Raw genomic sequence first — 576,716 nt, 5'->3', positions numbered from 1 at the left:
AAAATGAACAAGTACCCTTTTCAAATTCAACATTCATCTTGTAAGTATGTTTAAATGGTTCTTAATTCAAGAGGTAGTCCCAATATGCAAAGAAGAAAGGGGTTATTAAACTTAATAAAATATATGAAAATTAATTGTAACCACTCTGTGTATACTAAACAGTTTCTTATGTGACTGTAGATTGCTAGAAAAATGATGAATGTTCAGAATGTGTTTCTGTTCGTTTGTCTTTATTCCAGCAAGCATGTGAAAGTCGTAATTCAGCATACATTAAACTAACTCAGCAAAATCTGATTTCTTGAGCTGGTAAACACAATCTCCTTCAAATTATTAATCTTTTTCATTAGCAGAAAAACATCAAGTATAATATACAAAGAGGTGTGGCAAAAGTCAGTTAAAGAAGAGAATAATACAGGAAACTTCAATTACTCTTTTGAGACAACACACAAGAAATTATTTTAATTTAAAAAAGAAACATAATTCTCATAAAACAAATGTAAATTTGAAAATAAATTAAAAATTAATTGCCCTCATATGTTTTATATAGTTGGGTGGACTAACAAAAGTGATTGGAGGGTTGTAATTAATGTTACGTCATTATAAAAATTGTTGTGGTCAAGGACCAGACCTGAAATTGGAATAAATGACAAAGTTTTCTCCAGCTTTTTTTCTGCTATCTGTTTATGTTAGAGAATTTTCTCAGGTGTTAACCATACTGCAATGTTTCAGTTTCTAGAGCATTTTTTGGTGAGGTCTTATTCTGCTGAAATGGTATTTGTTCCCTAGGTATTTTGTATGTGTTTTATTTGAAAAACGATTGCATGGTGTGAAAAACAGATGGAAGTATCACTTCAGTGTGAGAATCCCAGTTTCATTAGGGAAATAGGTATTGAGTTACTAGTCTCTGAAATTTTTGGCAGTTTGATGCATATTTTGATATACATAAAAGTAAAAATAAAATCCCTAAAGTTTGTTTGAAACCTGTCTAATTAAAGATTAGGGTTTAACTGAAATTTTACCCAAAGATTTGCTCCCATTTTTGTTCTCCATTTTGAAACAGAGCTTTTGATGATAATTGTATTTTCTTTGCAAGTAAGAGTAAAATACTGTCTTTGTTCTTTTAAGGAAGATGGGATAGTTGTTTCTTTTGTTAAAAAAAAAAAGTGACCAAGACCTTCAAAGCAATGCCAGACAGGCCTAATTTTCATAAACTCTCCTGGGATTTTTAATTTCTTTTGATTTTTTTTTTAAACTTTTAAATTTGTTAAATTAAAGAAATCTCTTTTGTTTCAGGTAAAGGAAACTATTTCCCTAACTTCAAAATATTTCCCTATCACTTCCCAGTGGATTATCAGAACTCAAAAAATAATAAGAATTTCACACAGAGAGGAAACAGATTTTCACTTTTTAATGAAGCATCAGAAAATGTAAAAGAATTTATTCATACTTCTTTCATTATTCTTTTTCTATCCTCTATTTATATTTCTATTCAAAGAATGTCACAAAATATTTTACTTCCTAGTGCATAGCTGTGTATTCTTCACTTTCATCTATTTGGCTTCTGTGGTTTGTTAGACTGAGTTTGTCCCAGGCAGAAGTAGCCAACAGGACTCTTTTCTAAGGTTTATGGCCTTTCTGAGTTTTTGTTTATTTGTTTAAACATAAGTGTATTTGCACAGCTCAGTGCAACAGAATCAGATTCAGACCACACAGAGAGGTGAATCAGGCAGAATCTTAAGACGTGGAAGAAATACTTCCACTGACACCCTTGGGGCTTAAAATCTTGAAACAGACCTGATGCAATGACAGGGGTGACAGCCTTCACGGGCAGCCATCCTGTTTGTGCAAACAGCACGCAACCGACCGCAGCGGTGACATGAATGCATTACCTTCATCTGCTCAGTCACCCAAAGTGACACAAATTGGCACCAGACACGAGTTATGAGAAGTTCATAAAGCTGGATACAATGGATTAATGTGACTCATATCTACTGCCACTCAGAGATATGAGACTATCAAGACAGAATTATAAGTGGTAAGCTGAAAACACAGGACAGTGAGGAGGAGAAAAATTGCATTTTTCTAATGAATGAAAGGACTACAAGGAGGAAAGAACAACTTCGTACACCAGATTTTGGACAATGCTAGTCATGACCTTCACAGAAACCTGAAGACACTCAGAATTATCATTGTACATGGCAAAGGTAGACTTGAAATCTACCCATGACTTTAATCTTCTTGCCCCATTTCCTGTAGAAGTTGGTTCGACATATCATGCTGGTCCTTGGACACCCTGTGATTTCCTTGGGGGTCCCTGCAGCAGTGTGTCTCCCTTGGGATGTTCTCAATAGCTGTATAGTCAAATTCTTGAAGAGAACTTAAAGGAAGATTATAATGATCATTCCATACCTTCCTCCCCAGTGCAGCAGTTAGCAACAGCCCTCAGCTTCCAACAGGAGAGCTTCTAGCAAAAAACAACTGTAGCTATAATTGCTTGATTGTATTGCAATAAATTTACTGCTGAACAGCCAGAGAAAAGGAACAGGAGGAAAGGAGGAATTTAGGTGCTCAATCCCTTCGAAGCCTTTTGTAAGCGAATAGCAAAGAACAATTAGGCTGAACATGAACATGCTCATCATCCCAACGAGATGTCTAAAGATGTCTTTGCTGGCCAGACAGAGGGGAAGAGTTTCCTTGCTGGAAATTAGTTGCTGTCAAGTTGCTACCTAAAACCAGTTCCAGCCAAGACTAGCTACTCTGAAAACTCCATTTAATGACATGATAATTCCCAGTGAGGTCCCAGCTAGACTGATCATCCTGGTTAGCCTTGTTTTCATTTTATTTCTTTTGGATTTTTTATCTTGCCATGGTGAATTCAACCTTGAAATGTTGACATACTGCTGATTCTCTCTCAATAATCCAGACTGCTCAATATTGCTGTGCTTTCAAGAATCCACTGCAGACTGTAAGAGCAGATTTCTACCTACTTGTTAAATACACCAAACAAATAATTAAAAACTACATTTGTTCTGTGGAGGTTGTTGCATGTCAGACCAACAATACACTTTTGAGTCTGATGCAATAATTTTAGCCAAGTTTCCATTCAGCAAATTTGGTATTCAGTGAGTTAGCCAGGTGTAGACTTCTTTGTAAAATGTTAACATTCCTATGGCATCTAAAGGTGCACATTAAAAAGCAGTGATAACGCCATCTTGCTATTCTACTTTTAAGTTTTGTATGCATGCGAGTTTACTGATATATATAGCTTAACTTGTTAACTTCCTTAACAAGACATTTTTAAGCTACCTGTCTCAATTCAAATAAAGAAAGCCCACATATTTACTGAAGCAGAAATAGAATCCACCTCAAGAAGGTTGTTCTTTTTTTAACTTAACACCTGGTATGTGGATTTCATCTATTTCTGTAGCCACATATTCAGAGAAAAACACATTTCAACATTCCTTGGGCTGAGTTTCTGGTGCTATTTTAGCATGTGATAATCCTCTATAGACAGGCTTTTATCCATTTTTCAGCATATATTTCCTATTTTATTTTATTGTTTTATTTGAGCAACAAAAAAAAATTGCAAAATGAGGAAAAAACTCCTATAGAATAAAGTTATATGTTTCGGTAATAACTCTGTAACACAGGTAAATTAGAATGTGAAGTTCTTAAAAAGTATTTCTAATCTTTTATAAGTCTGATATGCTTTGTAGGCTTGGAGACACCTGGTTTTGCCATTGTATTCTGGTTTATATATAATACAGTCATGTGTTACATGAATATATTGAACAGAATCACAGGAATGTGATCTGCCAACACCTCCAGTCCACCTTCTGTTAGTGAGAAAGTTTTTACTATTCTTTCAGATTGCTTCATCGTCAGCAGTTCTATAATGTAAAAATATACATTTTGAGGGTTCTTTTTTTTTTTTTTTTCAATTATCCTAGAACTTTCTTCTTCAGCTTCTCATTCCTTTGTTTATAAATTTCAAACCAGAGCCACCTCCAGTAGTCAAACCTTTTCTGTCTTGCCTGTTTGTACCAGTCTTGGCTATTATGACATTCATTTCTGGCACGTAGTGAATTTTACATACAGGTTCAAATTGCCTGTTACCAGAAAAAGAGAAGCATCCCAACAGCCTGAGCTAGAAGGGACCCAGAAGGATCATCATGTCCAGCTCTTAAATGAATGGTCCATATAGGGATTGAACCCACAACCCTGGTGATTTTTAACACCATGCTCTGACCAACTGAGCTAAAATGGAAAATGTTACCTTGGAAAGCAATGTCATTGAAAACATTTTAAGGAGCACAACTGATTGACAACTCACTATCAGCTCTCATGTTGTAATGTGACAATTTAAGGAGAACACAATACTTGGTTGCACAAGGAAGGAACACTGAGATTACTTACTCTGTATGGCACAAATATAGAAGATATACTTCTACTTTGGACTCGAGGCTGCACTACACGATCTTCTAACTTTACCTCTCTTCATGGAATTAATGTTCATGTCCCACAAGACCAGCATTATGACTCCAGCCCATTTGCCATCACCTCCGGTCCAAGTTTTGATCTTAAAATGCAATTCATCTTTTTTTTAAGAAATTATTTAATTAGCTAGTGATGACTAGGTTTTAGGATGCAAATGCAGGTCATGTAGCTGAAAATAATATTAAAATAAAAGGCAATTCTTATGTTCCTAATTTTACAATTTGTCCAGAGCCTATCTAGCTATGACTGATCAATGACTCACAAAAATGTTAGAAGGTTCACAGGATATGTGGATGGTGACATGTCCATGAAGTTCAGAGAGGGAACTAGGGAATGGCCATGGCTACAAGGAAAGCTGAACTCACCACAAAGAGGACTGGATGGTTGTCTTCTGTATAAATGGCTACATCACTTGAGTGGATTTGCTCAGTTGGTCAGAGCATTGTGCCAAGGTTGTGTGTTCAACCTCAGTGTGGGCCATTCACTTAAGAGTTGGACTTGATGATCCTTGTGGGTTTCTTTCAACTCAGAATATTCTGTGATTTGTGACCAGCCATCTATATGAGTGGAGTGGATCCACTGGCTGTACTAGTTGTGTAAATCAACCAATAGTACCATCTGAGTGGATCAACCACTTTTCTGTCCCTTGGTTAATAAAAAAAGGAGAAATAGTTATGCAAATTTTAATAAGGTACCAAATACAGAGCATGAACAACACAGAGTTCAGAAACTGAAAAACAAACAAAAAGGACTTTGATGAGAATGACAGAGGTGATCTGGATTCTTGTCATATACATCTTGCCAGCAGCTGAGGATAGCAAGCATGTTATTGAGAATTATGTTAATACTATGATTCAACTATTTATTCCAGCTGTATACTCTGATTATTTGTGCTTGTGTTGTGATTCAAGTACATTGCTGTATGACCTTGAAAAATCAAATTTCCATGCAATGTCAAAAGACATTCAAATCAGTAAATTTGATGTTAAACTTTAAATCCTCATTGTGTGGAATAGCTGATACAAATTGGTCAGAATATTGGACTCTGATGCTAATACAGGTTTTTCGGATCTTCATCACAGACTTTGCATTGTTGCTGATATCTATGTCCTGTATGTGTCCTCTCATTGTGCAGTTTTTTAAGCATCTTGAATGTGGAAATTTCCACAGGTGAATGTATTTCATTAATGATTTACAGCAATTCCCCTCATCTTTTCAGTGTTTTCGCCAAAAATCATCACTCACTGAGTCAGAAAAAACAGGTGCATATAACAAGGGTACATTGATATACCAGGTTTTTGCCAAATTTTGTGGATTAATAATACATAACTTTTCAATATGTCTGTATTTGGAGCACCTCTGATTCCAAAATATGAGCCCCAGCACAGAAGGCTTGTACAAATGAGTCTACTGGCCATGTTTCAAGAAGATTGCTAAAAAAATAACAAAAATTAGAAGAGATACACCAGTAGTACTTTTAGGTTAGCAGGAATAAATTACAACAAATGGCTTAGCTCAGACTTTTTAGATTTTCCTGATTTGAGTTACTTGGTTGTACTGTACAAATACTTGAACAGACAGAAAATACTAGATCCCAAGATGATTTTTAACCTCATGGAGAATAGTACAGTACAGTTCCCTTAGGCAAAGAAGTTCAAATTAGAAATATTCCATGAATAAGTTTAGCTGTGCACATGGTCATCCAAAGGCACAAATTCTAAAGGCAGTGGTGCACTCTCAGTCTTTTGAATTCCTTGAACTCAGACAAGAAAGTTTATTGCACTCAAGAGGGAGTTAGCTGAAGGAAATGTAATGGCCTGTTATTACTGGACACCAAACTAGGTAACTGAATGATCTCCACACTGTGTGAATCTATTTTTTTATGTGATAGAGATGCATAAACCCACCCTAGAAAAAGAAACAAAAACAAATCTGAGAGAAGTCTGATGTTTTTTCCTATAAATTTTTGCTGGCATTTAAAACATGAGATCTAGAACCGTAATAGACTACAAGTTTACAGAATCTAGTATCCTGTTTTGACACATTGCAGTATTTTTTCATAGTTTTTGAAATTGCACCAGCTCAATTCCAACTCAAAGTCTGTTTCACAGCCTCACTGCTCTTCTGACTGAATTTTCATTTCTGATTTATACATGGCCAACTTACACATTTTAATTCTCGTGATGTTGTTCTTCAGCTTATGCTCTTGATGCAGGTAAACATATTTATGTAGAAAAGTAATAGCTCTATTCAATTCTCACTTAGATTGGTGGACCTACAAATTTTTAATTTTTTTTTCCTTTTCCTGTAATGCATGCTCCTGTTCTCCTATTTATGCCAGCAGTCCTTCTCTACATTTTTTCCAGTCAGAGATCATGCATGTTGAAAGAGAATTGCATTGTTTTCTGTATTTTATTCAATTTTTTTTCTCTATGACTGCTCTGCTGTTCCTTTTTCATCCTTCCCTATTCTCCGTTCTGTGATGTGACCTATTTTTCATTCTGCTTTTGCTTTGATTTGTTTATGATTTTCCTTTTTATTCATCCACTCTGTCCTGGTTCCTCATCCATTCTACAAGTGTCACTTCAAGATAAATCAAAGTGTATAATTAGGCTGGAATCTTATCTCCTACCGTGGCCAGTGACCATAAATACATAGGTGAACTTATTTTGTTACACTGCAGAAATTCTCCTAGTAAACTAAGATTCTTGAGTTAGAGATATCTGCATTTCTCAAACCAATCAACTTTTCTTCAAAGTATCAGCCATCTGTTTAGTGAAGTTTTGTCACCTTTACCACAATATTCAACAGGAAAGTGTTTCCTAAGTTTAAATATACATTATATTTTTTATACTACTTTTAATTCTAGTTGTATTTGGTATCATCTTGTTCCTATATGGAAGAGACACTGAACAGCTGTTCACAACCCTGCTCTCTTTACAAAACTGAAGAGTACTACTCTATTTAATTTGGTTTTGTACTGAAACAGTTCCAGTTGTTTGGTTACCCTTCTCACTATTTTCTTTTCTAAATCTACTCCATCCTTTTTTGTCAGAGGGATGTTGGAACAACACAGGATACTCCAAGAACAGGTACATATTTCCTGTGTACACTGATAATGTCGTGTTTTCTGCTCTATGTTATTTTACCTTTCAAGTGGAGGGTAATGGTAGTCTATTTTCTATTTTTTTATTAAATGTTTTAAAGAGCTTTTTTTAAGTCCCAGTAATCAATTACCACTCAGCATGTATGCAGAGTCAATCACACTGCATATTATTAGAATTTTTTCTTCCCTGTCATTTTATGTCCATTTTACCCTGAATGTTATTTTGCTCCCTTACTCTTCAATGAGTATCATAAGATCTCCCTGCACATTCATTTGTTGTCATTAAAATCCTAAATATCAGCTATCAAACTTTGTCACTTTAATATGCATCAATATGGTGATGCAGAGTGTACTCCACTTGCAGCTTCCATATAATCTGAAAATTGATAATTGATTCCAACTTTTTAATTGTCATTATTTTATGTGAAGAATTTGCGTATTATGCCATCCCATTTTTTGGAGAGCATTTGGTGATGAACTCTTTTGAATACCCTTTGGAAGTCTCATAGATTTTACCAATTGTATGTCTATGATCTCAAACTCTTTATAAGTTTTTTTTTTTTTAGAGATAAATTATACATAATTTAACACTACAAAACTTTTCTGGACTTCCTCAGTGCCCAGTATCTACTATGACTTCTCTACTTTCATCTTTTTATCATGATTGCCAGTAATTTTACTGTGTAAGCAACAGATGCATTGGTCTGTATCCATTTGATCCCATTAATATCATTAAAAATTAACATTGTATTCCGGTTTTCTGGCCGCTTTATGTGAGAGCTTACAAGCTGGACTTACTTGCTCAACTATTCTACACTTTTTAAGGAATGCCTGAGTGAAAATTGTCTTGAGCCAGTAATTTTTAATCACTACTTTTTTTATTCTTTGAATATTTACATTTCAATTTAAAATTTATTCTTCTATGACGTTCTTCATTCCATGGAAAAACACTCTGTAATGGCAACCTTCACTTCAGCTTCTAATTCCAATCACAAGCCCCAGACGCTATAACAAACTCCAATCACCAACCCCAATATAAACTATATCCTAAGAAAAAAATCAACCCATAGTTAAAACCCTAATCCCAAACTAGAACAAAATCCCTAACCTTTAACACCCAGACCTGTTCATGCTGTAACACTAAAGCCCTAAATCCAATCTTGTGGATAACAGTAAAGGTTCAATTTAAGTTACTTTTTTTTGTTTTGTTTTGTTTTGTTTTGTTTTGTTTTGTTTTATTAATGCTTCATGTCAAAGCTGAGAATTTGATTTATTGCTGGGTGAAGGTAACGGGGTGGCCTACCCAAGAGTATGGCCAGGTTTAGTACTAGGGCTTGAAATAATAATTATGGGTTTGGGCAGAGCAGAACTATATTTTGGGTCAGGATTAGTTTTAAAAGTTATGTTTGTACTTGCGCACAACAATTTGGATTATGGTTTGGCTTTATGTTCAGGGTCAAGGTTATTCCAACTCTTCAAAGAGGGACATTTAAGTTTGCTATTATGATTCACTGATATTATTTGGATTTAGACAGAGTTCTGATTGAGTTTGGCTTTAGCATTATCATAGGGTTTAGGATTAGGCTTGTACTTAAAATTTGGATTTTGTGTTTGAGTGCAGTTAGTTTTAGGCTGATGGATGGGATTAAGGCTAGGTTTAAAATTTGGGTTAGATTAAGATTTTGGGTTTATGTTTAGGGTTTTGTTTAATTTTAAGATTAGAGTAAGGGTAAGATATCAGGGTTCCTATTTTGTTTTGTTTAGTCATTAGGGTTTATTATTAGTGTTATTGTTTATGGGTATTTTATGCATTTTTAGCATTTTTTGGATTCTTACAGTTTAATCAAGGTTATAATGAGTTGGAACTTTTCTGTTTCTGGATTGACACACAATTGGAGCCAAAAAAGCACTTAAAAATATTGTTAGGGATGAGAAAGTCAGATATATGCAATTTGGTTTGAGCAAGGTATATTTGTCAAGTATGCACCTAGGTGCTGTAAACATTTTTGTCTGTACTTTCCATTAGGGTCAGTTAATGAACAGTTTCAGCAAAAGAACAATAACTTTTGGAGGCACTGTTATTGAAGAGTTGATGGTATGATAAAACCTGCATCAACTTAGACAGAGCACAACTGGAAATGCAACTGATGGCAAGGACCCAAACAGACTATGTAAAGTTAAATCAAGATATTTTCCAGCCTTCAGAAATATAAGTTAATCACATGAAATCCCTTCTGCCTTCAGGAGGAATACAGCCAGATGACAGCAAAACTGAAATTGTGGCCAACATAAACCATCAGCTACTAACATAAGCAACAAGAACTTAACATTTCTGGAGACACTTGTAAACTAAAAGAACATAGCATTTCTGGAGATACTTGAAATTATTAAAGTTTTGGTGTAGTACATACTTTTAGAAGAAGCCTGGACTGCTGTACAGAATTAATTTTTTGTAGCACTACATTTTGAAGTAATTGAAGTTGAAAAAATTGCAGTAACAAACAAAAGTAATACTCTTAATTGATCAGGATATATGTTTCCAGAAGCCTAGTCATCATTCAAACAATGGGATCCTGAAACGGATTAGAAATTTACCTATTGAAAGGTTTTATTTCATGTATATTCTGAGATTTGATATAATCCAATTTATTACGAAGGAACACTGGCTATTGCATTTGCAAGAGGTGGGGGTTTTTTTCCTCTTTGAGAATAAAAAGGCAGATTGCAGCAGCGTCATTTAGCAAGCATTACTGTGACCCTCTAAATCTCTAACCGCTCTATTGAGCTTGAGGAAAATACAAAAAAATACTATTCATAACTAAACATTGTCTCACATTCAGATTTGCAAGGTATGGAAATAACACACCATGATATATAGAAAAAAATGCTATATTTAAGTCAAGAGTAAAAATGGAGAATAAGCCACAGCTTTTGGTAGTGTTAGGTGAAGAAATACTCTTCTTCATGCAAAACTGCACCTAAATTTTCCTGGCTGGTGTATTAAAATATGCACATAAGAGAGAGCAGCCACTGTGGCACTATATGAACTTCTGGCATTGATGCTAATGCCTCCTGAGCACGCAGATTTTACAACTACCACAGCATACTGACACTATCACATACTTGGTCTATCTACACACAGTTACTGAAACAGTGCTGATGGCTTATTTGAGGCAGTGGATTATGACATCAGGTCTGCACAGACCTCTTTGACCTCTCTACATACAAATCAAGTTGAAGTGAACAAACTATATAGTTTACCTAAGACATATTTTTTCACAGTAAAGACTTAAGAATGACTAATTATTAATTCAAGTACTTACTATTTGTTAATTAACACTTAAATTTAATTCTGTTTGCTCATCAGAGAACCTTTGCTTGGAAGGGCTCCTTCATAGAGTTGTAAAAGCTTGCCTTCGGTCTGGAATGCTGAAATTTCTGTACAGGCTTTAGTAATTCTATGTCTCATAAGTAGCGTTCTGGTTCAGGCTTAGAGGTCAGGATGTTACTTTGTGATCCTGGTGTGACTGACACTGCAGATATAAGAAATGTCACTCAGATTTACTTCACACAATTAAAGGGAACCCTCCCTCTTTCTTCTTTTGTCCACTTCTGAATATTTCTGAAGCAGTTGGTATTATCTATCATGTACCAGGTTCAGATAATCAGTACTTGCTGACTCTGCCCAAAGCAATACAAAGTAAAATCTGCAGAGGGATTGCTAATTCAAAGAGCATATGTGGGAGTTAGCACTGCATCTTTAGGCCTACTGCTTTGGGCAGCTCCATGAGCCCTATTCTTCACCTGAGCACACAGGGAAAGCCCATGGTGTGCAGAAGACCCGGTCCACATGCTTCCTGCAATGTTTCACCATGTTCCTTCTGATAGGTCCACCCTTAAAGATTGTACAGTGTGCTGAAAATCAAAAAAAAAAAGGTATTCTGTCCTCTATTGATGCATACAATATTTTGAGGTGGAAGAGACCTGCTTTCATACCACTTTCCAGAGATATTCTGCTAATTCTAGTGGAATGCAAGCAATTCTAAAATCATCAAATTCAGAGAAATTTTCTTAGACTGACATTCATCTGACTGCTCATGGAATTTTTCAGCATTGCCATGTGCATTGCAATACTGCAGTATTGCACTGTAGGTGTTTAATACACTGTTAGTTGTTTGGACTCCTTTAATTGTTGGATATAGAAAGAGACAATCTCACAATTACATTCTTCTTAGCTGAGTGTGGGTTTCCAACATACATCAGATAGTTTCTGAAAAGCTGTCTGAAATTGTAGCAGATGAATCTCAACCCTAATATTTCCAGGGCATTAGGTTATATTCTGCATTATTTCATTTTATAAAGAGTGATGTGACTGGCATTTTAAATTAATAATTTTTAATTCCATGTCTTTGTGACATCTTGTAGTTTCTCTGTGTTAAGCTGTGTGAAACACCACAGGAATAATCTGCAGTCAGACATGACCTTTTAGTGAGTTGCTCTTTTTCTGCTGAATGTATCGCTAAAGGAAAAACAAAAGCATCCATCAAATGCAGATAAATGCAGTTGCAATTCATCTTTCCATCCTTTGAATATGTGTTGTACATTGCAAAGACTAATACTTGCCATGCTTCTGCCAACATGCTATCTTTCACCTTTTACTATATCAATGACATCATGTGTAGGTCACTTTATGAAAATAATTCTTATGATTTGATTCCTTCCAAAATTTTAAAAAAACCCAAACAACCAAAACAAAATGCATTTCTTATTGATTTAAACCTGGATTTATGTATCAACAGAAAAAAATTCCACAGTGATTTTCCAAGTAGAGTGTTCCCCCAGTTTATTGGAGTTTCACATCCCAGGAAGTTTTTATACATTTTGAAAGGTATATATCCTCTCCTATTTTAGCTGGAATCCTGTACAACTCTCATCACAAAAGAATATGAGTCCTAATGGGATTTTTCCAATTCATCAGCCGAGCCAGATTTTACTAGTAACTTTAGTCCTCAAGAGATGACATCGCATTGCACTGCAATTGTCCAAGACGGGTTACTACACCTATGGACAATTTTGTATGTTTTCCTGGATTAGAATCTGTAGGTTTTTCTGCCTGAGGGAAATCTAATTTGCTGTTTTAATTCTATATTGAGGAAAGCATCTCCTTCCACTTGTGTGTCCAGTGTGAATATCAAGCTAATTTTAAAGTATCTATTTTGGGAACACTTAATTAATCTTCTATTTCTACTGATTTAGATCAATGCTTTAATCAAAGCTTTAATGGTTTCAAAGGTTTTCTTCTTGTAGCTGGTTGATGTGAAAGAGAGTTGACAGCTTATGGTTCCAGTGCATTGTCAGGTCAGAAGTTAGTGTGTATTCCCTCTACTCCCACATCAGGCATGTGTTAACTTACTACTGGTAAAAGGGAAGATTTTTCTACGTTATTAACCTGAAATTGAGTATAAGAGCAACAGCTGTATGGACTCAGCTCTCATTAGTATTCACTGGAGTTGTTGGACTGTAAAACTGTTTGAGCAATCTGGCTTGGGGAGGAAAAAGGAAAAAAAAAGGAGAGTTGTACTCTATTTTTTTTATGATTTTCTCTTATATCTAGGGGTGAGATTTATTGCTAGTGAACCCATCAATAGTAATTAGCATGATGGTAATCACATGGCCTTTTCTTTCCAAAGTGTTTGTATTTCTCTAAGGTAAGAAATTTCATATACAATGGTCATATCACATTTAACATATTCTAGTTTAATCTTCTACTTGAGCTGCATACAAATGGAAGGTACTTAATATGAGTATCAGTTCAGGTATTGTTTATAATACCTGAACTGATATTCATATTAAGTACCTATTTATACCAGCTTTATTAAGTCATCTGACAGTGAGAAAGTTGTTTCTGGAACTTGTATTCTTTGCTTAGGCTCATTACTCCTTCATAGCTTATCTTTTTTACTGTGTTGGGTTTTTTCCTGCAGTATTTATTGCAAAATTATTATTAATTATATTATTGTTATTATTAAAGACAGCAAAATAACTCATGCCAAATAAATCATTCAAGGATGATAACCTTTGTTTTCATTTTTGAATGCAGATATGGTTTGTAAGTGCAAAATGCATGACTTATTATATTTTCATGGAATTCTTGTAAGTTGTTTTCTTAAAATATTCTTTTTTTGTCTGCTGTGTAGAGTCGCAAGAGTTCCACTCAAGCTTTTTTCTCTGTTTGCACAAGTTAAGCTTTTCAAAATGTGGGCAAGTAGCATGTAGTGAAACGTAGCTGTTAACAGAGAAAGATGCATGTTAAAGATTTTGAAATATTGGGAGTTCTTCAGCTATTTCTATATGTTGATGAACCATCATTAAAATGAACAACTGGTTCAAATCATACTCATATATTTTAGCATTCACTCATGGTAAAATCTGTGTGGCTTATAGTTCTGTAAAGATGTAGATATCTTGAACAAGCACAATGTAATGCTTTTTTATTTTAGATATATTTCAACCTTTTTTTACCATGCATATTCTCATCCAAAAGATCAATAAATGTTTCTAGTAAACTTTTGGACTAAATGATGGTATAAAATGATAAGATTTACAGTTTTAAATATTTTTGCTAATCAGTGATGTGATTACATAAAGTGAATTGGTCTCTTCTTCCTGGTTTGTGAAAGAGAGTGAACACTTTTCCTTTTTCTTGCAAACATTAAAATAATACTACAGAAGCCCGTGACAGGGGCAAAACTCCATGGTGCCTCCAGACTCCTTTTGGGTTAACCAAGCAAACACCCTGTGATTCCATAAAGTCTAGATACCTCATTTAGCATAGGATAAATTGTCTCTGGTGTTAAGTCTGCCTCCACTAACTGTGAAGGCTTCCCAGAGGATAAACTGAATGGTGAATGCTTTTTGACAGATAGAATTGGGCAAGATGAATCCCAGCTATGTAATGCCCCAAGATATTCACAACAGACATTTGTTTTATAGGGCTCTTGCAGCTTCACAGCCTCTTCAGCAATCCCACCTGGTGCTGAATGTTAGAAAGAATTCTTTTTCTAATATAGAACTTGCTTATCCCTTTGCTATGATTTAACCTTCAGGCAGCTGAACACTACAGAGTCATTGAGTCACTCTGTCCACCAAAGATGGGGGACAGAATAGGAAAACAGGTAAAACGCGTGGGTTGAGATGAAGACAGTTTAATAGGACAGAAAAGGAAAGGAAAATATTAGTAATGATTAAAGACAGTATATGAAACGAGTGATGCACATTGCAATTGCTCACCAACCACTGCACAGCCTGCTCCAGCCATGGGACAGCTCCCCAGACAACTCCCTCCAGTTGGACTGTTCACCTGATGCTTTATGGGGTGGAATATTCCTTTGTCCAGTTGGGGTCAGCTGCCTCCAACTGTAACCCCTCCTGCTTCTTGTGCACCTCCAGCTTACTCACTGGCACCTCAATATGAACATTTTCCTGGCTCGAGACTTACCAAGAACAGCAAGAGCTCTGTTTACTGTTCTTGCAGGTTGTACTCCTACATGTTTCAGGTACAATAACTTTCAGAGACTGTCCTAATAGACCTTACCATGTATATGTGACACCGTTTAATTGTAGCTGGATGCAATTAAATTGCTTTTTTTTCAGATTTTTTTCTGCATTTCATCAAAATCAGCAGCTCCTCCCTTCCTCTTTTAGTTCTCCCTAGTTTGGCAGTGTACTGTTGCAGAGAAAAATGCAAAGCTACCTGCTGGGCAGACTGAACAGTAATCACTGTTTGAAGGGGAAGAAATCTGTTTATCTCCCAATTTTTCTAGCAGAAACCATTTTTAGCTATTATACTCTTGCCTGATGGATTTGACACTTTAGTTTCAAGGTCTTTTACATCCTTCCCAATAAAGACTAGGATCCATTATTTCTATGTGATCTTTTGCTATGATTTGGGAGCCACAGCTTTTCTGATAATTCTAATAAATGATAGTGACAGAGGAAAACAAAACTGATTTCTGAACCACTCCAAGATATGTTAACAAGGCTGAAAGGACAATAGATAAGAAGTAATTTTTTTTAAGACTATGTTATTCAGACTATGGCAGATGGAGGCTTTTCAGAGTCCCAGACATATCTGGCCAGGTAAGCAGAAATTTTGGCATCAGGACAGCACATTGTTGATAAATACAAGTCCAAGAGGGATATTGATCATCAAATATATTCTTGGACTCTAGATTAACTGTAACAGGTGAAAAGAGCTGTGGGTTGCTGTAGTTTGCAAATGAAAAGTCCTAGCTCAGCGAAAAACAAAGATCATGAGAATGAATTAAGTGACGCATAAACACAGAAAGGTTAAAGCAACTTAAAACTATCCTGAACGTTGACAGCATACATTCAGATTCTTCCCTGTGGTAACATGATTGCCAAACAAAAGGGATCCAAGATGAATAATGCACCCAAGTAGAAACAAAAATGTTAGAATGCATAAAGTGTTCACTTTTTCACAAATCAGGAAGAAGAAACCAATTCACATGATGTGATCTCATAATTTATTAACAAAAATATTTATAACTGTGGATCTTATAATTTTATACCATCCTTTAGTCCAAAGGTTTACTAGAAACCTTTACTGATCTGTTGGATGAGAATATGCATGGTGAAAAAATGTATCTAAAATATTGTTTTTATATCTTCTGTCTGAGGGCATAAACACAAAGTACATTAAAAAAGACTTTCCCATCAGACAGTTTTCCCAGTGCAACAAAATATCCTTCTAAAGATGTATGAAAAATAAATCAAGAAAAGTGAATAAGACTCAGAAAATCTTAACAAATAAAAAGTTTTCATCCCCATTAATAAGTGAAAAATACTGTCGTTTGGACCAGTAAATTATTACACACAATTACCAAAGTGTTCACACTGCTATAAATCACACCGCTGGAAGGATCTATAGCAATCTATTTCTAATCTCATATAAAAATATTGCAATCAGACAGTATTTCTACAGGAACCTTTGGAAGAAAAGATGAAGAGACTCTGAGAGATATTTGCAGAAACACTGAAGATCTGAGCCAAGGCTGAACTCAGTCCTGTGAAGATGAGGCAGCTGTGATGACAGTACAAAGGATCTGCTAATGTGAGGAAAACAGTATCAGCCTGAAGCCTATGACTGGTTCCAGCTGCCACTGCTCTATGGAAACTGACTCACATCCAAAACCCATCCACATCCTGAGACAAGATTAGGAGTTCACCAGCATTTCTATCACTGGCACCAGGGAGAATAGGGGGATACAGAAGTCTTTGCAAAGGAGGAAAGAACACACACCAGATTGCTGCCTCCCTCTGATAGTACAGAAGTCCACCATAGTTGTAGCAGGGTGTGTGTACACATCCTCTGGACAGCACATCTGCTGCTCCTTAAGGAATTTAGATTCCCGTGCTGCTGTAGGTTGCTGCAGACAGGAATCTTCATTTAAAATAATCACTGTCTGATTAATGCTCAAGAGATATGCTGATCTGTATGAAACAAGGAGGAGATGTTCTTCCTCACTTTCATACCAAGGAAAAAAGCTTCCACTCACTGCCCCCCCCGCCCCAGTGCAGGCAGTGGAACCATGGTTCCTTGGTACTCCAGCAGTACCAGCAGCAGAGTTGTTGCTGGAAGCAACTCAAAAAAGGACTCGAAATGGAGCATGCACCACCCCCCAACCTGGTTTATTCTTCTGTTCTTTTTCTCTGTCCTTCTTAGAGAAATAAATGTTTGGTTTGATTCAAGAAAAGAGTTTCAGGCCTTTTCCAGCAAAGAGACTCACAAACTGGAAGCTATTGGAAGACTGAAGAAATTTGTTTAACTGTTGGAGGTTTTGTGCAAGGAAGGAAAGAGAACTTGTGTTGTCTCCTCTCATGGCTGAGAAACAGTGGCACTGGTGATGGCAGCTTGATATCCTGCAGTTATAGACACAGTTCAACAGTGATTGATCACTTCCTGATGACTAAAAGAATCAAATCTACATTCAGTGCTGTTCAATAATCCACAATTTTAGTGCCAAAAGTGAAAGGAAACAAGAAATAAATCCTTTCCTATCTGAGGTAACACGGCAGTTGCAGTCTTATGTATTCTTAGTTAGCAAAACATAGGTGTTTCCAGGGTACATTTTTTAGCTAGAAATTGAGAGTGAAAAAATATAAACCTGTGATAAAAATAGGGTAAAAATTCGTGTATAAAATAATAATTCGATGTATAATGAAACAAAGCTAAAGTAAAATTGTAAAATCCAATAGAAGGGTAACCGTTCTCTCTCAGCCTGCTAATCTCAGTTGCAAAGACAGGACGAAGGTCATCAACTTAGACAAAAGACACTGGCCAACCCTGATAAGAATCACTTCCTCGCCAAGGCAAGGAGAAATTCCTTCCTCAACCTGGTGCCACAAGCGGAATGAAATCAACATAAGACAGACTCTTGGAATTGACATAAGAAAGGAGCCTTCCCGGAATGAGACAACTAGACTTGATGAGGTCCGGGAGGGCCATCGAAAAGAAATCCGGACTATTCAACCCACCTTGGACACCTGGACTGCCTAAGGGCAGAAAATTCCTATAAAACGGTGGACTGAGAGCTGCACTGGCGTGGACTAGGGCGTCTGGTACATCGGTGCGGACCTCTATCCACCCAGCGCGCGCTGACAATTTCCTATTATTGTGGTTTTTCTCTTTTTCAGGTGCTCGATATTCTGTTATTAATAAATTGTCATTTATTAACCTGAAATTTGCCTTTGCATTTATAACAAAACCCATCTCTGATACTTCAGTTTTCATCTACTCAATTACATTAAGTAATTTTGCATGTTGTTTAAAAGTGGAAACCAATTCCTTAGCTGCTTTGATACTCTGCACTACATAGATGATGATTTCAGCTCTGGTAACAGGCAAAGGAGCATGAATTGCTTGGTTTTGGTCAGTGGAGTTTAGAAGTGACTGATCCTTCCTGCATCAAAACTTTAAATGTCAGAACACAAGTAACTGAAATGTCTTCATAAAGGCATTAAAAATGGCTGTTAAAATTCACTCAGCCAATGTTATTTACATTAGTGGAGGGGATAAAGCTATTCTTTCTACTTTAGTATTTTGTTGACATTTTAGAACCTTTAGCAACGTTTTATTCTGTATGAACACTGTAAGATTATCTAAGGTGTCTTTTTAATTAAAAAAAATCCCAGCATATGGCTTTAGCAAGAGCCAACCAAAATAATGTGCAAATGTGTTTATGTGTGGATGGCTGTATTCCAAAGTTCAACAGTACTAAATTGGCAGCATTTTCTGAAAAGATAAGATTTACTGTTTGGAAACAGGACAAAAGTTTCAGCTTTGCATACTATTACTAGCTAAAAAGAGATCAGTTTGCTTTTCATTTGCTATTTTAGTAGTGCTTTATTTATCTTTATTCCTTTGCTGCAAATATGTAGGCATAGTGTAATACTGTTTTCAACATTTAAGAGCTAAAGCTTGTGCAGAAATGAAAGCATTAGAGGATGAAAACTTCAAATGAATGGGTCAGAAAAGTGGTATTGCTCCTATTGACACAAACAGTGCAGGTTTAGCCCGTGGAAAAGCTGTGCAGTTTCGGTTTGCTGAGGGCTGTTAGTGATTCTAGACTGGATTTAGAAACCAGTATGCACAGCCTTTGATGAAAAGTAGCCTCTGTTTCTCAAAAATCATGCTGTTATATTGGTATCTGTTACACTTGGTAATGCCTAATGCAAACTGCGGCACTATACAAATAATGAGGACATATTATGCCAACAATTAGATTGTCTGCAAAATGGCCTAACTCCATTTGCATAATAATGAAATGGCCCACAAAAAGCAAACACACCAGAAAATGAGACTTTATGTAAACAGTCTGATATTGTGTGCTGGTTGCAGCCTTTAGAGCAAGTCTGTTTTTTGAAATTGGCTAACAACTTTTACCAAGTCAAAGACCACAGATAAGCATTGCAATGAAAAACAGAATATGTAAATATTTATAAATCAATCAGGTAACAAGAAATTATTTTTTTAAATAATAAGCCAAGAATGTTAAATCTATAAAAATGATTTGACAAGAGAAAGAATGCTTTGTTATATTGTGTGTATGTTGAAGGCAGACTTCAGCTCTCTTCTGAACAAACATCTGTGTCACTACACGTGCTGCATAACCCAGTGATTTTAGGTGGATCTAATGGCAGAAAAATCTGCTTTTCTTCACCATGAACTTTCTTTCCTTTTTCTTATTAAATTGAAAATATACTCAATCTCACCTTCCTCAGTGTCTTAGCATAGGAAAACCTTTTTGTCTGCATTAGAGAACAAAGCGATTTTCTAAAGTGCTTCTTGGTTTTGTCAATGATTTCTTGGAGGATACGTGTCACTCCTATCTCCAGGGCAAAGAACCTTTTAAATGAAATAAGGGACAGAGGCTTGAAATACCCAAAGTACCACTGAATGTAAAATGTAACTGTATTGCTTACCTTACATCCTAATTTTATGGCTGATGTTACACTTGTTACCAAATTCACCAATTAAGAATGGACTCTATCAAAGCTTGTGCAAAATGTAGCTTACTCACATACCTACAATGACTTTGGATACAAACTTGAAAAAGCAACTATTATAAGATTATACCTGCAAAATTTAATACTAAAAAGCTAGAAAATTTCTAAAAGATGATTCCCCATGCAGATATCACAGCAAGTGTCTGAGCCCTGGAACAGGCTGCCTGCTGGCTTTTAAAGAGATTGTCGATTTTGAAAGCTCAAGAGAAAAAGATCCTGAGCAGCCTGTCCTCGCTATTGGCTTGGAGCAGAATATTGGCCTGCAGGCCTTCAGAGGTCCCTTCCAAGCTAAATTATTCCATGATTCCAGGCTCCTTCCTGTGTATGTGAATATATGTTCTAAGTCTATAGACATGTTTTGCTGCTAATTTTAGAGCAGATGCCTTCCTTGCCAAGAGTTAGTCCACAGCTGACTCCTGTCAGCTAAAACCTTTTTGTGACAATCAGTGACTTCGGATTATGGCCTTGCAACACAGAATGGATCTGCTCAAGGGAAGAACCAGCTGTTTTATATGTCTTTTTATACTCATTGAGCATGTGGCTGCATACTTTATTTACTGAATCACATCCAAATCCTGCTCTGAGAGAAATAATTGTCTTTTTCTTTTGGTGCACTTATTTTTATGATTTTGAAATGCTTAATGAATTCATCTTTATAAGCTATAAGTGATATCTTTATGCTGTCATAGGGAATAGCAGTATTGCTTCACATTTTTACAGATGGGAAGTGATTCAGACAACAGGACAACTTGCATGTAGAAAATATCTGCTCAAAGTCCTTACCGATGGATTTGGGTCTTGAGTCCATCATGCTGATATAAGCAAGTTTAGGAATGAATGCCATATCTGATCTCAGGATCTGCTCTGTAAGGCACACCTTTCTCTTTTTCAATAGGATACAAGAATGCTTTGAAGTGGTTTCACTTAGAAGGGCTGTGCCATTTCATTAATTGCCTCATCTTTGAAATAGTTTTGACCTTTTGTGAACCAGCACAGGAAGAACTGTGAGTGATATTCTGAAAGCTACAGAAAATTCAATATGTATCAAGTATCTATAGTGGAATTATTTCGTGATTTTCTTGTTAAATTAACATTATTCATATTGGTGGGTCGAAAATTGTAAAAATGGAATGCTGCAAAATGAAAAGCATAATTTTTCACCCAATTTGTGAATATAAAAGTCTGAAACAGTGTCACAAATAAAAGTACTTTTTCCAAATGTTACGTTTTAAACAGTCCTTTCCAGATGTGGTGTTCAAAGACATCAGTATATGATTTTTCCTTTCTTTATCAGCTGATATCACTGAGAAACAAAGGTATGGGAGGACCAGCCATTGTCATGATAGTATGAAAAATTATATTTTAAGTTTAGTCAAGAGGTTTATGCAAGGTGGAGATAAGGTCAAACTATCAAATTCTGCTTTAAACTGAAGCCACCTTTCAATTTTTAACTTTGGAGAGCTCAAAGATGTTTAGAGATATCTGTGACACAAATCAATTTCTTGTAAAGACCACAGGCAAACAGAAAGGACCATGTTTCCCTCTTCACACACAATTACACCTGTGTGTATCCACAGATGTTTTTGCCTTCCTTATTCCATGAAATAGCTCACTGGAGACCCTCCTGCTGTGACTTGGAAGTGGATTCCTAAATTATACTGAATATGTGGGTGTGTCAGAAAAGCACAGAGTGTGCATGTGGAAATAATTGAACTCAATCGCAAAAATATTGATTTCTGTGGAGTCTGATTTCATAAATTAAGGGCAAACAGTTAAGTCTAAACATGTAAGAGAAGAGGGAAGAATTTGGGGAGAGGAAGCAGACACAGAAATATGCTCTCCAGTAGGTGGAGAGGACCAGAGCCCCCCCAAATTTCTCCTGCTCCAACTCCAAAATAATCCAGATCTGTTTCCATGGCAGAGGTTGTTGCAGTAGAAGCTTTCTGTTCTATCTAAAGAAAATTAAAATCTAGGGGCTATTGACTGCATACATTTATTTTAGAGCCTTAAGTTTTAGATCGCAGACAAATCACAGTGCAGCCCAAGTGCAAATCAAAGGCTACTGGAAATGCAAGTGCCTTAATACTCTACACTTAATTTGAATAATGGCTGAAGGTTGACTTGTCTTATCCCAGACATTATTGTAACTTCTCTGCATTCATGTTTTACAGAGAAAAAATGCAGAGAATTTAAAATGACCTTCTCAGCCATTCCCTATCTTTTCCTGTCTCTTGTGGTTTTTATCTGCTCTCTTTCACTAGGAAATGTTTGTTTATGTCCTAGATAATATAGTGTGGATGAAGAAAAATATTTCCTTAGTGTTTTCTCCACTAGCAGTCACTGCTGACTAGCAGAAGTTTCCATACATCACTCTTGCAGAAGGAGTGAAGAGTTACTTCAGCCATGGAGAGAAACAAACATTGTTAACAGGAAAATAAGACAACTGGGAGTATTATACCGAGCTAAATCATCCTGCTATAACACTACTGAGGAATTGCAATTCAGCATCAAAAATAATAAGGGCATTATTTCATCTAGCTTGCTTTATTTTCCTCCTACACAGGGCATTTTTATTTCCTTACAGTGTCTCAATCTGATCAAGAAAAAAGCGTATGATCTGCTCGGCTCTTAAACAAATAATGAAAAAATATGGATATTTCTTTGTTCTTTACCATCTTAACTGCATTATTTCTGTGCCTATGCTGCTGACAGTATTCAGCTTGGAGAGTTTTCACTGCCACTCTGGACTGCTTATGTGGATTCATTCATGTCTATATTGCTGCAAGCACTCTAGAGAGAAGTGCTCTATCCACATTGCATTGCACTTGAAGGGATATCTCTCTCTGTACCACATGACGAAGAGCTTTGTGCCTTCTCATGGAAGTGCTTTACTGGTTCAATACTGAACGATCTCGCTGCTCATTAGCTCCCTGTGTGACATGTGACTGCTTCAGTAGCCTCCACACAGGGGGGCAGCCAGGCAGTCTGTATCTGCTGCCTACAGCACACCCAGGCTCCCTGCTGCATCATCTGCTGCTCTGCAGGCTGCTAGTAACTCTGATCCTTTGGCCACAGCTGCATTTTTCCAGGCTGGTTGGGCACTTTTGCAGGTCATTGGCAGAACTCTCACTGTCTGCAGTAGTATCTGGCAAGTTGCTTGCATGTTGTGTGAGCAAGACATGCAGGAGGGGTAGCTACAAATGCAGTGTGCCAACCCTGGTCAGTAGCATCAATCTGGTGGCCTGCCTGAGTTGCTGGGGCCAACAGCTTTCCCATGATGTGGAGAGATTTGGGAGCTAGACAACCAGTATCCACTGCTCTTAGAGCTGAGGATCACAGTGAGCTCCTTGGGAGGACCTGACAGCTCCAGATACATCCATTCCAGTCAGAGAGTTCACGGTAGTTGCCAACTCCTCCTTGGGACAGCCCTTGCTCAGTGTATTCTGAACAGAGGTTATGCCCCATCCCCAAAACACTCCTCTTTCCCCCTTGGGCAGTGTCTGCTGGCCTCAGCAGATGAGCCTGTGGGCTATGGCCTCTCCCACCCTGAACACAGGACATCTGCTGGGTTTGGGTTTCTTGTGGGTATGTTCTTCTCCCTTAGTCTTGTTTACTTGTCCCTCGACCTGAAGTAACGGAAGTGTCACTTTTATCTTATCTCAGGTTCTGTTAGGTGGCTTAACTCACAGTCTGAAGTTCCAGTCAGGTCAAGGAGGGGTGGGCTTGGGTGGTCACATCTTCTTTATACAGTTTTGCCGTAATGGGCGAAACTCCTTCCTAGAATGTTTAAGCCATTAACCATAAAATTCCAGTCTCTGACAGCCCTGATGTGCCCATAGCCCCTGTGAGGCTTTGGGCACAGTCCCACATGACACCCTGAGCCCCACACTGCCAAGCCCTGGCTTTGGAGGGTGGCTCATGTGGGTCATGAGGAATTGGCCAGATGGATGCAGGCAGGGATCTGTCATCACTGCCTCCATGTCTGGGTGGAGGCTGGGGACGAGGGGTGTCCCTCCCAGCTCTGCCTTGGCACTGGGACTCTTGAATTGAGACTTGCCCAATGACACAGAGAGTGGCTGGAGTTCCCCCTCAGCCTGGGCTTGCAGGGGACAGGGAGCTGAGCGGGGCAGGGTCTGAGGAGAAGGGCTTGGGGATGCTGATGGATGAGAAATCTGCATGTGCAAATTACCAGCTGCTAATGAGTTGGCACATGCTGAGGAGAGGCTGGACTTTAAGGGCTCCTGAACAGAAAAAACTTCTGGCTACATCTGGCACAACCTGTGTGAGAATGTTATTGGCTTTCCTTACAGACTAGCTGCTGTGGCATTTGGCCTTTCAGCTTTTGATGTCCAGCCTGAAACTGGACAGTTGCCACAGTTGGACATGCAGAAGAGAAGACAGATAAACGTAAAAGTACTCCGTTTGTGGTTATGTGCCTACAAGAGCCTGCTCACTCACTGACACAGCAGAAGGCCTTACAGGGGGTCCACCCAGTCCTCACAAAGCATGTAATACAACATTTTACATTACTTTACAAAAATGTGCTGTTTTCATTTTGGAAATCAAAGAGCACATAAAGAAAAAAACCCCTGTAATCATACATAATGTATCCTGAACTTCATTTGCAGACCATTCAGGCTGATTGATCCTTTTAAGAATATAGGGAATGTGAGACCATCTGCTTCATTAATTATCTGACTATTCATTATAAATGAAATAATAAATAATAATAAAGGTGATAAATTGAACACACAGATAAACAAATCTGACAGGTGATAATTGAGACAGTAACAAAAAACAGAACTCCTTAGACAGTGATTGATAGTTCACTGAAAAACTACTCAGGCACAGTCTTCAAGCAGGTCAAGCTGACTATGGAACAGATAAGCATATGGAAACAAGGCTGAGTATTATGAGATGCTTGGCAGGCTCTGTGACTTCACAAAACTCATTATGGAAAGCCTAAAGGAAGGCCCAAAGGCTGAGAAATTATGTTCAGGGTGGATCTAAGAGGAATAAGCTCGGGAAAATAGGGGAAAGGTAGAAAAATGGGCTAAACAGTCCATTTTTCTAAACAGTCTGCTGGTCAGTTAGCTTGTCTGTGCCCTGCTCCTGATTACCTCAATCTAATTGCCAATCTTCCTACTAAATCATTTTCCTTAACAAATTTTCTTGTATAAATGCCCTGTCTATCCTGTGTGAGAGTCTCATAGGGTATATATGTCAGTGTCTGGAGACACTTATATGCAAAAGAGTTCTGGGTGTCTGCAATTATAGATAGAGACATAGAAACCTCTGCCATCATTCCTTCAACTCCTCATGCAGCTTCCATGCATGGCTGGATGTTATCTAATGTCACAAAGTATGGTTTTATTATGGTGTGATTCTTTTGTAGGGTAGAACTCCCAGGAGGGAGAGAAGGAGGGCAAATAATCTGGCTGGCATAGGCTGAGAGGATTCTGGCAACTGCAGTAAGATTTGCTTGAGTAGTCTCAACCCTAGCACCTGTATGGTGGGTTTTCTGAAAATCCCTTCCCCACAACTATCCCAAGTTTGGACCCCCAGGCAGCTAGTTAGTTCACTCCAAGGCAGGACTCAGAAGCAATCTAACAATGTGGATAACTTGGAGCCATATGTTTGCATTCCAGGCAGTAGTTCTTTCCTTGCAATTGAAGGATACCAGCAATTTATTGAAATGCCATTTAAAAACAAGTGTTTAAATACTAGAAATAATAAAAGATTCTATTTTTGATGTTGTAAAGGTTATTTACAGAGACAGCTGCAGTGATAAGTCAGAATAATGCTGCATGACATTGACATATATTTCACCTCATTTGTAATAGCTGCCATGAACAGGCCTGTTGAGGTAAATGGTGAATGCACCTTGGCATTTCCAGCTTCAAAAGCCACAGTGAAGGATTTATTACCACTGCAACTTTCTAACACTGGAAGGATGAAAAAAAGAGAACAGTTTAAATGACATCAAGATGGAAGTATTCTGAAAAGAGAAATAAAATTATTAACCCATTCATTCTTTTCAGAGACTGCAGCAGTCAAAGAATGATCCTTTCATACAGTCTGTACTAGCACGCTATAACTCACGGAAGCTGTTAAAAACATAACCAAGGACATCTTCTGCACTTCAAAAGTTTCCCTGAGAACAACTATCATGAAATGTAACAGTTTAAAGTAGCTCAGTGCCATTTCTCTCAGTTAATTTCAGAGCCAAAAATACAGGCCTCTGCATAAAAAAATAATTTCTTAGTGTTTATGCCAAAAATATGTGCCAGATCCTATAAATAATCACGTGAATGAAAATATTTTATTTTTAAAAATGGCACATCTGAGCTTAAAAATCCAAACTGTGTGAAGAAATATTTTCTTTAACACCATTTTTGTGGCTTTGTTTGTCATCCACTTATTTTTCTAGAATATATATTATTATTTTTAGGAAATAGACAGTCAGCTATTCGTTCAGAAGATACTTCTTGATTTTAAAGGCTTGGTAACGTATCACCATTTCCAAATGTGCATAGTAGAAATTTGTAGTGTCTTGCAGAATGGAGTTAAAGATTGGCCAGATCTGTGAGGTGAGTTCCAGAAAGAAGTGCTGAGCAGGAAACCTGCTTGTCCATCTCTCTGCACACAATATATATCATCCAGCCATACCTTAAAATTGTCATTAAAGAGAGGTCTCTGGAATATCTAGAATCATGCTGGTCTTCAAAACATAACCTTTCATGCCAAGACTTTGGGAGAGTCAATACTGCAGCAGCTTTTTTAAAACAAGTCTGGGTAACTTGATATAACTTGCCTTGCCGGAGTGTCATGAGTAAAACAGGCCTGCACTATGGGAAAGTTCAATGAATTATTTTATTTTTAATTAAGATAAACTTTTAATTTCTGATTCTGGGGTATTGAGAAACAAAGTGATTTCTCTCTATCATATCTTGCTCCCTACTCCTGTTTTCTGCTGCTCTTTCCTTCTTACTCATTCCCTGTTGTCTGCTGTGGTTATTTCACTGGCTCCAGTTCCTTCAAGGCTGCAACTGCTCTAGCAAGGAGTGCCTCATTCTAAGGCAGTTTCCAGTTCTTTCCCTTCAACTTGTCATCTTTCACATCCCTCCTCCTGTATCTTCCTTTGTGTCCTTTCCTGTGGGTGGTCTCACATCTCTGGTGTCTCCTGACACTAGCAGGAACCCATTCTGTCTTTCCCACCTCTATCCCTTAAATATATATATTTCAGCAGGAGCATTGTGTTCCTTTGGCTGATGTTTTGGCATGCAGTGGAATGGTGTTGGCTTTTGCCAAGCCAGTGAGAGCTGACTGACCAAGGAGGTTCATCCCCTCCTTCTACTCAGGGCATCCCACAGCTCCTCCTACACCAACCCTGCTGGTTATGCCCAACACAGAGGGCAGGGAGTAGCAGGAGAAGGCTGCTCTGCCAGGCACAAGTAGCCAGGGGCACACACAAGAACAGAGCAGTCAAAGTCAAAGAGACCTCAAGGGAACAATCCCACAGACCTGAGCAAGGTGAGCAGTGCAGGTGTGGTGACAGTCACAAAGTCCAGCCACAAGCCCAGATCCCAGATAAGTTCATGATGAGTAAGAAATCAAACAAGGAAGCCAAGCCAGAAAGGAACAGCCATAATCCAGGTCAGACAAAGTAGCCACTAACCAGGTTATTCACCAGTAACCACTGAGCCACAGGTCAGTGCTCTCCAGGGAAGTGGTGAGGCAGATGCAAGGACAAGGCAGGAAATCAAGTCTGAGTCAGCATTAGGGTCCTGATCAAGAGCATACATGCCAGTCACACCCAGAATATTCTTCAGGATTTCTCCCATCACAGAGGCTGTTTAGTCTGTAGATGTAGATTACTTTTTCTCCTAAACAAGGACAATTTGTCTTCTAGACTCCATTACTTTCTGTTTTATAAAATGACTTTCATTTTGGTGGAAGATGGATATTTGGTAATATTGGAACTACGATCTCTCTGCAGAGCAGTGACTGTATTCTCAGCTAGGCAGTAGCTTGATCTTAATATCCTTGTGGAGCAGCACTGCATGCAAAGCACGCTTCCCAGGAAGGTACCAGCACCCTAAGAAACTGCCTGACACCATAATCTCCTTTCATAGTGCATGTTGCCTGTCTTCTGTTGATAATAATTTCTCATTGTTGTTATCCTGGCTCGAGTTCAAAGCAGTGATCTAGAAATGAGACTGTTCTCTCTTATCAGACCCAGGAGCCATTCCAGCTTCCATCTCAGAAAGGATGGTGTTTAATAGCAATCATTTAATTTTGTAGATTTCTATAAACAACCTTAATGATGTCATTAGAATTCTCAAGGCTAAAAGGTAGCATTCCCAGTTCAAATTGTCACATTAAACACGCATGGTCTATTCCAACTAATTGAATTAATTTCCTGTTACAAGAGAAAACAAACAAACAAAAAATTAGACCTGAGTTTACTTATGCTGCTATTATTTTTACTTTGGATTTCAGAATTGAATGAACCTATACGTTTTTCTGACTGGACTTTCTCTTCTCCCTTGACAAACAGTAAATTTGATAAAAGCATTTTCTCCTGTCATACCAGTGAATTTCCTAAAGTGGCCTTCAAGTACAGTGTTGATTACCTTATAGTTAGGCTGTATAAAATAACTATTTTTTGGCAAACTAATGCAAACTTAGAAATAAATTTTCTGTAGAGTAGAGGAATCAAATGCATAAAAAAGCAGAAATTCAGCAGTGAATTATTTGAATTTGAAATTAATTTTAATTTTAGTGTGTGCCCTGTATTTCAGGAAAAGAAAATTGCTAATATTTTTTTCCATTCCTCAGAGCTTTCTTAAAACATAAATGGTATTCTAGACTTATAGTTTTAAATTAGACTCATTGTGAAACTATACTACTAGGTCCAAGAGCAAAATTAAGTTATATATATAAAATAATCAATAATAAATTGCACTGAACCTCCTGAGTTCAGCCAATTAATTGTTGTAGCAAAATAAATCACAGTTTAATAACTTTGAAGTTATTAAATGTACATCAGTGAACAACATTCACATTTGTTGTCAGTCCCAAAAGACCGAGATACACATAGCTCCATTTGGTTGTAAAAAGAATCATTTATTTCACATTTTCAAAGACTTTATTGGAGAGTATTAAATTAATAGCTTTCATATTGTGCTAGGGTATCTGAAGGTCCAATATAGCACCTTTAGTCCACAAGTTATTTCCACTGCAGTTAATATCTGATATGGTTAAATAAGTGCTAATTTGGAGAACCCCATGAAGTCACAATCAGACTTTGTCATTGTATTATCAGATTTACTTTCTTTTCTCACTGCACTACAGAGCTTTACTATTTGCAATGGCAACCTCTTTGAGTCTCTGGACTACAACTGACAGACCTTGATCCCTGTAATACCTTTCCAAGAAAAACCATCTATCAATCTGCTTCTGGCCAGGACTGAAAACTAATGGTGCTAAACTTTTTACGCAAGGTTCAGAAATTAAAAGCTGACGCATGGATAATTACTTACTGATGCTGATAGTCTTGGAAGTGCTTGAGTTGCCTGCATCAGTTCACCTGGATTATTTACTCAGCTCTCTGTGCTGGTTTAAGTTATATGCCTTTGGGCCAGACATTGTCATTCTGTGTATGGCTGCCTGACCTCCAATCCACAGTTTCAGTACCAATACACGTTATCAATACTATGAGTAATCATACATTACAGCAGTTTAAATTGATCCCTAGAACTGAGAAATACAAGTCCTGAGTCACCTGACCTGACTTTGAATTTAGACCTATTGCAATCTGGGATTTAGGCCAGATGACTTCAGAGCCCCTTTTCAATTTAAATTATGCTATGCTCCTGTCATCTAGGGTGTTGTCAATTTTACATTTACTTGCCCATAATTATACTTCCATAAATTAAATTCATTGCTGATAATAACCCAGTTTATTAATATCCCAGCACCATAGTGACTGAAAAGTGTTGCTAAATGTGTATTACATCTCCGTTAAATAAAAGATGTGCTACTACCTTGGTGGAAACCTAAAGTGGTAGGAAAAGTATCTTACCTTCCAGTAAAACAAATAAATAAACAAACAAACATGCACTGGTTTAATTTCTCTGTTCATATTAGTAGCAGTAAAGCCATAGCTGAAGTTTGGAGAACTAGGCAAGATCTCTTTCACAGAGAGAATATCACAGATAGAGTTGAAATACCACTTTGCTGCAATTCTCTACTTTTTCACTAGCAGCACCTGCCATTAGCAACAGAGGTTGCTGAATATTGTAAAATCTGACAGTAGTATGTTCCTGAATTTTTGACTGTATTCACTTCTGCTGTGTTTGCATATTGCCTTTCACAAGTGGTTTCTATAAGCTCTTCTGGTGCTGTGCATAACATATGAGACTTCTTGAAGACATCACAATAAAATTACAGTCAGCAGTACTTAAGGTACTTAAATTTATTTTAATCAATGTGACTGCTTAAAAAGAGACAGTTTCACGATCATGTATCAATATTGTTTTAGATATTTTAAATGACTCTTAAATTTCAGGTATTCTCTGTAGAAAATGTTGCACAACTGTTGTATAAAGAGAAGTTGTCATGCGATTGAATGTTCAAAGACAGGCACTGAAGTTTTCAAAGGTCAACCACCTGCAAATACTCTCCAAGTAGACTTATTATGTTGTTTGTTGAATGTATTCAAAGATATTATAACTATTCATGTATGTTTTGAAAAATGGGTGTCGTGGTTTAACCCCAGCTGGCAACTCAGCTCCACAGAGCTGCTCACTCACTACCCTCTGATGGGGTGGGGGGAGAGTCAGATAAGTACAAGTAAGAAAACTTGTTGTTTGAGATTAAGACAGTTTTACAGGGAAAGCAAAAGATGCCAACTCAAGCAAAGCTGAACAAGTACTTCACTCCCCACTTGGGCAGCAGGGATTCAGCTACCCCCAAGACAGCTTGGCTCTATCATGTGCAACGGTTACTTAGGAAGACAAACATCATCACTCCATAGATCCCCCACCCCCTTTCTCCTTCTTCCCCCCACTTTATACACTGAGAATGGTGACATATGGTATAGAATGCCCCTTTGGTCCGTGAGGGTCAACTGTCATCAGGGCACTGTGGAAAATTTAGGACAAAGCATTCGTTACAGGTTGATCTGTCTACTTATAACTAAAACCAGAAGCAATTTCTAAACCAATCAGATTTTTTATCATGTACAGAGATTTCTTTTTTCCTACTATTTGGCAAAAGTAATTTGAATAATTTTGCAATTAATTTTGTAGAAGCATAGAATAGCTTGTGTTAGAAGAGATCCACAAGTCCACAGTCCAACTGCTGGCCCTGCGCAGGACACCCCAAGAGTCACACCCTGTGCCTGAGAGCATTGACCAAACACTTCTGGAAATCTCTCAGGGTGGTCCTCTGACCACTTCCCTGGGGAGCTTGTTCCAGTGCCCAACTACCCTCTGGATGAAGAACCTTTTCCTAACACCCAACCTAAACCTCCCCTGACACAACTTCAGGCCAATCCTTTGGGTCCTGTCCTTGTCACCACAGAGAACATGTCAGTGACTGCCCTGTCTCCTCCCCTCCTAAGGAAGCTGTAGACTTCAGTGGGGTCTCTCTCTTCAGTCTCCCATTCTCCAGGCTTAACAAACCAAGTGACCTCAGCTGCTTCTCATATGGCTTGCCCTCCAGACCATTTTATTTATTTTGCATTAATACAATGTTTTTCTAGTTGAGATCTCAAACTACCAAAGAAGCAGAAAGATTTTCACAATTGTGTGGAACTTCTGTGAAAGTCCTTTGCAGTGACTCATTTGGAGAACAGAATCTTGGTCTACCAAGTCAATGCTAAAGCTGCTGTTTCTTAGGTGTGTTCTCCAGGGAAATTCAGTGCTCACAGAATGCAGGGAAGAAGTAGCAGTTTCACAAACCTAGAGTTATTCCTGACTTAGTAGCTGCCCCCTTCCCAGCTGGTTTGTCTTAGTAATTTGTTTCTAACATAGGCTGCAAAAGATAAACCTATATTTCCATTAAGAAAACATAAAATTTTATTTTATATATCTGTACATATATGTTTTTTGAAATTCAGTGGTTCCACTCATTTTTTTGATGTGCAACAAAGGTGTCAAGAAAATAGGAACAAAACTCTGAAGAAGATTTTGATTTTTGCCAAGATGCTGAGAAGGCTTCCCAGGTTCACATTAACTTGTGGACAGATCATACTAAATGCATTGTGTTCTCGAAACTTCATATATAGTCTAGTAACACGATTTGAAGTGCTTACAACCTAAAAAAATTTTTAATTCCTCAGGCAAGTGATTCATGTTTGTTTGCACTGGTTTTATCTTTGTTTGCTAATCATACAGATGATTTTAGTTAGACATGAGTTAGAAAAGATCCTGGCTTTATAAAAGTAGTAAAGTAAAGCTTTGATACTCAATATAGGGAAAGTGTGATTTATTTTTGAAATGGCACTTTTATTTGACTAATTAAGAAGTTGAGTCATCAGTCTTGTGAAAAGCTGGGTTGGAGGGACTGTAGAATATTTTCCTTGTGTTGTGGTACAAGAGGTGAGTTTCAGAAGAAATAGGGAAAACAGTGATTCATAGCAGAGGAGATCTGGCAGAAGACTATCTGGTTTGATATCAGAGATTTTGGACAAGGTCAAATAAAATATTAATTGAAGGTTAATGCAATGTAAATATAGATTAAATATGTGACTAACTTAAAATTAAGATGAGGCTGTTGATGAGTTGCTTTCTGGACCTACATCCATGAGGCAAGCAGTGCTTGCCTTTCATCCAGTGAAAATGGACTATTTTCATTGCTGAAATAAAATAAATTCAGATTCTGCTTGCTTTTGTGCAAGCACATTCCCTCTGCAGTAATTTTAACAGTTTTTGGGCAAAATCTGGTGAACCATATTAATCTATAAATAACCTACTAAGAAAATTCCACTAAACCATACTATCATAAAGCCCCTCTCCATTTCCTGTGTCAGAAACTGTCTTTATTTTAATGTATTAGAAATAATCAGTTATTTTCCTTAGGTTTAGATTCAATTGTTAATTTCACTTTTTTACTAGTGTTACTTTGTTAAAAAAATGAAGCATCAGAGGTACTTTTTAATAAAGTGTCTTCCATATTGAATATCAATATTTCAGCACCATATTTCAGATAAACATGTAATTTAAAAAACCTATCATATTTCAATTTAGCAGAATTTTTCTCATATTTTTGGCAGCAATTGTGAATGTTTATACATCCTTACCAGAAATTACCTCCTCTGGATAGATTGCTAGACATCATAGTTAATTTCTGACATCAGAAAAAGTTCAGATTTTAATGCTTTTATAATCAATTTCAAATTATTTCTATAACCAAGGATTGCTTTCTGCTGTCAATATGCAGAGCAGCCAGGCATCTAATTCTAAGGAAGAAAGATAACCTAGGTTTTTTAAAGGATTTTTCTGGTTTTGACTAATAAATTTCAAAGTACCTGAGAGAGAAACATGAAATATAATGGGATTACTTTACCACTAGTTAGGTGTAGGGAGTATTCCACAGGTCAGTAGATAAAGGTGTTTGTATTCAGATGAGAGCACAGAAAAGAAGCACATCTGGTTCTTGGCCATGTCACCAGGGAGAATCACCATATCCTCTGGGTAGATCAATAAATGCCAACAAGCATAACTAATGATCCCAAGATGTAGGCATTTGAAACTGGAAGCTGAAGTGGGGCTGGGGCTGCTGTTCGTTCTTCAGTTCAGGGAAGGATGAGCCAACAATGTTGACGGCCAGTCAGTGATGATGGAGATGGTGCACCACTGCTTTGACAACACTTTGACCGGTGCTAATCAGCACTGGCATCTTGCATGTCATTGTGAAAGCTGTGACAAAGCACTTAAAACACACAGTATGTTTGTATAGGGAATTATCTTGAACTTTTTAAAACCCAAATAGACAAAAAGGAGGAAAAATGGGGGGGAAAAAAAAGAAGCTCAGAATAAGAATCAAGTTAAAGACTTGTCCATAAAAAGAAATAAAGATTGATTTTTAATCAACAGAGGACTCTTTAGAAAAGAAAGAATCAGCCAAAGTCTGTACACAGAAAGTGATTTAAAAGAAGAAGAATTATACAGCAACAACAAATGGCCATACAGGTATGATGCCATATGAGAGACAAGCAGAACTTCAGTAGCCAGATGGTAACAGAATCCTGCAGAAATTGTCTGATTGCTTTTCTTCGCAGTAAGAATTTGTTTTTTCTTTCTGTTTACCTTATTTTAAGATACTATTTATCCAAACAAGGACTTTTCATTTTATTCCATGACATCTTAATTTCCTTAAAAGCCTCTAGGTGAGATGCTTTGTCAGAAGTTTTTCAGAAATCCATTTTGACTCATTTATCCTTCTGTTTGTTTAACGATTCAAAGAACAGCAGTGATTTCTTCCAGTCTTTTTTTAAAAAAACAACTTTGTTGACTTTTGTTAACTGGATAATATTTACCAGTGCTCACCACTTTTCTGCTTTATTAAATTTCCTGCTCTTGGGTCCTTAGAGACATCAGGTTTACAGATCTATTGTTCTCTGAACTGCCCTGGAAGCCTCTTTAGAAGCTGATGTCAGACCAAGACAATTTCAAGCAAGAGACACAATGCCAACCTTTACACTTCTACAGTTGGCTCCATTCATTTTTTATAACTCTTGGATAAATGCCATCTGGCTCTGATATTTTTTTTTTTATTGTGCATTTATAAATTTGTTTCTTACTTTATTTTATACTCTTCCATTTTCAGCGAATGATCTGATTATTCCCTCAGAAAAAAAAAGGGATCAAGCATGGGAATTTTCCTAGATTCTGTCATAGTAAACTCAGAGAACTGATTTAGTGCTTGTGCAACATCCTGATTTTTTTTGGAGTCTCCTTTCCCATGTTGTTCTCCAATTAGTCCAAGTTACTTGAAACTAAGTTTTCCGCTCCTAATCTACTGTGAGAAAAAGTTATTATCTTTTATTCCTTCTGTTAACTGCTCTTCAGGGACTTTGTACTGTGTTTTTGTATAAAGAGATTATACCATCAGAACTTTTAATTTAAGGTAAATAGCCTAGGAAGCATTTTTAGCTAGAAAATGTAAACTGAGTACATGTAAAACTTGATGGGTCAGAATCATTAGAAGGAAAAAAAAAATCTAAAATGTAGCTTCTTTTAAAGGAAGTGTTCATAAGTAATATGCTGTTATTTAAATGAAAGCATGTTGTGGACACTCACAATTCACAGCACCTGTGAACAAACAATTCAATAGACATTTTCTCATTAGATCAACACCTAGATCGTGACAATGTCTTGGGCATCCCTGATTCATTATTGAGGAGGATAGGAACAAAGAGGTCCCTTCCAATCTTATCCACCCTTTCTGGATTTTATGAAAATATATTTATTCAGAAGAAAAGAAAAATAAAAACATTTATTTATTTTTAAAGTAGTCAGCAAATGGGAACAAATTAATTAATCATTGCAAAAAAAGAAAATCTCCCACCTAAAAGAACTATTTTTTATTTATTATTGTTATACAAATGTTGAAAGTCTAATTGTGTTTTAGACATCTTATGAATTTGCAGAAAATATTTAAGTCCTACCATTTAATTTCTAATATTTTAAATCAGCCTGAGAATTTGCCTTCTCTAAATGCCACACTTGCTTAAAGATCTTAGAAAGAGGTAAAGAGAAGGAGGGGAAATAGAAATGAAATGAAATAAATAGAAAATAATAAATGTGAAGGGGAAATATAATTCTGTACATGTGGAAATAAAGGACTTAGCATTATTTTATAATGCCCAGGCATAAAATTGGTGTTTTAAAATTATGTATTACTGATGTTTGGAAAAGAAGAGAAAAATTTGCAAAGAGAAAGGGACATTCCCTTTGTTAAACTCTTTTATCAAACATAGGCCAGCATGTTTATCACTTGAAACAGCTGCTCACTTAGTATCTCTGGTATCATGGTAGCGCTAGGAGTGTATTAACAGTAGTTGTAACTAATAATTCCTTGCTCTTACATGTTACATCCACTGAATTTCAAGTGCTTCCTAGAAGGAGGTCGAGACCATTATTTCTATGGTAAAGAATAGAAAAGAAATATGTGGTGAAAACCTGATAATTCTTAAGTTGTAAAATCACGAAGACAGTAATTTATGTTATTTGACCAATTTTTTGTCCTTAAGATTTCAGATTTCCAATTTATTTCTAGTGTAATGTAAACAAAACACATACAAGCACTTGTGAATACACACACACACACTATTTAAAACATTATTTAATAAACCACAATGACCTCTGTCCCAGGAAGATAAATCAGGTAAAGTTATGAGGTGGACAGAAGTACGATTTTTCTAATGGTGAGCTCAAGGTCTCTCTATAACTCAAGAAAGCTTTAAATCCAGAACAGAATATATGAACAGAATGTAAACCAGATTTAACTTTTAGAACAGAGGAAACTCAAAATGGCAAAGTCAGGACAGAAAAGTAGGTTTGATAAATCAATGTTCTCCTACTGCTGTACCCTTAGAGGATATGCCTTTGCTCTTGTGTTTGGTTTCTATTAACTCAGTGTCTTGCTCGAAACAACATATTCTTGTGTGCTCCTCTTCAGTCCTTATGGAGATGACACTCATCTCATAGGTGTGCTTGCTCCTATTCCTCCTCTTCTCCTCAGTCCCTGCTCACCAAGGAAGCCTCCCCTTCCCATTTACTCTGAAGTGTTCGCCTTCTCTTCTGAAGAACCCTTGGGGAGTTATTCCAGGGGGATCACGCAACCTTATTCTCCTTCTTCCAGAGATTTTCTTGCCCCTGTCGTTTCTCTTCGTAGAAGAACGTGTTTCATAACAAAGTTAAAAAGAACAAACCAAACCAAACAATAAAAAAAAAATTCCAGAAAACTTCAAACAAACAAATAAAAGAAACACATGCTGTCCACTATTTTAAACAACATTTAGATAAAGGAAGTTACTCTAATTTAAAAAAAAAAAAAAAGTCACTCAGTCACAGCAAGAACTCATGAAATAGTTATTTGGTGGTTTTGAATAATTTGATACATTTTAAAATAAGTGGATTTTTTTTATTTCCTAAAACGATTCTTATCAGGTTTTGTTGGAGTTACTGGGGCATTCTCTTCATGGTGTTCTCATAATATTTTATTTCAGTGTTTTAGTTCAATTACCTGATGGCTTCTATCTATCTATCTAGGTATAAGAACCTACAGAGATATATACATGACTTTTCCAGTTAAGATTCTATTGCTTAAAGAAAACTGGTACTATGGAAAACAGCAAACCAGCAGCACTGCAGATAAGGAGAAGACAAAAATACACAGTATTGAATATTGGTATGCAGAGCAGAAACAGGCTACTCCTTCAGCACATCATGATTAAACCTTTGATGCTTACAGGCACACTAACTTTGACATTAACATAAAAATGCCTAGTTTTAACAAAGGAAAATAACCAGAAATTTGTCTGTTGGTTAATTTACTCACTATAGAATAGATTATTCATCACTGTCATGCAGAGCCCAAGCACAATATCAGCATGGTTGCAGTTAGTCCAGACATAATTTTCCTTCAAAGGCAAAATCTGTGTGTTCTCAAAGTCACATATGGACTCTGGTTTTACTTTAGCCAGGCAACAAAACCCTGCCCAAGCAAAGGGCAGGCAAAAACTGCAGTGCAATTCAGGTTTCCTGAAGACTCACTGTGGGTGATGAAAACAATACAGGCTATTTTGTCAAAAGATCCCGCATATGTAGCCATAACAAGTGTGAGCTATTTGCAACTGTTTAGGTTATACATTTTTGAGAAGAAGCTAAGTGATGCAGCAGTCTGGAACAGTGATGATGGGGCAAATCCTCTGACATGAGATGATTGATTAGTGCAGGCAGGGAATAAAGAATAAGTGCATCATATCAGATGTAAAAGAAGAGAACATGTATATTAAATTGAATGGGGAAACAGCTGGTCCCTCACCCTTCCTTTTCTGCAAGGACAAGGATATATTCTGAGGATTTGCAGTCTTAGAAATGTTCTGTATAAGGTTGGAGCCTTTTCCTCTGCCTTTCCACGTATGAATTAAAACACTAACTGTGCAACAGGAGCAGTGTGTATCAGAGAGGGGGGGCGTCTGTCTCACATTGAAATAGCATTCATTTCATGGTCTGATTCAGCTGAGGATGTCTCACTGAACAGTGTTGGTGGCACCATACTTCTCCAAGACCCCTGCAGCTGAACAGACCCAGGTTTGTCATAGCCACTTTGCACCTGCCCTCCCTTCCCCTTTCCAGTTGAGACTGGCAACGCTGTTCACTGAAGTGGATACAAATATATGTAGGAAACAAAGATTATGGAGACAAGAATTACAACCCCCTTAAAATTTCTTTGTGTCTGCTCCAAACTCAACTCTTCTCCCTCATACCAGACTGCTCCTAGAAATTAATCATCTGAGTTCAGCAGCAGCTGAGTCACAGCTTCATTTCATAAGTGGATGAGAAGAAAGTGGTATCAGCAGACTTCACTCCTCCCACAGACATTTGGTCTGTCACCTTGAGGAGTGCAATCCAGAAGGTTCCACAGGACAGCTATTCCACAATGAATTTGAATTGACAATAGGTCCACAGTAAGGAGGAAATTTTTGTTGGAAAAGAGTTATGAACAATCTCAGGCATAACTGGACCCTGCAATATCAGCTCCCTCTTACTCCTAAGAAACAGAGTCCCTTAACATTCCCAAAAGGAAGCTTCATATGCCTATGCAGAAAATGCCTTGTCATTCCCTCCCTGGTGAATAGATTGGTCTTGAGCATGTAGGAGATAGAACTGGAGAACTTTCTGAGGTTGGAAAAGACCTCCAAGATCACTGAGTCCAAATGTTAACCCATCACAACTGTGCTCACCACTAAATCATATTCCCAGCTGCCACATCCACGTGCCTTTTGAACACTTTCAGGGAAGGTGATTCCACCACTTTCAGGGAAGTGACCTGAAATGCCTTACCATCCTCAGAGAAGAGATCAATGATTACAATGCCATTTTGTGTCTCCCACAGCACACCTCTTGTTCTCACAGTCGTGTTTCAGACTCAAGCAGAGCAATGCTTCTTTATCTCTCACCAGAGACAAGAGGAAGCCTAAATAAGATAAATACCAATATAAATACTGAGCAAAGACACAGAATTTGTTCTTATTGGAGATGCTAATACGTGAGATACACAGGAATTCAAACCACATATTTAATTTTTTGTCTCCGGCAATCTTATTTTATCAAGCAATGTCTCAGTTTTATCAAAATACTCAGTTTTCAGAGGTATAGAGATAATCCTGGTTCCTTGTCTATTAGGAGCTGCTGGCCAACCTTCAGTCTGACACTGATGCATTTGGATATTTATATATGAATGCACAGCTGCTGATAGAACAGTTTTAAACATCACACATTAAAATTTCCAAGATATCTTTAACATTTTCAAGTGGAATTTTGGATTCCTTTGGAATTTTGTGTTCATCTAAATCTATTTTATAAACTATCTGGGTTATATTTTTTTTTTTTCAGCCAGCTGAGGCAAGCATCACTTCTTCAAATAATTTCTCAATTGTGCTAACTATTTTTGACTTCTTAAAATATTTTTGGCTTCTAAAATATTATGATCCAACATTGTCATAATTTTTATAAAATCCAAATATTTTAGCCATCATCCATCAATATTATATTTTATTTTAATAATTTTAGAGAAACAGATATTGGATTGTTTGGATACATTTCCACCTCTAAAGAAAGCTTTTCCAGTGATATGTTTATCAGAATGGGTGGAGGATAACTAAAAGTCCAGATTCTTGTTTTGTTCCTTGGCATATTTAAAAGGACTTAGTTTTTCATATGAAAGCACTGAAAAACAAATGAGAAGCAGCTGGCAAAGTCAAGGAAAACTTGGTAAAATTAGGGTTATGTGTTCTTATGTGTTCTATGTCTTGAGCCAAAGAAGCCTCTGTGACCTACTACCAATGTATTATTTTACACCTAATCTTGTACAAATACATGAAGATGGAAATTTCCTTGACATTGAGATTGATTCAAAACCTTCACTAAAGATGGAGCAAACTGCAGGTCACTAAAAATAGAGGACTCACATCAAATATGTTTGAAAATAAGTATCAGAATTGTGGCTCCAAGTCTCCAGGATATACCAGCAAATAGTATCAAAAATGGTGTCCATGGACTTTGAATGTTTGTAAATTAAAAGGATTTACTTCTTTACATACAGAATAAAAGGCTAAATGCTATAGATAACACAGGAGGAAATATGATATATTTATCCCCCCCCGTGTTTTAAGAGAAGTCAAACTCTTCCTCCTTCCTGATTCATCTGAATATTTGACAGTTTTATGGGTAAATAGCTGATATTAATGACTTGCCTGAATTTTATATTGATTTGCAGCACCATTGTGAGTCTTGTTCTTACATACGCAAAAGCTGAAAATAATAGAAATATAATTTTGCGCATTTTGAATGTTATCTGTATTTTGTCACACAGGAACAAACTACTCAATAAAACTGTGTGGGAAGTAGTTGGATGTAACCCCAGGCAACATATCTGAAAATGTCAGATGAATACATCAGTGTTTCGCAGCAATCTCCTGCTGTGAAGGTTTCCTCATGTTTCATTTAAACAGACAGTTTTGTTGCCATATAAAACACTAGGAATACTCAGAGCTTGAATTCTGTTTTGAACAGAGAATCTTTCCAAGGATTAGGGAAAAATTCTCATAAGTGCATCACAGAGCAGCACACAAAATATGGACACACATTATATATACATATGCAAAATTCTATGTATTTTTTAGTGATAACTGCAACATAATTTTGAGCCTGATATCTGTTTTGATAGAAGTGGTAACAGAAGCTTTCCCTTACCTTGTCTTCCAGTCATACTGACATAGATGCAAATCAGATGACTGTGTGTACAAGTGCTGCTTAAAAATATTTTCATTTTTTTACACAAATGCATTGCAACATGTTGCCTGCTATCCTGCTGTTGATAGAAAATGACAAAAAGCCATCACAGATATCTTAGAAAACCAGGTAAGTTCATGAATAACTTAAAGCCTCTTAAGAGTTGTTTTTTTTTTTGTTTGTTTTTTTTTTTTTTTTTTTTTTTTTCAATAATGTCCAGGGTTTAGCTGGGATAGAGTTAATTTTCTTCACAGTAGCTGGTATGAGGTCATATTTTGGATTTGTGCTGAAAACAGCATTGTTAACTCAGGGGAGTTTTAGCAATTGCTGAGCAGCCCTTACACAGAGCCAAGGCATTTTCTGCTCCTCACCCCACCCCACCAGCAAAGAGGAGTTTGGGAAGGGCCACAGTGGGACAGCTGACCCTGGCTGACCGAGGGGACATTCCATATCATATGGCATTCTGCTTAGCATATAAAGCTGGACAAAAAAGAAAGAAAGGGGAGACATTTGGAGGGATGCAGTTTGTCTTCCCAAATCACAATTATATGTGATGGAACCCTGCTTTTCCTGGGATGGCAGAACCCCTGCCTGCCCACGGAAAATGGTGAATGAATTACTTGTTTTGCTTTGCTTGTATGTGTGGCTTTTGCTTTTCCTTTCAAACTACCTTTATATAAATGCACAGGTTCTGTCACTTTCATTCTTCCCATCATACCTTCCATCCCATTGGGGAAAGAGAACATTAAATGCCACCGTTTGCCCCTTCTTCTACACAATTCCTAAATCCTGCAGAAAGACATTAATTATTGTTTCTTAAGCAGAGGAAATGTGAGTCCCTAATTTCTAAATTATGTAAAACACACTAAAGTTTGGAGTGAGGTCAAGCTATGTTTGCCCATCTGTGATTTCACACAGAAAGCTTTTAATGTTGACCCGTTCTTATGAAAATAGAACCCATGGGAGGAGATATAACTGTGCACACCTTTACCTTAAAACAGAGCAAAGCTTTCTACAAGTTGTGCAGCAAAATGAAATAATCAGTCAACTCTTGTGGAAATTGCTTTATGTTCTGTAATGTTTTGCACTTTGATTGGTGCTAAATGAACACTAGCGAGATTTAGCTAAAACAAACTATGAGAAAGAACAGGGAAAGATAGAGAGCAAAGAGAGGAAATTCAGAAGGCTGGGTTTAGACTTCAGAATTCATTGGATTTTTTATGTATCTTTCAATCCTAAACACAGAACTCACTATTACTCAGCCACTCATGGGGAGCAAAATGAGCATAAGAATCATTGATGCAAAGACATCCAATTCATGTGTAGCTGAATGTTTCTGTGCATTCCACATTCCTGTGAGGAGTGAGCCATTCTGATAAATCTCTCAAATAATACGCCTTGCTAGCAAAGGTTTTTGTCACTTCAGTTTTTTTGTTAGCAGAGTTGAGAGAAAAACAAGGCTTTCAACCCATAAGAAATTGGCTTTTTGTTTATTACCCAGTAGTGGAAATTCCTATATCTATATACAGTGAAACTGATGTCTGCAAGAAGGCCTTGTGGTAGGATTCAACACTAAAAGTAACAAAAAGCAGGGTTTTCCCTGTTTATAACATCTGCATTGTTATAAAACTCATTTAGTATCTAAAGCTGGACTGGATCAAAGTCCTCTGGAAAAAATTTCCCAGACCTCTGGCTGGATTGAAGTCCTTTGACAGGGAAGAAGAAAAGGAAATCAGCAATACAGACCCAAGGAGAGGTGATACCAAATAGTAAGTGATTGATGATTTTGCGGTGTAGAATACCTGGGTAAAGGTCAAAGCTGTTGTGAGTTGTACACAGGAAGAGGGTTTAACCTCTTACTGTTGATGGATGTTATTAATGGTGTCTGCCTATAGTTCTGGGCTGTACCTCAGCAAAATCTGAAAATGAATATGGAGAAAAATTATAAAAAACTCAAGATGCTGAAGAAGAAACCTGAGAGGAAGGATAAAGTAAGTGAAATGATGCAGTTTTTAATGGGGGCAATACTAAATCAGGCACAAAGCTTAAGTGGAAGATTGGTATTACAGAGTGAGAAGGTTAAGTCGAGGTATTTCATGAGAGTGCAATACGGATGTGATGATATCTTGAATTAACACAACATTAAACACAGGCAAGAGGGAAGCTTACTATGGAGTACCCATGCTTCTCACAAACTACAAATATAAATATCTATGCTTTCTACCCTCCTCTGCGCTTTAGAGAGGAAGCATATTATACCTCTAGAGTTATTCTAAAATTAAAATAAGATTGTCTGAATTTTTCTAGAGCACAAGGGCTTGGTCAATTCAGCTACTCTTGCATCTCAGTTTAAACAGTTTGATATTGCTAAAAGAGAGAGTAGGCAGCAATCAAATTCCACACCTCTCTGACACCCTTTGAAAGGAAGCAGTTGTACTTCTAAAGAGAACTCTGCTGAGCAACAGGGAGTTTGCTGGTAAATACTGTTGCAAATCTGTAATTGAACGGCTTTCAGTGGCTACTGCAAAAGAAATCTATGCCTCCAGCTCATTGAATAAAACCTTACAGCAAAATAGTTTAATAAAATATGTTGGTTCACTGTGATACTTCTAATTTTGTATGTTCTATTGGGATTTTTTTTTTTAAGAATGAAACTTCTTTATATTTATTATCTTTCCAGAAAATTAGCAATGGTAATTACAAAATCCTTCTTAGGTTCTCATATTATTCTGATTTTATGGATGGTGAACCTGTAGAAAATACCTTTGCTTCCTCAGGCTTCCTCTGCGTTTGTATCATAATGAAGACCCAGGGATAAAAAAGCAACTAAGCATAGTTAAATATTTCATATTGTATTACAGGGAATTTCCTTAAGTGTGCACTTTCTGAGAATTATTTGTGCAATGTTTTTGTTCTGTATACAGACATTAGTATTAGTCTTGTATTACTACATTGAACATATAAATAAATATTGACATTCTTTATAATTTTTTCTTTACACAGATGACAAGAGCTACACTAGTCCTAGGGAGACCAAAATTTAAAGAGGTCAAATTACAACATCGCATTCTTTTGAAGGATTAGAAGTATTTTGACTTTTCAAATGTTTAATTCTATGTTTTATTGACTAAACTATATATAATTCTATATGAATATATTTATATGTATCCTATATGTTTTCTAGAAACTTAAGCCATTCACCTTGTACAATGTTCAATAATATTTTATTCAATTTTACTCAAGAGATCACTAACAACAGCTGATATCTGGCTAAGATGATCTAATTTTTCAGTAGTTTCAACTAATTATCGTAATAAATCTTGGTACATTGAAATTTGAAACACCATGAGGATACTCTAGTGTAGTCTTTTATTGTGTGCTAGAGAGTATTCATTGGTTATAAAAACTTTTGAAATTATTTAAGCTTTTATCAGAGATCTTATGCACTGTTTTGGGAATTGTATTAATTTGAAAAAGTGATTGCACTGGTCGGATTTATCCTTTTCACTGTCATGTAGTTTTTCCACAGAGCATACGTTGTATATGTTAATTACCAGAAGTGGTTTTAAGGCCCTGATTAACTTCATTGACTTTATGTAATCTAATAACTGCCAGTGCTTATGTGGCACTGCTAAAAATGACCTTGAGATTTAAATTCTTGCATCTACAAACCAAAGTCCGTGGTGCATCAACTTCATGAAGCAAAGGCTGGAGACAGAAACACAGGAGGGTAGGAAAAGAGAACATAATAAAATGTATAATTTTAAGGGTTAGATTTAAATAATCCCCATGAAATTTAGTAACATAAAGGCCAGTTAGCTTATTTAGCAAACCATACTGGATAATGCCTAAACACTTTTGTAGTGAATAGAAAGACTCACCAATGACTGAAAATTAAAAATATTGAACAATGGGTTCACTAGGCCCAAAGGCAGTTTGGAAATTGAAGGTTATTTTGAGATAACATTATTTATTTTATGAAGAGAGTTTTTTAATCAAAATAAGCAACCCAGAAGGTCTCTACCTGGATTTTTTTTTTATTTCAGAAAGAAGCAAGTAATAAATACTTTGAGACAAAAGAGCCACAATTCTTCTATAACATTTCTATGAAGCATTCTAGAATATGCTGCTTGAAATCTTCCAAGTATTTATTCTGTGTGTATCAAGCAAAACTCTTGTGCATCAGTCTACCTCTTCCCTGTTCTCTGAACACCAATATATTTATACAACATATATTTGAGCTTTGGAAAATAATCATAAGCCAGCTGACCACTGGTAAAAATCTGGGAAAGAAAAAAATTCCTTTGATGCATCTTTTCCAGGAATATACAATCACATGAAAATTTTCATTCCACTATGCCATAAATCAAAGTATTACAACAAACAGAGCGTGGTCAATAATACATAATTACAGGAAAAAAGAGACAAATGTTTCAATTAGAAATACTTGCTCTGGAGGCATTTTTAAAAGGTTCTTGGCATCAACTATTTGTGCAGAGAAATAAATCCTGCAAAATCAGCCTGAATCATTGTTGTGGCATCAAGATCTACTCTTAGACTAATAGAATAGCTTGGGTTGAAAGGGACCAGTAAATGCCATCTAGACCAGCCCCCTGTAATAAGCAGGAACATCTTCAACTAGATCAGGTCATTCAGGCCTCCATCCAGCCTGACCTTGAATGTTTTCGGGGAAGGAGCATCTGCAGCATCTGGAGTGACTTGTTCCAGTGTTTTGCCACACTTGTGATAAAAAGTTTCTAGTCTAAATCTATCATCTTTTAGTTTAAAACTTAGCCTTATCACAATAGGTTCTACTAAAACATATATCCTCATTTTTCTTATAAACCCTTTTGGGTACTGAAGAGTCACAAGGAGGTCTCCCTGAAGACTTCTCCAGGATAATCAACTCCTGGTCTCTGAGTCTTTCCTCATAGGAAAGGATCTCCACCCCTCTGATCACCATCATGGCCCTCTGCACTGTGTCCAACAGGTCCATGTCTTTCTTATGTTGGGGGCTCCACAGCACTCCAGGTGGTTTCTCATCAGAGTGGAGCAGAGGGGAAGAATCCTCCCTGTCCCTGCTGGCCATGCTGCTTTGGATGCAGCCCAGGACACCACTGTCTTTCTGGGCTGCAAATGCACACTGCCAGCTCATGCTGAGCTTCTCATCAACCCTTCTCCTCAGCTCTGCCTTCAACCCATTCTCCACCCAGTCTGTATTTGTGCTTGGGATTGCCCTGACTCAGGTACAGGACTTGGCCTCAATTGTGGGGGTTGCATGGACTCTTAACTTTGTCCGGGTGTCTCTGGATGGCATCCCTTCCATCAGGTGTGTCAGCTCAGTGTCTCTTGGTCTTCCTGGCAAACTTGCTGAGGGTTTACTCCATCTCACTGGCTATGTGACTGATGAAGATTAAGCAAGGCTGGTCCCCATATGGACCCCTGAAGGCCACCACTTGTCTCTGACAACTCTCTGGACATTGAGCTGTTGACCACTGCTCTCTGGATCAAACCATCCAGCTAAATCCTTGTGCACTGAACAGTCCATCCATCAAATCTATCACACTCCAATTTGGAGAGAAGGATGATGTAGGGGATTGTGACAAAAGCTTTACAGAAGTTCAGATAAATTACACCTGTCACTCTTCCTTTGTCCACTCTATTATAGAAGGCCACCAGGTTGGTCCGTCAGGACTTACCCTTGGTGGAAGCCATGCTGGCTGTCTAAAATCATCTCCCTGTGCCTTAGCAAAAGTTCTGGGAGGATCTGTTCCATGACCTTTTCAGGCACAGAGGTGAGGCTGACAGTTGGGAAGCTCCCAGAGCCCTTTTCTTGAGGTGTAATGGGAATTACAGTCAATTAAATGAATTGTCCAAAAATGAGAAGTTCACACAAAATAATTTTTTTTTTTCTTTTAAAAAGATTAGGCAAGGTCCTTTAAGAAAACTTTCCTAATGTGTTGTAAAATTGTGGGAGTATCTAACATAGCATTATTGAAATAATAGCTCCCTTTGGTGTAATTCGATATTGTAAAAGGCAAATTATAGGTTCAAGTCAAGTGTGAAATATTTCTGAAACAAACATGTAGCAAACATGGAAAAAAAGATAACCTTTCACCATGAGATACAATCAAAACTTATACAGGAGTAGATGTGGCACATCATTTTCACATTTTAATTTGATAATGCCCTTAATGCCCCATATTCTTGTTCTGTTCATAGATTGCTATCATTATGCTCAATTCTACTTAGGAAATCTGCCATGACTCTTAGAATTTTGACACGTGACAGTAAGGATTTTGATAGGTTTAGTAACATAACTGACAGCTCATTTGCAGTTTCCAGATTAAAGTGCTCTGTGTCAGTCCTTCAAAAAGATAAACATGCACAGATGTTAATAACTGCACACAGAGAGTGAGAATTTTATGGCAATATCTACTTCACTAAGTACAGGGTAGAAAGCTTGGAGTCTCATAATCATAAAACAGTGAGCAGTAAGCCTGCTTGCTGGAGATTGGGGAAAAGAGTGAAAACTTGTATTCTAGTCCAGATAATACAGGTAGAGTGACATAAGCAATACAACTTTGACTGTAAGGAAAGTAGTAGCTCTACTTCTGTGGGAGCTTGTCTGTGAGCTGGAAGAGAGTTTAGGATATCAGGATTCAGAGGACAGGGCCCCAGTTTTGTGGCTGTGGTTGATGAAACCAGTTGCAGTTTTCATTTCCTGGCTTACTTGAAAATATCTCTTGATTATGGATGAATATGGAGAGTCAGGTACCATATATTGTCTGCTATCTTATGTTTTATGTTGTGTGTTTTATGTTATATTATATAATGTCATGTTATACCATGTCATGTTATGTTATATCTTGGGGACTCACTGCACTCTTGACCCTAAATGCCTTGATTCTGCAGATTGTATGTGTGCTGGCAATTACCAGGAATTGCAAGGCAATCAAGCCCATGGGGACAGGGTAGTTGCATGCTGCCATAATGCTGGCAAGAGCCACCAATATTACAACAGTTTGTATCTGAGGAACTACCTCCATATGTGGAAGTCATAGCCCATGAACCACTATGAACAAAGCACCCCTAAAAATAACATGCTGTACATACAGTTTGTAAGATGCTTGCATAGAAAAACAGATTTCAACATGAATTTGTCTGTACTGGTTTATTAATTGAAAGTTCTTACAGTATCAATACCTCTTCATAAGGAGCTGTATTTAAAAAAGCAATTAACTGTTTCTGAAGTAATGGTGCAGACATTTTCAGAGCTATTTATCTCTTCAAGAGTAACACCTTTATGTATTAGTTTTACAGAAGTAATGGGTTAATTGCACTGATGTGGTAATTATGTTTTATGTGACTTGGTATGCAACAGCTGTTGACCTTTTTAGTGCCACCAAACCAGATAAGGCCGATACACCACAAGAAGAATAGTGTATGCTAAGCATTTCTAAAGGAGATAAATCATATTAACACCTCATTAGCCTTCAGTCTTCCATACACACTCATTAAATAAAAAAGCATGTTACCAAGATTGCTCAAGGTTAAGAAACAGCTACAAGAGCATAAACGAACCTATGAATGCACAAATGAATTTGAAGTGAATCAAACAAAAGTTGTTATTGGCTCCTATTAGGAAATATTCCCATTGGAATTTTGTTATGTTCCATTGGTGGTTGTCTATGCTGGTGCTGTGTGACTGACCTCTGGGCTTTGCCTCCTAACTGCAGACTCCATTCTTGTTCTTGGCCCCTGGGAACATGATTTGGGCACTAATGGCCAAGGCAACAACTTCCCTAGAAAAGAAGCAAGAGGGCTGAAAGGTCCTTTGCCTAAAACAATTAGGTGTACTTTATATTTTTAAGTTAAGGTGGTTAAAATAAGAAAATCTGGTAGAACTCTAGTTGTTTGCTAGCAGGCCCTTTATTTTCTTTATCTTGGATATTACACCTTAGTACGCACAGGGCTCAAGGGAAAGCATGGATTCCATATGCCTCCTGAGTGTCACTGGAGCAATGCGAGTGCAAGAAGCTCCAGGATGGAGCAGGCAGGGGAATGGTGCAGACAGCTGGAACTCAGTGGAATTTGAAAGCTTGAAGGTTCTGAGAGAGGCAGAGAAGCCATATGTGGCCCAGAAATGAGGTGACAGGGAAAAAATTGTTTTTAGGAGTGAGTGAACCTGTGCAGAGTGTGCTTAACCCTCTGAAGCCTGCCAGACTGCCGAAAAGAGCCTGTATTAAAAGGATTCATCAGAGGTCAGGTTGAGGGCTGCTTTTCCACAGATTTTATTTAGTATCTCAACTGAAAAGTAGAAGTTTGATGCTCTTCCTCCACACATTTATGAATGTGTTCTCTCCTGTGTTGCTGAATAATTAGAGAAAATATTAACTGGATATTCATTGAATCCTGAAAATAACAAGGAAGCAGAGCATCATGGTGTCTTATAATTAAAGACAATGTTCAATAGAAGAACTTAATTCTACTTACCACTCTGAGGAATGTTGAAATGCTTCCCTAGATGACTGACTTGAAACTAGATGATTGAAGATACCACCATCAAAGATTACGTATTTGGGTAATTGTTAAAGGAGTTTCTGTGGAGAATTTTTGACAGTTCAAGAGAATTTCTTGCTGAGCCTAGACCTTCCCTATTTTTTGTTATAATTAATTGTTGATTGAAATCCTGGGTAGAAAATCTGCCTGGTTAAGTGGTTCCCATTCCTGTTGCAGGAGTGATTTCATTGAACATAGAGAATGTAGATTTAAATAGTCCATAAAAACTTTCTGCAGAGGTGGACAAGGAAGACTTCAACAAAATAAAGCCAGAAATGGACCACCCCGAGTATATTTCCCAAACTAAGGAAATGCTAACATGACAATATTATGGAGAAAACCTTATTTTGGCTGGTGTTTGCTAATTTGAAGCTAGAATGGAGAACAAATAAGAGAATTGAGAGACCTGAATACTTAAAAAATGATGCATTTGCTCAAGTAGATGAGAAAATGCCATAATCTCTACCCTGTGCAGAAGGGCAAGAAAGAATATGACCTCTAGTGTTGTATAAGTTTGACTGCCAACATGGGCTACATAGGTCCCAGGTGTTAATAACATTTTAGATTAACAGGCAAAAAAAAAAAAGATAAGCTAGGTATGATATAAGAATATTGCAGCACTTTTGCAGCCAATGCTCATTGACTTTAACCCTCTTTTACGCACTTGCAATTTCTCTCTCGTTTGTTTCCAAGCCTTTAGTTCTGTAACAAAATAGGCAAAGATTCTATTAATAGACACTTCTTTACATCATTTTAATAAAAAGACAAAGAATCAATACAGAAGTTCTATTTCATGTACAGGGTAAGATAGGGTCCTAAGGGAAAATGCTACATGAACATGTAATCAGAGATTATATTTCAAATCATATGTAGAAGAAAATATAAGACAATACCAAATAAAAAGTGTTCTTACCTTTGGTTTCATACCTACTAAATTGCATGTATCGTTTCTTATATTTAAGCACTGGAGATGCTGGGAAACTTCATTTATAGGTAGAGGTAATGCTTTCCAATCCCTACATGACCAGTAACAAATAAATCTTGGTGTTACATAAATCAGCTCGAGGATCTTTTAAACTGACACATGTGAATGTCCACAGCCAACTGCACTAAAAAGCAAACTCCCCAAAGCAAAGCTGTTGACATAATAAAGTCTCTACATTGCCTGGGAAAAATACAGTTGAACTGTGGGAAGGTGTTTTTATGAATATCTGACAAGTTAAAGTTCTGTTACATTAACCAAAAACTAAAAATAAATCCACAAAAAAAAAAAAAAAAAAAAAAAAAAAAAAAAAAAAAAAAAAAAAAAGATATGAGAGTACTTTCTGTTGGTAGGAATTTTTAAATAGAATGGCACATCAGACTTCTGGGTATTTTATTCTGTGTGAATGTTTGTTGAAAACAGTCATTGGGAAACTTGGCTCTACAAATATTGTGCTAAGCAAACTGGGAAAGTTACATTTTCTGTATCTCTCCAGTTAAGAGCTGGGGAATTGTCAGAGGTTAATGGTACTCCAGGGCAATAAAATGAAAAAATGGCAGTGATTATTCAGCTTCACATTTGTTTTTCATGTTTCCTTTGGTCTATTCCTAGAGGTCTTCCAAGCAAAGATTGATTTGGACTGAAAAAATCACCCAGATTTCCCTGAGGAGCTAGTGCAAAAATGTAAAGGATGTAATGCACTGTCTGGAAGTGGTTGGGAAGATGTCAATGCCATCAGGTCCAGCATGAGCAGTGACACTAATGTTTCACCTGATCATCCAGGTGTTGTCTTGAAAGACAGGTAAAGTTTCTGCTCCATTCACCTTGACTGTGGAAATATGTTTGACACGTGTGTTATGGTCAGAACAACAGATTTGGTTTGTTATCGTGCTTTACCTGCAGGATAGCAGTGGGGCTGTCCCATAGGTAACCCCAGAGAACACCAATAACATGATTTGATTTCACTGCTCTTGTACCATCCTTTCTCCACTCCAGCTTCCTCTCAAATAACAACCCACTCTTAATTACTTCCTTCCAATTGATCCTGATTTTGCTACACCAAAATTTCATATTTCTGATACTTTACCTTGAATCTAGGTAAATTGTATTACTAATATGTATATTGCATAGATGCTGTCTGCCCACATTATGGCTTCACTCCCCAAAAGACATTCCCCTTCCATGATATGCAGTCTGGTCATTTTCCTTCATTGATTTTCCTTAGCAACCTGTGAAGTCCAGTCATCTTTCACAGTGTTTTATCTAACTTTTTGCAGCTTTTTATACTGTTTTCTGTCACACCCAAAAGCTTCTAATATCATATGCAATAGCCCTCCTTTTTTGGTTTGTTAAACTCAGCAACCTGATCATTTGCAAACATTCATAATTAATGTAAGATTTAAGTAGCGTAATATTCTGGTGAACAAACAACAGTTTTGTTGGAATTGTCAGGTAGAATGAAGAAATCATTAATTATCCATATGTTTATTAGCAGGGAAGAAAAAAAGGAAGCCACTAGACTAGATACCAGCAGGGAATGCTGCCTGCACTGTTCTTAATGATGGACACAAGGCAAGGGACTGGTTTGGTGTGGTGTGTATAGAAAACACTTGCAAACTGTTTGAAAGGTGACTCTGATGGAAAACTTAGAGCAGATCTCAGTAGAGTTTTGAAAACCTGAGTAATTACTTTTTGTCTCATGGATGGAAGAAAAGTGACCTTGGAATAGCCTCTTTTGTGCATAAAGAGAATTGCAACTAGCCATTTGTGCTGTGTCTATTAAGGTAGAGGTGGACAGGGCTGGCCCACACTGAAAACTGCTGTGACATTTGAGAAGAGCCTAATGGTAACAAAAAGAATAAAAACTAATCATTAAGCTGGAGTATGAATAATGCCAATATTTTATCAGTAGAAGGTCAGAAACCAACTTCCAATCAGCAATTCTCAGCACAAGCATCTTGTAATTAATCCTGTACCATGGTACCATCAGGGGCTTGGAAGAACCATGGAAGATGGCTCTGATCACCAGAAAGAGGTAAGTGATGGACACAATGTCTTCCCTTTTGGGGAGCAATCAGATAACACGTTGTCCTGGAAGCCACTGCAAAGTGGAATGGTCGTTTTCCTTTTGCCATTGTTTAATGTCAGTGTTACTGAAAAATAGTGTTGCGGAAATTTGTCATTCTTCAAGGATCTGGATGGCTACTTGGTAGAGCAGGGAATTTAGTTAGGAGATGGGTTTTGCACAAGGATGAAAGAAGGAAAGGGGAAGAAGAACATGGACTTGCAGGTGATGCTGCAAACTGTAGGAAAACAGAAGAGGTGAGGTCACATTGAACCATACGGCATTCAATTTCTTTCCCTTCATGAAACATGGGTCACAGTTGGCATGGTGAGTCTTTTAGATCCTGTTATGTAGGTTGGGGTATTTAGGGAAATAAAGTTGGAGACAATATGAAAGAAGCACTAATTCAACACAAAAGCCAAAGTTTTATTAAGGACCAGAACCTTCCTCTAACCATTTGGCAGATTTTAAGGGCCCTCCCTAAGATCCCTCTAGCTGCTGAATATTTTCCAAAAGTTTTTTCACATTCCTTACAATGGCGGAAAGGAGATCTGTCACTGCTTCAAATTTAAAATCTGTAAGTGTCCTGGAAAAAAAAAAAACAACATCTAAAGTGTTAGTGGGGAAGGTGGCTTCAGTCAATTTCTAGTTAAGCAGATGTAAACTTTCCTTGTGAGAACAGCATGTTAAAAACCCAATGAACTAAATGAGTACTAGATAAAATTGGGAAGTTCTGCCAGCATTTGCACCCTTGGGTTGCATCAATAAATGAACAGAATTTGTCCATGATTATGTTCTGCTTGATACTTCATATGATATGGCAATAAACCTTGAAGGCTCCAATCAAATGTTTACAACAGTAAATCAGTGTTGTGGCTGCTACTAGATTCAAGTTCCTGAGATGATATTTCCTTGATAAGGTCACATCACTGATTGTTTAATTTTTGCTTCAATGTTCAGGTGGTTTAACACTATGCTAGAAGGGGCACCAAAGTAGAAAACAGGCAGACCACAGATAATCAAAACCATTGGTAATTTTCCTGCATTCTAGCAGTCTGGGGAAAGTTAAGTATGACAAATTTATGACATCTGAGCATTACCTGGGAATCCAAGTGTATCGCTCAAACAGGATAAGAGAAGGCTTAATGCAGAAGGTGACTTATGATGGAAATCAAAACCATGTCAAATCACCTGCACTGTTACAAGACAAATTGCAGGCATGATGGAGAAAGGAATTAGATATTGTCTGTTCACTTACTTTATGCCAACAGCTTTGCAGTTTTCATTTGTGGTCAGATTTTCTCTTTTGAAGACAAACACAATCAGAATCAATAATTAGCTAGCCATGTCAAAAAGGGCAATAGGATTCTGTATCTCTTTAAGGAAGAAGAAATTAAATAGCAACCAGCTTCTTCCCAGAACAAATAGCTTTATCAGGAAGTTAGTTGCTCAAGTAGCTGTCTTTCTTTTCTTTTTTACTCCTCTCTTGTAGCTCAGTTGGACTGGAAATGTTTCTTTCTTACATGTCTTTTTAATGCAATCTAGCCTTTGGATATGATTATGCAATGCAAATAAATACTTGGCAAGTTGGTCATATGTTTGGATGAAAACAAGGTAAAAATTTGTCATAATGAAAATTATTTGGCACTGGGAAATATTAAACAGTTAAACTGGAGTCTCTATCCTTAAAGATCTTCAACCTCTACTTGAGGTCCTGAGCAAACAGACATAACTTTGAATTTAGACATTCTTGTAGAAGGAGCTTGAACTAGAGATGTCCAGAATTTCCTTCCAGAGTAAATCTTTCCATGGTTGCCTCATTTAAGTTATAAACTGGTAGGTGAAAGCATAAGTTACCTTTAGCTGAGAGACAATTTCTGTTGTTAACATTGTCTCCTACTTTTGAAGTTATTGCAAATCCAGTCCAAATATTTGAGGACTCCTGTATGAAGAAGGTAAAAGTCTGATACATACACTACAAGCACTACAGCCCCTGAAAAACCTGACTTCTCTGTAAAAAGTTGTTAGCAAACTTTTCTAAATTATCATTTCTAGTTCAAGACTGTAATTTCAGCATCTGAAATAGGAAAAAACCACCTCTCCATCAGATTCCAGAACAACCCAAAATTTGCGATCCTTCTAATCATACTAATATGTAGAGTTCCTCTGTTGACAATGTAATTGTCGTATAGCTCAAGATCTGGTCAGTTTTATTGCTTCTGTGATGTTCTTGGTGTTAATGGAAAGGCTACACTGTGACAAAACCAATTACATCACTGCATACAGAAAAGACTTTTTAAATACCAAATTAAAAGAAATCTTCCCTGTAAACATCTTTGGTAAGTTAAAGACTGCTCAGTCACCTACCAAGCAGAAAAGAACACGTACAATTTGTCAAGAGTTTGTTATGGATCCCTGAGTTCAGTGTAAATTCAACCAGCTTGTGTTAACTTGAATTGACTGGAGTGGGCAATTAAAAGTGATTTAAAAAAAGCAATTAAAATTATTTGCAAACAATTCATCACTTCCCCTCCCAAAACTGAAGACCCAGAGGTTGGTGAGAATTACTAATTAATGATCCATTTTATTTTATTTCTGGATACACTATCCTGAAGGATTTGTCAGCAGAGAAAGCATATGCAGTATTCTCTTCTTTGAAGAGGCAGGGCAGATAAGTGGAACACAATTTTGACTCAACCATTAAGCAGTAATTAGTAGACTCCTCTTTCCACTTTTCACATAATATAGTTGATAGCTGGGAAATAAAGTCTGAAAATAGAACTGATTGTCCTAGAAATAAAGTAATTATGAAATTAGATTATGGCAAGGAATCCCTTTTGGTGTCAGGCTCACTCACTCTCACTGCCTGTGTTTCCTAGTCAGAAAGTTATTCCCAAGAGGTCACCTCAAGAAGAAAATAACAACATTCAGAATGAGATTTCTGCATACTGAGCAAATTAGAGACTAATATGAAGTGCCTTTCCACTAGACACAATTGGCAGCTAATGAAAGATGGGGAAGTTTTCAGACAAACTGGTGAGGAATGTCACAAAAGCTAAAGCATGTCAGACTAACTTAATCATCCTCTACAACAACAACAACAAAAATTTTCCATCAACACAGGAAGAGCAGTGGATGTTGCTTACCTGTGTTTGAGAAAAGCATTCAAGATTGCTTCCCATAGCAGCCTCATGGACAAACTGGCGAGATGCAGTTTGGATGGGTGGCCTGTGGGATAGTTGGAAATGGGCTAGCAGGTCATAGTCAGAGAGTAGTAATTAATGGGTTTTACTCAGGCTGTCAGCCTGTCACAAGTGAGGTCCCACAGGGATCAAGACTGGATCCCACACTGTGTCCTGTATCTCTGTGGCACTCGCAAACCTCCAGCAGATAAACCAGCTTACAAGTAACATCAAGGAGTATTGCTGTTATATTAAACTGAACAGAAATGATTTCGCAAAAGAATATCAAGTGATTTTGAGAGTATTTGGATTCCAAGTACTCTTGTGAGGTAGGTAGGTATTTTTACAAGTTTCTGTATAAACATTGCCCTTTGTGTCATTTCACTTCCCCATCAAAATATAGAGCTTTCCTAGCAGCAGTCTCTACATGTAAAAAGAAAATTAATTGACTGTTATATTCTTTTGGAATATAGGTTAAACAGCTTTACACGTTTGAATTTCTAATTGGTGTTTATAGAGCAATGTTTTATGCCACCAGAAATTAAGCTCTATAAATGGCACAATATACAGTGGAAAAGAGCTTTCAAATACTTTGTATAATAATTAATACTTCTGCTTTAATAGGTACACTTCAGCAAGTGATTTTAGGAGCATAAGACATTAAATTAAGCAGCATTCTCAACCAAAATGAAGTGATCCTAGGAGGCATGTTCCCCATGTGAATGAGTGGGGCAAAGATTCATAACAGGTAGGGTATAAAACACAAAGTTGTCTAATATTAAAAGTAACTGATAAGAAACAAATGCTCATATGCAAAAATATAAGAACTCCTGTTGAGGGCAGAACATAGACTCAGCTGGTATTGTTCCTTGAGAGAGAGGATGAAGCTGATACTCTAAATAAAAGTGAACTCTTGGGTAATACAGCAACCTATTGTGAGATGATAGACTGTAGTAAAGGGAACTTCTTTCCTGACTTCTACAGACAATTAGCTTCTTCCCTCCAGCATGAAGTTTAATAACCTGTGTCATTATATTTCCTTACATAGCCAGAATGCTAATGCTATTAATATTAAATTCAATCAGAGTGTTAAGTTGAAAAACTGCTTTCCAGCATGTCATATCCTATTGACAGGCTGATGGATAACAACTTCTGTCAACATATATTGAGAAAAATAATGTCAAAACAATTTCAGAAGAAATTAAATGATCTGTATTAAATGATGCGATGATTAAAGATATAATAAGCTGAAATTAGTGTTTAATGAAAGAAATAGTTACCTTTACTACTGCCGAGAAACACGTGGAGATTTCAGGAACATTCTCACTAAAGTAATTTTAAAAGTCTGAAGAAAAACATTTATTTCTCTCCTGGTTCATTTCCTTAGGAAGTGGGAATGCAATGTAATTCCCAATCTCAGTCTTCCCCTCATTGACTGCAGAATGTGCTATTGCTCTAAAAATAATGCAGCTGTTCTGAATGTGCTTAAATACAGTGACAGATGCTTTGGTGCACTTGAGACACAGTTACCAGAAACTTTTGATAGTTAGATCTGAAAACAAGCAGCTACTTTTTTCCAGGTTGAGACTTGAGATGGATTTTCTGACACTGCCTGCTTCCTTCTGAAGCAAGAGCAGGATCTGGATAACATGGACTGATCAGCATTCTGCCCGACACAACCAGCACAGGCTTGAAAGCGATCACTGAAACAGTGATCACTTTCTAGTTTTGTGGTATGACACTGCAGGCACAAACAGTTAAGATGTTTTCTCAGAATTGTTTTATTTTTACCCAAAAGAAATTTCATATTTCGTTTAAGTTCTAATTTTTCCATCCTCAGCACGTTGAAAAAATCAACAGGAACATCTTTTTTTTGAAAGTGTTTAACACAATACACTCCAGTCTTGTTTTTGTGTCTTCAGAGAAGTAAAGCTTCCTTATTAATTCCTCCTTGCTTTCTCTAGGTTTTCTGGATTTTTGTTTAATGGCATTGCATGGGCTTCTTGCTCATCTGAAGCTTGGAAATTTTATAACCATGTAGCATCCAGAGGTGAATTTGAGTAATCAGCGAGGAAAAATGCTTTACTAATTCTCTAAGCAATGTATGTTGTTCTTTTTTTCAGAAGGGGCTTTTCCAATTTTCTTTTCCATTTCTTATGAGTTTGTTTTTGGTTTGCGTGCTCATTGTTTGTTTGTTTTTGTAATGTGTGGCTCATTGCATTCAGTGATATGAGAGTAACATTGAGTCTTTCCAGTGAATGACAGAATCCTTCCTCGTGGTGTTTTTGATAGAACATGTTCCTATAAATATCCTAACACTTAATCTTTGGAGTCTTTATTTAAAAATGATGGAAAAAGTACGTTGTTCTCAAGTGTTTTATTATTGTCCTGAGTGCTGTGTCAGCCTGTCAAATATTGGCTGTAATTTCTTTAAGTCTTACTGAACCCTTAACTACTCCCAGGTTCACACTAATGGTGTAAGGCAGTGTTATGCATGGAGACCATTCCATGCTTCTCTGCTTTTCCATCAGCCAGATTTCCATAGAAGCTTAAACCAGCCTTACAAAATGTATTCCATTTTCCTGGTGAGATTGCTTTAGTAGCAGACCTTTGACACCCGTTAAGGAAGCCACATTTTGTTCTCACTACTGAGAGAGCTTGAACTGCTGACCAGGTCTCGGTAAATGTGCCAAGGACACACGATGGGAACTAGTAGATCTCCTTGAGAAATACTTCCACCACACTTCCTTCTTATCTTCCCTTTGAAGCAGGTCTAAAACCCTGATCAAAATATATTAACTGGGGCCACTGGCAAACAAAAAATGAGATCTCATCTTCAACATCTCTGAAAAGAACTAATGAAGGTCACTAGCAATAGAGTTATTATCTGGTGATATTTTGTGTTGTCAAAGAATAGCTAGAAAAGAAGAATAGCCAGGCTAGGTGAGAATGACTGGATATGAAGAAAAAAACGTGGCTACAATAAAAACATCTTATTGTAAGAAAAAGCAAAGCAAAGGTGAAATATGGTATAGATCGCTTAAAATAAATACTTAAGGAACAACTGCAGAAACACTCCTGAGTTTTTCAAGGCCATTTTTTAAAACTAAAATTAAATCAAATAAGGGCTTTCTTTGTTATTTAATGCCTCGCCTACTCTATGAAGCCAAATTTATGTGATGGACTTAAAAAAATTAGCTGTAAATCTGGAAAACAAATCCTACTGAAATATGCAAATACCATTACATTTTTTAACAAAGACAGATTTTAATTACTAACCACATACCATCCCTTTCTTGACTTCTCAGGAAGGAATCAGTGTTTTTTTTCCTAAAGAGTATTCTACTGAGTTTTTCTATATTTTTCAGAGTTTTTTAGACAAACTAACACAATTAATTATAGTTATGACAACATTAATGAGGCATTGTGGATTGTTAAAGTCTCCTGCAGTTGATCTCTCTGATGTCTGATATGACAGAGACAGGCTTTCATGGGACAAGAGTTTTATCTTCAACTTTCTTCATCCATAGGAAGACATCAGTTTTTATATCTTGAATCAGTTCAAAAGGTACTGGAGCCAAACGTGCACTTGTAGTTATAGACTGTAATTGCTTGGGAAGCTAAGCTAATATCGGTAATTTAGGTGTCTGCCATGAAAAAAATCTTTTTCATATTGCTTTTTTTTGCTGCCTTTTTTTTTTTTTTCTCTCCTATTGCCACTTCTTGCATACACTGGAATCTTCTTACATCATAATTAAAAGAAACATAAAAAAATACTAGAACAAAAAATCCTATATGACTATTGCAAACCTTTCTCTGACATTGTGGTGTTACAGAAAAGGAGATGGAATATGTGACCTTTATAGCGTCAGTAATTTTTTAAGTTAATTGGAAAAATCTCAGAATAGCTCCAGAGGAAAATTCTTTCAGAGCACTTTATGACTAGGCTTTTAGTATTAACTCTAGGAAATTGATGCATTTGAAGAAAGAGGTCACAAGTGAAGGAGAACTTGCAGATCTGCATGGCTGTAAGCAGCAGAGATATTACTCAGTCACATTAATCTTTTCAAGTGACATGAAATTATATGAAACCAGGTTTGTAATCACAGCATACAGTTCAATGATCAGTAAATACTCTGGCAAATGTTCTTTGTAAAGCTGAAATGAAAATGCTCTTGAAAGAATTAAAAAAACAACAGTAAAAGGCAATGCAAACAAACACAGAAGAAGTCAGTGATGTACCAAAGGTATAAAACTGGATATGAAGGTATAGCCTTTGTTTGCAGTAAAGTAAATGGTAGAGTTCATGCTGGGTTTTTTTGGTTTTTTGGGTCTTTTTTGTTAACAGAGGACAAATTCTCTCCATTACAACATACAACCAGTTATTACTCCTGGTCAGGGCACCACTGTACTGTCACTCAGAAGGAAACTAATATAAAATACAGTGAATGTTAGTTGAAAGTCACACTAATCAGGTTGTTGCTATTATTAAATGTAGAAAATGGAAATAAAGTGGTTGAATGCTTCATTTAACTGTCTAATATCTATTGGCTCTTCTTTCATAAATATATTTTTAAAGATGTGTAATTTAATCCTTATTTGCAAAAAAAAAATACTTGCGTCATTTAATATTTCCAATCCACCACAGGTAAGAAAAGGCTATATTCTCAGTCCTAAAACAGTAGCAGGTTTACTGATTTTGCTGTCGGCAGTAGAACTGTTTTTAGGGCATAGACTAGATTCACTGAAGTATTACGATTTGTCATAAGATTTGGAGAAGGAAAATTATTTCTTGATGTATGAAATTACAAAATCTGTAAAATTTGGAATTTGTACTTAATATATTGGTAATTAAATTGGTAAAAAAGGGTAACAAACAGAGAGGTAGGAAGTTTGCCATATTTAGCACCCTGGCAGTCTTGCTTGGCTCTGTTCTGCACGCTAATCCAAATTTGCAATGTGACCATGAGGAGATCATTTAGGAGCTGACTGCAGTGTGGGCACTTGACTTTACATAACACAACTGGCATTGCTTTGGGTACAGCTAAAAGACACTGACTATGCTTATATGACTAACACAACAATTATATGGCTTAACAAAGTAAATAGACCTCTCAAGATGTGGAAAATTTTTGAGTAATTCTTTCCCTTCACTTGGAGGGAGTCTAGCAACGATTTTCCTCAGTGCACTGCAAGCACTGGCTAGTTGTGGAATAACTACTGTGAAATCACTGTGGGAGAGGACACACTATCTCAGGCTTCTGCATAAGCTTCGGTGCAGAAAAGGAAGTAGAAAATTATTCATACTGTGTGTCACTACAGTGTGTTGTGCTCTGCAAGAAAAAGGAAATACAAAGTAACATGCACAGCACATGTATTCTTATTAGTACTGTTTACTGTGCTTAGTAATGCTGGACTCTGCTTATAGCCATGCAGCAGAGATCCCTCCAAATTTCTGGGTTTGGGACTTGTTTTACTGTGACCAAGAGGTCCTGCTGCTGCAAAAGCAGCTCTGTTTTTCAATCATATAAATACTCCATGCATAGGATAAGAACTTGCCTGTGCTAAATTAGAACTAAATAAATGAGCCAAGAATTAAGTAGAATGATTTACCTTAGTTTAAAAGATAAACAACTTGTGCTGTACAAACAGGAATCCAAATCCTGTCTCTGCAGAGGGCATCCTGTAAGTTAAAGCACGTGTCTTAAAGCATTGTTGAAGTGCCTCTTGAATGCTGGAAGGCTGAGGGTTGCGACCTCTTCCCTGGTGAACTTGTTCCAGTGCCCAAACTCCTTACAAATGAAGAATTTTGCCTAACAGCTCATGTGAACTTCCTCTTATGCAACTATAAGCCATTCCCTTGTGTCCTGTCACTGGATATCAAGAGAAGAGTTCAGCACTTCCCTCCCTGCTCCCCTTAGTGAGGAAGCTCTGAACAGCAATGAGGGCACCCCCCACTCTCCTAGCCTCTAGGCTGAACAAACTCAGTGTCCTTAGTCACTCTTTGTAATTCATGCCCTCTATTCCTTTTTGCCATCTTATTTGCCTTCCTTTGGACACATTCTAGTGAATGTCCTCATATTGGGAAGCCCTAAACTGCACACATTAGTCAAGCTGAGGCAGCTTGAGTCCCCAGCACGGCAGGACAATGGCATCTTCTGAACAGTCAGCTCTACTGTGCCTAAAGCACTCCACGCTTTGCCTGGCCCTTTTGGCTGCCAGCACAAGCTGTTGACTCATACTGAGCTAAAAATCAGCCCAAACCTCCAGATCCCTTTCTTCAGGGCTGTGCTCCCAGCCTGTAAGTACAATGCAGGATTACAGGGTTGCAGATGCAGAATCCAGCATTTGTCCTTGCTAAATTTCATATGGTTGGTGATAGCTCTACACTCTATCATGATCTCTCTGTACAGCCTCTCTATCCTTGAGGGAATCAATGACTCCTCCTAAATTAGTATTGTTGGAAAACTTATTTTTAGTTTAATGTGCACTCAACTCCTGTGTCCAGGTCACTGCTGAAGTCCACTTTCACTCAGAGTTAGCTGCTTAAAAAAATGCCCTAGGTCAGCAGAAAAACAAACTGGAAGTTATGTTAGCTGTATATTTGCAGCCATATCACTGTGTCTCATTATTATTACCAAGTCAGCAATGGATTGAGGCATAAATCTGCAGATGCAGGAGAAGGATTCATTGCAATGTTTGCAGAAACTGCAATGACACTCTAAGCACAACACTTTAGAGAGTTCATGTCCTTTGAGACCACAGCTTCAGGGAATATTGCTATTTTCCTTTGATGTTCAGTAAATATTCACATTAGCCAGGACAAGAATCAGTGGAAAATACACCTTCTATTTACACTTGAAATAAAAGCTGTGAAGAGTAGCATCATTAAATGGAATTGTCAACAGTGTGCTAAAAGCTTCTCTATCTAAATAACATTATTTGCATCTGAATTTTTGATAGGGAAATCAACAAGGTTGCACCAATAGGAAAAATAAGTATTGAGCTGTATTACCTACTACCAAAAAGCTGAATAGTATTTCTCTTCATTTTTTTATTTCCTTATGCAGAGTGGGACAGGTCAGACTATCCCTTTTAGTTCTGTTTCATTTGGATTCAACTGGATTCAATTCAGTGGATTTTCAAAAAATTTCTTTCTAGTATTACTCATTGCTGAGTTACTTATAGCTGTGCCTAACCAACTGAATATGCATGATCACTACAGTAAACTACAAATTCTGAGGGGGATTTATCTGAGCACGTAAGATAAGGGGAGGGACATTTCCTATTAAAACCTGACATTTTTGTCTAAAATTTATAAATAAAATATATTGGTATCTATTATTTTAATTCTTTAAGATGTTTTATTTAATAGTTATGAAAATAGCCTATGGCTACTTACATTGAGTATGTAAACTCTCTGCAGGAAGTAAACCATGTTAATAATAATACAGATTATGTATTTAGGCAAATTCACTATTATTCATGAAGTGCTGGCAGCAAGTTCAATGTTAAATGTATTCTCCAGCTGTGACATATATAATTATATTTATATTTATGTATTTATGTATTTTATATTTTATATTTATATTTTTGTATTTATGCATTTTCTACACAGTTGGAGCCTGATACTCAAGCCTTCCTCAGCTACCCAAACTGACTTTGCAAAGTAAGTGTAATAAATTGTGATAAAAGCAAAAAATCTAATTCTGTGCCAGCTATAGCACCTCCCCAGGCCTAAACAAGGAACAGGAACATCACTACTGACTTTCAGTGGGCAGAACATGAATAATATGATGACAAACAGCAACACCATCAACCTCCTACACAAATCTAGTTAGCTTGTGCTAAATCAGAATTGGGAGTAGAACTAAAAAATTCTTAGCCTTGGATAATATCATACCTCTGAGTATCAATGTATCTGGATGTAAAGACTAAATAACAGAAAGAGGGTAGTCCTGGTCTATTCTGTTTCTTTCCCTGTACTTGCTATGAATTCCTGGACTTTTTCTGCATCTGATCCAGGTTCCTTTCTGCCAGATTTATTTTCCACTTCACCAGTTAGCTGAACATCATCAGTTAATAGAAGCATAAATACTGTGTAGTCATTCAAGAAGGATGGTTGAATCACTAAAAAGTAGGAATGTAACCTAAGTATATCTTAATTAAATATTTTCATGATGCTTGTGTAGAAATTGCATCTACTTTTGATACAAAGGTGCTAGAAATAGAGACTCCCATTGACCTACCAGCTCTATTCACAGACATTTTATGAGTTCCTATCACATATTCACCTCACACCTGCAAGTTGAAAACTGCTGATCCATTTGGATAGGGCATTTTGTTCAGAAAAAGAAGATAAATATATGTCAAGATCAACACTCTGTAGTCCTAGAGAGGATGCAAGACCTTTACAGGAAGGCAAATTAAGTTTTGTCTAAAGAATAATCATCCTGCTGGAAGAGAGTGGCAGCTGCTGAGTCAGCAACTCTGGCCTGCTCATACATTTGGCCTAAGTTAGTTCTGTGGAATCTGAGATCTAGATGCTAAAGTAAAAAAAATATACAAACATCACATAAGGGAAAAGTGTTTTATGCTTAGTCCTTCGAGTTATCTCTGTGTATCTCTGATGGGGTTTGTACTCTTCTAGCCCCATCTTGCCTGTTGTTGACTTCTTCAGATCACGTACATAGTATTAGGCATATCCAAAAACATGACCTTAAATAAATGTTTGTATGCAATAAGGTTTTAGAAAATGTATCATTCAATGCAAAAAATTTATACACAACAGACATATTACATTACTGGTGCCTGGGTGTGTTCATGTTAGGCAAATGAGACTGTTATCTCTTAAATGGAAAAATACACTGTCTACTGTTCTGTATAAATCCTTTTAACTATTAAAAATTGCATTGTCTCTTTGAGTAGCACCATGTAAGTTATCACAACAAATACAACACAGGATGTGTGTGCTGTTACATGAAGATTTGAAAATTACTTATAATGAATCTTTTCATTTTGTAGTGTATGAAGTTGAGGTGAAAGAGTTGAACCATACCAAAGGAAATGTCTTTGGTATAGTACAGCTGTTGAAGTTTAAAGGAAGTTAAATTTATCGGTAAAAATAGATTTTCTTAACTATGAGCACTAATCTTCATCAGTTCTTCTTGAAGTTAGACTCTAGAAGGTAAAATACAGAAGATTAGGGAAAAAAAAAAAGAGAGAGAGAGACCCTCTAGTGCAGTTTAAGTGATTTTAGTCATATTTTGGAAAAAATTGAGTCGAATATTCTGGGAATGCTACAAAGTCTTCTGTGGGGAGCACAGAAAGTTTGTGTGACATAATTTACCTGATTTCTACCCTAGTCCAAGTCCATCCTGCAACCAGAAAGGAACATTGTGTTATGAAGCTGAAGCTAAAGAGTAATTTATTTATTTCCCACAAAGGGCTGGAGGAGGAAATGAAACAAAAAAAAAGTGTAATACCTTTGGATTCTGAACCTTGTCTCATATGTGTTCCACACTGACCACTGCTCAGGTGACAGGCTAGAAAACCAGTATGGACTGCTGTGACAATGTAGTCTGACTTCAGGTCCAAGACAGGAGTATACTTATATTTCTATCACAATTTAAACATTATAGAAAAAGGGATCTAACACCACTTAAAAAAAAAAAAAAAATTGATTTAATGGTTAAATATTATACATGCTACAGTAGAGCACGTTTACTGTGGTTCACACTTTTCCTCTGCCAGTTTTTAGCCACAGGCTCCTACTATGCTCTTGCTAATTAAAAGATTCTTTCTCAGTGCATTTATGTAAGAACTATGATTAAGAAAATTATTCTTTTTTCCATTATACAAAACTGGAAGATATATTTCCCTAAGTATTTCCCAGAGATTTAATAATTCTGATTTCTTCAATACTTATCCAGCTACCATGTATTAGCATTCATCTTTTGATGTGAAACCATGACTGTGCTCAGTATCAGCTGCAGTTCCAGTTTGGGACATAAGGGATCCCAGCTGCTGTCATTTGAATTTACATATTTATAAATCAGAGTATTGCTTTATTCCTTTGGGATAATCATTGCACTTGGAGATGCTGTAGTACTTCTGATTAAATAAATTGGCCTAGAAGAATCACAATATCAGTTTAACTCACTTATGTACAATATTAAATAGATATATAACATTTATATTAAATGTTTAAGTAACATTTGGCATTTTAAATGCACAGAACTCAATTTGCTTAGTTTCATAGCAACTGGTAATTTTTTTTAGACTCCTCTTCAGTAAAGGTGCATATAAACAAAACTTTATATCAAAAATATGATATATGAAGTAAGGATTTCTTTTTAAGACTTATTATTACTTTTCAAGGAAGCCAAGGGTCTTGCAGCCTTTCCAGTGGTATTAGAGTAGTTATAATTAGTCTTTCTGAATAATGAGGAAGTCACTTAAAAATGAGCTGGATATTGTTTTCATGGTCATTGTAAAATTTTGATCTTGGTTTTTTACCATAAAATAAACATTAAAAGGGAAAGCCAGGAACATTAAATTAAACATGCAAAGGGTCTTGCCTGAAAATTTAGTTGTACACCTTCACCTTTACACTTTTGCCCATAACTTTAGTTCTGGAAACAAAGGTCTCCTGAATCCTGACATATTTATACAATGGTATTTTTCAAGATATTCTCTTTTTCTGTATGCCTGCACAAAACAATAGTGTAAGGAGTGAAGTCTTTTAACATCTGAGGTAGGATTTTCATAGTGGAGTGCAAAAAGCGTGAGACTAAGAAAAACATGAGAAATGAGGAGGGGAAGCAGAAGGACCTGTGGATTACAGAGTAACAGTAAGAGCCGAGTCTCCCTTCATATGTGGATCAAGGAGAAGGCAATATAGGATATACTGGTTTTCAGATTTTGCCTTTATTTCTCTCTCTGCCTGCGGTAGCCTAGAGTTCAGATAGTTGGCTTGGCAACTGTGAAAGAGTTGACAGGTTTCTGTCAACAAAGTTAATGTTGTCTGAAACTGACGTCAATCTACGCTGTTTCCAGAAAACACAACCCCACAGTGAAGTCTCCCTTAACAATCCAAATAATGTAATATGGGAAAATCTGTCACTAAGATTTTTACTCATTTGACTATATTTTGTCTGTTTCTATTTGACTCTAGGATTTTACCTTTGGGACTCTTGACAACTTGTAGGAATGTTAATTCAGTCTAATTCAGTTAGTCTGTCTTTAATTTTGTATATCTCAATGAACATCTTTATACAACAATGTCATAGACTTTTTATAGGTTGCAATGCAGCTTATGAAAGTTTACAGCTCTGAACAAGGCTTCATTAGACACAATATTTTCTGCCAGATATCCATGGCAAACCTTCTTTAAAAAAACTTAGAGTTTATATTTGCCTATATTGAAACTCAGAATGTTTTGTCTTGCTGATTTTTTCTCTTCTTTATTTATCATTCCCTCAATTTTTGAGTAATCTGTAAACAGTATCAATAGCTCCTTTTCTGATTATTGCTAAAACTGGTATACAACTTTGTGATAAAAATACGCTTCAGTAATTCTGCTTTTTCTGTCTCATATTTAAGTCTTTCTATTAGAAGAGTCAGACAATTTAAAGAGCAAAAGCCATCCACTATCTTCTTCCACAAGAATCCACATGATTTGGACACACTCATCTTTAAGGGTTGGACATTGCAATATGAAATGAACAGCTAATACACACATGAGCTATCATGTGTTTCATTTATATATGTGTTTCATTTATATATAGCTTTTTTTCTAAGATGAATGTTAGGCTGACAGAACTAAAAAAATATTGTCAGTTTCAGAAGTACAGAACTGTTGAGATTTGTAGGACTCTCTGGAGACCATCTGGTCCAACCTCTCCACTCAAGTGAGGCCACTTAAATTGAGCCAATTTACTAGGACCAGAGTCCAGAAGGCCTTAGAATATTTTTAAGGACAGACATTCCACAACCTCTCTGGGCGACCTTTGCCAAAACTTACTCATCCTCACACTAAAAACGTGGGTTTTGATCCTCAGGGGGACCTACTGTGTTTCAGTTTGTGCTCATTGTCTCTGTCCTGCCTCTGTGCACCATGAAAAAGAGCCTGCCTCCATCTTCCACCTTCTTATGCTCTCCCATGAGGCATTTATACAAGACATTAAGATCTCTTCTAAGCTGCCTCCTGTCCAGATAGACCAGTCACAAATATTTCATTCTATCCTCACCATCACAGTCACTGGGGGTCCAGAACTTGACCCAGTATGTCAGACATGGCCTCACCAGCGCTTCATAAAGGGGAAGCCTTTTAACTTTCACCTGCTGGCAGTGCTTTGCTTAAGGAAGCCCAGAATAGCATCAGGATTCTTTGTGGCAAGTGCACATCACAGGCGCATAGATTCATTTATGTTAGAAAGATCACTGAGTCCAACCTTTAACCCAGCACATGCAAGTCCCTAAGTACCACAACTACGCATCTGGAATATCTGGTCAGACATGTTCAACTAGATGTCCACCACAAACCCCTGGTATTTTTCTGCAAAGATTTTGAACTTTAATTTCTTGAGCTAATTATGTCCCCATCAGACCATTTTTCTTGCCTGTCTCTCTCTTTCAAAATACAATCCCAATATTTGTTTTATATCAGTCTTTTGGGTCATTATCAGTGTTCCAGGTGCTATTGTAAATCAACATCAATACTGCAAAGAGATGCTTATCCAGTTTTTTCAAACTCTAGCATTAAATCCAAGTACATATGATTGAGACAATACTCTCATGTAACTTTCACTCCAAGGATTAGAAAGATAGCCTAAATTGTCCTCATTTGGGGACTGATTTATTCTACTTCTGATTTAAAAAGAATACCCTTTGCTATTCTGTTAAAAACTAGAGAGAGTAAATTGTCTGTGCAACTGTGTAAGGATCTACTGAGAGAGAGGGCTTAGAGGAAGAGAGGTCTTCCAGCACTGTGTGCAAGAGCAAGGCTCCTGAAGGCTTTTCCCAACAAATTATAGAACCAATGTCAGTACAAAAGCAACCCTGCCTGGAAAAACCCATTTATTTTGTAGCTGTTACATGATGACTAGTTTCAATGTGGTGTTCATTCACAGCAAGCATTTTTCTTTGAAAGGAAGAAATTATTAAAAAATACAAGCATTTGTTTTTTCTTGATTCTTCAATAAATAAATTCACAGTAATACGATGCTATCAACAAGACTTGCATGGTCTAGCTGAAAAGAGTCATATGGAAAGAATCCTCTGAAAGCAGCCATATGAGCAGTTTCACCCCATTACCCTTACTGTCACTGTTTCACTGAGCTCAGTGTATTAAAAATGGAAAATCATTCCCACATTTAGCTTATTCCCATAACTAATTAGATCAGAATTGGAATTTCTGTTTAGATGAGTACCTCAGAGGTATTAAAATATCACTAAATACCATACCTGATTTTTCAGACACTACTGCACTGCATCTTCTGTACAGAACAGATAAAAAACACTAATCCAATAAAGGGGGTATTTAAGCTGTTAAATAGCTCATACATCTTGTATAGGCAGACCATTTTCGATAATATTAAAGTAAATTGGCTTCATCTCTGCCTAGATACTGATTGATCAGTACTTCCAGTGGCACAGTGATACCCAGTCTTAGGATTTCATTATTAGCTGTAGCACTTAAATGTGTTAATGATATCCAAGAAAATGGAATAAAATCACTGATATGTCAGAAGAAAGTAATTCATATCACCTGTAAGACAGTGCTTGGAGGCTGAGTGCTGGTGCTTAGCTAAATGTTTTAGTACCATAAAATTTCATAACCTTTCTACAAAGTGCAGTCAATACAAATTAGACGTTGGCAACAGTAGATTCCTATTTTAGGTGTATCCTACAGAATCAGAAATACTGCAAAAATTGCCAGATAATGAGGCAAGTAAAGCAAAATTTCTTATGTGATATGTTGATAGACGATATATTGGATTTTTAAGAAATAAAATGAGCAATATAATATGAAGCTTAAATATAAGCAACGAACTAATCACAAGAATAACACTGTAGTGTACACAAAGGATGAACTTCCAATGAACTTTTGCTAGTCTCAGTGCTGAGTCTTCAGAGCATATCCTTCACTTCCTTCACTCTTTGGCTCACTGTTAGATGTAATGGGGTGGTCAAAGTGTGTCAAAAATAAGGTCTTCAGTAGGAAATTTGAGCACAGTTCTCAGATGAAGTCAGTGCATAGAGAACATTACCAGTCCTTTGAATATTGCTTGACAGCAATGATTCTTTTGATCCTACCTACTTAATCATTGATCTTTGAAGTCATGCTTACTGCTGTTCTCAATTCCTTTCTCTGGTCTAGTGCTTGTTGAATATTTTAACAAAAAACATCAATTTCCGTGCTTTCACCCTTAATGGCCAACAGCTTTTGAGGATATTCAGAGGGTGAATTTAAGCTGTATCAGGTTGCAGGTAGAAAGGGATTTGTCTCCCATAATCTTGGCCTGGGATTGGTCAGGATTTTCCTAGTGCAAATAATTGGATTAAGATGGATCACCTTTGCAACTTTAAATCTCAGTCATAATTGGACACATATTATGTTTTGACTTATATTATGGACTTGTTTCTAAGAGTCTTCTTTGCTTAGGTAATAGCAGCAGCTTAATTGCTATGAGACTTGTACTAATGACAGTATTAAAATATTAAATTCTAAAAATTTTCTTCTTTACCATGTCACACCAGTAATTTACTCAGTATTGCTCAGAAACAGGGAATGTAGGTTTAGAAGAGTTATGTTGTTGCAGCTTTGAGCAGTATCTCTGTGTGTTTAAAAACAAAACAAACTGCTTTTTAAAGAAGGTAGTTCTCAACTTCTTTTTATTGCCTTGGATGCCTAAGAAAAGAGTAATTTCTTTAAAGGTTGTAGAATTTTAAATTTATGCTCTTACTTTTTAAAAAATATTCCTTGATTAAGGTTTGACTGCAAACAGTTTGCTTCATGAATGTTGATAATTTGATATTAAAAATTAAAGATACTGCAATATGCTATAGCTGATCTAATAAGAAATTTGGAATTGTGTTAATTTACAGTGTGAAGTAAGCTATTAACTAGTCTTCCCACAAACGCTCCTAGCAAATTTATTGCTGTGTGACTTTTTGCACGATTTAGCTGAGCTATCCTCAAATTTTTTTCCAGGCTTTTTTACAACCTGGTATCAGTTGGTTATTTTTTAAAATCAAATGTTTACTGAACATAAACAAATACATGTAATACAAATACATGTAACTGAAAATGAGTCCTTCCTTTTTTTAAACTTGTAGATCTGAAAATACATAAAGATATATTTTACCAGTGAAGTATTGAAATGAACTTTAGGGCAACACCTCCTCCTTTCAGTGAATCATAAATACTCTCATCTCTGCCATATAAGTTTTGTTATTCTGTGGATTGAAGCAATGTCAGTTTCAAGTCAAATCAAACTACTGGCCTTATTCTCCTGCTCTTATTTAAGATGCAGCTGTCAGATACTCTGGTATGACAGGTCACACCTCTTTAAAAAGCTGCTGGTTTTAAGTCCTATTAGCGTTCTCTGAGCCATTTCTTCTGCCCTTCTGACAGCTGTCCTTCTAAAAACACACTTTGGCAACTACTGTAAATCTATAAAGAAGCAATAATTAGCTTGGTCAAACATGAGCAATCACAGGAACAAGATAATTGTGACTGTCTTCAAATACTTTGGTCTATTATATATTTAGTTACTGGTGTAGTAAATTATTCTGTAGAAAAGACTGTGACATTGTGAGCAATGTGTTGACCTTTCAGTTCTGAAATACAGAATGAATGAAATACTAGGAGAGAATGAATTAATCTTTTTATTAATGAGATTAAATTGAAAACTCTGCAGTTTGTATCTAACTTCTTCACTTCCTCAATTTTATTTCATAAGAAATAACTTATTTTATGAGTACGTGATTGCTTACCTACATATATTTTCTCTCTCATTCTTCTTTTAGCACACATCAAATTGTATTTGTTTATCAGACAGAAAGACATGCTAACAAGGTAATATTTCTCTTCCCTGTTACACATTTGAGAAACAGTAAATTTATGAAACAAAGAACCTCAATTACACAGGGAATTTGAGAGAAAATTCTCTGTTTCTAAAAATCAGTTCTTTCTTGGTCAAGAAAATATTAGGAATGAAAGCAAAACTCTTTAATCAGTGCTATTCCTGCCAGTGTAAATGCCAACATTTTCTCATGTGTACAGAGACATAGTTAATGGCCACAGTTTCTTTGAGATATGAATATCCAGTTAATTTCTATTTGGCCTTTCAAAAAGCCAACCAACAGAAGAAAGCGATGAAACCTTTTTGATTGCTATAAGGTTATTGATGGATGTTCTTAATACCATATGTTGCTAGGTAGGTTTCATGCACCACTGATAGCAAGATTGATATTTATATAAAGAAACCTTTGTATGGGCTGTGGATTTAATAACCAAACCAGAACTAGCTCATGAGAATGGGAAATCCATGCAATTTACAATCATTACAAGGCTTTGATATTTTTCCTCTGATTGAAAACACTTCTAGCAAACTTGATGGATACCATCATCCATGTGCAAATGATTGACATCCTGTGCCTCTTGTTTGGCTCAACATATTTATGTTCATGCAATTTTTTTCCTTTCCTTTTTTTTAAGGCTGTCTGGATAAGGTGGTAAATAATAATAATAATAATAATAATAATAATAATAATAATAATATCTGCAATTTTCTTTTTCCTTGATAAACTATAAATACTGCTTGTTTAAACTCGATTGTAAAAAAAATTAGGTCACATTTACGGTTAAGGCAAATATTTGTAAGTCCCTTGGAATTCTTAAAAATACACTCATTTGCATTGCTTTAGATTCTCCTACATTTTTCCTGTTTTTCATTGTAATTTTATTATCTATTTGAAACCCTTTAAAGATTAGGACAAATGTACAAGAACAATAAAGAAATTAAAAGACTAATCAAATCTTTCAAGCTTTAAGAATACCCTTGTCTTACACCATTTCTTGTTTTCAACAGGCCTCTTTACTCCTCCCCATGATAAAATGAGGCATTGAACTGAATTAAAATGCAAATAGCCTCTTAGGATGATTCAATCTACTCTAGTAAATAATGTACACATGATGCATAGTATGGGCAACAATTTATCAAGCTCTTAATTCAAAATTTTTAGCCTCCTAAATAGGTACATTTCTTATTTGTCAGTTTTCCCCTTTTGCTGCTTTTCTGTCCAAGTAAGCCAAATATATTTTTAATGAAAAATGAGATTTGTGCTGATCTTGAAATGCAAGAGTGAAATAAAGTAATTTAAACACAATCTGCAGGTAGCAAAAGATAGTTCAAAGTTGTATCTGTGCAAATTATTGAGGAACACAAAGACAGTCTAGAAGCACAAAAGGAGCTTAGACTCCCTATCTAATGATCTGAGACCATCAACACAATAAAAAAAAAATAAATCCCTTTTTTTTCCTGAAATTTCCGACTGGCATAAAAGTGAATTATTTTCAAATGAAGGTAATACTTCTGGATTGATATTGAAAGCACTCCTGAAAAAGAGGAATTTAACAGTAGCTCACATGCTGAAACAGCTGTCGTCAACAGTCAACAAGCAAGGGAGATAACGTTGTTCTTTGGGGCTCAGAATTTGATCATATGGATTTGTTCATCTTCATTATGAATAGAAAGGAGGACCCTGGGAACTACTGACCTGTCAGCCTTACTTCTGTGCCTGGGAATATCATGGAACTCCTAGAATTTAGGTTGAAGTATATTGAGGTGATTTGAGACAACCAGTACAGCTTCACCAAGGGCAAGCCCTGGCTGATGATCTATGATGGGGTGGCTGCATGAGCAGACAAGGGAAAGGTTACAGATGTCATTTATTTAGACTTCTGTAGGATCTTTGGCACAGTCCCCCACAATATCCTGTTCTCCATATTGGAGAGAGAAGGGTTTGATGGATGAACTGTAAAATGGATAAGAAAGCAGCTGGGTGATCATATCCAGAGGGTAGTTGTCATAGGCTCAGAATCCTGATGGACATCAGTGATAAGTGGTGTGGGGAGCCTCAAGGATCTGTCTGGGGCCCAGTTGTATCTATCATCTTCATTAATGACATAGAGAAAGGGATTGACTGCACCCTCAGCAAATTTGCAGGTGATAGATACCAAGCTGAGTGGTGCAGCTGATGCACCTGAGAGATGGGATGGCATCCAGAGGGGCTCAGACCAAGTTCAAAAAGTGGGCACAAGGGAATCTTTTGAGGTTTAACAAGACCGAGTGCAAGGTGCTGCTCATGGGTCAGGACAACCCCCAGTACCAGCACAGGCTGGGGATGAACAGATCCAGAGCAACCCTGCCCAGAAGGACTTGGGGATGCTGGTGGGTGAGAGGCTGGACATGACCCAGCAATGAGCACTCACAGCCCAGAAACCAAACATGTCCTGGGCTGCATCCAAAAATGATGGGCATCTACATCAAAACAGTGTGGGCAGCAGGGGAGGGAGGGGATTCTGCTCCTCTACTCTCCTTTCATAAGATTTCAGCTGGAGTGCTGTATCAAATGCTTTAAAGACAAATTTACCATCTTATATTGTTCAATGGTGAAAAATAGATGTAAAAAGCATTTTTTTGTAAACTAATACACTGCACCAGATGAATACACTGCCTGAATTTCTGTCTCCAAATGCTTTTGTGACACTAGCAGTGTGACATCCTAGAAGACAGTATACTTTATAGTCCCACTAAAGTAAAAAGGATTATCAAATATTTATTATATTTTAGTTATGTGGACACACTCAGGCATTTTAAACATTTTGGGCTTAGGTCTCACTATGTACTGTACTTTTGAGAGTTTTCATAATTTCCAATGTACATATCTTCCCATCAACCCTGATATCATAAAAGCCATTCACAATGCTCTGAGTCTTCCCATTCCTGAGTTTGAATAAAAATTTCTAATAGGAATAGTAGTTTTTACAGAATCCTTAATCCTTTACAATTCCCAAGTTTCAGTTTAATTAGCAGTTGAATAATCTTATCAGGTGGTAATTATGATTGCAGACAGATAATCTATTTTGTACAAGTTTCTCTTTGCAAAAACTCAGGTGTAAAATGATCACCTCACAGATTTCTGTTCCTTTTACATTTTAGACAAAAATATATGAAAAGCATCAGTAAATATTATGGGAGTGCATTTTCATACTAAATACTGAAGATTTATGGTAACATTACAGTTTCATTTCAGTAAAGTTACAGTGCATAAATTTTTTAGCCATGCAGGTTTCAGTGTCATTTTTGATGGCAAAATGTAAGGGCTGTATTTACAGACTGGAGAAATAATTGGGCCAGATAAAACTGCTGAGTGTAAGAGAAGTTTATGACAGGTAAAATGGGAATAGAAACATAACTTCAATAACCAAATAATTTTAAAATTTGAAGAGTTGAAAATAATGTCATTTTAGCAAGACTGTTCAAGATTGCAGATGAGTAAATAATTTACTCAGATAAATTAGCTTCTTCTGTTAACTATATGTAAGGAGTATAATAATTTTTCTGTATTTATCCACCATTCATGTTCACACCTGTAAGGTTTCTTGATTTTTTTAAACAGCTCTGTGAAATCTCTGCAAATATGCAAATCCGTTTTTTAAGGAATATATGACTATCATGTTCAAGCCACAGCCCAATGGTGACTCATTCACAGTTAATAATAGGTTCTAGATCATTGGATCTAGACTTCCTAGATATAGTAACTATTGAAAAAATTACTTTCTATTAATAACTAACTAGCAGGAGAACATTAAAATTGCATTTACTTATTGAAGACTGGTCAGCAAACCCCTATCCTCAAATTAGAAACTCTTAATCACTGTTCACTTTTCTTTTTGGATATTTTGATTTGTGTTTTTCATGTTTTGTCTATTTTCATATATTGTCTATTTTATGAACTAATTTGGAATAATTATGTATATGGGGGACAAAAATTTTAACTGCTTATTCTAAAATATCCTGGAACTATGCAATATTTGTAAATGTATCAGAATATTATTTTCTTTTTCCTAGTGATTTTTTTCTATCTCTTTTCTCATTGTACCATCACTGAGACAGTGACTGTCTCTTACAAAGCAGCTTGAGCTAACTTAACAATTGCTATGTGTGTGTTATCTAAATCTGTCCTATTAAACCTGTTTTCATTTGTTCTTTTCAAATGAATGGTGTCTACAGATAGGGAGGTCTTTAAATCACTAAATTAATGAAAATTGAAAGTATTGAAGATTTTTTCCCTACATTTATTGATATTCACTGAGAGAGTAACTCTATTCAACAACAGCAAAAAACTGTCTCAAGTGGAATGAAGAATATTTTTATTCTTTTCACCAGGTTTTTGGTAAAATCGGTGTGAAGGTACAGTTGTCTATAACTGTATATAACCAAACATGATATACCTGTAATTTAGGTCACTGATTATGGAGGATGCAATGGTTTGTCTGTTTGTCTGTGAAACGGTGATATCTGGCTTGAGGCAATGTAGCATCAATTAAAAACAATCAACTGGCTACATGCATGTGCAAGCATTTCTTCCTAGTGAGTAGTTGTGGTGACAAGTGCTGGTTTCAAAGGCTGTTGTTGTGCATAAATCCTTTTCAGTTCCTGTGGCAGGTTAGCCTTGGATAATTGCAAAATCCCCATCCAGCTGCCTGCTGGTTCCCCCTCTCTGTGAGGTACTCCATGCAGTTCTACACCATGATTCACTAAACATAGAACTTGGCACTGGAGCTACCTGTAACTCTGAATAACCTTTCTGTGGTCCCATTCTTTGTGTAGTACTAAAGGAAAAAAAGAAATCAATTAATTATGAAAAAAAAAAAAAAATAGACAAATAGACTGTACATCTCCGGCAGACTGGGCTTTTGCATAAAATTAGAAGACGTCATTTCATCTGCCTAAATTTCCTGAAAGTAACTGACAGAACAGAGAAATCGATAGGTATCCATAAGATGCAAAAAAGAGAATTAACATTATATCCTCTTTAAGGCATGGAACAAGTTTCACACGGAGATGAATTCAGCTTTGCAGTATTAAAAATATTTTAACTACATTTGGACTAGAGGTGGAAGAATATGATTTGTCACATAGTAAAACAATACCTTCATTGGGCTATATGAAACAATATATATTTGTGTCAACATATGCTTAACAACAGAAATATTAATGTTTGTTATTCTCACATGTTGGCAAAAGATCTGAACTTATCTCTTAATAGAATAACATACACAGTGATAACATAAAATAATATTACTTCCTACCACTTAAGATTTAGCTAGAAAGAGATATCACAGGGAAAAAAGAAATCATTGGATAGTGTGCCTTTCATTCCCAAATATCCATTGAGAAAAGCATATATCAACATGTTTAAAAGTAAAAAGTCAAGTATAATAATGAAATAGTGCCTGAAAAGGCTCTATTAGAAGAAAAATTTACCTGTGTCTGAAGGGCTGGTTCATTCACTTCAGTCTAAGAGGTTGCAACTCTGAACCTACCTATCTCAAAAGTTCTCAGAATGGAATATGTGGCATTGGGCTAAATAGTTGAAGGGCTAAATGATTGATGGATTTGTAATTTTTCTATGTCTTTTTTCCTACCACACCATGAAAATGAATCATATGTAAGTAAAGCAATAAACAGAGAGTAAATTGGCTTGCTATGCACATATTAAAAAATCCCAAACAAAATCCCATATTTAATATTGGTGAGAGCACTGACTGTCTAGTCTAATTTGGTCCACATAGGCTCTGGATACTGACAAAACACAGAGATATTTTTCAGAGTCAGTTAAAACAGTTAATCTTGAACAAGACTCTGAAAAAAGATGATCTAATTTAAATTGCATACCAAGGCACAGACACAACTCCAGATTAAATAAACATACAGTTGAAAGCTGCCCATTTTAAGTGGCAGTACTGGCAACAGGCATTTTGTGAAATACACATCGCTCAGTGCAAGACACTGCAGTGACAGCTGCAGTGAAACACAGCATGCAGCAAAATCACTAGAAGATATCCTAATAAAACCAAGAATGTGAGTTCCTTTTTCCTTGAAGATATTGCTATCTGTTTGCTGATAATAAAATCAGCATCAACAAAGGGTGGCCTGCTGACCCGTGAGACCACAATATTAGCAATTTCTCATTGCTCCTTGAATAAAAGAGCTCAGATGAAATACAGTGGCTTGAACATTTGCCCAAACTCAGGCTTTTGGCACATGTTTGACTAGGATTAGGGTAAAAGGAACAGGAGACATGACCTTCTACTTTTGATGTCTTTAAGACATTAAGAAATTTCATGATGTTTCTCCATTTAAAATCCGAAATCTGTCATTCCTCATTGCTTATTTTATTGAAAATCTTTCGGTTGCTTTCCTCTCTGTCATTTGTGAACACCTTTGACTTCAGTAGATGAACTCAATCAATGTATCATATGTACTTCGTTTTGAAAGAAGTATTAGTGTTTCCTTTGATTGTATGTTTCATGTGGCCTGTTTAACAGTCAGGAAAGAGTGATAAAACTAGAGCTGCTAAAAAGATAAGAGATATCACCCTTGAATGTTGTGCATATCTAATTAAATATTAGTAACACCAAAACCAACCAAAAGAGCTTCTACTTTTATATCCAAGTCTTAATATAAAAATATGTACATATTTTGAACTGGTTTTCAATGCAGTTTTGATTTAATAAAACATGTTCTTGGCTAGTGTATTATAAAATTGCCACCAACTCTCAAGTTTCAGATGCATAACAGCTGTTGCAACAACGTTGTAAATAATGCTAATGATTTCAAAACTGTCTAGAAATTTACAACTTTACTTATCTGGTTGTAACATTTGTATGGTTAGCCAATGGTTTATATACACAAGGATCTTTGAAGAGCTCTTGTAGACATCACTATGGGAATTGACTGTCTATTAAGGGATTATGAAGCTGGAAGTGAATTATTAACAATGGGAGACAGATACCAGATCAAGGGAGGTATAAAGAAGTGTGTATACAATGTTAGTACTGCAAAATAAGAACAGATGGAGACCTCTGAAGCTGTAAATAATTCATTCCATAATTCCATCTTTTACTGCAGGGAGCAGGGTAAAACTTAGTGGATTTTCCAGGTGACTTAAAAGACTAAATTTGTTTCAAAGCCCTTGTGAATTGATACTTCATAGATCACTGAAGTTGTTTTACTTGAGTTATTCAAGTATATATAAGAAATTCCAGACTTTTCCTCTTTGACTTTATGTATTAACATGTATGTCTTCCACAGAGTAACTCAACAACACACACTGGCAAATGAAGAGTATCGTTGATTATACTGTAAGATCATTGAGTCAGACACTGCTTTGTTTTATGTGGCACAGGACACAGGTAGTGTGCCACACTGGCTCTCTGTATTACTATCCAAATATAAACATACACCAGAATAAATAAATGTCACCAGAATGGTGACATTCAGGTCATGTGTTAGTAGAGAAAGGATATTTACATCCTTTCCAAAAACTGATATCCTGCAAGAAGTAGAGGTTTTGCAAGAGAAGATTTGCAGGGGATAAGTAAAATGAAAAATTAAGTTAAGGGATTTTTAAGACTCCATTACATGGAAAGAAGCAAAAGTTTTCATGAGGTATGTTAATTTCCTGAAGTCTGAAAGCTGCCAGAGTGCCCAGATGTGGTAATCTGTCACTTCTGAACACCCTTTGCATCCTCTTCTAGAATGAATCAAGAGTGAGGATATGCCAAGATATTCTGCAGCACTGACACTTTGACCATCCTGAGAAGGAACCTGCCTAGAGAACTGTAACACACCTTTCTTGTCACTTTCTTGTGTGACTTGAGTCACTTGAGTGACTTTCTTGTCACTCAATCAGATTCCCTTCTCTCAAAAAAAAAACAAGGCAAAAAAGAGTGTGTTTGCAAGATGCTGCCCCTAATAGTGTTGGTGCAGAGTGAGGATTCACGTGCATGGCTCTGTGTTTGGATGTAGTTTACAGACACCACCAGTCACAAGTGTGAGGGATGCTTGCTCAGCACTGGTACAAAACCAGACAATTGTATAACCATATAACACTTACGCTTGTCAGCATCTTCTACTACAAGGATTCAGCTAGAGCTTTGCAAGGTCCAGCATCCCTGTTGGTCCTTCGCTTTCCTTGTGTGTTGAGGATGCCTCTGTGGGGTGACATACTCATAGGATCCTTCCACTTTCTATTACTACCTGAAAGGAGGTTGTTGTGAGGTAGGTGTGGGTCTCTTCTCCCAAGAAACAAGTGGTAGGGCAGGAGGAAATGGCATCAAGATGTGCCAGGGAAGATTTAGATTGGATATTGGGAAAAATATCTTCACCAAAGCAGTTGTCAAGCATTGGAACAGGCTGCCCAAGGAAGTTGTGAAGTCACTTTGTGGAGATATCTGAAGGATGTGTAAATGTGGGACTGAGGGACATGGTTTAGTGGTGGACTTGGGAGTGCTGGGTTAATGTCAGACTGGATGATCTTAGAGGAATTTTTCAACCTAAATGATTCTGTGATTCTATGAATCTCCACAAATCAGCTTCTACCATCAGTAGATTAAAAATGCTGAAACACATTTTAATACCTTTGATTCAAATTTATTCTTTAAATGCTTGAAAGATTTTACCATAAATTAATTATTCCAGCTGAGAGAGAAGTAAAATCTTCTTTTTATAATGAACATTTTTCTTGCTAGTAAACTAAACGCCTCTATAGTCTGTTAAAAAAAAAGAAAACTCTATAATGGAAAGGACAAATTGAGTTTAGAGTCACTGTCTTTTAATCACATTATTTTAACTGTACATTTCAATAACATTTAGTAAGTTAATAATGCATTTTATGTACAATAACCTTCAAAGGGAAATGCCCTAATGGCTTTCAGATAATTTACACAGTTGGAACTGCAAGAAAATTTTCATATACAGTATTTCTTTTTTGCTTTAATAGAAAGAGCGATTTTATATAGTACACATTTATTTTATATAGCTAGCCTTCCAAATTGAACAAATTATTTTACAGAAAACATTGTAAAGGTCCAGCTGAGTGATAGGGTAATCCAACCAGCTGTGTCTTATGTGTCTTTAAGCCATAGCCAGTTGAGAAGAAGCAAAGGGAGAAGTGACTGAGTATCAAAACTGGATAATATCTCATGAAACCAGAGAGACTGATATGCACAGTTGTGACATTTAACACATTGCCATGCATATACTTTCCTGGTGATATTTGACATCAAGAATAGAGGAAAGCTTCTTTTATTTCTACATCAGGAAATGATGCAGCTTTTGTGCTTTGAAAGCTACTGTGAACTTCCTATGTTTTTTCCCACCCTTGAATTCAAGGTTTTATTCGTAAGTCATCCAGTGATCTAGACCCCATAAAAAGAGATGTGCAAAAGCTTTATGATAGCAGTCAGTAGCTTTATGGGAACATCCAGTATCTCCCTTCAGGCACAACTGTACTTTTTGCAGCAAGGGTTGAAGTCATCACTGAGACAAACAGCACTGTGAAGGGTTAGTCCCAGTCCAAGTGTGGGGAGAGTGGTTATGACAAGATTGACCCACACAGGACAGATAATTCATACCACACATGCAGAGTTTTGAGTTATCATCAAGTAGAAAGTAGCATAAGAAACTGAAAGATAATGAGATAATATGGTGGTTTAAACCTTGTTTCATAGTTCTAGTATCCATGCAAGTGGAAAAATTATCCTTGAAAAATCCACATCTATTTCTAGTTAAATCCTATGTGTGGATGCATTGTGTGAATAATTCATTTCTATGAAAATACAGCTCTTCAAACTTAAAGAATTCTTGACCCTTTATCCAGAAAATGTCAAGAGTCATATGAAAGGATTTGATTTACCTTTAGCTGTTGTCTCCATGTTGTCCTCCTGTATGACAGAAGTTTTGCCTTTCAATGCTCTTTGATGGAACTTTGCCACTTCTCATGTTTCTAGGCTGATGTCTGAACAAATCTCTCCTTGGATGTCCAAATTGTGTTGTTTCTTGCACAGTCATATGTGCAATCCATGGATAGAACATGGATTCTGTGAATTTTTCTTATTTATACATATAAGATTTTTTAAAATCTTCCACATGGTCTATTATGGGAATGGAAATGTCAAAACTTCTAGAGATAGTTTTGAGAGAGCTCACATTTGAATCTTGTTCCTTGAAAGAATAGGTCCTATTTTATTGCCTGAAGTTTTCCTCATAAACTAACACTTGATTTTTGTTTGATAGTTCCCTTGATTTTTGTTATTCATTGTGGACTTTTTCTGTTGACAGTTTAAGAACTGTTTTAGGCTGGAAGCCATGTAGGCAAAATATTCAATCTTGGTGACTAAACTGCTTTCAAGTCGCTACTGAGGAGTGACAAAGTTTGAGCTGCTCCTAACTTCCTCTTCCTTGTCCTGAACACTCATCTGTTGACTTGAATAAAATAAGTGAACTAGACTAACGAACTTCTCAGCTAACCAGATCTAAATACAGAAAATATTATTCAGTAGTACTATATTCATAATAGATGGAGCCACAAAGTATTTTATCTCAGTGTACAAAATGCCAGAGAACACCAGGATTCACTGAATGTGACCTTTGAGTGGATGCACGCTTGCAGAATAATTAATTCTGGTTATTAGCTGACACTTTAATTGAATTTAAATAGATTATAAACCCAAAGTTTGTTACTATGCCTTTTACATGATAAATATTAATGCTAATTTCAATGGTGTCAGGAAATGAGTCATCAGTCTCTGCCTGTTATGTGGGACAAAACACTTAGAATTTGTTTCTTATCTCAGATGCATCTGGAGCAAAATAGAGCTGTTAAATATTTCATCCTGCACTGAATTAATCTTTCAAAAATATGATACTGTTAATAGATCTTCATATAACTGATTGAGTTCTTCACTCTTCTAGGAGTCACTATCAGCTGTTTCAATATGGGTGTGGGGAGGATTTCCTTCTAAAAGCAACGGAACCATTTTCTAGGCAGAATATAAAATAAGAACATACAGAAATACCACAGCAATATGCCAATATACCTTTGTCTTTATTTTGACATCTCTCACATTTATGTCTGCTTCACTGTGACCTTTTAAACTGTATTATCTTTTCATGGCAGAAAAAACCAGCAGAAAGATAAAAAAATCCATGTTTTTTTTTTTTTCTCTAATTAATTTTTTCAAATTCATTTAGTATTTACACACATGACTGATAATTGACTTGGACTTGAAATTTTTTTAGTACTTTTCTAAAAAGATTCAGTTGTGGCAAATGTATTTGCAAAGATGAGTATTATCCATAAAAGGAAAAATGTTCCTGTGTTAAAGTTAATACTGAGAATCTTATACTGCTGTATAAGCAAAACTGTGCTTTATTATTGCACCCAAGATGTTTCTGCTCAGTAAATGGGATAATAAATCGAAGCTTCAGGATTTCAGACCATACTTCAAAGCGAAATACTTGGGAAGCGGAGTTGTTGACATTACTTAATCTTATCAAATAATTTGCATTATAGCATTTATTTTGGGTCAGTTCCCTATCAGTGTAAAGGTGGGAATGAAATTCTCTGTGTCGATGTTTTGCTTGAGGCTGAAGAGAAAATTTGCTTTTATTCTGGAAATGAATCATGCAAATAAGTTCTGACAATAAGATGATAAGAAACATGTGCATTATTAAGTATATCAATATTGGAACTAAATAATAGTTACTCTTTTTTTTCTCATGGATATACTTTTTTGATGGCCTAGTGAAAAACTAACCAAAATTAATTTTGAAAATAATTTCAATTCATGAACACTCCATAGATATTACAAAGAGTATACTGGGGAAAATTTCTGCTCTTTTTTTCCAGGGAATATGCTTTAATTCTTCACAGATCTTTATTCTGACTAGGTAACTGCATGTCTTACACCTTTAAACAAAGAGTGTGGATGAACTAGTTCATAAGGGTAAAGCCTGAGACCTTTGTCTCCACTGGTGCCAAAAATCTGCCATCAGTGAGACAAATAGTAGTAATTGTAAGGACTCTACTGGTGATCAGGGTAAATGTCAGCCTGATTGAATCCTGTGTTTTGGTTGTTCTTTTAAGGATTTGTGATATCAGCACTATATTTAGTGAAAATAAAGTCTTCAAAGCTGAGCACCCAAAGCAGAAAGTCTCAACAGGTCAGGGCTCTGTGTGCACAAGGGGTCCTTAACCCTCTGCATGCTCTCTCATCTGCAGTGTCCATGCACATCTATTCTGCATGTTGGTCCATTTAAGTTCACATCTGAGCCTTGCTTGCTCTCCCAAGCTATGCTGTAAGTGTACTTGTCTCCAGTCCCTGCAGTCTCTAGCCTTGACTCCTGATGGATCTTGAGCAGACTTTGTAAGAAACCTGTCTCCAACCCTGTCTCACACATAGTCCTATGTCATAGTCTTGCCTCCACTCTTGTCTCCAAATTTGCCTCCTTCTGTCCATGTGATCATTCTTGTTTTCCAGCTCTGTACCACTCATGCAACAACTCTGCCTCTGATGTTCCCTGAAACAAAAGCAGAGACTGCACATGCCTTTTAAGGTATGATATCTTCACCAAGAGTAACCATGCTCAGTTTTCATAGCAGTGTCACTTTATTTGAATCACCTCTCAGACTGCTCTGAAGATTTATCCAAATCCAAGTATCTTTTATCATGTAGTCTATTTCCAACTCTTCTTTTTCCTCTTCTATTCTGTTGCTTTGCCAGCCAAAATCTAGACTCAGTCTACTTCCACACAGGACTCTCCCAAGACCCATATCCCAGTCTCTTAACATCACAAAATCATCAAGGTTGGAAGGGGACACTGAGTGTCTCTAGTCTTGTCTTTGCTATTCTTTGTCCTTGGACAGTTGTGTTTTTATTATCTCCAGCCATCATCTCCAACCTCTGAGAAATTCCTAGGTCTAAATGGAATTTATTGTATTTTAAATTATGCATATTGTCTCTCATCTTTTAACTGGAATGTCTGAGAAGGGTCTGTCTCCATCTTCTTCAATCTCTTTCATCGAGTAGTCATACACCTTAAGAATATTTCCCAAGTCTTTCTTTTTAAATCTTTGACTTCCCTGAAGTACGTGACATCATGATCTTTTAGACATAAAAATCATAGTTCTTCCTTCAGTCCTGCTGTACAACAGTTTTCCTTTATGGTAAAATTTCCAAGGAACAGGTACCCTAAAAAGAATTTCAGGGTATTCTGTCATATCTCAAACAGTTCAAACTCAAAAAAGACCAGTGAACACACAAAGATAATAGGAATTGAGACTGACAACTGGAACTAAGACATATTTCTACTGCTTGAATATTGTCTCAAAGTATCACCTTGATATTAAATATAGAACATGAATACATAGAGAAAAATGTACCTCCTCTAGTAAAGAAAGGTTTTCATTAAGGCAGTGGTTTCTTGCATTAGCTTTGCTGCATTTCCATCCACTTTACCCATTATCTTTCCATTTTAATTGATTTTCCCCCTTTTTTTGACATGTCCTGTTTTTGAACATTTCTACGTTTTTTCCACTTTCTCCCTTTATCCTGTTATTTTACCACAGTCTTTCCTCAGCTAATACTTCTTTTTGCCTCCTGCCTTTTTTTTTTTTTTCCCTTTTTGCACAAATAACAGGCTTAAGGTCAGCATCTGAGTGCTAGAAGGCAGGCATTTTGAAGCACCAATTTTAAACATGTCAGCTGAGGAGCTAGAAAATTTTGAATCACCTTTCGAAAGTGCAAAACATGTAATTTAGAATCTATTGCAATTTAGTGTTATTGGTCTTTGATTATATTTCTTTGGCACTGCCTGATAAGGTTGTTGACCCTTTAAAAAAAAAAAGCCTTCCAATATGACATAAATTCCATAGATGTGACAGATGCCTGCAGAAAAATGAGTAGCCCATTTCTGAGTTCACTCAGAACTTTTCTGTGAGAGACTAAAAATGACAGCTGAGGCTAGGAGGCAATTAGGTGATGTATTTTGAGGGTCTGAGATGAAGGAATCTACAGTTCTAGGAGTCTGTTCGGGTCTGGAATTCTGTTTCTAGCTAGATTCCTTTAAAGTCTGGTTCATGAACCTGGAGAATCAGTGTGAGATTTCATAAAATTAAAGAAATTGAGGGGTGGTCTGAAGGTCATCTTGTATAGCCTCCCATTCAGGACTGACCTGCCATGTTCCCAGTTATCCTTTTAAATCCATGATACAATGGGATGGCAAAAGATAGCAGTTCACAGTTCAGTTAATATAGAAGTATTTCCCTTTTCTTTTTCTCAGGAAAGCTTTTGTCATGGGCATGACAACTGTTCAATGAAGTCACCTGGTAATGTCTTCTGCAGCTGGTCACATCTTAAAGCTTGCCAGGGGGACATACAACAAGAAACAAGGAAAGTTTCTAAATAGCTTTTCGATTACTTTTATTAGTTGAAGACAAGCAGAGCTGTTTTCCCAAAAGAAGGGTAAGATGGAATAAAAGGTGTTGTGTTCAATGTATTGTAAAATTAAAGGATGTATTCTCCAAAGTGTGCTTTGGCCAAACTGTGATGGGTTTAGCAGCATGGGGAGAGGACTTTGCATTTTAAATGAGAAGAAACAGTTTGAAAAAATGGTGTGCATTTCCACAAAATATAATGTCTCTATAGCTAATGAAGGTTGAATGAGACCTGTGGGAATCGGTCCAGCTTTGTGCTAGGGAGTCGTGACTTGCACAAGGGGCCTCCAAACTTATTCTGCTGTCTCATTGTTTTTTGTTTCTTTTATGGTTTCAGCATTTCCAAAGGGAACAGAATAGGTACAGGTGTTCAGCTGTCCCACTGAACTATGAAAAATACTCTGACAAACACTGAAATACTACCTGAACATTCAGTAAGAGTGTCTGACAAAGAAGTCTGTTTCTGTACATCGAAACCCAGCAAAATGAACCTGTGACTCCAGATACATTGCATAGGAACTGATCTTACTGCACAAGTTGTGTCCTTTGACAGCATCTCTTATAATTCCTTAATTTTAGAAGTCTTCCATAATATGGAATAGGTCAATGAAGTAATGTAGCCTTCTGTTTCCAGAAGTTACTCATGTAACTGCAGGGACTTATCATTCCTCCAGGATTCTCAGTGAGGACTCTGTGCTGACTCTCCAGGTCACAGTCTTCATAGAGCTGTTTCTGAACTTCTAATCTGACTTTAAGGATTTGAAAAAGAGAAGGAAAAAAGTGTCTTCTCTAACTGCAGAAGAAGGCAATACTCCAGTGATAAGGTTGTGCGAAGGTAAGAACATCATAAAATGTACTCCAACACATACTTCTATTATAGCAGTATTCTGTCTCCAAAAGTGGTAGTACAAGATACCGTTTAAACATAAAATATTTTAAGCAAGGAATTTACATGATTTTTATGACAATTTTAGCTCAGTCTTGCTGAAGGAAGGCATTTTGTTATCCTCTTTTGGCATATAGCTAGAAAAACTTAAGCAGATCTGTAGGAGTGGGATCTGGTTCAGTAGCAACAGAAAATGATTGCTCAAAGGAACTGTGAATGAGATCATGACAAAGTGTAGGAAAATCTAAAATTTTTGATGAAAAGACTATAACTCTTCAGAAAAAATGATGCACCCACTGTTATAAGGTACAATCATGAAGTGACATGTAATTATTTTCAAGATTTTTATTAGCTGAGATTTCTGTGTTCCTGCTTCATATTTCCTCCTACTTTCTACATGTGAAGAATCAGCTATTCAGTACATCTGAAAAATTTTTGAAATAAGATAGCATAAAATGCATAAAGCACACTATGTTTTTTTCACTGTGTTCTTTTAACATTGCCTTAAGGATTGTCCATGGACAAGTGTGGATATGCAATGTATTGTTTTTCTATTATAAGGTGCAAAGAAAATTCATGATTGTTTACTGACTTTTCCCCCCTGATAGGTAGAAGAACATTGGGTTCCCATTCTCTACAGCTGCTCGGTTTCTCCAGTGGGATGAGATGACAAGATCATGGGTTACTCAATTACTTGGATCGCCTGTTTCTGTGGCAGTACAAAATAAACAGAAATTTCTTTAAAACATCTATCTTTAAATCATCTATGTCTATATCTTTTAAATATCACTAGTTTTGTGTCTTCAATGATGAGGAGGCATAAGAGGCAAGATTATAATAAAAGATAATAGTAGGGTCATTTTCCTCATTTGTACAACTAGTGGCTGATATGTGAGTTCAGCAACGGCTCAGACAGAAGGAAAATTACTCTCAGAAATCAAGGATGAGGTGTTTCTCCCACTTTTTTTACCTCATATCTGGAAAGAGCTGTTAGGGACAAGTTCCAGCTCACTGAAGAAATGGAGTTGCAGTGCTATAGTGCACACTACAAAAAAATGGCTTTGTGTCACATCCCCTTTCCAGTGAACCTAAAGTACAATCATGAGTAGGTATTGGCTTATCCTTAAAATGCAGTTTATTACCTGAGGCCACAAGGTGAAAAAAGAGTCAAGAGGAGCTCTTGGGAATTTTTAGTTCAGAGGTTGCACCAGCAGGCAGTGCTGCCTTTTCCCCTCATATGCTTCACTTCCTCACAGATGCATTCAGTGTCAAAAATAGGCTTAAAATAAAGCTCAATGCCTCCAGGCTTCATAATGAGATGTTAGCCACTAGATGTTGCTCACATGTTACTCATTCTCCTGCTTTCCTCTTTCCTGCTTCATTTTGCTCAGGGTGATGTTGACTTTGTACAGTTGTATATTTCACAAGACTTTGGATTCACAAATATAAAGAAGTATCATTAAGAAAAGAAGATTTGCATTAAAATGTTCATTATAATAGAAATTACCCAGTTATGACCCCTTTGAAAATCCTGTGCACACAGGGAACACTTGACCTTAGTGACTGGATTTATTTTACACTTGGACTGTTATGCTTAATTTGTTGTTCTCATTAGCTAGATAAATGTTCTTAGTCCTCCTATGTGTCAGTCTTTCATTAAAAAATGTATATCAGATAGTGGAGAAACTAATTAGATGATCATTTTTATTTCTGAAAGTGAATAAATAGCAAAGAAGTTCAAAATGGATGTTTAAAATAGTACTAGCACTTTCTTTATTATAATTTTTTTTCCTTTTTTTTTTCTAACTTTACATACTTCCTTCTTTTATTTCTCTATCACAAGTTATATCTAGCTTTATATATAACTGCTTTTCCTATGGAAATTCAACTATAAATATCTTTAGAATAATAGTAGGAGTGCCCAAAGTTTTAACACTGAAGACTTATTCATTCTCTTGCCATCTTTTGCTACATCTTCTCTCTAAAAATGCAGCATTTTAACATTTAGGGAAAAAATCATAACTGCTAAATGAAGGCGCTGTGCTTGTTGTCATTGTGCTTCCATTACAACTCACTTTTGTGGATTCCAATTCAGCAGTCAATGTGCAGGGAATATTACTGAATCATAAACAAGATATTTTTCTTCCAAATTATCCTGTTTTTTGAACTATCTTCATTCAGTTGCTTTCTACAGGATGCTGTTATATTTATATAGATGGGTCTTTAGAAGCTAGTGTTTTCTCGCCAAGCAGCAACAGATGTTAAGTGTGGTTAGTTTCTACTCTTACATGAATAAGAGTATCTTTTCTTGTCAAACAATTTGAAAGGTGGGCTACCTAAATCAGTAGGGCAGAACACTCTATTAGAACTTCAAGTTATGTGAGTTTATTTATTTACTTAAAATATTCATACACATAGTCATATTTCTATACTTTTTATGTTTAAAATTTTAATGCTCCTTGAATTTGAGATTTAGACAATTGTCTAGCAAGAAATTGCTTAATTCTTTTCCCAATAGTATTAGTATTGACATGAAAAAAAGCCTAGAGCCTACACAAGCCCAATACAACCAACTGTAAATGTTTTCCTGATTGCACAACACAATGGGTAAGAAGAATTGTCTCAGTCTGAGCCTCAGAGCAGGCTACAGTTAAATTAATTGCATGGAGGCAATAGAGTTTAGAAAGAATTATTATTGACTTAGTTAAAAATCCTTTTTCTCAGGTCTTTCAAGCTTGATTGCAGGGCAAAGCTTCTTCACATGCACTGAACCACAGAGGAAGTAGGATAAAAGAGAAACTCAGACTGATCTAAGTAAATGGAGGGCAAATGGCAACAAGAGGATCAAACTTCCTTGTGTTAAATTTAATTGCCATCTCACTGTGTAGACCTGTATTTGAGAGGGACAGCACTGACTGGCTCATGGGTTCTCACTAGGAAAGGGTGAGTTTTAATGAAACTGACCTCAGAAAACAAGCTTTGACAAATGGTCCTTTTAGATTATATTACATTATCTTTGCCTCCGTGTCTGTAGTAGGAAGGTAACAGAACACGTGAATTTTATTCATTCATGCCTCACAGAGAGAAACAGAAGTTGGATAAGTAAAGAGAATCATAGAATCGTGGAATATGCTGAGTTGGAAAGTGCCATTAGGATCATCGAGTCCAACTCCTGGGCCTATGCAGGACACCCCAAGGATCACAAGCTAAGTTACATGACTGATGAAAAATAAAGTGGTGTTAGAACTAAATGGGATTGATTTTCATAGAGCAAGAGGAGCATGTTACCAATCAAAATAGGCAAGAGAAACACATTCAGAGGGAAAAAACAAACTCTATTTGTCTTGCTGCAGAATATTTTGCAGATCACAGGGGTAATACAAGGTTCATTTTATGTACTGGTTAGTCTGTGTTGTAAAATAAAATTTGAATGTGATTGACCATATGCAGAAAGTAAAGCCAAATTTAAAAAGTATATATATGTCTATGTAATTCCCACCACAAAAGGAAGCACTAAATATCATGTTGAAATATATATTTGCCTGATAAAAAGGTTAGATAACACCAGAATTGCAAATACTTAGAAATGCATTTACAAAAGAGGATCACTGTATTGGGGCATATGCTAAAAAGGAAGTGAGATTTCAGGTGGAGAAGGCACTGATAAGACAATATTTCCCAGTCTCCTCAGTGCAACACCTAAATACAGACAGTATTTTGGTAAACAGAGCCAGCAATATCATGTTAAAGCAATGCATAACAAAATAGCCTTATAAAATCCTTCACATTCACTAAGAAAGAGGTCTGGAGACCCTGAAGCAACTGATCACAAAAGTACAAGAAAATATTCTAATATTTTTTGAAGATGCATGTAGTACAGCAGAAATCAAATAAAATTGCTATGTATGGAAGAGCCCGCTTTCTAAAGGTAATATAATTTCCAAAGCTGAAAAATGTGTTATTTGGAGAACTAACTAAGAACTAACTATAATGCTATTTTGCTTTTTTCTTTCCTTTTTTTTTTTTTTTTTTTTTTTTTTTTTTTTTTTTTTTTACAGTGAAAAAGCAAAGAGCAAAATTAGGATGAATTGGGAAGCTTCCCAGGGTAATGAAGAGTAGCACACCATCTGTTTGAACAGGAAAAATATTTGATCAGTGCATGTTCCTGATCCTGCTGTGCAATACAGAGGTAAAGGTTCTTCTAACAAAATGATGCTATGTAACCTGAGTAATGGCAACTGAACTGAACAGGCAGTGAATGCAAACCACCAGTTCTTAGGACATCTAAAAAGCAGCTAAAGTATGGTCCAGTCTGACACATAACAGCTGTGAAAATTATCTTTCCACCATTACCAGAAATTTTCTTAAGGTAATAATCTGATAAAACTTTTCTCTCTTTTAAAGACATATCAGTGGGAAATTTTTGACCATGGGTCTGGTACAGGAGGACCTGGGGAAAGGTGATTTAGAAATCTCTGGTATACTTTGAAAGAAAAGTTGATATACAAAGGAGCTGAGAGGGATACCTGGAGGTTTTGTTTTCAGTTGAACACAATATAAATAGCAGGGGTTTTTTCTTTCCCCTGCCCATGTACCCTTGTTCACACTTACTCCAAACAATATAACAGTGGTTAAAACATAATACTGCTTTTCATGTAGGTGTTTAACAGGCAAGTAAGTAGATAAATAGTCTTTAATGTAACGGCAGATGTTGCCACTCTTTTAAAGAAATCCCATTGGAAGCAACAAAGGATTGTTCTTGTGCCTCAATTTTCACTGCTCTCAGCAGAAAGTGGAGTGAATGCTTCAGCTCATAGCAAAAGCTGTGGGGTATTTGCAGAGGATGAGGTTGAAGGCACCTGCTCGTGTCAGATGCTGAAGTGGCATCAACTGAACAAAGAAAACTTCTGGATGGAGAGGAGAAACCTGTGCATAATGAATGTGGCAGTCTAACATGGAAACTGTGTGGGATTTTTGTGCCTCTTACTGGAAGAAGGGTGCTCTTCTGCTGGGATGTGTAGTAGAAGTGACTCTGTATCTCAGTCTTCTCTGCTTTCTTTCTAAATAACTTCAGACTCATTGCTGTCAGAAGAAGAAAAAACACAAACTTCCATCTCCTCAAGGCACATTTTAAGTAAGTTTAGAGAGACACAAAAACCTTGAGGTTTTATGGGCAGCTCTCCTCTTTTCCTGTGCCCTCTCCTGCTTTTCAGAAACATGAAAAAGCAAGAACTGGCTAGGAAAATGAATTGTACAAAAATTAGACAAATAAGCTCAGCAGTAGACGTTTGTAGAGAGCTGGATCATACCATAATGATAAAACAGAATCAGCCTGTGTTGTTTCTGGTCACAGACATTCACTTGCTAAGTCGCATTGAAAAATCAGTCTCCCCATCTCTCCCCCATATTCCAAATGTCACATGGCTCCTGCAGGACACATCTGCAGGTCTGGGCAGAACTGCTCATCAGCAAGGGCCTCTTTCTATCTATCTCCAACATATGTGTAAATACCAGTTCTGCCTCCCCTCAGATGCTCTCAGCAGAACTGTTCTGATCCCTCAGCTGAACAAGAAAGACCTCTGATCTTTCTCAGGATGCAGAGCTGTAATTATAAAACTGTAAACTAGATGTGAGGCTTAATTATAATGTCAAATAGATTGGATTTTAATCAGCTCTCTGGATATATAGTTAGGAAGGATTTATCAGGGCAATGACCTAATTTAAGAGTAGGGATTTCAGCTGAATGTTCTGAACACAATTTGGTTCCATGCCTATAGAGGCGAGAAAAAAATGCAGACCTCCACTTCTTAATGAGTAATGTCTCAATCGTGGCACTGGCTTTAGGAAACAAATTAATCTCTGATGTAACAACAAAGAGAATTTCTGTGCCGTGGGGATGATTCTGGTCACAGACACAGAAGAAATGACACAAAGAGAGTTTCCATAGAACACAAAAGGACATCACAGCATGTAGAAATGTAATTTTGAGCAAAAGTAACTGCAAGTGTTTAGTGTGGAAGACTTATGGGAGTATAGTCCCAGCTTGATAGCAGGTTTTTGTCAGGTTTGGTGAGAAATGGAAGCCAGAGGAGACTTCCTTGCTTCCAACACAAAGGTACCACAATTCCTGTAAGACTTTGTTCAGTGAGAGCTCTGAACTAAGATCCATCACACTGGTGAGACGTTCCAAAACTGATCAGCCAGAAGGCCTCAGGAAAGGAGGTTGCTGGAAGCAGGTACTCAGGTGCTCGGTGCTGGCCTTGGACAATAGCAGGGGCTTCCCTCTATCCCAGAATGGCAGCAGAAACTCTGCTCTACAGCTGCATAGTTTCTTGCGTTGTGCTCAGTACCCAGAGAGAGCCACCAACTTGCATGCCTTGTCCTCTCAAATCTGTTCAACAATATCCCTTCTGATCCTTCTCAGCCTCCCAGTCCTTGGCAATTACTTGAAGTATTGTGAATGGACCTGGCAATCTCAAGAAAGTCTGTTTTGTTTTGCCCAGGATGTTTTAAAGCGGTGGTCTGGCTTACAGTAAGCCACCACCATGCTTTTTGGAAACATCACAAATAAGTGACTAGGACAGATGACAAGAAATCTGGCCCTACAAGTGCTTTCAAAGTACAGTGATGCAGTAAACCCACATCTCCAAAAGTCGGTCCAAAAGCACTTACTGATTTTAAAAAATCCAAAAGGACACCAAATTAACACTGTGTTAAATGTAATTTGAAAGAATAACAAAGGCACTTCAGAGTAGTTTAATTATAAGTTAATCCTGGTCACATGGTCTATTGATGCCAGGCTGTTCTCTTCTGTCTAACAGAGTTTTTGGAGGACATTATCCCTGAGGGTTTGCAGGCTTTCTCTCCCCACTCTATGAAATTTATACTCTCCTAGTTTCTGGGGGGCAGATGGCACTGCACATCTGCATCAGCCTTGTCAGCTTGGCCAGAGTGGTGAATGCTGCTCCTTGGGTGGTGTGGCTTTATGTGAACCTGGGCAGTGCTCACTTATTTGGGTTTGTTCCTTAAAATAGTTGAGGGTGTTACAGATGTGAGATTTCTAATGTGGAAAAAAAATCCAAGGAAAAAAAAAAGGAAGGGAAATGAAGGGAAGGGAAGGGAAGGGAAGGGAAGGGAAGGGAAGGGAAGGGAAGGGAAGCTAAAAGGCCTCACAAATAATTTCAGATTTTTTTTGGCTATGGTAAAGTACTGATGTTAGATTATGAGAGAAGCAATATTGAGGAGAAATATTTGGAAAGCAGAAATGCTGTGGAGGTCAGGACACCTTTTAGGATGTTAATTTTTACTTTAAAAGACTTTATGCTGAACTAATCAAGCTAAATGGCATATTTAAGTAACAACTCTTCTACCAGTAAAACGAATACTGCATGTTCTTTATTTTTAAATGTGTAAACATGACTTAAAGCACATTTTTCTGATTAGTTTTCAAAGTGAAAATGAGTTATAGTCTCTTCTCTGAGATTCAGAGAAAATGATTTCTGATGTGTAACCTTCTGTGCCAAGACACATGCAAGGGATCTGAGCTATACTCCATATATTCTCAAAAAATTTATACATTAAATTTAAATCCTCATTCTTTGAATGTTTAATATGAACAATTCAGAAAAACAATTAAAAAAAAAAAAAAAAAACCCAACAAAACAATTAAAAAGTGAGAACAATAAAGTGAACTACATTTGGTTTAAGAAGGCCAATAATAAAATATAATTCTTTGGGAATAAATAACTAATATTTGTTGTTTCAGGTTTTCTCTAATGTTATGGTGGATTTCTACAGTTATTTTCAGCATTTGGATTTGAGTAGACACACTAAATTTTATGTTCCAGATGAAACTATAAAATCATGACTGCATATGTCAAAATTAAAGAAAATATCATTTTTTTGTAATGCAAAAAGTAAGCTTGAAAAGTATTCTTACGAGTTATAGCCTCTGATAATTATTAAACCTCTTTATTAAGATCAGTCACAGCAATCAAAATACAAAAATAATCTTATTCTATTCTATTACATATATAAAGCTTGTCTAAATATATATCTAATAAGTCAAAATAGGTATGAAGAACTTCTGCTTCTGCAGAACAAAATATTGTCTTTTCGACAAGCAGAGGAGTGTAATTTTCATGTTTATAATGTAAAAAAAAAAAACCACAGTATCAATATGCTCACTGTATATAATTTTTTGAAGAGAAGTTGACTATAAGAAAGATTGGTTGCAAATATCATACACAAAAGTTTAACAAGAATTTTTGGTGCATGTGTGCTTTGTACTCCTTGACTTATTGCTGAAAACTTGGCAAAAACACATCAGGAAGCTAAACTAATATTTCATCTCTGTGTTGCAGCAGTGTAAGTTCTGGAAACCCTAAACACCCTAATGTCATATCAATGACAATTACATTAGCTCACTTTACTAGCTCTGAGATATATAAAAAAAGTGTGATTCCACTAAAATTATTCTCTCACAATTGGATTCTGCTCAAATTAGACTGCAGGTAGCCCTGTATTTTTAATTAAGAATCATTATTGCATTATGCTGCTATACTGATAGTCTGGTAGAAAATGAGTTGAGCTAAACTGTTTGGACAAAGAGAAATGGGAAATATCTGCTAAAATGGAACTGCCTACCATGTAAAAAGGCTATCATCCAGACTTTTGGAGCCGTGGTTGAACAGACTAATGTGCCAGCACAAAGATTAAAGCAAGAGGCTGCAATCTTAGCAGAACAGTCAGGAATCTCAATGTAAACCAGCAAAGAATGGACTTTTAAAATTTCATTCATATTAAACTCCAGAAAGATAAAAGAAAAAAAGGAGTAGTACTTATTGGATAGGGAAATTCTTTTGGATTGGTCATTGGCCCTTTAAAATTAGTAGTTGAAAATAAATTATGTATTTCAATGTGTGTGTCTGTTAGGGAAAAATGCTTAACAATTACACAAATTCCACATCTATGAAAAAAAATATATGAATATATATATATATCTTTGAATAAAACGCCCAACAATTTTAAAATTGCTATCTGTGGGTGGTTGACCCAGGTTGTCGTTGGCAGGTGGGATTCACCCAGGCGTTAGCTCACCACCCCATCCCCACACAACCAGTGGGACAGGAGAGAGAAAGGGAGATATAGGAGTGAGGAAACTCATGGGTCAAAACCAAGATAAGGAAAATACTCACTAGTAACTAGAAAAAGAGTCTTGACCTGGGGCTGCTGCTGCAAGATGCTCCCCCCTCCCCTTCTACCAACAGCTTCCCAACTGCACCCTATAAGCAATCAAATGTTTTCCCATTCCTAAATATGTTACATTGTGAACAGCTCTCTTAGAGTAGATCTCTGTGAAGGTTTGGAATTTTAAACTGTAAAATTGCTTTATATGGATTAAAATAATGGTTTTCTACAGCTAGAGGAATTGATGTAAAACTTAGGTTTTCATTTTTTCTTAAATTTCCAAGTGCCAGTACCTAGGCAATCCCAGACTGTATGCACATGTATGCACAAATGCAATTGCTCTCAAGTGAGCAAAAGTTAAGAGATTCTTTTATTCAAGCACTTGGAAAACAAAGTCTTCTATATGTAGGTGTAGAGACTTAATACTGCCATGGAAATAACATGAAAATAACATAAATTTGACAGTGCTCCTGAGCCCTGTGACAGCTTTGCAACTCAAACGCTTCCATGTGATCCATTATAGAAACTTCTTAGTTATGAAATTGTGAACATTTACTTTCTTGGATCCTTTTTTTGTGATAAGGACTTATTGTAGAAAGTTAGATTCCTGTTTTATGATCAGATATTTAGCTGTAGTGTCAACTTCTAAAGGAAAACAAGATACAAACCTAAAGCACAGTGGACCCAGTCCTTCCCATGCAGCAGGTGGGCACCACAGTAACCACACAGCCCAAAACTCCCTGGACAGAGGTGAGTGCCCTGCAGATGGGTTGACAGGTGTCCTCAGAAGCTTGTGGCTGAAACTTCCTTCTCCAGCAGACAATAAAAAGGCTGAAAGTTGCCCATCATTCCCATTTCACTGCCACATAACTAAGCTGATCATGATTCCAGAAGATGGGAAAACTGTTTTCAACATCACTATTGTAAATTTTGAGCCATTATCTCTTGTTTCCATAATGTTTCCACTGTGGCACAGAACATGATGGATCAAACACAACAAAATTGTGAAGCCTGAAGCTCCACAAGTTCATAGTCAAGCTCTGGAATGCTCCAAAAGTAGCGCTTCAAGGGCAAACACTGTTTGGCCTAGTTAAATATGCTTTGGGGACTGCTGAACACATTAACATCCGGTGGAGAGGAGCTGGCTTTAGAGACTGAAGTGAGAAATGATCTACAACGAAAATACATTTGGGGCTGTGCAAGCCAAATGTGAAAGCAGCTCTAACTTCTCCCATGGCAATTCAGTGTGTTCCACTCTTTCTTGTTTTCTGTTCTGCACGGTGAAGAAAATCAGCTGATGCCAGTTTTATTTATCCTTAGGGGCTGTTTTTCTTTCGTGAGCTGTAGTCCAGATAAGGATGCTATACATGCATCTCTTGCTCTTCTGAAAAGGCAGTGTGTTTAACATGAAAAAAATATTTTAAAAGCCATTTGAGGGATCTAATTGGAATTGTAGAGCTCCATCATCTTCAGAAATATAAAGAATCCTGTTTTCAAGCAATCTTTCATGAATAAGCTGTATTCATTTGAATCTGCTGCTTATGGCTTTGAATGATTTATTCAGCCAAGACTCTTTGGTCTAACTAATATGTGTTCTGTAACTAGTCCTCATCAATCACCATGGTATTGCAATTTCACAATATATCTCTACCAAAGAAAAGAGACTAAAGAGAATTCTTTTGGCAAATTTATATTTGCTCTTAGAGGTGTTGACTTCTTTTTAATCAGTGGAGACAATTTTCAGGGGTAGGCCAGTCACCAACATCTCATTTAAGCAAAGTCTACCATCTCACAATTCTGTATGTTTTTTGGAAAAAAATAAGTTGTCTTGGAGACAAAGGTCTGCCTCCATTAAACTTGCTGCACTAATATAGTTGCAATACTTTGTTAATCTGTCATTAATGCACAGCTGTGTTTCCAAAAATCCTTATGTCACATCTGCATTTAACAGGCTAGATAAATGGTAAAAGTTTTTTGCACTTTCTTTTCAAATTGAGTAAACAAGTCCTGAACTTCCTTCTTTTCATAAGTACTTACTGCAGAAAATAAAACTTAATTTCATCCCATGCTTGATTTAAAATGGTTTGTTGTAATAGCATATCAACCTCTGAATTGATTCAAAGCAGTGTTTCAGATCAAGTAATGAAGATCATGAGACAAACACTGATTAAAATCCATAGAGGGTTTTACTGCAGAGTAAAACCACAGAGGGCAGGAAAAGAATTAGTACTTTTGTAATACAGGCTACAGTTTATTACAAATTATTCACATTATTGATTCTTCAGGGGAAACTATCAGGTCATCAAAGATGTTTTTTCAAATTTTGAAGTGTTATTAAGCAGGGCATTAGAATTCCCAAACTGCTCAATAAACTATTGAAAAGTCCAGTCAAATCTCACAGCTCTGGAAGATATATTCAAAGGCTTATAAATAACAATGACTTTCAAGAAGTACATTCACATCTAATGAGGTGCAGTATTGGACCACTGAATGCAGGTGATTTTAAAACCCTATACTGATCTTTTATTAATCAAAAATTGTGCAATAAATGTGTTAATGTCAGTGCTACACCTACATTATAGTGACCCTTGCATCATGATATTCCTAGGTTTAGAAATGTCTATTGACATGTGCAACATTATAGCAGGAATAAATTTCTCTGTTGTGTAGGTAGAAAGTGGAATACATCTGTCAAATTCTCCATCTCCTGTAGGGTTTTCTTTTGTATAGCTCACAGAGCTATTGAGAACAGCATCATCCTCCCACAGCCCAGAGCTGTGACAATATGACCCAAAAAACATTTAGCTCTTATTTATCACTAATATTTAACTAAGTTGAACAATAAAACTTTTCCTCCCTCTTATCAGTGTTGAAACTATGCTATTCAATGCAAACATCTAGTTCTTAAGCAAATATGTTACTCCAGCTCTTATTTTAGTATGTTCAGCTTCTGCTACCCTGGTAACTTCACAGGCATCTCACAACCTACATGAGACCTAATATAATAACTGTAATCTTACTATCCTGATATTTTTCAGAATTGCTTGGAATTTCAGTGAGCACTTCAAATGAAATGTTTTGGCTTCGGGCTTTTATCTAAAAAAAAAGTTTACTGAATTCCTACTCATAACAAAAAGTCTTTTTGCTTTGTGTGATTCATGCAAATATCAGTGAATTTCAAATAGAGTGAAATTCTTGACTATCAAATATTTTAGATGAACTTTTAGAAAAAGTTCATGTGATTTTATGACAACACTCACATCCAAAACCAGCAATGGCATCAGTTATAAACAAACAAACAAACAAAAAGCAGCTTTGCTGAAGTCATATAGGATATGTAATAGTGCTTCTAATAGAACTAAATTGAAGTAATGAATAGAAATAATTTAATGCTATTTGCAATGTACAAGATTTCTCTTCACACAGTTCATGTTGTGTGACCAATTCATGTGTACTCATCCTATTTGTGAAGAATAGAACACTCATTTTCTGCAGTATTAAAAGTCCAATATTTTTTTGCTTTTTAAAACCTATTTTAAACATTTATATAAAGACTAATACATGTTTCTAGACCCAGTTGAGAACAAGGAACAAGATCATCAGAAACTTAATCTACAGTTCTGTTTTTGCAACTGGACTTGTATCAACTTACGTATTCATTAAATAAGGATCTGATCACATTTTAAAAATTGGAATAAAATAAATGACACTAAACAAATAAAGTAAATTAATTTATACAACAGTTATAAACTAAAAACAAAGTTAAGGAACTGAGAGATGCTTTATATAATATATATAATCCAGATACATAGAAATAATATAGGTGGCTATCTTGTGATATCTTAGGTTTAAAATGCATTTGTCCATTGCTGAATGGAAAACCAGGAACATTAGACTTCATTCACTGTTTTTAATCCTTACTTGAATTTTCAGTTACTGCACCAAAAGATCTGAATTTAGTATCCCATCTTTATCTTCAGATTAAGGTTAATCAAAGCACTTTGAATGCACCCTTCAGGGATCTCTGAGAAAGAATTATTGTGAAAATATAATAAAATTGTTGGAATTAAATTAATTCTCTGAAAGATTTCAAAGTGGGCATAGTGACTTAACTAGATTTTGATTAAATGAATGTAAAGTCTTGAATAACAACAGATCAAATGGAAATAGACTTTATTACACTAAATCAAATAAGTGTTCAGCCAATGACACAGTTATTAACTGGCTACCTTAGAAAAAAACCTAGAAAACGAATTTGTGTTTGAAACAGTATCACATGGCAAAACATTGGGGTGAAGAGATAAAAATGGAAAAAAATAGAGTTTCCTGCTTTTGAAATTGCATGGAGCCTCTGGCAACCATGCAATAATCTGGTGGTGCTGAAAGGCTGGGATGGAGAGAAAAGGAAAGGAAGAGACTGAGCAGAAAATATGCCTTTTTTTTTTTTTTCCTTTTCAATTTAAACAGCAACAGAACGGAGAATCTCTTACACCACTCCCTACTCAGCTCAGTAAGAGCTAAAAAATGACTTGTATATTTCTTCACTTGACAGTGAGGGAGTGTTTGAGGAAGAAGGACTTTCTACATAAACCCTTGAGCATGAGGGCTGTGGTAATTATGTATGTAAATCAATATTTTGGCATAGAACTTGCAAAAAAAAACAACAAACAAAAAACCACCACTAAAGTTTTATACAGCAGCTCCATCATCTAAGCAAGGAACACACACAAAAAATGTTTTGTTTTTATGAGAATGCCACATCTTCAGAATCATAAATCTCATTTCTTACAAAATAGCAAAAAACCTTCTTGATTTTGAAAAACTTAAGTAGACATTTAATATATAAATTATAGCTTGAAAGTGATTTCATTAATGTTAGATACATAAAGGAAAGAGTTCATGCTTGAGTCAACATAATGTTATACTCCAGGTATGAAATTCTGTTATGAAATATTGCTATCTTATTAGATTCTTATGAGGTTATTAGAAAAATCTTGAGAATATTTATAGATTTTATCCAGCTAGTATTTTATATTTAATATAATTTAATATGGAGAGAGATCAAATAAAAAAACTTATAATCTTTATATTAAATCAATTTACTTCTTATTTCATTTTTTGCATTTGTAATATTTATTAATATTGTACTACAGCTAATCATATCAAAAAATAATGCAGCTGATGTTGAAGAGTATTCCACATTTAATTTCTCTTCAGGAAAATGAGATTTTTTTCCTATTGTAGCACTCATTGCATCCTTTTAGAAAAAGAATGTAACTGTTTTTGCATCATGTTATTTCACTTTGAGTAACAAAGATACTATTTTCAGGGATGATGAATACCAAAGGTTGGTACAGCAAAGTGATATAGTTTAGTTGTTCTCTAAAATGGAAATTCCATCTTAGATTCACTCAGAGATGATGATGTTACATAGCCTAACAAAAAGTATTGTCTCATTTCATTGTATGAAAGGAGCTAGCTGCCTTTCCTGCATATTCAGATTTCCATGTCTATGGAATCTCATGTTTTGACTTTTAAAAAATATTTTTAAGTACTTTTTTGTATTGTGTTTTTAAACAGTGACACAAGTGTAGTTCAAATGCTACAAGCTTAACAATCGTGTTGATATAAAATGTCTCAGATTGGGAGGCTGACTTTTGATGAGGTAGAAAGTCTTTGAAATCTAAAAAAATGATTGTGGATTCAATTATTCTTCCTCTTCCTAATCATTGTCTCATCCAGAAAAATTACCATAATGGCCAGGTTACAGCACTCTACACAACACATGCTGCCTGAACAGCAAAAGACAACATAGCTTCCATGTACAATACAGAGCCTTATTTTCAGTCAACGTTGTAATACAAACATACTGGCATAAGAAGACAAAATCCTTCGCACTTGAACATAATGCACCGTTTATCCTTTATTACACTGTTGTTCAAGCATATTTGCATGTACATATATTATTGAAATCAGTGTTTAATCTGTGTGCAGAATTAGTTTACAGACTCACAACTTCTTCAACTAATTTTTCATACTAGAGCCATCATCCTTTTTCAGACATTGTCATTATACTTTTTCAGTGTTGCAGATCTTAAAGGGAGTTTCAATAATTCACAACAATCATTTATATTGCTTATCTGTAAACATTCAACTCAGACCCACCAGCAATGCTGTATGTCATATAGAATAGTATAATTGCTATTGTTTATAGCTTTTGTTTCTTTTGACAACAGGTTAAAAATTATGCACTCTGCATATTTGAATAATTTATCATCTATTAAAACTATGTTTGTCAGAGCAATCCACACAAATGTCTTGATCAAAAAAGTGAAAGCAAAAAGGCATGTCATATTAACACACTTATGGTTTGAAGTGTATAAACCAGTCTGGAATTTGTTTCATTTGATATGTGAGAGTTTATCCTAAAGAGCATAATTGTGTTCCTTCTGCTTATACAGCCACTATAATGTGGTGTGTTACTTGCTGTCAGCAGAGTAGGATAGTTATTTCTAGCTCTCTCTCTTTGACAGAAAGACAAATTTCTTTTTACTGTTTTCTTGTCTGGTACAGACGAATATACACGTACTTTTCTGCTCTGTCTCTACTCTGCCTCCATTAGCTTATAAGCAACAAATGCAGCATTTTCCTTCCCTGGTTTTCCCATTCTAGAAAACTGGTTCTTGAGAATTGCTCCACTGTTTGAAAGAGCTTATACATGAAAAGGCATTAGCTGGAAAAAAAAAAATGGACTGAGATTTCTTCCTGAACTTTGTAGTGAGAGCAGTGTGGCTAAGCAAACCACACATGGAAAATATTGAGGGAACCGGGGCAGGGTGGGGCTCATCATGTACTTCAGTGGGACCCATGGGGCAGAGACTTCACACACGACCAGCATGTGCCTGTGCTTACTTAGCTGTTTAGCTGGGTCTCAGCAAGTGTGGTGGCCCAGAAGGGCAAGGCAGGGCTCAGGTATCTCTCAAACTGGCAAGAGGTGTCAAGAGTAACAAGGATTTTACAGATGTGTTGGTAGCAAGCAGAAGTCCAGGTTGGTTTCTGCTGTTCAAGAGTCCTTGCAAACCTTGGGATGGTCTTATGAGACCTACCAAAATGAGCACAGTTTTGTAGACTGTGACAACCACAAAAACTTTAGCCTAGGAAAAAAAAAAAAGACTCAGGGAATCTGGTTGTCCCAAGGTAGTTATAGAGAAGGTAAAGATACTGTCTTCACAAGGATCCACAGTGATAACAGGAAATGGGCACAAGTTGCTTCAAAGGGAAATTCCACCCGGACTAAGAAAAAGCTCGTTCACCATGAGAACAATAGTTTGCCCAGAGAAGTTATGGAATATCCCTTGCTGGAAATATACAGGAATGTGCTTTACAGAGCCCTGGGTAATTTAATCTGGAGTTCAGTCATATGATGTCCAGAGACCACTTCCACTGTAGACTTTTCTATTATTCCACATTTCAGTGGTTCTATAGTTTTGCTCCTTGGACTTATACCACCTGATAACATGATAGAGTGAGACATAAACCACAGAAATGAAGGCACAGAGCTATTGCCAGTGGCAAGCTGAATAATGCATGAAAATCTATGAAATACTATGCATAAATTCTATTAATTATGTTTTCTCAGGTGTTTCTGATGGTTGATTATTTGGCCCAGTTTTTACTTGGGTTCAGGTTATTTACCTGGAAGCTAAAACAGGTTAAATACGAGGGTAAGATTTGTGCTTGAAATGTAAAGGATCCTACAGAAATTTGAATCTCTAAGAAAATGAAGTTCAAAACCATTCAAAAACTGTTCCAATTACAAAGCAGCCTTCAGAATTGTACATCATCAGGAGTCCCAGAGGAATTTACACCTGATTGTTATTCAAGAGGAACTCCAGTACTTTTATTCTTTAGAATGATATACTGCATAGACCCAGTATTAATGGAATGACATTCAGCTGAGACATAATAACCAGCCACTTCATCAATACTTTCAGATGTTTCTAATCTTTTTGTCAAAGAGTCATCTGTGTTTTAGGAAAATGATATGTTAGGAATGACAGATGCTTAAAATGTAAGTGGCCTCCTTCATATTGGGTATTTCCTTGTTTCACACTCTGAGATTCCTGTTCTTTTTCCTGTATTACTACTTACATTAAGATCTGTGTATGTGACTGTGTTCCGTATTGTTAGTCACTCTGTTTATAACTAAGATGGGGTTCTTAAAAATAAAAGTTTTTTCCAGGACTTCAGTTCTAAACCAAAGTTGCTTATTGCCCTAGGTACTCTGAAATTAATGTAAATAAATCATTTCACCTATATTACTTGTGGTATTTCCACATTCCAAGTCTTAAACATGATGCAGACTTTCACTTTTTTCCAGACGTTTCCATTTTTGATCTATCTCTAATTGCTGACAGCTGTTTCTCCTCATCTATTTATTGAAAATGAGCCAAAAAAAGTATATCAATTTACAATTGCACCTCTCAATTGGACAGGGTTCTAAGATTTTTGATGAAGGACAGCAGTTTGTGTTTCATCCTCATCATACTCTTATTTCAAAACACAGAAAATGGCCTGAGGAATGAGGAGCTTGCTGTCTTTGTATATTCTTAGTGTGTGTGCTGGAATTACAAGGTTCTGTATCATTCCTGTGCAAACAATGTGGTGTCTGGTAGCACAACATGAAAAGACTTAATATTCATAACATTATAAGGTTGAGCTTCACTATCAGTAAACTCAGACAAAAAAGCCCTCAGAGCTAGTTAAAATACTAGCTGGTGAAATACTATGTCATAGGAAAAAAAAATATCTCATTTTATTTAGTTTAAACTGAATAAGGACAGAAACAAGTTATAGATTTATAAATGAATAAACAATCCTGCTATCATCTTATTTTCAAGATCAATATCAGTAATACAACATATAAATCACACTACAGGACACTTTCAAAATCTATCAAGCACCTAAAACTGTCTAAATATTTTTTTAACAAGTAGTCCCCTAAATTTATAATCATAAACACACACAGAGACAGGTATTCACAGACCTACCATCACACCCATGTCATCCTCAAAGCACATCTGGTTTACAAGCAGTATTGCTCCTTTAAAAGCACCAGTTACCCTGCTTGCATCTTGGCCTGTAAGACATGGATGCTATAGCCTTATAGGTGTCTGTGTTGCTCTCTATAACCTATTAATTCACAAGCTGGTGAGAAAGCACCTCAGGAGTTCTTGTGCATAGACAAACCCCAGGTGTGTGTCCCTGTTTTTTGCTGACTGAACTGCTGCCCCATCAACTGCAGAGCAGGCAGCTCATGGTGTCTCATAGGTGATACTTAAAGAGGCTGATCTGCATCAAAGGCTAGACAGGGTTAAAGAAATTAACTAGATATTTATTGAAAGGCCTTCAAAGGATACACCTTTGCAGTGCAAGAGCCCAACTGTGGTTCTACCCAAGATGCACACAAGATGGACACAAGGTGGACACTCGGTCACAAGTTTTGCTGCTTCTATAAGTTTTGGTCCATTTACATATTTGGGTTAATTGTCCAATTCAGGTTCAGGTTATGAAGTCCCATCCTCCCAGTTTCCTCTCTTCAATTCACCATTGTTTCTGCTTTTGGTCCTGAGCTGTAACAGCTGTCCTTGGTTCTCAGGCTGGAGAAGGGTTTTCTTGTCTAACTACCCTGTGAAGAGAACTTGCTAATGTACTTGCTATATGAAGTTCAGAGTGACGCACTAAGGCAGTACAGAATCTGAAAAATACGAAAGGTAAAACTTAAGGCATCATATGGAGTTTGTTCTTGCTGGACAAAGCAAAGGGGTGACACTGGCAGGTCAAATTCTGGCAGTGTTGAACCAAGTTTTGGTGGCTATTGTTTCCATTCCAAGGAATGGAATTCCTGCTACGATTTTTCATGATTCTTTTATGCTACTTTCAAGATGAATTTATTCTTTATTTCTAAGGTTCCCCCATTATTGCCTGCTGACGGCAGTCTTTCTCTTACACATGATCAGGTTTTGGCAAACACACCTTTTTTTGTGTGTTTGACACGACTTCACATTCTTACTAATAAAGTGTACTAGCATTTAATACCAAAAGATTAAGATTATAAATCTTAATAGAAAAGATTTGGCAAGGACAGACAGAGTGAACATTGTCACAATGGGATAGTTACAGAAGGCTCCTTGTAGAAGTAGACAGAAAAACAGAATGTCAAAAAGACATTCTTAATTGTCTGGAACTCATCATGTGCATAAAAATAAATAAGCGCAACACTATTATTAGTACTTTTAAATCCCCTCACTTGACTATGACCTGCATGTATGAGAAGGGTCTGTGTTGTGATTGCAAATACAACGTCTGAAACATGAAAACAAACTCAGAAGGGATATGGTATGTCAATGCATATCCATGACCAAAAGCCCCAAACAGGAGGCTTAAATGTAGTTACACTACAGGTGGCACTGCAGATTTAGCTTCATTTCTTAACTGCATTGCTTCTCTTTCTTTACCTCCTTGGATATCCCTTTGTTGCTTACTTATCCAGCCAAATACAGATTTTATGAAAGGAAATGTATCTTTATTTTGTTCATTCTTGAGAATAAGCCCTTTCCTTGATATGACAGAAGTCATATCAGGAAAGAAAGTAAGGAAGAATGTTTTGATTTTGTTAAAAAACTTCTCTCAGTTTGATTCAGTGTAATGTACCAACCCATGCTGTCAGACACTTCTCTGATTGTAAGAATCCATTGGGAAGGTAGATTTTTAATCACATTATGTAAGCAATCCATATCACAAACTTATTTTTTAATGACTTATGGGTCTTCATGGACATCAGATGTGTTTGGCAGTAATAATCTAATTATATAATGGGAGTTACTTACATAAGTTGTGTTGAAATAACTTGCATCATGAATTATGCTAGTAAGAGGAATTTGACTCTCTACCTTCCTCTAAACCAATTTGGAGCAACTTGAACATCAGCACACTTTAGCATACATGCTAAATAATAAGTTATGTACAGAAATCAGAACTTTTTTCAGCACTGAATGTTTTTACCTTCATCTTCCAGTGGCTGGATCAAGTCATAGCCTTGATGTTATATTATTTTCTACTATAAAATCAGCAGGTCCTGTTAGAATTTTTACAGCCCTTGATGAAATAACCCATTTTAACTTATTATCTAAGAGAAATTAAGTTATTGTGTATTTGTACCTCTCTTGCAGAGGTGATTAAACATTAGGTCTTTGGGGTAAAGAAAGAAAGCAAGTTACCCAAAATAATTGGTGCTGGTGTCAGTTTGTTTCACAGACTGACTGCCTACCCAGCTCAGCAGTGAACCCTGTTATGCCAAGAGTATCCTCACCTTTCTTAGCAGTCTTCCCTGATATATAGATATCAAACACAAAGTGATTTTCATGAACATTTCAAGGAAATGAGACACTTCTGATTTAAGGCCCATCTTTCAGTGCTTGAATTATGGACACCATATCTGGAAATTTATCCAAATCAGAAAAGAGCCAAATGACAAACAATCCTGTTTGCTTTGAAGGATTATCCTCCTGTATGTACAGAAAAGTGTTAGCTTATGCCTTTCTGGTCAGAGAGCTACATGAGACATTGAGATTTTGATTAGCAACCAGAATTTACACTTTTCAAACTCCATGAGTTCCAAGATGGAGTTCCCTCCCCAGTAAACATGTAAGGCCTGCCCTGCTCATCTAGAACTTTACGTGGGACCCTATGGTATGAGTTTGATTTCATACTCTTAAATATCTACTCCCTCCTCATGGGAAGAAAGCCAAAATGCCTAATAATGTTTAATCAAATATGAATTGTACTAGTCATGAAAAAGGACTAAGATGGGAATATCTCCAAGACTTAATTACTTTAGGACATTCTATCCTGAAAGGGATCCTGAAATGGTTTCCACAGATTCTTATAAGAAAGTTGAGTTAATAAGTTTTCTTAAATTAAATGCTGATAAAAGAAATCCAAACACAGTTAATAAATGTATAAAGCTATTGGATATCTTGTGAAAATGAGAATGGAAGATTTTTGAAGGCCTGAATAAAACAAAAGATTTCACATTCTGGAGGTGTTTGGAATGGCAATACTATTCTTTTCTTCAGAGTTTGTAAATTCGTATCAATATCAAGATAAAGATGGTGATGAAAATAAAGGTGCATTTTCATATATGAGCACACTGTGGTCCTAAGGTTCATATGGTGGATTCTGGAAACAGCAATCAGCCATTCACAGATCATTGTGAAAACACAAAGTTGTCAAAGATGTCACTTCTTTGCATACTCAAAAAATAGATGACTATACAACCCATGGGGTACAAACATCCAAAGAATTCAAATCTACTTCAGTTGCTGCTGAAACAAAACCAGACTGAAGATGCAGATGGTAAGGCCCTCTGGCCCTGTGGGATTTTTAAGTTTTCAAAAAAATCACTGAACAAGTAAGAACGCTTACTCATTACCAACAAATATGCTCTCCATGATCCAAAAAGCAAAAAACTCCTAAATCTAAATAGAAGTAATTTATATTCTTTCTGGTTGAATTTCATGATAATATGGAATTGATCATTGAATATTTTCATGCAGTTTGTTATGCCAGCTGGAAGATTTTTGTCAGTTTTATTTTACTGCCTTTTGCCAAGCATTTCTTCCCTGAAAATATAAAGATTCTTTTTTCACCCCCCTGAAATAATTTTAACATTCAAAAATTAATTTGAATTTGATATAAAAAAGATGAGATGAAGAGAAGTCTTAGGTAACAACAGACAATTGTATTCAGCTGTGAGTCCTGCTGTCACAGGAATTAATCAAAGTTTTTTCTCTGTTTGTGTCTGCAGGAAACAATTTGATTTTTTTACACTATGTGTACAGAAAAAGGAAAATACATGAAAACCCAAATACACATATTAACTAGGTTTCCTAGAAGTTGTTACTAATTTTAAGGTGTACAGCTCTGGAGATCTACAGAGGAGTTTGCAAAGAAACAAACTAGACTTTGGGAAGAACATAGCTGCATTGACCTTATTAGAGAGGTCCATAAGAGGTAGAGTTCCAAAAGCAGGGATGTTTCAGAGAAAAGTATTTTGTGCTTTTGGATTCTATCCACGTAGAATAAAATGCCATGATTTGAAGGAAAAGGTTGTGAATTATAAAGGAAAATTATTATTTTTTAGTACTGAATATTATTTATTAGTACAGAGGTATTAAAAAAGCAATCTGCAATCATAATCCTTTGAAGAAAATTTATTTAGCAGCCAAAAAATAATGCTTGTTGAACCCCAGAAAAAAAACTAATTACTGAGACTGGTTACTTTCTTCCCATACAATTATTTTTCAGTGAAATTCTTGCCTGTCAGAAGTGCTTGCCAATTTGAGCCCTCAGCATGTTGCCAGGTCAGGTCTGATTCTTTCCCTCTGTTCATAATGAGAAATGTCTTCTAAAAAAGTATTCTTCAAGTTCTGTGCTTCCAGTTCATAAGCCTAAGTTTTGTTCCCAGTACTGGTGGTATCTGTCCCCATTCTGTGGCTGAACGTCTACTTCTCACGAGGTACTGAGAGACCACCAAATTGAGGCTTGTTTTCTTTTCATTTAAGATCAAAGAGCTTAGCAAGGCTGCCCAGCTGACATCCAATTGATGTTCTATCATGAAATTAGTCTTTCTAGTCGCTGAAGTAGAATACAAATTTGTTATCAGAGCAAAATTAACAGGAAAATTTTTTCATGCAGCTGAAGAAACTCATGGAAGTAGGGAACTTTTGCTTGACAAGGCAATCAAAAGAAACTGGAATGGTGGTGGCTAAATTTCAACTAGACTTCCACTGTCACTGAAAGGAGGAAAATAGTCCTGTCTTCATTGGCAAGGTACATATATGCTCATAGGTGGAAAACAAATGTGGAAAAGACATCCTAAAAAGCTCCTAATAGGGGCAATTACCTTTTCTTTTTGGAATCCTTGCAGAATCAGAATGATCCTGAAAGCTCCCCCAAATCACCTCAACTAATAATCTGATTTTTTATTGAAATAAAGTTTCTCATGACAGGAAAAGTAGCTGTTAAAAATGTCTACATGAGACAATAGTATTTCTGAAAGTCAGTGCAGAATGTATATGCCAGTGAAAGGGCAGAGATTGGCTGCATGAGCTGGCCTGGAGGTTTGCCAGCAGAAGATGAGCATTTCAGTTGCTGTGAGGAGGGTTACCAGGATGTTGTGTTAATTGTAAAAATCGCCTATTAAGTATTTCAGTCATGAGTGCAATTTTTCATTTAAGGGCAAATTTAAGTCCATATAGTTCAAAACCTAACTAGTGGTGTTTCATTTGGCAGGAAAAATCCTGGATAGGATCCAAATATGAAGCCTTTATGCATGTTAGTCTTCCCTAGGCCTAGGGAAATTGATGTTATTTTAAAGCATACGAGTTCATGCATTTTTATTAGCATGTGCTTAGAATACTATTTCACAGTTAGCAGCTACCAGAGACACATTAAACTTGCTTTAGAAATATGATGTCTAGTCATGATCAATGCTCAGGATGATGCCTGCGCTGTTTGCAGCTTGACACTTGCAAATAAGCTATTAATTCAGATGTGCTTACTAGCTTGTTGTGCAATGTCTGAGTTCATCCAGGCAATACCACTGAAATTGATTTCTCTGTGGAAAAGAACAGAATTAAACAGATTCATCACATGAATAAGTATCACACAAGATGGTGTTGACATAGCCTGACCACCATGGCAGTGATACTCCAAAGTTAACTGGGGCTTCTTTTAATTCCCCATCATACATGCTCTGTATGGACCACTGAGAGGAAAAAAGAATCATCTGCCTATTACCCATATTCTGTACTGAATAGGACACCTTCAGCTTTCACCTCAGATTGCATATCATTCAGATGTGGATCTCACTCTTTCTCAGACTTTCTCATTTTCCACTAACTTTTACATACATGGGACGGTAAAAAGGATAGTTCTAAAAATACATTGAAATAAATTATGCTCTTCCCTTAGTCAGAAAACAATCTGTTCTCTATGAATGACAGTAGGAAAAAAAATCAATTAAAAAGCTGTTATTCTTGACTTGCAATGAAATAATTGCTTGCCATACAAGTCATACAGCAATGTCTGTAGTACTGTGGATGCAGATGCCTGACTTATCTGACTGTAATACGATGAAAAGAACATTAAGTAAAGAGAAAATGAAAATTTTAAAACATTTGTTGCTTCTATATACCTGTAATTGTATGTCTTCCAAAGATGTAGCATGGTAAATCTCCTTTTCCCTCCATTTTAGATTACAGTCGCAGCCTTAGAAATGCACTTTTTGGACACGTCATAACTGGCAGAAAAACCTGCTCTTTGAAGTCATCTGTTTGGGTCTTATGACCCTGAAACTTGCTGAGATATGTCTAATGTCCTCTCACCATTTCACAAGGAATGTCATACAACTCTGGAACTGATGATGGTTCAGAAAAGGAGCTCATCTCTGTCTTTGGAAGTCTATAAGATCTCCAGAGCTAGCCATGGCTAGCATGAGTGAGTTGATGATTGCCTGCCTTGCAGTGGGATATTGGACTGCATGACCCCAGAGGAAGAAATAAATTACCTTCTTTTACATCTATTTTTGTATTTAAGCTTGGAATTGAAATCTGCCTATAGGGCATAGTCAGAAAGAGATTAACACTGTGGAATGAAGATACATTCTTAAATGAAGAGCAAAAAGGAATAATGAATACTTTCAAGGCACAAACAATGCCTGGTACAACTCTGTCTCTGAGTTGTGTCCAGGAAGGTTGCTGAGATAGGAAATGCTGGGCTCTGTAGTGAATGTAACCTGATGTTTGGGCAGCAAGATGATGCTAAGATGTTTCTCTGGAGCTACTGATTATGTGTGATTAAAAATTGAATTGGCATGAATGCAATAACTTAAAACTTTTCTTTGGGAACTTCACAGGCTGCAGCTACAGTTTATTCATGAGTCTGCAAGCCTGACAACCTGAAAATCTGAGTTATAATGACAAAGACATTAAAATGAGTGTTCACTAAACTGAAGACATGGCTTTGCTTGTAGAAGAGAAATGAGAATGGAGATGAATGGGACAACCTTTGTACTGAATTTCTATACAGGCTACAAAGTTGAGGACTCTTTCAAGACTGGCTTCTGAGACAAATTCTGTAATAGATTTTTTACTCTCTTAGGTGGTATCTTTCACTACAGGAGCCATAAGCCACCACACATTCAATGATATTTTAAATGGATGCCTATTTTTTTAAGAAGTCACAGTCAAGGAGAGAAGAGAGAAAATTTTCACTCTGAATTTATCATGAAAGCTTGCACTAACTGGACTAGACTAACAATCTTGCCACACTAGAAAAAAAGGGGTTTACTTCCAGTAGAAAGTTGAAATTATATGAGGGTTTATTATCTCTCCGAGATCTCAGCATCTTTGTTGGACAGTAAGGAATCCAGAAACTTTCAGTTCAATTTGAAAAGGTATCTCCTTACTGGGATTCAAGAGAACTATTAGTAGTTTCGGTTAGTGTATAGGAGAAGTATAATTATGTGAGCATAACATTAAATGTGCTAAAGTTCTTACTGCATAAATCCTCACTCCAAGTGTGGCATTAATGTAGACTTTCACATTTAAATAGGGAGTAGAAATATCATTTCATAAAAGCATCAAACTCAACTGTGCTGTAAAATTTCATGACCTGCTTTAGACAGCAAAAATTAGAAAACAGCAGAAAGTGCCTGTATGCTGCAAATCTAATTAATTTCTATTTTTTCTCTTTACTTCCACACAATTACATATTTATTACTATGACAGTAGAAAATTGGGTGAAATATTCAAAACTACTAGAGTGATCATCACAATGTTTTTTTTTTACTGTGCTATTAGCAGAAATATCTTTTTTTTCTACTTGTAAGCATTTTCTGTAGAGTATAATTTTCTTTGACATTAAGAGAACCGGTTCTAATTTAATACCTATACCAATGGATTTTGAATGGATTTTTACATTAATTTTCATGGTAAGTTACTTATTTTTTTCATGCTTATCTGAACAGACATTTGAGCAGTTATTGTAATTCACTTCTTGTTATTTGAACTGATATTTTTATTGTCGAGACAATTAGCAATTAATGAAGTGGGAATTGAATCCACTAAAGATCAGAGATGATTTGCTTTGAACTAATTTATGAGGCTTTATATATTTAGCTCAATGGCCTTTTTTATTGATAAAACTTCTTGCTGTTTCCTAATAACACTGAACAAATGACAAATCACAAATTGCTCATTGTCAAATGCTCCTGCACACTTCAACTGATAAAGTGCTGAACTGTGCCCACGCTGACGTAAATAATTCTTTTAACTGCAATAATAACAATTATCATCATCATCATCATCATCATCATCGTCATCGTCGTCGTCGTCAGAACACGTCCTCATATTTTCAGTTTGTTGTTGCAGTGCTACCTGAGATATCTAAACGGTTTATGTTCCCATTCTGTCTGTGTAAATACAACCAGATCACTCTTTCAAGAAGAGTAACATTTTTATATCATGTTTTTTAGTTTAATTTTGTTTGTTCTCATGACCTTTCATAGAAAGTCTTAATATTTAAGATAAATTTCAGTGGCATTTTCCCCCACACAAAACTCTGCATTCGGGAGAGGTGAGCCCTGGTCATGAGGATACACATGAACAAGAGGCTAGGGAAAGATACAGCTGCTGTAGAAAGGGACCTGGGGGTCCTGGTAGATGGCAAGTTGAATCTGAGTCAGCAGTGCCCTAGCAGCCAAGAGGGCCAATCCTGTCCTGGGGGGTATAAGGCACAGCATGGCCAGCCAGGCAGGGGAGGGGACTGTCCTGCTCTGCTTTGCACTGGGGCAGCCTCACCTTGAGTCCTGGGGGCAAGTTTGGGTGCCACAATATTTAAAACCCCCATTCAACTACTAATGAGTGTCTAAAGGAGGGCCACAAGTATGGTGAAAGGACTTTTGGGAAATGGAATGAAGAGCAGCTGAGGTCACTTGCCTGTTCTGCCTGGAGGAGACTGAGGGGAGATCTCTTTGCAGATACAACTCCTTCATGAGGGGAAGAGGAGGGGCAGACACTGATCTCTGCTCTGTGGTGACCAGTGACCAGGACCCAAGGGAATGGCCTGAAGTTGTGTCAGGGAGCTTTAGGCTGGATATCAGGAAAAAGAATTTCACCCAGAGGCTGAACAGTGGAACAGGCTCCCCAGGGAGGCTGTCACAGCACCAAGACTGACAGAAGAAGCTTTTGGACAACACTCTCAGGGACATGATGTGACACCTGGAGTGTCCTTACAGAGCCAGGATTTGGACTCAAATGTCTTGACTGGTCTCTTCCAAAACAACATATGATTGCATGATTTTGTGAAGAATTTTACAAAACTAGTAGAAAATATTTTCCTATAGGATTCTTGGAATTCAAATTTGAGGATGGCAGGGAAAAGAACTTGCAATACAGGACTAGATTTTTTTTTATATACTAATAGACATTTATAGGTGCTTGTAAGAGAAGGAGCACTGCTTATGTGAAAGTAATCAATTACCCTCATAGTACAAATGAGCATTGTTTAGCAGAGAGAAAGAAAAGACAATGCTCTCTTTGCATAGACAATATGAGACACTAAAAAAGGAATCCTACATTTTAATACTCTCAATCCCACTCCAAACTTTCCTCAGGAGGCAAAATGCTGCCATAAGGATGCTCTTGTGAGAATTCTAGAACTGGAGGTCCAAGAGATGAGTGCAAGACTGTGCTTTATCAAGAAGTTAGGACAGAGCAGGGCCTCCTCATCTCAGAGTTGACAGGGCAACAAAGTAAAGATTTTGGGCAGAGACTTTTCTAGGAAATGTACCTCCTAGATCCATGCAGGATTATTATTAACTCAAAAAGTTAGCATAAAGCTATGTACATTTTTTTACATATTTTGCATGGAATTTTCTTTTTCACAGCTTCTGTATAAAGTGTTTATAGTTTTAGTGCATTTTTAATTTGTTTCCTCAGTATCTTAGACAAATAGCCAATATGTTTTGCCTCTACCTTTTTCTAAGAGATCGTTAAATAACTTTCTATTTTGTTTATCTGAATGTTTGCTTTACAAAGCAATGCAGGACATATTTCCTGTGTTTGATGATGGCTCTGAGTGAGCAAAACCAAGAGTATTTGGGGACCAGGTGAAAGATTCCTGTTCCAAACAAATGTTCTGAGCAGGCATGACATCAAACACAAAGAAACCACAAAGTTTAGCACTATTTCCATATGTGTTCTGGATTGAATTAACAGGTGTGTCACCCCAAATTCAACGTTTTCACATCCATGGGTGTTATCAACCATTACTTTCAAAAACACACGGCATCTTGAACAGCTGTTGAAAGCAGACTTTATTTTTCTGTATCCAGAAAAGGAAAGATAAGAAGACGTTTTCTGGCTTTTATGCAGTGGAGAGAAAGAAGCAGAGAAGACTTACCAGCAGGTACATGAGTTGTTAACCACGTCAATGATCAGAAAAATAAACTCGTTATTGAGAGGAAAGGCTTAAAACCAGAAGATTTGGCAAAGACAAGTGAACAGCTTCAAAGTGACCTTGTATCTGGGAACGCTAAAAATGCCAGTGTGGGAAAATGCCATTTCTTATGCCAAGTGTTGTCCGTCCTCTACCTGTTTTGAGAAGAAGAATTCCTGTGGAGAGGTAAGAGACCCCCCCAGACACGCCTGAAGCATTTTGTTCCAAAGGGCCAGGCAACAACCCTCCCATAGGATGAACTAGGCTGAACAGACCCTGTGTCCCTGTGTGTCCCCGTTTGCTGGGATGAACTAAGCCAAACAGAGCTCATGTCCCTGTGTGTCCCTGCCACCCCATGTTGTTAGCAAGATAATGAGATAAATCTACTCTTTGCATTTTGGCTGTGGTTTGATGGTTGCCCTGGTAACCTATATGCATCCATTCAGGCACCTGCAACTGATTGCTTCACCAAGTGGAGATCTTAAAATCTTGTGCCTCCTTCACCTAAAGTCCCATACTTTAATTCAATGTCAGACAAAGTCTGTTGTACTAGTCAGTCAATTATACTATTCTTCACACACAATTGCATTATTCTCCATATATAAAAATAAAACACTTGTTCCTCTGAAATTTACTACCCTTTTTAATGCATGGACCATAAATTTACTATGTAACATAAACTACTTCAGAATATTATTCATAAAAGGAACGAAAAATATTCAAAATCTAATGCATTTGTATATATTGATACCAAGGTTAATACAAGTGTGTCTCTATTCCGTCAGCTACTACTTGCTTCTTGTTACCATGACAATTCAGTATCTTAATATCCTTAACAAAATCTACTGCAGAAAATAAATCTATTCCATGGGCTAGTTAAAAAAACCAGATAACTCACTGTCCTACGTATAAAATGAGAAAATCACAGTTTAAGATCAAAAGCAGCCTGATGAATCAACAGAATACCAAGGTTTATTAACATCTCAGGTACATTTCAATTCTCAAAGAGCAGCTCTTCATTTAAGTTTGATCTTTAGATGATTGACTTCAGACGTGAAAACTGACAACATGGTTTGTTTGGTTGGTTTTTTTCAGTTGCAGGTCATCCACAAATTCCTTTAACTGTCTGATAATAATTTGTTCAGCATTATTTTATGTAGCTATAATTTTCTACAAATTAAATCAAAATTTCAGATAAATTACTTCAGAAGGGCGTTCTGCAGGAAAGCTTTTGTATCAGGAGACAGGATAACTTTTGTATCAAGATAATTTTCCAGACTAGACAAAATGGCCAAGTTGCATTTGGAAATTCACATATGTCATGATTTAACCCTAGTGAGCAACTATGCACCACACAGCCATTTGCTCACTTTTGGCAATCGAAATAAAACTTTGTAGGTTGAAAAAAAGGGCTGCACAATACGATTGCTAACCATCCTCTCAGTGATGCCAAAATCCCAACCCTGAATTGCAGTCAGCTTTCTCTTCCGGCTAACTTGCACAGTTTATGTAATGGGCATGACATTCTCTTGTACAGAGTATTAATTTTGCCAGTTTGGATCAGCTGTATTCACTATGTTCCATCTCAGTTTCTTGTGCACCTTCTCATTGGCAGAGGGTGGGAAACTGAAAAGTCCTTGATTTAGGGCAAGCACTGCTCAGCAACAACTGAAACATCACTGTGTTATTCAGCATCTCATAATGAATCCAAAATTCAGCACTGCACCAGCTACAGAAAAAATATGAACTCTATTCCTGTGAAAACCAGAAGAACAGAGTTCAGCCACTGTGGTAGAAATTAATCATAAAAAGAGATTTTGGGGGGATTTTGCCAGCCCATTGACAAATTTTATTTCTCCATTGCTTTCTGATTTTCATTATTACTCTCCATTGCTTACTGCCTAGTGGCAATATGAAAGAAGTGGCAAACCAAAAAAAGGGTTACTTAAACTTGTTTTAGGTTATTCTCAAGGCACTACCAACCAAACCTGCCAAACATCTGTTACAGTTTTAACATCTTTACACCATGCTGTCTTAAGTCCTACCTTACTCTAAAACAATTAGCTGCAGTTGGTGTTAGCAGAATATAGGATTTGGAATAGCTTAGCTCAATTTAAAGCCTGTTCCATCTTTCTGTGAATGTGCTTTAAGATAACAGTGAACCTCCAGCCCTTTTGAAATATCATTAGCACTATGCTTTCACAGTCTAGGGCATGACTATTAAACTGTTCCAGCACAATCTAGATTACATAAATCTTCAAAGTAAGAATACGATGAGATTTAGATTATAGTTTTAGACTGAAAGCAATAATTCAGATTTCTTTTATAAAATTCATATTTATAAGACAGACATTGCTTACAGAATTTCTAGAGCCACAGGTTTGTTTCCAAAAGTGTTGGAAGAAATCTTGCTGTGTGTCATAGGATGAAGTTAAATATGCATACCACGATACTGCTCACACAGGGAATTGAACAGGCTGAAGAGTCCAGAAGGATATGGAAAATACTCTCATTCATTCCAAAATTTTTCAGTAAAGATAAGAAATAGAAAACATAAAATATGTCTATGCAGTTTGCAGGTCATTCAGTTTCAAGCTAAAAATTTTGGATTCTGAAAATTCTCCTGCCTGTAACAAACCTTCTAGTAGGTGACTTGTATTTAGTGGTATCCAACTAGATGCCCATTTGGAAATACCAGAAAATGTCAATGGAAGTTTGAATGAGTGTCTGTGAGATAAGTGAAGCCCTTAAGCTAATAAAAATTAAGGTGAGGTGGGTTTTGAGCAACCTAGTCTAATGGAAAATGTCCCTGCCTATGGCAGGGGTTTGGAACTAAATGATCTAATTCAAGGTCCTTACCAACGCAAATTAATTTGTGATTCTATGATTAACTGCCAGTCAGAAGGGAGCAATCTGTGAGTTAGAGTGACATTTCCAAAGAAAGATATGAAGAGCATGCATTATGCGAAGGCCAAGTATGGGTTGAAGACTAGAAGACAATATGGGCCTCTTTCTCATAGCACTTCAAAGGCTTTAGCTTGTAAAAATAACCCCTACTTTAATTTACCAGCCAAGCTAGAAAAGGCAATGTGCAAGCTTGGAGAGTTGCAAGCTTGGATTTGCAAATGTTCTAGAAACAGGTGCTGCTGCTGCTGCTGCTGCTGCTGCAGGGTGATGCGAGCTTTTATTCTAGAGGCAGGTGATTAGAACTTCTAAGCCATGGATTTCCATCAGATGCATAGAATTTGTTTTTTTCCTGGCTCTGCTACCTGTGAGAAGGGGATCACACCTTTGGTACAGAGAAGATGAAATATTTCCTATGTGATTGCAGGGAAAAAACAATAAACTTTGCTAAATCAGTGCACAGATAATAAACCTGACTGCAGAAGCAGCTTTAAGGAAAATCTCTTCAGGATTGACCACAAAACCCCATGGTACATTTGAACAGTATGATTTGATGCCAGTGGTGAAACTATCTTAACTGTAAAGTTGACACTGATCGAATGAATATAACCCAATAACCCCTAAGAAAGTCTCTACTAAGACAGAATAGGGCTGGGATTCATACTTATTTTAGACCCATTTTTCCATCCCACTTATTCTGTTGCTCAAAAATATTGTCTTATTCTTTACTCTGTCATGTTTCTGCCTGAACAACTAAATTGTTTTTCTTTCCAAGAATGTAAATGATCTGGGGGGCACAGTGAGTGCAACACACTGTAATAGTTTCTTTCCAATCCTGTGACATTTCATAAAGGCTGAATCCTTGGAAAATACATAGATCTGTGTACCAAAAATTGCTTTCTCTTCCAGAATTTGAATTCCACCTGTTCTGTTCAAAGACACTTGTAATGGAAAACATGATTATCATTCCGTCTTTTTATTTTCCAGTGATATAGTTTCCATTTCAAACTATATCTTTCTGTTGGTCACCTCTCAATCAGCTTGGCCAGGTTTGTTGCGGTCTTGCCAGTTGACTCCAGAGCCATGATCTTTGTTCAATTTAATTGCATGCCAGTAAATAACATCTGCCATAGATTCAGCTGATGTATTTTAAAGATGTGAATCCTAGCAATCCTCTGCAACTGCTGTTAGAAGAATATATGAGTTGAAAATATGCTTTTGATTACCTGTGAACTTCCAGCCCTTCTGAAACAACCATCAGCACCATCTCTTCACAGTCTAGGGCATGAGTATCTGACCATTAAGCTGTTCCAGCACAATCCAGATTACATAAATCTTCAGAATAAGAAATAGATGAGATTTAAATCACAGTGTTAGACTGAAAGGAGTAGCTAAATTTCTTTTAAAAGATTCATATTACCAACTAAATTAGGTGTTATTTAAGGAATTTCTAGAACTACAATTTTATTTCCAAAAATGTTGGAAAAAACCTCCTTGTGCCCTGGGATGGAGTTGCATACAAATATCAAGGAGCTGCTCACACAGGGAATTTAATAGGTTGAAGCCCATGAAAACATGGAAAAAGCCATAATGCATTCTAGAAGTGGTCAATAAGAACAAGAAACAGAAAACACAAAAAATGCCCATGCAGTTTACAGCTCGTTAAGTTTCCCTGCAGTCTCCATTTAATTCCAAATGCAATACAGAAAACCATGCTAAAATTGTACAAACACCTGATATTTTTAAACATTTGAGTACTAATTAAAAAGAAAAAAAATCATCGGGCTTGGTATTATAATTATAAGTCTGATTATGACTTTTATACACATTCTAGTGGAGGTTTTTGTTTTCTCTACTATGCACAGTGTGCATATACTCTTTTCTGAATCTTGAAGAACATGACTAGTAATTAAAATCCATTTGTTTCTTGAAGTTTGTCACCAAGACTGATCAGCAGCAGCAACTATTCATCAGTTCCTTATTTCTTCAGCCAACAGATGAAAAAAAATCTTATTGCCTTGGGGCTGCGAATTTGCTGGAGCCTATGAATCTTCCTAATATAATCTCATTCATAAGTCTTTCTGGTGAGTCTGGAGATTTCTTATCATTACAGCAAAAAGGACTCACCTAACAGATTATCTTTCTGCTAGCTAAACTATGAGTCATCTTCTGAAATGTAAATGTTATGGAAGACTGCTGAATAGCACTGAGCTGAGCTCCATGGGAATGCTGATTCAGTGACCAAAGGAAGAGACTTGCGCTCAACTACTTGGATTTTCTTGATGTACCCAGTCACCTAATGGCAAATTTTGACATGAAAAAGACAAAGAAAAAAAAAAAAGCCAGATCCTGTAACACTTAAATACAGAATAAGCACTGAAACACAATTATCCAAATTTATTTTCCCTTGGGATGTGAACTGTATGTCATGCTCTAGGCAGTGCTAGTCCATGACCTTTCCAGTTCTCATCACGAAATACATCAAGGTGTGTTACATTGTGATGAAGATGGCTTTAGGGACACTTTCACTTTGGACATATTTGATACAATTAAATCTCAATTTTAGTTTAGGAAGTGTGGAGAAGCAAAATTCACAGTATATTGTGTAAACAGTAGTTTTGGTATTAAAGGAAATTAGTAACTACGTATTTCTGTTTGGCAGTCTAGTACTAGGTAACAGGACCCTGCAGCTTCTCTAGTTTTCTGCATGATAACGGGAGTGCAGAGCAGTGGGAGAAATGCAGGTTCTGCCTCCACTTCTCCATCCAGCACACCAAACCTGAAATGAGTGTCATGTTCCTCTACAGCCTGCCTAGAATAAGACTCTACATTTTCCATAATGGAGAAAAGAGGTGGACAAGGAAGAAATGGAGAACTACCATCATGCTTTGCTTGAATTATTGGTGCTTAAGTCAAATTTAGAACAAAAGAGCTCAGCAAAGAAAATGTCTAGAAAAAGAAAAAGCTTACCATAAAACTTCCCAAGATAAAAAGACAGTAGAATGCACTCTCATTATGCCAGTACAGTTTGATTAGTTGTATCCTTATGAGCTTTTTTTTCGAACCAGACAAAAAAATGGATTTAGCTAATCTTCTTAGTGGATAATGGACTTCCACTGGGAAAAGAGAAGTTAGAGAGAGAGCTCAACTAGAAGAAAGATGATGAAAATACATTTGATGCTCAGAATGTCTTGATTAAACTAGCAAGTTATGTAAATTGGTTTATTAAGTAGATATTACAATTTAGAACATCTCAGCATGTTTTATATAATGATACTCAATTCCTGCAGAGTAACTCTACTCTGTTGTAGAGAATAATATCTCATTTCAAGAATTCAAACTGGTAAACTCCTGCATTCTGCCAGACATGGGTTTCCCAAGATTTTGATGGACTTATCTGATGAAAGATTTATGGTTTTGTGCTTTACTTTCATTTTAAATAAAAATTATGAGAATTGGTTGTCTCCATCTAAACAGTGTTAGATTTTGTTAGAAGATGTAGTAGAAATACTTATGTCAGATATTTAAAAAATGGCTATCTATTAACAAACATATCCTTATACTGTGTTTATCTGCAACAATTGTTACTGCCATTATTTTTATGCAAATGCTACTTTGACCAAAGATATTTTTAAATTACACAGAAATTAATATTCCAACTAGTAATATCAGAGGTGAACCACACTGTTACATTCATCTTTCTTCTAGTTCCTGATTCTAAGAATAAAAAAAGTCATACGTTAGAGCTCTTGTGTATTGTCCAGCACTCAGCCAAGATAACCATGCTACACAATGGGTGAGCAATTAGCTCATGGGTTGGGCACAAAGAGTTACAGTGAATGGAGTGACATCAGACTGGTGACCTGTCACTAGTGAGGTTCTGCAGGCTCCATCCTTTGCCCTGTGCTCTTCAACATCTGCTTTAATGATCTGGATACAGGATCCAACAAACACAAAATAAGTTTCCCTCCCAATTGGGAGGAGCTGTTGACTCCCTTGAGGGCAGAGAGGCCCTGAAGAGAAACCTTGACAAATCAGAGAGATGGACAATCACCAAACGTATGAAGTTCAACAAGGAAAAGTGTTGAGTTCTGTGCCTGGAGTAGGGCAACCCTGAATGTACAGACAGACTGGGGAATGAGATGTTGGAAAGCAGTGCAATGGAAAACAACCTGGAGGTCTTGGTTGAGGACAAGTTGAACATGAGTCAGCAGTGCCCTGGCAGCCAGGAGGGCTAAGTCTGTCCCAGAGGTCATCAGGTACAGCATCACAGCCAGACAAGGGAGGGGATTGTCCTGCTCTGCTCTGCACTGGGGCAGCCTCACCTTGAGTCTCGTGTGCAGTGTTGGTGCCACAATATAAAAAACCTCACTAAACTATTAGAGAGTGTCCAAAGGAGGGCAATGAGGTTGGTTAAAGACCTTTAGGGGAAGCTGTATGAGAAGTGGCTGAGGTCACTTGCTCTGTTCATCCCAGAGAAGAGGTGACTGAGAGGAGACCTTATTACAATCTACAACTTCCTTGTCAGGGGAAGAGGAGGGGCAGGCACTATCTTTTCACTCTTGTCTCCAGTGACAGGACTTGAAAAAAACAGTGTGAAGTTGTGTCATGGGAGGGTTAGGTTGGATATTAAAAAAAGCTTCTTCACACAGAAGGTGGTTGGGCACTGAAACAGGTTCCCCAAGGAAGGGTTCACAGCACCAAACTTGACAGAGTTCAAGAAGGGTTTTGAAAATGTTCTCAGTCACGTGGTGTGATACTTGGGTTATCCTGCGCAGGGCCAGGACTCAGTGATCCTCTTCATCCTTCCAACTCAGTTTATTCTGTGTTTCTATGGCTTTAGTTCTCATAAGTAATTTTTTTGAAGACCTGAGGGGCCTGTATTTCCCAATAAAAATGTTTTGAAATACCCAGCCATTCACACAACACAGGAGTTGCTATTGAAACCACAGAAACTTCCTGTCCATGCACTTCAACCAACCGTGAGACAGGCCATCACTTGCTAAATCCCCTTGAATACAGACCTGAAAGCGATGGCTATACAGAATATTCTCCAGGGCTGACTTTACTGCCTCTCCTAGAGCTGTGGCATGACCCCTGTCCAGCAATAATTTCCAAGCACCACCAGTGTATCCAAGTGATCAGGAATGTGACCACGTCTCAAATACACTAGGTGACTCAGGCCTGCCTTTTTCAGCTCAAGGGGAAACCTCTGTCCTTTTGCTAAGGTTAACAGCTCACCATATGCAATATTCTCCTTTAACCTTCAGGTGCATGCACCAAGGGAACAAATGCTGAAATAAAAGTTGCTGTTCAATTGTGTGCACTCATTATGTCACATCAGCTCCCTGGTGAAGACAAGCTGGCTGAAAGAGCTGAGAACTGGGAGGCTGGAGCACCTGGCTTTGCTGTTGATCTTGTGATGAAAGATTCTGTCCCAGAGCCAAGACTTGCATGACCTTTGCCATGGTTTCTGCCATCCTAATTCTGTATCCCAGATATTTGAAGAAAACAGGCCTGTTGGCAACTGACTCATCAAGAGACATGGCTACTCCACAAACAACTCTGTGGATCCTGTAGGCAAGAGAAACCATTCTTGTCACATAGTTGGATGTCAGTGTTCAGAGGAAACTATGGAAAAATCCCACTGTTCAGCTGGTATGTTAAGACCAGAGGAAAAGAACATCTTTCCTGACACTTGCAGAATTTAAATACTATAGTCCTTGAATATGGATTTAAGAAATTCATTAATATTTATATATGAATATAAAGACAGAATTGTGATAGCAAAGAAGGAATTTGGTTGAATTTTTGGTATGAATAGCAGAGGCCCATGTAGAAAAAGAAGGGAATATATAAGCTAGGAAACAAATATTTTTCTCTTTCCTCGGCCTGAACAACCCTCTGCTCTGTAGCCTGCACTTACATTCCCATGGCATGTACTGTCTTGAAGAGATTACTCAACCTGTGCAGAATTGAAAAACTTTAAAATAAGTGATGGAATTTCTGTGTTTTCATAGCTCAGCTATTTATCTCTATACTTGGCTTCAGGGTACTCCTATCTCTTCATCAAAGTGAGACCAGTCTTGTTTTCCACTGGACAATCTTTGACTGGTATTTGCTGAAATCCAGCTATTCCCATTTCAGTTTGGTCACAGCTACAAGTTAGCCCTGCGTCCTTCTTGTCATCTGTCTCTTATTGTCTAAAGTTGTTCCATTTCCACAGCTGTTGAAAATCACCAGTTAGAAATTGGCCTGTTCAAAATTAATTTATTTCAGAAGGCCTGAATTTGAGCCAGAATCATTAATGGAATTTCAGAGCAGCTGCACCTTCCTACCTACACAGTCATAAATCAAAACAACAACATCATCCAGGCACATTTGAACTTCAAGGATTTTGAAACCTAAAGGAAGATTAGCTAGACTTTGAGATTCCCCTTTCCTCTTCCTACAGCTGTAGGCATGTGCAGACATATAACATGGAGAAATTTCAGAACTAGAGGATCAACAGCCACACTGTCTTTCTAAATATATTGAAGACATTCAATTTGATTTATAGCTTTCCTTGTAAACTGATAGCAGAGTGAAAAAAACCTGTTAACTCTCTCTCTTCTATCAGCATTTTAACATAAACAGCTTGAAATGAATCTTCACTATACACTCTGGAGAGGTGCAGACATCAGGATTATGACATTACATTCATGACTCCACTCTTTCCAAGTAGCTACTGATCAATGAAACTGGTTTGTCTCTGGTAACCTCACAATTAAAGCTCCTGGCTGCTCTGATTTGCAGATGTCTGATGGTCATGATCAGGGCCATTCAGTCTTTGTGATTTCTTCTGTTATCTTGGAGTGACCTTGATACTTTTCCTCAAGTAAGGAGCTGCAGTTTTCTTGCTTTCATCCTCTAAGACCCAATGTCTGATAATATACCAGATTTACTGTTGATTTGAAAATCAGAAGAAAAATACCTTAAAGGTAGTGTATCTTTAAAGCAATATTTCCCTCACATGTTTTGGAAATGTTCTTTTGATTAATGTCTTTCCTTCTTCCACTCTTGCTGTTTATGAAACAGACAAGTAAACTAATAATTAGTATTTTAACTCTGTTAAGGAATGGGTTGTTGATCAACAGATGTTAAACTACACTTTTGCAATAGGTTTCAAAGATGAAAGCTTTGCATCCCAGCTGGCTAACTGCATTCCTTTGCTCTTGTGAGACTACACTATTAAAAAAAAAAAAAAAAAAAAATTATAGACAGTACTGTAAAAAATAAAACTGCAGTAAAGAAGAAGATTCCAAATTTTATCAACTCTTTGTTAGTTACATTACAGTGTTGGTAGTTAATTTTTCAAGCGCTGCTGAAGTACAGAGGTAGAATTCCATGTTTTAGTGCGGCCTATCTCTTGACTGTTCAGATCTGTGCAGGCTCTTACACAGGATTTCCATGTCCTGCAAAGCAACAAATGTAAAACCCAGAATTAGAACAAGGTGAAGAAACAGCCTAGCTCTTAAAAAATAAAGGCAGAATATGTCATGATAGCATGTCACTTTTAATGTACAGAAAAACTTAAAACACAAGCCAAAATATTACATAGATAACGGAAGTTATTTTTCTGGAGGAATGCTATCGACATTTCTGGTAACAATTCCCAAATGCTTTAACTGCTGAAGAATGTGCCTAGCCAAATGGAAGCTATTTCCAGCTGATGTGTTCTACATTATGACTAACCATGGTAAATTAGAGTGGAGTTCCTCATCTACATCACAGAGCATGTACACCAGATGACATTTATAGATCAAGGCTAACACCTAATGAGAAGCATCAGTGTAAAACAAGAAAAGAGAAAAAGGAAACAAACATCTATTTGATTGGAAGCAGAACATAAACAAGTCATATTTTGGCTCAGAATCTTTGACAGTGTCTTTATACATTAGGCTGAAGATAACTGCTGAACAAATAATTAATGAAATGTCCAAGATGCCTTCTGCTATTTCCACTGACTCTACTTTTTAGGTAGAGTAGTAATTTTTAATTTCTGCATATTCTAACTCAACTAGCTGGATTTTCCAGCCATAATAACAAGGAAAATAGATATTTCACAGCAGTTTTTTCTGTATTTTTTTTTTCTTATTCTTTCTCTTAGAACAAAAATGGTTGCCCTTTTGTCACACTGGTATGCAAACTGTGAATTGTTGAAAAATGATTTTTCAATTTTCGTCAGAACTGTTTGTGTCTGCAGGCTTTTTTTGCTGGTTTTGGTGGTTTTGTTTTTGGGGTTTTTTTTAAGATTTATTTATGTCTAAAAAGGTTTTATAAAGTCCTCTTTAATTCAGAAAGAGGAAGGTCTAGTATGCAATTTTTTTAACTTGATGTATTCAGTTAAATAAAGACCCTAAAAAAGTGTGACCCAAGAAAAGAGCTAATATTTTCTTTCTTACAGTCTTAAAACAATTTTCTCTTCCTTAATTCTTCACCAGTAGGTACTAAATTTTTGCATAGTTTCTAAGTAATCATAGCTTTTTCTGAAAATATTCAACATTTCAGTTTAAACTGTCAAAGCTGCTTTTTGACATGCTTTTCTCAGGCACAGACACACAGAAGAGCAGGTCTGTGGAAAAAGGAAGCTCTTTCAGTTTACTACCTCATCTATTTATCAAGCCTGATATAACCCAATGGAAAACATTTTTGTACTGTTGAATACTAATGCCTAGTAAAGAGTACTGGAACTCATTTTAGGAATATATCTTGCAATATTGTTTTATAGAATATGCTTTCTTTTTTCTCATAGGGTCTTTGGGAACAAAATGTCTTTATTCTAGATTTAATAATCATCAGTATTCATATCAGATTGTTTCTTTTCAAACAGCAGCCTTTTTACACAGTACCTTTTTGAGGAAGGAAACTGAATTAATAGCATTATGCATTTTCTGGAATAAAGCAAAAGTCATTAAAGGAAAATATTTGAAATTCAATGATAAAATGTCTGGCTTGGAGCACAAACATTCAACACCTATCACCATATCATTATTTTTTTGCATAAGACTCATTAGGTTCAAACTATTTGTTTCATTATGCCAAACAAGCCAGACATTTGGGAAAGAAATTCTTTTAGCTCAAAAGTGCTTGTAGAAAGTGAGAGGTTTTAAACTATTGAGAAGAATGTATCCCAGATTGAGTACTTGGTCTTTGAAGACTCAATCCTCTTTACATTCATTACATTAATTGCAGTAATTAATTGCATTAATTTTTATTACAGTGGTTCAAGTCACACACATATGCAAATCCAAAATTTGAAGGCTGTGGAAATGCAGGAAATAGATGCTCATTGCTCAGTGTGACAATGTACTTCTCAGTGATTCATGACCCAGTCAGTTCCTAGGGATAAATGAATTCTAAAATGCAATCCAGGATTATAGTAGGTTACTAGGTGAATTAGATGGAGATCTGTTAAATTCATGTGATATGCAGAAGTGATTATCAATTTGAAAAAATTATCACCATTCCCTCAATCACAACAGCTGAGGGTATGGAGGCTCCTTCAGGTTGACTGGACATTCGAATACAGATCTGGCACTGATGGGAACTCTTGTTGTAACTGACCCACTGTCTGTGTTTACCAAACATGGAACACTGAGATCGGTTTCTTGCCTTCAACAACTGACATAAGACATTGCTAAAGAAAAGGGGAATTATATATGATACATTTAGCCCTAACAACTTTCTAAGGGATTTCCAGTGCTAAGAGAAACTTTTTTGTGTTTAACACCACTAGACAGATTTCTCTTCTATGGACTTGTCACACCTCTCAGAATCCAAGGAAAACTATAGCACCTACATCATCCTGTGACAACAACTTCTACAGATCTATCTTCAGTTGTGGGAAGAACTTTCTCTTTGTGCTTGTTTTGAAAGTTTCTCATACTGATTTTATTTTATGCCTCATGGTTCTTGAATTGGAACCCAGCTGCTGTGTGACACTGCTGGTTTTGTCGACATGTATCATATTTGTCTGCAGTTACCTCCTTTCCAAATTGACCAGTTGTACTTTGCTGACCAGCTCTTCATTCTGTATCTGTGTAATTTATTGTCCTCCTCTGAACTTTGTTAATATCCTTATGGAGATGAAAGAATCAGAATTTCACATTTTTCAAGCTGTTGGTGAACTATGCCACCTGTAGGCACCATTCAAAAATATATGGGAAGAAATACAGAAAAGACCATAGTGCTACTGAATAAACATTTTAATTGTAATATTCTTGTTGTGCTGACTGATAACAGCAATTCAAAGCTTATCATAATTTTATATATGAAATTACACTATTTTCTGGATATCATTTCAAGTTTATCTACAGTGATATTCAAATACAAATTATTATCATGTCATTTATTCTCTAAAAACCTCTTTAAAATTTGCCCCCTTTTTTGCTGCTCAAAATAATTTAGTATCAGTAACGTATTTAGCTACCTCTTATCTCATATTTTTTTTTTCAGGTTGTTTATAAATATGAGGAAGAACACAGATCCCAAAGCTCTCATTCTTTCCTTCCTTGCAAGAACAGGCTGGTCCCTCACATTGTGTATTTCCTGAGTTGTGTGCAAGTAAGTGCCTTACCTCCTGGCTTACACAGAATTGCACTGCTTAGTTTACTTTAAAGCAACTGGATTTTATCCATTTGCTTTTAATCCCTTCAGAGAACTCTAATGGGTTTAAGAGGGAGGACTTTGCTTTACAGATATACTGTTGACTCTTTTCCATTGGGAAGAGATCATGTCCATCCATGTGTCTATTATGTTAATTCTTCTCTTTGTTAACTTGCACTTTTATTCTCACCATAAGCCTCTTTGTTTCAAAAGCCAACAGTATTTTTTTCAAGGCTACAATCTCTGTAATTCTTATGAGGAGGCTTGTGGAGGAAGGAAGTTACTTGGAAGCAGGAGGAAGGAAAGGAAAAGAAAAGGATCTGCTCAGCTGATGATTTAAACAACTGATGATTTTAACTGATGATTTAAGCCTGTTTGGGAGAACATATTTAACATCTGGCATTTGAAGCTCAATCCATTAATTAAGATGGCTATATAAGATGAAAGTTCTTTTTGAGATACACTTCATTTTTTTCACAATATTAGTTCGGGTCAACAACAATTCTGGCACCACCAAATGATGAAAAATATTAATGAAAAAGAAAAAAAAGACCAGAAAGTTTCAATTCTTTCTGCACCAAAAATTATCAGATGTTATTGTGTTTATTTATCTGTTCATCTGAAAATTGCAGAATGCCTCCTAGCCTGAATAAACAATTAATGAATCAAGCCTTATGATCTAAAATTCTTTGTGAGCACTTTCCTGTTTTGATACAGGTTTGTATTGGTCTCTACATTTTGCTGTGCTATGACAGTTTATGTTTTCTTGCTGCATAGATTCAGTCCTTCTAAAATATACAGGACACTGTATATAGTCATTTACTGGAACTAAATGGAAGATAGGAAAGATGCTCCTAGAAGAATGAAGGTTGGGATAAATTGACCAGAATATCATTTACCTGTGTGGTTAGGTGTAGTTTAAATAAATAAGGCCTCTGTACTGAAGGGCAAGAGAAAAAAAACAATCAAACAAACAAAAAAACTTTTCTCTGTTGAGACTTTTTACTTCTCTCTCCAAGGTAAGAAAGAGTTTTTATTACTATGTCACATTGGTTTATTTTGCAAGAGTAAGATAAAAATTGCAGAACGTTTGAATGCTGTTTTTAAATTCATTGCCCCAAGGAGCATGCTGGGGATGACCTTTTAACCTGACAAGTGTAATTAGTATTAGATTCATTAACAGTATAATAACACAGACTCTGAGCTGTTTATTTTTGTCCATATAATGATAATGTTGGTAGATGTGTAGTGAGTGACTCACAACAGTAGTCTCTTTTGTATTTTCTCTGTAAATCTACAGGGCCTGTTACTGACTGTGGTGCTGCAGCAAGAGTTCATGGACTGTGTCTGGGAAGACATCCATCAGAAGCATCTATTAGAAATCTAATGCACAATAACAGCTGGGGTAGCCTGGAAGTCCTATGGAAGTGCTAAAGCAGTCTCACAAGACACTTGAGAATCCAAGTATGTGCACCAAATCTGGAGCACCTCACCCAGTCAGGGAGCCAGACCTGTAGACCTCCAACAAAGTATTAATAGTGGAGTCTTCTAGAAGATACAGTACAAGGTGGGAAACATGGATGCTCAGCCTTGTTTTATGCTCTGTGACAGTAGCGAGCCTATCCTGTGCCTCTGGGGGATGCCTGACAGACTCACTGACAAGGAACACCAGAGTGTGTTTATACATTAATGTTGGTCACACAACAGGTGTTGCATCTGCGCCTATTGATTTCAGTGGAGGTGTTTCTTCTGCCTCTAGCAATTAATCTCAGCCTGTAGGTTTATTTAGTGGGCATGCATACAGGGGCTCAGATACTTAATAAGTGCTTGAATGCGACATAATCTACAATTCAAAGTAAGGAAGAAGTTCATTGTGTGACTGCCTAGATTTGTTTGCTCTGTAAATTCATGTTGCCTCTTCCTCATAAATAATGCCACACTTCTTTAATCTTGCAAAATGGGTATTTTTATTTTCCTTCTTTACAGCATCACTGCAATGATAAGCCTGATTTTTATCAGTAATAAAATGCACAGCTATTGATATCTTTTAATTATCGCCAAGATAGTTCAGTAACATTTTTCTTTAACACATTAGTATTTGATGAAGGAAAAAAGCAATTAATAAAAACTGACTTAACAGTTTAATTGAGATAACAACTTTCTGTTTAGTGGAGTTTTATGTACCTAGAGACGTGATTTGTTCCCAACACGTATTGTCTGCTTGCTTGTTTGTTTAATCACCTTGCTGATCACTTTATATTTTCATCTTTGAGATGTCTAAGACTGAGGAATTTTGAAAGGGTCTAGCACTCTAGAAATAACTGTAACTGATGTATCTCTATTATTTTAATACTGAATTTAGAAACAAAATAAGCAAGAATTTCCAAGAAAAACCTGAAAAGAGTTTTTCCTCTTCTCTCTTCCGATTCCTCAAAAAACACTGAGGTAGCATATGAGCTGTAGAATCTACCTTAGCTGTAAAATTCCATCTCTGCAACTTAATAACTCACTAATGAGACTATAAGAATGTTTGAAAATTTACCATTGCTTGTAGAAAAAAAAAAAAAAATTTATTCAATATCTTTTGATAAACTGAGGGATCTATCTGTAAAATTACATTTTCACTTAATAATCTGATGCAACCACTTGGTCATCAGGTTTCTTAATTATTTAGGGTGTTCAAAGTTCATAGAAAGTTTAGGCTACATGATTAAGTTTCCTGATTTCTGAAATTCTACTTGATGTTCACATTTTAATTTGTCTATTAGGTTTGCTAATTGAAATAGCCATGTAAGAAATATTTGAGGACCACTACAGGAAAAACAAGGAGAATTTTGAAGTCCTAAATAAAAATTTCAGTCCCAAACTTTCTTAGAAAACTTAGCAAAAGAAAATGTCATCCAGTTTCTGAGTATAATTTAATAATTGGCCATTTATCTACTTGTTTGGTTCCAGTATTGGCATTTGATTTAAATTTGTTTTTCTTACTCTGGAAAATCAGCTGTAGTAAGATAAGAAGTTGTTAGGTTATGTGGTATATTATAATTTTGGCAAAAAGTCTATTTCCATTTTTGCTTTACCTTCGTGGCTTCACCTATTTTTCCTTCAAAATCTTTTTTTATGCCTGTTGAAAATATACTAATGACTCTGTAGTTAATATTTTTTTTCTCATCTTCTTACATTTAAATCTTGCTTTTTTTTTTTTTTTTTTTTTTTTTTTTTTTTTTCTGTGCTATGGTATGGTAACAACCCCAATTTTTGTTAGAAATCTTCATTGTAAGTCCCCAACACTGTGTTAATCAGAGAACTCTAGAATGATGGAAACCAGCCTCTCAAATAAATCACAAAAATTCTTTCCTTCTACACACATTGTGTCAAAGCCAGTAGAAAGGCAAACATGTCTGTGGTTATTGCATCCAGTATCTATGTCAGAGCTGTGATACTGTAAATCAGCTGAATAGCAGTATCTTGCTTCTGTGGCAGGCTGGGACTTATCTCAAGATGCCTTCCATGTAACCCTGCTTGCATTGCTGTATTTGAGAGACACTCTGATTGGCCTAGCAGTACTAAGATCATAGGTCCATATCCAGATTGCCATTGAGATGACTCTCTAATGACAATTTAAATGCTCAGAGTATAAGTCTTTAGGGTTTTTGTAGCCAGACCCATCTAGCTCTTGAGGCACCTAAATTTCTTGAGCATCTCAGCTTTGGGCATTAACATCCTTGTTTCTCTTCTGAGAAAATGAGCTCTGAAAATTATCAGCTGTATTTAGATTTGCCACCATAGCAACAATATGGCCCAATGTGTTCACAATTCTTACCATGGGGGTGGGATTTTACCATCCCTGGTAAGAATATCCTCGGATAAATTATATTCTAGTTCAATCATTTGTCTGCTGATTTTTGTGCTGCTTTTCTCTCCTTAAAACTGTATTGACTCACATCAACCAAACAGAAAGAAATTCTATCCTATCTTTGTTCATACCTTTGGGATTCAGGTTGTCCCCAACAGAATCTGCCATTCAGCCTTAGATCACTGCTCAGCAAAATAAAGATAAAAAGTATTTTACTCTCTTCTGCTCCACTGGATGACTTCATAAAAGGGCACTTCCCCCTCACATGCCTTACATTTTACAGAAGAGAAAAGGAGACTTCCTCCTGAGAGTGGAAGATACCAAGGATCCTACCTTTAGCAATGTCCAGTGACTACTCTAGCCTTTTATCTGAGCACACTGGTTGTGTTGGTGCACTCCCACAGATGCAAACACAAAAATATGAGACCTAAATTTTACCCAGCTCACAATATCCATGCCCTTCTGAAGTTCTTTTTTTTTCTTGTGGGATTTTGTTTGGTTTATTTTTTTGACAAGGAGTTAGGTGGTTGTTTGGTTGCTTTTTTCTTCCCCGTGAAGAAGCTGAGCCACTTGCAGATTAGAAATATAAAGCAAAAAAGCCAAATGCTTCCAGAAATTTTTCTCCCATTTATGGAAGCTACACACAGAAAATTGGACCAGATAATTAAAAAATATTCATGGCAGCATGATGATACTTGCACAAAATTTTTATTTAAATCTGCTTGCTAGCATTGTCTTTCTTAAATGGTGCACATTTTAAAGTATTGTGAGGGGACATTTAAAATCACAATGACCAATGAAAGGCAATTAAATATTGATTAAATGTGGATGGTTTGTCTTATGGAAACCTGTTACTTAAAACATTGTTTTTCTTGGGAATCTGATTTACCTTTAGGCATTTGTATTAAGCTGCTGCTGGATTCTAAAGGAGCAAGGTTGTAATGTCTGTAACACACACCCAATATACAGAGCATTTGACTCTACAGTAATACACCATTACAAATAATTGCAGCTTCTATCAGCCCTGGAGTTAGTCCAGCCTATACTGACTGTTCTGTTGGGCACAAGTTTCCAAGATTCCAAGGGGCCTTCCCAAGCAATGTTTAGCCAAGCCCTGAATCCCAAATATCAAACTTGTCCTCTGGGCATACCAACCTTTTTTAGGCCCACTCAAGATGCTATCCTGGAAGATCCTTCTAACTTGACAGAAAAGTCAAGTATGCCTTTAAACCAGTGTTCCAAAAGACTATTTTCATTCCATTATCCATATTTTGATTGTTTTGACAGGAACCAGATAAGTTTGTGGGAAGGGAAGCTACGTGATTATCACAGAGACTTTGAATATGCTAAGAGTGAATGGTAAAACATGCTTTCTCTCAAAATTTGTTTCATATCTTCATCTCTTCAACTCCTCATGTGTTTGAAATTATTATTTTTTTTAACAGCAGTGTGTCTTCTAGCTTATAAGGAATTTAAAAACATTTTAAGCATAAACTGTGGTTTCTGCACACTAATCCTCCTATAAAACATATTCTATTCCATAAGTTTTTATGTAATATCCATCTCATTAAAACTCTTCCTAAATAAAGTCTGAAGGAATGTATTTAACATGCACCATATGTTTGTTTTTTCAACATCTCTCCCATAGGGAAGAATGAGTACAGTGGAATATTTTTCTTCTCATGTTATTTAATTAGACACATAAAAATTATTCTGAACTTCTGTAGCAGAAAGAACAAATAAAAAAATTATTCTTCTCTGATACAGGTTTTTAAAGTTTGCAAAAGTCTGCTTTACATTATTCAGTGCCCAGTCTGTCCCCGTGTGAAGTGTGTTTCCTGCATAGGTGAGGTGTGCTGTTCCTGGCAGTGATAAAGCTTGTGACCACAGCTCACTTCAGAATTATGGGTACACTTTTTCATTTTATACCATTTTGATATATAGATAAATAACTATTTGTATTTCTTAACAGTACATGAAATCAAGAGCAAAGTTCCAAATGTTGTGTCTTTCAGAAAAGAACCTCCATGAACTACAAGAATTTGAACTGTCTGTTTCTGCAGCACTCAGTCTACACTTAAATCTTCAAAAAAGGTGCAGCACAATTCTTAGTTCTTTTAAGAGCCAAGTATTGCACTATTTGGAAAAAGATTCCCAAATTCAAAAAGAAAGTTTAAACAACCGGGGATATGGTGCTGTGATTACCTGATTCTCTTTAGAAGATGAATATTGAATTTTTTGTAATAAAATCTTTGAGACTTTTTACAGCTATTTTCTTCAACTAGTTGGACAAACACACATTTACGTTTATATAACATTAAAGTGAATACAAGAGCTGAAAATATTACACTCTAACTCTAAATGCAACAATATCAGGCTGAAATTCAAACAAGGTCTTGTTTAGAGACTATTACAGTGGTATTAACAAGGATTAGTTAAAGTCAATCATTTCTTTCCCCAAGTAACCCCACAAAATATACCTAAGTTCAGTTTTATTAGGTGGAAAATATCACCCATCCAAGTAACATTTTCTCAGTGGTTTTATATTACCATTCCGTTTTTTCTTCATCAATTTCAGGGACTGATCCTTAAGCTAAATACTAAAAAGAAAATCTTGAGTATTTTATGAAAGGTTGTGACACAGGAAGTTTAAAGAAGGAAATACAGAAACTCAGAGTTTGAGAATACACCATGTAGAAAGTTCAATGCAAAAAAACTTTCTTCAGTAGTTACTCCAAATCTTTTGCTTCTGTATTTTTTTCATGGATCCTTACCTGAAAACCCTTTTATTTACCATGTTAAATGATTATTGTTAATGGAGGTTATTTTCTTTGCTGTCTGCTTTATAGGAAAATAGGAGGAGTGATACAGTGAGTGTTACCTGACATCATGGTGGTTCTTATAAATGTATATAAATGCATGTATATAAACACATGAAGGAAAGGTGAAAAGAAGAAGCAGCCAGGCTTTTTTCAGTGGTGCCCTGTGACAAGACCAGAAGAAATGGAGCACATAGTACGTCCCTCTTTGGAGATACTCAAGAGCCATCTGACTCAAGATGGTCTTGGGCAACCAGTTCTGGGTAGTCCTGCTTGAATAGGGGGTTGGACCGCTGACCTCCAGAAGTCCAGAAGTCCTTTCCAACATCAGTACTTTTGTGACTACGTGATCAATAGATATTTATTAATCCTCTAGACCTACTCAAAAACAGGACTTCCATGAGCAAATTTTCTCCCTTCCTTAAAACTTACAATTCTTCCCCATGAAAAATAATGCTCTCTAATCACATCTTATTTCCAGTATATTTTTCACCTTCTGTTTAATTTTCTGTCTGACACATCTGAAATACTTCAGAAATATTCATAATCTGAAAATATTGGTTTTCCCTTTTTTTTTTTTTTATAGTATAAAACTTATGCAGCTGGAAGTCAAGTGGAACACTGAATGTGACAAGAGTTATCCACCTTCTCTGCACAGTCAGTATTTCAGATATCAAATTATGTTTCCTTTCTACTTAATTCTTTCCCCTTTGGCCGATTGGACTTGGTTGCTTGAAGGTCTGTGCTTTAAATGCCTTCTTTCCTGACAATGATATAATACAGATTGCATTGGGTATTATAAAATGTGATACCTGGCAAATTGCATTTTAATAGTTTGAAGGAAAGTAATGTAATTTCTCTGCATTCCTAGCTGTCAAGACAAAAGGAGGAATGAGAAGAATTTAACTACAGCAATGGTTGTGTTAGAAAGCTACCTTTGATTTAAATATGCTTTGAGAAGTTTTCCTTTTTTATGCCAAACTCCATAGTGCATATAGAATGTAAATGAGACCAGGAATTTTTTTTCTGTGTCTGATGGGCAAGAATGCTTTTAAAAAATTCCAAAGAAGAGTCCTATAGAAAGTGGTGATAGTCAATTTGTTCATAGGTAATAATGCTGCATTATGTTTGACACTTTCTGATTAATATTTGTCAGTATTTAGTTATTAATGGGAGGAAACCTAAGTCAAAATTTTCTGTTAATACAGTAACAATGAAAGGTACTATTTGCAAAACCTGACAAAACAGGACAAAATTACTAATTGTCAGAGAACTGTAATTTAAAGTGAAGGAAACAATGATTTTTCATTGTATTAATGTATAACCCTAACATTCAAACAGTGATTTTCTGCTCATTGTTTTTGCTTGCACACAGTATGCTCCAAAATAGCACTGAAGTATATGACAAAATTAAATTATGAAAGCATATCAATATTTTCTCATAATCTTTACCATTTGAAATTGCCCTCCCTCAGGTTGGATACAAATCTACAGACTTTAGTTTCTGTCGGTGAATAATTTCAAATATTTTCATTAATTGATGAAATAGAATACCATAAAATTAAAATTTTATGATGTATGGTAATGACAAAATATTATGCCTATAGGTATTTAATAAAACTGTCATATTTTCAATCAAACCTAGAAAAAATAATGCCAGGCACCACATGAGCAATACTTTATCACCAAGGGTTAAAATGTTGATAGTCTTTTAAATAATGAAGAGGCTCTCTGACCTAGAAAGGGGCAGATAATCTTCAGGTGTTATGGGAAGGTTTCTGTGTTGCACACTTACAGAATTTTAGAATGAATTCAGCTGTTGCCCAGCTTTCTGCATACTGACTCACTTCTGGCAGAATTACTTTGAAGACTTAAAACCTCTGAGCAGCTTCCAAAAGGCTTTTTATCTTATATTAGTCTTTCCTGTCATTCTTTTTCTCCTATCTGAGTCCATCAATAAAAAAAATGGCCTGATGGTAAAACATAGAAGCGTTCAATCTTCAGCTACTGACATCCTTGGTGTTTGCAAATCCAGTCTGGTTAGAAATGGGTGATTTTCAACAAATGAAGACTGACACTTTCTTTTCACTTGCTCTTTTCTACAGCATGAAGCACTTGTTTTCATTCTTAGTTTTATCCTTTAGCCATCAAACTTGTCAGTTCAACATTATCAGTTAATGGAAAAACAATTTTCTGCAATTTATCTCTGAGTGGTGTTTTCTTGTTCATCTAAAGATTGTACAGACAACGTTTGGGAACAAAAATAGCCTGCAAGTATAACAGTTATGGGTAAATGAGTGAAAACCTTTCTTGAAAATTTGTACTATGAAAATCTTTCTTTCAGGAAATGACTGGGTACAAAAGTATCTAAGCATTTTGCTATGGGTTCTTCTCAAAATAGATTAGTTGAAGCTCTTCTTGGAATCTCTCTCAAAACATCTCTGAAAATTACCAACTTCCTTAATTGACGGGAGTCATATCTATGACTTCCACTGAAATGGTCTCAATATGTACCTTTTCCCATCCTTTCCTTCACTAAACGTTCCTTTCCCCCTTTTAGTCAGAAACAATAAACTTTATGGCCTATGAAATGCCCCTCGAAAAACCTGAATATATTCCGAAGAATTCTTCCAAACAATTGACACCCAACTCTTAGGAACTTTCAGTACAGTCATGATTTACCCTGTTTCTGTTCGATGGAAAAAAAAATAGCATTGCCTGTCCAAAAAGACAAGAAAAGATGAAAGCTTAATTTTGGACAATACTTGGAGAATGACTCCTGCATCAACACTAGTATTCAAAGACAAATAGACAGAATCATAATATTCAGTCTCTCTTTTGACAGATATATTTTTCATGGCTTTGCTGCACATTTAGGTGTGCATTTGACTGATTGACATTAGCTATTTGCAGAAGTGGGAACAAAAATAATGAATCGTTCCAAAATGAGACTTGTAAAGGCCAAGCTCCATCTGATCTTAAAGCTATTAAACATGTGCCAAGACCTGGCTTACCTAGTTCTCCTTGACTTTCATGCCAAGCCTGTTTTCAAAAGGTTTGTGAAGAAGGCTCCTTTTGCCTGTGTGAAGCAGGAACCTTTGAAATTATGAAACAGGTGAAAGATGCAGATGTCACAACACACCCAAGACTTCCAATACAGTGGAATGCTTTTAGGCCAAACTTCCTATGAGCAAAAAGGCAGTGTCCACAGAATCAGATCTTATCTATTCACAAGAGTCACCAGTTTCTGTCCCAGTGAATTATTTTTAAGGCAATTTTCTGCTGGTAGTGAAGAGTCTAGATCAGAATACATGTTTATACACCTCATGAATGTGTAGCATATGGGTGTGGCAAACTAGAAGCTTCTTTAAAAATGAAGAAACATGATTTTTAGAGTGTTCTACCTGCTTACTAGATTGCAGAGCATAGACACGCTGAAATGTGGGTTTGAGGGTAAAGAGAAGGAGCAAATGTAGAATCAAATCCATTACTCACAGTGCAAAATTAAATTTAAAAAAATAAATTACTAAGGAAGAAGTATATGCAAGCTTCCTCTTGCTTTTAATATGTTCTTTTTTGATATGAGCTGCAAGGGCCCATGGCATACTCTGATTCTGCTGCCTCCTCAGTAGGTCTCCTTCTCCAGGGATTTTTCCCTAACAATTTTGTCTTTATGCCAGACAAGTTGACCTAATACAGTTTGTATCTTCTTAATGGAGCACAATATTGCTGCTAGGAAAAAAAAAAAAAAAAAAGGGAAAGAGTGCAGTCTCAAATTCTAATATGAGCAGATTTCACTAACAACCTTAGCCAAAAGAGCATTTGTATCAGCTGATGGAAGAATCCTTCCTATGGACGTGAAGAGTAACTTTGTCTTCTTTTGGAAAGCTGTACATTGAAGTACTGCATTCCTACTGGGAAGCAAAAGCTTCAAAACAATCAATGAAAACCAATTGAGTGAGAGAACGCCTGCAGTCCTGCATACTGAAGTCACCAGAAATTGTAAATCACAGGCAGAAACAAAGCTTTGTTTTTAACATAATTTGTTTTGCAGAGGGGAGATGAGAAAAATCTAAGAGGTGTATGAGTTTAAAAGACATATAACGAAGAATGTGGAATGTATATTTTGAGACATTGTTATGTGATCACTAAAAATCTCTCTGAAAACTATGGAAGAAGGGAGAGGCAGAAAATGAATAACTAATTTTTGGCATTCAACGCCATAAAGACTTAGTTTATCATGTGGTTTAGCTAAAGATTTTACAACATTTAAAATGTCTTTTAAATGTCTTTGTTTTCTGTGGAGATTAATTTTGATAAAGACTGTATGACATACCAAAGTGGAGAAGGGCCGAGAAAAGAAAAGAGGAAAGGAAATAATTTTTGAGATGGAATACAGATCTGTCCAAACTAGAAAAAGATCTTAATGAAAAGCAGAGATAATGAAATACTGAGGGCATTGCAGTGACTAAGAACTCTGAGAATAGCTAGTTGATGTTAGAAAGTTAATAGTATGATATCGTTTGTGTCCGTAAGGAGGCAGAATACAGGGCTGTGGAAAAGAAACCTTTTATGTTTCCAGTGCACTGGGGAAAATAGACCATAGTTAATCTGTGTGTGTACACAAAAATTTATAAAGGTGACCAGCTGAGCTGGGGGACATTGAATGAAGGCTTGCAGAGGAAGAAGGGTGCAGGTAGTGGAAAAGTCCCTAAGTGATACAAACTGCAGAAAAGGCCTTGAAAAAATTCACAGTCACCATAGATCCACACAGAAGATTTTGATAGAAGTAGAAGAGAGGAAAAGACAGATATGCTTTTTACCAGACAGTATTCTATTGTAATTCCAAAATTAACATGCTCAAAATGGGCAGGTCTCTGTGATTCTGCAGAAGCTGTGACTCTACACCCCTGAGAACGCTCAGCCTGAAGGAATATTTCAGAGTGGTGCAGAAAGAGAAACTGGAAAAAGAAGCTGGAGCTGGAGTCTCTAGTTTTAAGATTTCCTCCTTTCTGTTTTTATCTGTCAATAAAGTTGTTCATAAAAATTCTACAAAATTTAGTTTTCTGAACTTCCTATTCTCCATCTGACAATCAGTCTAGAGGTATGCCATGTTCAGGAGAATATGGAATGGTTCTGGGAAACAAGTTTATTTTGGCATTATAGTTTTTTATTTTTAAAAAGGATTTTTTGTTGTTGTTGATTGCACTTGGTGTGAAATAAGATAGGAAATGGAAACACTTTAAAAAAGTATAGGAAATGCTTTCCTGCCTTTCAGTTGTCCCTATGACAAATCAATTGATATTAAAGCTGAGATCGAGGCAAATTTATGTCAAGCCCAGCCTGATATTCCAAGGGTGTAAAATGAACAAAACAGAAAAGAATCTCTCTCAGCTATGAGCATGAACTCTTAATTTATGGAAGATGGTCAGTGAAAAAATTTTGAATGTGTCCAGCAGGTGAGAGGTTCTTCAGCTTTTCCCTTCCCATCCAACATTTTTACAGAAAACATATTGCTGATTTCTAGTAGGAAAAAAAAAAAAATAAAAAACCCAACCCCCCTTTTTCTTATTTTACTTTCTGCACAAAGAACAAGCAGAGTTAACGGCAAGAATAAAAAAGTATAAATCTCTTTTTTATTTTTGTATGAGACAGCAAGACAGCAAATGACTCCCATTTGCTGCAAAAATGACAGCACAGTGGGCCAAATGGACTCCAACACAATATTGATTAGGACTATTATAGCCCATCAAGGAATATATGGGACAGCAATTTCAAAAATGTTCATGTAGTTTATGTGATAGAAAGAGAAAGACAAATTATTTGACATAGAAACAGCCAAAGCAACTGGCATTGCAGATGAAAATTATGGATATTAATATGCATATAATATAGCCAAGGAAACTATGAAAAAGATATTTACAAATAATTTCACTTAATTTATTTTTATACATATTTTTGTGAGAATAATTAATACATTCAAAAGCACTGCTAAAGAAATTTGAATATTAAGAACCAAATTTGTTTAGATGTTCTGTCTGAACATCCTCCAGAGCTGTGTGAGCACTAATGTCATTTCACAAATATTTTGTCCTGCAGAGAATGTAAAAATCATCAGAAATATCACAACGCTTCCTGAATTGTCTCAGCTTCTTGTCTTCCAAAAAATGTGGCTGCTGTGCAGAGAGCTGGGGTTTGCATTGTGCTGCTCCTCAGGAGTGTCCTTCCCAGGGTGGTTGGGGCGCCCAGCCTTGACTCCAGCCTGGGCTAAAGGGACTGCTGGGCTCGGGCATGAGGTGACAGGAGGTTGGAAGCACCCAACACTTTGTGTCAGGAGCCCAGAACTGTAAGTGGTCACTTGTACTGGCTGAGGTCTTATTCCAGCAGCAGGTTGAACTTCCAGAGCAGAAGTTGATGTTGCCTATGAGATGGTTCCAGTTAAATCCAGTGGCAGAAAGCAGCCTTGCTTACAGTGTGAGGCAGGATATTTCTTGTAAAACAGGCACCAGTAATATGGTCTGGACTGTTTCTTACTATTTCTTAGAACCCTTACCCTATTTGTATCAACACTTTGTGTTCTGTTACAGCCTTTTTCATTTCTACATAGGACATCTCTAGTCAGAGGTTTTAAATTACTTTTTTGTACTTTCTGGTGGTTCTGTACCAATCCACTTTGGATACCAATGCAAAATATAGCTGTGTTACGCATTTACACTTTTTCTGCAGAATTCCCTACTAGAAGGTAGCACTGCCACTATGAAGTATTTTGCATCATCTGAGATCAGGAGCTTATATATTTTTGTTCAGTAGTGTTAAGGTGTGATAAGGCTTGAGCAAAATACATAAATAGTTATTCCACAGTCTTGTTTACTTCTCTTTAATTATTAGTTCATCAATTTCCAGCACACTACTAATTCTCTGAAGTAGTATGAAAGTTTGCATGTAAGAAAATAATGTATTCATTAGGAGCATAGTAGGCTTTGTCCATTAAGACTGTAATCTCTCTGTGTAACCATGAGCACTCATCCTGTTCCCTAAGTGTAAATTATTGGAGATGATTGGATCATGAACTATTGCTATTCATCATCTCACAAAACAGTTTGCCTATGTTTTCAACAAGACTGCAGTGGAAAATAAATAAATAAATAAATAAATATTTTTCAGATCACAGATTTTCTTTCCGTGAGAGGGAATAGAATTTCAAGATATATACTACTCTTGATCTAAAAACAAGTGCTGCTGTTAGCTTCTTTTCCTGCAAATCAATACAAATCACACAGTATAACCAGCTAAGAGCTGGTTGGAAGATACAATCTGAGAGGTATTGGGCTTTGTACCCTCTTAGATATCAGATAAAAATCAATAGCATTTGGAATTAAAAACACAAGCAGTACTTAGAAAAAGACAGTCAGTAAAGGACAAAACAGGGGGCTGTCTTACAGCTAAAGCAAAGGTTTGCTGGATCTCCTTAGATTAGCTGAGACAACGCTGCTGCTAAGCTCCTGTTTTATGAATATCCAGTGAGAGCAGACAGCTTGTTTGGAATGCAGCATACAGAAATATATACATACAGTTTTTTTGGACACTTTCAAAGATAACAACCTTCTTGTACTGTTGCTTGAAATTATGAAGGAAGCTAAATTTTAGCTTAGTAATTTCAAGTGAGAGGAGCAATTTCAATTAATGAGGTGGAAGCCATTCAAATGACACAGGAAATGAAAGGATTTTAGAGCAAACCAATTAGATATATCTAAAGAGAGCTAGCTATTGGCGATATGGCTGAGACACAAAATCCACTCCATAGATAGACATAGAAGATAGTGATTGACAAGGAGGTAGTCAATGCTCTTTGCCTAAATTAAATCTTTGATAAATGCTATAAAAAAGCTACTTCTAGGGTAAAGACTGGCCAGCCCACTCCAGAAAGGCATGTCAGCATCTCTGGGGGACAAACACATGGCTTCTCCCTGTCAGGTCTGGAGCATGCTGAAGGGTGACAGCAGCTGGGCTACAGGAGGTGACAAGCAGCTCGGCTCATTTGGGTTTGGCACTAATACACAGAGTCTTAGAGGAGAGGATGGGGATATGCAGTTCACAATCTCCCTTCGAGCAGCTAAACCACACAGTATTGTTGTTAAGTGTTCTCCACCAGGATGGGCATTATTCCCACTTAAATCCTGCATGATTGTGAATTACCCCAAGCAGACTTTTGGTGGATATTTCAGCAACAGATTTCTGCCCTTGTAATCTTCCATATTTTTGTGGTATCTGAAGGATAGATTTAAAAGTAACACTTTAAGAGACTTTAAATATGTATTAACATCTCCTCAGGACATTAATGGTGGGATTTGAGTTTTTTGGAATGAGTAAACCAGAGTTGTAATCAACAACTTTATAGCCAAGGTTCCAAGCAACCTTAATCAGAATTTAAATTTGGACTAATCTTCAAAGCTAGTCCTGCTTTGAGTGTAGTTTGGTTCAGACGGCCTCTAGAGGACCCTTCCAAAGTAAACTATTAATTATTTTAAATGCAATTTCTGGGTGGTAAAAGGATTATACTATTTTACTATATGTTTTATATATCTTTAGTGTCAAGCTTAGTAATTCCTGGCTCAGTCAGAAGAGTTTCTGTGATTAAGTAAGAACTGGCTGGGGAGCTATCTCAGGCTTTTCCTAAACAGAGCAGACAGTTTGAGTCTCTAACAGACACTATTTTTTTTCCTCACAGCTGCTATTCCAGGTATTAAATTTAATTGTAACTCATAAAAATGTTAACAAAATAGAAAACAAAGTTTTTAATAGTGCTATTTTTTCTAGTTCCCAGCATATTAAAAACTAGGTGGTAGTTTAATAATTGTTTCTCCCTCAAGGAAACACCTGCACTTCATCTGATGTCATAAACTTACTAGTTTTCCAGTTCCTAGTGATGAATTCAGAGGGAATGGGGGGGGGGAGGGGGGGGGGGGGCGGAAATAAGAATATTCTGAAGAATATCTTCATAGCATGCACAAAATAATTCTTATAATTTCATCATGTAAAATAAAAAGGTATATAAACTTTCCCTTTATTCTTCTTTTTTTGTATCTGATTGTCTTCAAGAAGCAATTCATTTACCAATTCTTCCCTTCAACCTCAGCATAAAGATGTCTTTTCTCTAAATCTGAACTTTTTAGAAAAAGTATGGACTTTGCTCTTTATCTCAAGCACAGAATAACAACCTTTTGGTTTTGTGAATTTAATCAAAGATCTACTTTGACCCACTGAATTTCTTCTTGCTTTTGTTGTTTCCTTACTAAATTGAAGGGCTTTGTCTGGGTGTGAGACTTATCTGCTCCTTTCCTTTCTCATGCCTAATCAATCACTGCCTGGGTGTAAATGCTGAAAATGGCACTTGTATCCATCATTCTGCTGCTGTTTAACTACGTGGGCTCTGAACTGCTGGAGGAAGAAAACAAGTGGCATCCAAGTAATAAATATTTTTTACTCATTGCCTTTGACAAATATTAATTACCTATACAACAGTTTGCTTTCTAGTTTATGGTATCTCCAACCTGGGGTCAGATCTTTTTTTAGAGTGAAGTAGGGTGAAATTCCACTCAACTTTTGACAAGATTTAATTAAATGAATGCTTGGGGGACCGGTGGGATGCGAGACGTGATTATGAATTGCAATATTTTACTGATCAAATTAAAACCATAAACAATTCTCTCCATTTTGTGTGGTTCTGTTCTGCTCTTTGCAAACCAGACAAATAAAATGGTGCACCTCATGAAAAAAACATGAAGAAATCTTCCCATCTTCCCAACATGAAGATTCTTCCCATCATATATGCCTCCTTGGCATGCCACATTCTACTTACTAGAGTGCAGGTATGTTGGATTTTACAAGAAGTTTTCCTGCCTGTTTTAAGTTTACCTCCTTTTCTATCACCTGGTAATAAAAAGAATATTCATAATCTGGACTGCACAGTCAGTTCTTTCACAAACCTAATTTGCATGATTAAATTAGTGCGTGAATTTTGCCTGTAATAAGATTACAAGTACTAGGTCATCATATGTTATACATTTGCAATCACAACTTCTTACTCAAAGAAATTATGTTTGTAAGCAATTCTAGCCAGTGGGGCAACAGCAAGTATCTGACTGATTAAATAATTTCATTTGGAATTGCCATATATCCTGTTTGGAGAAGTAATGTTTATTTTTGTTGAGTATCATCCTTATTATTTGATTTATTTCTATCTTTCCAAGCATTAGTAATCTTTTCAACTTTGGAAAGTCTTTTCATAATTATCCCCTGAGGTAAGTGTAGATTGTAATATGGAAAACTCTGACTAGTTCTGGATCTAGAATGGTGTTTAAGGAACCTCCTGAAATATGACTTTTGGTCTTTGGGTCTTTAAGACTTTTTTTGAAACAATTTCATATTCTTCTGGCATGTAAACCTTCAATTTTCATATGTTTTACTCTGTGACACAGAAAAAAATATCTTGCTTACCTTAATAATATAGAATTGTATTATTGTTATAAATTAAAATTACAAAATTTTATCTCATTCTTCCTTTTTATAGCTCACTAAGGATTTTTTTTTTTTTTTTTTTTTTTTTTTTTTTTTTTTTTTCAGAGACTGACTGTAAAATTTAGTTGTTTCTTGGATGTGATTTGTGAAATATATCAGGTGATCTCATTAGAGCTGCCTCACTGGACAAGCCTTCAAGTTTTTCTGGCAAGCATACCCAACAAAATGTTTGTTTTCTCAGTGACCATATTGCAAAGCTCCTTTCCTTCCTATAGTCATATTTTCTTTTTCCTCATTTTACTCATTCAGCAAGCAAACATTCTTTTTCCAAGCACATTATGCTACGGTAGAAGTTTTCCCATCAGCCTTCCCAGCAGATGGTGGTTCTTCTGCAGCATTTCCTTATAATTCCTTTGGACACTGAGGTTTGCTAAATTTCTTGGCAACCTCCCTTTGACTGTACTATTAGGGCAGCAAATATTAGTGGTGGTCATATTCCTTCCTTCTTCCTTCTCCCATCACAATTTTTTTAAATCAAAACTGTATCTGGTCTGAATCTTGTAACTGCAGACAGAAAATGTGCTGTCTAGCACAACCGGAAAAAAAGCTAGCCCTCTCTCATAAACAAATAGTAGCTTATTTTCAGTTTTGCTCAGTACTGGAATAAAATCAAGAAAAGCATATTCCCATAAAATGTAGGAAAGCGTTTGTGTTTTTACTCCCCTAGAGCCTCTCTATACTCTACCTATTTGTTCCCTCAACATGACATCGTTTTTTGTTCATGTATTTCTTTTCTCATGTCCTTGCTTTTATCTTTGCCAACACGAAACATTTATTAGTTTGACTAAAAATAACAAATGCAAGCTTTTAGCTCAGCATGAAATGTTTTCCTCTCCCCTGAGAAAGAGCACAGCTCTCTCAGTCTTTTCCCACAAAATTAATTCCCTTTTGAGACTCTGTTCTGGCCAGTGATGTGTAGATTTACAATGTATCGTATATGAAGCTATCATCAGCCTGTATCTGGAAGAAAAGAGGTTATCTTTGGAAGAAGGAAGCTTGGTCCTGTTTGTGTTCCAGTGATGCTGGGAGAGGCAGGGTCATGGCAACTCTCGTTGCTCTGGGAAGGCTGTGCCTGTGCTGCACATCCCAGACTGCCAGGACATCCTCCTCAACAACACGACGAAGACAAATGCCCCCTCTTACAGCTCTGCCTCATTTCCTGGTGACTGTATGCACAGTGGCACTGAAGTGTGGAAATGAGATGGAAAGCAGAAAGTCTGTAAGCCAGATTTACAGAAAACCCCTGTCTTATGAAATGTGGGAGGCTCAAACATTAAATTCTTTGTTATGTACTACTTAGTGTGAAGTGAAAGAAACAAATTGAGCAGAAATGATTGCTCCTCTGACGCTTTCATAAAGGCTAAACCCTTGGAAAACATATTAAGTGTTGCTGTTTGGTAACGTTGCACTTTCCTTGCGGGGTTTCTCCTCACTGTCCTTTGAGGGGCAGCGGCCCACCGCAGCAGCTCTCCCAAAACTGCCGGTTCTTGGCAACCCCTCACCTCCCGCAGTTAGGGGTCACTCTTCCTGGCAACCGCTCCCAGAGCCACACGGACGAAGAGAAGAAAGAGAGAGGACTCTCACGGGTTGGCAGACAGAAGAAGTTTATTCCTCTGCTCCGGTCCCGGGAGAGACCCAGAGCAGAGTGTGCACTGGCTTAAATTCGAAGATGGGTGGGGATACAAGCAACCAATCGGAGAACATGGGGAGTGGTCTCAGGGATTACAACCAATGGGCAGAAGATGGGGGAATGCATGCATTAACTTCAAACCAACCATGAGCCAGGAACCTTGGAAACTTCTGGAACCAGGGGTGGAGTAAAATGAATGACATAAACGTGGGTTATATAACTCAAATGATGGACATCTCAACTTAAGGGGTAAACAACTATTATGGGATGGGAATCGCCATAGCAACGGGCTTTTGGCGGGAAGAAAGGGAATAAAGGCATAAATCTATTTAATAAATTTAACTTAAAGTCCAAGAGTCCAAAGTTCACCACCACATTTCCTCACTTCACAAATGAGGACCCAGGGTTCTTACAGCCTGTGTTATTCTGAGAGTTTCTTCCTGTGTAAATGACAGCAGTGGAGGGGAAGTGATGATGATGATTAAAAAATCTCACCCGAACATTGAATCAGAATGCAGATAGATTGGACAAAAAGATATGGGAGCTGGGAAGTCTGCATGTCCTGCAGTTTAGGTATAGCCTGTGAGTAAAATCTATAGCTTCAAAGAACCTCTGCCTTACTCATCTCCAGAGGTTGCTCCCAACCTCAATAATCCTGTAATTCTGTGAAGGTGCATAGAATAGCCAGTTGGAAAGTACACAGAATAAAATGAGACTTTCATTTCAATTCTCTGTCCTGGCAAGTGGCTTAGAGAGTCAGCTTCTTGATTTCTTTCTTCTTTCTTAAACATAATTATTATTTTAATTATTTAAAGAAAAAAATGAACAAGCAGAACAGCTCCAAAAATGGACTGTGAGCAACACACTGAAAGCCATTCCAGAGCCTGGTGTTCATTGCTCAGTTTATGGGAGATATAGGTCAACTTTTTTTCTTTTAATAAGGCACAGTGATGATCTAAGCCCAGAATGATACTCTAAACATTGTTTTATTACATTAAAAAAAAAAACCCCACATAGCCATCCCAGAAAGCTTTGCTCTGCAGCTGCTCCTTTCTGTAAGTAACATATCCTTTCAACATGCCAATCACCACTTGAGAGTATCACCTATGCACAGGAAAAAGTTACCAGTGCTTAAAACTCTCCAAGGATTTTATGAATGTTAGTGGTACCTCAGGGTTGCATTTTGACATTAGTTTCAAGTTGGGTCTGGATGTTGTAAGTAAACTTCTGCAATAAGTCTGCAAGACGGTAAGGAACGTGACCCAGATGCGTCAGATCCTAAGTGGACACCCTTCCTTCTGAGTCATCCTTCCCACTTGGAAAGAAGAGACTTTGTCCTCCACAAATGTTGAAAAGGAAAGAAGGGCAAAGTGTATCATTTGCAAGTAACTATACCAGCTTTCTTAGTTTTCCTTTGAAACACTTAACTCTGAACAAAGTCACATTGTTCTGAGAAGAAATGGCTTATATTAAAAGAGCACTTTCTTCAACATTTTGCAACTATGCCTTTTTTCCCACGGTGAATAGGAACCAAATTTACATACTTGTCTTATGAGGCCTTTGGATGATACAGACTGTTTTGTAAACAGCTGTTCCAGTGTCCAGTGAATTGAGAGAATTTGGAGATACTTCAGGGGCACTATCTGCATTCAGAATAAGAAAATTACATCCATATTCTTTAAGGCAAAACTGAGAAAGAAAAAGAAGTTCAGCTCAGAGAATGGAAGTAAATTATTTTCCATGGTAGCCACATTACAGCTGTTGCAGATGCAGCACAATTAAAGCCTGAATTAGAATTTTCCATACTTACACTTTGTTTTCATTAGGATTTATGCTTTCTCTGCTGAGTTTAAGTAGATTTGCACGTATGGAATGAAAATATTTTCTTCAGCTGGTTTTCCTAGCATGTTTATCTAGTCTGATGAAGATACTTCAGCAGCCTTTCTGAAGTTAAAAGAAGGAGAGTGATTATTAACAAAGGCCTTTTTTTTTCCATTTTTTTTTTCTGAAACAACTTGAATAATTATCATCTACTTTACTTTGTCACCTACTTGATTGTTTTGTTTCCCTGATGGTTTGTACATCTTGAGCCTCTGGCTTTTGTGAGTACTTATGAGCAGTGGTGGGAGCCTGATTTTGCTTACACAATATTCTAGCTAAATGGAAGAAAGTAGAATCTCTTTCTCGGTTCGTCACACTGCTATTGCTTCATTATCTACAGATTTTGGGGAAAACAAGAGCTCTCCATCACTTGCAACATGGGAAACTTCCATTTCTTCATCCCCCTGCAGTGGATCGGCTTTCCAATGGGTGCAGCTCCGGCCAGCCCTGCCGCCACTACATCCAGGGGCCACTTTGCCAGAGGCGTGGGCAAACTCGACCACGGTGCGGATAGTGCGCAGAATAGAAAGGCGGGACTCTCAGGGTGTGCAACCAAGGGATGCGTGGTCCCAAGGCAGCGCTCCGGAGAGAGACGCTGGCCTCGAAATGGCACGGCTTTTTATTGAGTGGGTTCAGGGGTGGGATTGCGTGGGACCAATTACAACCTTTTGCCATCGTATAATGAGGCAATGCACAACTTTTGAACCAATAACAAGTAACTTGGGGAGGAGGAATACATGATGAGGGGGTGGGGAAGTTATATAACTTAAAGATTGACAGGTAACCGAAAAGTGGTAAACAACTATTATGGGATGGGGTTACCAGGACAACCAAGATTTTGGCGGGAAGGTTTGAGGGGGGGGGGAAGGAAAGTCTGAGGGAAGGAGAGAAGGAGAGGGAAGGAGAGGCCATCTTAAACAATAGAAATAAATACAAAATTATAAAACACAAATTATAAAACCAAACTGGAGCAGTAAAAACCCAATTGGAATTGAATTTAAGCACCACCACATCCCCCCTTACTGAGTATACCTACATTTGCAGCTGCATTCCCCTGAAGAGAACCAGAAATAGCATCTAAAATGAAGAAAACAGACTTGTTTCTTGCTTCTATTCCCACAGCACATGCTTCATGCTACACATAGGACAGAAATAGAAGATCAGGCAGCAAAAGAGCTAATTCCTAAGAGAAGATTTGTGCCATTACGTCACTGAAATCTGGACAGTCAGCAGGACAATGCTGAAGTTTCTGGCCTCTGTTCTTGGCTACCTTATAAACACTCTGTCTCTTCCCCAGTACAAAGTCCAAGTTGGCTTGGTTACAAGTGGAACATTTTGCACGCAAAGATTTTCCTCCCATCTGTGCCCCCAGTTTACCCTCGAGCCAAATACGTGGGGCACAGTTGACCCACACCACCCTGAGCAGCCACCATCACCCTAACCAAAGGTTTTATTTTTCAGTAGGCAGGCTGGTGACATGAGAACATAAGCCCCCTCATTTACTCTTAGCTTTACTTCCTACTTCTGCTATCTCCCTTGATATGGCACATCAGCCAGAAGGCACAAATTTAATCCCAGGGCTCTTATCCTGTTCCTGTTCTGTGAATAACCTCTCATCTCTAGGAGCTGCAAAGTCATATGTTTGACTGTTAATTACCTTGAATTAGCAGTCCATTTTTCTTGGCATTGACACAGGTTGGAAAGAGTTGAGAAATCAGTCTTTACACCAGTTCATACAAGACACCTTTGGAGAGCAGTCTTCCCAGGATGCCAGAATACAGCATGTAATATGACAGGCTAAAAGGCAGATGAGTTGAGGAACCTCTTGTAGGTGTCCTGAACAGCCCCTTGTAAGCCCCCTGTGGTACCAGTAAGCTCTTTATGGCTCTAGACCCAGGCAGATGAACCTCAGAAGTAGTACTTCTATATTGGAAAGTTAAATGTAAAATTCCTCTTGTGTTCATCATGACGAACAACCCCAACTGCACATAGCCACACCATTGTCTTGTCCTTTAACTGGCATTCTCAGTTTCTTTCTGTGGCATTGAGTAAAGACTTAAAATATTAGTCACCTGGCAGGTTTAAGGGATAAGAATTCAGCCTGAAAAGTCCTGCCTTTAAAGCACCAGGATTTCAGCTAGACTTTTCTCTAACAAATAAACAAATTTAGTTAGGATTTTTTTTTAATGTATTCATTAGCAGAAGTCCAGCTGTGAAGCAAAAATTCTGAGGTACTCTCTGTATCAAGAAAAAGCACTTTAAATTAGCCTGATGCTTCCTGCTTACACAGATAACATCATGCTCGGCTGGTAGCTGTGGGAAAGTACCTCCAGAGAGGCTAATTAGGGGCTATCTGTGTGTAGACTGTATGGAGCTCCAGAGTACTCTCCCAGACAAATCTACAGAGTGGATGGTTGAATTCAAATGTCCTCCAAGGTGCCAGAAACCAATTAGTGCTGGATGTCAGCACAAACAGCTATGAAACACTTGTAAAAGTGCAATGGGATTTTTCCCACAGAACCTAGCAGCACTAAATCTGCCGAAAATGTTAATCATATAAAGTAAAAAAAGTAAGCCAGACTGCTCTGAGTCCTTCTGCTAGCCCCCATGTATGACACATACGGACAACATCCCATTAAAACAGCTTTGGCAGAGCACAAAGTGTAGTTTTAACCTAGCACCGTACCAAGAAGTCATCTAACCATGTGGAGAAACAGAAAGTGTCAGGATCTTAAACACTAATTTTCTCAAAAGCCACTCAGAAGTGTGACTTGCTAGTTAATTAACTTCTTTTCCATGTTTGGAGGAAAACTGCAAGTGAAAAAGCACAAAAAACATTAGAGTGTACCAACAGCTTATCATTAGAAAAGAGACAAAGCATTTGCTACTGAGTTCCCTCATATAGTAAAAGACCCAATTTGGAGACTGATGTGACCTCTGAGAGGGGAGAAGTCCTTTCCATCTAAGTCAGTGAATCCCATTTCACTCAAATTGTTGCCCAGCTTTTGTTTTGTGGTGTAGCAGCACAGTTTGCAGTCAGCCAAGAAAAGCCCAAGTAGTGTCAGTCCCTCTCAGACATTATGTATAAAACTCACATGAAAGGATCTTAAATAAGATAATAAAATCAAAAGCAACATTTGAGTTTGGTTCGTCAGTTGACTACATAACTGCCTTAAGTCAGAAAATCTTATATGATGAAAATGTAACATCTACTGTAACATCTACTAAAGGTTACACTCTAGGTTATTTTGCTGTTCAGCAGGAAATTCTGATCGAGTTTTTTAAAAAAATAACATTTTTCTAATATTTCTTACATCATTAGACAAAGGAAATGAATGTAATCAGTAGGTTTTCATAATTTTTCTCTGTTTCTTTTTACTTTGGTGATGGTGTTAGGGTGATATTCTTATATTCCAGAACTTACAGTCAAACAGCAGGTAGCATTTCACGATGCTCTCAATCAACTCCTTCCTTGGTTTTTTTGATTGTTTACTTGAAAAATTCAGGGGAGAGTGCTGAGATAGCAAAAGAACTGAAGGTGAAGCATAGGAATTGTGCTTAACTTTCCTTGTTTCATTTGAAGATAATTTACCTTTTTCATTCCATAGTTTCAGAAATTAAAGAACACCTATCCAAGACTCCCCCAAATTTTCAGGTGAGCTGCTGCTGTCCTTTGTTTGTGCAGTGCTGGCAGCTTCTTCAGTTTGTGTTCTTGCAGGTGGATACATGTGCTCCATGTCAGGATACTCCTAATTTCAGGTCTTTCCTGTATTTATTGCTTTTTCTCCGATATTTATTCAGGCCAATTAACTTCTGACAGAAGTTCAGGTTCTGTTTCAAGTTAGTCCAAGCATGCATGTTTTTATAAATAAGTAACTTCAAATTAAGTTGTTTTGTTTTGTTTTGTTTTGGGGTTTTTGGGGTGGTTTTTTTTGTTTGTTTGTTTGTTTTGTTGTTTTTTTTTCCACAGTTCTTAAAGCAATTCTTTAACATAGACAGTCCCCACAGACTTACGTACAGGTCTTAAAAATTCAGGAGAGGAGAGTATTGTCTATCATATTTGTGAAGGTCTGCATAAATAATGCCTTATAGCCAGCTAATCCTCAAGTGAATAAAAATATTCTTTATTCAAGCAGGTTATCATTTAACAAATTTGAGAATGTTAACACAGTCCTAATAACACTTGTAACAACAACAAAAATTATAATAATAAAATTTCAATAGTTCAAAAACTTTTTTTAGAAGATGGATATAGTTTATTTTAAAATCTTCTTTGAATCTTCATTGTGCTTGTAAAAATATTCATTATCTTTTTAGAGTATTCTTAACTCTTAGGTAAGGCTCAAACTGAATTTTTCTGTTGTTTCAGAGAGAGAAACAAGCGAGTAAAAAAAAAAGACCTTTCTGTCTGAGGTTTGGATGGCATTGAAAATCTGGCTGGCCTCTTTGGGATTCTGTGAAAGTTTCTTATTTTTTATTTATTAAGAAGGTAGAGAGGCTTTTCAGTGGAGTATCTTGCATTTAATTTAATTTAAGATTTTGCCTGTTCTCAACAGTTCTTCAGCAGTTGTCATACTCAATTTGCAACTTAAAAACTTGGTAAAACTTTCATTTTGAGATTTTTTTTTATAGCTAGAATTCAATGCTTTTTTTTCAATATGATGAAAAATTTTTGGCTATTGAACCATATAACGAATTCTCTAACTGCTTTCCATTGCCTACAGCAGGATCTAGAATTAATAAACAGGGATTGGCAGACAGGAAAGACTTTTTCTGAAATCTGCCAGCACTGGAAACATTAGGAGAGTACATATTTTGTACAGGTTTCATTATTAGCCTGAAAAATTTGGTTCAGAAAGCAAGCATACTATAAATAAATACATACTGTTTTTCTCTTAATATAATTCAGAAATATGTATTCCTTCAAATTTACTGAAAGTGTAGGAGGGACTGTGGTAACCTGAACTTAAAATAATTTTTGCAATTGTTCTTCAGGCAGCAATATTAAGCTTAATAATTTGCAATCTCTCCTAATTTGTGAACTCTCACAGAGCAGAGACCAGAATTTGGTTCCTTTTAAAATCTCAGCTCAGTTCCCTGAGGTTAAGGTTTATTATATAGTTTTACTGTGTTACCATATTGTGCTTTGTTTGTGCCATTTCAGCTGCATCAGGGCACAAAATAGCTGATACCTAATTACTGATGAGCTCCTTGACCCTTTTAGTTTTACAGAGTATGGCCCCAGGTCTTATTTATGGCACAACATCCAAATCCTGCTAAAAGAAATGGTATCATCTTCTTAGGCTCTTCCATTACAGCTTTTAATGTTATCTCTGAATATTCACAGAAAAATCCTGAGAGTTTATTAGCCTCACTTTTTGGCTGGAGAGACAAGGCACAGATCCATTAAGGTAAAAAAAACCCCATTAATTTAAAGTGACCAGTTTGAGATTTCAGGGTCCTAAATTTTCAGAACATCAACACTATAAAGCAATGTGCCTTTAACATTCCACACCATTGGCTTATCATTGTGAAGAGTACCAGTGATGAAAACAAATTAAATCTTGTCCTCTAAAATAAATGTTTATCTTGAAAGCAGGATTTTGCAAACATGGTTCTTTTCAATACATGCTGAAATTTCTTCTTGACAGGAACATTGAATTTTGAGAATATCCAATGCCTAAATTGAGGTTTTATTTTTGGTTTTTTATGTTGCTTCCAACGTTTAAAAAGCTGATAGAATTCTTGTATGATAGTACAGCCTCAAAATTAGCTACTCTGTTTAAACACTGTGAAATCACTTGTTCAATAAAAGTTGACCCTCCAGAAATTACTTAATCTAAGGAATATACACTGATTTGGAGCAAATCTGTTTCTCAAAATCTTAGGGTCCTTTAAATAATAAAACTTCCTGCATTCTGGCTTGTCACCATTTGGCATTTCTGCAACAAAACAGCATGAGCCCAGCCATACTGATACCTAACAGCAGGTAAAAAACACAACACAGAACACCTGTGAGAAGTTTGGGGGAATGACCTGCCCAGGATCACGTTGAGAAATTTTTGGCAGATGCACATTTATAAGCCAGTCTCTTGGATGGAATTCAATATCCCCAGCCAGGAGACCATTATTCATTCTTTTCCCCCAATTTCTTTTCCATTCTCTACACAGCTTTTAGCATTTGCTACAACTGAAGCAAGGATCCTTCAAAAAAATAGGCCTGTTTTATCACACATTCCTAATTCATCCCAAAAGCAGAACTTGGTGTGTAAATAGAGATTGGAATCCAATCCAATCCAAGAAAGGGAAAATAATCACAGAATTCAGATTCTTCTCATGTTGGTCATGTACAAGGATGATGTCCTCAATGAGCCAAGGAAACATGGTTTAGATAAAACTGCTGAAAAGCAGATGGAAAACTCATTAGAAAGCTGGGTCTTTAAGACCCATAGTCTGAGTCTATAAAGCAAAACACAGTTTGGTGTGGATGAGTGCCAACTGAAGTAGGCTCAGCCAGCTATAAAAATATAAAATGAGGAATGCTTCAGACCCAAGTCCTTGAGACCTCGTTCCAGTTCAGGGCCAACCTGCACTCCTCAGACTTGTCTTACTGATTCTGGTTTGATGGCACAGCCATTCCCATTTCATCAGGGTCTCTGTCACAGGCTTTTTGTCTTTTCCACAATACTAGCTTAGGATTTTGTCCTTCCCTGTGTGCTCACAGTTCCCTCCATGTTGTCAGATTTGGTGAGCAAAAAAATAGTACACCCCTCATTAAAAAGCTGTTGCTCCTCCAAATGATATTTCTAGTCCTTACTCCAAAAATTAGAGTGATTAGAATATTACAAGTAAACCCATATTGACTATTCATTACCCAGTGATTTTTTTCCTCTGGCCTCAGTTCCAAATGTTGCAAGGTGTTCCTCTCTGAAGCAGATCCTGTATGAACATTAAAACTTATATATAAAAAAATGTACGAGCAACTAAATTGGAAGGTAATTTCAGAGCTATCCAGTGCTCCTAGCAAAATTTACACTACCTTTTTATCATGCTCTCTGTTCCCACTTCTCAGAGCTTCCTAAAGACATATTTCTACCTTCATATACTATAAGTGATTTAACTGCAGCGAGAGAGTTGTGTTCATACGCCTTTAGCAAGTGTGTGGTGCAGTGTGATGCTGATAGACATACTGGAGATAGAATCTGGAAATTAAGAATTAAATTATTAAATAATGACTTCCTTTTTCTTATACTCTTCTTCATGGTAAAAAGAAAATTCTCATTTTTTACCCCCGTCTTGTCCTTTCATTCCTGTAAGACTTTCCTGAGCTGATATCCCTACATGTATGCAGCAAGAATAAGAAGAGGTAATATTCACATCAGAAAGAATCAGCAGGACCCAAGAGAGCATAGCAGACTCTTTAATTGACTTACATTGTAAGATGACTAATTCTTGATCTTAATGTCTTGTTGAATACACAAGCCTTTTTAGTAGATTCCTTTTCTTTAATGTAACTACTGTGTCATTGAGAATGTGCTTCAATTTCCACTTAATTTACAGACTGGACACTAAGTGAATGTTAATATATTGCTGCAGTTCCCTCCCCAGAGTTCAGTTGCTTCAAAGGCAGGTCTTTCCAAAAATAAGTAAGTGTAGCTTCTCATAAATCTTGTTTACAGTTTTATGGTATATCCCAAGGCTTTCTGAAAAAATGGTGGTATGTAATACTTCAGCATTCTTCATATCCTTGATGGTTCCCAGGAATTGAATAAATGTTTGCATAAGCAATAAATTTGGTTATTTTTCCTATTCACTCCTGAGTACTTCTTGCTGCTCCATATACTTTCTAAATAAAGTGGCCCATCAATTTAAGTGGTTTCTAATCTCTATCATTCACTCATTTTACAGTTAACTTATGATCATGTTCTTCATATACTGTCCTTGGTAGTCTAGTCACTGATTTATGAAACTTTTGCCCTCACCTTTTGGTGGAAAAAAATATAAAATAGATGTTTAATATTTCTAAATACTTGCAAACATCATAACAGTGATAAAGTCAGTGGTTTTACTAGTTTTTGTCTCCCATACACACACACACCAGAATAATGGGTGCTTTCCAGTCCCTTAATAAAATGGAAACTTCTCTTTGGGAAAGTATCATTGGCTTTTCTTGTGCAGGTTTAGTTCCATCCTCTGGTTAATCTGCTACAGATTATCCTGTACTCTCTGTCTCTGGTTACAAAGCTGTATGTCTGGAGAGCATAACAAATGCATAGACCTATCAAAAATTTGGTTTGGTTATGCAAGCAAAAGAACCTGATATAGGATCTGATTCTTATGCTGTGCAATGATTTAAAGAGCATATAAAAGACTTATGTTACTAACTGTATGGCATCATTCATTACCAGAAAAGGTTTTGTAGTCAGACAAAAGGAAACTTATTATCTCTTTAAGAAAATCTGCATGCTCAGGTGGATAATAAAAGCTGGGAAAGGTGCAACATTGGAGGTTTGTTTTAAAGCTAATCTGATTGGACCATGCATAGTTCATATTTGAAAGGAAGATTTTGTACTGTCTCTTTCATCACTTTCAAATTACCTCAAGGCTGATGTAATCTTTTTCTAAAAGGCAGTAAATAGAGTAGATTGAAATCCCTGTAGCCAGTGAAACTAGAAATTACACCAAGACATATTTTTAGAAGAAACTTAAATATTATAGATAAAGTTTCATTTGTTTTTATTTCCTAACCTATTAAAAATATTTTATACTGCTCATATAACCTCTCCCTTCTTTTTGCCACCCAGAAATACCTCAAGATTGGCAATGGAAAAATATTTCATAATTTGCATGGATACAGGACAAAGGTTTCCCTCTCCAAACAGGCAAAGTTTTCTGTGAACTGATTAATCATCCGTTGCAGATAAGATAAAAACTCAGTATATGAAGAGGTCCTAGCTAATGTTACATGAGGAGAGAGAGGCTGTTCAGTGCTCTGAGGTTCAAACTGGGAGCACTGACTGTGATGCCAAAAGCTGGTGGAAACAGTAGCAGCTCAAGCACACAGGGATTAGCCAGCAAAAAGGAGAACTTCTATATGAGCTGGCCAGACTTCCAGTTTGATCAGGACATGCATGTGTACCAGAACAGGTGGGAAGTAAGGAAGAAGCTGCTGGTATTCATGACTTATTTGATTCACTGGTAGAGGCAACAATATATTTTTATCTTTCTAAGTAGCCTCTGCTTCCACCAAACTCAGGAGGAGACAGGAAGTAGCTCTGTGGCTGGCAGCCTGTCTCTAAACTAGCCCAGGTGGTGCCCCTCCAGGGATGGGTGATTTATGACTTGTCATTGGTTGAGTGCTGTGTCCATTAAATGTCCATTTAGGAGAAGTAAATCAAATATATTCTGCTGAAAACAAATGTAAATATTTCATTGCAGCTTAATTGTATTTCATACCTTAATCTATTCTTCAATAGCATGTTTGTCTGACTACATTATAGAGCAAAAGTATAGATTGTCTTGGAGTAATTGTCTGGGTTACTTGTTTTAAAGCCCAGATTCATAAACTGACTAAATTGCTTTCCTCAGCTGGGTTCTCCTCAGGGCTTTTACCTCCTTGAAGTAGTTACAAAACAAGGTTACTTTAAGGGGGGAAAAAGGCCAAGAAACAGGGAAAACAGACACGAAATGAGAGGAAAAGACTTGTCAGTTTACTTTAATTGAGTACCTGAGTTTACTTCTATCCAAAAAAATTGGGCTGAAATAGCCATCATGTAATGTTTTCAAACTTCTTGCTACAGGATTTTGTGAATGCATGAATTGAAAAAGCAATTGGACAGAGCTCTGAGAGAAGAATCCTACTGAGACTTTCCAAAGACACCTCCTTCCCAGGAAGCCCCTGAGAAGTAGCTTGCTGGAGGCTAAGATGATGTGATGGGAAAGTATCTTTATTTGTTGGCCTTGCCCTTGTCTTCTAATGAAGGCACCTGCTATTGGCTATCACCATCTGCAAGAACACCAGGGCAGACAGACTTAATTCAGGAAAGTATCATGGATTCAGGCAAACAAACATGCATATACACAGAGAAAGAGATAATATTGGTTTAATTAAAAAAAAAATTAAAAATTAAACAACTGTACCATAGTCTTCACTTTCAAGGTCTCCAGTGACTGATGAAAAGCTAAGTCTAAGAATGAATCATTGGTGAAAACAGAAAGCTTGAAAAAGAAGAAATGTCTTCAGCTAAACTTGATTTTTTTTTTTTTTATTTTAAGAATTGATGGCAAAGCTGGAAGGGTATATGAAAACTTTTTGGGTTTGTTATGATTTAAAACACGTCTCAAAATTAATTCATATCCAGTCTTTGTAAAATCACCGGCATATAGCTGAAAACCTGTGATGCAAAGGGACTTGTCAGGCAGGAAAGTAATGCAGGGCATAATATGCATTGGGAATATGGCAAGTTAGTTTTAGCAATTTAGGGAATAGTTGAAATAAAAAGTTTAATGAAATTTACTCAAAACAAATGGACAGAAACTGCAAATACCTCTGAGAGCAGAGGAATTGTACACTGGGAACTAGAGATATCCAAAATGTGCAAAGATATAGGAAAGATCCAAATAGAAAACCTGTGAAGTAATACAATGAGAAATTAGCTGAAACTCATCTACTCAGTCAAAGAAGAGAGAAATCTTGAGAGAAGTGTATCATTCTGCAGAGGGAAAGACAGGTGCTGAACTGAACTCCCATTATCTAAAAAAATCTGTCATTTTTTCTGTCTGACCCTAAGTTTTCAATTTGGAGTTCAGTCAGATGCTTTCTTGAACTAAAACACAACTAAAGCAAATATTTCTTCCCACCAATCAAAATGTTTCAACTGAAAGCTGACAAGGAAGAGTGAACAGTTTAACCTTTGAAACAGGTTTACAGTCAGCTGAGCATAAGCTATTTCCCTCAAGTACAATATTTCTTTTCCACAGTAGTGGTCAAGTTGTGCTTGTGGCATTGTATGTGTTGAGATGAGAAGACTTTGGCTTTAAGTAATCAACCTGGATGCTTTTTTGTTTACTACAGAACCAGCATAACTAGCAGGAGGAGGGACAAATTAAAATTTCCTCTGCACTTGAGAAATGGGGAGATCAGCATCTGTTTTCCATGTTTATTGTACCATGCTCCTCTGTCACTCCAGTAGATCCTCTGACATGAGCTCAGAGTGAGTTCATGGATCAGAGAAGAGGTGGAAAATGAGGGAAGACTTTGTCTCAAGTTCTTAAGAGGGCTGCATCACACAGGAGAGGCCACAGTGGTCTAAATCCTCATTCAGTTTCCTTTCAAGATATCCTCTATTATGACATGATGATGCTTGAGGCTGGGTTCCAAATCCCAGCAAAATCAGAGTGAAAGAGACAAGCATCACTACCTCCAGCCTTTTGGAACTTCTGCATCCAAAGGCTGTTCAGCATTTGGATGATCCATGACTGCTGTTAATTTAACTGAGGCCACGCTCAAAATGACAGAGCTGACAACTGAAACAGAAATTTGCATTTTTTAATCTCCTCCCCTGCACTTCCATGGTTCCACAGGATTTCCACAATTTAGAAAGCTCTAAACAAATGATTTGTTTCATAATTCAAAGTAAAATAGTGAAATATTTGCACTCGTTTTCTCCTCCAAACACTTAGGTGGAGAAGGACAAAGTGGAGAAATCTGCACTTTTGACAAATATTAAATTACAGCATTGTTCTTTGAGCAATCTTGTGAATCTTTTCATTGTCATTTTCCTACAAAGTAAAAATACCTTTGTGAATTTGAGTAACTGATTTCCAGTGTGATTTAATTCCAATTTGATGGAAAGTATTGGGTCAATTATCAGCCTATAATGAGCTTTTATGAGAAATAAATGAATCACAGTTCAACTCAAACTGCTTCTACTCCAAAAATTTCATCAATTCAGCTCCATGATTTAGGAATAAAATCCATTGAAAGAACAGGTGTGCAGATGACAGATAATTCAGTATAGGCCTAGAAAATAATGAACATTTACATTTTGAGCTAAACCATCTTTCAGACTCTTTCCTAGACCAGAACCAGGATGCCCTGTCAGACTGAGAAACATATGAAGGTAATGAGACAGTATAAAAAGATGGCTGCACATTGATTTCCAGTGGTTAAGAACACCACTGACTTCAAGGACTCTGTTGCTCATCCCAGAAACCTCCTCCCAAACTTGCTTTCCTCTTTGAGTGCTGTACCTTTTCTCCAGCTCTATCTTCTGAAGATGTACCTGGAATGTTTTGTTACCACCTCCAACTTCTCTCTGTGTTGCTTCAAGAAGAGGCTGCATTATTCTCACCTCTCACTCGCTCACCACTCAGGTGTTCCTCTATTTTTGCAGCCTGTAACACCAGACTCCTTATTCATTTTCTCTTTCCTAACCATGGTGCCCATTTTTCTGCCTTGTCCTATTTGTTCCCTTTTAAGAATTTTGACTATTTAGACTCCATTGTGACCTCCACCCTCTCCCACCAAAGATCTTGTATCTCTTCTGCTTTACAGAGATGGAGCTTAGGCCAACAATTTCACTATCTACATTGTGTTCATATCCTTTTCCCTGCTACACTCACTGATGCCTGCAAGACAGTGTTTTACACAGCATATTGACCATTCTGGAGAGATGAACAGAACTGAAAGCTGAACATATTCCTTTCAAAAAGTACCAGCTGCTGCTAACAAACAGATCTGTGTCTTGCTGAGAGTCAGAGAGGGGTCTAAAGCCATGGCTCTACTAAGTACTTGCAGAGGCATACCTCTTTCTGAGGTAGACCTCATTTGATATCTTCAGCATGCCAATTGACAAGACATTTTGCAGACTTCCTCTGAAAACCCAATATTGTCTGAAGTGTGGAAATGAACATAATGTAGTTCTAAAAAATATATCATTGTCTTTGTAAATTGTTGTATTATTATACATAATTGTCATGTGTATTTTAACAAAGTAATGCCACCCAGGTTATCATGATGTCTCACAAACTCTTCCAAACATCTGCAGGCTGTTTCGAGCTTGTCTAAGCAGAGTTGCAGAACCAAGATCTGATATGCTCTGCCCTGGGATGATGTGCACAGCTGAGGGTGCATTGCTCAAGGAATGTATTCAGTGTTTGGAGCATGGAAAGGAATAATGAAAGGGATTAGCACGATTTTAGCAGCTGATTTATGAAAAAACTGAGGAAAGGACAGTCTGAACACCAACTAGCAAGACAATGTCTAATGGTCTAACAAAAACAACACAAAGCACATTTAGAATCAATTATGATGAGAATAGCAAATGCTAAATAAAATAGCTCTTTAAGCTGCCTGTATGCCTACTTACATGCATAAAATACTTGAGTCCATGTCACTCTCTATCAGGTCTAAATTAAAAGTAATCTGTAGACATCAAAGTGAAGGCTTTTTGATAGATAAGATAGAATAAAATATTGATATTTCCACCATAGAAATAAATTTACAAGACCACATAGATGGAAAAAATTATCCTAGAAGATACTTTAAGGTCTCTATAATCATGAGAATTAAATGTCTGAAAATTATTCAGAGAAGATTTATGAGATTAACAGATGATGATTCTGATTCTTTGAAAATTTAAATTCCTATGACAAATATTTAGGTAAAAAAATATCCACTTGAGTCATTGTTCTCTTTGATTTTATACAGGTTATATTACTTAAATTGATGAGGATGCATTCTTTTATTCAGACACGAAGCATAGGACATTATAGGATGTCATTTTTGCACATTGCTAAAAAATTGTTCCCAAGGGATTTAGGAAGGTCATTTTGAAATTATACCATAATTTGCAGAAACCACTTAAATGAAAATCAGGCAGAACAAAACATCTAGGGGTACATTATTCTAGGACGATGTGTAAAAGGAATAATAGAAGTAGTATCTGCCTCTTCTGTTAGAGAGATGTGAGCATTTAACTTTTCATTCATTGTAATAAAAAGGTCCCTTAATGCCCACCACAGATGATTCTATTTTATCTAATTGTTTTGTTTTATTGCCTATGGAAAAATATATATTCTGCATTACTATTCCCATCTGTGCTTTCAGAAGAAATGTCAGAATAATTAAATTCCTCAATGATCAGTATTTTGTCTTTTTTTGTAAGGTCCTTCCTGTACTTACACTGCCATGCACTGCCATGCTCTTTTTCAAATTTACAGCAAGGTCAGGTACTAAGACAAAATTTTGCTTAGTATGAAGCTTTGCTTAACAGGGATGTTTAAGCCCCTAGAAATATGTGCATTTAATAGAACCAACAACACAGTGTTCCTTCAGACAAACAGAAGAAACTGCCTCAATAAAAGCCTTTGTTAATGATAACACCATCCAGAGAACCAAAGTATCACCAGGTTCCATATTTATAACACCAGTCTAACTTGTATGCTTCAACACTTGCCTGGGAGTCCTGCATGGCCAGTGAAAGCTGCAGACCTCAAGTGGGCTGAGCCACTCTCTAAAGAATCCTGTGTCTTGAAATGTGGCTATTAGATGGGATGAATTGAAGTGAAGATGCTCAGTCACAAATTCCAAGTAGCAAACTATAATTTTTTTTAAAAAAAAGACCTTCCAATTCCTGTACAAAACTGTCTGTGATGGAAAGTATGCAAACATAGCTCAAATACACATATGAAAACTGCCTAACAAATAATTTAAGAAGATAAATATATATAAAAACCCCCACTATTTGGGAAAAATCACAAAGCATGGCAAAATATTTTTTCATCTTAATAGATTATGGATTATAAACGTTGTCCTCTTAGATCAATTTTGAGTATTCTTCAGGCCAGTAGTTCCTGTATCTTCACACCTGAAGTCCTCTGTGAAATTGCCTGCACAAGCTCTGCTCTTCACACTGATGCTATAGGAATATAACCCTTTGTAGAGATTTGTCAGATTATTTCAACGAATTTTATATTGCCTCTATCACACAAAGAAACTTCATTTTCTGTCTTGGAAGAGCTTGATTCTACAATGCCAGCAGTATCTAAGCCCAGAGTAAGAAACGGATAGAATTCTTATCCTTGTCTCCAGCCAAGGAGAATATATTTGCAACTGCTTTTAAAGAGTGCAGTTTTTCTGAAGATTAATTCTATGATCCTAGTCTTATCAGAGTGGGAAAAAAAATAAAATAAAATCCTTGGAACAATTAGTATGGTGGTCTTCCATCAGGGGCATGAAACTCATTCTTGAAGGAATAGGAAACCTAAAGTACTTCTGGTTCCTGCTTTTTCTTTAATTTCAATAGTGCTTTATGTTTTTAACTTCCAACAGAAATCTGCACATTGCAAAGTAGCTTACTAAAATCTTATTGAAACAAAGACAGACATATTGATATCACTGTTTAATTCAGCCAAATGATTTTGGCTGGCTGCTGGGTACAGGTGTGAGAATGATGATGCTGTATAGCCACGAGTCTGCCTGCTCCTTGTGATTAATAGTCTTTTACTTCCTGCTGATTTTTGACACTCCTCGTGTACAACTCCTGATGGGAGGGAAGATAGTAGAAACTTTATCTGTGACTCTCATCAGAGTGTATCAACTCGGAGACCTGCTCTTATGATACTAATAAAAAGTTAAAATGTGCACATGCACCCATGCATACAGCTTAGTAGAATCATATTACTTGGCTAGAAAGCAACAAGTATGATAATGTTAAAAAAAAAAGAGAACAAAATGTTGGCAGCAATTTCCAGCAAGGAAGGCAAAATTATCTCTTTGCATCTACTACCTTTTTGTGACTGGGTACTGGAGAGCAGGACTGAAACAGTAGTTAATTAGTATTATCACATAAGAGCACAAAGTAGAATGTGCTACCTGCACTTTTTTTTTCTCTTGAAGGTTTCAAAGAAACAGATCCTATAGATTCAACACTGAAGAAAAGAACATCAAGTCCTACAAGATTTCATTGGAGACAGGGGGAGGAAAAAGAAAGAGAAGCAGTAAGCCCTTCTGCCTCAAACAATGATTTTGCTTTTATCAATAAGGGAGAGCAACAGCATTACTCACAACAAAAAGAGAGGGTGAGAACTCCATGCCTGCCACTGGTTGAACAGCAGTACTAAAGGATTTAACCATGAGGCCACTGTACCAAGAACATCAGTAGAGAATTTTTAAAATGTACATGCTTGCTCTGCTCAGATCTGAATCTTTATGTGAACAGATTTTGTTTCAAAAAACCAGTCTGGCTCACTCAGATCCTTCAGAACATGGGTTGAAAGAGAGCTAAAAACACCATCTTCCAAGCAATCTGATAAATAGGTCGCTCATTTCAAAAATTGATTGGGCTAGCACTTTAACTGGACACCAGGAAAATTCATACTGTTCTGAGGTCCTTTGCACAGACCAAGGTGAGTGCCTGCACTGTGCACTGAGTGGCCTGGTGACTCCCAAGGGGAGTGTCATAGGTCATGTCTCCTCCATGATCTGAGCCATGAGTGTCCTGCAGCTCATGTTTTTGCTTATGATCTTCTCACCATGCACCCTCTAGTACATCAGCTTCATTGGCTAGTGAGTGCTTACATACTTCTGTGTAATGTATAATGCTATTTTATTTCAAATTGGCACTACTTAATGCTTAATGAAAGCAAAATTGCATAGTGCTCAAATCGTCAGGAAGTTAAATGCACATCTCTATTTACTGACATTTTGAGTTCTTAAACTTGGAATATGCAGCTCATCAACTTAGAGGCTTTTTGCCAGCATTTCTCAAGCATCGGTAATGCCTTAAAGCTCCTATACATTAGATGATATAGACTATGTTGCCAAATATTTATACTGAATGAAATATTGAAGATGGGACTGTTATGAATCAGGCACAGGTCAATGAATCTGCTCCACAAGAGCCAGAAAACAAGAGTGACATGAGGAACAGGGGCATGGCACACATACCCCTCAGCTGATATTAGCATAGAAAAGCTGCCATGGTTTTTTTGGGGTTTTGTATTAAAAGAGGAAGCTGATTGAGAGAAATTAATAATAGTTTGTCTCCAGTGCAGGCTGCAACATGCTGGTGCAATTGATAGGTGCAGTTTGGGGTGAGCCTGGTTCATTTATTTTCAGAATGATTAGGCATACATTGAGACCAGGTGCAGATAAGAAGTGGTAAATCATGCTGGGTGTCCTAGGTTATGTACAGAAATTCACAGCAGTCATTAGTCTTAATTTGTTTTGCACAAACATAAGGTTGAAAAGTCAGACTGTCCTGCACACTGAAATATTTGTATTATTGATCACTATCATTGTGCAGTTATTTAGAATTGAAGAGTAGGACTCTTTATTCATTGATTCATTAAGAGCTTTTGGCAATTTTTCATTTCACTAGTTTTTGATCATGCAGGTATGTCCTTGAAATGACATTATAGTAGAGCTGAAGAAGTAATTAAATTTCAGTATTTTTCTGATAGCTTCAGGCTACTATCTTAAGTTGATTTCTAGTACAGGGTGTTTTAATTTGACACTAAAAATACATTCTAAAATGCCTTTTCAAGGTAAAGAGAGAAAAAACTACTTCTTTATATTAGCCATTTCTGTACTTCAGGTCACTGTAAATTTCTTTTCTTTATTCTGAGGTGATATTATATGAATTCCCAGTGTTTCAAAGCAGATGAGAACCATTAACAACTGGACTGTATCTCCAGAACTCATTTGATGAACTGGCAGAAATCCCTGTACTTTTGAAAATGCAGATAACTTTCATTACTAGACTAACTTAGAGCTGTAATTTAAAACTTTTTGAAACCACTGGACAAAGGCTGGTAGAGTAGACACCAAAAGTCTTTTTGCCATTTCTGAACATTTTCCAAATCATCCCCTCCATGTGCCTTTGTGTGTTAAGAACACCAACACTGAAACCTTTGGCAAAAAAACCTGCTGCTCATCCTGTGTTTCCTCCCTACACTGGGTTTGCATGGCCACACTTTGGTAGGAGGAGGATGCAGGGGTGGTTTCTGTGAGAAGCTACTGGAAGCTTCCTCCATGTCTGATGAGCCAATGTCAAGTGGATCCAAGGAGAATGGAGCCCAGCAGCGATGGTGATAACAGCTCTGTGATAAAATATTTAAGAAGGAAAAAAAGTTATTGTGCAGATGTAATTGTGGCCAGAGAAGAGTAGAGTATGTGAGAGGAACAAATCTGCAGACACCAAGATCAGCACAAAAGGAGGGGAAGGAGCTGCTCTGGGCACTGGAGATGAGGTTCTCCTGCAGCCCATGGTGCAGCCCATGGTGAAACAGCTGTGCCCCTGCAGCCCATGGAGGATCACAAGGATGCTGAAATCCACCCACAACCCATGGAGGAGCATACTGGAGCAAGTGAATACCTAAGAGGAGGCTGTGACCCCATGGGAGGCCCATGCTGGAGCAGAGTCCTGGCAGAGACCTGCAGACCCATGGAGAGATGAGCCCACACTGGAGCAGATTTCCTGGCAGACATGTGACCCTGTGAGGAACCCATGCTGGAGCAGTCTGTCCTTGAAGAACTGACCCCATGGAACAGTGATGCACAGGGCAGCAGTTCATGGAGAACTGTTGCCCATGGAATGGACTCAGATTGGAGAATTTGATGGAGGAGTGTCTCCCATGGGAGGGACCCTATGCTAGAGTGAGGGAAGGACTCTTTTCCCCAAGCAGTGGCAGGAACAGCATTTGATAAAGGGAGCATAAGCCCCATTCCACATGCCCCTGCTCCACTGCAGGAAAGAAGCTGGAGCCCAGGTAGTGAGTGAGAGATTCCCAGGAGGAGTGAGAGAAGGACATTTATTTTACTTCTCATTATCCTGCTCTGATTTTGTCAGTAATGAATTCAATTAATATCCCCAATTTGAGTCTGTTTTTCTTGTGATGGTATTTGGTGAGTGGCCTCTCCCAGTCCTTATCTCAACCCAGGAACCTCCATATTTTCTCTCCCTGTCCAGCTGTGGAGAGGAGTGATAGAGAGGTTTTGGTGGGTGCCTGGCATCTAGCCAGCATCAATCCACTACACACCCTTCTTGTTTCTCCTGTCATCAGGAGTGAGTACCAGAGTGCTCCCCAAGAGGCATAAGCACACTTTCATAAATTTCTGGAGGGGCAGACTATGAGGTTCTGAAATGGATTTCTAACAGGTTAAAGGCAAGGGTCCTGGAATTTTGAGTAGGCCAGTTTGTAATATAAAATTTCAAGCCTTACGGTTCTCTCTCAAAAAATCATCAGTGGTAAAAGTGTATGTTGCTATGGAGTACAACAGCAATACTGATTTATTAATAATGAATCCATTTATTTTTTCTTTATAAGATTTGGAACCCAAGAGGTCATTTCAAGTTGATGCCAAATCACACTATTTCAATGGTAATTGGGAAAAGTGCAGGAGCAATGTACTTCTTCTGCTTGGACCATCTGGCAGATTTCTGAGCTTTGCAGTTTGTTGATCTACAGGGTCACTCTTCAGATTATACAAAATACATATTTCTGAACTCTGCAGCAGTTACATAATTAGTTAACATATTAAAAAATAGAACAATAGAAATGCAGAGGTTCTACTAATAAAGCCTGAGGTTTCACATTAACAACAAAATAATTAGGAAGCCTAGAGAATGGAAGGATCTATTTAGTATAAATAAACATTCTTTTTTTCTACAATGTGTGACTGGAATTTTCATCTTCTGATGTTTTTCTGAGGTGCATCTCTGTTAAACAATAAATGCAATTGGTCAGCTACCCTTTGATGTCTGACAGAAACATTGTAAAGCAAGAAATAAGGCTCTTACAATGCCCTGCAAACAAGCAAATGGTCACTGCTGGTGAAATTGTATCAGACTTGCTTCTTGCAAGTAAGACAAGCTGTACTGAAAGTTCATTGAGGAGGGATTTCCGCCAGACTAATAGCTAATTAGCCAGAATGGCTGTGCCTTGGACATGACACCATTAGATGGTCCCCCTGACAACTGTGACTAAAGACACAAACAGCTGCGGGTATGGTCCTTAAATCCCCAGGAGCCTTGAGTCAGTGCTCATTGAAGCAAACACTCATTGGCTTTATGTGGAAAGACATTTATAGCTAAACAGTCACTAATGCATCTACCTCTGGAATGCCAAAAATATGATATATATTTATATACATAAGGTAATAAATTACTTTCAAGATTAAACAGCTGCTAATTTTTTTTTATTTGCATACAGGGAATCAGAAGAAGAACTTGTTAGTCAAATCTGATCCCCAGGTATTACTACCAATATGCTGCCCTTCACAGACTGCTGGAGTCACTTATGTAAGACACTGTGTGGTGGTTACTTTAAGTAAAAGTCTAAAATTTTCATGAGCAGGAATACAGAGCATGCTGGATGAGAACTAAGCACCCAGTCATGGTGCTTTAGTAGCAGCCCAAAAGACCTCAGCCTGCACCTCTGAGCTAAGCTGAGGGTAGCTGATGACTACACACTGAGGATACAAGCTCACATCTAATACCTACAAGTTCTTAAATCTTGTGTTTTTCTGATTTCCAGTCCCTAAATTCATGAGAGTTTATTAATTAAATATTAAATGCTTTTTAATTAAATAGAATTTATATGTGTTTGCATTTTCATTTTTCAAAACTTCTCCCCACTGTGAGATTATTGTATTCATACACACACTATGACAATGCACAATCTAATAAGGTAAAAACTCATCAAAATTATTTCCATACAAAACAAATCAATATGCAAATAACATGTCCCACTCCATCCACTTAGCCAATACCATGAGTAATTTAAACAGCAGGGCTGCAGGCCCTTTGAATACAAATGAAAGGAAACAGCTGGTGATACACAATTGCACATGGTAAAACTTTTTCAATAATGAATTTTTTTTTCATCATCAAGTTGCTCAGCAAGTACTTTTTAAATTTTGTTATGCTTAAGTCATTTGAACTTTGAGAGTAGCAAGAAATTACCTGTAGCGTTGATTACCACACACTTGAACCACCAGTGGTTTGTGATCAGCTACATTGACACTGTTCTCTGGAAGAAAAAGTTTTGGTTTTGATACCTTACACACAAACATTTATTTACTTGTGTCCTTGAAAAATAGTTGGGCCACATGCCTTTGTGTAATGGTATTTAGGAGCAACCAATCCACTAACCGTGAAAAAATCTTGTATCCATGTGCAGCACAAAATTCGCCAAAGATCACGTTCTTTGAATACAAATCTCTGCCAAAGCATTGCTACAGGTGAGTGCAAGGATGCATTTGGGAAAGAAGCTGGGACCTTCATTTACCCTTTGATTTGGCCAGGTGTTTCCTGCCTCCATACATCTCTACTGAACCCTGTTTTCCAGTTATGGTTAAGTCATGCTATCTCTAGTTTTACTCTGTATGGACATAAAGGTACATCTGAGCTCACCTCCTTCATAGGAGTCTTTTATACACTAAAATATTGTAAAACATGCTCCCAGTCATGTTTTTTTTTCCTTTTTATAACACTTAATAAAATTGTTTCCTTCAAGTTTTCATCTGTTTAAAACAGATAAAAATCAGATAATTTATCAACTTTTCTTTTTTAAAGATTCTGTTCTTTGTCTTTTCTTAGAAACATTATTCTTTGTGAATTTGTCTGGCTTTTCTCTGAGCATTTGGACATCAGTATTCCATCTAAGAAATCACTAATGCTGAGAAAATAAAATGAGTTTCCAATTTCTGCATACACATTGTGTTATTCAATTTGTATTTAGCCTCCAGTCCACAATACACATCCATACCTTGCACACTTCCTGCAGCCTGACCAGTTTTTCCTCTTATTTTAACTTCTGTTATTCTTTTTAAAAGCAGTACTTTGTACTCAGCTTTATGGAATATCACCTCAGTGGTTTGGGGCTATTTCTCCAAGTTATCAAGTTCACTTTGAATTGAACACTTTTTAAAAAGCATTTGCAGTTGTGTTCCCCTTTAGTGTCTTCTGTAGATTTTTGTAGAAGATTATTGTCCATCATCCTAACTTTTAATGCTGATATTGCCTATTACTGAGTCAAGAAGAGAGACTCGTGGGCCCCTCCTTGATATGCCCTCTAGTTTGACAGAATCCTGTAATCATTCTTTGACAGCAGTTTGGAGCAGTGATGCACTCACCCCATAATAATTTTATGGGTTATGATCCATGTATAACTGTGATTAAGGCATTGCTCATGGTATTAAATTAGACTTTAAAAGTCTCGAGATTGGCATTTGCATTCTTCCTCCCCCGGCACCCCCGACTTGTGAGGGCAGTGTAAGCCAGAAGAAAGGTTGTGTGTATGCTATTCATCTTAACATAACAAGATTTGCTTGTAGCAAAACCTAAATTCAGATTTCCCTGGATTTAAATGCTGATTTTAAGAAATTTCTAACACCTAGATACTTCCTCATGCCCACACAAATACTTGCTTCATTTTATCTGCCTGTTTTTTTCTCAGTATTTCTTCCTCAGAGGAAAAAAAACTAACATATGTTATTCCTTAGTACTGAAAATGGAACCCAAACACTACTGAAGTGTATTTCTGAGTGTGACAATGAAAGAATGATGTTAAGGTTACTACATTTAGTTTAAATTATGTTGGTGGTTCAAACACCCAAGGCTGAATTTTCCACAGCAGCAGTGCACTGCAGAGCCTGCAAGAATGTGATGACTTTGGCAGAACTGTGAGGGAGCAGAAAGCTGTCCTGGAAGAATCCTTCCACACCCCAAAGCAGCTGCTTCCACTTCTCTCCCTCTTTTCCTGTCTCCACACCTCTTCCATATGGAATAGCACTCACACCCTGGTTTCACCTTACCAGCATGGGGACAGGCATAGAAGTCATCTGCAAACCTTGGCAGAGCAGCACAAAGCAGGCAGCCCAGCCATGCACTTTGGTTTAAGTTCCTGGCTTGGAGAGCTGTGGAAGGAGTGGCAAATATTCAAATGGAGTCTTTAAATATTTGGGATTGCCGGAGGAAGCGATTTCCCAGAACTTCTGGTGCATGTGGCCAACCCTCATCATCTGACTGTGGTATTGTTGCTGAGAGCTTCATCTTGAGTTAGGGGTAACCAAGTGCCTTAATGATGATGGTACAAACAGCCTGTTTAAAGTACACCTGACTTTTGCTCTGGCCAAGCCCACAGCCAAGTATCTGTGGTTCTCAAAATAGTGATCTGTGGACCACTGGAGTTTCTGGCCTTTCTTATAAGTACTCTGCAAACAATAACTAAATATTCTCAGGACAAGCCCCACCAATCTGTTGCTAGTAGCCTGAAATATGTCAAGATGCAAATAAACCTAAATGCTTCGCCAAGATGTAGTGCAAATATTTTTATGGAGCCCACAAATGAGAAAAAGTGAACATCTATTACCCATTTACCATTGTAGCACCCTAGGTATCCCTATATACCTTTATCTTCATTTGAAACTTGTAGCATGTATTAATGATAATGGTTATTTTAAATGTCTTTGCTATCCTATCACATTGATTCAGGGCAAACAAAATACTGACAGAATTAATACCTTTTTAAAGGTGTTTTAAGTTACTTGCAATTAAACAGTAAGCTTATTTGCATTTTCTCCAAAAGTTGTTCATATATTCAAAATAAATGCTATTTTGAGAAGGGATAAAATAGAATATTTCCATTGGGGAAAAAAAGCATAAAGATTTCCATTACCTTATTTTTATTTTTTTTTTTTTTTGAGCAATCTCTTACTACTTATAAGTTTCCCTGGATTGTTTTACCTCAATTTCTTTTTTTTTTTAATGTATTAAAAATTCTATGCTTAATATTTATGTGAAAACCAGCAAAGATCTTTAAACTAAAAGAAGCTATAGAAAGTAAACCAACATTGCTTTCTTCACTGTGAAGTCACAACACAGTTGTGTATGTGAAATGTGAAAAGAAAAATACAAAAGAAGTACATAGTGTATGTAAATTATAAGCATAGCCTTGGAACTTGGACATCCAGTTAACGAAATGAGGGTGAAATATGAGAAATCTATCAAGACAACGGACTGCAAAAAAAAGGGTAGAGAAAAATATTGTAGATATGTTTAGGGACATATTCTGCCATTCTTAATTAAAAGGTGTAGAACACTACTCAGAGAGGGCATTAGTTTGTGAATTTCAGTTTATTCCTTGCATACTGATGAGGGAATTTGTTAGCAAACTGCTGAACATCAGAAAACCTGTGAGAATAGATGTTATTTGTCCAGGTTGTCAGAACTCACAAAAGAATTCTGTTTTCTCTGTTGCAAATAAAAATACATAGTTGCTCAATGATATTAGCCCCCATACTGGAAAGACAAAGCATTGAACATTGATCCAGTTTATGCAATTGTTTGGCCAACTCCAGAACACAAATAAAGAATAAAACTAAGAAGGATAAAACTTTAAAATTAGTGTGATGCACACCCAGAATCATGAGGATTTCTTTAAAGAAATGTATTCATTCACATGTAGATTTGAATTCTTCAAAGGCATGTGAAATGAGAATTCCCAAAGGAATATAATTTTAAAAAAATTATATTTATTTGTGTGTATGCATTTTTTTCCTCCGAACACAATGTAATTGTTTGACTAACTGGGTCACAGTAAATACCTAATCAGGAGCAAAAAGGCTCATTACTCCTAAAGTAATTCCTAAATAAACTCTTAGATAGTTCTTCTGGGAATATAGATGTCATGAACACAGCACACATCGATGCAACTTCAGTTGCATATATCTTAAACTAAGTTACAAAGATTCAAAGATGCCTGTAAAAAACGTCATCTTCTCTCACCACATGAATGGATGGCTCTCTCACACAGGTCTCTCTGTATTTAATGTAGCACTCTACATCGGTCAGAAATTTGATGACAAAATGAAGCAATAATCTGATTATACCATCTCTTACTGGTACATGCCCATGAGTTTCATCCCCCCCTAGTACTGCCCACTCATACCTCCTGGCATCAGCTTCAAGGAGGAAATCTTATGATGGCCTATTTAATTAAAAGCATTCCAAAGGGAGAAAAGGGTGTGTAATAACATGCAAAAGGCACTGAAAGGTTCTGAGGGGGAGAAAGAATAACAAGGATTAAAGTGACAAGGCTAGAGATTATCCTGAGCAGCTAAGCTAGTTCAAAGGTGTACGCTACATGAACAATTGCAACCAAACTCTTTCAAACATAGCTTTAGAGGCTTACAGAATCTTTTAGGGTACAGTGCATTTTTGATTTTTCTTCTCATGTAAGGCTTTTATTTTAGTTGTAATCCAGCCTAAGGAGGAGGAAATTGGTTGAAAAGATTAGAAAGAGAATATGGAAAGAGAAAAAAATCCAGATAAATAAACAGGGAATTTGAGATAGGATCTAGGCAGCAAAAAAGTAGATTATTGGAGATGGGAGATATCAGAGGGACAAACAAAAGGAGGAGACAGGCAGAGAAAAGAAAAAGTAGTATGTTCATGATTATCTTCATAAACTCCATTTACACCATTGGAATATGTCAACCATAAATCTCCATTAGCTTATCATTGCTTTTATGCTTTCTAACTTTGTCAAGATAAGCCAGAAAAATGTTTTTAAAAAAGTGTACAGCTCAATTAAATTTTTTTCTTTACATAATATTGGATGTCTATCTCAGCTAGACTGACCCAAGAAAACTGAATTAGCATGATTAAAGTAGATGTCGTCACCTGCTCTTATTTTGTCTTAAGTTGTGTTTGTCTTTCCAGAAATACAAGAATTTTGTTTTTTTAAACTGTTACTTTTTTTCCCTCAAAGCTTTTTATAACACATGCTGATTCTGGTTTGAGCTATTTTATCCAATATTTTTACGATAATATTGTATCAAAAGGATATTATTACCTGTGTGGCTGTGAAAAGAATAGTGGATCAGCATGAAGAAAAGAAAAAAGATTTGTTTTTATTCAGATTGAAATACTGAGAAATAAGGAGAATATAATTTCCAGACCAATCACTACCACCTGCCTACAAATTTGGCTAGCAAAGAAAAACTTCCTAAAATTGCTCAGCTGCAGTCCTTCATACACAGAGACACATTCAGCAAGTGAAGTATGAGACAGCTGAAATATTAGAGTGGTTTTATGGATATGCAGTGCCTAATTTTGACAAATAAAAAGAGAACACATTTATACTTTTATTAAAGTATGCTGTCAATGTCATGCTGGCCAAAGCTGCTTCACTCTCTATACTGTTCATTGATTTCTTCATAATTTATCCTCTCAGAGAAGCTGAAAACTGTTTCATTTAGGTAAAACTCCCCTTTAGACCTCCTTCAGTCTTAAAGTAGGTTACTGTTTTCCTATATAACTTCCAGGAGCATACTTAGCCAAAGAAGCCTGGATGTGTTTTTTAATTAAAGCCTTTGCACTCAGGCTTTGCTTCTCCTTTCCTCTACTTCAATTTCTCCTTCCATATTCCACCCCTCAGTAGCTGTCAACAATTTCTTTTTATCCAGGGGAGTAGACAAAGGAATAAATTTTCACAGTCAGACCAAATGTCGTATCCAGCTGCCTTCAAAAGACAGAAATTTACAGTCTACATTCTGCCACATCACTTTATAAGTGTTGCGCTTTTTCAAGAGCAAAGTATTGACAGGTTCCCATCAGGTGTTCTAGGGTTCACAGAAGCTGTAGAAACTCTTCACACTGCTTGGAGAAAGATTAATTTTTTTTGAGTGCAAGAGAGATCAAAAGCTGATGCTTCCCTTTTGTTGTCACTTTATTTCCTACCATAACCAAAACAATTTTGTTGCCCAGTGCATGAGGAGTAATCTCAGATAGTTGTTAACTACTGGAAAAAAGTTGGAAACAGTTAGCAGGCAAAATTGATGTGGCCTTCAAATATTTTCTATGTGGAAACATTTTCCCTTTGATAAGAACTACTTTTCTCTATAATCTGCATTTCCCAGAGGAGAACTGCCCTGCCCTCATTATCCACAGAAGCAAAGCCTAGTCATCCCTCATTTGTATCTTTGCCCAGTAACAAGTTTGTGATTGAAAGTAAAAAGTGCTGTGCCTTTTGACTTCTGTAATAGATGGTGAAAGTGATCTATTATTAAAACATAAGACATTAATTGTAATGGAGACTAGAAGATTTTTTCCTTCCATCTACCCAAAGATTTCCCAAAAAAGGAAATTAATTCCTTTTATGACATCTGATGGTAAACAAAAAGAACAGAAAGGGACCAATGGCTGAATGACTGGGCCTAAGTCTTATGTAATTTAATTATGGTAGAGAAACATTTTTTTCAAAACAGGAAGCCTATCCTAAGAAGGGAATTGCTTGTGATTTGCAGCAGCACACCAGGGCCTGGCCCTGCCAGATGTGCACGTGTGGCAGGAAGAGCAGTCACACTGATGTCTGGCAGCAGTTTCCCACATGGGTTCTTGTATAAAAAAGAACTAAGAAAAGGAGAATTTGTCTGGGACTCTGCTGAAAGGTGTGAGGCAACGGGATCTGCTTACAAGTGTTCTGCACATAAGAGAGTGATATCAGTCTTCACCATCATCTCTGTACTTGTTGCAGAGCTGCAGCAATTGAACCACCTGATAGGGGTCAGTCAGCCGAAACAGCCGGGACAGCAACAGGATGCCTTATGCACCTACCAAAGGGGGTGTGGTTTTACCAACAGCCAATGGGGTTACAAGCTGAGGAAATGGACCAATCAGGGAGAACATTAATAAACAAATTAGGGGATCGAAACTTGGACCAGTCAGGGGAAGGATACAGAACTGACCAACCAGGGAACAGGACTGGGGTAGCCAATCCATAGCTGGAGGGTGCTCATGCACTGTCTGCTCTCCAAGGGAGTGCGGGGTGCATGACCCTTTCAATGTCCTCTTCAGAGGCAGGGGCCACCACATCGGTGAGGAAACTCTCTGGTGGATTCTCCCAGGGCAAAGCCCTTGGAGTTTCCCTGAAGGGTTCAAGGTTTTCCACAGGAAGGGATGTTACCTTCCTGGCAGTGGGGCAGGAAAGCAAACAGCTGGTCTGTGAGGTGCTACACCACAAAAACCCACCTTTCTGAAAGCAGGTTCTGAGCATTCATCTACCTTATTTTCTTCATTTCTCCCTTTAATAACACATAATCCATTAAGTAAAAAAGATTACAAGTTGCACCAGAAGAGACATAACCTCATGTAGCATTAAAATGTGAAATTTAAATTTTATGGGTCGGACATGATCTGGTTTTTATTCGCAACATTTCTGAATCTTGTAAAAGATATTATTGCTCTCAACACACTCCTGGATAAATTCCTACAAATGTAAAGAAAGGGGTGAAGCAGGGGAATGTGTAATTATTTTTTGAAAGGGAGTTCAAGAAGTTAATGTTTTCAAAGTCTTTTATATTTTAATTCAATGTAAAATTAATATTCTAAACATTTTCATGTAGTCCTATTTTGACAGCATCAAAAAGAAATTGAAACAATGTATCCTCTGCCAGGAGAGAAATATTCTTCCATGAGAGAAATGAACCATCTAGTCAAGTTCATATCCTACTCTGAGACAACCAGTTGTGCAATTTAACTTTTAAAATTTAGAAATATTTATAATTAACTAAGAAACCTAACTAATACCCAAGTTTTTAATCCATAGATATAGTTGGGCATCTGCAAGGAAAACTGACCAATTGTGTCTGGTTTACAGGTAAAATTACAGACATGGGAGGGTTTTGTTGTTGATGATGTTGCCATTATTGTTTAGCCTGTATTAACAGTTGCAAATGTTTTTCCAAATGTTGTTTGCATCAATAAAAATTATTTTGAAGAAGCCAAGAAAGTTCAATGATTTGGATGAATATATTACAGAGAAAGAATGAACCAAAACTCTCTTTTACAAACTAAACATCAGGTTTTAAAAGATAGGAACTTTGTGAGAGGCAGTTTAATCCATTCTGAAATATCTAAATAAAACTTGTTTTCAAAAGTACAGAGTATGTCACATTTCCTGCTAATTTCCCTAAGCACTGCCACACTAAGGATTCTGCTTCAAATAGATATGGGGGTTTGGGAGTTTATCTGTTGACACGGGAACTGTCTTTGGAGCTTAAAATTAAATATTGCTCATCTTCAACAACAGAGAGTGCAGAAACAAATGCCAGCATTTCTAGGTACAGATACACTTAAAATTAGACCAAAACACAAACGACCGTAACATGGCATTTGGCAGAAACAACTGCTGTTTATGCTAGCAGCCTACAGTGAGTGGATTTCAGCCTGTAACAAATCCTGAATGGATTTAAATGACAAACGTTATATTATTATACTTTATGACATACTGTGCATCAGATTACAGTTCTTAACACTCCTTTTTCCCCCCAATTTTGTGTAGTTCTGTCTGGCAGCATATCTGAAGTTTTCCTCCAGAACTGCTTTCAGCAGAAAGTTGGGGTTAGCTGTCATAGCAGGACACTTTTCAGCAAGAGATTAAATATTGCTTTTGTCAGAAAATGTGAATACCTGAATACTAAAAAAACCCCAACAAACCCAAACCAAATCTTCTCAGAACTGCTGTGAAGTATTTCTTGGGAATTAGATTTTAACTGCCTCAGGTCTCCATTAGCAGTAGCACCATGATGCCTTGGGAAGAGGGAAGACTGTGCTATATTCCTGGACACTCGCTATAAAGGTGTGCAACCACATCAGCAGAGGAGAATATGGCCACAAAGCATCAGATGCAAAACTTCAATAAACATGTAGCCAACTTTGCCAGACAAAATTTTCCAATATAAATACTTCAATTGTTGACATATGTTTGGGTTTTCATGTTTGGGTTTGGGTGGTTTTTTTTGGTTTTTGGGTTTTTTTTGAGGGGGGGTGGTGGTTTAATTTTTGGTTTTTTGTTTGGTTTTGTTTGGGGGAGAAGGTATCACAGACCAGAGTGCTTGCAAAGAAATAGCTGAAATTTCACTGAAAATTCCTCTTATGTTTTATTTCCAAATTAAAACCAGCTTTTCAGCAGCCATGGTAACTATTCTCTCATTTCTGTATTGAATAAACCCTAAAATGAATCTGATTTCAAGCTGATAAGTTTTGCCTGAGTCCACTTTATCCCTAGTTGGCCGTATATTTCTAGAGAGGGTTGTTGTCATTGCATAATCTGTGCTTAAACATGACCCAGGTTCATGTTTTCTCTTAAGAAGTCCCAACCAGCTTTAATCAATAGGTCTGATTTATGGAGCAAGCCTTAGAAGACCCTGATATTAGAAACTTATTTGAAATTCTGCTTGAATTTATATCCAGCCATGTCACATTTTATGAGAGGCAAATATATACTCAAGGGTTTCTTTGGCAAGTATTTTCCTTTTTCTGCACTCAACATTCTAGAGAAAACGAGAATTAAAAACTGGACGGAGACTTACACCAAACATTGTTTGGAGGAAATCAATTACAGTTGAAACTATTTTTATACTGCTTTGGGAATTCCAGGTACATTGATTGTGCAGTGGATGTTGATGTCAGCCTCAAAACTTCACTTCTTTACCCCTGAAGAAGTGCTGGTTATTAACACAAGTTCCCTATTGTCCTTGTCCAAAATACACTGTGCAGTCTTTTTTCTCTTTAGATCAACAGTGAGCAGTAACCTGGAGCATCTCACCAGGAAAGGGCTAAGCAACTTAGCTCAGACCATATTCCGTGAAAAAAAAAAAAATGTTGGAGGATTTTCCGTCTTCCATGATCAAACAGGGATTGTGGGGGTGCTGAAATGTTATCATAAGTTTCTTAGTTGTAGGTTTGATGTGATTTGGACTTTAACCCTAGCCTGGTAAAGTTCCTGTCTTGGATTGTGCTTATCAGAGGTTGATAAGAGTTGCCAAGACAACTCTAATCCTCTACCCTGGGTTTCGATCATCCTATTGTATTTTCCCCCATCCCATTGTATTTCTCCCCCACATGTCCAGCATACCCCAGACCCCAAAACCTTCAGGAGAGGTGTCTGACAGGGATTGGTGGGTCTCACAAGACCACATCCCAAATTCACCTGATTTGTTAATGTTGTGTATTGCATTTTGACCTTACCCACCTGGCTTTGTGTGATTGGTCTGGTAACTTGTGTCCACCCCCGAGATTTTGGGGGAACAAAAACCCACTGTAACCGAGGCCGGGGGTCACTCCCCAGAGGCACAGGCCTGGAACCAGGGGCTGCCCCTGAGTTACCCGAATAAAACCTTTTCTCCCTGAGCCTGGAGTGTCCCCTCTTTCGAACCACGGCCGAGACAGCTAAGGCAAAAGCACTGCGGAGCCAAAGACCCACGCAAAGGTACTGTTGGGCGTATCACAGCTAGCAGAGTGGCCCAGCCGACGCTGAGCTGACCTGAGAGACAGATACGCGAAGCAACAAGGGATAGCACACAGAATGAAATGCACTGAGATTGCAGTAAAAGAGGGTATGTAGTCCTCCTGGTGAGCTAAAAGAAGTAGATACCAAGTGAAACTATCATTAAAAAGGAAAGAGCAGCATGCAGTAGTGTGAGCTTTAATTGATTTTATTTGTTTTTATGACAAGGGTGTGATCAAATGGGCAGTGATTTGTAGCTTTCCTTAATGAGAGGAACAAAAGCTGCACTACCTAGTGGGAACAAGGATGACTGACTGGCTGAAAGGCACTGGCAATGTCCCACCTACTCCTTTTCATTTCAAATCATCAACAGTTGAAGTCAAGATACTTTAGCTGGTTAATTTCAAGGAAAAAGATCCCCTAAAAAGGTTTTGTGTAAGCTTTCATGTATCTTTGCCACCCCTGAGAAAGGCAGACAGTTCATTGTAGTCAAGAAGGGCAGGCAGGGAACTCTGTTCATGACTATCAGCAGGCTGACAGTGGGCTCCCAAAGGCTGCTTCCTGGAGCTGTGCCAGGGATCAAAGGGAAGTGTCTGGCCCCAGGACAGGCAGGTGGGCTGCAGAAGTGTATTCTACACACCAACCAGCATGTCTACCTCCCCCTCTCCTTCCATAGCCCCCACAATGCCCTTTCCCTTTCATCCCCAGCCAAGAGCTTGGTGTGATATTTTGACAAGACACCTGCGTGCTCAACTTTGCTGCAGAAGGGGCTTAGTAGCTTCAACAAGGATCCCTTTTGCAGGATGATCTTGGAGAAGCAGGGTTGGGCCAACAGGGGTGAGGCAGGCCCATGGTAGAGCACCACAGTGCACCACGGGAGGATGGACAGGATCAGCTGGTATTCCCAACTGGCTGAAGCTTGGTACCTGAGACAGCACCATTGGAGAGGGATGGGAAGAGGGCAGCAGGGGCTGTCAGTGGGCTGCCAACACAAAGTGGCTGCAGAGACTACTTACTGCAGAAGTCAGCACTGCAGTGGTACAGGTTGCTTGTGGGCATTGTGTTGGTATAAGGCAGGCAGCAGGGTTATGAATTATTTGCTCTCATCCAAACATTTAGGAAGCATTTGGAAGGGGTGGTGTTAAATGTGGGAAATGTATTAACTAAGAGATCTAGACTATGAAGAAAGTGTCTGAGGTTTGATTTTCTGGTTGCTGCTATATCTATATATCTATATCTATACCCCTTCCTGCAGGCCTTGTAGTCAGAGCAACCATACCTTTAACTCACCCAAGTCAGGCACCTAGCCCACTGTGCTGTCCTCCAGCTTTTCCTGTACAGCATTCCTTATTAATTCCTATAAAGTAGATCTGAGTAGATAATGACATTTCAGTATCTGTTGGTGCCATGACTAAATATAATGTGTCAAATGTGTTGGACAAGGGCATGCTGATGTGAGAACATTTACAAACAATTGTGATTTATAAAATAAATTGTTTTCTATGTAATTTTATATTCATACAATAGGAAGTTGTAATATGTTAAATCACAGATAAATACATGATGTGCATTTGTATATGAGAAAATATAAAATTCTATGTGCAATATGGTAATGTAAAGTATATTGTGCATGTTATAGTATTAGAAAATCACAGAATCATGGAACTGTTAGGGTTAGAAGGGATCTCTGGAGTTCATCTAGTCCAAATCCCTTGCCAAGGCAGGGTCACCTAGAGCAGATCACACAGGAACAGGTCAAGGTGGGTTTTGAATGTTTCCAGAGACAGAGATTCCATGATGTCCTTGGGCAGCCTGTTCTAGTGCTCTGCTACCCTCAGTGTGAGGAAGTTGTACCTCACATTGAGATAGAAGTTCTTGTGTTTTAGCTTATGGCCATCGATTCTTGTCCTGTCTCTGGGCACCATGAAGGGTCTGGCATCATCCTCTTAATACCTGCCTATGAGACATTTTATGCATTGAAGAGATCCCTTCTCAGTCTTCTCTTCTCCAGATTAAACAGGCCCAGCTCCCTCAGTCCTCACAAGAGAGGTGCTCCAGACCCCAAACCATCTTTGTGGCCTCTGCTGGACCCCCTCCAGTAACTTCTTGTCTTTTTTGCACTGAGGAGCCCAGAACTGGACACAATATTCCAGATGTGGATTCACTAGGGCTGAGTAGAGGAGGAGAATCATCTCCCTTGACCAGCAGGCAACATTCTTCCCAATGCACACACGGAAACCATTGGCCACAAGGACACTGCCAGCTCATAGTCAGCTTGTCATCCACCAAGACTCTCAGGTCCTTCACAGGGCTGCTTTCCAGTAGGAAACCTACTCCAGCCTGTGCTGGTGTTTGGGCTTATTTCTCCCCAGCTGCAGGACCCTGCACTTTCGCTTGTTGAACCACACAATGCTCCTCTCTGCCCAATTCTCCAGCCTGTCAAGGTTCTGATGAATGGCAGCACAGCCTTCAGGTGTATCAGCCACTCCCCTCAGTTTCTTGTCATCAGTAATCTGTGTATGTATTATAGATATATAGTATTATAGTTATATAGCTGAATTAAAGTCATTAATTTAAGTAGCATTTTTCAGTGTTACTGAAATGAATGATTTTGACAACAGTAGCAGATCCAAGCATACACAGCAGAGAATAAAACTGCATTACTGCATCCCTGCATCACTCCCTCTGAGAATCCAGTCTATGCATTTATCCCAACTATTCTACCTTTTCCCATGAAACCTTGCCCTGACCAAGTGGGGGTGGAAAGAGAAAATGCCTTGTTATCATCTTAAACTGTATGAGTCATCTGCATGCTACTTTTTTGCGTATCTTTCCTTTTTCTTTTTTTTTAATTTCTTTTTGAAGATAAACAGATGTCAGAGTGAAGAAAGGAAAGAACACGCATTTTATTCATTAACACCTCTCAAAAACATAAAGTGGCTTTTCTTTTAAACTTTAGATTATGATGAATAACAACAGCTTTCACTAAGTCCTATCCTAAAAAGAAGTAGAGAAATATTTTAGAAGTACCTGTGATAGATAGTCTTAGGGCCAGTCCCTAAGACTTACTAGAAACACATTACTGTTTACTTATTTTTTACAATACAGCCATTGGCTATGACACAGAAAATTATTCCAGGAATGCTGGCTGTAAATCTTGCCATGATTCTCCTCCACTCCTTCAATGCTGAGTCTCCACAGTTGCTCTTCCACAGAGGCAATATACTAACACTCAGATAGGCATCTGCACACTTCAAAGAATATTACTTATTCTGCAGAGTAAGAGCTGTGCCACCTCATCTCATCTGTGGATTGCCACAAAGGTGGTTTGTAACATGCACTCAACAACAAACACACAATGAGAAAGGTCAAGACTCTCCAGCTATATTTTCTTCTTTTTCTTTTCTGAAATATTTAGGTGGAACAATGTTGAGTTTAGCTGGGTTGTCATCTTCCCAATTAATACAGCACTTCAGCAGCACCCATTGTAAGGTGAGATTAAGATTTGCCTAGGAAATCAGATAACTCCCAATACCTGAATTTCATTCTACATCCCTTCATGAAAGAAAGATAGACCCTATATAATGAAATAGATTAGTATTCACTGTTTAAATCCGCATCTGAGAGTCGGCCACAGAAACTGTCAATTGCAGCTCCTGTTGCCACACGTTCAGATCCAGAGAGACGCCTGTTAGTGATTTCAAAGACTGAGTCTAGGCTAAGTGACAGCTGCCAGCCCACCACAGTGGCCTCTTGTAAAATGTGTAAATCTGAAAACTGCATGTCCTTTGAAATAGAAACACGGGGCAAACCCCCAAAAGATCAACCAGTCACACTGATACAAAACTATTTCTATGCAGGCTTAAATGCTGCTGCCTAGCTGAAGAGCAATGGCACGAGGAAAGAATGCAGAAATCTGAACTGAAATAATTTGAGAAAATGGAAAGTGAAAAAAAAAAAAAAATCAGCCTAAGTCAGCGCAGAATTATTGCTCTACTTCAAAACTTCCATGATTTTTCCATGACAAATCATTTTTTAAAGGTGACATTTTCTTACAAAAGATTTTGATTTTTTCTGTTCCTTCAGAAATGTGCAACTGTTCTGCCTCCACCCTGCTGCAACATCTCCTAGGGAAAACAATATTGCAGTGCCACTGCTGTAGGATCTGCAGTGCACTGCTCCATTGTTTCCTTTATTGGTTCATGTCTGTAACAAGCTTCCCCATGGGCCTGTTTGGGTACATGTTCCTCTGGCTTCTTACCTGTGAGGCTACACCTTAGCTGTGCCCAGAAATCCCTACTGTGGGCTTGGCAGGCACTGCTATAATGAGGACATCTGACAAAGTTATTGGGCTCCCTCCTAAATGTCCCATATTTCACTCACTTCTCTTTTCATTTTCATTTTACCCTCCAAATCTGGATAGCTGGGTGGCCTACCTGTCCCTCTACCCTGCTTTGTTATGTGTAACAAAACATGTTCTTTCCCATCACCAGCGTGACCATGGGCAACTCCTTAGCTGGGAGTTAGAAGATTCCATCAGATAGACTGGGATGGAGGAGAAATATTTTTTATATAAATAGGAGAATTATTCCAGGGGTTGTATTTGCACTGGGCGACCAGGGAGATTTTGAAGGTCAATTATTCAACCTTTGACCAGATGAAAATCTACTGAATTTTTTGAAAGAACAGCAGACCCTATTGAGTTTATTTTAATTTTGGGGGTTTGTGATTAGCTCCCTTCCAGAACAAAGCAAGAATGATAGACACCAAGGGTGTGCAGAAACAATCATTTTCTGCAAATGAGATTTTATCTTACTGCTACAGGCTGAGTCAAAAATGTGTTCTGAAGGATATGGCACCCAAGTACTCACCATACCCAATATTCAGCAGTCCAGGCATTACTGAGAAGCCTTACAGCTTTTATCCCCGAACTGCTTTTGTACTTTTTTTTAGTAAAAATCATCATGTTAATCTGACATATTTATTGTCCATCTAAGTACTAATATGGGAGCTGCTGGAAACAGAATACATATTTAGTCAAATTCTTGCCATCATAAGCTGTCACATACAAAAGTAATGTGTAAAATGTCAAGCAGGTACAACATCATTGCAATATACTTGATTAGTCTGGCCTACCTTTTACGCACTACCTGTTAACACATCACATTTTTGAGAAAGAGAGTGAAGAAGGAAGCCAGGCCAAACCATCTTCACCTCTATCTAGTTTCAAGAGGAGAGTGATTTCTTTTCTGAGTTGCCAACAGCTGACAATCAAAATAACTTCTTTAGGCTGAGGTTTGGTAATCTCTGTCATCCTGTGCTCTCAGAGGAGGACCTGCACATGCAGTCATGACTCTGACCTGGACCTTTAGTCTTTAAAGTGTGCCTGTTCTTTACAGTGCTGTCTTGCTTTTGTCAGAAGTTCTGAGCACAACACACACCCCGGGCTTGTCTCAGCTGAGAACAGACAGAGACTCCACAGCCAAACCAGGCATATCCAAAGTACAGATTAGTTGATATGAAGCCTAGGTGTTGGAGGCACCTTTCTTTCATCAGCTTCAAGAACTATGTGTGATTAGACATCTCACAGTCCAGGGGCTGCAATTCATCATCACTCCCTGTGCATCAACCCTGAGAGCACTGACTCCTCTCCACCTTCCTGTGTTTGAATCCCTTCTCTCTCATCATTTTCTGACAGTTCCCATCTTTCTCTCTCAGGACTGCTGTTATTTATTCTATTGTGGAGCTGTGAGAGGGAGCTGAAGGATCAAGGAGGGAGGGAGCTCTCAGGCTGTGGGACTCGGCAGAGCCAACAACTTGGGTCCTTGGCAGCTGACTAAAGCAAATACACTACAGTGGTACTGTACAGCCACATGAACAGTGGGTCAAGCTGGGCTATAGGGAGGTGGAGGGAAGCTGTCACATTCTCAGCATGAAATCTGGCAGCTCAATAAACCAGAGTACATGAAACAGGCTGGCAAACTATTTACCCACTCCTAAGCATCCGCCCCCTCTTAGGAGCTACCTCACACGACCTCCACCAATTTTACACTGCAGCCAGTCTTGCCCTGTGTCTGAAAACCCCACCTGCTTGTCAGAACGAAAAGCACTTCCTCAGTATGTGCAGCTGAGGGCAAAGCCGTCATTCTCTTATGTTCCCAGTATCAGGCTGCCTCCAATAGCTCTGCTTGAAATCTTCAGTCAATCCAGGTCTTGCCTTTCATTTGTCAGTCTGTTTCTGCCTGTAGAAAATAGGGCTGCTGGTAACCTCTGCCATTCATTGCCTTTGACAGCTGCATGGACTGACTGCAATCTGCCAGATTGGATTTTACAGCAGCAGTTCACACCCACCCTTGGAAAATCCACCCACCAACATCCTTCAGGGGTTTAGGCAGGTCTGTTGGATGGTTCCTGGCAGAGGAGAGAAAATCATGGACACGGATACTATTTCCATGCCTGTGTTTTACATTTACAGGTGTATGGGTGCCTCAGGCTTCCAGAGGAGCAATTGAATTACTTGTTCCAAAGGCCTGCACATCTCAGAAGGACCTCCTGATGGGAACTGTATTGATGGGGGCAGAGACCACTGTTCCAATGATCTTGCCCTGAACTTCATTTGTGATCCTTTGTCTCTGCTTCCACTAAAAGCATATTAATTTCTAACTTTTCTGTATGGTTTACAAATCTCATATCAGAAACTTTGGCTGTTCTTTGCCCTGTCTCTAACATTGTTATTATTGTTTGTGTGTAGATTTTTTTTTAATGGGTCATTCTCTAGAGGGCACGTGCATTCCAAACTGACATTTTGCCACTACAGATATCCAAAAAAATTGGTGTGTTTTACAGTCTTGCTTTTAATGCTGATTGCCTCCATAATAAAGAATACTCCTGGGAAAAACAAAATTAAAATTCTTGCCTCTGAATTTTTATTCAATGATCTCACATTACAGAGAGGAGAATTAAGGACACACTCTATACCATTAGAAAACGCCCATTAAATAAAGCTAAAATGAGAGTTAAAATTACTTTATTTTAGCAACTGCATTTTACATGGCAGCATCACCCCTTGGTGAGCACTCAGAATGGGCTGCCCATTGGAAATCTGAATGATGCCTCAGCTTAATCTTTCAACACCCAATGTTATCTGCCTAAATCTGAGAGTTATGTAATTGCTATTGCACAAGAAAAAAAAAAAAAAGGAGAAAGAAAGAAGACTCAAGAGGAACACAAGTAGAGTTTATAAAGAACTCCAAGGTTACAGTACTCTTTATAGAATAAATGATCCATCCATTCAGCTTGGAACAGGGCAATTGCAAGGAACAGCACAGATAAAACAGAAAAATATGTCTATCTACTTTTAGATTCCTCTGGTCTATTAAAGCCATGAATAACCCTATAAAAACATATTCATTTTCTCCTTATTCCCCATTCTCTTATTTGATACTGATAGTCTCCTTCTGTGGGACACAGCAACTGCACAGACACAGGGATTGGTCTTAGCTTTCCAAGGACATCTGGCTTCACAGCTAGGTACAATGAGCTGCAGTCATCAAGATCTACATTCAGGGAGGAAAGCATGGGTCCAAGGAATGTTACACAAAACTCTGCAAACAGTTTGCATGGTCTACTTGCTTGCATGACATTCTAATTTTGTAGCTTTTCCTTGTCTTTAGTCATTAATTCTGTATTTCTGTGTCCACAACCTCAACCTCAATATTGTTTTGTTGGGTTATTTTTATTTTTATTTTTATTTTTATTTTTATTTTTATTTTTTTCTTAATCCTGATTAACACAAAATACATGAAACAGCATGGGGGTGAAAATAGGTTTCTGTGGAATCCTATTAAAAAACTCTCTCCATCCAGAGGAAAATTCTTTTCTAGTGACCTACCAATTAGCCGATGTTAATGTGTTTCATTCCAGTGGTATTGTTTTATCATTGCAGAGAAATTGCTAAGCGATAGCACATGGAATGTGAGAAGGGAATAACAGCACACTAAACAACGTGTCCAAGTTCCTACAGGTTAATGGTTATTCCTTTCTCAAGGATCACAGCATAGTTCAGCTTACATTAGAATTTTCCTAATTATCTGCAGATTTATAACATCCCAGTTCTGTAGGTAAATTCATAAAAGCTTGAGAGAGATGATGGACTGTTATATTTGCTCAAGTATTCTCACATTTCCTACTGCTGAGATGGATAATGCCAATGAATATTTCTGCACTACATTATGGAAAAAAGGATTGAAAAATCTGTGGGTTTTGCCAAAACTGTTGATGAGCTACAGCATGACAAAAAATTAGAGAACACTAAAATATGACATGCTTTCATCCAGATTTCAGAGTTTGCTTGACCTGTATCAGATCTTTCTCTGATAACAGACTATGCAGGCAAAAATGAGACCCCACCCTTTTCTAGGGATGTTATAGGTGAGATGTGGAGCCTTGTGAAATTTTTAACTCAAAACTGTCTCTGTGACATAAAGGATTATCTTTTCTGAATAAATCTCTAGGTCAGAGGCTATGGTTTGATGCCTGCTTTTGCACAAGACAAGTTTTACATCTCAGAAAATTTACAAATTTTAATGTTCAGACTCCCTTCAGTGAGAGCCATTCAAGCCCTGTGCCTTGATAAAACTGCTCCTTAATATTGCCATGCCACTGTGCCTCTACCAATAAAAACGGATTGTACCATCTCTTGTTCATCCTGGTTGCTGATGCTCAGACAACTGGTAGGTGAGATGTCACAATGTTCCCAGGTGCTGCGTGCCAGCAGGGAGGACCAGGTGTGGCTGGGCTGACCAGAGGGTGAATACATCCACTGGTGCCTTGGTGTGGGCAACCAGCACCACCCAGCCAAGACAAATTACAGAAAGAAAGTTCTGTGACCAGCTCATCCCACCTGTCAGACCTCATTCAGCAGCCTTCAGCAGCTGGGAGCCTTGAGTTAACCAGCCAGAACAAATGGGATTCCGTCTGCTTAAAAGAGATGAAGTGTTGTAAGGGCTTCTAACCATACACAGGTAAATATGTCCTACAAAGTACTGCAGTGTTTGTTGCAAAACCAAGGTGTACCTTTAATCTATTCTTGTGAAGGAAGAATTTATTCTTTTGCCAGCTGCCTACAGCTTTTCTGGAACAAAAACTATCCCTCACAACAATTTGTAGACTAGGTTTATGATCTGGGTGAGATTCAAACTTATAAATAATTTCAACCCTTCCAACTATAAAAAAGCAAAAGGTCACTAACCCATCTCACCTACTGGCACAGGTAAGAAAGAGCCACAAGTATTCCTGCCTATTACATGGCATGTTTCCTTTTGACCTTCATAAACATTCTCCATTTTTTATTTGTTTGTTTTTAATTCTCATCCTACGACTTCTAATTGTGTTTACCACCAATGTTCTAAACTGTGCTTCAGTCTTCTTGGACTGGAAATATTTTGCAACTACATTTATTTTCTTTAAACAAGCTTTCAAAATTTAACACTTGCTCAGAGTTAGTTAAGATAAATGCCATTTCACATGCTTTCACAAAGATAAAAATTCTTGGCAATCATCTGTTTTATTTTTTGATTTGGCTGAAGCAGATAGCATGATAAAAATACTGAGCAAGAACATTTTAACTTTAATACTTGTAGTGTAGATAGAAGCCTGACTGAAAAATAATATTTTTCTTTATTTTTTAGTAATCTAGGCTTTGGTGAGGAAAAGGTCATTACAGTCTGGTTACAGGGCTATTGCTGAAGTTAATTTAAATTACTAACTGGTTAAAGTGGCTAATATTCTTGTAGAAATTTTATTTGTTGCAGTGAAGAAACCAGGAGTTTATTATCATGCTGACAAAGCAGACTGCAGCCTACCATCTGGACACAGGACTCTAACAAACAGAACCTCCAGGTTGCTATTTCTGGGTCTGCTATTAGAAGGAAATGTGAAGCTTCACTGCTGGCAACTGCCCACCTTTTAATGATAGCTCTGAGTTCACTATATTGGGCCCATTTCATTAGACATAAACTTGTAAGGCTCCTCGCCTAGAGGTGCTTTGTTGCTGCTGGTGAGCATGACATTTTTCCTCCTGAAACACTAGTTTAACTTAGATTCCATGCCTAGCAGAGTCTTGAAGTTCTTAGGAAAAGAATCCACCTGTGAGTGGGCACACTTGAAGTTGTGTACCTCACGCTTTCGTTTTTATTAGCATCTCTTTTGACCCTCATTGAAACTTCACAGAACAATGTTTTGGAGCAGGAATGGCAGATTAGCTTGTTAGCAAGGCAGTGGTACCCCTGCTGATGATCACTATTTGGCCCCTGCAACCGTGGTATTGCTTTCTTTAATGAGGAAATCAAGAGGATATTAAACTGAATTTGTATTGACTGTCTGAGTAACCCTCTAGACGTTTTTCTTCAGAGATAATAATACCTTATTTAAGCCAAAAGCTGACAGCAACTACTGCTCAAATACTGAGGTAACTCACATTAAGAACTCCCACACAGAAACTTGATTTGCTGTTTCGTGCTTATGTACCAGGTCTCAGTTGGTGCATGAGCTCTCAAGCATCAGTAAGAAACATGATCACAGGGAACAGGAAGAAAAAAATATCATCACACACAAAAAAAGCTAAAACTGTGATCTGACAGTGACTTCAGCAATCCTCGTCCCAATCTCCGTTTGTCATGATGGATATATATGTGCTTGTGTACATGTGCACAGGAGAGAGAGCATGTGAGCCCAAAAACACAAGAATATACATATTTTGTTCAAAACCAGGCTACAAACAGCAGGTAGAAAGCCATAAGGCAGTTGTACAGCAGTTTGTCTTTTCAGCAGGGACTTTTCATCCACAGACACATACTCAAGTTATGTAAAAAAACAACAGCCTTGAATCCCACCTGTTATTGGCGATAGAAAATGTGCAGATGAAACTAATTGAATCATGACCTCCTCAGCAGCACAAGTCTTTCTGCTTTCCCAGGAAAGCTTTGAGGAAGGCTCCTGGTGTGGGCTGTAACAGCCAGCTAATGTTTAAATGTTATTATCTGTGAATTTTCCACATTGATAACTGGCTATGTCATCACAGAGTTCTTGCAAAAGGACAGGAGTGCAGCTCCTCTGAATAGTAGGACACTTTTTGAGTGCTCAGTATTTACTTTGTGTTTGTGAGCATTTAAAAATGGAGTGAAAAATTTTAATAGATACTAAATTCTAGATCAAGTGCATGTGCTGAAGAGATATGGTAGATGAACTTGCCTCAAATTTCTATGTGTTTTTTTAAGATTTAGGGGGTTTCTGCTTTTTGGGTTTGTTTTATCAAGCTCTGCTATGAATTTTAATCATAAAGGCTGGGTAAGATTTTGAGATCTGATTCAAAGATTTGCCTGTCATAAATGATTGTTAACATGGAGAATTTTGCTCACTTACCTACTGTGCTTTTTCTCAGAAAAAAATGTTTACCTTAATATGAAAAACTGCCAACATTCCAATAATGTCTGTCCCTAAGTACACACATGAGCCTTCTGTAATCACATTTTCATTGAGAAACTGAGATGTCATGTCAGGTGGAGTCTGAAGCAAACCAATCACAGATGACCGGAGAGTACACAGGTATCAGATTTAAAATTCATAACCAAAAACCAGTTTTTGACTAGAAACAGATAGGATGGAGGCAACTGCAAAAGTGTCTGGAAATTTGTACTGGAATAGGGGTTGGAGGAGAGCACAAACTTAGTGTTGTAGCACACAGGGCAACAGGTGGCTGGGCTTTTCAGTTATGGTGGAGAGGAGAATTTTTATGCAGAAAGTAACCACATTATGACTTGGACGGTTTCAGTTCCTGTGGCAAAAAAATAAAAAGAAAAAAGGAAGAAATATTTGATCCCATAACAAGGAAAGGCTATCCTTTAAAAGAATTAGATCCAGATAAGGAAAAACAGAAGTACAAGATGTAGATGCACCCATTTTCTCCCAGGAAAGAGGCTTGAAAATACTTCTGGTGTTACCTTGCATGATGACTTTTAATTATGGTATGTTAATTGCTGTAATCCAAGTAAGGAATTCATATTCCAAAACCACTTTCAGCAAGCCAAGCTGCTAACTTTCATTTTTTACATAAGTTCCAATAATGGGAATACTAGAATCCCCTCTTCAACCTGTGCCCTTCTGCAGCACAGGTATATGTTAAGAGCAACATTTTTACTACTAGAAAGTATATTCCACTCTAATCTGTATCTTAGGAGAAGTCCTAGCTCAGATTTCATGGGAAATCATAGGCAAAGGTGGGCTTACTATGGGCATGGACAAGTAATTGACAAGGATTCAAAAACATGACTAGGGACATTCTTGAGAAGTTATGAGTATTTCTACGAAATCCATATTTGGGGCCAAATCATGAGATTTGAAAACATTTCTACCCATCTGTGTGGTATGGGTTGATGGCAAGTTTTATGTCTGTTTTAGTACCAGACACATTTCAACATTTCATGGGATCAAGAAATCTCATAAACGTGGCATTTACTGTAAGCATTTTGAAGACCACTGGGAAAGAAATATACTTGTACACTATGGCACCTGAATAATATCAGGAAGGAAGCTTCAAAGGGAATATAAAACAGTAAAGAAGTTGATTCTTCTTTTCTTCTGAACAGACTCCAAATTTATCACGGCAGAACTTGGTGTTCCCTTCCAGGCTGGGGCTGCTTCCACTTATACAAAAAACAGGCAAACAACAAGTATGGCTTAGAAGACCACAGATGTGTAACTAAGGTTTGAGTACACATTTTAAGTGTTCTGATTTGGAGAAAAGTGTTAGATGAGCACAAAAAGACAAAATTCAGGTCATGATGACATTAAATACCTGAATGAGGCAGAATGAGGCAGAAAATCCTTATTACCAAAGTTTGAAAAAAGACACTAAATCAAGGAGAAAAAAAAAAAAAAAAAGGAGTCAAATAATATAAACCTGAGTAATGAACACCAGAAAAGGGATATAATCCCCACCTTCCACAAATTAGAATCCAATTTGATAAAAGATAATTCATCAAATTAAATTATTTAAAATATCAAAAAAAATCACTGGAGAGGACAATATGTGATGGCATGTAAGATGGAAAAACAATCACCATCCATCATTTGAGCTTCTTCTTTGTGTCCCAAATGATCAGTAAAAGATTATGTTACATTACCTGTGGAGAACTAAGTCAATGGATAGGCTGATAAATCTGACTAGCTGGGAAAAATTTGATAAGCTGTCTGAATAGGTGTAAATCCAAACCAAGCTCAACACCAGTGGAAAGAGGCTACAGTTTTAACTGGCTTAGATTTCTGCACCTGTGTTTGCATGCTCCAGCCACCACAACAATGTTTCTTCTTAAATGTGAGTATCTTTGGCATCTCTCACAAAAAGTTTTGCTAACAAAGCTGTTTTTGAAGAAGTTAATGGAAAGGAAAAATGATTCCCTATAAAGATTTGTATAGGGATCATTTACTCCCATTATTGCAATAAACAACCGCATTGTCATGATACCAAACCAAAATGTTTACTATTGCTAAAAAATCTCCAAGCTCTATATCAATTATTTTATCTTGGATACATCATAATTATAAACAATTTTCCATTGTACAGGTTATTTCACAGAACCATGAGAAAAGAAGGCACTTTTCAGCACAAGAATATAAAAGCAATTTCTTCTGCAGCTCTCCTGTCATCTAAGTTTTATTTAAAAGTTGTGACATTATATTTCCTATCTATTTCAAATTTTACATTTCTTTCACTTTCAGTCAATGTCTACTGCTGTAATTAACAAAAGTGCGAATTCATTCAGAACCATGGGTTTAGTGGATTAGGAAATATAATTGCTGAATCTTGGAATATATTAGAGAATCAGACAGAAACACAGAATATGCTGAGGTGGAAGGGATCTATAAGGATTATCGAAGTCCAGATCCTGGCCCTGTGCAGGACACTCCAGGTGTCACACCATGTCCCTGAGAGTCTTGACCAAAAGCTTCTTCAACTCTGTCAGTCTTGGTGCTGTGGCCACCTCCCTGGGGAGCCTGTTCCAGTGCTCAACCTCTGAGTGAAATAATTTTCCTGATATCCAGCCTAAAGCTCCCCTGACACAACTTCAGACTATTTCTTGGATGCTCTCCCTGGTCACCATAGAGCAGAGGTCAGTGTCTGCCCCTCCTCTTTTCCTCATGAGGAAGTTGTAGCTGCAATGAGGTCTCCCCTCAGCCTCCTCCAGGCTGAACAAAGTGCCCTCAGCCACTCCTCATTCAGCTTCCCCTCAAGGCCCTTAACCATGTCTGTTGCTCTCCTTTGGATGCTCTTTAGTAGTTTAATATCTTTCTTACATTGTGGTGAACAAAACTACTTTATTATTGTTAATTTCCTTCCATGATTTTTTCAAATCCAAATCTACTGTTGGATGAGGTTTGTGGGTGAATACTTGGGGAAAAAAAAAAAAAAAAAAACCAAAAAAAAAAAACCAAAACCAAAACAACAACAAAACAACAACAACAACAAAACCAAACCCTAGGGCAAATAACACCTTCCTTCTGCATTCTCAGCCTCTAAGACTGGATTATGAGAATACTGAAAGTTACACTGAATCTCTTTCTGAAAATTACCATCCCTGCTCAGATTATTATTTCAGTTGAGTAATTGCTATAGTACCTTCAGTTTAAAACTAATTACAGACAGACTTGTATCACTATAGCAGTTTTCACACAACCTTAGAGGTCAATTTTACAGCAAAAAAAATTAGCAGACCTCACTACTGGCATAAAATCTCTCCTTCAAATTGATAAATACTCAGGAAGGTAGAAGCTGTGATCAATTTCCCACAAGCAGAAAAGGCAAGGGAAAAAGTATGTGAGAAAGTATCCAACCTGGATACAAAAAGCCATAAGGAAACAAAAGGTTTATCAGTTCCCAGTACATCTCTCAGTGTGCTTTAACTTGCACCATGCAGTAGTCTAAGACAATGCCATCTCTACAGTGCATTTTTTCTTTAATAAATGGGGAAACTAAAGGGGTACACACTCTTAAGTGGCTGTGGGTGCTCAGCCTGTGAAACTAGCCTGGAGCTAGTCCAAAATTCAGAAGTTTTGTGTCAGCTCTACAGACCTGCTCCTCTTGCCTTATCCTTCCTGGCAACAAGAAGGATAATTGGTATTGTCAAAATGTCACCTGTATGGTGGTTCTCGCTGCTTCTGAGGGCATTTCCACCCCATCTGGTTAACCTGGTGCTGACAGCATCACCAGTTAATTTCTTGCTCCATTCTGAGAAACAGTCACAACTTTGCACAAATACCTGTTGCAATCAGACTGCTTTTCCCTGAGCTACTAGTTGGCTTGAATATCCAGGAGCTTACAGTTTGGATAGCCTCACCCTTGGCAGTTCCCAAAAAGCCTCTGTGCTCCTTTGAGTTTATTGACAAGTTTGCCAAGCCTCCAGTCACATTCTCCTACATTTTTGTTTTCACTTCTGCCTACCCCTGCTTCTGCTGGGGTTGAAATTGTTGCCAAACCTCCCAGGTTTGCATTTTTCCCTCTTTGTACAATCCCAGTTAGAGAATGTCGTCGCATGGCAACACAATGCAAAGCATTCATTTAGTGACACAGAACAATCTAGCTAAAGGCTATTTCAGCCACACATGGATTGATTTTTATGGAGAAGAGTAGACAGAAAAAAGGGAAAATGTCCACAGATCCCACAGTCCTTCTTTATTTGAAAGAATGGCTTTTAAATGAAGTCAAGCAGTATCTTGTTTTATCATTCATTTATTTAGCAAAGAAAGGAATGAATTCAAATACCCCACACAATGAACACATATTATTCCCTGATATCAAGATGCAGATTTGCTTGTGAACAATTTTAAATGAATCTGTTTTTTTACTATTGAAGTCATCTGGTACTGTGCATGGATTTGTGCAGAAGCAATACATTTTGGGCTCAATTCTGTAAACACATAAAAACAAGTAACTCATTACATCTGTACCATTGATCTTGGTGTGGCTACTTACGTGATGAGTAAAATTATACTCAAGAGCCTAGCTTATGCCAACCTAGGCATGGAAATGACACTGAAAATTAGAAGCATATCTCTCCAGGCTCACTGCAGTGTTGGTGGAGAGATACAAGCCCTCATCAGGATATAACTCTGCCCATCTAAGTATGTTTTCCTAGACGAGACATAGATGATGCTGATGGCAGCTACAATTAAAATTGGCCAGATGCCTCAAGCAGAGCAAGATAAGCTTGGACAAAACTGTTTACAGAATTGATCTCATACAGCAAAGCCATTATGCATACAATCAACATTAGGAATGTGCTCATGTTGTGCCAATTTTATTAAAACTGGTCCCACATTTAAAGAAGTGAATATATTCATTCTATAATTATGAGGGAAAAAATATTGAAGCATTTAATCCTATTAACATTTTGCTTACATCTGGGACCTCTTACATTCTTTTCTGGTTTGAACAGCCATATGATCTGATGCTCTGAGAAATTTCTTCACTAACATAAGTGCTTCAGTAGCTCTTGATTTCTACATTGGCATGGTATTTTCCCAGTCTGGTGTGGATCTCTGGTGGAGCTAACTCAATGCACAGTATCCTACATCCATGTGAGACTTTAATCAGTACTGCTTAATAGCCTGGAAAGCAAAGCCATTTAAGCCCCATTCTTTCTTCCACTCTCTTATGAAATTCCTAATCCTAGTAAAAAATCTCCTGATTAGTTTTAGCCAAACCACACTGCTTCAACATCAGGTGACTGCAAACGACTGGAAAAGGTTCTACATAGAGTAACTTTAAAAGGCCATAAAGAGCATCAGACTCAAATCAATGTCCAAGATATATCTGCAAGCACAAGAGTCCATTTTCTAAGCAACTGAGGAACATATGCTATGATTCAGACATAAAAAATAAGCACAAAAAGTGTACTCAGGCATAGAGGTACTTTGAGTTGGCCAATGAGTGTACACACCGTGCAGGATGTGACTGACAGCCTTGCTTCCTCCTCCCTCCATGCAACAGGGCTTCATGGAAACAGCTTTACTTAGAGAGTTTTCATTTGTCTGAAAAACTGTTTGCATTCAAAATAGAGAAGCATTTTTAAATTTATACGATCAGTGTAAGCATGGTTAGTAATATTAACTAATGGCATCAGAGGTAATATAATTATTTATCCAAAATAGATCACTTTATCCAAGAGAAAAGATGAAGGATATTTAAGTATGGCATTTGATGAACAACGGACTTGATTTTCCCTTTCAAAGAATAGAACAATGCATTCGTAACTGAATTTTATCCTTGAGAAAATTTGAGAGCTCTATTGGCTTATACAAGGTTTGACAGAAAGAAAAAGAAGAGCTTTCAAGAAGAAATAGACTTTGTTTAATAGGGGGCTTGGCAGTGCTAGGTTAATTGTTGGACTTACTTTTAGAGATCTTCCAACCTAAACAATTCTACAAAACCTGCTTTTTCAGCTTTGTAGCCTATTTTAGAAAAAATGCTAAATAAACTAAGTTTAAAATTAATAGAGACTGCACTTTGCTTTACTCCATGTACTAGAAAAAGCTGTACTAAACTACCTCTAGCTGCATAGAATTCAGAAGGTGGAAATATGGATACAGGCAGTGCAGCTGGGGTCTTTTAAAATTACCTAAGACACAAATACCTAAAGCCTTTACAACCTGTTGTCTCACAACCTAGCTTGACAAGGAGATCTTGCCATCAAGTTTTTCACATTTAAGTGCTGTGAAATTTCCATGTTTACCCAGCTGCTTCAGATAGAGTTTTGAATATATTTCTACCTGTGATATAGAACAATTAAATTTAGGATGCTAAATGACAAAGAAAAATAATTAAAAGAAACACTTTCCTGACATGTTGGCATGGGAGCTGCTCAAAGATCTCAAAGTATTTCAGGAATGCCTGAAATACTCCTTTAGGAGAGGGAAGTGTGAGCAGACTGAGCATCTGGTAAATGGACTTCTACCTATGACCATGCAGACTTAACCTAGGGTACAATTACCACATATATAACATGTATCTAACATATGTATTTATCCATGAAAAGAATGAAAAATAGATCACTATAAAGATAGGTGCACCTCAAACTACTGAAGAGTTTAAGAAAAAAAAAAAAAAGATAATTTCAGTAATTTTAATTAAAAAAGGTAAAATAAAAGTACGTAGTTCAAATATCTCAAAGGTATTGGTCTCAAAACAAATAGTCTAAATATCAACTCCAGAAGTTGGACTAATGTGCTCTTAATACAGGGGCAGAATGGAACAATGTTGTTCATATGTGTGTATGTACATGTGCTGCTTCTTCTTGGCAGTCGCAACAATATAGATTCTATTTTATTTTATTTAAATATAAAATTTATCTTTTGCCATGAACACAGTAATTCAAATACCATACTGGTTATGATTTGGAGAGCTTTTCTCCCCTCTCTTTCTTGCAAAGAAAATTTTCTCTTACCCAGGGCAATCAGCTTATTTATTCCTGGGAAACCAAATCTATTGTACAGTGAAAAATCACAAATTATAGAGACCCAGCATTATTATATTTCTGGAGATGAGCTGGTGTGAAGGTGAGGTGCTTTCATTTGACTGAGTTAGTAACAGGGAGAACTATTCAGCTGGAAAAAAAATAGGCAGCGGATCTTAATTACTTTCATAGATGGTAAATGTGTGTTCATTTTACTGCATAGCATTTTAAAGACCACTTTGAATCTTTTCATTTTCCTGTAGAGCAGATTGGAAGCATAGTGCTACATTCAGATCTATCCCCATTCAAAAATGTAGCTCACTGCCATGAGTAGATATCACATTTACCATTGCTATGGAAGTGTTTATTGATACTTATTGATTTTTTTCATACATAGTTATGAATCATTATAATCTGTACATGTTTATTCTTCTATCATACCACAACCTAATTAGCAAGGGCTCTAAACAGAATGGAAACACTTCCACTCTGCTTCTCCTTGCATATCTTCCTAGTATTCTAGTGCAATGGTCTTTGCTTTTAGCAAGAAAATGAAAGCCTAGTTCTTTAATCCTTAATATTCACTTTTAATTTCTTCTCACAAGCTTCTGAGAATAGCAAATGCTTCCTTGCCACTATATACTCTGTAAAATCTGACTCAAATCCCTGCAATTTTCTTTTTAGTTATACATATGGAATTTCAGATACAAAAATAAAAATGTCATGAATGTGGGTGAAAACAGACAGGACAAAGAAAAATGGTATAAAACTTTGTGTTTCCTCATCTACCACTACAAAAGGAATCAAAACTGATAACTTAAAACTCAAATAGTATTTTAAGTATTTACATCAATGAAGTCCAACAAGATCAACTCTTGAAACGCCATAAGAATGTTCCTCTAGGGGCTGACTGATGCAGGTCAGACATGGCAGCAAGATGAGACAGCCCTTTACAAAAGTATCTATATTCTCTGAGCCAGCTTTGTTTGTCGGACACATGCATATAAAGTAAAAGCTGGAAAGAAAAAGCAGACCTATGATTATGCCTACATACCCCCAGGAGCCAGAGACAGCCCCTAGTGCTCGGTGCAGTTGTACTGTTCTGTGGCCAGCCCGGTGACCAGTGCCACAGCACCAGAGACAAGCGTGTCCCACGGGCGTGCACCAGGGAGAGGAAGCCTGTGGAACGCCACAACAAACCCCAACGCTGCAGCAAGGCTGGATTATTAAAGACACAGAGAAAAACCTCCCAGTGTGCCTCTCCCTTCTGCCCTCCTCCCTTGGTATCACTGTGGGACATGCCCTTCCACAGACCTGCAAAAATTAAACTGAACAAGGTGAAGGCTTTATGTGACTGGGCTCGGCTTGCAACTGGAAACCACTGACCCTGGAAGTGTCCTGGTTAATTACAAGATTGTATCCCTCGGTACAGCCTTAGTACTTCTCTGCACTCTGAGCAGCTGAACTGCAGTCAGAGTGATTTACAGCCCAGAAAGATCAGCCTACAGAACCCAGAGCTGCTGCAGAGGATCGCTAAACCACCACTTTTCTTCTTGTCACCCCCAGCACCTTGTGAGCTCCTTTTGGCAGTGTGAGCTTCAGGAGACTGCAGAGAGGGCTAACAGCAAAGGTCCCTTTTTAAACCTCAAGGAAACAAGAGACAACGCCTAAAAAGAAAATTAGATTTGTACTCCTGGCACAGGTTTAAGGGGTAACATTATTATCTCTTTTTAAAACTCTGGAATTACTTAGTCACTTGTTAGAGAAACATAAGTGGAAATTTATGAAACTGAGCGAAGCAATGCAATCCTCATGAGTGGTCCAGCAACACTGAGGGGCTACAGCTGCCCCTGACACTGAAGGCCAACCTTGCATTCTGCAAAGGAAACATCATGTCACAAACAGGCGGTTTGGGCTTTTGGCATCAATGGGACATTGATGGCTTGGATCGTGCTTGAAATGTCTCTGAACTTCATCTCTGAAGCCTCAATCACATGAGCACTCGAGTAGCACAGGCCTTGGGGACTGGGGAGTTACAGGAGGCCAGAAAATACACAAGCCCATTAGTACTCATCATAATTATTGAAATCTGTAAAATAGGTATTAGAATAAGTCTTTGCAGTAAGATGTGGATTGAAGTATTTGTTTCTCTCCTCTAGAATCAGGTTGTTTTTGTTAAATGCCTGGGAAGACAAAAAAAAAAAAAAAAAAAAGAAATCAGAAAATGAAAAGGACATAGGAAAAGTAACCACTAAGTGCTCTTTCACCAAAGTAGTTTTTGTGGCAAATATCTGTGCATAGTAAGCCAGTTGAAAATGCATTGAGAAATACCTGTACATTTACAGAAACTTGCAGTTGCAAGAAGTATCTTCTTATGTAATAACATTCCTATAGAAAGCAATTCTACTTAATAAAACCAGACATTTTCCCCCAATATTACAAAACCAATTTTATGATTCTATGAATATTTTAAATCATATATAGTTCTTCCTATTAGAATGAGTCACTTACTATCTTTTTACTGAATAAGTATTATTTTCTCTTTATTCCTTAATTCCTGTCTTAATTCCCTGATTTTCAAGTGGCAGAAATATCTGAAGGCCTTAAGAGCATTAATTCTGTTTTTAAAACAGAAGAAGAAACTTTTAAAAAAAGTAATATGGATATTTAGAAAATGAATTTTCAAAGGATCGGGTTTGGGTTTTTTTTTGTTTCTGTAACCATCTAGAGAGATGATGTGGAATTTGAAAAAGCTTTAAATTAGGTCCATATTCCACTGCTGACTAGAAGATCCAGACTTTTCTTGCTGTTTTTAATGATTTTCATTAAAATGTCTTTAATTAGAAAGAAAAATGCAGAAATTAAGATCTGGATTATCCAGGTAGGATTTAAGAAAAGTCCTCATTTGCAAAAAAGCTTTGCAGCTGCATGAATAAACTCTGTAATCTGAAGATACTGAACTAGGTATTTTCAGAATGCACGTCCTTCCTTAATTCAGTGGACCTGAAATGCAGAGTTATTTTAAAAGGTCACAAAAAGAAAACAGCAATTTGGGAATAATGATGAAATAGTATGGGTATCATTATAGACTCTCAGTACATTTTTACTGCTTTTTCACAGAGTACTTTGGCTATAAACTCTAGCTAAGAGTCTGACCCAGAATATATTCACCAGATACATCTTCCATACAGAGACATAGCACAGGAAGATGAAGAGTGCCCTTGACACTGGATCATCAGAGTCAAAGGATTTTCTTCAGTAGATGCCATGGTGAATGGCCCTATTTACTTCTTGAACAAGCCACTAGGGAACACAATCGGGAAAAAAATCACACAAAAGAGCTTGAGTGATTTGCTTTTTCCCAGGAAAACGTGCTGTATAAATTATGGACACATGCAAAATTCAACTTCCTGCCTAACAGGGATTGACAAGTGAATGGATCTGCAATTACAATACCTCAAGTGAAATCTACTTTCGTCATTAATCAGCATAATTTGAGCTCAAATGCCACTGCGGAAAAGTAGCAAGGAGAACTCTTTCGATATCTTTTGATACTGGAGAAGTGTTGTCTAGGTGTATAGAGTATCTCCCAGCCCTCTGCTCACCTTGATGGCTTCTACAGAGTCGTATTTGTCCAGTTTGTTGATGTGGTTGGTGATGCTGGTGTTGAGCGGGGCGGGTGACACAGGGTGGATGACAGTGGCGTCGTGGGACTGCTGCTGGTACCGCTGGCAGTACGTGTAAACGAGAAGGGTGAGAAGGCAACCAAGGATTGAGCTACTTAACCCCACGGCAATCATGTGGAACATGTTGAACTCTGTGGAGCGGAGAGAAGGTGGCAATCTTAATTTAAAGGCAGTAGCAGTAAAAGCTTCAGCTCGGGGAAGAATGTAGACAAGTGTTTGATTCAAATAAGGATAATGGAATTTTCACGTGTTTCCCTGAAACATCTCAATTGCAATAGTTTAACCCACGGTAGCAAATTCATTTTACCTCCCTGAAGGGACCATTATAAGAATCTTAGATACCCATACATCTCTGTAAGTAGAGATCATTGAAAGATGCTTAAACAAGTTCAGAACACAAATAAAAGAATTAATTGCATTCCATATATTTGAGTAGTTCATCAGGGGGTTTTTTTCAGACTGTATAACACAGCCTTGTTATACATAAATTATGTATATAGTATACATAAATAGGTTTTTTTCTTTCAGTGAACTACGGTATCACCTCTTCTGCTGCTGTTACAGTTTTTTCTCTTACACGTAGTGACTCGTGGCAGAACTGACAAAATCCTGATATCTTTAAAGCCCGTTTCTGCTTTCCATAAATGTTTTCCATATCCCTTTTATTGCATGCATGTCCCAGAAGCAGCAGCAAACGTTTTTCCATCCCTGCTTTGATTCTTGCTGGTTGCCATTCTTTTTGTAACTTGGCCAGTTTGTTGCCTTCTCCATCTCTTGGAATTTTTTATTCATTTAAGGGAGAGTGAGGAAGAAATGGTAGCATTCTAGGGGGAAATGGGAAGTGGCAAGAGATGGACTCCTTGACTCTCAATACACTTTCAAGCATGGCAGCCAGAGAGTGCAAAGTCAACAACTCAGAGCCCAGCACCCTTCCTCTCCAACTAGACAAGGATTAAAACAGAGAAAGCCCACTGCAGCATGAAACTGTAGGAGGGAAGCTAAAGCACAATTATCCCTTCATGTTACTGAACAGAGATACCAGATGAGATATGGCACCAGTAGGATTTGCTCAAAATAAACAAGTTGCACTTCTTTTCATTGTTATTTCAGACTGGAGCTGCGCTTTTTGATTTACTTGAGGGAAGAAGTATCACTGAAAAGCTCATGCTGGAAATTTAATTTTAGCATGACTGAAAATTTGTTTGTTGTTGCCTAAATGTACAAATAAAGGATTTTTAACTGATATACTGGTGCTAGTCTTGAAAATATCTCTTAGATCTTTTTCATTGTAATAAAAGAAAAATGGGCCACTACATGGGTCTCATTTTTTGTAAAATCTAAGGTAGGACCTTTACATGCCTCCTGAGTACTTAGAAACATGAACCAATATTTAGGTGACTCAGCTGAGTGTGTCTGTATATCAATCTATCACTAAAACATACTTCTACACCTTTATTAGGCTTTCCCAGTGTTGTAGAACTTGGCAAAATGTTTTCCTAATTAGGAAAAAAATCAAATTACATTATCTTGGCTCCCGTAACAAGTTACCATATGCACAAATACCCTTGCATAACCTCTGTGTTTTCACTGTCCTTTGTTAGGTTGAAAATGCAGCTTATCTGTGCATGGAAGAATACTAGAACTGGCCAGAGCTATTACCATGACGACACAGACTAAGCGCGATAGCTCAGCACAGAAAAAACAGAAAAGTTCATTTTCCTTCTTCTTCTTCTTCTTGTTTAGTAGTTTTAAAAGTTTTTCCTTTCAAGATCTAGTTTTCTAGCATCACGACTCTCCAGAATGGAAGCTTTTCTTTACTTTTTAGTTTTGTCTCTGGAAATGAAGGTGAAAATGAGTCCCAGGTAGAGTCTGGGCTATTAAATTTGTTAGCAGGCTGGTTTTCTGCTGTTTATTTGAAGTCTAAAAGAAGTTTGTGGATTTATTATCCTGAAAAAAGCGGAGCAACAAATTTACAAATTTTGACCTTCTGATAACTAGATTAATATAGGTATTTCTTTTTGAGTACAAAAAGACTGCCACGCTGACAAAGAAAATACAAACATCCAATAATGCATGTTCTACTCTCAAAGGTCACCAATGACAGATGGATATTTAATGAGAAATCCTGTAATAACTACATTTTTCTGTACAGGTAACTACTTTTTTTTCTGGACAAGTGTAAATAATGAGAATGCAGCATTTAGAAGGTAGAATAATACTAAGGGAGTGCAAAAGGTGAAACAAAAGCAAAAAAGTGGGGAATCAATATTTCAGCATTTAATAGATATCTTGAGCTGAAAACTTACCGCCACATCGTTTCTCTTCTATGCTGCTGGATCGTGCCACAGATATTTCTAGAAAAATAAAGAAACCACTTAGGCCAAGAAGAAAAAGTACTGCAAAGAACTTCTAGTTAAATTAACACAATAAGGATTTAAAAATTCATTCTATTACATCCACCTCAAATTCAAGATAAAAAATATTTTCACTATGTGGTAGAATTAATAGAAAGGACCCATGATAACTTCTGGTTCCTTAGTTTCCCAAGCAAAAGCAGCAACTTATATTTAATTAGTGCCTCAAAACATCTCTGGAATGAATAGGATGATGTGCACATAGAAACATTCTTTGTGGAGTTTAGGCTTGTGGAGAAAGAGTTGATTTAGCGAAGCAAAATTAACTGCAGTTTAATTACTTTGTGTTCAAATGTGCTCATTACTACTAGAAGTTTCATCTAGCACTAATGTGAAAAGTGGGAATTTATGCATCTTCAAAAAAAAAACGACTGCAAATTTCATAGGTCTCAGTCGTAAACTAATAAAATGCAATTCCAGCCTATATCCTTACCATTTTTTCTTTGAAAATACAGAATAAAATCTGTTGGCAATTGAGCTTTTCCACTCCTTACTTCCAGACCATAATTTCTATAAAGGGAAGTTCTGCCTTACAAATCAGTCTCTTGAACCTCTCTGAAAGGGTCAAGGATCACCTGTATGCAAGTGGTTTAGCTGACACAGTATACATGGATTTCAAAAAAGCAGAATTTAAAGTTTTTTGATAACGTCTTTCCAAGCAACAAATGAAGGGAAGGAAAAGATCCAGAAATTAGCTAGTACTGTGTCCAGTTCTTACAACAGAGGAAAGTTGCCACTTCTGTAGGGACTAGTCTTTTCAGCCAAGAGATAGGGGGGAAACCCCTGAGTTATAGGACTTGGATGAGTAAAAGCAAGCCAAATGAACCAAAGAAAGCAAGCTCAATTCCCTAAGGTGGGAGTAATGAGCATGACCTTATCTGCTGTGTTATTGGTAATGTGAGGAGGAGCAGCAAACAAAGCAGAAGGGAAAGAGATGTGGTGGCTTGTTTCAGATTCTGAAAATGCCTACCTTCCAAAACAAGATGTAGAATTTATATTAGATTAAGCTGCAGAGTCACAGAATGTGAATATTAATAGAGCTTCAAAAGCCTTAGAAAAGAGAAAATACAATGTGGGAGGTTTTGCTTTCATACTGACATTTTTCACATTGGTTTTAGAGGAAAATACTATTTGGGAGTTAAAGCCTCATGCACTATCCATAAAAACAGAGTTTAACTTTGCTGATGTCTTTGTTACATTGTACTATAGTTTACTGCATAGTCACACAAAGAAAAGGTTGCTGCACTGAATAAACACAGCTACATTTCAAAGGATACATTTGAAATGCAATGAATTTGTAAATTTTTCTGGCTGTGAAAAGCCCCCTAGATTTTTTTAATGTACATAGGGAGAAAGTCAACTGTTAACAGCAATGCAATGTGACCACCCATACTGTTGTGTGGATTTAAATAACTCCTGTGATTTAAAAACAAAAGTACAGTCATGAGTTTTACCAAATACTATAGAATAATAACATGACTATCCATCAGGTACTTAGCAGTCATGGGAGATAAGGACTGGAGGCAAAGCTAATAGTATTTGCCTTTCTGAGCAGTTATTAATGAAAGGGACTCTATGAAATGATTTCCAGATTAACAACCACAGCACTCATTTTGTACATGCAAACCACAAAACCTACAGCAATGTTTCTTTAATAATCCTAGTCTCAAAAACACTTAAGACAAAAAGCAAATTATTTCTGCTTGCTGTGTGTACTCATCCCCTGTTACCAAGCAGAATGGGGAAGACCTGTAGAATGCTGTGACAGTGACTAACAAAGTCCCAGGCAGTGACAGTAGGGACAGCTCCACAGCACTGGATATCATGGGTCAGATTTTTATGGAGACACCAGATCTAAGAACATTGTCTCTACACAGTAGACCAACATGCTTGTGCTGACTAAAGTCCAGTTCTGCTTCAGCTCATGGATCTGCACAGTGCAGTCTGAAGCAGTGCTATGACTCAGAGATTTAACAGAGATTTCACAAACCCTTCCAGGAGCTGGCTGATCTCACCTGGTATGAAGTTGGAGTCGGCAGCGCAGGCTCGGCTCTCGGTGGTGTTGCCTGTGCACTGGCTGCCCACAGGGAACAAAAGGGCGCACTGCCGGGCGCGGGTCTGGACGCCAGACGAGTCACAGTCAGACCACTCGGACCACTCGGACCAGCTGTCTGCAACAGGCAGAGAGGGACACACGTGCAGACACTGTGATTAAGGAGCTCAAGGGCACTGAGTGAGAGAAAAATAGCTTGTGTTTCTGAGTTAGGACAGAAAGCCTCCTCCCCAGCTACCACCATCTTGCAGAGAGAGGGCAGCTCCTTCACTGCAATGAAACAAAGGCAGCTTGGCTTTGGCAGAAGTCTCTGAAATGTGGATGTAATGGTAAATTTGCCACAGACATCTCATGGTTTTGGCTTCTGCCATGGCCTTTGTGTGTGCAAGTGAGATGCTGGAGAATTCTGTGGAGGTGACTGAAAGCATGATAGCTGTGGAATTAATTCCAGTCTAGGTCATTAGTGTAGACAAGGGCACTGCACTTTTTTATGTACCTGACAAGAAGCAATGAGAACTATAAGAGTATATATTCCAATCTGAAAATGGATGTGTATTTAACCACAAAAACAGAAGCATCTTGAAGATTTTTCAAAGTTTTTTTTTTTTTCAGCTTTTGCTATTTCAGGTTCATTTCTTGGCTGTAGAGTCTCATTTTCTCTTCCCCATTCAATTTGTCACCTTCTATTTCTTTTCTTTCTTCCTCTCCTCATGTAGCTTTGATTAAGATATTTTTATTTCATACCTGCGAGATCTCACATACTTTCCTTAAATGAAGTGAATTAATCTCATTCCCATGAGGTGGTGTGAGTTTGCTGCACTCAGCATTCTTACAACCCAAGGCCAAGCCTTCCCTTCATGGGAGTCTTCTGAGTTTGGCAAATATAGGAAAGACAGAGCTCAGATAAAGTTCCTTTTTTCCGTCAGCTTTCCCACTGAGATAGGTTTTATGGTTTTGATATAGAATAAATAGTGCCCTACTATTCCAAACCAAACTTGTTTCTGCTTCAAAATTTTAAATAATTTTATGCCAATAAAAAGTATTTTCATTTTGCCTGAAATAAAAAGCTGTGTATTTTCTAAATTTGATTCAAGTTAGATTGAAGAACATTACAATTTGTGAATTAGTGAAGCTTTTCTACACTGTTAATCAGGTGGAAAGTTAAGGAAGTTTTACACACTTTGGGGCCCTTCCAATGCCTTGTATAATTTCAGAATACAAGGTTCACATTTACTCATTACTTTCCCCTTGTTCACACGGGAAAGAAGTTAAAACTCTCAGTCATCTAAAATTTAACAGACTGCAGAAGGAATATTTGAGATTGCAGTCTTGAAAGATGCCAAGCAATAGGTGTTATTTATTAAATAGATTTACCTAGCAGGTCAGTTAAGAACAAGGATATTGATATTTAATGAACAATTTGTAACTATCTGGATGAGGCCTTCTTTGAACAACAGGAAAAATACCTTGATACAATTAGCTTGTAAGATCTTGTTCTCATGAGCAGCAGAAATACTCAGCTTTGTCCTTTAGTTTTTCTGTTTCCTAGGAAAGGCCCTGGAGGGGCTCATTAGTAGAGTGGGTACTAGGAGCAGAGAGGCAGATGCCAAAATGTAGTTCAATCCTAATTCAGGGGGGTAGGAGAGCTGAGGTGGGAGTCAAGCAAATGGACAGGCTTCTTCTGCTTACTTAGTGTGGCACATCCAGGAGCTGCTGTTATCACCTCCAGTGTCAGCTGCTGGATCTAAGTAAAATAAATATCTGAATCTTTACCCTTTTTAGTAACAATAAAGCCCTGCTCATTCAAGCCTAAAGGAATGTTGCCCATTATAAGTTTTGGCCCAGTTTTCACTGGTGGCAGAGAGCATGTTTAAGCCAGAGCCAAGATTCTTCTCCAGTCCTGGTATAATTGGGATATATGCAGCAGGTGCCAAAATACTTGCGGGTATCCTAAATGCATCTTGTTGACTGGTGCACTCTGCAGCCCCATCTTGTGCAGCATGCTTTTGTCCTGCTAGATCCTTTGCTGAAGAAGCTCCATCCCATGGTGAAATAGGAACTCCAGAGTACACAGGGATCATGCTAAGCCATATATAGGTGACTGGGCAAGGTTATTGTTTCATCCTGCTCCTTAGGGGACCCATAAGGAAACTGTGAGCCCTGCAGTGCACTCAGACACTACAGGACAGGTGGTCTGTGGGCCTGCTGCCAAGCTGATCAGCTCCATCAGGCACACAGAATCACAGAGGAGGAGAAGGGCACATTGGTGCAAGCATGAAATAGAGGCTCACCCCTGCAGTGGTGGGTCCTCACACCAAACCTGTACTTTGAGGACATTGTTGGGAGCTCAGGAGCTGCAGAGAAGTAAGGCACCCAAGACTAACAGATGTATGACTTCAAATTGTCAGATGTGCCATGGGAAGGTGATCCCATAGCTTTTGCATGCTCTTCTACTGAGTCAGCTCTCTTGCCTCATTCCTCTGATTGTTGTATCTTCAAGGTATCTGAGGCTCTCTTGCACCTCAGGCAGGCTCCTCTCAACTTGCTCCTCAGTTCTGTGCACAAGTGATGAGAATGTAGAAGAGAAAGTGGACTGGAGAGGTGTTTAACCTGGCTTTTCACCTCTAACGTTTCACCTCTAATCATGATGTGCTATATCTTCTTTGTACAGAGTCTTGGCTGGCCTTTGAAACCAGGTTAAGATAAAGCAGCTCCTAAGAAATCCCTTGGTGAAGGCAGCACTGCAGAAAGATCAGATTATTCAATGTAACATTTAAATTTCTTTCATGCAGTATTACACCACCATTGCTAAATGTTCAGGTGCTTTGTCCATTATTTTTACGTGTAAGTCACCAAGCCAAGGACAGAATGTATTTTCACCTCTTACAGAAGCTGTAAATACTTAAGGTATAAAACACTGTTTTATGCAACATATTGCAGACACCACTGCAACTGGTTACACTTACTGATAATCAGCCACTACTGATGAATACTGCAGTGCTTCCTTTCATATTGCTGTGATTGCATTTGGGTAAATTAAAATAAAAACTACAAATTCAATGACAGAGCTTTTAAAATGAATGATGAGAAAAATTGATGTGTTTTGCAGACACGAGCCTGTTACTTTCTTTTAAGTGCATATTTGAATACTTTCAGTTGGATTTGCTATTAAATCTCTATATCCTCTACAAATCCTTAGTATCAGGATTCCAGAAAGTTTAGTTCTCTGCTAGTTTTATTGGGAATTAAAAAAAAGAGTATTTCAAATGCCAAAATATCTTTGCTCTTTTCACAACTTAAGAAACGTTACTAATAATTTCCACTTTTTGTATATTCATTTCTGTGCTGGTTAGTTGCTCTTAGATTCCAAGTGTCAGTACTGTTCTCTTATACTGAGTATGTCACTCAAGCAGTGAATGTCAGCAAGGGTGTTTTCTGATTTGCACAAGGAACCACTCTTCACCTGGTCCTTACCACAAGAAAATGGCTCTGCAGGTGTTCAGGCATCTGCCCAAACTTGATCTGTGAAGCACTGTGGGTTTTTTTTGACCCATTCCCATGTGAAATAAGAGCAGTAAAAAGCAGTTTTGAAATCCATATTGTAAACATGAGGCAAGGGCCATTCTCACAGCTAGTGGATGATGTGTTGTTTTAAAAATCTATGGCAAATTTTCAGTGAGATTGAAATATCAATAAAATATTACAGAATGTGAAAAATACATTTTATGCCTCTGAAGTGCTATTGTTTTATAAGGGTTTCCACTTTCTTGAACCAAGATGAACAAAAACAACCTCCTTGTCCATCTTGCATCTGTTCCAAATTTTGTGTCATAGGCAGGTCAAAACAAGATGAAGAAATTATTTATGAATGTTGGCAAACTATCATTTATAAGAAAATGGTGGTAGAAAATAAATGCACCACAAGAGAAAGAGCTACAATACTAGCACAATGAACACGCCAGCTCTGGCCTTTCAAAGATGCCTTAAAGGATTTCAAGGCAGCTATGCAACTTCTACATAGAAATGTACACTGTCTGTCTCAAAAAATCAAATAATCAACTGATTCTGTCGTTGGCTTTTTTTTTTTTTTTTTTTTTTTTAAACCCAACTGGGGATTTTTAACCCAATCTGCTTTAATTTTGACAAGGTAGGTACTTTTATTCTGCTGGCAGATATGTAGTACCTAGAAAAGGAAAGAACCATAACAAGTAATATGACCCATTCAGACTCATGGGGCTTTTGCCCTCAGTGCTTGTGCCATGCACAGCCTCATCATATGAGCAGAAGACCTTTGCTATGATGTCTAGCAGCTCTAAGTGAAGCAAGTAATACAGTGTGGCATCAGAGCTTCTTTCCTTTTGCTGTTGTTTGCAATCCACTAATCAGTAATACATGAAAGTTTATATGGTTTTAATCTCAATTTCTCACTTAATTTTAAAAAAAGGAGTTTCATTTAATATGAGTCAAAAGGCAGAGTCAAAGTTACAGAAATAGACATGACCCATAATATCATACAACTCGCAGGAGTGCTGAGACATTTAATCTATTAAGCACACTACAGTCATTTAAAAAGATCAGGTCTTTGTTCCTTAACATCCAAAGTTGAAGAAGGAATTTTACAAAGACCATGAAAGTTTTCTTTGTGTTTTATATGAAAACAGGGCAAATCTAGTTGAAAGACCTAGTGATAACACGTGTTGAATATTAACCTCAGCAATATGCTTGCTGTGAATGTTTGGTGTTGTAACAAGAGCACTTTGTGATATTTTTATTAAAAGTCTCATAAACCATTTGCATGGTCCACTTCAAATATTACACAATTTTGCTTAATCCAGATTCAGATACAGTAACTTAGATTTTAATTTTTCAAGAGGAAGGAAGGAGGCAGTGTCTTGTAGAACATATTCTGCTAGTACTTGATTTACTGTAGCATTGTAACATGTAAAAGCTGATTGTTTGCATAATAAGGGAGAGAAATTATTTCTTTCTGAATAATAGATCAAGGACACTATGTTGCCTAACTGGGAATGCTTTATTCTGTGGCACATAAAGAACAAGAAGGATGGGCTGTTTGGCTGTACCTGGGCAGGGCTGTGTGTTGCAGAGTGCCTCCTCAGTGTGCAGCCCAAGGCAGATGTCCCCTCCGTAGGCTGGGGCTGGGTTTGTGCACGAGCGAGTCCTCATGTAATGCCCTCCTCCACACGTTGCTGAGCACTTGGACCAAGATGACCAACAAGACCAGCCTCCATCCACTGAAAAGACAAAGAATACTGTATTTTTCCAAGCTGATGACATGACATGACATAATCCAGCTCATCTTTCTCATATTCTGGGGATCTAATTCATGCCCTACTGAAACTACTGGATTTTTTAGCTGCCACTGAAAAATAGTTCCCATAAATTTAATCACAATGCAATTTAATTTTAAAGGGCCCTGGTATGCTGGAAAAGCCTAACAAAATTACTCATACATATAAGACACTTTTAGTGGGTATTATAACATCTTTAGGGGAAAAATCTTTTTTTCTTCTTTTCCTTTTCTTTTCTCAGTTTTGAGGAAACAAAATGCCAAAGCTCGTTTAGCAGAAATATTGTAAGCTCAAAGTAGTTTTTTATTGATAGAAATAAAACAGAGCCAAATAATAGCAACAGAAGGATGGAGCAATCCAGAATTTCAGGTGGATTGCCTTAACCCTACAACCCCATCTCAAATGATCTAATACAGTTGTAGGATTTGATGGGCCAATATAATGTTACAGTCTTAACACAGCACTACCACTGATGTCAGAAGTAGAACAAAGGCAGAAGTTTAAGAAAGCAACACACATTGACAAAAAAGAGTTGCCACTTTAAGTTTTTAAAACAAGTTTTTGAAGAATAAATATTATTTTTTATCTTACCCTCCCTTCCCCTTTTTGCATTTACTAATTCAAGTATATCAGACTATTCTCCAGTCAGAGTTTTCACAACATTCTTCTGAAATGTAGGCTGGATTTCATGGGAGACCCATTTGTCATATGATTTATGACACACAGCTACTAGACAAGATTTAAATGAAAGTTCACCTCATTGCCTGCACCAGTCTGGCTCCTTTGAGCCCCTGTCCTTAAAACTATTGCTCCAGAATGTATTTCTGGTATTTACAGCCACATTGTAGCCCATCTGCCAAAGACTTTACACCTGTAGTCACATGACAAAGTAAGATGTACTTCTCCCACTCCCAGAGAAGTATTCTTTCTGCAAGAATCTCAGTATTTCCTTCATTTATCTTTTCCTTTTTTTTTTTTTTAAGAGACAAAACCGTAAACTTTCAAAATTTTCATATCCTTCAAAAAATGAATTTCTCTTCAAACCTCTATTTAAAGCATTATCACTTGAATCCTTACGGACGTAAATTATTTACCACGTCTTTTTAACCTTTCCCATTCAATTAATGAAACAGCTTTTCAAGGGATAGTTTTTACTGGTTTATTGAAATGCTATTCCATCATTGTCTCTTACCATAAAAAAAAAAAAGGTTGCAACTCTTAAAAAATTAGCTTACAATGAAAATATCTATGTCTTATTTGCATTTAGATTCTCTCTTAGATGGAGATGTAGAACATTTTAAAAAAATATTTGTTTTGGCTTTACAGGATTGCATATCACAAATGCACTTGGTGAGTCGAGTAGAGTGATTTCTATGTAAAGTCTCCAACAGTGAGAAAATAAGCTAGGAGATTTTTTTATATTAAAAGCTATACATGCATGCATTTTTAATGTCACTTCAGATACAGTACAGCTTCAGGTTCTCAACTGCTAATCAAACAGATAATTCACTATTGCATACCAAAGACTATTTACTAATCTTTTTACTACAGTAGTTGAATATATTGCCTTTTATTCCCTGTATTGTTTGTTTGCAACACCATCCTAAAAATCAAGAAAGCATGGACTTGGGACTTCCTTGGTAAGACCTGTAGTTGTGAAAACTCTTGCAGCTAATTTATCTGAACTCTGAAGCCTGATTTGACAGACAGGATTTCTATAATCTGGTACTATATTCCAAGTACGCAATTTAAATAAATTATTTCCATTATTAAGGATTTTAATGATTGCTACATCGTACAACAAATCATCATGCATGAGAGAGTTTTATACTACCTATCATAAATAAATACTGTATCTTGGTAGAGTATCTGACTTGTTCTCCTACTTGTATTTTTCTTATTCATACTTTTCACTGGAAAACAAATATGTCTTTTTGCCTGAGCTAACTCTATTAATGCAGTATTATGCAAACTCATATCAAAGAAAGCCACAGGTTATTTGTCTTCAGTGCAGATGAAATATACTGTGCAATTTTATAACAATTTCAAGACACGGTATCTTTTATTCAGAACTTGCTTCTTTCCTCTTTTTTTTTTTTTTTTACATACTTCAAATAAAAGCAGAAGCTGTTACCCAACCTATTTATTTCATACAATACTAAAGCTTTACCTTTCTAGATACTCCCTTTTTCTTCTTTTATTTTTTTTCTTTAAAAGTGATCTTTGACTAGCTCAAATGAATGATCAGAGGCATGTCTGCTGCAGCATATATATCTTCATGAAACAGAATTGATTCTGCCTGAGATTAACTACACAGAACATAAATTGTCTGCAGACATTGCCAGTGCATTGTTCACTCTAATGGAGACAATGACCCCCCACACTTTCCTACTTATTTTTCCATGGACCAGAGTGAGAATTACAAATGCACTTGCATTTGAAATTGCCATTGATCTTCAGGTGGCCAAGAACACAGAGACCAATGTGACATACCAGCTGCAGTGATCATGGCTGTACTGTTTGTCTTCAGGTGTAAAAGGAGGAGTGGGTCTGGGGAAGGTGGGGAAGGACAAATATAATAGACAGTGTTAGAGTTGATCTTAGTTGAGCTGGACAGTGCAATTATAACTGATTTTTTTAGCAACTATTTACTGACAGACTGCGTCTAACCTTTCAAGGACTGTTGTAACTACCTCTTTCAATAAAGTCACCAGAACTTTTTCTTTTCAGCAACAGAAGATAATAAGGCATCGTCATGGTTAAATAAGATCAAAGGAGTGGGTATTTACTGCTTGAGTTTTTAAAAGACCTAAATAGAGCTCTATGGTTTCTTTCATCTTTCTTTAAGTTGCTTAGCAACACAGCACCATCTGGTTTGTTTTTTATTTTTCCTTTTTTTTCCTTTTGTCATAGAGCCCTTAATGTTATTTCTGACTCTTACAGGAGGAAAAATACACAGCAGCAAGAAAAGTTCCAGTCACTACAGTTTCTTTACATAACAATTTTGTAGAGATGTTGGACAAAAGAAAGTCATTAAAGTAGCTCCACAATGAAAGATTTAGAGTCTTTACATCTTCTGACAATTGCTGAGGTTGGTCCCTTTAGGAAGAAGACTCTTTTTAGCTCCAAGGGTGCTATCAAACAGTGCACTTTCAGTAAAGCAAACAACTTTTTGCCTACTGGCCGTTGTTGAGGTTAATAAGTATTTCTTCACTGTAATGAACGAAACACACACCATAGGGAATAGGATGTGCCAGGAAGAAACAGAGTACAGAAATGGGATCTCCTGAGGACACAACAAAACATCCACACAACTGGAGAATTTCCAAGAGACAATTAAGTAAACTGGATACCCTGCTATGCACTTTGGGTTTTACAAGGAAGTGGGGGCAGACACACTGACATCACCTGCTTTCATGAGAACATAGATAGGATTGCAGCCTCCTTTATAAACTGTCTGCATGTTGGGCAGCCTCCCGCTCCCTTCCAGACACCTGGGGATCATCCCATTCCACATCACTTAGTCTACTGCTTTTTCCCAATCCTGTGGGATACTGCTGCATGTTTCAGTGGGAAAAGAGTAATTTTTACATCATAGTTTACAAAGGCAAAGTCTAATTTCTGTGATGCCTTTTATTCATAAGAGCAATGCTGGATGAAAGAAACAGTCAAAATAGTGCAATGCAGAAACACAAGGCAAACAAATGGTTCTAAGAAAAGAACAATAACAAAATCTAAGGGTCCATTTGGGTTTAAGTCTGTAGCTGAGACTTTTAAGTCAGAAAACCAACAGTTGCTTCGAAGAGCAGTTCATCCCTCTTCTTGCTGGCTATAGAAGCACCTAGAGTGATCAGTGCATGTTACAAGATGGGCTTCAGCCTCCATTTACTGGAGTAATTCCTTTTTCCACCTGATTTATGAAGTTACTGCAGGATAAATTTTATTCTTTTAAATACATTCTTGTTTTCTTGTGGCCAAGCATGAGTTAAACAATAACAAAAAAATAATAAGAGGAAAGGAAAACAATAAAAGAGAAAAAAAATAAAACCAATAAAAAGTAATTGACTTTAGGGGATGCATAAATAACTTACATAATCTTCCAGGGATTTTTGTATATCTGACACTCATTATTGCTATTAGAATGTTCAGTGATATATGAATTTATTCAGATCTTCTCAGCTAAAATTTCAAAACTAAACTAAACTAGAACCACTATAAATAAAAATCTGAAATTGGTAAAATCCCAAAATATTGTCATGAGGTATCAGAATTTCTAATCTAAGAGATGGCAACTGTCCTTTCCCCCTAATCCTCCACCATGCCCTGAGGGCAAGAGAGAAACTCCTGTAGCTCATGCTTCTTAGGCTTGCTCACAGAGCTCTGCTTTAAATGTCTAATTAAGGCACATCAGCCAAGTGTCCCCATATCCTTATGCAAAGGAATATAAGAGAAGGCAACAAGAAACAAAACAAAACACAAATGAAGAAAAGTTGTCTTTTCCTACAGAGATAACTGAAGAGAAGTGCAATACTGTGAACTAGGACAGTGTTTTTTACGTTTGGTTGTATTATTGTCAGGCAAACAGATCTGTTATAGCCAGCAAATTCCTGTAATTTTTTTAGATTTTCAGGATTTATAATTTGAAAACTTCTCTTCATCATCTATTTCTCTTCATAATGTACGTATCTAGCAAACTCCAAAGGATAACCAAACCCTTATATGACTGATTTTAGATTCTTTTTATTATTGACTGCAGATTAGTAACTCAAAGAAAACAGAAATGTCAGTGAGTATTCACAGATCCTTTCCACAGTTATTCAGGCTGTTCAGTTCAGTTCCTGCCAGCTTAATGCTATTCACATCTCTGAGACATAAAAAAAAGAGCTGAGGCACAGGTTCAAAGCATAATTTGCTAGTGCAAGACAATAGTTCAAATTCTCCTACCCCTCAAAGTAGCTTAGCCAGATGGAAACAGTACTGAGAGCCTGCCTTTGCCCTACACTGGCTCACTAACTATTTCTGCAGCTTATTTGGGAGAGCGTGTGTTAGTTGAAGGCAAAATTGTATGACGGATCATTCTAAAACTTGAATAATACAGACAAATCATCTTCCAGAACCTGTATACAATTTCTGGCAATTTTCTGGCACTGTTCAATTTACTATTATATATTCAGCCTTCAAATACTATGAGCAAAAGGCCCAGTGACTGCTACCAATCTGCGGACCATTTACTACTGCAGAAAAAAAATTCAGTTTCTCTCTCCCTTGCAGGCCTAAAAAAGGTTTAACAGAATTTACTGAAGGCAGAGTCTAGATGACTTCAGCACCTGTTTGAAATTCTGGCATCCTGCTTTTAACTATCATTTTCTGTTTATTAATATATTAATAAGTATATTTAAGATGCTGCAAGTGTTGCAAGACACTTAACTAGACAAGACAGCCTTGTACACTTTGATTGCTCCATGGGCTTTTTCATTGTGTTAGTCCTTCAGAGCACTTAGTATCTTCCAGGATGACACTGAGGCCAGGTTAATTAATCGAGAAACATAAAGTCCTACTGACTTTCAGCATGACTTAAACTGTTGTGGTGTGCATTTTGGGTTTTCTAATTTCTGTATAATTTTTGTATCCCAGTTTCTGTAAGTGTTCATCTACCCCCACTCGGCTTTTCTTAATCACTGTTGTTAACTTCGTAACAGGTCTGGCTCCCCCCATTGTGTCTCCTTAATAGCCCAAAATTCAAGACAGCATTTAATTTGAAAATCAACAGCAAGGGCTGAAAACCAAATCTAGCCCCATTTTATAGGTAGCTTCATCTATTCCATATATTCCTGGGGAGGTTTGCATACTTTGGTGCAATGGTCTTCTACATCTTGGATGCAATGAATTACTGCCAAACTACTTGAACAGTGCAGTTACATGAAACAAAATTGTTTATCCTTTTACTTTCCTGGAAAAAGCAAGGCACTATGATTCTAGTTTGGGAACTAATGAATCAGACTATGCAATAGGGCTGTGCCCACATGGAGAAGACTTGGACCACAATATCCTAATTCTCTGCAAAATGTTGTCTCTCTGTTGGTTCCCTTTCACCTCTCTCCAATAGCACTTAGTGTAGAAAACACGGACAACATGCACTTCACTTGTCACGTGTCTAAGCTCAAAAGGAAGCATCATCTCTTCCCCTGATCTGCTCAGATGTCTGCACCCCCAGACAGAGAAGTTACAAAATGAGCAATTGAAGCAATTGAAGCTCCTCCTTGGATGCAGCAAGAAAATTTCACCAGAAAGCACTGGCTGGTTGTGCCCAAGTGCCTCTTTTAGAACTTCAGTGGCTCAGTGGGCATTTCCCCAGATCAAAACAGGGATCCGCAATAGAAATCCTCCATGGATCCGTCCCACCAGCAGGAGAGCTGGGGGCTTGAGTGCCTCAGAGCATTCAAGTTTTCAAACAGTTCTACTGTTCCTGTAAGCAATAAGACTGCAGAGAAATTTGCTTTCAGTGAACAGCCAGAATGTTCACAGACTCTGGGTTGTGTGCTAAAACATATTGCTTAGGTTAAACTGAAGATAGAAACATGCTTTTCAAGAAACTGTGCCTGCCAGAGAGGGAAGTGTTGTTTTCTGCACAGATTTTCTGCTTCAATTCTGATGCAAGGGATGAACAGTGACTGTTAGAGGGCTTTAAAAGTTTAGGAAAAGCACTGCAAAAAGGTTGGGAAAAACAATCATATTATAAAAAAACCAGTGTATCCATGAGGAATAGAGTTTTAATTTGAAACCATATATGTATATGTTAATACACATGTATGCTTTAAAATGGTGGTGCACATATGTAGTAGGTATATTGCCATACATACTATATATATATCGTACTGTATTTCTGCCTGGTTTTGAACCAAAACCTCCACACATAATAGTAATTATTCAGGTCCACAAATGAATAAATGACAAAAGCTCCAAGTCTTCAACAAGAAAACATGAAGCACTGCTATACATAATTAATACAATTAAAGATGTATGAAAGCTTATTTCTAAATTTACTTGTTGCTGCTGGAACAAACTGAGTTTTTCAGTCTTCTTTCCTTCTTCCTCTCTATTGTTTCTTGCCATGAATTCTCTCTTCCTAAACCAATAGCACCTTCTTTTCTTCATGTGTTCTCCTACACCGTTCCCCTTTCTTTTCCCACAAAGCCTCTGCAAAGCTCAAAAGCCTTTCAGTTTGAATGTTTATTTTATGAAGGGTGAGAGATGTGACTGAAACCAAGATTTGTTTTTCCACTATGTTGGAGATACAACAATGATTTTTAATCCAAAGTAGTTTCTTGTAAACATATATTCTGCTTATAATCCCTTTCATAGAATCATAAAAAAACTTGAAATTAAGAAGAAATTCAAGAATGCAAGAACAATCTTTATGGACTACTTGAATAACCATCTAATTTGGTGATCAGATGTAAAGCTTATTTGCTGGCAACTCTACACTTAAAAGCTAACACAGATTTAATGCCAGAAACCACTGTGATGAAAATAATATTTTGAGTTTAAATAAAGACAAGGCCAGATTTCTTATGTCTTGCCAGAATTCTGATATTTTTTCCTATAAGTTTAATACTAAATTTATATTTTTACAGCCAGTCTCAGAAGTGAAAAAAGATATAGCTATTAATACTCTCAACGATAAATTTATTGACATCACATGGGAATATTACCCAAATACACTCACAGTATAAAGGTAAATTTGAGCTGTAATTGATTCAAGAACCAAAACAAACCCAAAACTCACCAACTAAAATATTAAAAAAAAACCAAACCCAACCAACCAAATATGGCTAGATATAAATTGTAGGATGAGCTATTTAGTTTTAACTTCTTTCATTTCATTTGAAACTTACCTGGGCAAGGCAAAATGTTGCATTCCTGGTACTCTAGAGATGGGCCAAGGCAAGGAAGTCCCCCGTACTTGGGCTCAGGATTGCTGCAGACCCGTTTGCGGTTCCGGATCCCTCTGCTGCAGTCACGGCTGCACTGAGACCACGGGGACCAGGGTGACCAGGCACCATTGATGGTGTGAGCAGAGTATCGGCCAGAACGCAGGAAGTCCCCTGACAGTCCTAGTAAAATAAAGATCAAAAGATTAATACTGAATTAAAACGGTATCTCATCCCAGTACAACCTTTTCCTCTTCAAATTTACTCCTAGGCTTCTAATAGTAAATAATATGAACAAAAGGGTCCTATCCTTTAGCCTTACAATCCAAACCCTAATTTCATCTCAAGAATCTTTTCTATTACAGAAGTTTCTATAATGGAAATTTCACTTACACAGAACTCTAGCGAAGAGTTGGATCCAACACTCCACTTAAAACTCAATGGCCACATTGACTGAACTAAACAATTTACTCCACCAAAGAATGATAAAAATTATCTCTCTCTTGCACAGGGATTACCATCAGAGAATCTTCAAATATATTACACAGATATAATTGCCTCTGTTTCACAGGAAGAAGGTGACAAAGGAGACAGGACTGAGCTTCCTGTGACCACCTCCTGCAGGGCTCTGCCCACTCAATCCACCCAGCCTTCATGCTGCTGGCTGTGCACAGAGGCTCACAGGCATCCTATGCACTGTACTTGCCCTAGCCCTATTCAGACTTTACATAGTGTCCACTAATAATTCCACAAAGTCTAGCAAAACTACCCTTTTGTGAAAAGCAATGTTTTGCCACTATAGAAACCAGTTTATTTCCACTGACTTGCAGGGTTCTAAGCCAAATATAAGCTATGGAAATCAGCCCTTTGGAGACACACACACATACCATAGAAAATTCCTTTTTAAAATAATCATCTGGTAAGTGGAAAACATATTTTCTAAGTAAGTTTAGTACAGAGAAAAGGCTTTAGATTAAATGGTAATGGATGAAGTCTGCTATTTATCAGTGAGAAGGGCACACAGATCTTGTTCACAGCATTCAAATGACAGACCTGAGTGAAGTTCTAATAATCTGCAGTTCATTTTAGTACCTCTGTCACTTTGGGGCTTGGTCCTGCATGGGAAAAAAAATCCCTCAACTGTATTAAGCACAACACTGAAGTCACTCTTGAGCTGTAGCCTCACCTCTAAGCATCACTACTAAGCACCTCCACCAACACTACTGGGAATTCCTACTCCTGTTCCACCTTTCCCAGTGGAAACTATGATTTATGGACCAACACAAGTGCTTTTATTACAAGTACTTGTTTAAGTAGCTGTGATGACAGAAGGCCCTGTGAATGGTACTTCAGCCAGCAGAGGATATGGCTGGTTGTTTATGCTAGAGCTTCAGTATTGCCAACATAAGTACAGATGAACTGTATCATCAACAGCGGAGAAACACAGGGGATTGTTTGCAGCTGCAACTGCAAGAAATTATTTTGTGCCCCTACCCACAGCCATAGGCACTGTAGAAGTATGAAATGGAGATAAAGAATCAGAAGGCTTACTGAACGATGCCATGAAAACAGAAATAATACCATGAAGAGTCTGCCCAACAGCTGTCCTGCACTGAACAGGATCAGCATTCTGCATAACCATGATGGAGAAGCCTCTTATTTGCAGTGTCCACCCTATTTCTATCCGTGGTTATGGCATTAGTAACACTGCTGAACTTCTTCCCCAAGAAATGCATTCACAATCATCCCGAAGCAGATGAGGGTTTGCATATTTTTATTCAACACTTGATAACGTGCATTATTGGAATGATGATGCATTGACACAGAAACACTGGTAATAAGAAACTGTTGAAATTAATAAGAAAGCAGCCGAATTGCAATATAAAAATGACTAAAACTGGACAAAACCTTTCAGAAATAGTAGAGGGTAACTATTTCTCTCCTGCTGAGCCAGATTCTATTACACAGATATTAAAAGCAGCATTTCAAAAAACATGACATATATTCAAATGCAAAAAAGGGAGCAAGTACAGAGAAACAGAATGTGAATAATGAATACGGGTCCATTTTCCTGCTCTATAAGACCCTTTTTTTGCAATTTGGTATCACTCTGGTCATGGAAATTCTCAGCTTATGTACACAGTGAGCTGTGAGAACAAAATAATAGTGTATTTTATAGCAGAATTCTAAATCAAGGGGTTTTTAAGTTATTAAATTAAGAGCAATGCAAACAATGAAAAAAGTATTAATCTGACCAGACTGCCAGTCATGCCATTCATAAATCACTGCAGGGTGTACCACTTCATAAGAATACTAGGATATTTTGAAGATATTTTTGTAGGTTACATGTAGCTTTTTAAGTCCTAATGAAAATGTGTGACCTTATCTGATGTTATGGTATTAGATTTCTTGTGATTTAAATTGGAGACTGGGGAGTGGAATCTTCTAAGGGAAAGCTCTAAGATAGTTTAACTCTGAAACAGAAAAATATTCCAAAGAATCTTTTCAGTGTGGAGTTTGCTCTGCAGCAAGTGTTCCCCTGAGTTTTCTTCTTTCCAAAGCATTAAAAAATTTATTATAAGGACCAGTCTTTTCACAGTTTTACAGCAGTTAATACAGACTTCATAAAGGAGCTTTTAGAATTTTCTGTTCAGACAGAAACTACACAATAAGAAATTAACATTATGCCATTAACAGCATGAAAAGTGACAAGATCAGTTTGCATTCTGGAAATACTGTTGTATATATTCCTTGAACAACATTATAGCCTTTTACAATGAGGGGACGAGGTGCACAGATGAGGGAAGAACAGTGGATTAACGCTTATCTCAACTTTAGTATGGGTTTTAACACTGACTCCCATAACTTACTGCTAGACAAGTCAACAAATCTGAGCTAGGTAAGTGGAGAGTGCAATGTGATGAAAACTGGCTGAGCAACTAGGCCCAGAGGACCTTAATTGCTCAGTGATGAACCATTAAGAGGTCAGCTGCAGAAAAGGCATGAGCTTCAATCCTGTTTAACACCTTCATTAATGACCTGGACAAGTTTGCCTTGACTATGAAGACTGGCTGATAAACCAAAGAGTCATGTCACACTTTGACAAGACAGAGAGAAACCTCGTGGAGTTCAACTGGGGAAAATGCAATGTCTTGAATCTGCACAGGAAAAACCCCATGCAACCCTACTTTGAGGCCAACCACCTAGAAAGCAGCTCTGCAGAGAAGGATCTTGGGGTTCTGGAGGATAGAAAGCTTAATGTGGGCCAGTGATGTGCCCGTGTGGAAAAGAAGGCTCTTGGGTTACATTGGGAAGAGTTTTTCCAGTAGGTCAAGGAAGGATCCTTCCCCTCCACTCAACACTGATAGAGTGCCTGTCTGGGGCTCTGGACCTAGTTTCTGAGTCCTTCAGCTGAGAAGTCCTGTTTATTAACTGAAATGGTAGAGGGGACAGGGGGCAATATAAAACTAATCAAAAGATTACATTGTAGAATCTGTCCAGGCAAAAATTCTTCAGAAAGTAACTGTATACACAGAACTAAGCCTTAGCCTTATCGCAGTTTACATCAAGTTTGAAAGAAGAAGGCATAAATAGAAAAGCATTGTAATCTTTCAGAGCAAGTGGCACAAAACTGAAAACTCCAACTTGTCTCTCTGAACTGTGTTTTTCTTGCTTGCTGCTTCTGTTCGCAGTTTGGGCCACTTTCAGATTGCTCTACATCCAACTCCCGGGACAGAAACCAGATTGTGCCACCCAACAAAATCCAAGATTAAGCTGCTTTTCTCAGCTTACTGCTCCTAAGATAAATATATATAAATATATAAACCAGGATGCTACCAGGCCAATGCCCTTGGCATGGCAGCAGCAAAAGTAGCCAGAACATAATCTTAGTCCCCCTTATTTAAAGCCCATCTACAGAAATAGTTGTAAATCTGCAAAGAGAATGATCAGTCACAGCATTTATTTATCATTAATAAACTAATGAATAATTTTCCCAAGACAGACAGAACATCTGTAAGTCAAATTCCGATCCAACCTTTTTGACAGGTTCATCATTCAAACATTTTAAATTAAATTGTTCTCAGAAAGCCTATGACTGACTTAGAGCAAGTCGTTCTCAAGTAATAAACTGCTGCACACTGTGGCTAGAAAAGGGGATTTAACTACTTGATCCCAGTACAATTTAAAAAAGGCAGCTGTGCTTCTTGAAGGTGAAAAGTTCCACAAGTAAAAGCAAGTACTTCAAAAACCTCAGTAAAAGCAATCACAGTGATTTTGTGGACAAAATAACCATCAACTTCTGAGATCATGGAAGACAGAAGTTATGAACTGACACCTAAACAAAAGACTTTTCTCTCACTTTAAGCACTTCTGCTTTGTTCAATATCAGTAAAATTACAGAGAAATTAGTACTTCTCTACTGATGATTTACTTATTCCTTAACGCAAATACACCTGAAAACAATTGCCCATTTAATTGACATAATTCTGATATGAACCAAGATGATTTGATGATTTATAAGTAGATTTTTGAAAACTTTTTGGTTGAATTGAAATAGCTTCATAAATCCACAGTAAATTAATCCTGTTTGAAGACATGTTAACATGAAAGTCACCTGCCCTGACTAGCACAGGAGAAAAAAAATCTGCCTTTGCAAAAGCCTGTAATGAGGCTTTGGTTGGCCTGATTCTGCTTGAAAACTGCAACACTCTCAGCCAAGTTCAATTAATTTGCTGTAAAAGTGTGGCTCTATTAAAGCACATAGCTTAATAACAATTCCCTAGTCTAGCCTGTAGCTAAGTAATACAGCCCTAAGTAAGAGAGAAGAGGCTGTGACACCTGATAAATTATATTACTTGACTGATTTATGACTTATGTCCTCCAGTTCCAACCTTACAAAGAAAATTCAATTATCCAAGCAGTCTAGGTTCATGACTTTAGGAAAAGATGATCTGAAGCCAAAATTCAGGTATCCTGAATCATTTCTAGATGACAGCATAAAACACTGCTTCAAGTGCAGATGTAACAAGGATAAGCAAAGATTGTTTCAGTGTTGTCACTTTCTGAAGATAGTCTGCAAGTTATTTGACAATATTATTGAAGCATAAAACTTACATAACTTCAGGCCTAAATACCTATAACTTATAAAAACTTTATAAACCTTCAAAACATAGTAAAATTGAAATAGTAAAATGTAATGGCAAACATTGATGCAATGCAAAGATGGCATGTTTAAAAAATCCAAAGAGTATGTAGATGGAGGATATCACGTTAGCATCATATCTTTATTTCTTGTAGATAGCTTTTCTGTGTTTAAGTATTTAACCAAAAAGTTCCACTGAGCTGTACTTTGTCAATCAAACTTGAATTTGTCATCAAATTCAGTTCTAACTTCCAGAATTCATTTTGTTCTTACTCAGAATACCATAGCTTAGCTTCAGTACAACAGTATAAGGGATAACATCTCAAAATGTACTCCTCCTGACTACAGGACATTCCTGATTATCAGCACATGTTCTATTCTGTAAAAAATTCCAAGTGCACTAAAGATTTCCTATGGGTAGCACCAGGAAAGGTTAAATCAATTTTTTCACAAGTGATATAGCCACTAGAAGAGTAATTCAGACAAAATCACATGCTGCCTTCAAAAATAACTATTTTTATGAGGTTTGAGATAGAGGAAGCAGCAACAGCTAACAGTCTAGGTGCAGATTTCCAGGTGCCTGGGGAAGAAAAAAAAAAAAAGGCAAACAAAAGACTCTTTAAGAATGAAATGACTGAAATTAGAAGTATTTCCTTTGTTAATTTGCTTCAGAAGGTATTTTGGAAGTTAACCTGGTCTAACTCTGGCCATTTCAAAGTCAAGTGCCTTGTCTAAGCCCATCATTGCTGTCTGCATTGTACACCACGGAAAGAAGGCAGTATCTATCTCCAGAGGGTGAACTGCACCCATTGTATCAGGTGCTTATCTTCAATGGATTCCACAGGGTGCTGAAGTTCTCTATGTAGACTACTATAAAGTCTAGATTTTGGTAAGATAAATTCAACTTTAAAATATTAGGCAACCTAATACCATGTGAAATATTCATCCCTGTGTTAAAAAAATTATGTTTTCAATAAAATTATTATTGTTTATGTATCAGATGATGTTACAGAGAACAAGCATGTTTAATGTAGATATTTAATATGTTCATAAGCACATATTAAAGCCTAGGGTAATGTAATTTCTATACTCTGAATGCTGGATTGTACAGACAGTGCATTAAGACGTACAACAATGTACACAATCTCTTTCAGTTTATTTGAAATAGCTGTCTCTTTCCTATCTGAGCACTATATGAAAACCCAGAGGCAGGGAACAAGATTTATTTTTCTTTCCTCTTAATCAAACTTCAAATCAGAAAAGCATGAATCTAGTCTGCAAATGCTACTGCTTACTTGATTGAGATAAAAATCTTACCACACTCAGGAGGAGTCTAGTGGGTTTCTGGCAAGAAGTTCTACCTCTAAGCTCAGACTGCAAAGAAAGTTTGCTTTGCTAGCATCTGACAGTGAAACATGATTCTGTTTAACACAGCATGACTATAGTTGCACAGTGGGAGATTATAGGCAATGAGAAAATTTCTAACAAATGGCTCCTATCTGCAAGGAACAGAGAACTGATCTCTGCAGAACACATCTTTGGTAATGAGGTATGCCAAGCATTCTGTACCAGAATTAATCTTTCTGTAAAAGCCAGAAAATTGCTACAATTCAACATGGAGATAATGAAAATAATGTTTCACAGTATCCAGGCTCTGGTAAGGTGGAAGTAAGTTATGATGTTTTCTTGCTATCTAGCCAGAAATGGTGAAGGTGTCTGCCACAATTCACAGTTTCCCATTCTCAAGACTTCTCTCTGTTCCAAAAGCTACAGCTACTCGACTCTTATTCATGTATTTTCTTCCTGTGAAATCAAGGAGCACTAGAGTGGTGGTGTGCTGGCCCAAATCTAAACCTGGGAGCAGGGAAGCGCTCCTGAATCCTGCAGATTAGATGCAGTCAGCAAGTTTCATCTCATTAGCAAATCAAAATGGTGCCCCCTCACTCCTCCCTTCAACAAACGTTCCCCTCCATTCTGCTCTGACATCCATAATCAGAAAATGACTAAGCAAACAGTCTCAAAATAAAATGTGCTATTTTCACCAGAAGTGTACTGGTTAATGCAGCACTTGGAACACCGATCAAGATTCACCTTTCATTACAGAATAATTAAAATACTCACTGGCCAAAAAGAATCAAAGAATGAGTGCAAATTAATGACAAAGCCATAAGGGCACTCACTAGGAAGAACAGACAGATGTATAATAGTTTCTGTCCTGTCAAGTAATCAATAAATAGTACTTAAATATTCAGTATTTTGGGATTAGTCAGCAAAAATCCTTCACCCAGATGAACATTTCTATTACTATGCAACAGGGTTGGGGTCATGCACATTGCTCCAGTGATGAATTATTTCCAAATGAATCAAAGCAGAAGCTTCAGCAAGATGCAACAAAAAAGGTACAATGCCAGGAAATTCAGGAGTATTATGCTCAGAAGCAAAAAAATAAATAATCTTCAAACTAATCAGGCAAAGAATGCACCCGAATCACCATACCTGGCCCTATCACTTGCACACTGAAAAAAAGCTTCATTTAACAAATTGTAGGGTTTGTTACTTCTGTCTATATTCTGCAGGAGTCAGCTTATGCATCCAGCTCCAGGAGAGGTCTTATGATCATGACTTCAGAGCTGAGAGAGGTGTCTCTGTGGCAAATTTAAATTTCTTGCAGCAATATGATCTATAACAAACTGGCTCTGGTTTGCCCTACTGACCTCCTCTCTTGTCATGCATTGGCTTTTGTATACTCCTTTCTTACATGCTACCATTTCAGCTGTCAGACCAGATTATACCTAGATTCCTCTGTAGCTTTACTTCTACTAGACTTTACCAAGTCTGCTCTACCTGGTGAAAAAAGTATTTTCTTTCTCATTTAATCTCAAGAAATTTTAAAAATGTGTCATCCATGTCTAAGTGCTGGAAGACAGAAAAAAGCAGCAGCACCACCTTGAAGTCTCATTAAGGACAAGACACAGATCATACATCAATCCTAGCAAAGCAAAATCTTCGCTCAATACAAGTCTGAAATATAGTTTGGATGAAAAGAGAATAGAAGAAATGCTTTTGTCAAGACCTGCTCCATGACAAAATCTGCCTTGCTATCCAGATCTAAACGAAACCCCACATCTGACACTGTAGATTGTGTGAAAAGGGAATGACACAGAGCACAGAAGTCTTATCTGGAGTACCATGGGTTTTGTTTTATGATTTAACACACTTCACTAGTATATATTTCTTCAAAAAATTACTAACATCCTGTCCCCCTCCAAAGAGACACGTATGCCAAGTGAAACAATAAAGGTTTTGTACAGGATGAAGGGTCGGATGGGGGGGAAATATTATCACAGAAGCCAACTCTGCAGCCTCCCCCACTGCTAAAACCTTGACATGTAAACCTAGTACAGGCAGGAGCTTAAAACTAACTTTCACAATAGTTCATCTGTCTGAAAAATACTGAGAATTAGAAAGTCCAGGGACTCAGAAACTGTTCTCTCTTTGTAGTCTTAGATAAGCCAACTGCCGCCAGTTATACTTGTTTTTTTCAGCTAATCTGGGTCTTGTGAAGATAAAAAAGATGACGTAAGGGAAAAACAGGCCTATAAATATTAAAATATAATAATAAAAATCAATATTTTTAGATTATATGACTAAAATATAGTACTTTAAAAGATAAACTGATATACAATTAAAATTAGATAATCAATGAAATGCATTAATAAAATTAGAATGACTGTCACAATTTCTCCTAGTTTTAATTTTTTTATTCATATACAAAACTATGTATTAGTGAAAGGAAAAGAAGAAAATTCTGAAAAAAATTAATTCCAATTTAAAGTCATCTAAATTTGAAAAGATTTTGAAGGAGTTTGTCTTTCAATCTCAGAGATAAACAGAACTGTAAATTACTAGCAAAAGCTCAACATAAACTTTTACAATAGAAATTATCCAGTTCATAAACTCCTTATTTATTTAAACATCTGTATGAATCTTACGTCTGTTACTTTCAAACTACTGAGCAAAAGCTCTTCTTAAAATATTCTATATTCTAGCAAAATATTCTGGAAATATGTTAATGTTGCACGAAATCACCCTTAGTAAAAGCTCGGGGGAGTATAATGGGTAACAGAATCTTACAAGAACAGGATTATTATGAAGAGACTTAAAATAACCTGGCAAATCTCATAACTGGTGGTGAAAGACGCTTAGTCTGAATGACGATGCTACATCCAGATGAAATACAGGCTACGTTCCCTACTGGGATCACTATGCCCTCCTTTTCATTATTAGTTCTGCTACACTGTTACACTGCAGGCCTGTCCCTAGCAGGGGGCATGGTTATCCCTCCTGGCTTTGCTCACCATCGGTGGAGCAGCCGCTGGTGCCGTCGCTGGAGCAGTAGCGCATCTCGATGCGCTGCCGGCCCACCTCCAGCAGGTTGGGGTCGGGCAGGCGCGCCTTGCAGGTGTACCGGAAACGCTGCTCGTAGTGACCGCCGTTGTCTGAAATGTTCACCGGCGTCCAGGGGGTCCAGGGAGTTGTCTTTTTTAACTCTGGGCAAGGGTTGGTGTTACAAGGCTGGTATTCCTGAAAGAAAAAGGTCATTGGAAACATGATCATCAAATGGCCCCTTAAAAACACCCCAGAAACGATCAAAACAGACAAAAACACAACCCCTTAAAAAAGTATCTTCTGATACACTTTCAACATTTCCAGTAGCGCTGATCATTAATTAACTTTTAATACCAGTCTCAAGCTGAAAGTGTTTTTTCAGCTCCAATGCAAGCACAGTACCTCGATGCTAAAAGCAATAATATCCTGGTACAAATTAGATCTATTACACCCATAAAAACAGTAAATCAAACATTCTAAGTACCATAATAAAGCATATCCTTTATAAATTAATAGCCCCAAGTAAGGTGAAACTAAATATGCTAAAGCTTTTAATTAAGAAGAATTCTGATAAATTGCAAATACATGGCACGAACCAGCAAATAATTCCTTGGTAACATCTAGTGGCATATGAATAAGCAAACTACTGTCCATTTTTTATTTCTTACATACTTCAAAAAGGACAACAGAAAAAAATATGTTTTATATTACAGTTTCTGGCTCCCTGGGGTGCATGTTACTCATAGCTCCAGAATTGCTAAACCTATCTTCAGAAGCCAATTCCCTGTGGAGTGATATGCACTAAAAGGAACAGATGACATAAATAAAAAAATGCAGAATTGCCAGTATTCTCATAAATGCAGACTTGTCAGTATTCTCAAGCCCCACAGTCTATGTCTTCTGATGAGTGTCATCAAGGTCTGTAGGTCCTGCCTATTCATTTTCCAGAACAAAATACACTCCATCTAATGTAAATTCTTTGTAAAATATATGGATGAAATTAAACACCCATTGAATATCAGAATAAATTCACACTGACAAATGATTAAAGATAAAAAGAAATAGGCATCAGTTGGAAAACTTTTAAATTTTCTCTCTATCTCCTGCCTGTTAAGAAAGGGTAAATGAGCTCCTTCTGAAAAGGACCTATTAAAGTTTGTAATTACACTAAATACTAAAGAAACAAGGAAAGAAATAATAGTTTTATCATATAGCATAACCTCCTTTTTCAATAACCTCTACGCCAGCTGATACCACCATGTTCCAACAAGAAATAGATTATCTGCTCTTCTCTTTCCCATGGTGATAATGTCCTTTTTATCTCATATTTTTCTCAGCCCACTGCCTCTTCTCATAGGTAGTCTACCTTATGGACATACCCAATTAGGTTTAAAGCAATCACTTTCAAACCATATGTTAATTTAAAGCCTGTGTTGCTATTTGAAATCTAAAAGAAGATTATTGTCTAAAAGCCTCTCTAATTATTCCATCTGTTAGAGTTGGAAAAAAAATTCCCTAGAAATCCCTGTCCCACTAACACAGCAATACACTGGAGAACCCACCATTATGTTCAGGATTCTCAAGTTCTGAGGCCACAGGGACTTGTGAAAACATTGTGCTCTCACAGTTTTGTTTTACATCAGAAATAAAGAGCTCTTAGCCCAAAGGTTTCAGCTGGACTACTCTTGTTCCCTCCTGAGGGCTGTGCAAAGTCCTTTCCTACCTTAAAACCTGCTGATCACTTCTATGGTGACCACAAGTCATACTCAGGCAGCAGTTAGGAAAGATGATCAGCCTTTCTGGGATTCGAGTGTCAGCCTGGTCTGGTTTTGGGCTCAGAAGAAAGCAAAGAACAAGCAAAATATCTGGTCCTAGGTATAACGGGGGAAGTAATTTCCATGCCTCCTCAGGAGTCAACTCTTTAAATCAGGTATGTTTTAGACTTAGGAAAGAATACATATGACTATTCTCCTTGCAGCACATGAAGTGTAAAAAAAGAAATCATTAAATCTGCCTTTCCCTCTCCTTTTTTTTTTCTTTTTTTTTTAAGACGTCTAGCACTGATGAGTCTATCACCTCCTCGGATCAGCTCTTCTGCTATTTAGTAATCTGCAAAGCTAACAAATTGCAGATTAATATGAGGCTGCATTTTCCCCTTAATTTAATTTTCCAGTCAGTGAATTTTGCTGTGCATTTATCAATGATGCTGAGAGTGTTTCTTGCCCCGAATCTACGAAAAAATTTTCATGCCCAAGTACCCATACATAATAAGCTAAATTCAACTTGTAAAACCTACACAGGATTTAAAACCTGATCTCCAAGTCCTGTGCACCCCAATGTCTTCCACTTGCCCTATTTCCTCACTTTTCTTAAGACTGGACACCAAAATTTGACTCAGCATTCTAGCAGCAGTCTTATCAATACAGCATGGAAAGGCAGTCATTGCCCCATTTTCCTGACAGTCTGACTTTAATATGCACATTATTGCATTAGTGCTTCTTCCTTCCGCAACATTGTACAGAGAATCTAAGTAGACCAAATTATCTTTGACAACCTGTCCTTTTCTAAATCACAGCCTAACAACTACTTATAGTTTTTATCCCACACAAGAGGCTGGTAGTATTTGGAAATATTTAAATATGTTTTATTAGCTTCTGCAATTATCTAACATATTATTTACTACCTTGCCAATCTCTGTCCTGCTCAAGCTTTACTGAAAATGTCTTATATCACTGTCTAGACTGTTGATAAAAATATTAAGAGCTATTGACCCAAGAACTGATTTCAGGCAGACTCTGCTAGACATATCCCAGTAATTTATATCTGCCCATTGACACCACATTTTTCAATTTGTCAATGAACCAGCTTTTAATCCATTTAACATTTATCACATTTTTCAGTTTTCTGAATCAAATTATTTTCTGTTGCAAAGGTAAATGTCTTGGAAGAGGAGATGTGCTGTATTACTTTCAAACACTTTGAAACCCAAACACTTTTTTATTAGTAAGTAAGCAGGGAAAAAAAAATAAAAATCAACCAGTACAGTAGCTACAACAATGTTTATGTCAATATAGTCACAATAGACCAAAAGTTTCAGTTCTTTATTTGCTATTGATTTTTGTACTGATATTTTTCAGGTAAAACCAAAAGCTGCTAGAAATGTGAGGGCTTTCTTTATTAGACATGGCATTAAAAGGTCAGGGTCATGTAAAGCAGAATATGTGAGCTGTGTAATGAACCCTTTGTCAAATAAATATAGCTAGTAGAGGAAGAAGTTAATTTAGTGGCAATGTACTGAATGTTGCTTTGCTAACACACTTCTGAGATGAACACGTCAGCTCCCTCGCTTCTAGAAAGACAGACTGCCAGTGCTCAGTATGCTTCAGGATGTGTAGTCCTTCATACACCCTGACAGAGAGCATTCTCCTATGCTGTTACCAGCATAGAAAGAAAGATGTTCCTGAAGAGTGTCTGTGAACATCGTTTGTTAGTTTTTTCCTTTCTTCTTGCTTGCTGCATAGCTTATGCAAAAGTTTGTCTGCTGTCATGCTTGTCTATTCAACCACTGGATAATAACCATGAAAGGCTCAGAAAGCCAGGGAAACAGAAGTACATACAGTTAAACCAGAGAATATTTACAGCAGTAAATAACCTCTCCAAGAGGAAATTCAGAGCACCATCGTCAGAATGGACGACTCCTTGGAGTCCTGGCACTAATAATGACCTGCCAGAGCCCATTGGCTGCTCTCACAAACAGCAAGTGCTGCACTGCTCTACTGACTACCACGTCTGCCACGTAGGAATCAAAAACCACAGGGTGCTTGTTGAGAGCATCAATGTGATCTGATGCTGAAAATCTTGGTAAAAGCAGAACAATGAACTTGCTCTGAATTGCTTCAGATGTGGATGTGAGGAAAGAGGGAGAGAAAAGGCATAGTTCAGATTACACATGGATATTTTAAATGCTGCTAGCATGTCTAATGGGAAATATTTGAAAGGGAAGAGAGGGAATATGGAAACTTACACCTCTGCTTGGTTTATCCTCCTCTTATCCCCTTGTCCAATGCTTGAACAATTTACCCAAGAGGGATTTCAAGAATATGACCAAAGCAATTGTACTAGCTAGAATCACGGGCACATAAATCAAGTAACCACATGTAAGTCTCAGATGAATAAAAGTCTCAGATGAAACACTGACGTCTCAACTCAGTGGTAAGACAGAGCTAGAAAAGCAGTGAAGCACTCTGCTTCAGTAGCACTGCTGAGAGGAATTGAGACAGCAGCTGCTAAACTCCACCTCTGACATTCCACATGGACTGAAGAGAGAGATGGGGTCAAGCTCTCCTGGGGTATTCTCTAGATACTCAGAGAAATACTTCAGAGGCTCAAGTGATGTGTTATGCACATTAACCCATAGGGTACACTTGTGGACTCAGAGCAATAATTACTTGAGGCCATTTACAGACTCCAAAAATATAATTGCAATAGTTCAAGCTTAACCACATTCTCAAAGTTCTCTTTGCAGGTTGCTCTAAAACTTGTGGTCTAATTCACCATATTGTGGCTTTTAGATTGGACTGAATTTAGACAGTGGAGATGGTTGAATTTAGACCTGGCCATACCTAGTAAAGATGCAGTAAGACTTGTAAAGACTAAATTTTAGGCACCAACTCAACACTGCATTTTTTACACAAAATACACAAATAAATGTGTACCTCCCAAAACACATGTCCGTGAAAATTATAAATTTAAATAAAAAATTATCATGGAGAATACTGGTGGTAATACGAGAAAAGTCATCATAAATTAAAAAGAAAAATTGGAATCATAATATATTTGGAATCATAGATAATGATTATTCCATTAAGCAGCTACCTTGCTTCTGTCCTTAAATAGTATTCCCTAGTATTTTTGCATAATGGAAAAAGAATATTAATGTCATGTTTTTTACTAAGATTTATTTAAAATTATTTGGTTATAATATTTTAGAAAAGGACAAGTAAAATGTAAGTTCAAACTAAAGGGGACTATTGTTAAATAACTGATTGTTAAATAATAAGGGGAATATTGTTAAATAATATTGTTAAATATTCAGTTAAATAACTGAACAAACAACAAAACTCACTGTTTTCTCCTGGAAGACATGAACTGACTGATTTTTTTTTTTGGGGTTTTTTTTTTTTTTGGTTTTTTTTTGGGTTTTTTTTTGTTTTTTTTTTTTTTTTGTTTTTTTTTTTTTTTTTTTTTTGTTTGGTTGTTTTTTTTTTTTTTTATTTTTTTTTGTTTTTGTTTTTTTTTTTTTTTTTTTTTTTGTTTTTTTTTTTGCATCTGCATAGCTACTTTAGTCAAATTCCCAAAAATTTTGAGAATCTCTGAGACTTTTAGTAGCTTAAGTTTGATTTTAACTAACCATGATGATACTCTGATATCTCCTTAAAAAAATAGACCAAAATATTATCTACATTTGAAGTACATTTTTTTTCATTAAAACCAGAATTCAGATAGAGAGTTTTATTCCCATTTACATGTTTATATTATGGAGGGATGTTCTCCTAACAAGCTCTTATGCCTTTGATGCATATAGTATGTCTATGTGGAATGCACTTCTTTAGTTCTCATCTGTGTTTTTCTTTCTCACCTGTTAGTGTGATAGACAAAGCAGCTAAACCAACATTGACAGTACATTAAAATATTTTCAGTCCATGAGTTATCTTTTATTATTGTCTTTCAATATATTGTATTAGTTCTCTAATATTTCTGGAATCACTATACAATCCATTGATTAAAAAATACTTAGAAATTTTTGCTTTTTGTTCCATTATGTTAAACTTCAGTTAGACTAGCCCAAAATAATTCTTCAGGTATTAAGACACCAGTAGAAAAGAGTGTCACTGATTCATAAATGGAATGGTGCAGAATGTCTGTCACCTGAGACAGGACAGGGCTGTAAGATATGAGAGCCTCAGTCTCTCAGCCATCTCTCAGTCTCTGAGTTTGCCACAGCAGTATGTAGTTAAAAGAAAGGACAACTCTCTCATGTAATCAAAACAAAGGCCAAACCAAATACAACAGGGTTATAAAACTCCAGAGAAAAATAGTTCCCATGTAGAGGGTGCCTTGTTTACATGTCAAAATGTAAGTTTCCTGAAGGACTAATGCACCCTCTCTCTCTCCAAGAACCATAAGATAGATAAAATTTATCTTCCCTTGGTTGAAAAACACACAGAAAAATCACTAACTGAATTTTAACAAATAAATGGTTCATTTATTTTTACTACAGAAATGTAAAGTCTTGTCTATTTAAAGAAGCATTTTTGAACCAAAACAAACAAAAGACAACTCCCTGATCATATTTCTATTTCTTCCACAGTTTAAAAAGCCAGGTTCTTCAACCAAATACCATTAGATAAACCTTAGATGAGTGTAATTTTGCTGCTACAACTGTATTCCAGAAGCATGACATGAAAGAACACTCAAGCCCCATTAATTTCAATCCATTAAACAAAACATCTTCTACCCTGAAAACTTCACAGCTATACTTGGAAAATAAACCCTAAAATAATTTCTGAGATCCCCACTGTATTTTAACCACACTTTGACATCACAGTTTGTAGGCAGTGTGTTTAGCTTCAGTTGACATCCATAGGAGAAGTTCTACTGATTCCAAAGGAACCAGGACTGCAGAGACTATTGCTCATTGCAGATGCAGTCCTACAGCAATGTAAATCAGAGTAAGAGGTTGTGTCCAGAATGGGTTTTTTAAAATATTTTGATGGAAGAGGGAGGAAAATAAGTTTCTTCTGAACAAAAAAGATGAGGGTTTTGGCTGCAAATATTGACTCCACACAACTTTTTGTTTCAATTTTGTGTATTTTAAAGAAAAGAACTGGAAAATCCCCATTGATGTAAAGGGCAATTTATAAGGAATTAAAGGCTGAATTTGGATCCCTTTCCCCTGGAGGAGTCCAAGGCCTTGTGGGCAGATCAGCAGATTAGGACAGCTCAGGACTCAAATCCTTCCTATATTCAATAACACTAATTTTACTTTGACAAGGAAAGTTCCTACTTTCATCACCTCCTCATAAACCCATCCATTTTTGGAGTGAACAAAGCCACCACTTTCCTTTTTCTGCCAGCCATTTGTGTAACTGCCAGCTCAAAAGCTACATTTTATGTAAAACTCATCAAACTTTTCTGAAGGAAAATGCTACTACCCAAAATTACTGTTTTGCGGGTAAGTTGTTGCATAGGAGATTGGTGTCCAGGGGTCATTTTCTCCAGTTCATGGTCAGGAATCTTATTGTAAATTCCACCTTTTCTGTGGTTTTGTATCCAGTTTTACAATCTGGCACACAATAAACATGCCTCTTGTTCTAGCAGCTCCACGGTGAGGTGGGAACCACAAAACGTGGGGGATGAGAACCTGGGGATGCCACCACTTGAACCCAGTAAAATCTGAGAAAACCAGAAGGGGCTGTCAGAGGACTAAGGATTCAATTATTTTTGCCCTGAGTATTGTCATTTAGACGGCTGCAAAGAAAGGAAGCATAAGATATTACTGACCTGATGAAAATATAACACACAGGACCATAAACAATCAAGGCTGTAAGGCTGAAGGGTTTGTCCGCCTACAAATGACTACATGGATTTACCAAAACTGACTCAAAAGTGATTTCTATATTGCCACATAGTGAAGGCCTCAACTGCAGTAGGAAAGCCAGGACCGGAATCAGAGTAACATCATGAGAAGTAGATGGTGAAATATAAATATCATTAAAGGTAAATTATGTGTCACTTGTAAATGAATCAAAGTTAATCTTTTCAGCTTTTAAAATCAGCATGTAAATAGCAGCCTTGAAACACATATTTATAAATTTAATTATGAAGAGAGGGAATTCAATTTTGCCTTGGAATGTGTCATTTGAGAAGACCAGGAAAAGAGATGTAGCTTCCCTGATCACTCAGTACTTTAGAAGTGCAGAAAAAGAGGTTGTCCAAAATTCCATTTTGAGAGATACAATCAACGAGTGGGAAAAAAGTGAGTTCCTGCAGCTCAAGGAGTTACCACCCAGCTGGGCTATGTTAATGATCTGTGCATGTGGCTTCATTCATTACAAATGCAAAGGCAGAGGAAGGAGGATTAAGTCAGATGGAAAATGGGTGATTTATTTTGCTGTAATAACTCAATTGTTTGCAATTAGTTTCAAACACTCTTACTGAGAAACTTAACATTTTTAATGTAGGCCCTATAATTCCTGACAAAAATCTTCTAAATTGCTGAAAAAGTTATTATTAACTTAAAATATATTTTTTAAACTGCTGGAAATCACAGCTATCCATGTATTTATTAACTGAGAGTAAGAATTTTAGGAGATAATACAATATCCAAAAAGGCATAAAAAGGCTATCAACTCATCAATTTTAGAGAGTGTTGCTTCATAATCACTGCAGATCTGTTATCACTCATAAATTACCTTCACCTCATGTTTTTTTCATGTAGGTTTCTAGATAGACAAAGAGAGCTATGTTCTTGTAAAAGGAGATCCCTAACAACAAACTTTTAAACATCAGAGGTGGAAGAAAATCTGAAATTTCAGTTTCCACAGGCAATGCCAGAATTATTTGGCTACTTAGTGACTTGGAAAAAGTTTAATTCTTAGATACCTGATGCTTAGATTCACCCAATGCTAGCTACAATATTTGCTAATGTGGCAAAATGGCTCCTTTCTTTAACAAGGCAGTTTCATATTAGGCACAACTGTAAAGTAGTTGAAATCTACATACTGAGGACACATTTATTTCCATAATATTTAAACCTGAAAGATCAACTGTGTGAAAAGCCTGCTGCCAAGTAATGCAGAAAATTAAAACAGTAATTATTATTTTATATCCATCCAGAGATCGCTCTTTCAGATACTTATTAATTTATCCTCAATCATTCATTATATAATCAGTGCAGCCTTATATTACAAGTAATGCTTTTACCAGCCTACAGTTCATCATTGATCTTCTTTTCTACAGCCAGACAATCTTTTAGGTTCAGCTGAACTATTACATTTTACGATCAAAATCTAAGGGAAAAAAATGCAGCTGCTAATCACTGGTACATCAAAACTGACCTGATAGTGTGAAAGTATTAGCTGCTTATGCAATCATTTAGACAACAAGCATTCAATTGCAGCTCATTTACTTATTTTTTGGGGGGATTTCCCACATTAATTAAAAAGATCAATAAATTGTGTTTTATAAAAAAAAAATTGAAGCAAAATTTGAGAAAACTAATTTTGGGAAGAATTGAAGCCTGGCTTTGCTCTGAAATCATAACATTCTCACTTTATTTTCATTTAAAGGATGACTTAAGTGACAGACCAATCACTGGAGGGAAAAATCCAATAATGTCACCACTCCTGACATAACACTTAAAATGTTAGAACAGTTACTAAGTAACAAATATGTAAGTGATGGAAATGTTAAAACTGAATAGATGAGGAGCTGTGAACTTTAATTCAGAGTTGCCAGTCCAAACCTAGGAGCTGCAGTAAAAAGCAGAACTGCTTGCTGAAATGTGTTAAACTGTGGAATTATTTAAACCCATTGGAAATTGATTTAGTCACACAGACACGACAGGTTCAGAGATTTTGATCACTGCACTTTCTGATGAGGTGGTAGAAAGGCTGTGATCTGCACTTCTGAAAGTGAAGTCACTTAGTAAGGGATGTGAGTATGGATTGGAAGCCCAGTGAAGACTGCAAAATACAGTTGCCAGATCCATCCAGCACCAGACGGTTTTTATCTCATCTTCAAAAACGCCAAATACCATAAAGTTCCAATCATCTACTTAGAGGAAATTCAAAGATGGAAAGTTAATGTGCATATGAAAATCTGTATCTTCATAGCTCAAAGGCTACTCCTCTGTATATAAGTCAAAGGAGAGAAACAAATACAACTCCCATTCCCCAAATTATTTTAAAGCAATGTTGGGAGACTGGACACCATCTATGGCAAATAGGTATAGAAGGTAGGTAAAAAAAAAATTCCATTGTGCTATAAACATCTTTTTCAGGCCTTGACCAAGGCCCATGGAAGCAAACTGAACCAAAAATGCACTTAAGCACAATTTAATACTTTATCATACCACAAACATCTGCCTTTCCTCAGGGCAGAAGTTACAGCTGAGCTGACAGATGTGACTGTGTGCCCACACCTCAATCACTACTGCTACAGTCAAGCAGATAAACACAAAATCATCTTCAGTTATAGCTTGTAATCAGTGGGACAAAGAAGCACTGCAACCAAAAAACCAACATATTTGTTTCTGACAACTCTGCTATGGAAAACATGACCTTTAGTAAAGGGGGACACCTGAGCTAGTTAAATTGCTGTGGCAAGCATCAATTTAACTCATTAGAGCCTCTGGCTATGTAGGAAAAAAAATACCACAAAAAGTAGAAGGACAATCAAAATAATTGCATAAAATTTTACAAGTTGCTGACTGAAAAGCAGAAACATAGAAACAGATATTTGAAAACTATGCCTCAAGTTGTGTTAATAAATATAAATTCAAATTACCTACAAATTTTCACTTTTGTGCTTAACATGCTCAGTAAGAGAAATTGCACAGACAATTATAAATATACAACTGTCTGTCATTTTCTCATTAATGGGTATTATTTTTTCAAATTGTGTACACTTAACACAGGATAGAATTTCCCAAATGTATGGCTCTGTTGTCACTAAATGCTGTGGGTTATCTCACCCAGCTTCCAAACTGTTCTAAAAGCATGTGGTTCTCTCACATGGCCTCTGATTTACCTTCACTATAACCTTCACCCAGAAGTTCACACCCCCTCTAGCTTCCCAACAGCAACACATGCCTCTGTGTAGGCAAATCTGCATCCTGCCTTTGTATCTATCAAGGGTGCATGTCATTTTTCAGAATCACATCAGAACTGAACCTCCTGTTTCACATTTTCAATTTAATTTGTGCCAATCTAAAAACCTCCCCATAAATCAATGTCTCTCATACAACACTTTTATTTTTAGACATTTTAATGCTCTTGGTTTTATATAAAGTTTATTTACAAAGTGTTTAATTTGGCTATGTTTTATTTTTGAAACTCTGTGTCTGCAAAGAAAACACTTTTTGATCCTCAGCCAATTCTTGGTAAGACAGATGTTTCTGGGGAAGAAAAAAAGCATACTTGTATGCTGACTTCATATTATGTTTTGTTTCCAGTATGAGGAAGATACAGCAAAAATCACAGTGGGCTTCCTTTGCACCTTCTCAAATAGGAGCTGTTCTGTAGGTGGCATGACCCTGGCGTAAAACAGATCAGGTTTTAATTGACAATAGCCTGTGTGTCTCAGCTCAGGATTTCTGAACACTATGCTCTGCTGCTCTGGGGAAACTCCTTAGGGTTAAAGCTCTTTCATTTTACGCCTTGTTTGACGTCTCAGCAGAAAGGCTTAGCACTGTATAGGGGCAAGGTGGCACTGCTAAAGACACTGAAGCCAGAAGGTTAATGAAGAAAACAAAAGGAGAAGGAGATTATAGACTGTAAAAAAAATCATACAAAAGAAAATACTGTGGTAATGAAAATAAACTGACCAGGAACCTAGTCTGGTTTCCTGATAAAACTAAATCAAAGTACAGTTCAAATGGAGCATTTTATGAGTTTCAACAAGTTGGACGTATAACAATGTATTTTCTTAACACAATACTCATGAGAACTCTTAAAGAAGGACTTTACTACTTAAAGTACACACAGGATCTTTATCTTCTATTTATACACAGCTATGCTCATTTCAGCCTAGTTGCAAATCAAATTTCTGCAGGCCGGCTCTGCCCCATTTCTTGACATAATATTCACATAAACTCATTTATGAGAGAAAGAAAAAAAGGAGATGAGCAAGGATTGATTCACAGTGCGGTGATCAAATTGGGCAGAAAAAACCCCCAGTTACTCAGCGAATATGACATCTCCTAAAACTTTTCTCTTCAACACACCAGAAAAGGGACATAAATAGCTAAAAGCTGCAAGAGTTAAGTTACATGCCAGAGATCGGAAAATTTAACTGTGACACATGCGTCCAGGATGCTGAGGCTGCAGACTGCCATTGGGTACTTAGGAATGTTGTGCTTGCTTATCAAAGCAATATGTAAACAAACCCACGTTAACTTACTGGAAAATAGGGATGGGTAATATATGATGTTGTATTTCTAATATTCCTAGCAATGTGGAGAGGATCTACTGCCTCTAACTACATAATCATGGCTGGAATATACAAGTGAAACTCATGTGACAGAATTTTAGGATCAGGATGGGTGTCCTGAATTTACACTGTAGGGTTTATAATACAGGCTTCACTTGGACAGTTCTGTAAGCATACCATCAACTCTGTCATTTTCAGGACAATGACATTAACAGCTGGAAAATATAAGTTAGTGTTATTATTTTCCTAGAACAGGCAAGATGCTCTGTGTAAGTATTCACACTGTGATTTTAAATTTGAAATGTCTGGCTATTTATAAACATTCTGACCTATCAAATAAAACTTTCAAGATAAGTTTTATGAGAACTACACTGCTGGAGCAGTCTAATCCCTGAAGGACTGCACTGTGGAAGGGACACATGGTGGAGCAGTTCTTGAAGAACTGCAGTTTGTGGGAAGGGCCCAAGTTGAGTAAGTTAATGAAGAACTGTCTCATGTGGGAGGGACCCCAAGCAGGAGCAGGGAAGGACTGAGGAGCTCTAACCCTGAGGAGGAAGGAGCATGCCTGGAAAGAAGGGAGAAGCGGGGGAAAGGCATTTTTACGATTTGGTTTTAAATTTTTAAATCTCATTACCTTACTCTGATTTGACTGGAAATGAAATGAAATGAAATGAAATGAAATGAAATAAAATAAAATAAAATAAAATAAAATAAAATTAAATTTCCCCAGTTAAGTCTGTTTTCTCCATGGTGAGCAACCTAGAAAGAGATCTCTCCCTGTTCTTATCTCAGCCCAAGAGCCCCTATTATATTTTCTCTTGTCTGCCAGGATGAGGAGAGGAGCAACAGGGCAGCCTTGGCATCCAGCAAGCCTCAATACACGACACGGCAGGGGTGCAAAGGTAGCCTGAAGTTGTACATACACAAAGAGGAAATTATAGCTAAAGATTTTTGTGTTCTGAGTTTTTTTCTTGATTGGACAAGTTGGTAAAGCATCCTTTTCTCTGCCAGCCTTCTCTGATACTCAGGAGTTTGTCACCAAAATATAGAAGTTCTCAGGAAAAGAAGACTTTCAAAGACAAGGCAACGCCAGTAAGACCAGTAAAGGTAGAAAATGGGCCAAAATAGGTAGGACAGGCAGTCTGCTTTATTTCTTACTTTTCCTTAAGAAGGCTATGAAAAGATCCTTAAAGGGAGGGGGAAAAAAAAAGAAAAGAAAAAAAGAAAAGCAGTAAAGATAATAAATAAAAAATAATGATACTGAGGTGTTTGCATACCCACAAGAAGTTCTTAATGTGACTACATAAAATAAAAGTAGCTACAGCTAAGTAAATTCCATTGATAAGGAAATGCAGGCATTTGGTAGGAATTTGGGCATGAAAGTGTGAAGGTGAAAGCAGTCCCTGGGATCCCAAGGGAGAGATAATGAAGAAGATGACAGAATGGAATTTTTAATAATCTTCATGCAGATAAAATTCTCACAAATCCTAAAGGGAAGCCTCAAATGTGGCTTCCTAAATGCTAATTTACTTACTCATACTGTTCCAGTTTTAAAAGAGCACAAGAAATGGTCTATCTTTTAACTTTTAGCTCTGTAATTCATAAATGTGTTTATGTCGGACTTAAGTTTTGGTCACATCTTCTGGTACCTCTTAACATAGTGGCTTCTCATCACGGCATAGGTGTTTTAGTAAATATTTTAGTATCAGTGATGATGAGGTACAGAAAATGCTGTTCAGTTTAGGTTTGGTTTATAAAAGCAATCACTCTGCAGACACTGAATGATACATGAACTCTCTGTCTTAATGGATCCCAATACTATATGAAACCTAAGCCATTCAACCCATTTTGTACCAGAGAGAGGCATGAGAGAGATGCCTAAAACAATTTCAGGAGGCAGGAACAGTACATGCAAGTTTTCTAAGGATTTGTTTAAGGTATACAAAATCATACATCATTACCGAGCTTTCTTAATCTTAACATCAAATATTACTTGGACAAATTGCTTCAACAGATGCCATTTTGGAATAGAGGGGTTTTTTTATTTTACTTTGCCTTCTTTCTTTTAGATTTCACACAAGCAAAAGAATTTTTTGTAGCTGTTTTGCCACCTAAGATTGCCTCTCTGTCTCTTCATGTTTAGACAAGTCTGTGAGAAGTCACAACTTTGAAGTTGCTCGTTCCTTGAACTCTAGCTGTTATAGCCAAACCACTTCTTAAATTATGGAAGTGTTTTTTAAAATCTCATGACAAAGGAAAAAAGTTAATGTGATCACTCTACAGGATGACAAAGAAAGTATCTGATTTAAAAAATTGGAAAGTTCACTATCTGTTTCCTTTGAAAGAATCTGTGGCAGATGCAAAAGGGTAATTTTTTATTTTTAAACAAGGGTTCCAGAAAGAATCAGTCCAATGTGTCAGGCCATCTCCTGCTCAGAGGCAAAAAGACATTTCATTTTGTATGTGTGAATGTTCCAAAGAGCATTTAGCTAACACTTGAACACAGTCTGTAATCATATGGCTGCTCACATGTCTCAAAGATACAAAACATTACAGAAAATGCAATTAGTTTTTGTAGGATTCAGTGACATTAGAACTCAAGATTTAAATCATTCAGTATTTCAAGTCAAATGAGAATACCATCCTCAAATACTTTACATGCCCATCACTCCTTCCATCAATTTAGCCTCAGAGAATAATTCTTAGCACAGGAGGAAACTGAGTGAGATACAGGACCAACATCTTCTGCTAGAATAATACTAAATGTGATTATTACACTCTAAAATTGTGTTTTATCTGAAAAGAAGAGATCTTTTCTTCTAGCAGGAAGGATAAGTGGGTGCAGAGATTGCTTGTATTTCTAACAAACAAAGCAATTTCTTGCTAGAGGGTCACATGGATTCACATTATGCCAACTTTAGATTTCCTTGAGACTCCTTTAATGAGGTCCCATGAGCCTCTTTCATACACTGAAGATTATTAATTTAAAAATAATATATCATTTTAGGCACAGGAGCTTAAGAAACGTGATGAGAAGGAGAGATGTGTATTTTATATCTACTTTAATTGATAATAAACAGAAGCATCTGGCTCAGAGGAGCTTTTGATCAGAACAGCAACACATCATGTTAAGATTGTGTAGTTTCATCAGTACAGTGTATCATCTTCTTTTTGGCAAAGTGAAAACAAATGTGGACCTGCCCAGCGCCACAGCCAGTGAGATATGAATATACAACAGTTGCATTTGATCAAGGGAGTCTCCTACTAATCAGCAGTTAAATGAGAATGTCCAAAGTTCCCTAGCAGGACCGCAAAACCCAGATGTATCTTTATTTGCCCATAAGATAAATAGCCTAGCATTAAGAATCATAAGCTCATAACATAAGTGATTTATTCCAGTGGATGTTAAGTCTACTGCAGAAAATCCAGGGACAGGTACCCCAATCCTTAGCTGAAATGGGACTTCTGAAACACTGATGTCCATAGTAAGGCATTTGGGGTTGAAAATTCAATGTGTTTTGTTTTCTCTTCATGGGTTTGGCAAGTGCCATTAAATCATCTGAGGAGCCCCTCTTGCATTCCAGCATGAATTGTCCACCTGAAACCTAAGCATAACTAAACCACTATCATGCCTTCTAGCTTTGTAGCTCAGTAAATAGGGAGTAAGTGCTATTTGTACCAGGCCACAGGTTTTGCATTCAGCTAACAAATAGGCTAAAGCATCTGCTGGGCTGTGCCTGAGCTTGTGTTGGTTTGCCTGAAGATTTGTTTCTGCAAGCAATAGCAATTATCTGATTACCAGATCTCTATTACTTGCTTTGTTTTAACTTTTCTTCTGCTCTGTTATAATTGTATAATGTAATGTCGACACCAATATGTATTTTATAACTAAGGGGCATTTGTACTATGTAGTTACTGAGAGCAGAATGACCTATTAGACCCCCTTAATAAAATACAGCACAAAGGAAGCCTTGAAAGAACTGTCAGAGAGCAATACCTGAGGCCCAAGGCCCTTAAACATATCTGATGGCCAATTACTGGTCATCAATTGAATGCAACCTCAGGAGCAAGGTCAGTCAAGCCACTCCTGTTAAGTCTTGGGGTAGCAGAGAGAACAAAGAGCAAGCACCCAACATATGTAAAACACACACAGTAAATTCAGCTGCAATATGGACTTGCAAGTCAGCAAATAATAAGCAAGCCACGAAGCCTCTTAACAAACATTAAAAAGTTCTCAACCACATCCTAAATTGAGAAAAAAGAAATCACAAATATCAACATCATACTTCTGGCCAAGGGCTCAAGATACTGACCACTTCCTGTAAACCCTCCTCCAGGCTGAAACCATCAACCCCCACATCGAGGGGCAGTCAAACACCAGAGAAAGGCAGAGACTAAAGAGTTTGTGTATTTATGTTACCAGCAAATAATTTAAATTATTTGATAAGGCTGTTATAAATGTAAGAAACACTAAGACTGTAATCAGACTAAGATTAAGTTCTTGGCTTCACACAAATGGTGTATACTTTTTTGCCTGTAACAGGATTACAAGTGTTAGTAAATAGGTGGGAATCCAAGCAATCTCTTCTCTAACTTGACTGCAACAAATTTCCTCATAAAATACTTCCTAGTTAAGAATATTTTCAAATATTCATGTGCAGCTTTAACTCTGCTATTGTTACTAGATCCTGTAATGGAATGATTGAGTTTGCAACTTCATAATTTCCTTAAATCTAAACAAATAAATAAATCATGTTTCTTAGAGGTAATTGTGATGAGGCCTTTACCAATATCAACCAACTTATTATGAAACTTATTTACCACTGGTATCTTTGAATTAAGGACCACGAGATGAGAAAATATGAAACAAAAATCCAGATGCTCTATATGTAAGCTATCTTTGTTATCATGTGATATCAGCAAAGACCTATGAATGTCAAGGCCTGATTGTGATTATACAGTAATTATACTCATCTGATATACAGGGTGCAAATAAGACTGTAAAATGGAAAGCTCTTTAGAACGAAGCCCCAGGAAAATAATCAGAACTACTGAAAAGGTTTAAAATTTGTTTCTTAGTATGTGGATACTTTCCTAACAGTCTAGGAATTGTTTGAGGCAGAGACTGACACTCATTTTTTTTAAATTTGTTGCAGTTTTTTCCACAGAACCTCAAACTTACATTTTGATAACCTTTTCAGAAAAGAATCAAACTCAGACTTCTCATTCATAGCATGCTTCTTTAGTGTTGGTGTGGGAAATAAACACGACAGAAAGGAGACCTCATCAGCATCAAGTCATGGAGAATATTGTAAATCAAAAATTAAGTTCTGAACTTGAGGCCTTAATCAGGTAGAGTTACTCTCTCATCTGCAGGCAGCCAGTCATTAGTGCTTAGATTAGCAGAGGTGGGAGGGGAAGTTCTCCAACATTTCAAATCCCATCAAAGGCTTAGTCAGTGGTGAGTAAAAATGGTTTTCCCTTTCTTCTTTTATTTTTCTACTTTTCTGAAAGGAGTGAAATTATTTACTTCATTTGCTGCATTGTGAAGATCTACCATGTAATAATTTTTACCAACCAAAAACTGCCCAAGAATTTAAGAATTTTAGGTAGTAGGAAGAGGAGAACAGTAATAAAGGTCCTTGACAATTCAGCTCTGAATTGTTAGGACTTTGCTGTGACAGTTCAGGACTTTGCTGTGACAGAAGGAAGTGGTGAACTGTTAATCTGTAAAATGTATTAATATGGGTATGCTTTCGTCATACACTATCTTTTATTTCATTTATTTCTCCCTCACCAATACATATTTTCAAGGTTTATTTGTAATTTTGAGACCATTTAAAGATGAGCTGAATTTAAAAAAAAAAAATGTTGAGAATTCTTTCCTCAAAATTTGCAATATTTTTGCATTATTTACAATACTTTAAATCCTTACGTGGGCACTATCTGTCCTAGAGACAATGTAAGTATAAGAAAATGAAGACATAATAATTCAGAAGGTCAGGAAGAAGCTCTTCCATCCAATACACATTACAGTTATTTTCTGATTTGAAAATAACAGCTTTGTTATTAAACAAGCTCTTTAAGATAAACCTTTATGTTTTCTAATGTTTTGTTTCAGTTTTTTCTGTCTAATCAGTCTGTGTAACCTGGAATCCTGCCAACATGATTCAGAAGTCCCATTCTGCAATGTTTTTAGTTATAGTTGGGACTGTGCAGGACTTACGGTGATGAAGATACAAATTGTATTGGTCATAATTCAGAGAAGCCATTTATGCTTTACTGCTTTTGATGAATGAAACAAATCCAGGCTCATGCAATGATTGGTATTATTCTAGGTGTGAGAAATTAGAACAACACTTGAATTAAACCACTAACTGAAAAAGTAAAGTCATTCTTTACGTAAACGACCATTTCACAACAAAATGGCTTTCAGGAAATCTAGATGAGTTTGAGTTTTCCAAAGAAGAGCCTGATCCCAGCAGGACCAACAGTGATTCAGTCAAGTCAGAGCTCAAAAAATCCTTTTTAGATACTTTTTCAATCATTTCCCTTTACCTTCTGTATCCTTTACCTTAGGCAGTCACTTGGACAAACCTGGATGAAGCTGCTCTCCAGCACACAGGTGTCTGGTGTCTGTTTTGCACTCCCAATAGAGCTGAGTTGATTCTTAATAAAACTTTAGAAAACGCTCAGCTAACATTGATATCAGCACCTACACACCTATAAAACTACCTATTTACAACCCAGAATATGCCACAGATATACCTGTATGTATATGGATACCTTCTGTAACTTCAACATTAACTGGAAGTTAGACTCCACTGCAAGATTTTAATTGGCAAGTGTTAGAGGTGGCCTTTAGAGGCTTTTCTGATTTTCTGAAGCTCAAAAAAGGTCTTCTGAGATGGTACAAACTTTCTAGCATTAAAACTTCAAGTTTCCTATCACAGAAAAAGTGTATCATGCTCTCATTTGCCTTTAAAAACTCACATCCAGAAAAGCACTGAAAATTGCACTGTTTGTACTGTACAGTTAAAAATCTACAGACATATGGTTTGTTAACTTTAATTAATAGAATTGAACAAGCACGCATCCATTTAGGATAAACCCTTTCTTTATGAACTTGTATAATCCCTTCACCACTTAAGAACACCAACAAACAAACCACAGAGCACTTAATGTTTTTCCAAGGGAAATGCAGGGAAGGAATCAATTGGAACAGCTTTGTGTTCAAAATCATCTGTGAAGCATCAAAGTTATGTTTGTTGGCATCTGTGCTCCAGCTGCGGGGTTTAGAGCTTTTTGCTTTCTTAATCACGTTCCTTATTCCAATGACTAAGTACTTGTTTCTGTGCATTTACGGAGTTGGAAAGTTAATTCATCAGGGACTGCTCATACTCCCACAGCCTTTAAAGTCATTTCCCCAAGAGAACATGTCAAATTTGAAGCTTCAAAGGACTTCTTTTTTTTACTGGATTTGATAAGTGACAATTTAAAAAAATTAGCTAGACTAAAAAGAATATATATATATATATATATATATATATATATATATATATATATGCATTGAACTGTTTAGGGAGCAAAAGATGCCTAAAAATTACAATTATCCAGGAACAAACAAAAGCCCCTTGCATCCAATTCATAATAAATATCTCTTATGGCAACATTAAATAATTCTGTAACTGTTGGGAATCCATTTATGAACAAGTACTTATCTGTTTCAAAAAGCAGTCAGAATGATAAAAAGTCTGAGGCTGACTCAGTCATCCATGAAATCAGAGGAAGACTAAATCGACTTCACTGCCTTTTGGGTAAGACCCTATTTTAGCAGTGACAATCAAGCACTAAAACCACTTTATGTGTCAGTTTGTGATTGCATACAAAATATATTATGATTTTGAACAGCTATAGAAACCAAACGCTGTATTTCTTCCAAAAATTTCAAAGATCATGGATTCTGAGTCCTCCTGCTTGACCACCCTTAGGGTGGAAGTGTGAGGCTATCAGGATGCAAGTGGGGGAGAAGAGGTATTTTGGGGGTTTTAAACGTAATATAATTGTTCAGTAGCTGTAAAAAGTCCTCTGCAGGAACTCAGCTTTTATCCTCGACTAAGAAAATTAGGCTACTGGTTTAACTGCCCAAGGTTAAGAAATATGAATAAAATGACAAAAATACATATATTTTGGCCAACAGTTTGGATTGTTTTGGGATTTTTTCCCCCAGAAAAGCTTAAAAAGAATTTTTTTTTGCTGAATTCTGCTGCCTTGAGAGGTGACTCCACTCAAAAGAAAGGTATTATGGGGCTAGTTCCTGACCCTTCCTCTACAGTACAAGCGAACAAAGAAGATAGCTGGGTTCAGTACAACTATTAATGAGGGACCTGCAGAGGATGTGACCCAGCAGAGCACTACAGCAGGGAAGCTCACCACGGGCACTGTTTTAGAGGCAGAGAGCAAATGCTTGCTGCCAGTCAAGAAATATGAGCAAGGGCAAAAAGAAATCATCAGAACTAAATAGCAGGGAGATGACACCACCCTTTGTTTCGGGTACAAACAAAGAATGAAGGGAAATAATAATGAATCTAGTATAATAAATGTAAAAAACATAATGAGAAAGGCCAGAAAAGAATTTAAGGATGCACTTTGTGAGGTCTAAAGACTAAGATGGAGTCTTACTTCAATGACATTAGGGACAGAAAGATTGCTACAGAGTCTATAGGCACAGCATACAAACTGCAGTAGAACTAGCAAGACCACAGCAGGCTGTGTTAGTTGAAGACATGATGGCACAAATAGATAAAAAGAGCAAAAAATGTCACCAAAGAATGTAAGTACAGAAGCAGAAATAAGAAAACTAATACAGGTGACACACAGATTCTTGCTTAAATTTACCTTCCTATCTGAAGCCTAGAAGATACTAAATGCGACATCACTTTTAAAAGATACTTCAGAAAGCTCAGGGGAACTAAAAAAATGAGCCTGACATCTAAATTGGGCAAATCAGAGAAATCATAATACAGCATTAAATTAGTGGAACATGAACAAATATGATCTGCTGGAGAACAAAATTATATGCTCTGTTTTTCTTTAATAGGAAGACTAGGAATCTATCAGAACTACTGAAGGAGGAAACAAACTTATGGATATAGGTGGTAAGCTGATGCAGTTTACTTTGAATTCAGAAAGACATTTCACAATGTATCTCAAAGGAATTTTTCTCTCTTAGGAGACCTGCAGCCACAAGCTAAACAAAAATCTATTATGCTTTCACAGATAATTAACTGCTTAAAAGATGGTAAATGGAAGAGAGGAAAAAATTGTCAGTTTTTCCCAATGAATGGTGTTCAGCATGGTCTGTGCTGTAAACCTGTGTGGCTAAAGTGATTCAACAGCAGGGAAAGTATTGTACCTAAGATGGCACTTACATTTAAAAAAATAAAACCAATCTGGAGGATGTGCTGCGGAGGGAAAAAAGGAAAGGGTGAGTATAAAGTTAAAAAAGTATATGCTCTTTTATCAGGCTGCAGGGAGAATGCAGTTCTAAGAACTAAACTTATCCATAAATTTCCCCCTAATAATCAAAGGTAGTACCTCACAAAAGGCAAAAGATTAATAGTTCATTTTCATCTCTATTTGTCTGACTATATTAGGCAAAGCTCTTCTGTAGCTTTAGAAAGAACAAACACTTTTGTAGAATCTTGCGCTCTTGTTATTTAAATTTTCCTTTCTTCTCCACATTTCATACTACCTGCCCCTCACAACACAGGAAATTCTACTCATATATATTTTCTTCCTATGAAGTTTACAGCAACATTAGTTAGTTTTCTTGGGACTATAATGGAAAGCCAGATTTTGCTTTAGAGATAAGGCATCTTATATTATTATACTTCAGTTTTACTTAGAAAACTAAGCAGCAAACAAAACACCAGTCATTCTGAAAACAAAAGAAAGAAGTGAAAACATTTCCCTAACTAGAGATACCAAACAACACTGATTTTTTACTTTTTTTTTTTTTTTCAAAATTACATTCATATGACTCCCAGCAAGATTTTTGATGGATTAATTCCTCTAATCCACCAGCTGCTTTTTCCCCTGCATTCTATGTAATGGATCATTTTTATACTTCATACAAAATTGCTGATGATAGATTTCACTATATGTCTAATACTCCTTTTAGCCCTACATTTCAGAAGAAGATAATACACACTGCTATTACTTCTTTTTCTAAGTACTTTAAAACTCTTTAACAAAATATTCATTCTGCCAAGCTATCTCACACAAATGCTTCAATATGTGCATTGGGACTCTGGATCAGCTTTTCAATAAGGGAGAGGATACATAAATTAACTATGTTTAATAGGGAGCTTTAGTGCCTTTGCAAAGAGGTTTATGTGTTCCTATGTGAAAACAGAGAGTATACTTCTAGTTTCGTGAACTGAAAATTTCATAAACTTCTGAATTAATCTCTTCCCTGCTTTAAATATAGTGAGCATATTTCATTTCAGCTTAAAGCAGAATTACAGGTTTTTTAGGTAGAGTAACAGCCAGATATAATCTCTGGATTTGTCCTTGCTGATGTTATCCTAGGCAGTGAAAATACTTAGCTAAGTCAGGTAATGCCAAGAGATGTGGATCTTGACAAACTCTCATGTTTTTCATGGAGTTTATACTAGGGGGATGGGGGCAGAATAAACTCAGCTGTGAAAAATGAAACTTTTGCTAGTAAGTGGTATATCCACAGTAGTATGATATTACCAGAACAGTAAATTGACAAAGCCACATACAATGTCCCCACAATGACCAACACATAAACAGCCTTTTATAAAGAATTCTGGAATCTGTCACTACCTTCATAAATAATCTTCATGAACTAAAGATGAGGCTGCTTTTGAACAACAGAGCAACAACACAGAAGAGTGTTGTGCTGAGCCCACAGATGTGGGCTGAGGAACAGTCCCGTATCAGACCTGGTGCCTGGCAATCCAGCCTGTGTCACTGGTAAAGTATCTGCAGTACCGCAGGTCAGCTCTGCTGTGCTGGGTAGGGGGTTTGCCCACTTTTCCCTCTGGAGATTGATTTACATTATAAAGAGATAGAAGGGAATCTTTCCTTCCTCTGAACCAGACAGCTGAAAAAATACAGGTATAGTTACAGCTGCTTTTCTTCATCTGGAGCCTCTCTGACAAAGCAAAAACTGCATTTTAGGGCTGACCTATTACTGGACTAGTCCCAGTCTAGGTAGAGGCATCACAAATTTCAAATGATAGAAAAATGAACTCCTGTGTCTTAACAAGGTAATAACTTGTTTCACTGATCTCTTATGCTAGAAATTGTCATAAGTAACAAGATTGGAGATTTTCATAACATAAACTGAAAGGCCTGGTTTTATGACTTCAGGTTTCTGATACTTCAGATGGAATAACAAGTGTGGTTGAATTAGAAAAACTCTGTTCTGGAAGGATTAATACTTTTATTTTCAGCTGCATTTCTCTAGCTGAAAGAAATACGTGGCATGCTGCTGCTTTCAAGTAATAAAAGGGCTCTTGATAGGGTGACTGTGACACTTCATCCTACCCTTCAACCTGCAAGGACAAATCGTTGTGTATTCTGGTAAATGAGCTCAGTGTTTGCATGAGTTTATATTTTCAGACAAGAAGAATACAATCCCATCTACTGGAGTATTCAGAAGTAAATATTATTATTTAAGAATGCTGCAATAGGCTGAGTCACATAATCCTGAAGATACAAAATAAGTTATAAATAAACACAATAATAATGTATGTTTGCCTTTTTTAAGGCTTGTGAACATATTTGTTCAAGATGAATGTCAGAGACTATGAATAAATAAATGCCTTTCATTTGGAGCCTGCAGTATTAGTGCAGAAGTATTCTAAGTCAACAATTTAACGTGAAAGGGAGAATGGAATGAACCAAGAAGGAAAAAAAAAAAAAAAAAAAAAGAAAAAAAAAGAAGTTTTGATAACTCCATCAATAAACATTCAAAGTTTTTAAAATTATTTCTCAACTTCACATAACTTGTGTAAGAACAGGGCTGCCTGACACTATTTTCAATGGAAATTAAAATCCTACAAGAGCCAAATAAATTAAAAATTTCTATGATGCCCTGAGACTAAGTAAAAATAAAAGCTGGCACATAAATATAATTAATTTGGATGGAGTTCCATTTAATTGCACTCAGATGGCTAAGGACTGCTGTCAGTCAGCTCAGCTAACAAATCAGTCTCACACTCCTCAAGAGCTGCTGCATTAGTGAAGCTATAAATGGCAACAGTGCATATTACTTATTCAGGCTTCATCCATACCTCAGTTTACTGAGGTCAAATTGAAGAATACTGAAACAAAACTCTGCTTTGTGTTAAGGTCTACATGTGAGCAGACTTTTCGGTATAAAATGTGTAAACACAATTACTGTGTTTGCACTGTGCCATTTTAAGTAAAGGTGACCAAATCTTGAAAGGAATAAAATAAATCAGGGGGACAATTTGTTGCAAACTGATTCAAAACTCCCTTACAAAGAGGAACATTGGAAATGCCATTCTAGATCAGACATGCCTTCCCTGGTTATTGTCAAATGGCAGCACAGAAATAAGCAGAATGCAAAAAGCACAGCTCTAAATCTGATTCTTATAATTCAGGAGAAAGATTTAAAACTTTAAAATTTGATTCACTATGCTAACAAAAATCTAATTTCTTTTGCCTATTATAATTTTGCTTCATCCTGATATCCTGCACAATTTTAGTTGTGTGGAGGTTTACTGGTTCTTAAGATTTAAGCCTCAACAATGTCTTGCAACAAGTTACATCATTTAACAATGCCCTGGATAGATACAAATTCCCTTCACTGGCCTCACATTTCCTTAAAACTCAGTATACTACAGTACAGAGTACACTGAAACCCCAATGTTCTCTCTCTAAACCTGTCATTTATTTATATATTAGTCCTTCATATACTAGAACACTGCATACTCTGATTTACGAGAATCCCAATCTTTTCCCTTTTTTTGGAACATTTTCCTGAGCTCAGCCCACTTCCACCATGGGCAATATCCTTAAAGAACAGTAAGCATGACTACAGAACAGTTTTATGTAACTGCTCTATCAGGTTTCTGAGGTAATTTTCAACAATACGCTTCATGCACCCTTTTTTCCCATTTTGGTTGCAACTGTACAATGAAGGTTGCTACAGCACTGACTACAGTAAAATTAAGATTTGTCCATACTTAACAACGACATATCTTTGTAATAGAAGAGACTTTGAAATCTGTGGATGAAATCATAACGAGCTTTCATGACTTTAGACATTGACACAAAGCTGTCAGATAAATTCAGCTTCAAAATAAGCTCAGCTTTGAAGATAACAGCAGTGTTGGAGAAATCACATTACTGCAATACATGAAACAAAAACTGTGATTTTATCCAGCTTCAGTCCAGACTGCTACAATCATCTCTTTTGAGATTAATTTATATGTGAATCTCTAGACTACCTTTTTTTGTCTCCTTTGGGAATATTTTGTGAAACTTCCTAAATGCTATAACTGAATCTAATTTTATTTCACCACTGCACAAACATTCTGGCTTATAGCTAGAATCACAAACAATTCACACACCAGGGTCATTCTCCTGTCCTGTTCCTCACTGTGCTTCAAGGTGAAAGCAGGAGCTTCTGTTACGTTCATGACTGCAATTATGAACTCTTCATTTCTATTACTTCAGCCCTCAAAGTGCCTCCCATACAACATGCAAATCAACTTTTGTATCTATGATACCCCAAAAGTTCAGATCATCAGAAAATATAATCCAGATTTTTCCTCCAAACTGACTAACAGCACTCATAAGTAAAATCTGCCTAAATGCATTCCTTTAAGAGATGTAAAGTAACCTTTCAATAATCTGATGTTTCTCCTTCTAGGACAAGCCACTAGTATGTCCAGTGGCTAAAGCTAACATGGATGTAACATAATTATATAAACTAATATAACTAATAATAACTCTATATAACCCCTCTATCATGAATTTAATATAATTTACTTTTAAGTTGCTCCATTTTGATTGTCAGAAACTCCTCCTATCATACTGAAGAACAATGTCAGAAAGATATGAAGTGGTCTATATTAGTAATATCCTAAAGGACTGCACTGCACTTTCCATTTACATCAGGAATATGTTTTACTCTGGAGCTGTTCAGCAATTTGAAAATCAAAGATCAGGTGAAGCAGCATGTTTTTACCTACATCAATTTTTTTATTTTCCTGAATTCGGATTAGAGGTTTGCTATCTCTTTTTTCTTTTTAAAAACAAAACATAAGAAAAAATACGCTACATTAAATACAGTTTTAGTTGTTCCAAAAGCTGCTTAATATTCCAGGACAGACCTTTTTTTTTTTTTTTTTTTTTTTTACAGCTCTCCCTGCTTATGTCAATTGTGATTTCATGGAAATACTACTTATGTACCAAATAAAGCTACACAACCCTAACAAAAAAACTAGATCCACAAGCACTGGAAATAATGAAGCCTGATTTCCTATAAGTTTATATTTCAACTCTTTTAAGTTGATCCATTTATTTTTCTCACATTCCCCTTTCCCATACTCCTGCCTATAGGATTTAGCAGTCCGACTGCTAAAAATTAAGAGATACAGTGCCTAGTCCCAAACAAGACGTGTACTGATATGTACACTCATTGACCAGCACCTGACACCACTTGGACCAAGCAAAAATGGACTCAGCATCAAATCTGTCTCTCAGTGCAGAAATTAATTTAATTTTTTACCTTCTACTGGGCCACTGTTTTTCATGCAACTAGTCTCAATGCCACATTGTCATCTAAGACCACTCTCCAATCAAATGTGTTTGTAATGGAGGAGTGGGTGCTGTTACTTATTTGCAGAAGAATAAGAACACCTGACAGACCACAACATGATCCTGTAAACCCTATTACTTGATAAAACTAAGCTAAAACTATGCTATCTACTTTTTTGTTCTGGTTTTTAGTCTTCAGTAACAGTTACGGATTACTTTCCAGAGATAACTGAATGTTCTAGGTCCATAGCAATGAAAAGATCTCAGGCTCAATGAAGCACAAGTCCTTTGGAAATATCCTCCAGTTTCAGTTTCACTCATCAATTTAATTTAAAATTAGTGCAGCACAGAACTTCGGCACCCAAGATTCTTTCTTCCTATTTTTCTCCTTTTTCATTCACATTCAAAACTTATCCAATCAAAGGAAAAGTAGAAGTTCACAGTCTTTTAACTGTGAGTCCATGAGCCCAGCACTGCCTGCTGAGCACAGACTGAAGAGGGTTTCAGGTACTTCTGTGGTTATCAGAGGCAGCAGTGACCACAACTCAAACACAGGGCCTCATAGAGCTGGGGTACAGTACTACATCTAAATAACAATAATGAAAACTACAGCACAAGATAAGATTTGGACTTCTGAATCAAACATTCATCACCTTTTTGACAGATATACATATGCCAAATACAAAGTTCTTGAATTGTGTTCACTTTGGCAAACCCTTTGCATTAGATTTGAAAGACATTAAAAATCAGATGGCATTGGTCCATGAAAGAAGTGATTTTACATGACCTGGAAGTCCCTTAAAGAGCTTGCTACGGGAATCTCAGAACAGGACTGCAGCCAGTACCAGTTATCACAGGTTGAACTGAACAGTTTGAAGTAGAGATAATTTCCTAGCAGCTAAAAATGTATTTCACATCTTTAAGTTACTTCAAAAATTACATTTCTCAGAAAAGGGATGCTTCACACTATTCAAAGCAAGAAAGCAAGCACCTTACCGTTTAGCCTCTTTTTCAAAATCAGATAAATGAAACAACAAAATTATTGCTGGATATGTGACCAAATACCACCTGAAACAGCTCACATTTGTATATATATGCACATCAGCCCAACCAGTTTATATTTCACATTTACCTTGACCATGAATGCCAAGCTGATAACTCACTTTACTGACCAAGATAAGCAGATATGCACAGTGATCAATATGTTTTAGCATTTTCTGAAACTATTTCTTATGATTTTGTGGGCTTTTTTTTTCGTTTTACCCTCTTTAAGGGCAAAATACCCTTGTTATTGCTTACAATTGCAGTAGCATGTGCAGCATCAAAAGAAGAAAGGTTCTACTTTTTTAAACTTTTAAAACATAAAAAAAACAGTTAATACCCCAATGGAGTTTGTATTACAGAAGAAAAAAGGATTGAAAAAGGAAATGAGCTTAAAGTAGGCAAACATCATATAAACAGTACAATATCTTATGCATGGTGCCTGTGAGATTGTTTTCTGGTTTAGCAATAGATTATTTTTCTTAAGTCAAATGGAAACTTAAGAAAGAACTATTAAAAAAGCACAATAACAATATTATTTTCTGGTCACCTTTTTTTTTATCCTGTTTTATTACAAAAACTCTAGAATACAAATACACTTTTTGAAAAAAAGTTTTGTGTTCAGAACAATTTCAGAACATTGAAACAATAACACTAATAATTAAAAAGAAATATCTATTACTTTCTAAGAAACAAAGAAAATTCCTCCTTTTTTTATTTAATTCCACAGCAAAACACAGCATGTTTTGTTCTGGTATGTGGAAAGTGTATACCCTTTACCAGTCTCCCAGTACAAAAACTAAGATTAATGTATATGTTAGTATGACTGAAATGAGAACATAGACAAATATACACATAAAGCATGTCACCCAACTTGAGCCTCAAACTAAATTCTTCATTCTATTAATAATGCTTTAAAAAAGTTATTCTTTTATTACTGGCCTGAGGCAAATTCAAGTGAGATTATGCTTCTCAAGGGAAAAGAAGCATTTTCTGAAGGAAACATACAACTTATCTGAGTATGCTGTAAAATCTGAAGATGTTTGTCCTCTGAGTCACATTAGCACAGCCCAGAGAATTCCACAGTTCCTTCTATAGTGCCTGTATCACCTGCATACACAAGGTCAATACCTGTTTTGTGATCTGCTTAAGCTTTCTATTACCAGATTTTAGCTGCTCTTAAATTTGGTTGCGATGGTTCTATCTCTTATTAGACAATTTTAAGCACTCTTTGGTAGCTTTGATTAACTTAAAGACTTTGACAGGTCCTTATGACTTCAGATTTTGATTTCAAACTTCATCTTTTTGACCTTTATGAGTCTCTATGGTCTAATTCTCCTGTATCATATTGATTTATGGTTTTCTATATTCAGTGAAAATGCCTTCAGTCCTAAGTCTCTGGCTATCCATTTTCATGTATTGAGTGCACTTAAGCAACAGATGCATCTTTAAGATACCATCATGGTTTTCTCTCTGTGGAATATTTATATGCTTCAAAACATTTATCATTATTATTTTATAAAATAATTTGGAAATAATGGTAGGGAACTCTACTGAGTCCTGATAAAAAATATTTGAGTGGCTTGGCTGATATCTGCTATAAGACAGATAAAGTCAAGGAACAAACTGATGAGAAACATGCAAAAAGACAAGCACAGGCAGTATCTTTCTGCTGTGATAGGGTAGTTTAGGTGCAATAAAACAAAACTAAAAGGAAGAAACACTGTTCATTAAAAATTATGTGGTATAAATCATTAGGTGGACACAGAAAATAGCCATTAATACGGTAAAAGCTGCAAAACAAGACAGGAAAATAGATTAGGATTGGCTATACTGCAGTCTCACAGCTGGGTTGTAGATTGGAAAACACAACAGGCAGGTTCTCCTAAGAAATTAAATCTGGTCCCCTGGTACCGCTGCCAGGCATACTATAAGACTTCCTTTCTTAAGTTTATAAAAATAGTAGTTGTTGTTCTTGTTTTCCCATGAATCCCTACAAACAAAGTTCTAAAAACAAAGAATTGGCACAGTTGAAAAGGGTCCCAAGACAGTATTTCATCCATCCTATACTTCTGATGGATCAAAAATTTCATTTCAAGATGAAATGAAGCCTAAGATAGTTACTATCTTCTTAAATAATAAGTTCTCCAGTCCTCTACCCTTTTTTCTTCTCCTTTTCACAGGCCACAGACACTGAACTATTCAGCTGCAACTCATGCTGCTCAAATGTTGTGAAGGTTTCAGAGATCATCCTCACTGAAGAAAGTAAACCAGAAAGCTGGAGAGTCTCTTTATAGTTTAAAGCTATCATTTAATGGTTGAGAGAACCAGGCACTTTAAGTCCCTGAGTCTACTCCAAAATATGCCTTTAATTCAAGTGATAAATGTTTGGCTTATAACATCTTTTACTCCAGACAAAACAAACAGTAGATAGCATAGACTACTACTACTTTCACTGCAACACAAGATTTTTTAACTTCTCAAGTACTCAGAGATATTTGGGATAAAAGTTTTTTGGAATAAAATAAATTCACTAAATACCTTGCACAACCTAAGCTGAAGATCACTATAAGCAGTAAAGTATGGAAAATAGTAGTAAGAAGACACATTAACCTCTCCTTTATTCAGTACAGTAAAAATTCATAATTCTGTTTGGAAAAATACATACCTACTACAATAAAACCAAAAATTTGGTTGAAAGAGAAGAACATCCAACAAGTTTCATATTTGTGCTCCTGATTCATAAGACTTTATTAATCTAAATATTTAATCCATTCAATAATTACAAGAAGGCATAAAATTATTTCTGAGTGCACTTTCTTAGATTAGTGAAAAGAACTCTGAGAAGAAATAAAGTACTTTTTCTCCAGCTACACTTAGTGACTAGGCCCTGCTATGGTTGCAAAGCCTCTGACTCAAGACAGGTAACTCAAAGTTTCAAATTCAGTGAAACTTAAACAGAACACAGACTTTATACCACAGTCCTTTGTCTTGCAAGAAAACTAAGGTTTATAGAAGATTTCTACACTGGATGGGTTTCCATTGGTGCCTATGTTTTAGCAAGACAATGAATGTACTCCAGAACTTAAACCATCAACACCATAATTTAAAAATTAATAAAAAATCTCCAGAACATTTCCAAAGCTGAACTGGTAACTATTCTGTGGTGCAGCAGAGTACGTGCTAAGACTGTTAATAAATTACAAACCCCAGTGCCATTAATCTCAAAGTAGTTATAATAAGGAATTTTTACATTAAAGGTTTTCCTACATTCCTCACAGAGCTTTCCAAGAAAATCAGAGCCACATATTTTTGATTTAAGACCATGGGAAGATTCTCTGCAAAGTAAAATTCCACTATATTTCACAAACATTATTATAGGATAAATAGGAACAAATGAGGGAGAAAACCTTCATGTTGTGCTTTTTTCAATGCCAGTCAGGATGGTTTAACAATAGATCTAGACCATATGTCTACTTTTTTGTTGTACCATCAGAAGAGACAAATATTTTGGAAAACTTGATAGAATTCTCAGTTACTGGGTTAATTCTTAAAGTTCTACGGAAATAAAAAAACGAGACTCTTGGTTGCTTTTAATCTACTGAAAATGCAATTCTATTATCAGAATAAATTTTTAAAAGAGAACAAATCCTGGGAAAATGCACAAAATCTTCAAATTAGAAACAGGTAATAAATTATCCTTTCTTTAGTATTGAATTACAGCAAATCTAACAAACATAGTCCACAGACTATGACAAACCTCAGAATTAGGCCTCTCTGAAAATAACATAGCTAAAGATTATGAAAAGAAAAAAAAAAAATTCTTCTACCCCTTTACCTACACACCTCAATTTGTTCAGAGAAGAGAAAAATCCCCTACAAGTCTTCCCATATGTTTCTCTTAATGAACTGGGTATCAGTAAAGCACTTCTAGTCATTCAAATCATCCCACTGTAGATTCAAAGCCTGAGATCTGCTAGGCTGCTGCTGTGCCAAGATCACCACCGCTATCCAATCTCACCTCAGCACTTTCCTGGTGCCTCCATGCATTCACTGACTGGCTCCTTATGTATTTAGACGTGAAACTTAGCTTTGTCTCTGCTGCACAGAACATGGCACACCAGAGTCCTGGGCTCATAGCTAGGGTCCCTATGCACTCTAATGATAAAAATAAAACCCATTATAAACCTGCAATGACATATCTACATCTGCACAAATTTCACCTCAAGAAGCTTAAATTCTTGATGATACCACAAAAAAGCTGAATTATATGTATTTCTGATTGACAAATTGTGTGGATTTCAGCACACACAAGCAACACAGAGACAAAAACAATCTGGTGACTACTCATGTTAGTGGTAGAGCTTATACAGATGCTTTATGGGCATAGAGCATTAGTGTTAGGACAGGTGGAAATGGCTTCAAGTTTTACCAGAGGAGGTTTAGATTAGATATTAGGAAAAATTTCTGCACTGAAAGGGTTGTCAGGCACTGGAACAGACTGCCCAGAGAAATCACCATCCCTGCAGGTATTTAAAACACACATAGATGAGGCACCTGGGAATATGGTTCAATGGAGGAGTTGGCAGATCTGCGTTAATGGTTGGACTTTATAACCTTAGAGGTCCTTTCAAACTTAAATGATTTTGTGATTCTATAACATAGAGACATCCGTGGCATATGGCCATAGATATTTGATGAAGAGAAAGCTGCAAATTGCTCACCACACTGCAGCCAGGACAGTCAGGACCGTTTTCACATGTCCTACGCCGTGCCTGGATCCCTCCTCCACACTGAGCTGTGCAGCGCTCCCACGGTCCCCAGCCCGTCCAAAACACATGAGGGGGGCACAACAAATGCTCATTGCAGTACCTGTGAAAAGAGAAATAAGGAGACAAAGAATCCATTTATTATCAAGACAAGACCTTCCCTAAAACCTCCCTAATTCAGATAGATATTTGTAGAGGGAAATATTTTATACAAAGGGCCTCTCTCTGCTCATTAAGCACTGCACTAACAGTTGTCACACTGTCACACAGAGTGTCTAAACATTCGAGTGGGTTTTTTTAGGTTGCAGTTGTGTGGGTGGAGCATTTGTTTGCTTTATTCAGTGACTTTATACATTCCATGCAATGCAGCCACGCGATTGTACTGCGGTCACGTAAGCAAGATTGCAAACTACTTTATTAAAACCACTTGTGGCTATCCCTCTGTGGCAGTCAACCAAACAGAAGGCAAACATTCATGCAGGAAGTCTTTTATCAGTCTCCAGCTAAGAATTGATTAGGATCCATCTCTCTCATCTTCAGACAGCTACACTTGCTTTTTGCTTTTCATAGTGTCTCTGCTTCTATGGGCAATATAAAAGCTAAAACATTGATTCTAGGCCTAAAGAACTGCACTTGTTTAGAATGTTCCAACTTTAACTTTTAAAGGGTGCTTTTAGCTATTATTATCTTTGAAGGATTTTCCTGTAGGCTGCAAACTGATTCAGATGCCTAGGAGGTTCTTGAGGGAAGCCCTATTGAATTGTCATTATCCTAACAACACATTCAGACAAGTGAGAAGGTCCCACCTTCAGCTGAGTTTTTTCAATTTTTGTAGAACCTTAGATTCCTGATTTTTTGAGTGTGCCATCCAATAATTCTAGCCTTAGCACATGCTGCTTTTTATGGAACCTCTACACAGGCCCAAAGGATTTGGGCCATCAGCAAGTGTGACCAGCACTCTCTCTAAGAGACCAAGCTTAGATAAAGCAAACACACAGTATGGTCACAAAACAGACAACCCTGAAGATATTCTCTGATATTTTATGGATGCATCTGGGTAGCTCTTGTTACAAGACTGTCCTGAATGAACAAATCAATCTGATACAATATTTCCTCAGTTTTTACACCATTCATTCAAAATCTAATATCTTCTTGCCCTTCTAACAAATTCTCATCTCCTGACACTCTTCTACAATGGAAACTGATTCTAATACTCCAGTTGTTCATTTTCTACAACAAATGACAGTATGAACAATTGTCATTTTCAACAAAAATAACCACAACAGTTTTTTTTTTTGTTTGTTTGTTTTCAGAAAGCCCCAGTATCTGCAAGCTCTAATTCTTTATTATCCTTCATTACAAGGAATTTGAACATTTGGAACTCTGTGTAAGGCAAAAAAATAATGTTGGTAGTGTTAGCAACATATGAAAGTAAATTTATCGCATATGCTGGAGCCTAAAATTCAAAGTTTGTCCCTAGGTCTGGGCAACTCCATTAAAATCTAAAGACTGGGAGCAGGATTAATAGGGGAGTGACATTTAGTTTTCTGCTTCTGTAGAGTCAAGAAAATTATTCACAGCTTATATTGACCTTTCCTCTGGAAACAGGAAAAAATGCCCAAATCCTCAATATTTATGAATATGGTGTCAGAATTCTTCAGTGTGTGATTTGGGTACACACATTATAGTTCACATTATGCCGTCATTAAAGACACATAGGAATGTTCTGTGCCTGGATATTCTTCCCCTAGAACTCCAACTGCACACATTCCTTGTCACATGCACTCAATTATGTGAATGCGTGTGATAGTTTCTTCTAGATCATTTGTTGAGAATGTGTAGTCTATCAAATATAGATGTAACATCAGCATTCATTTAGTCAAACTAGTTCAAACTTTGCATAATTTCAGTTCTTAATGGAGATGTGTTAAGTTAATTTGGGAGACACACTGAGACTAAAGCAAATCTGCCATGAAGTTGAGAATTACCGATATTCAGCCATGGAGAAGTAAAATTAAGGAACTTGTCTTGCCTTAAAATAAGGGCATGTACAGTGTAACTATCTAAAAATGAAGTAGTCATCTAACTTGAGCAACAGCTCATGGAAGGAAACAGCCCAGTTAAAAATACGATTTATGTCACCCTAAAGCAAAGGTCATATAAATACACCCCTCAATGTACAGATTGATTTTCTTTGACTACAAATGCTACATGAGAGGCAGACATCTAAGCCGCCATTAAAGGCAATGGAAATCTTGTCAATACAAACTCAGGAGACTAGAATGATGGATTTGAAGAAGTTAAGGAATATACAGCAGAAGGACACAAATTACTGATCACCACAGCCTGTATTGACTAAATTTCTACAGATCACAGTGGAAGTTTAGACACTGACTCACACATAAACATTCACATTACTGAACACCTGAAGTAAGGTATGACAAATCCCACTTTGAGGACAGTCATGCTACTATGCAGTGGCTCTTCCAGTGTCTCCGTGCCTGACCTTCCACTCTCCCACTTAAGCAGGAGACAGAAAAGAAACCTAATAACAGTGATCCTTCACAGCGAGTACTTCAAAGGGCTGGCAATTCTGTTATCCAATTCCAATTAAAAATGCAGCTGAAAAAAAGCCCTAAAATCTCTATGCAAACTACTTCAATTTAGGAAACAGTTGTTTTTTCTTTTAAAAAAGTCAACACCATCAATTTTCCTTTTTTTTTCAGGAAAAAAAAATAAAAAGGCAGAACAAACCAAAAACTAACACAGCATACAAGTAGAATTTTATTCTTATTTCAGCCAGCCAGCCTCTGAAAACATCAGGTATGTTTTCACAGCTAGAGACATCCCTGCAATTGATCTTTGAGAACTGTGCTACAGCACAGGGCTTTGAGCCAAGTTTCATTATATCTGTTCTTGGCTGCATTTCAAGTCACTCAGCAACCCTTTTTCCCTTTTGCTCTTTCTTCCCCTCTTAATTTTGTTCTCAGGACCCACAGGGCTAACGTTTTACAGTAATTCAACAAAACATGCAATGCAAGAAACTTGAATCTGTGAAACCACTGCCCTCTCCCCTAACCTAACTGCAGCGAGGTCAGAGTGGAGAACAGCCTAGAGAAATGTGGGTTTTGTACAGTGACCCTTCACATTTCCCTTGAAGTGAACCCAAGTTCAAATGCCCTAATAAAGGAATTGTCATACTAGGGGAAGAGTGAACATCCTCTGTCCAGTTGTGTCCACAGCTATTAGTGCCTACAGCAAATTTTACAACTACAATTTCTATGCAACTTGCATTACTATTCTTGTTTCTATAAAGATCTCAACCCTTAATAAGACATCAATTTATTCAATTTGTTTCAGTGCTGCTACCCAGCACTGAGTACTACAGGCTAACTGCATGACAGTTACAAATATGCCCTTTTTATTCCACAGAGAGATGTTATTTAAACAAATAGTTTGTAATTTTGAACTATGTTATACCACCCTGTGTTTAAGAAAAATAAACTAAGTTTCATCGCTGTCTGCCCCTTCCTGTGCAATGTACTGTTCTGTTGTGGGTAGTTGTGATTAGCTGGTAGCTGGTGATTTTCTGGGATGCAGAGAGTATACTGAGGCTGATGGGAATGCCAGATTCCTTTAACGTAAGGCAGGAACATGACACACACATGCCCTGCTGGACTGAGATTGTTACATTAACAGAAATACCCATCCAAGACACTGTGGAAGGTGGCATGTGGTCCCAGGGGCTTCCATGGAAGAGGAGGGAGCAGAGAAAGCAAGGAGAGTGGGAACAGACACTTCCCAGCAGACGACATCCATGGGAGTGCAAGCAATCCTAAAGCCTTGCGGTGTTTAAGCTGCTCTGCTGAAGTGGACTGGGCTTGTTCACACCGCTCAGAAACAAGCAGTGCCAGACAGAGCAGGCACTTGACTCTCAGCAGTTCCTCTTTCTCACGGAAACAAGCCCAAAAGCTGAATGTTTGCTGAGAATTGTGTACAAAATAATGCAACAATATGTCCTGCTTCTAATTGCTTTATAGACCCCAAAATATCCAGGGCTTTCAGACGTTTACTCCTCGTCTGCAGCCAATTTATTTTTCTAGTTGCCATGGGTTTTTTTCTACTCTTTCCTGTGTAATAAAAGATAAGTGCATCCACTGAAAGCAAGCAATTCTCATTTTAATGTCCCTTATTTCTGCACAGATAGGAGGGAGGCCAGTGGACTTAATGAGGCCATATCTATAGCATCTTCCACAGAAAGGAAAAACATTCTCACTCCATAATGTCAAGACAGGATACAGCAGACTCTATAAACTAAGATCTAGAGAATTTCCAGCAGCTTCAGTGAATATTTATTTTACAGAAAAAATCAGAAAAATTAAGCCCCTAAGGAATTCATCAAGATGTCTTCAATCTGGAGTCTTAACTACAAAATTATTATCTGATTAGCAAATTTTGTTACAATATTATTTTTACTCCCTCTTTGTATTCTGTCTAAATGCACATCAGCTGCACTTTTGACCTACTTCTACAAGGGGAATTTGCTTTGTAATATGAGTATTTGCTGTTATCTCTCAACTGCTTTCTCCCCCTTCCCACACACCCCTTTAGCAGCAGAGCATGAAACAGTTTAACCTATCTTCAACGCTTTAAATTGGCAAATATTGCCATTGATTTCAAGGGAATGGCCAGCAAGCACAGAGCTGCCTGATACATTAGCCATAATAGGATCGTGGCTTTCATGAGGTAAAACAAATATAACCTAGACAAACATTTAGCTCTTAACACATGAACAAATACTCTCAAGCTGAATATGCATCCACATCTGGAGGTAAATTTACCTCAGATATACACTGCCTTTTTTGTGTTTGCTTTCTATGGAGTTATGTACTGGATTTCTGCTTATTGAAAAGCTGTTTCAAAGTTTGGCATGCAGATGGCTGTGGAAACTGAATCCTATTTTTATACCCCTGAACATGTGAAGGTGATTAGAGTACACACATTTAAAAAGACAAAGGCACTCAATGTGTAAACCAACTAATTCAAATTTTTACTAATAATAAATATTAATACTAAATATATATTAGTTTTACATATGAGCTGGATCATCAAAAAAGTAAACAGTTAGGCTATTTGAGACATTGGTTGATTTAAGTAAGAAAATCTGAGAAGTTGCTTCTCAGCTCTTTGGATACAAAACCAGTAAATGTTTCTCAGAAGTTATTGCACATGTAATATTTGTTCAGCCTGCCTAAATATTATGGGTTCAAAGGAACTGTTTCCATTTGGTGCTGATGTAACTCAATGAGAGTGAAACAGTGAAATGATACTACTGTAAATGCTGGTACTCCATTGCCCTCCCATTTCAAAACTCTACAAGCTGGCAGAGTCATGAGGACACTCATAAAACTCTAATGGCCCCAGCCAGCTTCCCCTGGGTCCTCCACCCACACCAATGGGCCAAAGAGCTCTATTTAACCTGATCCCAACTCTAGTCTGTGGTTTAGCTTCCTACCTGGACTTCAGACTTCTCTCATTGTCATGATGTCACTAGGATCTAGACTCTTGGTTGGATCTGGTCACAATCCCCAGGCTTGCCCTGCTCCCCTGCTGTGGGTGATGGGATGGGCCCTGGCTGGCAAATATCCCAGGACTTTCTGCTTTTTACAGCTCTGAAAGGATTTATCCAAGTACTTGGCTTAACACTGACAAAAATCCTGGCAAATAACTGATGCCTCATTCCTTTAGCTGCTTTACAAATTATTTGACAAAATTTCCTAACTTACCGCACCCTCTAGAAAAAAAATTAAAGACACTTAAAAAATAATTAAAAGTATCAGGACATAACAAGGATAACAAACAAAAGCAAGGTAGAGGCAGGAAGGTCAGCTGTGAGCAAGCTGTGAGTGAGAAAGGTGCAGGGTTTTTAGGAGTGAAGGGTCTTTCAAAGAGACAGGAAGCAGTGACAGAAGAACTCTGAGAGAAAAAGGCATCCTGCAGTAAACTCACAGGCACATTCATCCCAGATTGCTGCTGAACTGGATGGAGATAGAAAGGACAAATAAGCTGCAGGCTGCAAAAGCAAAGCAACATAATCTTATTGTTTCTTCAGAACTGTTACATACCAAATTCAATCCTTCTGGACTGCTATTATTTCAACTTATCATAAGTCACTTTCTGGTTTATAACTGCTTTTACAGTGAACCCACTATCTTAATGCTCATATAGTTAAGAAAGTATTTCTCATGATTTTCTTTATTTCTGTGAAACTTCTTTTCAAACTTTTATTCCATGTTAAACTAAAATAAACAATTATTATTACCATCTTTAGTCCATCACTCTAAAGCCTCTCCAAACTGATTTTTTTTCCTATGTTTAGTCTTGTTGTGTCCTGCCCTGGACTGACCTCTCAGTTCAGGAAAATCAATAACTGTTATTCATGCTGGGACAGAGCTAAACAACAGCAGATACAATCTATGTTTGATGGTGATGGCTTTCTGGTTGGGCAACCTATTTTCAGAAAGCAATTTACAAAAGAACAAAATCCTCTCCTCTGGAATGAAATGGTAAATATTCATGGCCTTGAAACAGTGAGAAATGTTCACATTTTCTGTGATACTGATCCTTTACATTTAGGAGTTAGACCAGGTCCCTGGTGATCCGTTAATAAGTGAATGTGTGATGCAACCTTGCTTCAATGAACCTCTAAATCTGAAAAAATGCTAGAGTTGGTGTTTAATTAAATGCCTCACTGAAACTCTTCATAAAGGTTACTGATTTTAGTTTACATCCAACAGCAATATAGGATACTACATCATCCACACAGAAACACTGAAGTAAGCCATAAGTGCGTATTGGGAGGAAATATATCTGCATACGTCTCTTAGAATAGGTGGCTACAGGACTCCAAATTTTCACACCAATGCTAGTTTTCTGCCATCTAGCCTTCTGGTATGCCTCTGGAAACAACACAATGCACGCGAGAGTTGCAATTTATCAGAACATATTCTAGCCTGATTGAAAAAAATTAATTCCTGCTAAAACTTCAAACATAAAAATTAGAGATGTAGAGATGTAGGGTCCAAATAAATTAGAGATGTAATTAGAGTATATGTAAAATAGAATGAAAGGCCTGAACTTGACATTCTGAGCTAGTGACAAGATACTTAGTCTGGTGCCAAAACAGTATATGGTGAAATCAAAATCTGAGCTAACTTGAGTTTGGGGGTTAAAAAATATATACAATTAAAACAAAAACAAACAAACAAACAAACAAACAAACAACAAACAAACAAACAAACAAACAAACCCCAAAAACCAAACCAACAAAAAAAAAAACCCCAAAAAACAAAAAACAAGCTTGAAATTTTATTAAAGACATTTGAGTTTAAGGTATATTATATTTATTGAATGGAAAACAAAGCCCTCGAAACTTCCTTCCATGTTACAGAAATGCTTAATTTATTTACAACAGAAAAAATGAACTCACAGCATCAGTAACATAGTGCTGTGACCTTATTATATTTTGTTCTGAATTCCAGGTCTTGAGGCTGGATGAGTTACAATTTAAACACAGTGCAATCAATTTTCAAAGAGAATCAATTTTCAGGGTCTCAAGGGACAGCAGCACATTGCTTCAGCACAATTCTCTGGCTCTACCAGGAGCTCTCAGGTGGCTCAGGAGGGATGAAGCAAAGCGAAAGATGAAAGATCTGCTGCAGACCCACAGCCTCGTTAATGGGAATACTGTACTGTACAACAGTGAAGTTAAAGAGAGAGTGAAAGGAAAGGGAAAGGAAAACCGAGCAGATAAAGGAGAAAATGACCTATGGAATACAACTGCACAGAAGAAACTAAAACAGAAAATAGAAGAAAGACAACTCACCTCTCCTCACGATTCTGTCCCACACAGACGCGTCCTCCGTGTCGAGGGGTTGGATTGCTGCAGGAACGCTGACGAACTTGAAAGCCTATGCCACAAGTGGTGCTACAAGGTGACCAAGAAGTCCATGGTGTCCAGCCTCCATTTCTGGTAGAATAAAAAGCTCAGGCTCTGTCATCTGTTATACATAGCGAATGGCTGATTAGGTGTGACTGACAGCAGAATCTGGCCTATTAATATTTCTGTAGAAGTCATTAATACTGCATCGTGTTCCATTTCTTCAAGAATACTGAACCAAAATAAAGGTGCTCTGATATTCCGTATTCCATGCTTTGTAATCAGCAACTGCTAAAATTACATCCTTATACAAGAGTTACAAAGATATGAAGATATGTATTTACTTTTGGTCCCTTTGTTCTGGGTAAACTACACATGCAAACCCCTATATCAGTATTCTGAACCTAACTTTAAATTACATACCATTTTCAGGGAGATTAAAATGTCAAATTTTGCCACCTTGTCTAAAAGGAAAGTGATTAAAGTCTGGAGGAAAAGGAGGCTCAGAGGACACCATATTGCTCTGTACAACTCCCTGAAAAGAGACTATAATGAGGTGGGGGTTGGTTTCTCCTCCTAGGCATTGATCTCTTGATTTTAACAATGGACAGAATGAGAGGAAATGGCATCATGTTGTATCAGGAGAGATTTAGACTAGACATTAGGAAAAATTCCTTCACCAAAAGGGTTGTCAAGCACTGGAGCAGGCTGTCCAGGGAAGAGGTGGAGTCACCATCCCTGGAGGTATTAAAAGACTCACAAATGTTCTTGGGGATATAGTTTAGTAGTGGACTAGGCAGTGCTTATTAATGGTTGGACTCAATTTTTAGTGTCTTTTCCAGCCTAAATGACTCTACGACACTAAAGTAACTGTTAAAATGCATTAGTTCTCAATTTCAACAGGTTATTCTGATAAGAGCTCGATACCTTGCCTGTAATGTAACAAAAAAAGCTAAAAGAGTTCACATGCTGCACCTTGCATTTGTGAACTTTCAGAAAGGACTCCCACCACCTCTAATATACCCCAGAAAAAATATTATTGATAGACTGATCGATCTATTTTTCTATCTATCTATCTATCTATCTATCTATCTATCTATCTATCTATCTATTATCTATCTATCTATCTCTCTATAGAATTATACAGATATAATTAAAATATTATATATAGACCAAGCATCTGAAAAGGAATTTCATATCCTGTCCTAAGCAAAAAAAAAAAAAAAAAAAAAAAAAAAAAAAAAAAAAGTACTTCAGCTGTTATCCAAAGCTTTAATGGCAACCTTGCAGTTTTTGTGTTTTTGTACTGGTAGAACACAAACAGAAATAAAGAAAAATAAAACTACACTATATTGAGCTTTTGATTTTTCATCATAAAAGCAAAAGAAAGCAAAAGTTAAAACAGTGCCTTACTAATATAGCAGTGTTAATAGAAATAAGATATTAAAACAGTAGTACAATAATGCCAAAGGTAGAATGCGAATCCAGTCCCAAATCACATTCCAAATTCCCTTCTAAACCTGACAGCTTGTTGTTTGATTGGTCAGTATCTCATGTTTGTCTTTGCTATCATTCTCCAGACCCGATGTTATATATTGTTAGATTTTTAATAATTTTCCTAAAATAGACTATTTTCACTTACAGAGCTTGCAGTTACCTTGTGCAGAAATGTAATCAGTTTTATTCACTACCATCATGTGATTGTGATGTTAAAAAAAGGAAGACAAAAAACCAGAAAGAATCACTGAAAAGAAGCAGAATGCACAATATATGTTTCATCTTGCAATTAAAGTATGTATAGTATATGTGTATAATGTTTTAAACATGAACGTCTGACTCAGTTCCAAATACATAATGTTCTGAGTCTATTTGAAATTATTTGCTCTCACTGATTTTCTCTGGTAGTGGTTAAGTTCCTGAAGAAGACAAAAGAGTGGCTAAAGAGTTCTATACAGACTGATAATAGAACTCGCTATTGTGATACAGCTGAAAGATACAATGAAAACATTTTTCCAGCGCAGAATGGGAGATCACAATAGCAATTTGAGATCTACAAAAAAGTAAGCCATTTTAACTTCCAGTAAAGAAAGTTGTATGAATTACAGAACTTAGAAAAAATATCCTACTTTGGATATCATCTAACACAGAATTTTCTTTTTCTTTCAGTGTTTTTGTTAAAATTACCTGAGGACGTTATTTGGTACAGCATTTGAAATGACTCTTTGCTCTCTGGCTCATTCTCTCTTCTACAAAGTCTGAGAGATACTTTATAATGTCCCATTTGCCCTTTCATGCACAGAACAGGATCAGTAGATTTCAGGGGAGATTTCAAAGGGCAGGCTTCTGATTAAGTTAAATTTAAACCACAAATGATAGAAGCTGAAATCTTGCATACCTGGAACAGTTGGCAATCTCCATGGTTGGTCCTTCACACAGCCATCCTCCACACTGAGGAGCAGGACTGTCACACACACGTGTCCTGCAGAGGCAGGAGCCAACACTGGCACCATCAGTGTGGGTGCAAGGTTTCCACTGTGACCATGTTCCAAAATGTCCATCCACTGTCAGATTCCTCATCTAGAAACAAACAAAACAGAAAAGCTTACCTGAGGCTTGACAGTTCTTTCACACAACCACTTTATTCTGCTGTGCATGAAGGTTTAGCCTTCAGCCACCAGCAATAGCAGCCTCCACGGCAGAGATACATCTTCCAGACAGTAATCTCCCTTTATAATTCCTATAGCTGCATAACTTCCCCAACTTCTGACCAATCTGAGCCACTGGACACCACCACCAGAGCAATAACAGAAATCACAACTAACTGCTACCTTTCACAACCATGCTTGCCTACCTCTCAATTTTCTTCTGCGTTACCTACTTCCTAAAATTTTCTGGTGAAAATGGAACCTGAAGACTGACTGTAAAACCCAAGATCAAAAGGAAGAGCCAGCAGAGGGTAAGGAAGAAATGAAGAAGAAATTCTCTATGAGGATGACGAGACACTAGAACAGTTTCTCATGAAAACTGTGGATGTCTAGTCTGTGGAAGTGTCCAAGGCCAGGTTGGATGGAGCTTTGAGCAACATGGCCCAGTGGAAGATTGTTTCCTTCCAGTGAAACAATTCTGTGATTCTAAAAACAGATGCTGAAATAGTCCAGGGTAACAAAACTGGATTAATCCAACTCAAATCTCCATGATGAGTGTCTTTTGTTGAAAATAGCTTTTGAAGTGTATGTCATACAGTACCATTTCATAAGGACAAAATGTGGTTTTAAATATGACAGTCTCTAAGTGTTATATGAAATTATATGTATAAATCCTAGAAATATCTCCAAAAAGCAGCACCTAACCCTGCATGATGAAAGAGTTTGCTCCCACAGTATTCAATTCTTAACACCTTTGGCTGGAAGGTTCAGACAATTCTCATCTTGACTGGAATGTTTCCACCAAGCAGCTGTAACACGTTTAATATGAAATCTTCATTGCCTAGCTGAAACAAAATGAGCTAGAAAATGAGCTTTTCTAAAGAAAATAGCGCAGGATATGAGGAATTCAGCTCCCAAAAAAAGACAGATTTTCGTAATATTTTAGCAAGGTGTTAATCTTGACAAATCTGTGATCCTAAATGGAAATGATGGCCACTTTTTCAATTAAGTATTAAGGAATTTGCTTTTTGTTTGCCACATGTTAACTTTCAGTCAAGCACCAACAAGTGCAGGCTAAGTAGCATTTAAATTCACTCTTAGTAAGAATTAATATGTAATATTAATAAAGTGATGTATTAATAACATCACTTGTAGTCACTCATTTTTCACCCAATGTGTGAGAACATAACATTTTAATATTTGCTTATATATTGAAATAGAAATTAGAGCTGTAGATTGTCATAACCAATCTGAAATGGTATCTTCCTTTGCTACTTTTAGTATTTTAGCAGTGGTGAGAGAAGTGTACATATCAGAAATACTTTGAAGATACAAGAGATTCAATTACAACATAAGGCATGTTTCCACGGACACTCTAGATATTGGCTGATTCTTCCCACTGTGGCAAAGATACCATAATTTCACTACTAATTAATTACAATTAATTAGTATTTTTTCACAAATATCACTTGTGCAAGAACAGCTATGTATATATTCTGTCAGCTACAACCAACATATCCATAATTCATCATTTCAAAATCCATTGACAGCTATTTATTGAAAAAAACTCACCAACCTTTGCTCACGTAGAGTTTACATTGTTGGGTTTTGTAAGACAACAAGAAACACTTCTTTTTAAGTGAAAAGCAGGCTCATTCTCTCTTACACTGCTGGTCTAACAAATATTTATAGTCCACAAACTAACAATTCTATGTCCTCAATCTAATTACGTCAGAGATGTGAAAATGCCTTCACTGGTTTCTGTTTCTGTGCTGCATCAAAGCATCTTTATTGTTGTATCTACAATTATAAACTAAAGGTTGTCTATGGTTAGACAAGCTAACAGTTGTCCATGGTTACCATAATACATATTAAGTGGCAGAGAAAGCATACATAAAACATAGCTGAATGCTTGAACTCAGAAAGATAAATTGATGACATATTCTCTTTCTTCATTATTTTTCCTTGCTCCTGCAAAGATCATCCCACTGGGATCTCTGCTGTTCCCATGACTCACCTGCTCTGTCTCTCTGTGAGTATCTCCCTTTCAGAAGTGATATCAAACAATTTCATCATAGGACTGCAGGAAAGCAAAATGTCCTGATGAGGGGCCTTTGCAGCCCTCACTAGAATCCATGCCCATTAACCTTTCACAATCTGACACCTCAAGGGCAAAATCACAGTCAATCAGACTATCTTGGCATAGCTACACTCTGCTTTCCCTCTCTAGCATCCTGGTTTTGTCACCCTTTCCCTTCTGCAGACACCTTTAGGCCTTTCTTTCTTCTTAATGTCCTCCAATTATCCATCTTTGTCTCAAGTCTCTCTCCACCCTCCTCATCTACCTGCTTTGTGTCTCTGCACTCTGAGTAAAGGTTACAGTTTATAATTCTGTCAAGAGATCTTTGGTTTGAGATTCCTTTTTGTAGAATTTAGTGAGTCTGTAGAATTTCCTGAAGCTCCTAATGAACTCAGACCCCATACTACACTTTCTCTGAGAATAACTATAAAAATAAAGCCATTTCATGTTGCATATTTCTGTTAAACAAACAAACCCCAAACCAGAATCAAAACTGAAATCCTGAAAAACATTTTTTAAAATTATTTTTCCTTTCCTTGTAAAAGCTCCTAGATAATGTCAGTATGTTTTTAAGTGATGGATTGTAAGCTGTCCCACTGGAAAATACTTCAAAAAACAATGAACTTTAATTGCCATAAAAAATATTGGATGAATAATAGGGATACATGACCAACTGGAAAAAGATCAAATGTGCCATAGCAATAATTAGTGTCCATATTTATGCACAATTGCTGTACTGATGCCAACTGAAACAATAACCTAAAAATCAAATTGAGAATTAAATCAGAGCAAGATAACCAAAATAACCACATTTTTCAAAACTGATCTTCAAAGTCCATAGATGGTAGCACAGACGCTCACTTATCTGTCCTATTCACCTCTTTCCTTTACCATGACATGCCTATAAGTACTCAGCCATATGAATAATTCTGTGGGAAATTATTTCTCAAAGGAAACTGGTCACACTTTTTATCCTGGACTAAACTATTGAATAAACAGACCCCTCTCTGACCCAATTTTAGAAGAAACTGGTCATTCATTAATCTAAAAAAGTTTCTACAATGTCAAAAAGATCTGAGTAATTTTGCTAACAATTAAGATATTGCAAGCAATTGGGACCAAAAGAGGGAGAGTAGGTTTTGAATACTCTGTTATGTTCTGCCTGCAACAGTGTCTTAAATATATCCAGCACATGTTAAGGATGCACATAGCTCAGTTGCCTACAAAATTAAATTAATTACAGCTTGGCTTATATATCCTGTGAGCACAGCACATAAAAATGCTATAAAAACGAATATTTGAAAGCCTCACTAAGCAAAATTGTAATTGATTGCAGTTTGCCAGAATACTGTGTTTTCCTTTAGAGGAAAGTTTCTATAAAGTTTTCCAATCTGTTCAATAATGTGTTACTTAGTGTATAAGGCTTTAAAACAGTAAAGATGTAAACCCACACTCTTTAATTTAGATAAATAATTCTAAAATCTTCCTTATATTGTGCAAGCTCAATCTGCTCAAGGACAAAACTTCTTTGGAGGTTCTCTAGGTCTTTGAATTTCAGATCAGCAGGATAAGTCTCACGGCTAGGGATAAATTTCTAAGCAAGACTTAGGTGCTCCCCTGCTTTGACTAGACTGCCATATCCTATGCACATATCATATAATAGGTACTAAATAACTATTTTTCCAGTTGAACGGAACAGAATGGAATTATGCTTTCTAAATTATTCCTCCCTCCACCCCATCTTGGCTTCACATTCTATATCTACAAAAGAAAATAAGGCCTAGTGCCATAATTCAAAAACTGAGCACAGCAGGCTGACTGCCTATGCAAATATCAACAAAATAAAGCATTTCAGTAATCATATTATTTCCCCCAAAAGTTGCTCCTGATTTCAGCTCAAATGCTGATGCAGATGAATCCAACACAGCCTATTTTATTAGTCCTCTAATGTGAGAAGGTGGATGCAAAGGACAGGATAAGACATAAACATTTTTTAAAGCTTTAAAATTTTGAAAAAATGTTTTAAAAATTGCTATTTAATGTCAAACACAGTCAGAATACAGGAGCATGTTCTCAAGGCCCTCAGAATCAGTGTAGTCTTTGTATCCATGAGGCTGCTGCAACACGTGTAGAGAGCTTAAGTCAAAGCTGGAAGAACTTTATACTGATTTTGCGCATCTTTAGTTCACTAAACAAAGTCCAGCTTAGGAGAGAAAAGTGTCATCAAGATGTTAAAGGGAGCTTGTAAACACATGGAGATTAGAACATGGATGCCATGTGAGTATAAGTTCACAGATGCATGCGCCCCACTGGTGAGCAGGGACAAGATCAAGAAGTCCTTACTAGGACTGAAAGCAGAATTGAGTTGGAAAGGCTACCTCTACATGGGCAGAAGGACAAAGCAGCAAGAATCTCCCCCCCTAAAAAACCACACCACCACCAACAAAAAAACCCACCAAAAAAAAGGTATTTAAACAACATCAGAATAAAATTAAAAATGAGAGATACAAGTCAATTTTGTTGGTGCTTTTTTTATATTATACTGAATTTATTCAAAATATTTTTTTGAAGAGAAGTGGTAAGCCACTGTAAATATGAACCATGCATTTATTGTAATTATCGCCTCTGTCGTTAATATCCATGAGACTTAACTCATGGAAGTCAGCCTTCCAATTCATGGACTCTACAAGATGTTATTTGGTTTTTTATATTAGCAATAATAATCCTAAAAGAAAAGATTATATCATTAGTGATTTTCAAAGCACATAATGGAGAAAAATTCTGCAGAGAAAAATATGTCAATATCATTAGTCTTAGAAAACATTTATTTTCAAGGTGGGAAAACAGACATTACAGATAAAAAACAACCATCCTCTACAGATAAAAAAAAAATCCTCTGAAATTACTCTTAATTATTTTACCATGTAAGTAGTTTGATAAGAAATAGAAAAGAAACTAGGTATTCTGCTAAAACCTAAGGAAAATTACTTTAAATACAGTTTTCTGAGCTTGAAAAATCTATGCCAACTCATTTTCATGAAATTCACACAGAATCAAAGGCTTTAAGAGATGAGTGCATTTGGACTTACTGGACACACGGTAATGCTTTGCTCCCATTGACTCATGCTCAGACTTTCTTCCAGCGTTGTGCATTTCTTCAACACCATATCCCAGCCACAATAAGGGTCTTGGGATCCAATGCACGCACTGTGGATGAAAATCAATCAGAGATAACCAGGACATTTATCTTCATCTGTAGTGACCAAAGATTTCTAAATAACTATTTCTTGGTATTTCATAGGCAGATAGTGAAATTTATCTCTGTTTTGGTATGGCACAGACAAAATAACCAAAACCAGAGGAAAAATTAATTTGAATGCCTACACAAAGCTAGGATTTCTTTTAAGTGCATAGCTGAATTTCTGTCTGCATGGATGGTATGTTTCTAGGCTGATTGTTGTACTTAATTACTAGAAAATTGCAGAAATTCATAAAGAGGGTATATTATCTGCTCCAAGTAAAAAATTCAGCAGTTACAGTTCCTAGTCTTGTTCTGTCAGTTTTGGAATTGTAGCTGTCATCTTTTTCAGAAATCAGAGGACAACGTCTGCTCTTTGAAAATTAATTAAAAAACCTTCTGATCTATTTTCTGCAATTGTATAAAACCTCTGGAAGTTAGTTCAGTTGCATTGGTGGCTGCCATCACACCTCTTACTTTTCACATGCTGCCCTCAACACTCCCTCTTAGTGGCACATGAAGAGGGAAAGAAAAGATTTACAGAGAAGGATGGTAGTCCAGTTTCATATAGACTCTGAAAGATCCACTGTACAAAACTAGAAGTTCATTTCTCTAATAAATAGCAGGTTTCTCTTGCTAAGGTCTAGTATTAACAGTCCAGGCAATAGGTTGGCAGCTTCACAGATAAAGATCCATAAGAAAGGAGGTGGAACTCCCATTATAGAGAAGCACAATATAATTAGTTTAACACTTGTAAGAATACCTATAAATTATACATAAAAAATCATGCATTCAAACATTTTGTCTAGATTGTAAAAAATGTTAGACTTATCATTTTTGTTCAACTCAAACCCATCAGCATTATCTTTCTCTCTTTAATTATCTGTTCCCATCACATCTGTTGACTGAAGGGCCACAGAGATGATCAAGCAACTGGACCATCTCTCCAGTGAGGAGAGGCTGGGAGCTGGGAGAGCTGTTTGGCCTAGAGAAGAGAAGGCTCAGACAGGATCTCATCACTGTGTACAAAACCCTGAAGGGAGCATGCAAAGAAGAGTATCCAGGGTCTTCAGCAATACCCAGTGACAGGACTAGAGACAATTGGCACAAACTGCAACACAGGAGGCTTCAACATCAGGAGACACTTTTGCAGAAAGGGTGACTGAGCATTGGCACACAGCCCAGCTTCTGGAATCTCCTTCCTTGGAGATATTCAAAAGCCACCCAGACATGGCCCTGGAAAACTGGTTCAGGAGGCTTAGCAAGCATTGGACTAGATGACCATCAGAGATCCTTACAACCTCTGTGGTCTGTCCTAACAACTAATTTATCGACTATTTCATCAACTGTTTTATTGATATTTGTATTTATCTCTGGCATTCCTCATGTACTTCCATGCTAACACCTGACCAAATACAGACTTACTAATTCTCTGGAGTGTTACTCCAAAATACCATAATTACAATTTTCAAAGAATTCACTTCCACATTCCACTTGCCAATGTGGATTGCCAGTACCATGTGGGAGCATATTTCTCATCTGCAAAAAGGGCACAATGTAAGAGGCATAACAGTCAAAACTCCATGGGTACCCCTAATCAAGATTCCATATCAAAGATAAAGCCTTTGGTTTAGGGAATTTGCTATTCACACTAGAGTTCCCACTGTTGGCTCCTGCAGCTGTGAGCACTTAGAATTTTTTTAACTCAGGCTACACATTTCTATTTAACTATCTAGAAAGTGAGAAGGAACATTAATACAAATTACGGAAAGTTTTAAGTGTCTTGGTCTTCCAATGTTTGCAACATGTAATGTTCAGTGTTCTCCTTCTGAGTATTTCTGATAAAGCATGCATTTTATCAGAAAAGAATACAAAAAAATAATTAAAGGCTGACTTAATGCACAACTGGCAATGTTTAGCAATGATAACACTGAAATGAGAACTTGTGCCTCAAAGCTGAACTGCTTGATTTTCTAACTTCAAAGTGTTCATTATTATGCTTTAGAAACTTTTTATTAAAAGCAAAAATATTTCAAAGTCTTTTGAAGTATTGTCTCACTTAGAACCATACTCCCTCTTTAGTGGGAGTAAGCTGATCCTTCTCTCACTCTGGTCATAGACCTCATTTCCTCTTTTGTTTTTGTTTGCACTTTACCTTTGATTCAAGCAAATCAAAACTACTTGCACCTTTCATTACAAGTCACTCAGAAGTTTAAAGTAAGGTCCTAGAAACATATCTTGACCGTCTTTACAATTTTCTGGTATCAGAACAGATCCTAGTCACATGGAAGAAAAAAAAGGTCTTGTACTGCTACGACAAAGAATATTTGATCACTCTGAACACTGAACAGGGTTTTTTCAGTAGCTGACCAGGTTTGGAGTGCTCTGCAGCAAGGTAAAATGAGGTGAATCTTCAGTTAAGAAGATCCAATGAGAAGATCCATGAGAAAGTTATAATTTTAAGAAGTTAATAACTCAACTAACCTAATGCAGATGAGAAGAGGATAACTTCCTCCACAATTAGAGGTACTACCATTCTTCAATAATGTTTTTCTTTACACTATAATAAGAAATTAATCCTCTAAACATATGAACTATTCCAAATAAAGCAACAAGAATTTTTTTCAGAGAAATATTCTTCTCATGAGAAACTCTAGTTTTCCTGGGATTCTTTCACTAATGTGCTAATTCATTATCCCAGTCCTTATATCTAAGTCTCATATTGCAAAAAGTTTAATTTTTTAATTCTTATATACAGACAGGAAAAAAACCCACAAAAACCTACAAAACTGTTGTTCAATATCATCAGCTTCCTTCAGCTCACCGTGTCAGACATACTCATGAATTGTGGCAGGACCTGATTTAAATATCTGCCCTGTTCTCAGGTATTGGCACAACAATTCTTTTCTGTTCCCCTGCCTCATATCCCAGATGGTTTTCTTATTTATTTTTTTCAGATCACTTGTATGTCTGAAAAGTGTACATAGTTTCTTTAAAGTTAAAAGGGAGGTAATAGAAGGGTAAGTTTTTATCCTTACTGCCTAATTATGTCACATTTTAAAACCATTTTCTTTCTTCTGAGGGATGATTCCTTTGATTTAATGTGTTAGTAACGCCAGCTAATTATTTTTATCTACTAGGCTTAGATAAAACAAAGAAACACATAACAAAAGAAGTTAAGAGGAAAAAATCAGATAGAATAAAGCTTGTAAGTATAAAAAAATCAGAGCTGCTATCTGAAATGGGAAATTTAAAGGGACTATTCTTGACTTGCAATTATGTGTCCTTTGGAAAATTTCACACTGTTTTAATTCTTTTTTAATAAATCCCTCTCCCAAGAGGCAGCAGTAAGAGGAAATGCTTAAATGTGCACACAAAATAACAAAAGAAACTATATAACATGGCTGTCTGATTTATGTCAAATATATAAGTAAGGAAAGTCAAAAATCAGATACCACTACACATCTTCATCTCCTTTTCCTCCCAAATCTCTGTCTAAATTAAAGCAATTTTAGATGCTACTGTTGAAAAATTAGATAAATTTTAAAGTAGGTATTAGGCCTTTCATTTGACAGGGCCCTTTCAGTGTCACACTGCAAATAGCAGAGCTGGATAATATATTTTGTCATCTTGTCTCTAGAAGCATACCTTACATCTCAATTTCAGCAAAGAATGAATGTTTTGTCTGTTAATCCCAGTAGGCACCAGCTGACATCTCTAAGACTTCTAAAACTTCACATGATTTGTCCCAGCACTGCTAAAACTGGCAATTTTGTGCAGGAAGGAATTTCAGGAATAAAATTAAACTGGTTCATTTGAGGACCCTTGATGCCACTTTACCCTGTCGAGTCAGCACTCTCTGCAAAAACATTCAACTGCTTTTGGCTTCTCCTGACTGATTCTAATTTTGCCCTGTGTTGTCACTTCACTTTTTTTACCAAATGTAAATGATAGGTGGCAGAGTGTGTCTCCTGCAAGGCTCCCATTTGGCAATGATGGCTCAGTGTGCATGCTGACAGTGGTGCTACTCTTCAGCAACGGGTTTTGACTGACTACTAAAAGAACCTTGAGCCACCTCACTCTAAAGTAAGTCAGTAAAAGCAGGTTATTTCTTCAGCTATTTTATAATTATCCCCAAGTAGGCCAGAAAAATTGTCCTACTTCAGTTATATTTGAGATGATTTATTGAGTTAGAAAATAAGGCAGAATTGAACACAATTCAGAGTAAAATACGTTAAAGATCCCATAGAGTTTTAGACTAAAAAGAAAAAGAATTTGTGTGTTCCAAAGTACAAAAAAACCCTTACGTTTAATAGCTGTATCATGATACCATTAATTTCAAAGAGATTTTTAAATTTCCTTTGAGGGGGAGAATATATTCCCATATGAATATGAAAGTTCTAATCAGGTATCCATACATAAATCACACTTTGAAGAGTTGTCACTAAATATTTCAGGGGCAGCAAAATATAAATTAACAGTTTGATGCATTTTGCAAGACAGATAGACACTTTCTGCAAAAGCTTTCATCTTCACAGAGGCAGAAAGGGTCAAGCTATTCTCTCTGCTGTATGGGACTAATATTCTATTTCTTTTGAGTGCAACAAACTTACACATGTACTTATTTCATAGTTCTGATGACTTTAAAAGTGTTCATAAGTTGACCCTGACTGAAGACAACTTTTGAGTGTATCTACTGCCCAAAAAAAGAATTGCCATTTTTAATATGTGCTTATAATCTAGGCTTGCAGAGAGGAGCATGGTTTATATCACTCTGGGAAATTTATGAGGATTCTGATTCTGGAGTATTATTCTGGAATCACTAATTCAGATCAGTCCTCATGTGGTTCTGACATTATAACAGAACAGCAGATTTTTCATATTTAGACTGGAATAAAGCCTGAATATTTTGAAATCAGGAAATCCACCGGAATATCCAAAAATAAATACTTTGGAATTATTATTTCCAAACAGAAGTTTCAATTCCATTTTTGGCAAGTCCTTCTGGAAACATGAGCACCTTGTAATGGTTTAGACCACCATATACTTGTTATTAACTTGTATAATATCAGTATATAGGAATAATTATTTTACTATTTAATGTTATTGTGTTTATTACTAGGAAAACAGGTTCCTACTGAGTGTGAGGGTACTTCTGAGGATGCAAAATCTGCAGCTAGGGCAAAATAAAGGAATGCAAAAGTGGTTGAAATACGTGATCCAATAATCTTGCAGGAGTTCTAGGAATGAAATAAAGTATATTGTTTTCTTATGTAAGTTCATTCAGTACCCTTTTGAGCACTGTGCTCGTAGAGTTCTCTTGTGTATGTACAGATTGCTTAACTGATGGCTCACAAAGACACCAAAATAAGAATAAAGAAGTTCAAAGAGCAAAAGGTTAGTTACAGTACAAAGCTATGACAACATTACTTAGCAACATGACCTTGTGACCCAGTAGTATCTTAGGCATATATTGTAAAAAAATATTAAAAAATTTTCAGAAGTTGTTGTTTTTAGGGTTTTTTTTCATGTCAGAGAAGTCACTATTTGTACAGCTTTTAGCAGATGGCACTATTTATTTACTTAGACATAACATTATAGAAAGATTAGTTCTCAAGCCTCTAAGTGTGTGAAACCTATCTTCAGTCAGAAATACCAATCCTTGACCCTTGCTTGGTAAGATTTTAAAGCACTTTGAGGTGATACAGCCTTTCATTGTCCTTTCAGAACTAATGCACTGAAATTGCCAGTACAAAGTATAACTTCGACAAATTTGTCTCCAAAAAATCACTGCCATCAGGAGTTGCTTTTGAAGGCTACAGCTGCCAACAAAAGAAAGCCAACTGTTTGTTTCAGGGGGCAGAGTCTCTACCCACATACTACCCCCATATCTTATTTCCATATCCCTTATTCCCATATCTCTACCCCCACATCTTATTCCTTATTACAGATGCACAGAACCTTCAAAGTGAAACACAGAAACTGAAATTTTAGAGAGTTTAATAGTTATCTTCTTGTGATAATTATTCTATTTATCTCACATTATAGTTAATTAGCAGATATAAAAGTCAGTTGTGCTTCACACTTGGCCTACTCAACTCTGAAGAAGTACAGAGAGATGGAGAATTCATCTATGAAAATAGCTCCAGTGAATATCATTGATGGACTTCTGTAAAAGTTTGATAAATGTGTAAATTGCAATACCCAGGTGATAATAACCTGATCAAACCTTAAGGATTTTCCCCAAGGAGAATTGAATTTATGTAACTGCTCTGCTGCTTTCTGCACCTTGAAGATGGCAGGGTTTTCTGGAGAACTGATTCTCCGAAGTACTGACACACCTCAAATTACTTTTCTCTAGCTGACTTTAAAAACCAGCACAATTATGATAGGATGTTCAAAACAGGCATTACCAGAAGTCTGCATGAGATACCCTCCACCTGCCTGCCATGGAAACTGGCAATCCAAATAACTGGCATGGGCAACTCATGAATTATGGAAACATTAGAGTATAATGGAAAGTGCTGAGCAACCCAAACTATGGGTGTGACAACAGGTTTTGCCCATGGTAAGGTCTGCTGTCACAGTAATAAAGTGCAGCAAACTGCACTTAAAACACCGAAGGAAAAAAAAAAAACATAATTACCCTCCAAATGTATTTTCAAGAGCCTTTGTTAACAGTGTTTATGGGAGTAGAGTCATGACTGCAGTGCACTGAAGCAGATAGAATACCTGTCAGAGCAGCAGTAGGTCATGGGGTTCCTCCACCACTGAAAAGTGCTGGAGGAACAGATTTATGATATGCAGAGCATATTAGAGTGATTGTTAACGAGATATAATAAACTACAAATAAAAGCAATAACCACTTGCTTTAGAGGCTACTGTGGGAAGATGAAACAAGGAATAATGAAAAACAATTAAAATGGCCAGTCTCAAGAAAATTATCTTGACATTGAGGTATTAGCTCATGAAAGAGTCTGCTCAACTGAGGAGCTGAAGTTGTATTGTCTGAAAACTCAGCAAGAAACCTAAACAAAGAGATTAGATAAGATTAGGCACTGAGCACTCTGCCATTTACAGAAAAAGAGCAGGTGAGGGAGCATATCTTCAACCTTTTGACTTTTTTAAGGCTGTTATTCATACACAAGTATGCCCTATTCCTCAATAATTACACGCATACTGGAGAGTACACTCCTTGATCTGGGGAAGAGACTCTAGCTATCATTGATGGAATTTCAGAATGTAGGTTTGGCACATATTAGCCCTAAATATGATAAATGTGAAGAAATAAAATAATGCACAAACACCCAAAACACTGTGTCCCAAGTCATTACCCTAGGTAAGGTTTACCCATTATTCTGTTTACCCATTGCTACAGCATAGAAGTAATAGCAACATTATAGAAGAATGTGGGTATTAAAACACCCAGAAATGCAGTGAGCAAGTTTAAGATGTTTCAATGGCTGGAGAAATGTATAGCCCCCAAGTAATGAACTTGTACTCTCTCCGCAGGCATAAAAAAAAAAAAAAAAAAAAAAAAAAAAAAAAAAAAAAAAAAAAAAAAAAAAAAGCATAAGCCAGGAAAAAACTAGTCAAACTAGAATAACTAAAAATAAATTATTAAATTTAAGGTGAGAGAAAGATTACATCTGCATTCTCCTAATAATCTTAATCCCTAATGATAGATGACAAATTTCTTTTTTTGTCTGGATCACATCTGTATATCCTCTCCTTTTTCACAAAAGAGGGGTAGAATTGCTGGTGAACTCTTTAACCAAGAAGAAAGCAAGGATGGCAAGCCTTTTGGTGCAATGAATATTTAATTACTACAAGAGAAATCAAACAACTACAAAAGACATGCTTGAAAAACTCCACAAGGAATTATTTTATCTCCTTTTAAATAAGTCATTCCACTGGAATATGAGACTTCATATACCTCTGGGCAGAGGAATAAATTATCATTTGAGCAGTATTTGAGGCATTTAACTACTGTTCTCTGTAAAATGGGAAATGAACCATTTTTTTGTTTTGTTTTCTTTTGTTCTAAAACAAATTTTAAAAATTAGACAATTAGAGCCCACTGCTCAAACGGGGAGAGGAATGAATAGCCTGTAGCCATGCGTGGGGCCTGTGATTTGAAACAGCAGTCCTATCCTGCAAGGGCAAAAGCATGTTTGGGCCCTGCAGCTGGAATAACATTGCCATGCCTTGGGAATTATCCTGAGAGAAGCAGAGATACCAGAGACCTCTAGTATTCGCACCTCACTAAAAACAAGGTGAGGCACCAAGCTTGAAATATCCCAAGAGGACTACAGGCTTGGTGTAAGTACTCACCACCACACATCCTTTTTCAACTCTCTGAACTAAGGAAACATGAAATTTCCAAGGAAACTGGAATTTGTCCTATGTAGGCCACTAAATCAACAAAAACTCCTGAAGCAGAGACTTGCCCATATAAAACTTTTCCCTAAAGTAATCTGTGCAGGACTTCAAATGGAGCTTCAAGTGTTCTTCTATTTCAATAGAAAATGCCAAAAATATGCTACATATGACAGCATAAACGAAAAATGGGCTGGTAAAAACTGTAAAAGGTAGAATTCCTCCTTTCCCTGGTACACTTGTTTTCCAGGGCACACCTTTTCTTTCAGTCTTCAGTAGCCTTTCACTAGTTTCCTGCATGGTACCAATCCCCATGGTGAGCCAGGTCCCTTGGAAATGTCCTTCCACCAACACCAAGCCACAGCTTTACTACACCTGCTGTGACCAACCATGTGGTCCCTGTGACGGGCAGAACTGTCTCTACCTGCGAATGGTCATGCTGCCTTCTATGGGAGGTAATATCTCTGCTGCAAAAATATTTCTAATATCTCTGCTGCAAAAATAATGTCTCTGTGAGCATGAGTGCAGCAGCCAAAATAGGCAACTGGCAGCCTTTTTCCCTCCTTCAACAGCCCAACTTTTCAGAGGAACGGATTTTAATCAAGGTGAAGCTAAAACAAGCTAAAAAGCCAATCACATGCCTCTGTCACAGTTCCCAAAACCTCATGACTGGTTCAGTGTATATCTGATGTAACACAAAACAATTGTACTGAATTACCAGGACCACACATATCAAATGGAAGATACAACTAACTAGATAAAATTAGCAATCTCTAATAGCATGTTTTGCAACCCAGATACATTTTCAGATAGCCTATTGAAAAAGTTGTGTGCTGAATTTTAAAATCCTTAACTATCATAATACAGTTTAGAACCAAGTGATAATTTGTAAGTCATCCTCTTTCTTTGATTGAACAACTGTTGGCTGCATAGGCCTTTTACTTAGTAGCATATTTACATTTATTAGAGTTTGCTGATCCAACACTACCTTTAAATAGACCCTGTTGCAAGTACTCTTAATTCGCAGGTCATCCAACCCAATTTTCTTTCTAAATCTAGAGACATTGTTTACTCAATTATAACACTGCTTAAAAACAAACAAATAAACAAAACCTCTTAAATTTGTCCAAGTCACAGGCTTTAATATATTAAACCAGCAGCTATATTTCATTTTACCAGATAACTGTTTTCTATATAAAGCTTTTCTTACTATTTAACTTCACAATTCAGAATCTGCATAATGACACTTCAATATGAATGTAATTCATTGAGAACCTAATCTAGTCTTAACAAGTTACTACAAGTAGTCAGAGACACTTCTGATAAATAAGGTACACAGGAAGTCATTGTTGAGAGAGACAATTAATTTGGATTCCTACTTGCAGTCACTTATCCTTCCCATTTTTCTGCAACCCCCTGCATGTATTTTTCTCCGGTCACATAAAGCTAGCTGATTCTTCATACCTGTATGTTTTGTAAAAGGGACATCTCTTCAGGGGGACTTTAATCACATGTTCCTGAAGGCCCACAAAAAGGACACTCTGGCTGTGCAGGATCTGAAGGCTCCTGATGGGCTCTCGCTGACTTTTCGGCAGGAGTTCAATTTCCTCAAGCAGGCAGCTGCTTGAATTCTGGTTCATTGGGGCAAGTACTTTCTTAATAGTGCCATAATCTGAAAAGGCAAGAGGAAAATGAGTTACTAAAGATCACACTAGCAATTCTACCTGCTTGGTGTCCTTCAGTGAAAAATATCTTTGTGCTTGATGTTTTCAGTGAAGCCTCGGAATGCAGGATTATTTTGACTGAAGTTTCCTAAATTGATTATAGTACAGTAAAAAGTACTAAGAAAACTTTAAAGTCTGTTTTCATGTGATGCAGTACATTAAAAAAAAAAAAAAAAAAAAAAAAAAAAAAAAAGGAAAAATTTTAAAAAGTTATTAGTGCAGAACAGCCTTCACAGCAGTAGTTACAAGAAAACAAGGTTTCAAAGTCTGGCTTTATAAATGCACATTCACGCTGAGGGTTACTGATTTCAGTCTACTGGATTATCTTATACTTTATTATACTTAAAGCAGTTTAAAAAGTTTGTTTTAATATTCTATGTGCTAAAAATTATGGGGTTTAAATACGCATCACATTCATTTAATAAAGCACATGTATATGAATATATGCAGGTCTTGAGTCTAGGTGAATAGGAATGAATGAGGCTTAACCCCTTCTTGTTATTTATCTTGATTTTGACCTCTGAAAAATCATAGCTTTTAGCATTAACTCTTCACTTCTATTCTTAATGTGATTTCTCAGGAAAGACAGTAACGCACTGAAAACCAATGTCAGAACATATGATAAGATTTATGATTCATTCCTGCAAAGTTTTTAAATAATTTAAAAATATATCAAAGTACATTTGTTCTGAACACAAAGGATCACACTCTCACAATGTTAAATATTTTAGGGAGCCACAGCATTATGCAACCTTTCATGTGCAAGCAACAGTAAGTATTAAAGATCCAACACTGCAAACACACAGAGAGATAAGCCCTGGAGTCTTGAAAGTCTTCCCTTTTGAGCTGGTAATAATGGCAAGAGGAATGTTTGTGAAGGTCTATTCTGCAGTCTGGAAAACAGCAGGTTTTCCATCACTAGCACAAGGTTTGGCTCAGAGTTGGCAGTGCAGGTTCTCAGGACCTATCTGGCCCTGGCTTGGTGAGTACTGGTTTTATCCATGGCATGAAACAGCTGGTGGCCATGTGCCTGTGTCCTCCTACACCAGCTCCACCCTGGGAACACCTGAGGCCAGGAGCTGGCACCTCTGTACAGTCACTGTACTCTCCAGGATAACTGGGCTGAGGGAGGGCAATATGATGTTCCCAAATTTTGGTTGGGAAGTGGTGAGGAACAGCAAGTAAGCTTCTTTAAGAAAATACAAAAAACTAGCATCAAATAAACTCCAAAACTAAAGAGAAGAGGGAGAACCAAGATGACAGTTACTGTTAAAAGCTCCTCATTTTCCTAAGAGTGAGTATTCAATGCTAAAACCCAGAGTAATACTGGAAGGGAGAGCGTACACTGAATAGCAGGGAAAGTTAATAGAAAATTTATGTGTAAGATATAATAATAATACATAATATTATGTAATTCTATTAAACAGTCAAAACTAATTACATAAACCATAAATGATTAGCTCAATTGTAGAGAGTGGTTTCCCCAGGGAAGAGGAAAACCCTGGACTAATGCCCAGGGGAAGCCTCCTTTTAAGTATAGTAATCAAGTTCAAGTATGCAAATTGTTACTAGAAAGTTCCTAGTTCTTTGTGTTATCACAGGTTGATTTCTGGTGCAGAAATTTTAATATTCTAAGTCATTATCTCCTATTGGACCATTCTGTCAGACCCCGCCTTAACTCCTCCCCACACTGGGATGTGTAAGTACCCCTGTCCAACCCTGAACCCTGCCTTTGGCCCCTTGTTACTGCCTTGGTCTACTTCACTCCAAATACAGTGTACGCTTTATTGTTTTTCATTTTTGCATTATTAAAATTCCCTTTTTGGACAATAGGATCAAGGCTGCCTTTCTCAATCAAGTTGCCATCAGGGCAAAGTCCCAAGGAAACTCAAAAGGGTCCAATCATGCCCTGGGAGTTTCGCTCAGTGTATAAAATGGATTCTTCTTAAGCCATAAAAACTTTGATAATATCAAATCACGTATGCATATTAAAATCTTCTGCCTAGCCTCTCAGGTTTTAATATAATCCCTTAAGGTACTTGTGCATTTTTCTCCTTTCTTGATATAAATGTGCTTGACCATTTTTAGGAAAAAAGCTTCTAGTAAATTACAATTTTAATTTTTATTAACTGTTTTGGTATTATGATATCTAATTTTATGATCACTTTTTTCCCAAACAACCTAAAACAGACTTATATTTAAAACCTAATTAAATTTTTGCCAACAGTCAGTTTTGCCCCACAATTAAGCAATAACCAGCTCAGCTGAACAATGTAACAAGCTGTGTTTCCACTGATAACTATTGGATGCAAAACCTTGACTATAATTACAGCAATTTTCATGGTCAAAATATGGTTTTGAAACATGTCCCAAATTTCAGTGCCTGTATGTGCTTGTTTTGACTGAGGTAGAATTAATTGTCTTCACAGTGGCTGGTATGGGGCTATGGTTTGGGTTTGTGCTGACCACAGGGCTGATAATATGGAGATATTTTTGTTATCCTGAGCAGAGCTTGCTCAGAACCAAGGCCTTTTCTGCTTCTCATGTTGCCACGCTGGAGAGGAATTTGGGGGTGCTTGGGAGTTTGGGTGGAGACACAGCCAGGATAGGTGACCCAAACTGACCAAAGGGATATCATATTCAGATACAAATTGGAGGAAGAAGGAAGAAGGGGGGGGGGGGGGGGGTGGGGGGCATCTGGAGTTATGGCGTTTGTCTTCCCAAGTCATTGTTACACCTGATGGAGCCCTGCTGTCCAGGAGATGGCTGAACATCTGCCTGCCCATGGGAAGGACTAAATTAATTCTTTGTTTTTCTTTGTGTGTATGGCTTTTGCTTTTCCTTTTATCTTGTCTTTATCTCAACCCACATATTTTCTTCTGATTCTCTCCCTGATCACACTGGTGGGGGGAGTGAGCAAGGGGCTGCATGGTACTTGGCAGCTGGCTGGGGTTAAAAACAACACTGTGTTAATTACTGAGTGAAGGATGAATGATTTTCTTTTGAGCATAGAAGTCAGAAAATGAAGAAGAAGGAGCAGTGAGATCATTTTACAGATGTAAATTAATTGGTATTGCTTTATAGATCAGTCAGTGCAACTCTATATCACTTGCTTAATTGGCAGACAACAGATTCAGTATGATTCATGATGCATTGTCTTTGGCTTGTCAGAGTTTTCCTGCATGAGACAAAAATCAGGTATGCATTCAGCATGTGCTTCTTCTACAGACTAATATTTCTTCCTACCACTGTGCTGGGTCTGGCCTCCACAGACTGAATCACTTGCTGTCACCTTTCCCAAGAGAAAAAAAACACATGACTGCAGGTCTCCCTCTCCTATGCCTACATACCCATTCAATTCAGAAATACAGCTTTGGACAGGAGAATATGATCAAACACAAATACTTTGTGTTTCTTGTGGCTTGTTTATATAGATGGCAAGCTTACAGTTCTTTGTATTCAAGTCTGCGACCTGGAGATCATGGTTATAGCAGCATACCACCCCAGAAAGAAATAAAATATTCTCACTTTGAGAACTGCACCACTAATGCCTTCCCCAAGACATCTGTCATTACTCTTCCTCTTTCTTATCTTGCCATACATTCTCCATTCCTCGTATTTCTTTTTGGTCTCTTTCAGCATCTCCAAAACTATTCCTTTTCCATTTGTTGTCTAAGAAGATCAGAAATGTTTAAATTCACAAGTGACTGAGCTTCAAGTGAAGAAACAGTGCCTGAGGTCCCACAGATTACCAGGAAGAAACACTGCTCTTCTCAGGAGCAATGTGGGTCATATGCAAACTCAACCGAAAGGAACAGAATGTTACCTGAGATCTACTTCTGCCTCAATAAACTCTCCTGCTTCTGACTTCTGTATCTTCTCTGCCCTTAAATTCCTCCTGCGTATGACTTTGATTTTGCAAGGACCACCTGGGAGGCCAAACTAGGGTGGAGGATCTGGTTTCAGTCCACAACTTTGAGATAGGCACAGACTGAATTGGTGTTATGTTCACCAGTTTACAGGACTGGGTGTGTAGGTATCAATGTCCTTAAAATATCCTAGCGTGCAAAATGGCTATGTCAGGCTTCCTTACAGCAGAAATTCATAGCCATTGATTCCAATGCTTTCAAAAGCCAGGTGTTTTGGTCCAGAATTTCCAATTCTACTACAAGGTGTGCATTATTATGCACAGCCTCCAGCAAAGACTGCAGATTTCCTAAAGAATTTGTTGTCTGTCTGGCCATTTTCACACCACAGTTGCAAAGCAAAATAGGTTGTAAAAAAGTAGGGAAAAGTAGGGAAAGAAATAAGTCTGGAACATGGCTCTAGGGCATGGAGTTTTTCAGACCTGTCATAATCTTTCAAGTGAATATTTAATTATATAATCAAACTAAGTGTCCACTTCTGCCAAGAAACAGCTACTAAGGATAGTAACCACAGAGCATCTTAATGGATGTAACTTTATTGCCATGGACACAGGGAAAGCTGCAGTGTAATCACAAATGTCAAGCCTGAGCCTAACAGCCATTTAAGAATTCAAATGAATGGCATCTTTGCATCCTGACTGTAAGCAAGACATACTGGGATAGATCCAGACACCTGACAGCCTTTTTTAAAGGATGGCCAACCATATACAGGAGTAGTAAAAGATAATGACATTGGCCAGAAGGAGTAAATAATGTGATTTGCTAGCTTGTACTGCACTAGTTTTAAAGAGCCTTGCAAAACCAGCATCTGAATATTAGAAATCTAATCACTGTGAATGAAGAGAAAAATTCTTGTTGAAATATTGCTATGTTATGTGTAGGAGGCTATGAGGAACTGCATGGAGAACCTGATACGGAGTTTTAGAGAACATGCTTGGAGGCAACAAAGTCTGTAAGGAACAAAATTATAATTGGACAAAATGAAAGGATGATTTCTAAAAATGCAAAATAAAGTTTAAAATGTAAGTCATGTAAATCATAGCCAGCAATGGAAAACACTGCAAGAGTGCAGGTGGAATCATTATAACATCTTTGGTGACACCTGCAAAGCAATACAGAAAATGAACATACAAAACAAACAGCAGATGCAACAAACTAATAAACCCATAATTTCCTGAGTTTCCTAACAGAAATAAAACCACTCAGCTTTAGCAAATTCTTGCTATAGAGAAAAATAAATATTTACATGAGCTGTTATGTTTACAAAACATTGCTGCTTTGTTCAAGTAAACACATCTTTAACAAATCATCACAAGGCAGTATAGAAGTAAATGCATTTCACTTCTTCGAAATAAGGGAAAAATCTCTACCCATTCCTTTTTGAGAGGGAAACATTTTCAATCTTAACTCTTGCCATAGTACCTTGGAGAGTGAGTTGGTCTCCAGTAAAAGCAACTGAACCAGCACCAGGAGACAGAGTCCAAACCAATGGTTTTCAGAAGAGAAGCCTAGAGTATCATCTTTCATTAATGTACTAAAAATCATTGCTGTCTTCTAAGCTATAAGAGTTGTAAGCAAAAGAAACTTCTAATAGTTTGAAGTATCCTTTCAGGACAGCTGCATGCCTATATTTAAGACTTAACAAACATTCCTTCACTTTCTGAGCACAACAAGGTCCATTTATAGATCTGAAAATCTTCTCACATATACCACAAAAACCATCAAGAAACAGCAAAATCTGATCTAGATTATAAACTGTCAGTGTAATTATGGGCCTGTTTTTCAAAATTCCCATAAAACATTCTTCAGAATAATAATGCATCTTAAGCTGTGGATGTGGAAGGATGTGGTCAGAGTGATGGGAAGGGGTAGTCAACACAACACACAGATTCCAAAGCAACATTCAGAACTTTAGGAGATCCTTGTAGCTAAACTTGAATAAGATACCACCTATGCAAGAAGTACTCTATTCTGTATGTCATAACATGTGAAAACAGACTCATTGATAAACTTAACAATCTGGCAGCACAATGATCAGGGAGTTTAATAGATGGAGACTCGAGAGAATGTATTTCAAAATGTAGCTGAAAAAAATATGAATTATGCATATTTGCAAGAAGTCTAATTTGAAATAGACTTTGGAAAATTATATTCAATATGTAATTTTATCCATTATACACTGGTTATGCATATTATTCATTGCATACAAATTATTTTTCCCATTAGAAAATAAAAGCATTAAGACAGTGTTAAGACTGTTGAAATTAAAGGAAAAAGATCTGTTAATGTTAAATATCTTGTAAATAATATCCATATGTATATATAAATACTGTTTATAGTAATCATATAGCATTTGTATTAAACATTGTAGAAACAAAAAGAAATAGGGCATTAGGATCATCTTCAAAGAAGAGATCTTTCAGAATAATAAACTGAAATACCAAATATAAAATTGATTATCAGAATGTGTAATAGTAAAAAATCGAAGAATGTGCAAGGTGATTGATAACTATTCAACCACCGTGAAAAAACGTATCATCAATATTTGCTTTCCTCCAGCACAGGAACTGGAAAAACCCTACCACAAAGTAGAATGTGCATTTGGCTAACAGCAGAAAATTATTCCAATGACCAGAAAGTATTAGGTTGCATAAGGGCTTTAGTGAGCTCAACACAGCTTTTTTAGAGCTCAGCACTAGAGAAAGGACGCAGGAACAGCTAATGCAGCAGCTGGTCCAGCCTAAGAAGGGGAAGCCCAGGACTTATGGTTTGGCAATCAGTGTAACATCAAAAAAGATACACAGAGTACACAGAATGCAATGGGATTTAAATCCTACTCTTCTCTGCCTTTTCTAAAAATAACTTTAAAATTAGTTAAATCATCAGTAGAATATGGATAATTAAAGCTTTGGCTATTATGTGTTTTCCCACATGGGGTAGGGTACAATTTGATTTAAAGGAAAGGCATATTTAGAAGATAAGATAGTATCTCTGTAACTTCATTTTTCTTTTACTTTCAGCTTTCTGGGATACATACTTATAATTGAAATACAAGAATACATTTTTTTAATCGTGCTCCAGTCTAAAGGACAAGTGAAAGATTGAGCTTTAATTCTTCTTCTTTAAAAATGAAAAATATACTTGGGGTAACCATAGTATTTATATAAAAATTCAGAAAACAAAAAAAATACAGTTTGATTTTAAAATTCCCACCTTAATTTGCAACTTTAATTTAGGTATTTTTATATTTTTAGATGTATATTCATTATTTCTTTAGGAAAATGGTGAACCTCAAAATGAATATGGAATTGTGATACTTTATCAAGATGTAGATTTTATACTTTTCCTAAATTTCTTCTTTTATTTTCACAGCTGTTTTATGTTTTTGTCTCTCTATTTGAAGCTAAACCACTGTTGGAACAATCTGATTAGTGTGATAGATAATTTGTTCTTTTTCTCTACTTTTAATATATTTTCGTGGTGTAATAAAATATATTGATGTGATTTTTCTACAAGTATCAGACAAAAATGGAGGTTAAAGATCTGAATGTTCTGTTTTTTGAGCTTAACAGAGAATGAAATGTGATAAGCTTATGAAAGATTCAAACAATAGTCCATTGTGATTTTCTTACTATTACAGGTCATTATCATTGTGATGATAACAAGGCAAGGGTGGATATTAAGAAAAATAGAGATATAAAGTTTATTTATTGGATCAAAAAGGCAATTACTTAACCATATAACAAAACCTTCTATGAAATAATGCAGCTGGAAATAGAAAAAAAAAACAACTTTGTTGCATTTCCCCTGAAACACTGCAAATTGTTCTGCCCTATCAATATGGAGATTTATTTTTAAACTCCAAAATAGCTAAACAAAATGTTGGTTACCCTCTGTGCCATCACTTGCAAGAAACAGACAAGGTTAAGTTTTCCCTTACTCAGGTCTCTTAGTTTTCCTTACTCCATTGTACGATACATGTAGAAAAAAAAAAAAAAAAACAAAAAAAACCTCTCATAAATCCTTGCTCATTGACATCTAATTAAATTTCAGTAAATTAAATTAACTGAAATAATAATAATAATAATAATAATAAGCTACATTCTGGGACTTGAAAAATCTTGCAGTTTTTACATGTGAGACCTTAGTACAAAATCATGAATATTTTTGGTCTTGGAGTTTTCGTCCCCTGAATTAAAAAACAGGCATGAAAACGTGTCTGTTTCTAGGTGTTCCAGGAAAAAAAACCCCAGAGTGTGTCGTTTTTTATCATTCCAGAATTTAAACCAAGTCATTCTTTCCCCATGCTCATTATCACAGGGCTTTGCATTTCAGAGGTTGTTTATGTAGTACTGCTATTGCTAAAGAACAACAATAATCTGTTAATAGATGGAGACTTGAGAGAATGTATTTTAAAGTGTAGCTGAAACAAATATGAATTATGTATATTTTCAAGAAGTCTAATTTGAAATACAATTTATAAAATTATATTCAATAAGTACTTCAATTAATAGATAGATAAAATTAATAGATCTTTGGCCATATAGCAACATTGAATTTTACAGTTTAAAAGCTTTTAGGAAAGCTCATGGTCACTGTTGCTCTGCTGGTATTTTATTAGACAGAGAAGTTAACAAAAATTAGTGGAGAAGTTAAGACTAAATTTAAGAAAAAGCAACTACTAATGAAATAAAATTTCCTGTTTTGTGTCAAATTATATGCAATACATAGCAATCTTAAAATAGGACATTCAGTTGTCCAGTGTCTTGGCAATTAAAAAGGAAAAAATCAGAAGTGTTAAAAAGGTATGTGCATAATTTAATATATTTATTAAAAGCGAATTTTAAATTATATGCAAACAGCTACACCACACAGTGCTTAGGGTATTAATAGTTTCAAACATTGAACAGCTGCTTAACTTAGGAAATGGGAAAGGTTTGAGTCTTTCTCAGAAGACAGCTTTGGAAGCAATAGAAGAAAAACACAGAAAAACTCTATATTAAATTATTCTCATCTAAGTAAGACCCTGAGTATTTCTGCAATCTGGTGCAGTTTTGTTTTCCAATTCTTGGATGCAACGACAGCAGTTTTGAAAGACAGTCTATAAAAAGCAAGCACATAATATTTTAGATTTATGATCTTTATCTTTGGCTCTGACTCCTTCATATTCCCTCTTTCCTATTATATTTCAAGTAAATATTGATTTTCTTCCTTATAGTATTGGAAATTATTTTAAATCAACACTGAAATGAGATACATTTTTGATAATGCTTGTCAACAAAGGAGGTCTGATGATCTATTACACGTCCCCAGACTTCCATGCAGGGGAGAGAATTCGACTCATTTATCCACTATTAAGAATCTGAAAGGAGCAATTTTAACCAAAAAATATTTGCATACTTTCTAAAATTATTAGCAAGCTTCTTAATGCCCCAGTGGCTATTCCAAGAGAAATTCAGTTGTACCTCTTCAACTAGAGGATTTTCTCATGGTTGTATGTCAAAATTTCATATATATTTATTTTATGAATATTTCTGGGCTATTCTTTCTACACAGAAAATTGAACCATTGACTTAAAGAACCTTTTGAACAAAAAAGTGTTGATCTAGGTACTAGTTATTAAAAAATAAAGACTTTTCTTCAAAGCCATGTGTCTGGGAGGACAGAAAGAACATACGAAGTACTAACATGTGCAGCCTAATAATGATTGCAGAAAAAATCCCCTCTCTAAGAAAGAATAAAATAAAATTCTAAAAAAATTGTTTCCATTTTAAAATAGAACAATTTTGAGATGTATCTATCAATGGAAAACAGGAAAATCACCATCTCAATCCTCTCTTTACTGTTTTCCAGAGGAAAATTTGTAAACTTGTAACATTTTTTTGAATACTTCTGTCCACTATAGATTTAATTGCCATGTCTTATAGTGTCTCAAAAGCATCAAGGATATAGTCAGTTTCCAGTTGATTTAGAAAAGCTTTATTCCAGTAGCTACCATGCAAAGAGTTAAACACCTGCCTTTAGGACAGAAAACATCCACTGCTCCATTAAGTAAAACAGATAAACAGATTATAAATTGGTACAAATAATGTTTTCACTAGTAGGATTTCTGATGAATCAAAAAGTTTAGGAAATAGGGCAATTTGTGTAGCAAATTTAAATCCAGCTCCAGTCAGACTCATCCAAAAATCTTTCAAATAGAGAATTCAAGCTCTACAAGGAAATTCAGATCTACTTGAGACTAAGATGCAAAGCAACTGGCAGCTAAACCAAACAGTATGCCTTTTTTTGGAAGACTATTTCTATAAAGTTGAAACTTCTAACTCCTCAAACTGGAGCTTTTAACTCCTCAGTCTTCTGGAATAGACAAAGCAAAAACCTATACTAAATAACAAGTACATACTGAATTTATATTAGCTGAATTTGAATTAGCTGAACATGTCTCAGCTACCACATCAATTGTCTGTTTCTTTCATAAAGAAAATTAAACAATCTCAGATTATTAGGTTGAGTCTCATATACTCTAGTGGGAAAGTTTTAACCTTACAAGATCTAGACCAGATGTTTTTTCTTGCCCGACCAAAAAAAAGTAATTTCGACAATCTCGAAATACATATATTTTTAATGAATCATGCTCATTGGCCCACCTTTATCTACTACTTCTTTTTCCAGTCTTATGGAAAATTTTCAGCTTGCCAAAGATGTGCCTTAGAGCTGAGAGAGAAATTCATAACATTTTGTCTACACTGAAGATGAATCTACCCATAACAGTTCATGCACTCCACTTAGAAGTAACATGTATCTGTAGAATACCTGTAAATGAAGGCTATAGCAGCTACAGTTTCTTAACAGACTATAGTTGATAAGAAAACATCTAATAATGTTTCATTCTGTGATACAGTCCTTTTACTTGCTAAGATAAACCATTATCTATTTTAAGACTTTATGAAGGGGTTTATTTTATCTATCTTTTATTTGCAATCTCATCTAATTTTTTTTATTTATAAAATTTTTAGTAAAGAATAAATAAAAAAATAATATACAATAAAGAAACTTGGTTTTATTGAACAATTCGGAGACTTGTGAAATCTGGATTCAATTGCCAACTTTTTTTCCTCTATATTTCATGTGTGAAACTGGTATTCAGAACAGTAATACCACTTAAAGTGAAAAAAATTAAAACTTGAAACTTCACTTTTACTTCACTTTTTCTGAAACTGTTTTATTTAACTATAACAATATTTAATCACAAATACTTTAACAGGTACATTTCCCTAGTGAAACTTCTTTTTATTATGGTGTTTCCTTGGCCACTGACTTGATTCCATGACAAATTCAAAACCAGTGACAGGTAGTTACTTTATTCTCCTTCAGTATTTAGGAGACAGTTGGACCAAAGACAGAAAAGTCTCAGTTGCAGCCAAGAAAAATCATGAAACTTTTTTTTTTTTTAATGCCCCACAAGGAATAGCTGTCTTCCATGTCCTTAGGGATTTTTTGGGAAGTTACTGCTTAATTAAAAAGTCATTGGAAAAATATTTTAATAGTCCTTGGAGAAGGGAAAAATGCATAATCTCTCTAGCTGAATTCTCTACGTACTTGGTTTGATAGCCGCATGGCCACATGAACTCTGTGCTCTGCATGCACAATTAAACAGCATCAGTGAGTGCATTTGAGAGGGCTCCTCCCCATCCACAGGAGCCCCTTCTCTCCTGGATCAACCATTCAACAAGGAGGTGCAAGAAATGCCTTTGAACTCTAAACATTGTGAGGAATTAAACCTCAGTGCTACATACTCCAAATAAATGTTGCACATATCTAGGTGATGTCATTAGAAACTGACCCTTCTCTCTTGTGTTGATGTGTTTATTATAGATAACAATCCCCAAGAAATGTATCCAGTTTTCTTAATGCATAGCTACTTGATCATGTCCCTACACAGGGTATCACCATTCCTAACTCCTTCAGGAAGCCATATAAAAATGTCAATAAAAATAATTTATTGTATTAGTATTGCCATTGGTTTAAGAAATGCTATTTAAGCAGAGAGGATATGGATAAAACTACAGCATAAAATCTTTAGATGAAGCTTTAATGAGTTGGGGAAAGAAAATCTGTTTCTCAGTGCTTGGCAAAGAGATGATGGACAAGAATTTCAAGCTTGGCTCTAGTACCTCACACTCTTTTTCTTTTTTATTCCTCGAGGAGGTGTCAGGAAATGTCAAGCCAGCCAGGTAGATCAAGGAATGATTTGTAACAACATCGAACAAACATTCCTTGATTTTACCAAACAATATTCTCATTTTGAATTCTTATTTAAATTACCCAAGTTCTGTCTACAAAAGTACTCAGTAGTAAAAAAAAATACAAGGATCATGAAAAATGATATCAGCATCATCAAAGAAGGCCAGTAAAACACTTTTTTTTTAATCCTGCATCACAAAAATAAAATAACTTGCCATATAAAGATACATTCTTCCAGCTTAGAAAAGGAAAGGATTCCAATAATGTCAGTTTCAACATTACATAGAATACCAAGACCATTTTGGGACATCAAACCTACAGACAAAACAAATTGTACGTATTTATCAGTGTTGATTGTACATTTATTATTACAACTGAATCAAACAGATGCAGCCAATATCCACACTGACCCGTTAGCATGTAGTGTGTGACTATCAGTACCAAGATTCCTGTCAGATGTCTAGAGAAGTCTCAAATGTTTTGGTCTGTTGGATATGAATCCTCCTTTTAAATCAACACTATCAGAAGAAATGATTATGTAAGGGCTGCTTAGGTACTTCAGGTTGTACTCACTAGATAGTGAGTTACCTAGTTTGTACTTCCAGACTTAAACCAGGACAAGCTAGGCAGCAGTTCAGATACAACTAGCTGAGAAAACTGTGACTGACAACACACTTTTATTCCCAAAATTTTACTCCCTAAGTACAGTTAGATGACAACTAAACAGATCTAGTATCAAGAGCTACGGGTGAATAACACCTATCCCAGAGAATGCCCATTTGGCAATATATTGAAATTACAGTCCCTTTTTTTTTTTTTTTTTTTTTTGCAATATCCAGCTTTTACTGCACTAAAAATGACGCATACACACACAAAACCTGAAGCCCTGAGGCAAAGAAGACGCAAGAATTCTTATGGTTCTAGATGGGAAACATTACATTTGTCAAGAGACGTGCAATTTCAATATCCTGGATTTCAAAAAGAGAAAGAAATAAAACTATAAGGTTGTTACTGAGGACTGGTTGCTGCAATTGACTATGAAACAAACAAGTCTATATTAATTTCCCCTAAACTTCTCATGAAGAGAAAGCATTCCAATTTTGAAGAGATTCTCTAAAATGTTTAATCAATATCTAGGACTGGGCTTCTCAGATAATGGAGATGAGCACCTCTGAAGAGTTGTGTAACCTCTAAATAAAGTAATAGAGTAGGTAATAAACATAGATATTAATCGCAAGATGAAGGGATTTAAGGCTTGATATTTGACACAGAGCAGCAGTGAAGAATGTCACACTGTGCATGAATGAAAAAATTACTATCCAATTGAGGCCTTGGATCCCTGCCAGTCTTCCAAAGTTGAGATATATAAACTCTGATTGGATCTGACTCGATAGGGAGTGCTTACCGCTCCTATTATTTTTTATTGCCTTACTTTGTACCACCAAAACAATAAATACTTTGTAAGACCCAACACATGCTATGAATATGACAGTGCTTTCCCACTGAATAAATTTTTCAGTGCCCAGATCAAAGAAGCATTTAGATGCAGAAGTGGAGAAAATTGTTTCTCAGATAATAACCCACAACATACCTTGCCTGATTTCTTATCCTAGTCATACGTGGTTATTTTCACTGGAAGCATCAGAAAGACAACTGACTACTGTACGGATCCAGAAGCATCACCACCTTGACTGAAGAGAAAGTTTCAGGAACTATCTCATGTGTAGTTTGCATAGCACATGTTCCAGTCCCTAAATGAATCAAATCCAGTACATATATCCATATGGAACCTCAGCAGCAATTTCAGCATAAAGCACATCTTTTGTGAGAAATACAGAAGGAAAGAATGATGCTGATTTTTTTTTCTAATAATAGTAAATAAGAATTTAAATGGACAAGAAACAGAAACAAAGCTGAAATTAGAGAAAAGAATCTCAGAACTTCTCACCAGAAGTCGTTCATCTCATTACTCTCCCTACTACATTAAAGTAGCCATAGCCATAGTACATAGCAACGGTATACAATATCTACAATCATATTGCGCTATGTTCTTTATATAATGGTCTAGGAGCCAGGATATCTGGCAATAACCAGAAAGTCTCACAGAGCTCGTTAGCTGAAAATCTTTTTGTATTCCCTAGGCAAGTGATTGTAACCGCTACTCTGGTTGCAGTCATGGCTATTCCTCCTAAACGTGTACAGCCATAGAACCAAATTTCCAAGGTTTATGGGATAAGAAAGAAAAATAATAAAAAAAAAAACCCTAAAAATTAGAAGAATGAAACTGTAAACAAGTAACTCTTTGCTCCAAACATTATGACTCTTACACAGTGACTTGATTGGAATAAAATGCATAGAACCTAATCCATCATTTGTGATATAATTTGCAGGTTACAGGACTCCTCACACAAATAACACAAAATAATATAATAAAGTATCTTCACATTTTGATGACTTACAAGACACATACCAAAGTAAATAAGACATATCATTATTGAGAAATTCTTTAGCTTGTTGAGATTTGCCATGTCCTATGACCAGAGCTAGGTAAGAGCAAGGGGAAAAGAATCCCAATGATAATTAGTGTCACTGCTTTAAATGCTTGGATAAAAACCTCTGGATTTATTGAGGTTTACCAGGAAAAATGATGCAGAATGAAGAAGCTCCAAAACATCAACAAAACCAGGAGTTGAGTAGAATACCCCATTTAATGCTGCTTTCCTGACAGCTCACACTAAATCTTGTGCGTATCATGGAAAAATACTTGTGATCCAACTTTGGGATTTTTAAGGGTCTAAGTTGAGTTTCATGTAAGTTTCAAACTTTTCTTTCTTCCCATGATTTAAATATTCCACTTTCTTCTTTGTTTAGCATGGGTTTATTGAGACATCCTTATGCATGTCCACCTTGAAAGAAAGAGGTTTTTTAAAAGTAAAAAAAAGTAAAACCTGCAGAATATTCTAAAGAGCAACATGTGACAAAGTCAAGCCCCTTCAAAGGGAAAGCTTCTTCCCCATATCTCTCAGGAAGAATCCTGAGAGTACTGTGTACTCACAGAAGGGCTACACAGTTTGTACAAAGATCAAATTTCACCCCAAAACCAGGCTAAGTCCAACACTGTTTCCAAAATTAAGACCAAGCCAGCTGACCGGCAGTGCACATATAGGGACAAAATGAGAGTTTTGAAGGTAGGCATAGATCATAATAGATCTCAGCTTTGAAGACAGAGGGACAACACTGAGCGCCATGTAAGATTCCTCTCTTGCTCACAGCTTCACACTTCATGCATTAGAATCACATAATAATCAATGAACATAGGGGTTGTCAAGTCTAGTTTCTCCAGGAAGAAGAGGTAAAATTTAAAAAAAAAAAAAGAAAAAGGAAAGAGGAAGAAGGAAAGGCTACTTGGCCATTCTAAGTTTATAAAGTAGTCAAACAGGATTTGAAAGCTCAGCATCACTATGATAAAGAGGAGCTGTTCTTTTTTTAATGGAAGGTTGAGACTTGGTCTCCAGTTCTTTACAATCTGTTTCCCTTCCTGGCCCATGCATTAATCTCACTTCCATCCAAGCAGAGCCAGCTGTTCTTCAGCCAGTAGCTTCTTGCAGCAATTCTGATTTCCAGAGGCAGCACAGAAGTGCACACATCGTATGTTCTTCGGACATTTATTTATAGTCTTTATCTGACAGAGCTGGGCAATTATAAAGACATAATGATAATTTGTGAACAGAAAAAAAGGGCTTCTCCTACTTAAAATTGTCCCTTGAGCAAACAGAACACCATCTACTTGCAGCAGGCAATTCATGAACATGATAATCAAAATACGAACAAACTCTGTGAGCAAATAGCAGCAACAAACTAATCAAAATCATGACCTATTTATGGGTTGATTATAATAACAAAAAATGACTACAAATAAGTGCTGGGTAATTTGTGAACCAAATAAAGGGCCACAATTCTCACATATAAATTGCTGTCAATGAATAATTTAACCAGCTCTAGTTAGAGCCATCTATTTATTAAGAAAGCTTACCAGCTGGATCTGGCAGAAGGATTAATCTCTATACACAGTGATAAAGCCAAGGGAAATCGGTACTGCTGGACATTTTAAATGCCCTGTTTGATCCTTTGGAGCCCCATAGTATCATTTATAACTCTGTAGGCTTGACTTTAGATGTAGCCACTCTCATTTAGTACCATTTTAAAACCATTTTGCACAGTACAGATGACACAATACATAAGGCAGGGAAAAATCAACGTTTCTTTGTTTAAATCACATAGAAAAACAAAAAAGGTTTGCATTGTCTTTCTTTGCCTTTAGAGATATCCTACATGGAAAATAACATAAATATGTTAGCAGTAATATATAGCAAGCCTTCTTAGAAAAGCTAGAATAAATCCCAGAGTGATCATTAGACTCTTCAAGACAAAACCACACAATATTTTACATCTTTTTTTGAAATTTGCAGAAAAATGTTACCTGAAAAGATTAATCATATAAACAAAGTATGAATTCAGCTAGGGTTTCCATTTATCAGAGATAGGTGTCACTGCAAAAGCAGGAGAGTAAGGTTATTAATTTTATGGTTCACTGTTTGACTTTTTGAAACAAATGTTCAAGATCATCATGTTGCTGCTAGAAATGGCAACACACACCAGTTCCAACATGCACCAGTTTTCTCCATCAAAGTAACTGATGAATATCCTTGCTTCAAGCTTCTTAAAATGGCATTGCGTGAGGCCAGAAGGTAACAAGTTACAGGGAAATAGTTTTAAAATCACTACAAGAGTTCTTTACAACTCTGTAAAAGTGCACTATACCTTTGTCAAGAAAAGGCATAAAAAACAAAACAATTGTGTTTTCTGAAACAACAAAAATAAACAGTTTTTAAAAGTGACAACTCTGTGCCACAGTGTATATGTCCCATTATCCATCTGTACTCTGATTCTGCTGTTTCTGTTTTTGAGCTAGAAAGAATTAATACATACAAATTGAGGCATAGATTTGAGAAATCTATGCTGATCCTTTATAGTAGATTAAAGAGCATATCAGGTCTATTAGAATATATTCCAAGTAGTATTTTAGAATGTATGAGATGGCATTTAGTAACACTGTGCCTATTACCCTTTTGCATATATTTAAACATTACAAGTATGAAACCTTCAGCATAATCAGAAGATGAACTAGAAGAACTAGCCTAAACAACAGAATAACAGGGTTAAGGGCACAGATAAAGAGAAGAGCATGGACTCTAAGATGATATGGTCTCTTGAAATTGTGCCAAGAGGGCCAAAGCACACATTGGAAAGATAAAGGTGAAGAGGTGAACGTCAGAAGACCACCACCACAGCCTGGAGACCACCACCACTAAGGACTGAGTATGCCCAGAAGGGCATGGAGTAATTACCATACCAAGTGAGGATGGGTGGGATCAGGAAATTAATATGTACGAAGAGGGTCTGTGGGATGTCATGCATATGTAAGACCTCAGGAAATAAGAAAAGGGGCAAATCCCCTGGGGGGGGTATGCGTGTCTTTGGTGAAATTATTCCCCACGCATCTTGATGTCGATAAATACATACTGCTCTAACAACTAATAATAGTTGTGGGGTTCTTTTCTGTGACATTTCACAAATAGACTACCTATTACTTTCATAATTGACTTCTGGTCGAATTACAACTACTTTGGTACTTATTATTTCATTTATATTGTAATTTCTAGGTGAAGACAGTGGTTCTTAACTGAGATGAAAAATCTGTATTTCCTTTCTACAGATTGCTTCCAAGAACCTCAATGCACTTAAGATAATGCAGTCAGGAATAGCATCAAATTGGAAAAAATGCAGCCAAATTTAAGCTTTGTTGTTCTCTTACCATGCATGAAACATATATAAGCACATATTTTTGCCTATAATTTTCAGGTTGGCAACTGCACAGATACAACATATTTTCTGAAACCATGCATATTAAAATGTGAAAGTTGCACACTTTGATCAGAAGCTGTAGGTTGCCAGGAAAATGACAATATTTCATCAGAGACTTTTAAGTAACAACACGCACAATTTTTTTTCTTGCTAAGACCTTGGGTTGTTTCCTAGAAAAAAAATTTAGTGTACTGATTACAAATCAAAATGTTCAAGATAGAACTGTAACAGAAATCACAGAGGAATCAAATCAGGGAGTACTTTGCATCAGTTTACCCCCATCTAGCAAGACAAACAGAAGAAATACAAACTGTTACAATCACATTCTCAAACTGAGTTTCAAGCAAACTTCCAAATCTCTTCTTTAGGATGGGACTAGTTTCTGTATAATCTACAGTTTCAGGGCTTCATGAGAAAAAAAAAGAAAAAAAAAAAAGAAAAAAAAGTTACATTTGTGGAGATTTACTAACTGTTTCAACCCTTCTAAAGGCAAATGTATGAAAAATCCATCCACATTTTCCAAAAATATCTTTTGAAATTTCTTCATGAAATCTGCCTACTTGTTCATTATAATTGCTAAATGCGTTTCATCAGAATTATTTTCATCATTCTTCTCTGCATTGCTGCCTGCAATTTTTAGAACTTCTTGGAAACCTGTTGTAACATCCTCCAGTGACCTTTAAGCCTTAGATAAAACCTGGATTTATGACATAAAAACTGTGGCTCACTTCAGTGAACAATCCACTCTTTAGAGACACGCAATGTAGCCAACAATAAATCTTTTTTCAGGTTTCATACTTTCTTTCTAAGTCAGCCATACCCCAATTTCATCAATGCTGTACTATAAATCCCAGTAACTAAGATCTACCCCAGGGCATATACCATTTCTACTCAGGATACAGAGGGGACATTCTCTGTTCAGTGGGATTGAAGAAGAGAAGAAAACACAGGAGATTTTTCAACAAGCAGTTTTTAAGGATGGCCTTTAAGTTTTTTACCAGACAGTGCAAGTATTACCTTTTCTGAACTCTCAAGTTTACTATATGCTCATAATGCCTTCAAACTAGACACTATATCCAAGAATTTTCTTATTCATTTGAGTAAACACATTTTGAAACAGTCCTCTGAATAAGGGCTACCTGCTCTTGCTGCAGCATCCTATTTTGCAGAAATGTATCAGCAACATTTTTAACCCTAGGACACCTAGGCACTTATAGAGTAGGAAGGAAATAAATATGAAGAGAGGGGAGAAGGGACAAAAGGGAGGGAAACAAATTATGACATATTGATTTATTTTTTTCTTTACAAAGAAAGAGCCTTTCAAACTTAAAAAGTTTTAAGAATATTTAGTGTTTTTATATTTTGCTCTATGTTTCATGTATTGTTATAGACGATTTTTAGTTCAGAACATTCGTGCATGGTTTCCTTGATCTTCCTTTTTAAATCATGGAAAATTGTTCCAGGGATTTCTTCCTGCCTAAAGCCAGCAGCACAAAATGTGCAGGGATTGATATATCCCTTCATTCTGTGTTAGAAGTCAGCACTGTGAAAGATTAAGATGTTTCTCCAAAGTACCAAAGTATATTTTTATATAAGCAGTAGCTGCTAAGCCCTAGCACTCCAGAATCTCCTAGCAGAATGATGACTTGGCAAAGGTTTAGGAAATGAAGACTGTTGACTCAGCAGATTAATGCATTTGTTTGCTTACTCCCAGTCTCTCCTAAAGTAATACTACATCAGTAACACTACATCTGTCTGAGGTTTGATGAAATTAAATTATCCTTTCATACTCCCAGGGTTATTCGCCCTGTAATATTTATATTCTAACAACAGGGTGGGTAGGTGAGAGGAAGAACTTTCTCTTAACTATTGGCCATCTGTTTCAAAAAATGGGATTTTTACTTTGAATAACAAAGCAGAACATTCATTTTTATTAAATCCAATCTATTCCTACTTTTCCACTGAAGCTTTGTGCATTTTAAAATACAATTTTTTCAGAACATTGGAATGAATTATAACTACAAAAGTTATGTGGTGTATGTATCTCACAGCATGGTGTGAGTCCATCCTGCTTTATGCTGCTAAGTGCAAATTGCTTACTGACAGAACAGAGTTGAATGCAATTTCCTTTAGGCAGCAGAACGTGCAATGACATCTATTATTACAGCATTGAATAAAAATGCAATTTAGCCCAAGCAATTTGACACAATACTGGCATACTATAACCACAGGATAATTTAGCTTGAAAAGCAGATCAGAAGGTCTCAAGTCAACCTTCTACTCAAAAGACAGCTAGCTATAACAGACTGTGCTGCTGTGTGGTCTCAAAACCCTCCAAGAATAGAAACTGCACAACCTGTTGCTTGACTGTCCTAGAAGTGAGAATGTTTTTCTTTATATCCATTCTGAAATTCTCTGCCTGTTGTCTCTTGTCTTCCCATCATGCACCAGTGTGAAGAGCATGTCACCATTCTCCATGTAAACTCCCTGTAGGTATTGGCAGGATGCTACCAGCATCCTGCTCCCCACAATGCCTTTTCTCCTCAAGGATGCACAAGGTCAGCTCCCTCAGCTTCTCTTCCTAGGGCATGGGACTCCAGCCTCCAACAGAAAGTGGCCCTCCACTGAATTTGCTCCATTTTATCCATGTCCTTCTTGAACTGCCGGAGGCTAAAACTGGGAAACGACCCATTCCCTTGACCTCCTAGCTGTGTTCCTGATAACAGCCCAAGATGCTATTGGCTGTCTTTGCAGTGATGGCATCCCTTCAGCATGCCTCATCCTTTGGATGGCACATCCTACAGTGTAACTACTGATATTTTAGTGGGGTGTCACCTGCACACATGAAAGAGTGCACTCCTTGTCCTCCTCCAGGTCATTGATTAAAAAATGTCAAATAGGACAGTACTTGGCTCCTTATCACTTCTATACATCACATTAAAACTACTACTCTGAGCCTGATATCCTAGCAGGTTTTATAGATCCAGCTGCCCCCCCATATAGACCCTATATCCTAATTTAGATATAAGAATATTGTGGCCGACAGTGTTAAAAGTTGCTAAAGTTGAGATGCCACTTTCTCCTCACACACAAATCCAGATGTTTTACTACAGAAAGTAATCAGATTTTCAGATGAGCTTAACCCTTGAGTAATCCATGCTGAGTGTTCCAAATCACCTTCTTCTCCATCATGTATCCAAAGAAGTGTGCTCCAAGGAGGTGTGCTCCTTGACTTTCCCAGGGACTGAATGCCCACTAGACTGTTGCTCCCCAGGTCATGGAATCATATAACTGTTTAGCTTGGAAAAGCCCTTTAAGATCATCAAGTCTGATTGTTAACCCAGCACTGACAAATTCACCACTAAACTATGTACCTAAGCCCCACATCTACATGTCTTTCAAATACCTCCAGGGATAGTGAGTCCACCACTTCCCTGAGCAGCCTGTTCTAATGCATGAATACTGTTTCAATTAAGATTTTTTCCTAGTATCCAATCTAAATCTCTTCTGGCAAAGCTGAAGGCCATTTCCTCTGGTCCTATTGCTTTTTACTTGGGAGATGAGACTGACCCTGACCTGGCTACAATCTCTTTTCAGGCTGTTGTAGAGGGCAATAATGTTCCCACTGAGGCTCTTTTTCTGTGGGCTAAACAACTCCAGCTCCCTCAGCCACTCCTCACAAGACTTGTGCTCCAGTCCCTTCACCAGCTCTGTTGCCCTTCATTGCACACCCTCCAGCACCACAACGTCTTTCTTTCATTGGAGGGCCTGAACACAGATTTTAAGGGGCAGCCATACAACATAATGGTTGAGTACAGCATGAAGATCACACCCTGGTCTTGCAGGCCAAATTATTCCTGATCCAAGCCAGGATGCCTTTGGCCTTCTTGGTCAGCTTGGCACACATGTTTCATTGCTGCTGATCAGCACCTCCAGGGCCTTTTCTGCTTGTCAGCTTTTATTCCTTTGTCTCTTTTTCGAAGATGGAGCATTGTGGTAAAAATTTAATTCCAAACTTAATTTACCACCAGTTTTAATAATGTAAATAAATTAAATCAGGAAATATATAACAACATTTCTCAGACTGGTAGTAACTGTCAGCCCAGTCTTTCGTCTCTCCCAAACATGCAGATGCTCTATGATGTTAGGAGCTTAGGGGTAGAGGACTTTCTATGTGGGAGTAAAGCTGGACACTGGGGAAATTCAAAAGTCTTAAACTTGGGTTGTTTCCAAAATTATTGTTTATTTTCATAGTTAAAGCCTCTGCCTTCTAGTTTCTGTTGTTTACAGAAGTAGCGGCATCTTTCTCATTAATCTTTTACCATATTCAGTTTATGATGAAAACTCAATGCTAACTACTCCACAGTTTCTACATAAGCAAAGACAAGACTCAGGAGCAAGATGCTGCAGAATTAAAAATACGATGAAGTTAAAATTATGATCTGCACCCCAAAGAAGGCAAAGTACCACCTTTCTCCTACAATCGTAATACATAAATAACTTACACTGTGTAATTTGGTACATCCTGGGATTTTTAAATTATACTTATATACTGTACTAGTGGTATTTGTATATAAATGTGTGGTAATTTCAAATTCTACCAAAAGTGAGGGTTAAAATTAATAAGAAAGTAAGTCTTAACACTTACACTCAATTGGGACTGAAGAAATGTTAAAAAAACCCCACTGTCATTCAATGAAATACATGTGAAATAGAATTGACTACATTAAGAAAACTGTAAGAATAAACCAAGAGTTTTATCATATGCTTTCTCACACTTATGAAACATGCTGTCCAGTTACAGGAAAGCATGTGCTGAATTTAGACTAAAGATCCAGCTAAGATAAGTACCCTGCATCCATGAATGATCAAAACCAGACACAGAGAAGAATGAAAGTGAAAGGCAAGCATACATCACAAGGAGCATAGGAACAGTATCTTTTTTTTAGCAGCATGAAAAGAACACTAACTCACTCCCAAAAACAATTTATTAATGAACCATGAAGTGTAAAATTTTAGATCCTCATTTACTGACTTGAATGTAAAAGGTAACACCAAGGGAAACTGAAACCTGAAGACAACCAGAATTACGACAAAAGTCATTATTCTTGGTGCTTCCAAGATGGTAAATAATGTAAATATCCTACAATGCAGTGAGTGATAGTCTCTTCATATAAAATCAAATTAGTGTATGTTTCTGTTAATTCAGGTTTGGCCCAAAATACAAATTTCAGGAGGCCTCTACAATACAAACATTACTTAGTATTGACATGATTTCACTTAAAATGCACTGATTTATCAACCACACTGTTTTGACTAGAACTGGTCAAATCCAAGTACAGTTTTAACTTAACAAAAGCTTTTCTGTTACTGCTCACCTTTCAAGGAGCACAATGAGATAAACTGAACATTAACAAACCTTTGCTTTGATGAGATATTCCCTACTAATGTGCAGAGGCCCAACTATTCCTAGGTTTTATATACCATGAGGCTTTAATCATAGTAGTCCAATCTAGTATTTCAGTCTCAGCTGGGGACATCCTTGTTCTGCAAAAACAGTTCTCCAACACTCTCGCTATTTTTGAGAAGATTGAAATTTTGAACCAAGAAGGTAATAGCTGTGACCAAAGCAATATAAGATAGAGGGTTGTTTTTCTTTCACTGCTATGGTTACATATAAATGAGCAAATAATAAGACAGGGTATAAAATAGCATAATGAATGTCTTAAAAATTAGATGAAAAGGAAAGTTAATAAAATATATGTGATAGAAAATTCAGAAATAGAAATAGCTGTATTTGCTATTTATGAAGTTACTTCTTTATCAGAGGGTCCTAAACAATCTTATCTTGGGTCCTTAAATTTGTACCTTTAACTAGGTAAAAAGAACAAAGGACAGTGAAAATTGGAAAGTCCCGTTTGTAAAATTTCCAGCATTTGATTACCTCAAGAGCACATAAGTTTCACAGCTTCAAAGGAGAATAGGAAACAGACACCAAAATTGGAGTTCACAAAATAACATAAAAGACATTGTAATGGCTAAATTAATCTATTCAGAAAATGTAGAAGATAGACAGGTGATTGTGTGAAAGAAGAAAAGTTGATGATCAAGGTGCTATACACATATTTTATAAGTAATTAACAGAACATTAAAACTCAAAGACCTCATAAACTTTTGCAGTTATAGCAGCAATGAAGATTCATACCTGTGGCAAGATAGATGATATGGAAAAGCATGTCCTTGCCCTGCACAACATCCACAACCACATGGGAAAATCGGCTGTTGTCTTCCATGAAGTACGGAATTGGAATAACTGGTTGAACAACCTCATGCATTAAGAAGAATTTTTGTGCATCTTGAAGATTTCTCTCAGTCAGATTTACATACAAACCCTGGTCCATGGTCCCACACTGCAAAGACAGAAAAGCAGCATGACTCTATGTGCCAACAATAACAATAGATTTACCCTCTGATTTACAGCACAAGAAAATAAAAGTAAGCGCATATCTTGTAATGACAATGTGGAATTTGACCTTCAGGTCCCATTTTGGTGCTAACCAGACTGTTCAAGGACTCAGGAAGCTCAGTTTTCCTGAGGCAGTACTACAGAGGCTCCCTAATTCTAAACAATATGGAAGAGCACCAGACTGACCAGCACAGGTGTTCTATGGATATACTTTGCTACATCCTATGTTCACAGGGCAGGAAGGAGAAAAACTACCATTCAAAAACTCAAATTATTTTCTGACTAATTTTCTTTATACTAAAGAATATTAAAGAACTTTATACTCAGTGCTAAAGACATTACAAATTTTCAGAGGAAACCCCTGTCCTACCACAACCAGGATCTTACAGGATTCCCAGGTGAAAGCACAACATGAAATTTTAGAAGGTTCTTAAGACTCTGTCTTAGGTAGCAAAAATGAACAGTGCAGAGCTCTATTAAATATTAACCTCAGCAAAGACTTTTTTTGCCTTAAAACTGACTATATTTTAAAAACGAAAACTGCTCTTTTCTTACAGGAAAACATCCACTAGCTGCATGGATAAGTTTCAAACACAAATAAACAAAGCAAAATAAGTGGGAGTTAATTTTAACATATTTGTATTCAACTGAGGAAATAAAAGAGAAAGCTTTTTAATGCATGGGAATATATAAACATTCACATGTTTACTCAGGCATAATTGCATCAGAGAAGTAAAGCACTACTTCACAACATTTATCAAATATTTGGGTGACGTGAAAGGCATAACTATGTCACCATTTTCGTTCTGCTTTACTGTGTCATAAATTATGCCATGAAATACAGAATGAACAAAATAATAGTGTGCAAAATGGTACCAGTTATTTTAGTATTACCATGTTTTCAATCCAAAATTGAGTGATTGTTCCAAATCCACAAATGCTAAAAAAACTCAAATTATTTCATAATGGGAGATCAGATGATGAAGAATGATAAATTAGTAAGTGTCAGGAAACAGTTACTTGCTCTGTATGTCAGACCAGTGAAAAAAATAAACCACGCCAAAAAAGTTCTCTGGATCTATCAAGCAGGAAAAATTCCAGCTGAATACTCATAGTACACTGAAATGCAAACAGTCCTTGGCCTTATGATAGACCCTGTCTAAAGAGAAAAGCAACAATCTCTGAAGAAAATGATGTTCCTCAAAACTGGGACTCCAATAGTATTCTAAAACAAAAAAAATATTTCATTGATATAATCCAGCATCAAAAATACGATGTCTGATATAACTATATTTATGCAGCAGTAGTCTTCCTTCAAATCACATACTTCTCTCTGTTGCTACTGAGTAGGTGAATACTCAGAGGATAAATCTACTTCTAGGACTACACAAACAGAACTTCTGATCCTTTATCATAAGGACTCTACAAAAGATAAGTCCTTTCTTGGAAGGAAACCAATGACTCAGTCAAGGAATATATTTCCTCTATGTGAGGTGTGTACTCTATAGTCACAAAATCAAGTCACAAAAAATGGTTCAAGCTCTAAGCATTAGACTAGCTTCTAGTATGCATCATTTACTGCAGTTATGGAGCCAGAAATGTAGCAGAAAATTATTCCAGGGAATAAAAAGCAGCATCGGCAAAAGAAGAGAAGTTGGACATCACTAGAGATACCTAGAGATTAGTTGACATCAATTGCCTTCAATATTGTATTGTAAAAGGCCACACTGCAGCTTTTAACACTAGCTCTGCCTTCAAAGCTGTTTGTAGCTCAGTGAGATATGATAGAACTGTTGTCACTGTTCCTGTAAATTGGATGAAGTACCAGCTGTATTAAAATCAGCCAGGCCATCTAAGAAATAAATTTCAACACCTGTCTTGACTGGGACTTGGAAACGTGCACTAACAGTACAGCAGAGACTTAAACTGTTTTTACACAGCCATCAGGCTGTCATCTTTCTTTGTAAGTACCATTCAGTATGGGCTACTCTCACAATAATTAACACCACATTAATGCAACGTTTGTAGGGAGAGTTTAATAAGTTTTATTGGATGTGCTTACCTAGTCAGAAAGGCGGTAAGATTTTTACATACAAGCATTTTTTCAGGCTTTCTCCTTCAAAAATCTGACCTCTCTTAGACCCTCTTTCTATTATTTTTTTGACAATACAAGTATTGTACCTTCTATAGCAGGTGAAAAGCTGTATACAAATACTGCCTGCTTCTGCAGGATCCTGGTGTACTTAAGAGTCTTGTCACTTGGCTGATGATAAACATACTACTTAGGAAAGGTTACGTGGCTCTAGCCTGTAAACTGTACCTTATTTTCCTTCATTTGCAAAGATCAGGAAGTAATTTACTGACATTCCCCAATGGGTGATTCTTTTGCACACTAGCAAAGATCTTACAGCTCTTACAAGCTAGGGAAGGCTGTTCCAGGAGCAGAAGTGAACTTGTGAAATTGCATTGAGATTAAGGGAGGGTGAAAGGTGGATAGAGGTGACTACACTTAAATACCCTGATGAAAAGCTATTGTTGTTAATCACTACATTAATGTTGCTTTTCCTTCCATCTCCCTGGCATTACAATTGTCCTAGTAGGAGCAGTGACGTTGCAAAAGACTAAAACAATGCATATGTGCTTACTGAAATACCCCTTTCTTTTTGTAGAGTTCCTCTAAATGACCACCTTGGACTAAGTGGTTTTACTCTGTCAGCCAGCTGCAGATTATTACACCCTCTGAGGCCAACAAGTTCAAATGAGGGGCAGAACATGTCACAAATTCTTTTAATCTGACTCTTCAAGGAGTCTAGACCACCTTGCACATGAAAACATATAAAATTATGACCATTCCTCCTTACCACCTCCCTCTCACTTTCTTTTTTCTGCCAGACACTGTTTCATTTTTTAAGTCCTAATAACACAAATGCAATGTAAAAGAAAATAGCCGTTTGATCATCCTCCAGACAAGGAGTTAATGTCACCTTGACAGATAACTATAGTGTTTTATTTTGACAGAAGATTGAAGTTAAGCCTTTTTTCTCTTATCCATCAAAGTACATCTGTTTTTCAATCCAAATTATTTTGTGGAAGGATAAAAATAAAATTAAATATGTTGAAATAAATATGTAAAAATAAAAATAAAAATGTTGAATAAGTCTCCTAAGCACTTTTTTAAATTTAGGGGTTTTTTAAGGTCTTAGGCTACAACATAGTGCAAAACTGGATTTATAATTTATGAATCATACAGTACTTAGAGGAAAGCTCATATAAAATATTGTCCTTCTCCCATGGATCCATACCTGAAAATTAGGGTTAGGATTTGGATATGGAAGCCAAGCAGAGCGAGAGTTCTCCTGGTATTTGAAGGGTCCATTAAAGGCCTGAGTTATGGCACTCAGATTGAAAACACAAACTGCTGAGGCTGCTATGCTGTTCCTGCAAAAGAAATAAATACATTAACCTATGTAATAACATTAAGAAGTCAAATTGCAGAAAAATAAATAAAAAAGGCAGTAACTCTTCAATCCTTCAAGAAATTAATGAAGCAGATATGATCAGCCAGGAGATGATATCTCAAGATAATGATACATGATTTAGCATAGTCATTGCATTTAAAATATTTGCCAGCCTTAACAAGAAGCTGGTGTGGGGAAGAACTCAGAACTTCCTACTTTCTGCTGCTGCTCTATACTATACTTCTAATACCATACTGCTACACTTCCACACATAATCAGAAGCACTAGGGACATTTTTTTCTCAGAACAAAGTTCAGGATGATATTATTCTCAGGGTTCAATAAATTTTCTTCCATAAAAAAAATGCCTGCATGAGATAAGTAAGGATTTTAAACGTATGGTATGTCTCTAGATCCTACAGAATCCCTGGATAAGACACGTCCACAAAAATCCTGTCTTCCAAGAGATGTTGTAGAGCAATAAGAATGCAAGTTGCAGAAGCCATCAAGAGGAAACAACTTGGACTGCTTACAAAATATCATGTTAAAAAATAAAGACCAATAAATGGCAGCTGGACAAAACACACAATTTCTTGCGTTTGTACTATTTTAGGTAATATGGGTTCTTTATGGCATGGTTGAATTCCATCACGTCAAATTCATGATCGTGTCACATTACAATTATAAATTATTTATTTCATAAATATATATAGAATTTATGTATTTCAATATTAAAAATAAAAATTAATTACTTTCTAACAATAAGTGAAGAATATGACAGAATAATCTTAAATACAACTGGCTCCCTGCAGTAAGAAAATATTAAGAATTTATTCCTTCTCTTGGGTTTTCAACAATTCATGTGGGAAACATTTGGAACTGATACTTGCTCACAGAAAACACTGGATCAGGCAAAACAGTGGTTTGAATTTATGATGTTTACTTGGCATATGCAGAAGAGAGTAGCTCAGAAGTTCTAAGTTTTGCTGTCACAAACAGCAAGAAAATAAAATACATCATTCAGTTTACTTACACATTAGTGGTAAAAATCCCATAGATCAAGTCCAGTTCTGGCAGGAAGAAAGTACTCTGAAGTTCATTATAGTAAAATGGAATTTCTCCAGGGCGAGAGCAGTTCAGACGAGCTTTCATGAAGGTAGTCCAGGTATCCTCCAGCACAAACTTGCCACCAATATCATTTTTGCACACCCGAGCAGCACGAGAGAAAACTGTTTTCCCACAGTCATGTTCCACTGCGTTTTCCCGGAAGAAGAAGTAGGTAAAGTTCCCAATGTCATAAGATGACACAAAATTTGGCTCTGAAAATAACAGAAGAAAAGATCATTTATTGCCTTCTTGTGATCTATGCACTCGTACTAATGTAGAAGTTGGATTTACCTTCAAGCATTATATTTAGATAAACACACTTTTTAATATCCTTTAGGGATATGACATCTGAATAGGCCAGCTCATGTCCAGCTGGGATTATGAGATACATGATCATGATGTGCTGGGGTTGGCTGGGTAGAGTTAAATTTTTTTGTAGTAGCTAGCATGGTACTGTGTTTTGGATTTATGCTGGAAACAGTGCTGGTAATTCAGGGATGTTTTTGTTATCCCTGAGCAGCACTTATACAGATCCAAGGCCTTTTCTTTCTCAGACCACCCCACCAGGACAAAAAAACAGCTGAGCTGCCATCTGGGGTCAAACCACAACATGTGTCCTGACAGGTTTTGCTCTGTTTATAGAACATGACTGTGCTGGGCAACCTTGGCCCAGCTCACTGTATTCGGCCATCAAAAGCGTCTCAGAGTTTTCATTCTTCACATAAGGGCAAAGTGAATTCTTACAATGCAATTGCTTTATCTTTTAACTCTGTTTCTGCTTTGCCACCATGTCATTACTCCAGATTAGCAGGATAATGGGTGGTAATTGATGGTGAGTAAAAATGTGCTCAGAGGCTGTAATTAAAAGAAAAGAGAACTACACAAGAATATTTGATGGTAAGATAAGTGCATTTCAACCCTATCTTGCTTAATGCTTTTGAGAGCATTACAGATTTCTTTTTTCTTTCTTTAAACAAATGACTGAAAACTGATCAAAAAAAGGATCAAAAAACCCGATGGTGATGAAGGAGAAATTAGAGAATATGTAAGAAAAAAATCTGGAAAGCAACAGATGGCAATTCTTCTTGAAAGAAAAGAAAAAAAGGAACAGTGGTTACCATAGAAAATAAGCATGTGGTCCATTTCCTGTAAGGATTACTAGAACTGAGGAAAGTCCATGACCTTAGAGGAGGCTGACAACTCGGTAAGTTCTTAAAGGAAAGATAATTTTGATACACAGATTTGTGAAGAAGAGCCCCACTTGTGCAAGGAACCATTTGAGAACACTGACACCTCTGAGAAACAAGAAAAGTTTTGTTTCTCATTTCCAAATTTTACTCTGAAGTGGGAAAACAAATAAACAAAACTGTTTTGAAAACATCTGTTGTGAGGAAACACTTCAAATAAAATTAATAGGTGAACATTTTTTGACAGCACTATTATATAGAAAAAGGCTGCCATGATTCGATGTCAGCATTTTACAGGAGTATCACAAACCTATCAGAACTTTGGAGGGGCACTAGAAAGGCAAGCAAGCTAGCACTGCCTCACAGCAGTCCAAACGTTCAGAAAACTCTTTTTCAAAGGCAGACCAGATCCCAGCTAATGTGGCCTCTTGTGCTGCTTCCATCTCTATCTGCTGTGCTGAGAGTTCCCAGGGTAGGTTTTTGGCAGCAGTGATTATGAGCTGCCTCAGATGTATGAAGCTGAGCAGATCCAATAGTGCTCTCACTCCTCCCTATAACTTTCACTCTCTATTTTATGAAGTGCTTCCTTGAGAGCAGCCTGGAATACACCACATTTTCTCCACACTCGGAGCTGCACAGGTATTTTGCTGGCAGATCACAAACCAACAATTTTAAGAGCTTGGTGCCCTGAGCCTTCATAAGTTACATATAATCAGTGCATTTGTGTCTTTTAAAAAAAAGGGATAAAAAAGGCGAAATAGTTGGACAGGACTTATGATATCATAAGAAATAAAATTACTGACAATACACAAAGAATAAAACTTTTAGTAATTATTAACCCTGCTAGACCCTTAAATCTTCATTCCGCATCTGTGTAAAACTTCCATTACAATAGGGATTTAGCTTCAAAGGTTTCAAAGGCTTCAAGGCTTTATTGTGTAAATACTCAATTTGATCCACCCACAAAAAACATTTTGTATGACCATTAAAAAAGGATGCTCTATCTTGCAATCAGGCCTGAAGATACTTCTCACTGGAGGCCCACTAATATAAAAGGTCTCTACACTGCCAGCACAGGATCCCACTGCAGAGTTAAAAAAACACTATTGGAAGCACTCAGCGTAAAGAATGATGAACTACAAAAATAAAACAAACTTCACAGACTGTACGAGTAAAAATAATATGAAATGTATCCAGAACGTATTCAGGGTTCTTGAAAATCCCTGTCAACCTTTCAAAAGACAGTTTTTTAAATCTGCACTGGAAATTATAATACATGTATAAAAAATACCTAGCACTCATATTTCATTGTTTCAAAAATGAGAAACAATATACACATCTGCAAACACCCATACTTTATTGATTATGAACTGATGAAATTGTGACCTGCTGTTGAAACTTGTGAAAACTGCTTTCATTTGTATTAAATGTAATAATCTCAGAGTTACCTTAGGGAATTCAGTGGATATGGAAGGATTACTATGTCAAACTTTGTGTATTTCATTCTCTCTTTGGGAAAAATGAACAGGGTCACTTCAAAACTTCAAAGGAAAAAGTAGCTTCTCAGCTAGGAAAAATCAATTCTTATGTGTCCAAACACTGTGCTGTGAACTGCTATTTGTTGACATGGAGGCCTTACCATGTAAGTTTTTAATGCAGCAAATTAAGTGAATCTTGTTTCATGCTGACTTTGCAAATAGTTCTTGGAAGGGCAAACACATCTCATTTCTGATTTCTGATCACTGTAACAAGTGCAAGGCTTCTGGTATGCAACACGATACAGTTAGTACAAAAATGTCAACCTGTAATAATGTCACAAGTATTGTATACGACCTTTATAGGGTTTTTTTATATACTCAATTTATAGATGTGTCAGGCTGACTAGACTTTCCTAAATTAAATGGAACCAGTGGAATCAGGAAAGCAAGAAAATGACTTTGTCGATGTGACCCAAAAAATATCTCCAGTGTACATCACAGAGCAGTGCTAAACAGAGCACAAGCCCAAGCACTGAAAGCGCTGGGTGGCTAGTTAGTACTGCCCCTGGGCAAACACACTACTCTGCTATTTCTGAAGTTTGCTTACTCTACCTTTTCCTTCATACAACAGTGTGACTGCCCAACAAGGAAGTTTGCTCACAGACTCTTCTAAGTTACTGCAGAAAAGACAACTTAACCATATGAAGCTAAGATAGTGCTTCAACCAGAAATAGTATGATTGTTTTTCTGGAGGTTGGAGACAAACCTTCATCTTCTGGGGAGCACAGTCTCTCTTCTTAATGTGAAAGCACTTAACAGGAAGACACAATGATTCCTTTTAGATTATTCTCCCTTTCCACCCACCAAAGGTGTCATGCATAAGCTTATTTCCTGTGCCTTTTTTATTTAATGATGTGGATACTGTCTGAGTGGGTAAAAGGACAAGACGAACTGTATAGGAATTTTTCTGTGGATATAAATGAGAATCAGGGGTCTGAAAGAGCCCTTAGAGCACCTGAGGTAGTTTTGGCTGCTTCTTGCTGTCTGAACTTAGGGCGAGAAAGTTTGCTGGTGCTTTTTAATCCATGTAACTTCACTTCTTCTGAAGCAATCTAACATAGCTTAATTTACATAGTTAGTGGATGGTACTGCATCCAGAGTGAACCAAATGACAGGAAATGATCCAACTTTCTTTAAGAAGGTAACAGCAATTAACCTTAAGGATTTAAAGCTCCAAAGCCTACTCTAAGTAAGTAAGAGCTGTGATTTCCACTGTCTATCCCTGTGAGATGTTACCATTCACATCTGAAGTGCAAGGCATTCAAAGACCCAATCAAAACTGAAATTAACCCCAGAAATGTTAAAAGAAAGCTGAAATTTATTTTTTTTTTTTTGGATTTAGACACAGATCAGATTATATATGTATATTTGCACACAAAATAAGACGCACACACAAAGATATATGAATACATAATATATTCAAGATCTTAGGAATCTAGATACTGCTCTAATGTTGAATGACACCTCTCTGAAACTTGTTCACTTGTTCACTGACCTCACTAGATCAATGAATCACACCATACTGTTGATGTCTCAAGACACATTTCTTCCAAATAATTGTATTCAGCCAAATGTTTAATAGCATTAAATTCTAGAAAGATGCATTTGAATTTTTTTGAATAAATTTCACATTTCAGCTAGAAATGCTTTTCAAAAGGGACACTTAAATAATGGAAAGAATTTAAGCTTCAGATGTGCCAGTCAGTATTATTTCTTTTCATCTTATTAACATAATCAAAAAAGTCCAGTTGCAATTGCATTCTGCCATCTCTGTATATTCATTAAGTATATTCATCTAGTTGTGGCCCTTTGCAGCTGTTGGAAAAATAGTACAGATCTTGCATTAGGCTGATCAAGGAATCACCGCTCATGAAGGTTTAGGGGCAAATTTTACTCACACAGAATAAAAGTTTCCTACAGCATTATATGTCGCAAAAGTAATACATAACTTGTGGTCAGCACTGTTATATCCATCCCCTCAGGAGCTAAACTGTAAAATGTTAAGTCCTGTATGAAACTGCTGGAAATGGTTTATTAATAGCTATTTTTCCTCTGTGTTTCACAATTACCTATGATGCATTCTAAAAATGCCAACCTGCCATAGAGTAACTGGCTACCAATCTATTTTGACTATTTCCTTTGCAATGCCTTAGCTCTCCATGACTTCTTTTACATTCATTTCCTTTTGCTAAATTGAAAATTTTATAGGTAAGGAAGAGCAAGGACAGCAAAATACACTAAAACTGTGTATCCCAGACATTTTTTTTTCCAATCTCCAGTTATATTGCTGATAGATTTTATAATACAATTCAGCATAATCATAAAAGTGGATGCACTCATTACTTTTTTACTGATGTACCCTAATAAATTCTGAAATGCAATTATTTCTTTTCTGAAAAATTGTTTTCAAATATGGTATTACAAAATTCCTTGCTGTATTTCCTGTTGTTTATTTTAAATAAATCTCTTTCATTTTCAAGGTAAAGTGTTCTTACATGGCATAATACTTTGCAATTTATTATATCATTTTGCTGATGCAAATTTGCCAGGGACAAACTTAGTTACAGAAACCATTCTCTACTCTAGCCTATTACTCACTGAAGCCCTTGAAAGTCACACCTGGAGTTCAGTGGATTTTGTCACCTATGTTCACTGTATAGACACCTGTGTATGCAGGGGCAAGGGGGCAAGGGTGAAAAATACATAGTGATTTCATTAATTCACTCAAAATGGAGGAGAAGGTGGAGGGTTTTAAGGTTTTATTTTACTTCTTATTATCCTGCTCTGATTTTGTTAGCAATTCATATCTCTAATTTGAGCCTGTTTAGCCCATTATGATATTTAGTGAGTGATCTCTCCCTGTCCTTATCTCAACTCATGAATCCTTTGTTATATTTTCTCTCCCCCATCCAGCTGTGGACGGGAGTGACAGAGAGGCTTTGTTGGTAAGTGCCTGGAATACAGACAGCATCAACACATTGCAACCTGTTCCTCTTTTTCTATTTTTTTCTCTTTTTTATATAACAAAAAGGAAACCAATTTCATAATCATTCTCTTCCCCTTTTACCTTAAGGCATGGTATGTCTGCTGTTGAAATTCCATCCAATATTTCTGTCATGGGATCACACAAAATCAGAATGAGTCAGGTTAGAAGGGTCATCTGGTCTAACCTCCCTGCTCAAGTCAGGTCATCCTAAAGTACATTGGACAGGATTGTGTCCAGACTGTTTTTGAATATTCCCAGTGAATGAAATTCCACAACCTCTCTGGGTAGTGTGTTCCAGTGTGCAGTTACTCATGCAGTAAAGACATTATTCCTCATATTCAGGTAACCTTTCAATCCCCTCCTTTCTTTGATAAATGCTAGTTTTCATGTGTTCATGTTCCCTGAAATTTGAAATTCTCCACCTTCCCCTGACTGATATGCATTTCAGTCCAAAGTTCTTTCATTCTCTCTGGGTCACTGTGTATCATAGTTTTGTGCATTAATGAGGCTCACTCTCCTGTTGTGCCTCTCTGCAGTTGGGAACAGATGATCTGCTTGCAGAACTGTCCTCCTTCCTCATTCTGCCTCTCTGACTGGCACCTGACACAACCAGGCTAGATGAGATATAAAAGAACAGGCTGTCATCAATAGCCTCCTAGTGTCTTTAATAAATGTTAGGTGGACCTTGCTGTTTTACCTAGAGTAGATAAGAAGTAAAAATATCCTTACTCCATGGGTAGTGCTTCTTGTCGACCATTTCAAAGAGGTAAGGAAATGCTATGAAGGAGTTTTGTAATAACAATCTGGTATTGGAAAAAGGAAATCAGGGGAGGCACCTCCACCTCACACCAACTTATTGCTCTCCCACCTGTCACTCTCATCAGGGAGAAGATTTCAAAAACAGTAGGTATTTTCTCTCCTATTTCAGGATACTGGCAAAAATGATGATACACAGAAAAGAAAAGGACCAACATTATGGGTGGCACAACCAAAGAAATGTAATTATTTATCTTCCTACAAAATAAGCAAAACTGGTAGAATGTGCTTTGCACATTTTCAATTGTCTCTTATCTGAAAGAGTACATTGCACATTCAAGCACATGCTGGTTTTGAGTTACATGAAATATTACATAATAAAGAAAAGCTTGCACTAGGTAATTACAAGGCTTTTCATTAAAACCCAGAAAAATGAAAGGATAACACTGAATTATTATAGCCATTTCCATTAATCCTTACAGACAGAATTGAAAGAATTAATTTTTATTCTTAAATCATAAATTCTCCCTACACATCCTACAAGCAGCAAAAGTTATAATAAAAGTCAGCTAACAAACAATAATAGACATTGATTCAGAAGTGTATTAAACCCCACTAACCAATCCACCTTTGTAATAACTTTAGTCTTACTATTGCTTGTGAAGACTAAAAGTATCTGCTCTGGATTAATAACCTTTTTATAAGTGTTTTTAAGAAAGTGATCTCAGAAGAACCACGGCAAGAGGAAAAATGGTAATATTACGTCTACCAGTAAAGCAGAACAATCCAAACACTCATCTCCTCAGATGGAAAGGCTTCTGATTTGGAAGATATTTTATTTTATTTTAGTTATGTTATTTATTTTATCGCTACACCTGATGTAGGATTACATTTTAATCATCTATGGTTTGATGAAATGATGTGACATTTAGAACACAGTTATTATTAATTTAATATGTTCCAAAAGCATCTATCACTGCATGTCTAGGGTAAAGAAAACAGCTGCAATCATTTCAAGATAGTTGAAGACACATGAAATTGCAAGGAAAGGCATTAGACATATCATGAAACCAATGGTCATAGTGTTTCTCTGTATGATGAAACAGACAGGGATTTCCTTTCCCTTTTTTTTTTTTTTTTTTTTTTTTTAAATGTTTTGCCCTTTTATTGGCTGAGGGAAGCAAACAGACATTATAGACTAAGGCCAACTATCACACTGAGGTATCAGATCATGTTTAGTGATTTAAAGGAGTAATACCTTTACTAACTGCAAATGTTGGACTAGAGAAAAGGTTTCTAAGTTTAAATAGTGAAGACTTTTCCTTGCCAATCTGGACACACTGCAACTGTGGACTGCAAACATAGCTAATAGATTTACTTCTGTTCTCTAGAGCAAACTATGACAAATTATGCCCCTGCTGCACTTTGCAGATCAACTCAACAGTAAAGTCTAATAAGAAGCATACTACATCAACTCTAGATATGACTTAAACATTGTTATACTGAGAGCTTAAAGACACTGAAAAAGACAGCATGCCAGCTTAATGAAAGAATAATTTATTTTTTATCACTTAATAATGTCCAAAGCAGACTGCTAAGGCAGACTATTCTTCTTATGAACCACTAAAAGGGAAATTTTAAGACATTCCAGGAACATGCTGCCCTTTCTTGACCTGAGCATTTGGCTGAAGCTCAGGGCCTTGCTGACTGCTCTGGTCAGAAGAAGATATCAGTGGGAGATATGTCTTTTTTAGACATAATCCTCAGTGTGTGCTCTATCGCTTTGAATTGTTTCTCTTAAGAACAGAAACACTTGAACATGGATTCAGAGAGAAAGAGAGGGTACACAGCAGAACAGGACACCTTGCAGAGTAAATTACTGGTAAGCAGTCTTTCCACTTTCTTTATCTGTTTGTGCACATATACATATTCAGGTGAGTAACTTCAGGCAACACATTTTCCTTTACATGGGGAAAGAGAAGGCCAAAATATGACATCATGGGAAGGACAGTTAGGTTCTCTATTTCACATTTGTAGGCTTACTATCCTAGAGCCAGCTGGGCCATTGGATGGGGAGGGAGCTGGTTTGCAGCCCTCATTAACTCCTCTGGGTGATTGTGTTCCCTTTTGAGAACAGTGACATAGGTACAAAGTACCAACAGGGTTGGCAAGAGGATAAAGCAGGGCCTGTCTCTCCCTGCACTGTCATTTGATAAATTCTTTGTGAGCAGCCTAACCCCTGTTGAACTAAGGTGAGTGCTCAGGTCATACCACTACAGCAGCCTGGTGCTTCAGGGGCATCTTGCCATGGAGAGGAGCAGAATTTCTGCATGGTTACAGCTGTGGTCAAAAACCTGCTCACTGCCTTTGGGCCAGCTGCAGTTGATCTTGTCTACAGGAGCACCAGAAAGACAGAAATAGCATAGATAAGTGGAACACAATTTCTTTTTCTAAAAGCAGAAGGAAGTTCTGAAGTAAAAGAAAAATTAACTGGTGATCTTATTCTGAGATATTCAAGAGCTGAATAAATTACTACTGTAAATCTTAAAAGAGATTAAGTTCAGTAAGTACCACCAGATGCTTCTTTCCTGCATCAATGAAGATGGCATGACTGTGCACACTTTAAAATTTTGCAAATAGGAAAAAACTTTAGGGAAGTGTGCAGATATCTGTAACATTTGGTGAACTGTCCTTTCTGCCAATAAAACTTTTTAAACCAGACAAAATTCACGGAGTTAAATCCTGAAGCAAGTTCTCTAGTAGGTGAACAAACAGTATGCTCGGAGAGCCTCAAAGACGGCTCCACAACAACTAGCTCCAGTCAGAAACAGGGTTTCTATGTTGGCAGGGTAGCTGTGCTATCCATCCAAAGTTTTGGATTTGTGCCCATTCAAAATCTTTGTGCTTCACATTAATTTTCCTTTTCCCTTTCAGTTATATTCTCTCAGCAGACTTCTGTAGGTTAATTTAACGCATACACTGAATAATTAATACTCTTAACTGAACTAATCAACTCTTTGTCCCCCCAGACAACTAACTGTTGAGTGCATCAAGAAAATGATAATTCAGAAATGAAAGTTCCACGATTTCTCCATAATCTTCTAATGTTAAGCAACTGATCAGAATGATGCTCAGTAAATAGCTGCTAACTTATGTACTCGGCTAATGTGGATTGCTTCCAGGCCTACCAAGCCCCCAGGAAAAGGCAGGATCTGATAATAAATACATGACTCTGTCTGAACCAGAACTGAACCTGAACTCAGGTCAACAACATGTGTTTTATTTGTGAAATCTGTGATTCCAGAAGCTGAAATCACCTCACAGTAATATGGGATCTCACCTGAGCCACTACCACACATCAGCTCCATTTTTCCCTCCTGCACTGTATATTCCTTCCTCCACTGCACTGTTCCTGTGAATTCAGACCTTCTGATAAGTAAGATTAGGAACAAGTTTTCTCCCGTGATGAAGATTCAGAGCTTTTCAAGTCAACATCCTGCACCAAAAGGTGCAGTGAACACCAAGACTGCCTAGGCACACAGTCATGTCCTTTTTGCCTGACTGATGGGATTGAAGATCTCTGAATTTGCTGTGCTAGCCACTAAAATAAACAATGCCTTTATTGCATAGCACAGAACAAGCACAGAACAAGATAATCAGCTGTGTTTCAGAGTACAACCATCACCCCCAGAGATGATTTGATTCGGTCCAACATGATTCATGGAGCAGAAAATCTAAATGAAAAAATACAGGGTGCTTCCACAGAAAACTTTGAATGGGAAACACTGACAGACATGCACATGAACGCCTCAAATGAGGCTGAATTACGGTAACTGTGAACTACTGCTGCATAACAGATATTGACTAGGGAGCTTCCATTCCAGTTGATGCCTTACTTTTCTTGCAGGATTATTGATCTGTGTTACTTTGTCAGTGAAAATAGCAAAATCTTCCCTTCAGTCCAAGCACTGAAAAACTGATGTGGTTGCTTGGCACTGAATCATAAAAGCATGCAAATTGACATAAAAGCAGATGAATCCCCAACTCAAGCAGATGAATCCCCCACTCCTAGCTACCTAAGAAAATATTCTCCCCTCCTTTAATATAGTTTACTGGGCTGCTTTCAGTCTTTTATTGGACTTACTTTATCTGGCTCCAATTACAAAACTCATCTTGTTCTTCCTCCCCAAAGATAAAAGCTACAGTTTCCTGGTAACTTAATTATAAACAGTTTTGAGTCAGAACAATGAACTCTAACGGAGAATGTATAAGTACATCTGAAGCTTTTAATAGACAAAATGTGAATACAGTGAATATCATTAATTAGAGAAGCCTAGTGCGAATTTTAGCATGCCTTTGGCATAAAAATATGCAGTTAAGCTGCAAATTCTGTGTAAAGACTTTTTCCCCTTTGACAAAAGCACACAGGTGTGGCACAGCAATTAGTTCCAATATCAAGCTGAGTGGAAAAAGTGTGCCTGAACAGGGATATATGTATAATGAGTTCATTCTTCCCTTCACTTTTGCACTGCTATAATTCTGTTATGTTCCACGCGATTTAGGATTTTTTCTTTTCTTGTTAATTAACATTCTAAAATCATCCAACCTTCAGAAAAGGTCACAAATTTCTGTGAGCTACCTCTGATGGGTTCATTGTTAAAATAAAACATACCAATCGTATAAGCACAATTCAGCATTCATGTTATACGAAAACTGATATACTCAAACTAAAATCTGTTACTTGCTGCTGACCAAATGTTCTGAAGCTAGAAGGATTTATATTTGTATTTTATTTCCAGCATGAGAATAATCCCATCATAACATGAAATATACTGTAGTAATAGTGACTGTTGTGTCACATATAATGCACTATGTTTTTTTTTTTTCCTTCTGGAACAGGCATGGGCAAATTATAATATACATAATTTCACACTTCATGTTTAATAATATTTTTCATTTTAGAAGAATCTGCTTCCTTTTTCGGTAATAAACAAAATGGCAACTCAGTCTGTCACATCTCAGGAATACCTATCCGTTTACAGCTTCTCCCAGCTGAAATCCTCATCACGTGATTAACGTCTGTGACACAAAACTGACTGCTGAGCAGAATTTTATGATATGTTTTGTAAACTAGTCCCTATCCTTTGGCTATAATAAGTGTCAAAAATGTCAATCTGCCACCTAAGCAGCTTGAAAGACAAACTTTTTCCGCCTGTCAAGGCTGTGACCTGCAGGGAAAGCCAGGAGAATTCAGTCCATTCTAAACTGTTTATTTTCTGCCTTAGGTTTTTGAGAGACTCAGAAAAACATGCTCAATGCAAGCTGCTGCTCAAAGCTGACTCAGCTTTGCCATGTAAGAGCACTGTATGTGCATCTCATCCCAGTGCCTGCAACAGCTATATTAACTGAATTCCATAATACTTATAACTGGGAAAATAATATATATAAAAAAGCAAAATAATTTAAGAATTAAATAAACAATACTCCAAAAACATTCAGATTCTCAGAATGGAATTTCAATACTATGAATGTGATGAACATGAGTTAAAAAGATGAGCCTTACAGTACACCAGCACTCACCATTCAGCCACTTGGAGTTGTACTGGGCAGTTCGGAGAGGAGGAAGGGCTCCCAGACTTCGATAAATAGCAGGATCTCTTCCTGGAAAATCCATGGCTGTAGCAGCATATAATTCTCCACTGGAAGTGAGAAGAGCGGTGGAATTGTGCTGGGGACTGTAGGGACAACGAGCCATGCCACTGATTTGGTCATGTATCTCTGCCAAGTTGCTTAACTGCAAAAGAATTAGAAAAAAGAATTTAAATGACCTGAAAATTATCATTTCGGCCAAGGTGCATCAATCTGAACAAAGTCCTATGACAAACACCTGTTCTCTACTTCATTATTGTACAACAGAGATGAGCCAACCTCTACATCAATCTGAAGTTGTCTCATATAGAAAGTCTTCTTGTAATGCCGTCAGATCTCACTTTTGCCATTTTGATATGTAAAGCATACATGTCAGTCATTATTCATTATGCCTAAATGTTTTCTATTGGAAGGGGCTCAAAAATTAGTTACCTTTGCAAAAATTGTTATTATGAAAAATAAAACCAAACCTGATTGCCAGATTCAATAAGGCATCCACTAAAGCAGACAACAACAACAAAAAATATTTTATTTTTTTTCTTGGTGTGTTTTAGGAAAAAATCTCACATGAAAAATGAGAGTAAGAAAAAGAGCTTTCAAACTCAGCAGAACTCTCTCTGATTTAGTAGCCCAAATACTTTCAGCCATTAACCACAGCATGATGTTAATATGCTATTTGAAAATGAAGGTGCAATGGGTTTAAATATAATAAATCTGTTAATGTGTTTTTTAATAATAAAGCTATTCTTTGTATTTAAGTGTTTCTCCCCTCCTGAAACCAATAGGCAGCCTAGTCCAAACAGTGACATTTTGATACTTATTATGACTATTACTGATGGTATAATTAGGCTTTTTTGAACACAGAATGACAGATCTTCTCAGTCAAGATTGCTCATTCTCACCAGTCAGAAATCACTAATACAGGTGCTCTCATTCCTCCAGAATTACACATACGCACTATGCAGCTACGCAACCACATTTGGTAACTAAACCTATTTATTGATGCCAATCAAAACTGACAGTGGCAGAAGTCTTATAAACAAACACCCAGGGTTCATAAAAATTGGCATGTAGGAGGAACTGAGCTGCTCATAGCTGTGTCTCCCACATCTGAGGAAAAGATTGCAAAAAAGAGACCAGTTAGCCCTCCTGCCACCAGCTAAATCAGCCCTTTACACCTCAGCTCACCCATCAATACACAAATAGCCAGTTCTCAGCCACAACATGTTCTGCCTTTTAATCTGCTGGCTCAGAATAGGGACTCCAGCTTGTGGGGCAAAACATTCAACTCTTACTGTGCGATTGGTGCAGATCGGAGTGAATGCATTGGTTCCACAGGTAAAGAGATGGTTGCCTCCAACAAGAAGCACTCGAATATAGTTCTGGCATTCCTCCTGCCACACAAAAAAGAAAGAATATATTCAGTGATACTGCAGAGTACAGAAGGGAATAATGACACTTTGCTTTCCATGGTTGTTTATCCACACAGAAAAATTTTAGGTAAACAAGGCTTAAGCATACCTGAGTTAACAATCACAATATGCACAGATTTCTTATTCACACACATGCATCTACCTACCTTTCTGAAAAGTTCTTAATAGGATAACAATAAACCTCTCTAGTACTGAAGATTTCCTCTCAGGATATATTTCAAAGGCTTACCTAAATTTTGAACTGATAGTTCAGATAGATGATCTGATAGACGCCAACTTAAATAATACAGTACTGTCTCAGGAGATGAGATGTTGACTTCAAAGACAGATTAGGCCAAGAAAGGAAGTTGTGAGGAAAGAACAGGTTGTCAGTAACAAAAATATAGTGAGACTAGTAAAAATAAAATTCTTGACATGTTCAGATGCAGATTTGTTACCATTAATTTCATAATTTATCCTATGTGTTTTATTAGAAACATCTCCTTTCCTCTTAATTCAAAGGTTTTGTGATGTTCATACCTCTCATTTCAGGAGCTAGAAATCAACAGCAATTTCTATTGTTAATTCAAACAGAAACCTTTGTTCTGCAATACTAAAAATCTTCCAGAACTATACGGGGAAAAAATTCAAACACATCTCTTGAAAAAAATCAATGTCCATATCCAACAAAATGATCAACAATATGCTTGGAGAAAATAAAGTTTCCTGGAAACTTAGATTTGAATGCTCTCTAGCATTCACCACAAAATAAGTCTCATACAAAGTCTGAAAAAAACCTTGTGAAAATACAGGTATGCAATTCTAGCCGATATTAAGTGAAATCATGTAAGTAAATCCGTATAACAGCAATAGCACAGAGGCCCCATTATCTGGCCCACAGTTATATTAAATGGATTGCTTGTTTATCTTGAAAATAGACTCTCATCCTGGAAGACAACAAATATAATCCTGAATAAATTGAACAGGTACAAAACAGACTGCAAAAGAAGATGGGGAAGATATTTTAAAGGTCTCTCAGAAAACTTTTAGAATTCATCTTCTATGCCTTTCGTTATAAAAGTCAAGTTAAAAATAAACCCCTGAAAATTCTGGAAAATCTCAGGAAAAAAATTACCTCTTGGAAAAAATACCTTTCAAACCCACATTTGCATTACTTTCTCATGAAAAAGTAGCTTTTAAATGCTTCTCTTTGAGACTTTAAGGGCAAGGGACAAACATCTTAGAAGTAGCATTTGATTCCTAGTGGGTAAAAATTATGAAGTTTTTATACTGAAACTTATAAAACTTAATATCCTTTAAACCACAAAGAAGCTAATACACAACCATATAACCAAGTTGGGCAATGCAACAAGCCATTAAAAAGTAGTTATTTCACAACTTGGCAGTGTTGGTAGTTTTGGTAGTTTCCTTGCATTAGACTGTTTTAACTCCATCACCAAAAAAAAAAACCCAAAACTAGAAGGCAACTTATTTTGGGGGATTGTTTTCTGAGTTTTTTTTTTTTGTTGGAAGGGTGCTCAAGGAGGTTCACAGAATGTAAGACAGTAATTTATTCATTGTTCTGTTTCCATTCTGCCCTTTGCAAAAAAAGGCATGGAATGTACGTGTAGGAAAAATAAGTGGGTTCTGACATTACAATCCATCCAACCTCTCCTCTTCATAATCCAGAGCTCCCTGAAAAAGTATCATTTCCAAATTACTTGCACGCTGATCACCCACTCATTTTGTTCAAAAATAATGCTAATTTCTTAAACTCTGACATTCTTGGGAATCACAAGATTCTTCCTTTAATGTTCCCGAGTCCTGTGCCAACTTGACAACAATCCATACTACAACAGGGCAAATAAGACATCTCATATGGAATTTTTGTTGGGAATATGGTACAAAAACTGGAATGAAAAACCCTAACTGTTTTTAATTGTCTGCTTTTTTAATTCGAAAAAACTATCCACATTAATGCAAAAGAATTTTTTTATAAAATGGTTGTGAATAAAACTATCACCACCCAAAAACATACTGAAGAAGGATTTCACTATTTAGTCACTTGTATTGCTCAGAGATACTTTTCTAGCTCTAAAGTAAAGTCTGGCTCTACTAGTTCACTTCTGACACATGCAAAAATGAGATGTATGTTGTAGATGTGGCAAAGGACTTCCAGTCAAAGTATTTTTTAGGTCTGGTGTGGTGTTAAGTTTGGTAGTCATCTTTTATGTAGTCTTACTCTCCAGCTCTTCTCAACTTCTATGTCATATACTTTCTTATTTGCCTATAAAAAATATATCTGAAACAAAGAAATACATTTAGAAGCACTTTCTACTTCTGTATCAGGATATCTGAAACAAAATATGACTATTAGGAAACAATTCAGCAGCCAAGCAGGCTAGGTTGTTACTTAAGACTACCTTGAGAGTCCAAGGTCAATCTGACCGCAAAATAAGTATCCTCTTTCAGCACTATTTCTTGTATAGGTTAACATTTTAAACATATCTGCATTTAGTTTTTTAATACTTTTATTGAAGGTTCAGATACTAACACACCCAGATTTATAATCTTAAATAAGCAAGAGATGGGATTTAATTTCAATTTGAATTATTTTTTTTTAAATCTCTCTTTGGTTTATGCATTCTCAACAAGTGCATTTGTATTTTTTCCTTTCTAGCATTCCCTACCACAAGTGTCAGTACGAATAGGGAAATTTATTCTCTTAATTGTGTCTGGTGTTCTAGACTTCTACATGCTAATGCATGCTGGCCACAAGGATATAATTTTGCAGGGCTCACTCTTGTAGCCACCAGCTATTTTAGGCAAAAGCTTAAATTGGTAGATAAATGTCTGAAGTCTGAGTAACAAACATCAGCCTTCAAAAGTCAAGTGCACATTACACTGTCAAATGTGACAGATGTCCCTATATATTTTCCCCTTCAGCTCTTTTCCCTTGTTGGCTTCTAAAGCATAAACCTCAGAACAACTGATAACAGCCACAGGCAAAAATTCCGGGCAGCTTCTTTCTCAAGAACAAAAAAAGAGTTGTGTTTCACTGACCATTATCTAAAAACTACTTGAGTTGCTTCAGGGTTCAAAGTCACCTTCTGGTCTCAGGGCATTCACTCCATCAGTTAAAGTGACTTTCAAGCAATGAGTTCAGGTTTTGCCACCTGAACTTATTGGCCTCCTGCTGCTCTGTGGTCAGTAGAGCTTCTAGAGAAACCAGGATCTGACCGAATAACCCATCCACAGCCATTCCCCTGCAATCCTCCTCTCTCGTTTGCCACAGCCTGGGCTGGCCTTAACACATTTTAACTCCAGTCTTTCCTGTGTCTTCCTACAGTTACATGTGCCCGCCCTGAAACCTGAATTCACCTGAGAAATGTTACAGAAACTCTGCCACTCTGCAATTTGGGCTGCATCTATTTATACAACAGGCAAGCAAGCAAGTTTTTCTGATAAGAGTAACTGGAAATGTGTTTGCAAAGAGATTTCCTCTGAAGAGGGACAATGTAGCCCTGGAATGAATTCCTCCTGATCTGACGATTCCCAGTTTTTCCAAGGGAAGGCTCTGTATGCATCTCCTTCTACAGAGAGTATAGTGACCTTGCTTTAGTCTTGGAAATAAGGCAATAAAAGACAAACATCATTTGGCTATCCTTTCTCTGGTCATAAATTTATCTTCGATTTTAACCTTGACCACATCAGTGAAAACAAAAAAGGCATGAAAGTTCAAAAAGGCAGTTGTCATTCCAGCTGGGTAGGTTTTCTCAGACGGTATCCTCTGCATTCTCCAGCAACTCCCATATGAAGCTTTCAGGCCAGCAAGTCTGCACACCAACAAAAACCCGCAACCCAAATGGTAACAATAAGAAGAGAAGTATTTACTCCAAGGATTTCTTTTTAATGTAATGAAGCATAAAGACTATACTCCTCTTCTAGACTGTGAATGAGGAACATGGCTATGGGTACAAATGAAATCTTTGGACAAATAATAACAATACTAAGAAACAATCCCAGATGTCATTATTTGAATTGCATATATACCATTTTACAGTGACAGCTTAACTTCCAATCATCATCTTCTTCAAAAGGGTGTGATGAGCATAAATGAAACTGCATGAATAAAAACTACACTACGGCCCATTCTTAAATGTGTATCACCAGTGTTGTGCATTTCTCCTAATAAAATTATTTAATAGCAACAGATGCTTTACACTGTTGAATAAAATGTGTGGTAACAGTGTTGTCAACATATTATTTGAAAGTACACCGCTATAGTCTCGAATTTACAATTACTTCCATCCATCATGTTAGATCACAGTCACTGCACTATGACTTTCACACAAGTTGAATGTTATTCTCACAGCCTTAAGCTCAGAAAATCACTGTGAAACAAAGCCATTTATGTTTAGTTACAGATAGCATTCCTACCAGGATTGTTTCTACTGTATATGCCCCTTGATCAATGCATTGTGATATTTTATTGATGCTTTATTCCCTTACTTCCAAGTATCATCATCTGAAAGCCAAGGATAAAGGCTTGAGGGATATATTGAAGCATATTTGATACATATTGAAGCATAAGTTTTCTAGAGAAAAGTAACAACTAGAAAATTAAACATTTGCTTAAAATATGAGCTTCCAAAAGTCCTTCCTTTTTTATACCTCACAGTGTAACATGGCACTGCTTCAGAAGTGAGGCCATTCTTCCTCTCTAATCTCAAATACACAATCATGCACTGCAATTTTATTTCCCAGCACTTACTAAAAAAGGAGCTGGAAATTAACTGTTTAATGGGAGAGATTTAAAAGTCAGTGATTAGATAACTATGTGGAAGAGATTCCTCCTCTACTAGATGATAGAGTTTCTGGAATATTTTTTTGAACCTTGGGATTTTTTGAGTTTTGCTCAACAACAAATTATACAACACGTTCTACTGAATAAAAGCGTGCTCTTTTGCATTATCACTTTTGATATGTTCTCCCTTTATGTTTTAGCTGAATTAACTTTAATCATTAAACAGTATAAAATTTAAAAACATAAATTGCATGTAATTCTAATTGCTTTTATAATTAACTTGATAACTAGCTACAGGTTGGGACAGGTGAAGGTTCCATCTAAGCACTACATTTACCTGTACTGAATAATAGAAATTGCAGTTGGCCAGATAAAGAATTAGTTTTAAATACAAAATACACCAAGTTCAATGTCTAAAAAGTTAGTGAATTTAATATTATTTTCTTCATAGCACCAGTAGATAGGAAATAAAAAAGTTAATAAAACTGCATCTTAAACATAGGGACATAAACTGAGAATTTTACAAAGTAATTACAGATTTATTTTGGATTTACAGCACAGAAAATGAAGTGAGAATACAATTCACTACATATGACATGCCACGTTTAACCTTGGTGTCAAAACAGTGAATTGTTGGAAGGTAAAGTTCATGGCCATTTCAGACAGGAATCACATGACTGTATCTCTCACCATATGCTCTTTATTTCTGTGCTTACACATCAGTGTAAGATTCCTTTCCTACATCTCTCTTCAGGAAGGGAGACAGTAAAAATGCATAAGGTAGGGATTTATATACTGAATTACATCTGCTATTAACATAAAATTTTTATTAAAGCAGAACAGCTGTCTCATGCTTACCTTTGATTTGCCTTTACTGTAACAGGCTCTTTTAGTAGCTTCATCACATTGCCACTCCACTGCCTGCAACCAAAAGGAATTTGTTAGAAATGCAGGTAACACAAAAATATAAGCCTCCAAGCTGTCTAAGCCCATGTTTGTGTTATGTGTTTCAGACACAGTGATGATTAGCTGTGGATTATCCTATCCATAAATGCCTCTTAAGAGTTTTCTCCTTTGAAATGTAGCTTTGCTGTTGAAGGTTTTTTATTATTTTAATCCAAAAGAAAGCTGGCCAATACCTCTTTCTCCAGCAGAGTTGGACTGCATCAGCACAGCATCTGAGATCAGCTTTGCTGAGAAACCTTGCTCAATGGGGAAGTGTGCCCTATTGGACTTTTTGAAGTATTTATCTCAAGCATCAAATGGAGATTTTAGTCTCTAAAGGTATGACTGCAGCACTAATCAGAAGCACTAAAACATCCATTCAAGGAAAGAAGCAATGGGCAGAGACATACAAGACAACAGTGAAACAGTGCACTGCAAAGCAGAAGCAATTTATCCTCATTTTTTGAGCTGTCTCACTGCTTCAACAGATTTATGCCAGGACTGTAATGCCTAGTCTGCATTACTACAGTTTCACTCCATGAGTTAATTCCAGTTATTTCCATATTTATCATTCAGCAGCTATGACTTCCAAACTTTGCTGTTCAGTGGAGCAGGTTGCATTCTTGGTGTTAATGTGCCAATACATGTACATATTTGAATGCCTATATATGCTGTGTAGTCAAAGTGCATTTTAAATCAGGCTGCATTCTTTCACCTCAGCAGTGCACATCCATATGTTCTTTAGATAAAAATGCCACAAAGCACTTCACATTTTATCAAGAAGAATTGAGATTTCTGAAGTAACCATGCTGTAACCAGTAATATGCTGCCTAATTACTGAAACCACAGCCTTTTCATTTTTATTTACAAGGAAATAATGAAAGACCATTTATCCAGATTTAATATAGGAACTATTTTGTACCTGGCTTTTAATCGAGACTGTATTAATAGCAAGCACACTCTCTAATTAATAACAGGGTGAAAGCCTAGCTAAATTAAGGGGGTAAATGCCTTTCAGAGCATTTGTGTTTCAACAAGCCCAAGAATGAACATTTTTCACTTCAGGAAAAAAAAACATGACTTATGAAATTTAATGTAATTACTTCTCTTCCTCATCCTAAACTTTCCTGTTTACAGCGTTTGCTTTTGCAATGCTAAATGACTATAGTGTATAGAGGAATATATTGAAAACTTCTGGAAGAATCCACTTGTGAATGACCCTAGAATTTATAACAAACTGTATCTAGCAGCATAAAAGAAATCTCATACTAAGTTAGATAAAAAAGCAGCAATGACCTAACTCTTTTGACTCGGTAATACAAAAAGCAATTCATGTCCATGACAGAGAACGTAGGACAACCAACTGAATTCCTAATCAATCCATTAGGACACACTGGACCTCCATGTCATATGGCACTAGATACAAGTGCTGAATATGTTATCTCAAAAAATTTCAAATACCTGGAGAAACGCAAAAGTTAGGTAGTACCAGGAGGAGGTCAGAGTAGAAAGAGAGTGAAATATAGATACTTAAAAGGAAGGTTTGAGGCAAAGTTCTTGTCAAAATTGAACTGAGAAAAATATGTCAAGCATGAACAGAAGGAAAAAGATGGCATTAAATACAAAATGCTTATCAATAAATGAATGTTCAGTGACAAAATACCAAGCTTTCAATTAATTGGGTCTAAGTCCATAGTATAAGTAATTTGAAGGAGAAGGATGTGAAATATTAAAACATTATGTAATATTTCTGGACATCATAGTTAACAGCACATACAAGAACCCAAACAGAAGAAACTGCTTCAACTAGATATAAATCTATTTGTTTCCAAGTTAACCAAATGGCCAACTCACTGGGGAAGCTCTATTCATGACAATATCTGCTAAAAAGGAGTAATACTATGTGGATGAGAAATAAATGCAGTGGTAACACTGGTAACAATGCTAAGTCCCATCCTTGAAACCAAGTGTTCTTATAGTCCTGTAGCCCTTGGTTCCACTGCTAGAGAAAATAATAATAGAGGAGGTTGCAAATGAAATAGAGTACAAAGGCATCTGAAGAGAGCTGAGTAGTTCAATCTGTTGTACTTTGGTCCCTAAGGCTCCCACATAATTCAGCAATGCAGGCAAACATTTCTATACAGAGCTTGCTTTATTTTTACCTTCTAATCTTCAAAAATTCAGGGGAGTTTCCCACAAAATGGAAATTTAGATATGCAACACAGTCTACTACTTCTATACCGAAGGAAGACAGGTAGAAAACTCTTTAAGATAAACCTCATTACAATGTGGGAAAAAAACAATAAAAATGTGTCCTGAATCTTCATAATACTAAGACAAACAAAATGTCCCAACAGAATAATGACAGTGTGGGTTTTGCCATTAGAAGATTATGACTTGAAAATTGTCATTCTGAAAGACCAGATGGACACATATGGATTGCATTATTCTAGAAAATAAGTGCAAAACCATGTTTACAGATATTACTGTTATCCACTGCTTTCCTTAAATTGACATATTCTCCTGCTTAATACTGATTGATGATGTTTCCATGAAGTTCAAAGGAGTGCAGATATGACATGCAAACCACGTTGGATATTTGATTCTCTATGAAGACCTTTACAGCTAAGGCATCCAAACAGGATATTTTTTTTTTCTGTTTTTCTTTATAGAGAACCTTCATTTTTCACATTAAAAATGCAACCTGCAGCATTCAGTGTAATGGTTTTAATTAATATTATAATTCTACTTAAGCTGGCAACAAAGTTCATTGAACCAAATTATAGACACTCAGGTTTGTTCAGTCTGGGGAAAGAGTAAACAAGGATTTGAAAGTCAGTGTCATAGAAAATAAGGACAGGTCATACACAGCTACTACTACACATTTCTACAACGAACACAGCTGCATAGGTTAAGGAGGAGGGTTTAAGGTGGCACACCAGTCTGTTTCTGATAGCAAGCTGACAATATTTATAATGACATGGCTTTTATAAATACAATGATCAATATTGTCCTTCAAGCACTACTATAAATTCAATACCTTGACTTAGTGTGCTCCTAGTTTCCCAATCTCCTTCATAAATACATTCTCTTATACATAAATAAACCTTAATTATGTAAAGTAGTGAGATTTTTAACGCTCCAGAAGTCAATGTGAGCAACTCCAAAGACTGCACTTGAAAGATACAACTTGAACTTAACCCAGTGTACTCTGATGAGGTTTTCACAGTTCACTTTTGAACACATATTGTTTTCTTCGATTAAAAAAAAAGCATGAACCACAAAGCTCCATAGAGATTTGACATAAAATCAGACTGAACAAAGCCAAGGCTTTGGCACACACTTAACTCTAAGCTTGAACTCAAGTTTCAAAATTATGGCAGGCAGCTTTTTGAAAAACTTCAATTGTAAATAACTGTATAAGTGTTTTAAACATTGATGTTTGTAAAGGACTTCAAAACTTCAGATGAAATCTCTCCTGGCATTTTCAAGGGGTAGTAGAAGGAGAGAAATTATAGCCAGTGAAGAAAAAAACTTCCAACTCGAGAATATGTAATGAAACTACTATCTTAAAAAAGGAAGGAAAATGTGCATTCAACACCCATATATGTTAAGTTAAAAATTACATTCTTGAAATTAATAATACTCTTTGGAACAACAGATATATTTTAGTATCTTCTCTGCATGAACAGTAAGAGTCTTGCTTAGAAGTTAAACTATTGTATCTTCAGCAAGTTAAACTAAATAACTTCAAAGAAATTAACTCCAACAAAATCTGAAAGACAATCTCTAATTTAAACTGATTTATACAAATACCTTTGAAGAACACTAAAAGAGAAACATGGGAAGTGTAGAAACAGTAAATAAAGTTCACAGAAGTAACTGTCAAGAGATTCTCTTACATGCCCAACATGCAGCAACAAAAGAAGTCCCCAGGCAAGACATCTGGAGGTCCCTTCCAATCTAAATTATCACATATTTTTCCAGAAAAATTACAAAATATAACAGGAAAAAAAAATCAGAGCCCTATGTGCTTAACTTTAATGTGGCCCTTTTCTATAATTCTTACTTTAATTAGTAAACATAGACAGGAAATTTGAAATTTGAACACATTCAATAAAGGACTGGCCAATTAGAATGATTTAAGTGAGAGACGTATTAGTTTTATTGACAGGGCAACAAGAAAAGTGTGGATTTCACCTACAGTGAAAGCTGCACACATAACTGAGTACAATCCCACCTCCTGGGAGAACAGTGTTCCTGTAGCTACACAAATATTCCAAACATATACAGGTAGATAGGTATGCATTCATATGTATGTATATATATATATTTACTTATATATTTATATATACTAATATATTTATATATGAACTTTAAAATTTAGAAACAGAATGTACTATTACATTTCATAGAAAAAGAAGTTAATTAGTCAAGAACCAAGAAATGAACAGAACAGTATTCCAGACAGATGGTCCAGCACTTCTTAGGCAGATGGCTCTGCTAATTAGATACTGGCAAAAATAACATTAAAGAAGATGGTTTAATTACACAACGCCAAAAACTAACAACTACATGATATTTCCTTGGTTTTTTTTTTCTTTTTCCACTATCTGCTTGCTTTCATTTCTTGTATCATGTATTTAAACAATACTCTGGGGACGTGGGGTATAATGGCAATCACCATAATAATATATGTCAACAAACGTGAGCAATATCGCCTTACTGTTCACATCAAGTCCAGCAATGGAATGGCTTCAAAATGTTTTGACTTGTTTGGAGAGGGTGTCTTACAGCCTGCCTAATTAGCTCTGTATGTTGGATTCCAAAGGCTGAATTTAAAGAGGCAATAAAGAAAGTGTCAGGATCGTAAACCCAAAGAAAGAATGTAGCCATGGAGCAGTACACCAGCAAGACATTAGCAGCAAATTAGCAGCCGCAGAGTTAGTGGAGGTTTTGATGGTTACCAGAAGTTTTAAGGCATGCTTTGGTGTAATGGCATCCTTGCTTCCAGCAAACATGTAAAGCCACTTAGGGAAGATTTATACCTGTCTCTATTTCACAGGAACTATTTTCCTCGTTTTCACGGAGCCATGACCTTGCATCATCCTTGCAGACGTTACTGCTAGAGCTGCCTATCTTGCCAGTAGGCTCCTGACAAATATCTTTGGAAACTATCATTCTCTAAATGAAAAACTAAATTATTAAAAAGGGGCTTCCTTTTAATATACCTTCCCCTTCTGGCTCACAAGAAAAGAGGAAAAGCTGGTTTCTGAGGATTTAAGGCATCCAGGTTAGGCTTTCACATGAAGTGATAGGCCAGCAGCTCAAACAAGAAGAACTCATACATGGACCATATGGACAACTTTACTAATTGGCTACAGTCACTACATTATTTTCCCTCCAAGTTTTTTTTGCCACATGTAACAGCCAATTTTCCTGGGAATAACATCATGTGTGTTTTAATTTGTTCAGAATCAGCTTTTACTGTTCATCCCCAGTTTAAAAATTACAGTTTCTTATGAAGTAAGCACTGTGAAACGGATGGAAATAAACATAAAATCATGCTTGAATTTTCCAGGCTTTGGAATTCAGTTAGAACTGAGATCCCCTGATAGAAATATAATTCTGTACTTTAAACCAAGCAATAGCTGAAGCTTTATATGGCTTCAAGCAGCTGATGTCAACTTAATTTTATTCCAAATATACTATCCTGAAGTATATAAAAAAGTAGAAGTACATACCCTGCCAATGCATGAAGCAGCCAAAGTTTTAATCATTTGATTTACAGATTATGCAAATAAACAGTTGTTGAAAATTGTCAGAGCTAATATGATAAAAGAAAAAAATTAACCATATTAGAGAAGAATTCAGAGTTACTAAGACTTCACACACCCTCAGTGTTCAGCCACTCCACTGACTTGAGTAACACAGGACTCTGCCCAAGACTGAACATTCACAAATGCCAGCTACTCATCCACCTGTGCATTCTCCTCTTTCTTTGCCTTCTGCAAGGATTTCTAAATGTCACAAAATATCCACTTGCTTTACACGTAACAGACACAGTTTTAGAGAGGAAAATGAAGTTCCAAACCTAGAAGCTAGCAATTCAAAACTTGAGTATGTTTGGAACTATGATTTTCAATCTTGCTCTCAGAGAGTTACTAAGAAACCCAAAACTGTTGCACTGTGACTTTCAAAGTTTTTATTGTTCCAATCTGGCATTTTGAGGCTTTTACAGTTTTTATGGACATTTAAAAATTGAATGCAAGATTGTGCTGAAGGGGTAAAACAACAAAATGTTCTTGCACTACCAAACTTGGCAGCCATTCAGCAGGTAGGAATGAGATTTCACAGCACATCTTTAACACATATTCTGAAATTATACTACATATAGTAAATTTAATGTTTTGAATAAATTACATATGAATCCTTTAAGATTTAACATCTGTGTTGCCACACTAAGTTTTGAAGTTTTGTGGGTTTTTTGCAAATAAGATTGATTTTAGTAGACTCCAAGACCTTTTGAAAGCAACATTTTGATGTATGCTATTTTTCTTAGAAATAGTGTTTTAAACTTATTAGGTCTTGATATGTCAGGATTCTCTTTATTCCAATGCAATGAAAAGAATTTCAATATAATTTCATACTTCTCAAGCCCCTAAGTTTAACAACAAAGTAGTGAGAAGAGTCCTCTGGCACTGGAGTGCCACAAAATGTTGGTTTGGACCTTGAGCACAGGCAAGCACTGGTTTGGAGATTTTTTTTCCTGTACACCTGCTCATTCCTAATAAGTTGCATGGAAATTTAAAGGAGGAGACATCACTGGAATGTGGGAAATCCTGCCCAATGCTGACTTGCTGATCAAGACAGCCATGCTGATGTGGGGTGCCCAGCAATCACCCCCCCTCAGCTTTCAGCCACAGGCAGCCAAGGAAGCCATGGCACTTCAGAGCACTTTGTGCAAATCAAAAACCTTCCTGAAATAATTTCTGAGAGACACGGCCAACATACTGTATCTTTCCCCTGGGATGTCAAAGATAGCTGTATTACAGCTTCCAGCTATGAGCTAAAAAAATATCAGATGCACCTGAAAGATACATTGGAGGATAAAATTTGTAACACCTTCTAAGTCATAATGAATAACTGAGACTACCAAAGAAATGTATTACTGTATGTTTGCATATAATTTTGTACATAATGTCACATTAGGAAGAAAAGAACAACTTCATCACAATTTCTATTTGTCTTTTTCACTTGTTTAGTTACATAGCTTTGTCATTACGCTTTACGGATGGCAAGCTTCATTCTGTCAACAGTAATACCAATCTGCAGTTCTAGAGAAAATACCATGCTTTACAATAACCGTTATTCACAATAATAAAAAATATTTTTAAAGTTAATCTAAAAATGGTATCTCTCAAAACAGCAAAGAGACAAATCTGTTGAAGGAAATTTAAAATACATATTTTTCCATTAAATATGCAAAAAAATCAGATAAGAAGATTTTAGATAGATGAAAACACAGAGGAAGTAGAATGTTATTGACAGAAGAAATGCAGTAGGCACCAAATTCATGCAGCTTGACCAGTAAAAAGTTAGTGAAAAATATGTTTCAACAGCAATGAGACACATATTCTACCATCCTTTTGGTTACATTAATTGCCCAGAAGGGCGATTGTGAAATCACATTTAAGTTTTCTTCTTTCCATTCAAGGATAATACATAAATATATAAGACATCTAGAAAGTGGACTGGGCAAAATTGAACACAGTAAGAAAAAAAATAATAAAAATTTCCAAAGAGTTGGCAACACAGTTAATGACAGCACAATTGACAGTTCACAAAAAGAAAGATGGAATGACATTTCAATTTTTGTTATGTTTAATTTAAAATAATTGGCTTTAATTTGACAAATGCTAAAATAACATGAGAAACAAAATAGCAAAAATATGGAGAAGAATAAAAAGTAGCGAGGCACATAAGTGAGTGTCATCAACTTATAGATAATATGAGCTGTGGAGTTGGACAAAAAAAAAACCCAGCAGGCTGAGAAAAATTCTCATTAGACACAAAATGCAAAAGATGCTTATTAAAATCAGAAATCTTGAACCTATAGCTAATAGAAAAATCACTGGAGTGTAGCTACACTGCTAAATTATACAGAAATCAAGGGTGAGAAAGGCAAACAGGAGCCTCAGGACTAAGGAGGGTATCTGCACAGAATATGAAAATGTCTCCACAGGAAGATCAGGTACTCCAGCCACAACAGGAGGAGCAGTAGGAACCAGGGGGCCCGTAATCCAACTCTAAGTGACAACTTCATCATGAAGATGTAAGATAACAGTGAGACCATGAAAAAGCCTGATTGTGAGTGCCCTTCTCTCTTGTTTTGACACAATTGAACAGTCTGGAGCAATGTCAACGGCAGACAGAACTTTGCACCTCTAGGTTATATGTTGAACATCATTCAAGTTATTAATTAGTGGAGGTCAGTGACATCTAGCAACCTCGCAGCAGCTACATTAAGTGGGTGGGTGATTTCTAGGCAATTTCTAAAAGACAAACATTCAGATCCAAATTGGCCACTTTTGCAGGGACAATGGAACAGCTGCTTAAAGGAAAAATATATCCCTTTACATATAAAGGTATTTATCTCATTCCATACTGACAAGGAATCTTAGGAAAGCAGTCACTGAAATAGTCATCATATCTTAATAATTCATCTGCAACTTTTCCCCTCCTATTTTCCTCCCTGCTGACCTTGTAGACTCGTAGGAAACTAGTCAACCTTTAGATTCAGGTCCCTTTAAGTGTTGAGAAAAGTATCTCCAAAATTTCAGTGATGCACAGAAATTTTAGTAAATATCTCACACAGGGAGGCCAACTAAAAAACAATTTCTGAAACAGCTACATAATATTCTTCTACTCCTGTAGCCTCTCTTCCATATTTCTTGATTTAGAAACACTTTGACTGCTACATTAGAAGAAAGACATTGTACTTTGATATTTTTCTTCCAATGTCGCTGAAAGCTCAGTGGAAGTAACTATAAAAACATGGTAAATAAAACTCATTCATCAGAATGCCCAATGCAACAGGTAATAAGGCACTTCTATGCAGCCTTGGGGCTCTTATTTCCTTTTGCAGATATCATCAGCTTTCCCCTTTTAGATTACACCTCATTAACAATTTGTCCCCTGATCGCTATGCTATAGCTCTTAGCTCTTTAAAAGTGGTTTATTTTGGAGGCTAGTTTAAAATTATAAACAAGAAAGTTACAAAATCTATTACTAGAAATTATTTCTTAAAAATTCTCCTGTGCCTTTTCTGCTGAAACTCTTTTGAAGTCAGTGTTACAAATCCCAGAGCATTTACTAGAGCAAAGCACTCCAAAATCAAAGCAAGTTTTGTCTAAGAAGAACAGAAGAAAGGCGAGAAATTGTAAACATTCTCAATATCCACTACAGACAAGGGGCAGCTACATAGTAGTTTAGAATAGGAAACTCCCTTAGCATAGGTCTGAAACATTGAAGAACTTAAGAATTAGACCAAAGTCCACTTATTTTAGTTTTTACTGTGAATTGTGAAATGGGTTTGAGACTCAGATGAGGCTGTTCTGGGAGCACCTCTACAAGACTCCAAAGTCAAAAAGAGAACATGAGAAAATGAGAAAAAAATCCAAAAAATCAAAATTAGTTTTCTATTTTAAGTGCAAGGTATATAAAAATGAATATAGCTCAGTATTCTTAAGGGAACAAAATAAACGGCAATCTTTATTTTTGCTAAAAAAACCTCAGGCAAAACCAACTGACCAAACAAAAAACAATAACCAAAATAAAAAATTAAAATAAAAGTGATTAAAAAAAACCCCAACAAATTATAACCCCCACCCCAAGATAAAAAATCAAAAACAAAACAAAAACACACTCCCAACAAAAAAAGCAACCAAAAATAAAACCCAAAAAACTACATTGTTTGCTCTGTATGGCAAAGTAAACCCTCAGTAGAGACATCCTTTCTGCCAGGATGTTAACTGTGACTAAGAACCAACATAACCCTTTTCTCAGGTGCAATAGAAATTTCACATTAGCATCATAAGACTAGGATTAAGACTGGATAAAAACAATGTATTCTCTCCTACCCATGTTCCTAGAAATAGCACAATTCTTCGTTACACTCATCCAGACTATCAGTATTCTCTGTTAAATGTGATGCTCTGAATTTAGATATTTTCAATATCAATTATTATCAGTCAGTTTCTGGAAAAAGCAGAGGGACGGCAGGACAGAAATTGGAATGTGTGTACATTTAGAAAGTATGCTAGAATGTAGGCAGCTTGTCTGGCTGCCAGATGCCCACCCAGCTGTTTTCTCATGAATTCATTTTATTGACAATTAAGAATAGAGTCTGATGGTCAGAAACAGACATAGCTAAAGCACTTTCCCACCACAACTACGACCAGCTTTTCCCAGGAACAAATTCATCCCTTCACTCTGGACTCTACCTCCTCCTCACTAGCAGCACAGGGGTTTAGGGAATGGGGAACCATAACCTGCCACTCTGCTGTCCACACAATTTTCCCTACTCTGTACAATATTCATAGTTAGAGACTCTTTTTCTTTTAAGCCAAATTGATTTCAAAAGCTGCAGTTCTGTTTGAAAACACTTCCCATTAATCCCACAAAATCTATACTACAGTGAGATGTGGCAAATAAATTTCAGTGTGAGTTGTGTGCAAGCAAGCACTCTGCCAAGAAAGAGAAGAAACAAAACACCCTAAAAATTTGAATGTTATATCATTCCATACTAAAATTATTACATGTTTGTGTGCATTACAGAAATACATTAAATACATGTATATATAAAAATAAGGCAATTTTAAAATTAAATTATTATATATATGTTTGCCCATTTTTACTTCCATTTTGCAGTTTTTTGGTAATAGTGTGCATGCTGCTGTCTTCAAATCACCTCAAATCCAATGTGAATATCTTCATTCATGATGCTCTCCATTTGTCAGAAATCAGCTTGAGGAGAAAAATAATGTTCTCACAGACACTTTAGTTCTTAAAAGTATTGATTCTAATGGACACTTTGTCCCTTCTTTCAACTTTAATCACTCTTCCAAAAATATATGCCTGTTCCTATTCTTATACAACAGATTGAATCAGAGTGAAAATTAAGAACATCCATTAACACACATCATATTTTTATGACTAATCAATACACCTTTAGTAAAATAATCTACTTCTTGCTCTTCTTAGTACTTCCCAACTTTCTGAAACCTCCACCATTCAGACTTAAATCTTCCTCTGCTAGAGAGTGAAATACAAGCAAAGTAAATTTTTTTGTAAAAATGAGAGTACAGAAAAATAAAATCTTTCAGTTGTTTTATTTGTAAAAAAATTCTGTCCCTTTATTCCACACGCACAATCACAAAGTGATTGGGGTGAAAATAAGACAACATAGTAGGCAGCTTTTTGAGAAGTTGTATTCTGTGCATGACTGGAAAAAAACTTCTGATTTTTACAAAGTCATTAGGGTAGCATAACAATTAAAATTTTGAATGTACGTGAGATGGATCTTGTATTTTTTTTTCCCATTTTTCTAGGACAATTAAATGACATCTCAATAACTTTGTAGAGATGGCTGATGTCCTCAGGCAAGAAAACTCAATTGTTCAAAATAAATTCTTCTGCACATTAAAAAAAATAAAATGCCCTTGGCAAGAATATAATGCATTGCCCGAAAGATAAACTGCTAGAACTAGTAACAACAGTAACAGCAAAACCAGTAATAGCAATATTGAAGCCCATGAGTAAATGACACAAGAAAAAAGGTGTACCACAAAATGAGATGGCTGTATGCCTCATTTTAGAGCAGCAACTGCCTCCCTTACAGTTGGAACTAAATACAGCTCCATTAACAGAATATGAAAGCACCTAAAATAAAAGTAATGCAAAATAAAAGCTATCATATCAGTGATAAAAGGAAGAGTGAGAGGAAGACATAAGGCTTTGTTTGCCAGTTTTCCTCTCCTCTTACTCTACTGTCACAAATCCACTACCAGCAAAAGTGCTGCATTGGATTAATGGCAATTATGAATTAATATTTTGCTTATACACTAAATTCCTTCCTTCCACACATACCTCTGACCTCCTCTATAGTGGAACTAATTCACCCAATTTAACTTAATTAGCACATTTTACCTAGCCAGTCCATAACCCCCCAAAGTCCTCCTAATAGTCACAGGAGCAACTTCTAGTATACAGTAATTGTAGCATAGAAAGCCACAAACTTGTCTCAATAAATGGAGTAGTGCATTTGCAATAGAAGTTTTTAATCTCAATCTAAATTAAATACAAAATCTTGTTTGATGTTGTGCTAGCTGAAAGTTATTTTCTAACACACATTATTTTTCTAGTATAGACGTAGCTTGTCATGTCTTACTGTCAAAAGGATGCCAATTTTCCAAATGTGATAAGCCAAGCAGGAATCTCAATCATTTGGCTCTTGTTCTTGATTTTATGAAGAGTGATTGTTATCTTAACAATCCTGGGTGGGGGGGGGTTTGGTTAATGCAGATGTGATGCAAGGCAGAGAACAGATAACAATTCTGATTTGGTAACAGCCTGAATGTACTTAAAATGCATGCTTGGAAATCCCTCCCACTGTGGCCACCACAATAACATCTTTTATCAAAGTTTTGTCTATTTTAGGAGGTCAGTTCTCCACAAATGCTAGTCTGATTCAATTCCAAACTGCAACATGCACTTGTATAAATCAAAGCAACACAGAGCAAACCAAAAATGTCAACAGGTTGGCTTATTTCTGCACACAAGAGGCAAATGTATTTTGCTGCACAGGGATTACAGAGGGAATATCTTTTGTATCTTAGCAAAAGAAACTAAAACAATTTTTAATTTCTTTTCTCACATTGCAGGTTTCATGCATGGTCCTCAACCCAAAGACCACAAGTGGAAGAAGACTGGATGAAGAGAGGGCACTGGCTAATAAAAGCAGCAGTCACACAGAGTAAATATGCTACATCTGGGCAGAGTATCAGTCATTACCACACATGAGTATGTGCCCTACTGAGCAGAGAGAACAAGCATCCCTCAGTCTTTTCCGAGAAAATTACATGCTGCAGTTGGGTTCACTCTTAAAACCTACAAGGGGAGAGCACTGAACTGCTGAAGAACTAAATAAGGATATATAGGAGTCTGTGGAGATGACCTTCAGGAACACTCCAGAACAGTACTATGCTCAAGAAAGATCATCCAGTGATATCATTGCAGGTGAGTGAGCAGAAGGAGAGGAAAATGATGTGGTGTTGGGTTCTCTCTACCTACACTAATGTATGGGAGCAAAGATGCCAACAAAATGAAGTTAAGTAGAGATTTGATCATTGTATGCTTCACAAAAGAAGCTGAGACATGTTTAGAGGGATCCATAGCCCATGCTACACATTATCTTCAAAGTTAGTTATGAAAAGAAAATAAGGATAGAAGCAGAAAGATAAAATGGAAGACCTGTCTCCAGTGGCCTGCTAGGAAGAGACATGGGTACATAGATAGGCATCCTCTCCAGAGCAAAAGGTAGTTTCCCCAAACACATATTGTAAGGAGTGCTATGAGGCCAGAGAGTACAGGAGTGGCAGACTTCAGCTACCCTCATAAAGTCTGGACAGGCATAACACTATAGCCTGGCAGCAAGAGCAAATTTTTAGACATAAATCAAGGTTTTTATGAAGCAACAACATAATGCTAAAGAGTGGAAAAGCAGCTGTTGACCTAGCTCTGAGTAGCATGCAGGAATAGCAGTGTAACAGCAACCAGTATGTACTTGGATACTAGAGCATGTCTGCTCCATGAAAAGGAACTTCAGGATGAAGCAGCATGATAAGAAAGAGCTAGGTCAGGCAGCTGAGAGTTAAATTTTTTGCTGGCAACATTTAAGGATACCTAGCTGGAGACACATAAACACTACCTTGCAAAAAGGAAAAAAAATAACATAAAACTGAAGCAAAGGGCAACTTGGAACAGATTAACAACAGGACAGAAGTAGTTAACAAAAGGAAGTAAGCATCTTTCAAAAACCTAAAGCAGTGTCAAAATGAAAAAAAACAAAGCACTGAAGAATAATTTACTAAAGTCATAAATATTATGAGTAAGTCCTTCAAACACATTAAAATCGGGAATCTTGACAGTTCAAAGAAGCAATAAAAGACCAAAGAAGTAATTAAGATAAAGTCACACCAAAAAAACCCCGTATTTCTCCCCCTGCCCAAGTTCATCATGGTAGAGCTCAAGGAAGTTCTCATCCCAGAATACACAGGGCTGCTGATAAAAAACTCTCATCTCAAACCATAGTGTTGTTACAAGAGGTTATAGAATAGAGATAAAATGAAAAGCAACATATTTTCAGCATGGTGAGTTGTTCGAGAATATTAAAAGTAATTCAGAGAGGAAAGTGCTGAACTATTAAACAGTGTATGACCTTCAGCTTACAACTGCTGTGGTACTTGAGGTCTGTAAAACAGAAAATACGTATTTCGAAAATGGGCTCCAGGAAGATCCAAGAAACCATCAGTGCTGATGTCTGTATCAAGCAAATTATCAAAACCTGTATCATAAATAATAAAGAGTTTACAAAGACGCAAGGCCTGCTGTGTGAATTCAACCCCCCTGACTGCTGGGTGTGAACTGTCCAGAGAAATATCTCTGAGCATACTGGCAAAGCCTGTGGAAGCAAAGCATTACCAAACACAGAGGAAGATCAGAGTTAGGAGACATCTAAACTGAATATAACTAGCTAATATAACTGAATATAACCCATACAAGTCCATGGGACCAGATCAGCATCTAAGTGTACTGAAGAAGTGGACTGAAGACATTGCAAAACCATTATCTAGCAAGTTTGCAAGGGAACAACCAGCATGTATCTGACAAGGAAAACTCACCCCTTACGAACATGATTGCCTCCTTTGAGAAGAACAGTGCCTGCTTTTTTACCTTACCATTTATTTTATTTTTTAAATTTCATTTATTTATTTATTTATTTTTTTACTGCTTACCTTTAGTAATATTTTTGCAGTGTTTCCTATAGTATTCTCAGAGCCCAGCCATTGAGATACTGACTGGATTAATAGATGATAACAAAAGTGAAAAGCTCTCTGAATCACAAGGCTTGAAGGGTTGCATTCAGCAGAACAGAGTCCAACTGATCAACAGTGATCAGTCAGAAGACTGGTATTTGGGCCAGTATCATTTAATGGGTTTATTAATAACCCAGGAAATGAGAAACATTACACTCTCAGCAGCTTCATAAATTACAGAATAGTCAAGAGAATATGGGAGATCAAAATGCTGGAGAGCCCAAAATGCTCTGTTTTCTCAGAGAGACCTCAACAGGCCAGGGAAATACGCTGACAGGAGCCATATTAAGCACAATAAAGGCCAAGTCCTGCATCTAGAATGGAATAAAATCCTAAGAAAATTACTAGAAAAATAGATATGGGTATGGACAAAATATGATCACAGGATATCCAGAAGATGCATCCTGTGTGGATTTGCAATATGTACTGGTCCTTTGGGTCTCTTACCAAAAGACCTTTAAAAACTTCTTCAAGAAAATCAGGGCACGAGAGAAAGTTCTTCATTGGATAAAGAGGTTAAAAAGTAAGTGTGTAGGTATAAGGTTGATTTTCACAGGGGAGAGCATGAGTAGTTGAGGTACACAGTAGCCCTACAGCAGAACTCATAAATGCTGAACATATCCCTCGGTGATGCAGAAAAGGGAATGAACAGTTATGTGACAATATTTGCTAAAGAAACCAAGTTATTGAGATTAGCAAAGAACTGACTGCATAGAGTTCTAGGAAACCCTTATAAATCTGAATGGCTAGTTATCTATATTGAATTTAATCTGCGGTTTTAATAAAACACCAGGAAAAACCAAATTATTTATTTTCATGTATTCATTGATGAGCTCTGAACTGAACATTATTATTCAGAAACAAGATCTTGACTTATATTAATAAAATAAATAAGAATAAATTATAAGAAGTACAAAACACTAGAGAACATCCTTGTACCATGGAATAAATCCATTTACCCCCTTACTTTGAACAGTTTTTTGCATTACAGTCCCAACCTATAATTTCAAATTTGAAAGTTAACCTAGGAAACATGCATAGAAAGGTGACAAAAGACCTCCAGCTTTTTGTATTTTCTTTACAGAGTAGAATTAAATAGACTGATTCCTTAGGTTAAGAAAAAAGGCATCTGAGGAGAGAGATAACAGTTATACAACAATGAAAAAGGTGCACAGTGAATATTGTTCACTGATTTTAAACAGTGAATTTAAAGTGTATTCACTGTTCTTTGAATTATAAAGAATATCTAAGGATTTAAACCCCAGAAGTTCTTAATTCCCATGATGAGCTGAATGACTCTCTTCCATAAAACAACAAAGATATAAAAAATGAGTTAAATGTCACAGGGTGAAATTGATATGAAAATATCCCTCAGGGAAGTGAGGTCTTGATTAAATCTGCCCTGCTGGCAATACATTATTTTGTTTTGTGCTATAAAACCTAATCAAACAGAGAAAATTGCTTAATTATTATTAAAATTTCTGTTACTGAATGGTGTGATTTTGTTCCTGTGGTTACCTGACTTTGCAAATCCCCTGTGACAGCTGACTGGATAAAAACCCATCCAGGACCCTACCTTCACTTCAGGAAGCTCCTGAATTCTGATGGCTGAGAAAATTTTCAAAGGAACTATCATCACAAGTTTAGGCTTTCTGCAGGCACCTGCTGCAGGTTGGAAACAAGACAGTACAACGGGTATGGTCTGATCTGGTAGAGGAATTGATGCAATCTTCTAATTGTAACTCCAAATAGAGAGACATCACCCACTAATTATCTTAATTTACTAATTTACTTCAAATTAGCAATAAACTTTCATCAAAATTATATATTTTGATGCTCATTAAAAAGAATTGCAGTAAAAATGAAAGAAAATCAAGCATCATTTATAATTAATATCACTGAAGTTATTTTCATAGCAAGGGAAATTATAATAAATGCTTATAAAAAATGGGTCAAGTTTGGGGGTTTTTTTCAAAGTAAAATAATAAAAACAATAAAATCTTAAGCCTACTCTACAGCCAAATTGCGTTCTGTTTTTATTATAACATCCAGGTTCAAGCAGCACACGCTGCCTTTTCCTCACTCATATGTTATTTATTTTACACTAAAAGCACTTTTCCAGTGACTTACAATCTGTTCTGTTCAAGGCAGGTTGCAAGTCAGCACTCATATACCTGTCACCTGAATCTGAGTATGTGTTTCTACCTAGGTTATTCCCATTTTTGAATATTTCTTGATACAGAAATTTCCCCTGTGCAAGATTTTGCATATTCTGCACATATCCTTTTGCAAACTGTTTTCCCTGATTCAAAGCAGAGGGAAGAATGTCTAGAGTTCTGTGTCCTGTCTGATAAATGAATGTCCTGTTTTCCTGTTGCCTGGCTACACTCTGCGTCCATGATGGTGCCAATGCAACAAACACATTCTTGATATCAACACTGGCCTTTTTTAGTTTGCCACTCCTGCTAGGAGAAGTCAGGGAAATGTAATGCATATCCACTGCTGACATTTAGATCTGGTTGGAACAGACTTTTGTTCGCAACCCAGAGAGGAAGAAAGGCCAAGGGTGAGATACTCTGGATGCTGCCCCATAAGGATAATAAGAAAAGACAGGAGTGAGAGAAGAGATTAAACTTTCCCACGGGTCTTGGGGGACAGAGGTTCATGAAGTCTGGTCTTACTAGCAAAACCTGAGGTAAAGGCAGCACCAAGTGCCTTGGTTTTTTCTTTGTCATTTTCCACCGTGTGCCCATTCAGGAGTGTGACCACACTTTCCCCAGTCTCCATTTTGCTGCTGAGGCGCTTGTAGGATCCTTTGTTGTGCTTAACATCCCTCCCCAGATTTAACTGAAGGTCAACTTTTGCTCTCCTGTCTATCCCTGCAAGATCAGTCAACTACTCCACCTTTCTCCTGGGTCACCAGCCTCATCTTTTATCTTTTTTAGAATTCGTTTTTACATCTTTTGAGTTCAGTTAGGAGCAGCTTGCTCCTTTCATGGTCTTCCATGCACATCCATTTCAACTTGCCATTTTCAGTTGATTCATAGTAAAAATCCAGGTACACTACCTTCATGGATTAACCCAGGACAGGTTTAATTTTTTGCAGTAGCTGGGAAGGGGCATGACTAGAACACTGAGGTTATTTTATACCACATCAGTCATAATCAGGGACAGGGGACAGGGACTCTCTTCCAGAGAGAAGAGAATCCTCAGGGTCAAGAAAACGTGGTGAAGGGAGCCATCTGATATTGTCTGTTTGGGGGGGTTTATTTGTGTGAATCAGTTCTTTTCTTATACCATCTGTCATTATTGTTGTTGCTGTAACTGTTTGGTTTCTTATTTCATTGCTCTTTCCAGTAAAATTTTATTTCTAGCTCTGATCTTTGCCTTTTGTACATCCAATTCTCAACTTAATCCTGTCACAGTGGGAAGAGGGAGAAGAAAACTGGGAAGCACATGGTTTGGGCAGTCTAGGTGGGGACACTGAATTGGGAACTACCATTCCTAAACCATGACATCAGCAGGGAAGGAAAAAAAAACCCAACCTTATTTCCAATTAGTAATGAAGGTTTTCGGTTTCTGTATTCACTTTCTGCTGCTCAAGTACTTTGTCACTCCAATGATTGCACTGAAGTGCCATCCACCTGCCTCCACTTCCATAGCACCAGTCCAGGAATCACATTGCTCTGTTGTTTCTGTTTAAGCCTTTGCTGTGCCTTGTCCTCATCCAGGTAATAAACAGGTTCATTGCCCCAAGGAACTAGCTATGAACCTGCCAAAAAGAAGCATCAGTATACCTGTATCAGATACTTTATTTATGTGAAATTTCTCCTTAAGTCAGAACTTTCAATTTCTCACAAGGATAATGAAAGTAACATCCTATATTTTGAAGCACCCTCCAAATAAAAAAGGAAAGGATTTGTTTCTGAGGTACATTTTGAAAACAAAGAATAAGTTATTCTAGATGGAAAAAAATCAAAGTATTTTATTCAAGGAATTTGAAAATATGCTGAGATTTTATGAAATAATCTCAGATTCCCTAATGTTGCTTACTACAGCTCACTTAGATACAGAATTCAACTTTCTTTCATCATCAAAATTCTCACCTAGCCTGAAAAATTATCAGGCTGTAGTCTCCAGTTTCCTCTGAACCTTTCTGAATTGTCTTTCAACGATTTCTCTAATAGTTCTCTTTCCTACTTTGAAGTCCTGTGACCATCATATTTAAAATAAACTACAGAATTTTCAGAAAGCTTCTTTTCATCAATACAGAATGTATGCCCAAGTGTTTGCCCATGGCAAAAGCAGTGAAAAACCAGAGAAGAGCAAGGAACAAAAGCCATAGACCTATTCCAGATTAAAAATAAAGGGGATGATTAGTGGAAAATGTCCCTTATCAATCTCCAGTAAAGCAGGGAATGATTTATCCTTTTCATGGCTAAGCCCCAGAATGGAAACCGTTCTGAAAATATTGAAGACCTGCTAGCCTAAAACCAGACAGACAATTGGGAAACTACAGACAGCTTAGAGTCAGCAAGTACTATCAGGCAAAAAAGGAGACATATAGATTAAGAGATCTCACAGGAATCCAGATAATTCACAACTGGAAATTAGCTGGAGAAAAAGAAAGAAACAAATAATTACAAAGAAAAATGGAGGTTACAATTAGAATTGATAAATGATCAAATTCCTTTTTACTGTTTTAAGTCTTTACTCTGCCTTATATGTTTAGGAATAGGGTTAAACAAGCATTCCATTTTGCTGTTTCTGATTAGATTCACCCATCTTGATAGTCTTTCATTCACAATAAAGATTACATAATACCAAACAGGGGTAGAATTTCTTATTGGTCCAAAGAGCAAACATCAGTGTTTGGTCACTGGGATTCCAAGAAGAAATGCTGTAACTGTCACTGAGGGAAAGCTGAGAGAGGGAGACTCTGAAGGAGACTGAGAGATAAATCACAATTTTGTCCTGTGCTTATTACACTGGTTGGAACAAGCTTACAAGTTTTATAACATAGGCAGGTCTTTCCCATTTTCTTCCTTTAACAACATTACCCCAAATCACCTTGTGTGGCATTGTTAATGATATCAGTGTAATACAAAATTTACCTAAAATTGGATAAATAATTACTTGCTGAAGTAAGTATCAAAAAACCCCACTGCATGGCTAAGTATCTCAGCTGGAAAAACTATACTTGATGAGTTTTTCCCATATGAATAAGTATATATGTAAACAGAAAATCCTATCTTTCTTATTCTGCTCATCAGTAGCTCTGCACATCTGATACAGTGATGCATTATTGAAATGCTCTAAGACTCACATGAGTACTGTTTTATACTGCAGTAGTTTCAGGCTTCCAGCTGAGATGCCCAAGAAGCAGTGACAATTCTGAAATACAGCCAAGTTATTAAAATTCAGTCACGAACCATGTAACATGGCATTTCAGTTTTGAATTTTTTATTTATTTCCTTTTTTTTTTTTTTTTTTTTTTAATGCTGGCTTTTGGCATCAGGCAAGTTACTATTTACTTTCCATTTGAGATCTTGTAATACTGAAAGCCATGATGCAGATTTAAAGAGAGAAATATGCTGCTATGATCAAGCCAGTGTTTCTCACAAGATCACTCTGGGCCAGTTTATTATCAGACAAAAGTCTGCCAGGTAGATCTTTGAAATAAAAGTAGTAGGGCTTAAATGAGGTTAGTGTCAGTCAGAGGTTAGTGTCACTCAAACTTCTAGGCACAAGAAAAAGACACACACAATTTCAAGTTCTGCCAGTAAAAATGATGGAATGGCTTGCCAAGAACCAGCTGCAACTGGGGTTTTTTTAAGTATAAAACTATTTTCCTAGGTGTCTATCCAGCCTCTGTGCTAGGTGTTCAACATAAAATACTGAGACACAGTGTAACTTCAGACATAAAACAGGACCTTATCTGATGGCTAATGTATGAAAATACAATTTGAATAGCCTGAAAGACACTGCTTAAACATTGCAGCATGGGGAGCAGATGGGAATCAATCCAAAAAACGCAGGAGACCCGGTAGAAATTACAGGCCTATTTTGAAAGTAACTGTAAAATAAATGTAAATAAATGTAAATGAAGTGACTTTCCTCATTTATTTTTCTTTAGCACATTCAAAACCATGATTTGATCTTTCCACAGTCGTGTATTTATAAAACCTCTCATTAGCATAACTTGTTCATTAGCATAAAAGTTCATGCAGCTCCATAGAATACAACTCACATGATGAAAAGTGTCATCCATAGAACATTTCTTAATTTAACAGTGAGATTTGGGAAAGCTGAATAACAGCCCTGTGTCAATATCAGCACTGCACTCTGCAAAATTACCCAGCATTGTCAATCTCTCTGTTAAGAGAATCTTTTCCTCTGTTGTGCCCAGAAGCTTTATTTGGAGTTGGGTTTACTTTCCGATTATTTTTTTTTTATTTCCTTACCCCTCTTCTACATTCTTGAGCATGTAAACCTCCAAGTTTAAATGCTGAAACTTCCAAGGGTAGTTTACCAACTTCAGTTCAAATGGAGATGTAGAAAGAACATATTTATAAACTGGGAGACTAGATTTTCAATTGAAGTAACTCTGTGTGAAAAGAAACTAGCTATTTTAATACCATTTTTCACTCCAGCTTCATTCAGTGGCATGGATTAGACAAAACGGCAGAGGCAAAAATGCCTTCAAGGAGATAAGATTTAAGAGGAAAAGTGATAGTATGGTTTTGGAATCTTATAAGTAATGAAAAAAAATGCTATTTATTCTCCCCCAAGCTCTAAGCTGTCATAGCCTTTGGCCTTTCAGGCTGTGGTGTGATCTCTAGCAAAATACTGTAAAAGAGCAGCTGAAAGGCACAGGAGTTCTGCCATACTACTACTTCCCAAGATGTCCCCATCCCTACTAGTTGCAGCTCAGAAATTCAGAGTCTCTTAAATTTGATTTTAAAAGAGTAAGTGTTCTTGAGAGGCTTGAGATTCTTCTGAGGTTTTTGTTTGATTTGTTTTCTTTATCAGCATGCGCATTTTACCTACTACTCATAAACAAATCACAGCTCTTTCCCCTTTCTCTTTTCAATAAATAGAAACAAAAAGACTTTTTTTTTTTTAACCTTTACTTTCTCTACCTTTTTCAACTTTACTTTTTTTACCTTTTAGGACGGTTAGTCAAAACACGTGGTTTTATTTGTTCTGGCTTAAGAGCCTCAGTTCATGTCTGGTAATCAGGTGTAAGTTGAAAGGTGGATTCCCCTCTCTATTCCCAGTTCTCCCCTTCAGTGCTCCCCTTAAGCCCAAAAAGTTCTTGCTTTACCAGCAAACTCCTGGCTCTTCTTCTGTGCCATCATATTTGCAGGGTACTACAGTAAACTGCTTACATCACTTGAAATGGCCTAAAGATATCCACTTTTTTCTTATACACCAGAAAGGTAAGAGTGATGAGTGGGAGAGGAAGGCAATATTCAGCCACAAATGGAGCATATGTAGGAATGCTGACATGACCAATTAAACCAGATCATGTTGCCAATATGAGGAGCTTGGCCCCTCAGGGATCTGTCAGAGTAACACTACCATCACTCTCAACCCCACAAGGAGTTTTATTTCCTAATTCTTTGGAAAAAAATTGGTGCTCTTTTAAAGAAAGTTCTAAGACCTGAGGAAAATATGAGGCTTAGGTACTCAAAATTAGGAAAATAATGTTTGAAGGAGGCTGCCTTAACAAAACAGAAAATAACTCAGCATTTGTTCTTGTTCACTGTCTAACAACAGATTTAGGATTTGGTCTATGAATCTGAAAATGCCAAATGATAAGTCAAAGCAATCCAACATAAGGCTATTCTTTATATGACACTCTGGCAGCAGAATATCCAGACTTCTTGATCCTGCAGCTATAAAGCCTCTTTTGACACAAATGTGAATGTTGCCCATGTCAGGATTACATGCTAAAACCTTCAGTATATCATGAAAGAATGAAGTTTGTGAAAAAGATCAGTACACTTTTTTATCCTGAAGTTAACCTTTCATATGTTGCAAGCTTTTTAAGTGAACGGTGGAAAGGAGAGAAGGCAGTGGCATGCGGCAGCTCCTGAAAGGCTATCAAGCTGTTGAATAAAAAGTCTAACATTTGAGCACTATCATCACCATTCCTCTAATCTTTGCCATGCACACTGTCAGGGTATTATAGCTTTCAGATAGGGGAAAAGAGAAATTGTCTCTGGACTATAATATCTAGGGAGCCATAAATTCTCCATTTATTGAAGTTAAAAAGGTATATGGGACATCACATTTTTTGATTCAAACCTTCAGAATTTAAACTTCAAACCAAGCTGCCTGAAGACTGTATCATAAAGACCTTGTTATAAGAGATGCAGCTGATAATTCAGCTTGATGTGCCTGTATGCCATCATTCCATTAAATAAATGGTCTAGAACCTGAGCAAGATTTCATTAACAACCTTGAAACAATAATGGGTGACCCTCTACAGACTTCTTGCACACAAGGGAAGTTGAATAAGTGAGAAGAAAAGACCAAGAGCAAAAACACAAACAAATAAATCTACAGATTTTTGTGGAAAGTTTGCTCCTATTAGTATACACTGCAGGACACTGACAGTAATTTTACAATTCTTGTTAAAGTTTGGGCTCAGTGCTCTGTGAAATCTCCTTCCCAGTAATGGTTTCAACTTCACCACACTTTCAAACACTGGAAAGATCTTACTCCAATGTAAGAAGAGAAAAACATTCAGCCCAGGTATAGGTAGACACTAGATACCATTAAATCAGCGAAAGAGGATTTCTATAATGAAATTTTCTTTTCTAATTTTAAACATTATAAATGTTTATTATTCAAAGAGAAATAATAAGCCTTGAGCCACACAAGGAAGAATGTTAGAAATAGATAAATATCACTTATGTTGCTTCATCATTATGTTTACATGTAAATCTGTGTTGACAAGCCCTTCAAGATTACTTTCAACATCTGATATCACCTTTAAAAAAACCCAGGTTTTAAATGTCTAGTTTGAATTTTTAATTAATAAATTCAAATCTAATTAAGGCATATGTATTGTATAGAAGTTTAGTATTTTTCTCCTCTAGTTCTTTGTTTCCCCTACAAGCAAAAATTAGCAAAGGGTCACAGATTTAATGCAGTTTTTGGTACGTGCAGTATGGACTTCTGACATTATCACTTTGTTGGTATAATCATTACTCTGATTAACTCTCCTCTCCATACTGAATGTGCTTGCACTTCCTTCCACACAAATACAAATCCTAAGGACAATATGCAGCTTCTCATTAAATAATGCCAATAGGGGATTTTAAATGTGCATGTTGAGAAGCTCTGTACCCAAAGTAACATTTTATTTTCACAATTTATTTTTAACATAACTAATTTGGTAAAAAACTACAGTCCAGTTCACATTTGACTCAGTACTTTCATAGTAGTTTCTGGCCACCTACTTTTAATGCAAAATGTCTTCTCTACTCTTCCTTAATATTTTTTAAAGCTTATCTGTTTTCTGTTTAAAATACAATTGCTGCTCTGCTCTGCCCCATATTATGATATCTGTTCACAAAAACATGGCTCTGAGTTTGTCAAAAAATAAATCTTATCTAGTCTCATCTAGAACCAATACAGCAAGCAACATTATCATCTTCTCAGTATTACATTTTCCTTCATCTATTTAAGAGTTAAGTTTCTGAGACCTCTGTTTTCTTCCTAAGCCCAGAAAAAATGTCCTCTGTGCTTGATCGAAGTCCTGACTATGATCTCAGAATTTAAAATGGCAAAAATAGACCTAGATGAACAGTTCAGTCTTATAATACATGGAAGCCAAGAATCATTCTGCAGAGAAATTCAAGAAAAGAGGTTGTTGCACATTTTTATTGTTAAGTAATAGTAATTATTATTATCTTCACCATTATCTTTATCATTATTGAGTTTGTGAAGTTGAGAAAGCAATATCATTAACATTCATTGTATAAGATTACACTAAAATTGACTGTGATATCAAAAAGGCCTGTACTAGCAGGAGTTATAAACATTCCAGAAATGGCATTAGAGGATTCATACTTTACACCTGGAAAAAGTAAGAACTTACAATAGACAAAATTTGTGGAGACAGTAAGCATTTAGGCTTGCCACTGACTTATGTGAGGAGGATGCATCCATATGAACATGCAATGTTATACAACTTCTTTTCTAAAAGGTAATCACTGTCTATGGGGACTGCTGAAAAGCTTCTGTTAATGGAAGTATTGATCCTCAGGTCCTTCAAAATAATGCTAAGAGCCTCTTGAAAGAAGAAAAAGTGCTGAAAAAAAGCCTGTCATTAGGTAGATACCAATGCATATCAAGACATAAATAGCTATGCCTATTAAAAGCAAAAACCTACTCCCAGCATTAATCAGTTTATAAATCAATTACATGTGTGTAATAAGATCCCCATCTGTTCTTCACTGAAAGAGCAACCTCAGATATGCTTTGTCTACCAACAGGATTATTCATCAGATTTTCAATCAGTCAGCTCATTTTTATAAGCTATTTTCAGGATTCTCTGAGTATTTCCAAGCATATAATTCAATCTGATAGATTGTTGGTCCAGCAGTAAGGCACAAGAAGGGAAGAATATACCCTAGATAGAGTCTGTAAGGGTGGCAATTTTTTTTGCTTTTCTTTACAGGAGCTTTGCAGAGAGGCTGCACTGCATAATGCATACTCAGATGACAAAAGGGACACATTTCTGCTCTTCAAGTCATTTCTTCAAGAAAAAGCCTACTTTAGCAGTCCAGCCATCCTAGTATTCATGACAGCAGCAACGGCAGAACTTTTATAAGAAACCAAACATTCTCCCTGTGAGAACCTTGCTTTCCACTGTCCAGAAGAATTAGTCCCTCTTCAGGGTCTCAAGCACGTTACGGATGTCTCTACTAATCAAGCAGGTGACAAATACAAAAGAAGTCATTCCACTTCTCTAAAAGTTGCTGTAGGTACTTGTTACAGTCTATTTACTTTCAAGACAAGAAAATGTAGATTTAACCTTTTTTTTTATGTGACTTATACCAAATATGCCTTGACTGTTCTGTAGACTTGCAGGATTTGCTCTTGTGTTCCTCTTCTGAAAACAAAATAGGAAGGGAAACAAACTCCAGTGGGAAAAGAGGCTCAACCAGTATTCCCGTGGCTGTTATAACAACGCATTAACATCAGAATCAGTAACATCAGTATTTATAAACTTCCACACAGCAATTACACTGTCTGTTCAACAGTCATTTTAAAGCAATGTCTATACCACAGACAAGTAAAGGATATCTCAATACGCTTCAATTAACACAAACATCTGCTACTCCAGTCCCACGATATTAGGAAGTCTGGTGCACAGTCTGCATAGAAGTCCATGCTCCTACAGCTAATGCTGCCATCAATCCACATGCTAGCCAGACTAATGCACCTCCAGTGTGCCACACATATGAACAGGCACTACAGCACTTCCAACAAGGTCTACATTGAGGGTAGCAGAGCAGCAATATCCAAATCCACCCACTCATTCATCTATCAGTGATTCAAATGATAGACCTGAAGAGTTTCAGAAATTCAGCTACACCACATGAGTGTCAGGAAAAGCAACACTAGCCAGCTCTAACAGCACATCGCCCTGTTGCCCCAGAAGCATGCCACAGACAAGTTTGAGAAGTCCTGTGGGCTTCCTTTCTCTCAAAACCATAAGCCTGTATTACACATCAAATCTGGACAGGACTTTTCCAACAACAGTAACAACAATGCCTATGGAAAGTGTTGAACCGTTCCCAAAAGCTTTTCCAAGCTTTACTACAAATTTACCAAAAAAGCTTTTCAGAGCTTGAATTAAATATCTGCAAAATGAGAAAAACCAAAGAGTCTTCTGAGTCCTACTGCTTAGGAAACTCAAGCTGCAGAAGAGAGATCCAAATCCATGCTGTGAATCAGATGACAAATAAAGACACTAGTAAATCTTACACTCAAAAACAGTACGCTAGCTGTTAGACTGTTAATTCTATTTCACTTTCCAGCTCTCACTTGCCTCTGAGATTTTCTACTTCATATAGAAAATCCAAAATATTTATTAGGGATATGAAAAACTTCCTCTGAATGAGATAAAATAGTCAATCTCTTCTATTATTGCAGTCCATTATATGTTTTCAGTGGCTATCTCTTTAAAATGGTTGGAAGGGACTCTGGAGAGCATCTAGACCACCTCCCCTACTAAAGCAGATTCTCCTAATGCAGGGTGTGCAGGATCACATCCAAGCCAGTTTGTATTATCTCCCTAGAAGATCTCCATCCTGTTTTACCTCAGAATTAAGGGAATTTTTGGGAATGGGATTGATTGATAAATGCAATCTTCCAATTAAATGATCTTAATTTCATTCTAGTTACATTTTAGTTTGTGGCTGTGGTGGCCCCAAAATAGGTTTCAATTCAGATAGATTTAACTCTTCTAAAAATGGAGTTTGATATTTGTATGCTGCACCCTGCACTGCATAAGAGGAGCACATTGGCTATCAGCTGTACTAAGTCCATTACACATAAGAAAATTAGTGTTTTCTTACAGGAGGAGCAAATTGAGAACCACTTTATTTAAATGCTCTTTGTTTCATTTTCCCCTTTCTTCTTTTGGGACTGAAGATATTTTTATTTAGCCACTTAATTTCACTGTCTGCATCGGTCTTGTATCATTTAAGGGGCCAGATACAGGCAGCAGAGAGGCTGTGTGGGGCTGTGTGATCCCAGGTGCAGAGTACCAACATGCTGCCCTGACTGAAGATTTAGGAGTTTGAATGACTTCAGATACTCCCTGGGCCTTATTCAAGTCGTAGCAGACTATGTTTCAGCCAAGAAACTTGAATGACTGCACCCAGGATCCACAAAGCCATTTGCAGATCTTCACAGAGACGTGCATCTGGAGAATCTCAATCACCTGTTCTGTAAAAATGTTGGCTGAAAATTTTGTGTAACAGCCTGGTAAACAGCACTGGCCTTCCTCCTGCAATCTGTTAATCATACATCTGCACTGCCTCCACCTTGCTCCAGAGCCTGGTGTCTTCTCTGCCACAGTGATCTCATGGGTTTTTTCAATGAAGTTTTTTTCTTGTTGGCTGGCTTCCAGAGATCCTCTAGATTTGTGACCATTTTGTGGCCATTTTAAAAGGGCTGCTTTTCGTGCACTGTACTTAGCCAGACCAGATGTTATTCTTGAAGAAATTACTGGTTTTAATCCTCTTTTCTCCTCAGATTTTATCTTTCAGGACTCCATTTTCTGTGCTACACTGACTAAAGCTCTTTCATCTACTTGGCTCTGATTTTCTACACAAACCAGATTCAATCTGTGTTTTATTTTTTTGGGATTTTGCTGGGTTTTTTTGAAGAGGTAACCTCCAGTTTCCTGGCACTTTTTCTTCAACTGGCTGTTTAGAATCAGCAGGGCATTTATGCATGGCTGGTTTTCCCAGCAAGGACTTCATGATCCTTTCTGTTATGTTCTGCATTGCCCATATACCTGCTGTTCTGAAAAAGTCTGGCAAATATTACTTATTCTTAACAGATAAAAACAAATAACACATTTTTACCTACTTCTTGCAGTAAACATTGAACTTTCCCTTTTGGAAACTCCCTCACTTCATCTGCAAGATGTGTTTGTTCCAGTATGATTTCTCAGGCTATAAGATATATTTTCTTTCCCAGTTCACGTGGGTGATTAGCAAAGAGAAGCCTTCCAAAGTGTTATCAGTGAGCTTTGTATGTTGCACCAACTCTAAAACGCATTTATAGAGCTTCACTCTGATTGGATTCATTCACAGGAATATATTTTTACCTGTGTTCCAGCCTGTCCAGTTATTTTTCTCTGCAACTGGCAAGTCCCAGTGAGAATGTAACTACTAGAAACCAGTGTTTCATCATGCTACCTGTTATTTCACCACAGAAGTTTCGGCAAGTTTGGTGAGGGAAATACAAATATTTCTTCAACATTTGCCTGGGTAGGTTTACCATTTTTTATTCCCTCATTTTAAGGTCAACTAATTAAAGTGCAAGTGTACAATGAATAGTACCTTCATACCTTTTTTTATGTAATTTTATAGAAACAAGAATGACTGGACTTTTTTTTCCCTCTACAATTGAAAATGAAAGCAATTCCTCCTTTTGTGCGTCACAGCTGGGCATGTGGCAGAAAAATCAATGAAACTACAAATTTTAGTGGAAAAACATATTTGGTTTACACAGCAAGCCTGCTTTTGTAGATTATTTGCACATAATTTTCCATGCACCAGTTTCCAAGTTTCAAATTTATTTCTCAGCCTCCTTTATGGGATAAGCTAGAATATAATAACCTAAATACAAATTCAAGAGGAAATACAAAAACAGCCTATTCGTGTGTGATTTGTTTCTTTTAAAATAAAGTTCTTGTTGCGCGTCCCATCACTCATGAGATTCAACTGCACATGTGGTTTGGATTTCCTCATCCCCCCGAGGTTCCTTGGACAGGGATTTCTGTACTCTCCTAGTCATCTCTCCCTGTTTCTGCCACTAGAATATTTCTTTATTTTGCTTGAGTTTGGTTGGAAACTCATTGTATGTCCATGCATGTCTCCTGATGCCCTTGCTGTTTTCAGTATGGACTATTTTATGTCAAAAAACTAAAAGAAAACAGTTTACAAAGGATTTGTCTACATATACATTCGCATGTGAAATTCTCCACTCAGCTTTAATTTGTCAATGCATATGCAGAGTTTTGTCAAGTACAACTCATTCAGCTTTATTTTCTCATGCTGAATAGCACAATACTCTATAAGTAACACCACTGACAGATGTGTGAGAAAAGACCATGGAATCATGCCTAGAGCAGTCTTCATAAATATACGATGGCATATTTTTGATCTTCTGTGAACACACAGAATTACTGTTTCTTCAGACCTGTCCTGACATATTGTAAAAGCTTCATTAATACATCCTTGCCTAATTAAAGTAAGAAAAAAATGCCACTCTGAAAGGTTTTGTGCACATTTGACAGTATAAAACTTAGTTCAGATATTTTTATTGCCCAGGTATTCAGAAAAAAAAAAAAAAAAAAAAAAAAAAAAAAAAAAGAGCATGCATAATTTCACCAAGTAACAAAAATAACTATGCACTTAGGAGTAAGAAAGTTTCACTGAGAAAGGTTTCATCTCATCAATGGAAAGTAAAACGTGTGCAAAGTCTTAACATTCATGCAGATAAGCTTCCACAGTTCCATTTCCCTCAAAGTCTCTCCTCTTACCAGATTTCATAGTTCTCATAGTAACAAAGTGAGGGAAAAAGTAAAGAACAGTTTGACCTTTCATCATTTCAGGTCCCTGAGTTAAGTGGGAGGAGGCAGAGAATCACTCCCAGAACTGCCCCAATATCTAGGCAAAGACGTGAAGCTTATGAGCTATTACCCTTACAAGCAGGATTCCCACAGACAGATACCCTAAAAGCAATGCTGTGTACAAATACTGGGCAGCTACTGCAGTTTCCACTCCATGTGGCTTCAGAATGAATTCATTCTGTCATTCATATTTAAATGCAATTAACAGAAACCAATGTCACGTACACATACATACCAGACACTATTGAATTTAAAATGCTCAATTCAAAGGCTCAGAAAGTCGTAAAAATATAGCAGCATAAATCTGTTGGCTTTTTTTCCAAAGCAGTAGAAAACATTCCACTCAATCTCTATCCTACCTACAGAAATATTTACTAATTAATCAAATTATCTCCAAGGCGATTTCAAAATTCCAAAAACTCATGTCCACTTTAGTTTTCACTTAGAAACTAAAGTATTAAGAAACTGAATCACATAGCACATAAAAATGGCCAATGCCACAATGAAGTTGTTATTTAACTAATAATTAACAGAAATATGTTTTGCTTCTGACACAGTTACTGGTTTCTCCTAGAACTGATTTCCATAAGGTTGATTTATCCTGGGTACCCACATAAATATGAAATTCTGAGATTTTTCTAAGGTCTTTCATTTGATTTTTAATAAGCCTAACTGAATTAGACAGTTTAAAACCTAAACCAAAACACAAATAGTTTTGCGGCTATTTCTGACTACTAAAATGGTAGCTATACCCTGGGAAAAAGAACCGTAGGTTTTCATCAAGGAGGTAATTTTCAAAATTGAATATAGACATAACTGCAGGTATAAATATTAACCTCTAGTAAAACTCCATTTTTATTAATTTATTTTCTTTGAACTATTTAGTTTTCGTATTTATATCAATCTGACTTGCTATAAATATCTCAATATATATGAACAGACCCTGTAATTTCTCCTTTTGCATAATTTTGTAATGGTCTATTCTTTTCTTTTGGTATTTCGATTATTTGTATGGAAAATCAGTATACCAACCACCCTTACAGCCCTGATTTGGAGAAGCAAATAAATTTTTTCAAGGCATTAGAGCAAATGTATAAAATTCAGAAGTACTGACTGAAGAAGATAGTATTAAAATCAGGGAAGGAAGAAAAAAAAAAAAAAAAAAGGAAAAAGCCAAACATACAGCACATAAACCTATAACAAACTTAACTCTGTAATAGATTAGCCCATATTTAATTCAGTCTTGTTTAAGAATGCAAAGTAGTGATCACACAGTCTCCAACTCTACTGCTTGTAGAGTTTAGAAACCATGACAGAAAGAGCTTGACACACATTTTGCATACAGTTTACTCAGAATGGAAGCCTGCTGTATATGGATGACGTAGAAAAAAAATCTTTTTTTCAAATTCAATAGAGACACTTAAAAAAAAAAGGTGGCATTTATTCATGTATTCTTCCCTGTGCACTCAACATTCTTCCTCAGAGGGATCAGAAAGTTCAGAAGTCAGATATCAGTGGATCTCTTGCTTGGGTGTAGAGCTATCCTCATCCCCCAGAGAGCCTAAACACCTAAGCTCAGACTCCTAGTTCCATTTTAAGGATAAACACCTAAAAATACTGTGATTTGAAGGCAGACAAACTTTAAGTAAAATACTGGCATCATAAACAGCAACATTATTTCTCTTAATTGTTTTATGGGTAAGATTATGTCCTTCAGAGGGCAATTTGTTCCACTGAGCATTTGGGAATTGCTTGTGGTTTGTGGGGGTCTAGAGTTGCCTGCTTTCAAATAAATCCAAAATAACAGCTAAACAAAAAAAATTAATACAAAAAAACTCATATGTGTGTCTAAATCCAGATATTTCAAAGGACATTTAGCTTTCAATTTTAATAAATTGATTGATTTCCACAGTTTGACATGATTTATCACTCCCAGACTTGACAGCAGAAGCATCATATCGAGGTACTATCTGGAATGGGTAAAACAATGCATGCCAAAACAGAAGAGAACTAAAAACACAGTAAGGAAGAGGCAGCAGAAAAATAAGGATAAGGCAAAATGAAGGCAAAAGATATCCCAAAATACTGGATAAGCTTATCAGGGTAAAACAACTTTACTCGTCTATTCTCAGTTCAGAACAGGACTAGCTTCCTCTGCTGTGACAAAGCAGTGTCTCTCAAGCATTTAGGAGCAACAATCCACCTCATAAATTTGGCTTAGTAGTGTTGACCAGGCAAGTAACATACTGGAAGCAATCCTCTCTTTGTGCCCTGCCCTTCCCACACATTCCTGCATGAAATCCTCACCAACCAATGTTCTTGCTGCAAGTTCCTCAAGTCCTTCCTTCTACTTAGGTTACAGCAACAAGTGTCCATGTCTCTCAACCTCACTACAGCTGCTTTGTTTCCTTAAAAGTTTAAAAATCCTGAGTTTTCCTTAACTATATGAGCAAAAAACAAGTCTCCTAGCCTTGAAAATATTTGCACCTCTTCCCTAAGAATGAAGGGAACAGAACTTTTTGCCTTATGGAAACAGACAGTTCTTCTCATAGTTCAGCAGTTGGATGCATCCTTTTAAGGAGTCAAAGGCTCCTCAAGAGCTGAGGGTCAAGATGTGTATCTTAAACTTTTCTGCCCTGTAGTGAGGGAACATGAGGCTGCTCCACCACTTTTCTATTACTCAAAGTTTAAATGTTGGTCTTAATTTCATGGGTTGTTTTTAATTTAAACAACCAATTGCAGGGGATACTACAGACCAAACAATGCCTTTATGCCAGGTACTGATGACCACTAACATGGAGGGGTAAGCTGAACTCCTCTCCTCTCTGTACCATTACCTGAAAGCATCTATGCCCTATCCCACCTAACCTTGCAGAACTGTTGAACGGATCTCTCCGCTACTGCAAAAGGCAATTCCCCCTGTGGCTGAAAAAAATGGTTTTTAATTTTGCTCTTTGAATATGCATGGCATAAAACTGTAGTTGGAACTTTAATTAATTGTTCCAGGCCAGAACACACAACGAAGTTCCATATCAGGGTATGCAAGAATCAATAAACATGTTTTCAGACATTCTGTTACAGATATCATGTCTTCCAGGGCATCCTGCATATTCCACTTATTTTCTAAATTGCTCAGCACTGCAGCATCCAGTTGCCAAAGAGCTGGAACTCTCTATCAGCAACTGCTTGTGGCAAATTCTTCACCTGAGCAAGACAATATAAGAATTATGACAATCTGCTTTGAGTCTCTATATTAACTTTTCTGCTCTCATTTTCTACCGTTACCTGTTATTTCTAAACTTTCTCAGTACAGAGGTGACACTGAAAGAGGCTGATAGTCAAAGAGAGCTTGTGTCCCTCCATAAATATCACCCAGTTGTCACAGGATGCTGCTTGAGTCCAGAATTAGCTGAAGTATGCCAGTGTTGTATACTGTCCAGAGATTTGGAAAGCAGCAGCCTAATTTATTTTCAAACAGATTATACTTGGTGATTACTCTTGTGTAACTGTAATGATTTATTGTTTTAGTGAAGACATGGATGAGTGTCACCTTCTAAAAAAAGACATTTCCACAATTATATTTTGTGCATGTAATGCAGTGTGGCTGACCACCATACATAATATCAGAGAAAAGTATGAGGAAAGGTGAAATTATTCCACTATAAAACCCAAATCAGCTGTTTCAGGAGTATCACCTGTAAAATGTACACACATACTTTTTAATATCACCTCTATTTTTCATGAGAAAGAATGCCCTCATATTATATTGTCAGGCTTCCCCTTTCTCTTAAAAAAAATCAAACAAATGAAATGAAAACAAATCCACAAATGTTTAATACCTAAAGAAAACAGAAGCTTTGTTCCAGTGCAAGAGAAAAATTTTAGTACCTATTTTGCTTCTTTGCTGCAGAACCAGAACAGAAGATTACTGTAAACATAGAAGAAATGCAGCCTAACAAGCAGAGGTAAGGAAAAAAAAAAGAATAAAAAAAAGCTAAGCATCTTGGCTAAATGGACTCATTTGTCTAGGAATACACTTGCATACATATTTTAGTACTGGCACAAAACAATGACAGATACAGCAAATAAATGAACAAATATATCTCAGCCTGGTTTTTTTTTTTCTACTCTTTTCTTCCATCTCTGAAAATACTAACACATACAGATAAGTTAAAGAAGCAGCAAAGCCCTGCAAATTTGCCAGAATTTTTTTCTTCAGTTAGATGCTTTCTGAATTTACATGACAAATTTCAACTGTACTGAAGGAGAAATTACAAATTCTGGAGACTATAACCTTCCAGTTTTGTAGAAGCCAAGTGTAAATGAATAAATAGCAGAAATGAGCAGAAGAGTAACACATCCAGTTGGCTGCCTCACATGCCCTCTATATAGTTTTTCAGTGGGGGTCTGCATATGAACTTAGAACATCTTACACAGGAAAAAACCCATAAACCATTAGCTAATATGTGTAACCACACCTCTGCAGATGAAAAATCCCAAACATGGAAAGAAAATTCAGAATGCAGAGTGAATCAGAACTTGGCCAAATATTACCTAAATGGTTTTAGAACTGTAGCCATCCTCTGACTAATAAATAGGTGAAGCTAAAGTGTGCTTTAATAACACAATTTTTTCAGCAGAAATGAAGCACTGTCTGCTGGTAACTGATTTCTGTACAAATATATTGTAAAGGCAGTATCAGGATTTGTGTGATTTAACATGTTTTATCAAGGTTTAGGATGTAACACGGTTTATCTAGCTTTCAGCTCCATGTAAAAGAGGTCATTTGGGTAAAGATTAGATACTGAATAGCTGAATTCATCCTTTTCTGGCTCCGATAAAGTTTTACATTTGGTAAGAAACTATTGTTATGTGAGCAAAAAACAAGATAATGAAAATACTAATGGGAGCACAGAAAAATAACTGGAATACATTAGCCACCAGGTCTATCTATACCTGCTACAAAGGACTAGCTCTGGCCTCCCAAACACTTTTAAGTCTTCTTTAATTTTCCAATACACTAATTTAATTATTTGTGCACTTATCATATAATCAAATCCAAGAATCTGCCACTAGAAAGGTATCAGGAAGAGGTACTTGACAGCTGTGGCATTGTGATACGTAGATGTACTGTCCTTTTTTTTTTTATTTTTTTTTTTTTTTAAATCTGCTCTCAGCACCAATTTAGACAAAAGGTAACAGTCCAAATACCTGCACACGTTTGGTCATCCCTAGCATCAAAACAGACGTTTGCATCAGCTCTATTATTTTTTGGTCACTCTGTGATTTGGTCACTTCAGTCTTTGGAGAAGTTCTACAAGCACAAGTTGCTCCCTTCACTTCCAACCTTCTGAAGAACTTGGAACAGCATCAAAAGTAACACTAACTTATGCATAATAACTCTGCTTATCCATTGTGTACCCTAGACACAAATGTGAAGGGCCTGAGAAGAAACAATATTTTGGTGGCTGATGCTACCTTCACATAAAAAAGAGAGAAAAATACCTGTAAAAGGGAAGAATACTCTGTATTCCTCTCATCCTTAAATAGATACCAGGAACAGAAGAACCCAAAAGAGAATTTCATTTGTTTTGTCTGTTTTTCCCCTGCTTAGACACTCAAATAAAATGTTAAATCTCAGTCTTCTTGGCATTTAAATATTGCTCACCGATGATTGTCATCAGTTAGGGACATCCTTACTTGATGTCCTTTATGCCTCTAAGTGTGATATCAGAGAAAATATTTATTGCATTTTCCTTTTGAGCACAATTGCTTCACTCCAAAATAAAATTATGATTCATCAGATTTCCTTAATGTATTTCACAAATCAGACATCAGTTACACAAATAGTGACTGCAAGTAACATACAATACAGAAAATAAATGGATTGAAATACAATGAATAAAAGTTTTAGAAAAATAATTAAGCAGCTTTTTAAGGATTCTATTTATTTAGTGACTCAAAAAACTTGGGGTTAAAAAATTAAAGTTTCATTCTCTTTATGTCTGAATTTCTTGATTATAATTACAAGTGTTTAACATCAGCATAAACTAAAGATTTGGTCTTGCATAGCTACTTACAACTTTCATTTTGTTCCTAGCAAAGGGAACTCAAAAGCACTGGCACAAAAATTAACTGTAAGGAAATTTCGAGTGATTTGTGCCTCCATTTCTTATAGATTTGGCCAAGTACCACCTTAACCAAAGAAAAACTAAGATTATGAAGGCTTCTCACAGAAGATATAGTAAAACCTGTACATAACAATAGTAAACAATTGTTATTTTCAAAATGGAATTACAACCCTGGTGAGGATTTGATTTATTTAAAAAATTAAAAATTAAATGTTTTCAATAATTATACTCTGTATTAAAATTCAGGTAAAGCTTAAAAAAGCATTTCAAGTTATATATATGAATTTTTAAAAACCCTCAATCATAGAATCAAATTCCCTCTTTGTTTCACATAGGTACACACAAAATATATACTCAAAGAAAGTATATTTTACTTAACTCATTATTTAGCCTACCATCTAGCCACTAATGTCTCATATCAAAGTGAACTATCATATGTAATATGTATTTCAAATACTCTTGACATATGCAAACAATAGCAAGAATTCTCTTAGGTAAAATTCGTTCTCCAAAGTAGCTCATTTTCCAGAAAATTCATAGCTCCAATCTTGCCTTTAATTCCCTGAATGCCTTGTTAATAGATGTGTATAAACACATCTATACACCAAAATCCTCAAGATTCCAGAATTTAAAGTTGAATAATACATAAAAAACAAAACTATGATCTTCTTAGTCTGTATAATATTTAATTTTATTTTTAAAGTAAAAATGGGCTAGAATTGCCTTTAAAAGTGGACTCTGAGGCGTGTGTTGCTCTGACTGAAAATTGTGCAGCTTCTGAATGAGAATAAAACCTATGGAGAACCATGTAAATACAGAAGCAGTTGGAATAGGCTCATATTCAACTTTCTGAGCATCTCAAATAGCAAATAGACTTAATAGATGGAACATTTACATGAGAAAGACACACTCAAGCATGTGCCCTGCAAATGCCTTAACAACCAGAGTTTATAAAGTTCATCTTATGGAAGAAAAAAAGATGCACACTTTTCATGAGATTTATGAAAAGATTATGCAGGCTGGTTTATTGTTTCTGGCAACTGTAGCATAAAGACTTTTATAAGCCAGCATGTATTAGCTTTTTACTCTTTACAGGCACATCAGAAAATTTGTCATGTAAGTAGAAACAAATAAATCTTCCCTTTTCAAAAAAATTAGGAAAAGAGAAAAGGTGAGAACAGATACTTGTGACAGCCATCCACCACATAATGTCAAAGCCCCACTATTAATATTGACCTTTTCCAGATATCATGGTTTTTAAAGTAAATTTTTGAAAATAAATTTACTCATTTAAAAACTACTATTTAGATTTCTGCTTTTATATTTTAAGATATACAAAAAAGTTTTCATAAAATCTAGCTTTCATCTTGGCCAATGTTTTTATGGATCATTCTCCTGTTACTTGAGGTGAACAATAACAAAGCAAAGCTCACAAAACAAATCCATGCAGAGTCAGGCCTTCTCTGTCTGTGAGCCTACTATTGCTGCAGAGAGAGTAATAAAATATTTGCCCTTCTACAACCCCAATGAGTGCTTCTTCCCTAATCCATAATCATTATGCACGCATTGTTCCAACAGGCAGCTTTGAACAATTTGACTCTTCGGCTTCTCCGTCAAGAGCTTAAAAGGCTTTCACTTGCTCTATTCTTCTTTATTCTGCTACACAAAGAAAATTGCTGAGACACATCAAATACTGGTTTGCTAAAGATATTATCATATGAAACTTGCTTATTCAAACAACATGCTCTTCCTATAAAGTACAGAGCACAGAACCATGACATGTGGGATGACAACTTTGATGTGCCCACAATGGGTGACGATGTCTCAGTGCACAGCCCCAGCTCATGTTTAAACGCACATCCTGTCTGATGCACTCTGGAAGCACTCTAACCTCACTTTTACACGGGATTAACTTCTACTAAACTGGTGGAAACAGTATCCTTTTAATACATGTTCTGCATTTCTTTTGTGATAACTTGAATTCAAATGGATGTCTGGTTTTGGTTATGGTCTGAGTTTTCGTTGTTTGGTTTTTTTCCAAGGAAGATGATTGTGTGTTTACCAGCTATTTTCCAGGCATACACTTGTAAAAGACAGGACATACACATATTTTGGCCAAAATAAATTAGTGAAAACATTTGCAAACAAGAAGTCATTATTTAATCTATTCCTTCTTCAGAAACTTTCCTATTACAAAACAATATCTGGTAATCTTGCTAAGTCTGATAATACTCTGAAAGAACTCTTTGTTTATAAAATGTCTATCTTCCAAAAAATGTAGGGAAATTTGCAAAACAAAATATTTTCAAATGTGCTTTTGCTATAAATATGAGATTATTACTGTTGCAGTTTATTACCTGCAACATGAAGCCTATTGTCTTCCCAGTGGCAGTGTGTGCACAAACTAATATATTCCAACAGACAGGCATGAGAGATGAGGAAATGAACTTAGACAAAAATAACTGAAGTGCGTCAATGGTCAAAATTTAGTTTGAGGCATTCCCTTTGTTTCCAGAGAGCAAAATACAATAAGAAAAATTCAACTGATGAATCAATAAAAAAAAAAAAATCCACGTGTCAGTGCAAGGGAAATAGAGTTATAAAAGTCTAATTGAAAACTGTAGAAAAGTAGGATGCAAATTATTCCAATTTGCTTCCATGTTGGGAGTATCTGCTGTGCAAGAGAAAACGTCAGTAATTTTTCTCCTGATTCCCACACACAATAGTAAAACTAGAGCTTGAGAAATTTTCTAAGATAATTAAACAACAGGTATATAGATTGTCTTGTTTCCAGCCTTTTCTGTCTTGTTATTGAGCTATGCTGAAAGCCTCTCATAGCTAGCACTTCACTGGGTGCCTTTTCTTCCAGATGTGAAAACATGGTTAATAGCTTGTGAAACATCTGCGTGTTTTTACAAAAGCTGGCTTATTAAAAAAAAAAAAAAAAATCAAGCAACATAAGTAGAAGAATTAAATGAGATTTCTTTACATCATTACTATGACAAAAACTGTGTGAAGAAAAAGAAATTTTAAATGAAAATTTCTTCTGTCCCTACATGAAATGTCAAAGTGCTCAGTTCCTTGCCAAACAAACACTAATTAGCACACAGAGTATCAACGAGTTAAACCACAGCAAGCTTTATTTCTCCTCAGAAATTCCACCAGTCTGTTCTGCAAGGATTTCATACAGCTTTTGCTTTGCTTCCCACTTTTGTTCCTATTTCTTTCAACCATAATACCAGATTACAACACAAGACCTGAATGTGTTGTTAGTTAGTTTGGAAATTCTGAACAATTCGCCCTACAAATTAAAACAAAGGCTTCAGCCACCTCACAGCTGATTTTGAGCTGCCAAAACTGGCATATCCAAGGAAACATGCCTTTGGATAACGGCTGTCCTGAGGCAGTCTAACAGAACTATAAGTGAAGTAGAGAGAAAGAAGAGGAAGAGAAGATCTGGGAAGGAAAAATACGAAGGAGTCATAATGGTAGGCTTGAAAAAAAAGGGAAAAAATAGAATACTAGGTGTAGGGATAGTAAAGATATGCTGGTGAAAAAAAAAAAAAGAACACTTGATTTAGAAACATCAATTCTCTAAAGATTTGTTGAAGAATGTTAGAAGACAGAGGCAAACCAGTGGTGCTAAAACATTGAAGACAAAATAAGAAACTTCACCACAAGTCAACTTCAGAAGACTGTTTAAAGGCATAAGACTGAAATCCAGTAACCTATTAGAACATCAACAGTATGACTTCTGTGCTCAGTTTGTATTTTTCTTTTCTGATTGGAGTGAGAAGGGATGTGGTTGAATCAGATAGCACAATTATAAACTTATGTAATCTACAGATTTCTCCCTCACTATTGAATTCAGCCTACTGATATGAGTCCTAACAGAGGAAAGTTATAAACTTCAATCTATGAATTAGCAGCATAAACTACAATGGCACCATCAGAGACCTCTGAGTGCAGCTTCTCAACAAGAGTCTTCAGGACTTAAATTATTTGTCAGGATATTGAATATGGCACAGAAGATGAAAATAGACAGCCCAAATTCAGTACATTAAAAGTCCTTGGTGTGTCACAGCTTTAAACACCAGCAACAACATTGAATATTTATTAATATTGCAATTTTGATTAAATAAAGGCTAACATGAGATCTTCTTTCTAGTAGTCTAGGAAGGCAAATAAAATCTGAAAGCCTAATTAAAGCATATACAAGTTGTTTTACAAATCACAAGGATAGTCATACCTGAAAGCATTTTACTTTTCTGTATTCAGCTGTATATTATTACTTCATGAATTAATAGGGCCAGTACTGAATCTAAAGGCAGTTAATTTTAAATTGTATTAATGAAGACTATGAAAATCCACACTAATAAAATCACAGCAGACTAAGGCAGCATCAGATCTGTATGGCCTGGGACAAAGGCTAATCTGGCATTAAAAGGGATAATAAGACTTATATAATAAGGGGCCAGAAAAAGGACAAAAACAGATGCGTGTTTACATGTAGCTGTGAAGCTTATGAATATCTTGATTATCTGCTTTAAAACATCTGGTTACCTATGTCTTGCAGAGAAAACAGAAATAAAACATACCTGTATTAGAGAGAGATCGTCAAGCTTCAATCTGAAGAGGTAGTTTCTGGGGTTAAAAAAAATAGCAGATAAAAATGAATTGTTACTAAAGTTTCAGTAAGAAAACCAAATGTTACCACTGTTTAAATAAAAATATGATTAATGACTATATACGCAGAAAGAAATTTAGAAGTGACAGGTATTCAGGACTTCAAACTATTTCAGAAGCCATCTTAATATACAGCCCTTTGGGATAAGGACTACCCTAATTTCTAAAAGATTTTCAGTCTGAAGGACTGGCTGAATATGAATAAAGTAGATATATGTAGATCTGATTCATTGCTCCAGTCTTCCTTTAGAACCACTGGGAAGGACTATTCAGTGCTTTGGCAGATTCATGCCACCAGTGTTGGATGCCTACATCAGAATATACACCGGCAGGCAAACTATAGCTCTCCATTTCTCCCCACAAAGATGGGAACCTCATGCAATTAGCTCAGCCATACATGTGGAAAGTTTGAAGCACAGAATCACAGTATGATGGTAAATCTGTACAAGCCCCAGAGTTGTCACCATTTTGAGCAAAGTCTTGCCCTGTCAGGTCTAATTTCTTTAAAGCCGAAGAATTTTTTCCCACAGACAGCAGGAGTTACATGCTGACCAATCAAGCAGTTTTCGAAAGCCTGTGCATTTATTGCAAGAATATTTCTCACTCTGCCTTTTCTCTACAGCAGCATTATTGGATCTACAGACTTTGGGAGAAGTCCAGGTAAACCACAAGCAAGACATATTCCTCCTCCATCATTATTTTTTTTTCTTAGTTTCTTCATTATTAATTTTTCCTACTGCATCTTCATAGAATTAATGCCTTTCAGCCCTTTTCCTGCCTACTTTTTACCTTATTTAAAACAATTCTGATTTTCCAATGTTACGACAGAGTGATTATGTTTTAGAGATGAAAATAAAAAGGATTTCTAAATAATTATATAAATTATTTCAATATTAATTTCTTCATAGCAAATATGTAACACCAATTTATAAGATTTTTTTTAATTCACTTAAAGTAACAAAAACCCAGATGATAAAGAAATTAGTAAATTTAAACTTGAACTTTAAATATTTGCAATATTCATGAATTCTCTGCAATATTGTGTCCATGTAACTTATAGGCATGTAATCAAAATTGAAATTAGGCCAAATTTTTTAAGATAATAATTCTAATTCTTTCAAAAGAGGTATGAGGTATTGTCAATGGGCACAGATGGTCAGAACCTGTAGTTTACATCTCTATTTTTTTTTTTTTTAATGAGACAGCAGAGAAGGAGAGAAGAACAAAACCAAATTGTGTCTACCTCAGAAACATGACCACCACGGCCATCATGGCTATCTTTATTTATGGACTCTCAGAAAGAGCCATGAGTATTTATTTATTGACTCTGGTACATATATGGTCTACTTAAATTGTGGCTGCACAGGATTCATGTCATGAGTCTTTCCTAGGAGTATTGCTAACAGGAGTTACTCAAAATCCAGGAGGTGGGTTGTTAAGGGCAAGAATCCATGCGAAAGTAAAATAAGGGCAGAATATGTCTTATTAGACAGGAAAATCACCACAAAGAAATAGCTAAAATATTTGGGTTTGAGTCACGAAGAGACCCGAAGTGGATAAACGAAAACAGTACTTTGCAGAACAATGTGCACACAAAGCTTCATCAAGTTACACGACAGAGGACTTGAAAGAATTTCACCAGAACACCAGGAAGCAATGCATTGTAGTCTTTCTAACTAACTCCCTCTGTAATGATAAAAAATACCTTCACTTCTGCAGAATGTCTTGGCCAGAAGTATTCAGCAGGGAGCATAAATACTTGGTCTGGCCTGCTCCTCATCTCAGTGCATTTAAACTACCATCACCCATCACTGTACTCCTTTCACTCTGATATCAAAGAAACCAACTTCACTGCTATTGCAAAACTACTTCTTTTTTTCTTCCAGAGAAACTGAACTGCATCCTCAGCAGGTACAAACTGCTTTCTTAAATCAGTGGTATCAGACTCACAGGAATGGCACATAAATGCCCCATCTCACTCCACAAATAAATGCAGCCTCTGTTGCAGAATATGTGAGCAGACAGTGGTCTCACATGTTTAGGTTTTGGGTCACTACTTAATACAGATTTCAATTGCTATGTGTACTTCATCTTCAGATATCTGCTGAAAATTTATGCCTGATGAGGCCTTTTCAGGACAGATTATGAAATTAATAATGTCTTTTTGTCATTTCCCATTCTGACATCATTCCAGCCTATTAAAAAGTAAGCTATTGTCCCCAACTGTAAAGATTCTAAACTAATAAATGCACAAACACAGTGCCAGCCTGAAGAAAAACAGACACTCAATGTTTTTCTTGTCTTTTTCTTCCTAGAAAATGAGATTTTTATCCTATTCAGTAGAGCACAACACTTCTACACATAAATATATTCGGTGTGAAATTAGAAAAATTGACCCTATAAGTGTTAGGGAGACTAAAATGTCTATATTCATGTGAATGATCAAGAGGCAAGGCTAATTAGTGTACATATTTCAATTTCCTGTGGCTGCCAATAAGCAATTAAAATATTTTTAGCTTTATAAAGCCGGCAGAGAGAAAATTGAACAAGAAAAGCAATGTGCAAGAGACAGTAAAAACACCTTAGCAACATAAACTGGGCAAATGGACAGCACAGATTGACCGTGACTATATAAATAATCCTGGGCTAAGTGTCAAACTAGCACTCAGAGAGCAATAAGAGCCATTCGTACCTAGATGTGCCCACTTCAGTAAAACTTGCAGGACTACATTTCACTTTACAAATTCAACAGTTTAACATCCTAAAGCATGCATCACTAGCATGTGAGAACTCTTTTAGAAAGCACATATATGAGGAAAAAAATAAAAGAAAATTAATAAATTAGCATGACAGTAAAAAAAAATAGGAAAGGTAGTATTAATAAATCTAGCAGTCCAAAGAAAAAGCCATTGCCAATATTCATGACATGTGCAGAGCCATGATGTTCCTCACGAAACAGGTGACAACATTTTTTCAAAGTGTTATTGAGATTATGCCCTGGACTGTAATTTTTCAACCTCTGTTCAGCTTTCTTCCAGCACATTTATGGTTTGAAGGCATCAAAGAATGAAAAAGAAAAACGAAATTACATTTCTGAAGCACAGATCTGACCTCTTAGCACACAGCCCTGCCTCTTTTCCAAATACGGTGCAACAAGCAAGACGAACACAACTTTGCACACTGGAACTAAACTGATCTGACACTGGCAGTAATTGGCAAATTTGTTTCCATTTGGTGCTTAATGAATGAGGAAAGCAAATATGTTACATAAATCTGCAAACAGAAGGACACTTAATGAGAAGAAAACACAACACTGAGATAAAGCCGCATCCTTTCCCCCGTCAGAGATCCAGCAGGCAGCAAGCATTTTGCTTTACATTCACAGCACTGAACAGCTCTTCTAGCTCAGCTGTTTTAATTAAAACCCGTTAGTCAAGAGCCTACTCAAACCCAAGGGTAAACACTTCCACTGGTACCAGCGGGAACTGAATGAAAGCGCACAAAAAGCATGCTCCAGTCACCTCCTTCACAATATATTTCAATCTATTGCAGTGAACGCCTTCAGTATGACTACAGCTAAAATTGTAAAACCAATCTTCTGTATGCTCCTGAACAAGTCCAAGTCAAAAAACAATTGAAAATGCATAAATATTCAAAAGTATATCGTGTTAGCAATGGTTGTTAAATCCATCATTTTACTCTTTTCTTTGTGAAACTGCAAGCTATAAAAGCTGAATGGAACAATAAATACTCTTGCATTAGACACAGACATGAATAAGAAGAACATTAAGATGGCACAGACAGTTCAGGAAAACATGGATTCAAGATTAAGCCTTTTTTAAAAAGATGGCAAAATGTATATCATAATATCACAGAAAATCTCCATAACACTTCCTAAGCCCCCACATGCATTTGCAATTGAAAGCCTGAATCAATAAATAGCGGTTGCGGCAAACTCAGACTCTCAAGGTATGACCAAACATGCCGCCAAATCTCCTGGAAATAAACTAAAAAAGATTCTTTCCTGTTCACTTCTTTCAAGAAACAAATTCATATGAAATAAGAAAATTTTATTCAATTCTCTGGGAGAAAAAATAGTAAGACTGAAAACGTAAAATATAAACTCTATAGGAGTCAACTATTAAGCAAAATTTTACAACTCCACAATTAAGATGATAAAGTTCTGGGTGAAAGGCAACTTTAGTTTTGCACTATAGTAAAGTTATCAAGTGGAAAGAAAATTTAAAAAAATAATGTTAAGGGCAAAATTAGATATTCAATATAAATACAACTATTATGTACAAAGATTTTTGGTTTAATCAAGAATCTATAGGAAAAATATCTCAAAAAGCCAAGAATGATACATTTGGAAATCAAAGAAACCTAATCCAAGTGTTCTCATTGAACCATTTATGAAAATGGTCAAATTACAATAACAAAAAGCAGAATGGCCAGAAGTTATATATTACCTTCATTTTACATGAAATGGAAGCCACAGGAAACAAGTATAATGAAATGAGAGGCTTACCAATAAATGCTAAAGATGTGAAAACAGCTTATGCACAGAGATAAATATTTTCTGACTAGCTCATGTTGATCCATCCTAAAAATTATGGAGAAGTGATTTTTGTTGTTCTTATTGCTCTTTTAGATTATTTATAAAATTACAGGTTTTCTCAAGGAATGAAGACTAACCACATTTTACTAACATTTAAAGTGGCAAAGGGAAGACTCACATAATCATAAGGTGACCAGTGAGACAATGAGCTTGTTAAACAGAATAAGAAAAACACCATGGAAGTAAATTATGATAGAGTCCCAATAAAAATTGAACTAATCCACTCAAGGGTCCTGTGAAATCTGATTTCCTTCTCTGATGCTTTCTCCTCTGGATTAGTAAATCTTACTTTGCTTCCCTGTGGCTCCTCATACAGCCTTGCAATGCTGGAGACCCTAGAATACAGCACTCCTGCCCTGATGTTCAACAACAGCCAGATGTCACTTCTACATATTTCTTGCCATGGGCTTCTCCAGAAAAAGCAGAAAAATACCAGAGGTCCCTGCAGCTCTGGAGGTCACCCTCCTCCTGAAGTCGTGCCATGTCATCTCAAACTTGCATCAACATCTTCCCCTGTTGGCCTTGACTTTTCACACACAGCACTCAAGTTCCCCCCAGCTGGCAATGGCCTCACAATATTTGACACCTGTCTGCCTCTGATGCATGCAGGTCAAGGATATTTCTGAATATTATGTTTTAGTCCAGATGAATTTGTCAGGTTATTGAGCTATTTATTTAATAAGCTATTGTTGAACACACCTTTATCCTGCAATATCAGCTCAACCAAAATGTTAATCCTGCAGTTAATAACTGTGGCTAACTGAATCTTTAATGCTATTTTATTTTTGCAACACATATGTCAAAGTACATGCCCCCAGATTTTATCTTTTTTGGCAGGTATTACATATACTGTACAGTATTCACTCCCATTAAGAGCCATGCAAATTCTAAATGGTCTTGTTATCATTTCATTGTTCAATATATTAATCTTCTGTTTCTTTTCAAGATTAATTTGAAATTAAAGTTAAAAATTGCTGTTACATCTCCTCCAAAAAAAACCCCGACAGTGGAAATGGGCTTAAAACCAGAAATTTTAGATAGTTCAATATTTTTGTGATCTCCTACTTACAGTAATCAACTTGGGCACATAAAGTCTGCTTGAGTTGTTGGAGGTGAGGTGCAAGAAAGATCAGGGGGAGAAGGTAAAGAGTCTAAAGTATCCAAAGTTTGGATATTTTCTTTTTCTTTTTTTCTTTTATTTTTAATTAAGAAAATAAACTGCAATGACGGTGGCAGATATTCCATTTACCCCTAAAAAAGGGGTCCTTTCCCTTTTGTTCTTACTCTGAGTCAGCTTCTGGGCTCCCATGATGATGCACCATGTCAGCTACTCTAATTAAAATGCTGAGACATGAAATCACCACAAGAAAAAGAAGGAATTTTGTGGAGTTACTGAATTGACTAGTGTCACTGTGCAACCAGACTATTACCGGCACTGGTGCAAAGAAGGTGAAAACTGTTGAGTGGAACCACACATGAGCAGGAGAGGTATGAAGCTTTAAAAAATATTCAGGAACCTGTTAGCAAGGTAGGAAAGACAAGCAGAGGGGGAATAAAACCTCCTTCTTTCTGCAGCAGTAAGACGATAATTTCTCACAGATTTAGCATCAAACCATACATTAGATTAGATTAGCCCAGGTCAATCAGTGGAAGGACAGACATTGATTAAACTGAGCCAAGTGTTAAATGAGCAGTGATACCCAGATGGATGTTCAAAGAATAGAGCAACAATTCCCTCTGCCTGCATACTCTCCCTGCACATGTAGCCCTCAGAGCACCTTATTAACAAGAAGCTCTCAGATTCTCCTGCTGGGAGCAGACAACAGCAAGAAGCAAACCTGTGTAGTTATTTATTCCTTTATTAGAGATCCTTAAGCCACTGTTAATGAATCCTTTAATTTGCCTTTCTGTTATTATGGCAAGTAGTAGTAATGGTTCAAATTAATGTTCCCAAACACACATCTAATTAAGTGAGAAGCCATACTGTTGCAGTCCTTCATCAGTGAGATAAGGAGTGACTGAGACAATAAGCACCTCAAAGCAAGTTATAATCCCAAAGAGCAAGTTTAATTAACTTGCAAGAGAACATTTAGGAGAAAGCCACCAGTATTAGGATACTCTATGTAAAAAAAAAAAAAAAAAAAAAAAAAAAAAAAAAAGTATGTCTAAATATATATTAGCCAATTAAAAAGAAAGTAGAATAGCTTTGAGACCTATTTCTGATATTAACTATATAATTTAAAAGTATAGCTGAGCTGGATAACTTGAACAAAGAAAAAAAAAAATTCAACACTTTAGGAATGAACTCAATCCCGGCTGCTGCCAGTTCAAAATTTCAACAGGAGGAATGTGAAAAGATTCATTTTCCCTTTAAAAATAGACATAATTCTTCTTGCATGGTTTGAAATTATTTTTTGCCCTAAACTACTGAGTTTCAGACATGCTTTTTGTGAACTCTCATTTAGCCAAAATGGATGAAACACTTTTAGCAATTTTTGGTTTATCAAAACTAGAGCTGCTATGTGTTACATACATTGTCAGGAGACGAGGAGGAAAAAAAGTCAATGCAAATTTGCCTGATCAAGTCATAGACCTTTGCATCCTTCCCCTAATCTGGTCTTCTTCCCCTTCAACTGACCTTTTTCCAAAGAAACATATGGCAAAGCACTTTCACAAAGCAAAGAAGACAAGGTTGTTCTTGGAAAAATCCATGAAACTTTATGCCTACTTGTATTTCAAAATACAGAAATCACTATAATATTTTATTACATGCTAAATCAGTCCACCAAGTAACACACAGAGAAATATTTTGTCTGAATATTTTATTAGAATTTATCAGAATAAAATAAACAAGCAGTCTCTCATTTCCTTGAGCTTACTGAGGAGCTAATGCCCTGAGAGTAATCCTTTGCTGGTGCCACTTAATTGTAAAAGTAAATTTTGCCCTGCCATATGGGTTGGCTTTTTCTATGAAAACAAATGAATTCCCAAGAAGGTTTCAGATTGCAATAGAACTCATTTATTTTTATCTGCCAAGTCACATACAATATTAAGAACAACGCCTGGGGCAAATTTTAAAGATACAGTTCCATGGGAGCATGGATTTCATGATTAATGTGAAGGCATACACTAGTGCTGGAGTGGTACTATTCACAGATTGCTGCTGATGTTGTAAGGAAACTGAAACAAGGCTATGGGACTCCAGCTTAATCAACTCAATACCTATAGGAGAACCGGATGCTTTGCAGAACAAAAAAAAAAAAAATTATCAGCCAGTTATAACCTTCTCAGGAGGAGTGGAAGACAACCTGCAGGAGCTGAGGGCGGGGATAGGGGACAGATACAATCGTAAACCATCTGTTTTTCCACAGCAACAGAATGCCCACAGACATCAGAAGACCATCTTTACTTCCAAAACTGGACAAGCAAGACCAATCTTAGCAATATAGGTCAAATTCCCAGTTATTGCCTACTATGGCAAATACTAGAGAATAAAGTCCCTTGCATATTTTTAGAGACCTCTATATCAAATTATTTCTGTTCTTATTTTGTTTGCCTCAGCAAAATGTGGCAAAACTCATTGCCTCTTGACTAAATTACTCATGGCAAACTTAAACTATCTGGTTTTCTGTCAACACTGCTGTTCCATTTATATTGCTACATCCTTTTCTAGATTGTCCTGCTGATGGATTTATGGGGAGGTGCTGTGCACACACACAGCCCTTGTTATGCACTACAATTCCAACCCTCCTCTCATCTGCCCTTTAGCAGTCCTTCCTTACATTTCTAACTAATTTCATTAAACCTTGTTCAAGCATATATAAACAGAATAGTACACACTAGCATAATTTAAAGTCTCCAAAGAACCTTGTGCAAAGAGATCAAAATTTCTCTATTACTCTGGAAGACACCTTTTGGGGTATCATAGGATCATATCTGTCTTTCCACATAGCTGCATGACATTGGCAACTCCCAACAGGAATGCAGACTGGATCCCAGCTGGGATCTTTGCTACCATTCTCAATAAGATGAATCATAAATATCTTTAGAGGCTGTAGAACTTCATCAATGAAAAAGAGTCACCTGCTATGAATATTAATAATGGAAAGGGGATTAAAAAATTTCCCATAGTGTCAAACTTTCACAATAGTATTTTGTTTAATTTCTAAGACAGAGGATGTTGGGAAGACTTCATTAAAGACATTAAGGTGGAAAAAGTCAATAATGAACATAAGTTGAGCCAGAACACAGCTCCTGGCTGCGAAAAACCATTCCTCTAGATTAGAATATCACCAGCTTACTAAAGCAGAATCCTGAAGTTGCAAAGATGAGGTGGGCTGACCCTGGTTGAAGACCAGATTCTCATCAAAACTGTTCTACCACTTTCCTCCTCAACTGGACAGGAAAAGAAAATATAACAAAAGGTGCATGAGTTGAAATAAGGACAGGGAGAGACCACTCACTCATTGATTACCTTCACGGGCAAAATAGAAACAACTTAAAGAAATTAATTAAATTTATTACCAATCAAGATCAGAGTATAATAAGAGAAGTAAAAGAAATCTTAAAAACACATTCCCCCCATTCCTCCCTCCTTCCCAGGCTTAACTTTATTCCTGATTCTTTACCTTCTCCCTGCCAGTGGCACAGGGGGACAGGAAAATGGGGGTTATGGTCAGTTCCTCACACATTGTTTCTCCTATTATTCCATCTCAGGAAGAGGAGTCCTTCCCTTGCTCCAGCATGGGAACTCCAAGGCTTTTTCCAACATGGAGTCTTCTCACAGTCTGCAGTTTCCCACTGCAGACTGCTCCAGAAGAGATCCCTTCAACAGGATGTAGTCTCTCAGGAAGAGACTGCTGGTTTTCCCCATAGGGTCACAAGTCCTTCCAGCACACCTGCTCCAGTGTGGGTTCCTCTCTCCATGGAGCCACAGGTCTTGCCAGGGTGGGCTTCCCACAGGGCCACAGCCTCGCTTGGGCATCCCCCTGCTCCAGGATGGGTCTCCTCTATGGGCTGCAGGTGGATCTCTGCATACCCATCAATCTCCACAGGCTGCAGGGACACAGCTGCTTCACCATGATCTGCACCTCGGGCTGCAGGGAAATTTGAGCTCCAGCACCTGAAGCATCTCCTCCTCTGCCTTCTCCATTGACTTTGGTGTCTGCAAGGTTGATTCTCTCACATTTTTTCACTCCTTTCTTCTGTGAGCATAATTATTTGTGCTCAATAACTTTTATACTTTCTTAAATATGTTATCACAGAGGCGCTGCCATTGCTGAGCTGGCATTGGCTCTGCCAGACATGGGGGAAGCTCCCAGCAGCTTCTCACAGAAGCCACCTCAGTAGCACCCTTCCATACCAGAGGCTTGCCAGGCAAACCCAGTATAGCTGTTCTTGTGTGGATGCTGAACAAGTAAATAATAATGTGAATACTTCTCTTGGCAATGTATAGAGTAATATAAGATAATTGTACCTTTGTCATGTGACCAATGTCCCATTTTCTGTCTCTACCAGTGACTGGGTAGCAAAGAGAAGTCCATGCTAGAAGGCTACAAATTATCATTTTCACAACTGAACAGGAACTTTTCACTGTTCAAATCTTACTGAAATCACATTACACGTGTTTATTAGTTCTTCAGTATTGAAGTGTTAGTACAAGAAGACAATAATTTAAAAAGTTAAAATATTCTAAGAGAAATAACTACCTATCAAAAGATAAGGCATCAGGAAGAACAAATTAACAGTGCATTCTCTTTGCTGTCTTTACAAGAGCACAGGTGTTGCTTAGGACAGAAAATAAATTCTTCAAACAGGTCTTTGAATATGTGAATCCAGTGAGGCAGATGTTCAAGAAACTTGTACTAAAATTTTGTCCACAGGCCATAGGACAAGTATGGTAATACTAATGCTCTGTTCAGATGGCTCTGTGTGAAGGGTAACTAAAAACAGCACATTAAGGGAAAAGAAAAAAAAAAAAAAATCAACATGGCTAGTTGAGACTAAGAAAGGCTGCAAAAACCATTCCTGCGAATAAGGAGAGAACTTGACATGATAAACACAGTGAATGGATTTGGTCTACCTGCAGTGGGGACTGTATGCAGAAGGTGTGTAATCAGTAAGATTATCAGTATGATCAACACTTGCAGCTTTGGGACTACAGTACCCCGACAACTGGTTGCTAGTCCCTGAATCTAAGACCCCATGAGGTACAAGGCCTTGTGGGGCACAAAGCCTAAAGAACAGAAAGGTGTGTAGTGAAAAGGATGTACCGATAGCAATAATAGATACAATCAAAGAAATTGCTGGCAAGTTTAGTTATTCTAAAGGAAGATCTCCAAATACAACACCAGAAAGGTTAAAATTTAGAATGGAAATACAGAATAAGGAAAGGGAAAATCAATATCTTCTATGAAAAAATAACAGCCAGCTATACTGAATTGTGTAAAACAAAATTGCTGTTGCAATTTTAATAATCCTGAATATTTTTATTTTTTTTAATTTTAGTCAGAACCAGAGATATAAAGCATCTGATAGGAAAAAAAAATCTTTTGATGTATGGAATCTTTTTCAAAAAGCAGAATTAATAGCTGTTTTTTCTTGTAGCCATTGCTTATTCAACAAAATGATCCAAAGCTTATCCCATAGAGATACAAAAGGCTTCATTAAAAGCACTGGTTTAAATAAGCCTATTTTTTGCTGAGATTTGGACTCCAGATTAACAGTATGGAGAATATAATAGGAGAGGAAGGAGGGAAAAGTATTCCTTTTTTCTTTTTTTTTTTTTTTTTTTTTTTAACAGCTGTTGGGATATCTGTACAGAGCGCACTGACCCAAAATATTTCCATGGATCTGGGGCCTGGGGAGAAGCACAAACAACTTATGGTGACAGCCCTTACAGAGTAGCAGCAGTTGATAACATCATACCTTGGTTCCTTCGGTAGCTTACAGAATTGAAAAATCAACATCAAGGCATAGAATACCCCACTTCATGTGGGCCAGAGATATAAAAATACGTATACACACATACATACCTATTTCCACACTCATAAAGTTTTCCTCTGTAGATAAGCAAATTCCACTGGCCCATGAAAAAAGTTTTCTTGCAGTGCATTTTATGACTGTATTTTGAACCTCATTTTCAGCTAAGAAGCTAGTTGGGAAACAGAAATATATTCTAATGCTAAACCTAACAGATAAGTGAATAATTTCTAGATAAGTGACTAGAATTTTGTTAATTCAAAAATAAAATATATTCAGAAGGCAGGCGTGAATAATAAGTTTAAATGGTTGAATTTTTTTTTTGGCAAATTAAGATGTTTACTACGCCTCATATGCTAGGAGGAAAAAAAAAATAGTGCTCAAGGACTGCCACTGCTTCAATGTTGACATCCAAGACAGTGTCACTGTTGATCACAGCTTGCAGAGTGCTCTCCTACTGTGCAAACAGTGACTATCACCAACTTTACCACCAATTCTGCAGTCTTTAAACTGATCACTCCTGGCATTACAGTGAATAATTATTAGAAACATCCCAACACAAAAAAACATATTGTGTAGCCAAACTTGGAATCATCCTAAGCTTCATGCAATGGTAAATTTGTAACACTGCCATATGACATCTGCTTGTTCTATTGTATGCACATAAAGATTGTGTACTCCAGGACAGTCCTCTTGAAAATTAGAAAAGTGTAAGCCATTATAAACCTTGATATCAGGCAGGCATCAAGGCATCTTGTAACTCCAGTCAGGGATAAGAGAAATAAAGATACGTAACATTCAGTTTAGTGGGTCTAGAAGGCAAGGGAGTCACACAAGAGCACACTGATATTGGAATTTGGCTAAATATCACTTATCAACAAAGAACAAAATCCAGTCTGGTGCAATACAAAAAATGAAATAGATTTCTCACCTTGCTCCAGCAATAAGCTCTTTTTGTCCTGGGTCAAATGTTAACTGTGAGAAGTCCACAGCATCTTCTGCTTTGAACACATGTAGCCAAGGGGCAATATCTAAAAATAATCAAGAAATACAACTTTTACTATAAATGATGTAGGTGTAGTATATCAGGTAGCCACCATTAAATCTGCAGATATCTTGTATGGGTCTGCAAGTTTTCTCCTTATGGTCCTCTAAGGAAACATAGGAGACTTTCACCACCATGCCATTTAATTTATAATACAGGCCTGTAAAATATATAGGGCAGCCACCTGATACACACTTGAATCAAGTATCCATATTTTGTTCTGAATTGTTTTTCCTCCTTGGGTAAAACAGAAAACACCACAGTAGAACTGCAATTCACTGGCACATATTCAAGCAAAGTTAGATTAAATATCCATGCATCAAAAGCAGCTGAGCACTAGAGGGTTTTATTTAGTTAGCTATTTAGTTATTTATTTTCTTTACAAAAGGATCTGATTAAGTGAAAAGCAGTGGGGAAAACAAGCAAATTTTATTTTTCATCATTTTAACAATAAATAGGTTGAGAAATGAGGGATGAAAAAGGAAAAATGCTTGACATTCATTGAACTTTTTTTTTTTACCTTCCCTTCTCAGACCAATTTAGTGCTACATTAAGCAGGGCAGACAAGCATGTGAGTTGCTGAAAATCAGCAAGGAGCATTACTTGTATTTAGAATATAAACTTGTTTCTACTTTCAAACTTAAGCACATGTAAATAGTTGCAAATCAAATCTCTAAATTTTCATTACCAGTAGCTATTTTTTTTCATTCATACCACCAACTGGACACTCAACAGTTTGGCTAAACAAACACTATATTGTGGCAACAGAGCATAATTAAAAAAAAAAAAAAATTACTTTTTTTAAATAGACACATAGAATATACAAAATTGCTGTGACAATAGAAATGGTAGTAAAGTCTCTAAAAAATGTCCAGCTGTACGAAAACCTCATCCTCTGGCATTCCAGAATTCTCAAGACATTGATTGAAGCTTTATCTTTTTTTTTTTTTTTTCCAGTGGTCTGGAACTTACGTGAAAGGTGAAGAGGGCTGTGTGTGTATGGCACAACAGGCTGTGGGACTGTCTATTTGAAGATTACAGGAGTCAAACAGTCACTTGAAAGACCAAAGGTGAGCACATGGTCATGACTATTTAGAACACGGAGTCGAAACCAACCCCCCTGAGGGTGCTGCAGAAATGCAATTTTTGATACTGCTATCATTAATTGTAGCTCAGGTTAACAACATTCATTCTAAGCTGTCTTCTTCACTCATGAGCATATTTTTGCTTTTGCAAATGTCGCAGTTGAAATAATCCATGCCTGGTGCCTGTTTCAGGATGATTTGTTCCTAATTTAAAGTTTTAGCACAAGTGGGCTATCCATTCCTAAGGAATGGGCCCAGGAGAAAAATGTTATTCTGTGTCAAAATGCATTCAGCCAATGCAGACAGCCATTAAATGCAGTGTGCAGAAGCTGTATCATCATATACTTTGGAAAAACAGATGGAACTGTGAAGTAGAATCACTTGGGTGTCAGAAAAGTAACTTCTGCATTTTTAATGTCAGCCTGTATGCATCTGGGCAATTTCAGGCTCACAATGCCAGTTTGTACACGTTCTGCAGTACTTGTAGTAAATTCACTGTTGATTTCCATCTGCATTGGATGGATGCTCAAATCAGGATTCTAACACTGGGGTGGAAAGCGGATGTGGCCACATATTAGATAACTGTGATTACAGCTGCCATCAGCCATTACTGCAGATGCTTTGCAGAGAACCCAGCAGGATTCTGAGGGGAGGAAAAACACTCATATACATTACAGGCCTGTATAGCCTTATACATACTTACTTACCTATTTTTATTTATGTGTATATATATATATATATATATATATATACATAAAAGGTTACTCAAGCAAGCATAAAAGACGCGTTTCTTAAACTTTTTGTACTTGATTTTGCAGCCTTAACTTTTCAGTCAGGCATTTCATATGAAACCATCAATTGCAAAGCTCTAAAAAGTTAAGAAATTAGGTAGGACATGGAAATGAGGAAATCCAGAGGTACATCATGAAGAATCTCACTTACTGGCAAAAGAAGGATATAAAAGAAAAGAAAAGAATAAAACAAAACAAAAATAAAGCCAGACCCACAGTGGAAACATCAGCCTCTGAGAGAAAAGGTAAGCAGCTGAGAATGGAATTACCTCAGCTCTATATTAGTAGGCCAAGTGAGACTTTTGGTCTTCTGAAATGAGAGGAGAGGAGTGGCTCCCCACAGCATGGGAGGCCAGGGACAGCTCAGTACACAGAATTGTGGCAGTGCCAGAAGGCTACAGGGAAGACTGAGATTCAAAGAGTCAAATCTCCTCCACTTGTCCTGCTGCCTCACAATACACAATAAAGCTTCAAGGTACAGCAAGCAGGTGATTGAGATCACTTCCAGGTTTGGAGCAAGGCAGCAGGGGCCAGGCAGGGCAAGGCAAGCCCGGACTAGAGAACAAGAATGAGGACTTTCTCAAGAAATCTCTCTGAAATCCGATTCCTCCTCAAAACATAAATTATTTTATCTCATCTTTGTTGCATTCAGCAGGGCTCTTGCTTGAGGGAATAAGGTCAGGAAGAGCAAATGGCTGCTAGAGCTCTTCTCCTTTTTCAGAAAACACTCTGAAACTGTGCCTCTTGTGTGTCACAAGTGGCAGCATGTGTCACACAGAAATAAGCATTTATGAGATAAAGCTACAACTTCAGGACACTTTTGTAAGGGAAAATGAACAAATAAACAGTGCCTGAAAAAAAAGGCAACCCAACCCCACGTATACTGCAAAAGTAAAAGCTTATGTAACTAATTAACAGAATAATTAAACTTCTTTTCACCAAAACAGTGAAATCTAGCTGAAAACCCATAGGTGAAACAAGACTTTTTAGTTTTGCTATGAATTATCTCCTTAGAGTCAAAAAACTCATAATTAGCTACTTAAGGCCTATAAATTATTTTTCTTCTAATTAAAACTATAACAGTAAAGTAGTAAGAAGTAATAATTTAAATGTATTAATGGCTTTTTAATTTATTAATGCAGATGCAACATGACAAGCTTTACACAATAACATAGCTGCACATTTTGTGTACTACAGCAGTACCATAAATAAATGTGTAAGGCAATTAAGCTGCCCTGCCAACACGTAACCTAATAGTATTGCTTGCTGGTCACAGGTGACAAACAGCAACATCCCTACCCATCCCAGCCCTAACCCTCCCCTTCCCAGCCCTAACCCTCCCCTTCCCAGCATTCTCCTCCCTTTCCTCTGCTCTCACTTCATGTGAATTACAGTTAAACACCAAGCCCTTTATTGACTTCTCTCCTCTTACTGCTGATACTGAGAACACTTATTGAAACACACCTTCAACCTGGATTTGTTTTTCCTTTAAAATCAGGTAGGCATGTTTGCCATTCTGCAGACATTGGTCTAAGACTCAAAGTTGTCCAGGGAAAACTATCATGGTGTACATACAGTCATGACAGCAGGTGATTGCCAACACACATTGTGTCCTCTTGGTACATTCAAGACATACTTACCCTCAGCAACAACAAACAAAAAAATTTTTCATTGCTATTATAAGACTGATATAACTCATAAATATTCAAAAAAAACCCCACTTTCTCATAGAACTAAAAGACGGATGTTGAAAAAAAAAATCTTTCTGAGAAAGCTACAGCTCTCTTTCACACGCTGGGAATCGGATGTTGCGGGTTTTCCTGGGGGGGAGAGCCAGGTTTTGGGAGAGAGGGTTAATAGCTTAGATTTAATATAAAACAAAGTTTGTCGTGGTTCATAAATCTACAAAGCAAACACAGCAGATTCCACTCAGCTCCAAGGAAAGGTCAAAGAATTCTCTTCAACAGGTTAAAGACAAAAGAGGTTAACAATCAAAGCTGGGCAGAAGGACATTAGATACTCATACTAAAAAAAAAAAAATGAAAGACCAGAAACCTGTCTCTGTTTTACTTTAAATTTAGTATCTGCCCAACAGCCCATGACTTGTTTGGTTTATGTTGTCCAAGCACTCGCCAAGGGTTGAACTCTGCAGTTCTTTGCAAATGAAATTGTAAAGTTCCCTCTAACCTAAGTTTCATTATTCAGTACTTCAAAGCAGAGCTACAGTAAACAGTAAAATAAATTGAGAAATTACTTACAATGAATAGAATGGTATCTTTAGAACCAAATTCAGAAGGGACCTTTAATAATAATACAACTTGGCAAATAACAAAGTCAAAAGACAATAAAGACCTCTTAATTTCATTTAAAAATTAACATAGATATTAAAAGTTTCAGTAGTGCTTATAGTGTATGTATGTGACACTTTGTGCTATGGTGTCCTTTTTAAAAATAGTGAGCACAAAGTTAAACATATGTACAGCAGCACCTTGAAGAAACTCTGTTAGCAAAATAAAAACAATAGCAATAATAACAATACCACAACAACACCACCATAACAATAACAGCAGCAACAATAACACCATAGTTGAAAACTAGCAGATTTGCAATATTAACAGAAGTCTCTGGGTGGCATCAGTACAACAAACTCACTTATCTTATCAGAAGAAAATTAAAATGTATTTCTACATGCTAGAGCTATTTTATAATTAAACCTATCTAATCTAAGGATGATACAATAACTCCATCTTCCTGAAGCTGTGTAATAATTTTAGCCTTAGATCTCTTCCCGCGATACTCAAGTTGCACTACTATCCTCTTCAAAGGCAGCGAGACATGTCAGAGGTCTCCCTAGGGACGTGCCACGCTGACTCTGTTACATCACCCCCGTGCCCTGGTGACAGTCCCATTAACCCCAGGGGAATCTATTAAGCAATGTGTCAGGGCTGGCAAGAGGAGATCCACCTGTTCACTCATTCAGCACGTCCTGTCTGGGGATTTATCTGCAACATTTGTGCTTGAAGGACATAGCTAGGACCACTTGTAAATGCTCTGCTGTGATGCTTCAGGACTCCACAGGCTCTAACTATCTTAACAACAGAACTGAGAAAAACAAGATTTTCTTCAGCAATTTCTGTGCATCATCAGTATTGATTCAGCGTGACTGTTAAGTTCTCTTTTTAAAACTACATTATATTATAAATATATCTGTGAATAATAACTTGACTCAGAACAACTTCAGGTTAACAAGCATTGCTCCGTGTTGGGAAAATAGGCAAGAAAAATGGCATGGCAGAGCCTTTTGCAGAAACTTTCATGATTCAATTTTGTCTATATTTTTTTCTTACACTTCCAACCACCAGTTTTCCTACCTCATTCACACTGTATTCTCTCCTCACAGAAATGCATTAAACACACCCTTGCTGGTAAGTCATTGACTCACTGCAGATGAAAGGAAGAAAGGTGCCATAGCTCAAGTGAAGAAAGGAAACACATGCCAACACCATTCCACAGGTTCCAACTAAAAAGAGGATTCCATTAAGAAAGTTCAGCTAAAGAAGAGCTGTATTACTTATGAAACCAACCACAACTCACACCCCTCCTTAACAGAAAGGGGTTGAGGCCTAGTTTGTCAAAAATATAACTTATTTTTCTAGAACTTATTCAAGGCATGTGTTGCTCAGCATTCGAGTGCAATGACTCCAATCTTGATCAATAAGTTAAAAAGAAGTAAATACTGTGCAGAAAGCAGCTATAGTTACAAACACGTGACTGACAATATAAGATATCAGGTACAGGTTTTTTTCCCCAGGTGAGCTTCTGAAAACACAGCTGCAAACAAACTTCTAGATTAGGCATCAGGGTTTGTCTGGTTGTCAAACATTGTAATGGAAAGAAACCTATGCTGCACCTGAACAAACTACACCCCTCAGGCTGCAGTTCCATGAAGCTCCACCACAACTGTGGTGGTTCTATTTATGGTACAAAGTATTTAAACCCATACAAATGCAACTTGTTCTTTAGATACTTGTAAAGTCATGCTTTATTTTTACTTTGAACCAAATTCCTACTCTAATCTTAGCTTAGTTCTGTTGCAAAACAGGCCAGAGCAGACTTCTCTCAATTGTTTTTTTTTCTGCTGGATGCATTAACCATGAAATCCTTAAAAGCGCCATTTCTTTTGAAAAAAAAATTCAAAGACATGACAAAAAATTCATTAAAAAAACCAACCCTCATCGAACAACTATAATTAACACAGCAAATATTTTTTTCTATTTCTCTTACAGAAGATTCATTCTGTGAATTCTGGGTTACAATACTCCAGCAAAAAAAATATGTTAAACTATATTCATTTCAAAATCTAAGCACAAATCTCTATCCTACTCTTCTTCCATAATGCCCATGGTAGAAGCCCAGCACTTGGAAGACAACAGCTCACTGCAAAGCAGAGAATGCCTGCCCATTACAGGCTGCTTTTCCTTTAATTCCAGACACATGTTTTCGGTATGCAGTGTTAAGTTGGTAGACCTGCTTCCATATACCTCCTCAGCTTTATGACCCTGACTGCTTATGCAGTCTGCTTATGCTTATTGCAGAACTGTATCCCCAAGGTGACTGCCTTGCCCATGCTGTGGAGCTTTATTCCACAGGTCTGGAGAAAATCCCACAGGGAGATTGTGCAGAATGCCCCTTACCTAGGCTGCACATCCAGAGGTGCTGTGGGATATAAAGCCAGGCACACCCAATACAATTACAGCCCTGGGTGAACAGTCTGGGCATTCATTAACCCTTTCTACATGCTCCTACTGCTATCCTCCTTTAGCATGCATTGCAGGGGCAGACAAAATAATTATTAATGCATCCTAAAATAGTAGAGCTTAAAGGTAGGACCTACACTTGATTTTGGTTCCAGAGTTGAAGTTAAGTAGAAGGAGAAAGAAAATGCCCAAATAACACGATCTTAAGTACCAGGCAAATTCATAGTGCACCAGGAGGAATTAGAAGGCACCAGGAAGGTGCTTTTTCTGTAACTTTTCATACACAAGAAAAACTACTACACTGATAACCTTAGTGAAATAAACAAACAAGGAGTAAGCAAGTCTCTAACATTTGAACATCACAGAAAGAGACAAATGTTTTCTAGAAGAAAAAATACAAATTGAAAAGACAATCCCAGCTCAACACTCCAGCAAAATTCCTGGTCCACTTGTTACTAGAATGTAGTTGGCATGTCCACTTTTTCATCATAGATAAGGTTCAAACATCCACATGTCAGGCCTAAGGAGAGTCATGGATGGAAATAGATCTAATGGTCTGTGCTACCAGAAGGCTCTAACAATCCAAATGGAGTACATCAGAAGCAGGCTGAACACAGCATATGAGGAGAAAGCACTAGTTCAACAACAAGAAGACAGCACCACCCAACACCATTTAATGCTTTTTTGTAAAGTGAAAGGATTTGGACAGATGGATGCGTTACACTACTCAGTATTTCACTTTAATGAAAAAGATATTTAACTTGCAATATAGAACTCATTTACACCAGGGCTGTGTACAGAATTAAGAGTATGTGGATGGACATCGTGACTGGGACATGAGAGAATATATGTTTATATGTTTAGCTAAGCCCTTGTTTTTAATAAAATCAAAAATTCAAAACATTTCTTATAGAAATTATGAAAACATTTTCATCTGAATAATACAATGAAAAATATAGACATTCTGGTAATTAGTGATTAGACAGTAGGCACTCTACAGTTTCCAAAAAAAGTGTCCAGGAAGATATATGAAAACAAAACATCACTTCTTCCCTTCCAGGAAAAAAAATAAGATTTTTGTCTAGGCAGGGTTATTTAATGCAATCCAGTCCACCATAAAGGAGAAGATGAAGTTACAAAGTTGCCCAGAATGATTAAATCAGCAACCACAAACGAAAAGATTCCTCTTTTAAGTTTTACCACACTACATTTGGTTCTCCTTTGGAAACACGAAAACATATCAGATCTCCATCTGCAGTTCAGAGCTCATCTTTGCTTATAAGGAGGGGGAAGAAAAAAAACTAAAGAAAAGAAAAGAACCAACAAAACGACAAAGCAACCTCAAAACTACAGATCCCACAAACGAGCCAGCTGCCTTCCTTCTACTAACCAGTAAAACTTAATACAATCCTGAAGCTTGCTTTTCCATACAAAGAGAACTGCAGAAGCCAAGAAATATCTCTACCTAGTCTTGTCTAGAAGCACTGCTTGTCACACTCCTCTCACACACACTTTAAATCATTTGTAATAAAACAAATCCCAAGACCATAAACCTCTTGATATTCTCCAGAAAGTTCACCACCTGTTTATTGCGCATTCATTTTATCAACAGCTACAGCTTCAGAACAATTTTGGAAGTAATGAGGCAAGGCTGTAAGTAATTTATTATTAATGGGGAAAAGAGAAAATGAAGCATACTTCCTACCAGGTATATGGTTCTTGACTTCAAATGCATGAATACTTGAACTTCTTTCTTAAGCCTATGGTAAATTTATTCCCTTCTACCCAACTCCTCTCCTCTTTCATTGATTCTCTCAGTAGACACAAAGTGGCTGCCCCAGCCACCTCTACTGCTCTCCAGGCAAAGCAGACACAGTCACAGCAGTTTCCCTGCCCCAGTTCCCTCACCTGGTTTTATAATCCACTCTAACCTTCAAGGTCTAAAATCTAGCCTGCGTTCCTGTTTTCTCTGCCCTGCCAGAGCTCCCCCAGCTAGAAGTAGATATTGCTGCATTCTTATGTGTGTGCATATGTCTATTACTGGGATAATTAAAGGGAATTTGGGTTCTGACTGTCTGTGCCCTCAGGGAAGAGACAGGAACATCTGCTGCAACGTCTACTTATTTCTTATTTTTCTGAACAAGGGCTTGGAGTTGTTTATGCTTCATTGTTCAAACACACATATTGCATACAAATACAAGAAAGTGTAAGGAAAAAAAGACTGAACTCCCACTTAGATGAAAGTGGTTTCAGCGCTACCAGCAAAGTTAAAAACCACTAACTTCACACCTCATCCAGCACAGAGCCCTAATGCTCTTCCCAGGGAGAGCAGCTACTCCTTACAGTTACCACCTCTGCTCCCTGTGCTGCTGCTGCCAATCTTCCTGAACGTGATGGAGGGACAGACTGACCAGGGGAAACATTTGACATCCTCAGTCACGCACTCTCTTCAGAGGGGTTTAATCTTTCACATTTTAATGCTTACATGCTGGCTTTGGCAGCCAGCCAAAGAATTCATTTAGAAGGAAATCATATTGTATAGTTATGGGAAATCATTATTTAGTCTCAAGATGGAGTCTTGTAAAGAAATCTGCTCAATTTTAATACATGTATTGTAGGGAGCAGAAACAGAAACCAGACTGCCCATAGACAGTTATGGACTGTTAATTTTTGTTGGAAATACCTATGCTTCAATTAGCAAGACCTCTTTAGCTAGAACTGACCATCCTGCAATGAAGCACTCTTACATATGTTGGCCTATGAACATAATTACCTTTTTTATTTACATTGTCTCAGCAAAATAAAATTTCTTGATCCTATCAATTCTATCCAAAACTGTAGCTCACAAAATATAGGTCTGATGATACTTCATAAAGAAATACAAAACCCAACAAAATAAGACATAGTGTAAAACAAAGGGTATAGAGAGCAAAGCCTGACACTAATCCTTGTAAGAGTTTGGAGCCAGGACTTCAAAGAGGAATATATTCCCCACCTCCTCTACTCACCCACCACAAAAACAAAAAGATGCCCCAAAGCCAAGAAAAAGAAAGCAAAAAGCAAGGAAAAAAGGAGAAAGAACCACAACACTACAATCAACACTTCTCTTTGCAGAACTTACTTTTGTTCTAAAAGGCACTGTTAAACTCCAGGGCTTTGTCACTATTAACAACTACTTTAGTAGATTTACTGTAGAGCTGGTTGTAAAACAGTCAGGTCCTCATTCCTAGATATGGTAGAAAAGAGCCATAAATCCATCAAAACAAAACCTGAAGTAAGCACTGGAAATGGAAAGACAAGCTTCTGATGAGTCAAAGCTCGGTCCAACCTGAATGTGCCAAATTGTCATGTAACAAGTATCTACCACATTCAGCCATACAAAATCAGCTGCTACCCAGTGTCATAAAGTCTTGTCAACAACAGACAAGCACTTCCACAGAAGAAAGGGAAGAAAGCATATGGAAAAACAAAAACAAACAAACAAAAAAAAACACCCACAGTTTAAAGAAGCACCGACTATGGTTCTCTTCTTCCACCCAATCTATCTAATAAACAAAATGTATCTTGGTAAGGTATTTAAGAAATTAGGAAGAAAATAAAAAAAACAAGTAATGTTTTTCCTCCACACCTCTTAAGATTCTTGAAACTTTAGAGCTCGAAGCAAGGCCAAAGGATGGGCCACGGTTTCCCCAATATCTCAGCCAAAGTGATATGCAGCAGGAGGTGACATTCAGTGACAGGCAGTAAGGGCAGCAGGTGTCATCAAGTGACAGCAATGCAAGCCCCACAAAGTGCACAGGATCTGGAAGGGAAGTCCGCCGGAATGAGTCTTTCCAGTAACTGTGCCACTACAAAGTGTGAAAACAAAGTTGCCCAGGATCAGATGGCCAGTAACTGCAGTTGTTGACATCTTTCTGAACTAACAGTTTAAGTTACTTAGAATTATAGAATGGTTTGGGTTGGAAAATACCACTAAGGTCATCAAGTCCAGCTGTTAACCCATCACTGCCAAGTTCACCACTAAACCAACTCCCTAGGCACCACATCTCCATGTGTCTTGAATACATCCAGATATGGCAACTCCATCATCTCCCTGGGCAGCCTGGCTCAATGCTCAGCAATGTTTTCAATGAAAAAGTTTTTCCTAATATCCAATATAAGCCTTCCCTGGCACATCTTGAGGCAGCTTGCTCTTGTCTCATCACTTGTTGCTTGGGAGAAGAGACCAACCCACACTTTGCTACAACCTCCTGTCAGTAGTTGTAGACTGATAAGGTCACACCTGAGCCCCCTTTTCTCTAGTCTTTTCTTATGAAAAGAATTTAAATTATATCTGGTGGGAGGAAAAATTAAATAGAAAAAAACCCAGAGCAATATTTTGCTCCCTCTTGCTTTAAGAACACACACACACACACACAAAAAAAAAAAAAAAAAAATTGACAAAACTTCATCTGCATATGAGCTCTATTTCTTGATTGCTGATCTGTTTCTTTAACATATCCCAGTTTGGATGGTTTACAACCTTTTAGCAAAAATACAGCTCTTTTGAAGAAGAAGAAAAAGTAAAAAGAACAAAAAATCCAGATTTTAAGTCCATCTGCCCACTTTGTACAGACGGTAGGATGCACCAGGAGCATCTCCCGCATTTTGCTGCTTTGTTAACAACCAGAGAACTGCACATGCTCTAAATAGCCACATTAGGGCAATTAGTAACAAATCAGCCATGGAAAGGCTCATAGGACATGTCTGCACAGCTCACTAGCCATGGTAGCCACTGCTAATTTTCTATTATCGAAATTTATGAAAATTATTAGCATTCTATGAAGGTCCAGCACTTGACTGGGATGCCAAAATAATTGTGAATTGATGCTTGCTTTAAAACATGATCACTGTCAGGGGGTAAAAAAAGTAGCTGGTGTGCAAGTCCTTTGCTTAGAGAATTCAGCCCCTGCCATTCCCTCATTTCTATGGGAATGGGCAGCAATGACACTGGGTGATTCAGGGAAACATAGGATAGTAACCTTCCATCTCCAAAGATGGGTTTTTTTAATTAAAAGTAAAGAGCTGAAGGTTGCTCTTCCCCATCAGAAGCTTAATCTCCTGCACAAAAGTAAAAGCAAACCTGACTCAATACAAAAAATATAGAACGGATGAAGGAATTATTTTCCTCCTTAAGAGGGGCTGGCTTTTGGCAAGGTAGCACAAACAATCTTGTAGTCCTGTCATCTAGACAAAGCAGCATCTAGCAATCAACATTTCTTCCCTGATGAATCATCTTCATCTAAAGAAAAACTCAAAAGATGATAGGTTACAGAACGCAATACACCTTAATCTCACTGCAGATGCTGGCAGATCATCTTTGAAATTTATTTATTTATGAAAAATTGGTAAGAAAATGAAAAAAAAAACAGGAAAAACTAAAAAGCTTAGCTGACTACTATTAGTTTAAAAGAAAACTCACAGCAAGATTAGGAGAAAGAGAAGAGTACAAACAAAAACAAGTTCATATGCTATTTATCCTCCTTCATTCAGCCCACATATTATTTCCTCTTGGCATGTTAAGTGCATACACTCCATACACAAACCACAGGATAAAATGAGCAGAGCAATGTACTGAGTCTATATTACTTAGACAAACATCAAGTGAGGGAATTCTGTGGTGGTCAGACAATAAGGTTAAGAAAACATATTTCTTAGGATTCTCTAACCAAGAAATCAAAAATAATTGTGCTATTTTTCATTTCTGGTTAACCTCAAGCTGAAATGAAGGGTTTAAATTCATTTCTTCTATGGATTGAGACGTGCTATTTTTGAGCATGTTTATTCAACAGATAACTTTGTAACAGCACAGTATGTATTTAAATTATCACTAAATATAGCTTCTAAAATTATGTAAATTGATTTTTTTTTTTGTTGAGACAGCACAACTTTAAATTCTGATTATTTTATGGGAGCCTAGAAGAATGAGACTTGCCCCAGAGCAAATGATCTCTGCTTTTTTCCCAGCATCAATTAAGTCAAGTTCACAACTGCACTTTATTTCTTATTAAAAAGCCAAAGAAATTAAACTTTATACAGGTAAATTTCAAGACAGTCAATACTTAAAATTTCACATCTGAAACTAGAGTGGGTAATTTTTTTTTCCAGTTCACTCACACGCTGCTAAGCAGTTGTGATCAGTTCTACATCATGGGTAGTGTCTGTCTACAGAACGAGTCTTCAACTGAGTTTTGAAAGGTCTGGTGTTTCAAAGTTCAGCAAATGTATGTGTCTGGAGAAACTGTAACTGCTTTTATCCTTTTTGTTGATTGTTTTCATTTTTGGTTGGTTATTTTAATATATAATCTAATAAAAGGTCAGGTCCACAGAGACCTACCACAAAGGTTCTGTAAAGCAGTTGGACTACAAAATGCTGGAAATATTTAGACAAACATTACACCAATCAAATGTTTTGCTTTGGGGTTTTTTGCTTAAGAATAGTTCAACCTTTATAAAGCGTCATTGTTTCTCATAGAGCAAATGTGGTTTTTACAGCATTTTCTATCTGTTCAGGTTAAACACTATAATATAACCCCTTTACTACAATGGTTTTTCCAAGTAGCTGACAATCAGTAAACCCTTAAATGCACTTATAGAGTTAACATTTCATATCTGCATGCAAATGAAAGTATATCCAAATAAAATAAAATTTAATAAAAATAAAATTTGTAAGACTAATTTTAATGAGTAGCTTATTTAAGCCCTTTCTCTGTTTTAACTCTTAAGCTACTTCAAGCATAATTTTCTCTTTTTTTACATTGTAAACATTTGGAAACTTGTGTAAAGATCAAGGATCTCACACAGAGACTCTCTGTATCCATTCTGTAATCTGCACTTTTTTTCCTTTTACCCAGTTCTAAATTACACTTGATTTATACGCCCTTGACTGCAACTATTGGAATTAGTTAGGACAGCTGATGAATTCTTAGCTTATGCAGACAGATTTTATTTTTTTTTTTTTATTAAGCCTGCATTTCAACAGATTAGCACATTTTTGCACTTCTAGATGCAGAGTCCTCCTTAGAGAGAGAGAGAGAAAGGAACTTCAAACAGGGACCGTGCACCATCAGTCAGCTTCATCACATAAAACACTGAACTACGCACTCCTGGACTGATCCTGTCCATCTCTCCAATACTTAGAGGTCTATTTATATAAATCTGTTTTCTGTGATAATTCCTAACAACTTTAAATAATGAGAAAAGGAAATTTTCAGCTTCCAAGGAAGACACAAAGCGCCTTATTTTAGTTGAAGGATGCTCTATGACAAGAAATTTTAGAGCTGCCAACATTTTCTGATCTATAGCTCACTTTCTTACTTACAGATTCTGGGAGAGCAAAAAGGTGCATTATTCAGTCTTAATATTAATTATGCAGATAAACAAATTACAACATGGTTATTAATACTGTGTATGAGAGACATAAAATGAAATCTTTGAGGTCATGTAAAAAATATTTTCAAAGTATGTGCATCTCCTGCTATTGCATCTTCTTTTTCCTCTTCCACTAGCAAAGAAAGTAGTTGAGCAAAAGTTCTTAGCTGGTGGGTAAAATTCTTGCCATTTGCTATCAGAAGATATATCACAGTCTTCAACTAAAACTATTTAGCTAGAAAAATCAGTGCTAGAAATAGTATATGCATCTCTACACAAGGTATCTTGACAGAATCATCACCTAGGTGAGCAATTTTTGATGGGCAGTGGAAAAGAAAGCAAGCTCTTTCAGGAGATATACTCCCCTTCCATATTTCACTATGACAACTCCTGGGGACTATTTTGTCTTTTTATTAGGTTTTTTGCAGCTGTTCATCCATACGCTACACCAGACACTCACTCCATTAGTTTTATTTAATAGTTTATACTTCATCTACCATACCTCTCAAAGGAAGACAAATCAAATAAGTACATTGCTACTTTGGCATACCAGAAACTACAAAAAAAAAAAAGTGCTTTGATCAGTTATAAATAAAATAAAAGTGTTGATATCTCTGTAAACTTAGTACTGAGTTTACTTACAAGCTTTAAAGTACCTACAACTCAATAGCACTCAGCCTTGGTTAATGTTCAGCATCCCATACAGTATTTAGCTCTGGTGGATCTAATACTGTTACAAGATGACTTTACAGACTAGGCCATTAAAGCAGCACTCAAAGGGATTTTAACTGTTACGAATTGATTTTTCAACTCGACCTTGGCCTAGCAGTGCTAACGACATCAATAGATACAGAGAGTATTTTCCTACAGGCCTTCACGAAGTCAGCAAATGTCACAAGAACATGGATATCAGTAAGGTGGCTGTTTGAAACCTGCCAACTCCTATTGCAAGACTCATTCAGAGAGTGGCTTCTCACACACATCTCTCTTCTTTTATTCTGATACCCCAATTAATCCATTCCTAACATACAGATTCAAAGACAAACCTCTCAGGCACTTTTTCCCGGGGTCTCAAAACTTCTGTTTTCCATTAATGGGCAGTCCTGCAACTACAAGTCAAATCCTGTGTGCCCACACCAACTAGGTTACCCAGCTATCACAGGCTGTATACTGCATTGCATATGTGTTTCTACATGTACTTTGTAATAGTTTTTAAGAACTCCCAACAGATTATTGTGTGAAGTATGAACTACAGCTTGTCAGAATATTCTTCAAGAGATGTCAGTTCATAAACACAAATGTATGTCACGGATATGTACTAATTAATGGTATTTTTACCATAAAGGTCAAGAGGGAGTCTTGCATTAAAGTCTTACTAGATCTCACATTAAAGATCTGACCATAAATGTTTCTATATAATTATATTTCCAACATATATTTACAGTAAAAATAAATTGGGAATTTTTTTTTTGTAAACTCTAACCGTGACACTGTATTTGGCTATATCAAAAGATGCAACTGGAACAATATGTCCTCTATCCCCAAAAAGCCTTATCATAGTGACTTAGAAATGGAAGGATATCACTAGAAGTTAAATATGACAGAGAACATGAGAGGTCTAGAAGGCAGGATCAGTCTAAATTCAAGAAACCCTCCTAAATATTGGCTGAATTAGATTCATAAACCGACACATTTTTAATCAACTCCTAGAACATAGCACTACTAATGAGTTTCAATCATTTTGTTTTACCGTTGCATATACCAAATCAAAAAGTACATGCAGTGATCTCTTAGTTTGTGAAATTAAGAAGCCTAAGTGCCAGAATTTTAACTGTGCTACTTTAATTACTTTAATTTAGAATATTGTGTATGCATGTCCTGATAAAAAATAGCATTTTAAACTAAATTATATGCACAATATGAATGCTAAGGAAACCAGGTATTTCATCAGAATAACTCATACTATTTAGCCCATCAATAAGCGAGTGAAAAAGGTCCCTTCTTCACAATACACTGGTGGTTTGCTGTTCTGAGCTACAGAGTTCTTTCTCCAGTGTATTGAAGAACAGGACAGCTGGTACCATTACTATTATTAAACCATTAAAGTGCCAGAATAAAATACTTTCTGCAAAAAACACAACATTATTTTCTCTAAGTTTATGAAAAGAATGGAAACAAATATTTTTTCAATTAAAATTCAATAAATTTTTATTCATTGGAACAAAAAACTTACACATGTGCGATCTTTGAGAAACAGGAGGAATGCAGTGTGTAATATAATACATCTTAATCCCTACATCCTCATAACTACAAACTATTTGGAACTCATTCTAAGTTGTGACTCTAATGGAAAAATCTCAATTCAAATAAACAAAAAAAAGTCAAATAAGCTATTAACTGCCTCAGGTTTTTACAGAAAACATCCTCCAAGTATTCTTTGCTTTGTTCCAACTGTTCTTCAGTGTTCCACCCCAATACTCAAGATGACAACCACATGTATGAAGAAACTATCCTGGTGAAGGAAGGAACTCGTGGCACAGCTCCAGTACAAAAAGGGTTGTATCAGGCATTAGCATGGACAAGGAGGAATTTAGAAAGACCATATGGGCATGCAGGGATTACATCAGGTTAAACAAAGTTCAGTGGGAGTTTCGATTTGCATGGAATGTCAAAGGCAACAGGAACAGCTTCTACTGCTTCAAAAGTAATGGAAGGTTGAACAGGGATGAAAGGTTGTGCAGGGATAATACCAGCCTGCTGCTGACTTGGGCAGATGACCTAGTGGTAGCAGAAATGGATGCTGCTGAGGACTCAATACCACCACTATAATATCAAAGGCATCTGCTGCTTAGCAGAAGGGGTTCAAGAACTACTGTTTGGAGAGTAAATGTTTAATACCCTTACTCCACTTGAGCCAGTAATAAGTGGAATAACACAAGGGTTGATCCTGGGATCCATCCTGTTTAATGCCTTAATCAAGAAGGGAAGACAACAGAACGAGGTCTATAAAGTTTGCAGATAACAGCAAATTTAGAGAACCAGCTGATAAGCTTGAGGGCAGGGCTACCATCCAGAGAGGCCTGACTGGAGTGAAGAAAAGGGACAAGAGCAACTCCATGAAATTAACTGCACATGTGCAGAATTGTTCACTTGGAAAGGAATAACTCCATGCAATGGTACAGGCTGGTTTTAACCACAAAGGAAAATGAGTCACCCACCTTTAAGTGATACATTCAGCAAAAATGCTGAACAAAATTTGGAAGCCTAGCCGTATTTAACTTGCATAGAATACAGCCCAGATTTTTATAAAACAGCACTGAATGCACCTTTTTTCCTATACCATTCTACACCAAAAGCAGAGGTTTCCATGAAGTCATTACACCTTAGCCTACTTCTGGAAAAGATTTTTGGCATTTACATCTTACCTTTGTATGCAATAATTGGATGCACAGCTCTGTGGCAGTGGGTATCTTCTGTTGTTGACTCCAGTATTCCTAACACCCCAAGTCCTGCCAAGAGCAGTGTGAGGAAACAGCTTCCTTTCATGGTGGTCATGCTGTCCTCCACAGCAGTCACTTCTTTTAACTGTCTACTCTTCTTGCACTCATATGGGAAAAGCACCTGGAGAATTCAAAGAAATTTATTTAAGAACAAGAGCAAACCACAGAAAATAATAGACAATTCTTGAAGTTTAAATCAAAACAACATTGCCTTCTTTCTGTGTGGCATTTGACTACTCAAAATATGCTGTCAGCCACGCCTCTAATTACTTCACAAACCTATCATCAGTTACCCAATTTAGGAAAATTGATCTATCACCCAGCAGGATTAAAAAAAACTGATATTCATTACCCCCTTTCTTTTATTTTTTTAATGTGTGGGGAAAAGAAAATTATCCAACTTTTTTTTTTTATTTTATTTTATCCTCTTAGATAGAGCAAACATATTTAAATCTATATTCCCTGTTCACTTGGATCCACTGCTTTCCTCAGAGATGAAAGAGTGCTTTGACTTCCTGCAAGTACAAGGTAGAAAAATAATTGCTCCCTCATATGAATGACTACTTGGAGAGAACAGTCCTATAGCATGTATTTTTTGTCTATCTGTAAAGTTTGTATGGAACAGTACAGAAAGGGGTAGGATAAGAATCACCTCAATGCTCTGACACACACTTTTGCTTTACAGCAGCAAGGGTTACTGGTTCTGACACTGGCTTAGTCCTCATCCATTTCCTGACTGATGACAAAGCTGTGAATTGCAGACTCAAATGATGAAGACCCTTCTCAGGTAAAATTTAGATAGCAATCAACAATGCAATGGTTTTCATATAATTTTAGATCCAACCCAAATCCTTTTGTTTCATCACTAAAAACGTGACAAGCAGTAACAACCTAATCACACAACCCAAAAGAAACTTTCACCACCAGTAGCTTTAGTGAGTCACACAGGCTTGTGTGCTGACAACATGCAGATAAGAGACATCACTGCCTTTCATGGGAGAAGACCAGAGATTTAAGACAACTCCACAAAGGCAGAAATGTCACCCTGCTAATTAATGGAGAAATTCAGGAAAAGAAAATCAGCAATTTTGACTTCTAATATGTTTGATCTCACTGAATTGTAGTGTGCTGTTTAATGAGGTTGAAACTTTCTATTTGCGTAAAATAACCATCCTAAATGCATAAAACAAAGGGCTGTTCATGAAATGACACTCCACAATAACAGCAGTGTGTTCTAACAGCCACGCTCAGAAGGCAGAATGGATTGTAAGCATTGGTCCCTAATATTACTAGCACCAGCTAATCGTTTTCCAAATTTTTTCCACAGAATTTGTACAGGCTAGATTGCTCCCTTCTGTACATCCTTGAGTAAGGACTGCTGCCCAAGTTCCATCGCTGCCCAAGACAGCAGCTGTGAGAGTGAGCCTGTGGCAGCATGCTACACAGACCTGAAACACTGCAACAAGTCAGAAGGCCTCAAGCAGACAAAGTAATCTTTCCTGAAATCACCCCTTCTCCTTATTGAAAGTGCAGCTTTCCTGCCAAGAAGTGATAGCTAGCCTGAAGCAATAAGACAAGACAAGACAAGACAAAGCCAAGAGAACCCTAAACATGAAAAGATTAAGCTGGTTTCCTTGATTTCTGTAAAATTTCCATGTGTAAATCTCCCTCAACAATGACAATAATGGTCAGGTCAAAACTCTTCAAAACACATATCCAAATAGTGACACTGACCAGCTTTCTAACTATTCCTAAATATCTGGGGAGACTGCACATCAATCTGTTATTTGCATAACTTTTCTAGGAGAGACCTTTATTCAGACTTTCAAAAAATTGCATTTTACAAGTTTACAAAACAATCTGAAGATAAAAAATGAAAAAGAAAGCAGAATAAGCAGTGCTATAAGATGCAATTTATTTCAATATATTTTTTATTCCTGTATGTAAAGGGTCTTGTGCACTTACTCTATCCCTTATACCCTTAGTTTTGATCCAGCTTGCCTAGAAGAAATATAAAGATGAATGAGTCCCATTAGGCAAAGGTGTTATATTTTACAAATGTAGCCTCTGGTTTCTCCAACAGTAGTATTTGATGAAGAAAAAAACTGCAATTCAAGATTTTCTGTTTCAGACAAACCAAAAAAAGACATCTATTGCTAAAGAGGAAAAGTGTGCACAGCTAAGCATGCAAGGCAGGTACCTGCTACTGCTAGGTGAAAGCAGATTCATTTAGACTATTCCCTCCAGGCACTGAAGTCATATATTTAAAGTCAAATAATCAGTATGTCAATATTTCTAGATCACTTAAAGTACACTGTGTTTGAAGTACAATTTACCTCTGAATTATAAACTACATTTTCCTATGTTCAATCAAAATAATCCACTGTATGCAAGAACTGCCACACTAGCTGCAGCTGTTCCAAAGCAAAGATGCTTTCAAATAATTATCTTTGCTGATTCTTTAAGTGATAGTTTAAAACTACACTTTTAGTGGAAGAGGAAGTGAGCTTATGTCAATATAAGTATACAAACAGCAGGACATGTTTAAAAGATGCCAATTTCAGGACAGGTTCTGGGTACAGGCATTCAGGAACAGGCCTGGGGTTTCTCTACAGCACTCCAGTGTTTACTTGTGCAGATGCTGCTCATGTAATTTGTTGCTGGAGACTCATTCCACCTTCCCCGGGCACTCTGCTCCACATCTTTGCAAAACAGAAAAGATTTGGGAAAAAAAATGCTCATGTGAAGTAACTACTCAAGATGACCTTTTTGCACTAGCACAAACCTGGAAAAAAAGTATTTAACTAATGAAACAAACTGTATATTCTGTGAGTTCATTAGAACAGAATTAGGAGTACAAAGAAAGATGATATTGTCCCATATTGCTACTGCACACACCTTAAAATAGTAATAATTATTTCATCTTTGGTCATGACAACTTTATGAAAAATACCTAATTTGTCTACTGTATTGCTACTGGTACCTTTTTTACAATTTATTAAAAAAAGAGAACGCTTGCTGCTGCAAGTGACATGAAAGCAAGGAGAACTGTTGTTTCCTCTTCACCAAAAAAAGGCCACACTGTTGTGTATCACTAGTAAGCATGTAGACAAATCAGAAAAGAGGGTATCATAAATACCCCTACAATGTAGCTCAGTGCCTCTTTCTGTAATTTTTCTGGACTTGCTAAATCCAAACCCCTCAAACTCATACAAAACATCTGAGAGGAAGATTGTTAGAGAAAGGACTACATGAAAAAGACTCTATCACCACACTTACCAGAAGATTGAGCTAAATTCTAAGGTAATGTGTATGCTCTCAATTCACCAGTAGTAACAAACCCTGGAGCTCAGAAGGAAAAAGGGATGGAGGACAGAAGCAGGCATCAAGAGGGCTCTTTAAAAAAAAAAAAAAAAAATCCTCAAGCAGTTGTTTTTACTACAGCACATCCTGTTTCCTGTCAAATGCACAAAAAACCCAAACCCATACTCTTTATAGTATAATTACCTCAAAATACATCCCTTACTCAGTATACCTTTAGAAAAACAATTTGCATATCAGTCAGATACTAAATTAGATCAATAGCTCAAAGATCACCTCACTAAACATCAAGACGGGACTGGAGGCTACAGATCTTCAGTGAAATAATCCAGTCGTACATCAGCAAGACTCATCACTGGACCCAGCAATGCAGACTGTTTACTATGCTGCAGAGTGGCATATTCTAATTTGTATTTGCATAAAGTGAGAGTCAGCTTCAATTAAAAAACTGATTACTGAGTTCCTTCAACTTTTTTTTTAATATTGTCATTCATTTCTGCAGTGCCATGAATTTTAAGTTCTGCAAGAGGCAGACAGTCATCAGCTGTCATTGACTAACACAGTCAAAAATCAATCCTTGAATTCATAATGACATTTTGCCAAAAGAGAGCTAATATCTGTAGATGAGGGTGACAACTCGTAAGACAAGAATCTGTCATCAAAGCCAGTTCTCCAGCACTTCTCATAGAGCTGATATTTGTGATTTCAGCAAAGGAAGCAGTGTTTCAAGAACACTGGCCTGAGTGAAGCCAGGAGTTGGCAATAACACCTCGGAACTCAATTATCACATTGTGGGCTTCTCTGCCTCATCAGTGGGGTGTAGAGCCAGTGGACCTCAGCTCCCTGAGCAAGCACAGGCCAACCCAGCAGGACCACGCAAAAAAGAAACACAGGCAATTTAGGAATAAAGTCAAATCAGCACAGACTAAGCCCAGGTCCCAATAAAATCTCAGCACTTTTTTCAAATTCCTTTTTTTTCTTAGCTGTCCATCAGGTCCTCAGCCTTTTTGATATCCTCCCAAGACACAGATTCCTACTTAAAGTTTCCTTCCACTCATATCTAGTGCCTTGTTCTAGTCGTTGAGAGAGCCTTTCCCCATGCAGTGCTTGGGACATCCAATTCTGATCCTTAGACTAGCCATCAGAAATGCAGTAATAAAAGGAAGGATTCTCCACCTCAGACAAACTTCAAAGTCAACAAAGTTGGTTTTTTTTTACAAAATAACTTTAATAGAAATATTAAATGGTAATGATTGTTTGCAAATAAAAGTCTGAAAAGTGAAAGAAAAAACAGAAGAAGTTTAACAAGGGAAAGGCATGAAGTGAAAGAAAATTATCCAGGAAAGGACTGAAGTGTCTGCTAGGGCAGGAAAAGGAAATGGAGAAGGAAGAACTGTAGCAAATAAGGGATTTGCTACACATACACAACACACATAGCCCTGCATTTCATCTTCTCTTTTCTCTCTACACAACACTTGCCTGCTCCTTTTCCAGTTGGTACTATTATTGGCAAACCAAACACATTTTCTTAGGGCCCAACAGACTGTCAACACCATCAACGACATAGAACACAAGCTGTTCTGTAGTAGAAATACAGTTTCAAGTGCTGAGAGTAATAACAGGTCAGAACAGCGTCCATATAACAGGGCTCTGGTAATTTTAGAAAAATTACAGAGTTCTAAAATGGGGTCAGGAAGACCTTCAAAAAATGGACCCATTGATAGCTATAAAATATCTAGAAACTCCCATTTTGCAGTGTGAAATTCAGGAACTTCCTGTGCCTGAAACTGCAACAATATTCTGAAAAAATCCCAGTAGCTGCTTGCTGCAGTCTTACCCTCTTTCCCTGAGCCATGTGCTGTCTGCTCCTGACTAAGACCAGACTCTGGGCTGGATGCCCCTCTGACCAAGCAGAGCCATGTTACCACTTCTGCTAAGGTCTGAGTCTTGTACTGCCAGCTTTTCAGTTACAGAAAAAGTCAATTTTGAAATTTAACCAATGAGAATTAGGAATCTGTGTGGGACCAGAGTCACAACTACAAGTAAAGCTGTGACTTAATTTGCATTACAATGTGCTGAAACTTCACTATATATAAAATAATCTTAAATTACAAAAGCTTGTGTTTTGAAAGCTGTCCAAAATACAAAAAAACCCCCACACACACACACAAAAAAAAAAGTTTAGAAACATGGCTTGATTGAACTAAAAGCAAAAGTTCAGGACTGGGAGAGGTCATTGCAACAGAGCAGCAGATAATAAGGCACTGAGGTAGCCATAGGAAAAACTAGCTGGGAAGAGAGAAGTTGTATCACTTAACTGGAGGATGAAGAAGATTAAGGTTAGCATTGGATGAAAAGTTTTGGTCAAATCTTGAAGATGTATAGAAGTAGTTTCAAGCAAAGGCAAAGTTAATCAAAGCAGTAAAGAAAGAGTCAATAAGAAAGTAATGCAAGCTTAGCTGTTGTGTTCTATATAAATTGGGAAAAGGCAACACAGAGATTGGAGTCACATGTGTTGAATAATTAAAAAAGAAGATCATCACATCACAGATTATTGCTGTAGCCATCTGGACATAGTTTTTTATATTTGTAAACTGTACTAAAAGATGTGCCAAAATTTGTACATGGATGTAAAGAGAAACCAGAAGGAAGACAGTGATACAGCAATTTCAAATAGCTGGGGTTTTTTTAAAAAAATATATATTCAACTTAAAACAGTTCTCTGCCATTTAGTATATCACTGTATAAAAGTACTTGATAGTACCTGGTATTAGCTTTCATAGAAACTTAATATAATACATTTTAAATGTGAATCAGCAATCTAAAGGAAAAAAATTGTACTGTCCAAACAAAACTATTAGTGGGTATTCTGCACATTAATACTAGGCAAACTTCCAAAATAAAGATTATATTAAAGCAGTTACTACCTTAAAGACCTGCTGGATGTGCTCCAAAGTGTCATGAAATGACTATTGTGTCAGCCTGCTTCAGTCAGATAATGAAGGCAACTTTACCTCCTTGCAGTGGGTTCAGTCCTGAAGTTCTTTGGTACAGTTTAAAAGGGCACTGGGTATTATATAAACTCTTCTCAGTAAATGTAGGGTGGTCACAGCTAAAACAACCGAAATACAGTGGAGGAGCGTGCAACTTCTATGGCAAATCCACTCAGCCCCGTGGCCCCATTTGCAAGCGCATTTCAGATTCCCAATTCCTCTTAACTACCATCTAATTACCAGCTTTTGATTTTTTATTTTCCAGCAATAACCAATATATTCTGCCTTCACAGCAACAGCTTAAGTGAGAGCAAGGTTTAGCAGACTGATATGAAGGACAAGGAGAGGTAAGGCAGATCAGAGCTCCCATCCCACATCACTGCTACAGAACACTTCTGTTCCCCACCTATTCATTTATATGTAGCTTTTCTATCAAGGCAAGCATTCAAAACACACACACATTTCACCAAGCTTGTGGGTTATTTCACCAGTTCTTGGATAAGCAATAGAGTATCCAATGGGATAGGTGGCCTGAATCATTCAACAGTTTAGTCTGCACTGATTATACAAATCAGTACTGATAACATACAGTTAGTATCAGATAATGGTAGAATGTTTTTGGTTAAAAGTGACCTTAAAGATCATCTAGGTCCAACTCTGGTGATGGTGTCCCATAGGCAGAGACACCCCCACCAGAGCAGACTGCATAAGGGACAAGCAGGCTGCTACTTCACTTTGTTGTCCTTTAACACTATCACTGCAAAGATAATGATTTATACAATTTATAAATCAACAAGGTTTTTCCACATACTTACAAAGATTTAACACACACATGAAAGCACTGTGTAATGTTTTCTCTAATCCCATGGTTAACTCCCATGACTATAAGCAAAGGGGCTTCCACCAATGCAAATTATACTCTTCCATATCAGATTTTGCACACAGATCTGTGATTCAATTAGAAGTGCAATAGAAAAATTGGACAGCTCCTCTCTGTATAAGTTCTGTCTTTTGAAAATGTTAATCAGAAACATAGGGAACCCTGACAAAGCTATCATGATCCTGGAACAAGAAGCCAGAAGGAAAAGAAAATAATTTCTGTTAGCTCTTCCTGGAAGTTCATCCACATTTTTACTTACTCACTAAATCCTGAAGTAAGATACTTTAAAGATATTTTAAAGTTTCTGTGAAATATCAAGTTATTAAATGCTTTCCTAAAATAAACCAGGTAAAATTAAATATGATGGAAGGCACAAAGATTTTCAAAGACCATTCCACAGCTAAAATGTCCAACTATCAGTTTGCCAAAACAAAAGGCCAAATTCCTTATTACTATAATGCTTATACTCAAGAACCCATGTACTCACATGCAGAGATGTTACACATATAAGGAACATCCCTGCACATGCCTGAACCTTGTCAATACAAACTTGCTTATTTTTTACTAGATCCTAAAATATATTAAAAAAAGTCCTTCTAAAGAGAATAAATCTTTTTTTTTTTCCTCCAATACAATGGTTAAAATTTTAAATTCTATTTTTAAGTCTGTTTAAAAGTAGTAAAACTTGACACAACAGAAATCATATACTATCTGGTGTAATGCTCTCAATGAAGTTGTCAAACAACAAATAAAGAGATGTCAAATAACCTAAAGTTAAATGAAAAATGAATGGCTCTTGATATACTTGTTTCAATAAAGGAAATCCTCTTGTGGTTTTTCTTCAGAGCATACACTGTGCTGCTCCACGTATTTATGTCTCAAAAATAATAAAATAAATATACTCTATTTTTCCCAGTCTGAAATAACCTCTTATTTTACTTAGATTACTTTGATTCCATGGTTAATCTAATTCTTAATGACGATGCTCTTTTTAATGATTCCCATTTACAAGCTTTCAGGAAAAAAAATCTATTCCGTAAAGTTATTTCACAAACTAACAATGTTGTGAAAATTCAATTTCTTAAGTGACATCTATCCCAATGCTTTCTCAGTGGCTGACAGCTTTCATCAGTCACAGACTAAATTACATGAAGTGTCACTGATGTCTCCATCATATCCAAAATCACTTTGGTAGCTTTGTAGCCATCATTTTTCATTTATCACTTTGGAATCTTATAAGCATACAGTATGTATGCACAGTTTGTATGCATTGTAACATAGCTTTGACTGCTCCTTTTCAGGAGCCTACACTTCGGTGACCAAATGTGTCAAGGTCACCTTCAGCTCCTAAATAGAAACACATAGAATGATTGCCTCTTTGCTTAGATTTTTCTACCAGTAAAGGCACAGATTCAGCTTTCTTGGACTGGTTAGTTTGTATCCAATTTTTTAGACTCCTAAAAGTTGCTTAAAGGGAAATTTCCTGACCATCCATTTCTTTTATGCCAAGGCTGGATGACGTGCAGTCTCCAAGATCCTTAGTGCTGCCCAAGACTAGCAAAAACATATATTTTATATATACACCCCCAAAACCCACAGAGTAGGGCCTGTACCCCTTTTTGTGCTCCTCTGTGTCCATCCACCCTCAGCCTTCCAGTTTTTGCAGACCTCAGTTCCTCTCCTTTTTGAGGTAACCAAAACACGCTGTCATCAGCAGAAAAGGGTTCATTAAAATACCAATAAAATGCCAATACGCCTTTCCTTTCCTACATTTGCTTTATTTTTTTTCTTCACTTGACAGTGGTACTAAAAAATGCTCTTACAATATTAAAATATCACAGTCTCCATCTCTTCTCTTGTTTTGTAAGCCTTTTGCAGTTATATTCTTTCTCCTTTATTGACTAGGTCTCTGCATTGATGCCATTTGCATATTGCTACAGAAAGACATGCTGCTTAATCTACTTTCAGGATAACAGTGCAAGATCAGTGCTTTAGAAGGAATACCAAGGAAAATGGCCATTAAACAAAAAATGAAACAAACAAGCAAACAAATAAAGAATCCTTGGAAATGGTGTCTATTAATGACACAAGGTAAAATAAAATATTTTACAAATAAAACCTTCCCTTTTCCTCTGGGTATGGTGTTGAAAAGTCAGAGCAGGAAAGTGTCTGTCACTTTATGCAGCGGTGGTGCAAATAGATACAAGTATCACAGATATGAGAAGAGTCTACAGAATCTGTTTTTGGAATTCAAAATAAAGAGCCCAAAAAGTGCTGAGGATGTAATGCCTTTCCACTGGGTACTTTGTACAATAATAAAATGCAGGATTTGACACAGAGAGGGGCAAAAAGGAAAGAGACTCGACATACAAAACCCCCACATCAAAACCACACCAAACAAGGAAACGTGTATATATTGTAGGCATCTGGCCAAGTAAAAAAATTCTGGCAGTGTTAGGAAATGTGTAACTTGAGAAGACATTTAAAGTGTGAATTTTAATTCAGCTTACCAAAGAGTAACACCAAACTTCCTAGCATGATGTGGTTGCTATGCCCTACCCCAGAGAGAGGATGGGACTCTCTCTGAGGCACATGCTTCAGATACAGAACAAATTCCCTCCATCCTTTCATATGTGGCCAACTCTTTCTCCTGTTACATCTTATTTTCACCATGATGCTGATGGGACAGTTGCAGAGTGATCTAGCAGAAATCCTAAATTGCTTATGTCACCATGATGCATTCTGTTTCTTTCACTACAGCCCAACCAATTTCTGCAACTAATAATACAACTATACACAAACACCTCTTTTACAGAAGAAATTCTGGGCAGAGGTCATAGCTTTGCTTTTTTAAAAGACATAAACCTGTATTTATACTGTAATAAACACATCATATAGAAAGATGTTGGAAACAGAAATTGAAACACGTTGCTCTCACTGTGAAAAATCTTTGCAAACCTTCAGTGCTCTGTAAACAATAAATAACTGAAACAGAGGTCATCTCATCAGGTTAACCATGAAGCATGCTGCTAAGATAGAGAGTCTGCTCCAGCTAGGCTGTGCTAGCTAGTACATGGATTAACAGGGATTTCAATTTCCAGGGCTGTCAATCTTGCATGTTTTCCAGCACTGGCTTTCACCACATTTTATAAAGATACAATCTGAATCTGAGTGAAAAGTAATTCAAACTGTTTCAGTGGTGCTGCTGAAAGAGCTTCCAGAGAAAACAGATTATACATATTTTAATGCATACACTGGAAATATAAAGATCTCTGTCATGTGAAAAAAAAAAAGAAAAAAAAAAAAAAAAAAAAAAAAAAAAAAAAAAAAAACACCACCAAATTTGGATAAACAGAGTCTGCTCAAAAGGTCTCAAAACAGTGCCCTTTTCTACAAATTCTTCTGACATTTTCGATCATCACAACAAGAGAAAGCATCCCATGAGACTTTAGACAAAGGAGATATATCTGGAATAATTAAAGGTAGTATCTCCACTGCCAGGAGTGTGACCTGAAGGAGGGCGGTTGTGCCAGTGGGGGGGGGAAGCTGAATCTCACCCCTAACTAGAATTTTAAGCATAAGAAAAAAACAGAGAGATTAAAATTATAAATCAAAGACCATTTAGTTTCACACCAGGTGTTAAAACCCTGCTTCTAGATGCCATTAATCTCAGAGATTTAACTGGCTTTAATGGGAAAAGTCTCATTCTCTGTAGTAAGAAACAAAGATTCTTCCATTAGGCACAATGACCTCATCCATCCCTCCCTGATCCTTCCTCACCTCATATGCAGATTTAAGCCCAGCACAATTCATCATTTCAGTACAAAGCTGTTTGCAGCTCAGTGATCTGCAGTTACGTTACACACCAGGCACAAAGTTTCTGAAAGAGAATGCAGCTCCTACAACTCTGCAATTGCTGTTGCTGCTTTAAAGCAATGCAGGTTCCCTGTAACAAACAACTACTACCAATGAGATTTTCATTGTTATGTTTCAGTTGTTAAAATTCCACAGGTCCTGCAAAAAGGGAAACCCTCATCACTACACACACAGTGCCACAACAAAGACACCAGAAGTGTCAGAAGCCCAGGAAGAAGAACCTTTCTTCATAAATGGATGAGGTCAAAGAATTAGGTGGGTGGAGAAATGGCTGACCTAAGCATTACTTTAAATTGGTAATAAGTTATATAATTCTTCTTCTTTCCCTTTTAACTGCTCTTATTCTGCAATTCCCATCCATTTATCTAAAACCACACTCTTCCTGCAAGAAAAATACTCTTTCCTCAGGACTGTACATCTCTATTTGAAATTTTCATATCATTTTTGTCTTTGCAAATCTTGGCCATATTACTTAGAAATCCTCAGTCTCCATTTCAGCTTCTTTAGATTCACTTTTGTTACTGTTTTAACAAAATTGATTTTTGCCAAGAGCAACTAACCTCCATCACCTAATACAAAAAAAAAAAAAAAAAAAAAAAAAATTCTCCTTCAGAGTGTTTTTTTTTTAATTTCAAGTCCTCTTGGAAAACTTCCCAGAGGAAGTACACATACTGGCACAGAGGTTGGAATACTTTTTAATACTTGCATGGATCCATCCATCTCACGTCCATAAACCACTGATGGAAAACCAAACATGCTGTTGCTTTTATTCCCCTATCTGCTTCTCTCTAAGCTCCTAAAATTCTATTAATTCTTCAGAACTTTACTCAGTAGTTCCTCAACCTTGTTTACATCTTTCCATTCAATTCCTTAAGATCATTTTACCTATTTTCCTCTAATTTTCTGCCATGACCATCTTCCTTCCAGTAACCTTATCTGCTCCAGCCATTTAAACTGCTACCATTATGAAACGCTGTCACTTTTAGCCTTTTCCCTTTGATCATGATAATATAACTTTGACACTTTGCTTCTCAAGCTAATTTGCAAGCACAAAAGTATCTCCAAATTTATCAGTGTTTTCTCATTCTCTTTGTAGTTCCTTTTGAATGGCTTTGCCATTTCATCTTGCTTATCTCTCTCCTTGAAGTCTACTGTCTCTACCAAAATGGGTGTCACTAGAACTCACAGATTGAGAAAGGGTGTTCTGGTAATTCCTCGCTGCCTGACAGGCACTACAGACTGTACAGGGAACAGGGTAAACAGAAAACTGAGATTTCTGGACTAAGAATTGAACTCTCAAAGAAACAGCTTGAACATATTAAAACAAATTTAATTGTAATTTATCAAGTGCCAAAATAAGATTAAAAGCATTTATCTTACAATGAGGGTAAAGGCTCCAAGCTCAGTGGGAGACCTCAAATTACACAACAGCTTAGCATTTTTTAAAACAGTGTTAGTAACAGAGTTCTCTTCTGGGACTGCACCCTGCAACCTTGCTGTTTATAAAATAGCATTGAAGAACCACCACAGTGGTCAGGCTGGCTGTTTAGCCCAACTGAAATGACAAAACCAACTCAGACAAAAACATCCAGCCTGACCTACTACTCTGTCTTCAGAAGCAGCTAAGAGCAGATGTTTAGAGCAGCCACTATAAAAATACTCTTCCACTCTCCACAAAACACTTCATACTTTCCATAATTTGAGGCTCAGTAACTTTCTTACCCAGTGGTAGTATCTTTGTTTATCAACTTTTTTTTTTTCCCTTCCTTTTTATTTTCCATTTCCTTTTCCAAAGCTCTTTCAGAAGCTCTTTATACCAATGCAGCACACACAGCATGCTGTGGCAATGAATTAGAGAACTGACTTACACACTATGCAAAAAAACCAAACCAAAACAAAACACTTCTTTTTCTAGCTTTAAAACTGTTCCCCGCCTGTCTCACCTCATCTCTCTTCTAATACAAAATTAGGTGGCACTGAGCGTTCATTTCCCATTCACACACCTCACAGCTTCTATAATTCTATGAACACCTAGCATTAGCATCTGGCCATTCTCTTTTTTCCAGTCTGGAAACTCTCAAACACTTAGTTGTTCTTGTATGAATGCTGCTCCATGGAGGTCTTCTGCATCCTGCTGCTCTTCATTTTTGTTGCCCTTCTCTGAAACTTCTCCTGTTCTACTCCACTTGTTCTGAAATGACGAGACCAGGACAGCACACCATCTTTAAGATACAAACACTTAACAGATTTAGAAAGTGGTCTAATATTTTGATTTCTCTTCTTTCAGAGCAATTCCTGATATAAATTTGCTTCCTGATTGCTACTGAAGTATAGAGATGATTCTTTCAATAAATTCCTGCTTATAGCCCCACAACCTCAAGCTAACTCAAAATGCTTTAACATTACTGATCCTGACTTTCTTCCATCATTGTAATGGCCACTTGGTTTTATATTATTTTTTTGCGTTTCTTTCAGTCTGCTCCCTTTTTGTTTACCTTCTTTTGTCCTGAAAAATCTAGTTCGAGAAAAAAATCTTTTCACCACACTTTTGTCCCAAGTCACTTATGAATATGAAAATACCCCTGGACACTCACAGAGATATCTATGGATATCCACTGGTGATTTCCAACACACTTTTCTCCTGAAGTTTTTTACTTACCATTTAAACAATTATTTACACAGTTGGCAGCCCTCTTTAACTTGTGCCTGTTTACTTCCTTTAAAAAATTTTCAAGAGAAGTTGAATACGAAATAAATTTTCATAATTTAAGTAGAACAATTATGTCTTTCACCTGCATGCAAATTGTCCCCTTCAAAGACCACAGGCCATTTTTGTGATTTGACTTCAAATTACAAAATATCCGGCTAGATAAGATCTCTGGGAGTCTTCCAGGTGGACAGTCTGGCTAGCCATTAAAAGTCACTGAAGATCAGGTCAGACACAGCACTGTCCAACTGAGACTTGAAAGGTCCACTGGTAGAGGTGCCATTCCACCACAAACTCAAGTTTCATTCAGTGCTGCACTACACTCCTACAGAAAAAGATTTACCTACAATGTCCAATCAGGACATTTCAATTTGCAATCTGTGTACATTGACCTCCTGCTACTGTTTTGCCACAACTAGGAACATTGGCTCCATCATCTTTGTAAACATCCCTCAAGTAGCTGAAAGCTAATATTAACCAGTTCACTAGGTCTTAAACATCCTCTTAATCAGGCTTTTATTCACAGAAATCAATCCTTTCTCACTATCTCCACCGTAATACTCAATGTTCTTTCTAAAACAGAGATACTAATCTAATTTTTAATTAATCCACTCACTTTAAACAAGGCTCACTGATTTTTAGACTCCCTGAGTCCACATGAATGCTTCCCAAAATATGGTATGAAATTGGACATCTTCAAGTACTCAACTGGTGAGATGCTTAAAAGCAAGGGGCTGCATGCTGCTGGTCAATTTCACTCTACCATTCCTAAAACAAGTGGGTAAACTACACCTGGACCTGTTAAATTGAGAACATGAAATTTGTTCCAGAAAGGCAACCTCCTAAAACTTCCATAAGAAGGTTTCCAAAACAGGAACCATCCCACACTTTTCAGTGGTGAGCACATAAAGACAAGAATTACTCAGTTTTTTGCCATGGCTTTATCTCAGATCATTCCTGTCAGTGTCATTATACACAGTCCACACAGAGTCTCCAGCTGGCCTCCTGTTCTTAGTGTGGTTGAAAAAGCATTTATTAACTTTCTGTTTAGCCTGATAGGTGAATGTTTTGGTCTTATTTCCTTCTTTGAACACAGACACAGCTTTTTTTAAGACGTCCTCTTGCTTTTAATAGTCTCCTCTACCTTGTCATTTAGCTATACAAGCTTCCTTTTCCTAAGACATTTTTAGACTGATGGTAAGCATTTGTGTGGAGCCTCCAAAACAGCATCCTGAAATAGTCACCCACAGACATGTCACTCTTACAGTTACCCTTTTACTGTCAAACAAACATTCCCATTTTTACACAGTTTCCCTTTTTGAAGTTGAGCATAATTTAAAAGAGGTAAGAAGAGAGGAGAATTGCAGGTTCTTCTTCTTTTATTCCTCCCATTTCCACTGGTTGAATTTCCTTAGCTTAGGGAAAAGAGAAAGGCAGAACAACTGTAATGGTCCACATAGTCACAAATCTTTTTTCCCAGACATCCTCTTACAATCTGTCCATGACATCATCATCTACTGACTGAACAAAATACAGTCTCTTACTCACCTTTTAGTCACCATCCCTCTGTAATCACATACGCCTCTGTTCAGTGTTTGTGCAGAGCCAAAGTGGGGTCCTGGGTCTGCCTTGGAGGCTCCTAAGAGTTAAGAAAACACAGAAGAGAGATAATAGGTATTGAGGAGACAGCTCATCAGCAATTCTCATTTATTGCAGACATAAAACATGTCTCTCAAGTCAATAAATTAGAAATGTAAGGCACTTTAACTACACAGTGTGAACAAGAACCAAATGGAAAGAGATAGACAAAAAAAAAATAAAATTCTTTAAAATAACAGGTAGCTTGGGATGAGAATCAGGAGAATACTTGTTGCAGAATTATTGAAAACCATGAGACATGAATTTGAGAAAAATCCTTACTATAAAATTTTGCCTTTGTGCCTTAACACCACTAAAATTAAACATACCTAATACATGGACTTAAATCTGTCCCTGAGTAAAATCCTTGACAAAATTCAGATGAATAAAACTTCAGTATTCTTTCACCTTTCCATAAAACACAAAGTTCAAGGGAAAAACACTTTTACTCTCTAATATCTCAAAACAATACAAAAGGCATTTTTAAGAAAGAGATGCATCATTAAGCACATTTCAAGATGTTAACCCATCTTGTAGGAAAGACAAATACAATATAAATATTTAAAAAATTATCTTTCTTCTATTTATTGATACAAAAAGTACTGCTAATCGATCAAGTGCTATCTCTACTTGAAACAGCAAGACGGGAATCACATAGCAGTTTCCTGCTCTCAACACCTCAAGAAAAAAAGCCCTTCACAAGAAAAAACAGTAGCACTCTGTCCAATTTAAGCATTTGTTTCCTAGATTGGGAACGTCTACAGAACAGAACAAATACACCAGCAATCAACAGTTCACCCTTGAACCTAAACAGAGACATGAGGCAAAAAAGGAGTCATTGTTCCACACTGTTTACTCACTTATATGAAATGACTGTACTAGATGACTGCAAGTGTTTGTGATTTCTTTCCAGTGCTTTCCTGACCTATGAAAGTCTCAGGAAATCTGTCAAATGCACAAGCATAGAAATGTTTGGAAACATCATATGAACAAGAAGAACTTTCCAGGTTGGTCGTCAAAGATTCAGATTTATGTTTACCACATCAAAATTTCTCAAGAATCCCATTCTCCCTATCATCAAGCACTTCAGATTACAATTTACACATTTTCTCCTAAATTAAGAATTTATAAAATTTATATCATATGTGCACATATACACACCCCTTCATGAAATTCAGTGATGTCAAACTGCTGCAGAAGTTGCCAAAGCAGATTTAGACGGTATTCTCCAAGGCATAAGGATCAATCAATGCTAAAGGATAGAAAGTCACTTTCAATTCCATAGTCCAAGGTGGTGGGAGAAGCTTATATTTTTGACAAGACATTGCATCACCTTTTCCTTGCCTCCCACTTTTCAGAAAGGCAAGGACAATTTTAAAACTTGGAAGAGGACCAAATTCTACTTTTTATACTACTATGTACCAGAGAAAACTCCAATTCCTCAGCACTCAAACTACCCGTCACCAGAGCATGTTGATGACAAACTACTCTGAGACATTCAGTCTGTCAAGTAATTAATTATAACTGTTACCATGCAGTAAGTTCTATAGACAACTACAAGCAACCCATCTCCAAGATGCAGTGTGCAAGTGATTTATGCATGCACCCACTACACCAGAATGAGCAGCTGAATTATTAGACTTTGAAATGTTACAAAGAAGGCTGTATACCTCAATTTCCTAAACAAGCCTAACAGTGCTTTCTAAAGTAGTGCTTCCTATAAGCACTTGAACCTGCCCACTGTCTCCCCACCACTCACTTCACAATTCTTATTTCTACATAAACATATCAGATTGTATTCAATCAAATAAAAGCTTAAGCAAGTTTACTTTTATTCTAATCTTCATAATTACCTAAACAAGACTGGAAAGCAGAGTATGAATCCATCCTATTGATTTAGGGAAAACATGCATGCACACAAAAACTAACACGTAAAAGTTAGATTTCCACAGATTTCACACCTTGCTGCCCTTACATTTCTTCATACGGCAACTCTGTTGCTCCTATGACTTTGGTGGCACTCTCATTAAGCACAATACAGTACATACTGTGGGTAGGATAACACCAGAAACTACCCTGAGTATTCCCTAATTTAAGCTAAAATTACTCTAACTCAGTCTACACAGCCCACACCAAACCAGTCTTACAGAAACTGTAAATAAAGCAACCAAAATTAGAAGTCTACTAACTGCAAAAAAAACCACATCAATTATTTTACTGGAAGGTATGCAATCATGTTTTAGTTTACTTTTGCTTTGGTTTAGCATCAGTTGCTAAAGCAAAAAGGCTAGAGTGGCTTTGCTTCATGCCTCTGTCTCCCCTTCTTTCCTTTCAAAAGACGATCAGTTTCAGTGTAACACAAAAACATCTATGAAACTTTTCAGGAAAAACAGCAAACAAATTCAGTTTCCAAACAGCTGTTTGTACCTACTCTCACTGACAAACACCAGTACACAAGAGCCATGGTACATTTCATTTTTCAGAATTCCACTAATTTAAAAGAATCGGGCAGTGAGAGGACCTCTGCAAATGGATAAAAATAGACACAGGTGTATAGACTAGTGGAAGGTTTCAAGAAATAGTCACAAGATTGAAAGCTAAACACATGGGAGACCTGATTCCTGCTGCCCACAGGGCACAGTGCTAAAGTCACTGGTACGTATGATCAGGCAGTGTGATTGAGTCTGGCAGGGGCACTGCGGAGAGCACACGTGCAGTTACCACCTTTGCTGTTATATGGGTGCAGGCACTGCGCCCACCTCACATGTGTCTACTACACTTGAAAAGATATTTGGCTACACACTGAACAGAGCAAAGAAACAACCATGGTCTAGAGACCATGGCTCATCTGCATGCCACGGCTTCCCACTTCTGCTGTGGCTGCACGGCTCTGCTCAGGCAGTGTGCCACAGCAGGACCCCACCTCACCCTCACTCAGCTGGGACTCTGCCCAGCCATTCAGGATCTTCACACAACACCTAATGACAACCCCTGCTCACCTCACAAGACAAAAAAGGACACTGAATGGGGTAAGAACATGCCAGCTCCACACCATTTCACCAGCCAGCCTTGGCTTTTTACTCCACAAAGCTGACAACCTGAGTTAAGGAAGCTGCTCCAAGTTGCTCCAAGTGACTGTGGATGATGTTAGTGGAGCTAAAGTAGAAGTGTTAGGGACACCAGGTAGATGGGGCTTTTCTGCACTTCAGTGTTCTCACCATCTATGCACAGGAGAACTGGACAAATACAAGCAAACTTCACGTACTGCCTAAAATACTATTGAACACATAATTTGCTTTTGTTGACATCTGGCAAGAGCAAAAATCATGTCAAAACTGAAGATGTATCAAAACTGAGAAAGAGAGAGGAAAACAAGAGTAATAGCAAAAAGATAAAAATATTCTGCTTCCTCTCCCCCTCCTCCAAAACATGCCTGCTTTATGCAAATATATCCTACTTTCAGGAATCAATAAAGGATGAATGGTTCCAACTGCAATCCATAACCTTGTGTTCTTTCTACAAATACTAACATTTCTCCTTACAATATATGCTAGCAAATATTACTACTTATCTTTCTCTCTTCATGCTGAAGTGGTCCTTGCATAAGGAAAAAGATCTCATTAAATCCAGCTTATTTGCTTGACTAAAACACGTACATAGGAAGATGGCAATTATTGAGCAGAATCTAGGCATAAGAAACATGAAAGAAATACAAATAGCCTTCTTATAAATCTGCATTTTGTTTATATGCTCTCCAAATCACAATATTGGGCAGAATAAAACCAAAATAAAATAAACGTGGGGATTTTTAGGGTGCAAGAGCAGAACAAATGGAAAAATATCAATAAAATCCTTGAACATGTCCCAGCCACCACGGCTTGAGACCACAGAACCAGCCCATACAAATGCATCCCAAACAGACAGACAGACACCTGGAGACACACAATGCAGAGCAGAAGTGCAGAGTGCTATGCCTGCTCCTGCTTCAGATGCAGGGCTGGGAAACTTCCAGGTCTTGACACATGTGTCTTCTGGTTCAACCCAGAAATTGCATCCAATCAAAACAGGAGCATCCAATCAAAACAGGGCTCTCTTTAGTTCCAGCTTCATTCTCGCCTTTCTGAGCACAGGCTCCCAGGCATGAACAACTGTGGACATGTGCACACACACACAGGTGCATGTAAATCACATAAGCAGTTGATCTGACTCATCCTGAGTTTGTCAGGCTGACTCCATAGGCATGGTAAAGTCAAAATAATCAGAACAGACTCCTTTAGGCCAAAATAGGAGAAATGCAGAGACTCGAGTGCCAGGTCAGGAAACATATTGCTAGCAAGAAAGCATAGACCAGAGTATGTGAAGTCACCAGTCAGCCAGAGTTCTCTGGATGAAAATTACAAAATAGAATGACATAACATTTATCTGGTTTTGCAGGGATTTGACTAATAATAACAACTCACTTAAAGACATTGAACTTGCTCTGCTACTTCCTTTAACTCCATTGAGGTCAAAGTGACAGGACATATTAATGTTCATTTAGTCTTTTAACTAACCACCACAGATTTATAGTCTAAGATCAGCAGCACTTAGTTCTTACAAAAACCCCACCGCGATCCTAAAATAATAATTTTTAAAGTATAATACATTGTTAAGACTGACGACAGAACAAACAGTATTACCTTGTTTAAAATGGTAGAGATGGAGAAAAACAGCAATAAAAGAGAAATTATTGTGGTCTTGCTCCCACTGAAGTCATGTTTTTCATGGAGACTTCAAAGAGCAGGGAAAACATGGCCTTTATCCAACTTTCTGCAAATTACACAACTGGGTAATTCTATTTAAAATAAATCAGTTCTGATACAACTCTGATCTCCTTGAGTTTGACAGCAAAACTTCTGAAAATCTTTATTCTTTAGTGTGACACCATTTATCCTTATGCTTCTCTCGTGTTTTACTGAAGTCTATAGGACATTTCAAGTGCTCTGTTGCCACTGGTATCTGCTGCCTACATGTCTCCAAACTTTTACATGGTTTTCTGAACCTGAATTTCACTGGGTTGATGATCCAGGCAGACTTTTCCAGTTCCAGGATACTGACAAGAATATCACCTTTTAGTACCTTTCAGCCAAATTCAGTGTTAGTACTGCGGACACAAAAGGCCAAGAGTGTCATGACTAGAGAAATCAACTTCATAATGCAAGTCAAAGAAAAGAAATATTGAGCTATGTAGCATATGTACACAAGATTTGTTTCTGGGTGTATCTCTACAAGACTTAGATAAAAATAAATGTTTCTAGCATTTTTGGGTGTCCTTAAGATGAAACTCAATAGGTGTATTATGTTTGGTTTGGGGTTTTTTCTTCAATTTGGTTTGGTTTTGTTAGTGTGCATTTGCATTTTAATATTGCAGAAGGATACCGTGCAATGGTCTTCTGAAGAGATCTCCTTTCTTCCCCAATATGCAACACTATACTGCTTTCACCTCTTCTATAATTTTCACCTGTAAGACAAATAGTCTCAACATCACTCCACTCACCCTGACAGGAGCACAACTATTCTTGGAATAATATGTCATTCCTTTTCTGGAATTCTTCCAAGTAATTTCATGTTTTAACCGATTCTCTGATTAAAGTCACATGCTGGTAGCTGATGCTAGCACATAAATCTTAAATTTCATTGATTATCATGTTTCCCAAAATCTTTGAACATTTGGGGAAAACGAGCAAAACTGAATCCCCTGTAATTTAGTCTGCATAAAACAGTTGCTTCCTTCCTGTCATTAACCAGTACATGGCTCCCTTATTTTCCAAAGGCAGCAAGTAAGCTAAGAAAGGTAAATCCAAAACTATGAGTATCATGAAAGATTAGTCCTTAACAAATGCATCTTTAAATATATAACCATTAAAATATTGTTTTCTCTGACCTTTGGCAAAAGTCAGTGAACCTTTTTATTTCAGTTTTAAAAAATTCAGATGAAGCTTAGATGACAGACAATTCCTAGAGAAAGAAAAAGCCCACAAGCCCCAGGGAAGTCTTAGATTTTATTGACTATTCTGAAATACATTTGCTGTACTGCAGGATACCAGCTGATACATTTTCTGTAGCATAATTAATTCAGAGACATCTGCTTGCTAGCGGACCAAGGATGGAGCTTGGGGTTATGAGACCTGGATTATAGTCCTCACTCAGGAACTGATTTGTGGTGTATCTTTGAGAACATTGACCTGACCCCATTTCACCATTATAAAATGTGAAGATGTCTTTTAATATAACCCATGTTCTTTAAATAGAATGCAAGTTTTTATACATCTCAGTGAACTGCTTTGGAAACACCACAGTTCCAATTAAGACTGAACTCCTGAGGATAGTGACAATTACAGGAAACCTTTATGGTTGTGTTCTCTCAGTCAGAGAGCCCAGCTGCCTTCTGGAGAAACAGGACTGAACAGATTCATGTAGGTACTGCAGATGCCAAATAATAACAAAAAGTCTAATCCTGAATATTGCAGCTGCTGATAATGTTCACTGCCTAACAATGCAGAAAGTATTACACTCACTACTGCTTACAACATGCACTGCTATAGAGAAAGAAAGAAAAAAAAAAACCCAGTGGAATGTAGTCTGGGAGAATCCAAGATGATCATCTGAAGAGGAAAATCCAACTCAGTGCATATTGCCTGAGGTTATTGGAAAAGTGTCTGCTAATATGCAGCAGGCTCCCATAATTGCGCAGCTGAAGTAATAATACCCCAACAAAATGCAATTACAATGTACAGTGTTTAAAAACTCTGCCAGTTTTTACACGTCAGTTTATTCCAAAAGCTGGCTTATCCACTTTGTTAGTCTAAGTGTTCCAATATGATTTAAAGAAATCATGTCCATTCCATTTTAAATACAGGAGATCATATTAAACCCTAGGTAAGTCTATAAATGTTATTTGTTATGTGTCAGGAAAAAAATAATTGACTTGTACTCTGCTTTTCCCAATGGGGGGAGAATTTTTAAACCTTATGGGAAGGGGGGTTGGGGTGGGGAGGGGAGTGTGTGTGTACATCGATTGGTACAACTCATCAACAAAGTTTATACAGTTTAGGTTCCCAGCCCAAATGTACTGAAATCATTTATGATATGAGAAAGAGAAGTAACAACAGTTCCTTTGTCTGTGGTGCTTTCATATTCTGTGTCATTTTTTTTCTGGCTTTGATTGTTCTCCTTCAGTGATGGATGCTTTCCCTTCTTCCATCTCAGCATGCATGAGAGAAAGACAAAACTTAACATATCCATCACTGGAGCCAGAACACACAGCACAGTCCATCTGGTACCATAAATCCCAAAGTGATAGATGCTCCCTGCTTCCCCCAGCATGAATCTTAGCTCTTCTGCTCTCTCTTCAGCATGAACTTGATTGCTGTGGAGTTTAGGGTTCATTCATTTAGGTGACTGCAGAGATTGCAAGAATATGGTTGTTGTGATGCGGACATATTCCAAGCCTGTCTGAAATATTCTTACCTAGGGCCAAATGTTTTCCCCATCAGCAATGGAAGCATGCAATGCTTTGGCATTCTTCTAGCAGCCTATCCCTCTCTTTGCCACCCAACGTGCACGCAAACTCCCATCTCCCTGGCTGCTCACCATGCTGAAGCAATCACAAATGCCTCAGGCTACGCAAATAGAGAGAGGTAAACACTTCAGTCCTGGGCACCATCCCAGGGAGGACGCACACAATAATTTCCAAGCTCCTCAATAGATTTTTTTTCTTGTGTTCAGTACTAACAAGATTAAGGAAGAAGAGTTTTAATATACAAGTAGGATCTCTGTCAAGATTTTGATTACAATGCCTACCTTGTCATAAGCCATTGTTGAAAACAAATGCCTTTTATCCTCTGCTGTGTCCTAGGCTTAAAAAAGTAGGCAATGGATCCCAGAACTGCCCTGAACTGTGCCCACAGTGAACTTCCTTTCACAGCTCTCCCTTCTCCTGTATCTCTAATCCACAGAATCTACACTTATTTTCAATTAACTTATTACATCCACAGTAAGTAGAGCATGAAGTACAGGATTCCACATTCAGCTCAGGCGGCTGAGAAAGAACACCTGGATCTGATTTTGGTTCCTCTATTTCAACTTTGAGATTTCATTTTCATACAAAAATATAATGTGAAAGAGAGCAGGAGATTTTGGTAGTTGGTGTTGGGGTTGATCTGGAGTTTTGGTACTCAAGCTTTGGGAGAACTTACACAGGAAAGTATGCAGAGGCACAGGCACATTGTCCTGAGGCACATTTATTAAAATGCAGTGTTAACTTCAGTACCAGTTATTGGCTCTCATTATCTTTGCCAACTCACCAAGCAACACTTACAATTCTGATGTTAAAATGCAGCTTCAAATATGAAGCAGTAATACATACAGAACTAACTGCAGTAAACTCACTAATTCACAGGAAACTCCTATTGGAAACTCCATTAGGAATGTCCAAGACCTTGAATTGTGAAACAAAGATTTTGCTTACTAGGCCAGAATAGTAGGATGCATGTCCTGTTTAAATTTATCTGCAAGGATTTGTATTATTCCATTTTTTCTGATCTCTTGTAATTATATATGAGGAAAGAGGTATTTGATTTAGAACACCTGCATCAGAGCAAGACACTACAATTTTCCTAGATCAACTGCAGGAAATAAATAGTACAAACAAGCAGAAGAAACATCAAAGACACACCCAAACTTCATATGGAAATCCTGATTTTAAGACTGGTACTCCCTTCAGAAATACAAACAATCCTGCTGGAAAAGCTGCCATATTCCAAAGTTCTCATCATCTTTCAAAGGTAAGATAACCCTAAACAATGCAACAAAGCAAAGAGAAGCTGCACCGCAGATAAACTTGTGAGATAATCCCACTTTGACTAAGAAAAACTTCAAACTCTACCACTGACTTAATATATATAGATGATACCCTTGCTGCAATTGTCAGGGCTTTTGCCCACCACACAATTTATTCTCTCATTTTCTAGCCCAAGGTCTGAATTTCTTCAAAACAAATTAATTTGGCTCTCACATTACTTTATGCTGGAGGCAGTACTGATAGACAGAGATCACAAATGAAAATTAGACCACACAGAAGGGTATACTAAATTTTCCTAAAGAAACACAATGTTAAAATGGGGTTAACATTAAAATGGATATAACATTAAATTAATAGAATTTTAAAAATATATAACATTTTGAAAAAAAAAAAGTATTTTTTACCATCACCGCAGATGAGACAAAACTGAACACAAATGTGTAAGCATGTGGGAGACATTCTGCCATCATGACACCATGCAGTCAGTGCTGGCCCAGAAGTGCACATCATTTTACATGTCCAGGAGGCCCCTCTGGTTCTCTCCCTCAGAAATTGAGCAATAGTGAAGGCTTCAGTTAAACAGAATTTCAACTTAAACTTCTTCTTCCTTTTCACCACAGGAAGAAGGACTTAATGCAAAGGGAACATTTACTTTCAGATATGGAACCCTGACTTACTGAAAACATGTGCATCCTAGCAGGGCACTCACCAGATACACTGGTATAAGCTTCTTTGCTCTGTTCTGTGTTAATCAACTAAAAATTATGCAACTGTTTGAACTGGTCTGAGGACTAAATTTTGCTGTTAATAGAATAGTCCTTTCTTCACCAAAATCAATCCATTAAAAAAAAAAAAAAAAAACCAGGCAATACCCTCCCTCCTTCACTTCTGTTAATTTCTTATACCCCCTCTCCTCTCTTGGTGGTGGAAAAGAAACTAAAATCAGTTTATTTTTACCCTCCACTGCCAGTCAAAATAAAGCTAAAAGATGCCTTTTGCTTTAGTTTGTGTCCACACATTTCTATGCAAAGAGTTATCTTCAGATATTTCCTCTAGTAAGAGTCAAGTCATAGTCTAAACTGAGTTACATCTAGAGAACTTGGTCTTTGAGAGATCAAATACACCTCCCCAGTGTTCCTTGCCCAAAATTAGGCTCTGAATTCAGGAAAACATTCCTCTTTATACAATTCTAACCTATGTTACAGTCCCTCCTCATTCCCCAAAAAATACTCTTAAGGTCATGGTTCAGATGCAGCATTTGAAGAAAATTTTCTCTACCCAGAAATAGATCTTTTGCACTGCTTTGTGTGCTACTACCGGGAAACACTGGGAAAAAAAATGGGAAAAGTTTTTCTATTTCCTTGTTGGAACATGCTGTTCCCCAAAACACCTATGGGCCTTTTACTTGACAGCTAAAGTCTCAAAAGTTTGTAGAGCAGACAATCAGTTAAATCTGGTTTTGGATGCAGCACAGGGCAGTTCTCAAGGCAGAGACCAAACATCAGGGGGAAAAAAAGATGAGCACTCTTTTTTTTACTTGATTTTGCACATCTTGTTATGGCAGGCTGGTGATATGCAGCTGTTAGAATGCAGCTTATAGGCACAAAACACAAAGAAGAACCTGCCCTCCTGTAGCTCAGTAATTCCTTGTCCTCCTATCCAAGTTAAAATCAGTTTTCTAAATAAAAGCTAAAATTGATAAGGGGAAGCTCAAGAAGAAAGTTACAGTTATCACAATATCTTCCCTACATCCTTTTCAGTGACACCTTTAGAAATGTCAAAGTCTTTTGACAGCAGTATGGCAAAATTAGCAAAGCTCATTTTTGCATCCCATTGTATCTTATCAGTACAACTGGATGAAAAGCCAATAAAAGCTGCTCAAAAACACCTCAGTTCTGACTCCCTAAACTGCATAGTAGAAATCTTGTGGGGAAACCTGTGTAAAACCCCAAGTTAGTTGCCCATCTAGTCCTGCTAACTCTGTGTGTTATATACTGCACAGGAACAAAATCTCTTCAGGTGTTTTCTCCCATTCTGCATTAGCCTGTGTTCCACCAAGCATATTTTGCTCTTTTACTTGCCTTTGTGTATCAGAGAGTCAAAGGACAAAAAAGATGCAAAAAGTCAGAAAAATAACATCCCTTTTTTAGGATGTACTCCAAAATAATTGCCTCACAAGAAACACCTTCATTTGCAACAGCATAACCAAGGGGAGCAGCTTTTACTTTCTTTCAATTTGTTTTTACAGACATACTACTTGTGATGCGTGATCCAACTCCTTAGGGAAAAACGATTGGTTAAGGATGCCAGAGATGTCTCCTTGATGACAAAGGAATGAGGAGAGTTGGAGAGTAGCAACCGTGGTAAAAATTTCATTCAGATTACTCTAAGTATTCCCAGTGGTCTCTACAAAACACCAAATAAACAGGACTGCAAGTGTTTAAATTCCAATCTCAGCCTTCAAATACCTATAAATATTCCCAAAGGACTAACGAGGAGTAGTCCATCTCATAAGAAATACTGACAGTGCAGGATGAAGCTCACCCTTAAAATACTGGAGAACTGGTGAAGGAACTAAATGTTTAATGGATCCAACATTTCCAATAATTTCATCCTACATCAGAAGAGCATTCATCTGCTCGGCCTTTCTTCCTGGACAGTCCTATTTTTAAATTAACTGTACGACAAAATGGTTCTATTTATATATTATAAAATGCAATAAGGTCTCTGAAACAAATTAGACTTGAGACATAAAGAAGGGAGAACTATCACATAAGAACACTTCTGGATGGATGTGATGCCTTGCTCAGTTCAGACAAGTTACATCATTTCAACTGCTTCTCTACCCCTCAAAATGGGTTCGACACTTATACAAGACATGAAGATATGGCTAAACTCTTGTTTGCAAGAGTTTTAATTGATCCTCAAGAAAATTTACCAAGATGCAAAATTCTTTATATTTACTGAATGTTAGTTCTGCTTTCACAGAACTAATACTTCTGCTCAAAGACACACTGTAGCATTGATTCTGTTTTGATATTAACTCTAGGAATTGGTCTACTAGAAGTTCAGACGTATAGTAAAAGTGGCAAATGGCCCACACTTCAAGGCTTTTCAGAGTTTTATTGCCCTCTTTTAATTATCTAATTTTACAATGTAATTCTTCATTATTTATCTTGGATTACCCCCTTAGATTCTCATCTCAAAGAGCAACAAAAACAAAGGAAAGTTGTCTCATGGAGCCCTCAAACACTTTCTCAATAGCAAGGTTGGTCAAAGTAGACTTAAAAGACCACAGCAAACTCTTCTGAAATTCTTTTTAAATACATCATCTGCCATATTTAGAAAGAGTTTTCTCCAGCACACACTCAAATCAAAACTTAATTTAAAATGCTAGTACCTCATCCTGCAGATGACAAGCTTTGAGTTCCCTCATGGTTTTTCATTAAAAGAAACCCCATAGCTTAGTCCTGCAAAATAGCTCTAAGAACTTCTACGTCACGGATTATTAAATTGAATCAAAAGGAGAAATATGTTTAAAATGCAACATAAATCTGAAACTTGATAAACATCATCTTTAATCCTATCGAGCATTTATTTTACCTAAACAACTTATTTTTACTAAACTCTCATTGAAGTCCTAAGAAAATCTGGTCACGTCCAGCTACGAAAGGAAAACAATATTTACAATTATTTCCAGGGATTTCATACCTTTTTATTGTACTGTTTTTCCCCTTCCTAGAACCTCAATTTTAATACTAAGGAGTAGGTAAGCAAAAGAATGTACAAGTAAAATCATTACCACAAATCCTAAACACAAGAGAGAACAATTAATTGTACTTTATTGTGTGTGCTTGAATAGGTAATTCACACTTAAACAGGAGAATAAATTTGTAGGTACTATTTCCAACTGGGCAATCACCTATCGCCCTTAAAATTCAAGTATTCTAACACACATATATACATGTACCTATACAAAATACAAAACAATAATAGAATCACTTATCATGGTTATCCAAACCATTACCAATCTTTAAATATTTTATCATAAAACAGCGGGGAAAAATCAGATGCTAGAAAATTGAGTTAACTTTCATCTCTAGTCATGGGCATCACATATAATATAGCTGAGAACTCACACCAATAAACATTTTTCATTTAAAAATAAAATGCTGCAGTACACATATATTAAAAAAGGCAACAGCAGAAGTCCCAAGACAATATTTTTGAGAACACCAGTTTTCTAATATCCAGGCATGCATACACTGCAGTGTCTCTTTGGCTTCTAACATAGAAAGTATCTCCAGAGACAATACTTCATCCTTGTCTAGGATGCTACCAGGATAATGAAATTCACAATCTTAGATGCATTTAGAGTCAAGGAACAAAGTCACTCCACAGGACAATTGCCTTCTGTTCCTGTACCAGGCAAATTAAAATCCCTTCCTTGTGAAGAACTGAACATCACGGATCCTACAATTAAAACTGCCAAACAAATAAAGAGCACATCTTCAGAGAAAAGTGGAAAAATATCAAAGTCACAGCCATGATTCAAAACAATCTGGAAACTGAAGATAAGAATGGAGGGACAACAGAAACAACAATAACTAACAAAATGGGACGGTTCAAGGTGTTAACTAGAACAAAGAACAGTTTCTTTCAATTGGAAGAAGCAAATACTGCAAAAAGAGGCCACAGAAAGGACCACAATCTCTGTGCCAAGCACTAAAAAATAATAATAATAATAATAATTAAAAAAAAACTCCTCCAAAATAATCCCAAAATTAAGCCTGTAAGAATGATAAATGATTAACCACATCACTATCAAGATTTTTAATGCAATTCATTTGCGAAGTACCAGTCACAAATCACAATTGACTGAGATCTGATTACGGGTGCCACCAAACCTATGAAATACCAATGGCGAAATGACAAGGACCTGTCATTGCTCTGTGTTTGATCTGTTATTTTCCCAGCCAGTAGTCCTCAGTCTGTAAATGCCATGCAAAAATGCCATCCTGGACACAAGGAAAAACACCAGCAATTACTCCTTTGTACTCTCTTCTACAGAAGGCCTGATCATTAGTTGCAAGTCTCTCAGCTTCAGAGATACTTACACTCAGAGCCTATTTAGAATAGACCTTGTTGGACTTTATGAATCTTTGTTTTAAATCAGTTGCAGCTCTTGGCATATTATACAGAAGCTGCTCTTTTGCCAACATGAACACAAGCTTTTCAAGATGGATTTTGAAAAAGGTAAACTCTCCAGCAAAATGGCTATAAATAACAACTCCTTAATGGTTTAAAGCTTTTTCTAAGCACTGGTCACAGTCTTCAATAGTCCAGCACTTCACCAGATGAAGCAAGACCAGCAGAAGGGCACTTGAAGCAAAACACAACTTCACAACTTTCTTCCTCTTAAAAAGGAAAACTGAAAAAAAAAAAAGGGGGGGGGGGGGGGGAGGGGAGGATAAAATATTTATGAAAAATTAATGGAGTTTGTCTCCTCCTAGTTATATGAAGAACAATTTTTGGTAGTTGGATATCTAGAAATACTCAGAGTGCTTGTCCAAACACTGCCAGTGTTCTCCTCTCTGCCATACTTCCCATGAACTGAGAGAGCTCTGAGGCCTCAAAGAGGTTAGAGGGAAGAAGGAAACCTAAGGTCAGAAACAAGCTTAAACTGACCCAGCTGTAATAACAAAACCACACAGGCTTACAACTCAATGATTTTTTACTCAAAAAAGACCCACTGGTTTAAAAAACTTATCATTTTCTTCATGCAGATTATATAAACAGAATTTCTTGCTTACACAACTATGTTTGTTTGTTCCATACAACAGTAGAACAGGCTTTTAAAAGCAAAGTGAAAAAGGTGCATAAATGTGACTTTTAAATCACAAAAGCCTATAGCTAAATCCACACTGAACACATTGAAAAGTTTACTTAAACGTGCTTTGTGAAACAATATTACCGCATGGGAAAATTCCCTAGGAAATAAAACAATTTCCCAGAGGACTGTCATTGCTGAAGGCGTAATTGTCTAAATGCACAAGAATTGTTTAAACTTTCAAAGTATTTTTTAATTTGGGGGGTTTGGGGGGAGAGGTAAGGATGTTCCTCTTTCAGAATGCAGTTGTGAGTAACTTATTACCTCGGCAGCCTCTTTTTTAAAGCACCCTGTCACCTCCACTACCTTTACACAGCAGGTGAGAAAAACATGCAACATTTACTCTTCATAAATAGGGCAGTTGCCAAAGCCACTTGATATTTTGATGTGCTGGAGGCTTTCGCAGATTACAGTCATGGCAGACATTAGGGTCAGCAACATTGCATGCAGGCAATTCTCTCATGCTGAAATACTCAAAGCAGCTGAAGCCCTTTTATCTAATGTACACACATTTTCTAAAGCCTGATCCTTGATATCCATGCCAAATATGCTTGAGAGGTGAAATGCAAAGTGAAATTATTGCACCATCTTTCACAACTGGGAAATGCAGCTGTGGCCTGTTCTTTCACATTCAGGTCCATGACTGTAAACGAGAATTTTCCTAGCACATCTCTCTACTGCCTGTTTTACCTCCAACCTGCCTTTTCAACCAGCCACTGCTGCTAATTTATCACCAGGCCTTCCTTCCAACTCATCTCTCTTCAGAGAAGCTGCACATCAGGATCTGCAAATCCCTTCCCTGTTCTCCTGTCCTTTCCTACTCTAATTTGCTGAAGCCTTAACACAAACTTGCAAGAGCACAGTTGTTTACAACACAAGACAGACTTGTTTCAGTGTTCCTGCGTACTCCTTTCAATTCATCATCCATTGCTTTGTTTTAAGGTGGAAACATTTTGCTTTCCTCTATGGTTAACAGAGCAGTTCTCATTGCAGCTCTTTATTATTAAACATCTCCCCTTTTTCCTCTGCTTGAGGGCACAAACGTGACAGTCAGAGACCAATTCTGACTTATAACTGATAACTACCTGATTCTGATAACTACCTTTTCAAAATAAAATACTAAATAATAAAATATCCTTAATAAAAATGTGCATATAATATTTGTAGTGAGCATGTCCACGCAGAAAATAAACAGTTTCCATGGATATATGTCAACACAATTGAGTGTGAGGTGAGAAATCCAGTAAGCGTAAGTGACCCAACATAAGCAGTGTATGTCAGAAGGGAAATCACAGGAACACAGCAGACTGACTTCAGTTACCATCATAAGTGAGGAACCCAGGAAATACTGGCAACCTATTTGATTTGTTTGTTAAAAGATATGATCTTTGAAGAGCTACAGTCATATAAGATGAAAAGGTTCACTTTTCATGGAAGCAGAACACTGTAAATACATGGTTGGATTGTGGATAAAGAGATGTATCATCTAAATAAAACTTAAGTTGCACATGGCAAGAAAACACAATAAAGTTATCAGAATAAAAAGAAGTATCGTGCTTTTTCACACTTGCCAGACCCTACTTTCCTATATTAAAATTCCTAGTAAATTAGTCCAAATCCTTAAAAGACGAAAAATAACAAGCGAGAGATTCTTCATATAAAGAATGTAATTCTTTTTTCAATTTAAATCCAAAATTCCTTTAAGCAAGAAACGAGACTTATTATTTCCTATTTATTCTACTGTTCTACCACAAAGATTAAAGAAAGTCTCAACAACAATGAAGATGAAGTGGTTTCATATTAATTAAGTACTCATTAGAGAGAGGCAACTTCACCCCTATCTCAACAAAAAGCATTTTAAACCATCACAAGAACATCAGAAAGAAAAGCAACTCTGCATTCAGCATTAAGCATTTCAGTCATGTTACTGATTTCAAGCTCAGTATTCTATTTAGTGTAGCTGTTTTATATTAGGAAAAGAGCTACTCATTCTATGGAACTGGACTCACACTGCTTAGTACAACAGGCCTGTGCAATTAGAAATGACCAGCTGTAATTCAGAAAAAAAGTAATAATTCAGAGAGAATGACCTCCTATAAACCACAGACATTTAAACTTTTACAGTCCATAAACTAATAAATTATGTGTCTGAGTGGGTCACAGAGGATCACCCTTAAGAGAAGTTAAAGAGGAGGACAGAGAGGCTGAGACCTGGCTGCTGGGGAAGGAATGGCACCAAGCAAGACAGGACAGACAGCAGCTGCTCTGGACACTCAGGTCTCCAGTTTTAACAATGCAGCAAGGTCAGGCATATGCAAAAGGATGTGCCAGGAAAGCCATACAACACAACTTCTCCATGTACCTTAGAGCAAAGAAAAAAGACAATACTCCAAGGCTTTGAGATTTATAAGACTGTCTCCAGGAAATAATGTTTTACATAAAAATATAATCTGATAATTCTGTACAACAGTACCCTTTTTTTTTTCTTTTTTTCTTTTTTTTTTTTTTTTTTGCTAAAGCAGAAACATAGGATTTGCTTATTTCCTTCCTCTTTATCTTTCTCCTCAAGAACCAAGAATGCAATATAAAAGTCTAACCAGCTCACCACCTATCTTTGCTAGCATTTATCTTACAATTCTGCTTCTATGGTACTTTTTTCCTACGTAAAACAATGTCTACTCACTTACTATATATGTGTAACATACTAAAAACATGTATATACAAAACCTAACACTGACATGCAAAAAAACCCCAAAAACAAACAACCAAAACCATTAAAATAAAATAAACCATTTTAACTTATCAAAATAAATCATCTTCTCTGCCATTAAGCAACTCAATTAAATATAAATGTAATGCATTTATTAGAAGAGCATGTAGGAGAATACAGCTCAAAATATTTCCAATTTCAATGTAATTTTTCTATTTAAAAAGATAGCAACTTCATGACTTATCATGTTTGTGCTTTTAAGCTGAGATAGAGCTGCAGAAATTCCCTCTGTATCTTCTAAGATAGTGCAACCATCTACCATGAAAAGTCACAGATGGCTTGCTACTCTAAGTGTACAGCAGGTGAAAACAAATGCCACATCAGGGCTGTTTCTCTGCACAGTAACAGAGTTTTCAGTGTGATGGCTGCTTTAAAGGTTACAAAGAAGATATTATTCAATTATCTCAAACTTGCATTTCCTATGCATTGAACTTACCCAGCTTTAATAAAAAAAGTGTTCTGCTCATCACTTATGCATCTGAAGTTTTTTTCTCTATAAAGCTGGCATTCTGTCAGCTTAGAGATTGCCTGCTAAACTACCCATCTTGGCTTTCATTATGAAAAACAGGAACAGGCATGCTTTTATGAGGCAGACAGCCAAAAATGAGTTATACCCAACAATTTATATAATTACAGAAAACACAAATTTGCTGAGATGCATGTAATATGAAAATTAAACTTATTTCTATTTTTAAAAATTTGTCTCATCATAAGTAATTACATACCTACAGTATTTATTTCAGAAAACTAGATCAGCATCTAACAATTTCTAATACAAAGAGCATTCCATAGCTAATTCAGGGCAAGTATAATGTACTTCTAATTATCTACATGTAGGGGTTTTTTTTATAAAAATATGCATAAAGCAACTGATACTGGGGGTAAAAAATAAGTAAACGTTGTTTAGCATTTATATCACCATACAACCAAAAGAATAACCACAGAAATTTTCTCCTCATTCAGAAGCCCTTTCAAAACGCAAGGCTTCACTATTTTTCCCCTAACATTTAGCACTAAATACTGAATATTTACTTAACGCTTATAAAATGTAAAGCATTGACTGTAGTGTTATCAACCATTAATATTCTTCATTAAATATCTGTAACAGCATCAGCCTGTTAATACAACTACCTGCCAGTCAAAACAAACAGCAATTCCTGGTCTTCTAACAGTAGGAGGAGACTGGAGAAACGCAAAGAGCTATGAAATAATACAATAATCTTCAGAACACACATTTAAGTCTGGAACACAACACCAGTTTTCTAGAAACTGTGCCCCTGTGGTGTGAGTAATACCAGAGAAAGAACTAGCCCTGCAAACTTCCAAAGTCCACATACAGTTTGTGGGAAAGACAAGATCAGTTATTCCTCATATAGCAAATCACACTCTATCATTTCCATTTCCAGCAATATGGATATAGCAGCTCACTGACATTTATATCTTGACTTCCCAAATAATAATAACCAAGGTATATTTTCTCTTTCAGGGGTTGATGGGGAGAATGGGAGGGGGAGCCTGATTCTTTCCATTAACAAAACAAGAAGGATTTGATATTTATTATGACCACAGAAATTTCACCTTGGACAACACAAATTTAACTTCCGACTAAATCTTCTCAAGAGTGCCTTGGGAACTAACACTTATTCACAATTGAAATTGATCTGTGATGCTTGTACAATGACCTTACTGCATCAATATTATCTAGACTTATTCTAGACTCACACACAAATTATTCCAACTTGACTATCTTGGTTATTTCATAGCTTTTCCCCCACATCCTGTTTAATTTTTTTTATTATTATTTTTTTTCTTTTAATTGAGACTGAAGCTCATAAAATCATTCCTTGTTTAATTTTTCTCCAGCTTCATATATTGAACAGATCAGATACTTAGGAATCTAAAAGGCTTCACTTTTTTTGTATAAGTTCTAATTCCTCAGTCATAAGTAATCTTGCATCCCCTGCTCCTCCAACATCTTGAACTTCTAAAACATCACAGGAGATTCTAGACAAAGGTGGCTCACCTTGTGTTCACCTCTCCTGGCATCCCTGCAGCGCAACCATTTTACACACCAAGCCTACACACACACACACAATGGACAGATTGGTACCTTTCTGAGTATGTACAAAGTGCTTTCTGCCTCCTTTTAATCTAGAAGGGAGAAAGCTCTTATATACATGGAAATAAAATCCAGTCAGCTCAAGCTGTTCAAAAATTCACTGTAAACATAACATTTACCACTTCCGACTTTGCATTGAAAAGCAAGAATAAAAATCAAAGGACAAGATTACATTACACTGGTTCCATCATTTCTTATCTTCCAAAATTCTTTATTAAACTCCATGTTTTTATGATAATCAGCTTTACAGCATTATTCCTTTTGAGTCAACTGGTTTACTGCCATGAAACCACTGCATAATTAGCCCAAAACATACCAGCCACAAGTCCCTCTAATTCAACTCTACTATCTTATCCCTTCTATATCAGAGCAAACATCTCTCTTTCAAGCAGATATTTCAGTAAAATATAGATATAAGCAGTATAACCAATGCATATGACTGAGAAAGAACTAAGTATAACCCAAGAGATGCATGTGCAGACCAGCAACCACATTCTTTTGAAGCTGGAAATCAAGGAGGGAAGGAAGATGCAATTATCACAGAGTAGTAATAAACCCATTTTCATTTGTCTCATGATTTCCAGCTGATAAATCTGAGAATGTGCCAAAGCATTCCGGAGGTACTAACACCATCCTGTATTAGGCCTATATTATAACACATTCAGCTGCATATTTGCTTCTGACTAATGCTGGCGTCAGAGTATCCAAAATACATCTCTAACAATGGAATGGGTTGCTTGTTCATAAAACAACAAGGTTAAAAGTCACCATTCCTGAACTCATTTTTGTACTTTAAAAGAAATTAGGTAATAGTCATTATGTGTCAATACTTAAGACCATGATGAGAATCTAAAAAAAAAAAATCTAATCTATATGAATAATGAATATAGATATTCATATTTTCATTTTTTGAATTTAGGAAGCATTTACTCATCAAAAAAGTATGCAAATATATCATCACAGGGGAAAAAAATTAAAAAGATAAAAAATACCACTAAATGGATTTACTCAAAACAGCTTTTACCTACCTAAAATTAATTAGTGAAGTTACAAATACAGGTTTCACTATTTAGAATAGTCCAACCAGCAACTCACAGGAAGGCACAAAGTTTGATGTAGTCCATGCTGAGACGCAATTCTTGGTAGGGCCACAGTTCAAGCAGGGACAGTAGAGCACATGCCAACACCTGAACTACTGCCAGTATGCAGAAATAGCAATTCTGACTAAATACCTCATCCAGTTTTGACGAGAGTAGAACTCAGCCAGCTCATTGGTTTTTGAAGTCTAAGCAAATACCATCACTTGTTTAAAAAAAAAAAAAAAGTATTTTAAAATCAATTAATCCAAGTTAATATTTGAAGTTTCAAATCAGATTTTAGCTCTTAACTGGCAGGTATCTCTAATCTCCACGTTTCTCTTTTCACATTTCCCACTATCCTTAAACACAAAAGTTTTTAGAGGTCTTGATAGTTCCAGCAAAGATCCAAACATTCCCAAATCAATTTCTCCAAAAGGCCAGAGCGCTAGAAAATACACTCCAAATGGTTATACTTACAGATAGCTTGTGTCCAGCAGAATAACAGCAAAAGCATTTGCACATCACTGAACTAAGTTAATAGGTTTGTTTTGCATTCAGTACACCCCAGCTTGCAACTTAGCTAGTCAGCACTACTCTAATCAGAAGAGGGCACATACTTGTACAGAAAAAACAAAGAAGTCCAAAACTAACAAGAAGAAATCAGAGGGAAAGATTAAAAGTGAGATATGACTTGCTTTTTCTAAAATGCAAGAGAAAAACACAAGTTCATTTCACAGACACTGTTATGTCTGTATATACCCAGATATGGTCTCTCTTGTGGGGTCCTCAGCAGCACAAGCAGCAAGGACACCTGCAAAGATAAGGAAGAAAAACAAATTTTCCAGGTAAGCAGAGAGGCCCTTAACTTAGACAGCAACAACAGCCTGGGACAAATTTCCTTCATTATTTCCTACTAACTCAGAATGAAATATTAAAAGCTTTCTGTGGCATATCCTTTCATATAGTCAGTAAAACAGTGAGTGGAAAAGTGCCTACCCTCACATAAACTCATTGAAACGAGGCACATGAGGCAGATTTTCACATTATTGCCATTTCATATGCATGAAAACAATCAGCCTTCAAGCACTGAAAAACTGCTCTTTAAAGTGTGGGTCAATAGCATAAATGTGATTAGTCAGATATCAAGAGGAGGGAGGTGAGCAAGGGATAGAAAAGCCTTTTTCCCATTTTGTCAGGAAAAAATAATAAATCCCATGGCAAAACATAAAGTAAGCTGTCCTACCTGCACTGTCTCACAGGAGCAGCTAGGAGGGCATGGCCAAGTGTCAACTGATCAAGTGCAGATGAAAATCAACTCTGTGATGGACTCAATGGTTCCGTGCCAAGTCACTGGTCACAGAAAGGAAATCCTCAGTTTAAGTTCTGACTCGGACTTGTTAAAGGGCTCCACAGAAATAGGTGAAGTAACCAGACCAGCTATTACTAGAATTTTGATGTAGCTATAAAAAAAACTCATTTTAAAGTACTGAGCAAAATTCAGTGCAGAATAACTTACTGGCTTTATGAACCTTCTCTTCCTGAACAAACATGTGGCTAATAATACTAGAACTAATTCCCACATTAGTATATGGGAAAAAGAAATTATGCTATGTGTTTAATGGTGGGCAAATAATCACTATGAAGTAAAAATATAAATAATATAATAAAATACATAGCCAAATTTTTGTCTGATAATAAATATGTTTATTAGAATTATTCCCCAAAATGTAAGGCCAAACATTAGACAAATGGAGATTTAAATTCTTATCAGTTGCAGAGTCATATACAAAGATGACAGATCATGATGTTTACAGGGCAAATATGGACAGGCAGCATGCCATTTTCCATTGTTTGAATTCAAGGCTTCCAGATTCATAAGTCTCAGTGGTATTGCAGCTATGACTAATCCATCATGTCAATTAGTTCATTCTCATTATTTGTTTTAAGAAAGTTCCCACTATCTTCTTTAAAATAAGCAAGTTGCAACAAAGTTTGGGTTGGCTTTTTTTTGTTGTTTCTTTGGGTTTTTTTTGTTGGGTTCTTTAATATTATTATTGGGCTTTTTTTTTTCCAATTCCAGGTGCCAGCTGGACAGAACCTAGCACAGATGCTGAATAATTTGTTGTTCCTCAGGAGAGAGATGTCCCTTCAGACAATAACCTTGATGCAAAAGCAATGTAAATATTGGTACACGCTCCTCTCTCTCTACAAGTTTGATGCACAATCCACCTCTTCATGATGATAAAGTCTATTCTGTGGGAATTTCAGAAGTATTTCTACACATGGACCACCAGGATGTGACTTTAAAAAAAAGTTCACATATGTGACCATATCACTGCATTTCTCTTTGAAGTTGTCCTCTTAGACATTACTAAGATATTACTTTCTCAAGCAGATGTAATCTTGCAATAGCCAATATCTTAAAAGTAAAACTGTTTCTTTAATATCCATTGCAAGAGTTTAAAATTCTTGTAGAATGCTGCATTCTAAGTGTCCTCATTCCCAACCGATGGGCAGATCACCCAGCAAATCAACTGCTGATGACAACAGTGGTCTTCCAACTCAAAATCCAGCCCCTTTATTTTATAAAAACATTACTTTCATTTGCTAAGTTTCACTATAAGATGAAAAGGCTGTAAGACTCCATAATACAAGAAACTGAATATGCAAAAAACCACTTACCTCTGCACTATCAAAAAAAAAAAAACAAACCAAAAAACAAAAACCAACCAAAAAAAATAATAAAAAAACCCCCACACAGCATGCCTTGTTTCTTTCCCTGTACACACACTTATCACTTTCTTCCAGCGGCAAAACTACATCACAAAACCATAAATATTAAACTGAAAATGCAAAAGACGTATCAAGTCTTCAAACCTCACCTCTGATTCTCTGACAGCCACTGCAATATTTTTCTAATGTGGAACATTTCTGATTAGATTGGCTTACACATGCAAACTTCATAAAAGTCTGTGCAAAAGGTAACTATCCTCATAAAAGCCAAGAAAACAACTCCCTTTGTTGCACTGAATAAAATCCTGTTTATTTTACACCCTGACTCGATTTCTGTGACAAAACCAGACCTGATTCTTAATGTAAAAAACAGATTTGTGATTATGGACTGGAAAATGGACTTCAGCTTGTTACTGAAACAGAGTTAAAAACAGTAATTAAAAGTATTTATTTCTAAAAACACTATTTAGTTGTTATAAATAAACTTAGGCTATAGGTTAAAAAAAAAAAAAATATTAGAGATCAGTCCCAGCTTTCCCTCCACACACCAAACTACTGTTTCTTGAGTATTATAATTTGGGAGGACAGGCACCATCTTTTTCCCCCCCCCCCCGGGTTTTTCACCTAGCAACAAGAAATAGAAAAAAATCATAATAGTTTATAGAGACTGCATGAAAAATGCAAATGCACAAAAACTGCCATAGGACCTCTAATCTAATTCACTGCTTCTGCTTTAATCTCAGAGTATTTATTCAAACTCCAATACCCTCTTATAGTAACAGTATTATCACGTACACATACAAAAGAAAAGAATGGAAAACGACAAAGGTGACAAAGTGACTTTCCCCCTCCCAGCCTTTGGATATTTTCTGACTCCACATCCTCCAAGCTGCTCTGTGGTACATACACTTTTTCAATGATGCCAAAAACCTGCATTGGAAGCTAACAGACTGCCAGAATGCTGAAGCACTGTTACTCCTTTTCCGTCAAAGACAATCCCAAATTCATGTTAGAAGCTACAGTGGCATCTGAAATTTCAATGGGCAGCAGCTGAGGGAATTTCAAATTCTCTTTGCACAAATGGGTTCCATGCATCGATGCTACTGTCCCTAAGTGGCTGGGAAATGCCCCATAGGGTGAAGCCAAAGGGATGTTTACTCCAGTGCTGCCTCTCCAACAGTAGTTAGAGACGAGGCTCAGGAATACCACAGGTTAGCCAGTTTCTGCAGCTCTTAAACTAGTGATGCTGGAAGGCGATATTTCTAACACCTCCTTACAGAGCTGTTACTGTGAATTACAGACTCCCCTTCTGGTCTTATCTGTCACCATTAGCCTCCACTGCCTCATGCAGCAGCAAATGCCAGGAGTTCATTGTCATCTGGATATCATCGTGTTTCAAGCTTCTCTCTGTTCTTGTATTGCAGAAATTAACAAATGACAGTTCCCCGAATTCCATACTGTGATTTCCTAAAACTCAGCTGTCTCCTCTGCACACAGTCTGCTTCTCTCTATCATGAATACACTAAAGCCTTATTCCTTCCTCCTACTGTTGTCTTGGGTTGCAATATGTAACCAAAAGTGTGTATTCTATTTGCCGTCTGTTGAAACTGGTTGGGGATGTGTTTTCTTTATCTCTTGTATAACTCATTCCTCATAACTCCAGGGGGGAGGGGGTGGATGCCTTCTGTTAATGAGCCAGCTGTCAAAACCCGGAGGAACATTATTTCTTATCTCTTCCACAACCCATCCTCCCTCCGGGGGATATCTTCTGTTAATGGGCCATTAAGGCTCACCACATGACTGATAACATTACATCATCCCATTGTGAGATGCTCCAGCGAGCGGGAGGAGCCAAGCATTTCTACTTGGATAAAACCGCAGAACAGCAGAGCAGCCTGTTTTCCACTGGATTCCCAGAGGAAGACTGGACCCATCTCGCCACCACTGGACCCTTCTACAGGATCATCTCTACTCCAACAGAACTACATTTGTTACTCCAGGAGGACTTAACTGGACTGCTTCCAACACCCAGACCAACAGGGTGCCAGGTTGTATTCTGACTCTGTCAGAGTTCCTAGGTTTATTGTTTGTTTGCTTGGTTTTTTATACTACTACATTTGTATTTTTAATATTCCTAGTAAAGAACTCTTATTCCTATTCCCATATATTTGCCTGAAAATCCCTAATTGCAAAATTATAATAATTTGGAGGGTGGGATTTACATTCTCCAAGGGAAGCTCCATCTTTCCCTGGCCGACACCTGTCTTTCCAAACCAAGACAACTGTATATGTCCATCTCTTAGTGACTATTTATCTCAAAGAAAGGTTTGAGAAAGGTGAAGAGGCTCAGTTATTTCCTGCAGTGTAAGCCACTTGGAAAAGTTTCAAAAGGAAAATTTTGAATATCTGGTAAGAAAAAAAGTGCATTTCTCATCCACCTGACTTACACCTCAAGTGATAGACAAAAGCTAACATTTCAAACAAAAAAGGTCTAAGCAACATCATCTTGGATACGCACGGTAGTATCATCCACTGGTACTCAAAAACATTTTTCTGGTTTTAAAAGAATTTTTATTTAATTACTTTTCAGAAATACACCCACATTTTCATACATATTCATAATGGCTATCTGATACACTTAACCGTATGATTACCTATCTTATTCCTGAACATAGAAGCAGACAGTGATGGTTTTCTGTCTTTCTCAGAACTAAACAGATGCAAAGAAACAGGATTCAAAGCTAATTTTCAAGATCTTTAGTGGCTTGCACAGGTTAGAGCCTATTTAATCTTTTTTGTTTTTTCTGGGCACTTGCTCAGAATCATTCCATACTACATTGCAGCACTTCTTTGTGCATACCTCTGTTCATATATGGGAATATTTTTTACCACTACAAAATTATATAATGCTCAAACTCCTCCTCCTCTTTCACAGCAAAGGTGCTAAATAAATGCATTATGCTTCTCTTTCTTTGAATCCCACTTAGAACAAATGGTTCTCAGAAGATATTTCCTCTTCCTTGTTTTCCCTGTCCCAAAAGGTACTTCATAATCTATTTGATGAACAGAATTACATATTTCACCAGGCATAAAAAAACCAACTAAAACCAACTGAAATTCGAATGCTATTTTTCAGTCCTTTCTTACCATCAACACCATTTTACCAAGTGAACAAATACAGTGAGATAAAAGTCAGCAAAAGAAGTCATCATAGCAATTTACCACTGATTGGAAAAATATTAATAGCCTCAGGCAAATCAGTCATTAACTCTTACTGATTTGGAGGGCGATATAGCATTAATAATTCAATAAAAAATACACTGAGTAATAAAAGCTTAGGGTTATTTATTTAACCAATTAGATCATTTTTGGCAGCATCCCTGCTTTTGAATAAACCATGCATGTTCTTCAATTAATCATGAGAATTGAAAACTACAAATCTGCAGTCTCTATCTCCCAGTCGAAGAGATGCATTGCTTAAGAAGCCCAAAAGATTGAGGGAGAAAATAAGAATAATTTATATTCTCTGTGGACAAAGAGAGTTGGCACTAGAAGATGTGCTAATTAGCAAAGCTTGGCTACTGATGCTTAACGATCTGTTCCTCATGCACCACTTCCCCAATCCACTGAGAGACAGGTACAAATTGCACCTATAAAAAGGTATAATCCATTAGCATGCATATGAGCTGCATCTTGTTACCACTAATGTTCAACGATCCCCTCTAATCTACGAGAGTGGCAGAAAGATGCAAATGTTTAACTAGAACACTATACTGAATTACCATGCATGTCATTTATTAACAGCTTTATTTTATTCAGAAATCTCACTGTGACAAACCATTACCACCCTGGCATTCTAAAGTCAAGGGCAGGGACGGGGTTCAGTGTTTTGAATGATTCAGTTTTGGTGTTTCTACAGGAAATCAGTGCATGTCTCATGTGCCATATAAACAATTAATTCTCTACTATAAATTCTAAATTCTTTAAATTCTGTGCAATTCAAAATCCCTGATTTTAGTCTTTTTCACCAAGACAAACTCTCCAGAGTGCACCCTCAACTGGAGTTACAAGCTGAATGCTCAATTTTCTTTTATATCTTCCAGATATAATATCAGATGTATCTTGAGATTCAGATTGGCTCTGCTTATTCAGACAAAACCTAAAATTAGCCATTATAAATCTAACAATCTGCCTCTATCTGATAACTAAAATGGCTTTAGCAAATGGATGAAAGAGAAATATAAAAGATAACCATCACTTCCACAACTCATTATGAAGTTGTGTTCTTATAGTCAAGTCTTCTGACATTTAAACTTCTGACATTTAAAGATTACATACAAAAAAACAGAAGGTGATGTTTATTTACTTTTAATATTAGTCATCCCAGAAGTAATGCTTCACAAGTTGAAAAACAATCTTTATAATGATTATTTTCAAAAGAAAATTTCACCTTCGTTAAATAGACTAAGATGTGTCAAACTTGCTTTTGAGAGAAATCAATGAATGCTAACTCAATATAGACCCTATATACAGACCTGAAAAACAAAAGTAAACGGAAAGAAAGAAAAAAGAAACCCACAACAAAACCCACCAAAGACATCTACATTCTTTCCCATTCTTTTTTTCAGTAAACTAAAATTAGACCACAAAACAATTTTACATTATTTTAATCCAGTAAGATTCCTAATTCTGGCTCAGGTGATGGGACATTAAGTTCATTTTAACTGTCAATATCTCATTTCTCTGTAACATTTTGGGCCTTAACATGTTTAAGACAGACTTTTGTTTTGCTCTTTTTAAGTAAACATTACATATTTCAACACTGTCCCTTTCTAAATCAAGAAGGTATGCCTATACTACAGCCATATCTAATCACCTATCCACACATCCCAGTTTTCTGAGAGGAAACTTCTGAGCAATTAGCATGAACAGGGGACTTTTTGGTCTCTACAACTAAAAACACCCAAACTTCCAGACGTTTACTTCTATATGCAGAGGGAAACAACTTTAGTGAAAGAAAAGCTTCCCCAAATTAATTAACACCTAATTTTTTTAAAAAAATTATCTTCCTATTTAAAACTAATCTGCTTGTTTCATTACATATTCAATCAGCCCTCAGTTAAAAATTTGGTATTACTTCAGACAACCAACAGTTGTGAGCTTTCGTTGGGTTTTTGGGTTTTTTTAATTAATCCCCTGTGCAAGAAGAGGCAGGAAATGCTTCAAATCTCAAATGTATAAAATAAGGACTTGGTATTTTTGAAACTGTGTAGTAATTCCTAGCATCTCAGAACAAGAAATCCATACATATTCTACACCCAAAATTTCTCTTCTCCAATAAGGATTTCAGAAGATACAGAGTGTGAGTTCTGAGTGAGACGTATGAAAATAATGAACAGATTCACAACAGTAAACCCAAGCAGGAGCACAACACACCTGCAATTCCACAACCCTGATATGTCAGCAAAGGCCTGAAATGTAGCAAACATTTAACAGGTCACAGAAATAATACTATTGTTACTGATTGTTCAGGCATCTAGGAAGTACATTATATAGTTTCACTACAAAACCCACGACCACAACAGAAGACAGTAACTTTGAACTATGACAAAAAGCAAAACACAAAAAGCAAAGAGCCGAATAAATTGCATCACAGAGACAATATATTTGTATAGTGTTTCAAGCCACCAAAGTACACAGGTGTTTTAGGAGATATTTTGGCTTTTAAACTCTCTTTTTAACATACTCTCTCATGATTGAGTCAATGTGATGCTGATTCCAGAACTGATCTTCAGCATCTGTTCTGCAAAATGATTATTCATTCTGTCCTGTTTCTCAGTGATGCCCAAACTAAGTGTGCATACCTCCTGTGAACAAATAACTGAAGCTTTCAACTCACCAACACCATGTGTCAACCAGCAGTTTTTCCCCCTTTCCATGTCCAAAAATACCTTCCTTCCCATTCCTGTTTTTTTTTGTTTCTCCTCACCATTCAATATCTCCTGTTCTGCAGGGATCCTATTACATGCCATAAAGTGGCAGAGACATACAGGATTTTCTTCCTTCTCTCCTTTAGCCATTAACAGAAGGGAAACAATGAAATATATAATAAAGGTGATTACTTGTAGTAGCACTGATTAATCTGGATGTGATTTGGAGACGTTTCTTTTTCTTATTATCAGCAAAAATAATTGCTCAAGCAAGCAGTAAATGTGCATGCAGGAGACAAATCTTTAACAATAAAATTAGTTCTAGCTGAACAAACATGGTAGCTTGCACCCCAAAATTGGCCCATGAAGTCACTGGTGTGACAGCAAGGAGTTTTAAAAACCAATCTATCAAGACAAACACAAATAATTAAGTGGAAAAAAATGGTGAGTGGAAAACTAAAAAACTACCATCTATCTCAAGTCAAACAGGAGTGAAAAAAGTGAAGCAGCCCAAAATCAGAAGCAATCAGGCACCCAGGGAGCTACTTTCTGTCAAGATGGAAGATCGTTAAGAAGCAGAAGTAGAATAGAAACCTAGAAAGGACACAAATGCAAATAGACCAAAACCATTCAAATGTGCATGTGTATGAGATTTAAAGAAAAATATATTCTTCACCTTAGAGAAAAGAAGACAGGAAACTCTTTAGTATGGAGTAGAATTTGCAGGTATTTCCTATAAAACCTTGTAGTAATCACATAGCTTTATTTATTAGATGCAAAATCTATTCTGAATGATCTGAACTTCTCCCTCAGATTTCTACAACTGCATACTGTAAAGCCTCACAACAGGAATTCTGCTGGCATATTTGCTCTAACAAGTTATTGCCGCTCTGCACCAAACTCTTCTCAGCAGTTTACAGCACTTTCACAGTAGCTACAGCATGTCTTGCCCTGCACTCATCACTTAGTATTCCATAGACTCGCAATACCTTTCAGCTTGGAAGGTACCTCAGGATGACCTAGTTCAATGTCCTGCTCAAAGCAGGGACAACAGTGAATTTAGACCAGGCTGCTCGCGGCTTCGTCCAGCATGGTCTTGACAGCCTTCAAGTGTGGAGAGCTCACACTGTCTCTGAGCAACAAGTTCCTGTCCTTAAATATCTTTATAGTGATTTTTTCCCCACTCAGAACTGGAAGCTCCATGCTTCAATTTAGGACTTACCTCTGACTTTTTCTGCATGTATCTGCACGTACTAGACCTTCTCACACCACCTCTTCTGCAGTCTGAACAAGTACGACTGACCCAGACTCTTTCCTCCCTTCCATGCTCCAGTCCTCTGACTATCTTACTGCCTGTCCATGGATTCACTCAAGCTTATCAGCATTCTTGTACCAGCAGAGCCAAAACCTGACACAGGATTCCACACGTGGTCTAATAAGTGTCGAATAATGGGGAATAATCACTTCACCAATTGACTCTACTCCCATTGATGCAACCCAGAACATTGTCAGGGCATTCAGCTGGCTGTGTTTAGACTTCTGTCAACCCACCCCCAGATCAATTAACTCTAAGACATCTCAGTTGCATTATGATTTTTCTCCTCACAATGATGCCGATCTATATATTCATCCAGATACTCCTAGACAGAAAAATTGATATACTGAACTTCAACTATAAACTATTTAATGAAAACTATTTCACACATGAAAAGAACAGGCTGGCTAAGAGAACTAAGAAACATTTAGTCTAGAAAGAGTTATTTGAATGCAAAAACTAACCAAAACATAAAGGTATAGTATGACAAACAAACCAAATACTTTACAAATCAACAGGCACCCTTAAACTGATTTTTACAGTTTTACAGTATTAGGATCTTGTTGACCACAAATTGGAGAAATGAACCCAAGTTACCATATCACTTTCTGTGTACTGTAGCACCTTGCAGTTCCAGTCAAAGTCACATTTCTCAGCAGCAGAAGTATTTTCAAATTAATTTTTAAGTAATCATTCACAAGAGTCTGTAAATTTTAAAATTTTTTACAAAACTTCTGGTGAGCCGCATGTGCATAAATCATTAAACAGTTCCAATTTATAACTCTCCACTCACATTTGACAAGCTCTGGAGAGCTTTGTCATCCCACTTCAACGCGCAGCAATTTCAGTATTCCAAAGAATGTCAAAGCATGGGGACATCTGAACAAATCATTAACAATTTAACAAACATGCAAACATATTCTGAAGACTAATAGATTAAAAAAATGTGATGAACTAAACTGTATTGTTTTCAAGACATCCAAGTAATTTCTTAATTCAATTAATTGAATACACTTAAATTATCAGCTTAAATCAATAAATATATTTTTTCTTCATTTTAGCATCCTGAGGTTCACTGGAACATAAGAAGCATTAATTAATCACATAAACAGAATAAAAAAAAAAACCCATATGAATTCTGGAATAATTCACTATGTTTACAATTTGAGTTACATTTTTGATATGAAGTGCACTAGCTTCCAGTCTCTAGGCTAAATAGTTAAACTTGCAAAGTTTGAATTTCATACCTCAGAAAAATTACCTTGACAAACACAGACAGCTTTCACAGTAAATTTTTACACTGACCAATAAACTTCAAACAAATCACAATCTTAGTCTCAAAAGTGTTGACATAAAAAAACACCATCAGACTGCAAATACTGTTTTTTAAAAAGCAAGTACTATTTTTCTCTTATTTTTCTTAAACTAGAGTCTAATCATTTAAACATCTAGCATTCTCTGAGTACATTAAAACCAAATCATTTTCAGAGGTCTGTATTGCCAAAACTACTACTCCACAATTTCAACACCCATATACCATTTTATATGAAATAAGAGAAGTAATTCTTACTCCAGGCAATTTTTATGTCCCTGACACCATGATCCAGTAAGGCAAGATAAGAACAACCTGGCCAGTGGGAAAAGAAAGAAAAGCATTGCAGCTTTGTGCTCTCCTTCCAAAACTGAGCCCACTCCAAAGCAGATCTCTGCTGAGCTTCTGTTCATGTTACTGGCAATCTGGATGAATGGCCATAGAAAGAGGAAAAGCATCCATATGGGTGCTGAGAATATTTCACACTGCAGCCATGAGGAAATATTTGCATATCCCTTTGATTAAAACGCAATGAGAACTTTGTATTCCATTCCAAAATAACTACGTGCTTGTAACAGAGTAACACATCATAGTGACAACTGGGATACGCTTTCAGGCCAAACACATGCAAACAAAGGATTGCATCTACGCAAGCACAGCCTGATAGCAACAAGCATTCTTTGAAGTCCTAACGCGGCATTATCTCCGCAAGAAAAATAGGATCATCTCTTTTAACCACATTTGTGAAGTCTTCTGTTCTCCAGAAGGTGTACTTAGAAATTCAAAATCAGGGTTTAGGGGGGGAAACACTCTACTTTTGTGTGCAGAACCTTAAGAAGCTGCACAGTGCCACCAAGCAAGATAAACACTGCACAAAAATCTAGCAAAGCAGGTAGAACAAGACTCAAAATGTATCCACTTAGGTCCTTGAGATGAAAAATGCTCGAACTGGAGAACAGAGACCTTACATACAGAGATGTAGGGTCCAGCAGCTCTGGCAGGCCAGCAACCTTCTGCCCTGGGCAAGGCTTGCCAAAAGAAGTCCTTGAAACTGGCAGGAACTCTCTGATCCTGAGCTACCACCAGCCAAGGCAGGCCAGGCACCATCACTGACAAAGCCACAAAATCAGGGAGACCAGGTACTAAGCTGAAAACTAGTCTATTTCTGCTCCTGTTTTTCCCTGTTTCTAGAGATGAACAAAAATGCCCTTAGGGACAGCATCTATCAGCAGTTGTGCAGACCACTGCTGCTTGGCAAGTATGCCCTGAGAAGACACAGTTTGCAGGCACAACTGCTCCTCTCTGGTGCTTTGGCACCTGCAGGGTGTTCCACAAGTGGCCTTTACAGCTTGAAGTGACCAACAACAGCACAGCAACCACCTCAGCCAGGGGAAGGGAAGGCAAGGCTGGTGCCTCCGTGGCTGGGAGCAAAAGGAGGACAGGGATGAAGCCATCCCTGTTAGGGCTTACCTGGGTGCAGGTGTCTTGTAGCAGCAAGAGCTGAAGGGGCAGCCTCTGTAGGAGCATCTGTGTGGAGCCCCCATACCTGAGACAGCTGCAGCAGCCCCAGTGCAGGGCCCGGCTGAGCCCCTCAGCCACGGGCGGGCAGGCAAGAGCCCCAGGGAAAGCCTGGGACAGAGAGGGCAAAACGCTGCCCGGCAGCCAGGGCTGAGCCAGGGGAACCCAGCCACAAACACAGAGGAGGAACACAGAGACCCCAAGAGCAGGAGCTGAATGTGCATCTGGCAGCCAGTCATGGTCAACCCACCACACATCTGTGGTAAACACCCCTAGACCAGCTGAAAGCAATGCTGAAAACATTACACCACACTCCAGGGTTGCTGTTCACCCTTGTGGGTCATCATCCATAGATACTCAAAGGCAAACACAGGTGCAGCATCAAATTATCATACAAGAAGATAATTTCGGGTTTCTGTGTTAAGCCGTCAGAGTTTTGGCAAATGGCATGGAAAATAGCTCTGGCTTTTAAAGGACTTATCCCAATTTTACAAATTTAGAGATTAACTAAAATTCCTTGTTCTTACTAGAAATAGTGTGGCTACAAAAGCACAAACAATTAATCAGAGACTCAAGACCACATATAACATTTGCAACTATATGAAATTCATTAGATCTCAAACAAATAAGCCCTTTGTTTGCAGCCCACCTTCCACATTTTCCCAAGTATCTCTTATTGAAAAGTATTTTGTTGATTTGTGGGGTTTTTTTAAATAACAACCCTATATTTTTTCCTTCTTCCCCTCCCTATTTCCTTTTAAGAGTTCATAGCCTACCACTACTAAAGTCCATCATTCATTATCATAAATACCATTAATTTAAAATGAAATAAGATTTTGATTTCAAGAGAAGATTACTCTCACCTGTATTACAGGTACTTGTGCCCTCTGTCAAATCTGCTATCCCAAAAGAATTCCCAGCAGAATTAATGATCTACTCCTACAATGCTCCTAGAATCTTCCTCAAGTCACTCAGTATGATAGTACTTGGCTGCTAAAAATATTTTGGGAATTGTAAACACGCTGTTGGGTCTCTTCAATGCAGGAACATCTGCTGCCCAGTGCTGGGAGGGAGGAGATTGGAAATGCTGAGACCCACCAAACACTTCTGGCACAAGAGGGTAAGAAAAATTTCTCCCACGAGAAAGAGCAGTTTGGTTTAGTCCTATGTGTATCCAAAGCCAGGCGTTTCCACTACTTTTTAAACTAATTTGACTTTTACTAGCCTGAGCTCTAAACATCTGAGCAAACAATAATTTATCCTTTCCACTACCAAGTATTTCCATTAGTAAAAGAGACTTCATGGAGAAATGTATTGAGCAACTGCCAATGCAGTTTGAAGAATGTTGCACTATCATTTACAAACACAACCGTCTCAGAAAATAACTCCATCATTGCAACAAGTGAGTATTGGCAGAGTCATATCAGAATTTTAACATAAGCCATGAGTAGGTATTTATTAATTTACTAGTCCAATACATAAGATTTTTAAGGCATTAATTTAATTTCTTTAATATAGTTTTTATTTAATGTATTTGATATTGGGAATAAAATATATTTTGTTGCATATTACTTGAAAGTTTATTAAGAAGCTGCAGCACTTGAGTTAAAGTTACTTATTAATTAGAAATTCTTCAACTGTTTCTTTAAAGTCCGTTGGAATTGTGCTAATAGTTAAGTACTTTAAAAAAGAAGATGTCTAAAACGTTCCTATGTTACTAACATTTTATTAAAATTTAATCTGCGAGGAAGCTGAGAGAGCAGAGCAGAAAAACAAGTCCATTTTGTTACAGAGAAAATTGATTCCCTTCATCCCACCTCCCTCCTGAGCTTAGGTCCAAATGACTATATTAGATTTAAATTCAATTGAGTAAAATAAGAGTTCACCCCAACCGCACAATTATAAGAATATTCACACTATATCTGAATGTTCGAATATGTATTCATGGAGTAATTTATACAAATTAGTTTTGTGTCAGATTCAGTATTTTGGAATATTAAAAAGGGTTCCACTACTAAAAAAGATGCAGTAGAGAAATGGGAATGCAGTTATTAAACATATTAAATATATATTTCCTTTACATTTGGCAATTTGTTCCAGAATGCTTTTTGAGAAAACTGTATATAAACAAAAAAAAACATTAACTTGTCTACACATATCAAAACACACAGTGCCTTTATAAAATCTATGTTCCTACTATTCTCTAAGTCATAATTTCTCATCATTTTTTATTCAGTGTCATTTGTAATTTTAAGTACTAAGACAACTCAAATGCTACCAAGGTCTTTGATTATGGCCCACATAGGAGCCACTCTGATCTGTTTTAACAGAGTTTTTTACAGAGAAATCAAGTAGGAGTTCCTGTGAGAGAGATACTGACTCTTAAACGTACTATTCTACTATTTGTCCAAATTTTACAAACAGTAAAAAAAAAAAGCTTTTCAATTACATGACACAAACTTAGAGCTTCACTGATAAAAACCTCTACATTTCAAGGCACTTTGGAAGCAACACTTCCGCATTCTATGTCAGAATGCAAAATTTTAAGTACATAAATGCCTTTTAAGAATAATCTCAGTCTTGTGCAGTGTTTTCCCCCAGAAATCTTATGCATCGCAGCAAGCCATATGAAAGTAAAATGGCACTGATCAGCAATCATTGACTTGAAAGTACAGTTTTGAAACTGAAGCACAGCAATGTTTTTTTTTTTTCCCCTGTACAAATTTACACCACTCTGGTTTGCACCTCAAACATTCTTTGCATTTGCAAAAGGTTCTTTCTAACATTTCGCAGATAAAAAGGTTAATATCTATACTCTTACAAAACACGACCAAAAGGCCTATAATCTATAGACAGCCACTTTAGAGATTTTTGATAATCCCCATTATCAACATCCCTCAATCCTAAAAAGACAAAGTCTGGATTTCAATTTCATACTTCTTTGAGGCAATATAAATTGATGATGTTAAAATTTATAAAGTAAAAATTCTAAGAACATGAGAATTATCTAACGGTAAATACACTTGCTGTGTCTTCCAATTGAAAATATCAATAGAGAAATTATGATTTATTCCAGGAAAGCTGAAAACATAACTCGGTAAGAATGGTAAATTATGACTGCATTTATTAGACCAGCTTAATGTCTTTTGTTGCAGAACAGTGTCATGTTTCATAACAAGAATTATAAATTTCAGGTCAGTTTAGCTGCTCAAGATTATACATTTGTGACAGTCATCAAGCTGTGTTTTAACAGAAATCACAAGTTCAATATTGTGTCTAAAGGTTCAAAAATATTGTTAGTGCATGCTAACATTACTTTTAAACCAAAAAATCTAAATCAGAACTTCTGAAACAGTATTTCCTAGAAAACGTTCATAGCAGCAACAGCTGGGCTGATAATTAAGTGCAATTTTTTAAAAAAAATGCATTTTTATTGCTGTTAGTTATATTTAGGATAAATAAATAAGTCCCTGCATTTCAAGCTATGAAGTTACAGTAGTGCAGCTGTCTGCACAGGATCCCTCACTGGCTCGGGCCAGGCATTCTGGCACTGGAGTATCAATATTCAGCTTGGCAAACCAGCATAAGCAGAGATTGTCATATAGGATAAGTGGGAGGTTGGGGGTATAAGGGATATAGAAGATGGCATCTATTTTTAAGAGATGGTTAGTTTAATTATCTATGAAGTTATTGATCCTGAGTTAGGAAGCAGCTGAGCAAGTGTTTTAAAGAATGCTGTGAGCAGCCAGCTTGTGATTAAAAGAACACTCATGCCCTTAAAAGAAACTGGAAAGCAAAAAATACTTTGGCAGTTGGGAAGTGCACTTAAAGTAGAATAGAAACAAAAACTTAATTACATGAATATCTGCATGTGCCAAGTCCACAGTAGACTTTTTTTTTTTCATAAAAGAAATTTCACATGACTTTAAATATAAAATTTTAGAAATATTTTCCTAGTTTTCTAATTAAATTTTTTCAAAATGAGTAATGTTGCAAGATGTTCTATTTTGTACAGATAAGTATTGGCCAAACAACAAGTTCCTGGTCAAACCATTTTCCCATGAACCACAGAGTGGGCACCCAACTATTTTGTGCACCGGGAGGATAATAAATGTTTATGTTCTGTGAAACAGAATAGTAGTTTAGACCAAAAAAACATCATCAGCTAGAAATCTAAATGTTTTACCTCATTCTATAAGACAATCTCCTTAATTTTTTTTTTTTTTAAAGGTGAGCTCCTTTAACCAGTGACTCAGTTCTAATCAAATTTGTACATTCAACACCTATAACTCCAGGTAAAGTTACTCCAAGCTCCTGTCAACATAATTTTTTCAGTCTCTTTATGTGAACATTCACAATTAACAAGCAGTAAAGAAATCATTTCAAGTTTGAATTATAAACCAAATGCTGTTATTCCTCACTCCCTAAATACCCATAAATTAAACTGTGACTCAAAATTCACAAGGCAAATATAAGATATAGGATAAACACTTCCTTATCTGCAAAATTCTATGGCCAAAGTCTCACTTATATAGCAAAAGACTGCACACTTACCCTCTTCAAACAGAGGGCAGGGCCTGTTTACACAAGGAAATGCCCACAGAGTTCTGTGGCTATAGTTATTGTGGAACTTCTTGTAAATAAATCAGGAAAAAATGTTCCTTTCTCCTCACTTGCTGCTGCAAACTGTTTGCCAGTGGAAACCCTTGGTCAATTTGGTTAGGGTAGCGTTTTACCAAACTTTCTTTTCCAAGTTTGTCTCTGCTGCAGACATACCAATTGAGTTTTATGTTGGCTAGCATAGGTATCAATAGCAGAACAGGCATGAATCTGATCACGTCCCAGCAAATCTAAACTAGGGGTGAAGCTCAAGTCACCAATGTTTCCAACCCATCAGTCCCTGAAATAGATGTGGGAAAACCAGCCTGGGAATATGTGTGCATGTCAGTCACACTTCTCCAATACAGTATGGTCCTACCCACAGCTCGGTACCTGGAGAAATCAGATTTGGCAACTCAGCACGACCCACCATTAATGAACTGTTACTTAAGCTATTACTGAGGACCATCTTTACAACTATTTTCATTTTATTAATGTGTGCTTAAACTCTAGTTCTCAAATATTATGATTAGTGGGTCCTTTCAAACTCAGAATATTCTATGATTCTATATAAATTAAACACATTAGGCAGAATAATTTATTACGCAAAGGAACTATGCCACAGGTCCTGAGACAGTAGTAATACAACCGAAGCCAAATTCAAATACTTGGCTCCTCTCTGAACATTTATCTCAATTATTTTTCATTTTAGAAAACCTGTGTTTGTATTCCTTCATGCACAAACTGTCGAGACATACTTTGAAAGCACAGGCAGACTTTTAAGTTAATGATTAATAGTGAGTAATAGAGTAATAAATATGTGTGCAGAAGAAAACTCCAAACCTTTTTGCTAGGAGGACCATTTTGGTGATTTAGAAATTACTGATCCTGTCCTGTTTTATTAAAAAGCTTAGTGAAAATCTTGATCCCAGCCTTTTCTACTTTTTAAACTTACAAATTCAGGAAGAACATACAAGTTGCTACTTTGAACCTAAAATGACATAATTCTCACTTGGGGACATTTTGCACATTTGGCAGGTTAAAATACTTTCTCTATGAAGTACAAAGAGGAGTAAATCTTCACAATCCTTCTGGTTCAAGTACACACTTCTAGATATGCCAGATCCAACATGTTGATCAGCCATTATCTAATAAAGTATTTATTCATTCATTGCATCAACAAATTTTACTTCAATACGCTATTATATTGTCACATGCATATTCCCAAGCTCTACTAATTTTTTTAATATTTTAGAATTACAAATAGCTTTTCCCTTGAAGGCCATAAAATCAGATTACTTTTGTGCTAAATGGCTAGTTTTGACACATGATGTTACAAAAGAGTCAAGAAAAATGATTTTTTATATAAACACATTTGGGAGGTTGAAAACTTCTTTTGCCCTATTTTCACTCTAAAATCACTTTATTCATTTCAACATGCTTTTGTTTTATTTAAAAAAGTGTCAAAGACTTATATTTGAAAGCTTCTATTTGAAAATGTCTAAATAAAGTTCTATTTTGACTATCCAGTTGCAGAATGATGGCTTAAATTTTGGGGGTTTGTATGATAAAACATAAAAAATAAATAGTTATGCAAGTACAAAGAAAAACATTCTAGCAAAAGATAATCAGTATTGGTTTTTGGGAGAATGAAATGACTGGGTGGTTCACCTAGCACTCTCTAACCAAGACTTGTCCCAGATCAGGTGTTAACTGTTAATTTAGGTGTCTTATTTTGTGAATATAAAAATGCAAGAAGTGCTACTCACATTAGCACTAAAGTGCATGATGCAATTCAGAGTCCAGTTTCACCTCAGACAAAATTCAAAAGACTCACAAATTATCTATGAAACTCAGACACCCAGGGTAACTGGAACTGAATGTTTCCAGCAGAAATTATTTTCCTTGAAGTCAGCTAGACAAGCAATTCCTGGATGTCCTAAGACAAAATAAATAAGCTTTTCTCCTGTCTCTGTGTGTATTGCATAGGCAGTTTTTGAACAGCTGCACAAGTACCTTGCTCAGTGAAGAGCTCTGTGCTTATTTTACATGAGATTGCACTGAACACAGCAGTCCATAAAACAACACACATTAATGTTTTATGCAGCACAAAACAGACAAATTTTAATAACAAAGTGATAGGCACTGCAGTCAAGGAAAAAATTGCCCAGGAAGTGCCTGCAGACACTAAGGTCCCTTCTTTGAACCTCTTTGCCATCTACCCTGGAGATGTTTAGCAGCCGGATACAACTTGCAGATGTGGTGGTCTCCCCGCTGGCAGGCTAAAGAGGGGTCAGGATCTGGGTTGGAGAACTGTAGCCCCTCTCATTACTCTTCCAGACAGCATTACACCCAGCCAGGCATCAGGGCCACAAACATCAAAGATTCACAACTCATTCACTGCCTACACCCAGAAAAGTCTGCAGGAGTTTTTATGAGAAAAGCAGCTGCACTGTCAAGGACAGTTTGTTCCTAAAACAAACTCTATTTTAAGGTCTCATCTAACTACTACCTGTCCATCTTTATTTTCATTGTTCATTTCCAAAAAAAGCTGGTCAATTTAGGAACAACTCTACTTAGGACCTTAAGAACACTACAAAAGTTCACCTTGGCAAGGCTCAACTACTGAAGTTTATTGATGCAGGAGAGTAGAGTTGAGAAGCACTTCACTTAAATTAAGTAAAATTTGTCCATTTGTCAAAATGGAAAGTGGTAAACAGGTATTTCTGTTATTTTATCAGAAGCTAGCAATCTTGGTTTTGGAATGCTGTTATCAGCTATACACAAATGCTACTGGTTTTCACATTAATGGATTTCACTTGCCACACACCTGCCAAAAAACAATTTCAAGAAATACTTTTTCCACCACCAAAAGTACAACACAGAATAAAAATTCCTCAGTATTTTTCACCTATAGGTACTTTTATATTTTTCGGGTTCTAAGTTCTCTTGGATGTTGTGGTCACAAAAATTCCAGATGTCAGAACAAGAAGGTCTATTAAATTTCAGACCAGTGAATGCACAAACAACCAAAATGCAGTTTACTATACAGTACCCTCATTCTGTCCCTAAATTCTTGACGGGACAAAGCAATTACTACAATGCCATACAGAAAAAAAAAAGGTACAGTATAGCAAACCATGCACAAAATGATTACAGGTCAGATCTACATTAGGAGTACCTTACCAATGTAGCAACTTTACTCCTTTCATTTAAGAGGCAACTACGCTGGCAAAAGATATCACAGAATCACTTGAAAGGCTGAGGCTGGCAGGGACCTCTAGAGGTCATCTGGTCCAAAACCCTATTTAAGCTGGGCCATGACAGCGTCCAAGCAGCTTTTGAGTAACTCCAAGGATGGAGACCTGGCAGCCTCACTTGGGATGTTATATTCTGTATTACACTCTGGTATCAATACAGCAAAGCTGTAATACAAACCACAGAAAGCCAGTTTAGATTCAATTTTCATGCTCTAAAGGCTGTTCCTAGCAAAAATCTATTGGTAACACAGCACACCTTCCCATCTTTCTACACAACTAAATCACTCCTATGCTACACAGAGCTCATGGAGGTAGATAAAGGTGATATTAAACATCAGCCTGTCCTATCATTTGTTACGCATCCCATCAAGCAATGACATAAGCAACATGAATACCCGGGCACCAAGCCTGGGCTGGCCTAAAACTCACAAAGTCCATGAGTGGAAGTACCTCATACCATCCTATCTATCTTCTCAACACTGGCAACTATCACACTGATTTGGTCTACAACAGGTAGGAAGGATTCTTCAACAACAAATTGGTGATTACATTAAGACTATTCTAAGACAGCATATTGGTCTCAGCACAGAGTGTTGCTATCCAGCTCATGTAGGATTATGTGGATGATCATTGCAACAGAGAAGTTATTTTTCATTTTCAGGTGTAGCAACTATCTTTTTGGTCAAAGTTCTCCCAACTTCCATTGCATAAAGCCATATTTCTAGTACCTGCTTGTCTCCCTTTAACTTCATGCAATATGCATTTTGTGGTCATAAGAGACCATTAAGGAATGGTAAAGGAATTGGTTATGACAATTTGAATGATATAATTTGGAAGGAAATAAATCAGAAAACTAATATGATGCCTTAGAAATTAACAGGATTTAATTGGAATTATTAACAAAAGAGAGCACAAAACTTTGCAGCATTTTTCATAAAAATACTATTTCAAAAGCTCCATTTTTTCTCAACGGAAACACACAGGAATAGCTAACCGAAACTATTAAAAGTATTTAAAATATGTGTGCTTAGCAAGAAGTTACATGGACCATGAAGATGATCTGCAACACACTGAGATTATTTTTCACAAAATAGAAACACCAGGTTCTCACCAGCTGAAGAACTGGGCTACAGTTCTAAGTATCAGCAGAAGCAGTATAGACAACTCCTATAGAGAATATGAAAAAGACTTTAAAGGATATTATCTTACCACAAGACTAGCTCTCTGTCTTAGAGGGAATTTTACTTCTCAATAAGACCAACAGAGAAAACTAACAGGAAACCAAAAGAGCTTAAAGTTCCTACGCTTTCAGCAAAGTAATTTTCTCTCATATCAAAGTTTAATTTAACACTTTTTTTTCAAGCTTTCTGACGTGAGCAAAGAAATAAATGCACAGACAACAGTTACTGGTATTAATCAATAATTAGTAATGGTTGGTTGGGAGACATGTTGGGGGTTGGAGTTTTTTCTCCTTTTTCTTAAATAATAGGGAAAAAAAACTCCGAAAATCTCAAGTTGTCATACTTTTAGGAAAAGACATCAATTTATCTTAGAAGAAATATAATCCAAGTTGAATTAACAATGAGTTAAAGTTACAATTTCTTTCAAGTCTTTAAAGAAGACACAGCTCTTCTTAAGGGAAAGGGTAAGAGACTGCAAGAGAAGGGCCTGGGAAGCATGGTTAGTACCTTCTCATCACCAGGTCTCCAAAATTGCACCTGCTTTAACAAAAAACAAACAAACAAACAAACAAAAAAAACCCCAAAAAATAAAAAAAAAATAAAAATAAAAATAAAAATAAAAAAGAACTCTACCTTCCTTCAGATGCTGCATCATCCCATGGCACAAGAGAGAGACAATGTCTGCACTGAGATGTCAGCAGCAACAGGACACAGAACATATAGATCTGCACACGTTGTCAAAGCTGGTCAATATAAGAACAGAGCCCTTGAAAACAGGATTCCCCTAGAGTTAACCTAGGACAAGAGCAACTTTACCTGGCCACATCTGCAACAGAACACATCTGGCAGAATACAGCTATAAAGGATTTCTTAGAGAGTTCACAGAGATGAATGCAAAAGTTTTTGTCCTCTCCAAGCAGTTTTAGCTCAGATTCCAAGCAGTGGTGCACATCTAAAATTCTGAAGGCCGAATCGAGACTTAATAACCCTACAGTAATAATAATGTTATGGTACATAACCACTATACTTGGCTGTTCTCCTCTTACTGATTTATAAGAAAAGATGAATAGTTCAACCCTCTGGAGAAAAAAAAAAAAAAAAAAAAATTTAAAAAAAAAAAAAAAAAAAAAAAAATCCACCACACCACAGATACTTCATAGGAAGAAGTGGATTTTCCCTTTCTAAAAGATAAATAACAGGATGAGGAAAATATACAGGATGTGATGCTCCATAAGCAAACATCACATCTGTTACTCATATTTTAATATCTTCCCTGCCACCCTGAAGCATACCATGTGCAATTAGGAGGAAATTGCAATGCAATCTTTTTAATAAATTATTGTCAACAGGCATACAGTACTAAGCCAACTGCAAATCACTAAATCAATTCAGCACCAGTTTAAAAAGTTTCGATTAATCCTCAATTCATTGCTGTGTTATTATAACATCTTATTAAATGCACCCACCACTTTCAGACTCCCTCATTTCATTTGTGATTACAGTAAATATTGATTGCAATGGTGGCCTGGAGACAGCTCTGAAATGTGCAACACTAGTCCCTGACGACAGAGCATAGTGACAGCTATTCTGTTTCCCTGTCTGCCCTTCAGACAGATCAGCACAGATATAAAAATTTAATATAATATTTTACTGGTTCAAATGCATACCTGCTTGCATTTTATTAAATTAAGCAGAGAAATTTGTTACGCTTTTTTAATAGAAACCTTAATCAATTTTATCTTTAAATGCTGTTTTGGAAACTGCTTCAAAGTAGTTCTGGAAAGTGAGTCACAGTCTCAGAGAACAACTAAGAGCATTGCAATTTCTTCTCCCTGGTTTTTCAACAAAAACAACACATACAGGTAGCAGAGGGCATAGCCAGTTTGGCAAAAGCTGCACTCACCTAAATACCGCAAGAGACTACACCTCTCTTCTGACATCATTCTGACAGCTCCTGTTGTTGGGGTGAAGTGTCCTCCTTCCCCTCATTCTTCCTTCCACATCACCCCTCCTGCTAAGGGGACATCTCCAGCATCTCTCTCCAAAACATACAGTGAACTCTGTTCCCATAAGGTGCTGACACCCAAAGCTCCTTCACATCCTTCTTTCCAGGTTGAAAAAGCGTAGCAGAGTCCTGATGCACAAATTTATAATCCAGACCAGCCTCCCTGCAGCTCCTAATGGGACAGCTCGAAAAACACATTGTCCACAAAGCTCCTCCTACCATAAAACCAAGTTGAAACACTTCAAATTTAATTATGGTTTTTCATGTACTTCAATAAAGAATAAGAATAACATGAAGTTTAATTTTCACACAAATAGATTAATCCTGTGAAATATATGCAGAAGATTAGCTTGTCTAAATACCTGGTACGTACTCCCTCACTGGTTATTTAGAATTATGAGGATCTAACTAAGGAAAACAACATGGTTTCATTTAGAGACACCACTAACCTTTAACAGAGAATTCAGTCACACCTTGAACCCATTTCCATTAGAAGACTTTGCAGAGCACAGATGCCACACATGCACGCACCAAACCAACCTACTGAACACACCAGTCTATTAAAAATGGAGCTAAAATCAGACAACTATAGTTTGGCATGAGGCCCAAATTAACTAATATACAAGTAGCACCTTATTACATGAAAGTACCACTTGCAATTTTATTGCCATTGGAACACAATTATCATTTGTTCCAACATTTTTATCTAGTTGTATGTGATCTAATAGAAGCTGCCAACACTACATCTGCACAAGCTGATTAAACAGTACCAGCGAATACTCCCATGCACTGAAATCAAATTAACTTTTTCACAATTCATCCACTTATACACCAGAAACAAAATTTCTTATATTTTCATATGTTAACAAAACTAAGACCAGATCTTGCGTGAGTGTGGGTACTCTCAGAATAACTGACATGAGTTTCCACAATGCATAGACAGATCAAGCTTAGCTGCACTGCAAATTCATATGGCATGGTAGATGTAGATTAAAAAAACTAATTAGGTTTTTTGGAACTTTATTCTTAGCAAAGTACCTCAATAAAGCAGTCAAGCCTCCAGAAGCACTCAGTAGTAAATGGATCACATTTTTCTGCAGGCAGAGTTGGATGCTGAGAACTCTTAAACAAGGCAAAGCAGAGTCATAGCATGATCACTTTTGCCATCTGGTGCAACAGCTACTGGGCCAAGAGCAACTAATAATTATAGCAATATAGTCAAATTATAAATAACAAAGTCAAAACTGGAATGCTGGTATAAACACACGCTAACATGGCGACACTCGCTGTCTGGCACAGGGATCAGGTAGCACCCAGCTCAGCCTGTGGAAATCTGCCAGCCCCTGTGGATCCACTTGGAATAGCCATTTCACACAGAAATTGACCTCCTCTACCAGCAGCCCTTTTTCCCCAGGCTGTTCCCCAGTCTAAGTTTCACCATCTGTAACTACAGCCACATCCCCTTGAAATGAGAAGGACATAAGCCACTGAAAATTAGTGAACAAGAAATATACAGAGGCTATTTTTCTGCATTATTTTTTTCCCTACAATAAAAACACAATGTCCATAAATATACCGTATATATTTTGGGGTGTTTCACTTCATTCTATTCTATCTCTATTCTATTTCTAGTCTGGTCTTGTGGCATGAACATTCATTAGCAGACAAAGAGCTTTTTTTTATTATTTTATTGGCAAGGAATCCAGTGTCTGTGATTCAAGGTCTGTGATTAAAAATGCAAATTAAAACTGTAGTAAAAGGTTTGCTTCAGTTAAGCAGCCAGGGGCTAGAACAGTAATCTAGATACAAGCCCTCTCAGTAGGCTTCCATGGCAAATGGCTCCCCCAAAGCTAACTGCTGGACATCAAGTCTTTTTTCAGGTCAAACTGGTACATAACAAATTCTCTCACCTCACATCTTATCCTACCATGTTTAAAAATATGCACTCTTCTCCTTGATCCTCATTCCAGCCAGCTGATGAACAAACCAACCTAAAAAGGAGAAAGAAAAGACATCCCAAATGCCCAGTTCCCATAGTGGCCAACAGAACAAGCAAGCAACAAGGTCAGGTGTAACTCTAGTATTGTCTAATACCTAAGGCTGGCTGAAGGAGCAACAGTGTGGGGTGCTCTTGCCAGCTGTCACACAGACAGTGTGACCCTCCCTACCAACTCAGACCAAAACCAAATCTACATCTGACCATTCAAAACAGTTTCAGTAAAATATGAAGGAGAATCCATCAGGCACTGCAGTGCAGGGCAATCAGACCAAAGTTTTGGGAATCTCAGTAACTACCTTTTCTTATAATATTTTTGATTATATTGTCCTTACAAAATCTTAAGGCAACATAAAACTCCTGCAAGGGTTTTTTTCTATTCCATTTCTCTTTGTCACCATTTGTTTTCACTTCTTCCCTTGCCATGTTTCCTTCTACCCTTTGCTCTCCTCACTTCTCCCTCCCTTCCCCTAACACCCAACTCCTTCCTGCCTGAGCTGTGCACCAGCAGAGCTGCTAGAGCCAGTGGGATGGCCCTGCCAACTATTGAGGCTGTCTGGCACCTGACAGGATCAGGTTCAGTTTTCACCCACTTGAACTGCAGCATCTTGTGGCCAGTGCAGAATGAACAATTCATGGAACTTGTAGCTGAACAGTTCAGCCACTGCCTGGACCAAGGTCACGGTGAATACAGGGTCTTGTTCACACTGCAGCATTGCAAAGACTACTCTAGACTATTTTCTGAGACACCTATTGCCTCTGGCAACAGGGGAAGGATGGGACACTAAGCATCTTCCTATTGCTGCTCTGAATTCCACCTAAATTTGCTACGTCAACCAAGGAGGCAGAGCTAAGCAAAGAGTGTACTGCTGTAAATGGACCCACTCCACCTTCACCCTTCTTTGTCCACTCCTTGGAGTTCACTGGGATGCTTTGTAAGTCAGTTTACTCCTCTGAGCAACAGAAAACTGTTCTTCTGGGGTGAATTAAGGTCACCTTCAATAAACAGAACCCAGCACAGAGCCAGAACTAGCACTGCCCTCCTAGTAGGAGCAAGCACATAGATAATCTTGTTAGGCAGTATCTGGAGCCAAGCTGGAGAAGGAAAAGCAAAATCTACTGCCACATAACTACTAAACATCTCCTAGAGCTGAACATCTGTAACACTTTCCAACCTCAGTATGTTTGTGTAAAGACAAATATTGACTGACATAATATTTTTACAAGTCCACCATTTCAATTTCCCTCTGTTCTGGAGCACAGGCCAGAGATCATAATCTTCCACATTAGTCAAAATGTTCTAGGGTTAAAATTCAGCACCTCTGATTGAAGCTGACAGAGAGGTTATAAACAGATACAACAGTGCAGTGTTCTAGTAAACACACAGAAAAATACTGCCATACACAGTGCTTTCTGTTTGAAGTATTAGAAATCACTTTCAAGTGGAAATGAGAACACAGAAAACCTATTGGCATTCTTCACAGAAACTTTGCATCATTTATTAGTCACATATTTTGGCATTTTGCATTGAATATGTGCATTAAGGGATGGGAGAACAAATGTTATTTACCTCCTTTACATACCACTGTTAGAGTGCACTGTTAATAAGAAGCATGTCAGTTCCACTCTGTAGAAGTTACAGAGGAATAAAAAAAAGCAACATCAGGCTCAGGCCACGTGTCTCAGACATGTAAGTAACTTGTCTAGCCATCTCCATGGTCCTGGCCACATTCCAGTCCTTGCACTATGAGTTGATCCCTCATCATATGCTGGTGAAAACAAAAATGTCCAGAGTGATCTTGAGTGGTATCTATCATGCTGATTTTTTTCCCCTGTCAGTACAACACTATTACTCGACAGGGTGGAATGAAGTGTTTTCCAGTCACACTCTGGCTCCTTTGGAAAAGTTGTCAATCCCCCAGGTGTATGGCCCAGCTCTTGGAGCAAATACAGCCTGTCCAGATAAACTGACATGTTTTTGTTCTTAAAAACTAGCCCTTCCAAGACGCCAAGCTCCAGCTGGTTCACCTATCAAAAAGTGAAAGAGTGCAAGCTTACTACTGCTTCAGAAAATAAGAAGGATAACCACTAAATGACGCATTTTTATCTCCGAAGGTTTCCAGATCGTTTTAGCTGAATTATCCTGGATCATAAACACAGTACGTTTGGAGAACAGCTGCACATTGTATTTCAGCTAAAGTCTATCCTTTCTCCACTTAGCTCTCTCTTCAGGCCGAAGTCAAACGCTATGAGACAAATATATCTATTATAAATCACATCTTTCAGCAGCAGCAGTTGGCCAGCTTGCTGATATGAGGACATTGCAGAGCACACTCCCTCAGGCGAGCACCGGTGAAGTCAGCCCAGTAGATCCAGCTGCACCAAGGATGAAAACAAGAAAGGACTCAGAATGGGAGGCAGGGGCTTTCCTGTATTAGCAGGGACTCTCTCTTGAGGCACCCAAGGAGAGAAAGAAGCTGCTTGGAGAAAAAGGAAGAAGAGAGACAGGACCTATGTAGAGGGACCAAAATGGTTCAATTGAGGAAGTATCTATCTCTTGAAAAAAAAAAAAAAAAAAAAAAAAAAAAAAAAAAAAAAAAAAAACCACCACCAACATAAGCCAGGACTAAATATCCCCACAAGATGGGTTCATTTGAAAATCAGATTCTTTTGGCTGGTTAGAGAGACCATTTCAGCCTCATAAGGCTCAGGAAAAAAAGCACAAGAGAGGGAGGGAACAATGTAATCAGATCTGCTAGTCCATTAGACCTAAGATAAAAGGAAGGGAAGGAGGAGGAAAACAATTTTGACAAGAAAACAGAAGCTAAACAGAAAACAAATGCAAAGGTTAGTCTGTGAAAAACGTCTTAAGGATATTCTGTTACTGAAGGACAAATAAAGAATAAAAAAAACAGCTTATCAAGGGTAATGAATTTAGGATGAGCTGGAGCAGAAGGGAAGGAAGGACTATGAGACAGGACAGCAAGGCTTCAGGAGGCCAGGTCAGGACTGAACAACACAGAGCAGACATGCACAGAAAGCCTGCAGAGGCAAGACAGGATGGTTAGGAGAACATAAACAATACAAAAGTGAGGACAATCTGAAGAGACAATAGAGATATAATATATTTACAGGGCTGTGTTGGCAACAAACAAAACAATAATTGGTGACCCTGACAGCAAATTCCATACAGAAGCTGCACTGGAAACCAAAATTTTGGTCTTTTGAGAAAGAGAAGTTAAATGCTACAAGGTGATATAAACTGTTGCAATATGCTGATATAACATGAAGTAAACTATTGTATAGTCACTACCAATTAGGAGCTTAGCTTTTGCAATATGTATGAGTTAATTAAGCAAAGTATATAACTCAAGATTGTACTTAAATAAACTGAGTTCTGCTGATGACCATATGGTGTCGCGTCTCCCTTCTCCAACAGTCTTTCAGTATATAAAGAGGGCTGAAATAAAGACAGAGAGAAACTTCTTACCAAGATGTCCAGTGACCAGGCAGGAGGCAATGGTTTTAAATCGAAAGATTTAGACTGGACATAAGGAACAAATTTGTTGTCATGAGAGGAGTGAAATACTGGAACTGGTTGCTCAGAGAAGTTCTGGGTGCTCCATCACTGGAAGTTACCAAGGTCAGTCTGGATGGGTTTGAGCAAGATGGTTTAGTGGAAGATGCTCCTGTCCACAGCAGTGGGATTAGACAAGATGACCTTTAAGGGTTCCTTCAAACTCTACCACTTATGACTCCATAATGACTTCCTGCTTCCATCTCTGTGTCCCTTTTGCAAACCTGAAATTCACTGGCTGTGTTCTGGTCTATCCCAAAGCTGATTCACAGAGCAGCAAATTAGTTTCTTATCATATCCTCCAGTAACTCATGTAAGGATAGCCTGAATGACAGATTTCATCACTGATAATGATCCACATCACACACTTTTCACACACACACAATGCCTCTCTCCTGAAGTGCACAGCAGACATGTTGGATTAAAAAGTAAGAAAAAAAAAAAGATGTAACAAAGGTGGGATTTAAACACTTTATTGCAGAGAAGAGAGACACAGATAAATGAAGGAAAATAATAGTTTCACAAGTGTAAGAGTCACCTGTAACACTGGAAAACTGGCCTCTTGTGAATGTCACCCTTGGTCTTAAATCTTACAGTAAGCTTAAATATATTGTTTAGTTCAATGACATGACTAGACAACACCAGAGTTTCAGAGCCAAAATAAGATAGGGATGTCAATAGACAGAGTTAGAAAAAAAAACTTTGAAAACAATGTAGTCAAGAGGGTTTTGTGGCTTTTTTAAAATCTCATTTAAATTAGAAGGATTAAAAAAAAAAACAGTCAGGAGAATTAAAAATTACCTGGCACCAGGAAAACATTCCTCTGGCACATAATACGTATTTACGTTCACTCTGTAGATACTCCAAAAACCTCCTTGAAACATTCTCCATAGTTATGTATGATTTTCCATTCTGATAAGTTAGGTTCCTGTCAGTGTTTTATAAAACAATCCTTATTTACCTACTCTTTGTTTTCATTTAGCAGTCACATAATCCTCACCTGCATATATTTTGTCTGATTATACCCCATGCATTTTCTGTCACATTTATATTGTCCTTTACTCTGTGCAGTGCTTAAAATTTAGTACAACACACCACCAACAAGTAATAGTAATAATAATATCATCATCATCTAAGGAAATTTCTACATTTTCAGGCTTCTTGTAAAGTTTAGAGAGGAGACTAAAAGCTACATAAATGTAAGCTACATGTCTTGAAAAGGAATTCAGATTGATTTTTTGATCAAAATCTGCAATCTGCCAGTGACTGGGTGCTTTGGAAAGTAAATACAAATTAGAAATGCCACAGACAGATAGAGCACATTCAGGTTGCAGTAGCAAGGCCCTTTCCAATGCAGCACCAAACCTGGCAAACAGTGTGCCAGAGATATGTGTGAGGACAAGCCCTTGGCAGACAGACAGGAAGGAGCATCCCTCCTGTAACTGCCAGTTTCTGGCAAAGTCTTCCAAATCAAACTGAAGTGGTAGCCATGCAATTAATAAAAATGGGAGATGAAGAATGGTAAGAGAGCCCTGTGATTGGGAAATTAGGTCCTCTGACATGGTGGCAGAAAAAATTAAATGTACTCCCCTGAGGCTTCATCTTCCCCAACCATAAAATGCATTCAATAATCTCCAATAAAAGAAATATACTAAATTCTGCAAGAGGTTGCAACACTCATTACAACTAAGCTACAAAACCAAATATCAAATTCTGAAAGATATGATTAATACCTCCTTCACCCACAAGAACTTTTAAAGAAGTTTGAATCAAAAACTTTTAAATTTCAGTCACAAAACAGCCACAAAGTCAAGATCACTGAAGACTTGGTCTTGAGACACACAAAGATTTGAAACCATCACAAAGACAAGTGAAAGAAAAACAACAGTGAGGAACGAGGTAATCTTCGATTTCCACGTCCTCTAATCCAGCCCCAGTTGAAGCCAAAGAACCAAAACCCATAGCTTATCTTCTTCCTTGGTGTGGAGTGCAGGCAGAAGTTATATGTATAACTATCATGGTTAACATCAGATCTTTCAACTAGGCAGAACAAACCACTAAATCTGCAACTCCCCTGAGTTCTTACACACACAGGAACCAAAGACAAGCAAGAGGCTGATCCTGCACACACATCAGCTCTATTCCTCCAACTACAACAATAAAAGAGAAACTAAAAATAGGTAACCAATTAAAAGAATGGCTACTTAGCAACCTCTCATCTCAAGTAGATTTCCTTAAAATAAGTAACAACAATAACAACACACCTTTCAGAATCCAAAGTTAAAAGTGTTAAAATTGAACCAACACACACACACAAAAACCCCTTTTTTAAAATGAAACTCACAGTCAACATTATCTTCGATTGTCAAGAAACTGTTGTGGAATCAAAAGACAGTCCAGGCACTATCATACCTGCCAACCCACCCACGTGCTGAAACATCCACAGGTCTTGACAGTGCCACCAGAGCTGGAGAGCAGGGGCTGTAAATCACAGCCTTGCACATTTTTAAAAAAGAAACAGTTATAAGGTTTTGGAGCAAGTGTTAAAAAATGCATTTTAATGGGTTTCCAGGCCAAGCCCTTCAAACAAATTACTACAAATATTGAAATATAGGTCTGGTGCTAAAAAGGAGCAGGTCATACTTTAATCTTACAACTGGGATCGTATTTCCTTGATACAGAGAACATTGCCAATTAATGAATGATTTTCAGCTCCAGCTAACAGATGCGTAGAAATTACCAAAGCTATGTCGATGAACCTTGAGAAGAGAAAAAAGTACTTTCGCTCTTCTCTAGTTGCAAAAGCCTTGCTAAGAGACAAAGCAGCGGCAAGGTTTCCGATTATCCAGGGAACACAGAACCTGCCTGACAGCAAGCAGGTCTGATTAATGCCTGTACCCTCGTGACTTCATCACACCTTTTTTCAAAAGGATCAACCTCCAGTTTCTGATAAAGATCACTTCTAAGCTTCTGAAACCAGCATAAAGTTAATGTTGATGATAGAAATGAATTCTATTTGTAGTCTCAAGAATATCGCAACTGTTTGAGAGAGGGGTAATAAAGAAAGTAAGAAAAATGTGACTTAGGCTTCTTTTGCTATTCCAGTGGAAGGGTCAAAGGAATTAGGTGGCCTGCTACCAACTCAGTTCCTGCAACTAGTAGTTCTTTCTGATAAATATGGAAAGAGTGCAGCCAATCCACAGACCCAAAATTTTCATGCAGAGCAGAAAATCATATTTGAATGATGGCCCTCGCAGAGCTCAAGCTAACAGGTACTTGAGATTCCTGCTTCCACTCTCTCTTTCTCAGCTACTACTGGTCTGTACAGCTACAACTTGATGCTTGGACTTGGTTGCATTACGTGCACAAGCTCATCAGCCGGTGCTGGAAGCTGCTTGAATTTCACAGTTTCACTCCCCAGACTGTTGATGCTCTGTCCAACTACTGTCACGTTAAGTCTTGCACTTTTATTACACATTTATTTATAGCTGGAGAGGCTGGAGAAGGGAGAGGCCATCTACAGGTAAGTTCTCACTTCAGTAACACTGAGGGTTATAGAGGAGAGAACAAAGGAGCTGAGGTTTCCAGCCGAAGTTTGAGGGCAGTACTACCCCTTCACTCCACTTTGATTAGCAAGTCACATACGTAACTTCCCACAGGCACACACCCGCCCCCCTTATTTTCTGGGTGCCTAGCTTGCAGGGCGGAATCTGAATTAAATGGTCACAACACAAATATAAAATCTCCGGGTTAGATTTTCCAAATTTGAAGTTAGCTACAAATTTTCTAAATTGCAAATTCTTTACTTTGGCTTTCTTCCATACCCCATTTTTCAAGTGCTGCAATAACAGAGCAACTGAACACAAAAAAAAGTCAAAACCATTAACTGTTGTTGTTAAAAGTTCCAAACAGCAAATGAGTTTGGGCATGTAGGTAGAGCAGAAAAAGTGAAGAGCCTCAAAGTTTCTAAGAGAACTCTCAATTCATCGCTTGCCAAAGAAAAAAAAGGCATATGTGATAAAAAGTATGGTTATATCATATATTGCAGAAAAGGTCATACCTCAGGAGCTCCAAGCTGCCCAACAAACCCAGGGGAAAAATAAGACTTGTAGACACAGCAGAATTGTGTTAACTTAAGTCTGACGCCGCATTGAACTGAAAAGTTCGCACTGCCTTCAGATGGGAGCTGGCTCCCTGCCAGCCAGCTTGAACCACAAACAGAACAAGCTTCCTTCTGCCTTTAAGTGTTGTGTGGGCACATTCAGAACATGATAACGAAAGGGATGACAGGACACCAAGAAAGAAGTTGTACCTCTGTGCTTCTGATCATACAAAGCTGTTTTGTTTTGTTGTTTAATACCAGGATGCATTCAATGCAGCCAAGTCAAACAACATGGAAATGGGATTTCAATGTCTGGAAGTTAAGTGCCCTTAACCAGCCATCAGCTTCAGTATTACAGAAGTGGGATGAGGAAATCAAACACTTTCCTGAAGAGTCATCTTTTTTATTTTTCTGATCACTTCAGATTAATTTTCAAGAGGAATGAATTACGTTAACAGAATTAGCCCAATAATTAGCTAATAGCTCAAATTTACTTTATACTCAAATCAGAGTAGAACTGAGATGACCGTAAATCCCCCTCCATATTCAGTATCACTTCTTCCTTGGTCAGAGGAAGCTATTGGTGGATAATTCATGAGACACACTCCTGTTCAAAATGCCAAATACCCTCTCTCTCAGGTAGATCCAGCAAACAAAGAATTCTGACTACAAAATGCACCAATTCATCCAGAAGTTACTTGCAAAAGGGTTACAATGAATGATTCCACAGTAATAATCCAAGGAGCAGTAACTCCCAGAAAGACAGTGCAGAAGACACTGTAAATGTCTTCTGCATTTGAAAAAACTTCACTATCTCAGGTAAGCTGTGTTGTATTTAAATAATAAATAAATCAATGCACGCAGCGTTGTGGGGTTTAAAATATTCTAAGCTTAATCTACATAATATCAAAACAACCTGAAACATATTTCATGGCTCAAGGATCAGTAACTTGGAGGTAAGCAACAGAGTTCCAGATTTCAGAACTAACAGCATGGAACAAAAGATCAATTCTAACTAGTAAAGAAATTATTAACATATGTTGTACAAATCTAGCAATGTAGAGCTAATTGCTAAAACTACAGTATTATAATAAAGAACACAGATGGTATTTGATATAAAAATAAATAAATAAGAGCATCATAGATTACTTGATGCAAAAAAATAAAAAAAAAAAAAAAAACAGCCTACAATGGCTTATAATTTGTTTAGCAACAAATTATGTTCTGCTCTTTGCAAACAAAGAACTTACACTCAAAATGTAACTTAAACAACTACACAAACCAATACCAGGACTACATTTGTTAAAAAAACAGTCTTCATCTCACAGATTTCACGGGTCTGTTCCTGGAAGCTAGGGAATATTTCCATACACTCTAAAAGAGATGACAGCCAAGGCTTGAATCTGAGTACTCAGAAACAAAGAACAGCACCCTTCAAAGTTTTGTTGTTTTTTTGGGGTTGGGTGTTTTGGTTTTTTGTGGGGTTTTTTTTGGGGGGGGAGGGAGGGGGAAGGCTTATCTCCATATCTTTGTTTGTATACAGCTAAATATTTAGAGCAGACACTAACCCATTGGCCAGGGCAGAAAAGACTTTTTCAATTCACTGTTGTATCTAATTTTTATCTTAAAGTCTAGAAGCTAAGAAAATATTACAGTAAATTCTTAGAAAAAACTTTTTTAAATGCCTGAGCATGTTGTTTTTTATTCTGGACGGCCATCTTCCACAATCCAAAGTATCCCAAGGCCGAAAACGTGTTTTCAATAAGGATACTAGTCAAGCTGTAATTACCCTTGTAAGCATGAAAAGAAGTAAGTTTTTAATTTCTACCTTAAGCTATGGGAAAGTAGTTAGCTTTGATGCCAATTTCTTCTATTCACTTCTTTTACCAGTCTCATTTACAGCTTTTAATGCAAACCAGATGATAACAATCCAATTCTGAATAGCACAAAATAGCTAGGTGTGTCGTTTCCACTACCTTTTCTTCAGCAAAGCAGAAAATTTTAATCTCTTTTCCCATTTTTTAGACCATAGTTGATCTTGTCCTGCAGCTCACACAATTTACATAACTGAAAACAAAAAGTGCTTAAAGTGTTGCCAGAAAGAAACTCCTGTGCCAGGAAACTCTCACTGACATCTCCATGCATAAGCCCAAAAGCCAGGACTCTAGCTGCCACTGGAAAAGGGCTCCCAGCTCCTTTGCTACACAACCCATGATGGTTGCAACACTGGGCTGATCTGCACAACACCTTGCAACACAAGTGCAGATTGCTCTGCATCACTGGCTCACACCACAGACAAGCCAGACTTCCCTGGATGCTTATCAAAGCTGTGAGAAGGATCTCCCCACACTTACCACAACATGAAAAGTGTTGAATTTTCTGTACCACAGTATTTAGTTTCCAGAACAAATTTACTGTTCCCTGTTGAATAATCAGTGTGATTTTTTTGTTTTGTTTTGTTTTTTTTGTTTTTTTGTTAACAGTGCCACCCAAAAAAACCCAAACAAACAAACAAAAAAACAAAACACCACACCACTACTGGATACCATTATTATTAGGAATTGGATTTGAGGATGTCTGTGGGTCCCTTCCGGCTCAGGACAGTCTCTGATTCTGTCATTACTGAATAGCTTCCAGGTAAAAGTGGTGTCAGCACGTGTGAAGTGAACACTAACGACAACCTGAGTGCTGTATTATAATGATACATCAAGGAAAGTTATATTCCTTTTTTTAATGTGGCATAATTGACCCATAGCAAAATAAGTTTTCCCAATTTATTTATTTTTACTATCCCACTATAGTTTTGATTAGAAGTTACTCTTCTTCCTCTGGTAGAAAAAAGATCAAGTTTTTTCATATAAAATTGACCATTTTATCTTTGTATGACACGTGAACTCAGACCATCCAAAACTCCTTTCATAATTCCTTACTTTATTGACCAAACATACATTTTAGTTTTAGTGCTAAGTATTAAATACAGATATTTGTACTTAAAATTCACATCCAAGGATGAAAAGCATAAAACAGTCAGTAATGATTTAGGAACATATACACTCTTCAGAGCTATATTGTAAATATATCTTACACAGTTGATCTTATTAAAGGGCAACTCTTACTAACATATTATTCTTCAAAAGCCCCAACTAGTACCTTACTCCTCAATCAGTCCTTTACAAGTATTGTTTCCAGAAAAAACTGTTTCTTGATTTACCTTGCTGACTCAGGCCCTTGGTTTATCAGAAGCTGACTCATGTATCAACACAAACCTACTGTTTTAAAAGGTGGAATTCAGCAGAGATACATAAAACCTGTTGAATTCTGGCCATTTCCGTGCCACGGTGCAAAACTGCAAACAGCTTTTGCTGCCACACCTAAGCCAGACAATAAGTAAAGAAAAACGATTCAGAACACTATAAGCAGGTTGTCACAAAATACAAAACCTCCATCTATGTGTCATTCAGAGTGATTAGTAATTAGTTAATTATTAATAAGCTTTGGAATTTTTTTTAAATATCTAGGCTTGGGTTTGCTCACACATGCTACTTTTCCCCATGCTCCTACACGGGTTACTTTTCAGCTAGATAATTCTCTACAAAAACAGGAGAATAACATTTTGTTATTAATGCTTGATGTCAACAAATATAGATGCAGAGGAAACTTAGTCAAGAGCACAAGATATGATTGTACTTTTCTATTACCAACTTAGGAAGCAGGGGAAAAAACCCATATCAACTTTGCTGCAAGCATGAGAGAGGGTGGGACTATCATTCAGATGAGAAAGCAGGTTATAAACAAAGGAGACTGACACTTTAGAGGATTAGTTACAGCCTCATTCCAAGCCATTGCCATAATGAAGATATCTAGGAAGAGAGATGTACACACTTGTTTGTTTTTACTACATCTCTTAAAGGCTGCTTGGCTTTGTTTAGCTTCAGTTATCATGGTCTGTAAACGCAAACTCCAAATCAGAGGACCTGTAGACCCATGTAGAGCACATTTCACTTACTGCAGTCTGCCAAAATCCCAGAGGCTTCCTGCAGCTAAGCCCCAAGGTCTTGCCTGTATGGAGACACGGCAGGAGGTGCAGCCAGAGCACTGGGGCTGGCACAGGGAGAGCTCAGAAGCTGCAATGAAAAATGTCACTGGACAAGCTCAGAGCTGACATAAACCAGCAACTCACAAGTGAAGAGTGAACACAGTATCCACAGCCAGTGCCTACCAATGTCTGCACAGGTCCAGCCTCAGCTCCTTATGGTTCCTGGATATCACCATTTGCCCATTGCCTACAGAAAACATTGGTGATTGAAGCCCAACTTTGTAGCACTAAGCAGAACTGGGCACCGGCATTGACAGTGGCAGCAGAGAATTCAAAGAGCAGTTAAGTAACCAAGTTTCAGCCATTAACAATGAAAACTAAAAAAGAATAAATGGAAGTCTGAATATTGGGGATAAATTCACAACCAACTCTTTGCAGCTGAATAATCCAATACTACCTACAAGTACTAGGGGAGGTGGGAGGGGAGAAAAAATATCACACAGAACAAATAAGATTTCTTAATTTCCTTTAATTTATACAGGAAGAGTATTCTAAAACTTAAATATGATTTATGGGCTCTCCTCATGATGTTCTACTGGATGCTCACACTAAAGACAGGTTTAATCTACAGCCACATTCTTTTAATAGCAACTGTAGTTTATGTTCCAGGACAAGTGCCAGTAGCTAATGATCCTCCTGTTATCGATTCCGACTTGGTGGGATGAAAACTCATTTTCTTGATCTTGACAGATAAAGCCCTTCTCTTGCATATTACAAATATATATATATAAAATAATTTGGGTAGTGGAAAGCATTCAACCAGATCAGGACCATCAGCATGGCCAGACATAAGGCCAAACAAAATCCCCTTTTGGCAAAGAAGTTTTGCGACCAATCCTTGCCACTTCACTACTACTGTAGCTGCTGAAGTTCCTCTGGCTACAGATATTCTGCAGGGATGTATTTGTATATGGGACAGTTCTCTCTTACTGTGGATTTGCTTTTAATTATCAAGTAATTTTCTGCAGCTAAAAAAAAGGAAACATGTACAGATACATGTACACATGTACAGATAAAACATACGAGTGTAGTGGGCAAAAAAAATTGCACAATATAATCCCTCTCCCAGCCATGCATTTTTTTTCTACCATTTTCTTACCATCAAAAGGAATTACCAGTTCAGATAACAAGGCAGAATACATCCAGGAAGTTCAAAACTCATATATTCTGCACAGAATTGGACATTACCCCTTGGGTGCTCAGTTCAGGACACCAGTGATGAGTACATTTAAACCACAGGCCACAGAAGTTAGGCAGATTAGAAGTCACAAACAAACAAACAAAATCTGATAGGAAGAATTTTCAGGTACACAGGACCCATTATGTGGCAAACAACAGGGTGCCTCATTTAAGTAGCTGGACAAGTTATTTGAGACAGCATGAAAAATCTACCTCCCCACTTGATAGTGAAGTGGGAACTCTGAATCCATCTAACATTCCTCACTCCCAGCAGCAATGCTGGAATTGGCAAAGATGCCAAAGATGCCACTCTTCTAAAATCATAGTTAGCTTTGTCAAAGAGGTACTTAACAGAAACTTCGGGCATCCTATTCTCCCACTATACATCAACTTTTGGTTATAACACACTCTGGAGTAACAGATACTTACCTAGGAGTCCCATTCTGCATAGTGTTTAGGGAACACACACAATTCATCTCACTTTCCTTTTCATTATTAATTGTTAGACTTCTAACTCAAGGCTATCTTTATCTTACCCCAGTACCAATCTGATTAACAGATGGAAACCTTTCACCTTTCAATTACACAGTAAATTTTCACTGCTTCATGAAACTGATTAATCCTGTCATATCCTCACCCATAGATAACTTAAAACGCATATTCAGTACAGAACCAATTATCTTTGACCGATAAAGGAGGCATACTTCCCTCTTCTTATTTCCTTTGGGTCATCCTTTTTTTTTTCTTTTTTTCTACCTATCAAGTCCTCTTAGGTGAGGTCTTTTCACTGCAAGAACAGTGAAAAGTGAATTGTGAAACAGCACCATCAATCTCATGCTTTTAAGATGTTAGTCTTGGATTAATACTGTACAGGATATGTAGGACAAGTACTGCAATTCCTCAAAAGTAAAAAGTTGAGATAATCTGTAAAATGTGCTAGAAGAGGCTAAATGAAAAGAAATATAGTTTGAACACGGGTGGTTGATTGGATGATCTGTTCCAGTCCCAAGCAACCTTCACTCAGTGATTCTGTGATGGTCACAACAGCTATGCAGCACCCACCTGGGACAGGTGAGGTGAGGAACCACAGTGACACCATGTAGAGAGGAAACAAGTTCAATGCTTAGCTCTCTTTCCCTGAGTAATTAAATTCTTGTCTAAAAGACTTCAGAAGCAGCAGACTGCCTGGAGAAATGATTTTTGTTCTCTGTTCTGTTAAGCTGATTTCCAAAAGAGCTTGAATCACCAGCTTTGAATAAGTAATGCACACTCGGCAGTGTCTAGGGGTAAGCAGCTACATTTACTTTAAACACAGTTAAAACAAAGACATCCATGAGTTAAGCAGGATTCATTTTCTTTCACTACTGGATATCAAATGTCAGAAAGATCCTACAGAGTAAAAACAACAAAAACAAATTAAAACCAAAAAATTCTTCTAATGCCATTAAGAGCATAAAGATCTCAAGGTAAACTCAGATGATACTATAACATACAAGAGTTAAAGCACAAACATTTTCCATTAGCCCTTTTTTCCAAAGACCACTTATTCAAAAACAAATTCTCCTTTTTTTTCCCCTTTTCTTTTTTCCTTTGTAAAATATGTCTCTGTCTGGGGAAGTGGAAACTTTCAAATGCACAGATGTTTGTGATTGCACGCTAGCAGCCTGCTGGGAACCATTAATGGTGTAGAGAGTAAAGTTATTCAATCATCTATAAGTCACTTTTCAAAAGTGTTGCACTCAGTCGAGGGGGTGATTAATGGCATCCAGCAATGACACAGATTACCCCCTGACCATGAAAGCTCTTTGATTTTAATGCAGTTAAGCTACTGAAGTAAACAAACCAATTTGGGTGTTCAACGAGCTCTTTGTCTCATTAAAAATTATTTGACTAGACTACTGGTAAAAGAATATTGCATATGTCCCCAAATTCAATTCACATTCTGTAATCATAGCAGCAATTACATTTGCAAAAAAAAAGTTTAGAAATTAACAGTGGCAGAAAATGGTCAACCTTTCATTAGGAACTTTCATTAGGGATTTTCGTGTGTAACAAAATTAATATTTTCTAATCACCACGGTACAGCAAGCAAGTTTCTGTATGTTCCAAAGAGGCCAATAGCAACTACAGTCACTGGGCAAAAGTTTCAGCAAGTAGTGGCAAATTTGCTGTTCAAAAGCAGACAGCCCTCTACTCCTCCCAAGTAGGCCTCCTGCAAATTGCAGGTCCTTCATCTCTCGAGAACACTGCTGCAGTTTGTCCGGCTGTGTTTGGCACTTCATGTCAAGGCAAGTTTTCCTGCCCTCCCTTGTACAACCAAAGTGAGGAATATTAATGCAGCAAGTTGAATTATCAAGGCTGAGGCATTTTGTTTCTTCATTTAAATATCAGGTGCCCCATAATGACTGGAATTCAGTGTTCCGGCAGCAAATTTGAGTTCACAATACCTCAGTGAGTGTATGGCTACCTTTGTGCTCCACACACATTCAGTGACAGAGAACTACCTCAGAAATCACAGGGAGAACCCAGGCACTTTGGCAGAGCTGAGGGCAAACCTCTGCCCAAAGTGTACTGTGGGCACAGCCTGATGATCACTTCAATTCTTTTGGAAGTGATGCAACAGGACGGTGCCTCAGAGCTATTTACAGTGTGAACACCACCAGCTCTGTGTTAATTCCCACACCGGCCCTGGTCCCTGACAACTGGGAAAGTGGCTGCAGCAGTGGCTGTGAGACCTGGGCCACACCACACCTGCAAGTGCCATTTCACAGCATGGCTCAAGCACCTTCCCTGTGCACCCCACAGCCTTAACACTTCTACTGCTTAGCCAGAAGTGTTACTTTCACAGAGTAGCAACATTTAAAAATTACAAGACCTCATCTAAAGTGGAGCTGACAGCATTGCCATCCTCGGTTTTAGAAAATGTCACCAGACACGTATTTCACAATACATCAAAGATTGCTTTCAAACCTTCAAACAGTTATCAGAGCCTCATTTTTCATCACATTCCTCCCAACAAATTGATACCAGCCTTCCACATCTTATGTCTGAGAACAACCTATCCCTTTCCCACACATCCTGATCAGCCTCTTCACTCTGAACTCACTCCAAATCCATCTCCTAACACTCTGCTACTTCCTGACCACTCCTCTCAACCTTTCTTTTATCCTTCTCACACAATTTTTAGTATCTAATCTACACAGCCACAGCACTGCAACCTGATAGAAACTTGGTAAAACCTGCTTAAATTGAACAAAATGCAATGGTTGGCAGGGAGAATTATTTTCCTTTGGCAGTATGACACATTGAGCATTCAAGAAGTATAATAATAAAGAGAGATTCCAGATCAGGACAAATAATACAGTTCACATACAAATATATCTGATAAGCATTTTAAGCTCCCAGTGTCTCGGGGTACAGGACTTCTACGTAGAAGATGCTACTATCTGGTAAATTCACAGAGGGATAATCTATGAGATGAAAAGCACACAAAAAGTGCCAAAAAGAAACAAAGCTTAGCAAACAGTATTAGTATTTTATTTTCTTTATCAACACGTAATGTAAGGAAGGGTGAGGGAAGAAGTTTCCAGGAATGTGATCCTCAGAACAGATATAATCCATATCAAGAAAGCCAAAGGCTTGCTCTAATTGATGTTATTATATAGCATTTGAAAGCAGATATTTCTCATCACTCCCCGTTTTCACATGTACTCCAAAACATGAGGGAACTTACAATATCCAGACTGTCAAAGTCAGTATTTAACAACTAGAACCATCCAGGTTACTTTTTACCTTATTTCTAATATTCTAATATATCACTTTACTAACTCCTCTGTTGTATTTAATATGCAAAGAAACTTGCAAGGTTCTAATTTAAAATAATCACATATTTCCAGCATAATATCTGTGTGTAGCTTTGGTTCCAAATACAAAGTGAAATATAAGAGAAACATGTTGACTTGCTAATGCATTAAAAAGGAGTTTACATTTTTGCAGTATGATTCTTTTTTAGCTTTTAAGCTTTGTGTCCTACTTTCTGGTCTATTAAAAGATTTCTTTCCTTTTTAATTTAAATTATCTTCTCTTTACCCTTTCTTCATTTCTTAGTTGACAGGATATTATTACTCTTCATGGAGAATGCTCTTAGATAAATAAGACTACTCTAAAGCTGCATTTAATTATTCTCACTCATTTCCTCACCTGAAGCAGTTGGAATGCTATCTACCCTATTCTTTCAAAGGAGCTTCATACATAAATCAAACCTAAAGAAACAAAACCATAGCATTAATTGTTACTGTAAAACGGAACTGAGCTCTGCAAGGAAGCTATAGATACTCAGTCATGAAGTCAGCATGGATGGATTTCTGTGTCACTTCCACTACAACTTTCTTATTTGACCTCTGCAAAACATCCCTCAGTTTAATGCAAAGGACAAAGCAGAAAAGGCACACAGGGTTGTTTTTTTTCTGTTAAGATTTCTTTGTTAAAGCTGTTCTTACCAGTCACAGATGCACCTTCTTATAGCTTCATCTTGAATGATGTTTCCTCAGATAAAAATCTTCTCCAGTCTGTAACCTGTCCACAAAAGTTGAGAAATGTCATTGTTTTCAATTATGTTTTGTAGAAAGTGGGCAAGGGTGATCTGACAGCATCGAGATAACGGAAGAGTTTAGAAGTCAAAAAATGTTGTTAATGATTTCTATGTCTGATAGCTAAAATTGCAATTTTAGCTTCCTAACACAGTCAGGAGGCTGCAAAGAACTCAGTAAGGCACCAGATAAAGAAAAAAAAGCCCCCTACTGCTCAGTCAATAACCACTCTGAAATTATAAAAGCAGAAAGACATGCCATTTTCTGAAGACAGTCCAGGTGTTAATCATACAAGGAAACAGCTTAAGGCATAACTTGCTCTTCTCTCCCTCATCATTTTTCTTTTTTAAATAAAAGCTTGTTTTTCTCCCAGGAGTGTTTACATACACAGCAAAGGCAGTGAGTTCTTACAACACTCACATTTCAAATGTCATTCAAGCTGTTTGTCATCTGTCCTAAAATGTCATGTCATAAAGAGCTAGTCACATTTTCTACTTCTCATGCAAGTCTCCAGTTGTCACCTAAACAAGATGGAGAACTTTCTTCCCCACATCTAAAGCATCTTTGTCTAAAATCAGTGTAAAAACTAACAACAATATGGGAATAATTGTTTCTGTGAAGCCTAAATCCCTTTTATAAAAAGAAATGAACCATCAAAGCCACAGATGTGGCTGTTCAGAAAGAAGAATCAAGGATGCCTTGCCCACGCAGGATGCATTTACTGAGAAGTACAGAAGCTGAGGGGGAAGCAGAGTCCATGAACAAGCTCAGCCTTCAAGAGTTTTCTTTTCACTAGCCACCATCTAGGCAGGCACAACAAGCATTAAAATGGTCCTTTTCCGGGAAAGGGTGGAAGGTGCTGTTGCCTTTTTTGTTCTTTTCTTTTTTTTTTTTTTTTTCCTAGAACATATCTTAGAACATAACCAGAATTTTATAAAAAGGAAGACTGGAGAAATCAAAACTGTTCTGAATTCTTCTATCTTAAATGTGATTTCCAACTGTTTATGTTGCTGTCCAGGTTGACACTGCAACAGCATGGGATTTTTTCCTTTATCAGAGTATTAGAAGCCCATTAGTGCTCAATTTTTTAAAATTATTTTCTAAGTAAATTCACTTAGCTTGGTGAATTGACCTATTTACCCATACAGCACCTTCCACTGAAACAGTCTGAACTCCTTTACAAAAGGTTTAACAAGGAGCTTGTACAACTTAATTTCTCCCCTAGACAGGAGAAAGGCATTATAGGTCCGTATTTTTTTAATCTGTTATTTATATGCCTTTAAAATGGGTATCATGCTAAGAAAATAACTGCAACTTCATTACATCTCATTCAGCATTCAGCTTTCCCAGAATTCATCCTGTACTGAATACTTTCTTAGAGGGCTCTTTCTGGTGCTTGCATTTACACACATACATCAATTTCACTTGGAAAGTAAACCAGATCCCCAGAACTCATTTCTGCTTCTAGCAAATGCACTAAGTTTCATTCTGGCTGCTGCCTTTGTGACACCATTCGCTTTCATGGCTGTAACATTTGCTTCTCCAAGATGCAAATAAGGAGCAGAGATCCTTGTGACACCACACCACACTGCAGGCCCATTAATGACAGGTTTATTTTGGTGGGCAAAAGCTTACTTTTCTTCCTGATTTTTTTTCTTACTAATTGTTCCTACCATAGCAAAGACTTATAATTAAAAAAGCAAACTTACTTAGGCCACTGGGTTTAGGTTTACTGAACACTTCCATTTCCATAAAGACATGATGCATTTGCTATCATTTAAAATTACCTTTATTAAATGCTTTATATGTGCGGGAGTTTTCCCCATCAGCTTTCAAAGCACAAGTACTGCTCAATCTCATCACTGTTTTGAAGCCTGCCATTAATCTACTATGGCAAATAAACAGAATAAGCCTCTGCTCAGAATCTTTGGAGAAATTACACTTCTGTCTTCCCCCTGTATTTGTTGTGTCCCCTTCAGTACACATGAATGGCTTTCTTTACTGTAGTCATGAATATTGCACCTAAAAATCCAGCCTCTTCACCCCGGCATTACCTGAACTCTTACAAGTGAAAGTAATAAAGATATCAGACGTCATCTAAATTAAGAATGAATTATTTCTTTTGTCAGTCAAGAAGATGTTGGAATACTCACAAGTATTCAATCTGACAAGGAATTGCTGTAGAAAAAAAGCCTGTGACCAAAGCAATAAAGATCTGCAGATGAATCTGAAAATGTGAAGCAGCAGTCTCTCACCTTACTTTAAGGCCGTGTTAAAAAGTCAGAAGTCTATTTATAAGCTCCAAAATACTAAGTAATACCCTCTGAATTAAAAAAAAAAATATGATCACATATAGTTCAAATATAAAAAATAAAGGAAACCATCTTTTTCCTAAGTGTTTGTCCTCTAGGAGAATATTTATATACACATAGAGTTCTGTCGTCTCTCTCCCACACCCTGCCCACACACATACAGACATCTATAGAGGGAGTGAGAAACATATGCTCTTGTTACCCTATCTGAAAACAAACACAATAACTAACACCTGTAGTCAGTAATTATGTCATAGGAAAATTCTATCTTATTTCTACAGGTCATTCCAGTGGGTTTTAAAGAAACCTGCTGTCCACAGTCATTAAAAATCCTATGTCCTGCTATTGTTCCAGAAGCAGGAAGAAGAATGCAGAATAATGGAACGAAAAGGTCAGTACAGACTTTCCCCATATGATACTCATCAGAACCTAGTGTAATTTGAATAAATATTCAAGTAATTAATCAAACCATAATACCCTAGCTCTGTTTCTCCTCAAGCTTTACATCCCCCTAATGCAGGGATAGAACTTTTCTTCGAGCTTATTTGGCCAAACTCTACGGGAATGCTACAAGCAAATCAGAATAATCTGAAATAAATCACACTCAAACCTGCCAACTGGCTGCATGTTTATATATATTATCAGAAAGAAGTCAGGATCTACTAATACTCCCAGCTGAAGTCAGCTGGAATTGTGCCACTGACTTCCATTCATGCAGAACCATGATGCTAAACATCTCTGGCTAAGGCTTTGTTTTAATTCCTACGAAACACGTTTCACATTTTGATGCCATATAAAGACCAGCAGTAATAACAGAAAGGTAGCCTTGCATAAAACCATAAAATGTTTAAAATAAGTATGTTGAGACCTGCTTGAATAACAGAGGGTGCTGAATACAATTTAGTGCTTGTGACCACCTGCAGTACTAGATCCAGGATACAATGCTAATTTTAGATTTCTGGATGAATGCCAACTGTAGGATATGCTATTTTTACTAAGTTCTGACATGTCTGTCCAATGGCACATCTCCATTTCTGAAGTGGTACTGAGAGGCTATTAGAGCTTCCAGTTACCACTTGGCTCAAAACTGCAAACTATGAGTCCTTTCACCAAACTGTTCTTTACATTCTGATTGACTTTACACAATAGAACTTACAAATAAAACCAAAATAAGTACCTAAAAGCAGTATAACTAAAAAATATCCTCCTTCCCCTAAACCCTCTCATCAAAATAAAAAATAACAGGGTTTTTTTTTAATTTATTATTCCAATTTTCATTTCAATGCACAGAAAAAAGATACAGAAATAGCCTTCTCCTTCTAGGCAGACTCTCCCAGGGGTCAAAATAGAATCAAAAATGTAACAAAAAGCCCATGCTGACACGTGTATTACTGTATATCACACAACAACATGGATTTTGGGGGCCACCATTCATCCAGTTTCAATTTAGACCTGTAAGGCATGAAATACATTGAACAATTCAGATTTACGTATGTTTTTTGGTTGGTTTTTTTTGTTGTTTGTTTGTGGTTTTTTTTAACATATGAATACAGAGATTTTTTTTTTCCCAAGAAGGTATTTTTTATCAAAGTTATAGGGTCAGCAAGTTTGGAATGAGCTTTAGCAGGATAAGATTTCTATGCTTCTACTCACATGGGCTTCTTCCCTCTCCTGCCATTTTTCAGCAGGTAGACTGAGAGTGTTCTGAGAAATGCCTTCCATTATGACAGATTTAATACATATTTAATAATAGAGACTTAAATATGGGCATGGTATTTGGCATGCATCCTGAAGCAAACCATACAAGTCTTCTGCCACTCTCCAGTGAGGACAACACAGTAGTCAGGGAGAAATGTCAGCCAGAAATAGTTACATGAAGCATAAACTCCCCTGAGAATGAAAAGGTCTTTATTTATTAAATAAAATGCAAATCTTTAATTCTAATACTTCTGATCTGTTTTTGTGGATTTTCTCAGGTATGCTTAATTAAACCCACTCATCAACACCAACTTTATTCAAAAGAGCAATTAATGACTATGGCACAGAAGCAGCTTAGCCCTGGAGGAGTCCCTGACATTTGTTCATAGTGAAGACTGTTCATTAATTGCTCCCCTCATTCTAAGCCTCTAAATGATGTTTTTGACACAATGCTAGAAGTCATTGTGACTTATTTCTCAAGCTAGCAACATCTGCATTATGTTAGGTTAATAAAACTACCTTTAAAAGGTTTTCAAGAAGATATTTAAAGACACGGGGGAAAAGGAAAGTCTGGATGTGCTGACAGTGGAATAAAGAAGCTACATTGAATTTTTTACTATTATCCCAGAGTACACTTTGTATTACAGATAATTTAAACAAATATTTTGTGTTCCATATTGACCACAATAAATAGAACTTGGGCAGAAGTCCATTATGATTTTCTAACCTATTTCACCTGTGTTCCCACACCAAACTAAGCATTAATATTTCATGGGTCTTCTGATGATCATAAGTTCTCAGACAATGAAAAGATTGGCTTTTTGATGTCTTTTGCAAAGCATTACATTTTTATTTTTCCAAAAATAAAAGATAGAGAGTGAAAAGTCTGGGTTATGAAGTGAACACACTAAACCAAAGACCTCTGTCCAAGACATAAAACAAAGTTGTTATCATCTCAATCTGAGTGCATGCTTTAATTAATGGGATGGCTTTACTGATCTCTTTTGGGTTCCAGAAACCAGGATGCATTTTATAAGTTTGAAAAATTAACTTGTCTATTTCCATAACACATCTATGGGATCAAATAATCCACATTAGACTTCTACTGCAAAACAGATTAAAATTCACAAAAGAAACGCAAAACAAATAAAAAAAACAAGGTACATGGAAGTTCATACCTGAAGAACAGCTGAAAGCCCTGTAGATCCAAAGATCTTCAACATGCAAATAAGAACAGTGTCCACCCTCAGAGCTGGTGACATTACTTCAATTAACCTGACCCAGTTTTCCAACTTGGAATTCAGTTTCTGTAGTTCCTATTATATAACAAGTCCTCCTGTCTGTCAATTATTTACATCAACACGAGCATGAAGTTTCACACAGTTACGTGTGTGAAAAACTCCGTGTTAAGCATTCATTAGCTAATTGTTCATTAGCTAATTCATTAGCTAATACCTCTAAGCACTTAAGAAAAGCAGTGCAGTAGCACTGGATTTGGTTAGCTGGAACCTTGGTTTTTGATCTAGCCCAAAAGGAGCCTGATGCTGTAGCAGTCAGGGTGAGACTAAGGTAGCACTATGTCCTCACTGGGGTGCCAGGTATGTAGTGCTGGAGAGAAAGGAAAAAGGCTTTCACAGTTTTGCAGTTGCCCATCTACTAGCTCCCACTACACTGTTCTCCTATGGCACACAGGCTCTGGTTTCCTCTGAAGCCTTCTATTCCCACACACCCAAAACATCCAATCCCACCTGTTATTTCTACCAGCTGTTTCTCCCCTCTTGCCCACCACCTACATCACTATCTTTGCTCCTTGAAAAAACCCCACCCACCTACACAACAGTAGTTGCCCTTCTCTGTCCTGAGCTTCAGGACACAAAGCAGCAGGAAAAAACTGACAGCTCTATGAATGCCAGCAGGCTCCTGGCAGCCCAAGCACCCTGCTTGCTCAGAGTTCAGTGACAGCAATACACTCAGCTGGGCGACAGGAATGCAGGAAAGGTGACCTGCATGTCTGAGATGTGATAGCAGCAACAGGACATTTGGCAACCTCCTGATGGCAACCTTCAGCGTGCTCACAGACACAATTTCCCCTGCTGGGACACAGTCTTGGCTGACTCACTGCTGAGGGAAAGCAGAGAAGAGTAATTCCACCTAGTTACAAAATTCACAACAGGTTCTTATTGTTGATGGATTAGGCAGAAAGGGATCAGCTAACTCCACCAGCACTGCTAGAGAATCATTTGTTCATTAATACATTTACACACACTTAACTCAGAAGCAGAATGCAAGAGTACCCCAGCCTGCCTTACACCTTAGGCATTGTCCTGCACAGGACAGATATAGCAGAAGTGAGCCAAATTACTAAATAGTAAAGCAAGAGACAGTCTGATTTGGCTTTACCTTAAAATGTCCACACAGCAAAAATGAACTCAGCAGAACATAAGAGCTCATTTTATTAGCATTGCTAATCTGAAATGTAGATAGCAAACAGTGTAGAACTTTTATTTCAATTTTTTTTTAATGAAGTAGTGCAAAATGTCAACCCTCAATATTCCACCCCTCTTCGTCACCATTAAGCAACCTAACCTTTAATTAAGGGCCCTACAAAAGCAACATATTACTGCACATTATCTGAAATACCATACGAGGACCTATTGATGCCACTTTCAGAACTACGGCTGCAGCTTAAGGTAGCAAAACCTGAAGAATTTAGAAATTAAAACATAATAACTGCAGTTAAACCTTACAGAACACAGACTTAATCACAGCCTGTAGAAAGAGGGTATGGCAAGATATACCAGCAAATCAGAGGCAAACCGTGGAGAAATATTTGCACTTGCAAAGCGTTCATCAGCTTTCAGAAAAGTATATTAAAACTTCAAGTGTCTGCGTACATGTGTGTATTGTAATTATCCTGTCCATGTTTCTGGTTCATCTAAATTAACACAACTTCATAATTTACAAAAAATTCTTCTGATTTAATTGTATTTTCTGAATCCAGATAAATCACTTAATCACATCTGGGTTTAAAAGATCCAGTGGGATCTTTTAAATTAATCATAAAAGATTAATTCAAATGACATTTCTTTTATTAACTTTTTTTCACTCTCCAGCAAAGGTTGCTGCATTTATCCCTGCAGTCCAGCTTGCCAGACTAAAGTTAAAAAGATTATGAATTTTGGATATTACACAATCAATATTTGATACCAATATTTCTTTGTTCTTCAAAGAGATGAGCTCTTCAGAGCTGAAAATAGAACTATCAGCTATGAGAACAGTGTTCTTATCTATGTTTCACTTCACTTTGTCTTTGGAACAATCTTGTGCACTAACCACTGGACTGAAGCTGGTAAGTTCTTCCCAGCAGAAAGGCCTGCCTGTTCTTGCACTATTATTCTGTGGGGTACTACAGCATTAATTTGACTATACAAATGAAGAGATTATTACCTATTATCTAAGCCAGTGCCACTACTTGACAAACTGGAACAGACTGTAAAAATGTCATGAATGCACGTGTGTAGACAGGGGAGAAAAAAGGCTACCTGCAAGCAAGCACCCCTACAAATATGTGTAAGAACTGTAAGGTGAGGTTAATTTTGACCATTCACAGAGTAAACCAGAAAGCATTTACAAATTCTGTTTGAAAGTGTTCATTAGGAAATTAAAAGTGTCACAGATAAATTTTACTTTATTATGAATCTTTTGAATTATAGATAAGCTTTACTGCCAGGAGGGAACATTACTATGAACCAGTTATCTGGATAGAATAATTCTGGTCACTGAGCCCCACCCAACAATTTCTACACAGAAATTATTGCTCAAATGAGTTCTGTCTAGCACAACATTCATTTAATTCATATACATTTGTCACACATTACTAAAGTACCTATCAACACTGTAGTTTTACTATAGAGATGTGTCATACTTCATTTTCCTTTGATGGGTCAGAACCTTGAGCAAATGGAACATGTCACCTACAGGTTACAGGCAGCTGCCTGTAACAGAAATGCCAGAGGAAGGCAATTAGCTTGTGTCTCCAGCTTTCTTTATGCCACAGTGCATAAGACACCAGAATCATTAAACCACAAATGATTAGGTTTGGAAGGGACCTTAAAGATCATAGAATCATTAAGATTGGAAAATACCTCCAAGATCATTGACTCCAATATTTGATGGAACACCCCCTCATCTACTAAACCACAGCACTAACTGTCACATCCAGTCGCATCTTGAACACTTTCAGAAACTGTGACACCACCATTTCCCTAGACAGCCCATTCCGATGTCTAATTAGTCTGTCTTTTAGTGAAGAAATTATTCCCGATGTCGGACCCAAACCTCCCTTGGCCCATCTTGAGGCCACTTCCTCTTGCCCTGCTGCTAGTTGCCTGGGACAAAAGGCCAACCTCTACCTTGCTACAACCTTCTTTCAAGGTAGATCATCTAGTCCCAAACCCCCTGCCATAGCCAGAGAACCTTCCACTAGACCAGGATACTCAGAGCCGCATCCAGACTGGTCTTGAGCACCCCCAGAGACTGGAAGTTCACAATCTCTCTGGGCAGTCTGTTCCAGTGCCTCAACACTCTCACTCACAGCAGAGAATTTCTTTCTAATAGCTAATCTAAATCTGCTCTCCTTTAGCTTAAGGGTATTCCCCCTTGTCCAGTCACTGCATTCCCTTGCAAAGAGTCCCTCTTCAGCTTTCTTTTAGGCCCCTTTTAGTTATTGTGGGGTGCCACAAGGTCTCCCAAGAGCCTTCTCTTCTCCAGGCTAAACAGCTCCAAGTCTCTTAGTCCTCACAGGAGAGGTGCTCCAGCTCTGCTCTCCTCTGGACTCATTCCAACAGGTCTGGAAACATTAGAAACTTGGCAAGATTTAGCAGTAAATCTTTCAGGACTTACTGAAGTAGAACTTTAGGCAAGGAAGGTTGAAAGAAAACATAGTTCAGAGATGATATTTAATTACAAACTACAGAGCCTACAAAATCTTTTCTATAGGACTGCAAGTATGAAAATATTTCTCATACTTCTGGCAGTAATATCTTACCATTTCAATGATTCTGCATGTTGACTTGCATCCTCCACTTCCCATGCTGAGCTACAGTGGAATGCACTGGGAGTGATCTTACCAGACAAAACCAATTCCATCCATAGATGTATTGGGGCAAGGATGCTATATTTCCATTCATTTTTGAGCAGCTAGGTATACCCCCAGAAAAACTGTATAATGGAAAGTTGATTCAACAGCTTCCTCTGTTGATGAGTTCCTGGGACCAACATGTAAATGTTGTCTAGAAAAAATGGATTCATTACCCAGTGTGCAACAAGCCAATAGTTATACACTCAAGAGAGATATTACTTATTTATTTCAGAGTTGCACAAACCTGGTTGCTCAGTGATATTACACAAATCAAGCATGCCAACTATCGAAACTTTTTACTATTTATACATGTTAGCAAACAAAAGAATTAGTGTTCATCGTCTACAAGTTACATAATTTTCTTATTAATTAGTATTCTATTGGTAAATGATTCTCTTGTTTCCCAAGCTAATTAGTCCCATGCTCAATGTTTCTGTTCGAGTCACTGGGTTTCTTGGGTCAGTGGTCCATGAGTTGGTGGCTGTAATCTGCCCCTGCCAGAATTACCTTTTACCCAGACAGAGCTGATTTCAGCACAGTTGCTGAGTTGGCTTTGTTAGTTTCTTCATTGTCTTGGGAGTTCTGCCAGATGTCTTCATGACCCTTAAATTCTACATTCTGTGTGTTCACTATCAATGGTGGACATCCTTCCCCCCAAGCTTTGTTAACCTCCCACTAGGTCTGAGATCATTGAAGCACGTCCAGCCCTAAACCTTAACAAGGCAATTCTACCAACAAGTAATTTGTTCTTCTAACACCTGGACATGACTTGGAGTTTGCTTGTTAGCTGCTCTCTGTTTCATGGGTTAAATCTCCCTTCTGGTTGATTAGGCTTAAAAGTATACAAAGATGAAACATCAACAAATGTTCTTTCTTAAGAAAATTTTAGGTATTCCACATTTGGCAACATAAAGACTACAGTTATAAGCTGAAATTGTGTTTAAATGTGAATCTTGGGAATTACTGTGGCAAAAAGAAGCCAAATTAAACATTTCAGAAGAAGAAACGACTAGTTTATGTATCAGTTGCCATTGCTAAAACTGAAGAGATTATCTTCTGCTCATCACTTTCTCTCTAGTCAGCTGCCTGACAGAGCAATTCCAAACTCCTTTCAGTCATAGTATGACACGTAAACTTGAACAATATAATACTAATTCTTGTCCTTACCACTCAGTCACAAAAGTAAGGCTCCTATGAGCATTCCAGTCCACACAACCCTAATGTTTTTAGGACAAGTAATACAACTATGGAAGTAAACTCAGATGCCACAATGAAGCCAAAGGTTATGGTTTTTTTCTGTTCCTAATGTTTTGGGATGAAAAGTGGCATTAGAAGTACCTAAAAGACAACACTAATGATATTCAGGAACAGGGTTTTTTTCGAAAACTGATCATTCCAATAATCTATAGATATTAATATAAACACAGAAACACTATTATTCAAATGAAGATTCATTTGTAGAAATAAGGTTTTATGTGGAAGTAAGAACGTGCAACACATGCAAAATCTCTTGTAAGGCTTGGAAAGCTTTAGTCCCCAAATACTCCAGAAGGGAGACGTCATAAAGCAACACTTTTCACAATGTAGAAAGGGGCAAGAGAAGACAAGTAACCAGTGACTTGGCAAGAAGCAAACTAAAGCTGCTATTTAAAATCAGAAATCTCTAGATCCTCAGGTTTCATCTGTAATCAGGTTCTCTGGACTATATCTACAGCTACAGATACATCTTTGAAGGTGTCAGGGTGTGCACAGAGCTGGGAACAGGCCTGGTGTCAACTGGTCCACTTATTTTGAATGCCATTTCCAAAATTTTCAGTGTTGGCATCGTTAGAAATTTGGGGCTTATAAAAAAGATCAAGGTTGATGAGAGTAGCAGGGGGGAAAAAACCAAACCTCCTGTTTAAATTACTTTTTTCAGGGAAATGCTAAATCCCAAAAATAAACAAACACATGAAATTATAAATCAGGTCTGGTTTATACAGAATTCACAGTAAATCTGAAAGGTAACTTAAGCACATGAATTGTTCCTCACAAACAAATGGAGCTCCCTATATTTCCAGTTAAACAAGTCCTAGATTTCCTATATTTCTTCTTATTAAAATATTAGTGTTAGGCCTCCACAGCAAACTAGTTCTTTTTTTAGCCTTCTCATAAAAAGAAACAATTACAACACACCAGCTCTACAAGTGAAGCTGAAGGACAAGCTTTGTCAACAGTCATCCTATAAAAAGACTAATGTGTCCTTTTCCCAAGAGGCAGACAGCCACTGCCAGCAATGAGTTCATGGGGGTACTCTAAGAAAAATAACATGTTTGCTTGAGTTATTTTAAGAGCACTTTATGATTATGGGTTTGAGAGAAAAATATAAAGACTCAAGTTAAATATCAGAATTAAGTGTTTACCTCTAGTTCAAGATTATTTTTCTTCTAACTTCGATACTGATCTCACTGGCCTTCAGATTAAATAAATTTGCAAAACAATCTCCCCTGACAGTTATAGATAAGTGAGCAAAAATGGAATTTTCTAATCAAAGCTACTTGCAAATTCACTTAAAGAAAGAATACTGGAGGAAAAAATCAAGTTCCTCCACTCATACCATTAATTTAATTTAAAACAATAGACAACCATGGCAAAAAGAATAGCAACTCAGTTCTAGAGCCCCAAACTCTTTTTGCTGTTGTTGGTAATTACACTCATGGGTTTGTTGGGGTTTTTTTGTAACCAGCCATTAAAGCATGATGCTCAGAGTTCACTGGGTTGCCTTCTATATTAAAGATTTAACTAATGCTTAGGTAAAGGTTCTTACACTACTCACTTAGGACAGCAACAGAAGATAAACTGGAAAATCCAGTAGCTTTCTTGGACAATTCAAGAAAGTCTGTAAACTCTGACCAAGCCTTACAAACAAAATTACATCATCTAGACAAGTCTCCAGAGCCCAGGGTAGCAGCATTTTCAGACTTCTACCCACATACATCAAGAGAAGTTCTTCTTCCCACAAAGACCAACTTTACCTCTTGTGTGTCTCTAGAACTGTACACATGAACTCATGCTCCTGGCACATAAATGTAGAAAGGTTTTGTGGCTTTCTACTATCAATTCCAACAGCATGTATCAGGATCCATTATCATTTTTCAGTAGAGTAAGGTCTGGCAGACAAGCTCTGGAAGACTGAACTTCAGTATTTAACAGATTAATCCCCTGAATTTCCCCACTTCTGACACACTCAAGGGCAGTGCAATGAGGCATTGCCTCTCAGGTACCTCACTCCTCAGGAGGTGAGTTTAGACTGCTGGTGAAAACAGGCATATAGCTGTGCCTCAGTCCATTTGCAGCCTCCACAAGAGAGTTTGCTGCATATTATAAAGCTGACATAGCAAAAAACTCTCTGGTTACACTCTAAAACACCGAAGCAACATCTTCCACATTTCATTGTTATTTGAGGGACCAATCAGAATTTTATTCTGCACACATAATCCTCCTCTCCCCTCCTTCCTCACCTGACAAGAGTCATTGCACACCTGCAGTTACATTGAAATCAGTGCCTGTGGAGCCTGGGATCTGTGGCCATGGGTACTTCAAAGGCAAAGTTTTAAGATCATCACTTTCCTAACACTGTTTACACTGTGATTCCACATGAATAGCTACACTGGCACAACTAAAAGGAGCCAATAGCCAATGGACTGACACAGTCCCAGGATTTCCAAAGTGGACAACAAACTACAACAGCACTCTCTGACTCTCTGATGCATTCTCCAGCATTCTCCATCTATGTCTGCCTGCCTTTGGGAATCACGGCATACCATGGTGTTCAGGTCACAAAGAGAAGTTGCTAATAGTGGACTGGAATTAAGGGGGCTTTCTGGTTGGTTGGGTTTTTCTGAAGTATATTACGAAGTGAGAGCCAGGGCATGGATTTATAGGGTCAGAAAAAAATCACAACAAACAACAGTACCAACATCATCTTTAGCAACTTCAGCATCACAGCTGATCAGGATCATAGGAGTCATTAGGATCTTGGCCTACCCCAGGCTGACACACCTTGAAGAGCAGTATCAGAAAGCTATCCAAAGCTGAAATTCTATCTTTTGGCTAAGCTAGGAGCTCCATTTTGCAGCATTGGGTAATATAACATCTGACACTAGTAACAATTTTGTGTACATACTGTCTCCTAGATATTTCAGTATCATTGCTTAGGTTTAAAAAGCAAAAAGGAAAATCATGCACTGGAGCATGAGAAGCAGCTGAAATTTGGACTACAAACACACAGTTTATATGACAAAAACTAAGAAAGCAACCACATATCTCTATTGCTAGTTCAGAATAAGAAATCAAGCAAGACCATCAAGAGAAAAGTCCATCAGCAACTGAACTCATGTTAAGCAATGTAACAGCCCAATGACTGTGGATAATTTCTTTTCACAGTCTTCATCTTTGACCAGGACTTAGTAAAGAAGCCCTAAAACTCTGCCAGACATTGAGAGACACAAAGCAATACACATGACCTGTCTTTCTGTAATTGGCAAAGCCAAGAGTTTTTCCTCAAGTAAAAGTCCATTTCCTTATCAAACAAGGTCAACAGAAATCATTTCATCCTGTACATTTTCTCCCACAAGGTCATTTCAGCCATGGTCCTACTGTGACCTTCATAACTAGGGGGAGTTGCCAATGCATATTTTAGTGGGTTTCCAGTGAAAGTAGGACACAGAAACGACACAGATGGGGAAAAAACATGTAGAAACAGTGAAAGAAAAATGCAACAGGAATTCCTGAAGAGACTATATTCTGAAGAAAACACAGTAAAGAACAACTGCCTAATAACTTTTAAAACTACAAACAAATACTTATTCTCATGCCTTTGTCTGTAGAGTCCACCAGTAACATAATTGGCTGATTCAGCAGTAAAATTATGTGGGTCAGAAGAACAGGGCCCAAAATTATTAAAATATTATCTCCCTAGCTACAGAGGCCTTATAGTTAACTTTATATTAAGCATTCCTGATCCCCAGTTAAATCTAAGTCTAACAAGGAAGCACATTTCAATAGCATTCTGAGTTTCAACTAGACTAGCAATTCAGAGAAGGACAACAGCACCAAAGACAGCAGTTCAATTTTGAAATTTGGAGAGAGGTGGGGAAAAGAATTGGGAAAATCAATGCAATTCACAGTACAGCCCATTTCTTCAGCCCACATTCACATTATAAGCCAATCCTGCAGCCATCACACGTTCTCTAATTCATTCATCACACATATTTAGTAATGCCTAAGAATGTATCCCACTATTACACAGAGAGAAAATAGTAAAAGGCTGCATTTCAGCCTTTTCAAAGTTATAATTTCTCTGAGCTTCTCCTAAACCAAACAAATACTGCAAAATGGATGCCTGTTGCTATTCATCTAGCAAGGGATTAAAAAATCAGAATATTGTATAACAAAGATTCAGAGCCACTCAATCAACATCCCCTAAACGAAACTGATCTCCATTAGTGAGGTTGGTAACCATTAAAAGATTGACCAGTTCTGTCAGAAATTAAGATCCAACAATTGTAAGAAACACTAGAGCTCAGGGATATACCCTGATTTTAGAAAGAAAAAATGGAAAAGGAATGAAAAGCTGGCTATCATGCATGAAATTTCATAACTCAGATAAGCTAATTGGAGATAAGTCTGGAAATGATAGCACAGCTAAAAGGCTACGCAGCATTTAAACTTTCTGAACAAGTAATTCAAACTGCTGGCAAAAAAAAATTGAAGAGATAAGATTCAACAGTTGAATTAAACTCAAGAGTTTCACTGCAAAGTGCAGGCTATGTATCAACCCCAGTTTTCTGCTACTATCACTGACAAACATCAGCTTTTTGTGAGTTGCCTGACTTTCTAATATATACTGGGACACTTGGAAATTTCTTCCAAACTCCATCTCCACAGAAATTAATTTTATTAATATGTTTATGTATGGAGATAAAGAGTTCATACTATACAGCAGACAATTGGATTGCATCAAAGTTCCCCAAGGAAACACAAATTTGCTAACAGATGCATGAACAAATCCACTAAATGACAAAAGATTTGCATGCTTCATACTTTGGAATATACATTCTAGGAAAAAAAAAAAAATCAAGAGAACACTAATTAGACTGCACTTTGGGGATCATTAACTTGGTTTACATTTGCTACCTTCCTGACAAATGTTAACCAAATGTGCTATAGTTAGATGCAAACTGGCAAATTTCTTAAATAAATCCTGGGACATATTTATAAAGAAAACTGAAATAAAAGCCCCAACTTTTTTTTTCCCTTTCTTTTTTCTTTTTTTTTTTTTTCTTTTTTTTTTTTTTTTTTTTTCTTGAAAATCATTTGCCATTTTAGCAACAAGAGATTTAGCAAACCATACCTGAAGTGCACAGCTTGGGCTGTGGCATTCCCCAGGTGTCTGTAAGAACTGCAGATAGCAGAGTGCCACCTGCCTTTCACGGGTCACAGCTGCAATGCTGCAGCCTGGAAATTAAATCCAGCCTACTGCCAATAGTTGCCAAACATACCTCAAAAGGGTCAGTTTGAAAAATGTTTATGATGTTTGACAAAAACAGGAAAAAAAAAAAAAAAAAAAAACACCAAACAGAAAGCCCCAAGAACTTGTTATTTTGAAGCAGCTACAGCTTTGCAAAACACATTAGGAGAGAAGGAACATATAGGCTGTAACGCAACACTGTTTCCAAATTGGAATGCATACACATGCCAGAATGGATAAAAGGATTATAATAAAGAGAAACAGACTGATTAACAATAATAAGGAGAACTCTGCATTGACAAGAATGCCCATTAAACATTTCCATAAAATGATGTTAGAGAAAAAGAGAAGCTCCTCAGTGCTGCTTCCTATAATTATGGCCAAAGCAATAGTAATTCATCTCAGGAGCCATAGTAACTTCAGAACACACATTACTAAACATCAAGAGCATATAAAAATTTTATAAACCAGATGTTAAATCTAAAGCTAAATTGTATTTCATTGCTATTCAGAAGTCCATCATCACAACATACTAACCAATCACTAGATACTGCTTTGCATGAAGTAGCACAGTATCAGATTTCACACACCCTCCTCCCCACTATCAACAGATAGCACTGCTAGTACACACCTACTATCAACTGATAGTAGTATCAGCAATCCACTTACGTGTCCCACAGCACAGAAATCAGACCCAGCCAACACTGCTGATAAAGCTGTTGCAGACCAGAGGGCAGAAATGGGTCTTGCTGCTCCTGCTCACCCCAGGAGCTCAGCTGCTCCCTTGGCTGAATTCCTGCATGCAACCTCTAACACAAAAGCCAAAATTTGCAGGAGAGTTATATTGTGTTTCTGCAGTTCATAGATTGTAGTGTACAGTTACTCCCTGAAAAGTAATGAACTTCATTCATTGAAAATCCTGTATTTATACAAGACTATATCAACAGAAGTCAGAATCCACGTGGGTTCCCTAAGTAGCTGGGGGAAAGAAAGTGAAAAACAAACGACCACACAACTCTTTCTTCTGAAAACTGCAGCAATACACAGTTACCACCCTCCGCATCTCTGCCCAGCAGGAAATGAGTACAACAAACCTACTACAACCACGTTTATGGATCATTACAAAGTGCACAGGCACTCCTACTACCTGTAAGTATTTTATGAAAACAGCACTAGTTAAAGATTAAAAGAAATGAGACACTTCAGATATTAATGCCTTCAGCTTTTTCAACCAAAACAAATCTGTTACAGCATCCTGAGAAATAAGCAGTACAGCTCAGAAACCAGTGTTTACACTGCTTAGTTCAAAACAACCTCTCGAGCAGAGAAGTAAACTGCCACACTCCAGAGCAAAACCTTAGCTCTCAGCAGGACTCCTCACAGCTGTTCAGCATTAAAATGAGAAAATGAGATGAATTCGTTAGTAAATGTAATAAAGTTATATTATTGGTACCTGCTGGAGAGAAAGGTGGGAACACAGCACAAAAACCAGAAATCCACAAACATCTTTCACTACACTAAGCAAAGGCCATACCTCAGCCTTTCAAGGCAGCAATACACTTTTGATTGACTATGTGTTATATATATGACAACACCAAGTTCAACAATTCTAAGTCAAACTTTACTGAACTGAGTCAGCCTTATATAACAACCAGGAGACGTTCAAACTTCTAGAAGTAAGATTTGAGTGCAATTTCCACTATGAAAAGTAATCTACTTTACATCACTCTAGCTGGGCTAGCATCACATCAGGCTTTTACAGCAAAATTCAAACCAAGAGTGGTGGTCAGCTTTCAGAAAGTAAGACCTTCAGATGCACTACCATAGGGCTCCTGGAACATGCTATCACTATAACTTCAACAACATGTTTTAGTCTTGGGATGTTTTTCACAGCTGTAATCTTGAAAATTCTGACCACCTTCACAGGACTGCATGTGCCTGCACACACAGACCTCTCCTGCCCACAGTCCGGTTTGCTGAAGGAGCAGATGCACTGACAGCTCCCCCCAGGAATAATCCCGGGCAGATTATCATTGTGTCAATCTACAGTGCACGCTCAGCATCTGGAACGATACAACAAACCTTAATAGTTGTCATTTATCTGGCAAGCAATCCTCACAGAACGATAGACGTTTACAACTGACTGAGGTGTTTCCATCCGCATCCTTGCGGAATGGTGAACTCTAACTCCCCAATTCAGAAAGTGCCGAAATGCAGTCACGCCGCAGACCGAAGACAGTCCAGTTAAACAGAACAGGGAGCACAAAAACACATCGGGGGTTCAAATCTTACCACGCCAACATCCCACTGAAAACCCACGTTTCTCAGACAACCGCCGGTGCCTTTCACGCCACTTCTACGCTCACCAGAAGATGAGCCTGAGCAAACTTCACTTGCTGAAGTGTGACAAAACCCTCCGAAAGGTTCTGGAGCCAGCGGCTGCCTCTCGGCACCCGGGGGGCTCAGGCACAGCACGCACCTCGCTCTGCTGGGCGAGCAGGCGCTCCCGCGGGCGAGGGCGGCGCGGGGGTCCCGCTGCCCGGTGCCGGCCCCTCTGGAGATGCGGCTCCCTCTCAGTCTGTTTCTTCTGGTCCCGAGCAAACAGCGCTGCCTTCGAGGAGAAGGGCCGCCCGTTCTGAGAGGCGCGGTGGACTTTCGGGGGTGGGGCCGGGCAGTGCCCGAGCCGGGCTCGGAGCTCCGGCAGCGCTCCCGGCACCGGGGCCGGCGGTAGCGGCTCCTCCTCGCTGCCGGCTCCCCCTGCCGGCTCCCCCTGCCGGCTCCCCCCGCACCGCTCCCGCCCGGCCCCCGGCCCGCCCGGCCCCCAGCCCCCCGGGGCGCCCGGCGGACACCGGGGCGCGGCCCCGCGGGGCGCAGCGAATCACGGGCAGAGCGGCCGGGAGCGCGCAGTGCCCGCGGAGCTCCGAGAGCGCCGCCCGCAGCCCGAGCCCGGCGCGGAGAGCAGAGCAGAGCAGAGGAGAGGAGAGGGCGGGCAGGGGTTACCTGGAGGCGCCGCGGGTGCTGGCCGCAGGCAGGCGGGCGGGCAGGGAGGCAGATGTGCGGGCGGGGGCCGCTGCCCGCTCTCCGCCTCACGCCGCCATGGCCGCGCTCCGCTCCGCTCCCCTCGCTCGCTCGCTCGCACCAAGTTTGCGGCGCGGCAGCTGCGCCTCGCGCGCCCGCCCGACACAGCGCCCGCCCGACACAGCGCCCGCCGCGGGGGCGGAGCAGCCGAAGCCGCCCGGCCCCGCCGATCCGGTGCGATGCTAATGGTGCGGTGCCGTGCGGGGCTCGGCCGGTCCCGCAGCCGGCGCTGCCCCGGGCTGGGGCGATCCCGCATTGCTCCCTGCCCTCCCCGCGCTCCCCCCTCCGGGCCAGCTGAGAAGTTACAACTGGTTCAAATATTTGTCCTTGGGGTTTGGGGTTTTGTTTTATTTTGATTTCCTTTTATTCCTTAATCACCGCAGCTCACAAAAACATGACCTGAGGCCGCTCCTTTGCCATCAGCTCTGAGCAGGGGCGCCTCGGCATCAGTACAACTAAGCACAACAAATCCTGGCGAGCTGCAGCGAGCTACAGCGAGCTCCACTGGCAGCGCCGCCGGGGCCGGGGCCGCAGGGACCCCTGGCTGATGCCCGGGACCCCGCGGGGCTCCGGGGCGGGGGAATGCACCCAAACCGGGGAGCGGCAGAGAGGGGAGGCTAAAGAGAGCTGGGCGCCAGCGACTGCCCCGGGGCGGAGGGGCAGGGGAGCGCCCCGGGAGCTGCCGGGCTGTGCCCGCCGGCTCCGCACCCCTCTCACGGCAGCAGCCCCGGTGTCCTGGCCCAGCACCGCCGGGCCCGGCCGGGAACCGCGCAGGCAACAGGAGCCCCGCGCCAGCGGGGGAAGCGCGGTGCTGACAGCTCTGCCGCCACGTAAGAGCCTCCGGCGAGTCCCTCTCCGCCCGCCCCAGTCCCCTCCCTCCCCCCATGGCACGATCGACGTGTCAGCCCCAAAAGTTCATTTCCAGGCCCTGGGAGAGTCCCCTATAAAGGTCCCGGGACGGTGAGACGTGGCAGTGCGGGGCTGCAGCCGGGGAGCGCAGGCGTCTCCCCCGGGCATCTCCCCCGGGCATCTCCCCCAGGGATCTCCCCCAGGGATCTCCCCCAGGTACGTGCGTTCGCATTTTTGCGCTCACCGGGGTTTTTTGTGTTTTGTCAGCTCACCTGTATTAAACCAGGAGGTTCTTTTTGTTCATGTGTGCATTGTAATTAATTCCGTCAGAGTTGTTTGGTTGTTGTGTTTGGGGTTTTTTTTTATGACAGCATTAGTGTATTTCTGTATTTCTGCTACAAACTGCAGCAGGAACTGACTTTTGTTGTTCGCAGCAAGACCTCCATTTAGGAGACTAAAAGCAGTAAGAGTTTATTAAAACAAACAAAACCGTGGAATTCATCCATGCTAGAGTAATCCTATGAAAGTTAGCTAATTAAAACAACTAGCATCAAAACTTATCAGCGAGCCCAATGTTGCAAATCCAAATTGCCTTAAACTTCCAACTCAAGGGAGAATTTTACTTTGGCTAGGATAGAAAAGAAGCTTGTTCAAGTAACAAAACATTAACAAAAGTTTGAAATTATCATTAAAATGAAGTCCTGGAATCTGGAACATTCTTTCTGATTACTTGTTGATATTTAAAAAAAAAAAAAACAACCAAACACTAAAGGCCATTTTTTTTTTTTTTTTTCATAAAGTTGTGTAACCCTGACAGTCAAGGATATTTCCTTATTTATAACAATAGAGATTTAGAAGCCACTGCTGTAATTACTGTAATGCCTGGGGTCACTTTCTCATATGATTTCCTTCTGATCTAGAGAATACTTGTACAGAAAATATAAGAATTCATTTTACATCTAAAAGTTGCTGTCAAAGTAAGCGCAGATATGAGATGATTCACATATCCACACTGTTAACTTCTTTGGAGTGTTATTAAGACATCTCTCTTCAGATCAACAAGTCCTATACTTTTTATGTTCCTCCACCTATTACAATACATTTAGACTTTCTTTTTAAAGAGGAGATATATTTGTTTTCCCGACTACTGTGTAAAAAAATAAAACATCCCTACTTTATCTGTTAAATATAAGCACTGTGTATCCAAAACCAACTGCCAGCAAAAAAACCTACCAAAATTCTAGCCCCTTGAGTGATGTACATTTTAGCCTCTAAAATTTCCTCTACAGTTTGGCTATGAAACAATGGGCATATAAGTAAAAAAATAAACAAAACCCCCAAACTCACCACATTTATATCTTTATATCATACTGTGTTAACAACATACAGTACATTCTAAGAAAAATTCCACTGGAATCATGTTGACTCTATATCACCCACAGAGCATTTAAGTCATGCACTTTACAGTTCTGTACCAGTTTCATGGAAGAGCTGCCATGATGTCAATGCTTAATTTTATCTAATTGTATTTTAAAATCTCAAGGGCAAAGATGTCTGGAACTGCCTGTGAGATTAACCATGTTTGAAATAAAGGTACAAAATGTAACATTTTCAATGTTACGTGTAACTCTGTGCTATGTCTAAGTTGTAGAGTTAAACCAGATGAGTTGAGTGAGTGTGCCCAGCAATTTTAGGTGATGCAATCCCCAGATGTACCGTTGCAAGTAGGCACTTTTTGTTTCTTCACAAGTTGCACAGTGGTGTCTCAATCTTAGGCTAAGCCTCAGAGTGTTACTGTATCCAAAATAAATAAGGATATTCTAATATAATCTAGGAATATGATGCTGAGGGCAAGGGAGAAAGCAGCAGAAGAAGCTCTGCTATGCTGTCTGATTTAAGGAAGAGAAAAAAAAAAAAAAAAAAAAAAAAAAAAAAAAAAAAAAAAAAAAACACCTCTCAGAAGACCAAGTGCATTGCATCCAGCTTTTCTTCCAGTATGGAGCTTGCCCTCTTCCTCTGCCTTCTATTTTCCTGACATTATATTTCTCACTGTTAGTTATTTTTGTTCTCTTCTTCCAACAAAATAGAGCCTCAGCATATTAAGGGATAGCAGCATGTGGAAGCAGTAAAGGTACTGCAGTTGGAAGAGGAAAGGCTGCCCAGCACCTTCAGGCTTTTGGCCAGTTTGGTGGGAAGCCAGATTTCAGCTCGTTCCTGTGGTGGCAGGATATAAGGAGTGTTAGAAAGCAGTGAAGGGGGTGGATTTCCATCTGTTTAGGTGGGAAAGTCAGTGTAAGGGAAGGCCTGTCTTCACATTACCCATCAAAAACACCTTGGATAGTAAGCATCTCTTTCACCATTTAGAAAAACAAAGTCAGATACAGTAAATTGGAAGTTTAAATTGAGTTTAAAAAAAAAAAAAAAGAAGGTTAGCTTCAATCAAACTGAACCTTGAGTTATGCATCCATCATAGGGAAAGGACTTTGCTTGCTTCATGATCACAGAGTTCAAAGTTTTTATTACCACTGCATGTTGCTTTTTCCAGACCATTGAAAACATTAGTCATTTTTGTTTAATTCATGAGAAACAGGCAGAGAAAAACTTTGAAGTCTCACAGTTAATTGCTTACTTTTGTGTTTTCTAACCACATCATTTATTACTGAGGAGAAACCCTACTGGTGACCAGAGCCTTCCAGAGCAGACCAGGCAGGAGAAGGGTGCACACAAACAAGCACCATTTCTTGAATCAATGCTAGAACAGAGAGTTTGTGCAGCCTGGTGTCTTAAATTTACCTGGCTTACATGACGTTGAAATATCTAATCATCAGATCTACATTACTGTTTCTTTCTTCTTTCCCACTGAGGTTCAGGAAGGCATTTGCCCTGCTGCACTTGAGTTGAGCAAGCCCTTAGCATTCCCAGCTGCATTGAGCAACATCATCTTGCAAGGCTGGATCATCACGAGTCTGCCATATTTAAATACCAGGGACTTGTGATGCTGTTATGTGTAAAAACAGGAATGAGACCTTCATCCCAGGAAAGCAGAGGACCCAAAGGATTTAAGTTTGCCATCCTCATCCTCAGATGGGTCTGGTAGGGAAGTACACTGTTAAAAAGCAGGCCAGGAAAGGATGTAGCTATGTATGCCCAGTAGCAGACACAGGGCAAGGTCAGACTGAGCATCACTTTAACTGTCTTAATAAAAGACACCATTGCAATTCTTCATTTAAATAATAGGGAAGTAAATGTCAATAGTTACAAACTTTGTTGTTTTCCATTAAGTCACTGTCTTGCTTTATGTTCTGTATTTAAAGGTTAAGCTGACTGGTCTCCATAATATCTATGAATTAGGAAAAGCTAGGTGAGAGTCTAAAACTTGACTTTTGAGAACTATGCATTCTTCTGATGAGTTTATATTTACCATTTGGATCAAAAGATAATACAGTAAATTTCTCGTGGCATTTCTATTATTAAGGCCCTTTTTAAACAAATTGGTTTATTTTCATGAATGCATAAGATACTTTCAACACAGCTATATAAATAAATGTGCACTTAAATTTATAAATCTGTGACCTGATTTTTAGTAATTGCTGCTTTCTTTCCATTAAAGTCTCTGACAGATAAGGCAGTTAAAGAAATTATGATATGAGTTCTAAATAAGGGCCATCTAACTTCAAGTCTCTAAAAGTAGTTAGATATTTGGTGAAAATGATGAATTCTTGGGTACTGATTCATGTGATCTGAAAATGCCATCCATTTCCTGATTCACCTTCATATCTACTCCAGGAAAAAAAAAATTTACAATGAATACCGACAGTCAAACAATTTTTATCTGTCTGTTTTTCTATCTTTCAGCCAATTCCCTGAACTGCTACTTTCAAAATGAAGAGGAAGATAGGAGTGGGAATGAAGAATGCCTTGGAGAAATCCAGTCATAAAGTTTGAGAAGTAGAAATAATAGGAAATATTAATAACTCTCTTTTCTTATATAGGTCAGAATTTAGGCTGAAATGATGTAAAGTTACAAACCTGAGACCTAAGGGTTATTACATTTGAATCAAGATTCACAGATTTTTAAATTAATATATAATTAAAATATTTGCTTTTCCCCCTCTACTTTGAATGGTAAGATATTCTGCTGCCTTTGACAACTTTCTTATACAGACCAATTTAAGTTTTCATTTTTTTTTGGATATTAGCCTCAATACAGCTCTTCAAATTAAATCAGCTATTACCAATCCATTAGTTGCTCCTCTCTGTCTGCTTGTCCCTAATCATTAATATTGAATTCCTGTGTTACTACATCACCCAGCAGTACAAGTGGAATTTAGATAGAGAGCACGCACAAACACACCACACATGCACATACACATGTACATAAATATATATGACTTTATAACTGCCAAGAAGTGAAAAAAAACAGGATACAGAACTCACCTAGACTTCAGTTTTGCACTGGCCTTTTTGGGGATGAGTGGATAGAGAGGATACTTGGCATAACTCCTGCTTTCATAGAATTAGACCTTCACAATTTCTGAAAGGAATTTTAACCAGCTGTGAAGTCCTCATGACTCAGACACCATTTCTGTAGCACTGATCTAGCACTAGGAGCCCTATAGCAAGCTTACCAAGTGGTGGTGGAATTGTCCATGCTATTAAATTTAATTTAATTTAATAGTAAATTCTCAAAGTAGGCTAACATCTAAGTCACTTTTAAAAAGTGATTTATCTAGATTAGTGCAAACCCCTATATGAACCCTGTTGTTTTGCTTTGAGCAAAACAATAAATCCACTAAAAAATGCATGTAAATTAAATAGACATTAACCAAAAAAAAAAAAAAAAAAAAAAAAAAAAAAAAAAAAAAAAGACTAATCAGTAATGGGTTTTCTTATAAAGAGTTTGACTGTCTTTAATGAGAATTCATTTACCCCTTTAGTGTAGGCACAGACAGCATATTTATGTGACCAAGATCTTGCTCTCTGCCTTTTCACTCTCTAAGACTGACAGTGAACACAATAAGGTAGATGTACTTGTCAAGAGGGGTTTTTGTAGGAAGGGAGTCAGCATCTTAACAAGCTGTGTGACATATTGTAAGCATTTTTCCAGCCATGCACTTCCTGTCAGATCATTTGATAGCAGCAATAAAAGTTACAAGTCAGTTGAAGTGATATTTTCCTCAGTTGCTCCTACACTGTATTCAGTTGCTTGTTAGGAAAGAACTAAATGGTGTTGTTTAGACCCAGTCTTTGGAATTGTTACAGGGCAAAATGTTTAACAACTTGAAGGTGGCTGTAGAAGCAGTAGTAGGCAAAGACAAAAGAAAAAATAAATTAAAAACTAGTGAGTGTTTGTTACTGAGAAATAAAAGCAAATAACCAAGACACACATACACAAACACGCACTCTGCAAACCCTACTGAACTGAGTTACTTTGATGATTTTACTCAGACACTAAAGCACCCTCTTTGCAGTCTGGTCTTCTGCTTTGTTGCCAGTTTAATTCAGGCTGGACTAGAGCAATGGGAGTATAAGGATGTGCCTATGTCCTTCTCGACTTGAAAGGAAGCCCAGACCACTGTTCTACAAAGTTTTTGTGCATCATGGTGTCACTTGAGAATTTAGCAAGTGTCATTTTTTTAATGTGTTTCAAAAGTTTCCTATAAACACTACCAAAAATCTGTTAAGAATCTGTGTTGAGCTGAACTCTCTGCTGTCAAACTTTAAGCCTTCATTTTGTGCTCTGTCCCATAGTGATCCCCAAACTAAAGAAATCCCACCATTTCCCAAACAGCTGTGCACTTTTCTGGCAAAGTAAAGCACATTTATTTATTTATTTATTGCAGGCAGACCATTTAAAAGTGCACAGCTATTTTCTGCTATGGGTTGGTTTCTTCCATTCTTGTATATCTATATCAACCTGCATTGTGACATTGTCGGTTCAGGGTCTAAGCAAGGTTATATTCCATAATGAACAAAAATTGGAAGTAGTTGCATTGCAGGAAAATGGAAATAGGGTCATTTGGTGATACTAATTTCAGTTGCATTGGGTTTTCATGGCAAGATTCTGTAGTGCTGGGGCTACAGGTGTGGCTTCTCTAAGAAACTACTAGAAGCTTCCCTCGTGTCCAACAGAGCCAGTGCCAGCTGGCTCTAAGATAGACACACTGCTGGCCAGGGCTGAGCCCAGCAGTGAAGGTGGAAGCACCTCTTGGATGTAATATTTAATAAAAAAAAATTACTGCACAAAAGTAATTGTGGCCAGAGTAGAGAGGAGTGAGAATACATGAGAGCAACAGCCTTGCAGACACCAAGGCAGGTGAGAAAGGAGAGGGAGGAGGTGCTCCAGCTCTTGGATCTGAGATTCCCCTGCAGCCAGTGGAGGTCCACAGGGGAGCAGAAATCCACCTGCAGGCCCTGGAGGGCCCATTCCAGAGCAAGGGGGTGTCCAAAGGTGGCTGTGACCCCATGGGAAGCCCATGCTGGGGCAGGCTCATGGCAGGACCTGTGGGCCCATGGAGAAAGATGCTCACACTGGAACAGGTTTTTTGACAGGATTTGTGGCCCCTGTGAGGTGACACTGGAGCAGCCTGTTCCTGCAGGGCTGCATTGCATGGAAGGGACTCACACTGGAGCAGTTTGTGAAGAACTGCTGCCTATGGGATGGACTCATGTTGGACAAGTACGTGGAGGACTGTTTCCATGCTGGAGCAAGGGAAGGGCTCCTCTCCCTGAGGACCAAGTGGCAGGACAAACAACATCATGAACTGTATGTCACCCCCTCTCCCCATCTTCCTGCACTGCTGTGGCTGCAGTATAAAATCGGGAATAAAGTTAAGCCCAGGAAGGAAGGAGTGGTGGGTGGAAGGTGTTTTTAGGGTTTATTTTACTTCTTGTAATGCTACTTTTATTTTGCTTAGCAACAGTAAGTAATAAATAAAGAGTTCAGTCAATTTCCCAAAGTTGTGTTGCCTGTGCTTTGCCTGTGACAGCAATGAGTGAGTGATCTCTTCCTGTCCTTATCTCAATCAATGAGCCCTTCGTTATAATTTTTTCTCCCTTGCCCACCTGAGGAAGGGAGTGACAGAGTGGTTTTGGTGCATGCCCAGTGTCTAGCTAGTCACCCACTATTACTACTTAACATTTGAGTGCTTGACTTACTGCCCTCAGCAATAATTAGTATTCTGTAAAGTATAAGTTCAGTTATTAAATACGTAACCCTCTTATTCCTCTCCATAGCCTGAAAACTCTGTAGTTATTGAAATTATTTAAATCAGAAGTATCATATTAAAATATTTTTTCTTTATGTTTTGCATAATAAAAGCTGCTTTGTTAAAATATTGCATAATAATTGTTGAAATTATTGAAAACACACTGAAAACTTGTAAGATGTTTTGCTTCAGAATGGAACACCTAGCCTGACTCTGCTCTAGCAAACCAGAATCTGATTTTTGAAACCTGAAGTTTGCAGAACACTCAAGCAGAAGGAAGGATGTGCAGACATGCTATTAGAGAGAAAAAAACCCACTATTTTTTGCAGTTAGGTCAAGCTCCAATTCAATTACTAAGTGGTTTTACTACTTATTCACATTTAGATGTTCATTAAAGACACAAGTTGAGAGGAAGAAGACCAAAACCCATTTTAGCCTTGTAAGTCCACTGTCATGCTTTAAATAGTAGCAGAAGATAACAAAAGGAGACCAAGGGCTAATGTCTACACACCTTGAAATGCCTCTTGTTCCTAATGGACATTCTCAATCCAGAACTGAAGCTGAGGGATGGTTGGGGGACTGGTGTGTGCACTGATGCTGCTGAATAAACAAAATAAGGCTGTTCACTGTTTGTTCTTCCATCAGCCATATGTTTACAAAGAATTCAAATGCTAAAATTTTAAAAATAGTTGTAGCACAACAAAACTGTTAATGAAATAGTTTGCATAAAAATGTCAGATTTCAATCGGGTTTGTCAGCAGGGGATAGAGATTCTAGTTAAAAAGACAAGAGTGAGTAAAGGAAGACATGTGCAGGAGCTACATGAGTAATGCTATCTTCTTTATTGTAGTAATCACTTTCTTGTACTATCAAAATGAAGGCATTGATAATAGGACTCAGTTGAAATCTGGGAAAAAAACCCTTGAATTATCCCAAGAAAAAAATAACATTGATCCACCTTCAACCCAAAGCCTCCAATGCCTGCCAACATCCTTGGCTTTTCACAAAAATAGGATATGTATTATGTCCCAAAGACACAGAAGCTTGGATCAGGAGATAAAAACTAATTCAGAAGTTAAGGGATTTTCTGAGAGAAAGTCTCCCCAAAGCTGTTCATTTTGAGTAAAATTGGAACTAGCACAAGGGAAGAGACACTTTCATTTCAAAGTGGGTATGCATGGGACGATAGCAAGCAGTCACTCAACATGGCAGTTTCTGGCTATAGCATGATAAATCATGTAACCAAAAGGAAAAAAACAAAACAAAAGAAAACAAAACTGACACATATTCCTTAGCATCAGCTTCTGGGAGAGTTTTACATAGTAATTTCTTCATGAGACAAAAGCATGTGCAATGTCACAGCAGCTACACATGGAAGCAAGAAGCTGTGTGGAGAGCTAAGTGAAGACTGTTTCCCCTTGGCTGTCTCCTATGTCTGAATGGTGGCACCCTCAGCTCCTCCTGCTTTCCATACCCTGGAAGAGGTGTGAACTATGTTCCTCCATCCCTCATGATCTTGGTGCTTTCACCATGTCCTCTGGTATCTTAGGAGAAAATAAGCATAGATCAGGTCCCCTGGGCACATGGTATAATCAATCTTACTGCCTTTTTGCTTCTTCACGTTGCTCAGTAAAGGAGCTCAGGCTTTGTCTAAAGTTTTCTAGACTGTTCACATTGTTACTTCTTTTGTTTTAGGGAGGAAACTGGAGAGATATTCTAGTATTTGAGGGAAAAAATTGTATGAACTGGAAAAATTCTGTATGGTCATAAACGCTTTCCCTCTGCTGCTGTGATCAAAAGCAATGTGAATGGACAGAATGCTGCTGTTTTATAATTTTGTTTCACAATGTTTGAGGAAGTTAATTTCCAAACACTTGTACTCAATATTTAATGGATGTTCCAAGGGTCAGCAGATGTGGAGCTGCCATAAGGAATGCCCTAGATATTCCTTACAGCAGACTGTCAGGCAAAGCACTTGACTGATTAAACAGGATTGTTCTTCACTACATGCAGTAAGAACACCTGTAAGCATTTTGAAGTTTTGTTCTACAGCAAATACTTGGGAAATATTATTTTTTCTGACTTGAGTGGGAGCAAAAATGGGTTGTAGCATTTATGGGTTGATACAGCAAAGAGCCTTTTAAGGAAATGAAGTGCCTGCAATTTTCTTGCACATCAGTGGAATTTGCAATTAGAGGAAAACTTATAGATAATATAAATAAATAAAGTTCAAAGTTCCTGATGTATTTAGTGGCATCTTGCAGTACACTGCAACTCTTAAAAGTGACACAGCATGAAAAGTATCCTTTAAACCTGAATCAATTACATTCTGCTTGGAACTCCCTATTAAGAACTGCACATGCCAAAATTCAAATACATATTCTGTATAGCAAATACAACTGAAAAATGAGCAGGGAAGAACTTAGAGTGTGCCAAATAACTCCTTGGATTTGTTAGTTGAGATCATGAAAGAAAACAAAAATTGAGTCTTTTCATTTTAAATGATAGCTTTCCTTTCAGTTCTCAAATCCAGATCAATCATCCAAAAATACAGATAACTCACATATATCTTATGTTGCCTAACTGTTCAACATCAAGAGTCCTGGGGGTTTTTATCTATTTAAGAGCTCTACAATACTGGTTACTGCTGATAATGTGTTGTCATCTACAAATAACCATACCTGAGGAAACCACTGAGTTTATAACTCTGTGTATTTACTCAGTGGTTAGCACAACAGGACTCTGGTTTCATTTGGATCTACCAACGGCATTAATGTTATAGCAAAAAAAAAAAATCAATGACAGCCCTTCTGTTTGATAGAAAGTTACACACTGTGATTTTCTGTGGAGGCTGCTACAGATAAACTCTACAAATCTGATGAGAAAAAAAGCGCCAAAGATGTTCAGCTATTATAATCAGATATAGAGATCTGAGAATCCCTTAACACTGCCAAGACCTAGGAATGGAGTGTCTAACTATATCTGATTAAAATATCCTTAAGGGTATATTTAGTTTCTCAGAAATTAATTACCTAACAGACATACACCTTTTATTGGTATTTATTGTCCTCTTTTTCTCTGTAACTCCCTCCCTTGTAACTGGAAGTGCTGAAGAACAAGTCTTGCTGATTGTTTTGAGGGTTTTTTTCTGGTAACATTATAAATAAAAATGCATTTTACTAAAGCCTGTGGAAATATAATTTGTTATGTCACAGCAATCACTCAGCATGTGTACAGCTGGGTTTGATGATACCAGACCCTGCTTGTTATAAAACCAGTAGCAATGGCCTCAAGGAAGGAAGGGTAAATGGAGAAAGACTGATGGCTTGGGGGCTCAAACTAGTTTGGGTCATCAAGAGCTAAAAGGGAATGTTTTAACTTGCCAATGAATTGCTATTTCAGTGCCAAGGCAGGGGAGTAGAGGCCAAATTAACATGTCATATCTGATTTCAAACACATTCCCTTTTACCAAAGTCCTTTTGACTATTTTAGAATAGAGGAAGGGGAAATGTTGTGCTATGTATATATCACTTAAAGGACTTTCTAAAAAGATTAGTAAGAGCGTAGCAAGAAATTCGGGGTTTTCTATGGAGCTTGTCATGGACTTCAATTCCACCCACTTGAAAGAAAGCAGTACAGCAGTTCTGAAAATTCATCAATATCCCACTTGTTTATGTTAGTTCAATTCAAGGTGACCTGATTAAAAAAGCTTCATCTTGGAAAAAACAAGAGGCTTGCATCACTGTCTGAATCAAAACAGAAAAACTTTTATATCTCCAAATGTTTGTTATTGCTATCTTAACACTGAAAACACAGTGAAAGCACAACAGATCCAGCACAAACAGGGCTGACTCCACCAGCATCCCACCAATGCTGGACAAGGAGCTCAGACAGTGGTGTCGATCTGGAACCACTTTTTAACCTGATCTCTAAATAACTGGTGAACAAGCGTACAACAAACTGCAAGTTCTTCAGTAGGTATTAATAAGAGAGAACAACATTAAACAAGAATAATAACTCTCTTCAAATCTCACCCTATGGCATCTCCTGATTTTGTCTGATAGCTGGGAGAACTCTGAGCTCAGCTCCACAATAGAGAACCAAGAACAAAGAAGGAAAGCTGGAAATGCTTCACAGAGTTTATTCACCAGTGTGGGTGCTTACTTTTTTTAGCCCTGTTTTTCTTTATGGCCGGAGGATTGTTTGGTACAAAGGAAAAATAATTTAAAGAGAAGCAGAGATTAAAAGCAAGCAGATGAGGAAAAGCAGAAGGATTAAAAAAAAACAAACAAAACTGAAGGGTAAGGAAAAAAGGAAAAGGCAAAATTATGTTGCCCTTTATTGTGTCAATTGAATAATAAAAGGTTTCCTCAGTACTATGCCTGAAATCCACCCACCCTTTTCCAAACAATATTGAGAGAGTGCCTCCACACAGAGCACTCAAATTCTTTAGTGTAAGAGATGGAATAGGGCAATGGTCTATCTAGCCTAATTAACCTGTCTCTGATGGTCACCCATATGAGATTATTAAGAAGGAGTTAAGCAAGGCGAGCATACAGCTCCCCATCAGTGATTAATGGCTTACAGACATCCAGTAACGCAGGATGCCAGTACATTTAAACAGTCCTTCACAGACCTGTATTTCCAAAATTTCTTCCATCACTGATGCATCTACCGCCTCTTAGGCTGAGGAATGCCACAGCTGAGGCGTGCTTTGAAAGAGTGCACTTGCTTTTGTTTTGAACAGCTTCCCACCTAGTTTCCCTCATCATTCAATCATAAGGCAAAGTGATTAGTCATTACCTATTTTCCCTTTCCAGACCACATATACTCCTCAAAATCTCAATTTTCTCTCTGTCCTGAAACAGGAAGAATCAAAAGTGTAAACAGCCTTTTAGGCTTAGGCATGCTATGGATTTGCATAGTACCAAACCTCAGATAGAAGCAATAGGAGGTTATCTTGGTTCCTCTCTATCCTTTTCCTACACATTCAGTAATTATTTTGACCACTACTGAGATTTGAGCTGATGTTTTCACAAAAGTAGCTATTGAAATTCCAGTATCTTGTTCCTGAGTGACAACAGCAAGTTCAGAATCCATCACTCTTGTGAAGTTAGGATTGCTTCCTCCTCTGTGTGTCCCATTATTGTTGCATACATGGAATTTCACCTCCTCTCTTATCATCTGTTCACTCCACATTCTGAGGTCTTTCTGCAGAATTTGTTGTTGCTCTTCATCTTTGCTACTCAAAATAACTCCATATCATCTGCATGTGCTTAAGTACCTCTTGCAGTACACAAAGAATAACAGATGAATTTTCATCAGATTGTATTAAACAGAAAAGCTAAAATTACAAGCACTTGAGAAAAATGCAACAAAATGCTATGCCTACAAATGAAAACAGCATTCCACTGATCTTTGGTGGATTTGGAAAATACCTACAAAACTTGTCATGATGACCATCTTTACACAAACAGTTTTGGTTTCCAAACAATTTTCTACAACTTTGATTATTTCTTTGATCAGTCAGAAAGTAAGAGACTATTGCCAATTCAGCTTGAACTGACCACTTTGTGCCACAAGTTTAAGATCTGATGATGAATACTGACAAGGCTTTTTTGAGTTTGATATTTTGACAAAGAAATACAAGCCGGAAGTATTCAACTGGCATTCAAGGGTTTTCAACAATGGTCAGTCAATGAATCTGGTTATTTCTAGAGCTCTGCTGAGGTTGTTGAGGAATTGCAAGTAGTACAATGACAGAACTGACCAGTGAAAACAATTAAGTGTGAATGCACAGTGCCAGACCAGCTCACAACTTGCAGCTTATTTCAGCTTCTGGTTACACCTATAACTGGCCATAATTTGAAACAAGTAAGGAACACATAATATAATGCTTTTGTTCAATGTCTGCTAAATATTAAAATTTCAGACACCCTTACCTCATAGATAATAGGTTGGCACTTCTCCATTTTTTTCTTCATTTTAACACAGCAAATAATACGAGTAAGATAATTTATATAAAAATACAATTTCCAAAGTCCCCTCTGTACTATCTGAGGTAAATAAGGAAAACTTATTGAAGAGGTCGTGATGAAAAAAATAGTGGATGAAGAAATAATTGTTTTTGGGAAGAGCTTAATTAAATTCTTTGTGTAATAAACCTCTCTGGCTTTTGAACACGTTGAAAAAAATTGGCATAAATCTTTACAAACAAAAGGAGAAACATAAAGAGTTGTGAAAATTAGAAGAAAAGAGAATATTGATGAAAACAATCAGAAAAACAGGATTAATATCCCTTCAAGGTATTGGATTATCTTCTTATAATTCCTATTTTGAGGGATTCAGTTAATGAGTGTGTAATGAAATTGTGACTGGGTCATTTTTTTCCAGCAGATACAGTGGGTGTACAGCTGTCTGCATTTCCTTCCCCATTATTCAGAGATTTAAGAAAAAATCTGTACAGACTTGGGAATCAAATTCTATGTTTAACAACTAGCCAGAGGACAAGGCTGGGCTTTTAAGAGAAGTTGTTCCCTTTTATCAGTTTAATTCATTGTGGCCTCTGTGGAAGAGTTGTGGCTCTTCATACTGTAAAGGCTCCAGCAATTTATACATCAGTCATGATGTAATAGGCTTCTAATACCACTGTTTTAGGCTACAAAGTTTTTTTTTAATAAATAGGAATGCCACAGAAAACACTCACATATATCCAGGTCCCAGTTCTTCAATGTTCAAAGAATTTTTATATCCTATCAGGGATATGGCACTAAAACTTTCTATCTTATCCATAAAGTATCCGATCAAAATTAAAACCATAATGCATTGAATAAATTGAATAATTCTGAATCAGAGGAAGGTATCAGACTCTTATATGACAAGATAATGCTTACAGGCAAGAGGCAATATACCACATACGTGGAACTAGCCATTTATGATGAGCCTAACTGTTATTAATTCACCTAGTAAAAATATTACTGGAATTTATAATAGTAACAATGATGATGATGATAATAATAATAAAAATCAGAAAACATACAGAAAAATCTATACCCCTAGCCCAGGCATTCCCAAAGTGGAGCCAATGTAGGCAAGCATCAGGCCCATGTCCATCAGGCAATTTCTACTACAGCTAAAATCATCTCCCATCAAGGCAGAGCCAGACACATCCCAAGCCCCCACCTGGCCAGGTGCCCACCAAGCCTGTGACCTTCTGCTATTGATGGTAAAAATCACATTTATTGGTTAATGACTACAGAAGATTGTAAGTATCATCTAGCCTTTCAAATCATATTAGATGGGGGAAAGTCCTAAATATCAGTGAAACCCACACATAATGGAAGCAAATGAGCATCTCATAGGGCAAGGAGTACATGAAAGGCATCCCATTTTTAGACTTTTCATGGACCTTCAATTTTGTCAAACTTGGAGGAGACTGCAAGAAACCATTAGAACCACCTTACCTTGGTAAATTCAGCTGTAGCTAGCTTTTCTTGGCAGATATGTATCTGTTTCTAAAAACATCCAGCTAAGGAGACATCACAATCTTCATGGATTTCTACAGGTGTTATTGCAAAGGTTTTTGTGCTCCTTTACCTTAAACTGACATGTTCTTTTCTCAGTTGGGATTGGGAGCAGTTTGTTTTCTCCATTTTCCAGTTACTCTTAATGCTTTTGTAGACAGTAACAAAACTTTCTTTTTTCTTTTCAAAGGAAAAAAAAACTTTATTATTTCATCATTTTCTTATAGATCACATTTTCTGCACTTCCAATAGTTCTTGTCCCTTTCTTTCTGATTCCCTCATGGTTTCATCTCACCTACAAACTCCCTTATCATCTTTACCTGAATATCTCAGACACTGCTTCATTCCAGACTTCTTTTCGCCAAAATATTATCTTCATAGGGTAAGATCAAGGCATGCCTTGCTCATATGCCCTTGGCTGTCATTTCAAGTTCAGCACAGCTAAAACAGAGTGCTGTCTCTCTTCTTCAAGCCATCTCTTCCCTGCCTCTTCTCCAGATTCTGAAAAGATTCTTACTGTCCTGCTAGTTTCAAATAAAACTTAGATGCCAGGTTTAATTTAGACTCTTTGCTATGCTCACAGAACCATCTCTAAAACTTGGCTTTTTTCATCCATTCATGCTGTTAAAGTTTTCATTAAGGTCACAGTTATTTTACAGCTCACTTATTATAACATCTTGGCTTCAGAAAAGGCACTTTTGTCCTGATCACATCTATTTATACACTGCTGCCAAGACTGTCTTCAAAACCCACCAGTTTGATTTGCTCATGCATCTCTTTGCAAGGTTGACATCACAACAAACAAACAAAAAATCATCTTTAAAGAAATCAACAGCTGTTTTCATTCCATAAATAATTTTTCATTTATTATCTAGGAATGAGGTTCAAGCTTTAATTAGTCCACCTATTTCCCCATCTGCTTATTTGTTCAAAAAGCTCTCCATAAATATATATAATTTTAGGCTTTTCCCTTCCATGGTCTCTTCATGCACACATCTTTGCTGTAGTGTCTAATAATCCTCCTCAAAAAAACAACAGATAATTATTAATCTGTTATTGTGTCAAAGACAAGCACATTTAATTGACATTGTCCCCATATCTCCTGGAACACTGGTTTGTCTTCAGATTTTTACTCTTTATTTTGGATGGACAACATGCTCTATTATGTACTGAGTGCCTGACCTGGGCTTGGGTGTCCTAAGAAAAAACAATGGTGACAAAATTGATACTTTTATTGTATCACACAGAAATTGAATGATGCAACCCAGCAAATAAATTCCTAAGCTAGATTCTTGCAGAAGCATTGTAGTTCAGAAAGTTTAGAAAAGCACATATGTCTGCCAACATTGCAATATATTTGTTCTCATTAGAGTTGCAGAGGCAGTAGTCCTGATAAAACTAGTATAATTATGTATAAATGATGTTGGCAGACTTCACAAAATGTGTCAGAAGGGTAGAACCAGATGTTTCCTGGACTGCATATCCTCAGTAGGTTTTACACCATCAACTTGCAAATAAAGCAAAGGCCTTTTTACTGAAGTATGTTTCTCTCTTTTTCCTGAAAAAAAATCTTCTAATAATGAATAGAGACAGTACATAAGTTACCAAATAAGTTCCCAATCACATAGGCCTTCTAAGCAATTCAGCTGATCTGCCTTGTATCTGATGCTACATATTTCCTTAATCCTTGAATTCATTAATATTTTATTCATTTGTCATTTCATTCCTGTTTCCAAAACTTAAGAGCCTAAGTCTACTTCCACAACTTTCATTCCAGCACACTTGTGAGTGTTCAAGAGTGTAGCGTCTCATACAAGAAGTGATTAAAGAAGTCTGTGCTACCGAATAGAAGCCTATTTTAAGTGTATCATTTTTAGGGGGCTTTTTATTTTAATACTCCCAGTTGTCCATGCTCTCCACAAGCTTTCTCTTGGAGGAACTGCAGTAGCCTGGATCTAGTGGCATGTATTGCAGATTCAGGCCTTTACATCCTCTATCTGTATCTTACTCATGATCTCTACCATGAAATCCAGCTTTCCTGTTCCCAGTCTCATATAACTTCCATTACCTATGCTTTTTTTATTATTCCTCAGACTGTAATACTTATTTCTATACACTTGCAGATCCCCTTACATATGGTAACCTAACTTCATATAGTGATGTAATCATGAAACCTATTTCTCTAAGAATAGTGTTTCCTAGAAGCAAATATATCCTTAAGTGATAAAAGTAAACATATATTGGGTATTCTACATCTCAAAGAGGAATACTAGTAATTAGGGAAAAAAAAACAGTAAAAATAAGGTGAAGTTAGGAAGCATGGGTTTTCCAGCAAGCGTCATAACTTAAATAAATACTCATTTCCAGAAAATTTACTGGTAGAGCTTTAAGAAAGAATCCAGTCATAAGGAGGGAGGTAAAAGCCTCTCTTATTATACACCTTGGGACTGTTTCTTCTGATAGCTAATTCCTGATTAAGTAGTCAGTGTCATGGCCTGATTTGCATTGCACTGATTAGGCTTTCTCAGGCAATGAAAAGTCAGGGTTATACCTATTTCATCTCAAGCTACATGGAAAATATTCCTCTCTTTTGTTTATAGAGGCTGGGATGAATTGCAAGAAATCCATTAGGTACAATTGTCCCAGACACTTAGAAGCTATTAGGCTAAAGATAGTCAAATTCCTTCCTTCTCCTTTTTCTTATACTCTGGTAGGGCATCAGAGGAAACTCATGCATTATGCCTTATTCCTTGTATTTTCAAGTGTTCTGAGATCAGATTCTTTCTGTAGAAACAAAAAAAACCCAAACAAATAAAAAACAAAAACAACAACAAAAAGAAGAAAGAAACAAACAAAACACTTGAGGTATTTTTGATAGTGAATAGGCCTTTAACTGGACTTACAGCTGAGACATTGATCCAAGGACAAATCATGAAAGAGAGCATAAACTGACAAGAGAATATTTCCTGAAAGGAAAACAGAATATAAGTTGTTGCCAGCCATTGTTTTGGAAAAAAACCCCAAACCTAACAGACTCTTTCATATTTGTGCATACTATGACTTAGTGATGTATTTTCTGGGAACATCTGGTCTATGGAAATCTTTAAAAGAAGACAGAATATCTTCCACCAGTTTCCTTGCCTTCAGTGTTCATGTATTGTCTCCACCTGGATTCACGTAGCAGGGATCATGTAGCAGGGATCCAATGGTCCCAGTGAGCAGCTCTTTATGTAATCCAGTAACAGAGGTTTTGTGAGAAAGATGCATCTTTGTGAACATTGTCAGTTTAAGCCAAGACAGGAGACATATATAGCTGTTTGGCATTCCACAGCTTGATATACCAACCTCTGCCAGCTCTGCAGAGGAGGAAGGGTGAGGTCTGGCTTCAGGCATTGCATGAGTGCAAGCTGACATGTGGTGTAACAGTCTGAAACAGTCTGAAATCTGTCTCTGACAGATTTATCTTGAGGTTACAGATGACCGTCCAGATGGACTGGAAATCTCTCCTCTGGAAGGTATGCAATTGCTATTTGTAGTCCGTTTGAACTCCAGTGACAATTTGCTTCAGTTTCTCATGCGATTCAGCTGTTTGTAACAAAACTGAAGTTCAAGGATTGTAGTGCTGCCCAGAAATCTATGGCTTTGAGTAAGTAATGGAACAGACTTAACTGCATTAACTCCATATGCACAAGTAGTTGATGAACACTTTCTGTAAACATCCTTAGCACCACAGAGAGTCTGACCATTACTTTGCTGTGAATCACAGATATTTTATGGGAAAGAAAGAGCTCACAGTATGGAAGCATGCACCTGGAAGGGAGCTAAAAAGTGTCCTTAGCATTATAAAAAGAGAAAGAAGGAAAGTATCTTGAGACTGAGGCAGTCCAGTTTTCTCAAGCCAAAGACAGAAATAAATAAATAAGTATTTCTATTAATTTTGGAGAAATTAATGGTCACAAATAGACTTTTCCCCTTGTTTTACAAAACACATTACCTATCAATGAGGTATCCAACAAAGCAAGGTTATATTTTTTCACATGCTATTCATGAAAGACATCCATGAAAAGGATAAAAAAGCACAAAAAAAAAAATATCTGTAATTGATGAGGATACCCAAAAGAGATGAATTCTAGGACGTGGCTAAAGATTATTCTATCTCAAACCTAAAACAAAGGTAAAGATGAAATTTGAAGACACTGAAAAACCCTGTCACTGTTATAACCCTTAGGCTATCTTGGTTATCTCACAAATTGGTTGTCTTTGTAAATGATGGCAGCTTTTTTAAACAAAAACCATTTTCTTAAAACATAACCAGTTGTGTTTTCACTGCAAACATGTTGGTACTCTGTAGTTGTCTGGCTCTGATATTTGAAGGGCCTCCACCAAAAAACCAAGATATATTTGTGCAGATATTTTTCTTAGGACTTTGCATTCAATATGTTAAGCTGCTTGAAAGACTTCTGCCTTCAAAGTAGAAAAACTGCACTGAGTTATCTTCAGAATTTTTGAAGGACCCTTTATCATCACAATCATTATGGCAAATTATATGGAAAAATAGTAATTGTAAGGACTAAACTTCTAGTGTTACTCATGGAAATGTAAATACCCTTCAGAAAATGAAGGCTTGTATTATTTAGCTTGAGACTGAAATCTGTTCACAAAGGCAGATGCTTTGTTCTCAGTGAGCAGTATTTACATAATGTTAGTTTGCCAGGCACAGTTGGACTGAAATAGAGGAGTACTTTACTTATTTTAGTCTGGACTTTGGAATTATTTGTTCCTGGGAACAGCTGTCATTAGAGAAAGCTGTTCAGTTCTCTTAGCATCTGGAATGATAGTACCTGGTGTCATTTTAAAATTACTTCAAGATGTCTTCTCTAAAAAACATCACTAACTTTTCTCCAAGACCTAAGTGGGTTGGTAATTGATGGCCCTTTTTCTCTGATCATTGATTTTTCAGTCTTCAGGGTAGTACCAGCTATGGATGGCACCTCTTGCAAAGATTTGATATCAATTGGGAGCAATGTAAGAGCAGAACAGTGTGTACTCACGTCATGATGATGAAGATGAAGGGTTTTTGGGAGAACCTGCAGGGTATGACCTCATGATTCAAGATCTGTGTCTTCTTTGCTTATTGGATGTTCATCATTTCTGCCCCTAAAAGCTTATCTGAGAATACTTGAAGCCTGAGGACACAGGACTATTAGGCCATTTTAATTAGCAGTACACTGCAGATAAATGGGAAGAAAATTTCCTTCTACACTTTGATAAACTCAGCAGTATATTTACTATGGATAGTTCTGAAGAGGAAATAATTTGCATCAGCAATAAATTACTACAGTCATTTTTAGAATGATGATTTAAGTTTAGGATGATCATTTAGAGCCTGTTTCAGTGTTGCAATTCTTATGTTCAGATGTTCAGGGATAAAGAAGTTGTATTAAGCATAGGGACTAGAGTACCCTTAGAAGCTGAACTGGCTGGGGAGCAATCCTCAGTGGTGTTACTACCAAAATGAGCAACACCTCTGAGCTCTGTTCTCAGTCAGGAAATATAGGCATTTATGATCTTATGATTTTTTTTTTTTTTTTTTTTTTTTTGGGGGGGGGGGGGGTGTTTGTTTGTTTTTTTACCTCTGTACTTTCTCTATATCAGCAGTGGAAGTTTAGCACGAAAAACCAAGCTTGTCCAATTCCCTGCTTTTAGAACTATATCCTTACTGACAGCAAGAGACAGATCATGGAAGATCATAGGGAGAGATAAAAAAGCTTCAAGTTTTTACTTTTTTGCTTTCAGAGAGCAATTTCATTTTGTTTTTAGTGCCTGTACTTTCTTCTCCTGGAAGAGAATGACTGACAGATGAAGCAGCTGAGTGCTTTTTCTTAAAACAATGTAGACAGAAACTTTGCTTCTCTGAGAGAGGCATGAGGCATGTTTTGAATCCAACTTTTGAAATCACTGTGATGCCAAATGTGCTGAAAAATATTTTTTTTTAAAAAAAATTTAAAATCAGAATTAAAACTGGCAGATTTTACAAGGAATTAATGTCTGTCGGCTTGAAAAGGACAGGTTGCAGAAAGAACGACAGATGAGCAGACATTCAGGGGCACTGTGAGGGAGTTCTGGAACTGCTGTCATTCTCTCTTTTATGACCTCACTGGATGAAGGGCTGAAAAAATTACTGATCATACGTTTGGTCTGAACAACAGTACCATTTGAAAGCTTCAGTGTAGTATAAACTGAAGTATAGCTGGAGTGGTTTCTAAATAGGTGAGCTCTTATTGAAGAACCAAGGAGTCTGAGACTTAAAAGCAAAGGTTGAAAAAGTCCTTCTGCAAAGTAAATAGCATCTGTTCAGAGAGCAGGAGGTTTACACAGATACTTTTTCTATATCACTGAGCTCAGCATTGACAGCTCAGCTCCTTGAGCCAATTTTTCTTCTGATATTGACTTTGTACAGATTGCTGGGCTTCAGTTTGGGTTGGTTTTTGGCTTTGCTTTGTTGGTTTATTTTAATATGACAAATTGTTGTTCCAAATGAAAAATCTGAAGAGCCTTCATTAAATAAATCAAAGATCTTTCCTTGTAATTTTTCAGAATTATACAGAGAGTTTGTAAAGAGTCTGATTTCTGGCATGTATGTCCTAGAGAACTTTCCATAGATAAGATAAAGGAGAGTTGAATTATATTTCTGATGAGCTTATATTTCACTACTGTCCTGGATTCAGCCAGGACAGGGTAAGTTTTACAGTAGCCAGGAGTGGAATATGGCCAGACTTTAATGTTTTTCAGTACTTTCTCAGGTCACTTGCCAGGGCAAGAGTAAGGGATTCTCTCTCTTGTTTCTCATTGGGGGAAAAAGTGTGGTGGGCAAAATGGTCCAGTACTGTTTTACTTTCTGTGTAAATAATTTTTTTGTCTTATACCTTTCATTATTAAAATTGTTACTGTTCATTTTGTTATCCCATTTCTCTTTCCAGTAAATTGTTCTTATCTCAACCCATGATTTTATCTTTTGTGCCTCCAACTCTCAACTCCATTCCCAGAGCAGGAAGAGGGAGAGAGAGGAAGGGACAGGGAGAGAGTAAGTGGCATTTGGTTTGGGAGAGTCCCAGTGAGGGCACTGAATTGGGGAGTACTATTCCTAAGCCATGACAACTAATAGTTTTGGAAGGTAACCATAACACACAAATGATCTGGTGCAGCATAGCAGCACAGAGAATGCACTTAGAGCAATTATGCATAACCTACTTACAAAATTTGTATTTCAAATAACACAGAAACAACAATTAAATATCACCATAAGTTACATGGTTGAAGAATCAGGGTCTAAGGAAAAATTCCTAAGAAAAGAAAAGTTGAACTTGTAACACAAGTCCAAGCCCAATCTTAGTGGATAGTCATCCTCTTCCAAATAATGGCAGAAGAGGTACTTCTCTCTCAGCCTCTTATCACCATCACCTACAAAAGTTTTGGCCACTCTTCTTTTGGTGGTGTAGGTTGCACAAATGATGTAAAACTGGACAGGTTGCCTTGGACAATTCCAACTATTTACATCAGAATTACACCACATTAGAAAAAGGAAGGTGTTACGATTATCACAAAAATTGTGATATTCCTTAAAAATATGTTTAACTTCCTAATGCCTAGTCCTCCAACTAAAAAGCAATGCTTGGTATGATCAGAGCACAAGCTCCACGTTCTTTGTCCCATTCCATCATTTCCATTTGCCTGTGGATGAGGACTGACTGGCAGATATTCTTGTGCTACCCTGTTTCATGCTCTGGCCATAAGACCGTTATCTCTAACAAAGCCACATTTGAGTGAGTGGAGGGAGTTGCTCCCAGAGAAGCAACATTTCTTATTTTTCTGTAAGTAAGGAAGTCAAGCACAATATTTAATTATGGTCAAACTTCTCTGAAATGTAGTCAATGATCCAGAACATATATCCCAGTCCTTGGACCACCTCCATCTCCCTTGCCAAAGCAAGCAATAGCAACTATGTACACAGGCAAAAGAGGAATTTCAAAGCTCAATTCATACTCTATTATTGCTTTATATCAGAAAAGGGACTTTTCATAACTTTGCAAAATTAGCAAGGTTCATGTTTTATTGATGTAAATATCACAAAATCAACTCACATTAAACTATTGAGCTATGCTTCTTTGATTCAAGATCATAGGACTGGTTTGTTTTGCTGCAAATTTACCGCATGTTTCATTCCTACACAGGCAGTGGAACAGGCTTCGTGCCTTTTTTTTACCAAGGAAAAATGTAAAGATTTTTGTCCTTTCACCTGTTCATGCACAATGGAATCGTGCCTGATAAATTAATTAAAAAATTATTTTCCTTCTTAACAAAGCTTACAAAAGTGTAGCACATAGCTAGCAACTTACACCAATGGCGTGTATTAGATGGAGACTGAAAGGCCCAAGTCATGGCCAGCACCTGGTTGTCACCTTTCAGTAACAAGTCTCAGGTGTCTATTCTGATACAGCACTGCTGGGAGATTGTTTGTGCCTGCAGATGCAGCCAGACAGCATCCAGCATGGCATGCCAGCGTGTTGCTGACCCTCAATCAGCTACAGATCCCCATCTGTTGTATAAATGAGACCTTATACAAAAAGAATTTTCCAAAGAGCTTCAGTGTGTTTCATCATCATCTCACTCCTGGGGAGAAAGTTCCTCTGAGGCAAGCTCTTCTCTTTAAAGGAGCTCATACAGTCCAGATAGCTGTTAATAGCCAGATTCCAGAGGGATCACCACTTCCCCTTCCCTTTCTGTCTCAGCAAGGCTAGAGAAGAGATTTTTTTGCTGTGCTGGGCTAATGAGGCATATCTCTGTCTCAGTCCTCTTGTGACTCTTCCCTGATGCTGATCTTGCCACAGTTGCTTTACAACTCCCATACTTTTTAACAGGACAGGCTGCATATTAATCTGGAGCTCAAACACAAGGGCTCCTTCCAAAGCAGTGTTCAAAAGAAGTGTTTTATCTCCTTTCACTACAAAGCACAACACCATGATCCAAGTGAGAAAAGGTGGCATAAGAAGATGCTTGATGAATTGCACTTATTTCAAATGCAAATTTAATGTGTTTTTATAAAGGCCGAATCCCACTTTATGCACACGCTATTGATTAAGAATCAGCTGACAGATCTTTAACAGAGGTATTGGTGCAGAACTGTCCTTCACAGAGGGGATTTTCTATAAAGATTCTTGACTACATTCAAATTTATTCAGCTTCCCCTGTCTAGAAAAATAGACAAAAAGAAAGCCATGTACTCATCCAGCTTTTCATGCACTATCCAGAGGTGGCACAGATCACATTATGAAAAATGTGTGTAATAGGAACTACAGAGGCTCTTACTGAGGTAAAGATCACCATGAGCCCTTTTGTCATTTGAACATTCTACTGCTGATACTCTCAACAGCTGCAGATTGTGAAGCTGTTTCCTGCCAGCCTTTCTGTGGGAACAAGCTACTTGTCTGCTTCAAGGAGGGCACCTTTTTGCTCTGATTAGATATTTATCTGCATATGGAAATGGCCACTTGCCTGTAATGCAACATATGTCTCAGACACTGCAGAGCAAAAGATGTTATGGAGCCAATAATTGTTATGGGGCTGCTCAATGGCAAGCTACATTGATTTTACATCGCAACATTTCACAGCAGGATGAGACAAACACTGCCCTCTCATGCACCTGAAAATAGTTTCTGCACTGATTCTCCTAAAAGCTGGCCATTGCACATCAAGCAGCAGAAATGAGCACAGGATATTTCTGAAACATTATGGCTCTTGCTACAATGCTCACTCACAGCAAATCAGCTGCAGCAATTCTCGAGTAACATGTACAAAAGGAGTTCAAGCTTCCTGGCAGGAGGTCACATCCCTTATCCCATCTCTTATCTCTGTATGACTTTTATTCATTCCCCAGCAAAATAAAAGAAATTATCAGAAAATATTAATACAAAAGGGCAAATCCATCATTCCACAGCATATAAAGGAAAAATAAATTTGCCCTTTGCATAGTTAAAGAATGAGTTACTTTTATACTTCACTTTTTTACTGTTTATACTTCAATGGGCCATTGAATATGACATTGATGCCAGAGCAAGAAAGGAGAGAACACTGTTGAGTCTTGAAAAATAAGAGTTACAGTCTTTTTAAGTGGAATATAGTCCTTCCCAGGTCTCATTTTGTACTTTTAGGAGATAACAATTTGGGGAGTGGAGAGCTCATAAACACAGAACTCTGCAAGGCATTTTATTTAGTGTCCTGTGACATACTAATCAAGCAACCAGTGCTACACAGTATAATTTTATGCATACTTTATCAGGAAAAAAAAAGAAAGAGATAACTGAGAAATACCTAACAAGAGACAGAGATTTACAGAAATCTCATAGAATAGTAGGGAACTTTCTTTCCTTAAGAGAATTGGCAGGAAACTACTGTAAAATGACCTTTCTTCACACTGTTAACTTTTTACTGAGGACCTGGACTGCTGTAACAAATTCAGAGGAAACAAAAGCCAGCAAAAGGACAAATGAGAACAGACACATTTTTGTGCTATGGTGAGGGCATGGTTGCTGGCACATGGGGGGTCCCTTTGCCCATACTTCACCTAATCAGATCAATACAGTGTAAGCAGTATTGATTGACTGGATCAGAGCTGGCTTGTAGGGTTGGCTGGGAAAGCCGCTCTTTCCATGTAAGGGAACACAAAATGAAGAAGAGTCCATCACACAGAACAAACAGCCCCACATCAGAGCAGGCCATTCAAACAAGACCCATTTTCACACTAAGTCAGCTGGCTAACAAGAAACATCAGACAAGCCTCGTGGGAGAGCACAAAAGGCCCAGCAGTAACTCCCAGTGTCATGCTATGCTGAAAGGACAGATAGAGAGGAAAGCTGTGATCAGTAAGCAGCAAGCTGAAATTACACCTGACTGTGACTTTAGTGAAACTAGCAGTAAACTAATTCAGATTACACAACCACTGCCAATATTTGTGTTTCTAAAAGAGCTTTGAGAATTGAAGATGATCAAGAGACACAAAATCAGTCTGTAGTTTGGGAAAAAAGGGTTTTAAATAATTCAAACTGTCACTTCATCACAGGTGAGAAATGAAAGGCAACTTGCATGCAGTACAACTGTCTTTATTGTGGAAAAATTAGTGAATACTGATGAAGCTCTGACACTAAAAGGAAAGGAAAAGAAGTATACTAGTGTTCAGAATCTGATACCAGAAAAATTAAAAATAGAAATTAGACAGCTGTTGCCCAATGTGTCCTCTTTGGAAAACCATACATTAGTCAAGTGTAAATTTCCTCACACATGGATTATTCAGATCAAGAGAGACAGTAGGTAATGAAACAGAATGAGGTGCACCATGGGGTCATTTTACAGGATGGGCTCATGGGGACTGCACTGCAAAAAGTGCTCCAGCACTTGATTGCAGTAAGTCTGATGAAACTGTTGCACAAGATATACACCTGATTCTTGTGCAGAAGGTGAGACCAGTGGAGGGGATTTATTGTGCATGCAAAAGCATCTATACCATACGCAACACAGACCCACAGATCTGGGTAATAAGGTATACAGGACATCAGCCAGTGTGATCCAGTGCTCCCTTCTGTCATTAAATTCTATGGATCTATGATAAATATAGCCTAAAGAATGGCAAATTGTTTACTGCCACAGTTGAGATCCATGAACCTATTTAGGACAGGGTGATCACAACTCAAATATTTGAAGTGTTACTCAGGTTTAAGTCCTTGATCAAACCTTTCAAGTCAAAACATAATTCACTTGGGGTTACCAGTTAGATTAGTTGAGTCAGTTTTATCAGCATGCAGTGCTCCAGGGTCTTACCCATAAAATTTACTCAACTGCTAGTTTATGCTGCTTTTTCCTGTAGTATATATGATTTGTTCCAGTATTTTTGATATGCTAGCTTGAACTGTTAAGTTTCCTAATCCAGGTTTCTTGATGTATGCAAGTAAAGAAAACTTGTGTTTTCTTCTGTGCAGAAATATGATTGTCTCAAAGAGAATCAAAGGATATTAATAATGTTTCCTGCTCCAGTTAGGCAAAGCAAGTCTTGGTAGTGGTATTTTATTCTTCTTTGTGCCTTTTGGTGTCTCATGTAAAAGATTTTCACTGTATATGGAACACAAAATAAGTCACTTTCCCTTAATGCTCTATGGGAAATTATGTTTCTCTCGAATACTATGATCAATGTCACTCAGACTTCTACCCAGATACTTACAGAGAAAAATAAAATAATTTCTGCCTGTTTTTAAGACCAATTCACATTAAATTCCTGCAGTAATTTATCCATCAGCCACTGAATTTTATGTTTAGATTTTTATGGTGTTCTAGGACAGAAACATAATCATGGTTTCCAAATGCATAAAGCTTTGAGCCTTTGATCCCACAATCACAATCATTCATGCAGTACTACTGAAAGTGGTAATATAACTTAGAAGTGTAATGTCATTTACTGAACATGCTTTCACACCAGGAAAACCTTGCTGCTTTTTATCCTCATTGTCTGAGTGAAACTGGAGTTGGAAGAAAGTGAGAAATTACATTTTTTTTTTTGTCTGCTGAATTAAGAAAGTGCCTGAAAAATTCAAAGACAATTGAAATTACCTAAAGACTCTTCATATGAACTACAGTAGGAGAATTACTAACAGACATGCTACTGACACTAACTTTAAGAAAGAAAATATAAAAAAAGGGCACATTAAAGGAGAAGAAAATGTGACTTAAGGTCAAAATTAACTTTCTGCAAAGAACAATTAAAAGCTGTACCTGAATGACCCATGAGGAAGAAATTTATCAGAATTCACATTTACAGTGCCTTAAGTATTCATTTCAGTGTCCTTTTCTGACACATTTTTATTTCAGCAATATTTTAACACATTTCAGTTGTCTGCCACTAGTGAATAGCACTGTTGGGATTGGTTACAAGTGCCCAAACTCTTGTCAGACAGAATGATCTAATCTTCTTCAGTTCAAATACTGTAGTCTGTACTGTCAGGGACTATTCTAAACCTTTGAGGTATCCTGACAGTTTATACCCCAGGGCCTGAAAACTGCCATGTGTTTTCCAAAAGTAAGTGCTGGTGAGCCTGAGGGCTTTCTAAATACTATTGCAAAGCCTTCAAAATGTGTCTCTTAAATGGTCAAATATGACATTCAATGGGCATATTTGAAATTGATTCAAGAGGTCAGAAGTGCTAGGCATTTTCAAAAGAGAAGAACTTTCATAGGTGTTCCTTCTAAAAAAGAGAAGAATTGTCATAAGCAGTAGCTGCTCAATGATGAAGACTGAAGTTTAGACAGAAAATTGCATTTATACTAAGCATTATGATATCATGGACCCAGGTATCTTCTGTTTGGTGGAAGCTGCAGCCATGCTACAAAAAGGGGACTGAACAGAAAAAGGTCCACAGAAAGCAGAAATCACCAAACATGAAGCTTATGACTTAGCATGTCCTCTTTCAGAGTCTTTGGTATCTAATTCCTTAAAATAAGAAAGCACCTATTTTTGCTGAAGAATCCTTATTCAGCAAAATAAGAAGAATCCTTTTCAAGAGTGAAGTGCCTAACCATTTCCTCTAAAGCATGTGGGAAGGAAACAGGGAGTGAAGGAACCATGGCTCCTTGTAAAGCCCAGTTAGGACAATTGCAATCACTAGAACTCAGTAACTAGAGCATTTATGGGACACATTGCTTTAAACCTCTACAGAGGATGAAGACATAAAGGAACCGATACAGGAGATGATCTCTCCAGATAATGCCACCTTATTTAAAATAGAGAATATTTCTCCATCTTCTCCTTTGTCAGCAGCATTTTACATGATGATCCAAGTATGTTTTCTAATGGTCTATGGAATTGGGCTCTCTGAACACTCAGCACAATGTGTCCCCACAGACACTGTTAGGTGTTAGAAATCTGTTTAGCACCGTTAACATACATATGTGTGGGTATTCAGATATAATTAAGAACCGATATACAACCACTTTTTATAATTAATATAGTGAGACATAAATGAAAAGACTTTTTTATGGATCTGCATTCAGTCACAAAAATTTGAGATACATTTACAATATGTCCTTTTTAATATTTTCAAATTCTGCAGTCTCTAGGTTTTTGAGGTGTGAGGTTTTGTGTGGTTTGGGTCTTTTTCTTTTGGTTGCCATAATTGCAATTTTTTTTCCCATAAAAGCTAGGAAACAGGATGAGAAAGAGACTCTCTGAATGAAATAGTTCATAACTATCTTTGTCATTTTTACCTACTTTGGGTTTCTAATTTGCTACATGACACTAAATCATGATGCGTTTCACTACCAGCGGCACATAATTAGAGCAGGTTGACATTCACAAGTCCATTTCACTGGTGGTCACAGATGTGAATGACCAATTGTCTGAAGAGCCATTTTTCTCACATAAGTATTAAATAGATAATTATATTACTCTGGAGATAACAGTGAGAGGTGCAATAGATCTTCCTGGAGAGGAAAAAGATCTTTCAACCAAAGCTTTCAAGGCAATATCCTGAACAACATCAAACTGAATTTAATAATTTAATAATTTAATAATTTAATAATTTAATAATTTAATTTAGGATTCAAATTTGCTCTTACTGTATAACTGGGAGTTTTGTTAGTATGCTTAATGGAGAAGTAATAACAGGTTAGGGAAAAAAGACTCCATAGAAATCAATACTGAAACAGATGCTCAGAACAACACACAGAGCCCCCCTGAAGAGTAGCCATGGATCAGAAGACCCAATCACCTCCTCCCAGTGACAGCTCCATGCTGCTCCTCAGAGTCTCTCTCCAGTCTCATTTCGTTGGCTGCCAAAAATGTGGCTAAAAATCTTCTCTAAATATAGGTTACTAAACATAGCCAAAGAAACACAATTGAGAGATTTGACTTTTAAAATCCAACTTGCTAGGGCAGGCTGTCGAAATTAATGACTGAAAATACTAAACCAAGTTTCTTCAGAACGCTTTAGTATGGTTCACTGTGGTTTAAAAATCAGACCACATATGATGAAATCATGCATGTACTGTGACTCTGCGCCACTGTTTACAAGAAATTCCATTTGTTTGTTGTGATGAAATCACTTATAGAGATATTTCTAAAAGAACAGACAGAATGTAATTGGAAATATTGGTCTCATTTTCAAGTTCACAGACTTGGAAAACCTTCTGTCAGTTTGAAGGAATCAGATAGGAAGGACATAATTGTTGTGATGGAGAAAGTAATCCTGGATGATAGCAATGCACTGGTGGAGTTGAATTATGGGGAGGACTAGAAAGACTTTAAGAGAATGACCCACCATATCTTGAGCAGACTTTCCATCTGAACTTTGTAAGAAAAAAATGTATCAATAAATTGCATGAGGAGAGGTTTTATTTTGAACAATAATTTTGCAAAAATGAGCCATGAAAAATTTACAGGATATTTGGGGAGCCCAGAGAAGGTCACTGGGGACTTATGATGGGCCAAGATTTTATTTTTTTCAAAGAGGATGGTCCAAAGTCTGGAGAAAGAAAATGTCTCATGACCACATCAGTAACATTTTTCAACACAGCCATGGAAGGTATAAGTGCATAAAGAAAAAGGGAGCTGACCAAAGGCCAGCCAGATGGGAATTAACAATGTGGATAGTCAAATGGAAACCTGAACAACAGAGGACAAACAGCAGTGACTGATGGTTGGTAGAGTGATCACAAGAGAAAAAAAACCAAGGAGATATCATCTGTCATTGTATTCATCTTGTCCTGGATGAATAAGAAGAATCAAAGAGCCCCAGAGACACCAAGAGAAATGCCAGTGGTCTCAAGATAAAAAATGGCTCTCCTCCTAATCCTCCACCTGACAAACACTCATGGCTCTAATACTCCCTGAACATAATAAATGCTGCTCTGGAGAAGCTTCAGGCAGGTGTCCCTCTCACGTGATTATCCTGGTGTGCATCAGTATTAATTCAGCAGAATTCAGATGGTCAGACTGGGTAGGCATATTAGTAAGAGCTCCATTGTCATGCCAGGGAAATCTCCTTGACAGAATTCCAGCTACAAGAATTATGAGATTTCAGTAGCTGTTTTCATGTAATTTCTATTTGTATTTAGATATAGCTCCTCATTTCTTCTTTTTAAGCAGCTTCATTAAGGGTGTTCTCAAAACCAGGTCCTGGCACTGAAAAAAGTCTTAATTATTCCTAGAAACTTTTAGCAGGAAGGCTATATTGATTTTCAATCTCGACTTTGTCACTTCCCTTTCTTTCCCTTGACTGAGACTTTTGTGTCCTCAGTCTCCAGCGGGCTGCTATCACTTCATCTTCAGCTGTTGGCTTCAGGAGTATCCAAGTGGACATTACTGGCCTTGGACTATATTCTGCTTTGTGTTCATGCTTTCTGCTGGCACCAATCCCTGGTGTGCTCCTCAACAATTCTGAACCAGGAATCTAGATTTTAAATTTGCTCAGACTGATGAGCACAGAGGAACATGTTGAGGAAAGCAGAATAAATGGTTGGCATGGGGAGTAGCTTTGTACAAAATTGCCTCTTACTGTCATGCCCAGCTACCTCTAGAGCCTGGTATGTGTGAGGTATTGCTTCTCTCCTTCATTTGTCCCTTTCTTCTGCTGCCAGACTAAGGCTGTGCAAAGAGGAATCCATGAGTACATTTATCTACCATCTAAATGGAGTTCCTATACATTAATATTATTTTGATTTTTTTCTTCCTACTAAGATTTTCCTGAGGTCAGTTCTTAGGGAAATGCAGTCTCTGTTTTAACTACATAGAAAAGTAGACACACAGACACTCCTGATAAACATCTTCTGACCCAACATAAACAGTTTGTTCTGAAATGAAGTTTGTAATTCATGGGTGAAGACACTATCTCAATTTCAGAATTAGAAAAGGAGCAGCTGGAGTCTTCTCACTGCAGAAGATTTTTTAGGGGAACAGCCTTCAATTATTCAAGAGAAAGGTCTGTACTGGATTAAAGCAAAAGATATCCTCCTATCAACAATTATGTAATGATAATCAACAACTTTTACTAAAAACCGAAATAGTGGAGGACACAAATAAAGTTCACAGAAAGGCATTATGAAAAGCTAGGAAGCAAGAGCTGAAAGAAACGGAATGAAAAAAATTGTTTAAAACCAAAAGCAGACTATATTAGGGCACTGTTAGTAACATAGCACCTATAGGACCCAAATTTTTGTGAGCCACAGTAGAAGGCACCAGAGAGCACCAAGGGTGACAGAAAAAACAAAGAAAAGAGAGTAAGAGCAAAGAGAGAAATCATTAGCATAAGCCACCTCATACACATTGCATCTTATTTGTGCTGCTACAGAAATACTGTTTAACTTTAGCCCATCTAGAGCATTTATTTTTTGCAAGATCCCACTAAATCCCATACAAAGTTTGCAGAATGTAGTTAACAATATCTACATGGAACTAGAAAATGAACTCGAAAGATGGCATAGGGTGGCACATCACAGAAAGGTTCTTCACTGAGAACATGTCAAATGTGGAGAAAAAGCACCATCAGAACCATGAAAATTTTACAAAAAAGAGTGTTTGGTAACACAGCACCTAACACATTATTTTAGGATGAGCTGCTGAATAATGTATTTCCAAAATGTAATGAACACTTCAAATCTAAATTGCAATGGTTAAGTAGATGGTGACTGAAACACTTTCTTTTGTGCCTTACAGCCAGATAAAGGGATCAATCGAGAAGACTCTTTCTTTTGCGGAAGATGAATAAGCACAGACTGCTTACTGCACTTTAACAGCGGTAACAAAAACAAAAGCATAACAATTGAGATGAATATGTTTTCCTGCCTAAAAGAAAATGGATGGACAGAGACAGAAAGAGTCTTTCCTTTTACCTGCATTCCCAGCAACCTCTATACTGAAGGGCAAAGAAAACAAAAACGAACAAACAAAAAAACAACAACAAAAAAAACCCCAAAACCAAACCAAACCAAAACAAAAAAAAACCCACCCCAAAACCCAAAAAGACAATAACAACAACAACAACAAAAAAAAAACCCACAAGCAAAACAAATTTGTCATCTTATCAGTGCTATTTGAAAATCAGTACTTCACAGAACCCAGTAAAAGACAGTCATGTCCACCAAGTAAGGTGTAGCAGAAATGCACAGTGACTGAATCATCTCAATCTTTACTAGATTTTTGTTTTAATAACAGGCATTGAGAAAGAACTAAGTGATCAAAGGTAGGGAAAAAAAAAAAAAAAGTATGTTACGAAAATAGTTTCTTTTCCCACAGTGATTATCTGATCCCTCACCACTGGTGGCGAGAGAGTAGGAAGAAAGTGGCACCAAGGCCCCACAATTTCAGATAAATAAGTGGAACTTAATAAAGACTCTTTTTTTTCTTTATTTTCATGTTTGAAGGATTCATTTCGGTTATCTCATTATGAGTATTTTTAACTTTAACCTTGTAAAACAGAGACAACCTGCCACAGCAACTCCTTTTATATGGAATTAGATGTCTAAAACACAAGTAAAAGCAAACCTAAAGCAACAGATATAATGAACAATAATTGTTGTTCCCTGTTTTAGCTTGTACCAACTACATTGAGGGTACAAAGCATTACAGTAATACATCTACACAGTAATAAAAAGTATGACTACAACTAATGTAGAAACTGGAAAACCAGCTCTGCACTGTCTGCACTGGATGGTAGTGATGCAGACACAGCACCAAGGCACGGTGCAGCTTTGAGTTAAGTATTTACACAGATTTGGAGAGCTTGCAGCTTGCACTGCACTTCATGCCACAGCAGCAGCAGCAGCACAGCTGGAAGCACCTGAGCCAGAAAGCTCACAGCTGGGACATTTTCACACAAATTGCCAACAGACTTCTGGCACTCTGTAGCATTGACATTCACATATAGCTTCAGGATATTTGTATTCATTTTACATGGTTTTGCTTGATTATGAAAAATAAGAGACTTTGTGGTTCATTTCAAGGCAAGATAACTAGAACATTTAAAACTCAAACTTTTTTTAAAAAGAGATATGACATAAAGGAGCTAAACAGTGGTTCTATTAGACTGGAAAAAAAATCTCAAAACTCCTAAGTGAGAAAAAACTGTAAATAATTCGAGTCTTGGTGTTCCTGTTCTGTCCTCCTTCTGTGTTTAACTTCTTTAAGTACCATACCCCAGACATCAATTGTATAACACGGGAACCTGGAATTGTGTGCACACATAAACTGTAGACCAGGCATAAGACTTTCAACTGAATGTTCAAAAGGTGTGATAGTAGCTATTGGTATTACTTTGATTTAACAAAATACACATTTCCAGCCATCTGCCATGAGTACTCACAGAGGAAAAAAAATGGCAAAAAAAGACAGAATTTGAAGGACAGCCCCTAGACAAATGAGAGCAACACTGGAATTCAGTTTATTTTTCATTCTAGAGAAAATAAACATTTCCTGAAATATGCTTCCATAGCAATTCTTTGATAGATATTAATCCTAAATTTTACTAGGCAGAAACACCAAGTGATTATCTTTTATGTTCTCTACCTAAAAAAACAAAAAAATTGCTGGACAGGAATCAAACTGAGAATGTAAAGTATTTTGATGTTTTAACCCTATAAACTTCTTCATGCTTGATTGTCATATTTGTTTCAAAGTATTTTTGTTCTAAGATATTTCAAGTGAAAGACACCTTAGGTCAAAACCCCTGAAGTTTCTATACACACAAGTAAAATTAATACCTTCCAGGAGAAATGACTGCCTAATAATTACACAATACAATCCTGGTTCCCAGCCAACCAGGGCCATTTTTCACCAGTTGTTCCTGAGATACTACCTTCACAAAAATAGGATATTAAAAGTGGACAGCACATTTTATGTCATGTGTCACAAACAACTATATCTTGTCAGTGTCTATGCATGCTCTCTTTCCATAGCTTAATGTGGAAAAAAAAGTGAATGCTTAGAAAGAATTAAAGTATTCTGGAGGGAACAGGAGACCAAAGACAAGCAGGGAGTAAATAGAGGTTAAAATACAAAAAAGTAGCAATTTAAACTGATTACAGTCTCAAAGTTCCAACCTGTTTCCTTAGTAGCTGCATGAGACCTGTTAGCTATGTTTAACCCACTTCCTAGGGTGAGAAATTAAACAAGGATATTCAACAGTTCAAACTTATTTTATATATGAGCAAAAGTAAGTTGAAACTGGATGATAGCTTAGGAACTGGCACTGAGAACTGAGTTTTTGGCAGCAACGAGAAAAATATGAATCATTCACAGAACATAAAAGAAAAAGAAGAGCAAAGGTCACAAATACAATCGTGACACACAAAATTTCACATGGTCAAGAGAACATTTCAACTGTTTGTCAGTGTTCTTTCACAGCATTTCATTTCACACTGGGAAGATTATTTGCATGCCCTTTCACTCAAAATTTTTTACAGAAAGAAGATTCTGTAATAGATGTATGTAAAATAATTAATCCATTCACCAACAGTAGCAAGACAGTCCAGAATATATATAACTTTTTTAATAAAGAAAACTTCAGCTAGCTAAAAATGCACACAGGAATTCATGGCTCTAAATACAGCGCTGTGAAAAGGAAAGGCTTACTCCTGCCTATCATGGGACACAAGTAGGGCTGGGGGCTGCAACTCATCTGCCAGGATGAGTCAAAAAGAAAACACATCATGTATGAAATGTAAGGGAATAAAAATATATTAGTACCTCTGGTTTCACCTACATTGTTCAGCTGCTGAGTCCACCAGCCAAGAAACATGGTTTAGCTTTACAGAGTTCCTGTCAAGTTTATCAGTGTAGGAAGAATAATTACAGGCTTACATGAGTAACAGAACTGCAAAGCAGCTGCAGAGAAGGCCACATTTCCTTGCTGGGTTTTACAGAGCATGAAAACACCCAAGAATTCTCTGCTAATTTGTGATATAGCAAATCTATTTAATAGAATTAGAGTTTTTCAATTTGATTTTGGTTTTAGTGGGTTTTTAAGACTCATGAAAGACTGCTCATGCAGAAGCCAGGAGGTTGCTATGGGATAGACATGTCTCTTGTTAACACTCGACTTAGCACTCCTGGTTAGTATTTCAATAAGACCAGAGACCTCTCTGTAAACTTCCATTTCTCCCTTTAGATCTATTGACTTGGCTAGAAGTTTGATTTTTCAGTGCAACATGTTGCAGTAATCACACTTGGCAATCACAAACAGAAATTAGGATAGCCAAGCGTAGGAAGACAGGGTGCAGTTTCCTGTCCAGCCTCAGGCAGAAGGGACATTTTGCACAGCTGGCATTGTGCATGTTTGCAAAAGCAACATAAACATGCAAAAGGCCCCTCAGGCTTTACATTTTGACACATCCAAAAGTTCAGTCTAGTTGAAGACTGAAGACCTTTTGCCAAACGAAACTGAACCTTATTGTGAAAAGATAAACACCACTACATATTAAGAAACCCACAACATTCAGTCTAGCAGCAAACTAGAAGTTGTGTCAAAAACTAGATCAATATCTGTTGCTACAACTCTATTTCCTAGAAAAGTGGAAAAAAAGTACAATGAGAAACGCTGAACTGCTTGCAGATTTCCTTTTAAATAATCGCTCCCTCTACTCTCTCATCTTTAAATAATTTCAGCCTTATCAAATCAGAAAGCACCTCTGGTAAAAGATCTTCTATACCATGGATGTAGTTTATCACAGCTGGACAGTGATACTGGATTTACTAGCAGTATTTGACTGAGGGAAGAAGAAATAGCTGTAGTTCTAGTAAGACCGAGGGTGACTTACTCTCTTTGTTGGTAAGACAGCTGTTGTTTGAGCCTGGTATTCTTGCTTTCTGCCCCTGACCCATAATCAAACCCTTATTTTCAAAAAGAAATTTAAAGAATTTCATCTGAAATTTGGCTGGTATACAGCTAACCTTTCCATTATGAAAGAACATAGGTTTTTGTTAGAGTTATTTTTCTACCGAGCTAAGCATGATGTATGCAGGAGTAGCCAGTCAATACTGGATGCTTTAAAGAAAGACATAAAAACTAAAGCTGATCAATGATTTTTCATCAGAACCTATTCTACCAAAAAAATGGGATTTTCTGTTAAGATATCCTCTAGGTTTCAACTGAAAAATACAGCAATAATTTCACTAACAGTAAATTCAAAGTGGTGGCTTTCTTGAGAGAAGTAAAGGTGAGGGAAATTGTCTTGGAAAACCGTCTTCTTGTTTTGGAACTGTCACAGGAAAAATATAGGGGTATTTCTGGACCAGTCCTTGACAAAACCTATCATGCAATTATGCAAGTCTCCTGGTGCAAAGCATTTGTCAGTAAAAGGGCCTAGGTGCTGTAATTGTAATAAAATTTACAAAACCTTACACTTAATCCTCTTTCCCAGCCCAGTTGTTCATATATGTTAATGTGCCATAAAGACCAGAAGATTTTTATGCACAGGGAACTAATGCCAAAGGGTGTGTGATTTCACTAACCCATATTCTGAAATGGAAAGCACTTAGTGAATTACTCAGCTCTTTAGAAAGATCAGCTTCGGGTTTTACCACCTGAGATATTTCACATGTGACAGCCTCTGACTCCTTATCCAGTCTAAAGCCCTTTAAATGACACACCAAGGAATGCATACATTATTTTCCATTAATCTCTTTTACAAGAGTTTTGGGGTTTTTTTTCAGGAAATTTTAATATTTTCTTCTGCTTGTTGCTCCATAGGCATGCCATCAGGCAATGCTTATCAAGGATATGCACTACCACAGTATCCTCTTAAATCAGGGTCACTATTCTACATAACCAGATAGCTCTGATAAAATAATCTACCCTATTATCACCCCTGAACACCTTTTCAATTGCATTTTTGCCTGCCAGGTTCTGTTCTACAGGTTAGCATTGTTGATACCTCATGCAAGCAGAGTAAGTGGGCAGATGGGACAATTCTCACCAGCAGTGGCATTGTCAGCCACAAATGTGCTGTTAAAGTTTTCCATGACTGCCATCCTTTGATTTTTCTAGGCTGCTGTAACAGGCCTTTACAGAGAAGCTCTCCAAAGAAAAACTTCTGAGCTCTGCAGTGGGTTTAGGATCAGGCTAAATCAACTCTAAGCAATAAATAGTCTCTTATTCTGCATTTATTTCATGTATGAGAAACAAGGATAATCATAGATTATGGGAAAAGGAATGTCATTTTTTCTCTTTTTTTTGTTTGTTTTTGAAAGCATGTAAAGTTCCATATGCAAGATAGTGTGAATAAAACCACAAGGTCCCATGTCCTACTTTTTTCCTGCATGATAAAGAGAACAGTGATGTAATAAACAGATTAACAAAATAATTGAGGTTGGAAGAAACCTCAGGAGGTCCTGCTTTCTCCACAAACCAAAGCTAACATTGAATTCACATCAGTACCTCAGGGTTTTTAAAACCTCACAGACCCCATAGCCCTTCTGCACAACCTGCTCCAGTATCTGGCAATCCCCACAAAAGAAAACAAAACACAAACCAACCTTATATCCAGTCAGATAGACCCATTTCATTTAATAAGCATTTCCTCCAGTTCTCACAGCATATAAAAAAGATTTTTTAAAGTAATGAAAATTCATTTTTAAAGGAAGGGAAAGTCAAGGAATAAAATCTTCTTGTCTTCTTGTGTGTTTTGATGAATAATTATTTAAGGCTACACTATATTTTGCATTTATCCTTCAGTTCCAACAACTCCCTAAAGTAGCATATGACAGCTTCCTTCTCCTTGCTCTCCTGATCTTTCTGCATTCCCAGTAATCACTTGCTTTATTTTCTAAATTTTATATATAAGTTCTAAGCATACTTGAAATTAACCATTCACTCAAGAACAGCCCGACAAGAAGCCTTTAAACAGTGACTGGTGCCAGTCCAGCTTTTCACCATTTCTGTTTTCACGAGAACCTTCTGAAAAGCATGTCCAGTCCCTATGCTTCGACTTTCTGTGGCAAGGCAACACAGAACACAGAGAGCCTGTAAAACCACAGCTCTACCAGGGACAGCTAATATGTACAGCCTCTCTTTGATAACCTGAATCATGAACCACTCTCCTTCTGTTCCCATTTGATGAACAAGCAGTCTTCTGTAAGCCTTGCATGTATTTCTGTGTCGAGATTTATAATGTACTGAAGTAGTGAGTCAGGGAACTGGATTGCTTCTAATGTCCTTTCAAAACAAGAAAATGGAGAAGCTCAATTACTGAGGCTCACTACTGCTCTCACTACTAGTTATATAGACTATTTAAAAATCCTAAATACTCTTCTCAGATATCAAAGGGAAAAAAAAAAAGAAAATCAACCCTTTTATTATTATTCCATTTTATGTGTGTTCTCTTCCATGTTAGCCTCTCTTAGTGCTCTGATTTTCTTTGGTCCTCAAACTCATCTTCACTCCCATCTCCTTTTTCAAAAAGGATAGTGTGAAACCTATCTCAGCTTTGGTGTCTGAACTCCTTTTTTTTTCCTAAATAGAGTTAAGGGGAAAAAAGTAAAAGATGTTCAATAGGCATTTTCTTTGTAGCCTTTAGTACATACACTTTTCCCTTTAATTTTCTTCTAATATTTTTAGCTCATTGTCTTTCATAGTATTCACTTTTTCTTTCTCTCAAAGGTGCCTGGTCTTTCTGAATGCAATATGATTTTCCCTTTTACAGCATCGTCTATTGCTTACAAGTGTCTTTTGATGTCTCAGACCTTTTCTCTGTAAGTTCACCTTTCATTCTGCTTTTTAGAACTTTTCAACCAACCAATGTCCAAGCCCCTGTTATTATAAGCAAAAAAATCTTTAAAAGCTCCATTTTATGTGTTTGAATTATTGAACTCTCATTTTCTCTGGAAAAGATAAAAAAATATCCCAGATAACTAGTCACAGACTAGGCAAGATCTAGCACATCTTTATATATGCATGACATACTCTTACACAAATATATAGGTATATGCAATATCAGACATAGTCATGTGGTTTTGCATCCAGGTGGCCAACAACTGGAAAGGCTGAGGCCAGAAAATTCCACTTTTCATAACTTCACTTTTCAAACTATAAGCAAAGGCATGCATTTATCTTCATTTCATGGGGCCCTGGCACTACTTTATTGCCCTAGCCATCACTAGAATCATGTGCATTGAGACAGCAGATTTTCCATATGTTTCTGCCCTCACTCTCTCTAATCAGCATAGTCTCTGTATCCATTGCTGAACAAGGGCACACACAGCAAACTGAGGACTGTAGACTTTGTATCACAAGAAATATGGCTCCACTGTTTATTGTAAGCATCACACACTACAACTCAACAGCTTGTTAAGGATTAATAAAAAAAGAAAACCAATTAGAAACATATTTCTTTGCAGTAAACTTTGGTTTTGACAATGAAGCTACGTACTTCGTGTAGTTTTTAAGTATTGCTCATTACAGAGAATAACCCTAATTATTTTTACATATATTTACAAATTTCTCCTTCATGCTTGCATGAAAGGCAGATATTTAAAGAACTTTGAAAGGATTTTATCCAGTTACTATTTTAAAACAAAATACATAAAGAGTCCAGAAATAGAAAACTGAGGATATTGTGAACAGTGGTTGGAGTCCAAAGATCCACATTGTTCAATCAACTACCTGAAATACTGCACTATGTCCTCCCATGCCTTATGGTAGAGTTAGAATTTTTTTTAAATTCCTTCCTTCATCAGTGGTCCAGGTTGTCAGAAGAAGTGGAAAACGCTTGCATTCAGTGCAGAAGGCAGCCTAACATCCAGGACCAGCCCTGATGGTTGGGGAGTACCCTCAGGATAAAGAGCAAAGCAGAGCCCATAGCCCCTCTTTCCTGGTTAGGTGCTGTAACCAGTAACTCACTGGAAAGCTCCTTCTACCAGTAAGTTCTGAGGGAGGGGTGAGGCACCAACACAGACAAGGATGGAGCCCATATGAGCAACTTTCACTCTCAGAAATTACATCAGGATAGATATGGCCCAGTTCAGTGTTCCAGTCCAACCAAGGGAGGGAGGAACTTCTGGCTGTGAGACCAACATGGATTGTTCCCATCAGCAGAACTGCATCAGTATCTACTACTGATGAGCCAGTTATCTGAGATAGTCATATGAGATAGTTCTGGGATTACCTTACCACAAGCAGAGTTTTTCAGACCAACTAAAAGATGAACTTCAACGTCCCTGGCTCACCTAGATCCTCTTTTAAGTCTTTCCTATTAACAAATAACCTCACAGAGCTAGTATTTTGTTCCATAATGTACACAGCATAATTCTAGACACTTTAAAATTTATAAAATATAAAATAAATAATGCACAGTAAAGAAAATAAACTTCCATGAAGAAACCTTCATTTCCCATTTTTGCCATGGTCCCGTTTTTCCTAATGAAAATGCTACTGAAGATTTCAAGTGTGCCTAAGCATGCTTTGAAATCAAGGTGAGTTATATTTTGAATATACTAGTTTTGAATATATATGCCTTGAATATAGAAATTATTAGAGCTATTGGTAAGTCATTCAACATTACCTATTTTTAATCCTGGTAGTGTAAATTGGGAGAGATTAGACAAAGCTGGTTGCAAGCAATGACTTTTTCTTGATTAAGTTAATGTTTGAAAGCAATCACAGTTCCTCCCCAAAAGCCTTAAAGTGAACAATTCTGTATCCACGTCTCCCACATTATTATCGTTTACATTTTCTTTCTCCAAACTTTATTCCACAAACAGGAAATGTACAAACTGTACATTTAGAAGGATAAACGCAGCTGGAATATTCACTAAACACGGTGAATTTATTTATTCAGGCATGCACTGGTCATAGTCACGTCTAGCAGGTGTGAAGCCTGTAGCAACTACATTGTTTTGTACAGTTCCATTTACAAAAGAAAGTTCATCATGATCTCCCAGTCTAGCATAGAACAGCAAAGTTCTTGGTAACCAACATATAAATGAAACCACCTTCATCTGAGGGTTAAATCAAGTGCCATCTTCCACCTCACCCATCTCACTAAACAACTCAACAAAAATGCTTTCTGAAGGTTCACCTTAAAAGCCTGAAAAGCTGGATTGTCACTGAGGTTGTGTTTTTACTGCACCTCTCGAAACACGGCAGGCAGGTCTAGCCCTACATCACACTCTCTGCTCTGGGGTGTTCATCTGGATCCTTCCAGCAGCAAGCAGAGACACACACACACACATTTAGGGACTGTGTTGACAGAGGCCAGAGCAGAAACAGACTCAGGAAGCACAAGAAAAACTACAATAGAGAGGCACTTGTCTGCTGAGCCTGGATCTTCTCCTCTGAAAGTGGCCAGCTGAAAATGTCTGGAGATTGCTATAAAAAAAGGTCTCTGTGTATCTACAAAGTAGCCAGACATTTGCCTTCTGAGTCTGCATCTAAAACAGATTTTCTTCTAGTTACCAATTGAGTTATTCTTTATGAATTCATGGAATTGCTTTAGAAACCCATTTATGCTTTTAGTCCTCTCAGGATTGCACTGGGAATGAATTCACAACATAATGGTACATTGTGTGAAAAAGTACTTAATTTATTTTTAAATCAAATAGTTCCATTGACTGACTTGAGTCCCTGTATTTTGAGAAACAGTGATTAAATTATTTCACACTCCCATTTTTCATGCCAGGCCTGATTTTATGGCTCTCTGTGATACTCTGCCCTTTTCCAAGCAGGAAGGTGTGAAGTTTTACCTTGTTCAGAACATATTCCCTGCTGCTGACTGACCTCATTGCAATTAATCTAGATGAGTTATGAAAAGAGCAGTGTAAATGTGATTAAAACTAAACATGAATAATGCTCACACCCCAAATTTTGAATTCTAATCCCCTCCAACAGAGCCTTGAATAGCTAAAGTTGAGACTGAGGGCTTGCACACTAGCAAACAGCTGGGCTGTCTGCAAGATTTTCTGGCAATGTTGCCAAGGTGGACAGAAGCAGCTCCAATTCAAAAAGTGCTGATTATATACACTCCAGCACAGCACTTTCAGATCAGAGCTGCCTTAGGGCAAAGCAGAGGGCAGATTGCCAAAAAAGCTGGGCAGGCAGATTGCACAGTGCACAAAGGAGATTACGGCAGAAAGGCAGAAGCATCCCTGATGTGAAGTGGGAAACAATGCATGTGGGAAAGCCTGCCCTCATGGACACACAGCCAGAGTGTTCCTTTGGAGAGACAGGGAGCTGAACTGTATGCAGCCTTCAAGATCTGACTTCAAGGACACAGCTCTAGAACTAGGACTCACAAAAAATAATCCTGCCAGGCGTTTCAATAAGAGCAGTATTTTGTTTTCCTAAATTAAAATTCTAGAAAAATATCTGGGGGTTATTTGTCATTTATTTTTTTCTGTAGTTTGTCCCAAGAAATAACAATAATTTGCTGTTTCCATGAGAACACAATTGCTTTTATAACCCGAAGTAAATAAGGTTAACATTTGTCAAAAGTTTTAAATTCTTTAACAGGAAACAATAAAATTATATCATTAAATATTGTTACTAATTATCTCTATATTTTAATGAAGATTTATTTCAAAATACATTTTCCATAAAAATTAGGAGAGAAGGCTTTATTTTTGAAAGTCCAAACCCGTGGTACTTATTTAACATGGTTTTGTGATGATTGACTTAAACTGCTCCTCTTACAACTTTTACAAAGAAAACCCAACAAATAAACAAAAACCTACAGAGGCCTCAGCAAATATCTAATTTTAACTAAGCATATAAGTACATTGAAGCTAAGGGAATCACCTGCATGCAAGATTTAGCTGCTTATGGAAGTGGTGCCAAAGCTGATTTATCAACACTTGGAAGAATGAGAGAACACGAGCAACAGGACTACAGCCCAGACGTTCACCAGGGAAATATACAAGTGAAATGTTGTTTTAAAGGAAGAAAAAATTAGAATATATTTTCCACTACCAAAAAAAGGAAAAAAAGCCACAGAAGTACTGACAGAGCACCAGGATTTCCTGACCATGAGAAAATAAGAACATTCAACTGATGCCCAGAGAATGCCTTGGAACTTCACAGTTTGGTGTCATTACTCACTCCAAAAGCAACAGGACACAAAACAACTAATGATCTTCCAGTAATTAATATGGTGACAAGGGACATAACCACTAAAATATTTAAGTTGCCCTAGCAAAACACTTGTTTGCAGTTCAAAATGGAATAGTTCAAAATATTGTAGTTGACTAAACCTACCAACTAATACCATTTAGTATTAACTCTCAAGTCTGGAAAATATTGGGTTCTCCTCAACATTCATTGAAAATGCCAGCTGTTTACAGTCTTGCCTTTTTATGGAAACCACAAAACTAGAGCAAACATCAAATGTAATTTAGAAGACTACTCACTTGCAATTGGAATGGGGCTTTTGCTATTATTTGGGGTTTTTTAAAGACTAGACTAAGCCATTCTGCAGCTGGAGGCCAAACTCTCATCCTTGACTGAACAGCTGACTTGAATCCCCAGCCTACACCAAATACCAAATTCTCCAAACTGTCAATAAAAGGAGTCAATAGAGTTTCAGACAGGAATCTCCTTTGTGAAGAAACTTTCATAAAATTTTTGGTCCAAGTAACTCTTCCAACTCCAATCTCTTCCCAAAGGAGCAAATACAATGAAAAATGGTAAGCCAATTTATTCCTCACTGCATTCTGTGAAGGTGGGCCTCAATATTCATCAGGCCAGCATCAGTAGAACTTCACAACATGCAAAATTTTGCATTCATATTTTATATTTACTGGTGTGCATTCATAAAATAGATTGTTGGGTGGTATCTGTACCTGCTCCATGACACAAATAGAAGTTGTTTCATACTTGTCATCTACATTTGAGATCAACGCTCCATATCATATTGGAAAACACCAAACATAGCTGTCTAAACTCAGATAGCTGGGAAGTAAAGGTGGTAGTCTTCAGATTAAAAAAAAAATAATAATTATTTGCAACATGTATAAAAAGCCATACACAAACCAAACTGATATGGAGGAAGTTTATGGATATGAAAATGTAGAAATTTAGAAACAGCTTTTGCTGATTTTGTAGAAGTAGAAAAACAGCTTGTGCTGAGAACACATAGAAGATTAGCTATTAAGCTTGGTTAGGTAGTTACTAGGTAGAAGTCATATAAGTAAGATGTATCATGTTGAAACTCAGCAAACTGGGACCTACGGATTTGTCAAAAATTGATAAAGCAGAACTTTGGGCTTGGGAACCAGAAAGAACCAGGCTCATGATTTGGCCAGGGCAAACTGACCTGAGAAGTAGCCAAATCCTTAGCTGCCTGCCCAGAAGGAGGGGCCAAGAAGGGGATGTCAGGAGGAAGACTATTTACTCCATCAGAAGACCCCAGCCCATGACCACCAGAGGGGATTGTGCAGCCGCAGAAAGATCTTCTAGCTAATTTTAATACAAAGTGAGGCTAAGTGGGGCTAGGTAATGAATATGTATAGACATATTGTGAAACTTAATGCATATATAATACTTTAGAAGATAAATAACTAAGAAAAAGTTACCAGGTATGCATGGTTTGGAGGAAATATGTCCCCATGTGTCCTCATTGGAAACAAAACATACCTGCTTTACAATTTTCTAACTGTAGAGTCCTTATTCTACGCTTCAAAACAACAACAAAGTATAATAAAGAATGCAAGAACCAGCTGTCTACAGGATTGAAATAACACTCTTTCTGTAGATGTGCTGTCTAATGCTGGGATCTATGAGAAAATTCCAAGGATTACATAGATATGAAATGAAACATCATAAGTGCATTAGACCATCATGAAGCAAAAGCATTTCAAATGCAGACCTTCTTGTGGCCCACAACACATTCCCTCCTCTGTTATCTATCCTTATAGTGCTGGTACTGTTTTAAATTTTTGTCTGAGGAAAGTCAAGTTATAAACCTTTTAAGTCTGATGCCACACTCTGGCCACTTTTCTGATAACAGGAGAAGGCTGCTCTAAACTCTTCTACCCAGGGATGAATAAAATCAACTTCATGGCACCGGCAATTTAGAACATCAGACCTGTTAAAGAGCATCAAATAGGATGGGTGGCTTGGGGCTCCAGAGACTACAAGCTTTCTACTCTTTCCAGGTTCCTTTTGTTCTGAAATCATATCCTATTTTGCTTTGGAAAATGGGGAGAATAACTGTATGAACTAGAATGGCCTGCCATAGTATCAGAAGCTTTGTCTTCATGCTAACATGTCCAGTGTGAAGGATCCTGGTGCATTTTCTTACTGCCAGCAGAAAGACTAAGAGCCTTTCCTCCAAGGAGAAAGAATTTAGGAACAATATATTAATCTCCTCTTCCAAGCTGAATGGCACAGAACAAACCCCACCATAATACAGCTATGAAGTGTTTGGCAAGGAAGCAATGCCTCAAAAGTACAAAAATCAAAGCAAAAATATCAAGGAAGAAGGGATCTGGCTGCCAGAAGGTATAAGAAAGGGCTTGTAACTCAGGGCTTGTCTCTGATGCACTGGCACTCAAAAGAGATTATACAGGATGCAACATTTTTCAGAGTTATGATTTGAAGAACCTGACCTGTCAGCACTTTGAGGTAAAATTAAATTTCCTTTTCCTAGAGATTGAGCTATTCATGATCTAGCTCAGAACATCTCTAAGGTTTTGGACCTGGGCACACTTTAAGAATAAAAAGTCTTCATCCAGGCACCAGTTCAGAGGCTGGTGATAGATAGCTTCTCTGCAGAGAGAGCACGGTTTTTAAGTATGATGTTCCACCTAGACAGTGAGTATATCATCCAATTCTGAAAACTGCCCTCTCTCTGCTTAAGAATGTTTATCTTCTACTCTTGAAACAGGTTGAGTGAGAAAAAAGCATTCACTTGGGAAAGATCTCTAAAATAAGATCTTAGAAGGAGTATAGGCAAATTTATATATTTTTTCATTAACTGAAGCTTCTTTATATACAATACAGTCCAATGCTTATTTTTAAGCTTCATCTACACGTGAAGACTAAAGTAAAATATTCTTCTTTCACTTACCAAAACAAACTTTCTTTCAAAAATAATCCTGATTTAAAATAGGTTAATTACATTATTTAACAAATATAATTACTTACAATGTTTTTTCATAGAATAGGTGCAGAGAAGTCATTAGCTGGTTAGAGGGATCACAAGCTATCAATTTTTCCAAAGTTTGCTTCAAGCTTGTCTTATAATTCTTCTCACCAGCAATTTCTAAGTACTTTGGGAGAAAAGAAACCTTTCAGCAAACATGTCAGAGATTTTCGAAACATAATTTTATGAGATTCCATTGTAATTCTTTACCTGTCATATTTTGGTTTTAGTCACAAAGGCAAGTAATTGTACATAATGCTCCCTCCATGGGCTATGAAAGGAGGACATACTCATTAACTTCATTGCTGACATAAAGTTATGATGGTTGCCACTCTTAATTCGGTGGCTCTCTACTTCAGCTGCTCTTCTGCTAACAAGTTAGTGATATAAAGACAGACACTTGCTTCCTGAGACAGTGGTAAAACCATTTCTCTTCTTCTATATCTGTGCTGAGCAGCTTCAGGTTAAAATGCACAAGGGCAGAACAACTGAACATCCTAGATTTATATTTTCAAAGGTATTTATCAACAAGAGTAAATGAAAGCCCTGGGGTAACTGCTGTTGTTCTCTGCTCTTAATGCCAATCTTAAAACTTATCATAAGTTGAAAAAAACAAGTTTGGAATAACAGGCTCTAATTTTAAGTTTGTGACTGATTTTCTGGGAACTCAAATCTCAGTACTCCAGCTTTCTTTTCAGTATTTTCTATCTGGTATTATCAGCCTAATTCTCTAGGCTCCCAGGGTGGGGGAAGGAGGTCTGATTTGAGACTTAACTTTCAACAAGCTGCAAACCATTTACTAAAATTCTCAATTTTCTTGAAGAAAGTCTCTATAAAATGCAAACTAATGTACAGGAGATCTGCATAAACACTTGGAATAAATTTAAATGGAGCCCAGCTACCTCCCTTACAACCAGTCTCTGCCACAGAGCATTGTAACTGTTTTCTTCTATTTGCAATCCCTTCTTTCCCTTCTCTTTGCAAGCTAAGTTATCTCAAGGATTTGAGCAGATATAACCCCGAGTTTTTTGTTACTTGATTTTACAGAAACCATTACGTGATTTGTGCTGTGCAGAGACCGAGTAAAGCAAGCAAACAAACAAACAAAAAAGATGGTTGTGTGACAGCTTTTGTGTTTGCAAAACATACCCTGTCACAGCTGAAGTTGCCGGAGACTGTGAAGGTAATTTCAGTCACAATATCTTTTTCTAACAGTATCTTTTTTGTTTATTAACACTGAGCAATGGAACACACTGCATCCAATAAATTGCAGCCCAGGATTTGTTTTGTGTCTGGTTTAAATAAAAAGTTTAGAAGCAAAGCCTTCTGACCAACCATTGACATGTAATAATCAGAGCTATAACCTTTCTAAAATTTGTGAAAATACAAAAAATCTCCAGCCTTCTTCCCAAAAACCCCACCAAACCAAACAAACAAACAAGAAAAAGAAAAAATCCAAGCAAAAAAATCAAACCAACTGTGCCCTTTGAAATATTGTGTGTGGAAATGATATTTTTTTTTTTCTGACTGGAAATGGAATCATCATAAATCATAAATGGAGTCTTTTTCCCACTGTTCTGAATAACAAGATGTTGTAATCTTCAAAGCTATGTTTTTAATGAACTTACACAAAGATGGAAATAAATCTGAAGGGAGTCTTCTGTTACAACTGTTGCAGAAAAATGTAGTATTGTGCTCAGAGGAGAACATTCACTATGAAAATTCAGAAGAATTATACATGAATTTCCAGTGAGTGAATGAATTTCCAGTCAGTTCCTGCCCAGAATAAGGGGATTATTTTCCTTCTTCATATTAAAGAGGAAAAACTGTTCACTGGAGCTGAAGATTTGGGGAGTGCAGGGGAGGAAAATTACCCAAGTAAAATGCCGTAAGATGTCTTTTGAGGAAAATGATCACAGTAACTAAATCTTGTAATTCTCACCAAATATATTCTACTTCATATGAATTAAATATCCACTTTAATACACAAGTGTTTCCACGCATTAAAGGTTTTCTCTGAATTGTGTTTTGCTGTTACTGTGGAGTCGTTGTCAAGCTGTTTTTCTGTGTAAGTATTCTGTGCAACTGAATAGGCTATAACTATTCAGTCTCCACAGTCATCCACACTGTCATGAAGGAATCATTGTTTCAGAAATAAGGGAGGCAAAAATAACACAGGCTTTCCAGGAGACCTTGTGGTCTAGCAGCTGGAACTAGGAGATCAGACAACACCTAAAATTGCCCAAAACACAACGATAGGAGTCTAGGCACATGACAGGATCCCCAAACAACAGCCACTGGAAAAACATTATATCCACAGCCTTCAAGAACCATGATAAAAGACAGGATGATCTTGAAAACATCTCATACTCCTGTTCCCTAAAATCTGGCATTGGTCTAGTCAATAATATGGTCAATGTACAGTCTTAGTGAGGAGAGCTTGTGAGACATGGACTTGTTTGGCATTATCTGATCATCAGTTGCCCCAAAGCAACATTACCCTCCAACTTACTGAAATGTACTTCATGAACCATTTTTTGCTTTTTTACCTCACTTATGATGCATTTCACCTTCAATTTTAGTGCCTGACTGAAATCAGCTCTGTTATTAAGGCAGGTGGGAGCCAGTGAAGTGCATAGCCTTGATTACAGCAATTTGCACATTGATCTAATACTTCTCAAAGCTCGTCAGAGACAAAATACCCTACCTCCTGGCCAATACATAAACCATGTTTATCAAGGTTTCTTCTATCATATACCCTCAAGGGTCTCTGTGATGGACAGAGAAGTTCAGAAAAAGCTGTACTTACAGTAGAGTAGGACTAAATAAAAATTAGCATCTTGTTCAGCAGCAATGGGAGTCAAAGAAGAACTCTGTCCACATCCAGAAAGTTCCATGGGAAACCTGACATGAAAGGACATGCTTTACTTTGTGCATAATCCCTGAATTTAAGAAAGCAGCTAATTTCCTTGCATCTAACATTTCCTTGGTGCTCTAAACATTCATGGGTTTGCCAGCTGTTGCAGAACCATCTCATGATGATGAGCAACTGGGCAATAGAAGAGCAGCTGAAATCCAGTGTCAATAAATATATGTAATGGGCAAGCCTGCCTGCACATGCAGTAGCAAATGAGCTTGCTATTCTCAAGAAGGTCTTATAGTCCCTGCAGATAGCTCTGTGGAAACAAAAGGCAAAAGGCTCACTGGTGACCAGAAAGACCACAGAACATTAGGAAATAAGTAGGACATAAAACATAGACCCTTATGCTATAGTATAGATCAGCAATGTGCTCAAATCCAGAATTATCTTCTTTTCTGCATTCAACAAATAGACTATTTACTACAAAAAGGAAAAAAAGATAACAACACCTCTTTGTAAAAAAAAAAAAAAAACAAACCCAAAGGAACACAATTATATGCTGCAGAGAGAAAACAGAATGATAAAAGGGATATAACAGAAATTTGTATAATGAAGAGCAGCATGCAGTGGATGAATAGGGAGTAGCTATTCACTGATGGCAATTTAAGAGCTGTTGTCACCTGATGAAAAATGTCAGTCACTGAGCTCAAACCAAATATCCCTACGTAATCTTTTTACAGAGTGTAATCAAACAGACTGACTGCATTAGGATTTTCTAGAATATTAAAATTATTTCAAAAAACATGAATTAGGCAAACCAATGGAAAAAAATTAATCTTGAACAGTGAGACATTGTCCTGGGTTTCAGTGTAGGATGTGCAAAGTATTTGTTCTATCACCATCTTCATGAACTGTTGAAACCAGTTGGAGCAGTGTTTTCCCAGGCCCTCTTCCTTTGGGCTGTCTTCTGCTAATCAACGCCTTGCCCATGACTCAGAGGTAACTCCCTCCAGGAGTTATCTCTGTTCAGCGGGCCATCAAGGACCCACTGCACAACTCATCATCCCATTGTGAGATGCTCCACCCAGGGGGAGGACCTAAGCATTCCCACCTGGATAGAACCTGGGATTTGGGACAGTGTAGGCAGCCCTTACTCACTGGATTCCCAGAGGACAAGAGCTACCACACCTTTCTATGGGATCACTTCTTCAAAAAGAGCACCTCACCTGTACTGCTTCCACCACCCTGCTCAGGTTGTATTCTGACTCTGTCAGTGGTCTTTTGTATGATGGCTTTTATTTTACTTTTTTTTTTTCTTCCTATTAAATTGTATTTCTGACTTGGAGTGTCTCACTGGTTTTGTTTTCAAACCACTACAAACATAAAGGGATATGAACACTGGCTCAAGAAATCCTTATGGCAGTTTGAGGGAAACTGTAAAGTGGAATTACCGTGAAGGAATAGCCAAATCTTCTGCAAACAGCTTAGCTTTGCAAACTTGCAGGCATCCAACAGGATTATATCTAGAAGCACGTGATACTCTGAATTTGAAATTGAAGTGCAGAACTGGTCTTATAATTAAAATTACATTACTTTTGCTCCACAACTGAAATAAACAGCAGGGGATTTGAAAAATCTCATTACGACAACAATTCCCACAGAGGGAAGGTGCAACAATTTGAAGGGGAATCAGGAGGAGTTTCTGGAGCATTATAAAACCCTTTCACTTTATACTTCATAGAAATTTAGCATGGGACACAGTTTCAGTAGAAATTTATTCACTGCACAGTAGCCAGGGCATTATTTTGAAAATCAAGAAAACTTCAACCTCCCCTTTTTAACTCTGCTGCTGATTTACTGCAAAACTCCCTCACATCCTTTGTGCTTTAATTATCTCACCTACAAAACAGAGATTAAATATTTTACAAAAAAGAGACCATTTTTGAGATCTATGAATTAAATACTTCTTTACTGATCATCAGCCTATAAAATGAACCTGACAGAGTAGCCTATTTTGAGACAATGATGGACTAATTTGAGTAAACTGGTGAAAGTTAAAACAGAACTATTAGAACAGATCTAAAAGGTGGCTTTTACAGAAGTCTCTGTGTTTTCCTTCCTCTTTGCAAGATTTCCAAAAGATTATTCTCTGAGCTTTTGATGACATTTAGCTCAATACACGTTCTCTTTTTTTTTCTGAAAAATGGGAAGATGATAGAGGAAGGAGACTGGTCTCTGTTGACAGTCTGGTTATATTTGCATCTCATTTCCGTGAGATGTCTTATTGCCCATGTGGTCTTTGGATGATGGTAGGTAACTTGCTTGAAGTACATTTTTCAGTATTAGGTACTTTAATGCTACATAAGCAATGTCTTGTTTATTCAAGGAAGGTCTTGAGAATATGTGCCAAGATTTCACTTCCTAATAATAATAGGGTCTTGTCTATCACCATGCAACCGCCTAACTCAAGGAAAATTTTATTAGCTACTAAATGCAATATTTTAGGTCCATTTGTATGCAACAATATACTTTTGATATGTTTTTTCCCCATTAAAAAAAATAGTCTGCTTTTCTGTCAACTGAGATCTTACTAACACTTGATAGTTCTAATTTTGGTTGAAAAATGTGACACTGCTGCTGGAGAACAGGGTCCCCTCCCTGATACTGGGTTGACATTTGTGCTGATTTTAGCTGGAAAAAAAAAAAAAAAAAAAAAAAAAAAAAAAAAAAAAAAAAGGTAAATTTCTTCTTAAGAGCTAATATGGAGCTATGTTTGGGATTTGTGCCGGAAATAGGTCTAATAACTCAGGAATGTTTCAACTGTTGCTGAGCAGTTTTTTACACAGACCCAGGGCTTTTTTGGCTCCTCTCCTCAGCCCACCAGAGAGGAGGACAGCTGACCCCAGCTATCCAAGGGACATTACATGCCAGATGGCATCTTGTTCTGTATATAAAGCTGTAGGAAGAAGAAGGTAAATGGAGCAATAACATTTTCTTCCTAAGTCGCTCTTACAAGTGATGGAGTCCTGCTTTCCTGGGAAAGCCCAAACACCTGGCTGCCCATGGAAAGAGGTGAATGAGTTCCTTATCTTGCTTTGCTTACATGTTTACCTGTTAAAATAGTTAAACGTGCTTTACCTCAATCCATGGGTTTTCTCACTTTTACCCATCCCTCTGGGAGTGGACGTGGGGAGTGAAGGAGTTGCTGTGTGGAGCTTAGTTTTGTCTGGGATTAAACTCCAACAACATTACACCAAGTCCCTCTAGATTTTCCTAGTTGTATATTCCCCATATACATAAATTTGAGTTAATACTGCCTTTATAAATTCCTGTATAGTATGACTTAGCTTTCTAAGAGATAACTCATTCTTTTCTCCTACTCTAACAAACTTAACCGGCTAAGTCATGCAACCTTACTTTGTTGGGACCTGTTGGGGGCCATTTTCAGTTTGGTATATATGATTCTGAATCACGTATTTACCTACAGATCCCATGTGATGTGTATACTTTTAGCCTGCAGGACGCTGGGAGAATCATGTTGCAATGAAACAAACATATTACAAAATCCAGATTACAGTCACCTGCCCTTCCAGGCTCATTGCTCAAGCCTTCATAAAAATATAAACCCAGGAAGAGACATGTATTTTGTAAAAATTGCAGCATACCAAGGATGGTTTTATGTATCCTTAGATATAAGTATAGAACAAAATATATCAAAGTCCTGATATACACATCTATCAAGATGCCTATTTTTTAGATCTAGAAACATACCGGTATGAAATAGTCAACTTACCATAGTTCAAATATGATTAAAACAAGTGTGTTTGTATTTCTTAACCTGTCTCTTGTTCCATTTGTCTCATAAGTAGAAAATGTAAAGTGTTAATATGCTATGTCAGGACAATACCTGTGTGATATGTTTATATTTATATGGTAGAGAATGTGGCATGCTTTCATTGGCAAATGAAAATATAGAGTCAATTTGAACAGTAAATTCAAATTAATGACAGATCTCAGCAACTGTATATGTGGAATAAAGACTCCAGATTGCCCTCAAAAAGAAACAAATTTACCTTACAAGGAATGATAGATTGAATGCCAAAGACCAAATTAAAGTTTCACTGTGGTTGTTACTGTATGAGATGCTCTGGTGAGAGTTCAGCTCCACATGACAAGGGCTCATTTGAAACTGGCAGTGATGTCATGAAAAGCACTAAGGAGGAGGAAAAAGCGAAAGGAAGGGAGATAATTCTAAAGCAAAAGAACAACCATCATCCCCGGATATCCATACCGGCTCAGTTGCCTGAATCTAAGATAGACTTCCAAATTAAAACTTATTTACTTCAAGATTTCATTGATACTGAAAATGCAGCAGTAGTTTTAAGAAAAATAATGCTTGCTATATCCACTGTAGTTTTCAATGGGGAGCTTTTTTCAATAATGCTGAAATCACACAGTGCTGAACATCTGCTTGGTATGACTTTATTAAGTTAATTCAAAGATAAAGACAACGAAAGGCCAACACTGAATTTCTAATCTATTTTACCAATTTTTTAAAGTTATATACAAATGCATCGGTACACATATCCTCTCCCAGATCTAATGAGAAGAAGCAAAAACACATTTCAAGAAAGAAACCATGAAAACCTAAAGCAAACTTAAGAGGCTTGGTTTTGGATTCTTAACTTTTTTTTTTTTTTTTTTTTTTTTTTGAGGACATTAGTTTGAACTTCTTTTTTAACTCCAGCTGGCCACTGTTATCTCTTATTTTTGCTCCAAGTAATTTCAAGCAATTTACATATAATTTTCAATTATACTCACTAATGTTTTTGAGGATGATCTTTTAGAACTCGTCCTGAGAAGCATGACCAAATTTCATATTATTCTAAGAGCGTAAGTTAAATACTAATTAGAAAAATTAATTATAGATTTTAACCATATTTGCATAGAATACTTCATATCATGTTCTTTTTCTCTCCTAGTAGTCTTGCAGATTATTGTTACAAATATGCTGTTCAGAAAAAAGGGCATGAAAACCTGAAGTGGAAGTAGCTGACCCTGGAACAAACACAGCTTACTAATGTACGAGTTTGGGCAAGAACAAACAGGGGGCGCATGGTAAGCGACAATGCAGGTAACAAATACATCCCCCATAAAAGTCAATGAATTTAAATGTTTTGAAAATGTTAAAACATTAGCAAGAGCAGTAAAGGTGTGTGCTGATTTTTTCTGGGGTAGAGTCACTTTCTTCACACTAGCTGGTAGGGAGCTGTGTTTTGGATTTGTGCTAAACACAGAGCTGAAAATATGGAAGTGTCTTTGTAATTGTTGAGCAGGGTTTTCTCAGAGTCAAGGCTCTGCTTTTCATACAGCCACACTGCCACAAATGTGTGGCGCACAATGGCTCACAATGGTGAAGAAGCTGGGAGTGCTTGGGGGGATTGAGGGGACAGAGGCAGGACAGGTGACCCCGACTGACCAAAGGGATATTCCAGATCATCTGACATGCTCAACATATAAAGGTACACCAAAACAAGATTAATGAAAATTTAGAGGCAAATGTGCAACAGCCAACACAAACACACAGCAGCCCTGTCAGGGGCAGTTGCCATATGATTCAAAAGGGACAGTGAGAAGGTTGATTGAAAAGTTACCTCTTCCTATCAAATTGGGAGAAAGTTCACATCTACAAATCAGGTTGTTTTGCACTTAATTCAGAAGGTGCATGCACTAGCTGGGAAGGAACATCTGTACTATAGTAAAAACCAACACTGAAGCCCACGCTGCCACATCTGATTTAATTTCACTAGCTCACATACCCACAGCTTTATCAGGAAATGCATAGTTACCACTGGTGTAAGGGTTACAGCACCTGCAGTGATAGACCTAAAAGCGAAGTGAGCACTTGCTGGTGGCTGGGCAGCAGAGACCCATTTTGGCTATAACATAAAGGTTTGTGTCAGCCACACAATGCCACTGCCAGCAGTGAGGTTCCTGTGGGCATCCTCTAACCAGCTGCAGGCAGTCAGGCATATTAGCATGAGCAGTTTGAACAAGAGGTGGGAGATAACCTAGTTTAGTTTGCTTGAAGCAAGTGGTTGTCAGAAAAGAGAAGCAAAACCAGGGTCAGATTATAAAAACTGTACATTTTCCTACAAACGACTCCTGTTCCTTCTCTCCTAAAAAAACCAAAGAAACTGGCAGAGGCCAGCACAGCCACTGAGTCCCACTGCCAGTCTCCTAAGAGCAGCATGCTATATAAGCCCACCAAAGCAAACATTATACTTCAATTAGAAAGGGTGAAAATAGCCCTTTGTATTTATTGAGAGCTCACTAACAAAAGAAAAAAGCAAACCCAAACTAACCATGACTGAACTTATCACACAAGATTTATTCTAAGTGATGGTTCAAAACCATTTTGTTTCCCCATTCCAAAACCAGAGCTGAGATGGCATTGAATAGGATATAGTGAATCCCAAAAATAAAAAGTTTCAGACTTTTTTCCTCTTTTGAGTTCAAAATCCTGCCCAACTTTATCATTCTTGCCTTGCCATCTATTAAAAACCAGTCCACTTATCTAAATAACAACTATTTTTCTCCTAAGCCTCATATCTCTACTCTGATGGGCAGGAAAAGTGACACCTAAAGAAAGACACTATAGATTTTCACAGATGAAGCTTAATGAAGAACATTAAGAACAAAGTGGTGGGGGCTTGAGGTTTGTTGGTTTTTTTGGTTCATCACACAGAGTAAAAAAAATGAGACATTTTTAATATGCAGCTCTAAGGCTAAGACAGGAGAAATAATTGAGCATCCAGGTAAGCATGAGCCATCAACCATACGTGTCACTGGGTTTATCCATCAAAAGATACTAAGCTCAAGTGAGTGATCAACAGCCTTGAGGGTAGTGCTGCTCTTTTGTCACACCTCAATGCTGGATATAAAGCTGACATTAGCTTTAAAACTCAGCAGCAATACACCAATGGGAAAGCAAAATCCCACAGCCAAGAGAGAAAAATCCTCAGCCTGGGCACCTGCTGGATAAGGAAGTGCTCTGCAGAAAAGTTCACAAGTTGAAGCTGAGTTCAGCTTGTACTGAAGAAGGCCAAATATGGACAAAGCTGTATTAACAACCAAAAGGCAAGTGATGGGATTATTCCTCTCTAGTCAACACCCCTGAGACTGCACCAGGAGTCCCACATCCAGTTTTGGCATTCCCAGGACAAGAAAGCCATTGACATATTGAAATCAGCCTGAGAGATGGCCAGGAGATAAGTGGGCAGCCAGAACACATGGCATCCAAGAAGAGCCAGAGACGGGTTGTGAAGCATTAAGAAACTAACCATGAAGTTAATTACACACTGGCATCGTTGCCCAGAGATGCTGTGAAATATCCATCCCTAGAGACACTGAATCCTCAGCTAAACAAAGCTATTAAAAATCAACCTCACCTCAGTTTTTCCTTCTTTGTTTGAGGGTTGGACCCTCAAATAGGATCTTCATAGGCCCTTTCCAATCAATATCAGTGTGTGATAATAACAGCAATTTACTAATACCCTTCTTTCAAATTCTCTAGCATACACCCTTCTTTTCAGATAAATGCTTTTTCTACTTCTGTTTACTTTCTTTGCTTAAAAGAACCCCAGAACACAACAAAACACTAAAAAAACCAAAAACCCCATAAAATCTCTCCAACATTCTCATTTTTAGTTTTGCTTCTTACATGAAGTGTCAAAGCACCTTCTTGTATCAGAAAAGTTCTTTCCAATCTTCTTTGTGGTTCTGCACCCTGGCATGCCAGTGAACAGCACATTTGACATCTAAGGAATCCATTAGCATCTAGTCTGCTCAATAGGATTACATCACTTAAGAGCAAAGACTAAACTGTAAAGGTGACTGAGCTTGTTAGAAGCTGTTCTTCTATGGCTTAGAAGCTATTTTGAGAAGGACAGGCACTTGTTTCCTAAGTAACTCCACTGATTGATTATGAGAATTATGGTTGATGTATATTTTTTCCCTTACTACCTGAGAAAATAATTCTTCAACAAACTGAAAATGGGGTTTCTGTTTCAAAACTTCATCTTCCTTTCATCATTATTTACTGTACATTTTGTAACATGGAACAAGATGTTTAATTAGCCCAGGACACAATACAAATATTTCCATGTACAGCGATATCTGCAATGTCATTATAGAGGAAGTTGAATTATATTCTATATTACAAACTACTTTCAGTTATATCACTACTTTCATCTGCCCAGGACAAATGCTTCTTTTTCCATTAGTAATTTTGTGTTTTCAGGGTTTCTTCTGGTTTGCTTTGGATTTCTCTTTTTGTCATGCATTTCAAATTCTTCTGGGCTACCACTTAAATCAATATATTGAAACCAGGATTTATTTCCTGAAAAATTATGATGAGAATTAGATAGGAAAAAAAAAAAAAGTAGGATAGACAGTTTCAACTACTTGTAGAGTTGTATTTTCTGTAATATGGGTGGTTTTTTATTTCTATTTCATTCAGTAATTTAAGAACCGAGATACTAATCTCAGGAAAGTTAGGAATGCAATAGGTGGTCAGAGAAAAACTAAAACATGCAGTGTAACCAGTAGACAGGAGGGCAATTAAGAACATCAAAAGCTGTGTTCCTGGGCTCAGACTTGTACCTAAAAGTATGCATTGAATAACATTTGCAGATTTTGTTTTTTCTATTATACACTGTCTATATGGCACAGTTCACACAAGTCACTACAATACACTTAAGGTTCATACAGTAAAATGTTTCAGTGTTATTCAACTAGCTATAGCTAAACTAGATCTATTCCAGCCCAGCAAAGCAGTTAACTGACAAGTAGAAATTAATTTATTTATATCATGTTTCTTGGGTCAACAGAGAAATTGACGCTAATCACCAACTTGCTGCTCCAGCTATTTTACTAACGATAGTCATAAGCTGGCATTACTTTTAACAGAATAAAATCCTGATGTAAACAAACTGTCCATCAATATTTAATTAAAATATAATGAGGAACAGGAAATGCAGTTCTGCTGCTGTTTAAGGTTGCATAGCACCATTTAAATGTTGTGTTGTTTGTCACATCTCTTTATTGACAAGGAAGTGAGCGTGACACCTGAGAACAGCGTTACAGAGGTGACACTATGCATCTTAATAGTCATTCCTCCTTTTGTGCATGTTGAAGAATGAATCATTTTACACTTTGCATTTCTGCAGATTAACTATCAACACGAGGGTCTCACAAAAAGCCTGAAAAAGTCTGTGAAAAATCTTTCCTTTAATGTCCATGGCTTTTAATCATGTTATATATTACTGCTCCAAAATAGAGAAAGTTTTTTTACGTTTCTTCTCAAATCACATAAACTTCTTGTATATTTTGAAATCAAATTACAAGTTTGTTTCACTTTAAAACCACACAAAAATTTGGTAAGAAACGGGAGAAAATTGAGTACAAGGCCCTTTGGTTTTATTTCGTACAGCTTCTTAATGTCAAAAAGCTGCTAAAATCAATGTCATCATACAGAAATTAACTTATTTAATTATATATTACTTGGGTCAGTTATTTATGGAGTTTTAATGGGAAATTCACAGGTTTGGGACCAAAATTAATCACAGAGCAAAAATGTATCTGTTTTCATACCTTGCAGTCTTTATACCTCTAAATTAAGGTATCTGTGCCAATACTAGTTTTCCCAAGGTTCCTCTTACTCACACCCAAACAGAAAAATTACAAGTGTAAGGTAGGGCTTTGTTTACATTCTTTCTATAATACCATAAAACCTGAACCTAGTTACAAAAATATGAAGCAATGCTCATATTATTTTGTTATTCAAAGTAGTCATCAGGCGTAAGAGTAGTGATAAAATATATTGTAAATCAGTTACCAAAAGAGTGACTAGGACTAAGAAGTTCTTTGTTTATAAATTGTTTCAAACAATATCTAGCTTAGAACCTAAACCTATATAACAATGCAACCCTGAGCTGCATAAGACAGTTCAGTTCCAGAAAGTGTGGGAAATGGACCTAAAGTCAAGGATGGAGAGCTGGATGTTGATCCTGGCAGTGAGGGCTGTAAGGGCTGACTCACCAGCAAGCACCAAAAACCAGCTCAGAGCCAGAGACACAACACTCACCTGTGGGGTTTGGTGGTTGAACTGATGCAATGAGTGCACCAACAAGCACTAGCCTGCACAGAAATTATACACACACCTCAGTTCACTTAGGTCCAAACTGTAAATCTAAATTATTACCGTGACAAACCCTGGCAATAATAACAAGGAAATATTTCATTCCACCCAGAGCAATCTGTAAATTAAATCGGGCTCAGCTCTGAGGGCACTGGATCTACCAGGTTGGTGCCACTGCCCCTGACCAGAAGAGTCCAAATGAGGAATGGGACTGCTGTTTCCTAGTCTCTCCTAAGCACAGATTTCAGAGTGCCTTCATGTACCTTATAACCTGGACCTTGGGCTCCTTACTTCTGCTGAGCTCCAAAATATACTCCTGGCTCTTCAATAGATGCACTTAAAGCACTCATTTTAGCTTATTTAACCAAGGGAAATTGCTGAAACCACCAACTGCTGCACTCTAATAAAACTTTAGATCACCTCAGGCAGTCCTTCCATACCCCAGGTGATTGAGCTAATCACTGAGTATAAGGAGGATAAAGGAATACAATCTTTCAGGTTTTGCTATCTAGAAGGTTCCCAGGCTTTCCATTTAAACTATTTTTTATTTCAGATAGAATTTGAGGTAGTTCTTGTTGAACAAAATTATATTTCTAGAAAATAATTAAAATTATATTTCTAGAAAATAATTATTAATATAAATGAAAGTACTGTTCCAGAGACACATAAAATACTTTGCTTCTGGCCTAGAGAATCCAGACAGTAAGAATTTAAAACCAGTAATTCCATTACATCATAGCATGTTTTCTTCTTGTTCAGGTCAGTTGAGCCCAGACATGTTAACAAAAACATTTCTTCTTAAGCTTGAACCACAACGGTACTACCTGTTGTTTCTCAACCAAAGAAGTGCTGAAAATCTACCAGTAAAATAGCTTTTAAAAATAAGTTATGAACTTCTATATAACTTATGGAGACTGTCCCAAAATTTTATCCAAGCTGGTTTCTTCTGAGAGACTATTTAGGTATGCTTCTGACTTCCTAGGCTTACCAAATACCATTTCAAAAGCAGTAAGGATTAGTGCAAGACATCTCCTTCCTTTACAGAGGGTATTTTTTCCCTATTTTTATTGCCACTTACAGAAAGCCAATACAACATGTCACAGCACTCCGGTGACAAGAGATCCATAATCCTCCTTCCAATGTTATGTGCTTCATTAATCAGCCCCTAAAACAGGATCCATTGAATGCATCTCATGGTTAGATAAATGTACTACCTGTTTTATATGCAACTCTAGAAATACACTATCATCTTTCCTGGATTTTATCTTTTAGCTTTCATTTTGGTCATGTCTACCCTCAGTACTCTTCCCTTCCTGAAGCTCCGTTTTGCAGCACAGTAAGTGGGCTGCCTGCTGCTGGGCACTCAATTCACAGCATCTTGAAAATTCTACTGTTGGCTGAGCAGAGACTGGAGAAAAGAGGAGGTGAAGTAACACATACAGAAGTCCCCAGTGTGGATACACAGACCAGAGTCCCATCCCTAACACCTTCCCTGATGGCTACAGCTGAACAGTGGCAGCAGAATTCAAGTTTTTCTTTGCCCTATCACTTGACAGGGAAGTGAATGAGGAAGATACTTGTAACACAATGGATAAGGGTTATTGCTTGTCTGCTCTCTGTTTGGTTTCTCTCCTTAGTGGTTTCTTCCACAGAAAAATGCACACAGCTCATGGCCTTCTTTCTGTGTTTTACATTCCATGTTGTCAGCAGATTATGAGACCGAAATACATACTGATTATACTTTGAAACTTAAAGTTCAAGCCCCAAAAGAGTAACATGAGTAAAGATCATTTCAAAAGTCAGTATTAAGTTGGACATATACATCATGTTTCACTTTTCTATTTCTCCTTCTCTCCTCCAATCCTGAATTGTTTACATGAGAAAAGAGAGTTAAGATATAATTTCTCTCAAACCTCCAAAGCAGTAGAGATTCTTTAAACTTTTAGAGTTTGAATAACAGCTATGATTTCATCATTTTTTGTGTTCTACATTTGAATTTCACCCAAAAGTGGAGGCAAAAATTATGATTTTTTTCCAGATACATCTTTTATAAATACCAGCAATATGTTCATGGTGCATGGGATACAATAATAGATATTGTCCACATCACTTGCTTGAAGACTCACATATGTTCTGGAACAGTTCTGTTTCACTAGTCTGCCTAACACCCATCACTGCTCTTTGGAACAAAACTTCATCTGTATGCTTTTTCATGTACATAAAACCTTCATCTCATTGCAGTGCTGAGGTAACTGTGTAAGTGAACAGACACACACACATCAGACCTGCCAGAGTCTGATTCAAAATGCAGATTCATACTACACAAAACATTAGGTTAACTTCACTGCCTTTAGAACTGATGACAGAAAAATGGATAATTTGGATAAGTTTTGGTGGTAGCCATGAAACCAATCCAAACAAAAAATGATAAATTTTTTCATGTGTGCCCCACAACATGCATACAGCCAATGCAATGTCTGAGCAAAGCAACACTATGATTGACATTCAGCAGCAAATTTATCATGAAGAAGAATGATTTTAAAACTTTATCTCTCCAGTTTACACTTTATATAAAACCAACTGAATTCAATAGGATTCAGGCACCTGTAGATTATATGGGGTTTGGATTATAACTTTAGTCCTTCTGGATGCCTGAATGCACTGATTCACAGAGAAATTTATTCTTTCTGAGAAATGAGTAGAAGAAGAAATAATTTGGCCTTTTAACTTGATCTGTACAAGTAAATGAATAAATAATTCAACTGGTTTACATTACACATAAAACAATCCCATGCCATTATTTCTATTCCTTCTATGATTAAATCCTTTCTTACCTAGAGATACTATGCCTCCATGAGAAATTATAAAGTCATACTTAGCATGCCTGAAATTTCCCTTTTGACAGGAATATGGGAACATACATAGACAGAGAACTATTCTCTGTAGCAAATACATATGGCAGCTTGCAGACCTTCAAGCCATGGAGGATACATCAAATCAGATGTTTTAAGGCTTTTAAGACTGAAGAGAAAAGGTGAACAGCAATCAAAGGAGAAACACAAAAATCACTTTAACTTCCAGGCAGATAGCTTTACTTACTGAACACAGCTTCATCAATTATAACGCTGCTAATTCTAATCCAGTCCATATCTTCAATCTGCTTTTTAGCAAACTACCAAATTATTGTTCTTGTCTTCTCACTCTCACTGTTACTATATCATCCTCTACCAATTCCTTTTCCTTACTCATTTTGGAACCATGTTCTTCCTCGTTTAGTTCCTATTAACCCTACCTTAATACATGTGTCTGTACCTCTGCTTCCTTTCACTTATACTTCCAAAATCTGTTTCTCTGCTTTTTATTAGTTATCAGCTGAGTAATCTAAAGTGTAGTACAGTCAATGTCACTCAACCAAAATTGGTTTTAATGTTTTTAAGCCTCCTTATCTGTGTTCAGTCCTCATGTATTTCACATCTTTTTGTGGTTACTGACTGTATGTATTTCCCTGCTATTTTCCATAAACTGTGAGAGCAATGTCCCAGCATGGCTCTTCATTTACTTTGCTGCCTGCCGTTTCTGCAGTTGCTTTCCCTACTTCCCACTCATCATATCCTAAGGGACCCAAACTAAAGTTCTGCTTTCTGCCTGCCAGCAGTAGTTTCTTTGAGACCATTAACTCTACAAAAAGTCATCCACAGGCATAGAACATGATTTTCTTTCCCTGCTGCAATCCTTCTTCATCAAGATCTATCTTGTCCTCTGTGTAGCAGAGCTTGCCAGCCTGGCAAGAGCAGAGCACATTCATGAATAACTCACTGAGAAGAGGAAATCCTTGGGATTTGGTGTCCCATAGAAGACCCCTTCCAGACCTTCACAAGACAGCACAACAGCCCCACAGAACCAGCCTGGAGCACACACACTTCTCATTGATACCAACACCATCAACATCCCTGTGCCTGGCCACAGCTTCCCACACCCCTCAAGGCAAGGACAGGCTTCTGAAAACCTTAGGTCACATTTTAGATGGACCATTCCAGTCCCTTGCTGTGTTTGCCCACCCACACTGCTATACCCATAACAGGAGAGGGACAGCCCTGCACTAGTCATACAAGGATTCAGTAGAGAAGATTGATTCTTACTGCTGATGTAAACATCAGGAGCAAAAGAATTTTGGCCTTGACGGTAAACATTTTTCTTTTGGTAGAAAGAAACTGGTATTTAACTAATCCTTTTTTCCTGACTTGCTGCCCTAGTGGGGCAGCTCAGCTTCCCCCTATCAACACTACTGCCAAGCCAGGGGCAGACTGCCCAGCCTCTACCATGGCACTAATCATCTCTGCACACTTTGGACCAGATCTACAGGCTATATCTCATGTAAAACAGCTGGATTTAAGGAAAATCACGACGGCAGAAGGCATGCCAGGATCCGGTATGACACTGGTATCTCAAGAAAAGTAAGGAGCTTGTTGCTCTTTGCAGACTTTTAGGCTGGTCAAGCAGTAAGAACTAGTGCTTGACCCTTCCATAGCTAAAGTCCTCTCAGATCTAAAGTCCATAGCACTGTCCCTTCCATAGCTAAAGTCCTCTCAGATCTCAGTCCTCAGTCTTCTTTGCCCTCTGCCTCTCAGTGACCCCCTTTTGTCCTATTTTGTTGTATGTCATCTCAGAGACAAGGTCAACCACTTACTCTTCATGATACCACTTTCATGATACCATTCTTTCACCATAAATATTTAAAAATGTCTTGTTATAATCAAATTATTTTTTTACCCTTGACCCCCTCCAATTATTTTCTGAAGCATCCTTTTATACAGATATTTCTCATACTTCCACGTCTCAGTCTCTCTTTCTTTGTTCATGTTCTTTACTTTAGTTCTTCCAGGAGACATATACATTAAAAAAAATGAAAATAGAGCAACAACCATATGCTTCCTTTCTGATCTGTATCCTTATTTACCTTAGCAACATCCCATTATAATGAATGACTCATAGCAATAACAACCAGCCAGTGTAAAGACAGCCTAGTTTGGCCCTAAAATGGACTGATAGATAGCAAAGAACAGTTGGAGGACTAACATTTGCAGAGAGAACAGCTGTTTGTGAAAGAACATGTTTCTCCAAGACTTAATTTACTCCATGTAAAGTTTCACTGCGTAGGACAAAAAATGCTCAAAACATATAAAGTACCTGGTTATGTAAAAGGTGAAAGACTTTCCTGAGCCCTAAGAATGTTCAAAGTGTCAGCCAATAAGGACTTAGAGACTTGTACCCACTGACATTTCCAAAGTATTTTAGTCTTTTGTGTTATTTTAAATGCACCATACTGTGGTCATTGAAGATGATGAAGAACTCATTTTGATAAGAAATCATTAAATAATTAGCATGATGTAAGACAGTCAAAGTAACTTCTTACAATGTACAACATACAAAAAGAAGTTTTTACCTATTGTTATTCTTGCTGTCTTTGAGAAAATAAAACAACCTCGAGAGCCAATACATAAGAAAACAGATTTTTAAAAAATTATTTTGTTATTTTATTTCACCACTCAGATTATAATTTTTTTTTTTTTTTTTTTTTTTTTTTTTTTTTTTTTTTTTTTTTTGCTACTTCTTGTAATACCACTTTAGAAATGCTTCAAGAGTTGTTTCAGAAATAGTTGCCACCCCCAAACTATCAGGCATTTTTACTTTGAGTGTTATGATTACACATGGAAAATGTATTGTGCTAAGTTAGCTTACCAGTGTACGAATAAAATTATCTCATCTCTCTGAAATAAGTCACTCTACTCTATATACTTCATCATTTAATAAACCATCCTATATCACTGATGGAACAGAGGGTGTTTCATTGTCAAAGTAGGAAATCCAAATAACAGTGTGTGTTTAAGCAAATTCACAGGTTTCACCGTAAAAGAAAATTGTCATCAACACTTGTCTTCTGCACTTATTTCCATTATCAACCACAGTTCAACATGCAGCTCTGAAAAATATGCAAAAGCAGACTGAGAAAAATCTTTAATCCATTCTTCAAACAATAATCCTAACACGGTTTCACTTGTTGCCTCTTGGCTTAATGATCATCCCAGACTGACATTTAGGGTCAACAGACACAGACCAGAGATAAAACTAGGGAATTTAGTTGTTGTTTCACACACCGTCACTTCAAATCTACAGTCTAATTTTCATCTTACATATGAGCTCAGGACACTACAAGAACTTAAGGAATGTCCCAACAGTTCTCAACAATGGTTCATCAAGCCCATTGTTGTCTCTACAACAGAGTAGTAAGAGATGATTTTTCTACAATCTATTCCCTCCTCCAGCCTCCAAACCTCATGAATTAGAAATGGTGGACAGGACTAACCTCACCTTGTTACTATCCATCTATGGAGCTGTTGTTCATATACTCAAGCAACTTTCTTGAACCTGCTGGTACTATCCATCTCCACTGTTTCCTCTACTAGTAAATGCCAAAAGTTTGCAACCTTCAGTGCAAAATACTCTCTTTTGAAATTTATCTACTGCTATTTTTGTCTAGTGTCCTTCAAATCATGCAATCTGAACTTGATGAACGACACTTCCAGTAACTCGTATGTGTTGTCTTTGTGACAGTGTATTTTTTGGTGGCCTCACATCTCAACCTTTGTTCCAAACTGAAGAAACTTGGATCTTTCTAAGTTCCTCCTCAGTCTGTTTCATCCACTTTGTCATTTTAGTTGCCCTTCCCTCTGTTCCTTCTGAAGTGGTACTTTATCTTCTTTTGGGTCAGGAGACCAAAACTGCAGATAGTACTCAGGATGCAAGCGCATGAAGATCTTACACAACAGCAAAATAATGCAGCCCATTCTATCTTTAAAATCCGTCTTGATGATGGCCAGGATTTTTATATTTTTAGAAACCTGGTTTGGGCCTCTGCTTCAAAACGAGCTAATGGATTTCAGAGAACTGTGAACACAGTCATGACAACTCTAAGTGCTTCTTCCTGAGCTGCAGCTGCCAGTTATGAGTACATTAAATATTATGTTCAGAGTGTCCCAACCTCATCAAAAAAGCTTTAGTAGTAAGGCCCTGCCTTTCCAAATCTGCTCTGTCAATGAAATCTTGGGCTGTGTAGAGTTAAAGCCTACTTGTTTATTTGAGTGTAGCTTCTATTTACAAATAGCATTGTACCCCAGCCCTCTGGGGTCCTCACAGTCTAGGCAAACTTTCTGCAGGAAACCTGTCTCACCTCTTTCTAACCTGGCTTCTGGAAGTAGCAAATCTCATTCAATTACACCATGTCTGCATGTGAGAATTTTCCATTCCACTCCCCAGGTATCTTTCAACCTATTAGCCAATTTTAAACACATTAAACAGGAGGATAAAAATCTCCAAAGCCATTATATCCTTAAGTTTCGTGGAACTAGAAAACTGGAAAGAGGCCTCCTCTAAAGCATAAAGAAAAAGAGGCCTCTACTAAAGGACAAGCTAAAACATGCAGTGATCCTCAGAAAAAAAATCTGCCCAGAAAGAAATTATCAGGACCTCAGTTGCACAAGCAGTTTCATTTGGTGTTTGTGCTCCAGCAGACATCAGAGG

General features: G+C 37.1%; 1 protein-coding gene across 14 annotated transcripts; it reads right to left on the bottom strand.

The window, feature by feature from the left end:
• Positions 1–197,611: 197,611 nt before the first annotated feature.
• On the bottom strand, positions 197,612–508,442 carry SEMA5A (semaphorin 5A). Of its 14 annotated transcripts, XM_083854449.1 has the most exons (25): positions 507,739–507,896; positions 489,509–489,584; positions 447,450–447,556; positions 425,417–425,507; positions 410,017–410,212; positions 392,435–392,534; positions 379,817–379,862; positions 338,449–338,511; positions 332,667–332,765; positions 331,303–331,516; positions 319,182–319,467; positions 317,994–318,129; positions 314,431–314,635; positions 289,871–290,078; positions 279,879–279,996; positions 274,460–274,641; positions 272,011–272,154; positions 264,081–264,228; positions 231,246–231,471; positions 221,709–221,927; positions 213,586–213,756; positions 208,467–208,622; positions 206,344–206,391; positions 203,957–204,168; positions 197,612–202,534 (listed from the first exon to the last, which is right to left on the bottom strand). In XM_083854449.1, the coding sequence occupies exons 5-25, from the start codon at positions 410,144–410,146 to the stop codon at positions 202,415–202,417; spliced, it is 3,231 nt and encodes a 1,076-aa protein (XP_083710575.1). In that variant the 5' UTR covers positions 410,147–410,212; positions 425,417–425,507; positions 447,450–447,556; positions 489,509–489,584; positions 507,739–507,896; the 3' UTR covers positions 197,612–202,414. The 14 variants fall into 14 exon arrangements, with proteins under 14 accessions (XP_083710575.1, XP_083710572.1, XP_083710571.1 ...); XM_083854446.1 differs by lacking the exons at positions 447,450–447,556; positions 507,739–507,896 and adding an exon at positions 508,260–508,442; XM_083854445.1 differs by lacking the exon at positions 447,450–447,556.
• Between the last annotated feature and the right edge of the window lie 68,274 nt (positions 508,443–576,716).

The sequence above is a fragment of the Zosterops lateralis genome, assembly GCF_965231275.1.
Source record: "Zosterops lateralis genome assembly, chromosome: 1".
NCBI lineage: Eukaryota > Metazoa > Chordata > Aves > Passeriformes > Zosteropidae > Zosterops > Zosterops lateralis.
This window is presented reverse-complemented; position numbering and strand designations above follow the sequence as displayed.

Bases quoted from the DNA above. Each gene is read 5' to 3' on its own strand.
- SEMA5A (XM_083854446.1), bottom strand. From the start codon at position 410,146: ATGACCACCATGAAAGGAAGCTGTTTCCTCACACTGCTCTTGGCAGGA. The intron at 319,468-331,302 runs GTGAGTGCTGGT...TGTTATTTTCAG, and splicing joins CAACTCCAAGTGGCTGAATG to AGCCAAATTTTGTGTCATCT. The intron at 221,928-231,245 runs GTGAGCAAAGCC...TTATTTTACTAG, and splicing joins CAGCGGCTGCTCCACCGATG to GACTGTCAGGGGACTTCCTG.